The sequence below is a fragment of the Larus michahellis genome, chromosome 2 (assembly GCF_964199755.1).
Source record: "Larus michahellis chromosome 2, bLarMic1.1, whole genome shotgun sequence".
Lineage (NCBI taxonomy): Eukaryota > Metazoa > Chordata > Aves > Charadriiformes > Laridae > Larus > Larus michahellis.
In genome coordinates this window covers 25,621,226-26,197,941 of record NC_133897.1, presented here as the reverse complement: position 1 = coordinate 26,197,941, position 576,716 = coordinate 25,621,226, and the positions used below count along the sequence as shown (strand labels likewise).

The window sequence follows — 576,716 nt, the reverse complement described above, 5'->3', positions numbered from 1 at the left end:
ACCATATGGCAAAGAGCAAGATTGCACAGACTGAAAAGAATATTTTTAAGTTCTTGTGCATATGGTTGGGCTCTAAATTCATTGTAGCCTTATCTCTCAAAAGAAGTCTTGGAGTCTGCACTAAGAGATCATTAAAAGTTTCTGAATTTTGAAAAAGGTTCTCCTGCGCAAGTTGTATTCATTTCTGATCAGAAAAAAAATCAGTAGAGACATAGGTAGACAGAAGATGAAAGCATTTTTTATGTAGAGAAAAAGAGTTATTAGAAACACAGGAGGTCCCACATAAACAAATAACATCAGTCCAGTAGAAATAACTAATGAAAGAAAAAGAAAATTATTTAGTAAGAAACAATTAGACTGACTGCAGCAAATAGAATAATAAGGTATAAAGATACTCTAAAACAAATGACAAACAGAATTTATGTTAAGTGCTAAAAGTATAGGAGCAGAGATCCTGAATAAAGTAGAAATATAGGAAACATAAAAACTTTAAAGGAAATATTTTGCACTAACAAGCAAATGACCTATGGAAATATGTGCTTCAGGGTGTAGCGGATGCTAAGAAAATATAGAAAAATACTAAAAAGGAAAACATTTACAGGAACAAAAAGAAAAATCACAACTGTAGAGGACTTAAACTATTAATCTTACGAATGTCATATTTAAATATGTTCATCAGCCATTGCACTCAGCTGAGCCTGGGAGATCATATGTCTTGTGTCCAAAGATTTTGACCAGCTGTTTTCTATGGACTTTAAATGAGAGATAAGCTGCTTTGCAAATCTCCCATTTTTGCATCTTTATTTGAAGCTTTTGGTATTGGCAGCATCAGAAGTGGGACTTTGGGTTAGGTAGTCCTAGGTCTGATCCAATAGCGTTTATGTTCCTCTTATGCAATTGCCAAGAGAAGGGGTTGAAGACTTGATGTAGAGACTGCTGTGCCCTTGATGCAGCATCTGAATGGAAGTGTGCTAATTTAAGGCTAAGAATATCTCAGCAAGGAGGAATAAAGCCTGCTGACGGTGAGTTTATATAAACACCAGATAAAAATGTCTCCAGCATCTGCAAAACATGAATGTATGAAATAATAAGCTGGGATTCGATGATTCTCCTTGTCCTAATGTGAAGGACAAACCAAGAACCGGGTGATAGTCCTGCAATGGGAGGACAGACAAGCTGACCAAAGAGACCTTTTTCATTTTAATTTTGATGACAATGGCAGTGGTTTCACAGAGAAAGCTGAAATAACCACCCGTAACTCACCTTCTGCGCCTTGGCGTTGCTGCAGACTATTTTGCTGAGAGACCTCTGCAGTGCAGAGGCACCACGGGCTGTGCTGTGCACATGCTGTCAGCTTTCACTGTACATTCAATTTGGATTCCCACGGTTTTTGAATGCATTTTTATGGCTCCATCCCCTGCAGATTTTTTTTCAAATAACCAATTAAAAAAAGGAAATGTCAAATAAAAATAAAAAGAAGAAAACTTTCACACATAAAAGCATTTGGAAGTTAATTCACTTTCAGAGCAGGTTAAAAACCAGTTTATCAGAGGCAGTCCATTCTTTACACAATTTGCATGTTTTAAAAGGCACGGACTATCTTTCACAAGACTTATTATGATCTAATATGCAACCCTGAAGTTAACAACAACACTAGTTCGGTCAGTTAACAGGAACTGCTAGGCAGTGTTTGGAAAATGTGATATTTTCTATCCAGTAAGAGTTGTTGTGAAAGAGGATTATGATACAGTCCAGAAAAGTGGAGGGTTCATTTTATGTATAGCAATTCTGGTGGGTCTGATTTGTGGTACGCCTATGACCACACACTTTTTTTCCAGAAATGTATATTTTTTGAAGCACAGACACATATACAGATAGACATTAGAAAAAAATCAAATAAAACATAAACAAAAATTTAATAAAACACAGTTGTCAGGATTCCAGGCAGACAATTTGTAGTGAAAATTAATTTCGGACGCTCCATTTCTTACAGATTACCGCTATCTCAATATTGCGAATTATGTCTGAAAACAAGCCTTGGGCCACAGCCACACCCATTTCCATATTTCCATTTAATTTTCGAGACCAAATTTTCCATTTTAATCCAGATTGGAGGGTGCATTTTTTTTCTTTATGCCAAAGAAAAAGTGTCTTTATTTCTTCATTGTCACAGGTCCACCCAGAGCTAGAGGTAAACCAGTTTTGAGCACCAGAGAAAACATACAATTGTTACTGTTCTATACAGTACGTTTGCTCGTATTGCAAAGATCAAGTGTGTGCTTCCAAGAGTATAGTCTTTATCACATGTACTTTGTACGACTTCATAATCTATGCTAATAATTCAGTGGTAATTAGACAGCTGGACCGTTTGGGTTTGCCTAAATCATCTCTCACATATATTGTGACTCTCACCAAACTGTCAGTCGACTAGCAACAGATGTCACCTGTATATAGGATATAGGCAGCTCTTTTGAAAAACCAGAGGGACCCCTCAAACACTGACACGTCTTACATGGAGAGTCACATTCCTGGCTTCTGTGCTGGGCATCCTCACCCTCTGCACCTTTGCGCTTGGATGTCATATAGTAACCTTTCTGATTCTAGAAAAAATGGAGAAAATGCGGTATCTTTGACATATGAAAAGGGTTGTTGTAGGTTTTTAAGTGAAAAACATTTATATGGTGGCATTCTGCAGTGGCGTTAAGTGCGCCTTCTGTGTTATGATATCTGTGAAGCTGATAACGTAGTTTTGGTAATCCATACAAGACTCTCATAACTTATTTCCAACTGAGTAACACAGAACAAAGAAATGCTGCTGTGAGACTGCATGTTATGCTAGTATTAGATTTTCAGATGTTATAATGTACTCAGATTGATGCAGAAATAATTATTAAAAAAAAAAAAAAAGGAGAGAGAAATTTCTGCTCCTTCATGGCACTTCATTGTGGCCAGATGGGTTCAGAAATGATTCCCAGAAAAAAAAGTAAAAAATTGTGTCATTCAGTCTATATTGTTAGATGATTTGCTGGCAAACCTTTGTGCAAAGAGGCCCAGGTTAATTGTTCAACATCTGCCCACTTTGCAGCAAGAAGAGAAACTCTGATTCATCTGGCTTTCATATCAATTCTAGATACCTTTCAGAACACCAGAGAAAAGGGACTATATACGAAGCTTAGTGTTTGATCCTTGTTTATTAACTCTTTTTTTATTCCTAGGTAAAAGACACCCTGATTAATATTTTCATGCTTATTTGTCTTTTAATCTGGTGGAGCTTCACTAAAGAGTTGCTCCGGTATTGCAGCATCAGTGCTGTAATGCAACACTACTGTGAAGTTGGGGCAAGAAAGTGTAATAACCTTCTTAAGACAGAGATATGGAGTGACTTGCCCAGAACGGAATGAAAGAGAGGTGATGGCGTGTTTTGGATGTAAGGTCTCCCGCTGGATTCCCTGCAGACACACCTTTTTCATGAAGGAAAGGGAACCTTTCATCTTTATCTCTTCCTTCTGAGCTTATCGAGACCTCCCCATGTGAAATTTGTACATCTGGGCGGCTGGAGGTTTTTAGAGGGAAACATGGCTGGCAAACTGTCAGGAGGAAGTTATTTACTAGGAATTGGTGAATTGGCGTCAGTCCCTTGGCATTGGGAAGTGTAGTGGGAAACTGGGTTCTAGCTGAATTGTGCTTCTGGAAGAAAAGAGGAATCTGAAAAGCAGCATGTATGGTAGAAAAGGAAAGAAATAAGCATGCATATTTTCCAGCTTTCTCACACAGGTTGTTGGGGTCCGCAGCACTGGGAGATCACCTTGCTGCATCTGCAAAACCAAAAGGTAGCAAATCCCTTGCTCCCCAAGGGCTGAGTGCTATAGGAATGATTCACATCCAATCTGTAGGGTCTAAGGGACGATTTTACCATATTTCTGGAGCTGCAGGAGCAGGAAGGTAAGTTGTCCCCCCAGCTAAGGTGGGAAGCAGGGAAGCAAGCCAAGGGGAGCTTTGTTCCTCTCCTGGTTTCATAAATAATGAAGCTCTGGGATGAGGGCAGGGTGTCTCAGACACAACCTGCTAAAGCACTAAATGGCTGACACAAACTGCCACTGAGTGCTTTTTGGCCAAGAGTGAAAAATTAAGGCTGCTGGACTAAGCGCTTCCCTGATGAGCTGTAGCTAAGGTGAATTTTCACAGGAACTGTTTAGTTACCACGTCATGTAAAGAAGGTATTTGGAGGGCCTTAGTGAGAGTCCCAGCACTGGGTACCACAACAGAGCCACTACGCCTGCTGCCGAAGAGACTGGCTTATGGTTCGTCTTGGAGGCTTTGCATGAAAATCAGCTTTGGTTCTCCACTTGGTCGCAAGCAATTTAACCGGATTCATATGTGCGGTTGCAGGGCTACAGCTCTCTTCAGACATGCAAGAAGAGCTCTCATTCCTGGCACAACATAACAGATCAGAAACCCCACGTCTGCTTTCTGTTTTCTGATGATGGTTTTGATGCACAGCTAAATTGTAATTACACAGGAAATCCAAACGTAAAGGTATGTAGCAGGGAGAGGTGCTTTTTCTTGTTCAAAAGCATCTTGCGATTCTGTGGGTGGTCGCGTAATTCAGCGAACGCCCACAAATGGCAGAGGGTTGTATCAGGCGGCTCCATGCAGCCCGGCACTGGCGTGCAGCGCTGTGGCACACTTCACCTAAACACTCCAGGGCATTTCGTCTTCGCTAGAAGGTGAAACTGGCACTGGAAACAACATTTCAAAAAGGATCGCGTTTGGCAAAAAAAAATATTAAAGAGAACAAATAGCATGTAAATCAGGATTATACTGCTCTTACCAGGCGGGGTTTTTAATCCTCACTTCCTCAATGAAGTACAAAAGTAGAAAGTCATGAAAGCCTCTGGCAGAAGATGATGGTTTAGGGTTTTTGTAATTGTGTGTAAGTATCTGGGAAGGAATAGTCAAAAGTTCTCTATAAGCCACTTTGAAAATGTCACTAAGTCTGCCTGTCAAGATTCACTGAGTCCCTGCTATGCATTTTCTGGGCCACACGGTTTATTCCTCTCTCTTTAAATTGAAAATTCACATTGAAAATGAAATGTTCTTTATCTAAAACTTTGATTATCCAATGGCTTCTACATTGCCTCCTGAGACATTTAGATAATCAAATTGCAGCAACGCATGGAGAAAATGAACTGTGGCTGCAAATAACTATGTAAAAATCATACCTTCTTTCTCAATAATATAATCCTGTCATGCATCTGAGTCCAATCTGCTTGCTTTACTGAAAAAATATGGGTTTGGTCTGGAAAGCAAAGCGAAGCCTCCAAAGTTGTAGCACACTATCTGAATTCTGACTCCAGTGTTGCCAGTCGGACTGTCAATTAAACTGCGATTACAGGATATTTATTATCTAACAGAAAGCCTCCTGCGTTAGGGTTTTGTTTTCCCCCCGACCCTGTCACCAGCATGTCTCTGCTTTCGCTGCTTATGATCAGGAATGGATTAAGGCTCAAAACGCTGCCCAGATTTACCGAAATTACCGGGCGCTCCAAAATGCTTCTCTGCTGCCGCTCCCCAGCCAGCCTGCCCCACGCATCCCTCCTCCCTCCCTTCCTCCCTCTCCCCGCAGGATGCCATCTCGCCTTCCCCTGCTCCTCAGCCCTTGATGTCTCGGCCAAGGGAGGCAGCTGAGCCCCGGGAGCCCGGCGGGTCCCCCCCTCCCGGCGCCGCTGTGTCCCCCCGCCAGGCTCAGCCCCGGCTCCCGCCTGCGCCCCGGCTGCTGCTGCCGCTTAATCCCCCCCCGCTGGTGCTGGGGGTGCGGGAGGCAGAACTTGGCTTGGCTGATGGCGGGGAGGGGGGGCGAGCTGCAGCAGCAGCATCTCTAAGAACGATAGTCAGGCTCGTAAAGGGAACCGATTCGACTTAGAAGGCGCAGAAGGGGTATATCGTATCCCCACAAAATGTCAGGGCTACAAAATAATTCATACCCGCGCTTCACGCAAAGGCAAAACTGAGCGATGATTAAAAATCAAGTCTGTGTTGTTATTTTGCTTTGGCATCATAATAGCAGCAGTATAAGCTACAGGTGAGAACACATTCAAAGACTAAAGACTTTATTTTCAAATGCTCACAATCATTAAAAAATAAAGTGCTCAAGGGCATGAAAATCGTCAGACCAAAAAGATTTGGGTTTTTTCCATCTGAAAGTCTAACAACGTTGTAGCTGACCATTTATAACACTGACGTGCTGGGAGCCTGCTGCTCCTGGGTCAAAATTATTTAAGCCCTGCTAGCTTTTATGCATAGTCTTTTCTCCTTGTTCTTTCTATACGTAGGGCAGAGAGAGACCATTTGAAGAGGTGGATGGGAGATTGCACAGACACTGCCTGGAGTCCTCTGTGGGTTCCTGTTGCTGTCAGGTCCGCTGGTGTCCAAGAGTTGGGGCACTGTCGCAGGTGGAAGCACAGAGCCCCAAAACGATGCCCCTACTGTCCAGTTCCCTTTGCTGGCTTTCAATAACCCGGTGACTAGTTCTTGAGGCTAAGGAGTACCACAGTTACATGACAGCTATACAAATTCATGATGTTCTTTCTCAATGTCAGCCCACCAAAAGTAACACACGTAAGTATGCAGGATGTATTTGTGTGTTTACACACACACGCGCGCACACACACACACACATACGCACACCAGTAACCATTTCCCTTCCGATCGATCAGCCAAGCCGGTTTATGATTTTGTTGATATCAATGTCTAAGACCCCAATCAGCTTGAAAAATCAGAACTTCTGTGTTGTCTACCATCATTAATAATGACTCTGAAAAATTGTTGCCTGTCATCTCTAAGTACAACTGGAGTATGAATTATGGAAACCTCCAGGGAGTAAATAGTGAGTAGTTTGTGAACAAAAGGAGGCAAAACCGTGATAGATAAATGTCAAGATTTTAAATCAAGTTGATTATTTAACGATCTGTTAGTCAGAAACTGTTTGATTGATCTTCTTTATCTGTACAAACATATTCTTCCTTGCATTAAGTCTTCTAAATATTTGACAACCATCCTACCTGGAATTGTAGATCCAGTTTTGAAAAACAGTTATGGTCTAGGAAATCTCCTAAGTCTTCTCTGTTGCTGTTTATGTAATTCTGTGTCTGTTGGGGAAGATGGGAATACTACATTGACATTAATCAGAGTGCAAATTCGAGTTTTAGCGTCACCTTAACAAAGGGATGGGTGAATATTTTCTGTAGCAGAGGAAGGAACAATTCTGTAGTTCTGCCATGTAATGCCGTGTTTCACAGCTCTGTTTTCTCTCCTACATTGACCTGCATGTTTTTGATAATTTTACTGTATATACGAAGTCAGTTCTGCCAGGTAGCTCTAGTGCCGACCTCCTACTGTATTTCACACAGTGAGCTGAATGGGGATGTTACTCTTGGCGTCAGGCTGTAGCACACATTTTGGGATAAAGAAGCTCAAAGACTGGTCAGGCAGCCAAAATAGAGGCTGAAACAAACAAATGTAGCAGACCACAGTTGGTTTGCTGGCATATTATTTATTTTGTTAATCAATGCTGATAGTAAAATCCTTTCCAAGAAGTCATTCAAGTTTGATATTATTTCTTTTTGAAGCTGTGGTTCATTAAAGCCTATTTTGTTATTAGCATTAAGGTTTCCCGCATATAAAGGCTTAGGCTCCAGGCTCCAGGTCAGGCACAAGCAGTTTAATAAGATTCAGATGGTATACACGCTATCAGAGAGGTATAAAATCCTTCAGACTTGCAATAACAGCTCCTGTTCCTGGCAGACCATAATATCAGCAAACTTCAGTTCCGCTTTCTGTTTACTGTAGATGGTTCTGATTCACAGAGAAATTGAAATTACACAGGAAATCAAAATATTCAAACTTAAAGGTATGCGACAGAGAGGCTCTTTTACCCTTCCAACGCTGTTTTATAATTCTGGAGAATGAGGGCATTTTGCAGTGTTGAGCACACAAAAAAATCTCACGGGGAGAAAAATATGTGATAGGAAAAAAGGCAACATAAAGAGATAGTAATCCTCACTCAAAAAATTTCGGTGCGCTTAGTCTGAAGACACATAATTGTAGAGACTGACATTTCCTATGGTTTGAAACATTGCTCCTGTTGTTGAACATGAAAAAGCGTGATGCGGGAAGAGAGGAGCAGTATTGGATAGAAACATCTGCAAATGCATCTCGCTCATCAATAACTCCTTAGTTAAGCTCTGATTGGAATTTTTGCATAGAAATGAGGTTAAATCGCTAAGCAGTTGCTAATCCCCCACTTAGAGCTGTAAAATTCTGTGCTGAACAGTATTCATGTGGATGAAGACAGTCAGTCTTTGCACATGTGTTTGCATGTATGTATGTATATATGTATATGATACACCTGTGTCTGTTTTAATTGCAGAAGGCAACATTTAAAAAGGAAAATGGATTCATAGAAATATTCATATCCTTCTCTATTTTGTTGCTCGCAGAAGATCTGATACTTTTGGCAAGGAGATCTGTCACGCTGACAACGAATTTACAGCCTGGAAATGAGCCAGCTTCCTCATCTCCCTATCTCTTATTTAGTTTGCTGGTGTTATTGGCAAATGGCACCAACATACCACCACCCCTTTCATTCTGAGGGAAATGGAAAAACTTAAAAGATGTTCAATATTTTTTGTGTGAAATGCAGATACCAGTGAGGGCGATAAAAGCTTCAGCAACAAGGAGAAAATAGTGAAAGCTGGCAGAAATTATGTGTTCTTTCATGCGCTTTCAACTGTATTTTTGGACCAGTGTGATTACAAGGGAATTATATTCTGATGCATATACATATATATATATATATGCATGTGCTGGGACATCCAGACAGGCCACCCTTTAACAAAGCACACTGTCCCTGGTTGTGCTAAGAGACTCGTGTTCTCATTTCAGAGCTGTTCTCAAACTCACTAATTAATTCTACAACTCATATTCGTAATTACCATTATCATCTTTTTTTTAATAATGAGTTTAAATTCCACAGAAACCTGGCTTCTTTTCCTCCCTCTGTCTCCACACAGAAAAGCTGTTGAATAAGCACAATCTATTTCTTATCTTTCAGGAACTCAGGCTGGTTCACAGCGTAAGCAGCTAAGCTGAAAGATTTAATTCATCTTGTTCATTAAAATTCACATAATTATAAAGTCAGAGATGTTAACTTTTCGGTTATTACAATACAGCTGGCAAACAGAGACTGTTGCACCAACTGGGAGACTTAAAACCTCATCTTTGGTGGCCAGGTAATTTTATTTAACAGTTTAGCAAGAATTTAAATCAATACTTCTGAGAAATCTGCTTTATGAAATTAGTATTATGAGTAATTGATTTAAATGTGCTTTTCACAATCTCATGATATTTCACATGACATACATGTAGGGATTATTTCAAGTGCCTCTGGGTGTGTTTCTTGCTGTCTTTAAGTTCTAGATAGAGTTCAGTGTAGAGAGGAATAACCCATGACCCCTTTAAGTCCTGATTTAATGGGCAATTGCACTTAATTATACAAGGTGGGTAGGACTGCTTGAAATGTTTGTGCTCAGGAGACAGGGTAGAGCTGGGTTAATAACATTTGCTGAGGCATTTTTGATCCCCTTTTCTAACTTTTTGCCTTCTGAAATCCCCCCTTGAAACATTTTTCTTCACTAGTTGCATTTGCCTTCTCAGCTCAAAACTTAGGATGCTTCCAAGCATAACCACCAAAAAAGTCAAGTGCACAGTTACCTACAAAGCTTTGGCATTACCACACTTGAAGGTGAAGTATTTCCACCAAGATGTTTACTCTATGGTATATTTTCACCAGCTGGCGCTACTGGTCAGAAATGTTCTGAATGGGTACGGATTTAGCAGTCATAAAATGAACATCTGTTGTTTGGGAAATTCCTGTAAACTTCAGCAGCACTGCTTAATTTCACTTTTCCCTCAGTTACAGGCCAGAAAATGGACTCAGCTCCTGCGAGACTTGAAGAATGGTGGGAATGAGTGAGAGAAAGGGCAGGTATTCATAGCACAGCCAGCCTGGCCCCATTCATCAGCCACATTTCAACTTCCAACTTACTTTGGAAGAAAGAAACTAAAAATCTGACTGGCCGCCACATGCCACTGTTATGCCATACAGGTGTGTCCCATTGCAGACCACATGTTTGTGGACGTGGTCGTTTGGATGATAAGGACAGGGAGGCTGTTTGGACAATGGAGTGGAGGTTATCTGGCAATCTGATGCTTTTTTGTGTGATCAGAGATGCCAGTAACGCATCTAGGGCACAGGGGTGTTCTCTGAATCTAGCCTCGAGAGACGTGTGTCATTTGACAGCCAAAGGTACCTATTCTCAGCGCAAGGAGTAACTCCTAGCAGTGTGTGCAAGGACAGTAAGAGAAGACATCGTGGGCAATAAAGTAGAAAATTCCGAGCGCCATCTTTGCGCCCCGTCTAAACGAATAGCTCTCTCCAGCCTTTTATATTACGTGATTAGAAAGAGTTAAATGAGCATGATTGCCATGGAAATTTCTTAGGCATTAATGTTTTCTACTTCTTCTGTATTGAATGCCCTTGTGATAGAAGAGAAAGAACAAACATCAAAAGTACCTTTTAACTTCACAATTCTTTCTAAATTTCTTTAAACTTATAGGCTATACTGCTGGCTTTCAAACTTCAAAGCATGCAGGAAGATCAGGGTCACACAGAAAATTATTTCTTACAGTTTAATAAAATATGCATGTGAATTGTATGACCTGCCAGAGAAATTATTTATGTGTTAATGTAATGTTGTAACATTAATTACACACTTTAATTTCTTCCTTAGTAGCTTCTGTACCAGTAAGAACAGTACTGGCTCTAAATTGAGTTGGAAACACATGTTGTGTCACCAAAGCTTAAATTATTTCCAGACGGAATTGTTTTTTTGCTTCCACAAGATAACAATCTTCTTTTTTTTTTAAGCAGCATTTGGGAAAAAGGAAGCAAACGAGACCTTTTGCCTTTAACTCAGAGGATTCCTGATGGATCTTTTTCAGCCTTGCTCTGCCACAGTGCTGTAGTTTGTGCATATTGCATTTATTGATAGTTGCAGAAATGCCTAGTGCATGTTTCCTGTGAATGAATCACAGCTTTTATTTATGGCCACTACTGTAAAGTACTGAATCCCATAGGATTGGTTCCTTTGGATTTCTTTCCTTAGGGGATTTCCTACCTCTCTTTCTATGGTATACCTGTGATCAAAATCATGTATGTGTTTAAAATCAAGGACATATATTGAGTCTTATCTTCTGAATTACTATTCATATAAAGTTCTTAATAGGTACGGAAAACTTCTATGTCACTTATTTCAACAACGTCCTGTAGCAGCTCTGTAGTTCAATTCTAAATTGTCTGGAGGCAGTGAGAATAAAAGAAAAAAGGTTCTCCTCTCAACTATGGAACAAACTTTCTGTATGATCTTTGCAAATCACCTACTCGTGTTTAAGTCTTCTCAAATGTAAATCTGAGGCCTAACTTCATTAAAGTGATTTGAAAACATTCAAGGGAAGGTGCTATAGATAAGCAAAATATTTTTATAAAATGTAATTGCTCTTATCTGTGTTCATTGTTTTACCTTTTAACATTTCCTTGGTTACTTTTTTGTTCTTGTACTACGGCCAAAGGTAAATTAGGAAGAAGAGTAAGTAAGAGAGCCCATTTGGCATTGCTGGTACCATTCAATATGTTATATACACTTGTCTTACTTTTCTTAAGTAAATACTCCTTGTCTTCCTTAAATCTTCTAAAGTGTTTACTTATCTATTATTTCAAAGGTTTTTTTTAGTGACAATGATGTTTAGGTTATAATTTCATCTAAAATTATTGATTTTTTTGTGTCAATGTGAAATGGTTCACTGCTGTACTTCTTGTACTGTCACAAAATAACCTAAACGCCTAGATCACTAATATGTTTTCTGTAGCTAACATGCCACCTATGCTGGCATCAATGCTATCTCATGTAAGACATTTTCCAATTGCTCCACATTCATCCAGTCTTCACCCATCTTGATGGTATTCAATGACATCATGATGCTATATGAGGCTATTTTGTCATGAATGTGCAGAACTTGGAGCCCAAATTGATTTCACAAGCCTCCACATGGCACTTACACATAACTAGATTTTGGGCTGTGCTGGATGTCACTCGGTATCCTCTACAATCAAAATTATTTAGTATCTGTTACTAGACTTTTGAGTCATCATGAGATCTTTGTAGTTGCTAGGCTTGAGACGTGGACAGGGACCTGATGGGCATCATCAAGTATAAGTCACCACCTAGATAAGAAAGCTAGCTTTGTTCTGTATAACATCTTTTTTAGAAAATGAATTGAGAAAACAGCGTGTTTATCCAAACAGTGCAAAATACCAATGCTAGGAGTTCAGCTGGTACAACGAGCATTGGAATCATTACAAAAGTCATGAAGGAGTCCTAAGTAAAGATGAACAACACACTTCATGGAAAATACCATTTCACTCGAGCCCTTCCCTAAAGCACAAATGAGCCAAGTATGAAACCTTTTTGAGGTTAGGAATAGTGTTTAATTTTACATTTTCTCACATGTTGGCACTTCTTGGAATCTGTGGGAGCAGAAGAGGAATTACCAAAATACCACAGGTATTTTTGGGGGACTGCTAGTCTAAAGGATGTCAGGAAATACTGGAAATCATAGAAAGACATTTTTTCTTGACATTTCCTACCATTAGCATGCTGGGATGCTTTAGATAAATTTCCACAAGCTTTGCGTGGATGTCCAGGTTTTGCAGTTCTCCTTCAAAATGTACTGAATTGCCAAACTTTTTTGCAATTCACTTGCAGCAGCTAAAATGTTTCTGTTCGCTATCAATGATACTGTGGCATCTTTGTTCCTTCACTTATTCATGACCTGTTCATAGATACAGATTCAGATTCTTTATATTTGGAGCAGATGATCCTTGAGGTCCCTTCCAACCTGGTATTCTATGATATTATGGGCTATTAAGTGGTAGAAAGCTATAAGTTTTCTGCTGTCTAAAAGATTTTTGATCGTTTGAGTTTAGGATTAGCGCAGTGGAGTCCTGGGCTCTAAACCTAAAGAACCTAATGAGGAAGCCAGAGAGACAGGAGGCGAATGTCAGGGACTGAGAGAAGAGAAGGAGATCCTGGCTATCGGTTTGTTTATTTTAATTTACCAGTTTTTTGAATTAAAAAAATTGCTCATCTTGCAACACACAATCAGAAAACTCAGCTCTCCTTCTCTCCCTCCTCCATGTTAACCTGTCTCCACAATGGTCCTCTCCCCACAGTCCTGTTGCCACCCCAGAACTGTGTGTTGATGAAGATATATTACCCTGTATCTTCACAGCTCTCCCGCCAAGTGGTCTCCCACCTCTGCTTTGTGCCACTCTGGCTGCTTTCAAAGGTTCATTTGTTAGCTCAGCTCACACTAACATCATGTCTGTGGTACAGATTTCCCAAGAAGGAATGAATTCTGCTCTTCTCACAGGGTGGTGTGCTCCCTTTGCCCTCCTGTCCTGGTATGGCTTTGCTAGAAGTAGTTAAGCTGGAAGAGGACTGTTCCATGTGGCCTGGAGCCAGGATGGGCATGATGGAAGACACAAGGAAAAGCGACCTATGAGAGGTGTGCTGCATCCAGAGAGCCCATGAGCATCACCCAAACCCATGTTTAAGTTTCATTCCTTCTTGAGTTCCTGCACAGATCCAGTCCCCTCGTTGATGTCCCAGATAATCACCTTCAGCAAGCACTGGTCTGGGTATATTATGGGTGGCTGGCACACCAGGGCATCCTCAAGCCTTCTCCTAGTTAACTCACGATTCTTCTAATGAGCCCTCTGCTATTCAGACTGTCTCAAGGCCTCAAGTTTTTGTGTTTTCTGCTTGGCTGGTTGGTTTTGGGGTTTTTTGTTTGTTTCTTGCTTTTTTAAAGATAGTACTGATGCCCACACATGCTATAAGCTTGCTCTAAATTTTCTAGTGTGCTACACTTACACCTCCATGACCCAGCCCACAGCACATGAAACCCATCCACATGGCCAGATCTATGTTAACAACAAATTTGTACCTAGATGGCCTGAGCATATATTTCCTGCGTATCTACTCTGTTTTCCACTATGAATCAAAACCAGATCAGTACTGCTATTCTGCTCCATCAGCTTTCCTGATCAAATCAGTCCATTCATTGAGAGGACTGTTTGGCTGTATTTACATATAATGTATTTCTTTCCTATTCCTCATTATACATATGTAATTATTTTCACATTGCATTCCCAGAGGTGAGTGACAGCATACAGATACCAGGAGATGCTATTCTGCCTCCAGCAAATGTTCTGAGAAGTGTATGGTAATAGTAAGGGCCCTGTTTCCTTGGTTACATTTAGCAAATTTGCATGCCAGCGTGGTGCTATTCATCACCAGAGACATCGTAGACCTGTCCATGGAGAGAGGGTTTTGGAAGTGAATAACCTTTGCATTCTTAGTTTCTGCTTTGAATATATGGATGAGGAAAAAATAGTTGTCAACATATGCATAGCAGGTGAAAGGCAGGCTGAGAAGCTGAGTCCTGGAAGCCTTTGGTAATGAAATTGGATCCTTTATAAGACTGGGCAAACTATCTGTGGCAGTGGTTGCAGGAGCAGCTCATATGTTTGGCTCTAGAGCCACTTATGAATGACCTTGAGATAATGAGATGATCTTGCTCAGCACTTGTGTCCTGGCCGCTCTCTCTGATTATGCACTGTGATGGGGAGTGACAGGACTCTGCTGTTGAATGCTCACCCAGTATTCCCTGGAACATGAGGTATAAAGGAGATTTTTCCCCGAGGTGTGTAAAAGCAATGTACCAAGAGCAAGTTAAGCTGCCCACAGAGGCCAAACTAGTGAAGGCAGACCAGTGGAGACTGTCCTGGAAACTAAAGCTTCCCCTCTCGGATAGACTATGGCAAAAATATCACCTGCCTTTTTGAAGGGGTGTGCGTGCCTGGCTGGAAGGGATCAGCCTTGTCCTAGCAGGCACAGCTTCCCCCATGTTCCCCAGGCAGAGTGGATAGATGGTGTCTCATTCCTACATGAATGACACCTACAGGTGTCTCATTCCCTGGAGGGACCTGGACAGGCTGGATCGATGGGCCAAGGCCAACTGTATGAGGTTTAATAAGGTCAAGTGCCGGGTCCTGCATTTCGGTCACAACAACCCCAAGCAGCGCTACAGGCTTGGGGAAGAGTGGCTGGAAAGCTGCCCGGCAGAAAAGGACCTGGGGGTGCTGGTGGACGGCCAGCTTAACATGAGCCAGCAGTGTGCCCAGCTGGCCAAGAGGGCCAACAGCATTCTGGCTTTTATCAGGAATAGCGTGGCCAGCAGAAGTAGGGAAGTCATCATGCCTCTGTGCTCGGCATTGTGAACACCTCGAGTGCTGTGTTCAGTTCTGGGCCCCTCTGTACAAGAGGGACATTGAAGTGCTGGAGCGTGTCCAGAGGAGAGCTACCAGGCTGGTGAGGGGTCTGGAGACCAGGTCATATGAGGAGAGGCTGAGGGAACTGGGCATGTTTAGTTTGGAGAAGAGGAGGCTGAGGGGAGACCTCATTGCCCTCTACAACTACCTGAAAGGAGGCTGGAGAGAGGTGGGTGTTGGCCTCTTCTCCCAGGTGAATAAGGACAGGACCAGAGGAAATGGCCTGAAGTTGCAGCAGGGGAGGTTTAGATTAGATATTCAGAAGAATTACTTTATTGAAAGAGTGGTCAGGCCCTGGAACAGCCTGCCCAGGGAGGTGGTTGAGTCACCATCCCAGTACCTCTAAGGTATTTAAGAAACATCTAGATTTGGCACTTCAGGGCATGCTCTAGTGACAGAGATTGTAGGGGTTTTTTGTGTGTGTGTATAGTTGGACTCGATGATCTCAAAGGTCCCTTCCAACCATGACGATTCTATGATTCTACAGTAATCAGTGGAAATGGGATTCTCCCCTGAATGAGCCATTTGTGTCACAGTATACAAATTCAGCTGTAGGTCCAGTCCTAGCTGACAGTTTCAGTGTCCCACACCAAGGCATTCCATTCATTTAAATTCTCTTTTCATAACATTTTTGTTAAAAAGAACTTTAATGTGTCCATTTGGTGACCGACAGCCAACGTCCCTGCCACTCACTGAGTAAAAGCTCTGCTACCTTTCAAACTGGACAAGGACAAATGGTACTCCAGTGCCTCAGAAATGGATGAGGATTCAAGGGTTCTGCGTTGCTCTGCCCATGATCAGCTGCACACATGTGGGTAACTCTACCTGGTGTTCCGTTTCTCCTTTCCATAAATGTCTCTGCTTTGTCAAGTGCTTTGAAAGCTATGGAGGGAAAGTGCTGAGTGGTAAGAAGTATGTACATAGCTGCATTTCCAAACCAGGAAAAATGCAAGTGCAGTTTCCAGTAACACATTAGAAATGGATTGAACAGTAAGCCATTGATCCAGACATGCAGGCAACTGAAGACAACATAAGCTGCGAGTTTATTAAATTGATGTACCAGCTATTTTCCAAGTTGTTCCGGGACATGAGTTCACTGAGTTCCCACCAGTGTGGTAGCGCAGACGGGACTACATGCAGGGCCCCTCTCCCTCTCCAAACCTCACGGTGGTGCACTGAACTCCCCGGCTTTCGCTATTGTGTCTCCTCAGACAGCAACTGCAAGCTGTGCTGAGCTAAATGTCTCTGTGAAGTGCTGTAATGAGAGTGTTACACTTTGAAATCTATTGCCCTAACTGTGTCTTTGTGGCGCTAAGAGGAAGACAGGATGGGCTGAGGTTCTATAGAGGCCCAGCTGGAAAAATTCCTTCCTGATCCCCCAAAGCAGCATCCTCCCGTCAAAGCTACCTGTGAAGGAGGAAAGAGGTAACTCCCAGACACTCTGATGCAAATGCTTAAATTACCAAAGGAAGGGTAAAAGCCAGCCCCCTCCCCTCTACTTCAAACTGGCTAATGGGAAGGACAAATTTTTACCTCTCTCCTTTGTAAAGGGCTTTGCTGCCCCTTGGTCTCCACCTAACTCAGCCTGATTAAATCTTGGCACTTGATGAAATGGGGAGAGGGGTTTTGAGATAAGCTCTTTCAGAGCAGTAGTTCATGGTTTAAGTCTGGGAAGAGTGAACACTGTTTTTCTGTTTTACAAAAGAGATTCTTATCAGTGTAGAAATTAATTACCTTTCCTAAAGTTTTAATATTTTCCCTCATATTGCAAATTAAGCTGTGGGGAGATTTATTGTCAGTACATAAAGTGCCAGCGTTGTCTGGACAGGGTTTTGTTTTTTTTGGAGGTGCCCTTCAAACTGTCACTAAGGACATCAAAACCTAGGCCGATGTCTCCAATTTAAATTGCAAAGAAACTAATTTTAAGGTACAGAAACATTGTCAATCCCGGCATTTGGCTGGTGTATGGAGTTGCATTGGCAGGTGGTTTGAGCGAGCGCTGCTTCAAGCAGCACTAGCTATGGGCATCGGGGCATCCAGCTGTGAAAACAGATCTGCATGGCACAGTAATGATAACTGGTACTCGGGGAACTCTCTTGATCTTGAAGAATCCCAAAGCGATTTCTGGCTGGTCAGGACCACAGCCAGGTGTACTGGAACCAAGATACTGATACCATTTGTGTCTCTGCTGGGGGCTCATCCGTCAGACGCAGATTATTCCTTTTGACTCTGCCTCTCGTTGGGTGCTAGACGTCTTGCTTCCCAAGCGATACTTTCTTCCCTATTACAAGTCTTTTATTTCCTTGGTAGCTTATAGATTAGTCAGAGCAGGAGCCAAGATCCTAAATCCCAGCTCTGTACAAATTTGCAGGGGTCAGAGCCAGCCTCAGAGCTAAGCCTTAACTGCTTGCAATAATCACCAGCCTGAAATCATAAGGGAGGCCTTCAGACTCTGGTGAGATGGAATTCAAAATCAATTTAAAAAAATGTGGCCTTTTTATTTGCTGCTTATATTTTGTTCCTGGTTTCAAGATCTTCTTCGTGAATTTAGGAGTTTTTTTCATTATAAATGAAAGTGGAAATTGTCATGTAATCTCCAGATGCCAGAAGAGAATATCGTGTCCGCTACAGGGAGGTTCTTGATAAAATCATGGGAGTGGGCAGCTGGATACATGGGCCTATGAAATTATTTTAATAATAACAGAGTTCAAAGGCTTCTGCCAGACCCCCTGTGTTAGGCCCTGTAATCCCTAAAGAATTTACAGGCATATATAGTCTGCTTTAGAGTATCTCTGTTCTTTCCACGTTTGAGAAACAAAAATTATCATTTCTGCATAGATGTAAATTCCACGCCAAGTAAACAAAATAAGGTTGTCCTTGTTTCTCAAGGGTGAGCAATGCCAGTGGGCCTTTCTCTTTTAAAAGATGTCCTGGTTTCAGCTGGGATAGAGTTAATTTTCTTTCTAGAAGCTGCTGTATTTTGGATTTAGTATGAGAAGAATGTTGAAGAATGTTGATAACACATATTGTTTTGGTACTTGCTAAATAATCTTTATATTGGTCAAGGACTTTTTCAGCTTCCCATAGAGGCTGAGAGGGAGCACAGACAGGACAAGCTGGGCAAAGGGATATTCCATATCACAGACATCATGCTCAGTATATCAATGGGGGTTGGCTGGGGGACAGGGATCCACAATTACTGCTTGGGCTGGGCTGGGCTGATCATGGGGTGCTGAGAGCAACTTGTGTTGTATCACTTCATTTTGTATATTCTTCTACCATAATAATTATTATGATTGTTATTGTCCTCTTCCGATCCTGTTCTATTAAACTGTCTTTATCTCAACCCACAAGTATTTTTTCCTTTCCCCTCCTTTTCTCCCTCTTCTCCCTACCCATCTGTCTTACCTGGGGGTGGGGGCGGGCGCTGCAGGCTCTGAATTCCAGCCCTGTGCCTCCTGGGCCAAAGCAAGAAGAGCAAAAGGAAAACTCGAGGGAAACATTTGCTTGTTGTTGGGTTTGTTGTTCAAAATCCTACATCAGTACATACATTACAGTTCTTGGCATCTGGATAGCTGTTCAAAGCCCTTGGCTTAACCCAAATATATGGATTAAATGCAGAAAATACAGTTTAACATATTTTAACTTTTTTGTTTCTGGTCAAACATGAGTCTTTAGCTGATAGCCCTGGTGTGAAGCCGTCTGCTCAGCTGAGTATGGGCTTCTTGAGGCTGCACATGTGCTTATACATTATACATTATACTAGTGCTCTGCACTCTCTTGCCTCCACATGTGACCTCCCCGTGTGTTAATGACAGAATTGGTCCCCTCAGAGTTGCGTGAAGGAGAAAGAGAGGAGAGAAAAGAAAGATACGTTTAAAGATGGGAAAGGGGGAGTAAAGATGCATGTGTGTGGGTAACACGATAACTCACGTACTTCTGAGCATCTGAACTATATTTGGTATGAACTGTATTTGGACAGCCAACAGGAGGTACTGACACTAAAAAGAGAAAAATAATTTGATTAAAATTACATGTCTGGAGACAGAAATCAAAATACTGGGGAGTCTGAGTCCACAACCGAGGCCAGAACACATAATTCAATTAAAGGAAATTCAGTTTAATTTATAAAGCAACCTGGGTCTAATACTTTTGCCAACATGGGCAATCTTAAGAGCTAGATTGGGTTAAAGATAATGATTGTGGAAATCAGTTTTTCACCCTGATCTTTTCAACTTCAAGGCAGTAGAAACTTAATAGTGAAAATCTTATGGAACATATTAGCGATATTTCTTTCCCTTTTGGGTGCATGGAAGCACAGCTTCGGGGTGTTGTGGCGGGACAGAGTGCATAATGGACACGCCTTTAGAGTTTTGGTCCCCCTTTAAGAAATACATTCTCACATATCATTTAAGATCCTTTCTAAAATCACAACAGACAGCACAGGTACATTGGGCTGAGTTTAGTTTGCATAAATAAAGTATGCCCAGGTTAGCTTTCCCCCTTTCTCCCAGAGAGGCAGCAGAGAGCTATTTTTCTTTTTATCCTTGCAAGTCATCCAACTTTGAAATATACAGAGCGTAAACCAAATTTAATAACTGAAAGTCCTCTATGAGCGTAGATCTGTATTTCCTAAGTTATGCTGACTTCTCCAAGTCACAGAACATCGGAAATGGAGAGTGTATAATGGGGAAGTAAGGCTCCATGCTGTCCTTACACTTTATATTAAGCATCTGCTTTTGGCTACAGTCAGAGAGGAGAATCAGCTACTGGACCTTTGACATGAGCTGGTATGGCCATTCCTGGGTTATATTAAGATACGTATAAAATGCTTAAAGAAAAGATCTTAAACCAAAACAAGAAATCATAATACGTACAGCTTGTCCAGCACACACATAAAACTGACTTGTAACTGAGGAGCCTGCGCCGGCAGTGGTAAAGAGCCTAGCAACGTAGAAAGTGCGTGTGTATCTATGAATGCTTATCTGTTTTCAAGGGAGAGGTAAATATCTAATTAAAGCAAAATCTACTTCAGAGCCTGTTAGAACCCAGTTCTTCACAAAGATCTTAGCCTTAAATCAGTCAAATTAATTAAAAAACTTCTACTTTGCGACATCAAGAAGCCAGTTACTGTGGTAAATCTCCGATGGCTTAATTTTTGTTTCAATTTATTGAGGACGGACTACAGCCTGGCACACTGAAAAGTGACTTATTGGTGGAAACCTGGCAAACAAATAGGTGCTCTGAGATGAGGGCAGGACTCTTTGCCATTACCAACCATCTTGATTTAAACTTTGGATTAAGTAGAAAAAGATGGAGAAAAGTGCCTTTTTGTGTGCACGGAAGAAAAAAAAAGCAGACTCCGTTAATTGCATGCAATCCAGCTGGAGTGATATATATCCACTACAAGTTTCTTTTTCTGGGTAGGAGTCTGAGCTCTTAAACCAGGAACACACATTTTTCTTGTTAAATTCTCAAAATTCAACACCTCTATTTTACTCCCAGAAACACAAGTATTTATGTTTCACATTAAAAAATAAGCTGTTTGGGCTCCCATACATTTCAGACAATGCTTTTTCCTTGGTTTCCATTAAGTTGATGTAACAGACTCTTGTTCTCTGCCCCTGTGTTTTACCAGCTTTCAGGCAGGCAGCATCTCACCTTCCAACGGCAAAAGCAAATCCTGTTTCTCATCAGTTCTCTGAGATAGCCCACTTGTTCGCTTGGTTTGCGATTAGGCTGAGGTGCTCACCTAAGAACCTGACTCGCTTTGTTGGATCAGATTTTGCAAGGTTCTTGTGTTTCTACAAGCTTTCAATAAAATATATGGGAAACAGGAGGCGGTCAAGTTCGGGCACGTTGCTGACGAGAAGAAATATCCTGAATTAACATAGCAGGTGTCAAATTCAAAACTATCTGGAGAGAATATGAAGTTAATGCAATTAAAATGTAAAAAATATTTCAGATTTTTTTTTCTTTTCCTGATAGATTCACCACATTTTCTTTGGGATATTTTCTTCAAGTTATGATCAACAGAATTCAAGGGAGACCTGAGAAGTATTTATAATATCATGCCAAATAACATGAATATTTCAAAATTCAATTGCAAGGAAAGTATTGTAATAGAAACTAGTTACAATGAAAGATCTGTCTAACAATATTATGGAACAACCAAATGGTTGGTTCTAAAAACAGAAAGGAAAATATTGTGGTTTTGCTTCAAGATAAATATTTCTGCTTTATGCATGCTATAAAAATGTATCCCCTTCTGGACAAATTAGCCAGTTCTAAAAAAAACTGGCTTTTTTTGCACTCCCTAAATCTTTCTTTTTTTAATGACCTCTGTGCCACAATTTTTGCCTCCAAGCAGTAATTAACCACTCTGCAAGTCACCACAAGTAAGCCAGAAATGAATTACACTTAAAAAAAAAAAAAAATCTGTAGCATTAATATAGTTTAAACCAAAGTAATCAAACTTGTGCTGCTACCCTCTTGTGTTTTTCAGGTACGAATGTTATGAAATTTTCAATGGCTTTCAGTGTCCCGCATAACAATTGCGGTGGAAAAAACTGCAAAGCCTGAACCACCAAAGGAAGTCTGAAATGAGCAGAACTGTCCTTGAACACACCTTAAAATAGTTTACATTTATTATCCAGGCAAAGCGATACTTGCTTTATGTAACTTTTTTCCAGTGTCTTGCACAAAACGATGGGAAAATATGCAAATAAGATTAAGCATCTTGCACCGCATTTGATCATATCTTGCAACATCTTAGGGGTGGAGAAAATATGAGGAATGCCGTCATCCAGTTTTCCCTCGGGTTTTTAGTTAACCCGCAGAATGTCTACATACAGAGCTTGATTCTTTCACTTAGGCTGGTACCAGTTGGGAGTAAATCTATTCAAGTCAACAAAACCTCCCTCAGGCATACAATGCTTAGAGAATTGAAGGCTGCACATCCTATCAGTTTACAGCTACAAATCTTTCAGTAAGATTATAGTAAATCTCTTTGCTTCTGAGATATGACCTGCTTTGTTTAAGGAATACACAGCAATATCTTTACTATGTTTGCTTTCCATCAGCTTATATAGCAGCAGTTTTTATCAGGAGCTTGTCTCTGACTTCACCTTTGACAGATGACTTGGATTTGCATGGCCAATATTGCCAAATTAGAAAGAAGTGCACAACTTCACAATTTTTCATCAGCTTTCTGACCAATTTACACTGAAGTGTGACATACCTCACTATTTAGATCTCTGCTAAGCTTTCTGGGGTAAGATTAATTTGATATCAATGCTGATATGCGACTGTTCCCTTTTTACATCAAGGAAAAATAGATTTTTAAATAGGAATTTCGAAGCAGCGTGATTAAAATATTTTATATATGTCTAAGTATGTATTTTGGAGTCTGAGAAAAAAGGCCATCTTTGAATTTGTTATGCCCCAATCCATTAAACCTGTAGAAAATAGATTAGCAAAACTAAACCTTTTAATCTCTTGGAATCTAATTATGTAATCCATACTGGGAAGAGAACACAAAACCTGAGATACACCAATGACAAATTGACTTTGAAGATCAGCGAAATTAATTAAAAATTATTTTTATGGGCATCACAACTTAACATTACAGTCAACTTTTTAGCCTATATTACGTTCATCTAGGCTGGAAATATTTCTGGGTGAAATCTTGAGGAAATTCCCACCTGCTGTCTACATTCATATTTGGAGTAACTATATGTACCACAGCAAAATTTGCTAGATTTACTTCAAAAAAAATAAAATCAGACTTTTGACTGCTTAGTCAACCTAAATTGAAACGGGGCACTGAGACGCATTTGACTTTGGCATTCAGAGTGATCCAATATCAGCATTGCATTCTGCAAGCGTGTGTGTGTACTACCTTGTATGATACCTAGGTATCCCCAACGTAGGCGTACATTTATTTCTTCCGTTATTAGTCCATTTTCTCTCTATGCATATCAGAAACCTTGGAAAAGAAAAAAGAAAATCTTATGAGTTATTACAAAAGGTTTTCTGGCCAGCAGAAGGACTATATTGCATTCAGTCAGTGCAAAATGACTGAAGAGCCAATGGGACGCTCCAGGTTTCTATAAGACAATCTGGGAGCCTTAGGCATTTTCCAAAACCATTGCACCAAAATACCACTCGTATCCTACTTCTTTTGCCGTACCGTTCATATTTTTGGTTGCTCTTTGAGGACAAAAAAAATACAGGTCTTGGGCATTATATCTGAGAGTGTAAAGGAACAAGGGTTCTGTCACAGAAACTGTGCAACGCTTTTGAAGAACCAGGCAGGAGATAAAGACAACTAAAATGTAAAGTGGAATGCTCTCTTTTGTCTTCTTTGTTCCCCTTCACACAGGTTTCTCTGCTCACCACTTTACTCTTCCCCTCCCCCCCATTATTTAATTTCTTCCTGGATTTCCTTTTCCACTAGTTGACCCCTCTTTTCTGTATTTCTGTCTCACCATCACAAGTCTGACATTGGACTTGTGAGGATGGGCTGCCATCAATAGCCATGAGGTCTCCTCAGTGCAGCAGCCTCCTCACTGTAGCAGAGCTGGCAGCGGGGGGAAATCCAGTACCAGGAGCAGCAGGAGAAGCAAAGTACATCCATTCCATACGCTGAGGTAGCAACTCCTCTGAGAAACAGTCAGAACCCACGGATGGGGACACGGAGATCTTAAGCTGCCGTTGAACACCTCTGTACCCGTTTCACCTGATGTGAAGGCTGGAGCAGGGGCTGGAGCAGGAGCAAGATCAAGAGCTCACCCGATGAATCTATCAGGGTGGTGAAGCAGTCTGCATTTCAACCAGAGTGACTCTACTTAGTTTGAACTTTCTCAGGGTGGATTTTGGGGGGCATTTCTGCTGTTTTGTTGTCTGGGTTAGCATGACAAACCCAGTGTTTGACATCTGCATAAAGCATCTATGAAAAAAATAGGTTATTACCAACACAGCATTACTTCTATGCACAGGAAAGGGTTAACACAATAGCACGTTTCTCTCCCTCTGCTTGCTCCCACTTCTGGTTATGGGAAGCAGCCTTCTCTTTTTTGCTGGGTGCCTCTGTGCACGTGCTGAAAACCCATGTTCCCAGTTCCTGCATATCTCTAAGCATTTCAGTTTTCCCTTTGTTCTTGGGCTCTGCCTGGGAAAGGTAAATCTTACTTGCTGGATTTCCGTCAGGCAGATGTGGTCCCCAGTTATTGGCTGCTCGTGTTGTTCCCTCCAAAGTTTCCTTTATAACCTTATCTTTGGCATTGTCTCATTTCCTGCTTGTTTTCCACCAGGACTTGCCTTTGATTTAGCAAGTGAACTTACAGGCAGATCATGTTTAAAAAATATATACGGGTGCCTTATTCCCCACCGAAGCCTCGGGAGGGCTGTTCGAGCGCCTCCCTGTACTGCTCAGAGGGGTTTTTGAAACTAATTGCAACTCCTCCTTGGCTAGCTTGGCTGCCCTCCTGCCTGCAGCTGTCTTCTAGCTCCGAAAGTCAAGGACGACCCCGAGAAAAACAAACAAAGGGAATGTTTTGTTGGCTTCTAGTTTAAAATAATTGCTTTGCTTAGACCTTGTAACAACCTCCATCATTAACTTTGGGGAGGGGGTTGTTTCCTTAAATCCAAACACGTGCTGACACTGTCTGGGAAATTTGTGACTTAACCCAGAGAGATGGCATGACCTTCTGCTGGGATGAATAATTTTTGAACAGAATTTCCAGTGGCACTTAGTGAGCTGTGCTGAGAAGGTCGCATACATAGCGTTACTCATGATGATAACAGCATCCGAAACCTTATCATTACATTTTTGTGTTCATAAATATTTCAGCAATAATTTGTGGCATTTTGCACTCAATTTTTTACATATGCAGAATCAAAGACTGCTAGCAACAAACCAGTGAAGCAAAGGGCAGTGAAGCTGCCATTCCCCATCTGGTATATGTATTCCTTGATTTTGTATTCCCTGTGTATCCCAAGAAATGGGCTGTTTTGGCTTATATGTTAATGGCACTGTGATGTGGGGCTGAAGTGGGGTCCTCTGGAGACAAAGGTCTACCACATAGCCATCAGAAACTGCTTAAAAATACACTTCACAGCCACTCCTGTCTATTCTACAGCATAACTATGACCTGCTTACCCTAGAGCAGGATTGATGAGATAGCAGCCAAAAAAATTTCAGAAAGGAGCTTTTCACTGTCTGCTGGGGAGAGAAGAAAGCAAGAGCAATAAACCAAGAGCAAGAGCATGCAAATGTTCAAGAGCAGTAGGTGAGAAGATGTTATCCTGCCTGAGGTCATCTAGTCACCTTTGTGTGCTAGCTTTGCTTTTAATTTGTCAACCAAGAAGTTGAAGCTTGTCTGCTTTTTCCTACAAAGAAGTTGCTTGCTTAGAACAAACAAACAAACCAACCCCAAGATTTCTTCTCAGCTGTAGTCATCCTCCTTTTTGTGTTCATCTTCACAGCAAATACTCATGAGTGTTGATTGGCATTTAACCTGGCAATAAATTCAACATTTGCACGGCCCCAAGTCGAGCCCTATTGCAAGAAGCAGTTTGTCAAACACAACGTAGCTCCAGAGATCTCACAAGAAAAAAACAAGTCGACGAGATACAAGTAAGCCAGGATAAGAGTGCAGCAAGGAGTTATAGTAGATATAACCACTTTGTTGCTGCTGTTCTTCTCAGTAACTACACATAACTAGGTTTCATTTTATTACTTACAGTATTGCAGTGATGACTTATTAGAGAAATTTGGTTAAGGATGACATCTTGGCTTCACGGCTTTTTACTGGAAGCTCTCTCTTACAGGGCTGCTTTGCAAATCAGTAATAACTTTGCTCTGTACCTTAAAACGGAGAGATGTGAAATGTCTATACCAGTGATTTAACCATAGGAAAAACCACAGTAGAATATAATGGGTCTAATGCATCCAATTAAAACCAATCAACAGAGTTCATCTACCAGTTTGTTGATACATCCAGTAGACTTCTTGTGAACAATCTGCAGATCGCTTGCATGAAGTGCTTGTGGAACAGTTTTGGACAGAGAAGAGACCTTATCAGACTTCAGGGAATAGTCAACCCTCCCCCCCGCCCCAAATCCTAAAAGCACCGAATGCACAATTTGCTAGGAAATGTTTGCATTTTACCTTTACATTTTGTGCTTAAAAAAAATTCCACAGTTGCAGTTTGGTAAGAGCTGTGATAGTGCATATTTCTTGGGTGACTGCTTAAGCACACATTTTGCTCTGTTAGGGGGTTTAATCTTGCTGGATTTCAATGGGATCCTGCCTGCTTATTAGTAATAAAGGGATAGATTAAGTAAAAGTGCAATGCTGACAATATTTCGTTTTTATACCAGAGAAATGAAATGCAGGTAAGAAGGGGTGAATGATTGTGAGTTCCATAGACGACTCTGTGGGTCTCAGAATAGGTCTTGAATGACACTATAAAACTCTGTAAGAGGCACACTGTTTCTTAGAGTTTTCCATATCTACAACCATGATAGCTGCTTTAATCTCTGATTAAGAAACGAGGTCTACAGAGCATCCTGCTCTACCAGTTGCAAAGTAGGCATATCATACGATGACAGAAAAGCATCAGCAGCATTTGGGTCAACTTCACACTATGACTTATTAAGCCTTTTATAAAATAAAGCTCAAAGACCTTATTAATATCAACAAGGTGTGTTATAGACACTCTTAATGGCAGGGATTAACCTTGTCATGGTTTGCTCCTTTCGTTACAGTGCTAACAGCGAGCTAGGCTTATCATTCTGTTCACTGTACTGTATCTTTATTGAGTGCAACGAATACCTGATTTGGTCTTATTCACAGCAGTAAAATGATATTTCAGGATTTCAACTTTCAGGATATTATGAATTTCTTCTGCAAAGCATGGATCTAAGCCTTGAGATACTGTGGCTAATCAATTCTATTAATTTCTTGTTGAAGCAGTGAAATAAATTTTCTGACCTCTTATGTATTTCTCCAGTTGTGAACCAGCCAGGAGAATTGTGGGGACGTAACAGACCTTCTGGTTAAAAAAAGAAAACAAAACTGGAATACTGAGCTGTAAATTTAGGGGTAAATTCTAATCTCAGTTGCGGAAGGTGCTGGAGATTTATTTCAGTATCCCTGAAATCCCTCTTAGTGGTATTTGGTATCCCTGCTAGTGGCCTCTGCTGTATTAAAACTGGGAGGGTTTGAATAAGACTGAAGAGTGTTTTGGAAAAGGGCTATGACTCCAGAGAAAACAAAGTAACCCCAACAGTTATCTACAGCCTTCAACCACTGATGGAACGCTTCTGTTTATCCCAGACTCTAATCAGCCTGTCAGTATGGAGTTGGCCACCTAAAGCACACTATTACATTTTAAAGCACAGACAGTAAACTTAAACTGCGACTTCCCAGGAAAGCAAGCATGTTCACTTAAATCTAAGAGATTAAAATATTTATGTATACCTTATCATTTCAGGCTCTTCATCTGTGAATCTTCATGCCAGGGGAACCTCTTATGTCTGATTCCTGCTTCCATTAGACTAAATGACAAATTTCCATGGGACAGGTGAAAATACTCAAGACATCAGAGACTCAAATAATACATCGTCTTTTAAAGTAGACTGAATAAATAGAGAGAAAAACCTGCCACAGCAGTGGATCTTAATGACTGTAATGCACATTACGTTGGAAACTAGGACAATTAACAGTTTAACATAACAACAGAACATGCAGAACAGTCTCAAGGATGGCTCAATAGATTCACTTCAAAGTCAGGCAGAATCCACATCTGGGAAGAGGTAATGCCTTTGTCTGCAGCTTCCCTGAAGTGAGTGTTTCAATAATTTTTTTCTACCCTAACAGCTGTGGAAAAAACTCAGGGGACTTGCTGTGTTTGAACCAAATCTCAAGGTGATCTGTTTCAATGCAGCTAGTAAAGGCTGCTGTAAATACAAGGAGATCAATGTGCCTTTTTATAAAGGGGGCAGGAGAGGTAAAAAGGTATTCCTGCTGCAGAAGTGTCTCACTGGAGTCTGCCAGGACACCCTGAAGTGCGTGAGACCTCCAAACGTACACACGAAGTGATCCTCCGTCTCATGGGCTCACCAGCTCCATCACTCTTCTACCAGGCCTGGAGGATGGCATGGGTACTTCTGCGTTGTGATTAACCTGACATCATTTATTTTGTCCTCAAGTTTTATATCAATCTATTTCTGCCAGTCATTTATTAATTATTTGGGAACAGTATTTCAAAAGGGAGGCCCGAGTATCAAAGGTGCAGTTATAATCTTAGATGTCACATAAAATCCTATCACCATGTAGATATATGAGGTGTTTGTAGGTACAGGTGACCAGCTGGGCATTCACCCAGTTAATACCCTGAATAATGCACAGGTTCACACACATATCAGAACTGTGCGCACGAATGAGGTGGGTGTGAAAATGGACCTTCACAGGAGCTCCAGCTAGATGTCTTCTGCTAGTTATGGTCTGAAAGTGCTCCCATAGCTGCATGAATGAGCAGCAGGAGGTGAAAGAACTGCAGCGCAGTCAGTGGAGTCATAGAATCATAGCATGTGTTGGGTTGGAAGGGGCCTTCAAAAGTCATCTAGTCCAACCCCCCTGCAGTAAGCAGGGACAGTAATGTCAGTAATGGTTATACTGGTTTGTCAGGAGACTAAGGGCCACTGGTTCCCATTCCTGGGCATGTCCTAAAAAACATTTAGAGCTTCCAGTGAATTGATCTGATCTGAAGTTACCCACTACCTTTCAGTGCTTTGTTTTCGTAATCCTGATAACTGTTTATCTTTACAGGGTATGAGTCTATGGGATTTTTTTTTGTGTTATGCTTTGCTTTGCTTTTTTTTTTTTTTTGCCTGCTCCATTCCAATTTGAACCACTTCAGTGGAGTAAAGGGTTGAGACTTGGATCTGATTTCTCCAGCTGAGATGGAAAAACATCCAGGGAATACAGGGTGTCTTTTGCAGTTCTTGTGCTTTCAGCTCCAGCTATACCTTGCTAATACCCAAACTGTTTTCATCTATGCTGGGACTAGTGCCAACAGCCAGAGTTGGCCCAAATACAAGGAAACTGTAAATGAACTGCCCCCTCAGCTCTCTCATGCACAAGCTAAAGGTATCAGCGGACCTGGTCCTATTTTCTCCTTTGTGGACATCCTTTTATGCAGATTCATCCCGTTTGGGCACCAGAGACAGGAAGAAAGCCTAACGTGCCTTTGAAATATAACACACTGCACTTAAAGTGGGATCTGGAGGAATAACTTATATCCCTTGCAGAAACAAAGATATTTAAAATCAAGGTTAATATGGAGACAGTGCAAACTGGCATGATTTCCCTTTTGTTTATGTTTCGTCTCAGCTGTAATTTCAGGGCCACGGTGCTGAGGCAGAGCGGGGCGCCAAGGCAGATAGCTGACAGTAAGCCACAACCATGGTGAGCCCCGTGTCTCCTCTGGAGAAAGGGCTGGGGTTACAGGACCATTTACTTAAGAAGGCAATTGAAGTCCCACATCTGAATGCTCCCTGAAGATTCAGATTTCGAGTTTGAACCCCTTTCCTCTCTGAAGACAAATTAGGAACTAAACTTAAAGTGAGTAATCAGAGATGTCCCTAGTGGAACAGAGTTATTTTAATGTAGTCCAGAAGACTGAAAAAATGAAGAGTATATGAGCTGTGTGATGAGTATGTCAAGAGAAATTTTAGGAGAACTTTCCATTGTGTTGGGAGGTAACTGACCCAAGTAAAGGAGACTAATGGAGCAGCAGAGGCACTAGGAAACCTTGAGTGTTTGCAAAATCTTTCTGCACTGATTTTGCCTTGGCTTTCCCAGGGGATTGCTTCTGTGGGCTACTTTTCTGCAGCATTTCAATTAAGTAGATCTCTACACATTTTCCTCTGAAGAATCCAGGGACAGATCTACTGAAGGTACCAGGAGAGCTGTAGCCCCAGTGTCATTGTGGCAAGTGATGACCCTTTTGTCACTAGTAGGGAAAGCAGAGGCACTTTTGCACTGCTTTCTCCTCAGCCCTGCAACCAAGCAGCCCTGAGAGCAGAGCCCAGGGTCTGCCTGAAGAAACCCAGGGCACCAAAGTGTGTTAGCAGCCAGGACTAACAAGGGCAAAATGAAACCTCTTTGATTTCCTTCATGACTAGCGCGTAGGTTTAGAAAGCATCCCTCACCACACGTCAGCACCAGAGCTAAACTCCCGGTAGGGCTGGAGGGAGAGGGGCGGACAAGACCCTCTCGGTGAGTAGATGAGTTGGGTTGATGGTTGCAGGGTGGGTGCAATCTTGTGTAGAGGGCCTGAAAGCTGGCTGCTCAGCATGTGCTCACTGGGAGACCCAGGAGGCAGCTGAGCTGAGTCATCCCCGCTTCCACCTGAAGCACCCACTGTCAGGCAGATCTGCATCTTTTAGGTTTTTGAAGCTGGAGGCTTGGCATCACAGCAAAATTAAGAGACCTGAAGTCCCAGTTCATGTTTAGCTTAGTCTACAGCTGAGTCTGTCTCCAATTTCAGTTACTTTATTGGTGTGCTGAGCTTGCTCAGCGCTGCTGACAGTGATACCACGCAGCCAGGAGTTGCTCCTGTGACCAGTCTCACACTCTGGTAATATTGTTTGACATCATGCACATTCCCATTTTGTCCGTGGTCCTGCCTCTTTTTAATGAGGTTAGGTGTTACTTCATAGAGTGAAGCTATTTCAACATGATAATTACAAAGTTTTTCCTGTTTAGGAGGAAACATTTACCTTATTTAAAGTTCTGAGAGAGTATCTTCTATTTTTACCAGGGCAGCAGTAAGTTCTGCTTGATTTCTTTTTCTTCTGAGTAATCAACATTATGCATTTTCTTCTATGCATATGTATGTGTTCTATGTCTTATGTATAATCCCACTTCTTACTTCTAGTTGTGGAAAATGGCCCTAAATTAAATAAGCGCGTGTCCCCCCCAGCATTACAATGACTGCATCCTTAGCACTGCTCTGTGCAGCTGAGAAACGCCTCGGAACCACTACACAGAAAGAGAAACTGAGGCATAGAGAGGGCAAGTGGCTTGCAAAGTCAGAGCCAGGCATGAATCTCAGATCTACTGAGTCCCACTTAAGTGCTTTGGCTGCAACACGGTCCTTCTTTTATGGACATTACAGCTGTGATTTGCAAAGAGGCTTACAGAAACTACTTATGCCAACCCGTAAGATCTGAGCACCTAACTCCTTTAGTACCTTTGAAAATCCATTTGAAAATATTTTCTCATCCTTTTTTCTACAAAATACTGTCTTCTCTATTCTCCATCGAGGATTATATCTGTTCATAAAGGTGGATCTAAAAAATATTTTTTTTTTCAGACTTGGAAAAAAGCATGCAAGACCCAATATTTGACTATATAGGAGACAGCGTTCAACTGCCTTTTGCTGCCATCACGTTGTGTAATAACTTTTGTTAAGTCTCGTATCTTGTGTCAGAATGAATACGTGCTTGCATAAACAACAGTGTTGCCTCCCCAAATGTTGTGTTCAAAAGTCTGTTGTATGAATATTTAAATAAGGAGTTGGGATTGCTAGTAAATATTTCTATTATTTACCCAGCCAGTGTTCCAGCAGAGAAATGCTGAAAATAACTGCTGTGCCATGTAGCTAAAGAAAAATAGAGGGAGAGGAGCATTGATTGGTTTGTATTTTCACTTTCTGATTCAGACCTAATTATTTTCTGAGTTGCCGTACATGGAAGAGAAGTTACCGGGGAAGCACAGAGGACAGCCTGTAAAATGTGTGGATTTTAGGGCAAACTGCCAGGCCCCAAATCCTTCTCCCCCTCTATAGACAACCCGAGCAAGTTTAGTAGAACTTCAGCAAATGTCACAGCCTTTCCTGTTTGCTTTGCACTGCTAATATATTTGTGCATTGCAAAACCTTGCATCTTCTTGGGGGAGCAGGAAATCCGTATTCCTCTGTTTGGCAGAATCTCTTTGACTTCTCCTCTCCTGTCATGCTTCGGTCTGTGCAAGGATAAATGCACTGCAACTGGAAAAGTGAGATAAATAGCGTAAGGAGAAATCATTATAAACCTCAGTGCTTGAGAGGCGCATTCTCGGAAACGTGCCAGTCATAAAACCTGACCAGACCTGAAAAATAAAAATCCCTCAAATAATAATATAGGATCCCCATGGACCATTTTCTTATGCCTCTTCCACAAGCATGGAGCATTAAAAGATTGAAAACTCCTTTTCACTTCATTCCATGCAGCCTGAAAAACCATACGACATACTCCACACGCATTTATAATAATAAACTGCGGAATAAAAGAATTTTCCTTTTTGGGACTGTGCACAAAATGAACCTTGTCCCTGCAAAATTAAATACAAATAAAAGGAATAGGGGACAACCATGGTATAAGCCTAAGTATTCTTACCACCCCTCTTCTGAACGATAAGCTGGAAGAGTGCCGAAAATGGATACTTTCTCCTGTGTTCGGTGGGGTGGTGAAGAAGTGTATATACTTTTATATGTAATTGAAGTGCGTGTCATATAATTTATACGTGGGGTAAGCCTCTTACAGGCAGGCCCAAAGGCTTCCTTTCTTTTCTGAGAAAATTTCAAGTGCACAATGAATGTGAAAACAATGTAAGGAACCTTTGGCCACCCAAGACGTCACGGGCATTGTTTGCTGCGCTTCTGGCCTCGTTGGAGCTGACACGCAGCGTAATGAGTAACAGGACTCCTCCCCGCGGTGCTCTTGTAGGCAAATTACACGACTTGTTTGTGAATCATTCTTCCTCCCTCTCATTAACAGCGACTGGTATAATGATTTTCTGACCACAGCTATCTCCTCGAGGAAACCTTGCTGATGCAGTGTTATACTCATTACACTTTGCAGGTTGACTCCATCAGACTTCACCTTCTGCTTTGATGGGTGATTCTCATGCATGAGAGGGATGTGCTTTTTTTTTTCCAGAGATTATTCACTGGGTTATTATGGAAACCACCTTTGATAAATGGGGATCGCCCTAGTAGAAAAAGCCAATTAGCACAACAAGGGTTCTGCAGCATTCCCTTGCCAGCTGTGTTTAAAATAACGCCAAAATGATAAACTAGAAGGATCTATCACGAACAGTCTCCACTGGCACTCGGCCCCTGACTTAGATGTGTTGCCTGACCAAGATTCCCGGTGTGCAGGACATGAGGTATGCAAGGCAGAAAGTAAGGCGTGCTCCAACCTGCACTCTCCTGAATGGCTCGCAAGAAAGAAAAGGCTGGTGATAGCTCTCCCTCCGCTCTGCCTCCCTCCTGCCTCCCCCGGCAGCGCAGCCCGGGATGTGGGGAGCTCCCTGCAGGCTCCCCAGTCTTTCACCTGCCGGCAGTCTTCACCTGGCTGCCTGAGCATTTTTTATCCACCGGTGAAGTAAAAGCATTAAAGTTGGTATAATAGATTGACATATTTCTTCTAAGAGAGGAAATGCGTAACAGTGAGGGTTTTTTTATTACAACATTTTTATCTACTTATCTTATAGGTAGGATTTAATTACTCTCTAATTATCTTTGCCCAAGTTTGCCCAAATTTCTTCCTTCAGATGAACATTATTGAGATCACACATTTATGGATTTGCTACTCATGACATGACCAGTCTGGCATTTTTATTATCCTTCAACTTTATCTCTCCTTCTGAATCAATGTTGCTGTCGTTGATAGTATTTTACTGCCACAGTTAACTTCAGTTCAGGATTAAGACTGCATTTTTCTCCACTTGATATAAACACCTAAGAAAACAAGGTCTGTGTACTGGGGAGATTATCTGCTAAAGTGACCTTTCAGGGTCCTCATACATTCTTTTGGAAATAGTTTCAGTTGAGCATTAATTTATTATTTCCTGAATCTCTGAAGCTATATTATTTTTTTGTCCTCATTCTCCTGCTTCACTGCTGGCTGTGAATTTATTGATACGACGCATCTTGTGCGGTCGCCCAAATAAGTACTGAGCTGTAATGTCACTAGAGATCGTTTCTCAGCATTCAGACACTTCACCTGCACTGAGCAATGCTCCTACCTCGGCCAATTTGATTTCATGTTTTAGGTAAGGCTCTGCGAGATACAGTACATCACAGTCAAGTACTCAGTATCTCTGCTACGTTTTGTCTATATTCTTTTCTCTCTTTCCTCAAAATCATAAAGCGATATTGCAGTGGGCATCACTTCATATATGCAGGCACAGAAGCGTCTCACTTCATTGCATGTTTTTGATCTTCTCTCTTAGCTCTTGCCAGCTTCACAGGCCACAGTAGGTGGCTAACAATTTATTTCCATTGTGGTGGAAGCTCCGTTTTTTCTCCCCTCTCAGTTACCCACCTCTGCTGATCATACACTATTGGACTTCCTCAAGTTTCCTTTGAGACACCCAGAGACTTTTTCAAATCAATGGTTCATAAGTAATTTTGCTTTTTAACTTTTTGCCGGGTAGAGCGTACTGTTGTTTGCACAAGGACTGCCAGAAGTTCTTTAACTGTTAGTGAAGATGGTCGTATATTGATTTGTTCATTGATTCCTGCTCTGTCATCAAATTTCTTTTGGAGAGAACAGAGAAATTATTATTCTTTCTCACTCAACAAGGAATATAAAATTACCTTTTGGCACAGAGGCAATTAGTTGGCATTTGATATGTTTCCTGTTAAATGATGAGATAAAGAATATGTGAGTAGTTCACGTTTATCCCTGATTATGAATCAAATCTGAACATGAAATACTTCAAAAGGTCACTACAAGAGATTTTTTTTCTCCCACTCTCAAGCAATCTACTTATCCACTTATCTACTGTGCTCATCCTCCTATGCAAATACTGTAGACTGAAGTTAAAAGAATGCCTGTTTCTAAATTAACTATGAAAACCTTATACACCTCTGGGACACAGACATCGCTGCCAAACTCTTATTTTTCCTTTGTCCTAGGGAACTTTTGTGTCCAAGCTCATTTTTTTTAAGATTTATTTTGTATTAAAATATTTAGCTAATTAAAAAACATTCCCTGCATGAAACTGATTTTGAAATAGTTGTGGACAATCACTAAGGTGAAAATATGTGTCAAACCAACTTAAGTGAGAAAATTCTACCAAGGTAGAATTAGGAGTCAATGTTGATTACCTAATGCCATGCAGCACAATGTCCTGCAGTGTAAACACAGTCCTTTTGGAAGTTTGTGTGGCCATTTTGGGAACCTCAGACCTAAAAGGCCAGAGTAAAAGTGTGGTCAAAACAGGGACGAGATGCATATAATAGTAGAAGGGTTGAGAGCATTAACATGAAGACTACAGAAGAAAGCAGAGGAAGCTGTGGAGTTGAGGGTCAAGCCAGCGTAAGAAAACAGAAAACTGCCTTTTTGCTTGAGCTAGGAAGAAAATTCCAATTTTGAAGGAACTTCTTAAGGCATAACAACTTGCATAATGACTAAATGGTGCATCATTTCATAATGACTAAATGACAATGGCGAGCTGACTCAGTGCAGTTAATTGCTGACCATGGTGGTAGATGTAGGATCCTCTTTCCAATAACCAGCTTGAGTGAGGGACCACAGCTTTCTCCAGACATAGGCTGCTTGAGTATGTCTTCACCTGTAAAGCAACTTATTCACAAACCAGATGATCTGCCCATGAATAATGGAAAGTTAAAATACGTAGATATGGCATGCCTGCAGCATACAGTGCCTTAGGACAGGATTCAGCTTGCTGACTATGACATTGACGTTTAATGTCTGTAGATGGGATTTGATATGAGCATTGTATATCTAAACTCTCAAGGGAGCTGACGGAGATCAAGTCAAGACAGATGATGCAGCCTAAAGAATGATTCAGTTCATCCTAATATAGACAGCACCTGAAGTATGAGGAATTTACTTACTTCAACAGAGAGGTTTAATGTTGTAAAACGTGTCCCAAAATAAAGATGGCTGGGACTCTGATACAGCGTTCTCATGTGGTGTGTAATGTCTGCTACCCCCTCACAGGTGTCCTGGATAACCCCGGGCATCCCAGCTGGCACCGTGTACCTATGCTTTGGTACAGATTCCTGCTGCTGCTCTTGAGGTGCAGCTGACTGTCCTGACCTGATGTCCACTGAGTCCAGTGAGAGCTTGGACTCTAGCTGAGATGCAGACAGCTACCTGCAGACTCTGATTTTCTCCTGTCTTAAGCTGTGACCCAAGTCCCACCCTTGGTATCTGCATGGTGGTAAAGCATAGCAGCATTCTCTCCTTTAGCATCCATCTCGTCTTGCCGTGGGGTAGGAATAATGATTGGGTGGGCAGTCTCTTGACAGTGAACGTGACTTTCCTTGATTTTTATTTCTGTGGCAAAAACCAAACCTTTAGGAAACCTCTGGAGGTAACTTTGTCTCTTTCATGCAGGCAGTGCCCATGTTCCTAATTCCACACATGTATAACTACTCCTGTAAACTGACTTCTTTTGTCATGGAAGGCGGCACTCATTCTGACCAGGGGATTGTAAGGTACCATCAATGGGTCATTAGTTGTATGTCTCATAATACAAAACTCAATGACTTTTTACTTACAATTAGACACATTTTGTGGCTTGAAGATGAACACTCAAATCTGATAGTGTGGTGAAATGATTTATCAACATTTATGCACCAATAACATGACTTAGCTAAAACCAACCTTCCTTATGGGAAGAATATGAAACGGTGGTTGGTGTAAATAAGAAAGACACTAGCAGGCTGTGGATTTAAGCTCATCTTGGAAAGGATGAACTTATTCTAGCTGACACATCCAGCTGTGCAAACAGCAGTATGGAGTGAGCTGTGTTAACTTTACTAATACATAAGGATTAGAACAGATCCTGTGCTACATATAAAGGATTCTTTTGCTTATAAAGTACTTGAGTACAGAGGAAAGAAAGGAAATACAGGGGGAACACAAGTTATCTCTCCAGCTCTCATGAAATAAGACCAAAACCTGTACATTTCAGAACTTAATTCTTATGCACGCCAATAGCTTTTGCTTTTCTAGGGCAGAATTTACACAATATGAAAATTTCCATGATATGTCAGCTCCTAGGAAAGAAAATGATGACTGTGCCAGAACAGTCACACAGAGCTCCTAGTAGTCTGGTGCTGTCGGCCCACTTGAGTGATGGATGACTCCAGCTGGATCCTCAGTAACCGCAAAGGGAACTGAAGCTGTTATCTCTTCTTTTGAAACTGAGAGTATGCAAAAAATTGCAGTCGGACATTGGAGGAGAGGATGTCCCATGCTCACCAATGCTTTAAGGAGAACTGGAATCCTGTTTTCATGGAGTTTTGTCCACCCAGTGACTGTGATTCAGGCCTGTGTATTTGTTTTGCTTGCCAGCTTGCCAGAGTTTACTATGACGCAGAGGGGAAAAAAAAATAAAATAAATCTCTATCAGTAGCCATATTACAATGCCATATGTTATCACTGTTACAAAAATACCGGTGTCTCTTAAGGAAACTTTCTAGCCAAGGTTTCGAATGATAGACACGGAGCATGCTGCTTCCGCTAGAATTTCCCCTTTTCTACAGAGCTAAACCACTGCCGGCATCTCGTTAATTCACCCAACTGTGACTACACTGTAGCACCATGTATAGCTAACCTTTGTGTTCAAACAGTTCACTTTGTGAAAACATTTTCTTGCACTCAGTGTCAGGCTCTTTCTTGCTGCTTTTTTTTCCATTGCATCACTTTTTTCCCCCTTCAGCCAGAGATGTGGGAGACCATTTCCCTTTGGAGCATAGGCCAGTGTTGAGCTGTTGAAACAGCAGGGGAGGTTATAAATCTGGACAGGGAGCTGCTCTTCTTCCTTAGCAGCTAAATGCTTTGTGGCCGTCGCAGACAATGCTTCCTCTAACCTCTGTGACCTTGCCTGGTCTCAGACACAGACCTTTCAGTTGGGGTGGAAACCGGCATCATGGTAGCACACTTCCAGATCTGCTGTTACGGAGTCATTTTTTTCAACAAATGTCAAATAGTAATATTAATTTGTGACTTTTCAAGTATGTCCTCAAGACCTTTTTGGACTATTTCACCTCTATAAAGATAGATACAACAGAAGAGTAAATCCAAAAGCTTATCTGAATACAATATCCAAGATGCAAGGATTTATTCCAAAATTTCTAACGCTAAAGCAGTTTGAGCCCTAATCAAAAAATATCTTGTTGCATTCCTTACCTTTGCCAAATATACAATTCCACTGTCCCCCAAAATTATGGCTACTAAAAGCAGAAAAGGTAAAGTCGCCTTTTCAATACCTACAAGTATTATAGATGTAACTTCTGTTTTTTCACAGCAAGAGTTGGCAGGAAATGGATAATTTATATTTTTAGTATGGGATGCAATTTTCACAGTTAATTCTGGAAGAACCTGAAGTATGGGACCCTAAAGTTTTGACAGTTCAAAAGTTTTGATAAGTTCCTTTTGTACCCTTGATAGTAAATGTTTGATAATGGCCAATGGCTCTCATTAAACTGTTCACGTTTCCTGGAATAAGTGAAAATTAAGCAATTTCCCTCTTTTCTGTTGCTTTTATAACACGTACAGAGTATAAAGTGAAATAGCTGATATAGCAGGGGCAAATCATTTTTGTCAAAGTGGTTTTTTTTTCCTTTGGAAAAAAGATTTAAATTATAAAGTCTCCTCTTTCTCAGTGAAGTTTTCATTTTTCATGAAAACAAAAGAACACCATCGACTTCAATTTCCCATTTGCAGCACCCCTGAATCTTGGTACAAACTAGCTGTCTGATGCTTAAAGCTTCACAATCCCTTGTTCGAGATTTTTTGTGTTTTGATGAGAAGGGCAACACCATCCACCATGTCGAGGTCAGGGTGATCATGGTGGGATAATTCCAAACATGCATTCTTGGACATTCCAGGAAAGAACAGGGAACTCATTGAATTCGGATTTATTTCTGCTGTAGTCTGAAAAGGGGGAACTATTCTACTCCATATAGCATATATAGAGATACTCCATATAGAGCATTTCTGTTCTATATTTTGTAGTAGTCTTTGGTTACAAAAATAAAAGCTGTTCCATGAAAAGGGATTAACTTCCTCACTGTGCTGGAGTCTCAACAGCATCAGACAGGGTACATGGTAGTGCCTCTGCTTCTGGTCTTTGCAACTATAGTGATCCTGTCTGCCAGTGGCTCTGCTTTAGGAGGTGGTATGGAGCATACAAATTCCCATGGCCTGGCAACGAGAGCAATCTTTTGGGACAAAGAAATGTGGACTTAGTGAGGCTGAGAGCAGTTCAGCTGACATTAGGTGAAAGGCAGACCCTAACGAAGTAGAGTTTTTTCCCTCTTCATGCCTAATGAAGAAGTCTACTGAAACTCTGTGTCAGAGTGAAGTTGATGGTTGGACTCAATGATCCCAAGGGTCTTTTCCAACCTAAATGATTCTATGATTAGGTGTGAATGGAGCACAGAGAGGTATTAAATCTTTTGTATTTCCTATATGAAGTAAAATTCTAAATTAATGGAGCTGGATCAATGTCTGGAGGCTCCCTGATTCTCATACAGTCAATGGAAAGAGTGAAGCACCTAACCTCGTTTAACATGGTCTTCACCTGCATGTCCTCAGAGAAATTTATCATTCCTGTCACCCCTATGGGGAGTGCAAGTAATTAAACTATGCGGAATGACTCATCAGATACCTAAATTTCATTAAGTTAGAGCTCTGAATGAGTAAACTGGAAAACTCCACCCAAGTTGTGGATCTGTGAATCCTATAAGTGTTCTACAAGGATTTCTCTTCACTGCAGGCAACTGGCACTTAACAGATCAAATCCAAATTGAGTCAGTGGAGAGCTGTAGTTATGGACATGATGAAGATGAGAAGCTGACGACTTACACAGCTGTGTCTTGCAGCACATGTGTTTCATACTTGCTTTTTGGTTCATCAAATGTCTCCTAGTTTATATACACCCCCTGTGCCACGAGATGGGCTATTATAGCTACTGTTAACAAACCCAAATCTGAGCATAATTTTGATTCACGGGAGCTGAAATTATTCCCTATCTTCTTTTCATCCTCTCAGAATTACTTCTTTTTCAGCTGAGATTGGTTTACCATCAGTGTTACTACAGTGATTTTCAAGTTTTTTATAATACCTAGATAACTTTGCAATTAAGCTCTTACTCTTTATTATCCTCCCCTTTTTAAGGCAAAAAATCCTAACCCCTAACCTAGGATTTAGTAGAGTGCTTTTATTTTGGTTGTGCTGTGTTTTGCTTTTTGTTTTCTTTTTCCCAAAAGGACTTTGTTGGAGGTTTGCAATAAGTATCACTGTGGGGTCACTTGTATTATAGGATTTGATGTGCCTCATCAGGTGGCTGAGGATGTCAGCTGTAATGTTTTGGTACCAGGATGATCCCTGTGGTGTCTCAAAATTTGTGCTGATTATTGTCTTGGTTGAATTATATCATCCAACGTATTGCCAAGTACATGAAACTTGTTTAATATTATTACAAGATTATTTCATGAAATGTACTGAATTCTCATGGCTATATATCACACCAGACATATCTCTGTGTTAGAAGGATAATTGCTGGTTTTGCAAGAAAATGGGAAAGGTCATTATAAATAAGTATCAGATTTTAATATACAATGATTTCCAATGAGCATACAGCCTGTATCTTTCCATGTATGTGTGCCATTGGATATGCAGTTATCTAATGGATATCTTGATGTTTGAGCTAAATGACTGATGATGATGTTACGTACGACAGAAATCATGCCAAATTTTTGTTTGTTGTTCTTGGATGAAAGCGCCATCAAAAGCTTTTATAAGGCAGTGTTGTGTGGTGTTCATTTCCCTCAGTATGATGAGCTCATCACGCAGTGGGACAGATTATACCCTTGCTTCCAGTTGCAGATTAAAATAATCTTTGCTGGCATTTGCTGCTTCTTCAGTAGCACGCTGTATGTCTATGCAGAAAACTGAATCGGCTTGCATATAAAACTTTACCAGATACAGAATTTCACATCAACAGTGGTTTCGCATGAAGCATGGTCAAAGGATAATGATTTCATTTATTTCTCAGGACTGCAGTAATCCCATGTCTTCTGTGAGTTATTGAGAGTTATTAATGAATCTAGTCCTGATATTTCTGACAGCTGTGATACTGTTCCTTTTCAGTTCAAAACCCTCAACAGCAAACCTTGTTACCTGGCAGATTGTTTGAATTTCACAATTATTCTCAGATCAGCTTTGTTCTTATAGAGTCCTAGGTTTTCAAAGTAGCCAAATCCATAGACTTGAGAGTCCAAGCTCAGCTGCTTCGGTTTAGCTGCATAAACCCTGTGCTCTTAAAGTTTTGGATTATTCCTGTACATGTGGCGATAGGTCTCCCACCCAATGGCAAGTGTCTGGAAGTCTTCTTGGCAGGGAATAAGAGAACTAAATATTTAAATATTTCTCAAATGCATGTGTTCAGAAGAAAAGTGTCTGTTAAACCTTGCCCAGGAATGATGCTGCCTTCCACAGAACAGGGAGTGATGTCGCTTTTGCCTTTATGGCTCTCTAGGATAATAATTTAGCTCTGGATGTGTTCAGTCTGAAAGAAGTTAATGTGCAAATAGAATTCTTGTATGACATTCAAAATCTGCTGGAAACCTTGTTAGAAATAAAAAATTGGAGCCCCCTTCTAAGCATAGTAGGGCTGTAAGATTCCTGGCTGCTAAATCATGGAAAAGAAGAAGAAATGAGAAACTCTTTGGAGGATAAACCTGTTTAAGAAGGATTAAAATATATAAACTGATTCATTCAATTGGGCATATCTACCAGCTCTGCATGTGCTCATTCTATGCCTGTTAACTATTTCTAGCTGTAAGAGATGCATGTGCTGTGCATAGGCAGTGATAATGGTAGCTCTGCATTTTGTATGACTTATTCGACTACATCTATATTGGACCTGTGCGTCTATAGGCAGTACCTATGCTGCACCTGGCTGGTCCTGGGGATAATCTGAGTCTTAGGGTAATCCCCAAAATGTCACTCCAGTCCACTCTCACTGCCCTTTTATTTAGCCTACAAGTCAATGCTCGTAAATCCTGTCTTATCAGTGATAGGCGACGTCAGCTTCTAATTGGGGCCCTTGGCTGATGCTATGAAATAGTGTTGTTTGATGGTGGTTAAGGAGCTGGCCCCACGACTTCAGCCCATCCATACTGCAGGTTACTGTGCGCTTGGTGAATATCCAGCTGCTTTGTCCCGAACCAAAACCCAGAGACATTCCTGAAGACTAACAGCTGAGCCTGTGAATTTCCCCTTGCTACTATGCAGCTACCCTTTAAATGCATGAAATGTGCCTGAAATCCTTTTCACATCATACACTAAAAATCAGCTATGAAGGTTGAAGGTAGAAGGCACCTGAAACTCTGGAGTACATATACAAAATCAGGGACCACACAAACATCACCGCTGCCCCTGCTCAGCCCCCTTCTACCCACCTCATTACAATGGTCTGGAGTCAGTTTGTGCAGTCAGGCCAAGAGCAGTCACTTCAGCCTGATCCTGCCCTCGAATTTTATGCTGACGCTCCACCACCAGCTCAGAGTTGCAGTTTCCTTGCACCAGGTGTCTTCTATGGCTGTGACAAAAGCGAATGCAAAGTTTATTTAAACTCCACTATTCTCCACTGGTAATATTTGACACCCATTTTTCGAGGTGGCTATTTAAGATATGAGGCAAAGATGAACAAAGCTCTTTAATCTAAATGGAGTTCTCCTGATTTGTATCAAGGAAGTTGAGAGCAGAATCAAATCCTAGATCATTATTTTTTGAACCAGTACAGAGACAGAAGCGCTAGGCTGTGAGGTCCTGATTCAGGAAAGCATTAAGCACCTGCTTAACTTTGAGCACTGACTTCAATGTGTTTAAAGTTAATCAAGTGCTTAAGCTTTTTCCTCTATAGGGATTCTTTTCTGCATAAGGGCCTAAGAGAAAATAGATAACTATAAAGAGCAACTGTAATGAGCCTGCATATGGGCCAAAGAGAAGGGGATTATTAATGCTTTCAGGTTCAGTGAGGACTAGGGTTTAAATATCAACCTCCTACAGCGAGACATGAAAGACTCTCATAAATGTGTTAAATCGCATCAGGTCCATTTAATATCATTATGTTTAATAAAAGTGTCTTTGCACTATAATAATCAGTGAGGACAGTAGGTGGACCAGTCAGGCTGTTCTGCAAGCAGAATGTATTCCTTCTGCTAGGGTTATCCTCCGTTCTGCTGCACTCTGTGGTGTAGGTCTCCAATAAACAATAAGTTTCTAAGTGCTTTAATCTCTGGGAAAATCTTGAAATTGCCTTGAGGGTGGTAAAAACACAGCTCCATGACACAACTGAGCTAGGAAATTAAGAATGAGGTTCTCTGAACCAGAATGGTAGAAATGAGTGTGGGAAAAGTTCTTGTGCAACCTCTGTTTTGTTGGCAATGCTTCCAATAATTGGTAAGAAAGACCACAAAACTGCAAATCAGAATAAAACTGAAACTAGGGCTTTTATCAGAAAGGCCTTTCAACAGTCTTTACTATAGCTCCCTCTCTCTTTCTAACCCTCTTGCTGTGGACAGAGGAAAAAAACACCTCTTTTTGGTTGTTTATGACCCCAGAGGGCAAATTCAAGTTGTTGATTTAATTGCAGCTTTTAATTTTAAACATAGTTTATGATATGTAAGTGCTGCAAAGATCATTTGTCAAAACAAGAACATTGGGGAACGTTGATCCCAAACCTCAACAGCTTTTATTATAATCACTTGATGATGCCTAAACATCTTAGCAGCGAGTCTTTAATACAGCATGGCTAGATTTTGCGTGAAGTTTGGAGGTAGTCAACAGCGGCTTTTATGTTTGAAAGCTTATATGGGAAATTTTTATTTTAAATAGGTCGAAGACAAAAGCACTCTGTGCAGGAAATATAAAGGCAGAATTTGAAATAGCCAGTTTGGATTTTGCAAAATCAAAATCTAATTGGTGATCAGTTGCAGAACCTTTTTTGTATTTCCTTGTCTCACAGAAAGTTTAACATAAACACAAGACAGCTATTTCAGTATCAAGATGTCTTGAACTTTCACGCTTCAAATGAAATCACATTTTTTGGAAAAAAGAAAATGAGCTTTATGTTACTTTGCTAAATAGAACGAGAAAGCACAAGTCTATCTGAGATATTTGCAATTTGTATTGTCTTTATGACAGTATTTTTTGCTATCTTTTATATTAGGCAATAAAGGCCTGTGTGAATAACATGTAACCAATTACATTAATACATAATATGACATATTGTCAAGCAAAAAATAGATCTTTCTTTACCTCCGCTGTAGACATGGCCTTTGACTCCAGAAATTTTCATGACCTGATCATTGTACCCAATCTCTAATTAACCTATGGAACTCATTACTGCAGGGTGCCAGGGCACTGATGTGTTCAGGAGAGTAAGGAGTCAAATTAATGGAAGGAAAACGTCCATCATGGGAACATGTGGATATGAATTCTGGCTGAGAAATTCCCTGAACTGCACATTGCCAGCAGCTGGAAGGACACACTTAGAGAAGGATCCCTGTATGCTTGGCCCATTTTTCTACTCCTTCCATAGTATCTGCATCTTTGACTATAGTCAGAGAGGTGCAGAGAGGTGGCAGATATGCCCAGAGAGGTGGCAGATGCTCCATCCCTGGAAACATTCAAGTTCAGGTTGGACAGGGCTCTGAGCAACCTGATCTAGTTGAAGATGTCCCTGCTCATTGCAGGGGGATTGGACTAGACGACCTTTAAAGGTCCCTTCCAACCAAACACATTCTATGATTTTATATAGGCCACGGATCTGCCAGTGAGGCACAGCATGCATTCAGAGTCCTTCACCACTGCATTCACCTTTCTTCATATTTCACTTGCAAGTGATGTAATTTAAGCACTTTTTGTTTAACTAACAGGCATCGTAGAGCTTTTTGCAGAGAAAAGATGTGTAGAATACCCTTCCATCCCATCAGCGCTCTTCCAGGATTTAGGCAGTATGTACCTGAGCATTTTCAAACCTCTGGTCTTCTATCCTGAAAAGGATGCAGAAGTTAACCCTGGCCTGGAACGACAGACAACAGTGAGCTATTGCACTTCAGGATGCTCATTCTTCACGTGGTGCTCCCAGAGCTGTGCCCTGAGCTGGCCGTCATTTGTCAGGGAAGCAGATAATCCCTGGTACAGCCCTGTCTGCCAAAGCAGCCACAAGCTCTGGAGCTAACATTATCACCTGGGCAGTGACCACACCTCCCCAAGTAAGAAACTCCAGTGACTCCAAAAAAAACCAAATTAACCAAATTTAGGCCTTACCTAAAGGTTTAACTGTCACACGCAGGTTAGTTTGGACTCCATACTTTGTTCCACTTGGGGACAGAGTACAAGGAGGAGAGGCTGTATGACAAAGCAGATCTGTTTTCTCCCTTTCACTGCAGACATTGTTGGTTCATTCCAAGCATAAATCCACCCTATGGAGGAACACCTTGTGCTTTGTGCAAAGACTCTGTGAAAGGCAATGAATTTTGTTTCGGTGTGAGAAACATGTCATCCATCAAGCCAAATTCAGTCAAAGCTTTTCCCTTAGCATCCCTAGGTCACCACTGACTTGAATAGCTATTAACAATTTTTGCAAACAGTAGTAGGGAACGATAAGCAAGTCCAGTGAGAAGCCTTTGTTCCTTCCTAGGGCAGTCTCTAGGCACGTGATATAAAAGATGATTCAATTCCATAGGATTTCCATAAAAGTTTTATCAAAGATGAAACAAAGATACAAAGCACTTGTCTAATGCCACCTCACTGTTTGTTTAACAGGGATGGTTTGTAACACAGGCAGAAGAACATAATTCTATTAGGTAAATAAAAAATTAGACTCAGTAGAAAACTAGTGTTTGCTGAACACTTGAATCCCTCATATAGGTCTGAAAGCACACCTTTAGCAATAAATGATATTGGAGAAGAAATAAGAATGAAGTACAAACCACAATGCAGATCGCACTTTTATGCACAACACAAACTGTTTGCATGTTTTGCATGCTTATCCCTTTAAAGACCTGAGAGAATCCAGTTCAACACAAATATGATGAGCACATCAATTAAGTAGGGAGATGGTACCTTGTGACAGATGGACTGAGTAGGGGCTTCCAGATTCTGTGAAAGGGAAATGCACAAAGGGAATAGAAGAAGAGGTGAGTCCAGATAGGAACAACACCTTTGCAGAAAGATTGTCTAAGTCAGGAACCGAATTTTTGTCATTTATTTTATTATTCTTTTATTAAGGTTTGTTTTGGTTTTTTTAACTAACAAAGTATCTTTCTTAGATTGCATTATGAGTCCAGTGTTAAACACGGTAGGGTGCCAATCTACAGTCAGGGCCAAGAGCCCTTACTAAAAACTGGGTCAGCCTCAAGGGTTATATCAAGTAACACCCCCTGGCTAAGATGCCTTTCAAGAGTTTACAGTAAAATATTTTCTATTTCCCCCCATTGTTTTACTTTGTGAGTATGACAACAGCTGGGAACAGATGCCCCCTCCTTGTACCAGCACCACTTTTCCAGTCTGTACTGCATGTGTTCTGGGGAGAGTGGCTTCAGAAACACTGGAAAACTCAGAGGACACCACCTGTCTGCTAGAAAACAACACAATGCATCTTATTTTCATTTTTTATTTTTTAGGGTCTGTGCTCCAAATCTTCTCTCTTCCTTGCAGTATGAAAAAGCATACAACCTAAACAGCACTGGCTGAATGTGAATTTTTCGTAATACTTTTCCAAAACAAAATAGTCCCCATTCATATTTAATGACTCCTTTCCCAACACAGTTGGCCAATGAAAATAAATTGGGGAGTTACTCATCCTAAAGGAATCCAAATAATTTAAAAAGTAATAAATTAGGCATATTCCCACAGGATTGGGGCATATTATCAGTCAATAAGCAGGATTAATTTAGACTTCAATATGTTATGCTCTCCATAATCTTTGCTTCTGGTGCACATTAGAGAGCATTTTGCCCCACAAGATTAGTCCGGAATAAGTAGGCTTTATCGGTGCTCATCTAGCCTCTGAGAATGATTTAATTTTCTCAGTATTTTAATAATGAAATGATTTTTTTAATCTGTTTATGTATCTAAAAGGTGATCCTCCCATTTTGAGTAGATTATTATGTTCCCGGTTTTAAGAAAAATTGAATATAGCATAGGATGAATCACTTTAAGATATTCCACCATGCTGGTGCTTCTCAGCATGCATAGCTGGGTAGAGAACAAATACTTCCTTTACTTGATTGTCAAAAGGATTTCAGATAAGGTTTTCCTAAGTCTCCAAGGATCTTTCCCAGAAAAATGTCATTCCTCAGATTTGACTTGTTTGGTTTTACCAAACCAGAGATTCTCATTTCAACAGGTAACAACAAATTGATTAATTTCTATCACTTTCCTCTCATTCTACTGTATTAAGGTGACAGTATATTTTATTTCTGTTTTACAGTTTCAGAAGGACAAAGAAACCTGTCTAGGATATCATGGGAAGCCAAAGTTGGAAAAAGTGCTAGATCCCAGGCAGAGAGAAAAAATATCTGTAGCCTTTTTCTCAGGAAATATGGTGTTTTTATCACTTGTAACAGACACAGCTTTGCACGAGGCTACCACTACAGGCCTCTTCTCGTTTGTCTGGACTTGTCTTGGCCCACCTGGAGATTTGCTTCAGCTTGTAATAGCAGTTACCTATTGACTGGGGGGCCATTGCCTGCTTGGTTTTAGCTTTTGCTTAGCTTGGACAACTCTGAGGTGTAGCACCTGTTATTAGATAAAGTTTTCTCACCAAGCAATAGTGAAAACAAGAAATAGACTCTAGACTAAAATGCAGCAGAGAGAGGGCAGAGGCCTTGGACGCACAGGCAAAGGCAGATACAGGAGACCCAAGGGCTATAAATTGGAGACAGGTAGTTGTCAGCTAAGAAATGTGACCTTGGGCAATGTGGAAACCACCTCAGGGGCAGCAATGAGAACCAAGAAGTATCCAATGTATGTAAAAGGCACCATGCACAGGGTACATGGAGACACAACATGGACCTGCAGACCAATGACAACAGAGCAAAGTGCACAGCATATCGGCAAACATAAAAATGCCCCCTAGCAAATCCCAGAGGAGGAGGAAGAAACCTTCAACACCAACGTCATGCTCCTACTAGCAAAGGGCATGGGATACTTAAGACTCATGGTAACCCTCCCTATGCCCTGCACGAATGGCCGCCATCAGCCTTAGGACACCAAGGGGCAGTGGGAGGGTGAGCATAAGACCAGAGAAGAGGGTAACTACTAGAAGTTCATGTATACATCATTTTAACTGCAATATGCAATTTGAACTGTGGGTATCACTGTAACTGCAGTAACAATAACTCCTTGATAAGATTGTTAAGACTGTAATTAGATCAATAAATTACTGGCTTTGTGTATATAGTGTGTTCCTTTTGCCCGTAACAACCTGTTTTTCTAGCCTCAGAGTGCTGCGATTGCACTATATGGTTTAGAAATGAATACTGGTACTGACCAAAAATCCCAGCAAACACCAGCACAAATTCTGGCTTGCTGATGGGTATCTGTGAGTTTCCCATCATGAAGTAAAACCTCTCTTCCCTTTTTGAATCCACTCGCTATGCTTCAAAACCGGCACCTTAATGCCACAAATAGCTTTGTGTGAACAAGGATCTGCACACAATACAATGGTGGCCATTCCTAGGCACAGCAAGATTATAATATCGGCCACACTAGAAGATATAATTTAGTCTCATGCTCAGCAAAGTGCTTACATGTACACTAGTGTGTGACTTCACATGCAGGGCAATTTTCAACTCACACTTCTTTGTAAACAGATTCAACAGTGTAGGAAATTCTCGCCCTGCTGTGCTGATCTGCAACTGTCTTCTCTTGCTCTTTATAAATCTCTTTCCCTGTCTGCTTTCAAAATGTTATCTTAACTAGGATTAATAAAGATACACAGGGGAGCTTCTTATCTCTTCTAGGAATTATGTTTATAATAATAATAAAAAAGCTTTAATCTTGGTAGAGCAACGGAGGGGGAGGGAAGCTGGAAAGAAGAAATGTACGTGTAGGAGAATAGGCAGGTAAGAGGTGAGACAAGGGCATTGGAGGTCACAGATGGGCCCGCACCAAAACCTGAGATCCACATACCCCCGAACTTTGAGAACATCTGAAGGCAGATCAAAAAATTTTGATCTGGACCCCTACCTTTCTCTCAGAATTAGGGATGGATAAGCTCGTTCTGATAAAAGAAGATCCGTCTTGAGACTTCTTGAAATTAAAAAGAGCTCAGTTTACCTTTTAAATTAAGTTCTGAGAAGCTTTCCTACTTCTCGTGTTCAGCCAGAAGATGTGGAAATATCAAAACACATCATGAAAGACATGCCTGCCCAGCCTGAATGAAAGTGTACTGAAAATCTCCTCAGGGATATTGATCCTCTGAGATTTCCAGAGCAAAGAAGCCTGGATATGCTTCAGAAAAATAGCTGAAGTTTCAGACAATTGACTGAATGAAATCACAGCATCAAACAAATTGAGGTTCACTATGGTTTGCTGCTTAACTGGAATATAATCATATTTATTGTAGATATATGGCATTCTCCTGTTTGTAAGCAAAGACCTGCAGAGTTCACTGGCTCCCACGCCAAAGACATGGTGGTTACGCCTGTAGTAGGAAATAAAGTGCATCCTGGCTCCCCTGTGGCCAGCTGAAAGGGCATAGCTCATGCCCACAGGACTGAACTCTTCTGTCCTCCAAACCCCAGTGGCTGCATCCAAACTTCCTATGGGGAATGGTCCTTGGCCCATGTTCACCCACGAGCCGCGCCAAGGAGTTCCTGGGGAATAGGCTAGCAGGCATGACCAAAACTATGTCAGATATTGTGCTCATATTTAACGGTAGGGACAATCATGGATCATGGCATATGATAACACTGAAAAATGGATAAGCTCTCACTCTTGTCTCATGTTTTGACACCTCTTCAAAACAACCTTACTAGAAATGTCATTTGGTTTGACTGGATTTTAAATTGAGATTTCAGGTAAAGTTCAAGGAACTCTATTAGGTGAAGTAACATACCTAAAATGAAATCTTTGCCTATGTTATTAGTATTATATCTAGCAGATTTTAAATAACTCAGTCTGTCTTCAAAATAAGTTGGAAAATTAAACCCACATTTGTGTCAGTTTTCTGTCCACCGCTTTATGAAGATCATACTATTCTAGTGTATTAATTCCCAAATTGTTACCCGGTAACACTCACACTACTCTCTGTTTGCTGAAGAAATAACCATCTTCGTTTGTGTTCTGGCTGGCTGGGGTGTTTGAATGGAAATGGAGGCAAAGGGAGAGTGGTTGTTGGATGGTCAAGGGGAAAACAAATTGCAGAAGAGATAGATTAAAGAGATGAGTTTTCTTCATAGTTCTGAATCCTGCAGCAATTAGTTTCTGCTTCAAGTGGGCTGTACCTGACTCATGTAAGATCTGTGTCTTGCTCTCATGCTTCCCATGCTTTCCCCCATGCATCGATCACTGAATTTCTTCAGGAAGGCATTGTTATCCCAGGAGACCCCATATGGGAGTCTCAGAGCCACCAAGGTCCACAAATGGGATCTGGATACCATCTACTTTAACTGAACCCCACGGTAAGTGAGGGACAAAAATGGACTGCCAAGGCACAATAAATACGGTGTCTCTCTGATGACTGTCTGACATATGTGAGAGCTGAATTTTGAGAGCAAGTGATGAAGCTTCATTATTGGGTATAATGAGCTGAAATGGTTAAGTTTGAAGGTGATTAATGCAAGGGCATCCTTTGCTGGAGCTGGGGATGTTTGGATAGAACATGGCTTCCCAGTCAGGGAATGGTTTCCTTTTGTACAATATGAATTGTGCTTATGTGCATGCATTTTTTTATGTGGATAGATGTTTCTCTGAGTGACTGTGTCTGTGTTGAGGAGTTGGAGCACAAGAAAAAAAATATCCAAGCACGCAAATGAAAAAAACCTGTTCTTTTATGAAGAAAATGGGTCTGTTCTCTTTTTGTTGCATTGCTTACATAGTTGTTAGTTTAATCTTTATAATAAAGTTGGGTTTTTTCTTTTTTTTTTTTTTAATGTGTGGCAAACTAAGTAACTGGAACATAGGTAGAAATAATATATTTGGGTTACAGGAAAAAAACTGGCATGACTTTAAAGGCACACATTTCATAACACCACATGTGCAAAGCATTATAATAATTGCACTGTGCACATCTGTAACAGACAGAGTGAACAATGAATATTAAAAACACATTCCTAAAGCTGGCCCAGAAGCTTGGCAGTGGTATTTTATACGGGAGACCTGTACTAGAGTCCAAATGCTGGGTCTCCTGCATCCAGAGCTGGCAGGCTTTGGTGGTGGCTAAAGTGATGGGCTCGGGTGCAGGTGAAAGTGGTGGGGAGGAACATGTCAAGGCTGCTCCATTTGCTGCTGCTTCATTCCCCAGCTTCCTGCCCCACAGAAGGTATTTCACTGAGGAAATCTGGCTGGAGCCCTCAGTGGCTGCTGTTCAAAACTGCTGTAGTGACAGAATGAGAAGGAAAAGGGATGGTTGTGGAAGTAAAACAATGACAAGCAAATGGTCTGAAGGCCATGCTGGGAACACCTGGCCTCTCTTCCCAGCAAGAATACAGAGACATTCAGATTTCCTGAGATATGCACTCCTGGGCAAGATGGACAAGATAAATAGCCACACTGAAGCTGTGTGGTTCCTGCTAATTGGTGATACATGCCATTTAATTAGTGGGCTATGCAGCATATTAAAGGCATTTTATGGGGAAGAACAGTCACTCATTCAATCAAGACATTCCTTGCAGACAGTGGAAAATGCAGTTGCCACCTCTCAAGGAACGGTTCATCTTTCCAGTAAAAAGCCAACTCCAGAATGGTTTGAAGATTCTGATATTGCTTCATGAAGCAAAAAGCAGGATACCATGGTTTTCATTTTATAGCAGCAGGAGACATGCCATGAAAAGCCCCAGAACTCAGATGCCTTCCACAAGCACAGGAGAACAAACTTCCTGCCAGACCCTAAAAATGGGACAGATGTCAAGATGTCCCAGCTCTGAATCCAGGGGCTTTGCCATGAGATTGCAGCTGTGAAAGCAATGCCCAAGATTTTATTATATTCTGTAGAAGGAGGAACGTGGAATGCTTGGTCTACAGGCCCAAATGGTAAACATTTCACAGGGAAATGTTTCCTTTTTCTCTTCTCTTTCGTACATACAAATTATTTTAGTTATTAGGATCATTTTTCCCCCATTCTTTTCCTTCTTTTTGCACCTTAGAACTTTTCTCTTTGGATGCCTGCAAAAGTTAACGGCGATGTTGTTGCTGTGTTACGTCTACCACACTCAACATCACTCTTTCACTGTTGTCATTTACTTGTGCAGTAACCACTCTGTATCATAGATTGAGAGAGTAAGGTTCCTAGAGGAAAGACCATCCCTACATTCTGTGCCTATATAATGTCAACCTGACCCATGATTAGTGTTCAAAAGTGCTATGGTAATACTTCTATTATTACCACTATTAATCCATCTGTAGTTAAATCTTTAGCAAGCACTATTTAAGATAATGTCAAATATTGAAAGACTGTTTTGGACTTCAACAAAAATAACATCTTCATTGTCATGAGACGGATTTAAAAATCATACTTTTAAAAATAATAAATAATGAGACTTTTCCCGAGGCAATGCAAAATAGATGCTTTCTTTTTTTTTGCCGGAAAGTGGGGATTTGCCAGCAATTCTGTAACATTAAGAGCAGGAGCTTAGAGGAAAAACAAACATTAAGAGATTAGCAATAAAGTCATAAGAAATGAAAACACTGGATAGTCATAAGCCAATATTCACAAAAATCAGAGATGCAGTGAATTTCAATAGTAAACATGTCGGTCATCTAAAAAAATAATCATAATCCCATTTTCTTTTCTTTCCTTCTTTGACACGCATCTATAGTTAAATAAACTTAGCTAAACTGTAGATTGCTTAGCCCAAACATGTAATATCTTCAAAGACAATTAACAGCATTCAGAAAAGCCCTTTGATGTGAAATTAAAGAAAATTAATGTATTTTAAATATATGTATTTGGATTTTGATTAAGCAACCTAATAAAGAGCCATTCTGAGATGGAGAAGTAGAATTTGTATTCCTTAAACGGGAGAGTCGTGGTTTGTCTAAACCCAAGCAATTGGTCACTGTGTTTCAGTTAAATTCAAGGAGGTCACGTAGAAAAAGTACTTAAATGAAGCCAGTCACCTTCCTTAATAATATGTCATATATCGCCCCTATCAAAAACTCACAGTGACCTAGATATTATGAAATCTAACAAGAAGTATTGAAAATTAATACTTCTGATGTTACAGGATTCAAAAACTACTGTAACTGTCTTGAATCTTTTCAAAGAGTAAGAAAGCCAGTGGGGCTGGAGGAATGTGCTAATTAAGGAATGCTCTTGGAATGTAAACTCAGGTAGGTTTCCAACAGACTGTGGGGAGAAGAAATCTGATCCTAGCTAGCAGGAAAGAGGGAGTCACACTTCATGTAAATCTTAAATCTACATTCCCAAGAGCCAGAGGTATAAAGCGAAAGGAAGGCAAAAGAAGTGGGAAGGGATCCATCTTGGACAGAGAATGCAGCCTGAACTATCTCACTGATGTTGGCAGCCCTGAAGTGGTGGTAGGGTTTTGGATGTCTGTCTGTCTTTCCTTCCCTCCCGCCTTCTCTTAATGTTATAAATCAGCTCTGCAAGATGGCATTAAAGAGACAAAGAGCTACTAAGCTGCTGCCTTGGTTCTTGAGGCTGACTACAGTCTCAGAGAGCATGATCTGAGACAAAGCACCCTCAAGGAGAGGCTAGCCAGGATCTATTGCCACCTATCATAGCTAAGTAATATCTCAAGAGAAGTCATGAATGGCAATTTGAAGAAAAGACTAATCCCAGAGGTATTTTTAGATGTTGGAAGAGTGCTGCTTTTCAAGGATCCACCAAGCTCAAGAATGGTCCAACCCAGTGAGCAGGAAATCAAGCAAAGATGTCAGTATGTCTGCATGGATAAACAAGGAGCTCCTGACAAAATTCAAACACAAAAAGAAAGTCAACAAGCAATGAAACCCTGGGAATCCCTGGAAAGTTGAAGAACTAAATAATTCTGGAAATGATTTCCAAGCTCATTTAAGACAAGAAAGTGCTTGAGAGTAGTAAGTGTGCATTTATGAACAGGAAATCATGCTTGGCCCACCTGATAACCTTCTATGACGAGATGAATGGTTTGGTGGATGATGGGGATAACAGTGGATGTTTATCTTGACGTAAGCAACTTAAGTATTCAACACTGTCTCCCACAGGATCCTAATAGACTAATTGATGAAGTACAGGGTAGATAAATGGACAGTGAGGTGGACTGAAAACTGCTTGAACTGCTGGGATCAAAAGGTTCTGAACACCAGCATGAAGACCAGCTGGAGGCCAGTCACTAGCGGTGTAACCAAGTGGTTGATAATGGGGCCAATACTGTTTAACCTCTTTGTTAATGGCCTGGACTATGTGACAGAGGGCACCCTCAGGAGGTTTACAGATCATAGAAAGTAGAGGATGAGTGGCTGATACATCAAATGGTTATGCTGCTGCCATCCAGAGGGACCTAAACAGGTTGGAGAAATGGTCTGACTTTGTGAAGTTCAACAAGGGGAATTGCAAAGTGCTACATCTGGGGAGGAATAACCCCATGTACCCATATACACTGAGGGCCAACTGGCTGGAAAGCAGCTTTTCAGAAAAGGACCTGGAGGTTCTGGTAGATGACAAGTTAAACATTACACAAGAATACACTCTTGCAGCAAGGAAGGCCAACAGTGGCCTGGGCTGCATGAGGAACAGCATTCCAGCAGGTCCAGGGAGGTGATCCTTCCCCTCTACTCAGCACCAGTGAGACATATCTGGAGTGCTAGGTCCAGGTCTGGGCTCCCCAGTACAAGAGAGACATGGACAAACTGGAGCAAGTCCAGCAGAAGCCCACAAAGATGATTAAGGGACTGCGGCATCTGTCATATGAGGAGAGGCTGAGAAAGCTGGGACTGTGACTGTTCATCTTGGAGAAAAGAGGCACAGGGGAATCTTATCAATGTGTATAAATACCTGCCAGGTGAAATAAAGAAGATTGTGCCAGACAATTCCCAGTGGTGCCCAGTGACAGGACAAGAGGCAATGGGCACAAACTGAAACACAGGAAATTCCATTTGAGCATAGGTAAAAACTTTTTTATGATGGGGGTGATCAAACACTGGCACGGGTTACGCAGAGAGGTTGTGAAGTCTCCATCCTTGAATATCTCCAAAGCCCAACCAGACACAATCCTAGGCAACTTGCTCTAGCTGACCCTGCTCTGAGCAGAGGAGCTCAATGAGATGATCTCCAGAGATCCCTTCCAGACTCAAAGATTTTTTGATTCTGTCATTGTGTTTACTTCACTTATTTTCTTTTTAGATTTCGCAGTCAATAGTTTAACTGTTTTGCTAATGTAATACTAATTGATTTGAATTTAAACTTGTTTGGTGCCCAGTGAAAATTCATGTTAATCTAACAGGCAACACATCCACGTAAACCCAGACGTCCATGACTCTAGCCAAGTTTGGATATTGGGGTGTGTCCCATTAAGGTGTCAATTAAAAGTCAATATGAATTTTGGTATTAGCAGATTCCAAGTGAAACAGAATGGGCTGTCCTGAGATGACATTTGCAGGGCATCTTCAACAGACAATGGTGAAGAAAACTGCAGTTATAGCCAACCCTTACATCCTCATAACATGCAAAATGTTTGTCTTCTGTACACTGGGTGGACAACATACAACGTGGAAAAAGTCCCCTTCTATTTGCTGACATTTGTTCTCATGGATCTGAAGCGTCACAGTCCTATTGTTCTAAAAGTCTAGGTGTTGCATGTGGAAGGAACATGGAGCTCTAAAGCTCTTCCCAGAAGCTTCTGCGGCTGCTGCCAGAAGACAGCATCAGGGAGGTAGTACAGTTTGACATGGGGATACTGCAAATTTGCTATAGTACAGATTTGCAGGAGCCAGGAAAAAATCATAGAAGCTCTGGGCAGAGACTTTAAAGGGCAATGGCTAATCATCTTAACCTAATTATCCCTCATATCCTGTGCACAGTTTTGCAAGGAGGACTTCCAGTACAGTCTTGTTGGAAATCTGAAGCTGTAAAAGCCTTGGGAACATATCATCTTGCACTAATAGATAGCTATGTTGATGCAGTCATAATGCATTAAAATAATTAATGCATTTAAATTAAGTGTCACAATTCCAAAGATGCTGCATAAAATCTCTTGAGCTGTATCAAATAGTTTTCTTTTAAGGAAAGAAAGCAACCACAATTGTGTAGCCTTGGGGAAAAGTTCACCTAATGGTGACGTCACAAGGTTCATACAGCAGCTATCTAGGATTCACCTACGAGTAAATGACAGCTTGCTGACAAGTCTGTCTTCATTTGCATACATAAAGTCAGGAAAAAAATTAAGCGGTACAATTTTTAAGGCATGTTCATTTTGAAAACTGTTAGATGTTGTAGCAATGTAGTTGTGTGAAAAAAGAGCTTGACAATAGAAATAAAAAAAATGTTACTATCCTTTTTAGCATAGCTGATTTCTTTAGAAGGTCAGATAATGAAATCTAGCTCTCCTCAATTGCTGAATAACCTTGAAACCACATTTATGATACGAAGGATGCATGCTAACGTTAGCTAATCTCTCTGATTACAATTCTACACAAGTTACTTTAGTCTTAAGGTACGAGCCTTTTCCTTCTCCAAGAGACCTATTTAGAGTTATTAAATTCTATAGGGAATAGATGAATAACACAATATATGAATTATTTACTTAACTACTTTAAAATGTTCCAGTACATAAAATCATGTACATAAAATCTGCACTTTGAGATACAGGGCTAGATTAAGATCTTACTGTGGTTTTATTTTGGGTATGAAACTCCACTCATTTCAGGGGAGTTACTCCAGGTTTACTTCCAGAACGAAAACAGGTGCAAGTTCAAACCGTAATGAAGATAATGTATTTATTGATAATATCTGTGATTTTAATGGTTTGGCTGCTTCGACTGTTTTTTTTTTGCGAGTACTTCTCTTAGAGGAGATTCTACAAGCATGTCCTACCATCAATAAGAGGAATTTATTTGAAAGTGTGCAGAAACCCCTTGTCATTACACTGGCATATAGAACATGTTCCAACTGCAGTGAATAGAACAAAAAAACCACCTCAGAATTGCCTAGAAAGAGGCACCTATGGCTCAATTCATGGTCTTCACTATAGCATCAAGATTCTTAGAAACATAGAATCATAGAATTGTTTAGGTTGGAAAAGACCTTTAAGATCAAGTCCAACCATTAACCTAGCACTGCCAAGTCCACGATTAAACCATGTCCCTGAGCACCACATCTACCCGTCTTTTAAATACCTCCAGGGATGGCAACTCAACCACTTCCCTGGGCAGCCTGTTCCAATGCTTGACAACCCTTTCTTTCAGTCAAGAAATTTTTCCTAACATCCAGTCTAAACCTCCCCTGGCGCAACTTGAGGCCACTTCCTCTCATCCTACCACTTGTTACTTGGGAGAAGAGACCGACCCCCACCTTGCTACAACCTCCTTTCAGGTAGTTGTAGAGAGCAAGAAGGTCCCCCCTCATCCTCCTTTTCTCCAGGCTAAACAGCCCCAGCTCCCTCAGCCGCTCCTCATAAGACTTGTGCCCCAGACGCCCCACCAGCTTTGTAGCCCTTCTTTGGACATGCTCCGGCACCTCGATGTCTTTCTTGTAGTGAGGGGCCCAAAAGTGAACACGGTATTTGAGGTGGGGCCTCACCGGTGCCGTGTACAGGAGGACGATCACTTCCCTAGTCCTGCTGGCCACACTATTTCTAATACAAGCCAGGATGCTGTTGGCTGCCTTGGCCAGCTGGGCACACTGCTGGCTCACATTCAGCCAGCAGTCGACCAAAACCCCCAGGTCCTTTTCTGCCAGGCAGTTCTCCAGCCACTCTTCCCCAAGCCTGTAGTGCTGCATGGGGTTGTTGTGACCCAAGTGCAGGACCCAGCACCTGGCCTTGTTGAACGTCATGCCATTGGCCTTGGCCCATCAAGCCTGTCCACATCCCCCTGTAGAGCCTTCCTACCCTCAGGCAGAGCCACACTCCTGCTAAACTTGGTGTTGTCTGCAAACTTACTGAGGGCGCACTCGATCCCCTCATCTAGATCATTGATAAGGATATTAACAAGAACTGGCCCCAATACTGAGCCCTGGAGAACACCACTTGGGACCAGTGTCACAGGTTTTTGCCCTGGGACATTTGAAAGCAAAATAAGTGGATTTACTAAAATTTTTATATTCTTGCGAAAGGAGTAGGATTAAAATGAGTACGTTTAAACATGTGACAGTAACATTACTTTTATGCAAATACAAAAGTAAGGACTAGTTTGGGCTACCAAAAATTCTAGATGACAAATAGAATTCCTCCCTTCTAATCCTGTGTGACAAGAACTGGTGAAATGAATAAATAGGCTGGTACAATATAGGACATAGTTTGATGTGGTTATTAAATATGCAAGCCTGATGCGTGTGCTATAAAATAGTGCTAGGAATTGAAGGGCTGTGCTAAATAGCTAGAAAAGAACCTTAATTTCACAAGTAATGTGGTGTTTTGAGATATCAAATTTCCACTTGCAAACTCAAAGGTTTTATAATTTTGCAGGGAATAATAATTCATTCTGTTTGTGTTGTTTTCTGAGTATGGCCTCAGCTTTCCTCTCAACCAAATTACTTTTTATACAATGAAAATTTTGCATCTTTCATAGCTTCACATTGTATTATTCACCTGTTAGTGAACCCAATCATATCAGAGAAGTGATGAAGGGCACCGACAGGTATTGAAAAAAACCCCTCATCCGAGGAATCATTCTTCTCCTTCTTTAATATTTATATTACAGTAGGGCTCAAACACTTTGTTGTTTTATGTGAGATACAAACACAGCGATACAAATGGACTCTTTTCAATGTGCTTGCAATCAAAGAATAAAAAAAAATGAAATAAGCAGGGAGACTTTAAAAAAGAGCATTTAGGAAAGGATAATAGCTTGCAGAGCTTGTAAGAAGGCTGCTCTTTCCTCTCAGATCTGACTTCATATTTTAAGGGGTCTCTGCAGCAGATAGAAGAGACGTCTTCAGCATCCTAAGCAAGGGAAGACTATAAGAGATCAGAGAATAAAGACTGATCAGGAAAGAACTGAGGCCACATAGCACTTAATCTAGATACCTCATCATGATTATTCTTTCACATAAACTGTCAATTTAATAGGCAATAAATCTAGTTGATCAACATATGGAACACTTCCCACATGGAAAAAGATTTTTTCAGATTAGACAACAAGCTGATAGAATAATGCTACACCATAATCCCAGAAAAAAAAAGTCCTGAGTGATTACCAAATAATTTACAGCTAGTTTTGCACAGCTGTCTGAGAGAAAAATGACTGGGGAGAGGGGGAGGAAGCAACCCAAATATCTGCTGACATATAAATGTGAGAACTAAAGAGCAAAAGAAATTAGGTTAACCTTCAAATGGCTGTGTGAGGTAAAATCAAATCTGTACAGCTGCATTCATTTTGGTAAGTAGTGAAACTGGGAGAGGATGTTTTTAAGGTAAACTACTAGATTTTGCAAAGGGAGGACTAGATGGAGTGCAAAAGAGGCTTTTTTCAGTGATGGTCTCAGTCTGGGGTCTGCAGAGAACTTTGAAATTGTTTGCAAAAGGTGACTGTGGAAACCAAGCTCATAAATATTCTATAGCAATCCACATGTGCTAATTTTCACTGGGGTTTCCACTTCTCCGAATGAATTAGTAAGGGGTCTAACAAATCAAAAAAGTTGAAAACCACTGGGCTGTGGGCTAACCTCTGTCCTCGGATATGCACCCAGTTCTCATCACAGGCCCTGGGAATGGCTCTCGTGGCTGAAGAATTGGCCCTATTCATCTAACAGTCATTAAGAAAGAAAAGTCGTCCCTGGCAAAATACTGAGCAGGCGTAGGTATATGTCAGATAATGGACAGCCCCAGCGTACACAGAGGCTGTAATTCACCCGTGGGGTCCCAGCGAGTGCATGTGCTTTAACTGCACAGCGGTTTGAATTCAGCCTTGTGTTTGCACCACAGCCATCTGGTGCTATTTAAAATATATACTTTTCAACTTTGACCTTTTAATCTTTCTGGTTTGAAAACATACACCAGTTCAAAGGTTACCTCTCTTAACCTTGAGCAATTCCCTTTCAGAAACAGCACGGAAGGGTTATTATTATCATCACTTTTACTGCTGTTAATGAAGGGGTAATTCTCTATTGTGGTTTGTACACACATTTTGAAACAAACCAAAACACAATTGTTATACATTTGAAACCACATTTTCCATAAGTGCCGTGATTTTCAGGTGCCTCCGTTCTGGGAAATTTGAAATGAACGGCTTTCTCAGGGGCCTAATTATCAGATGGGCTGAGCACTTATAACCTCTCCACTGCCCCCAAAATACCAGAATGAGAGGCGCCCGGGAGTGGAACTAATGATTTAAAACTTTGGCCGTACATGGCCATGCAGATGCACACAAATCACTTTGTGAGACTACATTCTGTTCCGTCTGTGATAACAGAAAAACCTAAAGTCACCCCAAACATGCTTTCCACCCCCAGGACTGAGACGCACAACATTCCAGCCCTTTTTCTCCCCACAGCCAGCAGTGCGTGTTTCCTTATCTTCCCTGTAAGGAAAGGCGGCATAAGGAACCCAAGCAACTTTATCTGGCAAGTATTGAGACAGCCTGTAGGTAAGCATGGTGCAGTGATAGCCCTTTTTTCTCAGTGCCCAAGAAGTAGCCTTGACAACCAGTTTCATCTCTTCTTTTTAGCTGATTGCTTGTATTGAATATCACCCAGTTTAATGCCACACAAAGTTTTGCATCAGGCAGACTGAGGCACTCACACTAGGCACCCCTCTCTCTGGACCTGTTCTGTATGGATTTTGAACTTTTATTTTAAAAGAATGCAAATTTATAATATTACTCAAAGGGAAACTATTCCCTGAACCAATCTAAGAAAAGAGCAAACTCAGTGGAGAGGTAACTAACTCCGTAGATAGCATTTGAAAGAGCTCAGACCTGGCTCTCGTATGTTATCCTCAGATTTAGGTTTGGATTTCCAAAACTGCAATAGTTGTTACCGATTATTTTAACAGGGTTTCAGGTCCCCTGGGACGGAGGGTGAAGTATGAGAAGCATATCTCTCATTTGTCCCCAATTTTGAGCCTAGGGTTTGAATTTTTCTATCAAGTTAGATTAATTCTTATTTCTCCCCAACTTGATTCACAAACATATAGTCATTTCACCATCAACTTAAAAATTATATTGAATAACTTGGGGTGGAGGCTGTAGTTTTACCATTGCACAGCAGATTTTAAGTATCACACAGAGAATACGAGAGGAACCGATTCTCTCCCTTACATTTAAAAAAAATATTGGAACTCCTAAAAAGGATTTACACATATTGCTTCAGGCTGCTAGCCACTCGCCTACAGGTGGGTGGTGTTTGTTTAATAGCTGAAATACTTTCTGACTTGACTTTCTGTTTTTCTTGTTTCCCAGGTGATTGGTTCTGGTGTTTTTAGAACTGTCTACTGCATCCTGAACATTTTCCATGCACCAGTGACTGGGAACATTTTAAGCTGGCGTCAAAGATAGAGTCTGTGGGGAAGTCTGCACACAAATAATATTTCTTCATTGTTCTTTCTCAGCAGTAATCATGCCTTTTGTGAGCTGCTTCATCCATTGCATCAGAAGCATAAACTAAAAATAATCAATCATATAATTTTTTTCCTAAACAATCCATATTCTCATTTTCAGAGCCAATGTACCACTAGATGACAGAAAGGGCTCAACTCCATTTGCGCTAGCTATCCAGTAGAGCCCGACTTGGCAGGCGTGTGATAACAGCCATGTAAGGAAGCACAGGAGAGGCCACACAGGAAGACTGTATAAATAAGAACCACAGTTGTAGATGAATAGTGAAATACAATGAAATGGGCTAGAGGATACTGGATGTCCTCTGGCATAAGGAAACAATCTAATTTCTCTAAGCCTTTATTCAGGAAAAAATGCCTTGACATCAGCATCTACAGACCACAATTTGCAAGAGTGGCATACAAAATAACTCCAAATCTTGAAGTAGTCTCGTAAACAGAGACACTTACGAAACAAGTCACCTTTGAAAGTACAGTAACTGATAGCTCCCATCGGAGTCAAACCTTAAGCATCTTATTTTATCATATTTAGCTGTGAAGTAGGAGGGGAAGGTGAACAGTAGGGTGCTGTACACAGCGTTTGAGCTCAGACATTTGGTCAGGGTCATTAAAATTGTGAAGGGCATCTTCACAGGCCAGAAGGGAAACAAGCAGAGTGCGATAATCTGTCTCTGAAGAAGCACTGGAAGATGCATTTGCCAGGACTTTGTGAGCGACCTAGACCTATATCTATCCTGTCAAACTGGAGCTGGAGGCATCACAACAACTGTGGGAACTACCCCGGCTACATATGCTTGCTCTGCTGTGCGGTGTCTGCCAGCAGCTCCAGGCATGGCCCCAGGCTACAAAGAGCTGTGCAAGGCAAAGAACAAAATGGTAATTTTTGTCAGTGACTTTCTCCCTCTGCATTTGGTATGGGTATGAAATGGTAGGAAAGGAAAGGGAAAAGCAAAGTAATAGGGATTGACACTGAGAGTACAGGTTTGTATTTGGTATGGGTATGAAATGGTAGGAAAGGAAAAGGGAAAGCAAAGTAAAGTAATAGGGAACGACACTGAGAGTACAGGTATTCTTGGCCTTGCCTATATAGAAGCTAGAAGGAAGACAGCCATGTAGAAGCGGTGCAAAAGAGGGAATTTACTCATAAAGAAAAGGTAAGGAAAGAGGATAAAAGTCCAGAGGGAACATGAAGTTTAGTGAAAAAAACTTCTAAGTTAAATTGCTAAGTTAATTGCTGTATTCAGAAGACTTTGGCTATCTTTTGGAAGCTCTCATAGTTGCTACCTCTTGGATCACAAACTGGTAAATTCCACTTACTGACTGTGTAGGAAATCGGAGGTGTCAAAAACAAGAAATTCACATAGCAACCAGGTTTTGAACAGAAAAAGAGTGTAAGTGTCCACAAAAAGCTCATTGTGAATGTTTTTATGGAGAAGGAAAGAGAGTGCAACTTTCAGGCCTTCAAGCAAAGGCCAGGGAATTTCAGCAATGTTACACCTGGATCCTGGAGGGATACCTAAGCTGAAGCCAACGTAAGTGGAGAAAATGCTCTCTATCCCAGTAAATGTGCATACAATTCTAACTTAGGGTTCATAATTTTTGAAAATAGTTTCTTTTCCGATGAAAGGAAAGTTCTGTGCTGAGTGTCCTGCATGTCCTCCATGTATTTTTTTCTGAAAGAATCTCTACTGCCTGGTTGTACACTGGAAACAAGATACTTCTGCTTGTCCTCACATTTGAATTCTGAGCTGGAAATCCTGTTTACCAAGTTACCACTTGCCTGGGTAAAGAGTTTCTTTGCTAGCTCTTTACTCCTGGGACACACAGAGCTCTGAGGAAAAAGAATAATTTGCAACACATAATTTATTTGGCAAAGTTAGCCTTTTGCTCTTTTTTCCATGAGCGCAGCAGCAGCATGGTTTCTTGAATGTATTCATTATTCAAATATATTCTCTGAATAAACAGCCGAACACTCTGTACTGTCAGATTTTGCCATGACATGTTGACTGGTGATGCATCTCTCCGAAGGCTTGGCTGATCACTCTGAGGTTGAGAACATTTATGTGGAGAAAATATCCTGCTGTGGTTTGTAATTTGCCTCCAAGCCCCTCTCCTCCTGTTCTGAAAGGCTGATCTGTGTGATTATAAAGGCTAAACTTAGATGCAGGTGGTGGGAGGTGGGCATCAAAGAAGAGCTTACTATTCTGCAGTTCTGTAGTGTCTGATAGGACAAGCAGTCTCATATCAAGGGTGTTTTTCTCTATTTCATTATTCAGAGGAATTTCTGGAGAGAGCTGAAGCAGATGGAGGAGAAGCAGCTGAGTTTTGTCTATCCCAGAGCCTGACTGACTTGCTGGGGGTGGGTGGTGGTGTTTTCTACTTAGACAAGACTTCCTTGTCTGTCTGCATCTCAAGTCGAGCCACTGTGGCACCAGTCCAGGGTGGGGAGAATCTGCCGAGGATCTCTTTGAGTGGTGCAGGCAGAGCTGGGAGGGCTGAGGCGTGTGGGAGGAGTTGGCAGCGTGCGAGGGAGTGACGTGTGTATCCCCATCTGCACAAGGCACAGGAAGCAGTTGGTGGGAGAGAGGAACCCAAGTCAAGGCCAGTTCTTTGTTACAGAAAAGGGTGGAAAAATGCACATATTTCCTTATCTGACATCTACACCATACAAGCAGGGGACACTGCGCATGAGAGTGTTGTGGTGGAAACATGCTGTCAGCTTCAGTGTCTATCATATCTCTTCTCAGTCAGTTTGACTTAACCTTGGACAAAGCAAAAATGTCAAATACATGCGGGACATTCCACAGTTGGAAGATGTCACCTGTCTGAGCATACGAAGCAAAATCAACAGTAAGGTAGAGGCTTGCACACAAGGTGATTTAAGCTGACAGTTCTTTAACTTCACTGTTCTGAAGGCAAATGCACATTCTACATCGCAAATTGAATTTGGAAAAAATGGCAGATAGCTTATTTGTGCACTGAAACTATAGTATTTTTTTCTTTTATGAGCTTTATAATACTGCATCACTTCCCTTGCTAGCTAATGTTGTTATAATCAAAGGCAGGTCTTAACTCTGGTGAAAGTGAAAGACGCTACCAGAACTCAAATTGAACTTAGCACATCAATTGTTATAACCTCAAATCATCGAATGATGGTTATCAGTGTTCACACTGCGTTTGGATCTGAAAAGCACCAAGTAGTGGCAACTTAGAGGGCTTCCCACAGGGCAGTTGCAATTTTTCTCGTCTCTCACAACTGGGTCCCATCACAACAGGAAGCCTTGGAAGGAAGGGAAGGATTGGTTATACCAGTGCCTGTTTCCATTCTTCAAGTGAAACTCCTGCGTAATATAAACAGCTCTCTATATCAACCACAAGAATTACAGAGGGTGCAGATTTAAAAAAAAACCAAACAACTCCTCCCGAGACATCTTGATTGCAGATGTTATTAAATGATTCTCTCGTGCTGGAAATACTCATCCTGGCTACATGTTGATCATAGAATACATTCCGTTCTCATGGTTTTCCAACTCAAAGAATGGGAGAAATGCCTCAGAATGTAACAAGGGAGAAAAATACTTCTGTATGTGGTGATAGTTCTCCCTATCCTTTGGTCTGGGAGTCAGGTTCCTGCCTGAGGGGGCCTGTATGAGGGACAGTGAAAGTAATTATCCTGTCAGCTTAAATATGATTTTCTTCTACATGTCTGTTTTTCGTGATGTCAGTTGATTAACTTGTCAGTCATCTTTGCATGGCATGTGGCCACATGATGTCATGTGCTGAGGTACATGGTTTATTGTGCTAGTCTAACATAAAATTGAAAAAGGCTCCAACTTAAGCCTTATTTTTTCATCTACGCTTTGTATTTTTCTTTTGCTTCAGTCTTACATGTTCCTTCTTTTCTTGACTCCTTCCCATCTTACACAACTTCTTTTTTCTCTTCTCTGACTCGGTTCTTCCTTTAATTTGCTATCTTGGTTCATCTCACTTTTTTTCTCTCCCACACCACAGTTCTGCTCCACCCTTCTCACATCCCTTCAACCCATCTCCTCATTGTTTCCATGTCAGGGCAGACCACAAACACCATTTTGCCTCAGTCCTCCTGTGCTGGATGTGAACCACTGAAAAAGGAAAAAAAAAAAGAAATTGAAAACCACATATCTTCACCTTAACTGCCCTGGTTATCTCAGAAAAACTGGGGGCTAGATTGCCTATAGCACTAGACAGTGCTATAGGTTACATGTAAACCCTTCCTCATCTGATGAGTTTTACTCTTTTCTCAGTGGCACCAGGATTTCATCTTAAAGGATTTCACTCAGATATCCCCAAATGGCAGTACAGTACTCTCTATTTGTGACCTCATTCTTCTCCCTGGTTTGGTATTAGAGCATTGAGTCTCAAACAGGCATCATGACCATTTTATTTGGGGAAGAACATTTTAGCTAGAGCCCAGCTGGATGGGAGAAGGATTACAGATGGAGGCTTAGAATGAGACAGGTTGAAAGTCACTAGGACAGCCATCATATTCCTCTAACTGAAGCCAAAATACGCATCATATGTATTTTGTTAGCTTGGGATGCAGAAGTGTGAAAAAAAACAAAATAAATTATTTCACCTGTGTCTGCCTTGAGGCCCATGCCAAGCACAGGGCGGCCATGTGACAGAGTTGACATAAGGTGTTTCTAAGTCAGAAATTCAAACATCAGGTGCAGCACACGTTTACATGAGCAAGCTAGGGGTGGGAATGCATTTCTCACACAGACTAAATCTGTTCTTCAAATTTCACATGGGCAATGTGCTTTCCCATGTAGGTGGAGGACAGTTCTGTATGAATTCAGCTCTCAGTGACCAGGAGTGGAGACATAAAAAGAACTATTCAATGTCTCTGGTTACAGAGATAAGTGAAAGAGTCATCGGCAATAACTCTGTAGTAATAGCAGCAGTAAGTACTGGGCATGATTTGAATCTCTTGATAGTGATACCGGGATGCCAGAATATTTATCAAGCCATTAGGAGAGGCTGTGCCTAGCTGATAAGATGACTACAACTGATGAAGTCCACCTAAAGACTCTGATGATGCTGGGACAGATTTGCAGCCAACAGCAGTGGATAGCAGGGAGCGCTGCCCTTAAGAGCGGCATGTACTGTTCGTCAGCAAAATTATACAATCTCCTGCCTGGGGCAAGCTTGTGGAATCTTTAATAAACAGAGTAAAGAAACATCCTGATGTATATGTTCCTCACGGCTGGGGAGCCTGGAGCAACCCACCCTGCCAAGAAACGGTTTCACTGAGTTGGTGGCAGAGGGGAGGGGAGCTGGGAGAGGGCGGGAGAAAATCGGTTCCAAAAGTGATTAATCCAGGGCCTCATTTTAAACCATCCCTATATCAAACTGCCAAACTTGTGATGGTTCTGTGTTTGGAAGATGAAATTGCCCAATTTATATCACTTAATGTCTCTTAGTGTCATCAAATCAAACGAACGTTCCGTCATTTTTACTGGAACTAGATTGGGAACAGATTTTTTGCTCTAATCATCTGTAAGCAACATGAATGAAAAAGGATTTCTCTCTGCTTTTCTGACCTTTAATCTCCACATGTGCTGTGGCATGGACAAGATCAGGTGCTAACACTTGAATTTAAGTTGAGAAGTGTTTTTCTTTGAATGGCTTTTGTTAGTCAAGGCTTTAATAACTGCAGAAAGATTTCATTACCTATTTTGCCTTGATCGCTTATCATACGCTGAGGTAGAGCACTGAAGTTGGTGCTGGCATTTGTTTTTCCTCCTTGCTTTGCTGTGGAACCTCCTCTCTGCTGGTGATCGGAGCCCTCTGGAACATGGAGACTGGTGTGGCCATCAGGTCGTGCAAGTTCAAAACACATTTTCTGTATTTCTGTGTCTCCCTGTGTGTAGAGGTATAGACAGAGAGCTCAACATAAACAGACAAGTTTTTCCTTAAAGAAATCTTAAAGATTATAACCATAAAGGATTTACAAATGAAAAGGCTTTGTGCTGTTTACTTCCAGTAAACAGAAAACAGGAGAAAGAGAGGAGGAATGGAGAACCAACTTGTTTTACTGTTCACAATGAATTAAGTGTATAAATCCTTAACAATGAATAAACACTATTGACAGAGAAAAGTAAATACATCTTAAAATTTTTCTGGCTTTTAAAACAAAGAATATCAATAGCAAAACTGTGTTTTCAAATGTGTTTTGAATTTGACAGTGTCTCTTTGACATTTATAAAGTACAGTGATGAGTATGTAATTAAAGCTCTTTGCTTATTTTTCAATATTACATTCTCAGTCGTCCAAATTTCCTTTGAGCTAGCGAGTGACTGAACAAAGGAGGAAGGCTTGCCAGCGAGCGGCCCGTTCCCATGCACGCCATGCTGTGCACCAGCAATGTGCTCGCTCGCCTTTGAACCCAGCGCTGAGCCAGCCCATGTGCATGCGCTGAGGAGCATCCCTTCTCAATGTACTTGGGGTTCTGTTTCAGTTACCACAAAAGGGCTAAGTGAGGCATAGAACGTTTTTCTAAATTTATTTGCCTTTCCTTCTGCCTGAACATGAAGTATCAGACATTTCATGGCAAAGAGAGACGTTTTCTTGGGAGCTAACATATCTGGTGTGACTGCAGATAAAATACTGAACAGCATGTATAACCCTGGAACATTAGCACTGAATCCACAGGTAATGAATTTTGCTGTAGGCTGTTTTTCAATTGTTGTTTTCGCTCCTCGCTCTCAGAGTGTGCTTTTCAGTAGCAAGCATCCTGTTCAGGATTACAGCACCAACGCTCCAGCCTGGGAGGGTTGGAGCGGGCTTAGCTCTGTCGGTAACACAAGCCCTGGAGCCAACAAACTCTGTCACAAGCACACAAAAAGGCACAGCACCGAAGCTGTCTAGACTTTCTCACTGCTTCCATACGAAAATCCTCATTTGGCCAGGACCATAGGTAGAGATACATGTTTACCTCAGGTTACTCATAAAATGCAAATTACTATCATAAAGCTGAACACTGTATTAAACAGCCGTTGGTCAAAGTACATAGACAGGCTGCAGGACAGGGACAGGAATTTGGGTGCCCCCGTTACTGTCTGCTTGGCTCCAGACTGATGTTCACTCTTGCATCCTCTGACTGCCCGCCAGAGTATCCTTTCACTGGAGATTGGACATGTTGGTTTAAATCCTTTCTGAGGAAAGTGCGATGTGAATCTGAGTCTTCTCCATCTCCGAGAGAGGGCCATAACAGTAGAGCTGTGGGCAGGAGCTGCTGCTTGGGCACTGTTTCAAACAAGGGCTGCTGTCCCCATGCTTTCAGGACTCTGATTTTGCAGACGTACACTAGCTATGCCCTGAGCACACCTGTGGGCTTGATGCCTCCCAATTCCCGATGGCTGACCTAGCTGTCGCACAGCTGTCAAATTGCATGGTAGCAGTAGCCAAAGGCGGTCCATGGCATGTCCACACACAGCTTGAACAACTGGAATTTTGCTGGTATGTAAGCCTTTACATTAGATATCCCAGACTTTTTGTGAATTAATTTTTCCTAGGTCAGTTGCTAAATTCATATGGAAAATCATCAGCAGGTGACGGGATTGAACACGAGTCTCCAGAAGCCCAGTCCAGGAGCCTCTGGATACCCTTTTCTGAAAGTGCCAGAGGCTGGATACCTCAAATAGATGTATTCAAAATTATTTAGATCTTCAGACATTAAAAGATAAAGTAGTCATTTCAAACAGAAGGCTAATCCGTGACTGGATGCTGAATGACTGCTTCAGGAAAAGGCAGACAAGATTGCTAAGGGCAGTTGCTTTAGGAAAAATAGCAGAAGGTTCCCTTGGGGGACTGGAGAGGGTGGGGTTATGGCAAGAGAGCAGCCAAGTGTGGCACAGCCTGATCAATCGTGGATAGCAGCCACTTGCAGAAAGCAGTACGAGATCCCTGCATCACGTGAATGTCACTTCGGTCCTGTCTCAGGAGGAAAGTGGAGCATGGGTCCTGCATCCGTTCTCTGTTGTACGCAGTTGGTTTACCCTCAGCAAATATTGTTCTAACAGAGCCAGCTGACAGATTTGCATCTGTTGAACAGATAGAAAACACTGATCTCAGTGGGAGGCAAGTACCTGCTCTGCATAAGCACTTTTGCAAATCCCAAAAGGCATTTCTCCATCTTCAGGCACTTCAATATCTTTGAAAATCTTGCCCTTTGTGCCTAGCTTTACCTCTCTACAAAACAGAGAGAAATCTGTCCCCCTAGGAATGAAGCAGAGTTAAATTTATTCATATTTGCTTTAAGCTTTGGAACCATAGAGAAGATGTATGGCACAAAGGTGTACTTCTTGTTCGGCATATTACACAATGAAACACCTGTGTGTTCAGTTATTGTCCATGCTGTCATTGGCCTCATTTTGAAAGATATAACCATGAATCAGAGGAAGGCAAGGTGCCACATTAATGAATGATAGCTATAGAAAGATCACAGCATATAAGCTACGCTGTTTTGTGATGGCCCAGCAGTTCTTTTATGAAGGACGCAAGCAATAGGATCTGCTTCAGGTATCCTCCTGTGCTTAAATGTCTTCCAGAAAAGAGGTAGAAAACTACTACAGGTGCTCATTATAGTCATTGTGCAGGATGTTTGGTGAGATAAAGACAGCAAAGGTGGCTATATGTCCAGACCTTCGATTTTGGTGTCTAAAAGCGCTGTCAGTTGTCCAAAAAGAGTCCCATACTCTGTGTGCTGAGGTCCTTCTGCAGTGAACAACACAGCAGCTTCACTAGGGCTTCCTGGTTGCAGAAGTCTTCTGGCCCTTCCATGTTTGGTTCTCTACATCTTGCCTTGACTGTGAATTTCCCAGTGTTTCAGAATCTGTCCCTGCACTCTTTTGATAACCTGAACAAAAGCAGAGGTTGCATTTGTGCCCTGCAAAGTCTTTTTGCCCTAGTTTCTCCATGGATTGCCTGGGGCAGAGGTTACCATCTGACTTGCTTGCCCTACTCTCAGATACATGAGTTCACCCAGGGGCTGCCCAGTTACTGCTGATCTCACCTGGGGGTTTTTAGCCTCTTTTTTTTGCTGTGGCAGCAGCTATCCTGCTAGTGGAGCTATCCTGGCCTCCCTGGGGTGCTCCACATTCAGCCTGACTGTAGTTTCAACCCCTGGCTCATCCCAGCTTCCCAGGTAATCATCTGTCCTCCTTATCTGGGAGGAATCCCCATTTCCCAGGGGAAATTCAGAGGATGAAGTCTCCTGCTTTCTACTTCCTCGTTTGCTTGTCTGCACAGACAATACCATGCTGTATGAGTGTGATGGGTTTTCTTAATTATCATCTAATTTGTCCATCTAGGGTTTGAGGTTATTTTGGTTTATTTAAGTGGGGAGGTTCTTGACCTTTCCCAGTGGCAAATGCTCGGGAAAGCTGTACCAGTATTTCACCCTTTTCTTAAGCAGCAGGACAACATGTCCTAGCCTTCAATAGCTGAGAGTTTTGATAGCTGAGAGGCAACTGGGAGACAATTAAATGACATGATTTGAAGGCAGGGTTCTTTGTTTTAGTGCCTGGCCAGCCCAGGCATTCTGGTGCTCTGCTTGTAACTTTTCCATTTACTGCTATGAAGACAGAAATATGATCAAAGAAAATAAAAAAGGAGGATCTGCAGAAAAGTTGTTTAAGCATTACTGAAACATTCTATGTTAGTAGTGCCAAAGGCTGAGAACTCTCTTAGTGTGTTAAAGCCTTTTAATAATTTGAGATCACATTATAATCCCCTTGTCCAGAATCCTTATAATTTATACATGGTTTAATGCTTGGAATAAAGTTAGAGTCTCAGTCTCTCTTTTTTTTTTTTTTTTTACTTTTATGCCACAGTCAAGGATAATCATTTTAAATGCTGAAATGTGTTAAAAGCATTAATTGCACTAGTTTAAGTGTTTTATTTTGAGTTAGAGTCACTCAAAACTTTAATATGACAGATAAGATATAGCGCAATAATTCTAGCTGTGACTCAGAACAGGAAACAAATCCTGACTTTGATCCGAGGAATAACGCTTCCCTCCCTGACCGACAAGGTGGCTTTTGAGCCGTACTGAGCCTTAGCACCGGGAGCACCCAAAGAGCTGCTGGCTTCCAGCGCAGGGGAGGCAGCTGGCAGCTGGCGGTTGCTGGAGCTCAGCTCCGCATCCCGGCCACACGGGTGGGAGAGGACATCCCACATCACCTTTGGCACCCTGGAGCAGATAGGAGCTGCCTGCCCCCGTGCTCTTAATCTGTGTCAAGGCAGTCACAGAAGATTGGCTTAGAGCACTTCTGGCATGAAAAAAACATGTGTTTTGCCTCAGTATACATAGATGTGCAAAGTTGGAGTATTTTACACATTTGGTAGAATGGTTAAACAAGTAAAGCAACAGACGTGAGACAGCAGAAACCTCTGGGGAGAGAAGGGGCAGCTGGAACAAATGTGTGAGGGACAAGCGTGGGGTGGCAATGGGTCAGATCTCCCTCCCAAGGAAGAAGGTACATTTCCAAAGCTCTGGTTCAGCTCCCATCCCCACTGGGGGACCGTAGGGTTTGGCTTAGCGCATACTCCCACAGCGATTTGGGGTATAAAATGTGCGTGCTAGCAGGAAAACATCGAATGAGCCTGGGGTTGGGAATTTAATCACATAGCTATGCTGCTCAACCCTTGCGCTAGTTCACCTCAGGCCTGTTAATCACCTTTCGGGATACAGTGAAGCTATTCAGGGATGGATTTCTAAAAGCATGAAGGGCAAGCTGCCATGTTAGTCCCACTTGAAAACACCTAGGGAGTGATCTGGGTGCCTGAACATATATGTCCAGTACAATTTAGATGCCCTACGCTCTCCTGCCTTGTTGCAGAAGTCCATGGATTTCCCATATACCTGTCAGCCCACGCGCGTGTTTTGCGTACCAGAAATCATCTGAAATGGCACCAGTCACATATGCTTAGATGCCTGAGTATCTCCCCAAATGCCACGTTGTGCTTGCAGCTATTCCAACTCATAACAGAAGGAGGGAAATTTTGGTCAGTTTTCCAAGCTTATTTCAGTAGGTCACTTCTACCTATTTTACAAAACCACAGTGAGCTGGTGGTCTTGCAGTTTGCACAGATTTTCCTAATTTTTTAATGTTTTGATTGGGAAGAAGTCAGGCTTCAAAATTTTGTGCCTAAAGTTAATCTAGCATTATTTGGTTTCAGAGTTAACTTCCATTTGAAAGAACCTAACTTCTTCACCTCATAGGCCACCATCCCCACTGTGCCAAATATTTTGAAGGAGTGTTGGTCTTGGCAGTGTGTTTGGAAAGTTATAGGAATTCAGTGAAGCAGCATCATGGAGGAAATCTTTTAGAGTTCTGTGACTTTCACAAAAGACATGCTACCAGAAGCTCTCTTTTCACCCTGAACTCCTCTGGTGATATGGAGAGATGGATAGACTTGATCAACCTGCTTTCAGAATCTGAAGATATTAACGGCTGTCATCAAAAATGTACCAGTGTAAGTACTATGAATTTCTTGAAAGCAACCTCACTGTGCAGCACGCTCCATTACACTAGTAGTATCCACTCCTGAAGCTTTTCCTCATTGCTTGTGTCTGCTGCGTACCTGACAACCTGAACACCTCCCCAGGGCTTCCCAGCACGAGTGACCCAAGCTCTGTCTGGCTGCAGCTCCATCAATCCAGCCTCTCTGCTGTACCCCTGCCTCTCAGTCCGCTCTAGCTCCGAGTCTAAGAGAATTCCCATTTTTGACCACTCTGATGCTTTTCTGCCCAAGCCGGTTAATGCCCTGCTTGTGCAAACATTTCTGCCACTTGCCTAGTTTCAGCCCTCCCTAGTGCAAACCATCCTGTTCAGAGTATTTTATAGCCCCCCACCCCAAGTATCTGCCTTTCCAGGACACTTCTACCAAACTAATTCTGTTTCTTCTTCAGTCTTTCCATCTCCACTCTGTATTCATTACACCAGCACCCATTCATCTGTCTCAGATTACAAAAAAAAGGCAACAGGGTGACTTTATTTGATTTAAAAACTGAACAACTTGCACGTTATATAGGTTTTGGACAAGAGATTTTAATGTGGCAATGAACTGTAAGGCCCAGCCATGGGTCATCTTCTCTGTCCCTTGGGTAAAAGTTGCTTAGGGTGACTGGCAAACCTGCAGCACTCATATATACAAATCATTCAAGGAATTCATTGCCAGATGATATCATCAGAGGCAAAAGCTCATAAAATGTGCTAGGGACTATGCTGTAATGATCTCTGATTCTGAGGGTCCAACTTGATTTTCCTCAGAAGGCTTTGATTTTCCAAAAAGTAGTGGACATCTAATTTCTGAAAGTCAGAATCATTAGCCACTCAGGGAAAGCAAGACCTAAAAGCTGGAGCTACATTAATGTATATTCATTATGTATATACATCCAGAATATATATTATTTTTGAATGAAGGCATATAAACCCTCAAGTTTCAGTTCATTAAGTCAGAAAGTACCAGAGGTCATGAATAAATTTCATCGATGAACAGGTTTAAATTTCAGTGACTGCTTAAGGAAAAATTGTATTTTTGCCTTGCTTTAATTGCCATGGGCTATGGTTTCAGAGGAAAGAATGACTGGCTAATCAGTCAGCAAAAAAATGATACCGTTAGCACATGATGTATTGTGCTATTTTCTGTGCCGTGGATTCTCTTCCATATTGCTCCATCTTACCCAGATCTTACAACAAACTCCAATCCATCTGTCTGCAGCCTGGCTGTTATTCCTGCTAAGATCAATGCCTCCTGGTTGGTTGTAGATATTTAATTGTCCCCAGACGCGCAATGTACAGACTGGAGCCTTACTGTACATATAACACTGAGGATAAAGGGTCTGTGACCAAACCCTTCTCTGAGCAAAAGTCACTTAACACATTTTTGCATTACAAAATATCCCACAGTGAGATCTCACTGGAACCAGATGTTCATAGCAGAAAGCATATGGCAAAAGGATGTAGATCCATTTTTCTTAAATCCTCTTGAAAAGTCATTGTATCATAGCCCAAATTCTGCTGAAATTCATGCTTATAATCCCAAAAGCCTTTTCTCAGTAAAAAAAGAAAAAAAAAAGCACATGTCTCTGTTTTCATTGCTTGTGAATCACTTCCACATCCATTGATTTCCAATGGTTTGCAAAGAAAGCAGCTGAGAGGAGAATTTGACCCACAGTGTACAAGGTGTGCATGAAGCTTGAATGAATGGAACATGTGTGAAGAATTACTGAATGAGTGTTTGTCCTGGAGAAACAGAGACAATGGCCAAATAAAAGTCAGCCTTTGTGTGTTCCATAAATATTTAATCTCAACCTGCAGAGAGAGAAATTTCCAAACAATACGTATGCTGTTTATCATATCATGTCATCTCATATTATACACTGCCTGTTGGTGCACGACAGCTGCCTAATCTGTTTATGTAGTTGGGCTTAATCAGGTGAGTTTGTTCTTATTGCATGGATTAGGGTGTCTGACAACAGACCTTTTTTAAATTGAAAGTCTCTGCCAATACAGACAAGAGCAGGGCCTTAAAAAACACTGTAATCCAATGCCCCGGGCTAATGAAGGCTGAACCAGTACTTCAGTCATTCGTTTAACCCCCTCGAGCCCACAGATACTGCATTTGCCAAAGGGGTTAAACACTGTGTCCTGCTAGTACAAAATACACCCGGCAAAGGCCTGGTTGCGTGGTCAGATGTATGTCCTTCATGCCAGCAAGGCAGACATCCAGCGCCGAGAGGAGCGTTTGGAAGCGTGTGGTGGGCAGGCGTCCAGGGCCAGCAGCGGTGATGGGGACGGGGAGCGGTGTGTGCTTCCTCTCCTGCTTCCTCTCTTGCCCACCCACAAGATGAGTGAGTTCAAGAAGTGTGAGGCTGAGGGGTTTCTTCCTTGGTGGCCCATGGTGGTCATTGCAGTTCTCTGGTGGTCATTGCAGGTCTGGCACAGCTGCTAGCGCTACTCCAAAGCACGGCAGAGGAAGGGCAAGTGTCCACAAATATCTAAGGAAATATGTGAAGAGTCACACTTCAGATCTTTCTATAGGGCGTGGTCATAATTTGCCATCCTTAGGCACAATCCAAGCTACTCTATGTAGCTATGTTACTATTTCTCAACTGTATTTGGCCTTGCCAATGATAGGAAAATTGTCAGTCGTAGTCACTGACTTCCCCCATTCTTTGTTCACTTTGCTATTCTCTTGGGATCTTTCAGGCAATTGCATTTTTCCAAAGTTATTGAAGGTTGGAAATACTTTCAACAGCATTTGCAATATGTAGGAAATGGTGAACTGGACAGGACTTTCACAGCTTGGCATTTAATGAAGTCCAAATATATGAACCGTGCTACAAAACAAATATTATATGGCAGCCTGCGCTCAGGAAATAAAACACTCATTTGGTTTGTAGACTTTAAATAAACAAATTGTATTTTTAGTTCCTATCTGTCTCTTTTATTTAAAGAGACATATTTTGTCTTACTGAATTTCCATGTTCATAAAGAACTAGCACATGCCATATGTAGACAGGAAACTCTGGAATACATGAAGAGCCGGTCCAGTATGACAGAAGAAAATCTGTAAAATCATGATGGCAATTAGGAATGCTCTTTACAATTTTTGAACTGAGAAGTATGTGTCTGACGAGGTATTACATGGATTTACGTTTGATTTTTAACAAATTAGTAAAGCATCATTTTCAAATACTCAAAGCAGTCACTTTTTGTTTGCAAGCCAGAACCATTTTTTATTCCATGTTTTTATAAAACCATAAACCCTTGGAAAAGATTATATAATATTGATATATAATCCTTTATGCAATTGGATTTTCTCTGTGATGATCTGAGAGCACTTCTCTTCCATTGATGACTGAATTCTCACCATACCCTTTTTAGAGACATTTTTTGGTGTTTTGGAGATGAGTGACTGAAACACAGGTTGTACCTGCACTGGGAATGCTTTACTGATATAGGGGTTCCTGTAAATTTTGGGAATGAAGTACGCTTAGTCTATTGGATTGCTTTGTACTGGGTGTAATAAAATCATTTCACCCTTCAAATGAAACAAGCCGTACTAGTAAAAGCACAATTTTCCTAATGTGACTGCAAACCTATTTTCTTCTGGACAGGTCTTCTTTATCTAAATGAAAATCCTGTCAGAGCAGATTTTTGGGATTTTCTACCTTTGTTTGGACTTCATGGGTGGATGCCTTGCAGCCCTGGGGCACTGCAGCTCCAGCTCTGCAGCTGCAGAGTCAGACGTTCAGGAGACAACAGCATGAGCAGCGGGTCGGGGCTCAGACTGGGTGGGATTGCTGTGTGACTGGTGCTGCAGCCTTGGATCCGGGCACATGTGCCAGCTCTCTGGGGTTGTCTAAGCTCTCAGTGCAAATCAGCAGCAAAGGCAGGAGCAGACGTTTATCCCATTAAAAGCCAGGCCATGCAATGAACAGGAGTTCCCATTGAGTTCCCTCAGCGTAATAACGTGGCCTCCTTTCACTAGGGCTGCTCCGTTGCTGTGCAGCGTTTCTGGCATAGCAGCATGTTTCTAGGCACAATGTGATACACACCTTGGGTTTGAAGCTTTCTGGGCAGGGAAGATTCATGATCAAGATACATATATATATATATATATATATATATATATATATTTGTGTGTGTGTGTGTGTGTAGAATCATAGAATCATAGAATCATAGAATCATAGAATCACAGAATCATAGAATGGTTCGGGTTGGAAGGGACCTTAAAGATCATCTAGTTCCAACCCCCCTGCCATGGGCAGGGACACCTCCCACTAGACCAGGTCACTCAAAGCCCCGTCCAACCTGACCTTGAACACTTCCAGGGATGGGGTATCCACAGCCTCCCTGGGCAACGTGTTCCACTGCCTCAGCACCCTCAGAGTAAAGAATTTCTTTCTAATATCCAATCTAAATCTACCCTCCTTTAGTTTGAAATCATTACGCCTCGTCCTATCATTACACTCCTGGATAAAGAGTCCCTCCCCGTCCTTCCTGTATCACGTAGTTGCTGATGCTTCCCATAGCGTCAGATATCATTCTTGAACAAGTTAGTGATTTCCATACTGCCTGCTCAGTAGTATCTGGCTTGAAAGGTACCTGGTAACTCTAGAAATTCCAATCAAACACAGAAAAATCCCCAGAATTTCTAGACGGAAAGAGGAGATTTCAGAAAATCCAGACATATGGTAGCATTAGTCTTCAGCAGTATGAAAATATAATAAAAGAATTCTGAAGCAATTTTTCTAGGCTAGATCCTATTTTCCCTTTTTTTTCCATTGCTTTAGTAGTGGTGGAAACGCATCTATCGGTTTTTAACTTTAGTTTCTATAGAAATTCTTTTAGTAATCAGACATATTAATCAGAATCAGAAAATTTTTTAATCTTACAAGTTTGTAATTCTATGAGGTTGAAGGGAGTCAAACAGAAAGTGGATCCTTAAATGGAAAGCAGTTACTCCTAATATGAAAAACTGAGCCTCTTCTTTACCTAGTGCTAGTGAAAGAAATAAATCACATAAGAACTAGTATAACATCCACAGATTTCAAGATGGGGAGCCAAACATTATGCAGCCTGTTTAACTGAGCTCATGCAGGATTAAATCACTGTAACCATGGAAAAAAAACACTATTAAGGAATGGGTTTATCAGGTTGTTTTCACATTTGCCATTTTCATTTAGAAGTGGGTAAAATAAATGAGACCTTTTAGGCCCAGCTGCATGTGAACCATTATCTACTATGTTTTATGTCTTTTCTCTCACCTACAAACGCACACTGGGTCATGAATCCCTGTCCTCCTGAAACGTGGCCCTGGGTGCTTTACAAGGCAGGTCAAGGGAATGCTCCTGCCAAAAGGATTTCACCAGCCAGATGAACACATACCTTTGGTTGGGATTCATGAGCCCCGTAACCCCCTGTCTGAGGACTCTGTTGCTCAAGACAAAAATCCTGTCTTGCCAAAAAAGAGGGAAGGAATGAGCTCCTAAAACAAGCACTGGCACATTCCTCTGAACCTTTAAACAAACCTTGCAAAATGCTAAGTTCAAAATGGATTATTCTCAAGGTGGATTTACGATTACCAACACATTCCTCACTGACTTGGAATAACTTTTGTAAGAGGGAAGAAGTATTTTTTGTGGTTATGGCCCAGAAGCAGTATTGCTGAGGTGTTTTCTGGGGCAGCTGTAGCCTCATTACGTGGAGGGGCGAAGGTCTCAGGAAAATGCTTTTAAATACGGATGGATGAAGTTACTTGTCCATATTTTGGGGAGCAAGTTTGAAAACAGGACCTTTAATCTCTTTGTACTGCATTTTGCCCGGCTGCACAGAGGTCTGTTGTGAAGCCTAATTATTGCCTTTTTGGTCCTTCAAGAATGGTACTACAGAAATGCAGGATTTTGTCACCTCTAATTCTCTTTGTCCCTGAAGGATGATCAGCACACAAGTTCAAGCAATAAAGGCTGAACACATCTTTTGCCAGATATGTGCTGTGCCTTTAGGGTCATCTCTGTATAAAATACAGTGTGCAGCATGCAAAGCTCCATAAGGAATATTCTCAAAGGACATATTCTCCATGTCCCTATCTAACAAGGGGAAAGAATAACAGATATCTTCCTCCCTTCTCCTCTCCATCAGAGCTGCTTGGAGAGCAGTCATGCTGGAACCTCTGAGAGAGAAGGGCATATTTTATTTCCTCTGTACCCTTTGTCTCCCCTGTATCTGCACCCAGAGACCATACCCTTATTCATCTCTCCTCTGAGGTCAGTAAAAACATCAGCTCCATGTGCTTCAAATGTACCTTTTGTATTTTGGTAGTACCCGTGGGGCGCAACCCTACACACGAGTGGGGAAGTGGGCATGAAAAGCTTGGAAAACTAATTATCTAAGGCTTGACTTTCTCTGAAACAAAAACCTTGGAGTTTCTGTTGCTTAATTTGTTTTGGTAACAAGATAACTAACACACAATAATTACCTTATTGTATGTAATCTCCAGATTGCCTCTCAGTAAAATAACAGTCCTTCCCTGGGGCCTTTCCCTGGTGGAAATCCCTGGAGTAACAACCAGAGGAAAAAGCTGGATGCTGAGTGACAGGACACACTTATCCCCTTAACAAGGCTGAGTTTATGGAGACACATGACAGCCCTTCTGTCTGCAGTGGCTGTAAGAGCCTTTCCTAAACAATTTCTGATGGCAAAGGAGAGATTCAGCCTCAGGATATTAGTGTCTTGTCTCCACCATGGTTTTATAGTAGACAATTAACATTTGCTTTACCTTCCAGAGGTACAACACCCTCCATTTTTGTCAGTGAAGACATGGTATAAACAAGACCAGGTGCCCTGTCCCGTGTTTGCCTCTTTTTTCTGCCAGGCTTTGCTCCTCCAGGAGATCCTGAAAAGCAAGAGTTTCCGTGATATGGGAAGCTGACAGAGTAAGGTACTGAGAGAGAGATATGCAGCTGAGAGAAATGCTACAAGTAAATAAATACCACCAGGATAATTTATTTCTCTTTCTTTTGGTTAAAGGAGTTGGTGTTTTGCAATCCAGCCCAGAGAGACTGAGCTCCCCTTGGTATCCTGCAAAAAGCCTTCTAATGTCACTGGATATTTATTACTCTGCTATTTAGCTGGTGATACCCCCTCTTTATCTTCATATTTTTGAATTGGTTTACATTCTGGAGATGTTAAAATAAACACGGCTTTGTGATTTTTGGACCAGGAAACCAAAGGCCAAGGGCCTTTGTGGAAAATGGTATGCGATTAGAAACTCTGTTTCTGCCACTTGATCCCTAGCTACACAGGAGTCACAAAAGGTAAGGAAAAAAAAGTATTTTAGGCATGAACCAGCATTCCTTCTGTACCCACCTCACTCATTGACCTCAGGAGGAGAATTGGGCATTCAGGGAAGTCAGAGCTCAACTCTCAGGAGCAGATGAGGGTCTGTGATATATACATATACATACATGTTTAAAGAGGCTAAGCAGAAAAATAGGTGCCCAGGTACCTCAGATAACTCGGGCCCCAGCCACCTCTAAAAATTCAATTAGGTGCTTTAAATACACCCAAAATAATGCCAACATGTCACCGCATGCCTGTGTTTTATTTTTATATATATGCACACCTGAGTTAGTTACCTGGCCTTCTTTTATAATTAGTACAGGAAAACAGGCACTTTTAGACACAACTAATTTCAGTTGAAAGTAGTTGTCTAGTAAGGAGCAGACATTATAAAAATGTGTGTTTCTCACCACTGATTGTGCTGGGAACTCAAGGCTATGAGCTCAGGTACAGCTGTCTACACTGCAGACAAATCAAGCTGGATGGGATGAAACCTACATTTGAAAACTTGCTTATAATTCCTTGCTGGGGTTTCCTGTATACAAAGTTTAGTTGTCACTTGAAGTTTAATTTGGGGGAGCAGGAGATGTAGACATTCTGGTAGAAGACAATGATTTGGCAGAGGCTCTGGGCACCACTGTGGTATTACCACTAACGATGGTTGATTGCACAGTTCACAAAAGGAAGACCACACCGCTGTCTTTATTCTGCACCCAAGGGGGCCTCCCTACCCTGCCTGTACAGGAACAAATGTGCCCAGCCATCGTGATCAGACCACGAATGGAAAGACTGGCTCTTTATTTTGCTCCATCTGTCCCCGATTTTGGAGATTGATGCTCTGGACTTCCATATGTTTTCTCACATTCCTCTGGCTGACCGTTAGCTTCTCCTTTCTGAGCTGGAGACTATGACTAGCACCTGATTTTACTTGAACTTGTGGCAGCAAGCACCTTATGTCCGGCTGTGTTTGGAGTTTATTAGAGAGTGGGTTTGGACTGGGGACTTTTCTGAGCGGGGAGATCCAGCCGCTCTCTTTCTCAGAAACGTATACTTAAAAGTTGCTTATTCTTCCTCAGCTGACTCCAAATATTTCTGCACTTCAAAGCACCTCTTTATTCACCTGAGCATTCATATGTCAATGTGCTATCACTACCACATTAAATTGAATAATTCATTATCGTGATATGTCAGTCCATATATACTATACAGACAAATTTATTACTGCTTCTTTGGCTCACAGTAGTTTTAACAGTCCTCTAATACATCGGGTTATTTGAAGAACAAATATTCCCTGTGTGTGTGAAAGAGAAAAAGGAGAGTATGCAGAAACTCCTACAGGCATACAAGTCAAAACACACTGTTATACATTTTGTCCCCACAGGATAATGGTGAGACATCCACAGTATGCGGCCTACTTTTCTCACAGACGCGAGATTAAAGTCTTGAGAACTGAAAAATGTTTGCTCCATATTCCCTTATCACACTCACGTGAAGATCCTGATGTGATAGGTACAGCCCGTCCTTCCTCCAGCAGCCTACAGGACCACAAACTAGTGTGGGAGTGCTCTGATCTGTTTGTTAAATGAAGTCTAAATGAGACATTTTTGGAAATAGTCCAATGGCTAAAGGGGAAAAAAAGCCACCCCCAAAACTTTCTTTAGGATGTTTAGTCTCAAAATAGTAATATTTTTTAAAGGAGAATAAGTTCAGGTGGATGTACTGGTCAAATTCCAGTTCAAATAATTGCATTTTGTTGATTTGCAGTAACCCCCTATTTCTGTAGTATAATGCATCCCATAACAATATGGGTCTGGAAGATGGCTGAATGCCTTTTTTCCTGTCCATGCATATTTTAAATCAAATCTGATTTCATGTTGCCTGCACCACTGACTTCCAGTGAACTTTTAAGTGAGACTGACTTGGTTTGCACAAATGTTTGGGGAATATAATTTCTCCATATAATTTGAGTAGTCTAAGGCAGCCTATATTTATGACTTCTGTTATCGTGATAGCTGGATGCTGAATGTTGCTTTGCTTAGATTTTGATCTCATGTGAGGCTTTGCACACCCTTGCCTTGTATTTGAAAACATAATAAAGTGAAAAATCCCTCAGAGCAGTGGTTTCCCAGACACTGTTGCTAGGTGATCCTCCAAAGCTGAATGAATTCTTAAACTCCTCGGGCTCCAGACACCCAACTAATAACCAGTAACCACACGTTCAAGTGAAAAGGGAGCATCACTGCTTTTCTGGTTGCTTCCTAGTTTTGCACCCTTACACAGACTGAGATAGGCACCAGGTGTTTAAGCTTTTTCTCCCTTGGAAACTGGGCAAGGCATTTACAAATATTGTCAAGATGAGATGAGTTAGCTGGGTAGAAAATCACCACACTTAAAGCACATTGATCTGCACTTCCTCACTAATTCTTCTGGCAGCTATGTATGTGACAATGGTTGTGTTAAAAAACAAATACATGCATTTATATGAATAAATGTTCACTCAAAAATACTCATTAACACTGGAAAAGCTGAAAGCCACGTTGGTAGAAATGGAACAAAATAATATTTTTTTAAAAACAACAGTTGTATCAAAGTATAGACTCTCCTAAAACTTGATCAATTTAATCAGAATTTAGTTCAGAATTGGTTAATTATGTCCTTTAATACATAATATTATCCTAGGACGTCTTTCAGATAAAACTTAAAGTTTCCTCTTTTTTGGCTTCAGTAAATATGTCTGTCTTTCCCAAGGCTGGAGTCAGCACAGGCTGACCCTGCAGCAAATGGTCAAATAAAGTGCATGTTAGCCCTTGTGAACAGAATAGTGAATATGCGTGCAAGAATATTTTGTACAAATGTGATATAGTGCAGTAAAAAGCAGATACAGACAGTAAATCTGCTTTTTTGTAGCTTTGTCTTGAATTCCTCGCTGCGAGGAGGCTACCAATATGTTGTAAACCCATTGCTTCATTTACACTGCCAAAATTCCTCCAGAAAAGGAGGAAAGTTCTAGCTTTCCATTATGTTATCAAGCTTCCTTATCTCTTGACAAGCTGAAAATCCTCCTCCTTTCTCCCTTGATACTCCCTGCCTTATTCAGAATATTCTCTCACGTACAAAATACAGCTCCCTATCTTTCTCTAAGCCAAGGTCCACACCTCTGCTGTAATAAGTACGTCAGCTCTCCTGCTGAGCAGGGACCGGTCCAGGCATGGCAGTGACGGCAAACAGCGAGGGCAGCCTTTTGAAGGTCCCTCCTTTTCTCCTGCCCCATGGGAGAGGCACACCAAGACCTTCCCACTTTGTGAGAAAAACTCTAAACTTCATTTCTGATGTCAGACCAGCAAATTCCCAGCAGTGTCGCAGGGAGATGGTTACCTCACCGTGAAGTAATCTGCGATTGTGAAACTAAAGGCTCTCATACTGTACACACACCAAAGAGACCAGATTAAGCTTGCATTGGCAGCTTTAATATTCACACTGGATTATTGACATTTCAGTCTTAACAACAGTCCTTTAACTTTGATTCCATGTATAATTTCATAAACTTTGTAAAAACTAAATTTGGAAAAAATAAGACAGAACCATCCCATTATCTTAGGTCTTCACTACCCCTATATGAATTACTAGGACGGTTACTAATGGTGAGAAAAGATTCCAAAGAAACTTGTCAAAATGTTTGATGGAGATGTTTCTTTTTTGCCACCATCACATAGGACCTGTGCATGTGTCTGTCTGAAGCTCACCCTCCAGCTAAGTTGGGAAAATTTTGGGAAACTACTTTCATTAGCCCATTGCCCATCCTGCAGAAATAAATATGGATCATTTCTCTGGTGACCAGGGAATGAGAACCACTGGCATGAAAGCTTTTTTACTGGTGAGGCAGACCTTCTCAGGCAGTCCCTTTGGAGATAGATGGACCAGGCAGGCATCATTGCCACCACCTCCTTGCACATTGCAACCACTATGAGGGTCTCAGGCCAACAAAAACAAATCAATGAACACGTCTGAGCTGTCAAGTGAGACCCTTGGTGCTCCTGCAGGTTTTAACAAGAAAAACTACTGTGGTAGGCAGGGCTGCGAGAGTGGTCCCTTTCAACAGAAAAAAATATTTCAGCCTCAGGGCTTCTCTCTAAATGCCTTCAGAGAGGACAGAGAGAAGAAGGGGTGCAGAATGGGATTTAGGTGTGTTTCATGTAGCACACAGGTTTTGGTCCTCAGCATTAGGGCACTTAGAACTCCCAGTGACAGATTTGGAAAGCAGAAGCTGTAGTCAACAATTAGTCCTCAGCGGGTCATTTATCTGCACTGTGGATTTCCCATGGCCTGAAAGCAGAGACACTGAGGCAGCCCTACTGACTCCATGGTGCCGCTGGGGTGCACAGCTAAGCTTATTTTGGGACTAGGTTGAGTCACAGTCCCACTCAGTAGACCTCACCCAAATGAAAGTGGTGCTGTGCTGCGCCAGCCCCATGTTTCCATTAACAGCACCCTCAGAAATTTGGAAGCAGTGGTGCTGAGACGCCTCTCTAGGGCTCTGGGAGGGTTTGTTTGCTCAGTGCCATGAGCTGGCATGGAGACATTGGAAATCCATTGCTGTTACTGATGACAAGTCCTCTTTCCCCAGAGTCAGGAGCACAACTTAGCAATACTTGGGCTAGTTTGGGTCCAGCTGGGCTTGTGAGCTCCAAGTTAGCACCAGACCCAGTGCTGCGGTGCTTTGCTTTCTTCCTAAGAAACCTGGGATGCCCTGTTACGTCAGAGTTTCTGCAAAGTCTGTTGGCAAGTTCCCCAGCAGGTCCTGGACAAAGCACAGCAGTTTATGAAACCCAGGAAGGACCGTGAGTAATCAGAAACCTTCCTAAGCAGTGTGGCATTCATTTTGTAAGTAATTTGAGAAATATTCTCTGTTCAGCCAGGCACCCAGGGCAAGATCCAACTCCCCTAATTTTAGTTATCTGCAATTTAGGTGTCTAGTCTAAGCAAATTATCTAGTCTCTCTGGATGGAGCCTGTGTGGAGATACGCATCTTTAGAGTGTTATTCATCCCACCTACTGTAAACACCTATATTGAAATTGGATGATATGTACCGTGAAAGAGTCTACCTTCCTCCATTGCTTATCAAGTGATTCTGATGAAAATTTACATTAGTCACCTACCTGGTAGATAGCTGAAGTTAACGAACCCTGTTCAAGTGTTTTAGGCCAAATTATTCTTATTTCTTGCAGTGAGATCTCCTGGGTGGTTATATGCTTACTATCAGATTTCTTCATGTTTCTTATCTAGTACTAAATAAGGATTTTTCTCCTTTTCTTTGGGAATAACTCTTCTTGGTGTTTCAGTGCCTAGAGAAGATGGGGGGGGTGGGGGTGGTCAGTTTGGATGGACATGGTCAGATGATCTTGCTTTCATGCTATAGACGGATGTTCTGCATAGCCAGCATTAGTACATCTTCTGGGCACAGCCCAAAAGGAGAAATTGGAAACATGCATACTTATTTAAACATATTCTTTAAAATAGGTTATTAACTTGAGGGTCACCCTGAAAGTGACTGGTGTGAGATCCTTGTCTCTGGAAAGGAGTGCTCTGCAATAGCAGAAAAAGTTTCTTTTTCTTCTTAAAGAGCGCTTAATAGAGATGCAATTCAGGAAAGGAAATTTGAAGTATCTCAGCTATGGAAATCATATCAAGAACACCACGAGACATTTTGTAAGCATTGACTTAAGAGGTTTTGCCCTCAATGAAGAAGACCAAAGCATTCATGATGTTTTCTTGGACACTATTGCTTGAAGTAAGGCAATTTTCAAGTGTACATGGATACATTTTTCTAATCAAGGAGCAAAAATAGTGCCAATACCACCTCACTGCATCTTATAGGCCATCCTATGAGCTGCAAAATGTCTATAAACATAAAAAAAACCACCCAAAACCAACTCTATGGAAAAACATAATAAGGAATTACCCTAATTTTAAAACAGTTTGTGAAAGAGGAAAATTGTATTAACAACTTATTCAGTACAAAAAAAATACATGCCTCTTTTTAAGCTGCTTTCTATCATTATTTCACTTTCTGTTTTCTAATTTTCAACTTTTAGGTCTCAGTTTTTGGAAGTTGGGTATTCATTTCTGACCAAATAGTGACAGCTGGCCTGATTTATTGCCTGAGTTCTGCTGTTAGATGATGACTTCTTAGAGACATTATTTTTTTCCTAAATATAGAGGCTGAAAGCCAAACATTATTCAGATGTAGATTCCAGATAAGGCTGAAGGCCAGGACACACGCATTGGGGATTTCAGTCCCATGTGTCAAACTAGGGACCTTTTGAGAAGGGATCTGAATTTGGATTTTGGACAGTGGACACAGGCCATTGGTTTAGGCTTATGCCTCTTCTTCAGGATGACTATAAATAAAATTGCAGTTAATTAACCTATTTAGAATGCTGGTCAGTGCTTACAAGTGACGATGAACAGGATTAATATTCAGAAAGAAAACAGAGACCAGTTCAGATCCTTCTAATTATTATAATTGCAGTAAGACTGAAAATGTAAGCTCAAACTAAACACCATCCTCTCACAGTGTTTGCTGTACAGGTCACATTGAGCAGAACCAAGACCTCAAAGGGGAGGGAAATATTTTCCAGCCTCCCACAGGACCAGCTTGGTATTTTGACAAAATGTTGAACACAAACACTGTTACCTCCAAGGTAATCTGTTATCTGGAATAGATCTTTTAATGGCTGGGTTTGTGTACTTTCTATCTGGTAGTCAAGTTAGCCAGCCATAAATAACACTGAAAAGAGACCAGAACGGTAGCTTAGATTACCGGCGGGAAGGTTCACTGACAGCCCTGACTTTAACATAATTCTCTTGAAATCAGTTACCTATCGCAGAGGCTATTCAGGTAATTAAGTGTTATGGGATAAGTTCTCAGATACCATAATATAACCCTATCTTAAATTAATGAAGACAGACCAGTGTAGGCCATCTGCGGTCTTAATCTCATACTTATTTTCTTTCTTAAGTCAATATGGTTTTGAATTTTTAAAAAATATGTTAATTTGCTTTATATACTAGACAGCAGGGAAGTGAGCTGCTGTCCCAGTAACTCGATGGTGAAGCACAGGTACTGGTAAGACTTCAGGGTCTCCTGGCTGTCCTGCCTGTCATCCCACTATCACTCTGGAAGGGCACAAGCCGCCTCTGTCACCTGTGTTATACGTACCAGCCCATGTAGCTGTTAGGTAACCTTAGGTGTCCAAAATGGTATCAGGTGCCTAATTTAAACACTAGATGATTTTTAAAATAAGCAATACTTCTAAGATCGTACTGGGAAGATAATGATAGGCAGTAAAGTCCCATTATGTGATCCGCACAGATGTATCAAAATCTTTGGCCTTGCTGTGCATCTTCATATGATGCTTCATTTTTATGCTTATTTGTGTCTGATATTTAATCCTACTAAGTTTAGAACAAGAAGCTGCCTTCTGTTCTTGGTGCTGGCTTTAGTCACAGGAGTTGGAAACTTAAAAGTTTAATCAGCAAAAGTAAACAAAAGGCAAAGACATGATGGAAATACAGAATTCTTTTGTATGAGTGTACAACTAAAACTATATATATATATATGAAATATGCAATCACCAAGAATTAAATTATTGCTTTGCTGTCTAATTAAAAAAATATGCCCTTTTCCCACCATTCGGAGGGAGAGCAACTGAAGTAAAACTTGCTGGGCCAGGAGAACTGTAACAAAAATCTCATCCGAGCCCCCACACAACACAGGAATCCTGCCATCAAGGCTGATTCTGTTTGAATCTGTTTTAGAAAGACTTCCCGCCTTGTTTGAAAGCCTTCAAATGAAGGAGAATCCACAGCAAGCTGTTTCAATAGTTAATTGCACGCACTGTTAAAAACCTAGTGCTTTATTTCCAGTCTTATTCCTTCCTTTTTTCTTTAAAGGAAGAGATTAAAAAAGAGAACGATTCATCTGAGGATCTCATCAGGCTTGTTCTACATTGTTCACTTGTATTCCCTCCTGTAACTGCTCCTGTTTGCTCACCAGCTCAGAAACGAACTGCAGCCTTAGACGAGTCCCCCACACAGAGACAATACTCTTATCTTTCCACTTCAAGCTGTATTAAATGAATGATAATGTCTTTCTACAGGATGAAGGCACAAGCAGAACCACCTCACTGAGAAGAAAGCGATTTCAAACAGAGCTGGCGGTATATTCTGTACTATTCAGGTTCCTCCAACGTGCCCATCGCCGTGTACCTGAGCACCTTTCAGAGGAAAAACAGCACCAACATATGAAAGTCCCTTTCCCTCTCCTTGGCCATGGCGTGCGCATGCAGTAAGTGCTGAGGGATTAGGAGCTGCCTCCTGGGACATGGGGACAAAGAAAAAAACATTGAGTGGAGATTTGAAAGAGGCAGAATTTGCTGAGAAGCTAAGCCGCTTCAAGAGTAAATTCCTGTGTAGCTGCCGAGGACAACCTGTTTCCCACACGCACAAGGCTGTGCCCGATAAACAGCAGGGCTGTATGTAGGCAGTGCAGGTACTTAGTCATCATGCTGGCCAAGGAGCAGAGGTTTAAGATGCTTTCTTTGGACCCTTTACTGCCAGGCGTGATTGCCAGACCAGCTGATGCCACAAAATCCTCCAAGTGCAGAAGTAACACAGAGCTCCAAGGAGGCAAGGAGGTCTGGTTTTGTTTTGGAACTGGTTGTCAACCCCCAGTCTCCCAGGTAGGCTCAAATGATGGAAAACAGTCTTGTGCCTGACCCTGTGAGGAAATTACTCTTCCTTAGCTTCCTACAAGCTCAAAAAGGCTCCTAGGATGTCGACAGACAAGCCTTGCCAAGGGAAGACACCAGGACTCCCACTTCTAAACTGAAGGGAAAACTGAGTTATTGGCTGATCTGCCTTGCTTGCAGTTTGACATAAAATTAATTCTCTAAATCAGAGATCTCTCATGCTCTTGTCCAGCTGCTCAAATGCTTCTGTTTGATTTTCATCCTTCTAACTTCGTTAATTGAGAGTTACAATGAAACTTGCTCACTTACTTCGTAGCGCAACTGTATTGCAGTGGTTGTAAAGCTTTTCCGCAGCAGAAAGGTAGCATTTTATACACACTTTGGATGTAAATAGCTACAAAGCATGTAGAACAAGACTAAATCAAGTTTGCAGCAATGCCTCAGTCTGTAAGGAGGCAGTTAACAATATGTTTCTTCTGTAATTAAGTCAAATTGAGAGGTTCCCATGTTGGTTTTTTTAATCATTACAGCAGTCTGGTTTACAGCATGGATCCACAAAGAGCTGCGCTGGCACAAATGAGGGAGCAGCAGCACAGAGGTGAGAGGGAGTAGCCAGAGGGTGGGAAGGCAAGAAATTGTTATGCTGGCTTTGTCACCTGAATCCTAAAACTTTTAGAAACTTTAGGGCTTCTGGAAAAAATATCTCCATCCTTGGTATCCATAAAATTAAGACTGCATGTCTGTTTAATGGGCCGTATTCCAGTTCAGCCACAAGTTGTTGAATGGGAATTACTGGAAGAGGTTGTGAATCTGTGTCAGGAGATCAGACTGCCTTTGTGGTTCCTGTCCCTCAAATCTATGAACTCTCATTAGGGCTTCTCAAGTCTGAATTCAGCCAGCCAGTATTTTTCAGTAAGAACAGGAGGAAGGACAATGCTTTTGATACTCATACAAATTGCATTGTTTATCTAACTGTCAGTATATATCTCTGTATTCAATGGGGGTCAGGAGCCTACTGCAGAATAGCTATGCAACATCAGTTGTTTGACCAAAGGCCTGTTCAGTCAGGCGTTTCACCGCTCATCTGTCATTGGGGCTGCCAGTAATAACAATTAGCTTGACTTAATTGTGTATTTTAACAGCTGCTTAATATTACCCAGATCTTTCCTTCACTCATAATGTAAGATACCTTTCTGCTGAATGTGGTTTTAATTAAGGCTCTGTTCACAACTTCTCACAAGCTGTTGAAAAATTCATGTCCTGTAAGAAAAGTGATGATGCAGTAAATGCTACTGGGGCAGAGACTAACTTTTTATTAGATGAGCATTGAGCTCTTATGAATTCGTGACTCTGGTTTAACTGACGTGGGTGCCAAAGGAAAGATGGAATAGATTTAACAACTGCAGTAACTTAAAAGGTGTAAAATATGCAGGTGCTGATACCAGCGAGGTTGTACGTTGCGAAGGAGTGTGTCTTTAAAGTGGTGGCAAGCTGTAATCGTTTGCAGGGCACTGTACCAGTTGACTACATTTCCATGTGGTTGAGAAGTACCAAGAGCACTGTGACTGAGCAGCACTGCACCATTGCTCCACTTGAAGCGGGTAGCATTTTTTCCTGTAGCATTCCTTGCACGAGAAAAAATAAAGTCACATTTTTCAGGAATGTCACAGGAAACAAATGAAGCCTGGAATATCCACTTCAGCATAAGAAAATCTCTCACATATCGGTGTGCGCGCCATATGGATAATTCTTTATAAGATAGTAGTTACTGAGTTATTACCCCTCATCTTCACAAGGGGAATTTGAAATTCCAAACTCTTTTAACAAGCCAATACTGTTACACTGACAATCCTCCCCGGATGCCCCAAATAATTCCTTGGTAACTGCAAAAAAAGTTGAGGAAGTTGTCATATATGTGGAATTACATTATAAGCACGAATCACTTTCATCTGGAGCAGATGTCATGTGTCCTTAGCTTGGCTTCTGCTCAGACATGGAAGGCATGACATTTATATATCATTATAAATGGGCTGGGATTTGGGACTGTGCGAACGTTTGGGTTACAGACATTCAGAAGTACAATCATCACCCTCTCCTCCTTTTTATTGTCCAGAAGCAAACATTTTATAAAATTCTCTCCTCATATTCCGCCAATAAACATTTTAGTTATCCTAGCAACCATTTTTAGATGTGCTGTAAATATACTTGGCAAGCTAATGGATGCCCTTAGCTACTTTAAACAGCCACTTTCCACTTAGTTTATGTATTTCGCACATGTGGAGAACAGCAAAGCAGGGTGGAGCAGCATATGCAGGTCCCGCGGTATTCATGCCTTTGGTATCTAGGAAGGTGGGAACTCCCTGCCTGAGGACTTTTGTCAGGGCTCTGGCACAGTCTTTTGATTTTTTTGTTAACAGTTTCCCAATGTAATGGTTCTTTAGGAAATGAATGATCTTTGAGAATTTACCCTATTGTGAACTTGGTTGAAATATGTAACATCTTGAAAAGTTGTTTTGACAAGGTGAGGGTCTGCGGAAACCCAAGCGGTCACACAAATAGCAACGATCCCATGGCTTTGTTTCTGTAGGAACCTGGGCCATATATCAACTGAAACAGAGCAACTGATTCAGAAAAATGTCAGAGCACAGGAGGCTGGGGTGATGGCATCTTGTGCTCATCCCCCTTGTGACAAAGCCCTACCCATGGGAGGATGTTGCCCGAACAACTGGCCCATCTCCTGAACAGGTCTCCGTCATCTCCCACTTCCTGAGATTTAAAACCTGGAATGGCTTACAAATAGCTTTTATTAACATAGCATTAAATATTGCCTAAAGAAGCAGCAGCAATGCTGTCTTCCCAAGGGTCAGTGTCCCACCTTGAAATTCTCTGGCATTTCAAAAAGGGGAAGATGCTCACTGATGCTTCTCCCTCAATACAGGCAATAATATCATCTTTCTCATCAAGTGGCTAGCTATTTTCATACAGCTCGTAGGAACTTCATAGGTCTAAGTCAAATCCCAGAAGTCAAAAAGTTAAAATGTATACATACATGTGCACTTATACAAACAACAAAGCCATATGAATCTCATTTTCACAGGAAGCCAGGCTAAAAATTAACCCACATTATGCCCTTTCATGCCGGCCACGCAAATATGTCAGTTCCACCAAATAAACCCTAACGGTTTGCTCGCACGGCAGAATGGTTTGCTTCCTGTAAGAAGTGAAGGCTCTACGCATACCCCAGTTTCTGAACCAGTTTCCCCAAATTGTCCCAGAGCAATCTTTTCTTATAATGGTCGTTCTTGATTTAAAGACAATAAAGAGCGCAGGTTCACAGTAGAAGAGATTGTTCCTGCTCTGAATCTTCAGAGAATTCAATGGGATTTTTATAGGACGTATTTTACACAGGTGAAGGTGAACCAGTTACTGTGTTAATGATCCTTGCTGAGTTTAATGATGAAAAGAACTGACTGGCAAGCCGATGCAAAAGACTGGGATATCTGAAAGTCTTCCTCGGCTACTTCCAAAGCAGCAGCTTGAGTCCCTTCTTTGGGAATTTAACTGCGCTGGGGAGTTGTCTTCGCTGTGTTTTAACGTCTCTTTGCCCATCGCTGTGAATGTAGGATCAGTGGGGCACCGCTGCTCCTACTTACTCAGAAGAAATGAGCCCAAAATGCAAAATGTGGGTCCAGATCTGTAGCCAGAATTCAAATGTTGGAGAGCCTAAGGATGTTTGGATCTGGGGTTTTGGTATCAATGATACAAACAGAGGCACAACTCGATGGAGCCACCCTCTTCTTTGGCCACGGTTTCATAGGGGTGGAAGGGTTTACATTTTTACAAAGAAACAGCTAAAGCTTTTGTCAGACCAGGCTTCCCGTGGCTGACCCTTGCTGCCATCATCACAGGCAGCCTTTGCCTGTCCCTCTGTGCTCCAGCTCCCACATGCCCAGGACAGAGCAGACAGGACGACAGGATAAAGGAGCCAGCATGCAGATGTGCTTTTTTTTGGAAAAAGCCCTACAGTAGTTTGCACAACATAACAAGTCCAAGCAGGTAACAGGAGAACTAGTATTTTTCCCAAACACCGTGATAGTCATAATTACAGTCATATAAATCAAGATGATGAAAGAAAAATCACATATTTCCAGATGCCCATGGTAAACTTACTTACTGTAAATTAGAGCCAGAGTTAAGCGTGTGGAAAACTCCTATAATTTGGGCCACAGCTGCAAGAAAAGCTGTAGGAAAAGGCTCTGAGCTGTGACTTTGTTTTCATCACAGCATTTTATTATGTCTCTTATTATCGCTTTATCAAAAGAAAGTTGGGGTAGCAACATTCTCTTTTACAACAGCCCTATTATTCATTTCGGAAAAAATAATAAAAAAAAAATTTGCACTAAATTAGTTGAATGATTACCTTTAATTACTATTCACTGTCTAAGCTAAGTCAGATAGAGAGATTCCTGTATTAAAATGAATGCTTTTGAAAAATACATCAAGCACGTTGCTGTGATTTGTCCTGCCAGGAGATTCCAACATTAATCCTTCCCTAGCGTTGCAACAGAGAACTGAGGTCTCGCCAGAATTTCAATAGCAGTCATTGCACAGAGCTAAATGATGAATCTTTTGTGGAAAATCATCGGTACCTCATCTGTTGTATTTTGTTTCATAACTATAATTTGTAGCTTATTGATCCTTTGAGACTTACCTTTTCATCCCGGATGGCTTGATATTACATATTTTCATTAATAAGCATTATTAGTGATAAATAATGATTCATGAATAAATAAAGTAGTCATGGATTTTATTGTTTACCCAGTTTTATAGCCAGGACTCTGCTTTGCCAATAGGTTTCAGTACTATGGCTTTAATAGTGATGGGATCTTTTAAACTAATGGGTAGCATGCAAACATCATGTACCTTCTTTGCAGCTTCTAACTATAGGGAGATACCCTCCAGAAAGACAAAGGAGATGGGTTTTCTCCAGCCATGCTGATAAATGCTTAGAGATGATACTTGGTCACCCCCCACGCCCAGCTTGCAAGTGCCTTCATACAGCTTGGTAGAAGTTCCCAAACCGTTGTACAACAGGCTGCCGTTCTGGCCCTGCGTGTTGCCTGTGCTCTGTGCTGAGCTCTTCCAACAAGGACGGAAGTTTTGCTTTACACAACATAACCTACAATCTGCTTCCCATTGTTGTGGCAACACCTCCAGCTGGGAGAAATCCATCCCAACCCAAGCCACAAGCCTCCCAGCTCTGCAGTACCTGCAGGCCATTGTGCTTAAACTAATTTGACAACCAACGATTATTTTTTGTTTTGCTTTAATAGAATATTCCACTGATAAATTGGTTTCAGACTAATTTTCTGCTCAATCTAAATTGTCGTGATGGACTGGCAGACTGCGAACTCCAGAAATCTGCCCAAGCAGATTTCCTGCTAGGATACCATCAGGCAGCCGAGCAAGACGTGCAAGAGCAGGCAAATGACCAAAAAGATCCCACCTGCCGCCCACCCCTCACTTTTCCCACCACCAGTGCCCTGGGGCCAGCGGGGCTCCCCGAGCCTGGCAGCCCTGGACCGCTGCCTGCATCCTGCCAGCCCAGGGGCCACCTGGGGACTGCATGGGCTCCCGGTGCTTTTGGGGATAGTCTGCTGTCCTGTCAGAAAGAGATGGCGCCGGCAGCCCCTGGGGGGTGTTTCATCAAGGCATAAACACATACAGCAGAACGTTAAAATCAAGCTTTTAGCATCTGCAGCCAAGGGCTGCGGGCTGGTGGGTTAGCATCTGAGACTTTCCGTGCTGCAGTTTCTGTCAAAGGCAGTCCTCAGCACCTTCCATTTTTAAAGACAAATACGCTTTTCTTCTAAGCAAAGATCATCTGAAATTGTTTAAAACCTGAGTCTTATTTTGCCTGTCTTTCGCTAAGAAAATGTACATAGCACGTCATTTATACAGAGCAAAAGTGAACACATTTTCACAGCCATAGGTTCAAGGGCACAGCACACACAACTGTATTTAATTCTGCTCACTTACATTATTAAGCACTCATGCCAGATCAGGAGCATTAAGATTTTTGGATTCAAGCTACGGAAAGCTAAATGACATGGCCAATGTTTTCAGGCTTCAGTATCTAACTATCACGATCTAAAGTCATCCCTGTGGACAAGCCTGTTCAGAAGGAATAGGAGACAATCAAGACCCTGATACATAATTGGGCTCCATAAATGACACTTTAAACCTCCACAGATGTATCGGTTTGTTTCAGGCAGCCTTTGCTTCTATAGCTCATGTGTATTCTGTTTAGCTTTATCAAGTGGTTTTATAAATTTGGGACTTTTTTTTAATTGCAAAGGGACACTCCATTAGAGTGTGTTTGGGGACTTAGGGGCAGACTTACTGATGAGGGGGCCAGTCCAACTCCTCTTGCAGATGCTTTATGAACTTCTCCTGGAGAGCACTGAGCCATTCGCTTTGGTGTCTAGATAGGGTTTGACAGCCTGACTTCAGAGCCACTTCGTTCAGAATGCTACCCAAATATTTAGCATACACTGTATCTGGATTTTCAGCAGGGCCTGTTATGAAGGATGGAAAAAGTCTGGAAAGTTTCTTTCAAAAACACTTTTTACCCTAGAGCCCTAAGCTTGAGCATCATATTATATCCAGATATCTACAGTTTGCATTAATAGTTTACTAATCTAATTAATCTTAATTAATTAATCTTACTAATTAGTAAGCTGTTCTAGGAACCTAATCCTATTCCATGTACTGAAATAAGTAGATTTTGGTCATACTCATATTGAATGTGAGAAATCTGCTTATAAGAACAGTGGTGAATGATCAGGCATAGTATCTAATAACAGATCTACTAATCAGTAATTGCATAATAGCTGACATGAGTAAAACAGGATATTATAAACCCACATTTGCTATAGACAGCGATGACTCCATTTGAGTGTTCTTTTCTGCCTTTTTGCCAGTGTAATTATTCACGCTGACTACTGAATTTGGATATTTTTATTTGAATAAATGATTCATGAATACAATTTGTCATTGTTTAATTACCCTGGGATAATAATAGTCAAGATAATTGAATAACATTCAACTAATAATGTACTGGTTGGGTTTTATTCCTGCTCCTAATTCCATCAATTGTAAATCCATCCTTTTCTTTGATTTGCCAATCTCTCTTAGAATTAATGCAGAAAAAAAAGCAGAAAGAATCAAATTGCCTCAAAAAAAAAGTAAGGAAAAAAATGACATCACCATTTTTTTCTACATGTGCCCTATAAATTTCTTACTGTAGTAGGAAGCATTTAAAATCAAACAACGCATACCATAATTAGAGTACAGTTCATGGGAAGGAGCATACTCAGCCTTACGTTTCCGGAACTATAGTTAAGTCATGCAATAATAGCCAAACCAATGTATTATTTTATCAGATAAAAGTCACTAAAATAAACTGAAAAGCTTGCTCTGAAATATATAATGTGGTTTTACATATATGTATTTTTACATATTTTACAGGCGGTAGGAGATTAGAGTGGATTTAAGTTGTTCCACTAAAACAATTCAACTATAAAGCTCGAGCCCAGGCATGTGCGAGAGGCATGAAACCATTCTGTGTTTTATTGCACTAGTTACAATGAACATTATATTTACAGCTTTCTTTTGAATGTACATTAAAATGATGCTGAACAGAAGCAGGTAAAACAGAAACCTTAGTCTTTAGCTCTCCTGCTTTCCAGGACAGTTTAAAAAAAAAAGGAAAGAAAGAATTATAGTTAGTTGTAACAAAACCCTTGAAGCGTATATAGAATCCAAGTTAATGATATCCTGTAATCTAATCCTGAGCGGACACGGACAGCTGTTCTCGGGGCCCTAATGAACCATGCACATTTACAGATCACTGATTAGCAGAACTTGATACTGGTGGGCACAGACAAGTCCTAACACTATTTGAAATAGCTCTGGTGGTATTAAATAACAGGGATCTGTTATCATGTGATTACCTGTCTGTAAAATTCCTATTTATCTTCATTATGCTGCTGCGTTTCTCAGAGATGAAAGTGGGAAAGGCTTGTCATCTTTGATACTACACCTGTTGCTTTAACTCTTTGTGCTCCTTTGATAGATGAACAGATTCCTCGGGGTCAGGTTGCAGAGAGCAGCGCGGCAGCGGAGAGCTGCTCCGGGCACAGCCATGGCGCTGCTGGCTCCCGTGACTTTCCATGGGGCAACAGTGATTCGAGCCAAAGCACACAGAAGGATTTCTTCCTGATTTATGATGATAGTCACTGTTTATTAGGGGTGAGGGTGTGGAAATATGGTCCCATGCGAATACCAGTACAGGCAAAGATGTTCAGTTTTAAGCAACTGCATATACTGAGAAGATCAGCGGTAGCAGCAATGCCAATTATGCTATGGTGAGATCCAATATGCTTTTTTTATATATCTAGCTTCTGCACTTCCTTGATGATATGTCAGATGTTTGGCCCAGACTGTGCAATTTGAATATCAAATTTCCATTACAAATATGAGGTAGCTGCTAGATACACGCATCCATTTCCAGTGCACTTTGCCTGGCTCTCTCCTTGCAGGCAGTAATAAGGCAGAAGCAACAGCGCTGATCCTTTGCATAACAGGAAGAGACTAAAGCATGCATCTGTCTGCACGATGTTGAGCTGATAGGCATTATTTCTGACTGGTCTTCAGTCGCTGAGGACTCAACACGTAAAATACTGCTAAGCCTAAAGTGATCTTGCTAGACAACTGGGACTTCAGTCATTCCAGATATGCAAGGGTGAAGGACATATTCAAGGATGAAGGGTGGAAGCCTCAGCACTGAAAACTTTATCTCTTTTTAGAGTGACCAAAGTAATCCCTGTAAAACGTTACTCATAACAACTTTTCTTTAAAAAAACAAGTGTGACTTTAAATTAGTGAGCTTTCTGGGTACTTTCCTTCACCTGGGTTTTCTCAAAATTAATTATTCTACATTTGTTACCTGAAAGTCATCATCTAGGTCCTGTGTACATGTACAACCTTTCATGTCCCAGAGAAGGTAATAGTTGTGTGTCTAAGCAACATGGACCACTGAAAATGAGGTCAACTGCAGCTTTGCTTGCTAGTCCCTGAATCACCATTTCCCTTAACTGCCATTTCCCAAACTGGCTGAGCAAAATGAGCAATACCTGTATTGACATCCTTGGGATAATAGTTAGTTTGAAACAAGAAAAATTAAGAATCAAATAATTATGGCTGAGATAAAATCTGAACAACTACACATTCCAAACTTGCATTTCTGTTAATGTGTTATTTTTTTCACTATGAGAGGTTCAAGATTTTAAATATCCTCAAATAACACTGAGTGCTATAAAAGCACCTTACATACAGAGGTTGAAACTTCTTTTTCTGAGTTTATTTTTCCTTGTTTGCATTTTCTTGAGAACTGTTTCTTAAATATTCAGTGTTTCCTTTTATAAATTGCTTGTAGAACAAGCTTTTGTTTTTTCTGATCAGATGGACAGAGGGAACAGAATAGGTTTTCTGGAACAGATTATTCTGTGGCTAAAAAGTAAATTTCTAGAAGAATTTTAAAAAGATTCCCTACCACACTTTGGACTTGTACTTCACCATAAAGAAGCAGCAGTTATGCTACTGACCAGCAGCCCCATTTTAGGTTCTCTTACTGCATCTTTCACAATGTACCACGTTGCATGCACCATCCAGCCACTTTTAGGAAATGAATGCAACCTTGTCCGATGAGTCCATCCTGCTGGATGGAGGATGCAGATGGCTTTATACGCCTAATAATTTATGCTCTGAAATGAAAGGTTTTATTTCCTTGATTTATAAGACAGTGTTGATTTCATAAACAATTTCAGAATATTATCATAGTTATGTCTAACATAATCCTACCATGCAATGTTAGAGGAACCTCATAGAAGTCACATATAGCTTGGGGTTCCTCCTGCTGGCAGCTACCAGCCTGTATTTAATGTTCTAAGATATTCCTGCTTGCTTTCTTCTTCTAAGGTTCTAACAAAGCAACATCTCAATAACGTTTTTCTTCAGTCCTAAAGGAAATCAGCTTTTCTGTGATGACATGAAGTTTGGGGATGCTAACATTTGTCTGGAGTCCTTTTCCACTTAGAGAACACAGCCTAGGTGAAACGTTCAGCTGCCTATTTATGATGAGTTTCATCGTCCATGTTACACGTCTGAAGTTAGGCATTTATTCTCTGCCAGTCATTAGGGTCCCTTAGTAGTCAATGGGAAGAGACAGGCACTTCCAGAGGGTGATTTATTCCATCCTAAAACAGGCGTTTAAGATAGGGAAGATGAATTGCCCTGTGGAGGTCCTATCTCTCCTCGATGACTAGAGCAGTCTGAAGTCATTTGTTCCTCGGATCTGTACAACAGGACCACGAAGTATGCTCTGTCATTAATACCAGAATAAAGGAGTTATTGAAAATGATGTGGCTGGGGTGAACAGAAAGTATAGCCCGGCTTTTCAAATCATACACAAGGAAAATTTAAGCTGTAGTCAATGAGGTACTTCAGAAAACGGCAACTGGAATCTAATTCCGAGGGCAGACAATGGTGGGGAGAGCTCAGTGCTGAGCTGACAGAAGTTGAGCCTTTGGCTGTTAGAAGCATGGATTCTTCTTTCTGATTGCTTTAATTTTACACCTTATATCCTGAAGAGAGGCAGTTAATTCTTGTACTTCCCTCAGCCACAGCTCATTTAGGAAAACCTCCACGGAACTGCAGGACTAGAAAACGCAGAGAATACTCTCACAAATTGAAACCCTCGGCTGTCCTCTTGGCACAGCATAATCACCACTTTTTAACCACCATTTCGGGAGAACCATCCAGAACGGCATGGAGTAAGGGGTGACTGCAAAGGCAGATGCTCCCTTCTGTGCTCTCTTTACAGCACTGCTCAGTTCCTCATTTGCACAGAGACTCTGAAAAAGAAAGAAACTGAAAACAGGGGCCAGGAAGATGACTTTTGATCAATGCTGAGGCACAGTGGGACTGAGCACTACAGGCAAAAGACCTTTTCCCAGGCACAGGGAGTGGAAACCCTACTAGCTGAGCCAGAGGAAAGAGGACTTCCTTCAGCAGAGACCTCCCATCTATGCATGGCCACCAAGGCTGCGGATACCCAAGGGATGCTGGGAATCGGTTCCCAGGGATGGATAAAGCACCCTGTGAGCAGGGTAGGGTGAAAGGGCAAACTGAATATTTGGAAGATGAATGAGTATTATTTGATTCCACGTAGTGAATGCGTTCTTCCTTGTTTTTATTAAACCAACCAGCTTTGATTGAATCATATTATTTTAAGATCATCCAGAGTGGATGGTGCCATTTCAGGTAGATATCTTTTGTGCTATGTGGAAATTACATTACACATTCACTTGGGGGTGTATCTTTCAACATGGTTGTAATCCGATTATCAGATCTAAACATTGCCAGTGAAGTTGCTTGAGATGAAAGAGATAATTTTCCAGAGGCCATAAAAATATTTAATTTCTGATTCTTAAGGCAGAAGAGACTTTTAAAAATCTCTGGTGTTAGCTTTAGCAAAGTAAAAGGTACTGATGCTTTACCAATCACGTGATTTCAAACACAGGAATAACAAAAGAGCTGTGAAGTATCTCTAAAGATAAGAGATAAGCGATGCATTCAGTATATTAAATCAATAACACAATCTCCCTCACCAGGTGTAATTCATTCTACAGACTCCAAAAGGAATATCCAGCTCTCACTGTAGCAGTCATACAGAAGCAGAGAGGAAGACACGTGCAATAGACCTCTGTTAATGAAGGCAGTGGAAAGCCCAGGATGCGTATATCCCACCTGGAGGAGAATATATTCTTTCTCTAAAATGTTCTGTGGTTGCAGCAAGTGCATAAGAGAGCTGGTCCTGTCCTGTGCCATCTTCAGTCTGGTTATGTCTGCAACAGAGAGCCAGTGCTACAGAGAAGATGGAGCTGAATTCAGCCCTTTTCAGGGTAACTGTGCTGCACTCTGCAAGTGACCTGCTCGGGATCCTGGATGTGCTTGGAAAGTGCAAGTGAAGGGTAGAATTCATCTCACCTAAAATACTAACATTTACAGAGTGGATGCATTTGCCCAAGCTAGTCTCAATTCGCAACCAATGCAGGGAAACAGCCATTTTATAGTGTCTGGTTTTGAAGCTTTGGAGTGAAATGAAGCATGCACTAGTTCCATTGATATTAATGGCATTGGTGACCCCCCCCCCAATGCAAACATCTGTGTTTAATCAGAGGTATCTCCTTCCCCACTTGTAGTACCACAAGACCTGTGGGACAAGGATACAACTTTTGCCCTGTAAATGTGTTTTAGCGCCTTCTCTGGCATCAGTGCAAAGGATCTAGAATGCTACCTTAGTAGGGTGACAGGTGATAACATTTATCTGGAAAACTCCCAGACCTTGAGTTAAAAAAAGGCCAGCTTCTGGCTTGGTTACATTCTGTTCTAGTGAATTTTGTTGCCACACAGACCTTAAAGTATAAATGCAAGCTAGCATAAGCTGTCTTGAGATTGCTTTGTCTTTCGCTGGGAGCTTAAGACGCCATCTGCTCTCTAGAGACAGATGAGTTGTTTTAAACTGTTTAAAGTGGGTCTGCAAGCAGTACCTCGACCACCGGTGAGCTGTGGAGCACTGTAGGAATACTCAAAATCAATAATCAGCTTCTTCCTCTGCAGTTCTCAAGCATGAGGTAGCCAGACTCTGGCATCCTCTGTGTTTTCTTCTGCTGAGGGAAGCTTTGGAAGAGTGTCCCTAATGGAGGTCGTAAGCGAGAAGGTGCGGTACTTTCCCTAGAACAGAGTCTCCCGTGCCAATGAAAAATCTGCCCTTTTATCAGTCCTGTAGAGAAAGTAAAGTCATGGATGGAACTTCGAAATGCCAGGATCCCACTTTTAATATTTAGGTGCTATCATTGAAACTCCTTGTTTTGCTGCCCAAGAAACGTTTGTGACAACTGAGCCATTTTAACTCCTTTGACTGTGAAGATATGCAAAAACAAGGAGCAGAAATGAATCAAGATGCTGAAAACTCTCATAAAGAGTGTCTTTTTTAAACCACTACCCCTGGTTTTAACCTATGCCCATTTGTCAATATGAAAATACCACTTGATCTCAACAGGAACAGGAATAGCCCATAAAGCAATCTTCAAATCTGAATGAAAACACAAACCACTGCATATTTTCAACTTTAGACCTATTGCAAGGCCATTGCTGAGTATCTGATAATGGCATTTATGTTTATATAGTCCATTGTTTTTCCTGTGCTGCAAACTTTCCACTCTTGACAGCCCTGTTTCCTGTTTCCCATTATGGAAGTCTCCAAAGGGGGTTTCCTTCTGTTTTTCCTATGGTCAAAAGGAATTTCATAAGTACAAGTCAAGTTTCTTTTCAGTGCTACACGTGCAGAATGGAATCTGAAAGCTCCCAGTGTAATCATCTCCAGCATGTACATAGTTAGTGTTACACATAATCCACATCTGGGTCACAAAATCTCTGAAACGCTTCCAGGAATATTTAGACAGCCATAATGCAACACGTTGCTGTATAAGGGAGAAATAGAGCTAACCTCAATGTCAAGGTTATAGCTTTTGAGAAACACAGCAGCTCCCCTTCAGAACTTTGCAGTTCACCTTCTGGGTCCTGACTTCCATCAGTTTGAGCACCATTAATATTTTCCTTTCCACTCAAGCCCATAGACACATCTGAAAACAGTTTACATCCCAACATGCCTTATGCTGCTGATATTTAAGTCTAAACTGCATATAAAACTTGGTGCATATGTAACCCATATATTTTAATACAAGAGACTGTCTTGGCACCTTTTTCTGCTACAATCAGCTCAGAACCCCAGGAGATAAAATATGGTTGAAACCAAACTAGCAGGCAGTCTGCGTTACAGTATTCATGTCAGACTTAAAACACATTTCTAGATTAGATCTGGGCTTGGCACTATGCTGCAGCACTGCCTTGTGTGTAATATAGTATCTCTAAACTACTTTTTAACCACTGCTTATGGCACAGAACCCATGGCGATACAAAGCTCTATGTGAAGCCCTTAAAAATTTTCTTTTCAGCATAGTTTACTTAAATAATCGATTAAGGATGGTGCATCAAGGAACACAACAGCAGCATTACCTGCAGCCATCAATCATACTAGCTATTATTGTAATTTCCTAACAAAATTTGGAGGGGACTGAGGGTAAAAAGGTGGTTGATTTTTGGTATATCTTCTCTTCGTGCAGCTGTTTCTGCTCCGCAAATGATTTGTGCCAAAAAATTCCTTCATTTTGCTGTTTTCAATCCCAAAAAGGGATCTAACCAGAAAAGATTATCCAGATCTATGTTAATCTGCTCTGTCTTGCCACTGCGTTTGAACTTTCTAACTGCAAATTTGCCTTCTGAATTGCTTTTACTACTGACAACTCTCTGGTTTGGTGTGATGACCCATATAGGTCCACTGGCGAGTAGAAGTTTCTGTGTGTCCCTGTGCAGACACTCTTCTGCACAAAAGATGGGAATTTTTCAGCAAAAGAGGTTTTGGATTCAATCCCTGGCCAAGATGGTAGGTGTCGTGTCTAAAGGGCAAATACAGTAGTGCTTATCCACCGTCCGTCCGTGATCACTTCTATTGTTGTCAGGTTCTCACAATAGCCTGCAAAGAGAGAAGAAATACACAGCCCTTGGAGGGGCCTCTCTCTCCCTACACACTATAAAAGAGCCTAAATAAGTATCCTAGATGAGACACCTACCTTGTAGATTGCTTAAGTTGGGTGAGTTGATTCCCGCCCTTGTAGTTTCTTGTACTCGTTTCCTCTTCCTTTCCCTTGCCCTTTTTATGCCAAATGGTGCAAATACTTCTTGGGGGAACAGGAGAAAACCCTTTGGCGGTTGCTCGCCCTCTGCCATGAGAAGATACACCATGATATCAGAGGTAGCGCTCTTCTTCGTAGTGGCTTGGACAGGGCAGGGGGGATGTCACTGTTTACTTATTTATTTTGCTTCTTGCTAAGCTTTGTGTATTGTTAGTGCCCCTGACGCTGACTGCTCCTCCAGCAGACATACTTTCAGAATCTTTTCTTTTCTGAATCTATTCTTTTTTTTCCCCCTTCCTTTGTGTAAAGGATATGTACTGGCTTTGTGGAATCCCTGTAGCAAGTTGTGAATGATGTATGAAGTGAAAAATCTTTCCCTGGTACACAGTAGGAATACAGAAAGTGCTGTGCAGTCACTGCTGTGCTATGCTTTTTTCTATATATACAGACACACCGTAGTCATCTCATATTCATTTTGACAAGCCCTTTATGTCCAGACACCTTGGGATGGGACGGTTTGTGTACCATTGGCCTGCACTGGAATATATATCAGAGATTTTTCTGCATAATTGTTCCCTGTGCTGTGCTCGGAAGAAACTCGTGTCTTCTGCTTTTGCTAATATGCCAGCCCGAGGTTCCTCCTCAGTTCTTATTTCAGGCAGCAAGTGTACCTGGGAAGCATTGCTAAGATGTCTGTATTTTGCAAACGCGTGCTCAGACAAGGACTTGAATCTGAGACACTGAGCTACGAACTTGAGGACATGTTCATTTTTTTTAATTGGCATGAACCCTGAATATTCCCTGTTTACAGCCTATTGTAGACTCATTCGTTTTGTTTCCTTTGGGCATCCAGTCCAGTTTAGCTAAGAGAAAGAATACAGAATACCCAGTAGAAATGCAAGCACAAATCAGACAGGAGATTTTTTCCCCTTCTGTTTTAATGGCTACAAGATTCATATGCCTCCTCAGACACCTATTGCTAACTTAGATTTTTGATTTCCCATGCTGCCGTGGGGAAAGAGACTGCTTTGCACTAAGATATCTCTGCAAGATATGCGCCAACAAGGGAAATCTTACTTGATTTCCCCAGATTATACAAGGGTGTCTTCCTAGTGTGGGATGGCTGGCTATTTTTTCCCCTCTGTGGTCACACAGCACATTATTACTTGCTTAAACCTGTTGTTTGATTCCACCTGACTGAAGAGATTTCGTTTTCATGAGCATTGGCCAGTGAGACTACAAGTTAATTTTAACCTACCTCTAAGTATAGGTTTCTCATTAATAATAGATATTGAAGTCAAAGCAAAGCAAAAGCAAAGCAAATTTTATTAAAAGTGGAGAGCTTAGGGAGGAAGCAGAGGTGACTGACTAAAGCACCAGGATCCTGGGTTATGCTGAATAAATCACATCCCTGCTCTGAGCCTCAGTTTCCTAACTTGAAAATTGGGATAAACCAGCTAGCTCTTCAGTTCTGGAGACTGACAGGTGAATGGCACTGAACAAAAAATTATGGACTTGTATAAAGTATGAGTAAGAAGAGAAGCAAACAGATGAGAGCACAGAGAGAGAGAAGCAGTGGCTGGGGAGGGGGATACACCTAGGTCACCCGAAAACGGGGTGCCAGAAATCCTTATGCACCATGAGACAGGTGGTGAAGGTTTGCAAAAGGAGGTGGTGTGCAGCCAGTCTGGCCACAGAAGTCCCAGAGAAGATGGGTAAATCTCCGTGCACGGAGAATGTCTCTCTCGGGAATAGAAGACAGGAAGAAAAAAGCCAGAATTAGCTACAGCTGAGCCCACTGCTTTGCCCTGGGCATCCCCGAGCCGCAGGAAGAGAACAGAAGGGTCCTGAGCGAGAGGCAGGGCTGCTGCAGCGAGAGTGTCGGGGTTGCACGTGGAGTTTTCCGTATACAACAACTACAACTGTCGGGTTTTTTGTCTCTAGTTCCCTCAAATAAAACAGACATTTACAGTATGCCCAAAATAGTAGACTGTTTATGAGAGGTTTTTCATGATTGCAAATAAAGAATATCCTTGGCAACATTTCTTTCCTATTCTCAGCAACTGGTTGCTGAACCCTACCCCAGAGTGTGCAATATCTGATATTCCCCCCATATTCATGTCTGGACAAACGAAGCTGATTCCTGAGCCCATGAACACATTGAAACTGTTGCCGCATTCATTGCAGCCTTAGCAGAAGTAAATTGGACCAAGGCAATACTCCTGGCCATGCTTTCAGTACAATTCCTTTCTTTTCACTGCAGAACACTGACGTGGTTCTGCCCTAACCTTTCTTTGAGTCGGTTCTCCTGCTGGGGGAGTTAAACAGCGCAAAAAGGTTTCTGCACTTGCATGAATTCAGCAGAGAGTGGCTAATGAGCCCTCCTGATCCTCTGTGCCACTGGGCTGTGCGGACGCAGCAGCAGCAGCTCTGCCTGAGCCGTGGGGACCCGAAGCTGCCCTGCACCCACCACCCCAGCCATCCTGGGCTGCGTGGTGGGACGGGCAACCAGGGGCTCCCCGGTGTCCAACACATCCGTCACGCTCCTGCCTGCACCCTGCAGAGGGGTCGGCTCCCCCCGCCCCAGGAATGGGCATCCGGCTCCCTTCCTAGTCAGGCACGCATCTGCCTCAGCTTCCAGATGTTGTGGCCACCCTCGGGCACCTCAAACCGCCCAGGCAATATCTGCTGCGCTGCACTGCAGGCATACCTTACACATACTTTTTGTAATGATATTATAGCGTACTGTATGTCTTTCAGACTTTTTATTTTTGTGCTGTCTTATGCTCATAAACCAGAATATGATACTCCCTGCCAACTACATGATTAATGTTTGGCTCAAGAGGAGTCTATAAACTGGTTTTGGATACTTGCAGGAAACTGCTGTAAAAACGTTTTTAGATAATTGGAATGTTCTGGAAACACAATTTTTGTTATCAAAATATGTTAAAATTGACTATGATAGTATTGTCTGTATTTCCTTAATGCCCTTGAGTTTTTCGCGCTATTCTGCTTTTAAAGAGTTTTAAACTAATATGCCCAAGTCTCTACCACCCAATTTTTATTCATAGACTGAAAAAAGAAAGCAAACTTTCCTGTTTTTTCAGTATCTGCTCAGTTTCTCAGCTTGAATGAATGACTTGAATAAGTCCAAACGCAGAAAAAAACCTTCTCTGCACCTGTGGACAAGCTACATCTGGCAAAAGCAAACATTTTTCCAGGTGTTCAGTCACCGATTTCCTGCTCCTGAATGGTGGGTACTCTCTTCAAATTTCAAGAACAAATATGCTTAACTCAAGTAAATATGCTTAACTCAAGTATTATTTTTAATTTAACATGAAATGGCCTTAAGTTATTTCAGTAATCTTAGGCCTTTGTATAGGTTAACCTAATTTCAGAGTTAATTTTAAATTATTTAAATATTTTAATGAGTTAGTATTAGCATCACTTAAGTACAGACCCTTTCATTATTATTTCCGAGTACTAATTTTTTCACCCTTTGTCTGTAGAAAAGGTTGATTAGAAGTTTCCAACGGCTCAATCATATTGAGAGGGTAGCGATGATGTTAACCATTATTTTTAATGTAAGAAGAGCAAAACCTGTGATTAACAAATAAATCTGATGTGATCAGAGGCTGGAAAGGTTGTGCCCAATAGGCAATTTTTTTTTTAAAGACTTGCCTGGCTTTATTCAAAATGTTTGAGCCCCCTGCTCCAAAGCAAGGGCCCGGCCACACCACCGCTCCTTGCTGGGCTGGTGCTCTTCTTTCCTAGGTGCTACGGTCTTTTCACCACCAAACCGCTGGAGAATACTGATCCAGGGAGGGAAGTTAAAAGTACCTATACTGAAATGACTTTCTAAAGTTGACATAGGGTTAGATACCAGGCAATTTAATACGCCTGCTTTGGAAACTGAGGCTGTCACAAAGCAATCCTAGTCACCTCCCCTTTATTGTCTGAACGAACCTACTAACAGGCGTTTTAGCGCCGAGTCTCCCATTTGCGGGAGAACAAAACATTGCTCTCTCTGCGGAGAGGAAGCAATCAGACCGAATCTGTGATACGCTGTGCTACCGCAAACGGACCTTCGGCGAGGGGGAGCACAGAGAAGGGATGCTCTGAGGCCACGTGCAGGGCTACTCTGCGACATTTCGGGTCCAGGGGCAGCGGGGCATTTCGGTGTACACCGAGCTGATTAGCGGGATCCTGAGGATGAGTTATACCACCCAGTCGGACCCTCCACTCCCTGGAGTAGCCCTGTCACAGCAGAGCAGCGTGCCTTGCATGCCCCATGATGGCTCGCAGCCCACGCTCCCGCGTGCAGCACTTCCTTGCACCAGTCTGCAGTGATTACTTACAGATATTTACTTTAGCACATGGCATATAGAACATTAAAAGCGTTTTGAAAATCTCTCAGTTTTTCAACTTCTGAAGGATTATTAACTTCAAAGTCTGAAGAAATGTCGGCGTTCTATGTTTGGAAATGCCAGCAGCCTTTGCATATCCCCACCACAGTACCAAGCAACCCCCAGCAGAGAGGAACGATTACTGCCTCCGTGGCGTAAGGATGGCTTTTGATCTCCTAACATATTGGAAATTACTTAAAGGTAAGCCATCTGCTAGCTGAGGAACAAAAATAGATTACATCACACCCTGCTAGAAAGATTGTGTTAAATCCTGTGTATCAAGGCTTTTAATAATTCTAAATTAAGTCAGCTAATAGGATTAGGTACACATTTTCCTTAGGCTTCTTTCACCAACTATTCACAAAAACTTTTTTTTGGTGGAGATCTGTAAAATTCAGGCGTGTTCCACTCTGAATAAAAAGAGTTCTTTCAAGAACGAAACATTTCTTCAGATCACAGTTGCTCTCCAAAACCACTTACAGTCAGAGAGCAGGTCAGTGTGTGGAGAGTGGGAGGAACTCAGCCACTGTATTTTTTGTTAATATAGTAGTATTAACTGCAAATGTTGAATTGCTTTCCTAGGGTATTGCAACTACTTATGTATGATGCAACCTATCCTTAAAAGATCATTCAAGAAACTGTTAAAAGGCTTTAATTTTTCCGTTCTTTTTAGAAATAGTTGGCCACCTAAGAGAGGTGGTTCAGATCAGTTCTGTTTACACTTAGAAGAAACTTTGGCTAGTATTCCATGTGATTAGGAAAGTATAAACCTCACTATTTTGGCGTTGACACTGCCCAGGAGAAGGTGCTCGTAAGACAATCCTCCCACGCTCCTTTCATTGGTACATCCTTCTGGTTCCTGGCCATCTGTGAATCATGGACTACAATAGCTGGAACTTATATCCAAGTCTTTGGGTTTAATAGCACTTAATGGACATTCTCTTTCATTAATTTGTGCAATTATTTTGTAAGCTCATTTATAGTTTTGGCTTCTGTAACATACTTTGGCAACGAGTTTCACAATTTAGGTCTATGTTGCGTGGTAACTACTTCCTTTTGTTAAAAACTTTTGAGCTCATAATTTTACAGGGTGGGGGAGGGCATTTTCTTGGGTACTTTTCTTGCCAGAATAAAAGAATTTGGAATCATGTTTGTATGCAAGATAATTTGGTCATATCCTATCTGGAAATTGGTTTTTATAGTTGTTGCTGTTAATTCTTGTGAACTTATCAGTGACTGATCTCTTTATCAAAAACACATGAATGAAAAATTATTTGTAATTTTTTTTTCTTTCAGGTGGTCTAAGATTTATTACAGAAGATCTTTAATATGATAGAAGGGATGCTTGTTACAATCAAGAAACTCTCCTTAGCAAACCATGGGTTAGTAGGCCTTAGCATCGATTAGTAGTTAACATACTCAACTGTGGTAAGTGGTATCTTCTTCCATGAGTAATTTATTTCACTGCAAAGCAAATTACCCCCACATAAAATAAGGCTATAAGAATCTGAAAACATATCAGTTAGAACCAAACCCAAAATGCATGGTTTCTGAGCAATGCAAGAAATGCAAATATAAAGCAATTGTTGCCCCATGCCACAAAAACTTCTGGGCAGAAACTTGATGAGTTCCATTATCTCAGACACAGTTTCAGTCACCAGGATTACTCTTGTTGTCAAGAATAAATATGTATTACTTTTCTATACGTGAACCCCAGCAGTCATTACTTGTGTTAGATCAGAGTCTGGAAAACTAAGCTGGTTATGGTTTTATACCTATGTTTAGCACAAATTAAGTTTTTTACATTTCTGATGTCAAATGCACCATCATGTAGATACTAGGACAAAATGAACTAGATGATCTTTAAGGTCCCTTCCAATTCTAACCATTCTATGATTCTATGATTTCCCAGATGAAGTTAGAATTTTCCCATGCACATGACTTTACATTTACGAACAGTGGATTTCCTTCACCATTTTATTGACCAGTTGCTTAGTGACATAAAGTCCTCTGTGTTTGTCCCTTTGATGTTCTAGGTAACTAAGTATGATTATCAAACTTGACCGCGGTGGTCATCCCTTTTGCAGGACATTTTAAATATATCAAACTGTCCCTGCAGAATTCTTTTGGTGATTTCACTTCAGTGTGAAACTAAACATTTACTCCTACCCTCTGTTTTCTGTCTTTCATTCAGATACTCACCTAAACAAAAATTCCCCTTTAAGTCACAGATGTTTAGCTTTCTTAAAATCTTTACCGAGGGATTTTGTAAAAAGCTTTTTGGAAATCTAAGTAGACTGTACCTACCAGATCACCCTTATCTACATGGGTTTTTATTTTTCAAAGAACTCTCCATTTATAAAGCAATACTTCCATGGACAAAGACATTTAGTAGTTCCAGATGTGCATTATTTCTATTCTTATTAAACATGCTACTGATGTGCCCTGTATAGATGTCGGTCTTACAGACCTGCAGTTCCTCAGATCTTCCCTGTAATAATTTCTAAAAACTGACATCCCGTTTGGCACTCTTCAGTCCTGCTGCTAAGGCAGTTTCAGGCAAGTGATTACACACCCTCACTAATAATTCAACTATTGCATCCTTGCATTGTCCTACAACAACTGGCTGAATAACATCTGCTCTTGGCAATTTTTTTTACTGTTCAAATGTCCATTTGTTCCTTATCCTTTTCTGCAGTCATTTCAATTTCAAAGACATATTCTACTCCTTATCCAACACAAAAAAAAAATACTCCTGAGTGGGAATGTCCTTAGTTTCCTCTATAGAGAACACTGATGCAAATAATTCATTTAACTTCTCTGAAGCGATCTTTTCATTCTGTATCATGATCATCAAGTAGTCCTGCAGACTCCCTGGAAAACCTACTGTTTAAAAAAATATTTTTAGTAGTTTTGCTGGCCTTACTGCATTTTTATATTCAAGCTTCCAGAATTTATTATTGTATTTTCCTTGTTTGGATATGCCTTATGGTTTTTGAAGGATGCCCTCATGCTCTACAAAGCAGCGTTTTTTCAGCTATGGAATTAGGCACAATCAGAGGATTCTTACAAAACCTGGTTTTGCACAGAAAACAGCTGAAAGAAGCAGTGTTGGCTTTTTCTTCCCTCTCTGATATTTGCGAAGTGGTGAAAATCGGCATGTGGGAGGCCTGGTCTCTATTCCTTCCTTTTCCTAAGATAATTCAGGCCTATATCCATGCTCTAACCAATAGGTTGATAGGCTATTTTTGGACAATTCCCTTTCTTCCCTTCTTGTTGAAGATGTTCTTTTTCTCGTAACATTTGTAAAATATTGTCTAGATGGCAGAATATTTATTTTGGAAGGGAGGTTGTTGTGGTTTTGGCCGGATTGGCCAATCAGAACGAGAGATGGCCCTCCCCCGTCTCTCCTCAGAGAGGAGAGGAAGAGATAAGGAGATTTATGAGTTTAGAAAAAAGAACTAAACTACTTTAATGAAAATAATAATACATAAGGAAATAAGAAATAATAATAAAATAAAATTTAAAAACAGTATACAATATATACAAAACCGTATCCAGCTCCCAAGATGACGATCGCATCACCAGCAGACACAGGGAAAGTCCCAGATTGGAGTCAGTGACGGACAGGAGCTGAATTCCGGAACTAGTCAGGAATGCTCAGATCGGGATCAAAGGCAGATGAACAGATGGGGTCCTCCTCAGATGTTGGCCATTGAAGAAAAAACGAGCCAGAGCAGCCTCGCCCCTTTGATCCCTCAGCTTTTATACTGAGCGTGATGCAGATGGGATGGAATACCCTCTTGGTCAGTTTTGGGTCACCTGTCCCATCTGCTCCTCCCTGCAGGTGTGACCCCTCTACGCTTCTCTGCTTCCAACCCTCTAATGGGGCAAATAGTGAAGTTAGCTGACCTTGGTTGTTATAGCAATAAGTATAAGCAAGAGCCTCTCTGCGTACCATTCCTTGGTATAATCAGGTCTTATCACTCCAAGAGTGAACAGTTTCTGAACAATATGCTGTTAATTTCAGACTTTAGTCAGTTAGAATAGGCCCAGCTAAAAAGTAAAATTACAAATCAGAAAATTGGTTCTGTTTTACCTCAAACCAGGACAGAGGTCTTGTCTTAGGTCTTCTCACCTGTGGCTTTTAGTGCAGCGACAGGACTGAGCTGTCCCCGTTATACGGTGAATGCTGTCGAGCTGCAGAGCTATACTGACTATCCTCATATCTCAAAGAATCAATGTAAAGTAGAACTTCAGCAAAAAGGAATGTGGTTTTGCTGTTTGCTCAGTCCTGTAACTTGGTCTTTAGGGAACACGTTGGGAGTTAGGGATTCAAACCCACTGTGATCACAGTGAGAACTCAGCCATGGTCTCCCAGCTTGAAACTGAATTGTATACAGTCAGCAGACAGAAAGAGATACTAACGTAATCTTTAACGCAGACACCCATCTTTAGAGACACAGAGGCTAAGCCCTAGTCCTCTGACAGAAAGAGTGTAAGTGCCGGTCTTCAGAAGATTGTCCTGGGTCCAAGGCTCTCCTGCAGGGTCTGGCCAGCTTTGGTGTGCTGCCTCCTGGGTTTTGCCAAATTTCTCTGAGATACCGGAGGTACCAGACCTCTTGTTCCAAAGTGCAAATTCTGTTATGTGGGCGTCTTTGAATTTGGGCCAACGGGCTGAATCAGCGAAGAGATTTATATGACTAACTGCTACTTAGGCACCTAAATCCAATGTTTATGTATTACTGAGACTCTCAAAACTCCCACAGAATTGCTGCCTATGATTTTAACTCATCCTTAGTTTCAGGTTTTATGTCACCTAACCTAAAACATTTGCAATGTAGATGTTTACATCTGAGTTAGTCATCCTCAGCTCCTCCTGTGCTCAGCAGAGAGAAAAGGGAGTTTCTGAGGAATGATTCATCTGACCCACTTTAGAGGTCACCAGTACATCCCCTGGACTATACAGCGAGCCTGCGGGGACAAGCTCAGATGTACCTGCTGGCGCAGTAGGTGATTGCATTTAGACAGATGAATTGAAACCCCAGCGTCAGAGGAGCTACGGATCATTTGTACGCTCTGTACAGCGATAAACCACCTGTGCATAGCAAATGTGAGCTATTTTCAGCCTCAAAGAAAAATCACATGGCGCATTGTTATAAGCTTAGAGTGAGGCCATGAACAGTTATGATGGCTGCCACGCAGGGAATAAGCGAGTTGCTCCGTGTGGTGGGTACGCAAAATGGCCAAGGGCCTCCTGTGCTAGAGCTACCCAGAGCCCTTGTCACCTCCATGCCTTACTAGGCATGACCACATCTTCCCCAAAGGCACCAGCACACTGGACAGTCTCCATTTACACAGTGCTCTTCTCGGACACCCTGAACATAAATGGATGCCTGAAGTTTCAGGATGCCTAAAATTTAAGCCCTGAAATTTGCAGGTCCCACTAGCCCTAGATACAGTGAATTTCAGTATAAGAAGTTCCTGTGGCTTTCATTCTCAAAATGTGAGAATTTAGTGTTGAATTAATTCTGATTTGTTCTCATAGCTCATAGCTTATCTATTATTTCTTTCTCATGGGTAATAAAAAAAGGGTGAATAACCTTTCAACAGTAGGTCCTGGAATACTCTGACTTCAGTCTGAACTGTGGCAAAGCAAAACGGACTGGGTGTCCTAAAAAACAGTTGGAAGTTGGGCTTGGGGTCTTTACAACACTAAGGTGTACAGTGGAGAATTTGCAGAAGCTGAAGGAATAACCTGAGTGGTCAAAGTGATCTGCAGTGCAAAAAAGAGCTGTGTGATGAAGCCTGTACCTAAGCAGCTGGGTAGATAGGATGCAATATTTTATGTACATATTATCATTAAAGACTGGTAGAAATACTAATAACCCTTAATTATAAAGTCAAGAAGCAATATGTCTATTACTACTGGAAAACACAGAAAATTTTCATAAATTTTAACTAAAGCAAGCACAAAGCCATTTGTCAAAAAAATCCAAGAGATTTTTTTTGCACTTGAGTGAATGCCCTGGATTTACAACTAAGGTATCAGCACACCCAGAAATGATAGAAGGAATTCTCTGAAAACTTGCCATCTTAACTGGAGGAAACCTGAACACCGACACTCATCCTGGTCTTAAAGTACATGGAAAATGTTTCTATCCTCCTACATCTGGAAGCTAGTTATGAGCTATATAGATCACTAATGCCTTCTAAAAATAAATTGACTTTTCTTTCTGAGCTACTTTTTGAAGTGGCCGTGATTCTTATCCTTGTTATACTTGACGAGCTTGGACAAGACGACAGCAGGCAGCTAGTGCCATAGTCGCTGCAGAAGGAAAATATTCACAATAGTAGTTTCTGAGAGAAAAGGTTGTTATGCTTTATTTGTTATTTGTCCTAATTCTTCACTGAGGGAGGAATTAATGTATTTTTAACCTAAATGTTATTAATTGTATGTATCTACAGCTCTCTCTAGTGACAAAACGCTCATAAAAACTGTAGCTCAGAACATTTAGTAGCTGTCTGTTATTCTTTAAGTAATGCAAATTACTTGATTTTCTCATTTTAATCCACTTATTTCACAAATCTACAGAGCTATGGCCAAAACATGCTGTACTGACTCAGTACACACTCGGTACTCCCAGTGATGTCAACAGAGATTGTGACAAAGCAATCACTGCAAGGTTTGGTCTCTAAACAGTAAATATTGCTGGGTTTGTAACTCATTACCATAGTTCATTTTTGATTCTGCCACAAACAATTAACCACAAGGTCTTCTCCTGCACAGCGCTGAGCCTTGCTTGCAGCCTGGGGTCCGCGTCTCACAGCAGGGTCTAGATACAGCCTGTGCTCAGCATCAGGACAGGCTCTATATCCCGTCTTACAAGGCTCTGGTGCCTCGAAGTGACACTGATCTTTGCAAGAATAAAAGATTCTGTGAAGCGGATTCTTGCCTGGCCAGGAAACAACTGTTTACAGTGGCATTAACTAATGCTTTTGGTTTTGACAGTATTTAACTTGAGCAGAGTCACAGACTTAGCTTCATTTCTTTATGCCCTCACAGAAAGTTAATCAACGCAGCCTCTCAAGCACTTAACCAAAACTTAAAGTACTTGGCAGTGCTGTTGCCTTTTTAAAAACTCCTCTATGCAGCTCAGTGTAAATATATGTTCCATTTCATATAAATTCATGCCAGCACATCCGCGTATCCCTGCAGAATAGTTGGCCAAACAGCCAGACCTTGACTGTGTGGTGGGCGGGTCACTGCATCCCTGAGTCCTGGATGCTGCACAGCTTTTACACGGATGTGTCAATGCTACCCCTATTTAGATTCATTTGCTTTAGGGTCCTTTTCTTTTTTGCCCCAGGACAAAACGTCATACAAACTGCTGAAGCTCCCATGCCTTTTGACCTTGCCAAGCTTTGTTAGAGCATCTTATCTTTACACAATACCCACAAGCATGCGTAGGACACTGGAATCAGTGTACCAGAAACTCAGTGCAGTCTTGAGTCACAGTACCATAGGCTAAGAAGATGTGACATATATTTCCATATCAAAACAAGAAAAACCTTTCTTTCCCCTCTTCACCGATGCATAACATCCCAACAGGCAAGAATGGCCTTCAGCTAACACAGATCAATTTTCTTTCAGCTTCAATCACCATTTAATTACTGTTGACTTCTTTAACCTTTTTCTCTTCCTTTATGGATTAGATTCCTTTATACTCTATTGCCATTTACTTTCTCTGTGACATAATCAAACTTAAAATGGCATGATAAAATTTCACATTTTTCTTCTTCCTTCCTACTCTTTATGTTCAATTTACTTCAAAAAACAAATCATTCCTTGAGGAGAAAAATATTTTTAATGAATTGACTTTTAACTTTATCTTTCTCCGGTATCTAGACATCATTTGCTTTAAGCAAGTAATTGCTCAGAGGACTGGATGGCATGCTGGACAAAACCACTAGCTTTTTACCTCGTAACGTTTCGGGAGAAAAACACCCACATGGCAATATATTTTGGATGCAATGAGTTTTGTTGACTCAGCTTCATCTTCAGCAAATATTTCGCATTTCACTAACACCGAGAGCAGATAAAAATAGTACAGTTAGCACTTTTTATCAGAAGGAAGCCATTGCTCAGTAGATGCAGAAAGGGAATGATTTCTCTACTAATGGCTGTAAAACAAGCAGAACACTGGGCAGAGATCCTCCAGCCAAATCAAAGCATTCATTTTCTGTCACTATTCCTTCTGCTGCACCAGATCCACATCGGCATGTATCACTGAGCATGAACTGGTATAATTCAGGACAGAATATGGCCCCCTACGTCTTTTAAATGAATCCTTTCGAAACCCCTGTAACTGGACATGCAATGAATATAGTCTTTTTTCTAGCACCTAAATTTTTTTAGGGCTCAGAACTGCACATATAACCAGACCTTAGTGGAGATGCACATACCACATATCACCTCTACGCTGCAGTGGACGCACCAAGGAGTTAGGCACTAAGCTGTGGAGCAGAAAGATCTTTTATTTCTTTAATTTTAGGGCCCCAAGGAAGGAGTGGGTCTTTAATTACTACCATCCACAGTGTAACTGCTTGTGAATCTGTTACCATAGATTTTCTTTTGAGATCTTGTTTTTCAAAACATTTGTCCTTGAACTTCTAATTAACCTGAAGCAATCAAGTTCCAAGAACTACAGAGCAGAAGATTCTAGAGGAGAAGTGAGGATGCTCTGAGTATGGCAGTAACTTTGATCCTTATGCATCCTTTAGACGTCACAATTAACGGAGAGCTTTAGCAAAATAGCTTTATCTCCCGGGATCTTAGCATTGATGTCCATTCAAGCTATTTCTTTGTTTTAGCTACATACCTTGTGTGGGGTGTCATAAGTATTTGTGTCTCCTTATATATCCAGCCAGTAAGAATGAGGTCAATCCTTGAGGGCAAAACAGGATATAGAAAAGTACCGGTTCTTATTTATGTTATGCAACATACTACTTATCTTCTTTTTTTGGATAATAATTAAGCAATTAATTAAGTCTTTTAATGTTAATTACATATTACTGCACAGCGGTAGGTAGTTATTAATTCACAGGAGAAATGCCGTTTATTTTTGATTCAGTTACTGCAAAGTAAAATAAATGAAGAAAATACTTCTTAAAGACTTGTACTGAAGAGAGAGCATGGAGAATAAAAATAAAGCATATGAAATACAGATGAGAAAACACAAAATATAATCCTCTGGATCACCTAGTCTCTTCTTTCAGCCAGCACAGGCTTGTTTTGTGTTGGTGTGTGTTCCTGCACTCTGCATACTGCTATACTGCACTCTTAAATATACACATATATATTTATAGCTGATGATGTAGCTTTCACATCCTTTAGAGTGAGGATGAACTTTCTCTGAAGCACTGTGACCCACTTCATTTAATAATTGGTAATTGTGATCTGGCTGGTTTCAATGATCTGGAAAACACCATGCGTGACTCATGACATTTTATATTAAGACCACCATTTTCAAACATACATGTCTATGGACATTAGACATTAAGGCAAAATGTACAAATCTGAGTTTAAGAACAATAAAAAGAGCTGCCTGTAATACATCTAGACATGATAGAATGGCCTTTCAAAAGCCATCAATTTTAGCTAAAACAGTTGGAATTTGTTGTTTTGGCTTATAAAATTTAGACCTTTCTGCAGTGAGTCATTTATTTATATAACTCGGTCATACTATCCACAACTGTAAAAAGCATAGTAAATCACATCTTCTGCCATTCCATTTCATTCCTTCCTCTCATACATATTTTAGCATAAACTGGAAGGGACATCTACTGTTTACATGTTTTAGAAATAATTTTAAAGAGCGGTTTCTCAGTTTAACATTGGAAAATGTTAAATAAATTGCTATCAGTCTTGAAGGATTTTATCCTCACAGCGTCTGGCTTTAATGTCAGTAAATATACAGTACTTTTATGTACTACAACACCTGCTTGGAACCAGTAAGCAATTACTCTAAATTCTGGAATTTCCACAAGTTTTTTAGTACTTTTGTATAAATTAACAGGGTATCTTGAGATTTCAGGTAAAATGCATTTATTGCAGTTTAAAGAAATTTTATTCCCAAAAATATATATGAAATCTTCCAAATGAAGATTTTAAAAGCGACTACAACTAATCAAAGCTCAAAATTTTGGGAAAAAAAAATCAGAAATGAGCTAAAGGAAATGACTGTATCTTCCTGTGTTTGTATAGCTCCAAATTTCAAAAAACCATGACTAATCTGAAATATTAGTACAAACTTTAGTAGTGCCAATTAAGTCTCTGCATGATGCATTCAGTCCTCTGGTATAGACCAGGCAGTTACTGCAGTGTAATTGGACAGTAAATGTAATTTATATTACAGGTATATACAGTGTAAAAAACCTGAAAGGATTTTATCTGAGGCATGCAATATTTATTTCTGATTTTTAACGGTCACTTTATCCAAGCGGGGTCTGAAAATCCCATGTGAATTTGAAACCTTTTATAGTAAGAGAAAATATAAGTATCCTCTGATAGCTGAAGATTTTGGGGACTAAAATTGTCCATGGGTAAATTCTGAGGCCTCACAGTGCATATTTTACCATTCTCTTTATAGAAGAAATCATATCCAGAAAAGACCACAGTATGTAGGGGGCTGCCACTAGAAAGTGACAGTGGCTATTCCTTGGAAAGAGTGAAGGAAAGAGTGAATTTACTGTGTATTTGTGACATTCCCAAGCCCAGGGCTGTGCTTGTTCGCCATTGCCATGAGTACACAAGGCTCCACTCCTTATGCTTTGCACCAGGGTACGTCAGAAGACACAGTCAGCTTCCTCCGTGCAACCTTGAGCCACGTTTTTCTCCGTAGCTGGTAAAAAGTGATAGCAGCCAGCCGAAGAACACAGCCTGCCGCAACCTGGTGTGGTGCAAGCCCAGTCCCTGGCTGCCAGGGAGTGACCCATGCTGCTCTGTTTTACACAGGCTCAGGAGCAACACCGTTATTGAGAAAATCTGGGTCTGCCCTACAGTTCTAAAACAGGGAAAATTCACGGCAGCTTCCCAGTGGACATCTTGTAATGGCAAACAGTGTGTACGCTATGTTGACCTGAACTTTCAAAAGAGCAGCTGAAAGCCGTAATGAACCCTGACTTTTGCCGCTGCCTGCTTCATTGGCCATGAACCTTTCTGTACCTCTACGCTGTTGTACATTAGTCCATTAAAAAAATGTTGATGTTCTCAGTTCGGTCCAGATAGTCCAGAAACCCAGGATATGGAGCAATGGAAGATGAAAAAGGGGAGGCCAACTTATAACTTCATCAATTCAGCCTCTGAAGTGTCGCCTATCATTAATTTTTACTTTGAACTTAAAATTTACTTTACTGTTTTTGCCTCTCCAGAATTTAAAACTCAGTTATTTTGTGATTAGACTGTTTCATTTAGCAATCACCAATACAATGATTTAAATTGAAAAAGAACTGGTATTAATCATATTCGTTAGACAGTAATTCTCAACTGAAGGAATTAAAAATATGCCAATTGTTTGATAGAAGTCAAAATTGAGGGTGAAAAAATGTGTGGAAAAATTCCTTTTAGCATTTGATTATCAAGATGGCAGACTGTTATGGAGAGATCATATTCTTTATGAATACCATGTATTTCTAAATTATTTTTGACTCTTATTCAAGGTACAGGAAAATATTCTTGTCCTACAGAAACCACTGCATACTAAGCATTAACAAGTGAAAACTAATAAACATTTGGCCAAAATATAAACGCAGTAAGTTGCAGCTAGTATTGATTCTCATGACCCAAGACATTACCTGCCCTGTACCTGTACCGTTTTTCTGCCTCCCTGCCTCCAAGCTATTTTTCATTCCTGTTAGACTATTTATGGTCTTAGATAATATTTTCGGATTCAGAGTATATTCTTTACAACCCACTGTCTTAACGCAGAACATTCACTGAAAAAGTCAAATGTTTATATATTGCTCTCTAGCCCTTTTGCATTATTTGTATCAGGTATGGTCTCATTTTGCAGATTTCTTCTGCCCGTTCTAATGCTGCCTCTCTTTCTAACCACTCCTGGAAGTTTTCAAAAAGCAATCAAAAATGCAATCAAAATATCTTTGTTTCCTGTGTCGTGCTTTATAATACAGACATCCATGCAGTTGTCTGATACTCCCCTGTTTCAGTGGAAAGAGAATGAAAACTAAGCTATCACGCTTCCACGAACACATCCTCTTGTCTCCCTTTCTGGGGCATTGGTGCACAAATGCCTTTGCAAACTTATGTCCCATAGCTGGAAACCACCTTTGTATCTTATTTATAAAATATGGTGCACTCCAGTTTGGGATCCTGTATTTATTTTAGCTAGTGACCAAGTTTCACGTCGTATCGAAGAAGCAGTATATAAAAGTGTTTTCAGTGAGAGGGGGAGCTTCAGGTAACAACACCCGACAAACGTCTTTTGATGCTACATACTAATTGAGTTGAAAACCAGTACGTTATTCATGAACAAAGAAGTAGCAGGTCTGTGCTCAAAGAAAGGGTTTGAGAGGGTGGGAGAACAGGGTGAACAGGAGGGGGAAAATACAAAAAGACACCTGTTTTCATTAATTCAATGACTGGTGTCAGCACAGTCCTATTACAAGGAATAATAAAAACCATAATGAACGCGCCTCAAACTACATTCTCCATGGAAAAAAGGGAGGAAATGATGCCATTCTGGTTGATGTAGCCCAAGGTCTGGGAAGTTGGTGCACTCACAAATGAGAACTGATATACTGCACTGAGCATCAAAGCAAAGATGTGTAATCGGAAATGCTCACGTCGCCAAGTTCTTGCTTTGCATGCAATCTATTTTCAGTAGTTGCTAAAGATCAAATGCTTTTAAATATAGGGTGATACACTGAGCTTCTCTTATAACAGCAAGTTAACTTGTTATTTCCTTTGCCTGTTCACCATGTACAAAATGCAGAGACCTTCATTGGTTGTGCAGGAAATGTCCATATTTTCGCACTGTAAAGCAGTACTAGCTAATGGGCAGTGCACTGGATGGAAATCCGTGGCCATTTTATTAATGGATTACTCCTATGAGAGCTTACAAACTGTCACTTTTTTTCTTCTGACTTTGAGGCATATGACTCACAAAAGGAGGATATAAACATTTTCGAGGCATGACATGAAGCTAGAGAATAAAGGAAAATGCTAGAATAATAAGTCTCTTAACTGTATACAGAATAGGTATTATATTACATGTACCCTTTTGTAAGTGCAGAAAAGATAGCTTACCCACTGGCTATAATTGTCAATAAAAACCCCATCAAGTCTGTGTAAATGAAGACAGATGCTATTGTCCAGTAAATCCAAATTTAACTTTGGAGACTGCTGGTGTTTCTGCTTGAGCTGAGTAGGAAGAAATTACAAAATCTGAGGAGCTCAGTACTCAAGGATCCACATCCAGATGGGTCAGCCAAAAATGTTACATTGAACCTTTCATGGTCTCCACTTGACACTCCTGATGCCTCCCCATTCTCTGCCAGAATGGAGCCCCCACAAGTCACCCAAAAATACAGTCGCAGTGTAAGGTCTCTAAAATGACAAAGATATAGCTCTTCACTCAAATAGAAAGACAGTAGTTTATTTTGTTTGCATGTTACTTAAGGCTAGATGGGAAAAGGATAATATTTTCAGTTGGACTTCCAAAGCACGCCTGCAAAATATGGCATGAACTGCTTTTTGACAGATTGGTATGGATGAGTGCTTATATGTAATCTGTCGTTTATTTGTACAAATCCATATTTAGCATGCAGATAGATACTTGTCACTGGATTCTATTTCTATAGTTGGTCAAACCAAAACCCTGATGTACATTGTGCCAACCATGACCAAAATTCTGCCTTCAATTTCTGTAGTTCAAACCAATTTCTAAATAAAAATGGCACAGTTTCCCAAGAAGGTCACTCCCAGTAAAGACTGTGGGATCGAGTGAAATACTTATTTTATAATTCAGTGTTTGTTTCTTTTTCTCTCTCTGTCAGCATACATAGTCTCCTCCTGGACTGATTTCTCATAATTAAAAAGATTTATTCTTTTTCTAAGATGTAATCACTACTTCTAACTGAACATTAGTAGGACTAAGCATGATTCAACAGGATGTATCAAGTTTAACCAACAGGGAGAATTTCTGTACACAGATCCAGTCTGGAATATGTGCTTCTTTAAACTTCAATTAGAGAAAAGGCAGGAGAAATACATGTTTTCCCCTCTCAAAAATGTATCTGTGTTAACCGTTATTCTGGTGTTGACATTGTACTGTCTTTGTAAGCATTGCCTATTGCTTTTAAATACCATTTAAATGTGTGGCATATACCAGATGTTACGTTGAGTCATCAGGATGCAGGCGAGTTTCAGGGACATTGAATAGCACACACAGTCTGGGAGATTTGATCCCTCAGAGTCCCCAGCTGGCCGCTGTGGGATGCAATTTATCTCACCAGACCTTGGAGGTCTAACAGCCATATAAATCCAAGCTAGGCATCACGCTGTCTCTAAAGTCAGTGAAGAGGGCATGAAAAAGTGCTATCATCCTCTCTTCCAATAAACATTCAAGTAGTTGGGATGAATGTTCTTCTGTGGGTGCACATTATGCTGGGTTGATTATAGCTGTTTTGTTTTTTTTAATGAAGATAACTATTAGACATCTTAAGTTTATCAGCAGACAAAACCATTTAAATTTTAAAAATTGGGTTGGATAGCGCAGGGTTAGGGCTCCACATCTGAAGAGTTGTAATCACATCACACAGAAAGTAGCTGTGATATTGAACTGCGATTTCCAAATGACCACATTTGGCACAGGGCAGCATTATTCTTCACCTGGCTTCTTCCTCAATCATTTTCACTGATAAATTAAATAATATTAATACGTAAATAAAGCTACTGAAGTGCAAAAATTACCCGGAGGTGGTGATCCCACATCCTGACATAACCATAACCTGCAGCTGAGGTAAGCAGAGTCAGAGACGGAGTGGGAGCAAGGCAGGCAAGTGAAAGAGGTCTTTAGGGTCCCCATGTGCCTCACTCGGGGGCAAAACATGCGAATGAGCTGTGGGCACAGCAATGGTGATGAATTTAATATCCAGACTGCCTACCTCTGGGAAGCAGCCAGGGCCAGCAACAAGAGCTTGGGGAATTCTCACGGCGGGGAAATAAGACAGCGAGGGAATAAGAACAAATAAAAAAGGATGTTGGTTCTGGGTTAGAGAAAGATACTAAACGATGAGGGTACAACACTCTGATTAAAGCACCTTTTCTCCATGGCTGTTGACGGCTGCGATCTGTCGTTACCAGCGGGGACGCAGCCCTCCCAACAGAGGTGGGACTGGGAGAGCGGTGCAGGGAAGTTGCAACTTCAGTTTTCCCAAGTTTCTTTTACTGCAGCTTTTCCGAATGCCAGGGAATGCCAGGGACCCCGCCAAACATGGTGAAGCTAAGAAGCCTTTTTAATTTTTGCCTATTATCTTGCAAGGCTTAATTCTGCAGTACTATGTAAAACAGAACTCCAGCTATCTGGAAGTACAGCTGTCTCTATCGGCCTTCAGTAGCACTTGTAAGCAACTTACTGCCTCATTACCAAACCTGAAGCCAGAAATTTATTTGCACAGGGACAAAATAATCATGCCCAATGTCAGGTGAAGGACTTATGCTTTCATTATTTTTCCCTTGTCTCTTGTATTATTCACATATTTCCTCTTCTTTAATGTCTCTCCTCTTGATTATTAATGTATGAAGAATGCTGGCTGCACAGTTCAGAACATGACAACACCTGAGAAACCCCGAAGAAGCCAAGCATTTCTATGTGTTATTTATGGGATTTCAGGCATCGCTGTATTTCCCTCAATTTCTGGGATTTTATAATTAAGGACAGAAAGACTACCAACTCAGATTCAGATGGTGAAAGAAGCTCCAGAGCTCTGCATTTGACCTATTTATGCCAGAATGCCTCTTTAATCACTAAAACATTCATGTTGTAGGGGGTCAGAGGCTTCATGTATTAATGCACAAAGTCACGGGACTGACTTGAATAATTTATTAATTGCTTTTGTGCATCGCACCTAGGGCTTTTTTGGGGAGGGGGTAAAATATTTAATACGTTTAAACAGTGTATTTGAGTCATTTAAACTTGGTGCAAGTCTTATGAGGGGTCACTGAGGGAGAGTCTGGAGAAACGGAGGCTGAGGGGAGACCTTATCGCTCTCTACAACTACCTGAAAGGAGGTTGTAGCGAGGTGGAGATCGGTCTCTTCTCCCAAGCAACAAGTGATAGGATGAGAGGAAGCGGCCTCAAGTTGCACCAGTGGAGGTTTTGATTGGATATTAGGAAAAATTTCTTCACCAAAAGGGTTATGAAGCATTGGAACAGGCTGCCCAGGGAAGTGTTTGAGTCTCCATCCCTGGAGGTATTTAAAAGAGGTGTAGATGTGGTGCTCAGGGACGTGGCTTAGGGGTGGACTTGGCAGTGCTGGGTTTACAGTTGGACTTGATGATCGTAAAGGTCTTTTCCAACCTAATGATTCTATGATTCTATGGTTTTAGACTGAAAGAGCAAAAAGATAAATGATTCCTTCTGTGACTTCAATGCTTAAGAATTTGAACTGGTGCTTAGCACCAACACCACAGAATCCCTGTTTTAGTTGTTGTCCAACATTAGCATCATACCTCATGACTGGAGTGGGATTAGCACCAGGAAATAGTCTACAGAGGACTAATACTCAGGGGAATGTGATTGTCTTCACCACTCAGGCTTGAGTAAGTCAAACTCTAGACCTCCATTTTTTGTTTTTGTTTGAGGCTTTTTTTGTGCAAAAGTGAAGGAGATGGGAAGGGAATAATCCATCTAACCACTGGAAAGTGTTTTGAAATCTTTGAATGAATAATGCTACGTGGGCAACATTTAAGCTCAGTTTGGACAGCCAGACAAAACACTGAACATCTTGCAAGACCTTTCGGGATCTTCCATCTGAACAAATGCTCACAGCTCTCCATCCATGGCTGGGAGCAATGACTTTTAGACGGCTGAGCACTTTGCTTGGAAGGGCTTTTCCACACATTTCCCCACTGTCTGGACACAACTGTCCACTTAAGGCCATTATGGGAACAACTCGTTCCTTACTAGCTGCTGGAGAAGACCAGAGCAGCTGAGAGAGTGCAATTACTGCTAAGGGTCTGGCTATTTTCCTGCCTTTAGTGACTGCAAAAGATATTTTCTTATAGAATACCTGTAAATCCTAAATAATTTCCATTTTGTGTTTACTAAGAAAACAGGAGTTCAACTTTTTAGTGGCTTATAGCCCTCTGAAGCTACTTTTTTTGAAAATGTACTTAACTATCTTTTTAGTTTAGATATCGCCATAAAAAATAGACAGAAGAATGTAAAATGTATATACAGGGCTGTGATTGCTGGCCAGTTTGTTTAAATTAGAGAAACTCCATATTTTATAATTGTACAAATAATTTAGAATTGTTTGGATTATGAAACTAACATGGAAGCCATAAAAAGACACAACAAAAGAAAGAGTGATTAAAAAATACTTCTCAGTAGTCTCCCATTTGCCTTAAAAACAGAACTTGCTACCAGTTGTGTAAAATAGTGCCAGGTTTTATGCCTAGAGAGCCTCTGGAATCTTTCTGTTTGCTCATATTCTTAATTTTTCTTGTAATATTTTAAGATTACTTTTTGTCAATGAGTTTAGTTACCGAATACATTCTAACAGCTTTTACTCCTATGCACAATGTTTACTGATTTTTATATTTGTCTGAATTGTCGATAAAGTAATTACAAACTAATTGCGGAATACTTACAGAAACTTGCTGTTGAGCTGTGTGATTGTTTGTGTCAGCCCTGTGGTCTTGTTGCTTTTCTAATTTGGATGACTCTGTTTCAAAAAAACGTGAAAGGCCCTCAAGGACGAGCGCCAGCATGAAGACTGGAGGTGTCTTCTGAGCGATGTCAAAAGTGACAGCGAACGCCAAAATGAACTTGGAAAGTTGCCACTCCACCAGATAAAGAACCAGTCCAGCAACTGCTATGTGTCATGAAATATTTAATGGAATGGGGTGTAGGAGGCCCTTGGTACAGGCTTTTGCAAGTTATGCTTCCCTCTGTCGTCTTACCTCAGCGTAATAGTTTTCCACCTGTTACTACACGTGCTGGCAGGCCACACCACCCACCACCCCATGCTGTCCAGATGACACCTACTGCAGTTGACCACGTGGACACCAATCAAACAGAAGGGGAAGGACGCGCCTAAATGCTGCAATACAAAGGGGGCTCTGACATGCAGTCAGGAACTCTAAAAGACTGTTCCAGAGAGTGACCCAGCCTTGCGGCACAGGCGGTGCTAAGCTCAGTCATTCCAGACTTCTCAGTTTATTTTTCTGTTAAAAGGACCTGATTTCCTTGTTCAGTTTAGTAGTCCCCCTCTGACCATACATATTTGAATTTGTCTCAGGATGACTGCCATTGTGGCAATTTTCTATATAAGGTCCTGAAAGTTGCTTGTACATGGCATTAGTACTTACCCACTTCTACTGGAAATATGGAAACTGATATGTCCCTATGAGTGCATTTTCTTTTTTCCCCAATGCCTTGTGCTATTGCACGATCAACTAACCTGTCTCTTCCATTGCCAACCTATAGCAGGAGTCTGTCTTATATCAGACACAACCTTGCATTTCTATGATTGAATTTATTCAGGTCTGTCTGCATGACAGCATTCATTTCCTGATTCTCAGACCTGAGCTTTTCTCCTGCTGTATCATTCATCAGACCATTCTGTTTTGTGTGCCAAAATGATTATTGAAAATATGAAGCAAGATCAGTCAGCTATTCATTGATACTTTTCCTTGAAGCAGGATTGTTTGCCATCACCCTTTGAGACAGATCGCTATCTACTTCAGAACTCATCTGCTCTCTCCGTGTTTTTCTTCTTAATTGTTTTCTATGTGACATAATGTCAGCTGTATTTTAAAAACCAGATAAATGATATCTACTACAATTCTTTTGTTAAAAACCTTTTTTTATTTAAAGTAAACCTATTACCTTGCCAAGGAAGGATATAATGCAATTTCACAGTCCGTCTTTAGTAAACCTGTTTTGCACTTTATGCTGCCTTCAGTGGGAGCAGCAAATGCAAAGTCAAAAATGGAATCATTGCTCCTATGGAAAATATTAGATCTTTGTTACTGCTATCATTATTACTATCTATCTATCTACTGCATTTATTATCTGGTTTGCACTCAGATTTCATAACTGAGGAATTTAAATTTAGTGATGCAGCTGATTACACCCCCTCACACTTCGTGCTGTTCCTGACCTGTTAGCCCAGGAAAATGGATTAAGAAAAAGTGCAATGAGATGGGATGCAAATATTAGATGGTTTAGCATTCACAGAGCTTCCAAATCTTGAATCGTAGTATCAGAAACAGTTACAGATCGACGACAATTGTATTTCCAGCCAGTTACGTGAGGAGGGAAAGGCTGCAACAGACAAGCGATGTTGTTTTACCTGTCAGAGTGTTTTTACCATGCCTGTTGGACCTCTAAGGTAATTTCCATCCTCCTCAGGCTCACACACATCCAGACCCTTCTTCCTAAGTGAAGACAACACAAGAAGCTTCCATGGGACCTGCAGGCAGTGCTGGCCTGTGCTCAGCAGAGCTCTCTTTGTCCATCCAGCGTCCCTCCAGCCCCGGGTCGCTCCCACGTTGCTGGGGTGAGCAGGAGGCACAGGCTGCCATGACCCAGCCCCGCAGCACTGCCAGGTCCCTAACTTGTGTTTCCCAGGGGGAAATAATGAAGTTTGCAAACGGGAAAAGAAAGGAGCAGAAAGATAATCCATGATGTGTGAGCTGAAATGAACTAACGTTTCAGACTGACCCTTTCAGGAAGATTTCTCTGTCTCTTTGCCACCAACTGGAAGATTAATGCGGTGAGTATGCACGGCTGCTGACTGCCTGGGTACGCCAGTGCAAGAATTAATAAATGTTTTGCAGTTGTTCAGTCACAATGAGAAAATTACAATCAATTGGCATTTTTGAAACAGAAATTAATTGTACACTTCAGTGAGACGACACTGATAAGATAAGTGACTGCTTTGGGCACTCAACTACTCATCTCTATTTATAGCTATACAGCTGAGGACAGAAAAAAAGGAAGGGGGCGGGAGAGAAAATAAATCCCCAAAGAATCGCTATTAATTGCTTCTCAGTGTACTGACTCACCACGGTCTTTACCAGAAGACAGCTTTCAACAATTTTATTTTTTTTAGGATTCATGTCATCTAACTGTGTAAATCTATGCCGTGCTTCCGAGCTAGCCCCCCTGCCTTGTCTTGGTGGCCAGCGGAGAGAAAGGGGCACAGTTGGGACCTGATGAGCTGGCCCATTTCTGACGCCTGCTTTAAGGTGAGGCAGACTGTGCCCTGGACTAGCAAGGGATCCCAGGGTGATTAGCACAGATTTAGCTCTGACCTATTTTAGATGTTTACATCTAAGCAAGTGAGTCACACCCGGTACCTTTTGTTTCCTTAGTTTCCCGTAAAAAAAAAGAAGTGACTATGTCACATGATCAAAGCCAATTTTTTCTGTCAGTCCTTCCAATGTGAGAGGTGTCCCATAATGACTGACAAGATATAAGGAGTCATGAGTGCAAGAGAGCTAAAAGTGGCTTTGTATAGACAGGTGTTGCAGTGAACATGAGACAGCTCAGGTTGACAAATTCAGTTCAGCTCACTCAAGAATCTGTAAACTTTGATATTGTCCCAAACTTCATCTGACTCTTACTGGCAGTGAAGCCTTGGGAAGGCATCAGTGTGTTACTGTAAATCTCTTGGGAAGCATTTCAGTACTTCTGATTCAATCCCTAACCAGGAAGTATAGAAGGAATAGGAAAAAAAAAAAATGTTTTTAAACCCATTAAAGCATCTGCAACACCAGCTCTGATGCTGCTGGACAGAAGTGAACTGAGTGTGTCCCTGGAGGGAGCAAGCAGGCATGGCTTACCTGGGCACACAGACACGTGCAAGAGAGGAAAGAGGGACAGCATGATGCTGTGAAAGAGGTTGTGTTGCTGTCCCACTTGTAAACGCAGTACGTTTTTTACACTGTGACAGAAGATGAGTGAACTGATACAAGAGCACCAGCATTTTCTCCCCGTGCTTTGCTTTCCCTTTGGCCTCTTGGGACTCAAACTCAGAAATCCTCATAATATTCCATGATCCATGTCATGCTCGCAGACAACTCCAGCCAGCTCAGGCAGCACTGAAGTGCAGGAGGGCAGGATTGCCCTGCCGGGCCAGTACCACCGCTGTGACCAGGGATGCTTCATGAAAAGCTGCAGCCACTGCAGCAACAGGGGACAGTGGGAGCAGAACACCAACAAGCTGCTTATCATGGGCATCTTGTGGGTTGCTTTGCTCAGGGCAGCACCGTTTGGGGGCTCACAGAGTAACTGCCAGGTGGAGCGTAAGGACTGCGCTGCTGAGCACAAGTCAATGCAGCTGCAGAAAAAAAGCCTCTTTCTGACAATCAGCACAGAGGTCACCCTAGTAATGGAAAAAAATTTATAATGATAACAACGAAACACTAAATTTGCAGGGAATGAATCACATAGGCTCCAGCAGTACTGGAGACACGTGCACTTAACATGCTTTGGGGGATGGAGGGGATGGAAAGGTGGCTAGAGTATTTCTTGAATTCACTTCTCACCCTGTGGGTCTACAATTTTAACAATTTTTTTTTTCATACATTCACATAAATAATACCTGCACAAGAATGTAAACAATGGTAAAAAAGTGGAATCTGGAAGCAGGTGAGCCCTTGAGGAATGCCTGCTTTCTGAAGACATGCACGTGCACACAGCCCTGCAGCTTACAGCCTGCAGCTGTCAGATCGCATCAGGCAGGAAGAGAGAACTTTCTATCTCAGAGCAGAGAGCAATCCAGTTGTGTCTTCTAATGCTAGAAATATAATACAGCGCTTCCCGTGCCTTAAACTACAATTTCTATCTGCATCTATATAATGCCTTTCACAAAATTAATTGTGCTTTTCCAATACTGTTGGGAATCGTGAGTGTTGATAGTGTCCCCTTCCTCTTGCCTTGTTGTCTTTTCCCTATCTATAGTTTTTTCGCTCAGGCTTATACTAGGAAATGTTCCCCAATGAGAGTTCACTGCTGAACCTGTAGGTGTTTTGCCTAACAAAACGCTGAGACATGAAATCACAGGACAACACTATGATAAAATAGGATGGAATATATTCTCCCAGCCCTCTTGGGCAACAATAGGTGATGCACCTCCTAACATCTTCTGAAACCTCTAACCCTAGGTAAAGCAGTGATTGCACAGGGAGCCAAATGAATGAAGATTGCGTCCAGTTTTCACACGGCTCTGTAACTCCTTTTTGTTAAGGGATTCTGTAGTGCTCTAAAGTTTTCATTTTGAAAAAATCAAGCCTATGAGGGAGGGCACTGTAGAAGGGAATTGACTGGAAATCAGACCAAGATAAAAAAGAAAAAAAAAAGGAGAACAATGGGGTTAATCTTCCTTCAGGATCCTTGACAACAAATGCGGGTTGGCGGCCACAAACCTGTGTCCAGCTCCTCATACTGTGTAGGCAGCTGACAACGCAACATGACCTTTCTCAGCAGTTGCTTTAGCAATGGATTTGTGTACGTCTTTATTGCCTTCAAGAGGCACCCTTAACCCTCCTATTCTCTCCCACGTAGAGGAAATAGAGACATCTGCATGGCTCCAAGCACAAGCTACAGCACAGCATTGCTACTGCTTTGCTCTTGCGCTGTGTCCCCTTGCAGTGTGGCCTCCACCTCCTTTATGTGCAGGGAGGGTGATGGAGAGTGGAAGAGGCACCATGCAGTGCTGCAGTGGCGCTGCTCCTGGGGGCGGTGGGCTGTGTATCCAGAGGGACCCGAGCTCAAAGGGCTGCCACCAGCGAGCAGCTTCCTCAGCTGCAGGCCTTTCCCCATCAGCAAACATCACTGCACATTTGGGGAAAGAAGGAGCGCGAGAGATGTGGCGTGGCACTCCTAAACACACCTGGAGCACAGGCACTGCCTGGCAATGGCCGAGATCAGAACTGTGATTTGTCTGGACTAAGAGTGAAACTAACATAAAAAGGCACTGACCTTAGCCTGACCACCTACTTACAAAAATTATTTCATGCAAACAATCCTGTTCCTTAGAAGAGAGAAAATGATCTTTCTTTCTGCTGCTAGGAGCTCAGTTCTAGTTCTAGTTCTAGAACTCAGTTCTCAGTTCTCCCTCTCTAGGAGCTCAGTTGCCTACACAGTTGTTGTTCAACCCCAGCCAGGAGCTAGGACCACGCATCTGCTCACGCAGTTCTCCCCCTTCCTCCCCAGAAGGGTAGGGAAAAGAGGGAGAAAAGGAGGGGCAAGGAAAGGGAAAAAAAACAAAAGTCATGGGCTGAGATAAAGACAGTTTAAAAGAACAATAACAGAAAAAGGAAAATAAAAGAATATACAAGATAGAGTAATACAACACAAGTCACTCTCACCACCTGGTGAATTGGTTGCCCATTCCATGCCAAGCAGTGACTGGGGATGCCCATCCCCCAGACAACTCCCATTTATATATCAAGCATGACATCTATGGTACAAAATATTCCATTGGCCATTCCGTTGTTCTGTCCATGCTCCTTCTCAGCTTCTGTGGGAAACCGAAAAAAGTCCTTGAATAGTATAAATTTCATCTAGCAACATCTAGAACAATATGCATTATTGACGCGCCTTTCATACCAAATCTGAAACACAGCAACCACTAGAAAGAAAATTGACTCTATGCCAGTTGAAACCAGGACAACAGAGAAGAAGGAACAAAGTTGGCCGTTTTTCAGAAGATTTACAATGACCTGACACTGGATGCACTTATTCAAGATGCACTTCTAAGAGGAATCAACCTTGCTCCAGAGAGCTCATGAAGCTACATCTTTTTGCATCAGCTGAGGATCCACCTCGCACTGCAGAACACTTCTGTGTAGAGTACAGAATGGTCACTTCTAACAAGAAACACCCTGAAAACTTGCACAACCATTTTCATTAGCAGGTGGAAAAAGCACTATGGACAGAATATGTCACATACCTTACAAGGTCGGGCAGAATTTTTGGTATCGTTTTAACCTCTACTAAGCTACTGCAAGAATGTGGGATGTGTTATTTGGTGCTGTAGAAATCTGATGTTACTGTAAACAACAGAAAAGATCTGGGGGAATAGAAAGTGAAATCTTTTAATCTTAACCACAATTCAGACTCAGAAAATTCCCATTGACCATTATATGTAGCCATGGTAATGATCAATGCCAGGATCTATTTTTCACATTTTGAAGACCATTGTTCTTATTAACACAGGCGTATACAGTAATAAATAACTGCTTGAAAGTGTTTAATGTAAAATCAGCCCTCATAAAGTAGCAGAAATATACTTTGAAATTTGTAGAGTCTATACATAGGTAGTAGCATTTTTTAGAGTTATTTTTTCTTCATTTAGGCAACAGTCTAGGATGCAATAATGCAATGCAGTGTATGGTTTTGATTATAAAGTAGCCATTTCCCTCATTACCATATATAAACACTTAAATACTCTATAGGTATTTAAATTTGTCTCATTCTGAATACACTTTTCTTAGTATTACATACCTCACTCACAGTTTAATTCTAGGAAAACTATTTAGTGCAAAAGATATTTGCTGAAAGGTTTTTGTTTCATAGCCTGCTTGGTAGCAGGTGGACAGCCATCAGTATCAGCTGGAACAAAGGCAGAGGACCTGTAGCTCAGCATCCGCCACATCTGATGACAGCCTGGCTGAGAGAAAGGGCACGTCCTCATGGCTCAGAGTTTCCACTCCATGTCAAGCTCCTCATAATAAAATCCTTAGAATCCACCTGCTAAAGCCTTTGGTCTAAGAAGCATGCTTATAAAAGCCTCTGACTTTGAGGTCTGCTTTCGAGGACTAAATCATATTATTTCATCCTCTGAAGGAAAGCTGACATTAGTGGAACTTGGTGGGTGCATTAAAGGGCAGAGTTTGACCCACTGGCTTAAGGAAAAAATAAGAGAGATAGGACTCGAAGGTTCAAGTCCATATTACTGCTTGACAAACTGAAAGGAATGAAATCATTGCCTTAGGAAGGAAAATAAAAATTAGAACATTTTTGTCTGCAAGACCTGTAAATCCACATCCACAAGTGTGTGCCTTATATTGAGGACTTACTTTGTAACAGTGTGGTAGTCAATCAATCCCTCCGTACTTGGTAGCTTGGACAGGTCAGGAGAGATGCGCCCTCACTCGTTAAAGACGGCAGAAGATCTTATTTGCAGCTGCTTAGAACTTTTACTTTTTAACCATCTCTAAGTCCTGAAGAAAATCATGCTGGGTGTCTGGCTCTGGCTGATTTTCTAGGAGAAACTTTCAGCAAAAGTAATTCTCCTAGCTCCAAGAATAAGGTTAGAGGGGAGAAAAAAAAAATTGTTTTGCCCGTGTGGGTCCAGGGGGGACTAGTTCAGATTGGGGTCTGGGAGGCTCAGCAACGCAAACTGCTCCAACTGCCAGCTCTGCAACTTTAAAGCCCCAGCGTGTGAGAGCATACTGGATAAAGAAGTCCTTCCCACGACTCCAGCTGCCGGCTGTATCAGTTCTTCCTAATGAGAGGCAGAAGCAGAAGAGGAAGAAGACAAGTGGCAGGAGACGGCAGCAAAGGTGCCATAGATAAATGGGGGGGAAGGATGAAAGGGGAGCACTAGTCTGTAAGACACTTTCCCCAGCACAGGACCAGAGACCTGAGCCTCAACCGTCTGCTATCAGCAAATACCTGCAAAACCACTGATAAAAACAGCATGGCAGTCCTTTCAGGAGATGGCTCAAACAGCACGCTATTGCCATCAGTTGCTTCAAGTCACCCACTACCAGAAACCTGGAGTTTTTCTCCCTCCTGAGATGGTCAGGACAATTACTTGGACATGTGCAGCTTGGCATTTTTTTAAAAAGGGAATAAATTAAATTAGGCTACTATTAAAAGAAGAACAAGATTGCAAAGTCACGCACTGAAAAGATAGGAAATGCCAGTCAGGTTGTGTGATGCACCTGCCCTTGGTCTCCTGGTACCCACGTAAGAGGATGGGGCTCCAAAAGAAGTGACTACATGCTCATTTTTCTGTGGGCACCCTGACTCACTCAGAGCAGAGGATGGGCATTGCTCAGAGCATGAAAGCTGGTGAGTGGTTGAGGAATTGTGAAGTATTTCTTCATGGAAAAGCTATCCTGTGTCACACAAGGTGCTGCAGGACAGTTTCAGGGGTTTTCCGTGTCAGGGTTGCCATGAATCACATATGCTTTCCATTGCAAACAAAGTCACAAACAGCTGCTTTTTTTTTTGTATACAAAATGCAGTCATAATGTTAGTGACCATGTAAAATGGCCCACAAGGTTTTGTAGGGAGAGGTGACGTTTTCATGACATTAAAGGAGAGAGGTGGCAAAAAAACCTCCCAAATTTTCAGGAACGTGAATACATGGGGCCTGGGACAGGAGCAGCAGGAAGTAAGTAGAGTTGTAGACCTAATGGAAAGAAAACAAACAGAACAATCATACTTTTAAAGACTGTCATGAGGAATATTTTCCAAGAGGCCAGATGAAAGTCAAACTGAGCCAACTCTGGCATTGTTTTGTTTTGCTGAATGTTTGGCCTTACGGGCACATAATTTAGAGATCGGCACGTTAAAGTTAGGTATGTGGAAATACCAGAGTAGGATACAGAGCCCTGTACACTCTATTCAACCAGTTTTTTGAAATTCAGGTCAGGTTATAATGACTGAAAGCCAGTGTTTTTCTGAAACACTGAAAATCCAGGTTTTTCAGTGAACCTGAAATCCAGGTTTTTCTGGTAGATGTACAGAAATCAGCTTCAGCTAAGTTTTCTACCTAAGAGGAAAAAAGCAGTTGGGAACTGCAGACTGCTTTCACCTCCCATTTGAAAGACAGCTCTTTCTGATGAAAACCAAAAAGCTTTGGTAAAGGAAGAAAAAAAAGCAGAGCTATTGGCTCTACTGTTTGGTAAAAAAAACCACGTTTTCCAATGTTTTTCTTCCAGCATTGTTCTGAAGCTAATTTAATATTTTGTTATTGCAGAGGGAGTTCAAGAATCAGGATGAAATGCCAGCGATGAGGCAAAATAGAGGAACGGAAATATCTTCCTTGTAAATATCCCCAAAGTCTAGACCCACACAAAAGCTGGAACTTGCCAAGACAGTCAACCATATTGCTAAATTCGGAGAGTCCAGACATTTTGCAGCTTCCTTATTGCACAGTTTACAAAGGAGAGTGCTTAAACTGTTTCCCAAAGGCATGAATGTAACACCCAAAGTAATAAGCAATCTTCTTCTAGAAGCTGTTCCCAGCTTTCATACCTGGATCTGAAAAAACAGAGTACAAAAAGAAAGCAAATACAGGCAAACCAAACATGAAAAAAAACCCAAACCCAACTTACAAACCACATGCTATATTTTCTTACTCTCCTTACCTTGCTTCTCTGAGTCAAATACTGTCAATATCCAGTCAGTATGAATGGGTTTCTATTCAAATAAAAGAAATTACGAGGAAAGAAACCCTAGGTATTGCTGGTACCCTCCTTCCTAGTGTTATTTCTACAATTACAGTAGCTATCATTTTAGCATTAAAGTTTTCTAGGCTTAGAGTAATTTCATCAGCTCTCTAGAGCTTGACAAAGAAAAGGAGACATAAAATCAGAAAGCTATCCATCACTTTTTTCTAACGCTTTCACTAAAAAACACTAGTAAGGTATGTTATTCCATTTTTAATTGGGATTTTTCCGAAAAAAAACAAAACAAAACAAAAAAAAAAACAAAAAAACAAAAACCCACACCACTAAACCACTTAATATGCTTTTCCAGAAAACATATTAATTTGTATGGCTTGGATTCTATCTGCAGCTGATATTCTCTTTAATCAAAAATACTGAACAGAATCAAAGAAAAAATGCTGATTTATATTTTATTGGTCATGTTTTATCTTTCTCACTTGCATAAAAGACCTATTTTCGGCACTTTTAACAGATCTGAATTTAAATATGCTAACACAAACATTTGTATGCGTATTCTACATACAAATATTTTGTATAAGTATATAATAATGCATGCACATATATGCATATATATAAATATGCAGATATACAAATTTCAATTATTTTTAAAAATACATCAAAGAAAATCACTATTGTTATCCACCAGCTGTGACCAGAACTGTCTCTTTAACATGCTGCATTTAATGAGACATTATGTTAGCATTTCTCCCTCTCTGTTTCTCTGAAAAAAAACCCCACCTATGTTAAAATCAGTAAGGGAATTATGTAAATAAAGTACCAACCCTGATGAAACAGCAATTATATATCTCAGCAGCTGCGTACGTCCGTTTATGATAGATGATTAACTAGCAAATTGTTTGCATATTTTTTTTATGGAGCATTTGGCAATTTCACTATTAGCTATGAAGGTTTAGCCAAAAGTCATTAAAATGCTTAGACTAGTATAGATCACAGCTGGTGCTGTTTTAGCAAACTTATAAAACACCAATATGTAAGAACTATCTTAAAGGATGACATCCACAGTGGGGTGTGCGTGCGATGTGACTAGTTACCACGCTGGGCACCTAATCGCCCCGTTCAGTGGGAACTCATAAGACCTGAGTTTTGGGTTCTTCTTCTGTTTGAGGGTGATTTGAACCCTAACACCTATGCCACCAAAGCCACCCTATCCTTTTGTCCTTCTGACAGTTGCCGAGGACGGATACCTTTGCCTCAGGCCAGAATACAGGTACAAATTCAAGAAAGCCTCTAGAGCTTCACAGGTTGACTGGGATCATTAGGACATCGAGTTCTTCTCTTCTCTCTTTTACATCATGAATGTGCAGTTTTAAGAAGAAAGGAAAGCCATCCCCAAAAAGGTAGGGAATCTGTGTGTTTAAATCAGCTCAGAAAGGAACCTGCATCTTGGCTTCCTGCAATCTGGGTAATTGCACTGACACCTGAGCTGTGGGAAAGAAGAGCAGACAGACAACCTCTTCCAGCTGTGGCTGGGGTGGTTGAAGACATTGTCATTTTACCACTGTCATCACCCAGAGATTACTTCTACTATCATTGAGCCAGTAGAATATAATCGTGAGTTGTCCCTTTTTGTGTTCAGCGCCAAAGGAAGAGATTCAAGCTGTAAAAGCAGACTTAGCACTAGAATAGATGAGGGCTTTTGTGTATTTTCGTTCACCACCCGCCATAGCAAGCAGCATCCATCAGGTCCAGATACCTGAAAAACACGTGGGTTGCTCTGGCTGCCCTGTATCTGGGCATAGTCAAACCCGCAGCAAACATTGATCTGCTGGTGCTGATACCCAGAGATCACAGAGCCCTAGCTGTTAACTAGACACACAAGACTTATGTGCTGTTTAGTGGAGAAAGAAAAGCACCAGTGTAAGCCCACCTGCAGCTGCAGCTGCGCTGCTGTGCCTGTGTATGTGTACATTAGGGCTGCACCCTGCCTGCTTCTCCCCACCATCCATGCGTGTCCCTCCTCTGCCCTCCGCCCTGCCATCGCAGGTGCTCCCTCCCCTCTTCCCATCCCACCCAAAAGGAGCCATCTGAGCCCGGGCTCTGCAAGTATTAGACTTATAAACATTATTTTGGAGGTCTGAGGCAAAACAGAAATGAGCTCATGCTCCCAAAACTGTGCTGATTCACCAGACAAACAGCAGCATGAGCCCGTATCATTAATTGTGCTGTGAAAGTAAGCAGAGGAGTTTAAACAGTGAATTGCACCTGGCCAAAACTTCGCTGGTTTCATTTCCTTGAAATACCAAAAAAACATTTTTCCTGTGTTCTTGTTAACTTGCTTCATCAGCAGCCTCGCTAGCATCAGAGTTAACCTGGAAGATTCATACGGAATTAGAGAAATACGTTGTTTGCTCTATTTGTGAAACATACTTTCCAGGAACAGTATTTCCTCCTGTTCCCTCCTCTCAAATTTCCTCCCAGCCTGTTGCTATGCTGGCATTGTGTGTATTCACTTAGTTTATGCCATAAGCTGTCTATGGCAAGGAGGTATTATTTGTACTCCTCTATAATGTAGTTTTGTCACTATGGACATAGCAACCCACGCAAATGATCTTCATCGCAGAAGGCTAATAGGGAAGATGAGTAATTCATCAAGACAATCATTGACTTCCCAGCGAGCTGGGGGCTATGCTTTGGAGACCAGCTATAATTTATCCCAGCAAACTTGATGATACATGGCTATTGTTGAGGAAAAACGGAGAAAACGAGCACAACACGCAGCCTGTGATGGGGTTTTAAATTTTCTTCTGCAGGTGAAAAGAATAATTTCCCCCTTTAAGCTGCTGTGTAGCTTCCTGTGAGGGTCATCAGGTGAGATGTTTGTCTTGCAACGGCGCTGGGGGATTGGAAAACACTGTGGGATACCCTGCCAGGACAGATTCATCTAAAATGTCAGATAAGCCAAGTTCAGCCTTTCCCACTTTCTCATTTTTCCTGATTCAGTGCACAAGACGATGATGATTCCAGCAGGAAAAATACAGGAGGAAAATCTTCTTGAAGAGTTGCCTTCCTAAATTAAATGGGATAAAGAGGTGACCTGAATTTGTTTGCTTGACTTTAAAGAACTCATGAAATCTTAAAAAGCAGCTTTTGACTGTAAACAGTGACTGTGCCTATTTAATGCATCTTAAAAGACTTACCCTGCCTTCCTCCACCTCTGGATGATGGGGAGGCTTCCCAGGGAATATGACCCAGGGACGTTGCCTTCCTCAGGCTCTGAGCTTGCGGTGGCTTAAATAACTATTTCTAGCCTGTCTGTCTGGAAAGAAAACCCAAAATACAAAAGCATTAAAATGTGGCTGGTGCATGGAGGCGGTGAAAGGAGCTGCTGGTGGCCAAGGGCTCCTTCGCCGGCTCCCCAGCAGGCGCTGCTGGCCCTCTCCCTCCTGCTCTCTCCATCTCCAATCCATGCGTACGAAGCTGCTTTGACAGATGGTACCATCACTAGCATGAAAGATATCGTGAACTGATTATTTAAATTCAGGAGAGAGCCTTAAAATCTTGTTGTTTCAAAATGGCATATTTTGGTGCCTTTTATTTGCCTTCTGGGTTTGAGTTTCCAGAGTCATGCCAGTGATTGCAATCATAAAGCCTACAATTTTTTTCCTAAAATGGGACCTCAGGCTGCCATTAATAGCTTCTTTCCACAAATGAGGCTTTAAGAAAAATATCAAACATTTTAAGACTCATAATAAAATCTTGAGTATTGCCAACATTTTATGTCATTGGCTCCCTTGCTGTCCTTGTCTCCTCCTGCCTCAAAAAACCAATCCATCCATGTCAGATAAGAGCGCCAGAACACATGATATCCATCTAAAATGGGAGTGCAGAAACACATTTTGCATCTCAGGCCAATCTCGTCTCACCATCTTTAATAACAGCTCCACGTTAGAACATTTGGAGAGTAGAAAATTAAGAGTAAACCGCAATATTTTCTTCTGATTAAAAAATACAACTAAGGCTCCAAATGTACTTTTATTTTGAAAGATCCTCCTTTAATGCACTCTAAAGCTTTAGAAATTTCTCCATGTTAGAGTGAACTGTAGTCCTACTGAGTGAGGTGTTAGATACTGAATAAATCATTTTGATTTGACTTGGAAATATGGTTGAGCTCTTTAGTTACTACCGTAATAGAAATAACAAGTCATCTTGGTTTTGACAAGTTTGTTTTGTTTTAATGAAAGGTTGTTTTTTTCAATGAGAGATTATTTTTAACCTGAAATTACCAAAAAATATATTTGAAAACAAGTATCCAAATTTTCTTTGAAAGATCAAAATTCTGAAAACCAAAAATAATTATTTAATTGATGATATTTTTTTGTGAAGAAATCTTTTGTTTGAGTATGTGTACATGTGTGTATGTATCCATGAATTGATCCCATTTGCCAGTTTATTCTGAAAATAAGAAAAGTAAAATATCCTTTTATTTATCGCTATGGTGGGAATGCCGCAAAGCTGTAACTGAAAATGAGAGTCCCACTGTAGTAGTCACTGTAAGAGAAAAGTCTGTTCCTGCTCCAGGACACGTACAAACCTAGAGGTCAGTTAGAGGAGAGATAAATGAGTCAGGGTGATGAGGTCACATTAAAAAAAAAAAAAACCACAAACAGTTTAGCAGAAAAACAGGAGCCTCAGCCTGCCACAAGAGCTTTTTTCAGGATGATGCAATTTCTATTAAATGGCTTGAAATTATGCCATTATCCAGTACTGCACATACCCCAACATATTGACACGCATGATGTTACCTAATTTTACTAATGAGAAATTCAAATAATATTCAAAGATATTTATGATACCTCAAAATATTGTGACTTGTAATACTGGATACAAGTGCTGTGGTTTCCAAGATTTCAAACATATGAAGGAACATTTGGAGACATTTTTTGAAATAGCTGTCCTTGAGTACAGAAGATAGTCCCCTCTTTTTTACAATTAACTGAATATTGCACGTACATCACCATAAAACTTTGATAGGATTGTGATCAACTCATTGTTTGACAAAGCTAAAGCAAGAATGGTAATCAATCCCTTGGCAATGGAAATTTTAAATTTAAAATAAGCTTTAACAAAGCCTTTGAACCTTCAAACACTTTATCCTTAAGAAATTAATGGGTCCCTAAAGAAGTCTTATTTCCTTTTCTGTTTCAGTTATATATACTTCAATTACGTTAATCAACAATGCAACAAAATAACCGATAGAGACCAACCTCCTGGAAAAAAATTCCTCCCAATGCCTCTTTGCCGCTTCTTTTTTTTTCCATTTTTGGATTTAAAACTACCCAAGGTTCTAGAGAAAAATTGTACTTTTTAGTTTTTAAGCTCTGTTTATTCCAGTTTCGGTTTGCTATTGTAGTAACACCTCCATCCACCCCTGACCTATCCCCCTCTCCGGCAATTTGTGTTGACTGTGGCAACACCTACGGATGAAAGCAGCCCTACGTGAGAGGTTTCCTTCTGCTGAACCTGGAACAGCACAGAAGAGTCCTTCAAATGTTTCTCTCTTTTAAAGGCAATTGGAACTTTATGGAACATTTTCTTTTTCCTCTTAGGAACAATTACCGTTGTGATCCCCAAGCTGCCATGCCAGCCTCTGCCTTTGGGCAAAAATGAATATATTTTTCAAGTTTCACTACATCAAAACCTCCTAGAAGTGACCTTCCTTGTTACAGGTATAGATTGTGGCTGCCTTTATTGTGTCTACTCTTAAATCCCATCATAGTTATAGTTTCAGTCTAGCTCGGCTTCTCCAAAACATGAAAAGCGAGCCTGTGTGAACTGTTGACACTGTTTTCCCCTCTTGGTTCCTTTGCTCTCCTTAAAAACCAAGAGCCTAAAAATAAATGTCTCCTAGCTCCAGCCTTCTGTCTAGTATCTCCTCGCAGGGCTTTGTAAGGGGCTGATATCCACCATCGAGCATTATTTTGTCATTCCTGTGATATTTAGCTGATCTTTCTGCTAGCATTACCTGGAAACATCACTGCATAGGAGCCATATGTCTGTTAGTATTTGTATTATAAACGGCCTACTTAGAGGGTTTATATAACTCAGAGGTAAGAATTTGCTTTTGGCTGAAAGTCATTAACTCTCAGCCAAAAAGCAGAGTTTTGTTTAATTTGATGTAAATAAAACTGATCTGCTGTGGCAGTTCTATTTATACTGAGGGACGGGCTCTTGTATTTAGATCAGTTTATCCAGATACCACGTGAGAATTGCGGTGCTGGCAAAAAGTCCCTGGCTTTGGGTCGAAACTCTTGCATCCTCTAACACAGAAGGGTGAGGAGGTAACTCAAATGCACAGTGAGACAGACAGACACCGTATACCTCCCCCATGGTCCTCCGTAGGGTGCAAGAGGACGCAACAGTGACGTGATGTGCTCAAGGCAGCAAAGGGAAATGTCATCTTTTCCTTGCCCACCATATAGAAATGCTTCTTAGTTATTTGTAATTGCAGATAAATAGCTGATGAGGAGGACTGATTACTTGACAGTAAGGCACAGCATAGTCACTGAACTTTAAATAACAGTTTCAGGCCTGAATTTCCTGGGTACCATTGCCCTGAAGTCAGGGGACGGTAGAGGGGAGGGAAAGAAAGATATTTATCCTGTACAGTTGTGTGCAGTACAGTTTTGACCATTTTGAAATGGCCCCATTTATCTGAATTTCGTGCTTTCATATTCAGATTTCTTATGTTGCTGTCTTTCTGCTTTCCTCTGCAATAATCTTGCATAACTTGCTTTGTAAATGTGTTCAAATGTTGATGTGTCTTTAGTGAATTTTCTCTATATAATGCACCATGCACATACATTTGTTTTTTAAACCATGATGAAGAGAACTGTTAATAAAGACTATTAAGTTAGTTCATTAAAATCATCAAAAAGTAACATAACAGACTGGTTGTGAAATGAAATATCTGGGGTTTTTTTCCCAAGGAAATTGCAGAAGCAGTTTTGTGGTTGAAAATAATTACAGATATGGGTGTGTTTTATACAACATGGATATTTAATTGCTGCATTAAAGGCACTGACTCTTTTTTTAAATGCTATTATTTATAATAAACTTCTCCGTGCCCCAAACTGGCTGCAGACATCTTAAAAACTGTAGACAAGAGGCATAAGACAAAGCCCTGGAATTCACACCACTTCTGAAGTGCAGCCATCCTGAGATGACTGCTGATGACAGTTCTCCCGAGTTCTTTTAAATTTCTGTAGCGTTATAAAAACCAAAGTAAAATTCTTGGCCTCATTTTTCTGCCCTAGTATAAAATTTCTGATGTTTTAGTGAGGAGCCCTGTTTGATTTATAAGTGGAAATCAGCGGTTATCTGCTAAAGGTAACCCATTTCTGGTTTCTGTACCCACTTCTGGCTGTAGAAACTAAGCTATGAAGTAAACATATACGGGAGAACTGCACAGGCAACATAAACCCTAATGGCTGGAAGGTCAAGTGCTGGGAAGACCTAGACTTGTTTATGACATTAAGTTACTGCCTGATGTTTTCCAGAAAGAGGTAGACAAAGCAGAAAAATGCACTTGGTGAGCAGGACTCACAGCATTTGCGGCAAAGAAACATTCTGAAGCATCAACACCATCACAGACTGTACGAACATCAAGAACCAGTTAATCTCTCTGGGCATAATAGCGAGCAGAAACCTGAAAGAGATGTCATCGAGGCTAGAAAGTTATCCACCAGTAATGAATTTCCCCAAAGGCATGACATACAAAGATGCACAGCACCTGCATGAGACAGAGTTTTTGGTCCGTTGCAGCCAGAGTGCACGGGGGGAGCTTTGGAGTAACAGATCTGCCAAAACATTCAATTGAAATTAGACGTCTTTGATAGCAAAATCACGAGTGAGCAAATGGGGCCCAAAAACCCTTTTGGAAGAGCCACCAGAAGGAAGAGCAGTGCAGGCTGTCCCTCTGCCTTGCAACAGAGAGAAGATCACACAGGGTAGAAGAGAGATATTTGTGCCTGTGGCCCTGACTGGGTTTAAAAAAGAAGTCGTATTATCCTGCCCAGGAGGTGAATTATAGGCAATTCCAAAGCCTGTAGAGCATTCAGTCATCCCGGGCATTACAGGGTGATTTGCTAGACCTCGCCTCAGACTCAAGACTAGATTCTGACCACTGCAGCTTCCTGGGACTTCGATGCAATAAGGTACAGGACAGATTTACAGGGCAGCCAAAAGAGCAATTTAACATCTTTTCTTTTGCCTCTGCTGCCCGACTGGCATTGCGCACAGCTCCCCCGCTTCTTCAGTTCAACTGAGGCTCGATCCATCACTGATTTATGTGTATATAAATCAAGAATGAGATCAGAGGCAGACCCTTTGTACAAAAGAAAAATCTGTTTTTATTGCTTGAGCAATAACAGTAATTATTAATAGGTTTAACCCAAAACCTGATGTACAGAGTAAAATAATATTGTGAAATACAGATTTTGGATCTGAAGTTTGTGGGCTACATTATCAAAACTAGCAGAGAAATAATAGTCTTAAAAGAAAGGACAATGGTGTTTTAAGCTATTTTGACAGTTCCTCTATCCCAGTACAAAGCACTGGAATTGATCAAAGAATGTGATTTGACCTTCTGCTTTCTTCTCTGTAAAATATTTTGACCTTCCGCTTTCTTCTCTGTAAAATATTTTCTTTATAAAGGAATACACTCTTTTCTCCCCCCGACCCCGTCCCCAAATCATCCGATTTTTCTGATACTGACAGTTATGCGCTTGTGCATTTCCACTTTCTCCCTTTTTTTCCCTGGACTACCTACCACTCAGCAACTTTTCAACATGGTTTCAGGTATGTGGCAGAGAGAAGAAATAAGAACTGCAACTGCTTTGGAAAAGTTGAGGGTTTTTTTTTTTAAGTATTAAAACCTGTTCATCAACCAGCTCTGAATGACACGGCATTAGAAATAAGAAAATATGGAGACAAAAAGTGTGGGGGGAAAAAATCAGAATTGCCCAGAGAAGGCCATATGATCTTAGGCTACGTAACATACAGTTCAGAGTTTGCTAGCCCTGCATAGCTTACCCTTCCCTTCCCTTGGTGTTTCTCAATTCACCTGCTGGCCTTCACCCTGCCCGTGCCCTGCCGAGGGGACAAGGCGTTCAGTTTGCAACAGCAGGGTTAGATGTTACCTGCTGTGGAGACAAACGCTGCAGCAGTACATTTCCTTCTGGGATTTCACACGAGAAATGTGTCTAATGTGTCTGCTGCCATAACCCAGGGAAATCTCGGTTGGTTCCTCTGCCTTTGTGGTACTGCTAGATCATCCAGACAGGTAATCTTTGCCTATAGGAGTTATTTAGGTCCTGAAAGTGAACCTGCTTTCCTGGGAATTAGGGCAGTGGAAGCTCAGTCAGAAGTTCACAGTTGCCTTGAAACATTGTCCCCCAGCAAAAGAGAGATTGCAAATGTTAAGGACTACATGGACGCAGTTAACTAGGCAAGACAAGGGCCGCACTGGACCCCTGTCACGCCATCTTCTGTCTTGTGTAATTATTGGCACCTTTCTGGCCAAACATCCCTTACCAGACAATGCTTGGCCACAGTTCAGGGCTTTAAGAGGGGCCAAGAGCTATTTGCAGCAGACGCGATGAAAGAGGCACTCCTGTTTGAGGGAAAAGAGAGTTCAGGCATGTGGACACAAGCAGCCCTAAGTCACTGTGTCTTGGACCCAGCTGCTTGGCCCTCTTTCATTTCATTCGCTAGCACAAAGTCAAAATATTAGCAATGGAAGACTAGTATATGGAGGAAAAAACCTGATTTTTCATCAGTGGGATGAGTATAGGAGAGTTCTAGGTCATACAGGATAATGCTGTCACTGATGGTGCATCATTTCTCTCTTCTTTGCATTTTCTTCTTTTTTATTTAAACATAGGCGCCAGTTCTAAATTAAGTAATGAGATGCTGCTCATCAGATAATACTCTGTAGCTAGCCACATCCGCGGCTTGCTTCAGCCGAAACCACCGAGGTGGCGAGGGCATGGACGTCGTCATCTGCCACCCCTCAGGTCACCAGCGCTCGCTCATGAGATCTCAGCAACTCAGCAGCTTTCAACTGGGTGTCTCTCTTCTGTTCTGAATTTGACCCTAGAGACAATATGTAGGTCAGCTGTTTGCAATACCCCTTGTACAGCAAAACAAGTGAAAAAACTGAGGCTTGCGGCTCTCAGTGTCTGTGTCCCAGTATGGACAGCTATGAAGGGTGACACAGGGAGTGTTGGCATTTGCTCCGAAATGGAGTGGCTTTACTGCAAGTTAGCACTCTGATACTGCTGAATCCCACCAACAGTAACCCAAAGGAAATATAGCCACTATTTAGATACCAAATAACCATGAAGGTGACTAAAGAAAGAAACTCCATGCCTATTACTTGATGATCGGCACACAGATTTTGGGGACAGAAGAGCACAGCTCACACACTCTGCTTTCTGAGCAGAAAACCCACAGTACTGCAAAAAATTTCTACCACTAGTTTAAAAGTTATGGCATCGTTCTGGAAGGGCACACGTTATATAACGTTGTACAGCAGAAGTACAGCTAAGTCAGCTTTAAATAGTAACCATTTCAAATAGTGTCTTCACAGACTGTTTTCAGAGTGTTATTTTCACAGCAATAATGTCGGCATTCATAATTACAGCAGCAAGTTCAAGGCTTCTGGCAAATGAGAGTGAAAAGATAGAATAAAAGATTGCATGTGGGGAAATGAGATTGAGAGTTACTCAAGCACTGAAGTGATAATATATTCTTATATTAATCTGAATAATTTCCTAGTTCCTATCTTAATATGTAGAATAGGGAATTCTGTGTCCCTAATGTACTGATTTGGTCAGAAAAATCACCCATGCTGTTTTATACAAAACACTGGAACAGACAGAACCAATTTCCATTAGTGTTCACATTTTTCCCCCAAAGCATCTACTTACCATTAATGTAACTGCTCTGCATTGTCCTCTTATTGTCCTGGATATGAATAAATCATTAGCCTTATTTTATTAATGAGGCCTAGCTAACAATATTCCCAAACTGGCTGTGCTCTCATCGCTTGCTGAGTTATAGATAGGTGCATGCTGTACTTTTATTCCTGTACCAGGAAAGTCTGGAAGCTGCAGCGAGGTGATTATGTAGCGTTCATTGACAAACGAGGCCTGTGCCAGGCAAAGCTGGAAGGAAAAAGTCAAGTTCAGTTTCCAATTTATTTTTTCTTAAGCACTGGAAACTTTTTGCTGATTTCACAGGTTAGACTTTGCATTTACAGTAGATAGCACCTTTTATCTTAAGTAGTATAAGGAAAAGCCTTAAGCATCCTTGAGCTCTAATAGGTATTCCTGGATGCCGTTACAGAGGACTGCTATGGCGATCAGCAGCGGTAGGAAGAGCTCTGCACCAGCGCTGAGAGACCCTGTGGTTTTACATGGGTGAAGGGAGCATAGCGAGATCTTCCCATGCTCTTGCTACCCCTTCTCCCACGCCGGGCATTTAAACTCTTTCGGGATGCACAGGGGCGGGCAGATGTGCATAACCTCCTCCCGGCTGCAGAGTTGGGCAAAGGTGAGCTTGCTCTGGCCCAGAAACTGCACAAATGTACATTTAACTAGGGCACAGCGCTGGACTTATCTAACTTTATGAATCTGGAGCCAATGCTTTTTCTGGGCCACAGGCAGAGTAGCTTGCATCTGCCCGTACTCGCCCATGGAGAAAGATCAAAGGTGCCTAATAAAAGGGTCAACTTTATTCTCTTTCAGATCAGTCATAGTAATGAAACGTATGCAAAGGAATGACAGGCATCAGTACTATAATGGCACCTGGATTTGTCCTTCCAAATTATATTATTTCCTTCTCATATTAACCACCACCCACGGCTGAACACCCTATGGGCCAGTCCTACCAAAGAGGACGTCGGCTCCTCATCGAGCCCAGTCCCCGCTCAGGCCCAGCATCTGTGCACACAACGAGAGTACAAAAACCAAGCGTTCTGGTGACACTCAAAAGGAGTTAAACCACCTCCCTCAGCCGTGCTGCTCTGCAGGGCTAACACAAGAAAAGAGCAGGAAAACATTTCTAAGTTGCTAAGTCACCAATATGTCTGGGTTGGAACGAGATGATCTTTAAGGTCCCTTCCAACCCAAATCATTCTATGATTCTATGGCAACAAGTAACCCAAGGAGCAAACATGCTGAGCAAAACTACAGGTTTTGAACAGTTCTGTTGCAGGGCAGACCTGTGTTTATGGTATTTTTCTTCATTTTTGTCACAGCTTTGTTTAAGGGATCTCTTATGGTGCAGGCTGTGAGGGGAGACTGAAGGGAAGTGTATAAGAAAACAATTAGGAGAAGCAGCAAACGTAAAGGGAACGAGGGATGGAAAGGCATGGAAGAGGAAAGAGTAAAAGATGAGAACTGTGGCGAGGAGAAGAGTGAAACTGATGCAGCGAATACATTACTGGGGGAGCTGCTGCACAGACCACAAAACCCAACAAGTAGGCCATATAAAACTAGAATTTGAGTTAGAATTTAGATGAAGTGGGAAGTCAGGAGTCATGTATTAACAGCTGTGCTGCTGTGCTTGCCTCTGAAGGTTCTCTGCTTGAACTCAGTAATGGGCGTACCCTAAGATTTTTAATTCTGCCCTTTGGCCTCCAAATTGATTTACCGCAATATCTGCCCCACCTGACTGGGGATAGAGAGATTATCTTATAAACAGGACACATCATCGCAGTAGCATGGATGAATTTCTCTCCAGCTATTACTCCCAGCTGTTTGCATATTTTTTGTCACCTGTTGACCTGAGACCAAAGAGCTTTCAGTATATATTTTCTGCGTTTTCACGATGTTTTGGAAAACTCTCATTGCTCCTATTTACTTGAGCTATGGTTATACTAACTCACAGGGGATCTTTCCTGTCTACCTCACACTATGTACCTTATTCCCATAACAAACAAATCATCCCTCTTGCATTACTCACTCCATGAATCCAGATACTCTCGAGAATGGTGCTATATAAATACCTAGATAGATAAATCAGCAAGATACTTCTTTTCTCCCTACTGTGATAGGAAGGATTCTGGGGAGCGTGCATTCCTCAGTAGTCTCTCCTTGTTTTTATAATGAAGTATTTTTTCTACCACTCCAGCAAGAGAAGACGAGAGGTATCTGGTGCCAATGAACTCTTGTACTTGCTTAGAATACTAGAGCGCTATTGTTTTTAATATTTAAAGCTGCAATGTTGCCATGTAACTGGGGAAATAGCTTTTTGTGTTTAAATATTTCATGACTTGTTGGAGTCCAAGTGCAAGAAGAATTTCTTTAGTATGTTAGAGGCCCACCCTGACTGAAAAGTTTTTTGTTAACCCTTGAATGTGTTAAAATTGCTCTGTATGTCAGGAATTTATTAAGCATGATTTGATTCATTCAGACACCATGAAGGAATGGAAAGTGACTTTTTTCTTTTCATTTCTGGATAGACAGATCTATGTTAATCTTTTTAACGTGACTTTCTATGTTGCAGAAAATATTTTATTTTGTATTGGAACTCTATTTTAGTGTTTTATAACAATGGCTTTTAAAAAATATATATTTACTTAAAACCATTCCATCATTGCAGACTTCCAGAATTAGTCAATACTAGAAATAAAAGATTCATTGTGGATATCGGCTACTTATTGCTACTTCAGAGATGCCCATATTGCTTAGAATGGTGCAAACAGTATTGGAGAAGAGCGAGAGCCCACTTAGCTCCTGTGGTGGTGACTTTAGCTCCAGACACAAAAACGTAGTTGGTTGTTTCATTATCATTCCCTATTTTTGGTGCTTGTTCACTTTCTAGAGGAGAATTGTGCTTGTCACTCCCTACACAAAATTAACTCTGTAATTCAGTCAGTTTCTTCTGATCTCAGGCTGGTAATAATAGCTGAAGTTTGATGTCTCTTGAAAGTAGCTTTGTACACTGATAGTTGTGATGGTGAGACAAGAGATTGAAAAAATCCATTTCTGGTATTGGTGATGAAATAAACCCATTTGAATCAGTCCCCAAATTACTGCAATTTTCTGCAAGTCCTCTTGTCCCCTCACTGATTTTTGTTCCAAATATAATAAATACTGTCCCCATCTGGGAGACGGATTTTGCCAGCTGCTGTGCACAGAGATCCAGAATGTTAGGTTTACTCTGGAATTGGGGAAGAGGAGGGGTGAAGAGTAACACCTTGGGAACATTTGGGAATGGCGACAATGCGTCAGGGCACGCATAAACATTTCAGTGCAACAAACACTAAACCTTTGAAAGCTTGGACAAAAATCAAACTGTCCTCATGAGCTTCTCTAAGTTACAGAAATATTTGCTTACAATCGTAACGTTAATGAAGTATGTTAGGGGAAACCATAATTAACATGTTCAGAGATGGAAAAAAACGTGTGGAGGATAATCATCCTGCTGACAAACACATTTGTTTGCTCTTTACATTAAAAGTTAATGATGTGTGCTTGGCAAGCAGAATGAAGTACAGATGATGGTTTGAAAGCAGCCATGCCAGATGTTCGCTCAACATTTGGACTAGTTTTATTTCCACGCTCCGTTATTCACATGTCACTCCCAAACGTTGTCTGCAAGGTTGGCCTCGGGGCTACTGTTGCAGGACACACGCTTCCCTGGCGCTCAGCTGCTGCTGCCGGCAGAGAGCAGCCTGCCACCAGCCACGCATGTGCCACCGGCTGCCCGCTTCAAGCTGGAGCTTTGGCTATCTCAGCCTGTGGTACTTTTAGGTAGATCTCAAAATTTGCAGGTGAAAAATAGATTCTGTACTTGCTCGCTCAACACAACTCATGAAGAGCATCATGGAGGAGACGTGGATGCTCCAAGACTTTGGAATGTAACATTAGCACCTCCCTGGCACTGGGACTTGCAGCCCAGAACTGAGTGCATCCACTGTCTCTAGGACATGGGAACATTGATGAGCATCTCACAGTGCAATTAATGAAAGACAACATACCAAGGAGACACCTGACGTCCAACGGGAAAACAGAGAGGCAAAACCTGTGTACTTTCAGCTTTACTCCCTCCAATTTACAGACATAAAATTTAATCTTTCCCTAAACATGGTGCGAATACCTGCTCTCAGTTCACAGCACACTGACCTAGAATGTGGGAAATCACATTCCATTTTCTTTTCTGCCTGAATGGATGTGAATCAAGATCTGTGCAAGCAAGTGACTTGGCCACCACGATAGTCTGGGATAAATGTGTTGAAAATTGCTTTTGCTGCTCCACTGTGCATGGACAAATTAAAAATTATTTTGACCTAGAGAGGAAGTTACTCTCACAATGACTTCATATTCCAGTGCTTGAGTCATCCGTGTTCCAACCAATACTTGTAATGGAGTTAAAATGCATTTAAATGGAGGACTGAAATTCCTGTCTTTTTTTGTCCCAGATGAATGCCGCAGTTGATAGACCTCAAAGTCAGACTTTGCTGTCTTTAACAGTTAAGTATCACTGTGTTAACACAGCATCAATCCAGATGGATTTGCAAAGAGCAGCTGCCTCTGCACAGCAAACACAGGGCCGCATGGACAAACTGGCTTCATCTCGCAGGAAAAGTGGCATTTAGTCCTGCAAGCAGAGAGCCCCGCAGTCCCCGCCGGGTGGGTGTGCTGGGCACGGAAGGGTCAGGGGGATATTGGGTGCAGGAGCATCTGCCATGGCACAGGTCCCCTGCGGGGCACAGCAGGACCAGGCGGGCTTGCTTGCTGCCCCTGATGGAGCTTGGTGGGGGTAAGACATCCCACTGCCTGGTACCTCCAGGAATGTACTGTGGGCTGTTATCAATAAAAGTAAAGCTGTCAGATAACAAGGTGAGGGGGAGTGGGAAGTGAGAGAACGAGGGGGAGCTGCTTCTTCAGAAGCTGAGGGGAGCAAGCATGAGGGGCTGTGCATCTGGGGCAGCGCTAAGCAACTAAATACCCAACAAAGACAGGTTTAAGATCCATTCCTTTCTCCTGCCTGCCTCCCTGGGAGCTGCACAGGAGCCCCAGCGGCACCACTGGCACGGGGCTCTGTAATGAGAGAGCACCCGCAGGGGCATCGCTGCCGAGCGGAGCAGCATCTCCTCGCTTCCACTGGGTTACAGAGTTCCCAATGCAAAACACGGTGCCTCAAATTTCAGATGGTCCCAGAAAAGTACGAGCCAAACATATACATCTGAGAGTAATATTTGGCCTGTTGTGCTTTGATCCTTCAGTGAATATTGAATTTTAACTATTAAAAATACATGAAAAGGATTCAACAGCAATCAAACATCACCTTCACCATGAAAAATAAACCTTTCCCAGTTTTGTTGCTTTCTTGAAGTCATAAATATATCAGATTATGTGCCGAATTCCTCCCTGCAAAAGAGCTGAAATTTTGCTTTCTGCTATTAATCCTCTTCACTGTAGAGACTACAGAAATCAGTATACTTTGGCCAAGATGATGTGGAAGTCCAAGTCCAAAGACATTAGTCATACTATAGAAATGGCAAGCATTATTAGTCTTTAGTTTAATTTTTCAAGTAAAATGATAGTCCGCAAAACAAGGGAGAAATGGCCTGTGGTTTCAAACTGGCATGGAGTGGCAAGTTACATACAAGTAGAAACTTAATGAAGCAACAGTGACTGAGTAAATAGTGACAGTGCACACAGCAGATTTTTGTTCCTATCAGCATATTTTGGTGACGGTACATTTCTGCATCTGCCAACATTATTTGTGATGACTCCAGTCATCACGTGTGAAGTTCTCCTTGTGGAAACCCTAAAGCAGGACATTAATGCAGGATGGGAAATTTCAGGTCCATACTTCTCCTCCTGTTTAACTTGTTTTGAAGGACCCGCTGTGCTCTTTCCCACCAAAAAAAAAATAAATAATAATAGTAGGACCACCATGATTGCTCCATGGGAGAAACCAAGCTGAAAATTTGAAGAGCTCAGGCAGAAAGGACGAGTAAAAGATGTAGGGCACAAATTCATAATTATTTAACTTCCATTATTCATAGATAATTCATTGGAGGAGTAACCTTTCCTGATTTGAAAGTATGGATTCATTTTAGCAGTCTCTGAGAAGCAGAAACTGACTAAATTAGAAACAAGAAAAAATAGCCTGTGACATTTTTCCAGAGGAGATTTTGTCAAAATCCCAACAATTTCACAGGAAAAGAAAAGTCCGTTTCTGATATCTTGATGACATAAATGCAATCAAAATTAAACCAATTTGTTCATATTCTTAAATATTCTGTTCCAAGATGAAACAAATGCTGAAACTGGAATTGTACTGAGGACAGAAGTTTCATCTTCCAAACAGCCGTGTTAGAAACTATAAACTAAAGTGAAATTTAATAGTCTGCTTGTATTGAGACAGCCCCCGAGTAATGCAATCCAAATAGACTCCGTGGTAGAGCTGGTCTGGAATTTTCTGATGAAATTTTTTTGATCTGAAAATAATAGCTCCAGCTAAGCTGAAGAGTTTTGTGGAAAGTAGTCAGCTGAGAAGAATTTCCAGTAAAATAAAGTTCAGAGTGCATCAGAAATTTGCCTGGCTTCTTGTCAAATTGTCTCATGGCTTGCTTGAAGGACAAACTTCAATATGTGGCTTGGCTTCTTCATCACGCAAACTCCCTCATCCCAGGTATTCCTGGGCTTTCAGGGCTTTGCTCCTACCACAGTCCTACCATAAGGCTGCTCATGAAACATGAGAAGTCCCCAAAAACCGCAGCTCCTGATAAAGTCCATCATGACTCTGCTTTGTACCAATGAGGAGATCCAGGGCAAGTAGGAAAAGTGTGGACGCTTCTCCTCTGAGCCCCCATCTCAGTGGGGTGACTGTCAGTTTGTCCTGAGCTGGAGATCTTTGCTGAAATACCTGTTTCATTGATCGCTCTCTGGCTTAGCCCAGCTCCTCAAGGGCTCCATTAAAGAACTGGGCAGTTGCTTCTCTGTTTTATTTTAGAAAAACAGAGAACTACTCACTTTTCCCCAAAACAACATGTTTTTCAGAATTACCTTTACATCAAGATTTTCTACTTTTCCTACTATATTGGAGCAAAACCTCATTTGATACGTGGGATTTACAATGAAATAGAAATCCTGAGTTTAAATCAGCTTTACCTCATGGTCTCAAGGAAGAACTCAAATCCTATGGGAGGATGCCTCACCCAGAGAAGTTGCTACCTATCCCACACTCTTCTAACCCAAAAGTTCCCGTCTTCCAAGAGCCAGAAACTGAGATTTTTGTCTTTGAACTGAAAGCTATGATTATCAGCCATTGCTAGCAGCCTAAAAGAGAAGAAAGACAATAGCTATCTCTTTCCCTACCTATCTATTCATGTTTGTGTTAATTATCTTGTAGATTTATTAAAGCCTCATGTTGTTATAAGCATAGAGTCAAAGTTCATTATAAAGACCACCAAACACTGTACTCATCTCTATTGCAGGAAGTCGACTTTTAATTTTTCTCACCTATCACAGCAGAGATCACTGGAGAGTGATAACAGAAAGCTCAGGGGCTGTAAGACTGGATGCAGCTGTGTTTGTGATGGGGAACCTGCATGACCTTCAACCCTTTACTTTAACCAGATTAATCAGATTAGTTTGAACCTGTCTTTTATATTAGATTTCCTCTCCCCTTTCTCAGCATTATTGAGTAAACTGTCTACTCATGAAAAAAAACATCAATTAAAGCTAGAATAAGCAAGCAGCGGTTTTTGAAATCAACCATAATAATATGGCACATGCTTTTGTTCTCCACTGACAACAAGACCTCTATGACTCCGTTATTGACCACTATTGCAGTTTGTTACTCATGGAAATAAAGTATTTGCTATAGAGAGCTGTACTTTGACTTGACCTAGGGTTAGGCAAAATGGGGTTTGCTGCTATATCTATAAATGACGTGAAAGACTACTCCAGCAAAGAAATTCTGTGACAGACCTTTTCACAAATGCTTGTGGATCATATTAGATTTATTTACAATTAAATCTGAAATTAGCATGTGGGTGGCAATTTTTTCTTGGGGACAAAGACTGAGGCAGGCCTCTTACCACAACACCTGCCAGGAATATCTAGCCTAAAAATCAGTTTTCCATCTGGAGGGAATAAAAAAGGGTGGGAAGCAGGCGGCAGGCCTAGACAGCCCACACAGACAGATCTTGGGTTCAGAGAGGCCCAATCATATCGGCTGAAAATCCTGGAGCTAGGACTCCGTGGAGGTCCAAGGCTGCTGCTGGTGATGTTTGGGAGCAGAGGGGTGTAGGGAGGAGCTGAGGTCTTTCAGCAGATGTACTGGCACGCTCACCATAGCGCTGCAGAATCGTATCAAGGGAAAATTATTTACCTCTGGCTCTCTGTCAGGGTTTTCAGTAGCTGAGACTTTCTGCTTGTGAAACATTTCCTTGGTGCGCAAATTGCCCTCTTGTGCTGCTCTTCTGAGCTTTCATATGCTTCACCCAGTACTGTCTGACAGACTGCACAAAAGTGCAGTAAAATCAGATATGTGATCCCAGACAGTGATTTGCCAAACCTCATTTATGTGAAAACTATCTCAATATGGTTACTGCTGTGGCGAACCAAAGCAGAAAGTAATCTTATATTCATGAATACACGAATTCATCCGCTGTACTTGTCTTTGATGGCTAGGTACCAGTAATTTAGCAAGCGACATGTTCTGACACTCGCTCCAGAAGTTCAGCCTGCCTCAATAGTACAGTAGCACCAGTAATATAAAGTACACTGACTTTCTCTCTAGAGCAACATTACTTATGCATGACATGGAATAATGCCTAACAGGAGCAATGAAAGGAAGAAAAGTGCAACGAGCTAGTGTGTATATGATATGACCTTGTTAACATTTCACCGCAGCATAATCTTTTTGTACTTTCAAGCATGATAAGTTAATGCATGCCGCTGTGAGACGCATTGGAACTGACAGATAGACATGCATTTTAAAAACCTGGTTCAGCAACTGTCACTTTACCATTAAGCAAAACATATAATGGACTGAAGAATGAAGAGTAGAAGCCTTACAGAAACAATAAAAATCCTTCCTTGTATTCCCCGAAATATGTGCAAGTACCCTGCAGCTTCCATGTGCAGAATTTGATGAGAATAATCTAAATGAGAAATGTGTGTTGTGACAAACAACTGAGAGTTTAATCTAGGAATCATGAACATTGGCATGAAAGACTGCAATTACAATTGTGAATCCGAGGACTTGGTACCCACATAAAAACCAGCCAGACAGGGCTGCAAAAGCTGGTCTTGGAAAAGGTTATATAGCTCAAGCTTTGTGTAGATTTAATGCAGGATCTCTCTTAGGAATAAACCTGAAAAGAATGAATGGCATGTGAATAGGACACATATATTTAAATGCTATCACTATATAAGCTTGCTTAGATTTAGGACTTTGAAAATGGCAAAGCATTTTCTTCACCACTTACCTGACAGAGCAACTTGACTAAGTGGGAAATTGCGAGCTGTCAAGCGGTTGTTTCATGACACGACACAAATGACTGGTATCAGTTGCTTGATTCATAGTATACCCCTGTCAGTTCCAGATAAAAACCTAGAAAGGCAGATAAATCTTTCACATCCAATACTACACTGGCAGAGAACAATCCTGTTGCATACGTTTGGGGTAATTCTGGTGGCTGAGAATCCTCAGCAAAACTGCTTGACCTTTACATAGCAGAAGCAAGATGTAGGTATATTTTTTTGGGGGGGGAAGAAAAATACTGTCCCATGGAACAAGCAGTGCAGTCTGTGTGTTCTGCAACTCTGTTCTTGCCCTGCAATAACACCTTTCACATTCTCTCTCAACCAAAACGTACTAATTCAAAAGGAATAAAGCGTTTCTGTAATATTCAAACTATACCGCAATTGTGTAGACTGTGTTTGCCATTTGACTTCTCTGAAGACCAGAAGTTGTAAGTTTTGAATAGTTTAAAGATCTGTTTGTTGCCTCACTTCTACTCAGCAGCAACTCTAAGGCCACAAGCCCCGGTCCTTCTGTTAGAGAATTGTATGGTAATTCCTCTCTCAGTCCATCACTTAAGTTTCTCATGCACTCCGTAACATTAAAAAAAAACATTGTTCTCTCTTTGAATCATTAGAACTGTTCTTGCCTGATCACATGAAACTTACTCAGTCTTGGCTGAAGATCTGGTGTAGAAATAGATTTTTTTCCAAATTTTATGGCAATTGGGTACTGGCGAAAGGAATTGGTAGTGACATGGCATTTGAAGAGAGCTGTAAGGCTCTTGAAGTTTAAAAAGGTGAACAGCCAACCTTCTAAATAAACAACAGCGGCCACTAAGGGGGACCTGGAGTTCTTATGTGTGCTAAGGATATGAAATACTCATTTTTTAAAAAATAATTATTCATTCTTTTTTTGAAAATAGAAAACTTGAGGAGTAATTGAAATATATGTAGTATTTTTTTTTTTTGCTTTAATGATGAGGAATACACCAATTATTCCTACATGTGTGTAGGAAATACACAAATATATTTTTAAAAAAGAAAATGAGAAACAGGACACTGCTGTAGAGAGAGGTTTGCTACCCATAGAGGAAAAAGTAATTTTCCCTGACAGTTTCTCTGTGAAATTGAAGGGAAAAAAAAGAAACTGGAAAGCATTGACAGCGTTGTCTTGTATACCAAAAGAAAGGTTATCCATACAGGTCTGAAACAGTTAGTATCTAGAACGCTAATACAGAAGAAATTCATATTTCTAGATGAAAAGTTTGAAAAATGTACATGACGTTCCCATACATGCATTCATGGTAATGTTATACATGCAGTGAAGTATTAAATGCTAACGGCAAATTTGGCCCTCAATATATTGGAATTATAGTTGCCATAACATTGTGAAGTTTAGTTACAAAATAAATGCACTGGAAATACCTAATAATTTCACTGGGAATACTATTCATTGTTGAAAGCGGTTTAAATCACTGAAATGAAACAGTAAATGCAGCATTAAAGTAAATCAGTAATAACATCTTTTTAGACATTATTCCATCCTTTTCTCTATTTTCATTCTAAAGCAAACAATTTCCTGTAATTTTTCTACATTTTTTCTCAAGGTTCTAGTTTTTCCATTACAAGTCTTCCAAAAGAACTGAAGGAAGGACTAAGGAGGATGTTTTTCTGAAAGTTTTCAAACTCCTTTCCATGACCATAAATCACGGAAGAAAATTTCTTAAGATGTCTGATGGGGTAAACTGTTTTCACAGCAAGCGTCATATCTCTTTCCAGTCTTGGATGGAAAGAAAATAAGAGGGAAAGGAAAAAAAGAGGAAGAAGGCATAGCACTGGCTCCAGATCATGTGGTGAACTGCACCTGTAAGGGTTGTCCCTCTATCAGGAGATCAGAAATGAGGCAAATGTAAGCTTCAGATCTGGATCTGGATCTTCCCCCATCTCTTCGGTATTCAGGTCAAGGTTTTCTTGTAGCTGCTTTACAGAGAAAGGGATCTGCTGTAAAATGTAGAACCCAAATGGAAAATTCCCAGACTCCCTGCTGATGTCCTTCTGAGTTTGGCTTCCAGCTGCAAACCTGAATCAACATCTGACCTTTAAAAGAATTTGGGATGGTCTTTTCCTTCATTTTTTTCCTCTCTTTGGAGGGTGTGCCACTCCCCATTACAGCCACAGCTGCAACCAGAGCTCTTCACCTGATGGTTTCTCTTACAGTGAGATGCATCTTTCATGCTACCACGTTGGGCACACTTAGTAATAACAGGGGGAAGGTTTGCTTCTTTTTCAAACATTCCTCAAGTAATCCCCATCCCTAATAATATAACCTAAAGATTTTTCTAGCTCATTAATTATATTCATCCCAAGATCACTACCAAAGTCGTCAAACCCTTTAATAAAGAATTTTCACAGAAATTATGGCTTCCAAAAACGACAGAGACACATTAAAGATGTTAGAAAAAAGAAACAAGTATTTGTGCTCCATAAAGTTTCTCATCGTTATTATTAGCTCAGTGGAATCAGTATAGTAAAGGAGAGATAAATGTCAATAATTGTTTCCCACTGAGTATTTTGGTTTAAGACTGTATATCACCAGTGATGGATAAAGCTCTAAAGGTTTGGACATGAGGCTGTTCATATAAACAACTTGTAGTTAGTACCTCTATCTGTTTTTTTACTGAGGTTGAAACCAGACTAAAAGAGGAAACATTTCCCTGGAGAGACTGAGGGGTATCTGTGCTTTTAGGATAGAGGGGCTTGGTTAAAAAATGAGACTGATATCTGAATGATCCCTGGGACTTATTTCTGTAAAATTAAAAGCAGGATTCATTTTCCATATTTTTTTTTGGAGTAGTTCTGTGCCAAACCTGCCTTAATCATTTAAGCCGAGCTAAGTCTTGATGGCATATGAGAGCCATCATGAGACATAAGTTCCTTCCACTTTATTCATCCCCTCCCAGTCCTCTCCTAGTTCGCCTTTGCATCTCATTCCCTTCAAAACAATCCCTGTCTTCAGCAGCATCTTCTTAACTCCAGCACTACCCCTCGTGCCATCATGGGAGTCTGTTGCCATTTCATTTCTGCCTCCCCTTGTTGACTTTCCTGCAGTAGGATGCCAAGCTGTCCCCAAAACTCAAGGGAGTTGCACTTAATTTTAGAAAGAGGCCCAAGTAGTGAATTTCAGATCCAGATCCAAATCTGGTTTCCTGTGTCTTTGGCCTTTTTTGATACAGCTTTCCAGCTTTGGCACTCCCATACTTATTTCATACGTACATTCCCCAGTGTGTGGGAGTGCTGTTGTTTGGGTCAGAGAACTGGAATTCTGGAGTCAGGAACTCACATTCTTCTAAATTACTCCCTTCATGGCCTTTATGACTAGCTGCTAACTTGTTTATTTAAATGACACTGACATAGGGTGTTTCTCTTTTTTTATGCCAACTTGACACATAGTTGACATAATTTTTGGAAGCTCTGTTTATCTAATTTAGAAACCAATAGCACTTTGAAGCTATGAAAATTGGCACAGAATTTCTTAAGTTGGCCTCTGTGAAACTGAAGCATATTAATTCAACAGCAACTTTTGAAAATTAAATGTTAATGCATCCAATTTATCCGTCATCTACCTAAACAAAAGGCATATTTACTAGCCTCGCAGGATGGGGCTTGGTTGCTTTTTCTTGCAGACCCAGCTGCTTTCCCAACCTTCTTATCTTCCTGACGTCCAGATGCTCTATTCTTCCGATCACCAGGAGGGTTGTCAAAGGTCACAGCCTGCGGATCACTGAACTAGATTAGCTTTGCAAATTACTTTGGTCCTAAACCCTCTCATCTTAGATAGCAGCAAAATGCTACTAACTTGGTTAACAAGTTTTTTACCAGTTTATTATTATCTCCAAAAGTGCTGTTGTGCGTCACAGAGCAGTTATCGCTCCTTTTAGTGCACTTACCATGTCCTCCACATTTTGCAAAGCACTGCATGCTATTTTACAGTAGCTCAGGAGCTCGCCTGCATTAGACACAGCATGTTCTCCACTTTTACTTGTTTTACTCAAGCAAAGAACTTCGTCACAATGATTTTCCTTGCTTATAGGATGAACTATTGATTCAAACCGTCACAGTAGAGAAATATTAACATTCTCTCAGACAGTGATGGAATTTGGCTCTCAAAATGTACTGGAAAGGCAGAGATAAAATTTATATTCAAGGCAATTTCTGTGCTGCACATTGAGCCAAGCATCTGAGTTTTCCTTTCAGAAGCGCCCAGACATGTTATTGCCAAGTCTCACCATTAAACCAGGAGACATGATTTTTGGTCTTTAATTTTGTTTCTCTCATGGGTTTGCATTTTTTCCAAATCTAATTTACATTTTATTCTACATCTGCCTTCTTAAGAGATCAAAGTGTTCATACGCTGTACAAATGTAGGTTTCCACACCCATTCCTATTTTTTCAATTTTAGAAGGCACATTATAACATGTGAAATCAGTTTTTTGCAGAGCCAGTAGTAACAGAGGCACATATTTCTGCAGATTAATAATTCTCTTTACTGTAGATCTCATGAATTCTTCTCCTCCCTTTCCCTTCTTCCCTCATGATTTCAAAGTCCACCCAGTGATTTCAGTGATCAAGTCACATTTATACAATTATCTGCTTCAAAGACATTTTTAAGGAGAAAATTAAAAAACAAAATAAAAGATGAATTGGCAACATGAACAATTTCCTCTTCACTTTAATCATTACCATAACCATTAGGAAAAAAAAAATCCTTCTGATTTGAAGTGGAAAAGATCTTTCCTAACTTGGTGGTAGTGGTATGCACCACCACTATTATCACCACCACAAAAAACAAGAGTAGGAACCAGAAGTGGTGCATGAATCTAGATCAGCCAGCTCCACAAAAGAGGGTTCGTTTGAGAACACCGTTAGTTTGGGTTTCCTGTCACTAACTTTAGCATTCGGGAAGTTATGCATTTCCTCTGAATTAGCCATGCAGCCTTTCTCTGCAGGCAATGGAGAGAGACGGGTATCTCCCACTCGAAATAGATGAATATAGAACACCCTCTGGAAGTGGCTGTCTCTCTCCATAGATTTCAGAGGGACCTACATGACTGGCTCAGGATAGATGTCAACTTTTTGATGGGTAAATATAGGTGGGATGAATCCCAGCCTCCATCTTTTCGTAATGGTGGAGCTCTATTATTACCGTGTATGCAACGTGCATCTATTTGTGCATGAGTATGGATATGCATATACATATCCACACATATAAATGCATATAAATAAATAATGTATGTGTATTTATATATAATTATAAAATAAACAAATCCCACACGCTAAATATATCAATGTTGGTTTGATGAAATATAAACACACAGTTCAGGTTGTTTTCCTGCAACCGATCCTTAAATTGATCTAAATTGCTGTGTCTCTTAAATTGAAAACAAACACGCATTTGTTTGCTCCTTGCAATTCAACCCAATCTGGCCCAGTCAGAATGATTTACTACCAAAAGGTCACCATGCCCATGTAACGATATAAACATGCCCAGATAGCAATTAAACTATAGCACAACAAGGCTAAAGCGGTGCTGCGGCCAGGGAGAAGCAGCAAGCCAATCCGGGAAGCAGGAATCACAAATGTTCGAGCCAGTGATGGTATCTGAGACCTTACATACAATTACTGGAGCAGTTCGCAGCCTTTATCAGCATTTTGGCTTCATAAATCAAAAAAGCTTGGGTCAAAACAATGAAGCCCTTCTCTCCCTAGTCCTTTAAAGGAATGTAAGCAGAAACAAATAAATCCATAAACTATATCAAGAATGTACAAACATTTCTAAACCTCCTCTGAATTCCTTTAAAGCCACTGATTCAAAAAAACAGACGGTGAAACAGTTCAATTTAAATGTACTGCTAATTTGTTGTATTATGAAACAATACCTGTATTATGATGCATTATTAAACTTATAGAGCAGCTATGGACTTGGCAACCATGATGCGACACGTGCATATGATACCATAGCATATGATAATGGGCCCGTCCAAGTGAGGTATGGAGTACACAAAAAATTCAGGGCCCTTACAGCTAAAGCTTGGAGCCTAAGCAGAGTCGATGGGACAGTGTGGCATGCATTTGTTTTCCCGGAACCTCAACAGAGATGGTAGCTCTAATTAGAGGCTACCGACCTCAGCAGTTCCTCCTTCACACTGTTTTTATTTCGGTTTGTTTTCAAATTATATATTTCTTCTTTGGTACCATCAGGACAATAAAACAACAGTCTGAGGCTACCGTTATCACAATTTCTAAACAGCAAGCAAAATAATATATATGGGTGAAAATGCTATTTGATTTTATTTTTTAAACTCTTGGAAGCTTGTACAATATCATGTTTCCTACCAGTCTTTGTGGAAATTGCTGTTAAGTAATGCAGAAAATGACCTTGCTTGGCCTCTGTTTGTGGAACAGCCTTTTTATTGCAGTGAGCAGAGTAATTGCACGGAGGTCGAAGCTCCTCTTATGTATGAAACATATTGATATGTAGAGATGTATATGTTTGACATAACCATAACCCTGTTTTGTTTTTATTTTTACGGAGTTAAAATATGGTAGAAAAACTGGCTGTATTTTTTGCTCATTTGTACTTCAACACTGTGTAGGACATGAATGACCAGGGATGAACGTTATAAAAAAATAAATCAGCATGTTCATAATAACAGTCTAGGAAAATAAACAGCAACCATTTTCTTACAGAGCTGGTCATCCACTTTAGTTAATAAAACACTGATAGAAAATACTATGTTCCAGGGACAGCATATTTTCTGTATTATTATGTTTATATACTACTTAGAATTTCTTTAAAAGGTGCGGTGCTGGAATCAGAGACACATCCTGGCAGAAGCACAAGCACTTCTTAGATGGAGTCCACCCACCGAGATGTTTGTGGAAGCAGCTGTAGGCAGAAGAACGATACAAGGGGGATCTGAAAACAATCCTCAGAATGAATGAAACGGCACAAGCACTCAGCACTTTTCCACCTTTACTCTGTATCACAAAGAAGTAGTACTGCATTATTTCCAGGCAGAAAGTGCACCTTGAAATCCTCAGTACGTCTCATCGATCTATTTTGGAAGGTATTTTCGGTATTAGGAACATTGACAAAATGTTTAGAAAGGGTGCGTTTTTTCTCAAGGTCATTTACCTGCTATTGTAGGCAACCATATCATCACGCTTTTTGAATAGTTATCAAAAATTAGCTTCAAGCCGTGGTTATAGACCCCAGTAACTTCCTACAAGTCCAGCCGAGACCCTCACTCCTTTCACTGTTGGTCCTTTTTGTGTCCAACATGAATGTATTCACATCTGGTTTATATCGCTGTGCCGCGTTGCCCTTCAGAAGAAAGGGCCTTTTCCTCCTGGAGACACACTTAGAGAAGTAAACGCTATCTTCTCTAAGACTTTCCTTTGTTACATAACTAGCAACTTCTGTCATGTGAAGGCTTCTCCATTCTCTGGTTATCGTCCTAGTCTTTGCTTTCACCTATTCCCATCTGGGTCCACCGGTCCAGTGGTGGTAGTAACTGAGACCGCTCTAGCAGTGCCCTGTGTGATCATGTCAATAGCTCTTTAACCACAAAACATACCATAAATCCATGGTAACGCTTTAAAAAATTTGACCCAGGAGAAGCACACGGACATGTAATATTCCTATTTGGTTGCAATTCAAGCTCACGGGTCACTAAAGATTTAAACCTTATTCAATGGAAATGTAACTTGCTCATTTTTCAGCCAAAGGACATGCCTGACCTTCTCAGCATGGAGCTAAGCATATCAGTTTCTTAATGATAATAAAACGAGGAACATTTGATAGGGGTGGGACTTGTGGGAGTGACCATTCCAGGCTGCGAAATTGCCTATTAGCTTTAATAATAATGTGATAGATCCGTAATAAAAGCACAATTTGTTATTTGTATTTTTTGGACCCTGAAGTCTAACGTCTCCTTCAGACAAAGAAAGAAGTCTGTGTCCCTGCCCATCCTGTCCTGCTCAGACACGGGAGGAGCCCGGGATCCCCGCCAGTCCTGTCCTCCTCTCCCTTTCAGTTTTTATAAACCCACTTTATATACATAAATTTTTGCTTAACCTTTTATATTGTGTTATGCATTATTATTTTTTTTTTAATGTAAAAAATACGTACCCTGGAGTTGGAAGAGGAAGCTGTGAGATGGTTTAATAATTATCTCCATTCAAATGTGCCTGTCTGTTCTGGAGGATGCCAGGTGCTTCAAACGCTGCCAAACATATGGCAGGGCTGCGGTGCAGCCGCCTTCGACGGGGAGCTGAGCTAATAGCCCCACATGCATTTCATTTAAAAATATGGACAACTATTCAATCAAAATGAATTTTGTCATCTTGGTCAGGACTGCATTCAATCTGCGTCGAGAGACATGAAAGGACACTCCGCTGCCCATATTTTATAACAATGACTCATTCAGCTGCTATAATCCCAGTCAGATACAGTACAATGCTATTCCTTGCCTGCTTCTTTTCTTTCGGCTGTAACTCTTCCTCTGCTACGCACAAAACTCAGTGGTTGTCAAGAAGGTCTTGTTAGCACCTGCTTTAGGGGCTAGCTACTTATATCCAAGGCTTTGCACTTTCATACCATCTTTCCCCTCTAACTCTGACCCTTTTTCTCCAAGTATGAAAACGTATCTCATCTTTCCCTTGCAGCTACAGGACAGGAAAGCAGCTACGGCTACAGATCTGTATGATGCCACCTCTTTGCCTGATTTGTCTGATGAAAAATGTATAAGCAAGTAGAAAACATTATTATCCCAAAGCAATTCGTATACAAAAGCATAACAACCCTACTAACCCCAGCAGAAGCAGCAGATAACTCAGCTGTATTATTTTTTTGTTTAAAAGCGATTTACCTTCTATCACGGTCTCCTAGACTGGTTCCAACGCTCATTAAAAGAATTGGATCAAAAAACGCTTTAGTGAAATCCTAGGCCGAGTGAGCAGTGAACCTCCCCCCAAAGAAATCAGAAATAATAATAATTGGGAGAAATAAGCATATAAATTAATCTGTAGGGCTTGTTAGAAAGATATGCTCTGTTTCAGGAACTAGACTAACTTAGGTATTAAATGCATGAAGCAATTTTAGAGGCAGCAATCAAATTGAATGAAAAGGGGTTTTTTTGGCAAAAAAAAATCGTAATTAAATAATCAAACATCCAGTGCCAAGCTGCATTCTTTTCACGATATGCAATTGCCCTTAATTCAGGAGGAAAAAAAAAAGGGGGGGGAAATAATTATGTGTATCCCACAAAGAAATTAATAAACTATTTTTTAAAAAAAATCTGTTACCTCCCTCTATTACTCCCTCTCCTGGCACCCACGCTGGGCGGGTGAGCTCCAGGCGGGGTGACCCAGCCAAGCACTGGGGACCCACCTCTCCCCTCCCAGCAAAGGTGGCTTTGCTGGTGACATCTCCCCTCACCCCAGCCCCCGGTGGCTCTGAACACGCTGTGACAGCCACCCACGCCACAGCCAGCCCAACCCGCAGGGCAAAGCGATGGGCAGGCTCGGGCTGGGGGTCACGGAGGTGTCCAGAAGCCGGGTTCGGATTTCTTTAAATGGCTGCGCATTTGGTTCTTGTTGGGGCGGAGGGAGCCGAAGGAGGAGCCATGGGTAGATTATTTCGGCTAAATAATCAGCAGACTGAAGTAAGCGGCTAGACCACAGGTATTTGGAGACAGTAACTGTAAACTTGGTGCATGCACTGACTAAAATAGCTTCTCAACAGCTGTAAGTTATTATGTAAACACTGGGCTCTTACGTCCTTTATTAACAGTCACTGAGGAAACTGCTCAAATTTAGTTTTGTCTTATGCACAGCATTATGAAAAAATATTGAGAAAATATTCCTCCATAGATTGTTACAGCATTTCTAAAGACACAGCATGTTATTAAAATCCAAGCTAATTAAATTGGGCTAGAGCTTATTAAAAGTCCATTTTTTTCCTAAATCTATAAACCGTATATGGGACATCCAAAAGGAGGAAATATTTTTATGTCTACCTACGTATGCATAGCTCTTACTTGCAATCAAAGCAAAACATTTGAATTAAAATTTTTATGCTTACAGCCAATGAATGTGACTATTTCTCAAATTGTATGTGGGTGCAGGGAAGATGTTCTCCTCATTAGGGACTGAAGGTCACTCGTGCCAAGGTCAGCAAGCATCTTGTTCTGATTCAAAGACAGGGAGAGACACGCTCCTGAGCATCGCGTCTGACTGTGTTCATTGTGTGTGTGAGTAATAACAGCTGGACATTGTTTAACATGCATCCTTATGGGCACAGGCTATCTCTAACCAGCTAAGCTGCTTCTGAGGTCCTCCAGTGTGAATATGTCTATATTTATAGAAGCAGATCACTGAATAAAACAGGGGATGGTCTATTTCCATGCAATTTAACCAGCCAGGTATGTGCTCCCACTTGACAATGTAACACGTTTTGAAAAAGGAAACTGAAGAAGGAAAATTCTGCTAAAGGCATGGAAGTTATACAGTGTCTGTCCTGTATAATGAGTGAAAGAGAGAAATAATTCCTTCTGTTTAAGATTATAACAAACAAAATGTGAAAGCCGAATCTTCGGCTACAGAGCATATTTTCAACCTGATGAGCAGAGACGAGCTGAACTCCTGACCGGCCAGGAGAGGCAAAGATTCTCATCAGCTGTAAAACGGAGCCTTACAGCTTTTTGAATGGGGCTGTGTGGTCAGCTAAGGAGGAGATCCTGGTATCAGAAGTCTGAACTTGTGATGAGTCCTTTTGTCCTTTGTCTCCAAAAGAAGGAGGCGTTTGTTCATTGTGTTCATTTGCACCACAGCTATATAAGCTAATGCCTCAGATTTTTCTTGGCCTTTACAGAGACCTTTAATTTCCTTTCTTCCCACAAACAACTTCTGTGATTTTTTTTGGCTCCCATCTGAAGCACCAGAGATAGGTCTCAACTAGAGACAGGACGGGCTACATTGGTGCTTCTGTTGAAATATAAATCTCTGGGGTGCGTTTGAGGTGTAACCAGAAGGTTATACATACCACCTGCTAGATCTGGGGTTTCAAAGACATTTTCCCCAAAATCAGATTAGTGAGGATGATCGAGTGTTGTCTACCTTTCTCTGTAGGACAGAGTACATTATAATTGTTATCATTAGCTAACAGCATAACTGCTAATGGAAACATAAATCATCAATGAAACCATTGATCCCCCCAGCTGTCTCTGCAATGTATACCAGCGTGTTTGGGCCTTTTGCTCTAGATCTGCAAGTTGTCATAAGGGGCTGGCAAGCTTTTTGTGTCTCCTTTGTGGCTGAACTTCTATTGAATGTTCAAATGCAGTAACACGGGGCTGGGGTCAGTGATCTAAATGGTCCATGTTCATATAATTTACTTTTCACACAGGCTGGGCAGCTATGCAGAAGAGAGAAAGGTAAGCAATGCCCCACAGTAAGGGCATGACGAAGTGGCAGATTTTCATCATGCTCAGTTTCCAGGTGAATGGCCTGGAGATCTTTCACTAGGAGCTGAGTCATGAGTGTAGGTGTAACACCACCAGGATAGATCTGCTGAATTACCAATAACGATCTTTTCTAAAAAAAAACACAGCTGCAAAATTCAGTGCCTGTTTTTGCTCTGATGCAGTAAAATTCCTATGCATGTTTCACAAAAGCTTCTATTTCAATATGTCTTAAATATCTTATTAAAAGAATTATTCTGCTATTATCATTTAATCCAGTGTGGTATGAACATGACATTTGACAGCCTATGGCTGAAAATTCCAGCTGCCTTTCCGGATTACGAGCATAACGTTTTACAGCTGTATGTGGCAAGCCAGTAGGGTCGGCAAAAAAGGAGCCTGAATTTTCTGTGCAGATCAGTAAAGCTGCTGCTGAATTGTTATTCTTCCCCATAGTGGGAGTCCCAAGAGACCAAATGAGTTGAATTATCTTCTCTTCACTAGTGGACCTATCTCTCAGGGGAAAGGTCAAACAATAAGACATGGCAGGGAGTATGGGAGAAGGGTTGAACGTGCTTTCAAGTCTTCAGCCAGGCGTGGCAGCCTAAAATGCAGGCACGAGGATCTGGTTGAAGGGCTGTCCTGATTCCTGCTCCAGAAAAATCCTCACATGAATCTTTTTTCCTATGGGAAGACATTTTTTTAAGTGGTCAGAGTGAAGCATGGCCAGGAGATAGAGGGAGGTGATTCTCCCCCTCTACTCTTCTCTCATGAGACACCACCTGAAGTACTGGGTCCAGCTCTGGAGACCTCAGCACAAGAAGGACATGGACCAGAGGAGGGCCACGAAGATGATCCGAGGGCTGGAGCACCTCTCCTACAAAGACAGGCTGAGAGAGTTGGGGTTGTTCAGCCTGGAGAAGAGAAGACTCCGGGGAGACCTTATAGTGGCCTTCCAGTAACTGAAGGGGGCCTACAAGAAAGCTGGAGAGGGGCTGTTTGCAAGGGCATGTAGCAATAGGATAAAGGGCAATAGTTTTAAACTAGAGCAGGGTAGGTTTAGATTAGACATTAGGAAGTTCTTTACAATGAGGGTGGTGAGACACTGGAACAGGTTGCCCAGAGAGGTGGTGGAGGCTCCATCCCTGGAGACATTCAAGGCCGGACTTGATGAGGCTCTGAGCCATCTGATCTAGTTGAAGATGTCCCTGCTTACTGCAGGGGGGTTGGACTAGATGACCTTTGAAGGTCCCTTCCAACGCAACACATTCTATGATTCTAAGCAGAGTGAGGATTGTGCTCGGCAGAAGGTGATGGCTTCTCTGGAAATCAGTGAGGATAAGGAAGGCAGACAATCATTAAAGAAACCACTGGCCACTGCCCAGATGTTGCTGCCCTCCATACAAACAAGGGTGTGCAGTGTCACGTCTTTTACCATCAAGGTCATGACACAGCAAGGAGCTCACAGCTTATCTGTGGTAAATCAGCAAAAACGCAAGAGCGAGAAAGCTAGAGAAGAAATAGCTTACCCAGGGGCTAGAGAAGCAGATTCTCAATGCTAACATTTGCTAGTGAAAGCTCTGGGCTTCAAAGTCCCCAGGATACGGTGCAGGACCTCATTACACTGTGTAAACCCCGAACAAAGAAACCGCCGCTATCCCAAAGCTTTACTGAGTAGTAATTTAATCTGAGTAATTTCATCCAGGCAATTTAAACTTTAATTTCAATAAATCAGACTAGTAAGGTGTGAATAATATAGAAGGTACAGAGCTCATTTAATTTATTCTGAAAAAGTGGAAGAGCATCTATTTAGGAAACAGACTTTGGACACCCAACAATGAGGATTTTGATGGATTATGTGAGATCAAGTCAAGCAAATGTACACACCATTACATTAATGCAGTAAGATGTTCTTTGGCAGCTTATCCCTCTGCAGGACTATTAGGGTGCTAGCAGCATTGTCCAAGTCTACAAAACTCATGATGACAGTAAAATGGAGATATCTGAAACCACTGAAGAAGTGTTGCTTCAGCTGAGTGGAGCACATCACTGTCCAGGGACGTGGCTGCTTTATACTTACCCTAATACTTCTGCTGAGTGAAAATTAGATAGCCAGCATTATGCTGAAAAACACTGGCTTTGCTGCTCATCTCAAATCAGATGCAGAGGTGTAAGGAGAGTGTAGGTCTGACCGAGAGGGAGCTTGTTATGTTCCAAACAAAAACAACAACAACAAAAAAATCAAACAAGAAGGGTTTCTGCCTTCTGCAACCAGAAAGATGGAGCCTGCAGAAATTCTAACAAGGCACTGCTGTGACTCCCTGCATCAGGAACCGTTTCCTGTGGTATCTGAGCTGCCCGCTGGATTTATCTGTTTTCTCTTGTCTTATGTTTAGTCTGTGAGAAATCTGGGAGCAAAACCATCCTCTCTGTTTGTACAGGAGGCATCAAGCTCCGAGAGTGCTAATTGCTACCCTCATATAAAATAACAGACAATAAGAATCACCATATAATGACTGAATATGGGGAATGATGGCAGGGCATGCTGTTCCCTCCGGTAGCAACTGATGTTGTAGCAAAATTAGGTAATTGTTGTCTACTGCTGAACGGAGCAGAAAAGGCTATGTCCCGTATTTATATCGGTTGGGGTGCTCTCCAGTTTATCTGTGGAGTCAGGCTTGCAGGCTCTTGAAATGTAATTTGGGAGATAACTGGATCAGTTCTTCCCAGCGGATGTAAAGCAATGAAGGCTCTGATGAGAGACAAAGGGAGAAGGATTTGGTCACTGAAGAACAGAAGTTCCAAATTAAATACAAGAAAAAATAAAGCTCAAAGAAGGGCTTTAGGAAGGAAGGGGGTAGAAAAGCAGAGATAAAGGAAAATAAAGAGATATTGTAGAAGAAGCATAGCTGTCTGTTGGAGTGCATGTCGTTGGGCATGGAAATGAGAGGAGATGTCGTCATTCTGTTTTCTGTGCACTGAATCTTTAAATGTAGATGAATCTCTTTCCCTGCAGCGGGGGCAGCTCCAAGGCAGCTGCTGGGCAGTCTTGTGTTTCAGTGCAGATGCAGAATAGTACCAAAGCAAGATGGTTTCCTCCTCTTTGCTGACCAGCAACTTTTAAAATTATTTGATTTTTCCTTTTATTTTTTTAGTATTTCCCTTTTAGAAAAAATGAAAGCAATCTAGTGCAGAAGAGTTAATTAATATATTCTGTCAAACGGGACAATTCAGTCTTGTGGGAGTTGCTGACAACATGACAGTGCTGGGCACCTACTGCCAGCCAGTTAGAACCATCCCCGCTGCCGGATGGCACTGGGATTGTTTCATCCACCAGGAAGACAGGACTCCAGGATACGTTGACACCCATGCTGCAGTATAACATACACACCCAACTTTCTCCTGCCCCTGTTTGGATTATCTCCATCACTATCCAACCTCAAAATCCGCAAAATCAAACCACGCCATCAGTAGTCTGTTCAGCACACCATGCCCTGAAGCGCAGTCAGGATGACTCAGAGTCCAGCTTTTCTTGTCCGACTTTGTTTTGAGAGAGCCGTAAATCTGTGGGGTCACAGTCTCAGCTTTTGCCATGGACTCCCTATAATATTTCTGCCTGCATGTCGTATGCTCTAATGCACTGTACACATACAAGCCCCATCTCTCTCTGAAAGTCTCTGCCCTTTGCATAATTACATGCAAATGGAGTCACTGTACCACAGACCTTTAGCTAGCATTAAACCCCTCAAATATCACTTGCAGTAGAAGATCCTAAGCGTTATTCTCATTCCACTGTAAATTTGTCCAGAAGCTAACACTCATGCATGTATTTTTTTCTAAATGTGCAATAATAGCCGGAGTGCACACTTTCATCCATTAACCTCATATTGATGGAGACAGCACCAAACTCACAGGGCTGAATTATAACCTGAGTTCAACTTGTGCACCTCAGCGCAGCTGAATATATACAGCTGGGCACTAATTTTGACTCACGCATGAGGAACTGAAAGGCTGTGTAAAAGGTAGTTGTGACTATGCAGGAATTACACATCTGAAAAATTACAGTGGTGCAAGTCTATCCATCAAGAAAATGACAGCCTACAGAATGTGTAACTTGCAGCCCCATTCTTCCCCATCAGCAACATGAATTGTTTTGAAAACGTTAAGTCTGACCACTCACTACGTTGGCTCCCCATAGAGCTTCTCTTCAGATTCATGCTCCCATTAAATGGCCTAAAAAATTTGTGGAGACAAGGAATGTACTTGACTACTGAATTACTTTGGCATGAAGGATCCCTCTGTAGCAAGAAATAATCTTTTGTGCAAGACAGAGAGCTTTCCAGGAAGCAGAGCCAATGAGCCAATACTGCAGACATCGTTTGAACCGCCCTGTGCATTTGACAAGGTCCTCAGCCCACTTCCATTAGTAAAAAGAAACAAGGAAAAAAAAAAAAGAAAAAAAAAGTGAAACGTAGAGTCTCTAACCTTCCAGAAATGTCTATGTACATGAAGTGAAGGCAAAACTGGGAATGACATGTGAGTCATGTTACTTTCTGTCCCCTCAGAAAGCATTCAAATGAAAGCATTCAGCTACAGTGGTGGGTAGCATATAAGAGCTTGAATAGAATAAAAAGGAATATCTATTAGCAGATGACATACAAAATAAAAGGAAATGTATGGCCTTTCAACCTCTTAAGTCACCGGGTCAAGTCCAGCTCACATGAGCAGTGATGGAGATCATTGTCATTTGAGGGCTTCAAGATCAATATGAAGTTGGCTCCTGAGCCATAACAACACCATCAGAACTGTTGTTCCTTCCCAAGAAATGAAGGTATGACATTGTTTCTGTAATGCTTTGCTGATTTAAATTCCGATAGTACTGATATTTGACAATTCCTTGTAAATGCATGTACCTCTTGAATGCTGTGCTACCTTGCATCTTACGCAGCATTATTGCTAAACAAGGGTGCAGTAAAAATGCATTTGGTTTTACACCATTTAACCACTTCTTTTCATTGGTGCAAACAGCCATGCAGGACACAAACTAGTGGAAAATCAGACCATGCCTGTAATAAGAATTCTCAGTCAATTGAAAGAATTCTGGTACATTTACCTTTAACTACAAAAACTCTGGAGTGTACTTACTCAGGGAAGGAGAATCAAATATAAAACCTCAAGTGACTAACAGCACTCGTGACTATAGTTTCAGAGCGGTAGACAGTCACTCCTTCAGACTTTCTCATTTTAAACATGACGTACCATAAGGTGATTTTCTAAGTATCTCCAAAATGCGATTGGTTTCCCACCGTGTTTTTAAAAATCAATAATATATTTGCAGCTACAAAAGGCTTTGCAGAAATTTACTGGGAACATTGAATAAAGATGGGTATTTCCACTTTTTTATGAGCTTTTTTACAGTGCTGAATTTAAGCCAGCAGTATGCAGGCTGTTGGTGGCAAGCAAAATATTCACAACTATAAAGGGGAGGAAAGGTAACCAAGTTTTTCAAAAGCAAGTAAACTTGGCTTTGCCTCTGCAAAACCCATCTGTGTCACACATGCAGTGATGAACAGTAGGATGAGCTTTTACTATTTTTCAGAAAGTGAAAGAAATCCCATTCAGCGACATCCCTTGTCAGAAAGTACACATTTAGCAACTGAGTTGGAGCCCAGAAAGCGAGAGAGCAATACACTTTAAAAAGAAAGGCTCTGCACCTCACACTCTAAATAAAACATGCCTGTACTGGCAACATACTCATGTCAGCAGGACAACTCTTGAATGTGTGAATGAGTAGAGGATCTGCACAATTGGGCCACTAAGTGGTCATGTCACTGAGTTGAAAAAGTTATACAAAATGTGTGTGAATTTCACATTGGCAAACACAGTCACCCATGACTTCTTCCCCCGCAGGAGAGGCGAGTGGGGCCGGCCGCCTGCCTGCTCCGGGTGACAACAGGCGGGCAGGGGTTTCTGCTGCTCCTCCCAGAGCAGAGCTCTGACCCACTGGCACTGCCACATGGGACCAGGGACAGCCCTGCCCACTTGCCACCAGCAGGACACAGTCTGCAATCTTCTTCCCTTTTACCACAGCCGTTACTTTTTACCGTGTATGTTAAATACCTTCATTGCAATAATACTATCCACTTCTTCAACATCATCCCTCCAGGCTTTGCATTTACATCGTCATGGCCCCATTTTAGAGATCACAGACCCAAAGCAAGGTCATGGCAGGAATGGGCAGCTCTGGCCGGCACAGCAGCAGGGTTACCTGTCTGCCCTCCTTGTGCATCACCCAGAAAATTCTCCAAAAGAACTAGAAGGGTACAGGCACATAATGCTCCCTTTTGAGAGGAATGATCTTAAAATACTTGCTCATTTTTGCTTGGTATTCTCTCCTCCCCAAGCAATTTTATAGCATGGAGAAGAACGCGAATTCTAAAACAAGATTTCTAACAAGAATTCTACATATGACACAAGGAGGAAAATTCTACTTTTTTTTCACGAGTGAGAAACCAAGTAAACAAAGGGTAAACTGCTGGCTCTAAAACCAAACTGTCCTCAGGTACCTGCAATCAGGAATACTATTGTAATATTAAGACGAATCAATCCATATTCCCTCCCCCCACTGTTTTTTTCTATACAGTGTTTTATGCTGCAAATTTTTAGCAGCACTTACATGATAGATATTTAGCCTTAGAACAGATTTCTTGGCACGGATTCTCATCCCCTTACCCCCATATGTTGAAATGTGTAATTCATTCTTTAATCCATCTGTATCACTGCTTAATTATGGATTTTAGCCAGGAGTAGAAAGGACTTCAGTCACGGACAACTTTAAATTTGCCCCGTGCAACTACATGTTATCTACGGGAGGACAGGTGTGAGGGGAAAATGGAGGTTAGCTAGATAAGCTTTGCTTGAAGAAGGCTTCATTTTGCAAATGACGAAATCCGCGCAATCCAAGATATAGCCAGGATATACAAGCTTGAAGACCGAACCGGGCTCCTCTTACAGAACCCATCAGCTGCATCAGAACATCCGTCGGTTTTACCGACGGGCAGTTTGGAAATTTGTAGGCTCCCAACCTACATCACAGCGATGGTGATCAGAAAGCGCAGGGAGAAGTCAGAAGTCCAGCCCCAGGAGGAGGTTTGTTGCCTATGTTCTGCAGTAGACAAAGCATCAAAGTGCCTTGCGAGAAACTCCACATCCTTTCAGCCGCCCTGGAGGTGATATTATTAAGCTTCAGTGGGATAAATCCAATGAGAAACTGCTCAGCAACAAGAATATGGGCTCCACATTCCTGCCCTATATTTTTGTTTCTGGAAGCCATTTTTTTAATCTGTTTGTAGATGAGGGAATTACATGCTAAATGCCACCTCCTCCCCCACTCACATTGCAAGGCTTATCTAATTCACGTTTATGTGAAGTTTTGATTCCCCTGCTAAGTGTTTCTACTCTCCCACCCAATTTGGCACATGGTGAACAGTGCACAAAATAAATTTAATAGATTTGTACAGGTATTAAAACAGATTATCATCTATGCAGATTTGGAATGCAGACACTGCGTGTTAGCCAAACAGATGATGCAAACTGTATTTACAAAGGGTTTGAGAGAGCTGGGTATTAGCAGGGAGTAGATCATGTTCGACAGCAAAAGAATTTCACATTTATCCATCAAATGACAAAGAAGGTCCAAACTTAATAGTGAGGTGACTTGTATTTCCAGGAATGATTGACTTAAAACACCAGTGTGGATATTAAGAATCGAGTTTTCAAGCATGGGCACTTGATTTAGCTATTCCTGCACGCTGAAATGCACCCATTTCCAGCGCAGACCAGAACTTTCCATCCAGGCACCGACCGCAAATACACGTCTCACCCAGAACACACAACTGAGCATGCGCATGCAGCGCCAGCTGGGTATTTCTGCTTAAAATCCACGCCTGCCCACCATCTAGAGGAAAATATTGACATACTGACACATGGCTGATAAACATGCGATGCAAATATCACCAAATTGCCACCTCCAGCGTGCGATTAATAACGGAGATCTCTAGGAGGGCAAGCTAACGGTCATCCTCTCTCGTGGAAAGGTTGTTATGCAGAATATTTGAGAATAGTTACCTGTTCAGCCTGCCCCTTTCTGCTGCCTCTGCCCACGCCGCCTGGTGTGACATGGGGACATTAGGACGGCCATCAGCTCATGCCACCGCCCTGTCCCGATCGCAGCAGCGAGAGATGCTGGATGCCCGGGGAAGAGCACAAAACCAGGACAGGCGTACGGCCATCTTTCCGTGCAGCATCCACAGTGACCGAGCTTTTATAGTAAATGAAATTGTGGAATGAAAATGAAAAACCTTGCCTGAAGAAAAAGGAAGCAAGCTGTGAAGACGTCAAGTAAAAGACTCCCTTTTGTGCACAAAAAAAAGGGGGGGTGTCTGTTTTTCCAAGGGCATGGGATGCTTTTACACAACCAGGGCTATAGAAACTGCAAAAGAAATTGTATAGCAGGTTCTTTAATCAAACGTCTGTGACAGCTGAATTAAAACATTATTTAATGGAGTTAGCCCTGAGATTTGAAGTTTGTTTCTCTTTGTTCCACAGCCCAGGAGAGCACTCTTCTTTTTATGTCTCCCTGATGTATGAAACCACTGTAGTGTCCCTTATTCTGCTTCGGGAATAACGAAGACTGGAAAAATACTTTTCTCGGATAATAAACTCATAGCTGGCCTGAATTTTTTTTCCCTTCTACACTGAACACAGAGTCAAACAGACTGCTCTCCTCATTCAGCATCAGTGCACAGCTCTGACCAAAACCCTGTTGTTTCAGCTGATTTTGAAAGGTGTCTTTTCAGAACAAGGTAAACTCCAAAGAAACCCTCTCCTGTGAGTTTGATGCTATTGCACAATTTCAGACATCATAGCTTCTAGGCTTTGATTCAGAAAAATACATAAGTGTCTGACTTCAAGGAGGCTTTTCATACACTTAATGTTAGTTGCTTACATACACAAATGCCTGACACAATGTGTTAGCAATAATTATTGTTCTCTGAAAACACGCAAAAAGCATTCAGGAAAGGTTGGACTTGGTTTTCAAATGATGAATAATCTAAAATGTTGATTATTCTACAGTACAATAAAACCAGAAAACAAAACAGCAAACACTTCCTAGCAGCACTCTGAAAAATATTAATCAATTCTAGAAAGGTACCAGAATTTATTTCATAGTAATAGAATTGATTTTATATCTACATGGAATTTTTCATCACTGAAAACCTCAAAGGGCTTTATAGACCAGGACTGCATTTTATCTCCTGGTTATAGGAAACATACAGCTGCTGTTTTCAAAACCCAGGTCTGATTTCTAGTAAGCGTCTCCTTGGAACTAAGGTCAGTCACTGCTTTTGCAGTGTATCATCTGAAGCATCGCGTGCAGGCCCAGCGCAGTCCTCTCCCATCCTCTGGCCTGATCTTCCTACCTTTCTACATGTTTCCTTCTTTGCTAGTGGAATGAAGGAAAACTGATCAAATATCAAAGCGTGAAATACTGAATTTATGAACAAAAAGAATAAAATGAAGATCGATTGCGGTGGACCCAGATTTTATCCAGAGATGTTAGTGGTATTAGTTTTAGAAATCAGTGAAATAATAATAACAAAAAAATCTCGTCAAACAAAATCTTACATTAAATTAAACATTTCCACTGAAATTGGAAAATAACATATTATTATGTAGTACCACAATGCTGAAAACAATGTCATATAACCTCTAGTTGCTTCATTTTTGAGGTATTTATACAGGTACTCACCACTGACCTATTCTTACCTTAAAATCATTTTTTGGGCAACAGTTATTTCCACAGCAGCCCTTCTTCCATGGGTAGAGAGGTTTGTACTTTTATTATGGGTAAAGACGAGTATAGCTTCGTCAGGACAAAGTAATTACATCAAATGCAGACTTGATCTAGCCTAATTATGACAAAGCTAAACAACTGAAACGCATGCTCCTTTCCTCCTGGGAAATCTTAAACCCACAGAGGTGTCACTTCAGGTAAATACGTCTTAGAGGCTTTTCAGTTTCATTGTTCACTGATCTAGTTGCTGTTACCAAAAGAGAATGTCATGGGAGAGAATTTAAAGTATTTTTTAGAGACCGGGTAACACAAAACTGGCCTGATTTTGTTTTTCTGAAGTTCCTTGGCACTGCAGATCTCTAAATAAATATAAAGTCATTCACAATCAAACAGGCAAGCAAGAAATGACAAGTGTTTTGACAGTGCTCAAAATACTTTGAGGTATTTTTAGCATATTTCTGAGTCGTATTAGCTTAACCTGTAATAGAATATAAATGAGCCCATATGGCAGAGATGTAATTATGTTCCATGTGAGAAATCCCTGTGGTAGATTTGGGGAAAAAAACTCACCACATGTGCCTTCTGGAGGGCACGATTTACACATGATTACCTACTCATTTGCATTGAGAAGAATATGAAGTAACACAATGCTAACAACACGGTAATGAAAAGGGCAAGCAAAGACTCCAGATCCCTGGGGGTGCTGATCCCTCTGACTGACATCCAGTTAGGAGCAGGGAATTCGTCCCTTTAGGGAGTACATTTTATGAAGCGATCTTTGATTATGTGGGCACAGTAATCACGAGTCTTAATTATTATTACTGTGAGAGAATGGGCTACAAATCTCCGGGGAATGTCTCTGTCACAGATACTTTGCTGGCGAATGCTGAAAATGAGTGTTTTCCCAAGGATCATTTTCATTCCAACCTGATATTTAGCTGAAGTTTCTTTGACTACTAGTCATGAAACATTAAATATAGATTAGAGGCAGAGAGATGTTGAAAGTTAAAATTCACCGGAGGTGCACACCCGTGCACTTGAGAGACAGCCCCAAATGTTGTCCAGATGTTGTAGCAACAAGGCTGAGGGTTCCCAAGCTGCAGCACAGCCACAACAGAGGAGAAAGTGGATGTTTAGCATTCCACCGGCCTTCTGTTTAGTTTACTTGTAGTGTATTAATTTAGCAGAAAGTCCTAACAGCCCGTTAGCGGTAGATGTTACCAAGTGTACACTACCCTGAAAGAATGAAGAAATTCTTTTATAGCAATAAAGGGAGTAATTCAAAGCATGTAATTGATTTTCCACATTTTCAAACTGTGATAAGACTAAGCTTTAGCAGCAGAAACATGTGTTTGCAGTTTTGTCAATGTTCTTCGATGAAAAAAAAAAAAGGAACCTATAACTTATTGGTTAGATCGTTAACACGCATTGGGCATTTCAGTGGCTATTGAAGCACTTGCCAAAAGCATGTCATCTTCTAAACAGACTCAGAGGTGGTAGGGATCGGGTTTGGCCACAGGACATGTTTTTGTGATTATCTAAAATCATTCTTTTCCAGGAGGAACACGACAGAAGAACATCAAGGCTTTCCTAACGAGCTTTTGTCACGTTTATGTGCTGTCCTCCTTTATGCCTTCCCTCCTTTTCACTCCGGATGGCCAGAGTGGCGGCAGGGCAGGGATCATGTGTTTGCTCACCCTTGGAGCACTTCCATCTACCTGCTGAGCTGCATGGCTTCTGACGGTCATGCTGCTGCCCCCAGTCTTCACACCAGCTGTTAGGGGGCTCTCTGGGACTCCCCAAGAGCCTCCCTGATGACGTCCACCAGAGGAACTCAGAGCAGAACCATCCAAGCAATTTCCAAACGCTAGGCAATGTACTCACTGCAGGATGGCTGGAGAAGGCTCAGGTGAACTCCCCCAGCTGCCTTTGACACAGAGTTGTATCAGTAATAGCTGCATCAAATGTAATAACTTGATGGTGTAAGAGCTTATCTTTTGTGAAGATAGTGCATCTGGATTTAAAGGCTCCAAGTAACAGAGCTTCCACCACAACTTTTGGAAGTTTCTCTCATTCAGCAGTTTGGCTGAAGTGTGTGCTTGTTTCCGTATTAACCACGTCAAAATTCACCAGTGGATTTCAGAAAGGCTTTTGGGTTCTCCTGACACAAACTAAAGAGCCAAGCAACAGGCACCATGATGATTTGAAAAGAGGTCACCTACTAACGCTTTGGAAACAGGTCACCTACCTGTCCTCTGAAACTTCACAAATTCGGTCTTCTTCCCATCTTGCGTTATGAGAAACCTAAGATGCTTACTAGCTCCTTTGTGAAAAAAGAGAGGACACATCCTCAGAATAACCTATTTACCAGGATACATAAGGGAGATAGAGAAAATTTGAGTCCTATTCCCAATCTCTCAGCCTTGGAGCAGACATGTGGAGACAGACTTTAAATCCCACTGGGGACGCTAAGCCCTGAACTGCAGACTCAGACTCCCGTTGCATTTCAATGAATACTTCTGGGGAGTGATACAGGCTGAAATGGTGACACTCATCAGGACCCACCAGAGAACAGCAAAGTTTCCAATGGCTGAGGTAGTTATGGTGGAGGAAAACGCAGACGTTCACGTCCCCACATGTCATTTGCCCCAATTCTCATGTTAGAAGACTTGCCAAAGTGAGAAGGAAACAGCTTGGAGGGATGCCTGCCCACAGCCAGGAGAGAAGAGGGTGTTTGTAGCACGGGGGTAAGGAAACCATCTTCTGGCATGGCAAGGAGTTGGCAAAGCTGACTGAGAATCAAACAGGGCAACAGTAGGGCAGGGGGGAAAAAAACCCTCAAAGACTCAAAGCGAGCTGGTTCATGTTTACTCCCTCGGGACAGCACAGAGCATCCCCCACAGTGGATGACTTCATAGGTTTGAAACCAGGTAAGCGAGCTTCAGAGAATAGGAAATGGGGATACAAGACTCTTTAAAGGGAAGTCTAAAGGTTTGATTTTGGCAGACAACGGGAGTAACTAAGTTTGTCACCATGTCCTTACCCTTGAGTGCCAGGTAGCAGCAGATGATGATCTTGCATGGCTTCCTCATGGACAAACATGCAGCAGAGATCAGCACCTGGACCCAGGCAGGTGCCTGTGGTTATGGCCTGGAGATGGAGGAAAGGGGACAGTACAGGCAAGGAGTCCCTCTAGGCCTCCACGGGCAGGGACGGTTCTTCTGGAACCAGGGGCAGACTTTGCTGGTGCACACCATGGTGGGTGCCATGCTCTTCCAGCACAAAGAGGGTTTTTAAAACACATGAAGTATGTTGAATGGCTGAGCGACAAGCTTGCTGCTCCCTCCCCCATAGGAACCAGTGTATTTGTAGAGTCACAAGGCTTTTCTTCTACAAAACAATAAAACTAAAAAGGCAAAATACGGGTGAATTCATTCTGCTATTTAATCTGACAGCCTGGAAGAAACAGAAAAACAAACAAAATCCCCAATGGTCGCTCCATCCCATCCCTCCTCCATACGTGCCTCCTCCTTTTCAAAAAGGGAAAACAAAGAAGGAACGTGGTTACCTTCCCTGGGGCTTCGCGGAGCCGTTTGCAGCGACCACCGCAGGCACTGCTGTGTACACGGATACATTACCAGTGGCTGAACACCAACAGCTCAGCTCCAGTTCCTTACAAACAGTTGTGCGAAGTGCGAAGAAATACCATGGACCGTGCAAGGCTCCTGTCACAGGGACGACGGGAATTGAGGGTACTCAGCTACAAATATAACCAAACCCTTGACAATCTCAGCTCTTGCTGGTTTCTACTCTCGATTTGCACTTAAGATCTCCAAACAAACAGAGCTCTCGTGCAACAACATTGCTCAACAGACAGCAGATAGATTTATTTCGACTGCTTCCTAGCCTTTTTTTTTTGTTTTGCTGTAGTTTGGAATATAATTTAAAAAAAAAAAAAAAAGAGAGAGAAAGAAAAAAGGGAAAAGATACAGGAACCGTGTGTGCTTCACTGCAAATGCTGCTGATGTAATTCTCTTTGAAGTGAGCAGCAAAACTCCTTTGGAGGTTAATGAGAACGGGATCAGGCCCTCCACACTGAACTTGCGCTGAGAGCAGATAAGATCTTGAATCATTCAGAGCCAAGCATGTTATTTGTGCACCATGGGCAGGCTGAGTCAATCTCCGAATATTTTTAATGGGTGTCAACGTGAAGTGTTAATTCCACAAGTTATGTTGTTTTGCAGTTTGCCTGTGCCTGCTCTCCAGGCTGCCTTCACGGATGGTACACATCCTCTCACCAGCTGCAAAGAAAAGCTATTTCCAGAACTGCTGGGAGAAAAAAACACTTCTAAGAAAGTACAAAATAGGACTTTTACAAAGAATTGGGAAAACAAATGATGGTAGAAATACCTGCTAGACATTCAGATTGTCAGCACGCATAGAAGTAAAAGTAGCCCCATTTCAAACAGAGATGACAACTTTTTTTTTTTTTAAAAAGACCCTAAAATCAAAACAAGCATTTCGTAGCTGAACATTTTTGAGAAACTAATCTTGATCTCTCTTCTTCTGACAAAACTGAGGAGTGAAGTGCTGAAGTCACAGATCCTTAGATAATGTCTGCCCTTAGATAGTACCCATATACTCTTTAATAAATAGGATCAAAAAAACATTGAAAATATTTTGAAGCCTGATGAAATGAACTAAGCACTATGAATGGCTTTCAGATGAGAAATCTTTATTTTTGACTTTCCCTTTTTCTGTCCCCAGGATCTCTGTGCACTTCCTAAAGCATCTTGAAGCCAAGATGAAATTACAGCCCTCCTGAGGCCAACGGAGGCTCGCTACTGCCTTCAGCAGAACCAGGATTTTACTCTTGCTGTAAAGACATCTTAAAGAACACTGGGCCCAACTGCCCACTTCTATGGAAAAAAGTCATCTGGAAACATAGCAAAGCCTACCACACAATTTCCTTTTCGTTCTCCCCTGAGGGGAGATTTTTAATCTTGGAGTGGAAAACAGGATCCAGGGAAACCTGGCGGAAACCCTGTGGTTGCCATCTACAGAGGGCTGGCTCAGGTTTGGCTCCTCACCTTGCCCCGCTCCCCGGCCCACCACCGCCCCCAGCCCCAGCTTTGCAGCCCACTCCGCTTGTGTGAAACAACAAAGAGGGTTTTGTCTCCCAGACAAAAGCTGTTTCCCTGCCTCCATCTTCTGCAACTCTGGAACACGTGCTGGAGGACCTCCCCGTGGGTTCTGAACGCTCTGGGGAGACGTACCCTTCCCACGTCTGAGTTATGCTGGCCTTCAGCTACCCTTGGCAGAAGAGGCACCAATCCTGCGTGGGCCATAGCTCCCAGTTCATCATCTCAAGCCCGGCCCCTGCAGACAACCATCTCCTCCTGCCTCTCTGACCTCTCCTCACCCACACACTGCAGCCCCTTGCCTTCCCAAGCCCCCATGTCCTTCTCTCTCCCCCCACGTCCTCAGCACCAGTGGACAGTAGCCCCAGCACAACGCCAAGGGTGACAGGTCTAGCAGCGTTCATCATGGCGCTCTCCTCTTACTGCCACATTCGGGCTTAGGGCTGGTACGCTCCACCACTTAGGAACTGCAAATCTTTGCCTTTGTGTTACAAAGCAGAGAATACACCCTGACTCCACGTTACAGCCATCCCAGTTGCTGCTCCTAACTGGAATTGGTCAGATCCCATATTCTTACCTTTGCAGCTGAGCACCATTTGCTTCCATTAATATCAGTAACAGTGAAGCAACCAGTCCTACAAGACACCAGCCCCCTGAGCATGCTGCAAAATTATCTTGCACATCCCTCAGAATTATTTTTTTTTTAATTAAGAAGTGAATAAACTTCTCGCAGTCTTTTAAAAGACAGCTTCATGCTAAGAAGCTCATGCTAATTCCCCTCCCTGTTCACAGAAAATAAGCAAAGCTTTCACCGTTGCAGACAAAGAAGTACTGAAAAGTTAACAAGAGTCATGGCAAAATCTGGCTTTGTGATGGGTTGTTGCTCCTGCAATTCTTTTCATTTATATAAATATTTTGAGAAGTCCACCTTGACGTTTTTGTGTTGGCTTTTTTATTATTATTCTATTTCCTCTTTAGATGCATTTGTACATGAGTAGGCTATTAATGAAACACTCATCACCCTTTTCTTCTCGGTTTTACATAGAGACAATTTATCATAATGCACAGTAATATTTGAATTTGAACAAGTGGAAAATCCTTATTTGCTCACACTACACCCTCAGTATTAACTCAAGATCAGCTCCTTGGGGAGAGTATTTGTGCTTGTATTTAACAGTAAAATGTCATGAATAAAGAAGCTGTCAAACAACTTGAGAGTAGGTCGCTTCTCTATTTGGACAGCAATGATTTTGTGATGAACACAATGAACACTGCTCCCTGAGTCCTCAAGAATAAACTGGGATCTGAATGAGTTATATTCTGGCGATGGTTAGAGCAAGGCAACTTCCAGTGAGGTTATCAGAGAAGGCATGGGCAAGCCAGCAGCAGAACAGGAGCCACAGAAGGTCGCCCTGGGGATGTTGTAATGGCACATACTGCCCATAACTTCCACCATCAAATACAAGGATTAAGAACAGCTGGGACAGCCTCCACCCTAGGTAGGTGGGGGAAAAACAAAAGAGCCAGCACATCACTCAGGCAGCCAGGAAAATGAGCCCGTTCAGTACAGCCCTGGTGGTGCTGCTGCCAGCAGGACATCCATGGAGTTTGCAGAACACCAAAAAAGTTACCTCTGAGGGAGGGTGAGAGTCCAGCGCCCCAGATGCAGCAGCAGGCGTTGAACCGGTGGTGGGTGAGCTGCCAGCGGGGACCGACATGCTCTTATCTGGGTAAACAGATTGCATGCTCCTGTGGCTACCGGGTCTGTCCTTAACTTCTGCAGTATGGTAGTGGAGGTCAAACAAGTTACCAGTAGCAAAGCAATAGTAATTAACATAAACAAGACAACACGACAAGTCATACAGCATCAGTGAGTCATACTGTTAGTCGCATTTAAACACAGCAATGAGACTAACACTGAGTCACAGAATGTAAAACAGTTATAAAAGATCTGAATTATACAAACAAGTATGCAAGAAAACAGCATCAAGACATCCCACCTGAGGGATACAGGCCTCTTTCATTTTTCTTGTGATCTTTGTCATCAAACTACCCCCTGATAAATGACTTCTAAATTTGCGCTGTAGCAAGTAATTAATATAAGCTAAGCTATACTAGAACGAGACAAAAATACTGTTCTTCCTCACCCAAAGGGATCCTGGTGATATCGTAACATGGTAGTTCAATCACGTCCAATACTTTCACGCACTGCAACAAAGCCGTGGGATGCTCGGACAAGGCTTGTGGGGTCTCAAGCCAGCAGCATTTCACAGGAGGCTGGTGGCTGAATGTGGGTCTTCATTAAGTGTTGTCTCACTAGAAGACTCGAGTTTATTTATTCAACCTCAAGATAAGCAACTTAATGCTGCCGATTTGAATGCAAACAAGGGCAGGACCTCATGCCTGGAAGACTCTCTGATGTGGTTACGCTGGAAGTTTAGACTAAACACAAGTTGAGATCTGAACCACAATTGTCATGGCCTACAAAATCAGCATGTTTTCTTAAAGTATTTAAATTTTTTAAAAGCATTGTCTACGACTAAACTATCAAACTGGTATTGCTTTTATCTGGAAAATGTTGCACTTGCAATTGTATATTGCTTATTAAGGCCTATTTTGCTAATTCACTGAAATCTCTCCCATATGACAGAAATGGCATTTGCTTCTCCATTTCGTGACCTCAAATGAGTAAGTAAAGGCACAGAGTGAATTTCAGTTGGCAAATAAATGCAATTACTCCCTTCTTTTTTCTTACAGAGCGTAGTATTATCTAGACTGCTTTACAACTGTCACTGGGCTACTCTCGAACGAATATGGGGCTCATAATGCTTGTGATGTGTCCAGGACCTAATCCTGGAGTGGTTAATTTGTCCTTAAGTAGCTATTTCACGTCTTAAAGCGTTTGAAGATTTATAAAAACTAAACTGTGAAAAGCAAAGCCTCAGCATTAAGTCACCAAGCCTTGCTTCCTAAGCCCACTCACTCATTTTTAAAATTATGGGACTCCTATTTCAAAACTGCTCAGGAGCTTCAAAACAAAGCCTTTCTCTGGTGACACTTCTGGGCTGTAAACACACAGGCAGCAAGGGGTTCACTCCAAAGCAGGAAAAACAAAGTGTCCTTTCTCCATATGAGAGTGAATCATTGTCTAAGCTTCCCAGATCAACTGATGAACAACAGAGGCAAGAGATTTACAAATACGAGAAACCCCTGCAGCTATGGACCACAGCTCAAGCCTCCCTTCTAATGGGACCAAGCAGCTAAAGGACTTGCATTTTTAAATCAGCATTTCAATTCAGAGTCCATATCATACATTCACTCTGCATAAAGTGCAGAGCAGTGATGCTCTGGCTTCAACGAGTGCAAACAACGACGAATACAGGTCTAAGAGAATTAAAAAGGCGGGGCGGGGGGGGCTGATATTCAGAACTGATTTTGCACAATATTGCCACACAGTCCTGTAGTGCTGTCATTGTAAACATCTGCCACATACAATGCAATTCCACTGTTTGAGCACTAGAGGGTCAGTTCGAAATGAAAATAGAGCCTTACCTCAGTTTCCTTATTTTCATAGGTAAGCACTTAACCTCTTACCCATCACCTCCTCAGCTGTCATGAGAAGCTGTGCTAGCTGAAGCTCTTTCTGAGGCCATGCAGCACCGGGGTGGAAGAGTTACGTCCCACAAACGCAAACTTTTTGCTAGAGGACCCTGAAAAATTTTAACCTACGCCCATGACACCAGACCCAGGGTTTGCTTTCTCTGGTCAGCTGCAGGGTGCGCACCTTCTGAAAAGGATGACCGTGATGGTCTGGAAGCTGTCTGTTGTGACAGAGTGGCAACAGACTGATGAGGTACTAGCCCCTAGCCCATTTTGAAAAATACACGTACAGCAGCCTCTTCTCATGCCTAATTATCATCCCTTTGAATAATTAAAAAAAAAAAAAAAAAGAAAAAAAGAAAATACTGGCCATTCAGACGAAAGGAATCCTCAGCACCACCTGTAATTTTGTTTGTGACCAACAAGAAGCACCGAGATGGCAGCAGAAGGGTGGGCATCATCCAGCAGGCAGGATTCAGGCCCACTAGATTGCAGCCCTGCCACTGAATTAAAAACAAACAAACAAACAAACAACAAAACAAACAACACTTCTAAAAGTATATGCCTATACCAGAAATTTGGAGCATTACTATATGAACAAATCAGAAATCCTTCCCCTTCCCAATAGGATTTGTTCTGGAAACAGCATATAATTTCATTCCAATACCACAAATTTGCCACTACATTAAGGAGCGTTACCGTTACTGAAGGATGAACGGTAAATCAGCGTCCCCAGCTCTCCAGGCTACAGCCCTCTTCAGGGGAGTGGTGATTCCCAGTGCCCCTTCATTTCAGGCTATAAATACATCCCCAGGAGAAAAAGCAAAGCTGTTGACTAAGGAATGCCCAAACAAGTACTTCTAGCCCAACAAACTTTGTGATACCACAGTTTTGTTCTTATATTACCCTTGTCGGGGAGAAGTGGGCAACACTGCTTCTTTGTATACAGGGATACTTTCTCTGGTAAACACGGCACGTCAATTATACCAACCGTGTGGTAAAAAATCCAGGCTAAATTCCCTGGAACAAATGGATAGATTTGCTTCTAAGAATGAGGTAAACCATTAGTGATGACTGTAATATACCCACGCAAAGAGACACCTTTCTATCGTATTAATAAAAAGCCTCGAATACCGTTACGTGTCGAGAAATCAGAGGTAGAAAAGTCACACAGCTAGCACCACAGCACTCAGTACTGACTGTGACCTTTGCAAATTACCGCTCTGTGAAAGTTCACAAAAAAATAGCAAACAAAAAAGCAGGGCTTTGCCCTTTTGAATGATTTTTAAACGAACATATTCTGCTGTCTAGCATATTCGTTAAAATAACCAAGATTGAGCATGGAGCTTCAGCTCTCCAATCTGTGGAAAAATCCCAAAGAACTGAACGGGATCCATACCTGCTGCAAATCATGAGCTGCAAATCATGAACCGCAAATATTAACATTTTACTTCGTGTAGAAACAACAATTCCATCACTCATCTTTGAAAAGTATTTTTTAAAAAACTGGTCCTCCCATTCCTACCATAAATACAAGGTCTCTGTTACAAATAAATGTGTTCTCCCACGCATAAATAAATCACACACATTCAGCTGCAAGAAAACAGATCAGTCAAAGTGGCTCAAATGTAATTATACACTGACCAAAAAGAACTCCGCTGCAACTGAAATTGAATGGCTTGTACCTCAGGTCATTAGCTGAGTGCTGACCAGTACCATTTTAAATGCTAAAATATTAAAAAAAACCCAAAAACATAAAAAAATACTTGAATACAATGTGGAAATTATCTGAGAAAGCAGGAACTACGTTTATGTAAAACAAATTAAAAAAACCAACAGAACAGAATATCTGTCAGCTTGTCTCACCTCATTAGAGCAATTTTTTTAGGCTTCCCTTACTTGTCTATGGCTGCTTACGCATCACGATTTGAAAAAAGTAAACGAGCCAAAAATCATTCACATCTTCCTCCAGGTCTACAGAATGAAATGCTGTACTCGCTCGTAACACTGGAAATCAGAAATCAAGGCTCATAATTAGCCAGTCTTTCCTAACAAACCCATGCTTACCGAATGGCACTTGGAACAATGAATTAGGGGGAAAAAAAAGAAAAAAAAAAAAAGGATGTGCTGTGTGGAGAGGTTTAAGAATATGTGTACTTTCCATAAAGCTGAAATGCTTCCCTGAACATATCGTTTAACTCTGGATTAACCAAACATTCCAAATTCAGGAAAACAAAACTATTTTACTCATTAAAATATTCTGACAATATTGCAACATAGCCTGAGTGTCATTTTGAGCAGTGAAAAAATCTTTTATTTTAATAGGAAAGGGAGAAGAAAGGCTAAGTTGAGAGACCACTTTTCTTTAACAAAAAAAAAAAAAAAAGGAAAAGAAAAAGAACTAGTGAGCTTCTTTCTTCTCCTGCCATATAGCAGATCTCTTCTTGGATTTCACACCACCGACCATACCCTGTCAGAGATCTTGAACAGTTTACATTACTTCTTTTGAAGGATTAATCTAGACCGACCCAGAGATAAAAAACAAAATGCACAATGAATTCCTACACTGAATTCCAGCTTGTTACTGGGAACTCAACGTAAGAAAAGAAAAAAGGAATCCCACACATCTTGTAGTATCTACACTGCTTCCACACAGTATTTGAGTTAGGCAGAGGAATACGTAAAGGGACAAGATAGTTTTGTACAAAACCTCAATTTATTTCAGAGAAATTAAAAATATGGTATTTAATATATATAAATTTCTATTCCTCTATAAATATAGATGATCTTGTGATAATGAACAGAAATAAATGCATACCAAATTCAAATAATTTTGCATTTCAGGGTATGGTAGCCATAGATAATGTTTATGAACCTAAATACAGGCATTTGTAATATAAAAAAAAAAAAGTTTAAAACAATACAATCAGGAGAGAAGCATTCTGCTGTTTTTCGTACAGAGGACTAAATATTCAACTGCATCTGTTGAAAGTTACAATTTCATTTTTAACCTTTTTTTTTAATTGTTATTAAGAAGCACAATCCCACACACCCAGGAGCACACAAGGTAGTAGATATACTGCACACATAGTGTCTTATCTGTGCACTATTCGATGCCATTACCCTACCCCCAAAAAAAAAGGGGGTGGGGGGGAACAGACAGCAGAGGCTCTTTAAGGTCTCACATCCCACCGGAGTCCTAAAACATTCCAGTTTTCTGTTTTCCCTTCCTTTGTTTTAGTAAAAACTGACAAAAATCATCGCACTCATGGCGTATAATGAATTAAATGTCAATGAATTAAAATTCAGGGCAGTGGCCGCAGTGTTTCCCAGATGAAGAGCCAGTTTATGGATACAATTAAGGAAAAAAACAAACCAAAACAAAACCCAAATCTGAACGCTGCGTTCCCGATCCTCCCAGGCCCGGCCACCAGCAGCGGGGCCGGGGCCGGGGCCGGGGCCGGGCGGCGGCGGGGGCTCGGTGGGGGCCCCGGGGAGCCCCGGCCCCGGCCCCGCTCCGCCCTCGCTACCGCCAAACGGGCTTAAAAAATAAAAAGACCGAGAACGAGCGGGAAGTTCGGTATATCCACGTCCCCATCCACCTCCTGCGGGCATCGGACGTGCTACAGGTGCAGGGGGTGTCGAACCTCAACTCCTACAACAAAAACAGGCTAACTCCTCTGAAACTGTGTGGTGCATTTAAATAAATTTAAAAAAAATATATAATATTAAAAATCGTTACAGGGCAGCCGGCAGCCCAGCCCCGGGCGCTGCGGAGGTGGTCTCGCTGCAGAGCGGGGCCGGACGCCGCGTCCACCCCCCCAAAAAAGGGCCCGGGGCCGGCTGAGGCGCGTCGCCGCCATGGCCGCCGGCTGCCCGTCGTCCCCCGTGCGGGGCCAGGCTGGGGTCCGTCCCCACACAGACGGGGCCGGGGGCCGAGGCGGGAAGCGGCGCTCCTCCCCGGCCCCACCTCCGCCGCCGCACACCTCCGCCGGGCCCGGGGCGGGAGGCGCCGGCGGCAGCGGCCTCCCCGCGGTGCCGGCCGCTCCTGCGGCTGGAACTCGGAGCGGAGCCATTGCAAAACGCGCGGAGGAGGCGGGGGTGGGGGGGGGAAGAACGGGGTTTGTTTCGCTCGCTCTCACCGGTGGCAGCTTTTCCCATCCTGCCCTACGAAATAAAAATCCAACGCCTTTTTTTTTTTTCCTTTTTTTTTTTTTAAATTAAGGGGCGGGGGGGGGGGAGGGAGGGGGCGAGGAAGCAAAATCCGCAAACGGGTTAAAAGTGTCCTAAATAATTAAAAAAGTGAGTTGGTTTTTTTTGGAATTTAAATACAAATATACTTACAAAATCTTACAGAGGCTATTTACATCCCTCTCCCCCAACCTGACAGTGCACGCAGTTCCCACAGGAGACAGCCCGGGGAGGGCAGAGCCGGGTGGCCCCGGGGGCAGGGGTCCCCATCGGGCTCGTCCTCCGCTCCCCCCGCCGCCTGCGGAGGCCACTCACGGTCCCCAAAGTTTGCCCATGCTGGACGAGGAGCTGCTTCCCCGGGCAGAGGAGGTCTCAGACGGTGGTCTCACCCTGCTTGCTGTTGGTGAGCCTGGTGTAAAACTTCCTCCAGGAGTTCAGGGTTTTCCCCGACCAGATCCAGAAGCCCGAGGTGATGCCCACGATTAAGGTCATGAGATACTTGATCATGAAGACGGTGAAGTCGGGGCTCATGGGCGGGTGGTGGCCGCTGTGGTTGTTGGGGCAGGGGATGGCGTAGCTCTTACAGCTCTGTGTGACCCAGCTCCTCTCCCACTGTTCCCTAAAAGCTTGCTCGTAAAAATAGCAGGCAATGACGATGGTGGCCGGCACTGTGTAGAGGACGCTGAAGATGCCTATCCTCACCATGAGCTTCTCCAGCTTTTCTGTCTTGGTGCCATCGTGCTTCATGATGGTCCGGATCCTGAAGAGGGACACGAAGCCAGCCAGCAGGAAGGAGGTGCCGATGAACAGGTAGACAAACAGGGGGGCCAGCACGAAGCCCCGCAGGGCGTCCACGTTGTTGATGCCCACAAAGCATACGCCGCTGAGGACGTCCCCGTCCACCTGCCCCAGGGCCAGGATGGTGATGGTCTTGATGGCCGGCACGGCCCAGGCGGCCAGGTGGAAGTACTGGGAGTTGGCCTCGATGGCCTCGTGGCCCCACTTCATGCCGGCGGCCAGGAACCAGGTGAGGGAGAGGATGACCCACCAGATGGAGCTGGCCATGCCAAAGAAGTAGAGCATCATGAAGAGGATGGTGCAGCCTTCCCGCTTCGTGCCCTGCGCCACGGTGCGGGAGCCGTCCTCGGCGAAGCGCTCATTGCAGACCACCCTCTCCTCCAGCAGGAAGCCGGCGATGTAGGCCACGGCCACGGCTGTGTAGCAGCCCGAGAGGAAGATGATGGGCCGCTCGGGGTAGCTGAACCGCTTCATGTCCACCAGGTAGGTGAGGACGGTGAAGAGGGTGGAGGCGCAGCAGAGCACCGACCAGATGCCGATCCAGGTGCGGGAGAAGCGCAGCTCCTCGGGCCCGAAGTACATGAGCCCGTAGAGGCGTCCGGGCTCGCAGGGGGCCCCGCAGTCCTTCTCCCCCAGGAAGCGGTAGTTCAGGTAGGAGGGCACCTTCAGCGCCCGCGGGCAGGAGAAGCGCCCGCGGGGCTCGCCGGGCCCCGAGCCCCCGGGGCCGCCGCCGGTGCCCCCGCGGTGGGGGTTGCTGGTCCAGCTCTCGGGGCGCAGGGCGGGCGTGGGGGTGCCCCGCTCGGAGGCGTTCTGCCCCACGCAGAGCTCGCCGGCCCCGTGCACAGGGAACTTCTCGCAGCGCAGTGTGTCGGGCCACTGGAAGCCGAACTTGTTCATGAGGGCCTCGCAGCCCTGGCGGGCCCGCTCGCAGAGGGAGCGGCAGGGCGGCAGGGCCTGCTCCAGCACGGTGCACACCGGGGCGTACATGGAGCAGAGGAAGAACTTGAGCTCCGGCGAGCACTGCACCTTCACCAGCGGGTAGAACTGGTGCACCTCCAGCCCGGCGTCCTCCTGGTTGGTGTGGCCCAGCAGGTTGGGCATGATGGTCTGGTTGTAGGCGATGTCGGTGCAGAGCGGGATGGAGATGGGCTGGCAGTAGCCGTGGTCCGGGATGGAGATGCCCCGCTCGCCGTTGTACTGGCCCCCGGCCGGCACCGGCACCACCGCCGCCGCCCACAGCAGCACCAGCACCAGCCGCGGGCACCGGCCGCCGCCGCCGCCCGCCCGCCGCCCGCCGCCAACTTCCCCACCGCCGCTCGCCGCCGGCCCGCGCCGCTCGGCCATGCTCAGTCGGTGCCGCCTGCCCCGCCGGGCTCCCGCCGCCCAGCCGCCGCCGCCGCCGCCGCCGCCGCTGCTCCTCCTCCCGGCCCGAACTTGCGACTCATGAAGGGAGCGGCGGGCAGGGACGGGGCAGCCCCGGCCGCCACTCGCGCGTCCGCAGCGCGCAGCTCTGCCCGCACCGGCGGCAGCGCCCGCCGCCGCCGCCACCTCCTCCTCCGACTACCGCCGCCGCCACCTCCTCCTCCGACTACCGCCGCCGCCTCCGCCGCCGCCGCCGCCGCCTGACCATTTGTGCCGGCCCCTCGAGCCCGCGCCCCTCGCCTCGCCGCGCCGCGCCGCGCTCCCTCCGACCGGTTTCCAGGCGCCCCGCAGTCTGCCTTTCACCGGGAGGGAGGAGCCTTGAAACCGACGCCGAACTTTCCTGCGTAAGGGACCGTCTCCCAACGCCTCACCCCGGGGGCGGGCGCAGGCGGGCGCGGGGCTGCCCCCGCGCCGCGCACAAAGGCGGCGGCGGGGGCGGCGCGGAGGAAGGGGAGGGGGGGGGAAGCTCCGTGCGGGGCCGGGGGGAGGGGGATGATTGGGGGGGGCGAGGCGGAGGGTCCGGGCCCGCCGGGGCCGCTCGGCGGGGGCTGCCGGGGTGGTGGTCACTGCTGTGGCGGGGGGTGTTTTGGATTCCCCGGTGATGGCGATAGTTGAGGCCGTCGAACCGCGCACTCCAGCGTGGTCCAGGGCCCACCGAACTCGGCGTGTGTCCCCCCCCGCGGCCGAACAGCAGCGACGCCAGTTTCGCCTCCGTTCACAGCCCGGCGGGGGCCGGGGGGCGGCGGGCGGGGGGGGGGGGATCGGTGCTTGCCAAGGGCATGGTGGTTGTGGTGGTGGGGGACACACAGTGCTGCCGCCCGGGGGCTGCCGCAGGGAGCGGCGAACCATCGGGGAGCATCTTTGCAGGACCGAAACCGAGCAGACGGGCGTATTGCGATTAGTCGGGGCGCGGCGAGGAGGCAGGGAGGGCGATGGTGGCACCTCCCGCACGCAGCAGAAGTCGCCTCCCGCCAGAGACTACCTTTAAAGTGTCTGGCGACCGAGTTATTGCCAGTATTTTATGTGCGGCTCCCTCCTGCCGTGGCCGCAGCAGCAGCCTGAGAGAGGGAAACAATCACAAGAGGGCTTCCCCGTTCCCCCTCCGCCCTCTGCCCAGTGGGCAGCGGGTCCAGCTGAATTCGGGATGGCGAACGCTGCTGGGTGGCTCGCAAGTGCCTCCCGTCGGGTTTTTGAAATGCTTGCTGTATTCTGGGGAGGGGGTTGAATTGGGCGTACGGTGACGGGCAACAGTGGCCATTTCTGTCTGCGTGCCCAAAGCCCCATTGCTCAGGCAGAATGGAGGTCCTGTTGGCTCTTCCCAAATGCGTAGTCCGGGAAAATTATGAGAGGCTGAATGGGGGATTTACTGTACTCACTGGAATTCAATAAGAATAATAAACTGTGCTCCTGGAGAGGGTGGAGGAGGAGGAGGAGAATCCAACCACGTTCTCCCAAACATTCAGAAACCGAGCTGCTGCGTCGTGGACGTGAACGTCCTCATATTTGTCCGACGGTTAATGCTGCCATTTAGAGCTGAACCAGGCATGAAGCTTCTCCGTCCAGCTGTCTTCCTTCTCTGCAGCGTGCTCCCACCCTTTAATGAGCTGCAAAAATCCATTGGGAATAAGACAAGCCTGGCATTTATTTCTAGCTGTCACAGGTGGCAAGGGTTAATAAAAGACATCCGTATTTCATGGATAGCTACAGATAAAATTTGGACCATGCTATTTAGGCCACTGTCTTTCTCCCAGCAGTGCTGTCCCACATTCAAACTAATTAATAGCAAGATCTATGCTGTGTAATGACTGCAGGAGCGGGATCATCTTCAGAAATTGCACAATGTTAAATATGTCAATTGCTGATGTGCCCGTTTACTGAGGTTCATCGAGTTCTGTCAAGAACGCCCTTCTCAAAGGACCGTTGTTCAAAAATGATAGGCTCAAATGATATCCTTTTCCATCTTCTACTGAAAAAAGTTTGATTCCTTGCGTATCATATTTACAGTTTTAAGCTACAGATTTTCCTCTTCGGATCTACATCGGTAATTAAAATTACTAACGCCTTCCTAGCACAAAACCTAATTTATATTCAGCCCTAAATTACAGTATTGTTTTCCTATTCTTCATAAAACAATTGAATACTGGATCTTTAGATAGGAACGAGTATTATAAAAATACATTTATAATATAATTTTCTTATAGAAAATAAGTGTGAATTTCCAACTAGTCTTAGGAATACTCTGTGGCTTTCTGCCTATGGCCTTCAGACCTGGGGACATATTAGACAATCCAGGAAAGGTAATTAAGACGCCTGAGTCCATCGTCAGTTGGCTGAAATTCTGTGGGGTTCTGCATTTGAAATACTTAGGAAATACTCACTTTTCAAGCTGAAAAACACTGAAAAATTGCTGCTCTAAGTTGCTATGTGCAACAAGCCAGAAGATTGTTCTAGCAGAAAGATCAGTGTATGCAGGACAAGGTTTGTACATGTAGCTTTTTTTCAGACCAACTGGTATAGAAGGAAAAGTTTCTGTTAACCCAGACAAATTTCTGGGTTAGCAAGCTATTTTTTTTTGGTTCTGAAGCAGTAACTACCAAAGCTAAATGCGACTTGAGGACAACTGCTTAGAACTTAGATAAGGATGTATCAGTGAGACCACCTCAGAAAGAAGTGGAAACGGGAATGGAAGGAGTGTTGTGGGGAGAAGAATGAGGGCTGAGAGTTGGTAAGTTCAGGAAAGTTCCTAGGACTTGCTGGTTTTAACTATTTAATGATGTGTCACATAACAGAGAAAAATCCTGTGTGTAAAGAATCTTCCCAGAAGCACTTGTCCTACATTTTAGGCACCACAAAACACAAAACCCATCATTAGAAATGTAATTCTCTGTGGTCCAAAACACCGTGTCAGTTTAAACCATCCCTGAGCCAGAAACATAAGGTGTGTTGATGCCCTTCTGCTACTAGAGCAATGAACACCCCCTGCCGCCAAACCATCCTCCGCTCTTACACTTCCAGTTCCAGGACCATAAAGTACTTCATCCTGGGCACGGCTGCTTTCCTGGTAGTTTTGCTACTGAAAATGACCGCTCATCACCAGCGTGAAGTCCTGGAGACGGTCTTTCTAGACCGAAACACCTTACTATCGGTGAGAGAGAGTTTCTCACAAAACACAACATTCTCCCTCTGATCTTTGAGTCCTGATCCTGAAGGGAAACTACAGAACGTGTCCCACAGAAGTGAGCATGGGAACTAGGTTTCCTAACTCTGCCCAACATCCAAAACCAGGGACTCAGTAGAGATGCTGGTCTGATAGCAGATTCTAATTTCCCTCTGCTTCCGCCCCGCCGCTTACGTCTCTCCACATCAACAGACTGTAAGGTAATTGCTTCACCTTTTTGCTTAGCTAATAAATGCCACTCTTTCTCCCATCCTCAACATCCTCTGCTTCATTAATATCATTAATGGCCTCTCTGTTCTACAGCTACCATCTTCTTCCTTTCAGAGCTGGCTTAATTAATAAATGTCTTAGTAAACGTTCAGCAATTGTTCTTAACTGAGAGCTGCAGCTGGTGTTTCTAACCTGAAGAAAAGTCTGTATGGCTAAAAGTTTGTCTGATTTTTCCACCGATATGTCTTGGTTTAATAAAAGATACTGCTTCTTCGTACAACCCTAGTACTGCACATCACATCCCCAGGCGACCATCGTTGCGTGTCTGCCTTGTTCTTTTCACCATTCCTTAGGTCTCCACCACGGGTGGCTGTTGGAGAGAGGAGCCGGGACTGGACGCCACCTTTGCATCGGTCAGTCCAACGGTGATCATGTTCTTACACAGACAAATAGTGTCTTCCTCAAAGCACAGGCACTCTTCTTTCCCCTTCCCATGGAAATACAGTCTTCCATTCAAAGAGTAACCAGAATTTGGGCATTAAAATCATACCTTAAAAGAAATTTCAACTCTTACTTAAAAACAAAGTGCTGTCGTTACTTGTTACAGTATCCAGTAGGGGAAATTAGGACTGTGGCAGGTGGGAAGAGTACCGAGCTTTGTCCTCTTATTTTCTTTATATCCTGGCAACAGCCTCACTGTGCTGCTGTCTTCAGGGTGCTGGTTTGTACTGTTTTCACAGTGGGCCAGGATGACACAAATCCTTGGCCAAAAAAACCCTGAAGCTATCTGAATTTTTAATTTTGGAAAGAAACAAAGCAAAAAGTAGTTGCAGTATTTTCTTGTTTTCCTCTAAGTGGCTGGCAGAAACAGGATAGAGTGAATGCTTCCTTTCCACAGCATTTAAGGAAAACTTGTTTCTCTAGAGGAAATTCTTCAGCTTTATCTCATATGCCTATGTTACGTACTGGGAATGCAATATAAGCACAAACTGTATTTGTAGTAAAGCTAGAGACCACCCAAATGAATAAAATCTAAACACAGATGATAACATAGATGTATGTTTACCCACCAAATGAAAGCAAAAGTTATGCTCAGCTAATTAGCTTTTTAGCTGATTCAAGATTTCGCTATTTTAATGTCAAATGAGGGCTTAAAAGTATGATCATCATAATACAGTGTGACAACTTAAAAGTTGATTTTTGTCTCATGTTGAGCCAGAGTCTTGTCTGATAAGAGCAGTTAATGTTTTTTTGGGGGGTGGGGGTGTTAGTTCTGTATGGAAAGAAAGGATTTTTGATAGCTTGGTCGAAAGAAGGATTCAAGCATGTAATCTTGAAAGTAATGTGATGGGCAGCAACGTGTATGTTACATTCCTGAAACCTCTGAGAGTGACCTAGGGGGTTCCAGATGAGACAGCACGTGTCCTCAGTTCAGTCAGGTCTTGTTTCAGCATCTCTCCCTTCGGTGCTGGCAGGGTCCATCACATCAAGTCCTCACGATGCGCAGACAAGGAGGCTTGCTGGAGAATCACTACCAAGATTGTAAATGCAGGGAAATGAAGGAGAGGTGATTACAGTGTCGTACATCTCAAATTTTAAGACAAAGTAGGGTACCCCCTTACATTGCCATATTAAAGCTACCATATATCTCTGGCAATAAAATCCTTAATCCAGGTAATACAAACTCCTTTGCTTGACCCTAGAAGTTGACAGATCTACAGACCAAAATTCTGGAGAGAAATTATCCGGACAAGACTTCCAAGCAGCTTTTACATTGCATGGTAAGATATTTTTCACTTTCCAACATGCCAATGACACAGCCATCTGCCCCAGGGCCATGGGCCATAGCATCTCACGGATTTACCCTTGCCAGAAGAACAAAACCCTTAAAATTTAAAGGCCTACCTTGGACACGGACTATTTCTTGGAATATCTAGAAGACTCTTGGAAGTATGCCTGTGCTGACAAAAATAACAAACACATGCAGTGATTGGCAAAGAAAATCAGTAGGAGCTGAACATGAACCCTGGGCGATGGTGCAGGCAGCAGCCAGAACATTTACCGCAGCCCAGGGTCTCAAGGCTGTACAGCCATGCGCTCAGGAAGTCATCTGGGCGCGGAGGTCGTTGTTATTACCAGGCATCTGACAAGATACCAAGTAATTCTCTTGCCATCGGGTGGCCCAGGTCATCTTACCCTCAAATTCATCCCAGATGCCTTTATATGTGCCTTTTATTAATTGGCTGTTTGAGTCTGCAGATGTCAGTTTAGGTAAAAGTTGTACTTTTATTTGTATTTGGGGGTTGCGGGAATAAGAGAAACAGAATGGAAATGCAGCTCTAGCCACTGAAGTCGGTGGTAATTTACTCCTGCTGTGTGACACCTATTGTAACCCAAACTCCTACCGTGTAGCACAGGCCAGGAATAAAGAGCAATCTTTGACTAGCAGTCGTGTAAGTCAGTCCCCCATTACAGCGATTTTATATGCTTTAAAGAGGCATGAGGAGAAACGCTATGCGCAGTCAAAGCGGGCTACAAAGAGTCTCTTCCTCCCAATAGCCACAGCATTTTTCCCTTCATGCTGTTTACTCAAGATAGATTGGGTATGTGGGGATTTGATTTGGTTTTCTTTTCTCTTCAGCAGAAATGTCGATGATCCCTGGCAAATTAAAGCCGTATGTGTCCTGCCTTCCCCTGACATGTTCTGCGCCGGGGCGAGAGGCGCAGGGGCTGCAGCCTGCCTGCCGCTGCCAGAAGTTTTCCGGAGAACAAGAAAAAGTCACAACTCTTAAAAGGGCAATTGCAGATCGCAGCTCATTTTGTTCAGAGAGAACGCGAACATTTTTACTCTCTTTTTATTTTCCTTTCTTGAGCGAGCTATACTACAGTTACATACAGGGCCTGAAAACACAGGCTCGCTCTTGTTCTTCAAACACAGAGGGGCTGATTTAAGGGCCTAAAGCCGGCAATCCTTACTCCCCCAGGAGCAGACCTGCTGGTTTCACGGATGCAAGGGAAGCGAGTAGAGCTTCACAAGGCTGTGATGCAAGGAGAAATTACGTGACGAGCTTTTTCTTCTGCCCTCGCACTGCTTTTCCCATGCTTTAAGTACCTTCCTTTTAGTGAAATGACTCTCCTTTTCCACTGATGTAAATGAGATTCAGATCATATTTTCTGCATTAGTATTTCAAGATACACAAATTGAAAAGGTATGTGGGGGGGGGGGGGCGGGGGGACAGAGTGGACAAAAGTTTTGTTTTCTTTTAGATGTGTGTGTGTTTTCCATGAATGTTATGGAGGGAGTGAGCAGGATGAGATCAGAGCAGGGAGTAATTCACAACATGCATCTGCCTTTCTCCATGGAATATGGCTTGCTACAGGTTAAAGGACAATCTCAACTTTCACTTTAGAAAAAAATCTTTTGGGCTTTTGCTTTACTTTGGAAAGATAGCTTTAAATATTTAACCAGTATAAACAGAGGCAAACTGCCCAGCAAGACTGAAAGGAATGCACCACTAGGATCTGCTTGTAAGCACTTCTTCTCCCCTAAACGCATTCTTCTTTGTATAGGAGGGGTCAGCTGTATTTTGAAGTAAATTCTTTTCAGAAACTTTGGGCTGGTGTAGCGAAAGGAATTGTCTTAAGGATAGACAGGATTAGTGTCCTAGACCTTCCCCCAGTTCTGCAGCTGACTTTTCTAGTTAGCATGTCCCCTGCTCTCGGAGCCTGGCTGCTCAGCGGCTGCTTGACACGGTGGCACCTCTAGGAGTGTATCGGGTATCTCACGTGGGCCTCAGATAAACCATCCTTAGTCTGATCCCTCAGTCTTCTGGGAGGAGAAAACGAAGCGCTTCAGAAAAATCTCAAAGTTCATGGTAGTGAATGTTACCTTAAGGATGATGAAGTTTCATTCCCTGTTGTCACAGATGGTCATTCTGTTTAGCTCACATACACAGAACCCAACTGCAAAGCGTTCAAGCCTCTCCTCCCCTCGCATCCCTCTCAGAACACTAAGCTATTGCACAGCAGTACGCATCTGGACTCTTTGCTTCTGGATTTTGTGATGTTTCTCTTTTCCATAATGACTAACAAGATTGTGTAATTTTTACTGGATTTGGACTTATCTGTGGAAAGCCACACATTTACCATCTGCAAGGATGGTTATTGTAATTCTGTGTACTTTCGTATGGGATTGCTGACGTTAAGAAAACCATTGTGGAGTTCCCAGCACTGACGACCAGACGGACAAGCCGCATCATCTCAGGGTCCCAGGTCTGCTGTTCCCTTCCGCTGGCCACATGCCGAATACAGAGTCTATCAAGGCTTTCTTCCTTATCTCAAAGTCTCACACGGGAGTGATCCAAGCCATGTGAGGGATGGCTGGTCTCAGCAGCCACAGCCCCGTGACAGCAGCGTGCCACTGCAGCAACACCCTCAGCCCCAAGACTGCTGGGCAGGAATCAGCCCAGACGCAGGAGACACAGCTCGTGCAACAGCTGGCTAAGTCTGTAACATCCAGAAGATTCTGGCATGTTTATGCACTTCTGTATTTTCAGAGGAAAACACCTCTTTTTCCCACTTCAACTGTCAGTAGCAGTCACACCCTTGGAAAGCAAGGGAAATTCCATCCTTACATACTTTACCAGGAAAGTGAGGGAGATGAGGACTTCTTGTTTACTCTCCAATTTTGGAAGCTCTTTAATTCATGAGGAAGGGAATAGATAAAAATATGAACACTGAATAGAAAGGGATGGGAAGGGAAAAGAAGGGATGTTTACCTTCTGGGTCTTATGTGTTGTTATCAATTAATGTCGAAATCACTGTTAAAATTCAGGAAGCACTTTGCTGATGTCATTCTTTTGGACATTGTCAGTTGTTCTGCCATTTATTATAGCCAGCCAGCCAGCCAAAGTTAGTATTTCTGCAAAGCCACTAAGTTGTTATATTTCCATTTTTATACTTTTTTACAATTGTATAGCTTCTTTTTTGAATACGTAATTTTAAAAATGCAGACTTTGATTTAAATATTTGCTTAAAAGTTTGCGATACACTGCACTGTGCCTACCCATACATCCTTCCAAGTACATATGTGATGACAATTAAGAGTTGGAGGTCTGGGTCCTCCTTCTGGCAGAGAAGGGCTAGCAGCAACTCATCCCAAACTTTGTCTGCACCACTGCCACAGCAAGCAAAAGGGTTTACCCACCTGATTTGGAGGCACTTTTCCCTCCTTCTTACAAATGATGTATGTGTGGCTTCCGGGTTGCATGATACAAAGATTTTGTAGCTGGAGTTGATCTGCAGTAGAAGTTAGGCTGCCATGAAACCGCAGCCTTGAGCCCACATCTCTGGGATGTGCCAGTCAGCATCGTTTGAGCCATTAAAAAACTGTGACAGAACTGTGTTCCCACACAATGTATTAAATAGCAGCAGATTTAAAGATGCTTCAAATCATAGCAAGCCTGGTGCTGAGCCAATGTAGCACTCAGAGTGCCAAGGACAAGATATATTTTAAACCTAATTGGTTTTGCCATGTCTACTATGCTGCTTCTCTTACTTTTTTTTTTTTCTTTTGAAATGCACAGCACTAAGGATATGGGGCTTAAAGGCTTGTCTTATTTGGGAAGAGAAGTGCCAATATTAAACTAACCCCCTGTGTAGACACTCTTATTTCAGTTTACAAGTGCCTTTCATGGAATTAGCAAGTTGATTCCTTGCTGACATAAGCTTAATCAATACGAGGCACTCAGCCTGATATAAATTTATCTCCATGATGGGGTTGCACCAATTTCTCTACATGTCTTTGAAAAACCATTTAGTTAAATCAGTTGTTTCTTCAAATTGGCAAGTCTGCACTCACTGAAGATTTGCAGTACAACATTGTGGTCAGCTGCAAAATGAATCACTTCAGTAAATTGTAAAGAACTCTTTGCCTTTTTATGGTGCCACCCATTAGAGCTCTGAAAGCTGCAAATATCAATAAACCTAGAGCAGCTTTGCATCTATGTTCTTAATCCCCATTTTCTAAATGCAGGAACTTAACTGTGGAGAAATGAAGAGTGTTTCCAAGGTCAAAAAAGAGTACGTGGTAAAGCCGGAGAGAAAATGTAGAGATGTGGTTTCAGAAACAGACCGATGACTTTGAATACCCCTGGTGCCAGCATCTGTCAGGGACCTTATATGTAAAAAATCGTGGTGCCTGTGCTTTCGGGTAATAGGTCCTTTAAAATCAGATTGGCAGAGTTGGACAGATGTATCCCAGAATAACTAGTCTGTAATCTCTCATCTGAGTTTTGTAAATACGAGACTGACTTTTTCTTCTTGAATAAAGATCTACCCTTGTAATAATATCACCACCTTAGTAAATATTTATTTCTAGTGGTATCCTCCTTTAGCTATAAATATAGACATTCTAATCTCAAATTCTGAGGCAAAAAGGATATTCCACCACTTGTTATGGCTACACCAAGCATATTTTTTTCTAGGGATAAACATTTCAAATATGACTCTGTGAGCAGAGCTTTTTAGACTAGGAAGAGGACCACAATGACGGTATTGATGCAGTGCTATCATCCATTTCTGGAAAAATGGTTGTGGTCCAAACATCCACTCTGTCTGCTCTGCATTAAAGAAAGTTTATTAGTCTAAAGCCCTGTAGGTGATGGGTCTGGTCACAAACAAAACCATACATTAGCTCCGCTGGAAAAAAAGATGATAATGTCAGGTCTGATGAGCTTGCATTGATCTCAGACCAGGCTGCGGTTGGGATGGAGCGAGCAATGCTATGGTACGACTGATTGAAAGGTAACTGCACATAAAGCAGACCACAGCTGGTGTTTTCACCATGGAGTGCTTGCTCACTCTGTTGTTGAGTGGCGCCACTAAAAGTTACTGAAGCTTGAAACACAGTGAAAACGTTTTCAAAGCCTGAAAAAACCCTTCCATCCTTTGCCATACAGCTCATCTTTATACCTTGAAATCTATTATCTGGAGTTCAGTTACACCAATAATTTGCCAAAAGCGTGGACCCTTACAAAATATTAAGCTACAAAGAACTTAGCTGCACTGTACAAATGCTCTCTACAATTAAGGCAATTAAAAAGGGAAGCTTGAGGCAGAAGTACTTTAAAAATATTTGCAGACCTATCAAAAGTCTTTCTGTGCCCCTATTCCCAGAGTACCTGGGCACCTCAGCACCTCAAAATCTCTAATGTGTTTGTTCTGAAAGATAAAAGTACTGCTCTGTCTTCGTTTTGGAGAGGGAAATCTAAGGCAGAAAGAGATTAAAATGACCCATTCAAAGTCAGGTAGGAAGTCTGTGATAGAAAAAGGAATTTAACCTAAAGCTGGCACACGCATTTCTTTTTCCTGAGGCCTATTTTTCCTCCGTGGAAAGCTTTGGAGGGCTGTGAATCACAATTGTTTTAAGCCCCCGAGGGAGATGGTCCCACACTTCCTCCCACTCCCGTCCATTTCTCCCACTCCTGCTGCGTGCAGCAGCACCCGCCGGGCAGCAGGGAGAAGCTGAAAAGCTTACCAGCAAAACCCACTACACTTCCAGTTGCACCAGTTCCCTTCTCTGGCCCTTGGTGTGGCTGCAGGGTTGGTAGTGCCAGCAGAGGGGAAAGGGAAGGCATCAGCTGAAAGATGGGAGAGGAGGGGATGGCTCCTGTCGGCAACAGCCCCTGCTTTGATGGGCATCAAGCAATCACGAAGCTGCGGCTTGAACTGCATCTTCACAAAGAAGATTTAACCATTAGCTATTCTGACTTGAAATAAAAAAATCTACATGCAACTGGACCAACCACTGAGGTGACAAATATGGGGATAGATGCCTCTTGTTTTCCAGTAGGGCAGAGGGATGCACCAGGTTGAGGAACCTGGGAGCAGAAAAGGCCTTGAGTCACCTTGATGCTGACTCTCTCCCCTGAAAAGAGGGGTAACAGGACTTGAAGCCATCATTTATCACCCTTCCCCCGCTATGTATGGCAGGACACTTCACAATGGATTTATATAAGGTCACGGTATTAGTCTGCAGCCAGGCTATTACCTTAAACTGTATTCTCTCATAGTAGCATACAAGCTTCTTAATACCTATTCTTTTATCTTAAAAGCAATCCAGATGACTGCTCTGACTAAGCATGTTTATATTTATTTATTTACTTGCTTCGTTGCCAGTTTCCTCTCCCTGCCTCCCTTATATTTATTTATTTACTTAACTTGCTTCATCGCCAGTTTCCTCTCCCTGCCTCCCTTTTATGCTCTAACTAATAAATGTCTCTCTCAGCATGCCATTGTCAATAGCAATTAAAATACGCATCAGGCCATGTAAGGAGCACACACGTTATCAGTTAATAGGAAGGGAAGCCCCAAGGACAGTGGTGCACAGCAGCCTTGCCATCTCTTCCAGTGTTGGGAGCAGAGCACTGTTTTTCAAGGGGCCGTACTCCTCAGTTGCTGTGCAGGGATAGCTGCCCGCTGCTGAGGAACTCCAGACCGGGCACATGGACTTCATCTACAAGCCAGATCAGCTGTGATACATCTGCTGTGAGCGGATCTCCCAGTGCCACTGGTCACACGATAGAGCAGGTCACTTCATGGGAGAAGCAGCCCTTGATAAACATTAAATGGTCCAAAAGGAGACACAAACTCTCTCCCTTTTATATTGTGGACAGGAGGTAGAGAGTCCTAACTGCTTCTCAACAAGCCTAACAATGAAGCTGAGAACATGCCACTGACACACGGGCATTTGTCCTACCGTGCAGCAAATCCTCCAGGAATAAATAAAAAAAGGGCTCAATAAAAAAAAAAATTGAGCAGAGGCAGATGGTCAGCAATGATGATCACCAACATGAAAACTCAACTGTAGGCTGAGACTGTCATCCTCAGGACTCAATTATAAACTACATTTTAAAATATTTGTAGTAACTGTTGGGCAAGAAACGTAGGTACGGAATTGCTCAATTAAAAACCAGGTGGAAAATACCCAACATTTTAACTTTGTTTATAAGTGTGTTGGGTGCCTTAATTTCTCTGTTGGGTGATTATTTATCTCAAGCTGTCCAGAGAAGATTTGGGTGGGATTTGAAGTAGAAGTTTCCTGGGGACACAGCCTTTAGTGTGTACCCAAATATTTTGCCTCCTTTTGTATATAGGAAACACTACTTTGGCTGCAGCTGACAGCACATGAAAATGAGTTTTCCTTCAGTATATAGTTTGCATTTAAAAGCATCATCTCCCACTTTTTCTACCTTTCTTGGGCTCAACAGACCAAGAGAATTGGATGATCTTTTAGAAACAAGACAACAAACCACGGGGAGGGTTATTTACCACCGAGCTTTTGATAACAGCCTTTTGGCTGAGGTAATGGACATGACATCTAAAATCAGCAAAAATAATGTTTTTTAGAAGTACCTACCAGCCTAATCAACAAATTCTCTCTGCATGCACATAGTCATTATTTCACTACTCTTGGTTTTTCTTTAAAAATGCTTTCTCTCTCTCTCTGTCTCTTTTCATAAAGCAGTAAAGAACCAAGGAGCTCATAATCTCATATTTATGGTAACAGCTTGTGACCCAAGGAACATAATCTGCCTTTATATTTTATCAAGATAAATTCCAGACATAATTAGTTTTCCCAGACCCAACTCTTGGCCTGCATTTCTCATGAGTGGATAATCACCCAATAAAAATAAATAAAAACGTCACCCTTCCAAATTCATATCTGACGTTGTTCATATCTGACATTGTTCAGAAAGCCCTTTTGCATTGGCAGGAGACAGCCGTGCCTTTCTCGCTGCTGCTCCCTGACCAGTTCCGTGCAGCCCGTGTAGCCTCTGAACTCATCATGCATAGCTTTCTCATGTTGCGGTGGACTAATGACAAAGAAATTGGGCGTGTATTTTAGGAGATTCCCATTTTGTAACCGGACATCTATCTTATAACAAGAGAGTCTTTGTAATATAGACTGGCAGTGCTACATGATTACAGTTTATTTCCATGCCATGCTGCAGGAAAACATAGATCTGAAGTTGAACGCCAGAGCCTTTAGAGAGTGAAGAAACATCTCCTGCAGGTGCTTGGTTTATAATTGCCCGGGCTAGAGCTTCTTTATTGAGGTTTGTTGTCATTATAAAGTTCCCAAGAAAAACAGTCATCATTTATTTTTCGTCCTGCCATCTACCTACTGTCAGTGGATGCCCACAGCCGTAGCCAGGAGGATGCCCCCACTTCTGGCCTCTGATCTGAACTGCTTTTGCTCCTGCCCTGGGGAGCTGCTGGGCAGGCAAAGCGGTAGGGAGCAGGCAGCACCCCAGGTGATAAAATGTCCCGTTTCCATTCTGCTCTATGGAAAATTTTAAAAGCTTTGATGTCTGAAGGCATATGCACTCCAGCAGAGAAAACTTCACATCTCATCCTCTCCCTAGCCAAGAGTAGATCTTTTCTATTATCTCACAAGCTGCCTGACAACACAACACATATAAAAACTGGAGCTATCACCATATCAGATCATGAAGCAGCTTTCCTGAATGTTGTTACGAAGGCAATTCTTAAGTGAGATAAAAATTGGTAGTTTAATAACTCCCTTTAGAAGGATGCTTGGTATACCCGAAATACGGCCCAATGCAATTAATTTGACTAAACAATTCAGAAGAAATTATCATATTAATGTGAAAAGTATAATGGAGGAATTACCACATGAAGGCTCTAATTGCCTAGATTCTAAAACATATAATGGTATCGGGGAGCTGGCAGACACCAGAATCCATCATTTCCACTATCGTATGTTTCTGCAATAGAAAGCAGAATTAAGCAAACATATTCTTTGCTCTCTAATTAAAGAAATGTACAGTTTTACAGATAATAGTCTTGATAGTGAAACAGAAAACACACCTCTGTTGAGAAGCTCATAACAAGAAACCATTTCCTCCAGGGGATATCCTGCGGTACTTGCTCCCCTTGGTACTGAGCAGTAGAATATCCTCTCTTGCAGGGCTACTCTTCAAATTCATCCCGCAGTGGAGGCAGAGGATGTCCTCTCATTTATGCTTCACCTCACAGTTCTGCTGCGCTCTTGTGTGGGGAACGGGCGGTGTTTGACCTGACCTGGGCAGAAGATGCCAGTACCAGTCTCAGGTACCACGAGACTGAACTTGACAGAGCTTCTCCCCAGTTTGGTTCAGAAAGCCTGGCTGTTCTACTGGCTTTGGACTGTGGGGCAGTTAGGAATAGCGAATGAAAGAAGTCAAAGAGAATTAGTAAAAATACGATGATATTTCTGAAAAGCTCTTGCAGTGAGCATCTGCCTGGAGTTGGATGCCCGGGACAGCAGACAGAGGTGCTTCAGTTTTTGTGTGTGTGAGCACAACACGACTGTGGACCTACAACCTGCAGGATGCACACGTTTTTACAGTTTCGTACCCCTGTTCCCTTTGCACTTTCCAGAAGCTATGAATGAGCAGTTACCACAGGTCAGCAGCTGCTGTAGACCCAGGACACAGTAACATCTTATGCTCTGGTAGCTGATCTGGGCACATGGTTTCTCCATCCAAACTCAACTAAAGTCAGAACCACTGGGGAGAAGAGAGAGCAGATAGTGCCATGAGCATTCTGCTAGCCGTGTACATCCAACGCCGTGCTGGAACACTGACAGCAGGAGAGGAGCAGTGGCTACGGAAGCAGCAATGGCAGGAGAGGCAATGGATGCAAAAAACTCCCATCCGAACATTTCCTGCTAAACCATGGAGATCCACAGAGCAGAGCTGATGGCCTGTGTTGGCCTTCAGGTTTCATACAACTGCCGGCTCCAATGAAGAATTCTAAATCTGGCTGCATAGCAATGCATGTTAATGCACATGGGATGGTTTTCTCCTTATGTCCCATGAAGATAGAAGCTTGGTTTGGGGACCACTTTGCAGAAATCAGACCTCAAAAAAAAGAGTGTAAATACAGACATATTAGCCATGTATACAGACGTGATAAGCTGGTGCTTGGTCCAGTAATCCTGATGATGCCTTTTTTTAATAGAGTACAAAATATATTGACATCGCTGACTTAAAAGGTCCTGGTAGCTATGTTGTTTGATATATTGGTTCTACTTACGTTTGCAGATGAAGAAAAGCAAGAGAAGCAGTGAAGTAGTCAGAAATGGGATAGCTGCAGGAACAGGCAGTGCAATGGCCAAGCTGTTGAAGGCTGCCAGTGCAAGTGCCAACAAAGCAGCTGAAAAACAGATACACGGATGTACAGCAACACAAGGAGATAGCATGTAAGCAGCTAAAGGCTGTACCAGCTTTAAAGAAAGGAAGATCCTGCTGATCCAGGTAATTACGGAAGTTTAACCTTAGCCACTGGTGGAAAAGATCATCCTGAACATAATTACCAACAGATTGAGGCCAGTTTCAGCGGAAGCAGAGGGCCAGAAATTGTGTGACTTCACAGCAGACACAAGCTGTATTGCTCAAATTATCACTTTTGACAACTGATGGGAAGGGAGTAATAAAGGTGGGTTAAAGCTTTTGGAGGTAAACAACTGACTTGTTTTGAGTGGATACAATATAGATGGAGCGGGTATCATGTGGAGTTTCAGATAACTGTAATTATAAAAGGTGCTTATGGAGACTTTTGTAGTGCGGTAAGAAATGGTAGAGAAATCAAGCAATTGGGTAGGTCGAAGTTTGATTTGTGAGTAGGGAGCATGGAATCGCGCTCAATTTTCATCATGAAGCTGAATGTTGCTGTTAGGTGGCTTAGAAGGCATAATTTTGAAAGACCTATAGCAAAGCTTGTCAGCAAATGTGAATGATATGGCACCCACCACTGACAAATATGTCTGATTTAACGAAAGCATTATTTGCCTCCTTGGAAAACTGTTTTTGCAGACTTGAATTTAAAACTAGTTCCAAGAAGATGAAGTGGTGTTCCAAGAAGATGAAATGGCTGCATCTTGGAGAAGGAAGAGTACATACTGTGCTGACATGCAGCATAAGGGAAGTTACAGAGAAGTCTAGTCCTATATGTAGTTATATCCACACCAGCATCAGTCAGCTCAGCATCAGTGGATCAGAAATACGAATTAAAACAGTCACGTACCATAGTCACAGCTGCTGCACAGTAGCTGATGACATTATGGATCAATAAGAATAATACTTCTATATCCATATGGGTTTTTTTCAAATTTGTTATTACTTCATGGACTAAACCCAGCTCCAGTAAATGAGATAAAAATGCAGAAGACTGGAGACAGCTGAGAGGAAGCTCTTCAAAAGATTGCAGGTGGAAATGGAAAACATTTGAAAAGATCAGAGACCGAGTCAGGAAATCAAGGCAAGGGATTGCCTTTAATTAAAAAGATTATAATAATGATGATACAACAGACCACACCAATACATGACACACACAAAAAAAAGAAAAACAGAAATGCATTCAAGGCCTAAAAGCTGATATCAAGTTCATGACTGGATATTGCATTAAATTAAGCTCTGTTTAATAATCCCTTAATATGACCAGCAATGGCATAGTGTTCCCCAGATGTGAAAGAACACTAGAACAGCCCGAGAAGAAAAGGATCATTTACCTATTTTGGATGAGAATTAAAATGCCTAAGTTTTCTACAGCCCTAAAATTTAGTTGGCTGGCTATAGAAATAGTCAGAAACAACCATCACCATTAAAAACTTGTAGAAACCCCACGAATTCAAAAGTTTTGCCAAACAAATAAGTCAGTGTAGATTCATTGTCCTGCGTATTTAGCACGCATGCACATACAACACACAAATTTGCACAGTCAGAAGTGAGAACAGACAAATCAAATACACGGAAACTGCACAAATATGATGTGCTTGCCAAGACTCAGACACAAGTCTTTGCAGGAGTCTGCTTGTAAGCCAATTCAGATCTGAATAATTGAAACGACATCTAATGGAAATTAAATACATACAATAAAATACGCGTGTGTATTCACCTTTATGACAAAAGTATTAATACAAAGTTACAATATTGAGATTGTCTAGGAAAACATCTTGTCCTAGAAAATGTAAGAGCTTTGTGTTCAAAGGATTTAGAAAATAAACTCCCTTTCTGTGGAGCCCTGCCCCTTGGGATTTGGCATAAGAAAGAAAAGAGAATTTCTAAGAAATATCAGGTTTTCTTTGCTGGCGTATTTTTTACTTTGTTCTGAATGGAAACAACTTGAGCTTAAAAGGTAAATTTCATTGACTGTAGATTTTACTAAGTGTGAGTTTAGCAGAGAAAGCAAAAGAAAGCGAAGGATGTACTAAATATGACTGCGTTTTACAACCCCTTTCTTCTTCTTCTTTTGATAAGCACTCAGCAGAATTCTATTCAGCGAAAGCTGCCAATTCTTATTTTTACCATATGTACAGATCGAGAATGTCAGAGGAAATGTGTATGGCAAATTAGGGTGAACTCTGTGGCCTGAATGTTAAATGAGAGGGCAAATTATGCAGGATTTGTCTACTATTTCACTGCTCTCATTTGTGATTTCTTTGGGCAGGGCACCTTTATAAGACTGTGCTGAAGATATTATCATAATGGAATGTTTTGCATAATAGAAAACACAGTCACCTCAGATCTTCTTTTGCATGACAAACCCTTGATTAGAAAAATAATAGGATGGAAATGGAATTTGTATTTATACAGGCAGGCATCAGAGCCAAGGAGAATGGAAGCTGACCTCAATACACTGGAGAACTGACACAGGCAGATGCAAAACCTCTCTCTTTACAGTAAATTTAGCTTAGAAATAGACTGGGAAACAAGCGGGAGTCATATAAAGGTCTTCCTATGGTGAAAAGTTCCTTATCCATGAGAAAAGTATCTGCGATATACAAACGATATCACACATTTTCAAATGTTTCATAGCTCTTGTTACACTGTAAGATCCACATTAGACCACTGTGAAAACAAGAATGTTTTGATATTGAACAAAATGGTAAATGTTTTAATTTTTCTCTTACATGTCTGATTCAACTGCGGCAACTTACAGTCTTTAGGTCCATTGATGTACAGTTAGAAAACAGAGAGTAAATATACTGGCCTAAATCAGCATAGCCAACGATTTACATAATTAGGAGGTGGATTATTATTTTCAGAATTGAATACAGCCATGCCCCCGTACTCATCTGAATTCATGCTCACATCTGCATATGCATTTATAGGATTGTTGCTGATGTGCACGTGTCGCCAGACACGTAAACCCACTGGATTTATTTAATTATTCAGTGTTAATAACAAAGTTTATTTTGCAAGCAGAAACAAAGGAAAAAACCTCTCAAAAGCATACAATAATTTGGAAGACTCTGTACCTTGAGGGAAACTGTAAAATCAAAAGGTAGGTTTTAGTAATTGTTGCTTTCTTACTAATCTAAGAACGTAATGTGCTCTCACGTGACTGGATTTAACGGATGTTCAACTTGGAAGACAACAACAAACACAATTTCATTACTGTCAACGATCTTGAGAGCACAAGACAGTGTTTTTCTCTGCCAAGATCATATTGCGCACAGGTCTGATGTTGATTTTGGTTGATAAGGATTCCAACACAGCTGGTTTACAGGAGAAGCCCCTAATACAACTGCTTAAAATAGGCTACCTGCAATGGGAAGAGAATGTTGTGATAGTGGGAGTTACTCATGCTGGGAGAGTGTAAGTGCTAATTACAAACCTGGTTATGTTTATTTCTGCGGTTGTCCTGAACTAAAGTGCATGGGCCAGTCTTGATACTTGATAAAACCCGGGAAAAGTATCGGTATATTGCTCTGAGACACCTCATCTCACTCTGATAAGGATAAAATGTTAGTCTGTCTTTGGTTTTCTGATAGCCATTTCCTCTCTGTCCCCCTCACTGTGATTCGTTGAGACGATCTTAGTCTGATCCAAAGGCTCTGAACACCCAGAACTGCTGAAGCAGCAAGGATGGGTGTATCCAGCATCCCTCAGGATCAAGCTTATCATTTTTAGCTGTAAATATCTGTATGACTAGAGTTACATGTGTCGGCTTTGAGATAATGTCACGATTTCATTGTGGTCAAAGATCTTGAAAAAGCAAAGCATGGCTGATCTCTGCACAGTATCTGTTCATGTTATTATCTTAACAGTAAACTCACAGCTGATTGCAGTTTGGCCCTTATCAGTTTTTCCTTCTAGCAACGGATATAATCATTTCAGCTTGCTCAGGAACAGACCCATCTTAAGTAAGACAAAGTTTTACAGAGAGCTGACAGGTAATACTAATCTTTTTTTTTTAATATAAAAAATGTCACAAAAGTGGTCACAACATTTAATATACATATATGAACAATCGCTAATGAAATCCAGGAATTCAGCTTTTCAGTGCCTGAAGAAGCAGATTTAAAACCTGGGATTGGTGCTGCAAATTGCTTCACCTGGCTTCAAGTGAGCTGTAAATAGGCTGGTTGATTAGAAGACTAAAAAGATAACCCAATCTAATGATCATACGTAACATGCCTACCAGGATCCCCTACCTGAACAATGGTATAGCTACTTTCTTTGTGGAATACTTTGCAATGTATTAGAGAATGAATCTCCCTTCCTCTCTGATAGCAAGAGCATGCCAGCCAGACAACCCCCCTACTAGCAGTCTGAATGCAGAAGCACATCTATCCATGTTCCCAAATGCTGCTTCATTCACCTTCTCTAAAGTGCTAGCAGTAAGTCCTGCGCTGAGATTACATACTTGATGTATATATTTGTTCCCCCGCTCAGCTTTCCATTAATCGATTACTGTCTCAAAGCTGCACTTAATCCATTATGACAATAGTTTCATGTGTAAAAAAAAAAAAAAGCACCTGTAAAAAGAGATGTTCTGAAATAAGAATCTGAGTTGTACCAGCATCTGTTCAGTCCATGCTCAGAGGCAGCTATGAGCATGCCCCCAGATTACTCCCATAAACCAAAACAAAGCCCAACTCTGTAATGACACCGCTTGCAAATGCAGCAGTCGTTTTTTTCTACTCTCCCCACTTCCAGTAAGCTGATCCTGGCTGCCTTGTAGCCAGCTCCAATTTTGGTGTCTCCTCTATCTGACCCAGTGAGAAACACACAAACAAACAAATCCCGTAAGGAAGGGGAAGAAGTTGTGCGAGCTGTTACATGGTTATTGTTACTAGGGAAACCACTTCCTTAGTATTCATGTGTTCAGCAGATCTGTCTGGCTGCGTCTCCAAGTCCTGGGCAATGTCATGAAATGAATGACAACCGGGAAACTAAACCCAAACCAGCACCAAATACACTACAAGTGTCCGTGACACTTAAAATCTCATTTCGGTAAATCAACCCTAAGCAGAAGTATCTTCCCATAATATGCTTTTATAACAAGACTGTGTGCATGTTTGGAAGTGGAGTCACTCTTTTCATGTGCTATACCCAGCTTTTCCTCAACATTAATACAATGTTTGTAAAAGCGATCAGTACTGATAGGCTAGAATTAAAATCCTAAGCCCAAACACCTACGTTTTTTGGCTGCTGATCCTAGCTCAAATTTCACAAGCAGTTTCTTCGTCCAAGCAAAGGATGGGCAGAGCTAGGGCTTTGCTTTGAAAACCAGATTGTGGTGTTGGGACTCATTTCTAACAACAGACACTGTATGCTCCTGCTTGATGGTACACGTTGTGCTTTCTTTAAGATGCAGCTTGTTTCTGAGTTGTCACAAAAGTGTGTGACTGACTTACAAAAGAATCCTTAGGAAGCATCTTTGTATAGTTTAAACAAGCGGCTGCTTTTCCGGATTCAATCACAGAAAACAGGACTGGAAGGGCTCTCAATGCGTGCAGTTTATACACAGATGCCCACCAGTTCCTTAATCTCCTCGCTGATGGGGATTCAGCACATCTCGTCCTCAATAGAAATTCCACAGCTGATAAATTGATTTTGCCTCTTCTCCATCTTGCTGAAAATCTCAGCTGAGTGATAAAGCCCGAAGAGGGTTACACACACCTTCCCTGAGCACTCCCAGCCCCTGGCCGTCAGTTCCAGTGCTAGACTTGCTGCAAAACCAGCTTTGTGTTACTGCTCTCCCCGCTGGACTCCGGGCACAAAGCAGGTTTGCTCATTCACCAGAGGTCCAGAGCTGGCACTTAAGAAACTGAGGATCTCAATAACCCCAAGCCCAGCCAGAACCAGCCATCTCAGCACGTTTGCTCTCATTCTAGAGCTGTATGAATCGCAGGGGGGAGATACGGCGTGCAGCACAACTGAGTATTTCAAAGTTCACTCGCTGCTAGACAAGGACTTTTCTAACTTGACTTTTCGGAAAACAACATACATGCAATGGTGAGGCAGAGTTACAGGCAATACCACAGGAAAGGTAGTAGTGCATGTGTTCTCAAAGAAATGAAGCGGGGGGGAAAGCAGCAGAGAATGAAAAGAAAATACCTTCTCCTAGTGTAACCCTGTGATAACAAAGCCCAAGATGATCAACGACTATTTGAGCCTTGCTGAAGCAGTAGGATCACAAACAGGGTGATGCAAAAATTCTATAAATTAAGATAAAAGCTAACACAGTAGCTGGATAAAGAGGAAGATCCTTTTGACCCTACAAAAGTCACTACTATGACAGAGATACATGTGAGTATTTAAAAACATAGGGCTTGCATCCATTTTCCCAGTTTCATTTATATAGCTTGGGGCTAACTGTAGCAAACATATTCTTCCATTACAGCGGATCGAGCAAAACAGAGAACCAGGCCTGTGGGATTTAGAAAGATTCCTGCCATGAAGACCCGCAGCACAGGACAACAAGATACAGAATCAGAGTTCAAATACACAAGAGCAACAGCTCATTTTTCTCTCAGCATGTTTGTGTCTTTGCACGATCTCCGGCCTGATCCCCAATCCACAGTGTGATATAGGCTCATCTGATCTACGGTGTGACCATATAAAACAGACAATTAAGGACCACTAAGAAGAGACTTTGTCAACTAGTAATATCCAGCAAAAACCAACAGAAAAGAATTAAGTGTATCCACTGATGTCACTAAATAAACAGGCACATGTGTGCTACAGCCTGGAAAAGTGGGGACCTAAAGTTCATGCGCACAGATAGAAGCTGTTGGAGGAACGCAAATGAAGAACACACAGAAACCCTCACTGATGTCCCAAGTTAAAGATGATCTAAGAAATATGAAGAAGAGTTCCAGGTTTCTTTCAACAGCACAGCACTACGTTGCACAGGAAGCAGCTTCTGCCCCCCAGACATCTGGATGTAAAGGACAAGCAGGAGATAGTGTTCAAGCCAAGCAGTGTGTTCAACAGGGCTAGCCATGGCTTTGGCACTGAGGGACAGGCAGGCTCTACTCAGTTTGCTATAGTCCTTCTGGCCATTTCGCCCAGGCTGCTATCTCATGGGGAAAAAAAAGGACATTCACCATCCCCTGACAGGCCCCCACCTCCAGCTCAGGCTGTACCTCCAGCTGGACACTGTTTAGAGCTAGAAGATACTGATACAGGCTTTCTTTATTCACATACCCTTCCTCAGGCATTGGCTGCCAGGTATGGGGTTGGAGGACTGGAGGACTTGGTACCGGGCGGGAGGACTTTTGTGCCAAGAATTAAGGCCATTTTGATGAGCCTTGGCACACACTAAGCCCCAGAGGGTGCTGAGTGCTCCTAAGACCCACAGCATGGACATGGCCTTGGTCTCCCCAGAGTCCCGTGCAGTGGCAGCTGAGCTCTCAGGACCATTCACGGGAGCAGAGCTGCCCCACTGCAGGTGTCCACACAAGGAAGCTGCCACTCTGCTTTCGGGGAACCTACAGTCACAGAGGAACAGCTAACAACAGACCACAGACAAAAGGAGGGCCCGCGTGTGGTGGTTTGGACAAAGAGGCATCCTTGGGAGTGAGGCGGAAAACCTGCTCATTTGTCAGCTGAGGAGTGCAGGCAGCAGAGCTGGAAGCACCTCCTGTGCTTCCCTGAAGTTGTAGCTGTTGGAAGAGGGCAGGGGACAAATCACCCGCCTCTCTTGTGCTTTGAGATGTGTGGTCTATCACAAGCTGGAAAGGGAGACAGGCCCCCCCGCTTCAGCAGGAGCTTTAATAAGAAGCCAGGTTGGCAGGAGAGAAGAGGAAGGGGAACCACAGGGCAACCCAGATTTACCGTAACAATCCTCCAGCAAGACGTGACATCTCAGTAGGGGTGGAGAGTGTCAGCAAACAGTACGGTTTTATTGTTTCGTGGCTCAAAATGTGCCCGAGGTCTGTACTCGCAAGACCTACATTCTGAAGATGAAGATCCGCCTCTGGCCCATCTCTGCTTTCAGTGTGAAGAGCAGCACACGCCAGCTAAATCCAATAATGGATATTGATAGTTGCGGGCTGCCGTTCGATCACAGGATGGCTTGTCTGTGACAGGCCACGAGGGAAGTCAATGCCGATGATAGTGTTCTCAGCCAGGAGCTGCCCAGAAATCAAATCCAACAAAAAGACATTTACATTCTCCAAGTGAAAACAAAGCAAAGTGGCTGCGGCTTTTAGCAGCACTGCTGAGAGATCAATTCTTACATTTTCCACAGATTATAGATTGTACAGGGTAGAATATATAGAGGCAACAGTTGTTCGATGAGGGTTTTGGAAGGGATGGACTGAAGCCATATTTCTTTAGAGCCTCAGGTGTTTATCACAGAAACCAGTTTGCTGGGAAAGTTGATGCAACCAGAAAGCTCGCCCGTCCGCCCGTCCCTGCGGAGGCGTCTGCAGCTCAGCCACTGAGCAGTTGTCTTCCATGCTCCCAAAGCAGAATACAAGGAGGGTGAAATAGCAGCAGAGCTCAAGCTAGAGCTGAGCACAGAGTGTGTAAGGAATCACTTAGTCACAGAAAAATGCCAACACTTGTAACGTCAAGTCAAATTTAGTCAAGAATTTCACCTGAAATAAAATGTGGAAGGGATTATTTTGGTGGTTTTGCAGTAGGTTTTTTTTTGCTTTGACTTTTCAGGCAAGACTTACAAGCTGAGTTGAAAACAATTTCTGAAACAACAGAAAATGAGAAAAGAATATCTTTATGCCATACCAATTATATTTTGTGAGACTGGCAGCAAATATCCACTCCTTTTTCTAACTGATTTAAAGCTAGGTCTTAAAATCATGGGCTTCCTACTTCTTTCACAGTGATACTGATTCTGGTGGGACACGTCAGTTTTTCCCCTTTGAAAATGCTTGGAAGCAGAGAGAGGAAATTTCAGATGAGTGTCCTAGACACTGGACTATACCATAATCCTCACCTGTTTTCTTACACAGTGAATGTTCATGAGTTACATGAGCTTGGACACATCAGCATTCAAGAGAGAGGTTCCTCTGTATCCTCTACAGCTGCCACACCGAATTTTCTTCCCCCCAAGTACCAATGATGTACTTTAGATGGGATAACACCGATGCCTTCAAGTGGTCAGGAGCTCCACATGTCTCAGAAAACAGGGAGCAGGGCTGGGCTGGTGGCAGAGAGGGACACGAGGCAGTGCTCACCACTACAGCTTCTGCTGTTCTACCTGTCCCACCCCACGGCATACAAATTGTCCAGCAGCCTTGAATACAGCAGAGCTACTTTCTCAGGCAACGTCCATCACAGGAGATCGGCTTGATGTCCCTGTGAGGCACAGTTTGGGCAGCCAGCCTCACAGCCTGGATATTTTTCTGGGAGGAAAACCTGGGGATTACCAAGCAGTTAGAGTCTCCCACATAAAGAGTGGAAGTTTGCACCGCTGGGTGCAAAAGGGGATCTCCCCTCCTCAGTTTTGTGAATATTCCTCCAGTTACCCTGCATGAGTTTATTCTCACGTTGCTTTCATGTCCTTTATAAATGTCACAAATCAGTGTGAAATACTTTATTCAACCTGAAAAAAAACCTTCCCCATTTGCCACACAGTCTGAAAAATTCTGGTTTTGTGTCAATCCAAAAATATTTTTTCCATTTTTCTTTTTTAACATTGCCAGTACAGCTTTCCTCCAAATAGGACCAGTCATTCATGCAGCTCTAGTTAAAATAAGTATTGCTAGTCCTTTGCTAAGAACATTAGCCTGGCTGCTCAACTCCTAGTTCCAAAAGCTGTTGCCCAGAGTAAATGGGCTGTACTTACCCTGTCCAGCAGTAGTTTGCTTTCTCTACACTCTTTAGAAAGTTATCAAAGAAACCCTCTTCACAGGTGGGTTCACACCGCACCTTTATTGCCAAAGAACCAAACCCCTTCACACCGCACCTTTATTGCCAAAGAACCGAATTCTTATCCCACTGAATTAAGCTCCCATTTCAGCAAGATCAGAACTGGCCAGACCCAATGAATTTCAGCTGTCTCAGACTCCCATGGTGTCTGGTTTGGAGATGGCAGGAGACGGCATGTTAGGCCAGGCATCATCTTTACACCCAAAGGGAGAATTCAGCAAACTGAGCAGATCAACGTGCCAGGAGGCACCCTGCAGACCTGCCTGTTTTTTTCCCTTACACCAGATGAAATCAGTCTTCTCCATTTGTCACGGAGGGGAATAGCGCTTAGCCCACTGATGCTTTAAATTTTGCCTGAAAGTTTGGAAGTGATGAGCCGCGGTGTTTGCAAGATCCCGTGTCCCAGATGACTGGAACTGAGCTCAGGCATGGGTGTCTTTGCAGCAGGAGTCTCAAGGACGAATGTGACACTGAGGCTGCCACTGCAGAGGTTTCTTAGTGGGAGCAGAAAGTAACTCTGGATCATCTGAAAAAAAAACCCTTTCTTTTTCAATATAAAAATACAGGAAAATATGTGTGCATAATTGTCTCATTCCCCCATTATGTGTTATCCACATAATCAAAGGAGAATCACTATGGCCGTTGTGGCATGGAGGAATACAGTGCTCTTCCTTTATGAATGAAGCACATAGGACCGAGCAAGCACCGTTACCACAGGTAAAGGAAGTACGCTGCTTTTAAAGAGAAAATAAATAGATGGCATCTTCTCTATAGCAAAATGAGGGCACCCAGATCTTCCTGTCTTCAGAATCATTGTTCAACATTATATTTAAGACCAGTATTAGACTAAAAAGCACCTAATTTCACTTCAGATGATTTAAAATGCATCTTGGTGCATCTGAGCTATTGTCTAATCCTTTTGTTTGAGATGTTCTACATTAATCAGCCACTTTTGATTCATGTGCTAACAATCCCCCTTAAGGCAGGTAATTCACAGACAATGTTCATGATGTGCAAAGTGGCACTCCAGTTCCCACAGACAAAAGTCAGTAAACTTTAAATCCCAGAGCCCCTAAACTTATTTTGCATAGATTGCCCTCACAGGAGGGGAGGTGAGATCTGTTTATATGCATCTCCGGTATCAACTTAAGAATACAAATCAATTTTTTAGAACAGTGGGAATGCTGATTAGAGACAAATCACAGCAGAAAGCGAAGGTTGCAACCAATTTTGAGTCCAAACAAAATAAAATATGAATTACCTCATTTTAGTCTCTATCCAGTCAGCTACATCCTACTTCAATGTCTTTTCAATTAAAGCTTTCTTAGAGGAACAATTAACAGTAGTAGATATATTTTTATTAAATAACATCCTTCTGCAGATGTCAGTTTTTCCTTGTATACTGAGGCTATGATAGATAGCATTTGCTGCTGTAATGAGAATAGGTTTTAAGCCTAATAACAGCTGATTTTTCCAAGACTGCAAATGGGACCTTTATGCTATTGGAAATTAAGCTTTAAATCTTTCCACTATGATGCAGTTTCTGTCCTCGGAAGATCCTGAGATGATAGTGCGCTGTTTCAAATGATGTAATACTGGGCATAGGAGAGAGGTTGGCTTCCTTTTTCCAAACTGTGTTGCTTAGGCAATCACATTTCTTTTTCTCAGAAATACATATATCTGTATTCATAGTAGAAAAAAACCCCAACCAACAACTGGTCATCACATAAAGGTAAAAAAGAGGACCGTGAAGCAATGGTTTCAGTAACATCTGCAAATATGTTAAAACGGGACAAATTCTAAATTTCTCCACCGGTAAACCATGTAGCTGTTGCAACCTCTTATGTAATTAACAAATTATAAGGCTATCAAGTGTGACTTCCTGCTTGCATAAGCCATCGACATTCACAAAGTGGAATCTAGCCTCCAGCTCCAATTTGTGTGTATCTTAGCAAGTCATCCCAGATAAAATCCTAACACTACTGAAATCAATGCAAAAAAAAATATTAATTTACTTCAGGATTGCCATGATTTCAATTGATTTCAAACTGGATTAAAACCAGACCTCTCCTGCATGAGTGGTAAGATGATCTATTAAGTCATTATTTCCATCAGAAAGAATACATCTTAGCCATAGACTGAATTTAACAATTGTCTCCTCCAGCCAGTGAAGCTTGTTATCCCCTTTTGATAGGTTTCATTGCTCATGACGATAGGTTATTCCTTCTTTCAGGAGGAAATGCTTGCTAGAAATGCTTCATTCCAAAAGCAAAGCCATTAACATGTTCGTGGAGTTGAAATACTGTGCCAAAAATGTGAAATACTGAAATATCTGGGGATAGTGATTTGGCTGGTTTCATGACATGGTGTCTTGAAACCAAACTAGTCACCCCAGTTTCTGGGATCTGCACTGCCCCGTAGCTGCACACACTGTAGGATCCCAGCGTCGGCTCCCAGCTCTACGGCCAAGAGACAAGAATCCCTGAGGTCTCCAGCCCCACAGTCATTCAAAAGGAAACCTGTAGCTGAGCTGAGAAACCTGAGCTCCTGGCAACCCACAGGTGAAGGAAGTTAATTGAAAGGTAAGTCTTTCTCTCCTGATAAATCAGTGGGTTTTAAAGCTGCTGAATAACCTTGCCTTGTTGGGAAAAACTTCCAACCAGCTCTAATTAAACACTCTAAATTAAGGTAAGAAAAGCAATTTAACTGAAAGAAGGTGCAGGGAGGCCTGTGAGATTTGGGGAAGTGCTGAAGGACACCTCAAAAGAAAAAAAGTGTGTACGCTACAAGAGTGATTTCTCTGTTGGGACAACTTAGTACTGGGAGGCATGTCAGAAAAATAGACAGTGTGGATTTCTTCATTTTTTCCCCCACATCGCATCCCGCAGCTAGGAGCATTGCAGGCTGATCCTTCATCTGTTAATCACTTGTTTAGGGGACTGCTACCAGAGAACAAAGGAGATCATATGTGGGGAAAATAAACCAGGTAGAGACTGAGGATCACATGAGAAGAGAGATTAAACAGCACCTTTTCTTCCTCTCTTTGTAGTAAATGTCCAAGTTAAAAAAAAAAAAATCCACCTAAGGCCATTTCTCTAACTCAGGCTCCAGAGATATCTTTAAAAGAACTTGGTTGCAATTTTTTTTTCTTCTGTGTATGTACGAAATTAATAAAAGATCTGGGTCTGGGGCAAGTGTAAGTTTGATACTGTGTTTTTACAGATGGCGTGGAGTCCAGTTCCATTTTCAGGTATTCACATGCCAGCACAAACCCCTGTTACTGTACCGGCTGCTGCCTGGATGTATCCGAGGGCAGAGTGTGGATCTAAGGCAATACAGTGAACAGGACTGAAAGTGTTGAATGTGAACTGCTGGGTTGTAGCAAAGTGCCTTCAACCGTGTGGAGCTGGTGGAAATCCTGGCAGGTTTCTGGATGGATGTGGAAAAGAGGAGGTGTAGGGTCCCCCGTAGCCCTCAGCAAAATGGCGAGAGGCCGGCTGGCAGCTGCAGGCGTCGATGGCTGGGCTGTACCCACCGTTCGGGATGCTGCAGGTGTCAATGGCCAGGCTGTACTTGCAGTTTGTGAGGCCCTGAAGACGTGCTGTGGGGAAGGAGACGCCATGAGGAAAGCGAGGGGCCTGGCTTCTCCCAGAAACCCGGCGTCCACTCTGCCCCGACACGGCCAGTCTGGAGCCATGACTGAGGGAAAAAGAACCCCCATTCACAGCAGCAGTTCATAAAACGTTCTAAATACACTCAGTGAAAGGCGTGAGCCTTCCAAAATCCCCCGATTTCACAGCGACACAGTTCCTCCACCGTGCCAAACCCAGCAGCAGGCCGCACCCTGCCCAACTCGGGATTTAAGACTCCTCCTCCCGCTCCGCACCGGATCCCCCGCTGTTATTTTTCCCTCACGGTTGGCGCCAGAGTTCCCCGCCTTTCACACCGAGGAGAGCCCCGGCTCCGGCCCCGGCCCCGGCGCTTCCCCGCCCCCGGCGGCCGCGCCCGCGGGCGGCCCCGGCCCATGGCGCCCCCTGGCGCAGGCCCCGCCGCTCGCCTCAGCCCGCGGGAAGCGGGGCCATGGTGTGTCACCCATAAAGCCGCCCTCTGGTGCGGCAGAGCTTCCATTTTCCGTGGGCCAGCCCTTGAACAGCGCTGCCGTTTAAGGTCCCTCCTTCCCCGGTCGGCCGCGCGAAGCAGCGCGTCGGTGGCCCCATCGCCTCTGGGCCTGCGCCAGCCGGAGCCGCCGAGAAACACGCGTTCGTGAGAAACAGGGCATCTGAAGTGGCGCTCAGCAGACGTCAATGCGCTCCTTGTTCCCTCCTGGCACATCCTCCTGCTAGACAGATTCCTCCGGTCAAAATATTTTGGTGCGAAGCAAGGAGCTCGGCAGCCCCCATTGCAGGTGTGGCAATTCAGTGGTTTTGAAGGGCACTGCAGGTTTTTTGCCGTAAAGTTGCCGCGTAGCTGGCACAGTCCTGTCAGGCAGAGGGGATGAGAGAATAACAAGCGAGCCAGCCACGTTTTTATTCATGCACAGTGACTGACACAGCACACAGTGAGGCACTGGAACAGGTTGCCCAGAGAAGCTGTGGATGCCCCATCCCTGGGAGTGTTCAAGGCCAGGCTGGATGGGGCTTTGAGCAGCCTGGTCTAGTGGGAGGTGTCCCTGCCCATGGCAGGGTGGGGTGGAACTAGGTGATCTTTAAGGTCCCTTCCAACCCAAACCATTCTATGATTCTAATAAGGAGCAGCCAAGAGTCCTGATGGCAGGGGGCAAAGCTGCCTTAGCTGCATTTTGTGTCCCCAGGTCGCCAGTAAGAGGCTGGTGTCATTTCCAGGCCCCAGCTCCTTTCTGTCCCCAGTTGAGGTGGCATCTCCTCCAGCCCGCCTGGCACTGGGGTTCCTCACAAGCCTCCGCTCCCCAAAACCAGGAATTGTTTGGCAGCACTGACATAGGAAACCCTGTTGGCTAACACTGCTGAAACACACTGGGGTGTTCAAAGCTCGGTGTTATTATAGGTGGTGAGCGTATAGCACACTTCCTCATATTTCGGGACTTGTGAGGGCTCATCCGAAACCCGCTGAGGCTCTCCCCTTTCCTTTGATCAATCGGTTGTCCTAAATCTAAATTACAATTACTTGAGGAAAGGGTTTGGGAGGATATCCAAATGGCCCTTTCTAATGTGGGGGTTATAAAAGAAGGGCCCAGCTAGTGGTAGGGTGATCATTCAGGAGGTTTCTAAAACAAGGCAGTTTGCCTGTGACTGTTTCCTAACCACTGCCAGGTTCATGGCCTTGCCCCCAGACTGCACACACATCTCTGTCTCGTGCCCTCTCTCCTGCTTCCTCCACCTCCAGTCCTGCTGCACCGGCGGATGTTGTGTTTGGGCAGAGCTTGGAAGAGCAGCTGGAGCTACAGAGCAGCAAAACCTGGCTCTGCCAGAGAGACCTCACTGGCCGCTGGCTCTGGATGGACAGAAGAGCGGGGTACCTCTGACCACTAATGGAGCTGCTCCCAAAATTACAGGTTCCTGCTACTCCAGATTAGTCACTCCACATGCACGAGTGCAAGCTGAACAGCCGGCAGTGAAAACACGGACATTGCCCAGATGCAAACAGGCATTTCTGGAAAGGACCTAGTGGATGTGGGAGACCAGAAGTGCAGTTCTTCCATGATCCACGTCCCCACCAAAGAGGCAATTGTGTTCCAAAATACCCTGCGCTGGGCCACTTTCTGAGTGCTCAGCAGATAGACGAACACTTGGAGCAGCCAGCAATGTACATAAAAAGGGCATGTCAGGGCTATCGTGGTTTGCATTTATTACATGTAATGGGCCAGAACAACATGCTGGGAGAGGGGTATCTATAAAATGTTAACCGTCTCTAAGAAAGGGGCTATTTTAGTAGAACGCTGCCTCCCAAGCAGAAAATCACTTCTGCTTTGCTCTCCATAGTGTGTGTTGTGAAAAAAACCACTGTGATACAGAAGAACACCTGAGACATTCTCTGAAGAGTTTGACGGTTCTATCTATGTCTCCTGATGCAGCCAAGTGGCCGTTCATGTTTACAGTATTTCTCAGTAAATCCAACATGGATGGTACACACAATTTCTCCTGCTCCACACTGACACGATGCCAAGCATTTCGTCAACGAACAACTCTTCACAGTCCTATTAGACCACAACATTTTGTCATGTAACGTATCTGTAATTTTTCCACCTGTCTATACAGTGAAACTTGAGTTGAATACAGAAGTCACACTTCTTTGTTGTTGTGATAAAATATTCTAAAAAACTATCTTGAATGTTCAGTCTTCACCAAACACCAAATGAAATACTCTGTTGAGTGCTTGTGCCCATGTATAGCTTTGAAAATAGAGAACTGAATCTGTGCCTTGGTTTTGGGGGTGGGTTGGCTTATTTTTTTTCCTTCTACAAAATATGGATCTTTACATCTATATATTATATCCCAGGGCTGCACGCACAGCTCGTTTCATTAATGCATGAATATCTCCAAGCTCCTCAGGTGGAAGCTGGGGGCAATTTATTTTAATTAGCTGGATTGTAAAATGAACACCTACCCTGTAGTCCTTATTCCAGTTGAAAGGTGAGGTCGCAATGTTTCTATGATATCATAAATCTCCTTAGGCTTCAAGACTTTACTAGGGTATATAGCACTGCAGTATCTTGTTGTCTAGCACTTAACGCTGTTACATCTTTTATGGGAATCACTGTACTGGTCCTTGGAAAATTAATTTAAAAATATGTTTGATTTTAGTTTAGAAGTTCTCTCAAGGCAGTACAGCCCCAACAATCACTACCAGGCCCTTTGGGAAACAGGAGAAAAGAAAAAAAAAAAAAAGAACATTTTTGGAATCTCTTTCTTTCGCCCAACTCAGTATCAGCCGGCAGAGGCAATAACGAAGGGGCTGCAGGGCTGCTCTCAGCTATTATTGTGCCTGGCTTTCTCTCAGCATGACTCACTGCAGACAATGTATAACACCACTCGCAAGGGGAATGAACGGTAAATACTTGGCCCTGGATTTTTTTTTTTTAATCTCTTCAGTTTTTTTTTTCTCTGATTTGTATCCCTTTATCCTCGCCCATGTGCTATATAAGCTTCTCAAATCCAATGTCCATAACACCACCCCCCACTGGTAGCAGCAAGCCCTTCCGCTGCTGTAGGGTTTACTTTGCAGAGGTTTACAAGGAGAGGCATTATTTAGACACTGTATGCGTTAACCTAGTGGCACAAGGTTGCTCCAACACCTTCCCTCTGGTTTTTTCTTTTTTCAGGGGAGGGGTGGCTGCTATTCTAGTTAAGTGCATCTCTTGCTTTGCTGTAGCAGCCAGGCTAGTTTAGGAAGAAACCCTTGGGGCTAAACAGGCTAGGCGTGCAGCCAAGGGGGTCAGGAGACAGCTTTAAGGATTATACTACATAATTAAAAGCTCACTTTCAATATGCTTCCTGGTACCCAGCGCTCAAACATACAAACCTTTTTAGGTAATAATTCTTGGTCCTCATTTGTATCTGAGAGATTTGTAGGTTAAAGTTGCCACACAGGTAGTGAGTCAGGAATACCAAACACACCAGATACTCAGCTGAAAGCACGAATTATTCATCTAGACTATGAAAAGGCAACACCTTCCTAAATTTACCCTAGCCAGTGAGAACTGGAGGTAAAATAGAAATAGATGAGCAAGCATGTGTTTCCTTGGTTTGTTTTTGTGCAATGCCCTCTGGGTGCAGCTGATGTCATTTGCGGCAACTTTCTGGATTTAAAAGTGGGGATTAATCTCTTGAAGAGTTTTAACATCAGAACTGGGCCAGAACATGATAAAACCTGGTAGACACTGAAGACCCACTGAAGATCAAGCTGATACTGTGCTAGCTCAGAGGAAAACCATTTTATCTTCAATGACTCCTAATCAGCTGGAGCCAAGACTAGAATTTAGGTCCTCCATTGTCCGTATTTTAAGCTAGTGGCTTCCCCATCAGCCTACAGAGTACAAGCGCTTGCTCTCCAGCCATCCCCCATCCCAGACCAAAATGATCGTTAAACCCAAGAGATTCCTGTAGATTCCTGCATTTGCTAAAATAGCATATTCTGACATTTCAGTCAAACATTCTAACCAAGTCTGTGCAAGCTGCATTGATTTAACTTTCATTGTCTAAAAATAGGTCCTAGCAAGATGTCGGTACCAAAAAAGCTAGAAGCAATGGAAAGGAGGATGAAATACTGACGGCACATACTGATTATATTCAGTGTGAGTGAGCACTTGCCTACCTAATGTTGTAATGCACAAATAAGTAAACAGGTTAAGAATCCAAGCAGCACATACTCACTGACTGACATGAATAATCAAGTGTAAAACAGGTGTAAACCACACTCCCATATCAAAGTTGTGAAAAATGCATATGATATATTTTGCATGATTTTTCCACCAGAATTATCAGGTTTTTAATTCAAGAGACATTGCAATAAGCCAGAATTTATTCTCCATACAATGATATATTTAAATCAGACCTGGGGTTTTTTTTTTTGGCCAGAAAACTGGCCCTTCTACCATTTCAATTAAATCCCAGCGTACTGTAAATAGGTCCCTTGTCACACATATAACAAAATGGAAAGAGACACCAAATAATTAACTTACTAACTAGTACAGACAGAAATGCGCTGTGTGAAGAACTCTGTTTAGTCAGCACTGCCATGCAGTTTTGATTAAGCTCATGTGTTTGACTGAATCAGTGCCTAATCTTTTCAACTAATTACTGTCTACTGCCTGCCTGCTTCTAAATATTTTTCATTCCTTAAAAATCTGTTGCTTACAACCGTTTCCTTGTTTGTTTTTCGGAGAGCAAAAAGTAAAAGAAAGGCTTTACTCCCCGGGTTAGGACTAGATCACATATATGAAAGAGAAGAGAGATTCTGCTACACTTTATTCAATATGATGTTACAAGAAAACAACAGTTACAGCTGACAAACCATTACATCTTTCATAATACAGACAAATTACAAGGTGTAACAAATAATGCGACATTTATTTTACTGTACTGCTTACTATGCTGTTCTTCTGAAGTGTATATATATATATATTTAATTACATTAACATTGTTTTCATGTACCAGCCCTCCCCTTTTTGTTAAAAAAAAGAACACCTCTTAGTGCACCATACAAAAATCCACGTGGAAGCTGGCAAGCAGGATTTTGTATGCAGCACCATTGAAATGCATTTTAGGGGCCGGGAATTATTAGTGCATCCTTTACTTTTAGGTTTTTTGCTTATGTGAAAAATGCAAGGCAGTAACATACAGTCACTCCACCTAAATGCTGGTAGGGGAGAGTGTTGTTATGCTCAGTAATGCAACATAATTCTGTTTATATGGGGTGTCTGCATTTTGCTCCCCAGTCTGTACAGCCTAAACATTTTATATAACAAAGATTACAAACCCAGTAATATTCACAGATGACTATTTTGTATATGAGCATACCAGAGCATTGACTACACATTCGGTTGCGTGCACTGACACAGAGCGCACAGGGGTGTACGTCACCCACCAGCCCACAGGGAATTTATTATCCTACCTTCTTTCCCCAGGAGTCTGAGGTGCAGAACCCCTGCGCACCAAAGAGGAAGCCAAAACCCCGGTGCCGCTGCCTACTGCTGATGGAATTTTCAGTGTTGCATGTACTGATGACTTATCCTAAACCATGGTTCTGATTAAAAACAATAGTGAGAATTAAAAGGACCCAACTGATCTGGGGACACCATACAGTGATGTTGGCACTATTGGAGTGTCCTGGCTGGTGCCGTGCCCTCTGGGTGTGGATTAGAGCTGATCTGAACCCAGCAGGAGAGAGGACTAAGCCATCTCCAGCTGGCTGACTTGTAAAGTCAGGTTGTGTGAACTTGAACTTGTGAGGAATCTCTGTATCGTGCAGACCATCTCTATCACCGTCTTCCCTTCCCCGTTCACTTAATACTAGATCTCTTAGAGAGTTAGAACATGCCCTCCTGCTTTTATCTGCCTACTACACCTGCTGCCCTGTGGCTGCTCTCCCCTCTCGCAGCAAAGCCACATCCTCTCGGTATCATCAGGAAGGATCTACTGGGGCTCAGCCAAATGGTAGGAAAATGAAAGTTACTCTGCTGCCGGCTATTGACTCCAAACAAGTCCCACAGTTTCTCAAGGACTGTGCCCCAGAGACTACTGGTCACTTAAGCCCATTTTTTACTATTGAAACACCATGTTCCGGCACCTGCAGCACTTCTGGAAGGCCAGGATACTCCTTCTTGTCCCTTTGAAGATTTTGCAGGGAACTAATTTGGGAAGGATGAGAGAAAAAGAGGGTAACACTACTGATGTTGGCTGAAGCTGGTTCAAGAGCACTCATGGGGTTTAAACAGGCCATTCCGCAATGCTGAGAAGAGCTGTGGGGAAAAACCTCACTTCTGCAAGATGCCGGAGAGGTGGGCTAGCTGTCAGGGGGTCAGTCAGGCTAACCGTGCAGGCAAGGGCTCTGCTGCAAGGAGGAAGAGGGAAATAAAGCCGTACCATCAGTTCCCTGGACAAAGGTTCTTCTACTGTCTCAAAAAACCTTGCCGTTTCCCAGCAGGTTTGATGTTCCAGAAGAATAACTTGCAGTGCTCAGGTGAATGGCACCAGCTTGCTGAGCCCGTGTCCCCTCGGTGGAGGGAGAAGATCCCCAGGGCCCAGAGCTGCTGCAGGAGAGCAGCAAACCCAAGTCACCGCAGGCAATTGGGGCGCCCAGGAAATAGGTGCATAAGTAAGAGATCCTGGTCACTCCTTAATTGGTCGGTAGCCGAGATAACCTCACTACAGCTGAAAATCAAGTTGCTATTTAGGAACCTAGATATTCATGCACTGTCCTTCGGGCAATTGAGCTTGAAGATTTTTGGACCAACTTGATTTCAGTGGTTGCTTAAAAGTGGGAATGGGGCAGAGAAGATAATCTCAGGCGCACGTGTGTGTACACGCACATACACACACACACACACATACATACCTTAAGCAAACACTGTACATGAGTCACTATGGATAGTAATGCGCTAGCCTTGTGGGAACAGTTGGGGAATTATTCTCTATATTAAACCTTCAGATGTTTAGCTGAGCAGCATAATTGCTTGCCTCCCAATTTAAGCTGCCAAGTAGATGCGTCTATGAAACTACCCTTATATTCCTAATTGAAATCTTTGTTACATTTTCAAAAATTCTTCAGATTTTTGCAGCAAGTTTTTTTTTTTTCTAAAAATAGCTAATTTTAATCATCAAACTGCACACAATTTAAGTAGCAAAGATAATGTATAAAAGACTTTTCTCTTACAAAAAAAAGAAACATGAAATCCAAACAAACCACGTCTAAGGCAGTTTCAGTGTGTGATAAATCCAAAAGTTCAGTGGTCACTTTTTCCCCCTTATAAACACAGGGGAAAAACTGTAGTAAGTTCTAAATAGGAAAGTGGCTTTCAGATGGCTTTTACCAGGTCCTGAAACAGAGATGTCATTGGGGAAAACTGTCTTTTAATGGCTGTGCAAATATTGAGAATATTTCCACGGTTCAGCTCTTTGAAAGTGTAGACTCGTATCCTAGTTCATTAGGAGGCCTTTCCAAGCTACTTGCACATTCAAGGATTTGCCTTATTGGGTGGTTTTTTTCTTATTAAACGCTGCTGGAGTTTAATAAGATGGCAGTAGCACAAATCCTTTTCCCCTCCTTTTAAACACTGAAAGCTAACCCAAGTGTTACCGCACTTCTTAAAAATGTAATTCAATGCATCCAGCAAGCAAAGGATGTCAAATTTATGTGTAGAATAATATTGCCTAGCAAGCGTTTCTGTCCGAGCAGGACTATAACTCAGCAGCGGTTTTTGCACCATACCCTGCCCTCTCTGAATGCAAAGCATTGTACGTGGTCAGGGCAGTTTTATCACACCCCTGAAGACAACGTTCTCCCCAACCAAAACGTAGTAGGGGCTTCCTTTTCTAAAATCACACAACTTTGTCTCTTGCAAAGTTTGCGTTTGAATGATTCATTCAGAAAAGCTGTCTAAAGACACAGTATCTGGTAGCGCCTTCCAATCAGCTCAGAATACCTATGGAAAATAACTCGAAAGGTGCTTTGGTGTGGAACAGCAAACAGTTTGGGACAGGGAAAATGCTCCGCTTTGCTTTGTATGCGGCAAAGTAACATAGCTAGATTTAATGGTTCATTCAACAAAAGTTTTTCTGTACCTTAGTATCTGCCTTGAATTAAACGGAACCGTTTCATCATCTCTGTTTTCAAGAAAACATTCCAAAAGGTAAATATTGTGAGGAAAAACATAGAGACGTTTGCCAAGACCCATAAAAGAAATATTCTTGAAGGGAACAAAACCATAACGAATTCATTGTATATCTGTCAGCTGCGTACATCTCATCGTTTTTGCTTTGTCTTTCTCACAGGCCTATTTTGAAAACTGGCATGCTACATAGCCCAAGCGGAGTAACCAAATTCAGAGTACTGAAGTAAACATGCAATTATTGCCATGTTTTTTAAAATGGATATGAACGGTCTGAGGAGATAATGAAAAAAGAAATAACCCAACAACACTTCAGGAATAGTGGCAAGGTGCTGTAATTGTCAGCCGATCAGACAAGTTGGGCTTGCTCTGGCAGAAATAGTCTTCCCATTGGTTGCAAAATACGCACAACGCTCAAAGAAAACACACAGTCCTTTATGCCACCGTTGGCTTTCTTTTTGTGTGCAGTCGTTACTGAAGAAGTGTGTACACCAAATGTGTTGTCTTAATGTATTTAAGACATTGCTGGTGAAAGCATAAAAATCCTTACAAAGATGCAGCGCTGCAGTGGAAAATCAAACAAAATCAAACACAAAAGACTGAAAGAGTACATGCCATGTATCAGTAAGCAAAAGCTTAATCTTCACATAGTTCTCTGAAATCACAAGGTATCCAAATGCGTGCAAGGTTTTAAATAAATTGCAGGGGGAAAAACAGGGTCTTGCCAGCTTCGATTTTCTTTTGAATGAAATCCACCATAGAGAAAGAAAGGAAACAGGCCGTGGTTCCTTCCTGGTGTCGGCCTCCTCATTAGGTTTTTGTTTCCCTCCTCCAAACTGGTAAATTTAATCCTGTAAGGAAACAATATAAATTATAATAAGCCTCACGAATTGCATTTTTTAATGATTTTTTTTTACTTGGTAAAACACACATTAGTCCAAAGCCAGTTACGAAGACATCAGCTCAGAGCAAAGGACAGTCTTCCAAAGCACCTCTAGAGCTGGTACCTCAAGAAAATGAACTTAAAACACCAATGTTTTTAGGGTGGTTGCCTAAGTGAGATATATTAATCCATATTCATGGATCTCTGCCCCAAGTGCTAATCTTCAGAGGTGCTATCAGCGCTCACATTCTCCATGGAAATTACAGGCAGCCATAAATAGACAGTTGGCTCTTCTAAAGGTGGTCACACCCCATGAATGCAAAGGAAGGTTGCTAAATGCTGGCACAGCTTCAGGAGTTTACAAGCTCTTTTTTGCCCCCTTTCTTACGGAATCCCTAGTGAGCACCTCCACAGTAATGCTTGCGACTAGTTTATGAAAAGGTCTCCTCAGGTTTGCTTCCCAAGAGATATCTGAGGTGCCTTGGGGCACACCATGAACATTTCTGCAAACACAACCAGGTTATGGAGCTCCTTGGTGTGCTGCATTTAAACATATTCACCTTTATTTCAGTGTTTTTCTATTAATAGGCAGATAACTAAAACATCTCCTTTCATATACCCAAAATAAACTGTATCAATAGCTTTGCTTATGTTGTCTTTCACTCTGCTGATGAGTCCTGTTCCTGTAGGTAGGCTCAAAGCAGTGGCTGGACTTGCCAGAAGGTACCATGGTGTTTTTGATGTTTACACAAAACAGGAGGCGGGCTGAGAACGTGGGAAGAATTACTCTAAAACAAAGCGTTCAACAACTGCAAGAAGAGCCAGGTGAAGGCTAAATGAAGGCTAGATGGACCGGAGCCATTGGAAGGATTTTATAATTAACATATTTAACTCTTAATAAATGCCAAGTAATAAAGTGAGACTTTCCGAGAAATCCTGTCTTTTCTAAAGTTCAAAATATATTTGTTTTATGAGGTTTTTCAAGACCAAGGATTGTAACTACAGACCTGCTATACTTTTAGAATGTAGTTGCAGGAAGACAGTCCGATATGGAGGAATTTTAGCACTTAAGAAAAAGAACACCAAAATATTCATTGAGCATGGAACTGGTTTGTATTAGCATGTCCTAAAACTATTTAAATCAAACGGGATGCAGGTGCCAGTGGATCTAGTCTAGCCCTCATTTCCAAAGCAGGAGAAAAACAAGGCATCAATTTTGAACTGCAGTTTCAAGCATAAAATTTTAATTGTGGCTTTCATCAAAACAGCCTAATCTCTACACAACATCTAACTTTCATAATTTCCAGGGTTTCTGTCGTGGTTCTTGAGAGCTCTTCTTCTGCCCTTTAAGCGCCAGAATACCTGAATTGGATTAACAAAAGCCTGTTCTTAATGATGCGTGGCAGCATCTTGGGCCCTCTTGGAGCTCGGTCTGCCACCTCTTCAGTCCTGCTTGGGTTGTTTCCTAAATGCCTCTGGAGTTTGTGTGGAATGTCTGTTCCACATGAAAGTCCCACTTTCCCCAGGGTCTAGGAGCTTGGCTGAAGCGCCAATAAATCTTGTTTCAAGGAATACATTAGAGTTGATCCATTTAGTTTCTCCTTCATAAGCTTAAAAAGAAAAGCAGTGTTTGGAATATGCAGATTCATAACTGCTCAGTGGTGAAACACTATTGACAATATTCCCCGAAATCCATATTTCCCCTCCTCCAAAAGCATTTTTTAGGGATGATTTTTTTGGAGCCCCTCTTTACAAAGAAGCAACTAAATTCCCCCATTTCCCCCCCCACGCCACCGCCATTGTCCCCCCCCACCACCCACACCACAGCTGTGGAAGGTGAGCTTCCAGTTTGGAAGCCACATCTGCCCAGATCCAGAACAGCTGGCCTGGCTTCAGGCTAAGCCCAAATTGCTGGAGTTCTAGAGACTGGCATAAGCAGCAGGGACATCTAGGACAGGTAACAAAATGATCTGGATAGAAAAGCTTCTGGATGGAGGCTTTTCCAGGAGTTACCAAATTGCTCAGTTTTGAGAATTACTGCAATCACATTAATTAAACAGAACTTTTCCTTTCTATCAGTGGACCTCAGGACAATTTCTAAAGGAGCAGCATGCTTCTCCCAGGGTTGTACTACAATTTCCCAGTGGCAATACCACATTTTCTGGCTTCAAGTTTGCCTCCGTAGGCAAAGCTAACGACATGTTCTCCAGGGCAGGGCCCGAGCCTGTGAAATGGGGAGTACCTTCATCAGAACCTTAGCGCTTCCAGAACCAAGCCCTAGAACATTAAAAGCTTCCTTAGCAATGAACAAAGTGACAGCCGCTACCTTTTAACACAGGGGCAGAAAACCCTTTGCATACTGGCAACCAGTGCCAGCCCCACTGTGGCCCAAGGCAGAACACACAGGACTAAGAAAGGGTAGCAGAGGTTACACAAACGCCCACGGGACATTGCAAAGTTTTTTGCTGAACCCCATTTGCTTTCCTGCTCTGGCTCAGTATAAGGCAGCTGCCAGTTTTATGACCACAATTCCACCAGCTCCAGCTTTGCTGGGTCCTGCTATGCCAGTGCTGCAACTGGGGTGACTGGTTTCCTGTGAAGCTGAAAGCCTGGGGAATTTTATGGTGGGCAACGCCACATCCCACCTTCTGCATAGGCACAAGATTTAGACTAGATCAAACAGTAAACTCCCTGCAAAAAAAAGGTGGTTTGATGCCACATTTCCCCAATGGTTCTGCCTGGGGAAAGCCAGAAGACATAGTGCAGCTGGAACCAGGGAACGGCTGGTAGTCACGGTCTCTCTGAAACCTTGTTGAAACGCTCAGGCTGCCGGGTTTAGGAAGCCGGTGTGCATGATGGACCCCCGCTTCTCAGCCCAGCACCCTCATGGCCAGGTTGTTCTGAGGCTGAACCCTCGGTTTTGGCTGCCAAGATAATTCCACTGTGTATAAAATCCTTCGGTGAGCTCTGACACAGTGAACAAGCCTGCTGGTTAGGAATATGTACACTGGGAAAATATAATGCTTGCATTTGAGTCCCTAATGCACCGAATGTTATTTGTTTATTTGAAGTGGAGTCAACAGATGAAACCCCTTCCCTCAGCCTGGGAGTGCCCTCATGGTTAGAGCCTTCTCCCAGGCAATGGGCAACAGAGGTCACCTGTCCCGAGGCAGAGGAAGAAACCCAACAGGGATATGCCACTGCAGAGGAGCGCTGCAATCGCTGTGCTGTGGGACAGGAGACCACCTCTTCGCTTTGGTTTTGTTTAAGATGAGACTCATTGCGTCACATCAAATAGACACCTCCCCTAAACTGGAGGAAGAAGAGGGTGTCTCTTTGTCCACAGCAGAAAATCCACAATAAAACCAACATGAAATTTTAGATTGGTGTGAACCAATCTTGTTATTAAAAAAACATCGTGTCATCAGTGGGGCTCTTGAACTGAAACATCCGTTGCTCACTCAACCAAGAGTAGAGCCCAACAACAACCAAGACAGAGCCCTCCACGCAGTGCTGCTGTTCAGTTCCCAGATGGCTCAGTATTCCAGTTTTGCATTTTTTAAGATGTATTTTAGAAATGTCCTTGCTTAGAATTTAATACATTTTCCTGATCATACAAATCAAAGTTTTGCCTGGTGACTTGGCAGATTGTGTTTATGGCCTCTGGTCACAGCTTTGCTTATAAAAGCGTAAATTGTTAAATGAAATATTTACAACTTGTGATTTCCCAAGAGCAAAAGAGGGTTCTTTCAGATCTCCTTTAAAAAAAGAAAACAACAAAACCTGAAATGTAACAGACTGCCTTACAAATGAACTTGTATTATTTCACCACAGGTCCACGTACTTTTGGTTTTCATGACATCTCCACTAAACCTAATAGAAGATTACAAGCAAGTTAATGATGCACTTGAAATATCAAATGACCTAAATCAAGGCGCTCAATTGTATGTTTGTTATCTAGAGAAATCATCTGCTGCATACATCTTGTTTGTCCCAGATCCCGAATGGGATAAAATAAGGTATTGACCCACCTTAAAACCAGCAGAGGCCAACTTCAGAATGCAGTAGCTGTTTTTTGTAACAGTGGTTCTAGGAAGGGAAGCTAAAGCTTGTAATTTAAACGTTAATCATGCTCTCAAGACATGAGGCAGAGGAGAGTGACTAAATCCCAAATATTTTTCTTTATTTTAATTAGTGAAAGAATGTCCGTTCCTTTAAAAATGCAAATCACCAATTGAATACATGCTCCTTTTGGCAGCATCAGCATCCTTCTCCAGGTGCTTCTAATTTCTGTATAAATTATCACTTAGGGCGGAGCTGTGCTCCCACAGAGTATGTGAAGCGCACTCAGAGTGCAGCTCTATTTATCTTGCAGCTGATTTAGCATCATTATAAGAGTATTCATTCTGCAAGGCCAGATTTAAAACAAAACTGTGAGCTGACACCTGGAGGTACTGTATTCTCTATAAGCCGAAACATGGGGGTATTTAAAGTCATCAACAATATATTCTTTCTGCTTCTCCCTCCACCACACACGCACACACCACAGACACTGTTCATTCTCTCTAAAAAAAGTATACTATTAACAGGTGATTTTTCCCCATGCCTTTTATTCCCGTCTTTGTTAGAGAAGTCATTTTAAAAAGCCAACCAAACATTATCAATACTGTTTGCGCTCAGATAATATCTACATGCAACTCGTTGCTATAAATATTAATTAATTGGATCGCCAATACCCATAATGCAACTTTATTTTGACCTACATGCCCTATGAACTAGATATTTTTTGGATTCAATTTTCTTAAAACCAACTGTCAGCATCATGTGACGGCAGAGATGAAAAATGAAAATGAGCATTCCCGCTGTGCAGGTGAGTGACCTGTGGGAGACAGCTCTGCCTGCTAGGATTTTTACACGTACCATCAGACGCAGACCAATTGATTAGATCATCTTATACCCGCCACCAACTAGGCTCAAGAGACTAATTAGAGAGAGTACTGCCTGCACAGGCACCCCATTGACACCTAATTTGCTCAGCCAAAGCCTTTGGGGAGAATGTATTATCTCTGCAGCTGCACTTCATGCATTTCTGATTTGAGGCATAAGCAAGGAGTACTTCTTCACTCTTTTGAGCAAACTGAGTATATAAGCCCTTAAGTGCTAAATACAAGCAGACAAATTAAAGCTGGCCAGCCTCCCATAAATTCTTTTCTCCCTTCAAATATATATATATATGTATACACATACATACATACATATATACATGCATACACGTCTCACTTTATATCTGTGTCTATAATACATGAGCACAAATGCAAGCATACAAATAATTTGTACGTATGAGCCTGAATGTGTGTGGATTGCATGGGTACATAAAGACATTTCTACAAACATATGCTTTAAAATATGCAGTTGTCACGCTGTATAGAGTGCTCTCTTTTGCAGGGAAGTTTTACTTCTGTGAGATTTAAAAGAAACGCAGTTGTTCTAATATATGAAAAATAAATGATGTGCAGCATTGTTAGCTCAGGCTCTGAATCACCCCATGGACACGGCTGAGTAGACTGCTGCCTATAAAGTTGCTGTGCGTATCTTCAGAGGTGTTAGTTCAAAGATTATTTCAGTATCAGCCTAGCTTTGTGGAAAGCTTTTCTTCGATGGACTATACCTTGTTTGTGGTTTCCCGAGGAATACTCTTCACTAAGGCTAAATATAAGATTACTAAAATTGCTTTCCACTGGGCTTTAGTTTTATCTAGTTATCCATGCCCCAAAATACACAGGAGAGGCAAGACTTAAGGCTGTCATTAAAAATTTATTTGAAAAAAAAAATTCACGCTAGGAAAAACTATGATTTTTTTTACAAACTGAGAAGGGTTTGAAGAGAATATTTTCTGCTATAGGCTGGTATGTGATTCTTGAACTCGAGTATCTTGTAACACACAGGAAAATGGTGGATTTGCATCACTTCTAAAATAGCACTGGCACAAAATATCTTCTTCCCTGTGATGTGTCTATAAAGCAAGTTTCAGGAGCTGAAAGAAGCTGAATTATTGCAATTTAATTTCAGCTTATGCCAAAGCCTGTATTGACGTGGTCAGTTTAAAGCGTCAACTCAGGATCCTGCACTGCGGTACCTAAAGAACATCCTCACCTTCCTCCCCTCACACAGGCCACATCTTTTCCAACTCACTTCACATTTCTTTAGCAATATTTAATCTCATTTAATGTTTCAATGACACCTCTGGATTATCTTCGCAACTGTTGGCTGTTAGTCTTTCACAGATGCAGTAGTGTATGGTATGCATTAGAATAATAACTACTATCAGTCATTAGAAGAAAGTCACATTTGACAAATAAGTAACTAAGCATTTACTGATTATTTTTTCCTGCTCTTTTCTGCAGTGTCTTAGTTACTGAATTGGTATCCTTATCCACACTGATCTCCCAGACTCTGTCTTCAGGGATGAATATTACTGTATGTTCTTCTCCACAGTTCTAACGTATGAATCATAATACAGATTATATATAGACATGTTCCTGTTTTCAGAATTCCTTTTCCCGCAAAGAATTTTTCACAGATGGACTTGACCCCTAAGCAGAGTGCCACAACTCCAAAGAAAGGGATTTGCCTACGGGAGGTGACTGCAGTTTCAGGGCGGGTGTGAGGGGGGGACCCTGAAAGAAGTGAGCGCTAGACAAGGACTGTAAACTCGTCAGAAAATAAAAAATTAGAATAGCAACACAATTACAAACTAAATGGTTTTATGAGTATATGTACATTAAATAAGTGACATAACCTTATTAAAGGTGACAGGTGTGTGGCAGAGTGGACATGGGGCTGGAAAGTAGAAACCGAGAGTTTGGGCAAATGTGACCGTAGGAAAGTCACTTTATTACCTGTAACCTCTGTTTTGTTACAGGGGCTGTTTTATATCCTGGCCTCTGGGTTTAGAGTGTGTCCTCAGATGAGTGCCCAATGTTAGCTGGAGCCATCAATAGTTCAGATTACATAAATACAGTTAAATTTAACAAAAATGCAATATTTGAACAGCTGCAAACTTTGGAAGTTGTTGAAATCCTTACTTGGACTGTGAGTTTTCCAAATTGTACCTTTATGTACAATAAGAGCCCAAAATGACAGTCCTACATCACCTAGGACTTAGTGAACATGCACCCAGCAGCCCAGCCTGGGACACTGATTCTGAAGAGTGAAGACTTACCCTTGAATTATACACTAGTTGCTAAGTAGCGTGTGTGCCTATCAATATTTGCAAACCAACTGCTTGCAATTCTGTTCAAATATTATAATGACTGAAAGGAATACAAGTCCTGATCCTCACTGTAATATATTTTATTCACAATATTCACTCCCAGTGATATTTGATAATGTGATTGGTTTCACCGTTGATTTGTAGGTATACCTTTAATTTTTTTCTGGCTGTGGTAACTTCCAAATTAGTTTTCTCTGAGTCTTTCAGCAAAAATTCTTTCCTACCCTAGCTGCCCACAGCTGAAGTTTTTTCTTTGAGTTGAGAACAAAGTCCACAAAGCCTTTTACAATTACCATTTGAATAAGGCTTCACATGAAAAATAGCCACGACTGAATCTACTACATGTCTTCTAGTTTTTGAGAATAAAGCACAGACCTCTGTGAGTGAGCTCTGGGAAAACTAATACTTCAGACGAAGATACTACAAAAATAGCAGTGTTATCGAGCTCAATATAGTTTGCAAGCAAAGCCATAGAAACCTTATTAAAAACAAAAAAGCAAGCTGAGGATTTTGGTACACATCAAGACCAGAAAAATATGAGTGCTACTTGTTTGCAAGAACATACTTCTCAAACCTGACAAACAGCCAAATCCTTATAACTTCTTATACCCTCCCGTTTGTTTTTCCTTTTGCAAAGGCTTCAGGATTCAGTATGTTATTTTTGTTTTTAATAGCTTAAAGATTTGTCTCCTCTGAAACCGAATCCCTATAAAGGCATAAATTTTCACTCGTGATTATATCAGTAGAAAAAATGAAGGATGTAACTCGAAGATTTTCTAGATTCCAATGCGCAAACAGCCCAAACAAGCCTCCCTCTTTCTTTCCCCTGATTAATACGATGTGTCGAAATTGCTGTTTCTCACCCTGATAACTTGTAAGAAAAGCCTGCCAAAGAGGAACTGACTGAACGTGAACTGGAGAAATCCTGTCTCCCTGGATCTATAATAAGAGAATGTAAACCTACAGTTTTTGCCAGTGTTTGACACAACGGGATCTTTATCTCAGCTCTAGCACCAGCTCTCTACACTGAAACAGATAAGTAAATGCTATGCCTGAACAAAATTTGTAGATTGCGTAATTAAAACATCTGAAAGAAAAAAAAAAGAAGGAAAAAAGAGCCTATCAGTTATGGTTGCATATAACAGAACTGAGAAAAGGAAACGCCTGCTGGAAGATGATATACAGCCATTAATGCTCTGGTTAACAGGTTTGTTACTGGTTTGAACCCCTCTCTGGAGAAAGGGAGCACCAGGAAGAGCTGGTGAGAGAATTCCTCGTTGCGCTCTCTTGCTAAACCGAGCAGCCAAAGGGGCTGGAGATTCAGCCACAAGCAACTGGGTGCAAGTGAGCTGAGCCGTGGTGCCCTTCCACTGCGTCCCATCTGTGTGGCAGAGCCAGCTTAAGAAATTCCCACGGCCTGCAAACCTCACTCCTTATTCCTGCCCTGCAACTTGTGCCCCGGCCCTTGCCCTGATAAAACTGTCTGTGGGACTCCTTTCACACTGGATCACTAAAAGTATCAGAAGTGGGATTATTTTTAACGTAGATCTCAGTGATACAGTTCATATCAAACTTATAAATAGTTGCACCAGCGCAACTCGCAGGATTAGAAACTGGTGATGGAGGAGGAAGGAACTGCCTGGATAAAGCTAGGCGGAAATTTATCACGCTGGTTTTGCCTGCAAAGACAAAAACGTGGGATTACATCCTTGTTTTTCATCAACAGCAGTTCCCCAGTGCATTTCTCATAACAAAGCTTCACTTTCTAAAGTCTGAAGCCACTTCCCAACTCACAAATGGCTAATTATTTTCAGGTATCCAGAAACACAGTGAAATCTGCCTTAGCTGGCCACTTAGGGGAGCAGACAGAAGTTGTTGCATAATGACCTACTAATTAAAAAGGAAGAAAACCATACTCAAAAGATCTGGGAATACCCGCAAGATTGCCTAATAAGGATAATCTCCTGTACATGTTTCAAGGGAGCAGCAAAGAAGAGATGGCTGAGAGCCCATGCCTCCGACTGAAAGTTCCTTGGATTTTTTTGGTTGGTTTTCATTTTTTAGCAATAAAAATACGTTGGCCTGCCAACATATCAAGGAGATGTTTTACAGTTTGTGAAGCTTCAAGTCAGATTTAAGCAGAGTTCAGAGACTTTAGAAGGGATAGAAAAGCTTCAGATCCTTTACAGGTCTGTATCTAGCTTTGAATGAAGAATACAACCCTGGAGTTCAGAGAGAGCGGATCAACTCTGAGCCAATCTAAATATCATGAATGAAACTTACTGACTGCCAAGCTTGGGACTGATGGTCACTGTTATTTAATAATGCTATTTATCGACTTGAATCTAAGATTATTTCTTCTATCTGAGGCACAACAGCATCTCCCTCCTCTCCCCACCATCTAACGTAACAAAAAGTAAATAAATAACTTCAGGGAATTTATTCGGAAATTTATTCCTGGTTTTCCCTGTCATGGCTTTTATCCCCAAAGCAAAGTCTTCTGGAGAAAATGATATATGATAGACTACATGCCTGCCAGATGACTCATTAGTTTCCTCCTGAAAATGAAGCACCACCTCATGCAACGATTAAAGCATCCACAGGTACTTAAAAATAGGGCATTTTGTGTATGTATGATCATTAATATTAGCCAAGTTACTTCTTGAGAGATACGTGCTGTTGGAACAAATGTAATGCTTCTAGTGTAATCAGTGCAAAGTAGCTATGGCATAGTCTTGAGATGGGTGTGGACCATTTTGCTGGTCAGCTTACAGTTTACGGAAACAAAGATTCCTCTGCAAGGGATCACAACACTAGAAACTACCTTAGTCCCAACAGATAAATGCTAAACATTAAGAAAACAAAGTGCGAATATTCATCATTACCAAAATAACTGTAGTACCTGGAAGTACTGAAAGTACCTGCAGACAGTTTGGAATTAAGTTACGTTTATTAGTTCTTGCTTAGGAAAGAGAGAACTAATGTTCACTTGAAGAAGGAAGAAGAAAAAGGGATGGGTAACCTAAGAAAAAAATACTAAATTTCTCACCTGTATTTTTATTTTTATTAGTGTTTTTCCTTGAGTTTTTTTCCAAAAAGGGGAGTACTTTTCAAACCAGCAAGGAATTCTTGATTAATCTGGAATGTGGAGTTACAAATGCCTTTGCTTTAGCTTGACCGAACAGACATCACTGCAGTCGCATTCTGGATAGCAAAGATCCTTCTAGCTAAACGCCATCTGGTTATACATTCTATTTGCTGCTGTGGCTTTTCAGAGACTGAGCATCATGCCAAAGTGGTCATGTCAATTAAAATACATTTTTTAGGACAGCACGGCAACCCTTAAGCACACATAAAATTAGTCAGTATGCAGACCTCACATGCTGAATCAGAAGGATCTTTCCCACAATTATAGTATATTAAATGAATGGCAAGTTTAAGTAATAGACGTATTTAAATTTTGGAATATATTTCCAAATACCATTGTGTACAAAGTTCTTGGGGTATGTGTCCACCCATGCCATGAATGCCATAATGGTACTGACAGAGAGATCAGGAAGTCTTTGGAGTTGACATTTTCAGGCATGAATTGTTTCCCAACCCAACGGTTCTGAAGACTAGAATGGGGCAGGGGAGAAAAAATCCCAGTTTAGGAAATGCAATGGTGTCTATATGGAACATTGCTTGCCTCCGTGCTCATTCCCTATAGGTTCTGCTGGTACTTACTGATTACTGTTATGCAGTCTTCCGCCCATACAACTCCCACTTGGGATTCTTGCTGAAAATCTATGACATTAGAAATAGTTACTGGCAGCTTCAGGCCAGCTGCGTTTTTCCCTGCCAGTTCCATTTTTACATACAAAACCATATGGAGTGCTGAAACAGAAATACTTCCCCAGTGCGGTCTCTGTGGCATGAAATGGAAAAAATGTTCCAGAATTGGCACCTCTACAGAGTATCATGACAGCAATGAGGATATCCTATCTAGTATAAAGAGATCACAAAGCAGCTCAGGGATTTTATTTCTGAGTTCCTACTCTGCCTGCGGTAAGAACCTTTTCCACGTGTATGACTAAGAAAGATGTTCAAATATAACGCATGGTTTGGGAAATCCAACATGAGGTACTTCTCATAGACACAAATTTTAGAAACTGTACAGTGTCCACACCCTTTGAAACTCAGGCCTCCTTCAGATATTACAGAGGCTTCCTACCCACCCACCCACCCCCCAATTGTTTTTTGAAAGACTTATATGTTTTCAAAAAGCTGTCTCACACACTTGAGAGGCTTCATACATGTGGCAGAAATAGTAGATGTCAAATCAGGTGCAACATACCAAGCATTTTGTGGTATGCAAAGACAGGGATCATGGTAAGATGGAGTACTAAAGGCTTTTCTTTCACTGCCATAAGCATCGGTTTTCTTGTAACTGCAAGAAATACTTAATCTTTTTTTTGAAGCTCCATTATAAATGTAAGGTTTTGCATAGCTCATTTAAATAGTTTAAATGACACAAGGTTAAGAACAGGAAAGCCTTTCACCAAAGGTGGTTAGTCCTTTTCAAAGATTTCATATTATTTGAAGCTTACTTTCACTGCATTCTTTTACCTTGGCTGCTTCCCAAGTGGGTATAAGTTAATTAAATAGGATTTTGACCCTTTAACCTTCCCTATAAACTGCATCTTTACCTAACTCTATTTAAATAAATCAGATAAAAAAACAATCATGTAGCAGACTATGTATTTTTACAGCTGTGGAAAAAACAAACATGTCTATTAAGCTTATTTGTAAGTACTTAGTAGTCAAAGCAACAGCCAAGACTCACGGATGATTTTAATTAAAATAAATCTGGGTGGGCACATAAATTCATTTACGATGGCTTTTCTCAAACTGAAACTTCTCTAGCATTACTGAATAGCACTGCACTACAGTAAGTCCTCGTTTGTTGCTGGCGACTGAAGTTCAGTCCACCTGATTAGCTTGTGTTCATTTTATGAGTCATGTAAAGTGTTGCTAGTCTCTACGAAAAATATCAAAGATACGAGGCTGAAAACTGTTACAGGAAAGGGACAGAAAGAAAGAGAAGAACAGATGGGCAGATAATAACAATACAGAACGATACCCGGGATTTCTGTAACAGACACGCTCTGGGTCTAATTATCAAAAGAAGGTAAAATGGAGAACATCGTGTTGCTCTCTACAGACAGATAGTGTGACTTGCTGTATACAGTTATCCCTTTTTACCTTAAATACAGGCTTTTGAATATAAACACCCCCGATTATCTCAGATTATGAGACCCTTCCAAAAAATGATCGCCTTCTTTTAATTTCATCCAGAAACAAAATATAATTTAGGTATGAAGGATGATAACAGTTCTGCATGAAGAAATGAGTAACTAGCTCACTTACAAAGAATGAACTGCCCCTTTGTGCCCCAGTGATGTGTTCAGGTCTCCGCACAGGCAGTGACAAAGACACTGCCACTGGAGCCTGAGCACTGATCACATCTCTCCCCCCCAGCGGGGACGTCATAAATTGAGTTCATCACAGAACGAAATCTTTCCAAAACGTAGGCCTTTGGTTTGATATATTAATAGTGATACTATCTAACCACCTTACCGGTGTAAGGCAGTTAGGTGTACCTTACTTGATGTTCCGATTTTACAACCATTTGCTGATAAATACTCACATATTCACGAGTGTTAGATTTTGATCATTGACTGGGACATATTTGCCCGTTTCCTGACACTTCTCTCAACCCGTCGTCACTGAACGAACAGCTGGAAGATGACAACAACAGTCCTGTCACGCATAAGAAGCAGCCCAGCATCGCAGTGTGCGCAGAGAGGAGCGGGCAGAGGCGGGGAGGAGGACCTGTGCACCGACTGCCATCTTCTGAGGCACCACTGAGCTCCTCGTGACAAGGGCTTGGGGTTTTTTAATGGCATCACACACCATGTTTTGTCCACCTTTGTCAAAATACATTAGATTGGGGTTGCTACTGTGCACAAGCTGTGGTAATGAAGATCGATAGGGATAAACTCTTCCCTTTTTCACGTTGCACGGAAGTGGATCATATACTCTCACCAGCGAGGTTTCTCTGCCCACCTTCACTATCCCTGAAACAAAGGTTTCTAAAGTAAGGTCTAGCAGTAGAGTGTGCCCAAAGCAAAAAAAACAACACCAACAAAAAAAAAAAACAAACCAACAAAAAAGTGATCAAAAAAGGCAATGGAAATTCTGGAAATTACAATAAATAGTTTAAAGGCATGTCAACAGCTTGTAACTCTCCCTCGTCAGAACATATTTATCCCTACAAGTAATAACCGCCAATAACGGTACTGTAAACTCAGAGAGATACATACTTTGTGCTTTGAAAGGGCTTTGCATGGAGTTATTTTAATTATTTTCCTTATATAGTAAGTGGAGGATGAAAAAGAGATTTCTGAAATAAGAAATGTTATTGTTAACTCACTAATCGCAGCTGAGGGACTTAGGGGCAGTCTGGTTCCTGAAATATCTTTGAGCTTATTTTATAGAATTGACTAAGTTGGTGGTGTCCCTGTCACATGGATTTCAATGCAAGGCACCAAAACTTCCTTTATGCAGAAGTACAATAGACAACACTGGATGCTGAAATCATATCCTGGAAAATTTTAGAACATTAATACTTGAAACAGGGAATTTTTATTAATTTAAGGAAGTTAATTTTTCATTTGTAAATGCCTATTTATGAGGTGATTGAGTTTAGAGTTGACGCATAACATACATGCTACGTTATTTAGTTTTCAAACATAAAATACATATCCCCGCTGTTTTGAGAAACTACTGACCCTTAAGAGACAAAGCAAGGGCTTGATTTCTCTCCTTTGATTCTGGAGGCCCTGCAGAAGAGGGGGTTATGAGCTTCCCTATTTTGCTTCTTGACATTCAACACGCTTATGGCTTGAGACCAACGGAGTAGCTGGGGGCAAACCAGGTATCAACACATCGGCAGAGTCGCTGAGGGGACCTGGGGAAAAAGCCGAGACAACGGTCAAGGAGCCCAGCGTTGCAGAGCAGACCAGGATGGCAGTCTGCAGCCAAAGCCAGGCAACTACACAGCTACAGACGACGAGGTTTCGCAGCAGAAGCTGCTATAATATGGAAATAGATTCTTACCCTCCAGGCCCATATGTCATCACACCAAGCTAAGCCAAAGCTGCCAGCTAAAACGGGCAATTTCACATGAACTTGGCAGGGTGATTGCCGACACAGAGCTTGTTTTCCACTGGTGCCACCCACTCTGCTAATCCAATTCTGCCTCCTGATTTGCTTTTAAATAATAATGAACGCAGCAGATGGGAGGGGAAAATGTTCCTGGCAGTTAAGCCAGCCTGCGAGTGAGGCTCTTTGCTTTTCACATATCTTGTGCAAACTAGCTCTAAACGCAATGTCAAGTGATTAAAAGTGGTTAAACAAGAAAGTCAGGATTTGCCATGTTCTCAGTCATTCAGTCTTTGACCAGGACAGGCAGGCAAACAAAACAGACAGAAGGATAACACGCTGAAAGAGAAAGAACCAACTTTCGTAACATTAAACTTTGATAAGGAGATGGATGGACTCCTCTTCTCATCCGTGCAAATGCCATTTTGGATTTTTTTTGTGGGGGACGGCAATCGGGGGGGTTAAGCACCATAGCAATATTAAAAATACCTTTTGAGTCAAACACCCAGTGATCAGGACAGGCACTATTGAGCATAATCCCATGGCTGACTCTGTTTTGTCAAGGAGAGGGGAAACAGGCCGAAGCCCCAGGCTAGGGAATAAGGACGTGACTGTCAAGAAAAGGGGCAGGAGGAGACAGGGAGAGGCAGAGGGCAGACAGCAAAGAGCGTACAGCCAGGAGCCTACACGTCTTTTCAGCAGTGGCAGGAGGACCTATTATTCCTGGGTCACACAACATTATCTCCTGTCCAACAAACAGCAGGTAAGCTTGTTTGCACAGTGCACCGTGTTTTCTCTTGTGTCAGCCTGACACAGAGGATAATCACCTCCTACTGCTGCTTACTGGCCTCACACTGTGGGTTGAAAGGTATGAATCCCGCTGACAACACATCTTGATGAAGGTGAAAGAAGGCATCAGCATGATTCCATACACCGAAACTTTTTTCTTTCACTTCCTCAGTTTCTGAAAATTTGGGAAATTGCGGCTCTTGAAAGGAGTTAAAAATGCTTGTGCAATATTGCATCTAACTCATTCTACATCTGTAGTAGTCTTTAACACGTGATCATTTTCTTGCCCCACATGAGACCCTTGCCACCACGGCTCAAACTACATGCTGCTTTTGTAAGATAAAGAGCTTTATCGAAAATAAGACCCTCGACTCCTTTACTGTGGAAGTTGGAAGATCTCAAGTACGTTGAGCAGGAGATGAGAAAAAGTACGCAAGTTTCAGTAGCTGAATGCCTAGAAAGCTGCATTTGAGTCCTGCTTCTGCTGTAGTTCCTACATGATGCTAGAAAAGTTGTATCAGAGCTCCTACATTATGCTAGAGAAGTTATATTCGCCTATTTTATTTAATTTTTTTTTTAACAGAAATTCACTTGGCAGCTCTCATTTTCTGTATAATCCAGGATGGTTCCTGGCTTGCGCTGCTGATACATTGAGCATTCACTGCTCCAACTGAGGTCAATGCAAAATGAAATCCAATCTGAACATATTAAGCACTAAAAGATGCTAGGAGCTCTGAGAAATCAGGCAAGAAAAATGGATTTATTTTTAACAATTGCCATTTTAATACCTGTGCCTCAGCTCCTAGTGTGTAAAACGGACACCTCCGCACCATTTCAGCTCATGGAGGTACTGTGAAGGTGGCTTCCCAATGCTGGCAAGGACTTAAGATACAATGCTTCACAAAAAGCCTCCATGGATATTAATGAGTCCGCATCTGGTGCAGGCTATGGATGCTGTAGCCATAACGCATAGGATCAAACACTGAATGATGAAAAGAAACATTAGCTATCCATCTGTGTTCACAATCCATTATCTTGTAAAAAAGTGATTTGAGGTCCCAGAGAAATAATAGTATATGGTCCTGCAAATGACGACTGTAGATGAATACACAAACCACAGGTGAAGGAAATTAAATTTGAAACCTCAGTTTTTGTATTTCCTAACTACTGTTTGAATTTGCCACTTTAATAAAGTTGTTGAAGCAGGCTTTAGGAGAAGACAGTGTTGCTAAGAACTAATGGTACATCCTCCCAGTTAGTGACAAACAGGATGAAGAGATTCGTAATATGAAACAAAAGCCTGACTCAAATTTACTATCAGCCTCTATGTCTTTCAACTGAAATATTTTGTCTGGTTTGATGTTGCAAGACCACAGTAACATAATTTGAGACAGCAACCTTTGATTATACAGGATAACAGATATTCCATTGTGTAAAATTTCTGATCTCTGTTTTTCCATCTAATGTGGGGACTTTTAGCATATGCCTTCTAAAAACTGAAAGAATTTCATACAGGCATCTGTACTGGCCTGTTCTTTGTACTAATTAAATTAGTTTCCTGTTGAGTAAGTAAAATACTGGCAGCCAGGAACAGTTGGGGAGACAGCTCAGAGGCTTAAGCACTGAACCATGAACTTTTCTGTTTACTACAATATTAAACAAGTAGACACTCTTGCTGACATTATGGGGAATGAAAGAGCATTCTGTTAAGATATTTGTTTCATTACTGTTCGTGTACTACTGATCTTCTTAAAGAGAGATTTTTAAAGATAGAAAAGGTATTTCATTTGATACAGTTAACTAAATAAGCGTATTATTTGGTTTAAAAATACGCATGTCAAAGCTGAATTTGAACTTCAAATCTAAGGGGTCAAAACTCAGAAGGGAGAAAGAAGTCAAACAGCCGCCCAGTCACCCAGTCTCACCTTGGGCTCCGTACCTCCGCTCTAATGGTCACAACAGTGAAAACTTTCTACAACGCACAGATCTTCGGCCCAAGCACCTCACAAGTGGTGTTGACACCTTGAAGGATTAGGGCAAGAGACATCATGTCTCTGATCTTCTATTCCAGTGGCTTTCAGCAACTGCTGGGGAGTTTGCCATACTTTTAAATAAAGCGTAACGACAAAGAAGCGCATGCTGTATATGAATGGGAGGGCTAAATATCCATCCCTACTCCAGGTTCATTTTTCCTTGTGATGTAAGAACTCTTAAAGTATTATAAATTGTTTACATTAAAATATACATGCTTACCACACTACATATACACTGAGACTTTGTGTGCGTATATTTAGCTCAAAGCTAATCTCTGAGCAAAAGCCCTTTCTGAAAATAGAGATTTATAAAAAGAAACACTGATAAACCTCCAGCTATAGGGACTCTGGTGGTCACTGCAAAACAGCATTGCAACACAAAACCTGTGTGATTTTGTGGATCACCCCATAAATCTTCCTTTGTCCCATGAGTTTAAGTTTTCAGCCAAGAAAAACAACATTCTTCATAAAATTAATGAAAACAAGCTGCTCTTTGCCTACAGAAAAAGATTTTTCTTAATTACATTTTTTGCTTTGAATCATATATCCTGTAGTTTGATTAAATCCTCTTAGAAGTCAACTAAAAATTAGAGCTTTGCAGTGTGAACCTCAAAGGTGGTGTTTACTTGGAGAATATAAACCTTTGCCTTTGGAAGCTGATATTTAAAGCAAGAATAAGAGCAATATGCAAGACAGTTTTTATTATTTTCATTATGTCACTGCATAAATTTATTTCCAGGGCTTAGAGTTTGCAGAGAAATATGATCTGGCCAATGTATTTATTAGAAATAAATGGGCTGTATAAATGAATGTAGATAAAGCAAGAATACTGGAATTCTGGTTAATCCCTTGAGGCAGTAAATCAGGATTTCTAAAGCACTTAATGCAAAATATCTGCATCAAGGGGTTAAATATATAAAATATGAAAAGTCAAAGACAAGAACTAGATTAAAAGGTTACACGGAGACGGTGCTGAAAAAACTGGAGCCTGCTGCTAAATAGATATCCAACAGACGTTTATTTAGGTTCACTAGCTGCAGCAGCCGCTGGCATACTCTAAATGAACTCATACAGCAAACAAAAATCAAATTCTAGTGACGGTCTTTGATCATTTTTTAGTACCAAAGCAGAAAATTTCCTTGCGAGAACCAAGCTACCTGGACACGATTAAGCTAATGCAACTAATTGCCCTAACTGAAAAATAAAACCGCCGGTTGTCTATACCCACGCTGCATCCTCCTGGCCTCAGTAGTTCAGATGAGTCCCGTATCCTTCCTGGCAGGCTGAGTGTAAGCCCCAGTGGAGACAGTAGACAGTGAAAGGACATCACTTATTAATTTAAGCACTAATTGAATCAGTTCCTATTCACTTGAAAATCTCTCTCCACTCCACAGTGAAACTGGGCCAAAGAACTAAGCCTTTGCCAGGCCTAAATTGTAATTCTGATTGAAGAACAATTTTCTTTCACTCCGGCTCCCAATGCCTTCATACACAAAAAGTCTTCCAAAATCTTGTTTGTATGTACTACTAAAGAAGATCCACTTAAAAAAAAGCCCAAACCCCCAACCCCTCTAACCAACAAAAAACGAATGTATTGCTCATGCAAACAGAATGTTCCTTCACATTCTCTGTGCAGCAGATGTATTCCTAACACAACTGCGGCCATCACCCACGACCAGTAAGTGTTGGCTCCAAAGCTCAGAGGTGCTCTTTGTTGTAAGTTACGAAGCAACAAGACATACCTTGATATATACGTATTTCTGCTTTTATGCACGCACATGGATAAAACTGAACTTCATTGTTTTACTGCCATATGAAGACTGTAGCCCTGACCCTGTAAGGGACTCCATGCAAAGAGACCGGTACCCACACAGAGCTTGTTTGAAGTCAATGTGGTTTTCCCAGTGGGAGACAGGAAGAGACGGGAATTACCGAGTTAAATTTGTGTATTAGTATTTTCAACATAAATTAAATACTTGCAGCTAAAGCAATAAATACTGAAATCCTACTATGCATTGATACCATACCTTTTAGATCTTTGGGAAGGCAAGTGACCCCGATCCTGCCTCTGTCGTTCTAAGCTTAAAAGTTTTAAATTTTAAAGGAAATTTAGTCCAGACTGAGAGAACTCCTGTTCCCCACACTGGCACGTCCAGAAACTTCATTTGCTTCAGTAGGTCTTAATCATATCCCTAAAGCTAAATATTTGTTCGGCTACATTCCGAAATTGAGGTTTGTATGAACAGGAGATGAAAAGAGACTTTTCTTTGTATGACAAATTACAGTGCTCATCACTTTTGTTCAGCAAGGTCATATCAAATATTATTTCAGAAATCAAGGAACACCCTCACATACCTATGAAGAGATGCAGAGGATTAGCTCTTGTACACATCTTTTTCTGGTTGGGACAAGGCTGACAGAATGTACTAAAACCCTGAACTTGGCTAATATGTACTTGTTAGACCTTTTGACCTAAAATCGATAGTACAGAAGTTAGTTCCAAACACCAAAGTTTTCTTTCTTTTCCCACCTCTTTGTTTTTTACTGTTAAACATACACATCTATATTACACTCAACATGAAGTCATTGAAATGAACATTAAAACGAACTTCTACTTTATCTCTTGAAAGCTTTAGTACCCTAAAAATGCATTTTAACAGCTCTTACATCCTGTTTTAATGTTATTATCTGTCTGTGGAGTACCCATATTACCTAGATGTTGTCCAATCTTAGCCCAGCTGAGCCAGCCTTAGGACATTTTCTCACCTGTTTTTTGGCCTCTTGATTATCTCTCATGCATAGAAAGAAACTACCAAAAAATGCCCAGGGAATGGCCGATAGTCTCAAAGGTACTATTTTCAGGGGAGATATTGATAGAATTAGCTAACACATCAAAAATGTGTGAACTGTAAATTGTGAATTGTGCTCATTATGCACACATTTTATTTGTGAGAATTGGCTATTATGATTACCATACAGTTGTCAAAAGGAATTGTAAAATGGCATTCTTTTGACAACCCAGTTTTACAGTGACACTTAAAAATACTAAATGAAGACAACAGACAAGTGCCTACTTGGGAGAAGCAAATCTTGAAAAAAAAAAGGACATTTTAATCACTCGTTTTATTCATTTCACAAAGCTGATACCTTTACTCCCATGGGTCTGAACGACTGTGCGAATGTACAGGGAACATGCTATCACAGCATTGCTAATTCGTTTGGATCTGACCTCTGAGGAACGGCTTGTGTCATCGTGGAGCAAAAGTGCTGGTAAAACATTTGTCTAGATAAAAGACCTCAAGCAGTTAACCTGCTCAGCAGAGGCAACGCAACCGGGCACCAGGATAATGACCTCTACCCAAATGGGGAAGGTACATCAATGTAATACTGTGACAGCAAGACAAAAGATGATGGTAGCTCAGCAGGAAAACATTAGCAATGATATAACTCTTGGTACTGTATGTGAATGAAATGCCTTAAGAAGTACAATGCCAACCTGTTTTTACCTAGTAATGATTAAAAGTTTTGGTATTTAAAAAAACCCAAACAACAAAACCCTCAGCTGCATTCTTCAGTTGCATTTTATACCCTTCCATTCAATTCCATTTTATTTCTTCCTAAATAAAAATCCTGATAAAAGTAAATCTACCATGTGGGTAAAAGTTACAAGTCGGATGAAATCAGCCTTTCTCATTTGATACGTGAATTATTGGATGGCTAAGTTTTTCTGACTTCAGGCAGTTATGACACTACTCTTCAACATAAACCAGAAGAACCTGATGAGCCTTGCTCAGCGAGTCAAACCTGTCCCAACAGACAGATTAACTAATTTCTTATGCAGATTATCTACGCTTAGGATGCCTTTCATTGTTTATACCGAACTTTTCTTCTTTCTTTTTTTAAAGGGAGACACCGTATCACATATCCATTATTTTTACCAGGCAGAATGCCTTGAACATTTAGCTACCGCTCTTTTAGCACCACACAAAAAGTTCTGAGTTTAAACTATTTATTTTTAAAGTAGTAGCATGATCAGACCCGCATGTTTATCTAAAGATCTTTGCTTTATGAGGGAGATTTTAGTCTGTGAGGTTTCCTCTACACATGGTAGGCAGCTGTCAGCAGCAGTGAGGAGGGCGAGGGGTCACCGCAGCTGCTCTGCGAAATCACAGGGTTCCATCAACATCGCAGAAATCCTGCAGAGTGGGAGCTGGGAGACCACGGATTAGAGTACATTGGAGTGTGTATATAAGGTCACATCATGTCTATCAAAGTGATATCAAACTGGTACGCCGTACAATACATTTTACTGTGTTCTGTGTTCAAAGAAAATAGAAGGAGAATGGACATGTGTGTAGCAGACCACAGTTTAACACAGAATTTCACATTGTCCTTCCAAACAGATGGATTTACTATGTTCACAAAGACGTGTTGAATATGTATACACAGTGGAGATGTGTTGACTGAGAGAGAACTACATTTCATGAATTCATCAGATGAATGGCATCGAAATAATTCTTATTAATTAAACAGTAAAAGAGACTATTAAGAGAAACCACATGTCCCCATTTCCTGAATCCTACACCCTAATATATATGTCTGTCCTTGTATATGTATGTCAATCATTTCCCATAAAATGCTTATTAGTATCTCCTCATGAAACTTCATCTTTATGAAATCAGTAGCTTTATCTTCTTAAGATAACCCTAAAATTAGGAGAGATAAGGTAGCAAGCACACAGTCCTCATTTATGGGTAGACACAAATCACCTCCAAACCTGCCTGTTTCAGAGGACAGTTATGGGATATTGAATGCGGTATCTGTCATGTCGTAGACAATTCAGAGAATCTGGATGTTTGTAATTCTCATTGTTAGGCTGCTTCAACCAGATGAACAGAACTACGCTCCCTGACAAAAAAAAAAAAAGATACAGAGCTGACATCTTGCATTAGGAAAGAGGGAAATGGGTAGGGCAACACAGAATTTATTTTGGCTGAAATATGGAACAAATGAGATGACTAGACAGTAAATGATGTCTCCTACTTCTGGCAATCTTGTGCAAGCTGAAAGCCGGTAGAGGTATTCAGACAACAAGGTTTTATCAAACCACATCTGTCTGCAAAGTTAAAAAGTTGATGACACTATAACAATTTTATGCTGTTTCAAAATAGCTTCCACAATTTTGCAATTACTGGTAATCACTTTCAGCAATAGAAAATATGAAATATAGGTGCAAAGAATAAAACACCGATAAAGTATCTTGATTACAAACTGCTCAGTTGTGAAGTATGAACTGCTGAAACAATTCATATGGTATGATTTAGGTTAAAACGTCCTAAATATCTGAACCAACAGGACTCTGCAACCTTCAAACTTCTTTTGAAAAGTTCTGAAGTTTTACTATTTAATCCGCTTCTGTGGAGCGTCCGCCACGGGCATGGGGACCACTTTCAGAATAGCTGACCCTGGCAAATGTTGTGAAGTTGTCAAAAAAAAAAAAAAAAAAGAAAGAGTCACCACCTTAAGCAGAAGTAAATTAAAACCATCCCTTTCTCCTTACCGTAAATACCAACACCCACTTGCACAGTAAGCCCTTTAATCTCTTCGTCACAAAACCTTCGTGCCTGGCATTCACTTACAGATGCATTTGCAGTTATTTTTCACAGCAGATGATTATCATCCTGCCCTTGCCCAGTCGATGCCCAGCCTTCCCGGCCACACACATCTTCCATTCACTTCCAGGCACCCTCCTCCACTTCGCCTCTTCCCACACTGAAGCCCTGTCTTTTTAACCACTGGCCCAAATACACCTGAGGTGCTGAGAGCTTTCTGAGCCACCAGAGCTCAGCATGAAGGGGGGTTGTCTTTGGGTTTCTCCAGTTTTGTTTTATTTTTAGCAGAAGGCTTTGATGCTAGACCGTTTCTTCCCACTTTCCTGGGAATGGCTTCCCCTTACACTGGACAAGCAAGAGTTGGCAAGATTGAACTGAAGAATAAATGCAGACAAATACTCCCGGCAGTGCCAGGGTCTCTCCTTGGCTCTGCCACCGCTGACCCGGGAACGGCCCCCTGCCTCTGCAGCTTTTTACAGCCATCATTACTGTCCAAGCACCAACGCTCCCCTCCCACAAGTGGGAACACCAATGCACCCACTGCCTTAAGTGACGTACTTAGGATCGGAGAGGATCACACGAGCGCTGCGTGTCTTACGTCTACCTGTCGAATAATACTTCACCCGCTTTACAAATGGTTTCTCAATCGGACGTGAATTAGCTTTGTAGATGTCTGAATAAATGAAAAGGTTTAAGGACAGTTGGGGGCAGAAATAAGAGAAAGTGGAAAGTTTCCCACAGCTTTCAGCCCTCTGACTGCTCTTCTAAGCCACAGTCTTGAAAAAAAAATTTAAAAAATCTGCAAATGCTACCTTATTTTCATGCAAGAATAGGTTTTCAGTTTTTTTTAAATTTTTTTAGGGGCTGATCTTCCTTGTGAAAGAAAAGTTCCAGAGAAAGTGGAAGGGGCAAAGAGTCATAAGACAAACATATCTGAAAAAAAGTTTTTCACCAGAATTATGAGAATTTCTGTCATCCATTTCACTTTGAAATCCTCTCTCCCACATCCTCTATTGGAAAACCATAGTACAGTACATATTTTTCTCCCATCAGTTCCTTTTTCTCACATTATTCTCCAGCTAGAGATCAGTTTCCTACAGCTTGCAGGGCATAGCGGGAGCCGAGAAGCGACACACAGAGACAGCCCCGAGCGTACCTGAATTCCCAACTTCCACAGTTCCTTCTGCAACTTTACTGGGCACATGACAGATGTCCCTTTTTTCTGTGGGGCGTAGCAATTTTTCCACTGGATAGGTCAGCCAACTAGATAATCAATACATGCAGACCAGCAGGCCGCGAGAGTCATCCCGTAAGCATGATAATTACATCCGAAACACTGTCATTAACAACATGCACCACTCCAAGCTCCACTTAAACAAGCAACCAAAGCGATGATTCAGAGCAGAGCCCTGTGCAAGGCTCCCATTTTAGGTTGCGGAGCGGGAAGATTGAGAACTCTTCAATAATGCTACGTTAAAAACGTCCTGGTTATAATTATTATGTTATGCTGGTAACATAATTTCATATATCATTATTAATCCATATTAGAGGAGTAGGGCAAACAGTAGCTAGCTTAAAGTAGTTAGCTCGCAATTAGCTCATAATGATTTCATTACTTGGCACATTGTTTTCTTAAACAAAGCTCTCATGATTTCTTTTCTAAAATTACAGAGAGAATTGCTGATGAGGAATCTCCACATGAGCCTGGAATTTATGCACTTGTTTAATTTCAAAATAAATAAAACTAAATTGTATACTTATGCACATATAGGCCAGGCCCACTGAGATCTTCAGGATGAACATACTCAGGCTTTCAAAACAGAGATTTAGCCATTAACAAAATAATCTCTAGCTGCAAAACAGTCTTTGCTTCCCTTTAAAATATATGCAATAATTTAGGCACATAGCAGAATATTTTCACAGCAGACTCAATCTTTGTTATAGATTTGAAAAGTTCTTTATGCTCCTTACATTTTTTTACAAAATGAACAGACGTGGATTTGGCAAAAATTCTACACGTATTGATTACACAAGGAGAAAAGTTAAACCTTTTATTTTATATTCTTTCTGAAGTTGTTGATAGTATTTGCACTCGTGTAGAAGTTCTTTGGGAAAATCCTTAAATGTTACTGAACAATAACAAAGAACCACAGTCTTCATGTTTCCCTGCTCTTTTTTTGTTTCCCTTTGTATTGTCGTCTTGTGATTCCCACTGGTTTCCCTATCTGCTCTTCTACTTTGGTAAGAAATACTGCAGCACATCTGGGAGAGACAGGAAGGAAAAGAAAGTCGTGCAGTGACAGCGCTGCTCTGCAGGCTGACAGTGCCAGGCATGGCTTCTAAATAATTCAGGTTGGGACCAGAAATGGCAATTTTACGCATGCAGAAATACCTCAGGTTTGAGGTCAAACTCTTCACGTTCTCAAGAACTAGGAACTGGTAAGTGGAATTTCCACATTTTGAAATGGGCTCATCATTTGCTTTCAACTGTATGGGCAGGAAATACTAGTATGTATAGAACTCACGTCACCATCTTTAAAAAAACCCCACCTTCAACAGCTGCTACTTTACATTATTTGGGAGTTATTTCATTTTCTTATAAATTTGAGTTCACGTTGCCTGGTCAGGATAGTGACCGGATGAGAGCTAGCGGTGTTACCAACAGGAATTAAGGATGGCACTGTTAATTCAGAAATGGCAAGGCAACAAAAAAAGGCAGGTTATGCAAAGAGAGCACTGAAATACCATGTGGTCAAATATTTCATATTTACGTCTCGCATACATGTATAATTAGCTTTTTTCCTTAAGTATACAAACACAAGCACATTTCCTTTTTCACCCGTACACTTTAGGCAGATGGAATCGTATAAATGCAATAGATTATCTGAAAGTTGAATAAATGGGAAAGCTCTGTCCACCCCTCGGTGCGTGTGTGCATCTCGGCACACAAGTTTTACACAAAGGTACTTGCTCTCAGCCCCTGGAGAGAAAAGGATTTCTCAGCGCAGTTCACTGTCCCTTTTGCACTGTTACAAACCAAATGCTGGTGACAGCAATAGGAATAATACTTTCAAAACAAAGGAACTATTTAATTTAAGTCCACCGAAGGCAATTTCACATTTATAAATACACGCTCTTCAGCATGCAAGTTCTTTTCAGCAAGATAAAGGGTTTTGGTTATTTATTACTTTTTTTTTTTAAAACAAACTAAATGTCTTAGGTCTGGAAGCAATCAAACTGGATGCGAACAGGAAGTACAACTCCAAAAATGCTTGCAACATAACTCTGGCCTATTGCAGTGTTGTTGTTACAGTTCCAGTTTCTGCTGGAGCTGCAGCCACAAAGCTGCACGGGAATCACGGAAGAGCGATCACAAAAATAGCCTTTTCCCCATTGTCCCTCACGCAGCACGGATCAAATAACTGCTGCTTGGCTGTCTGTCTTTTAAAGACAAATATTTTCTTCATTGTACATGTTATCGGTGGCAGGTTGGAGTGCGTTTTGCCTCCGTTTTGTTTTTCACACCCCCACCAGCCAGGATGGCGGCGAGAAAGATTTGGCGTGTTTTACACACTTTACTTGTTTTCTTTTGGTACAGGAGAAAGTGTGTCCAGAGGAACTTCTATTCTCTTGTTTAACACAGACAAAAAGTATCAGAAAACAGTAATTATACAGTTCCTACAGAAAAGCAGTGAAAGTGTGTCCCTATTTCACATGAAATTTCAGGTGTTTTCAGGGACATGCCCTATATTTTGATAGGTATGAACACTCAGTACTGCTGGTTTTGTTCTATTTTATGCTACCATCCTACATATTTTTAGGGGGGGAAAATTATCCACAAATGGTTTTATTCTCAAAAACAGAGAATTCCCTACAGAATTGGAAGTACTGGGGAAAAGCTCAGCCCACAGTGTTAAGTGGGTCAGAGGAGGACAAGAAATAGAAACAGGTTGGTTTGGAAGAGGATGTGGGAGTGGTTATGTCATCTGCTAGAAATTTCCAGATTTAATCTTTGGTAGTTTCTACACCAAAGATTTCTTGGGAGGCAGACTGGGAACACAGGGTTACATATTTGTGTCATCTTCTGCTCTCCTCCCTACTGCTTGCCAATGGCAACTCTCAGGGACAAAATACTCATCTCGATGGACTTTCGGTCTGCCTCGATATGGATGTTTTCCTGTTTGTAGGAGCCTTGAAAACTCTGGTTTGGGAGGCAGTTAACCCTGAGACCCTGAGACTATGCAAGTACTGGGGTAATCCACCTGCCCAGTGAGCTCACTCAGTGACTTTTTGAGAAATTTAGTTCTTGAGCCTAGAACATTATTTTAAAGTTCTAGTGTAGTTAACTACAGGTATTCTTAGACTAGATTTCATGTTTAATTGTATATATTTTTATGCTAATGCTTAATTTCAATGCTTGAGTTGCAGCTCATTAGCTCCTTCATAATAATGACTAGGAAATACCTGATCCTGGGATTTGATTCAATATAAATACGTGTCCTACAAATTGCATTTTTCTGCAGTAAAACATACTACTTTATGACAAGAACATGCATTTACCACCGTAGATAAAAATGCTCATCTTACGGCACTCTACAAACAATGAAAACTCTTCTGGTCATCTGTGAGAGCAGAAATGAAAATCTGTCAATAGTAATTAAACATTGCCCACTAGCGTGAAACAAATCTCCTTAGATGTCCAACTATTACCCTTCGTTATCACAGATGCAAAGCAGTCCTTTCAGTATTTATCTAACTGGCTGATGCTCTCCAGTGTAGGCAGGAGACTCAAACTGCATCCACAGCATCTCCCCGGCCAGGGATGCTGGACGAGTACCACCACGCAGAGGTGCCTGTGCGCTTAGCCACGCTCTTAAGAATGTGAAACATCGAAAACTGAAGATAGAATTCTTAGAAGTAATGTACAAAGTTTAAGTCAATTCTTTTACTTATATGGCAAAGCTGGGAAAGAAGCTTTTTATACATATTTTCTCCCATTATATCTCCTCTCCTCCCACCCCAACAAATACTGTCACTTACGAGGACAGTAGGATGAGAGTGGTTGAGGCAAATGTTCCTATATATGGAAGAGTCTCTGAGTTAAAGATAGCTCCGGATGACAGATCATGTTAAATTCTCATCATGCCCAGGCTTCTCACAGTTACAGTAGTAGAGATTAAATGATGAAGGAAAAACCCGGTATTTAATTCTAGGGGCTCCCCGACAGGAAAAAATACTTGAGAAACTGAGAGAGAGTCCTAAATTCCCATCTATTTCCTCTCGTGATACCATCCATAATGTTAGTCTACATTTTTCAGTGAACCTGACACCTGAGCGAGTATTTTATGTTTTCAGTTAACAGCAATGCAAAGGTGGCAGATAATATTTGTCAAAAAATGGTGCTGTTTTTCATTTGAGAAAGCTATCTCCATAGCCAAATGACTGCAAGATCAGTGTTGCACTGTAACCATAATTCAAACCACAAGCCTATAATAAGTTGTTTCTACTGCCAACGTATAATGTTTGCTGAATATTAAATAAAGTGTTCGCAGACTTTATACAAGCATTCTCCTTAAACGGATAAGGACACCGATAAGCAATGTGACTGCCAGTTTTATTGGCAGCCCTGAGGTGTGCATTTAAATACTTAATCTTTACAATCTGGCTCTACACAGACAGGTTTTATCCATCTACTTTGTCATTTTTAAATTAGATTTATTTGCTATAATAAATATTTCTTCCATGTGCCCTTTTCTGTATCAAAGTTAAAGATTTATCCTCTCCTAACAATGCCAATTTATTAAATCTTTCTTTTTATCTTGCGTTTCCATGCCACTTAAAGACCTAATGAAGAATACTTCTCCCAAAAAATATTTTTTAACAGAAAAACATCTAACAACTAAATTGTAAGGCAAATGAAAGAGGAATGAGCATGTAAAACTGGAAGAGATATAAGTCTGCTCTCACTCCCTGTGCCAGACTTACACATACAAACTGGCACAGCTGAGGACACTGTTCTGGAGACGAGTCTCCTTCTGCTTTCCACCCTGTAGGAAATGAAGAATGGCTGGTTGGTCCACATAGCTGCAAACCCATTATTTCTCCTCACCTCCTACTTATCACCCAGTTTGCCCCCAAGGCTCTGCAAAAGATGATCCCACGGAGCACAGCTCCTTGGTATATGGGCAGACAACATTTGGCATGAACTCCTACACTGTGGATTTGACTCCTCTGAGTCCAACGGGAGAAGGGCAACTCTCTCTACAGTACACTTCTTAGCTGGTTGGTAAAGGCTTTCTCTGTAAAGAGGCCAGCCTCCATGCTCTACTCATGACACCACATTCAGCAAAACTGGCCCCAGGAGATGTAAAATGCACTTTCCTCTTAGTGGAAGAGAGTGGATCAGCCTGTTAGAATCATATTAATCACAGAATGGTTAGAGTTGGAAGGGACCTTAAAGATCATCTTGTTCCAACCCCCCTGCCATGGGCAGGGACACCTCCCACTAGACCAGGTTGCTCAAAGCCCCATCCAGCCTGGCCTTGAACACTTCCGGGGAAGGGCCATCTACAACTTCTCTGGGCAACCTGTTCCAGTGCCTCACCACCCTCAGAGTAAAGAATTTCTTCCTAATATCTAATCTAAATTTCCCCTCTTTCAGTTTAAAACTGTTACCCCTCATCCTATGGCTACACTTCCACATAAAAAGTCCCTCCTCATCTCTCCTATAGGCCCCCTTTCAGTACTGGAAGGCTGCTATAAGGTCTCCCTGGAGCCTTCTCTTCTACCCCTGTGGGTTTCCCTCTGACAGGGTAACAGGAGGAGAGCTTTAGGCTCTGTTGAGGCTTCAGGGCAGCTCAAGCCCGCAGGAGCAATGCCGAAAGAGGGCTAAACCGGCATACGTGGCCCCCGCAGCCCTCTCCGTCGCAGCTAGCTCCTATGGTGGTCTTTCCATAGGGGCCTGCAGTGGGGCTGTAAAAATACAGCATTGGTAAATTCAGAATGAATATTTAAAGCTATGTGTACACGGGCATGCATTCAAGATGTACGCATCACAGCTGGATTTATAAACTGGCAAAGCCAGAATGCAAAAAGGATTGCGGATGGTTTCACACAAGACAGTTTTTATCTTGTACAAAGAAACAGTATTTGAAGGGTGAAATAGCACTCAAGGACTCCTTTTGAAATTCCTGCATATTCTAGCCAGAGTCTTGATTTCAGCTGTTGTCTCCATCTCTCCATGGGTAATTTTAAGTATCCATAAACACACGTGGTGGGAACGGAGGGCAGGACTGAGAAAAAAATGGGACCAACTTCCACCCTCATCCCAGGCAAATGGGGAAGGAACCAAGCAATCCAAATATCAAAGCAATTTACTGTGTAGCTTAATGGCAGAATGGCAGAGGCTGATAGTTTCCTAAACATTCTGTAATAATAATAATAATTTGATAGGAAGCTGAATACATTGTACTTGTACCTAGCTTGGTTACAAGCTGTACAGATTGCTACAAGCTGTACAGATTTCTTAGCCTTTTTAGAGTGGATAAAATAAAAACTTACTATGTGCTAGAAGCTTCTTTCTTTGCTGACAGGAACCAACTACACTTTTGCCCCCTCTTAAACAAACCAGTGTACTTTTCACTCCATAAATCTCATATTACTTCCTTCCTTTTCATTTATTTTGAACCAGAAGGAGGAGTTTTTAACAGAAGTGCTCTATGGCAGCAGGAGAAAAACAGCAAATCAGGGTGGAAGCTGCATAAGGAAAGTAAATCAAAAGTAATAAAATCATGGAGATCCAGCAAGCTTTGTAGGGGGAAATGAAGTCGAAGTTGACTGAATCCAGAGCTGGAGAAACATTACACATGAGAAAACACCGTTAAAAATAGGCTGCGCTCTTAACAGATGATATGGGAAATAAAGTAATAATTTATAACAAAGATAGGAAAAAACCTGCCAGGTTTGCAAATTTCAAATGAGATGCAAGTTTGAATAACAAGTGATAATGAAATGCAAGCACACAATCTTAAGGGTAGAACACCACGGAACAATTTAATTAAAAGGAAAACAATATGCTGTGCAACACAGGATCAGAAATAACATACTGCCTGATGTTTCCGTTCAGCTAACTAGATGGTTATTTATCCGATAGGGTAAGCAATACAGTCTAGTGCTTGAAAAATTTTGCATAAAGGTTTGAACTTGACCTGAAAAATATCAGTAATGATGCAAAACTTTCCAAGCAAGTATTTTTCTAAAATTCTTTCAGCTGACTTTAAGTGACACGAGTATAAAACAAATGGACACGTCTGTGGTCGTAAGAACTTCTGCTATGCATGTATACCTTTTAAAAGTAGATTTACTTTCAAAAGCAGAATATGGCAAGCATTTACTGTAATAAAATATGGCAATTTTTCCCAGATTTCTAAGAATGGTCTTAAAAATACAGGCTTTTGCAGGCCTTCAAAAGGAAAAAATAATATCACACTCTGGAAATCTCCTATAACTGTGATATTAAGCAATAAAATGGTAGCTTAGTTTATGTTAAAGCATATTAACTACAGTATAGGATCTTGCAGAAGAAAAAGGCCTGCAGATTTGCAAATGAGTTTCACACATGATTTATAAATGCAAATGTGAATAGTAGGTGATAATGAAATACAAGCAAGCAAGTACACATGATAGATCAGATACCCCGGGGAGGCGGGGGAAGCGTGCTGCACTAAACGTACTTTTCCAAATGTCAGAATTGGACCCAAATAGCATGAGAAAGCAGCATCTTGATAGAGTGGGATTACAGGAAAATAGCATCTGGGTAACATCAAATGATATTTGGAAGGTAGAGGCAGAGTGAGTGTTAGCAGTTGTGGGAGAAAATACAGTACTAAGTGTAGTGAAAATAAAGACATTAATCCTAAGTCTGAAAGAGAGAATACTGGTTATACTGGCCACTAAATCTAGCCAAGATCACCAAACCTCACAAAGTCCACAAAAGAAGACGAAGTATGGGTATGAATATTGGCTTAAGTTATTGGATATTCTTGGTTTGCCGTGATTAGTCATATACAGCTACGCGCAGGAGACGCACAGGGAACGCAGAAGCAGAGGACAGTAATTCCTCCTGGGGAGCTGGGGCAAAGCAAACACCAAGAGGAGCTTTTTCACTCAAAAGTGCCTTTGGACACCTAGCCCAGGCGCCTGTGCATTTCCTTCCATGCAGCAACGAGGGACTGAAGGGACAAATCCATGCTTTCCTATATTCCCACTGGCTCTGTAGTTAACAGTTTAGCTGTTGCTTAGACTGAAGGACTGCGCACAAAGAAACCTTGAGAGCACCTTTTGACGAATTCTGTGGAATTCTTTTTAGGGATGAACTCAGGTCAGCGGAAAAATGCACTCACTATATACAAGTTTGCCTGACAATAGACAGTAAGCGGTATATCTTGATAAGGCTGTTGTCTTACAGAGATTAAAAAAACCCACAGCTCCATTAAAAAAGAAAAAAAAGGAAGAATTTGAAACAGTTTATAAAGGTCTGCTTATTCCATCTTGGCTTGGCACTATTGCAGTAGCTGTCTGCTCTTTTCCTACTGCTTTTTAAAGCTGCAACGATATTTGTGGTGGTATGCAGAGGCAGTTTGACGGCCTTCCAAATTTGTATTTACAATTTGAGGATTAGTCACACAGGGCTGTATGAAAAAGCAAATTATTAAAACAGAACACTAATAAAACAACATAAGGTAAATAGGTTAAGTATATAAAACTATCTGCAACCTATAACTTGATGCCTCATACAAAGTCTATGAGTAGATAAAATGAAAACTCAGAATTGCTGGGCAACTCTGACAGCTGACTTTTTAGGGCAGGTTTCCATCAATTAAAATCAGAGATCTGCCTGAAACTGCGCCATGTAAGGGCTGGGCATCTGGGCTACCTTCCTTTCATATATTCCCTGATCTCTACCTGAAGCAGCTAAACCAGCTCAGAGAATTTAGTATGTTTTAGGTGACACATGGAAAGATATATTATAAACAATTAAGCACGAAATGTAAGAACAATGCAAAAGCAATCCTTAGAATGGATATATGAAATACTTTAAGTATTTACGTATAATATATAACAGACTGCCAGCAGTGTGTAAGTACCTTGAGCACCCAGTATATCCCCGGGGTATAATGAGGGAGGCATTCAGAAAAGGGTATGCGTGTTTCAAACAAGCTGGCTGCACCATGGCCGTAACATTCAAAGGGTTAATTACACAGCTGAGTGTCTGCTCCATTAACTGATAAGCAGAGAATGTTGTAATTTTTTGGATTTATGAATTGCTGGGGTCAGTCAGCGTCTTGCGCACAACAGCTTGTGTCTAGCTCTATCCCTTACCTGCTGGGCAGAGACAATCCCTCTCTCGCCTGGAACCCCGGAGCCCTCTAAGCTGCTTGCTCTGTAACCTTGGCAGCTGGGACTAACACAATTCTTCATTTTTTTTGCAACTGGGCCTCTCTAAATAAAAACTACAGAGCCTTGTTAGCCAACAACTGAGCGTGAAATCACGACCTTGCAATCCCCTAGTCTAAGAGTCAATCAATTTTTTTCATTACAGATTTGTACACTACAGTCAACAAGAAGAAAAAAGCACATGGAGCAAAATGGACGTAGTGGCAGAGAATTACAAAATCTCTTCCAAGCTGTAAGCTTATTTTCGTTATAATGATGTGCAGTTTGTAAAAAATATCCTCTTGATCTAGGGTTTTAATAAAAATGAAGAAAACCTCGTGGTTAATACTGTCCTTTGAATGCTAGCTTACATTATAGACCGGACACAACAAAGCGTTCTGTACAGCCTGCACTGACACATCTTGGTAGTACAATCTGTTTTGACGTTCAAAACGTTTACTATTCCTTTAAAAAAAATGACACCATTTTACATTAAGCAGAGAGTAAATGTAAGTGACAGGTTTAAACTGCTAAATTTTCTGGATTGTATTTTCGTTGCATTAATTAGTAGGAAGGAGGATTAGATAAAGGCACGGGGCTAAGCTGGTATATTTTAGCTTGAGAATCAGGGCCAATCTGCTCCAAAACTCAGTTGTTACTCTGACCCATTTCCAACAAGTTTTTAGCTTAGTAGTATACACTGGACTACCCATTTTCCTGAACCATGCTGAAAAGCCTGAAGATAGACCCAAACATACCAGAAGTTACTGGCAATGCAAAGATGGTCACTACAAACTGCTACTAGTTTTACGAGGCAAGCTTTACCCATACACTTTTTTGATGGCAGGGTAATAATCCCTAACATGAAGCCTGATGATAAATCAGGATAATTTGATAATAGAAATAAAGCCCATATCTACATTTTTAAAACTTTAATTTGGCACAATCAAACTTCTGTCTGAAATAACATTTTTCTCCTGTATTCGAAGAGAACCATCACTATGTACCATCAAAGACTCAGTCTCAGGAATTACTCTTGCAATAAGCCAAACAGTGTCAGATGTGAACCTATTTCAGAGCAGCTACGTTACAATGTGAGTTGAATCTGATACACCTGTACACTCTTGGTGGACAACCACTGTGGCTTAATGAGACTAATATGAAATAATGGCCTTGATCTAGAGGACAGCCATCACAGAGGGATTTAGAGCGGTGTTGAATATAATCCTACAGACCATTTTACCCTATTCAAGTTGTTTGCTAAAAGCCCTAAGGTCAAAATCTCTCCTGATATAAACACCCTTGAAAACGGTGATTTTACTATAGGTCTATATTGTGAAACTATTTCTTCTACTGGAAGAACAGCCACTCACCTGTCCAAAGAAAGTCACCCATCTCACTGCTGGGTGGGAATTTGCCTCCTCATTTGTAACTTCAATCCGCAGTCTATCTTTCTCTCCTAAATCCCCAACAAAACCTCTGTCCTCCACCTCTGACCTACAGAGTTCAAAAAGGCAAAATACCAAGACTGAAAAAAAAATGTTGCTTTACAATCTACAGATAGTAACACTGAAGTGTTTATATATTTAAAATGGCTTTTGCAAATTCAGCTGTTTTCTATGTCTGTGGTAAATAGCAGAAGTAACTATGGACTCGAACTGCAGCAGGAGCAGCCAAGCTTGTGAAGTCTTTCTTGATGTCTAACAGTAAGGATAACAAAGCTCTGCAACAGGCTGCCCGGAGGAGGTGGTGGAATCGCTATTATTGGATGTTTTTAAAAACAAGTTAGTCAAACATCTGTCAGAATGACACAGATACAGCTGATCCTGCCTTGGGGAAGGCAGGATAGACTAGATGACCTCTTGAGGCTCTTCCTGCCCTGTTTTCTATGATTCAGCACATAGCTTTGAAACACCCCGGGGCTGGATTCTTTTCTCACCTCATGTTATTTTTAAACTGGTGCAACTTCACTGACTTCAGTAGAATTTTTCCTCCCTGTCCTACAGCAAGTGTGAGGAGAATCAGAACTCACATGTCTTGCACAAACAGAGACTGGGTCTACCCTCCCACTGTGCGGCACAGCTGATTTCCTGAGATGACTTTTTTTACCTCTTTAAAGTATGCAATATCAGTGATTTAATTCAACCCTTGTATTATTTTAGTGAAAATCTGAGACCCATTATACGCAGCAAAGGTGAAAAAATGTTGAGTAGAAATATTCTTTGCAATGTTCAGCAACTGTCACCTTTTTCTCCCAATGCATTTCTCTTTGTGTACGGAGATGGAGCTCGAGACCGAGAAAAAGTCCACCTCACATACCAGAGGAAGCCACAGGAGATAGCAAAGAGGAGGAAAGGAAACAGGATAACCAATACTACAGTACTTAGCAGTACTTCAGAAACAAGGACACAGTATACCTCAGGAACAAGGACACAATGCACTACAGCTGGCTGCAATATCTTGTAGACAGGGTATTCCAAAAATGTTAGAGACTGGGGGCAGGTTTAGCAGGAGAGCTAATAAGCATGGGAGCTAATCACATTCCCATCTATCAATGCCCAAGGACAAAGAAATAGATAAAATATGTCAGAAGTCCCTGAAGCTACACAGAATCTAGAATACTACTTATTTGAAAATGTCAAAGCTATCCACATACCACATGCAGTCAGCAGATTACACAGAGCTGCAAATAGCCAGAAAATCCGTAGTCCATGCCACAGTGAGAAAAATACTGATACATTGCACCAGCTGCAAACAACAGAGGAACCACAGAAAATACAGTCCATACTGCCAAATTTGTTCTTTGGCCATCATCATCCATAGATGTTACATATCCAGGGACGTCACCACTCCTATTGTGGCATTTCTGTATATGTAAAATATCTCAAAAGTCTTTTCTGCTCATTTGATTTTGTTTTTAAGGGATAATAAATTGTGTCCTCTTATTCTTTGAGTGTGAATGACATTCAACACCAAGTAGTAAACCATACTTTTCATATATCTAATCTAGTCCAAGACAATAATAAAAAATAGAGAAATGGTTCTTGCAAATTCACTGTCTTCAAGAAAGATTGACGATATGTATCTGTACATGCAGGTGGATTTTCACATCCAGAAAATTCATAGGAATGATGATTTTAAAAACCATTAGTGTTAGACTTCATCTGAAACGTGCTGCTCAGGATTCCAGCACTTTCTGAGACTTCTAGCAGATCCTTTCTTCTGATTAGTTTTAAAGTGGGCACTCCCCTTCTGTGCTCCCACATCCCAGGAACAGTTTATACAGAACTTCATGAAAAAGATGGCGAAGATACAAATGGAAAAAATCTCATAGGCTGATAACTCCAGTGGTAATTGAACCTGGCATATTTCCTCTATTCTGGTCTAACTGGGATTTGAATATTTGTTTCCCTCAAGTAAAGGTTGTGAAATCCCCTGAAACACAAAACTATGATGAAAAGGTCCCTAGTGTGCAAAAGAGCTTTCATTTACTCGTGCAGTGCTTTGAGATTTGATTCTTCACTTAGAGTACTCGATTTCTTTGGGATGATGAAAGATTGTATAAAACCCAAAGGAATGTGGAAAGGTTTAACTCCCACTTCTGGATTCCTTTCATTAAGAAAATTATATCTGCAGATTTGGTGGGGGGTGGTGGGGTGCCAGTTCTTGGCTTGAGGACCATTAAAAATTAGTGAAAGGTTTCAAGATGTGTTCAAGAACATAGTTTATCTACACTCAGAGAAACAATCTTTTGAATCCATTTAATGCCAAATCACTCAGACAAACCTGTACAGTAAGTTTCATGTGACAGTAAACTATGCAGCCTTGTCATTTAAGAAGTCCTCTGTCAAGCACCCTCCACAGTATGTCGGATACGTGTCTTTGCTTCTGAATTTGAGAGGCTGTTGTGCCCTGTTCCTTTGGTAAGGCCTACTCTGCATGCGAGTTTATCACAAGGTCATTTTCCTTTCTATGCCTTTTTCTCTCACTATATTTGCTTATCTCTAATAGATTCTGCCCCTTTGTGATGGGTGATGGTAATCAGAAATAGCTGCATGGTATCATGTTAGTTCCCACATGCCAGCTCATTTTGAACTACCCAGCTCTTCCATGAATGAATGCATCTTCACTTGAATGGGATCTGTCTTTTACTTGTTTGGGGTTTTTTTATTCTTTTTTTTCCCAAGAAATGCTCTGTGCATAACTGGCAAGGTGGCTCCTCAGTCTGAGTACCAAGCATTCTGGTTATTTTCTGGGGGAAAACCCCCAAACTTACCTGAAGCGTCCTGAATTTGAAAGCTTTTCAGGATTATCTTACTGGGCAGCTGCCCATCAGATACATTCAGAGGTAAAGACTGAAATATCTGCAATAATAAAGACTAGAGGCAGTGGAGTGGATATCCTAATTGTAACCCTTTATAACGAGTTAATCAGAGGTATGCTTGTGTATTCCGTTTTTATTCAAGCTTTGTACACACCTTCCTTTGTTACTGGCTTATGGTTCTTGAATCTTTCTAAAACGGCCTCACTGACTCTTTCCTGGTTCAGAGGAATCAAGCCCAATATATTTAAAAGAGTGAATACAGCCTGTTTAACATAGCAGTTAACAGAGTCTGTGCTACTTTGTCTTCTATAGATACAAGGACATTTCTGACAGTGTTCTCAAGAAGTGGACCGAATTCTTCCCCTCGGCCACCTCTCATGCTTATCACGGCAGTTCTTCTTAGCATCACCGTACAGGCTTGGGCCTCGACTCCTTTCATTGAAGGATAAGTAAAGTCTTTAAACTGGGGACCTAGAAGCAGTATTTTCTAGCCCCCCAAAAATGCTTCGTTTGGTTACATTTTTGTTGCGCTGTTCAAATAATTAGAGTTAAGAAAGTTCAATAAACGCTAGTTATTTACTTCTGTCTCGGTTTTTAGTTCTTCATAGTAATGGTATTTCTATCAATAATATGCATTCATAGGGTTATCTGCAATTGTGCATTAATTAACATTTCTCCTATAGCACTATTCTATTTATCTACATGCTATTTTCCTATCTGCCTGCATAAGGCACCTAGAATTTCCTGTAAGATATAGCAATTCAATAATTACTCAAGACTCCCATCTACAAATTAATATGATTGGAGCATTTAAGTATCATTGAACAGGCAAGAATGAATTCGGAATGGAAAGGCCAGCCAGTCACCTGAATAAAAGCAGCTTTTATGCAGATGGGTGTAGCAGTCTGCAAAGCTGAACACATGGCCTGAGATTTTGCAGGAAAGAATATTATTTAATATATGATTGCATGGTACTTAGCATAACTGAACTTAGCCTTGTTCTGAGCTAGGGGAGTCACATCTTAAGATAAATGTAAAATAATGAGATTGCTCTTCCATAATACAGAGAACACATTCCTAAAGAAAGCCCAAAAGTTCTAGAGGCAAAAATGTGGCAAATTTTTAAACACTGTGATGCCAAAACCTTATTCTCCACTTCAGGCAAGTGACCAGCCACATTCTGCAGATCATGAAGAACTTCCTAAGAAGAATGAATACAAAAGACTGATCGTCATGACATTGTAACTATAAAGAAAAGAAAACATGAGATTGAATTGGTTCAAGTAGTAGTTGAACATAAAGTAACATAAAGATGGCAACTTATTACCATGTAAATGTTGTGGCTGGAGGCAAGTTAATAATAGTCATGTACGTATAAGTCATTAGGATTTCTTTGTGGCAGCCCTGTAAATTATACACAGGCATGCTTTTAGGGAAATCACCTTTTTGCATTTCTGTAGGGTTTATGCCAAATAAAAATGCAAGGAAGCAAGCAGAATTATTCTTGCTTACGTAGCAATTTTAAGAAACACAAGGAGTCTCATCATCTGGAAAAAAATAAATAAATCGTATTGTGTCAAAATGAATTAATGTAGTCAAAAGTCATGACAGTCCAGTCTGTTGTCTTGGACCTCAGAAGGCACACTTTACCTAATGGCTACTGGGGGAGGGCTGGGAAGCTCCTTAATAAACACGTTTGCACACATTTTGGTGTATGCCTGGTATTAGCCAAGTGTTTAAGAATCTCACTAAATTAAGACATCTGTAGGGATGATATGCAAAGCTGTCAGAGTGCAGCATAGCCCATATTCAAAAATGCTAATGGTATTAACCCACATGAATTAATAAATAATTAACTTGCAACAATCTCTTCACATTTAAAGAAGACATTTTCAAATCTTTCAATCCACTCAGATTAGATTACAATCTCTTGAGCAAGCAGTTTTTTCAGCAACCCCAGCCAGAAACCCTTCTCATTTCCAGGACGTCAGGTTTTTCCTATCTAATTCAAGATTATTATCACCGTTTAAAAATAAATTACCCAGCAAAATTATTTTAATGTAACCAAGTATTAGAAGATAGTTTTTCAGTTAAGAGTTCAGGAAGATCTGATTGACAGAAGTATGTGTGACAAGGCTATAAATCCAGTGTTAAAGCTCCTATGACCGACTGAAAATCATGCTGACCCAGTACAATCTAACTCTGTTGTTTCAAATCTGATAATAAAAATCTGATGGGTTAATCTCAAACCAGGAGGCTTTATGGTGATTCCTAGTAATCAGCATGGAGCCACTGTACTCTCCATAAATGAGATCCAGTGTCCATCCTTGATCCAGATCAAATTTGTGCTGCTGGCATAGGAGGAGTGCACAGACCCCACCACAGTGACTCTGGAACCACAGCCTAATTGTAGTAAATGCTGGAAAATCTCTACGTGCAACAAACATACAGCACCTCTAACAGAGTGAAATTCATGCAGAAATAGATTAAAGCCCTTCAAATAATTAAGAAATCTATTTCCTAGAATGGCAGACTTTCAGTGCTTTGAAAGACAAAAGGTAGCAGAAGGGACCTCAGATAAAATAACAGTTCTGCCACCTCTAGTTTATTTATGACAAATAAAAATAAATTTCACAAAAAAGGAAAGGTCTACTTAGAAAAAAACTGAAAGAGAATGTCTGGTCTCAGAGATGACCTAGTTTAACATATTTTGGATTTCTAATGACTCTGTTACTCTGTCAGCAGGAAAGTAGAATACACCTTTCACCATGAGACTAGGACTGACCATATGCACGCACTGAAGGCAAGACCAACACGCAGCGTTCCCCCACTTCCAGACCGAGGTACATTCCCATACCTCAAGAAACACAATAGAGCAAAACTTGACTTCAGTGTGAAAACTAAACAGAAGGCTGCACTTACAGACTCTTTACAGAGGTCAGCTGGGACACAAATGCTATTGCTTCATGATGAAGAGCACGGGTAACACGTTTCTGCAGATCTGACTGTAACTTCCCAAAGACGATCCTTTGGCCGGTGACTCCAAATAGCTCCGGATTCACTTGACATGCACCAAGCATGCTACTGTCTATCACTCAAAAGGAGGAAGAGCTACCAGTTAAGTCCAGCTCCATGGTTCAAGAGACTCCCTGCTCATATCGTTTTCTCCTTTGGCACAGGATTTGACTCACAGTCTTAAATTTTTTATTACCCAGCGAAATTCACTGTAAGAGAAACAACGCATGAAATCGAAAAAACCCTGAAGCAAACACTTTTTCCTCCCGTAAATCAAACCCACTGTGCCAGGCTGGAATCCCCTCATAACAACGCAAGCCCAAGACAGAACAATGTCATAGTTGCTTATGATAAGCCACAGAAAGTGAAATTAATATTTCATAAATGGGAAAGCAGAAGTCTGAGAGGAAACCAATGTTCTGCCAGGACGTCATTCCAAAACACACTAAAATGAGCAACCAGAACACAAACAAAATTGTGTTTGATGACCTTTTGGTGGCCCATCTAAGTCATCTGCAGAACTGTATGAAAAAAGAGTGGTAAACTTTTTTTTTTAAATGAACACTGATCCGTTTTTTACTTGCTGTGTCATTTCTCAATGAATGTACGTGGATTTGCAAGAGGAGCTTATACTTAGAATTGAGTTGAAGTTCAATTCTACAGCTTACAGCTTTCCAAGTGGAAAGGCAAGTCATGATACCAGTCTGCAAGCATGCGTACCTGGTCACAAGCTCTTCTCCTTTTCCTGCAGTTGTACCCCACTGCTCTTGCTCAAAATTTCATGTGATTTCCAAGGATTTGCCTTCTCCATCATACCCCTGGTGCTGCAGTTTGCACGTCATACCCATGGTTAGGTACCTCTAGCAACTTTACAAAGTTGCATCTTTTAGCACTATGAGCCGGCACTGCTTCTTTCAACAATTTTTGCCCAGTGAGTAATTAGCCACTGTACAAGCATGGTGAGTCACCATAACCTCCCTACCGTTCTGTTATAAAAAGAAATGACCATTCCTTTATTAATATTCAACAGTTATTAAGGATACCTTTTGATATATGCTTAGGTTTTACTTTGTGCATTACTCTAAAAGACTGGAATTTAGATTTGTTTTTAAAAGAATTTTTGCATTCCGGTTCTAAAGAAAAAAATCTTTAATTTTAAATTTTATTTTCAGCAGCTCAGTCTGTTTACAAAAATGCCCTGCTTAAAGCACATTAAAATGGTGAATCAGAAAATGGATGCTCTAATTTTCTTTCTAAATAAATTAAAAAAAAATAAAAGAAAATGTAATAAAAAGATAAAGCCTTCATAGAGAATTGCAGCAATTATATCTCCACAGCTACAATATAACCCAAAACTTTGCAAAGGCTTTGATTATTGAACCATGGCTGAAGTGAATAATTTGGCTTTCACTAAGAAAACAAGCACATTCATTCTCACCACAATGGAGAGAGGCAGTTTTAATTAAGCCTTATCAAAAGATGAATAAAGAATAAACTCAATACCCATTCCACAGGACTCTATTTTCATCTGTTTAGTTTAAGCTTGCCATGTTCATGCAATAATTAACCACTGTCCAAGAAATGCTGGAGTTGTGTTAATGTTGGTAAAGATTTAATTAGTTCAATTATCTGGAGAGTATTGAAGGCTCAGCACAGTACTGATTTCTTCAGGCTTTATACATACCTCAGATCAAAATATATTAAACTGAAATATAAGTGAACAAAGTAAACTTACTATTTCACTTCAGCTACTGAAGGAGTGTGTGATTAATAATTTTATTACCCTCATTTTAAAATGAGGTTTCAGAAACAGAATATGTAAGCTGTGACCTACCCATTCTTCCAGATCAACTCTTTTTTTTCCTAAGTCATGTTATAAACATATTTTTTAAAAAATTAAGTTTACTTTAGAAAAGAAAACCCAGTACTTCTTTACACAGGAAAAAAGTATAGTTCCTTCTACATTCCCCGCCCCCCCCCCCCCCATTGCCTACATATTTTACGTCTTTCATGGAAAGTGAGGCATTTAAAAAGCATTGAAAGCAGTGACACAGACAACTGTTTCAATCTGTCAGACAGCATGGACAGACAGTAGGGATCATTGCAGAAAATAGAGTGGCCCCCCAGCGGCCTGACCTTCCTGGTGGGAAAGCGAACACAGCGCGGTGCTTGACAAGCTCGCCAACAAAGGAGTATATTTAGTTCCCCCAAATTCTGACACGCTTCTCACAGGAAAAACGCAAACCAGGACGAGGCGTTGTCAACTACTGCTAACAAAGGGCAATTTCTAATTGGAGATTGCACCGTTACCGCAAAACAAAAAGGAAGAGATGAAAAGTGAAAACATTACTTCACTACACACAGACTGTAAGCGTTGGAGCGAGCCCGGATCCTATTTTTTAAAACTGTTCAACTCCATATTAGATGCTGTTAGATACAAGCCCTCTGGATCTGTACGTGCAGCCTTCAGTAGGAACAGAGCCCAGCAATTGGAGCATTAGGAGATCTCTCTCTTTGTGTTACTAAAATATTATCATTACCTATTCTTTGGAAAGGATGTTTGAATAAACGACATTCACTTTCCTGTAAGGTTTAAATGACATGTTTATTACTCCCGCGGTCCGCCCTTTGTTTTCCCAACACTGTGTTTTGGAGTATGAGTTCTTTGTAACCAGGGAAGGCTGCACAAAGATGGATAGCACATGAAAAAGGCACGTGAGTTTATTTCCTTGAGGAGGTAAGAACCATAGGAGGATGTTATCATTTTCTTATGAAGCAATAAAAACTTATGAGTTAATATATAAGTTACTGTTTTGAAATTGCATACTACATTTATACCCAGGTTGGATTCAAGCTGTCTATTTGTCTCTGTAGGCAGTCAAAAACTACTTTATGGGTAGCACTGCTATGCTTCCCAGCAGTCAGTACCATTTGGTAAATAACCCTCATAACACACCGTACCTTATTTTCTACTACTTACATCAGCAAGAGAAGTGTAAACACTTTAAGGAATAAATTAAACTAATAAGAGAAGGTGTGAACTGCACACTGAGCGCCAGCTGATGCCTCAGTTCAGCTCCCCTTTTGGCCAAAATTTTATCTCCCCGTCCAGTTTTCTCTAGGGTGGTACAGAAAGGGAGATGCTGAAATTCATTCAGGCTTTTCTTGAGTCCAGATGGCAGATAATGCTCAGCAAGCAACTGGAGACAGCACATTTTCTATCAACTGCCTCCCCTTTCTGGCACTTGATTTTTAAGTTGCATCAACACTCTGAAGACTGGAGGTGCCCTGGTGCCCTATAGCCCGTCCCGCGCAGACTCGCTTCTGCCTGGTGCTTCTGTGAGGTTTTATGACAACCACGTGGGAGCAAACAAGGCTAATACATGATTAAAAGTATTTAATGATTCACATTTATCACAGCTGAGCAAAAACTGAGCTGAAACACCAATGTCTGCCTCTGAGTGAGCATAAGGAAGCATCTGAGGTTAAAAAAAATACCCCAAACAAGTCACAGCATGTACAACTGAGAGCCAAATTTCATTGTATGTGTCACACAAAGTCATTTATTAATACCAAGAGGATTGTAATTTTTTTGCTTAATTATAACTATTAAACAACTGCAGAGTGAACATAAATATATCCATACAGATATATCCAATCTCATATTCTTTGGTATCTCAGAAATTGCTTCATCTTCTTTCCCAGAATTTGACCAAGCTTTAAAGATAGTACTCATTTTTATTATAGAAGATTCAAGCTATATTCAAGCAAGGACTTCACTCACCCTTACACTCACAAACCATGACAGGGAAACATATGTTGCTTTACAATGACCATTAGCTACACAGCTGATGAGAAAATGAGATAACTTTAAGTATGTACAGACATATTTATAGAACAAATTTTATAATATTATATAAACTATTTCCACACGTAACGAGATCTTTAGTGTGATTCACATAAATAATTAGACGCTAAAATAATTAAGAATATGGCAGTCACAGAAAACTTACAGCAACAAAAAGCAAAAGCCGTCTATTTCAGGTGCTATACTGTTAGATGGCTCTTTGCTCCCTAAATATTAATCGCATCCCTGAGATGATGCACTTTCTCCCATGTGAAAACCTTGGAAGGTGGCAGTATACACTGTAAGCCTATAGTCATTCCAAGGAGGAGTAATTTGTCTGCCAACACTTTTAAATAGGTTCTGGTTTTGAAACACAAATCACTTATTTTATCTGGAAAAGTTCTAAGGAATGGACTGGGTCTGCTACAGAATATCTACAAAAGAGGTTTAGTTTGGGGCTTCTGGCTCATCTTTCAGGTGAGAAAAAGAATCACAAAGCGCAGAAAAGATCTTAGTAGAGGCACAATCCTTTATCCCAACTAAATTTTAAACCACTGTTTTTAGTTGGCAGGAAACTGTCTATTTGCTTAACGAAGAACTGTTTTGGAGGAGGCAGCAAGAATTTGGCTGCCTTAAGCCTGAAGGGTATCTGATTTTTCTGCTTTCTCCCCTTTGAGAACATAATTCTCCTGTTTTTCTCCTAGTCTGAAAACATTTTGTGATATATGAGTTCGGCCGAGAAGCATCAGGGAACTTTGCTTACACCAAAAAAGGAACTTCAGGGTATTTTGTGCAGATAATGAAAAGAACTTGTTCAGTTTTGCAGTGCAAGCCATTTTTACTGCACAAATTCTCTGCTTTTGTGTTAGCAAAGAGGAATACTTTGAATCTTTCAGTTTAGAAGATCTTCAAGCAGACAATAGTGTGTAAACAATCCCAAAGTACATAACTTTACTAGAACAACCTCCAGTCTGTGAGCAAGGGCTGCAGAAAGGCCCCTTCATCAGATTTCCTTCTGCTCTTCACCCTGAACAAAGCCTTGGCTGACAATACCGAAATCTCCTCCTTTCTTCGGATTAAACCCCCTTTGCAGGAGAAGTATGCAAATGCTATACGCGTTTCCCTTGCTGAGGCTACTCTAACCCAGCTATCTTTTCACTGTCTATTTTACTCCGGCAGACCATCCTACCGGCTGACAGGGAGACCAGCCTTCCAATTCAATATCTTTCACAACACTGACAGTTGGATGCTGGGGCCTGCCACGAACTCTAAAAGGAGCTCATTTAGTCATAATTAACTATTCCCTGCATATTTCCTAAGGTATGGTAATTGTGCTAAAAGCCAACAAGTGAAGCATTCATTCTGGTTTTCTTTTAAACTTTTATTTTTCCACAGCAGTCTCTTTCTCCCCCCTCCTTTTTTTTTTTTTTTTTTTTTTTAAATCTTTTCTTTCTTTCTTTTCCTCCTCCCTGGAAACATTTAGAGTAAAGAAAAGGAATGACGGTGGAGATAGAGAGCTGCAGAAAACTGTGATGTAGGCAGTTCAAAAGGCAAAGTCTGCCATACGATACAGGACCCCATGGCAGCACTGAGCTATTCAGCTGGGTAAAACATAAAGAAAAATGAAATGAGTAGAATAAAGCTATGTCATTAACGCAGAATGATGGACATGCTATTTGGGTAACAGGGAGTCATGAATATACATTTCTAATTCCTTAGATATGGTGATAAGTGATCGCTGTTTCCATTAGCACCACAGTATATGTATTTGACCAATCTAAAATCTTCAAAAGTTATGCAGATTGAATGCACTTTACACACTACTCATCCTCCCTCCCCACACCACATGCACAGACCGAGTCACACCACACACAGTGGGGGTTCTCACAGGAATAAAGCATGATGGATCCAGCCCTATATACAGACCGCGTTTATCACTGTTGAGATGGAAAGCCTTGGGAAGCTGACACGGATTATTTACCTTAAAAGGCAAAATGTGACCTCATGTCTGCCTTTATCTCTTTTCTGGTTTAGGTTAAATGAACGAAGGGCCAACAGCGTGCTCTGTTTACTTACTGACTTTGTATCTGCTGGAATTCTGTTGCCTTTCAGAAAGTTTGGGACTTACAGGACACCTATCCATCATATATGTGCGTGGTCCGTATACAAAAGCAAGTGACAAAAAAGCTAAATCTCTTCACATTCCAATCTCTTTTCCACTTGGATGTGCACCAAGAGCAAAGAAATCACCGGCTTTTGCAAAGAATCCACACATGTGGGTCAGGGCAACCCAAAGCACCGATACAGGCTGGGCGGAAAACGGATTGAGAGCAGCCCTGAGGAGAACGACTTGGGGGTACTGGTGGACAAGCAGCTCAACATGAGCCGGCAATGTGCACGCACAGCCCAGAAAGTCAACCACATCCTGGGCTGCATCAGAAGAAGCGTGGCCAGCAGGTCAAGGGAGGTATTTCTGCCTTTCTACTCTGCTATCATCAGATCCCACTTGGAGTTCTGCATCCAGCTCTGGAACCCCCAACGTAAGGACCTCTTCCAGCGAGCCCAGAGGAGGGCCAGAAAGATGATCAGAGGGCTCTCCTATGAAGACAGGCTGGGAGAGCTGGAGTTGTTCAGCCTGGAGAAGAGAAGGCTCTGGGGAGACCTTATAACAGCCTTCCAGTACCTAAAAGTGGCCTACAGGAAGGATAGGGAGGGACCTGGTCTAGTGGGAGGTGTCCCTGCCCATGGCAGGGGGGTTGGAACTAGGTGATCTTTAAGGTCCCTTCTAACTCTAACCATTCTATGATCTATGAACTCATTTTACTTGTGTTCACTATTAATGATTCCGGTTTCACTTTTTAGTAGCATCCACCTACCTTTAGCACATAGCCTTACACTACATTTGCTTTAAACTTGTCGAATAATTTAGAATAAAACGATTTTGCAATTTTTTTTTCTTCAAACACTAGAGTACAACCACCTTTTGAAGAATGAATCTTAATGTTAAAGAGAAATCTGGATAGAATGTTTCCAAAATCCCTTTCCCCTCCCTTTATTTGGAGACTACACCAAATTTGTGGATCAATGTGGTTTGCAAAGGCAGGCAAAAACAGAGTAAAAGCCAAGCTGACAAGATGTTGCTGGAAATCTTAATGGAAAATAATTGAATATGGTATTCAAATCAAAATGATCAACTATTTTATCATCATGGTCTGGGATTTTTGTTTTCTTAGGGGAGGAGATTTGGAGGGGGTTGTTCGTTTAACTTCAGTGCATTATCGTGATCGCAACACACGGTACATTAACAACAGAAATTCAACAGCTTCTCTCAGTAGACAGGAGCTGAAAATGTTGATGCTTTCACAGTGTTAGCAAGAAACTATGCTTGTCTTCATGCATACAAAGTAGGTGAGAAACACCACATAGATAAGAAGCTTTGCAGGTTTCACCTTCTGGAGCTCCTTCTTTTCTTCCTGCAGTGTTCTAGCTGCTCTTGAGCAGCACTGCTTCCTCCAGTCCTGCTTTTCTACTTCTTATGCTTCTATAAGGACCCATGCATTCAGGCTAAGTTGCGTTTACTCTCTGCCTCCAACAGTAACTCACAGAATCACTCTGCTCCATTGAGGCACATTTCAAACATCTTTCTAATTCCCCAGGTGGGCTGCAGTTTCTCTGCCCTGCATTTAGGAGTCTGGCAAAAGGAGAGATGACTATGTCCTGATGTCTAGTGACATAAGCAATGCTGTAACTTATCAGTAATATTCCTACTTTCGGCATCACACAAGCTGGTACAGTAGTTTTCCAGAAAACCGTAAGGTCTGGAGGTGATTTCGGGGAGTGAGGAGTACAGCCTACACAAGACAGCAAGTCCAGGACTTGAAAATTCAGAAAGTATAAGCATTAAGTTCTCTGAGGAAATATGGCAAGGGTTAATGATCCAAAAGCAATGTTCCATCTGCTAAGAAAATTAAAATCAAGATTTACGCATAAAGTTCCTGGTCAAGGAGTTTGACAGGGTCAGGTCAAGAAATCTTCAATGTGCCTCATTCTATCTAAACATATCTTCTTAAAGATTTAGTAATATATGTAAATAGCTTGTGGGATATTGAACGTAGGGGTAGGATTTAGTTTTTTTAAAAAAAAAAAGAAAGAAAAAAAAGTGGTGAGGCAAAGTCTTAGAATAGGATTTTGAGAGAGAGATATCAGTTTACTGCAACGCACAGTTAACAACACAGATGGAAAAGAAGATTAAGAAGTGAGTGATATCAAAGTCAGAGACTACAGACACACGCTAAAAAAATGACATGGCCCAATCCTAGGTTCAACTTGTGGATTGTTTTATACTGCCCTATTTAATTTGAAATGTAATACATAAAACAAAAGTTGAAATGTTACTGATTGAACCACGTTTCATCAACAGCTGCTCACGTTACATAGAGCTGTTTAGATGACCTCAGGCCTCACTAGATTTTTCCAACACTCTCTACACATCCACCCCCCTCAAGAAGAGACAAAGGCAATTCATACAGCAAGTGTTTTTACACACTGGTAATGAGAAAAGGAGTCACTGACATGGAATACGGACCATGTGTTAGAGCCTTTTGCCACCTGAAAAGTGATTCACAAAGATGGGCAACTTTGCAGAACGCACACTAGCAAGTTCCAGTGATTTCTTAGAAATCTGGGGGAGAAAAGAAAAGATGTACAAATCAGATGATGAATACACTATTCTCCCACCCACTTGGGAGATTGCTTGATCTTGCCTCACTTGCTCTTGCCTGATCTTCCCTAGAGAGTCAAGGAACAAAACAGGATTCATTTAGGACAGAAAAGTCAGGATTTGCATGAATGACAAACAACTGCAGCAACAGTAAGTTTGAGGAACAGTGGGGCATTTACTAATTCCTTCCTGGCTATTATTCTTCATTTGGATTATGAAGTTCCTAGAGGCTAAGAAAACGTCAAATCAATTTTGAAAAATCAGAAGTTGTCTGGTTAAATAAAGAAATTATGACTAATGGTTAAATTCCTTCTTCTGTTTCAGGCTACATTTCTTTTACTTGCCAGAAAATGTAGATATGTTGAAAATACTAGTTGTTTAACTATTTGCTTCTAATTCTGAGTCATAACTTCTTTGGTCATCAACCTAGGACACGCACAGGTCACTAACCTGTGTCACTCACAGTCCTAGGAAAGTCTTATCTGCACTTGCCTGACTTCGTAGCCCAAACATCCTTCTGCTCCTGTCCAAGCAGCGACTGCTAGATGCAGATAGACATGATAGCCACCACAAGTCCCTCAAATATATCTCTAGCAGGTCTGTCCAGTGCTTATGGATCCTTGTCTTTACTCCATTGACCTAACAGACTCGAAGATTTCCCAGAGAGCTTGCTCTATTTTCCCAACAGAAGTCTGATTTCCAAACTCCATTCAAATAATTTAAATGTATATCACTTTCCCAAACAAAGCACCAGAGCAGATATTGAGTAGTGAACACCTCCTGAACTTTTCAAACTAATTTCCAATTTTTTACTTAAATAGTAGTTGGGCACCTGCAGAGCTACCCAAGGTGGGAAAAAGTCTCCCATGGGATCTGCATAGGATATATTTATTCTGATATTCTGCTCTCTTTATTGAACTTTGCAAAGGACTGAGCCTGAGCATTCATTAGCGCAGACTACAGCAGCCAATATTCACAGTGCCTATCTGAAAGAACTTTACACTAAAAAGTTATCTGAAAGGTAAAGAATGCCTGTGTTTACAGTGCTTTAGCAACTCTTCTTTTTGGCAAACTAGCAGACTGCAAATGCTGAGCTTTTTCTATGAAATACAAAACCAAAAACACTCATCTGTTAGTCTCAGTACAAATATTTTGATTAAGAATGTCCTTTTAAAAAAGTCTGATTCTGATTCACGTTAGGTGGAGACAGGGAAATTCAACAGCCTGTGGTTACTCAATAAAGCAAACCCTGGCTACTCCATTACCAACTTCAAGACTTTGATGGACGGAAGAAAATGAAAGCTGAAAAAAATCGTCAAAGATCTGAACGCTAAACAAACATTCCTCAGCATTCAACCAACAAACATTCCTCAGCATTCAACCAAGAGACCGCTTAAGCATGAGCTGCAAACTTCTGAGAAGTACACATTTAATATATAAAAGACAAAATTCCTTAACAAGAAGAGATATAGTTTGCAAAATAGTTCTTCAGGAACCGCTTGCAGCCTTTAAATCTCATTTACTCAGCCTGAGATGGTATTGTTGTGCCTATGTTAGTCCTGATAAGGGAGCCAGCCCTACTCCCATTGAAATCTACGGCATTCTCCCATTGTCTTCAGGAGGAGCAGGGCTAGACTCAAAGCCTCACAAAGATACCATGAAAAAAGACTCCGGAAGGTACCATGATCCCATCTTATTTTCTTAACATTTCTGAAAAAAACTATGGGGAGAAAAAAAATCTATGCAGTTCATTTCTACCGATATGCAATATGCCTTTTATATGAAAATATAGACTAGTGAAGCAAATGAATGGTTAGCAACTTTAATAGCCAGGGGCTAGCTACGCTGACTGGGATGAAGAATTTGCCTGCAATTTTACCACTACAGAATGTCTTGGAGAAGACTAAGCATTTTGCAATGCTGGTATTTTAAATGAGCATTTTTTAAGTCCATGACAGGCAGCAGACCCTGTAGTCTTCATTTCACATTAAATTTTATATGCTAAACCTAAACGCTTTATTTATTTTTAAATCCACACTTTCTAAGGGTATGTAGTCTTTCCTGGAAATGAACTTGTATCATGCAACTGGAATCGCATTCTGATCTTATGTAGTCTGACTAAGCATTAAAAATGAGCTCTGTTATAATTAAACTTGCAACAGAAACACATCTTTTTACAACAGCAGCTTGCAAAGAAACCCCAACTCCACTGCATCCAGAAAACAAAACACTGCCCCATGTTAATAATGAATGCAGCTCATATCTACCACATTCTGTTAAATTGCTAAAATTGCCCAGATAAACCATTTGAGACTACGTCAGGTTTAATTAATACAACATGACCTGATCATTTCCACAGTTGGGAAGAAAGAAGTTGGCGTTCTTTAAATCCAGAGCTCAACCTGGAGATTATGCTAAGTTGCTTCATTCATAGTCCACACTCCTCCGCACATGTCAGGAGGACAGCATTTGTCCCCTCCAGTGATAAACAAATTATACATGAAATCAATTCCACTTCACAATAATTTTCCCTATTGGGTATTATCTTTCCTCCTCTGCTCCCTCCAGTTAAGCTTGCATCCTGTAACTTGCTAATGAGCTGGGGGCTTTCTGTTCCAGGTGGCACCCCCTGCCTCGAAGTCATGACATTTCCCATTTCGAATGCTGCTGGCATTTTTCGACAGCTCCTGCTAACTAGCCTTTTTGACCTGCACTAAGAGGAACTCATCTGATCGAATCCTCTAACCTGCCAATCACGCCAGCAAATGATCTTCACAGTCACTCCCAAGGCAGGAGGGGGGAAAAAAAAAGGGAGAGCGAGAGAGGGGGAGCGAGGGAGAAAGCTAGTGAGGGAGTGATGGAGCAGGCAAGCAGGCAGCCTCTGCAGCTACCTAATGAGAGTACTTTAAGTCTCTGAGGCAGCTGAAACATTGAAAAACTGGTGGGAAAATTAGGACAGAACGGAATGTCTGGTGCTGTAATTACTGATTTCTTTCCACCTTGAGATCATTTTGAGAGCAATACCTCCGAGATGTGCCATTTTCTGAAGAACACAAGTTAATTTTACCATATAAATAGAAAACAGATATATTTTTCCCTGCCAGCATCAATATGCAAACCTTATAATTCTGGTCTGCCAAATGGCGTTCTTTACAGAATTAATTAGGAGCTGTAAGCTCGTTAAATGAGTGTCTTCACCTAGGGATGATTATGAGTATTTTTTGTTGTTGATGCAAGCCATAAATAGCATTTTTAACCTAATTTAAATGCTGGCAACATTTACACCTCTGTATTTACAAGTGTCTGCGCACAGATACGTAAAACAACAAATACAGTATCTACATAGTCTAGATGTGACTTTGTGGGCTGAAAACAAGCAGAGTCATGATAATGACTCAGTTGTTTTGATTTTGTTCATTTTATGATGTGACAGATGACTTACTGCTAAATCTTTCAAGCACACCAGGACAGATTTAATTGTGTAGATCCTTTTTGCCTCCAGATAACTAGTTTTGGCCCTAATCAAACTTAGGAGGTGGACTGTAAGCTAACTAGATTTTAATACACATGCAATGCACATACTGAACTAAAGAGGTGTTAAAAGAAATTGTGCAATAAGAATTTCAGGAAGACAACTTAAATAAAAAGGCTTATACCACGCTGTGACCACATTGTTACAATATACACACCAGAAAATATAATGCACAATCAGTCCTTCTATTAATGTCAAAAGACGGTTACAGATATGGCTGTACAGAATTAATAGGTAGGTAGTAATGGCAGAGAATGATCACCCATAATTACTAATTCAAAATACATATATGCTCCAAACCAACATTAATAATTTATAACAAGACCACAAAATTATGGAAATACCCAATTCTGTTTCCACTTCTTAAAATATCTGAAGATACTGTTTCAATGTTATTCTTCTATATTATATATTCTTATTGGAGAATTTAGTATTTTTTCCTGATTTTTTTTTATTTTCCTCCTCAGACTTTTCATAGCAATTTAACAATAGGAGTATGTGTGAAACCCATCCACCCTCACCCCAGCTTATGGGACAGAATAAATTAATGTATTTTTATTAACTGAGTTGTAAACTATTGTGGGGAGAGTCTTGCCTAAAAATGCAGCAGCTAGAAGTATTCAGCGCACATTTACTTTAATGGCTGTTGCCTCCAGAGCCAATTTTGCAGTGGTTGGTTTAGTTTCTTTGTTTCATAGAGAATCAGGCAATGTAAACTACAGGCTCGAAATAGCAACACAAAGCTCGCTCTCCACAGAAACAATTCTGGTATACGGCATTACTAAAATTCGTTTTTTGTTTACGATTTGGCTGAAACTAAAATGTTCTGTTAATTCTGAATGCTGCAAATGATGCCTGAGAGGTGATGCCTCTCATTAGCTTTGCTGTCTCTCTGGGTTACGGGCCGTGTGTCAGCACTGGAAGCCTCTGCTTTGTCTGCAGACCTCAGTTTCTCCCCTTCAGTGGTTCCACTTTTCCTCTTAGACAAAGCCTAACTGAGGAGTCACGTGAGGAAATAATCCTAAAGGAGAGGTGACTGTCCATGGGAGAATAGGGAGAGTTTAGACCCGCTTTTGCCTCCCTCCCAGTCATTGTCATTTATACATTGTCCTCTCTGCATTCAAATGTCATCCCAGACTATCGGCCCACTGCAACTCAAACGGCCTTTCATGCCTAGAAACTTCTTAAAGCATCAACGGACCACAAAGACCGTCTAGTGGGAATCGCTTGCTATCCTAATATTAATAAGACAATACAGTGCACTTATGGCACAGAGGATTCCACCTTCTGGATCTTAAATTTAAGAACAAACAAACTGGGAAGACAGATAAACAGATTTGCAACTGGGCAAATCCAAATATCACTAATTATCTTTCCTATAGCATAAGAGACTGTTAAATTAAAAACCTCTACACTAAAAATTATTTGAAAATGAATCTTCATAGTGCTGAAGGCAAGTTATCATGCATTAGAAATGAACTGAAAACAGGCTCCAGACTATGCAACGGTACAAGAAAATATGATATCGTCCCTTGACAAAAGTTCATCCCTAACAGTAGTAATGCTTCCTTTTTCTTCTGCCAGTTCTGCAGCTGATTTGGCCATGAAATATTGCAACTTAAATAAAAATCAGGCCAGAAAGTATGTAGCCACTAATTTCACACAGAATAACATGGAGTATATAACTGCAAGGAAGACATAAATCTCTCCTAGCCGTGGAGGTTTGAAATACTTGTCCTACCGAGCACAGTAGGTGATAATAAATATGAAGTCCTCCTCTCTCTATCCTGCCTCTTTTCTTTTCCTCATGGGGGATGCCGATATCTGTTGGAGGGACAACACAGCAGGGCGTAAGCCATTCAGAAGGTTCCTGGAATGCCTTGATGATAACTTCCTTCTCCAAGTGATAGATAAGCCAATGAGGAGAGGAGCTATGCTGCATCTTGTTCTCGCCAACAAGGAGGGGCTGGTGGGGAATGTGAAGCTCAAGGGCAGCCTTGGCTGCAGCGACCGTGAAATGGTGGAGTTCAAGATCCTTAGGGCAGCAAGGAGGGCACACAGCAAGCTTGCTGCCCTGGACTTCAGGAGAGCAGACTTTGGCCTCTTCAGGGATCTGCTTGGTAGAGTACCATGGGATAAAGGTCTGGTGGGAAGAGGGACCCAAGAAAGCTGGTTAATATTCAAGGATCCCCTCCTCCAAGTTCAGGAGTGATGCATCCCAACAAAGAGGAAGTCATGCAAAAATGTCAAGAGACTTCCATGGACGAACAAGGAGCTCTTGGACAAATTCAAAGTCAAAAAGAAAGCCTACAGAGGGTGGAAGAAAGGACAGATAACCTGGGAAGAGCACAGAAAAATTCTCTGAGCAGCCAGGGATCAGGTTAGGAAAGCTAAAGCCCTGATAGAATTAAATCTGGGCAGGGACATCAAGAGCAAGAAGAAAACCCTCTACAGGTAGGTCAGTGATAAAAGGAAGACTAGGGAAAATGTGGGACATCTCTGGAAGGTAACGAGAGACCTGGTCACCCGTGATGTGGAGAAGGCTGAGGTACTCAACAACTTTTTTGCCTCGATCTTCACAAGCAAGGGCTCTAGCCATACCACCCAAGAAGGCAAAGGCAGGGACTGGGAGAATGAAGAACTGCCCACTGTAGGAGACGATCAGGTTTGAGACCATCTAAGGAACCTGAAGGTGCACAAGTCCATGGGACCCAATGACATGCATCCGCAGGTCCTGAGGGAACTGGTGGATGAAGTTGCTAAGACACTATCCATCATATTTGAGAAGCCATGGGTGTCCAGTGAAATTCCCACTGACTGGAAAAGGAGAAACATAACCCCCATTTTTAGAAAGGGGAAAAATGGAAGACACAGTGAACTGGTCAGTCTTACCTGTGTGCCCAGCAAGATCATGGAGCAGATCCTCCTGGCAACTCTGCTAAGGCACATGGAAAATAAGGAGGTGAATGGTGACAGCCAACATGGCTTCAGTAATGGCAAATTGTGCCTGACAAATCTGGTGTCCTTCTAGGAGGGGATTACAGCATTGGTGGAAAGGGGATGAGCAACTGACGTCATCTACCTGGACTTGTGCAAAGGATTTGACGCTGTCCCGCACACCATCCTTGTCTCTAAATTGGTAAGACATGGATTTGATAGATGGACCACTCGGTGGATAAGGAATTGGCCGGATGGTTGCACTCAAAGAGTTGTGGTCAACGGCTCAATGTCCAAGTGTTGACCAGCGCCAAGTGGCGTTTCTCAGGTGTGTCGGTATTGGGACCGGAGCTATTTAACATCTTAATTGGTGACATGGACAGTGGGATCGAGTGCACTCTCAGCAAGTTTGCTGATGACACCAAGCTGTGTGGTGCAGTTGACACACTGGAGAGAAAGGATGCTATCCAGAGGGATCTGCACAGACTTGAGAGGTGGGCCAGTATGAACCTGATGATGTTCAACAAGGCCAAGTACAAGGTCCTGCACCTCAATCGGGGCAATCCCAGGCACAAATACAGGCTAGGTGGAGAATGGACTGAGAGCAGCCTTGAGAAGGACTTGGGGGTGTCGGTGAATGAGAAGCTCAACGTGAGCTGGCAATGTGCACTTGCAGCCCAGAAAGCCAACCACATCCTGGGCTGCATCAAAAGAAGCGTGGCCAGCGAGGGAGGTGATTCTGCCCCTCTACTCCACTCTCGTGAGATCCCGCCTGGAGTTCTGCATGCAGCTCTGGATCCCCCACCATAAGAAGGACACGGACCTGTTGGAGTGAGTCCAGAGGAGGGCCAGAAAGATGATCATAGGGCTGGAGCACCTCTCCTATGAAGACAGGCTGAGAGACTTGGGGTTGTTCAGCCTGGAGAAGAGAAGGCCCCAGGGAGACCTTATAATGGCCTTCCATTACCTAAATGGGACCTACAGGAAAGATGGGGAGGGACTCTTGATCAGGGACTGGAGTGATAGGACAAGGGGTAACAGTTTTAAACTGAAAGAGGGGAGATTTAGATTAGATATCAGGAAGAAATTCTTTATTGTGAGGGTGGTGAAGCACTGGAACAGGTTGCCCAGAGAAGTTGTGGATGCCCCATCCCTGGAAGTGTTCAAGGCCAGGCTGGATGGGGCTTTGAGCAACCTGGTCTAGTGGGAGGTGTCCCTGCCCAGGGCAGGGGGGTTGGAACTAGATGATCTTTAAGGCCCTTCCAACCCAAACCATTCTATGATTCTATCCCTGTGGCATACTGTGGAACCTGATGGACATCTGCAGGGATGGTTGCTCTACCCTCAGTCACCACGTGTCGCTTAAGGGAGACAAGGGGTTTATATGAAGACAGCCTTGCACTGGCCAGCTCTTTTCTCAGTCCATTTCACCCTCTGTGCAGAGTCTACTGAATATAGTGGACTTTTCTTTATGGCTGAACAGAGGGCAAAATTCAGTCCATAACTCTCATTTTAGACTTTAGGAACAAGATAATAAATTCTTAGATATCAAGAGGAGAATGTAGTCCAATGCCTGGAGTTTTTCACTTGTGTGCTAAATTTAGGGAATATTCTATCAGTGTGGTGATCTTATTCTTTGATATTAAGTAAAGCACAGCTGGAACAGTCTCATAAAACCATTATGTTGTTAACATATGAAAATAATGGCACTAAAAGTATTAGCCAAAAAATACCTTGGATCCTGCAGTTATCTTTCACAGCTTAATACTAATTTAACGTTTTACAAAATTGATGTTATAATTTCAACTCTGTTTAGTACTGCCATTACTGGACTCAAACCCAAATTGCTTTCAGCTGCCCACCACAACTGCATCTTATTAGCCTTTTCAAGAAAGCCAATTTATGCAAATCCAGTATTAGTTAAATAATTAAACTGACCCTCAACATTCATGTATAGACATTGTCTGGCACTAAAAGATGCAAGAGAAATTTAAACCTCCCGTCTTTAGGGCTTAGGCCTCCATCTTTTCAACTGCAGCAGCACAATGACTGTTTGTACACATCTATTTGAATCCATCTATTAAAAAAAACAGAAGTGTATTTAAAAAAATGAAACTTAACTGCTGTGCTTTTATAACTCTGCTTTTCTCTCCCAAGCAGGGTTTACAGTGAATTTCAAGATCTCACACCTATAAGGCACTACTGGCTACTTTCAGCTTTTGTTTAAATCAACAGTGAAAAAATCTGGCTGACATACAGTAACTCAGTTCAGAATTTCTCTTTTATGCAGACCTTTCTCCTCTGAATTTTCTACAGTTTTATCCCCTGAAGCTGGAGAGATGAAGACTTAGAAGCACAGTATATGTTTTTGCATGGTGATTCAGCAACACTGGGATAGCCAGGACAGAGGAAATGCAGGGGAGCAGCGAATGAGAATGGCTTTTCCATACTGACTGCTGGACACATACACTGCTGGACTATAGCTTCCCTGCGGCTCGACAAGGGCAAAGCAGGCAAAAATCATGTTCCCACATAGCAGTGCTGAAGGGGCACTCTTACAGAAGGTGTAAATGTAAAACTGAGGATGACAAAGAAAAATGAAACTGTTTGGATGGGGATGCAACAACAGTCACCTTTCTAGCTAGCAAAGAGAAAAAGGCAATTTTAGGTAACGATTCTGCGCTGCTGAACATCCCTCGTACGAAACAACCAAATCAGTAACTGGCACTTTTTGCCATTATAGTGGTAACTGTCACCTCTTCAGCTTTATTCTGTTTTACATAGCTGAGCTGACCTGAATGACGCCATCATCCCTTTGATTGGCTGGGCTGGTGGCAGTTGCTGGCTTAAATGGACACAGAAGAAAGAATTCAGCATCCTGCGATTGAAATTCAGGATTGCTCGGATGCATGTGCGTGTGGTGAAGCAATACAAATAAAGACCGCTTTTTGTTTTGCTCCAGTGAATTGTCAAAGAGATTTAGAAAGCCAGGGGATCTCATTATGGTAATACAGGTTAAATGCTTTAAAAGCATATGGTGTTACCATCCTGAATGAAGCTGTCCCTGCCGGCTCCGGGAAGCAGACAATAGGCCAGAAGCACATCTCGTGTCTCTGGTCCGCCAATGGGAACTGGGGATTATAAATCACCACAAGAAAACATTGCGTGCTATCTGGTATCAGGTAATGCCTTGTCTTTTCAATTACAATTTGACTCATCCTTCTCCAGTGAAGAACAAGCTCTACCCATGTATTCCACTGGCCACAGGATAAAGCAGCCTAGAGTTTCTTATGGTCCATTCACGTCGCAATAAAATATCTGTAGAGATGGGTGAATACTATATGAATAAATCTCAACAGTCTGTGTAGCAGTGGGGAATGGGGAATGCTTCCACAGAGGTGCTTGCTGCCCAAGGGGAAACAAAATAGCAGTGAAAACCATCGGCCAAAAAATAAAAATATTTTGCTTTATTACAAAGCTTTAAAGATGCTTGGATATGGCCAGAAGGTCCCATATAATTCACTGCTAAACTGATTCTTCTTCGCGAAATGGAGCTCATTACCACATCTTCTTAATTTCCTCCAGTAGGGGGCAGTCTCAAAAAGATCCTGGTAACTTCAAATGTCGGCTCTTTCCCCATGGGCACTGAAATAACATGTTGTCTCTCTCTTGGAGCCCATGACAATGACACAGTGTAGGCCACAAAGACCCTATTAGTAGTCTGGATCTGACAAGGATTATCCAGGTTTTCAGAAACAGGTTACTGCTACTTCAGAGAGTTTTTTGGATTTGTAAGCAGCTATGCTGCAAACAGGCAGCTGAAGAACAATATTTTAGACAGTAGAAATTCTCAGGGATGCAGCAGTTTCCTCAGCTGCTCCTTGCAGCTATTTCTCAGGGCAGCAGACGAGCTCTAACAAATGACGATGGAGCCATTTACAAAGTTACTGCCTTTAGCTCCTCTCCTTTACCAACCTGCCAGAAACTGCTGCTTCCAAAGCTGGCAGATGATGATGTTTACCCATATCTCAGCCATTCCTGGGCAAAACCCTGTCTCTTTATTTTCCAAACCCTAAAGAAAGGTGGATTTAAAGCAGTGGGTGCACTATTAACTTCTGGCAAGTGTGTGGAGAGAAAACAGCAGGCCGTAATTTGTTAGATTATCACACCAAGATTTGGCGCAGCTTCTTTGTTGGCGTTCTCAATTTTATTTTCTATTCTACCCTGCAAAAAGGAAATTAGGAACACTTGGAAGGATGGACCAGACAAAAGACATAAGACTAGAATTTCTTTCCACACCATCAACGTTCTGGAGGGGGTTGAAGATGGTTTCTTCATTTGTTTTTTTGTGTGCAAGTCTTCTAATTAATTCCTTTATAATATATAAAAATATATAAAATGTATAAAACCCAGAAACACACACACATACGTCAGAGGATTCACAGAGCAACTATCTACAAATTTTTCTCTTTTACAGCTTCCTAATGTATATTGGAATACTTCAAAATTCCAGCCCCTACCACCTCTATATATCCATAAAGTCGATTCAAGAAGATGGGTAGAACACGTATGTACCTGCCTTGTCCAGGAGACAAGCTATAAGTATTTGTTTGCGTCTATTTTTTTCATAATCTGATCTATTTCCTTGCAGTATTGGCACCTTTTAGTTTTCCTTTATCCTCACTAGCTGTGATGTTATCAGACCATTCTCGTTGACAATTTAACAGCTCGTTCTGCTTTCTTCCCTAACTCTACTTGTCTCGCTTACCTGTTAACTTCATGGCCCTGGAGAGCTACTGTCATCTTTCTTTTTGCTGTTTATGCACCTTTTTGCCTCACTGAGCCTTGTGAATGGAGACTTTAACTGAATATCTCATAATAAATACCCCTTCCTTAATGCTACTACCCTGCTTACTGCAACTCCAGTCCTCTGCTAGAATAACTGACTCAGGTTCTAACTCATCGATTTTACCGATTGAACATCCTACTGGCGAGTCACCGCTCTACTGCTTAAAATCAGAGCCACCTGCTATTCAGATTAAGCCTTCACCAGACGTCCTTTTCACATTATCAAAACTGCAGTCTTTTTTCCCCAACTCCTTTCGCTCTCCACACTGACTTTTACTTCCTCTTGCTTGGTGGTCTCATCCTTTCAAAGGGTTCCACCCATGCTAACAATCTGTCACCCAGGTCCAGGTTCCATGTCCATATTTCTTCTGCCTCCCCTGCTATTCTAGTTTAATCTCATCAGTCCTCAGCTCTCTACATTGTAAAAGTAAGAGGACTTCTGTTTGGTATTATTAGTCTTCCAGTGTTACCTGCTGCTCCCCGTCTTATATCACAAGTCAAATATTACAACAAAGAACTGATATTTTATTGCACTGTAAGCACCTAACACAAGAAAGTCCCAAGCCATCATGGAAAACGGTAATCAATAATGAACACGTGTCACAACATTTATTAAGTGCTGCCAGATCTTACACAATGTAAGGTGCTATTCTGTATTAAAGCGGTGGTTAAGTAGCCACAACCGTACAGCGATGTGTGTCAAGGCTGGCTCTCTCTTCCTGCTTACACATAACATTTTAAAACGTCATCTGTATCTGCTTTCAGTAAGAATGGTCAAACGATTCTCTTTTGTGCTATTTTGCATGCTCTTTTGCAAATACAAACTTTCTATTGCATACTGTATATAAGAAAAATTACCTTTGTTTGGAAGCCAGAGAAAGGAGATTCTGTACATGAGAAAGGAGATTCTGTACGTAAGCTTCAAAATAAAAGGTCTTTAGCACAGATGGGCACATTCTAAATTTACTTTAGATGGATGATATGTAACGTTAGAACAGACAAGGTTGAAGAGATGTCTGCAGGGACACAGCCCCAGGAAAAAGTAGGGATTAGCTTGTCAATAAAGATGTAAACAGACTGCTCTGAGGCAGCCTCATTTCTGACATTAGAAAATCTTAAATGGTTTGCTGGTGAAGAGCATGTGCAAAAATTGGGGCACGCTGTCAAGACCAAAATCTATTCATTTCAGTTTTTCAGTAGTTGCTGCCTGTCAGGCAAACAGTCTCCACAACATGACAGGGTTAAAAAATTATTGCACATAAACATTCAACAGTAAAACTGAATATAATTCATTAGAGAAGGTTATATCCGATACTGTAGCAAGCAGACTTAGATAAAGATAGACTTCATGAGAGTATCAACTACATTTATATCACACCATACATTTGAATATGTACACGAGCAGCATGTGCATTTATCTCAGCTCCTAGAACTTCCATAACAAGCTGCTATAAAAGACTCAACATGCAAAAGCAACCGTGACTTTAAAAAATAAAAGGCAGGCCTAGGTTTTTAAACGAGACAAATCTGCACTTTGGGTACTTTGTGAAACACTGTGAGTATGAAACTATTTAGAGAAGTATAATAAGCAAATCAGCTATATAAAAGGACACTGCTAATCTGGAAGAGTCTGTCAAGTGGTAGATCCCACTGAACAAACACTGGGGTGAGGCATAGGGTCAGAAGAGAGTTAATGCCGCAATGTAACAACCACCATTACCTTACTTTAAGCTAGGAAGTAGCCTCTCTACTCACCTGCCCTTCACAGGTTCTGTTCTATTCTTAGAATATCTGAAGTCATATTACACACTATTCCACTGCTGAATAAATAGGGTTAAAAAGATGAAACATTGAATGAAAGCCATCTGGGAACAAAACCAGTTCTGGTAGATCCAGTGATACAGATCAAATTCATTAACATAACAGCACCTCTGACTCCATCAAGAACATCCTTCTGCTATCAAGTCTACCAAACCTACTAAATCAATCATATTTGTCCTCGCCCCAAAGTTAACAACAGAACTGGCAACAGATAATTTTATCTCGTCATATCTTAACCAGAGGAAAAGAATATCAGTCCAAATTAAAGGCAACCTCGTGCTTAATCTGCTGGCACCAACTTCTGCGATATTTTCAACCTGTCAGTGACACTGATCCTGCCCACAACGCCAGGAACGTACACTCCTCATATGGATCATCTATACTGCAAAACCAGATTATCTGCCTGAACATGAGCAATTTGAGAAATGTGCAGTTTAATTTTATAGTTTATTTCTCTAGAAAGGACTAAAATAGAGAGTATTTGCAAAGATACACCTTCCAATAATCATGTCTTACCTGCATTATCAGTTGTGAACATAGGTATTCTTCAATGTTTGCTGTTTGATACACCTTTGCCATAACTATTGTTTTTTCCAAAGACTCGCATGCTTTCTCCAGTCTCTGTCTGTAATCTTACATTCGGTACAGTAAAAATAGAAGACACTGCAAAAAAAAGTGGCAGTTCAGAAACTTTGATTTTTTCCGCAAAAGCAGTAATTTAAAAATAATTAGTTAATATACATGACAAACACAGCACTTGGCAAATATACACAGCTTTTACATATATCACCTATTCCCACTGGAAAGAACCTGCATACACGATGGCGGAAGCTGGAGGATGCAAACGTTCTCAGTTGCATCCATCTAAAAAAACCTTTTTCCAGGGTGTGTGTGTTTGTTTCTTTGTCCTTACACTGCTATATAATTCATATTTTCCAGTTTGAAATTTCCTCTCTGACAGTATTTAGAAATAAATAGGAATGTGAAAAAATGCAGCAAGTTTTTTCAATAACTTGACATCATGTATCACATCCTCAAAATCCTGATGCCAGTAGAACTGAGATATTTTGTTGTACTTCATTCCATTAACTCTTAAAGACAACTAAGCTTGTTAAGAATATCTCAACAACTCAAATAGCTTTTACATAAAGTAATCCCCTTCTGCATGAGCTAGAAAAACCTTGAAGAGTTCCGCACAACACCAGGCAACTATTTATACGTAGACATGATGATATTAACCACAGGATCAAACTGAAAATGGTTAAAGACTCACACATTAATGATACAAAACCTCCTTTTTACTTAGGATGCCTCAATCTGGTGGGGAAAAATCACTGACTTTTAATACCTTCTAAGAACAGATGTCCATATAAAAATATCCTCAGAGAGCTGCCACTGCGTGATTGCATGAGCAAATGTTAATAGACTGTCTGTTTAGAGAACTGATCAGGGCCGGAACAGTTTTCTTTGTTTTCGCACGAACAACTACCACAGCTGTAAGTTTTTGGAGCCACTCTTTCATTTTTATGAATTTTAAAGACCCAGCTATTGTTTTACCCACAGTATTTTACGACTGTATTTTTGACATCTCAACTTGCATTTGATATTCTGCTATCCTTGGTAACACACATTCTATGCAAACATATATTCTATGAAAATAAATCAATATGAGCTCTCAAATATGAAAGCAGAAAAGGGGGAGGACTAATTTTTTTTCTTCAATAGAAAATAAGAAGTACACATATTTACTAAAAGCAGTTAATCTACAGATTACTGCTCCAGTCTGAGATGAATGAAGGCTGTGTTTCTTCATCAACTGTGTTGTATTCCCAGACAATATTTTTTTGGCAGAATTGCACAACTCAACTTTTTAATGTAATATTTTTTAAAAATGAAAGTGGCTACATGATGGCTCATCTGGAAACTGAACTTCTAACTCAATTGAAATGATGCCTTGACTTGAAACCAAACAAAAAAAAAAAAATCAAAATTTTGCTTCTCACAGGAACTTATTTTGCACACATTTTAAAAATAAAACAGAAGATCAAAATGTTATCCTGCAATATATTACATAGAATATAAATTCATAGTACAAAAGTCAAAACAAGAAGAGAACATGAAACACTTCTTTTTGACTTTCTCAATGTAGGTAGAGTCACCATACTTTTGTGAAATACTGTGATTCCATAGAAACAATATTTTCTGATGGAAAATCATTTCACTGTGTTTTTTTTTTCCCTCTCTCTCTTTCTTCCTCCTCACCTGAGAGTCTTTCCTTGGTTTTTAGTGCTAAATCACCGAATTTGCAATTCAGCATTAGGAGTATGTTGGACAAAACATATTCCATGATGAATACATCAGGGATTTGTAAAATCGCAGTGGTGTCTTGATTGGGAGGCAGCAGATTTTGTGTGTACACACACTTCTGTTGTGCATAAAGTCTCAATGTATTTATACCTACATTTCATTAATTATCAATAGCAAGTCTTTCCCAATGTAAAATATTAACCCAGAGAAGTAGAATCACAAAAACTGGTAATTTCACTACACAGTAAACATTTTCCCAACTCTCCAAAGTATATGACTTCTTTGTTTTGTAAATATGTTTACAAGTATATCCAAGTCATACTAAACAGAAATGATTGTAGTATTTGATACTGGGATTGTCCTTTCTTGCATCTGGATTTATGCTTCATAATGATTATCTACTAGACACAGAAACAGTCTTTCTGTAACTCAAAATTTTACTGGAGGCATTTAGAAGAACCTTGCTTTAAAATATAATGATTTTTCATCTTTATTCTCCCCCCTTCAAAAGGTTTCACTGCTCCTGATGTTTAACGTTATGCAAAGACGTGTTTCTGCCAATGAATATCGCCTTATGGTTATGCTTCTGCAAATAACCTGCTGTGAGCTGATAAAAGGATTAATGCAGCCAAAATTCTTAATCTGTGAAATTACAAATTAAATTCTCATATTAAAAATACCACCCTGAGGTATTTTTTGTGGTTTTAATTCCCCTCTGGTGTTCTGCATACATTGTGCTTGTTAATGACTAGGACAAGACTGTCTCTGTTGGCAGCCTGCTGCAGAGTGATAATGTGTAGGCATTTACTTCACTGATAGAACTGGATTTAACCACTGACTGATAAACTAAGTGGCAAGTGGGTAATAAGTCCATATTAACAGAAAAGTACTACTGCAGAATTCAGAATTCAAAATCCTGGCTAGACTAAATCACACAGTCAGAGGGATTGAGATGTCACCACTGCAGAATGATTTTTGTTTTCCATTTAGTGGAAAAAGGCATTCTTGATGTTTCATTAGTTCTGAAGAAATGAATCTCTTTGCATCAGTTTCAGCAAAGACAGCCTTAATTTACACGACATCCTTTGAATTTACAGCTTATGAAGTACCGCAGTCAGCAAACTGAGTGGTGGGTTAGCGTGGCAGAAGAGGAAACTGGGAATCTATTTGCAGAGGAAGGACATGGCCTATGCCAGAGACAGTGATGGACAAAAATTAGTGGTCCTAGTTTGGTTTTAATGTTCGTATTCTAAAAGTGGGAGAGTGCACTTCAGAGCAGAGTCGGCAGTAGGGTGCAGCCAGGCCGCAGAACCAGTGCAAAATGTAACTATTCCAGCTGTTGGGGAAGGAAATGGTAAACTTTTAGAAGATGAAAGTTTTCGTACAGACACTGGCATAAACAAAATCTATTGTGGATTAATATTCAGAAGCTGAGCTCAGTTTTTGCAAGCAAACTTCCAAATCAGCCATAGTTATACAGACACGTGCCATTGTTGCACTTCTGAACTTTTTGTCTCTAAGTACTGGATTTAGATCTTTTGCTAATAGATGTATGCTTGAAAGCAGAAAATAGCATACACTGTTCCAATGCAAGCATGCTTCTCTTCACCACATTGAGTTAAAGCAAAATGCTGACTGTTATTCCCCCGTGAAGCCTATTTTTAATAACAGAATCTGAATCAAAAATATCATGCATGATAATAATTTTCCCCAGAATAAACAGTCGTGTGCTTTTAACATTGGAAAAATATATGGACAAGTACAGTATAAATGATTTACAATTATTAAGGAGATAACTGACAGCATACATGATGATAGGAACATTTTTGCCAAGTCAACTGGAATGCATTTTGTTTAATAAAAGAAATAAAAAGATGTATGCAAATACTGAAAGCATTCTCAGTTAATAATATCATCTGCCATCCTCTTCTTACACAGTCTAATTCAGCAAATTAACTGATTGTCTACTTTGTGTTTCTCAGACTTCCGAATGCCAAGTCCTTTCTTAAAGGTTACTGTTATAACAGATAGAGATTCTGTGAATCAAACACGGATGGATTTTTATCCTGTATGCCGCAGCTAGTTAAGAAGTACTGTGTATCATAAAGTGAAAAGCACTAAATATGTAAATTGTATTTTTCCTTTTGCTTTATGACAATTCAGATAATTCTCTTGGCTGCACACATAATCAAATACAAAGATAGCTGGCTGCAGACTGCAGAGCAGAGATAGCAAAAAAAAAAAAAAAAAAAATCCATTTTTTCCTGTGTCAAGCTAACTATGTAATTTCAAACTACACAATTGCACTCACATATTTTGTGTGTGGCTGTGTATGTCCATGAAGCCATCTGCATGAGGGTTAGCACACACGCGTGCATCTCTATGAACCAGCATCTTTGTTTTTAATTGATTGGGAGGTGGTTATACTCACTATCAGTTAACTCCCATAGCCGGGGGGGCAGATCACTGAAATACTCATGGCTCAGGGCTGCCTGTGCTGATAATCTGTTCTTTGGGAAACACTGGAGTAGTTTGGAGGCTAGATCTTCCGCGTGATTCACATAGCTCAGCCTGAAACACAAACAAGAAGGTTTTTCTGAAAAACAATCTCATTATTCTGTTTACTAATTCCATCTGCAGTCAGCACAGTCAAACACCAAGTCTTGCTAGCCAGGATAAAGACAAAGTCCGTTCGGGAGCTCTACCAGGAAAGATATTCCTCAGGTTAGTGAGTCAATGAATTATTTCTGGATTGATAGCTCAGACTTCATAAACATTTTACTAATTTAGAGCATAAAATACACCCTATCACATATGCCCTGCCTAGTATGCTAAAGGATCATGAGCAACAGCATCTTGAAAGCAACTGTTTTGATTCTTCCATTTACATTTTATTGAGCATACTGATAGACTGAAATTTTACAGTGCTGGAAACACTACTAAACTACCTAAACCCATGAAATCCAAGCTTAAAGTAACAGCAGTATTCATACAACTTTGTGAAGTATCAAATTTTTAAATCCAATGACATGTAACACACAACATATGAATCATGTTTCGTAGAGGCATTTGTCTTTCGGGAATTCCTGACTTCTTATTTTTTCATATATCCACACAGTAGGGGACTGACTCTTCATTAGATGTTAATGCAATGCAAACATTAAATTGTAAGTGAATTATCTTTTCTAGGCTACCTAGGGTAGTCTGAGAAAACTAATTGTTTTACTGGGAGCTATATGCTTGGGAATATTTTAAGAAAATATAAACTAAAATTAATAGATTCTGAAGGGAGAGAGTAAAATGGTAATCAGCAAGATGCGGCTTGGGTCTAGTAACCTACAGCTGCCTCCTAAATTTCCAAAGCCACCAAAATTATTGTAATATGCAGTTGGAAAAGAGGTGCTGAATCTTGTTGACATCGTGTTGCTATTATTATTCGGTAACTTTATAAATTCAACCATGCCTTTGCTCGGTAAAGATCTCTTGTCAGGTAAAATGCCAAAGTGGACAAAAGGTCTCCTATTTTTCAATGCAGTGTTTCCCAAAACTGATAGAGTAGCCTGCAGTACAAAAAAAGATGGTGTTATCCTCTAAAATCAATAATCCTGCAGCACGTTTCATGCAAATGTTCATTTCTGTTCAGCTCAAGCTGACTTTCCGGAAAGCCATTCAAGGAAGATGGATTAAACAGAGTTATTCTTTTATTTTCACATACTTAATATTGGGCTGACATGGCATAATTTATAAGCATCAGTGTATGCACAGGTGAAAACTATTTCTGCAACAAAGAACAGATAACACTGAAAACATTAAATGAAAAAATAAGTTATCACAATGAAAACTTTTAAGTCAGTCACAAATGTCATAGACACAACTTTCACAAATTTTTGTCCATGCCATACAACACTCGATATGAAAAAAAAACCCCAACTTTAAAGGCAAAAGCATCTCTGCTAAACTATGTGCTGGAATATGTATGATACACTGATATTTGCAATGATTCCAAAAATATGCCACTGGCTACCTTTTTAATTTCTAGCAACTGTACGCTAGATAGGAATTTTTGAATATTGTGCCTATCTGATATCTTTTTCAGAACAGACAGGATATTTGTCCAGAAATTCCCAGGGATGAATGGTCCAGAAGTGCTGACCACATCAGTACGTTATTTCTCATTAGCCATGATTTTACAGAACCCCCAGGATTAGGATTTGGAATTGTTAGTCTAGGTTAAACAGATGCTAAACTTTAGTGTTTCTGACGGGCATAACTTCTCTGTTTTCATTTTCAATTCATGACAAAACAAAGGCACCTTGAACGAAACAGTCATTGCCTATAAATTACAACAGATTCCTTAAACTACCAGATTATAGAAATTAATTCAGCTTCTTTGAAAATTACAGGAAAGTTCATTGCAGAACACAGCAAAATACCAAGAGAAAAGGCTATTCTTAACAAAGAAAGGAAAAGGAGAGGTAAATATTCAGTGAGAATTGGTATTAATTCTTCTACACACCCAAAATTCCCATGGATTGGTGATTATATTGAGTCTATGAGAACTGTCTTGCCTAATTCCACCTGCACCAATTATTTGGTCAGAGGTCCTGGCAAATCATTTCACCAATATATTTTTTCCCCACAGAGGTGGCTGCATCATTTTTTGGAGCCATAGTAAACTTGGTCTATCTTGAATGAAAACTTCTGTTAAGTCAGAAAAATGAACTCACTTAAATAAGTAATGAAATATTACCCTCCAATGTAAGAATTCCTTACCTGATTCATACATAGAGTGAAGATGCTAATTAAGTATGGCAAAGCGAAAGAAAAGAACATTCAAACATTAATGAATTCTGAATCGCAGGTGAAATTACGGATGATGACACCCTAGTTCCTCCATGCTCTTGAAGAGAGGAATGCCAACATTTTGACTGTCACCAGCAGTATGTCTTGGCATATTGCTAAGATTTTTTTTTTAGCAAGAAAATCAGATTAACTAATATAAAGTGAAAATATTTTGAGTAGGAAGCCAAAGTCACCTTCCCAGTTTAGAAACAAAAAAGATACCCATTCACTGAGATGAATCAAGAAGCCAAAGATAAGTATCAAATAATCAGCAGATTACACATTAATACAATATAGACCCAACAAACATATCTAGGGCTGCAACACAGTCACATCAATTAATGAAATACTTGTGAATAAATCCATCAAAATTAGAAATGGTTTTATAATTAATAAATAGAAAAAAGAATAAATTCATTGCACAGTCTGCAAAAATAGTTCAATCTGCTATAATTATTAGATTTACTTGCCCCAATAACACTCCGAATAGTGCCGGGGGGGTGGTGGGGGTGGTGTTAGTTGTTTCTGTAGTGCTTTGAAGATTCCAGTCACTACATTATTCGTAATATGTTCCCAAGCATTTACAGATTTTAAACTCAGAAGGGACCATAACAATCAAGTCTCACCTCCTGTGAAATACAGGCCAAAGAAGATCATCCAAGTAACCCATGGATCAAATCATCACTTTTAGCTAGGCTCAGCTGATTCTTTAAAATTCTGCATCAAAGTTCTAACTTTGTTTATGGAGCTTTGCACAGCAATGAAAAAATTCTTCTCCAAAACCCACGTCTTCTGCAAAGTCACTTCTGGAAATCAGTGGATGCTGCAAAAGGCATATGCATGTGGGCTCCTAAGGTTGTCAGTCTTAACAGCGGAATGCATGACTAATTTTACTGCTTTGTTTAAGGACAAGCTATTCTTTTACTTATGAAAAATGCACTGTATGATCATGTATTTAAATTACATCTACTACATCAGAATTGTCTGGAGAAACCCATTTAGTGCATAACCTCAGAGGTCTGGAATATCAAAACCTTTGGTTTTGCTTCTTTCCTTTTTTTTTTTTTTTTTTTTTTTTTTTGGCCAATAGTCTCTTTAAAATCTCCTCCGTAAATATTAACAATTTTTCTGATGTAAGTTTGAAACATGATTCCTCAATAGGGACAAAGGCTGAATTTTCTGATGGGGTTCAGTAGTTAAGTATCTAATACAGAAAAGTTAACAGGAAGAACTAAAGAAAAAAAAAAAGATTTGATTTTTAAACACACCTCCTTCAGTATGTGACAGGATGGAATTTCACACAATATGGCTTTGTGTCTAAAACATAATAGCATGTTTTGTCTCACAGCAGTAGGGCCATATAGGAACTTGGCATGCATGATATGGCAAGTCTCAATATTCACGCTTCACTTACTGTCACACTAATCACTGAGAAATAGTTACTGGCCATGACAGCATACATACTTTCAGAAAATGTAGTGTACAGCAGAATACAGAGAAACCTTTTGCAGTGAGTATTAAATAATATGTAGATATTGTTTTAAGAAATATTAAGAATATTTTTTCAGACCTACTCTGATGACATTTGTGAAACATATTGATTTTCAACTTAATCCCAAATGCTATATACAGCCTTAGCTCAAGAAAAATAAACACCGTATGAACCTGTCTCACTTTAAACATATATGAATCTGACTAGACTTGAGCAGTTGTAAATGTCATTGGATTACAAGAATTCGATTTAATTTTAGAAAACAGGCTTAAATGTCTTTCTACTGCAGAGGAAGGTCAGTATTTGGTCAAGCAGAACATGACTAAGATCACTGAAGTTTGGTTTAAGCTCTTGAGAAAAAAAAAGTTTTGGGCATGTGCAGTGAACTTCTGAACTTGGGGTGATTTGCTTTTAAATGCAATGAAGAAGGCAGCTCAAATTCACATTAATAATTAAGACAAATGGTCACTAAAACAAATGGAGATAACATGCTGTCTATATACTCCTAACAGCATGATGTAAATACTTCCCAAAGCAAAAATCGTTTACTGTGCATATTTTCCATGTGAAGATACGACTCTCACAGCGTATCATTAATTCATTTCTCAACTGGCGTTTACAGCACGGCCTAGAGGAGTGAGGCACCTAATTCCCCTTGGAAATCTCAGCTCTGCTTCTTTATTCTAAGTAATCCCTTGCAACATGAAGTGCTGAAAGACAAAGCCACAGTTAACCTGAACAATCACTCCACTTAGCAGAGTTTAAAGTTTAACGGCAAGAAGAGAATAAACAAAAAATTTCACATCTTGGTGCAAATCAGACAGGCCATACAGTAACCCTCGCAGCTCATTTTGCAGGGGATGCCATGGTCCCATCAACAACAAGGTCCCTGTACAGTCCCTGCAGTATCTCACCTACCATCGCACCACCAGAAGGGCCATATTCCCCATTTTCACCCAAATCTGCTTGAGGCCGGCAGTCTTTCCCCCTTGTCCCAGCCTTTAGGCCTCTCCTGAGTTCTGACACAAAACTGTGCCAACACTGTATATTACAGTTAAGGATTTCTTTGCAAATTCATTATCTTCCGACCAGCTGATACAGACATGCCCTCACGTGCCTTGATAGTTTTGTACTTCTGAATACGCGTGCAGCCCTAATAGCAGCAGCTACTCTGCACACAAATCCGAGCAGCGCCTACCTAAAAAGTAACATTTCCTTTTTACTAAACATCAGCAGACTTTTCTGCTGTTACAGCCATGCCGAGAACACCTACCGTCTTCAAAGACCTGACGTGCCAGCACTAGCGTGCAGGAGCTGCTTCCCCAACACGCCTGGTGCACCTCCACGGAGCTGTTGCAGAGATTATTTAGCCATCGTGAAACCCCCACAACAAGCGAACGCAAGTTTTGATGCGATGCTCTTAGCTTTTGATACAGATGAAGACATAAAGCAGCACCTCAAGATGAGAATCTAACAGAGTAAAGACATTATCGTTTTTCTCAGTGTTTTACACAGAGGGTACTAAGGACTAAAACTGACGAACAAAGAGAGACAAAAGCTTCTGAAGGCTCACTGAAGCAGGGTTTTACTTGTTGCTGATCAATCACAAAATACAGAATTTGCTCTACAGCACAGCGTAGAGGTCCTTCAAGCCAAACTATACAGTAAACATTACAGTCAAACGCAGCCACTGGAACCACATTTCAGTGCTGGGGTCGTCCCCCACACCTGCATGGGGCTGCCAACAGCAGTCCTAACATTGTGCTGGGCTGTGCACGTCCTTTAGGAGAGGTGTGTCTCCAAACACCCAATGCCCTTCTTGCTCTTCCCAAATTGAGGTGCTGGCAGCAGTTCAGATACAAAAACACTGAGCTCTCTACACACACACAAAGCGGGAAAGTGCAGTCTCGCGGCTCCCTTGGCCATCAGTTTAATTGTACTCTTCTAGCTTGATATCTCATTAGAAGCAAGACTGCTACATTGGTGCAACATCCCGCTCAGGCTTCTTAGATGAGCTGGGCTGGGGCAAATCCTTTGCTAATGTTGCTAAACTGCTCCCAGCGTCTCTCCTTGCTCTGTGCTCCTGCGCAACACTGCACTCCACAGTCTTCAGACCTTCAGCATTTCTGTAAAGGCATATGAAACAATCTCTTTGGAAATTTAGAAATCAGCTTGATCCCTTTTAATTATATTACCACATCACAGCATCAGCAGTCTGTACTGCTGAAGTGCTGAAAAGGTGGTCGAAATGTTTGCTATTAAAATAAAAGCCATGACAACCAATGATAAGTATTCACGGATATGGAACAGAGGTAAAAGTATCAGTGTTTGGTTCTTTGGCATTGCTGTTACTGTAGATGTAAAAGAGGTCAGAGCCCCATTTGGAAAGCTGTGGAGGTAAGTTCATTCGGTGCATTCCAGGAAGGTAATAATAACCCTGACCCCTCTGAACTAATTCTCACTTGATGGTTGCACAGATGCCATTAGCTGGAAAGCAGCCAAGATGAATAGCATTTCATGAAAAAAAGCGAACGTAACAAATGAAGCTTCTAACAATATAGGCAACTAGGATTTTTTTTTCTATTTTAATTAATACAGGTTTACCTCTAGGTATGTAATTTTTATACGCTTGGTAAATTTTTAAAAGAATCTGCTGACCCAGTAGGTGAACCGTAATAGTTGCAGCTCCCAAACTTCTCAGAATGGAGAATGAAGACGTTTACTTAAACTGTGCATGAGTCACGTGAGGCATCAGACTTCGTTCGGTCATACCTAACCTAGACAACGAAGTGATCCAACCTCTCACAGCAATTCACATTTGATAATGGCCATTAAGCTCAGTCATGACTAGATCATAAAATCATTTGTATGTGTCACCACTGAATGTAGCTCAAGACAAAAAACTTAGATATGAGTCTATTTCTCCCTGACGCCACACTAGATTTGATGTTTTAGTGTCCGTTTCTGTATTGCTGTATTTCTACAACACGACACTGCTTGCAATATCCAGCTTGAAAGGTTTGCTTCATATAGGAAACAGAAGCCATACAGAACACAACACCTTTAAAAATTAAATGTGGTTGATTTGAGCTTTAAATACTAAGCTTGTAGATAATCCGACAATACACAATGGACTTAAGAGTATCCTGGGTTTTGTCCTTCTACAGCCTGACATGCACCCAGGCTTGCTCTTGCTCTGATGCCTCAGAATAAATAGACATTCCATATAGACATGGCCACATGTCTATTCCATGTGTTCCTGTGTCTATATGGAATAAATATGCTGGGCTATGAAACCTTCCAAAGAAACCCAGTGCCGACTATTGACAGCTCAGGGCATGAAGATAGCCAATACTGTTCAATGACAATATTGCAGGTATTTTCCCCACTTGTCCTATAGCATCTTGATACAGAATAAGGTTTACAGTTGATACCTGGTATCTTTTTGCCAGGATAATATATGCTGGAGCATCACATGAAGCAAGAACTATGGAGTCTGTATGGCAGACATTAAAGAGAAGAAAAATAAGCTTATTTAAACAGCAAATATACAATGTATGTCCAGCGATAACATACTCTAAGCTATTGAGAATGTGGCTTTCTGTGACATGATCACGTAACTCCCTTAATTCCTGGGATATTCCAAGCAACGTGACTGCTGGGTACAATGTTCTGCTACTGTTTAAAACCACAACTAATTCTTTAAACTAGAATAATAATATCTGAAATATTTCATATTCTTTCACTTTGTTTTCAGCAGTTCCTCTCAGATACAGATATTTCCCAAGAAAAATATTTCCCAAGAAATTTTAATTAGAACATGCCCTACCATTTTGCCCTAGAAAGAAAGAATTTAGCAATTACTTCTTTTTGATTTTACATGCCACCACCAATCAGCTATTTTAGTTCTTTCAGCATCCCAATTAGCCCAGTATTAAAGCTATTCATTATGGAAGACGTAGCGTACTACTCACACCACGACAGACTACTACTGAATATGCTGGATTTATGGTTTACTGGAAGATCTTTGCTGTCTGTAAGTGTAATTAATGAACAACAACAACATGATGATGAAATCTAATCAGAAGCTTTTGATTATTTTGAAATTCTTTAAAGGACATGAATTGTCTGATCAAGGAGAGTGTTTTTTAAAGGCCCTCTTCGTGCACCTCAGCAACTTGAACAGAATATCCTTAGCAAATAAAGAGAGCTAAAAATAATTACCAACACCCCAATCATTTTATGAGCTATTATTTCACCAGAAAATGGGGAAAATATATCTTTAATCCTGAACAAAAACTCTTCAAGGTTTATGTTCTCTATAAACCTTTCACTGAGAACTGAAAATATAAGTTAGTAATGCAATAAATGCCCTAACAAATATATCAGATTTTTCACTTAATGCTTTTTACAGGCTTAAACCAAACTGAGTGAAAGAAAATCACCTTTTACAGTCTGACTCTTAGAGGAAGAATGCCTTTCTGTTATGCTTTTTTAAAAGAAGGCATGGTGAATTTATATCAACTTCACTGAATCTTGGGGCATGATAAAAGGAAGAAAATACGGCAGCGGAGTTAACATTCCATAGCATTCTTTCTTCACATATTTATTTCCTCACTGGCTGGACATAAGCCAAAAAAAAGGAGGGAATAAACCCCCCCTTCCAAACATAGAAATAGCTGAAATAAACCTTTGGCACACAATGTAGTCAAAGCTCTGTGCTTCTCCTCCTCCCACCCTTGAGAACCTGGATTGTTTTTCTCCAAAGAAATCCAAACAAAAAATACTCAAAAGAAAAAAACAACTAAACTCCGAATTTCAAATTTGTCAAGTGGGTGCAGCCACGAGGGCAGTAAACAAACTTTCCGCTATTTTCCCTTATTAAATGACTGCAGAAAGAAAAAAACAGCTGTCCTGTTGGGCCTATTCCCTTTTGAAAACTAAAAAAAAAAAAAACCAACAAAAAAAAAAGACAGAACTAAGTTCTAGTAAATAAACATTAGCACTGCCTTATAAATCTCTGCCCTCTTGTCCAGTATTTTATCATCTCGGGTTTGAAAAGTCTTAATTTCATTCTAATGTAAATAAGAACTGGTCTGTTTGCACAGTACTTCAACTAGAATTTGCTGCAAGGTTGCAGCATGCAGGCAGTGCCCCGAGAAGGGTGACCTTGCTTTAGTCAGTGAAGCCAAAGATCATTTATCACAGTTAACCTACAAATCTGTCTTGCCGGGCCCTCAGATCCATCAACCACTTGGAAGCAGCTACTTGTCCTGTCCTCCCACAGCTCCCTGAAACATCGGATGGGTCTGATCTTTTCTATTATTGTATACCTCACAGCTAACAAAATATATTTTTATGGATATGGAACGAACAGCAGTACTTTGTATTTATTTATACAGCTCATTAAAGGTGGATAGAGATTTGGAGGCAGAGAGAATGCCCCAAGCCTAGAAAGCTCAGGAAGACAGACCCCAGGCATATGCATTTATTTAACTTTATGTATATGAGTTGCCTGGCTGAACCCAATGAGACTAAGCAATTACATACTTACATACGAGTAGGCATCCTGGTCTTTTTGCAACTGTACTCCTAAGCTAAGACCTGGCAGGGAAATGATGCAGAACTAGTAAACATTGAGAGGAGGAGACCAAGATGGTAATAATGAGAGCATACGGGCAATATATTCAAAGCTATGCAGTCAAAAATACCTTATTATGTATTATTATACCTACACATTTAGACAAACTTATATCATACAGAAGTAGTTGCAACTCCCTGACCCTGAAGTACCTGGTTCAGGTGACGTTAGAAGAGATCAGGGGATGGACAGACACATTCACAACAGCATTGTAGTGCAGAAGGTGCCGTTCCTTCTCCAGATTCACTTTCCTGATTTAGCACACCCCTCTTTCTCTTTACATTAATACATACTTTCTAAAGGGAACGTTAGGTCATCTTCCAGTAGGGAGAAGCTGGCAGACTGAAAATCCAGTGCCTGATACCAACAGCAGTAATACTTGTGGAGAGACAAATATGCTTGTGCCAATCTGTTAAAAGAAATCTGAATCTGACTTTGAACTTGAACAAGGGAAAAAATGAGGGTAATTATTCAAAGGTTTCTTAGGCACAGAGACCATTGTAGAAGGACAAAACAGTGATTTCTCTCTAGTAGGCAATTTGGAGAAAAAGTAATGTGATTTTGCATTGATTTTTTTTTTTAAAAGTGAAACACTACATATCCACACGTACTGAAATGTGTTTTTAAAAATCTGCTTGGATTTAACACAACAGTTTCTGCCTATTTAATTACAAACAGGTTGCAGATGAATGACCAAACAACAAATTCCATATATTTTAGCTATCAACTACTGAAATGCATGGATTTTAAGTGCTTGTGCTCACATGTGTGTGAGGATGCAGTGCTATTTGACAGTGAGAAATTGGCTTGCAGTAGGGAAGGGCTCAATCCTGAACTATTTTTGCAAAACCTCACCTGTCAAAGTAGCATGAAAGAGACAGCTAAGCAGGGAGTTACTGCTAGTTAGACACAAACCAGCATAGGCAATTTAAGAACTAAAATAAAAGTTCTTATGTATAATAGTGACCATTACAGGTCAGATTTCCCTCGGAGCTCTGTGACACATCTGGTCACATGTGTTGCCACTGAATCGAGATGGGCAGGTAAATAAATACCTGTGTCCCATTTTAGAGTCCTAAATGGATATTACGCTTCTGTGAAAGCAGGCATTTGAGGCAGACAAGGACTAGTCCTAGCAGCTTCCAAACTGAGAACAAGAAGCCTGGACAAAAGGACCGCACACAACTGCTAAATACACTATCTGGGCACAAGCCCATCTGATTCCCAGAAGGGAAGACAGCAGTTGTGAGTCTGCCTGAATTATCTGGGGGACAGGAGAAGACCTAAATATGAGTAAGGGATCACTAACAGGGGACAGGAGCATACACAGAGCTTTGTGAAGGAACAGAGGAAAAAGCATAAATATGGAGGATTTTAAAAAGGATAAGAAAGAGTTCAAAAATGATGGAGTGAAACAGCCAGTGTTGGGAGGGGAGCTAAATAATCCACGAAAAAATAAACTGAATTTACTGGTTCTTTTTATATGATCTGAAGAAAAGTGCTGGTGAGGAGAGGACATGAGAAGTATGTTATGATAAGCAAGATCTGCGTGACTGAGTTAGCTGGGGAAGGAAAGAAGTATCTTGTAAAAGCTAGAAATAAAAAAAAAACCAAACTGTAAAATGTATATAGCAGTCTGCATACATGAGATAGGAAAGGAAAGATAAAAAATCACCCCTAAGGCTTCAGGCCTAGGTGACAAAGGATGTCAGCATTGCAGTGAGAGGAGAAACTTCACTGGGAATATGCCCAAGTGTGCAAGGGACAGGGAATAGCAAGAATCTCTCTGCTGAAGCCTGTATTGCCGAATTCAGTAGGGCTAGGGAGAGAGCCTGACCACTCAACTACTGACTCTCCACATTGCCCCCTGGATTATTTTGTCCCATGCCAAGTGGCATTCTCCAAAACCACTCCTCGGCACAGTTCAGGGAACAACCCACACCAGGGACCATTCCCAAAAGGCAGCACGTACCAGCCTCCTACAAGTAGGGCACGCAACGTATATACCTTCAGTCGTATGCTAGAAAATACAGTTCTCATGGTCTGCAGCACTGGCCTTATGTTATTCTGGAAATTTTGAATTAAAAACTAATATTGAACACCCCCATAATAATAGTTGCAGCTGCATGGGGACCACACAAAGCCCACGGGAGATGCATGCCCAAGTGTTACTTAGTACAGCTGTAGCTAAGGTCTGCCACATGGCCTCGGGGCCAGACCATAGTCCCTGGCTCTGCTTTCGTTAGCAGTATAGACCGAGGCTGTATCTGACAGAAAATGATAATTCACCAAACACTATCTGTCAACATCTCAGGAAAGATTCATGCCCTCACGGTTGCAGAATAAAGCTTGACTCAAGGGCACTTTATGGATCAAATATGAAAGAAATAAAAGGAATATAACAGTATTCCACAAAAGTCATAATGCTGAAGGAAGGCCAATAATAATCCGGAGTATGATTTTTTATGTCAGGGTGGTGAAATTACTTTGAAGCACACTAACAGCACACACTAGTAAACAGAGCTTTAAGATTGCTACAGAATCTAATCAAAGAAGGCAATACAAAAATGATGGCCCATTCTTAACTTGCAACGGTGTCAGAGAGAAAAGCATAAATGTGATCTATTTTTACAAGATTTCCTTGGATTCTGTAAGTTTGGGTCCAAACAACAGCAATATTTTAAAACTATTCTGGATTCCTAAACATTAGGAACAAAAAAAGCAAACAATAAATTTATGAGAACATAGCAGAAATAAAAATTTTATTTTTTCCATTTAAATTCTTTGCAGTAAGATTCTGAGTTCATAAATCCAACACAAAAAATTAGAGCTTTTATTCATTTGTATTTCCAGCCTCCTATTGCAGTAGTGATCATAAAACAAACACAGCTGGCGTCTTTATTATTTTATTCACTGAAGGATTTAGCTGGACAAACATCACAAAGATGGCGGCTGCTTTCATTGAATTTATGATCAAATATGCTCCAGCGCAAGATCAGCTCTGTAATATCAATTATTATGAGATGTGAATAATTTAACAAAAAGTTGTCTATTTGTAAATCAGATCTTATGTGTATAAATTCAGCTGAGGTAGCAGACAGTGGATATACACTGTATTATACATTACATTATTTAAAAGGATGCAGGTTTTTTGTGAATCACAGTTAGTGATAAATATTGTCATTTACATTTTGGTATCCAGCAAGCTGCTAATTTGGACAAACAACATTTCCAAATTTTATTTTAAAATTCAGTTAAATTTATCTTAATCAGAGAAGAACTTAATTGTTTTAGGGATGTCTTTCAAAATTACAGAATACATCTCCTATAAAGGCTTAATTAAAAACAACACATAAACCACCATCACCATCGTTTTATGGGTTTTTTTCCATAGATTCTCACCAGTCTGTTCTTCAGCATAATACCAGGAGAGTTATCATAATTTTAACGCAGAATGTGTGCCTTAGGATATGGGATTGACTCGATGCCTAAAAGAAGAAGGTCAGTTCCCTTTGGAACCACTTGCCTCTTTGCCCTCCAGCAATGACAGGTGCACCAGCCCTATGCTGAGGCTCATTATTCACAGCGTATTGCTGAAGATACAGAATCTAACCTCTCCATTTTAATGCATCAGCAAGGATTATTGTCTCCTGTCTTCCCATTTTGACGCTCAGGTCAAGCAGGCACTGAACATAGACACATGACGATCTGCCTGCAGCCAGCATCTTTCACGAATTCTCAAATAATATCTTCAAACTTTCTAAAATAGGTTATTGAAAGGAATCACTAAATTTAATTATGAAAAGTCTTTGGCTAGCAAATAACTTTACGTTTTGAAACAAATCACTGTTTTCACTAGTCTCCTACAATGCCACATGTTTCTGCATTACTAATTTAAAAAAATGCATGAAAAAGCAAAAATTCTTGTTTCTCTGTCCTTTATGGCAGGAAAGAAGTCAGAAATCTGAAGGTAGATCCATGAAGCATCACAGCCAGAAATGTGGGAAAGGAAGCAATTAAGGTTTTCATGACAAAATTGCAATGAATTTAGGGAGATGGTCACAGGAGATTCTCACGAATGGCAATATCTATGGTTACCACCCTACCACAGAAAAGGTGGTGGTCAAATTCAGGCTGAAAACTCCATATCAAATTGTCATAAAAATCAGTAAAATAAGTATTTGCCTAAGGTAAAGATATTTTGTGATGTTTGTACCACTGCAGAAACCTTAACTACTGCCTGTAGGTCTTTGGCTGGCAACAGAGCCAAATGACATGGGGTTTGAGATTGGCTTAAACTATCTGCAGAGGTGGCAAAACTCAGTAGCATTACTCATATTACTGCAGTTATTGCCTGTCTGCACCATCTCCCCAAACTAGGTACATTTCTGGGACCCTAAGATGAGAATCAAAGGAACTGTTGAGTTACAGAAAAATTACCTGTAATACATGACAAAAAGCAGTGGAAAATATCAAGCCACTTAAGCCAAGAGGAGTTGCTTAGCACTAAGCACTTTTGAATGCCAGCCCAATTCTTAAGGTGCCTATCGTTTTCGCTCTCATTTTGGAAAAATCTTGCCTTTAACGGCTACATACAAATAACAAGAGACCCAGCAGTAAGGTCTACTTCACTTATATTACTCCCTTCACAGTATGTCTTCAATTCCTCAGACGCGTATTTTTAAAACGCAACTCAGAGACTCAATTTTATCAGCAATGTCATTATCCGGAGAAGAAAGACTACAGCAGACAGGCCAACAGTACAGAACTCCATGAGGAGGGCAGAATTAGGAATGCGAGGATATAATGATGCCTGGTGCCTCTGATCAGAAAGTATTAGACTTCAAACCAAGAAATGAATACAGACACTGTGGCAACATATGAGTAACAGACTACCAAAAACATAATTCTGAGAAATTAATAAAACGTTGGCATGTAGAAATGCATAAGGAGAAAGAACAACTGGAAACATCTGAAAAGAGTTGATCAGTAAGTATTCAAAAACGTTAATCAAGAACATACTTAGAAAAAAAAAATCATACCTGGAAACACCAAATAAACATGTCTATCTGATATACGTCTCAATATCTTAAGGAATTTTTAAGGAATTAGTGAGGATAGCAAACAAATGTAAGGCACCTTTTAAAGCTCTTTCCAGGAAAACTACACAAGAAGAGTTAGTTCTCTTTCCTCAGTTCTCTTTACAGGCTTATTACTGTAGATAAGTTACTGTAAAATTAGCTAATTTCGCTCTGCATTCTAAAGACATTTACTAGACTTAAAAAAATATATATACACATACTTCCTTTCTGTTTTCCAAAACGGGAAGAGAATCTTGGCAAGTACTTACCGGCCAATATAGAAACAAAATATAGACAATATGGGAAGAAAATATAGACAATGTGGAAGCAAAATTAGTTTTAGGAAAAAGCTGAGATGAAATAGCAATCAAAAGAAGAGATGACTAATGAACAAGACATCAGATAAATTGATTATTTTTGAAAATGGACTAAATCATTGGTGGAACAAAGCGACAAGGGATAATGTCTGGTGTAATTTCTTTAAAAACTCTTGCTCTGTGGGCAAACACCAAAGAGCTGGGATGTGATACGCTATCGCATAGACTGAAAACTGGCTGACAGACCATAAGCAAAGGGTAATGATGAGTGGCAATGTACTGAGTTGGAAGGGAAGTGTCCAGCTGTGTGCCAGAGGGATTAGCGTTAGTCACAGTTTTATTTAACATCTTTATTAATGAACTGGACTAAGGCATACACTGCATACTGAATCAATTCTTAGATTAAAATAAATGTTGAAAACACCATAGAAGACAAAAAAATTAGTACAAAGAGGCTAACAAAAGTGAGATATGGGGGCAGAAAACCTACAAACCAGATAGAGGATAGAGAACAACAAACAATTACTTCCAGTGGAAAAAAAACCAAAATATGGACAGGTTTGGAGATAAGAATGCCAACAAACTCTAGTCTAATGACAGAAAATGAATTAGATGTTGCAGAAGACAACAAAGAACATCCATGTACATTGGGGCTGTATTTTCACAGCTGTCATGGATGGGAAAGGCATAGGGCAGTAACAGTGTAATTTTACTAATGAAACAACATAGAGTTATTAGTACTCTGAAAAAGAGGACAAGGGCTTTTGTGATCCAGTTTAGAAGGTTTATTAGTATTTTTAACTGGGCCAAGAGGATGTCACACAATACATTAAGCTTAGTGAAACAAAAGAGGAGGAATTTAGAATAAAGCAAAAATAAATTGAATGTCAGGATAAACATTCTAACAATGAAGCCTGTTAGGAATAACCTCCCCCCATATTTATAAAAGTTATAACATCTGAGCAATTTATTGGAGGAAACATTCAAATGGCAACTGTAAAGAATTTTTAATCTTGGCAGAAGGATAAATAGAGAAACTTTTGAGATCTTTCTCAGTCATTGGCTTCAATCGGCATCATATAATTCATTCCCGTGAAGCTGACAAAACCTGCAGTGCATTTCAGCTTAGCACCAACCGTTCCCGAGCTGGGCTGAGAACTTTTGCTGCCTTTTGCACTTTCGCAGCCGAGCGCCTTTATGGTGCCAGAGAGGCAGAAATGGGTGCGGAGCGGGTGCAACGTACAGCAGCGGACACACGAAAAAGGCCCTGAGGTTTAGACAAGCAGCTTCCACCACCACTTCATTAATGAAATTAATTTGATAAACCCCATTAAGGAGTCAAATAAAAATAAAGCGGAGTCAGGAAAACTATTTGCCAGGAGGGTCCCCGGTCCCTGCGGAGGCGCTCTGCCGGCCCGCGCGCGCCCCCTGCCGCCCCCTCCCCGCCCCCGGCCGGCAGCGCCGGTTCGCGACCCCGGACACCGCCCCGCGGGCGGGCGGCGACGGGAGAGAGGGGACACACACAACCTGCCTGATGCCGGGGTCCGGGGAAGCTGGTTTTTTGCTAAAGACAGTGTAATAGATTTGCTACCTGGTAAAGGACTTCTTGTTTGTGTCGCAGGTTAACGTAGGTTTTTGTCATGATACGATTGCTAAGGCCCCTCCGGCGAAAGGTAACGACAGATCAAGGGATATTTATGGGAAATATGAAACAAAATGGGAAACTAAAATTTTTTTTTTTTTTTCCAGCACAGCAGTATCACTGCAAATCACCAGGAGACAGAGGCAGGTTTATACACCTCTGTGATATATATATGTTTGTGATTTTATATATATATCACAAATACCTCTACAAAATCTTTTCCCTTTGCATCCGGCTTCCATCCTTGCTCCCCCAGAGCCCAATTCCTGGTCACTCATCAAATACAGGTGAGGGGACAGCCTCAGCGCAACCTCAACACATTCGAACCGCACACAGTCGTACATATATAATCCACATCGTGCCCAGGTATAGTTTTAAATCCTGATTGCTTAGTTGTATCCATCAGAAAGGTTTTGGCAATGACAACACTAAAGCTTTTTGTTCCTTCTGCGCTTGAGAGCTTGAATATACTTTCAGTGGTGCTACAGACTGTATTATAACAAGCAATGCTGGTGCAGGGACAGGAGGTGAAGGGGGTAGAAGTGACAATCAGAAGAGAGTTTTGTCTTTAGTCAAAACCCCAGTAAGGCAAAGATTGCCTTAAAAACAAAAAACCAAACAAAAATACCCCAAGTCCTTCCCAAGTCTTAACTGTAAACAGTTCCATAGTCTGTGTCATGCTTGAAATGAAATACAGACTCAAAATACTTGGACTCATCTCTATTCACTCCCTTTGTTTTCTTGGGAAGTTTTCACTGAATAACAGTCCCAAAATAGGCAAGCTCATCCTGCAATGAAACTTTTAAACACCCTGGCCTCAGGAAGTACAGAGGCCATCTTGTTAGAGGAAGAAATCCCCAGTAGTGGGACTAGCTGTGAGAATAAAGTTTTATTTATATAATAAATACTGCCATGTTGGGGAATTATGAAGTAGTAGTCCTATTTATACAGAGCAGAATTTGTTTTCAGCTGCACCTTTTCTTTCCAACCTACTTTCTCACAATGCAACCCATTATGACAGAAGGATCTGAACAAGCTTTTTATATCCTACCAAATATACACAAGGATAATTAGTTCTCTTTTGTTATTCTTCTGTAAGGATTTATTATTGTGGAGAAGCTTTTGCAAATTGAAACAGATTGCATTGAATTCTGAAGGCAGAGCTGTTCTTGGTTTTTGTTGTGTAGAGATAATTGAACAGAAAAGTTCAGGAAAAAAAGGTGAAAACATAATTAATTATGAACTCTATAGGAAGATCAGATTACCAAATCTTAATTCTTTTTAGGCCAGTATTTTATAATCACATTCCACAATATGTTAGGTCACGCAATGTAGGTGAAGCTTCACAGTAGATAGATAGAAGCAACTGTCAATGCAAGTTTTGTTTCCTAATGTTAGAGGCATTTTCTACAAAATTTATAAATCACATCTTATCTCTTTAAGATTTTGAAGAAATTAAGTGTTAAAGTCTCCAAAGAACTTAAGTCACTATAAGTGGTAGTTACATTATTTCACTCAAAAGTAGCCTCTAACATTGACCAATTCTATTCTAAGAATTTTAGGGATCTGACTTATTATATAATGAGCGTGCTGGGTTTCCCTTTGTCATTGCTGTTACATTCCACGCTTTTAGCTAATTTCCAGTTAGACTGGGAATTACAGAGCCACTGGCATGTGTCCATCATTGTTCCATTGTCTGCCTCTGCCTTTAAAATTCACATCTCATGGAATCTGGCGTATTCGGTCAGGTGCAATTATTTTGCCCCCCATCTACCATCTGTGGCTTTTTTTGCCCCTGTTCCTTCTGCCTTACAGACTTGAAGCTGGCTCTGCAGATGTTGGAAGAGTGTTATTCTTCCTTCTAGTAACTTCTCCTTACATAAACTGAATTCTAATGTACGTTTTGACATAAGCCTCTTTGAAGACTTCTAAACCCATATTCTCATTCTTCCATGCCAGGACCTCAAAACATACATATCAACAAGAAAAATGGCCAGACGGTGCCTGAAAGACGGAACAGTAGATGGTGAAAGCTTCATTGTGTTTAGAAAATCAAAGATGTTCTCTTCCAATCTGGGAGCACGAAGTTCAACGTTGTGCTCTGTTTTACAGTTTCTGTGGCAGATTCTGTGTGACAAACTCCTTTGTTTCTTTGTATCCTAATTCCCCCTTCTATAAAATGCAGTAACAGGACTTCACCTCAGAGAAGTCTAAGCACACACCTAAATCCTTCCAAAACCATAAACACTGTTCTTTAAGGTATATCTTTCAAAGCTGCTGTCAAGAGGAAGTAACTCTGTAACAAAACCAATACATACTTAAAAACAAAAGTCTGTATGTTTTTCTCCACATCCTAGCTCTCACGTTTATCCCACATGCCCTTAAAAGTACTCTATTTCAAATGGAACATTTTTGTGTCATCAATAGTCTTCAACAAATTAAATCAGGACATTTAAAAGGATATTTTTTTTTTTTAAGATCAGAGATTGCTGCTTTCTGAAACATGCTAACAAAGGAGGAAAATTTCTAAAATGAATCAGTCTGTCCATGTGTTAAGTTTTATAGCTGAATTATAAACCCTTGGGAATATGATGTCTATAACAGAAATGTTTATACATCCTTAACTACAGCTGTGCAAGCAACAGCGCTCTAATACAGCACACAGATAAAGATTTACACTAGAAAAAGAGAAATCCTTTACATTTCGAATGTAAATGATACATAATTTTGAGGCACTGAATATTTCCTATTATAGTAGAACCGCACATATGAAGTGCTGAACTCCACGTATTGTCATTGCTTTCGGTCTTTCAATCCCTTCATTTATGCTGAAAAATTGCAAATCCTTTATGCACAGAGCACTGAAAATGTATAAATATTTTTGAAGAGGTTTCTTAGAAATGAAAAAGCTCTGGTCTCATTTGAATCAGCCTGTGATGTGATCATAACTTGTGTCAATTATGAAGTCTCAGAGATTGAGGGTTTGTTCTAAGCAAACTGGGTTTTGTTCTTTTTTTTTTTTTTTTTGTATTTTACGAAAACAGAAATTTCATGCGATGTTCTTGAAGGAAATACAAAACCACAACTTTTAAAATTCAAATCTATTATTGTACTTATTCATACATAGATACTGCTTGTCTAAGTGCTGTTAAAATACAGAAAGGCACTCAGTCCGTGCCTGCAGAACGGATGGAATAGCGTGCCAGTATCTATTCACATTACTTACGCATATATATATGCCCCCAAGCAAACACATTCACATCAGTATCAGTTTCCTTGTCCCTCTTTCCCAATCCAGATCTAATTGCCTGTGTTGTAATATAATTGCTTCTTCCAAGCTTTTGGATTTCATTAACTACTTTCAAAGAAAAAATGAACTTGCAAGTTTGTTCATTGTTAAAGGACAGAATATAGACAATTCTAGTGACTAACTTTTTAAAATGAAAGCTGTGCCTTTCAGGGAATTACGTTATTCCAAGCAGTAAGACTGAGGTAGAGTCCAACATCGCAAGATGCCTGCAAGGATCACAAGAACTGCCAAAACTGTTTGAAATATTCACGAAAGCTAACTATAAGTGAAGTTTATCTTCCTGTAGTCCCTCTAGAGTAAACAGGAGATGGATTCTTCCACGAAAGTCACCAAATTAGGCTCCCAGTCTGACCTGGACAAGCCAGGAACTTACAGACTGTTGAAAGTCAATTAACTCAGGTAGGTAGCAACCGTTGTGAAGGCCTGCACTGGCTTCAGTGCCAGCTTTACATGTCTCATTGCAGGAGCCATGGAGGATCCAGTAGTAATGCAGAGTGAGCTGCAGGGTCAGGAAAGACACCTGGCACTGCAGAAACACAGGTTCTGACTCAAGGGTGAACATTGATGGTATCATATCCAACAATTAACTACTAATTTTAACTATGATCCTGTTACATTAAGAGATTTCTCCTCCCTCAGTTAATCCCAATTTCAAAAGTTGGTTGCTGTTTTTACTTAAATTAAAAATGACTTGGTGCTTCAGTCCAGAGCACTGGACCAAATTGGTTTGAGAAGGAGCAGATGAAGAAGTAATAATAGAATGGAAAAGTGAGTATAAACCTCATCACATCTTGGGCAAGTGACCATGCTATGAATTTCAGAGCTGTAGACACATTCCGTTGCTAATAAATTAGGATATTGAAAAAGGATTTGGATTTCTACTCTATCTGTAACTTCTTCCTTATAACCAAGAATTTCTTTCACCAAAGCATTTCCTATCTTCAACTTCAGTGGCAAACTTGGAGGAGGAGATGCTTCAGTCTCCTGCTGATTTATCTCTTGAACTCCCTGGTAAACTACCAGCAACACAGCGTGTTGGTACCAACAATAAAATCTGGAATGCAAAAAATTTTGGTCAAAAGAGAGTGGAAAAAAATTCTAATAATTTTTCAGGCAAGACAAGTTGTTGACATAGCTGTTATCCTGCTCATCCAACTCAAACTGTGCATGCTTTCTTCAAAATAGAAAAGATGTTAATCAGTCAATACAGCACTGCCCAAATATCCTGTCTACAAAGATTCTTCATGTGCTGAGAAATCTTCTAGTAAACTTCACACAGATGATTGGTTAGGCATTCCTGGCTTACTAGGCAACCTTTCTGGATTTTGAGCACAATACCTTTATATCAGTGTCCATCTGATGTAAATGTGACAAAATTCAGGAAACAGTAAAAGAAAAAAAAAGTAGTCACGAATTCACATTGACTTTCTTCAGTCATGATAATTAAAATACACAACAGGATGGTCATCAGCTCACAGCAATGACCAGATGGACCTGTCAACAGGAGATGATTATGTGGAAAAAACACTCAAAAGTTGATTAGAAACATATTATTTAGAAGTCTCTTAATTGTTATACTGGAACAGAGAAAACAAGATTCAAAACTGATGGCCCAAAGCAATAACACAGCATCTCTCAACGAGGTCAATATACTTGCCAACTGACATCCCCAAAAAGAAAATACGCTATACAGTTTCTATCTATTTACAGGTAATTGGCAATTCAAAAACAGAAGGAAAGAATAATACCTCGGTAATTCTACATTCGTACTGTAAATAAAAATGATAGTCTTTTTATGTTAACTATGATAACTTCAGCTTGGCATGAATCATATCCTTGAAGAGTCAAAAGAGTAAATAAAAAAAATTTAAAAATACTTACTTATTCCATGCTTGTCTAAGGTTTTTAGGGCTGTACTGTGTAAACCGTTCTGTAAGGAAAAGAAGAGGCACATTCAATTATTTATGCTAAAACCAAGATTTTTTTTTTCAAATATATTTATATACTGTCAATTTTCATCATTTCATCATTTCTATGTAACTACTGCAGCTCAAGCCTCAAGACAAGGTAAGAAAGCCAGAATAGGAGCAATTGCCATACAAACAGGGAGAAAAAAAACCCCAAACCACTAAAACCCTCTAAAAGACCCCAATTTGTTAAAACAAACAAACAAAACAAACCATCATGACCTAAAGCTCATTTACTGCGGCATCAATAGAAATGGAAACTTTTACAATTATTTCTAAAGTAGTTTTTGACTGCTAGAGAAAAAAGAAAAGACGCCTGAAATCCAGGTGGGTTTTTTTTCCCTCATCACAAATACAATTCTCAGTGACCTCACTGTCATTTTTTTATGCTTCTCAGGAGGCATAAGATGAAGTGTGGGTCTGTGTGACACATAGGGACATGCAAAACATGATGGCCACAGAAGAGTCCATTTTCTAAAGAAGATATACAAATAATGAGCAGAAGTAACAAGTACAATGACAGCTTATTTACTCAAACATTAAGATCAGATATAAGTACTTCCTCATATCCAAGAAGATGCTTGCTCTGCAGCAGGACTCTGGTTGACAGAGGAAGATGCTATGAAAGCTGCTGCAGAAGTGAAGAGTCAGTACTTTGAACAGGAGCTAAGTGTCTCGCAGGAAGAAACAAATGCAATCCAGTTGGTGAATACAATAACATTTTCCATGAAGCCTCATTGCACTGAAATCCTACCATATAGACTGGCACTCGCCCTGGCCAGCTACCCTAGTGTGATGGTTTTAGTTGCTGTGAAGAAGTCCTGAACTTACAAATCAAAAACTGATTTTGATTCCTTTCCACCATGAGCACGACATTTAACAGGCACACTGTACAGTTACAATAGCATTTTTTATATATATATATATATATATGCACACACATACGCATGCATCTTACTGTGCAAAACAACTGTAAATATAACCTGGGAGGGATTGTGTTCTAATTCTTGTATTTGTATACTTTGTTTATGTCAGTTCTAAAGTTGTGATATATACTTAATATGTAGTCAGTTCTAAAGGGGCCAAAACTATGGCACTCATCAATGTGGATGATTTTGTTTCTTATATCTATTTTCTTTTTTTTTATTATTTTCTTTAACTAAAAAGATGTATGCAGAAACTTCAACTCCCATTGACTTCACTATCGGAAGTTTTTGGTAAATGGTAGACCTGCAAACTGCGTCCGAGGGCCACTCCGCATTTACCATTTTTGTTGCTTTAACCACACTGATGCAGTTAAAACAATGAAATCACTCCCTCTTAGATTAGTATGACAACTGTACTGGAAACTGGAAGCTATAACTAGTTTTAGCACCAATATAAATTATAAGTATCACTTTTGTAATATTGTATCTAAATTTACTCGAATAACTTTCTTAGCAAAAAATCCCCAAATGCTTACTACATAGTCATACTCTTAAAGGCTTTTAGATGTAGATGAACACAGGAAACAAAAGTTTGAAAGGCTTTTTTGTGTGGTGGTTTTTTGTTGGGGTTTTTTTTTGTGTATTACCAACAAAAAGTTTCTGCACTTGGAAAATATTTGACTACTTTAGACGACCATTAAAGTAGCATCTAGCTGACTTCTCTGTCAGAATGTTTAGCTAAGGAAAGAGATGACTCGGCAACTCTCAGATGTGCCATCATTACGCAGTTCTCAACAAACTAAAATTATTAGGTGAATTTTTATGAACTATGTTATATGGTGTTATAAACCTCAATTTGTTGTTAGGATTAGGGTATTGTAAGAAATATAGGTCCTATGGTACATTTTACTAACAGAAAATATATTGCTCCGTAAGTATGTCTCTCCAAATAAAACATTTTTATTACCAATTTCGTGCACATTTCTTAACACATTTGAACTCATTTCTGAAATGTCTCGTTGTTGAAAGTGCTACCATATTACTTAGTGTGAACTTGAGATGCATTTACATTGAATACCACGCTACTGACACTATCCTAAATTTCGTAAATTAGAAGCTCTACGGTACTTTCCAATCACTGATTAAGTCAGTTATCCCAGGCACTTAGCTGCTTGGATACTATAAAAAGGAAACGCAATTTAAACCATTGTGGTAGGTTTTTTCTCTATTTTCTGTTAAGTCGTGATATCGCAATGAGTGCAGAACATAAGGGTTAAACAGGGGAAAAAAAGAAGTTGCTGGGTACATTCTGACCTGAGAGCAGCAAGTGAAGAGATTTCCTTACAATTGACTGTGCGCACATATTACAACAAAACAGTTTATCAACACCTGAACCATCCAGATTAAAACTATAGGAAGTGCCAGTTTCTTTTTCTCTCTATTCTACATTGCATGCAATGCATCTACTACAGATGTGCCAATGCCCCGAGGCAGGTCTTTAAATCAAATGGGCAAAGTAGTCAGGACCATTGTTAGACGCAGCCATGGTTCGGTACCAGTTACATGGCACTGGAGTCGGTGCCTGGGATTATGTTTTAATACCCAATAGCATAAATAAAGACTCAGTACTGAAGTACACATCCTGCAGTAAGTAGTTCAAGCATCGTATTGGCATTGGCAATAAGACCCCAACTTACAAGGGAGAGGAACATCGCAACTCAAATTGTACCTGTTGTTCACTAATTCAGCTTCTGCTCTCCAGAGGAAAAGCCTGAGGTCCAGTAAAGTTAAGAGCCAAGTTGCATCAGCCTTAGCAGGACCTGAGCTCACCCTTGAATTGAAGTTTACAAATCTGAATTAAAAACATCTATGCAAGCACATACTTACCTACAAAAATTGGAAGAAAATACAGACTTTCTATACTTTATAAGTGAATAGTCCAGCCATAGCTGACAAAGGACTGAAAAATAGTATGCAGCTAGACAGCGCAGCATGACAACAAGCCCAAGACACACAAGGGAGTTCCGCTAATAAAGTGCAGATTTGCACATTAATCTGTTTTGGTGCAAAAAGGTGCTGGGTGGAAAGAAAATTGAACTGACTTGAGTCATTGCTAGCTAACCTAGACCTGGGAAAGACCGATTTTGATTTTACCTGTCATTCTGCAATATGTTCGGTCAGATACTGAGCTGGTTCAAACTGGCACAGCAACGTTGACTTCAGTAGAGATACATCAACCTAGAACAGTTGGGAAGTATTGTATACAACCTATTTTCTTGACTGGACTGGCAGAGTTTCACTCTAATCAATTTCAGCTATTTTCACTGTGGGAGGAAAACACAGAGTCAACTGCGTGGCCAGATTGCCTTAAGGCCCTAATGTCCAAAGATTCAAAGAACTTCAATTCAGTTCTGCAAGAAACTGAAAAACTATTGCTATGCCAGATGAGTGTTTACTAAAAAAGTGATACACTGGAACCAGTTATGTAAATGTAATTATAAGGGACATGCGTAAGCAAAATCAACAAACTTTTCAAAGGGATCTTCCTTCTTCACTCAGTCTACTGCTCTGCTCTAAACCTCTTTTTAAATAAATACCTTATTCATCATATTTATCAGTCAGGAAGCGGGAAAAATAGAGGGAGAACATGGAAAGGGTGAACCCCTCTCTATAGAGAGGCAAATTTTAGTCCTGAATCCTTAATTTCAAGTTCCATTTATATGCTGTGTGACTGCAGACCACGCTTCTCCTAATCATCGATATCAACTCTTTCTCCCCTACTCCAAGCAGACTAGAGGCCCCTCGCTTTAAGTTCTGTAAAAGGAAAGAAATCACGTATCGATAAAATACAGCTCACATTTTTCTACACAATTTTACTGTCATGGCTCCAACCAGAGTCTTGTTAACTTTCACAGACAGTAAAACTAGATGGGTCTACTGTGATAATTAAGCCCAGCCTCGTGTACATGCCAGCTCTCAGTACTTTACAGAATTAATCCTTCCTCAGTAACTAAACCAGCTGATTTTGATTTCAGAGCTGCCAGAATAGAGAAGCTACAACAATCTCATCCTTGAGTTTCTCCATCACGATCCAGATTTTTAAGTCGTGAACTGTGAAACCACAATACAACACACCCACAAACACCAATCTAGCAGTCGCAACACAGGCAAAAAAAAAGAGGTAACCTCCCAGCTTTTACCCGAGCAGGATCTCCTGCTTGAGACCAGTTAATGAGAGAACTGGAATTCAGTCTCACAATTATATCCCCAGGTTTTCTTCTGAGTTACTTTTCAGCGTGAAATACTCTCACACACCTGTACGAGTGCATCTGTCCTTTATTGCTAGATAGATTTATACAACCAAATCTAAAGGTAGACATACGTGTTTCTGGCCAACTGCAAAAAATTACATTTTAGGACACTTTCAAGCATATAGCTTTGGTATTTGTTTTTCAGATGCTCCCATTTATTTGATCATAAAAAATAGTAATATCAGTCAGCAGATCTTGACTGTATGTGAGATCCCGGGCATACTGCAAAATTACCATGCAAGAATTTCATGCAGATGCTCACATCATCACACACCCACCCATCCTCCAGCATATGCAAGGCACCATCAAGAAGGTGAGGCACGCTGTCTTGCTCGGGCAGCTGCTCACTCTCATCAACGCTGAGATTAGAGAAACCTGAAAAACTGTGCATTTACAGATCAAGATTTTCTCTCAGATGTATTTTGCATTTTTATAGCTCAGATTGTGAGTATATGTACTAGAGTTCAAATCTTTTCATATTATTATAATTAAATGTGCTTCTTTTGAATAAAAATACGGGAAGACTAACACAGTAAGCTCATCTGAAATTTAAAGTAAAACATGTGCTTTTAATTTCCTTTATGCAAACACTTAATTATTTGCAAATCTTTTGGGAACAAATTTGGGAAACAAAAGTTGATCCTCTGCCTTTTTATCCCAAACATACAGTCATCATCCTCACTAGCAACCATGTCTCATGGTTAAAGAGCTGGCTTTTCACATAGGTGCTGTATTTCACTAGTCAAAGGTGATTTTTGCTTATGTGAAACAAAACAAGAGATTTTTGGTTTTGTTCAAATCCCACAGTACCTAAGTGTTCACCATTTGCTTCTCAGAGGCCAAGTTAGCCATATCTTGATGAATTAAGTGGCATGTTCGTAATCAAATGCTGTGTAGAGATCCCTATGTAGGACTGCATAAATAAGAGCAAGCATATGGTACTCATATTCCTTAGGTGAAAGAAGTACCAATTGCAAGATCTTCCTGTTGCATACCATTAACTTAAGATTTTAAAAGACAGTAGAAAAGGAGTAGGCTAATATATTACATCCACACCTTCAGAAGCCCAGCCTCAGAGCCAAAATTCACTTGTTCTGCTGGGCACTACACACGACCCACTCAGCGATGCTGGGTGGTGCGGTTACACAAACTTTCTTCCAGCAGGAAATGGATTTGAGTCGCTCTTTGCTTCAGACCTTGCAGCACAGGTCTGCGCTTACACAGGTCTGAGGCTTACTCAACGCCTCCTGTGCCAAGGAAGTTTTCAGGGCTGTGCCCCACATAGAGTAGCATCAACGAAGCTACTGGAATGACAACTGCAAAACTGAAGCAGAAGTGAGTACCCAGAGGGAAGAGAGGGAGGAAATTCCTTGGGCTGGTTGATTTGACAAACCTGATGCATCAAAAAAAATTATGTTCTTAAAACAACTGCTCCCAACTTGTACTCAGCTTGAAGACTTAGGCGGGGAAAAAAAGCCTGTGCCAGAAAGCTCATCCATTACACGCAGCTGTATTAAGTGGTCTTAGAAACGACAGCATTTCTATTTCTTATAGAAATAGGCAGCATTTCTGTTTCTTTCTGTTTCTTATTTCCTTCAGACAGCAACACTGTTATATATGCATACTTAGTTGCGTGCCCACATATATACCTACATGCTCTCCACTGCAAACATCATTATCTGCCTGATAAACACGCTCCATCTGACAGCCCTGCATCAAGGGCAGGTTCAAACAGAAGCGAATTTCAGCAGAACTCACTAGTGAGCTTATTAGCAGACCACTGAAGGAACTAGTGGTCTGCTGTGAGAATTGAAAAAATAAGCACTTGCATTTTAAGTAACATAAAACAAGATGAGGGTTTTTTCTCTTTTATCAGTCAGAAAAACACATGAACTATTATACCTTTGCCACGTTTGCCTTGAAAGGACCTAGAATAGGCAAGAAAAGCTACATAAGGAATTAGAAGCAGACTACATTTTGATTTTTTTAGCTCCTTTTAGCACTATTGATAATCAGCTTCTAGTCTAAACCAAAGAACTTAAAATGCAGTTTGACTTCAAGGCATTTTTTATGTTGTTAATCAAAACATGCCAGCTAATCTGCATTCCTTGATTAATGTTCTTCTCTATTTAAAACCAAATGTGATTAGCTTAAATGCAAATATTTAAACATCACCATAATTAATATTTTGAAAAGTCTAATGCATGATTTCTTTAAACGGGCTTTCTTTACATTTAAATTAAAAGTCTAAAGTGACTAACACTGCATTGTGATATGTAAGACTCATATGCTATTTTTATTAGATTATAGGATTCAATCCTAACAATATTTAAATTATGTTTGCTAAAGATACAAATACAAGCATCCACGCTGACAAGCAAATTTTCAAGCACTATTTGCAGCACTAATGTGCAATTAGCGTTTTTACTGAAGTTTAATCATACCTGGAGTTTTATCATCATGAGTTAAACTTTGCTTTTTTGTATACCAAATGTCTTGAGAAAAATTACGTCAACTCCCAAACCCTCCAGCCCCATCCCCAACCCCATCCCCTCCCCTCCCTTCCCTTCCAAAAGCACCTGCTTCAGCAGAACACAGGTTGTGTAAAGAGGAAGGATGGATGCTGTTTCCTAAACTCCCTACTGAGCATGAGTAGAAAATGTAATTTTAATAGCCAGCATTGTCTAAAGCACTGGACTTTAATATGAAATGGTTCCTCCTTTTAGCAGTGCTCGCCTTATCTCCCTCGCATATATACTTTTCGGTTTCATGCAATTTTGTTTAAAGAATGGTGAAAACATCGACTCAGTCCTTTGGGCTGTGGATACCAGAGACTTGAGGAATCACCAAATATTACAATTTTGCCAAAACTAAAGCAAGGGGGAGAAATTAGAAATGAATTCTCCCCTACAGATCCCTCTCTCTCTCTCTCCTTTCTTCAAGTACTCAAATTCCTGATGACTACATCTGTACCAGTAATTTAAATGTGCTTGGAATTGTCTGGCTGAGACACCATGACTGTCCTGTGTCTGTACTAGTGCAGCACTCTTCTACCTCCAGCCTCCAATACAGGAGGTGCGAACTTCTTCTTATGGGGAACGGTCCCTAGCCCACACTAACTCCCGAACCATGCCCAGGAATTATTTAGAAGTGCTAGTTGTCATGAGCTAAAGGCATGCCAGAGGCTGCTCTAACAGTTTAACAGCAGAGACTCCCACATTGCCTGGGAACATTTGCTGGCATCAGTGTAGATGTAAACAAACAAGCTATTGATTCAGCGTGTAACGAATTGTTGACAGGCTTTGGTGAAACTCTACAGGAAAAACTGTTATGAAAGTTTGAAAAGCCATATGTCCTCATATACAGTATTTCCATGGGTTTGTGCCAAAGGATTTTAGTCTCTCAGCCCAGCCCTATTCTAAATGAAGACATAATCCCTTGATTAAGGCTTGGCTATCAATCAGCTGTTAAGAGCAGGTAGGCAGATCATATTTCTAAACCAAATCTATATTTATTGATCATGTGGGAAGCAAAGCAGAATTCCTGAGTCAGAACACCAGCTCTGCAGTGGTTTTGTCATAGACTCAAGATTTTTTAATAAATCCATGAAGTATCTGTCAATCTGGCAGACTGTGTTATGCAGTATTTCCTATGAATGTTGTTTTCTCGCTCTAGTTTCTTTTCGTCTTCTGCTTTCTCCTTAAGGAGAGTCTCTTTCTCTTAACTCTTTCATGCTGACTTTAGGGATTCTCTTTTAAAAATCAGTGCTCAGTAGATATTCCCATTGTCTCACAAAGGCACCTTTTCAGCTGTATTGCTTTATATTATTATCTGATCGTCTGTTGAACACAGCAAGGTTCAGACTCCTACACCATCAGCTCAAGATTAAATATTGAACTTTCTTCCACCTAGAAACACTATTGTAAGGAAACAGATGCACAGTGAACATTACAAAGCATTCGCACATTTTCTCCACCTTCCCAGCAAGTTACTACTTCTTGACCGTTACCATCTCTTCATGGCCACTAGCACTTCATTTATCTTCCACTGTGACCATGTCTTACCTTCTCCCACTTTGCTCACTGACAGTACCTTCTGATAAATCTCTATTTAACTTCCCAGGATGGAGATTATGGAGCATCGGTCCCAAACACTAATTGAGAATGTAGGAAAAGTGAAAACTTGACTTAAGTGTAGATGTTGATCCAAAGGCTTATCTTGCTTAATTATTTGGGCAGGACTCTGAATCCAGGAGACAAGGCTGAAGAAGAAAACAAGGTAAGAGTCCAGACTAGGAAAAATGGGAGATGACAGTGGAGAGAATAATACAGAAAAATCAGGAAGACTCAGACACAAGACTGGTAAGGAAGCAGCTTGTTTTGGAACACTGCTTAATCACAACTCATGCAGACAAGACATAGCAGATGCCTACTTTCATGTTGTTCTTGGAGACACTGGTGCAGTGATACAATCGGTGGTTGGATCTGTTTCAGTGCAGCAAATCTACATATTTCTTAAAGTATTGTATCAAAAGAATAAATAGTGAAAATAAGTTCTCCAAGTCATGTGTCAGAGAGTCACGTTCATCATTTACAGTGTCTCTGTCCAACAACCTGTAACATGGGGCTTCTAAGCTGGATGAAAGCTCAAGATTTTATTGAAACAGCACCTAACACTTTTCAAAATTTCCTTGAAATATCTTCTTATTTGAGGGCAGATAATTTACTTTCACAGTGATCCAGAATGGCTGGGTTTCTTCAGTGATAAGCGAGTACAGGAAGACCCACTCAAGATGACAGCAGCCGTAACACTTCTAAGTGAGTCACAGAGGTAGCTCGAAGTTACTTCTGAAGTATTTCAGGATTTTCAAATGCAGTATTTAGATTATCCTTAAGTAACGTACTAAGCAGGACACGTGTACGTGTGTGTCTGTGCAAACACCAACTGAGAGGACCAAGGCTGAGGCACGGAGAGAGCTCAAAAAACAGGCCAACTTTTAGCTTTAAATATCTCCCATATTATTTAGAGTATTTGTAAGATAGAAAGTAATCAAAGCTCTCAAAGCAGAGAGATAAAACACAACGTCTTTATGGACTTTTTAAATGACAAAACAAATTATGACAGTTTTATTTTCACAATTACAGGCTTTTAAAATCACTGAGGTTAGGGGCTCAGATGATGTAGAGCCACCCACAGCTAGCCTTAGGAACACATTTCTTATGCAGCCTCAGAAATGTTCCCACATATTAAGATGTCAGAGATCATTGTTGTTTATGTACTGGTTGCCTTCCATAATAATCAGACCCTTGGCCACTCCAGAACAGAAGAGACTAATGCCATGTATTTCAGACATGTTTCTCCTAGTAAACTGTGATTAGCTCTCTGCAGCACAGGATTGTGCCCTATCAAATCACAGCATGAAAATTAGTTATTTAAGTCTGTATGCAAACAAGAAATACAATGAAGTTTTGTTTCTACTCTCGATAGTCTTCCCAACTCCACAGGCATTTAACGTGCCCAGCATTTTTTAAACTATAGAAACTATTGCTGATACTTTCTGTTCAAATCCTATCGTTTTATGTTTACACAACTCTTATAGAACCAAAGTGTTGCCTGAGTGGATATTGATATCCTCATCACCAGTGCTCTCTGCACTTCTCAATTTATCCCACTTACTGTTTGCAGCCATCAGTCTTAAAACTCAAAGACACAGGAGTTACTTAACCCCATAACATCTATATATTAATGCAGTAATTTCACAAATCTTAAAGAATAATGGAATTGGTTCAGATTTGGCAAGACATTTCAGGTTCCCTCCTGCATTCTTCTGCTAAGGAAGGGAGAAGTGTACGTCATCTTAAATGTATTATTAAAGCATTAACCTCCATTTTTGGTCCAAAGATGTCAGTCAGGAAAGAAGAGTCTTTCAGTCCCATACTCTGAGGAAACTTTCTCTAGCACGTAACAACAACTTCAGACAAACAGGGAGGGGAGCATGGCTGGCTTAGCATCTATGGAAGGGGACAATGCAGCCTTGTCATAGCCAGAAAACTTTTTTACACAGAATTGCATGAAGGAAAGCATTTTTTTAAGAAGCAACAGAAAACCTGGTATCCATGACCAAACAGCTCCAATGACCCTAAGGGTCTGAGCAAATAGTGTAACTCCAGCCCAGCCCAGCCTGTAGGTCAGAGCACTTTGTGCAGAGCAAGCTTTAGATGCTGGTAAGATCCCAGAGATTATTTGGTTTGCTGCTCTAATCATTTCATACACTACCAGCATAAAGTCCAGTTACCCAGTTTTGGGGTATGTAAGCCAAGTTTTGGTTGTCCAGTTAGATTATGCTTTCTATTACTGTAATTTCTAAAATCAGCAAATAAGTAAAAGGATTTTTATTTTTTTTTTCTTACAGTTACCAGGTCCGTGAAGAATATAGGGAGGTACAAAGGGAATGCAGAACACGGGATGTGTACAGAAGAGGACCTTTTCCTTTGGAGTGCTCTCAGACCTCCACAGTGTACGAGAATTAAGGAGCTCAGTGCTTTGCATTAACAGGCCATAGAAAGATTAATAATTGCCAGAGAGAATAGTAAGTACTCTGACTTGCAAATCTACATACTTCACACATGTGGAAAGGATCTGAGAAAACAAAGACCACACCATGCAGAAATGGTGAAAATACTGAGTGACCATTTTCTGTCTTGGAGGCATCTTTCCTCCTGTCCCCATTCTGCTTTTGTCTAAATATTATGTATTCAGAGCTGACAAAATCCATAGTCTGTGATGGAGAAAATAAAAGCAAGTCTAACACAATGTCTGTATAAAAATTAGATTTAATGAAGTGTCTGCTGTGGATTTATTTCCTTAGGTTCTTCTGCGGTAATAAGCCTATACCTCTTAACACACTTGGAAGCCAAATAGAAAAATGAAATCAGGAAATTTCTTGGCTGCCATCTACTGTTCAAAACTTTTCTGTATCACAGAGAAGAATAAAACCAAGAACAAACCCAAAGAGCACTCACTGAGATCTCCAGGTTTTCTCCTCCTCTTTACTATTCTTGGATAAAAACAATGTCTTTGGACCGCTGTTAAATCCCATTATGTTTCTGTAGGGATTCTGTGTCTGCGTTCACCTTTTAATCAGTACCAAGAATGAAAAACACAAAAACTTGTAAAATTAATGACAGGCTGACTTGAGGAAGAACACTGTCGTGTTCAGTATTTCACTGAAAAACTGCACTTGTTAACAAAGTTCTACTAATGCACTAGAGAGCACTAGAGAGTGACTTCACTCTACAGCAATAAGACACTACTAGGACAGAGACTGAAAAGCAATGTGCAAGAAAGCTGTCTGCCTTCACTTTTCTTGAGGCTTTGTGTTAATATGAGGGTAAGCCCTACAATATATTTGTTTTTCTGTCTCTCTTATTTTGAGAGCTGCCTAGATATCTTTGTCCTTTTCAACTCCTCTGCCCATCTCCTGCCTCTTTGCTGCTCCAAGAAGCCACTTTTGGGCTTCTGATCTTGCAGATCTGACAAATAAGACAGGCTGGAATGAATGCAGGCTGGGGGATGAAGGGATTGAGAGCAGCCCTGAGGAGAAGGACTTGGGGATACTGGTGGATGAGAAGCTGGACACGAGCCAACAATGTGCACTCACAGCCCAGAAAGCCAACCACATCCTGTGCTGTATCAAAAGAACCGTGGCCAGCAGGTTGAGGGAGGTGATTCTACCCACCTACTCCACTCTTGTGAGACCCCACCTGGAGTACTGGGTCCAGCTCTGGAGCCCTCAGCACAGGAAGGACATGGACCTGTTGCAGTGGGTCTAGAGGAGGGCCATGAAGATGATCAGAGCAAAGGAGCACCTCTCCTGTGAGGACAGGCTGAGAGAGTTGGGGTTGCTCAGCCTGGAGAAGAGAAGGCTCCAGGGAGACCCTACTGTGGTCTTTCAGTACTTAAAGGGGACTTATAAGAAAAATGGGGACAAACGTTTTAGCAGGGCCTGTTGCGATAGGACAAGGGGTAGTGGTTTTATCTAGTTTATCTATCTATCTAAACTAGATTAGATAGAAGAAAGATGTTTTTTACAATGAAGGCAGTGAAACAATGGAACAGGTTGCCCAGAGAGGTGGTAGATGCCCCATCCCTGGAAATGTACACGGTCAGGTTGGACAGGGCCATGAGCAACCTGATCTAGTTGAAGATGTCGCTGCTCATTGCAGGAGGGTTGGACTAGGCGACCTTTAAGGGTCCCTTCCAACTCAAACTATTCTATGATTCTATGAAAAGGGAATCGTCTTTATGTCCAACCTATAAGATGACTTGGAAATCAGGTTTAAATGACATAGGATGCAAGGTTGTCACAATTTATGACAAAAGCTGAAGGGGCTATCATCTGCAGTAAAGGAGAAACAGGAGTTTACTGAGAGACCTTACGCCTGCATGGACAAAAACATCTGAAATTGGATTCCTTGGTCAATTCTGTCACTTACTTCCAGACTTTAGTCACATGGTTATACACTGAAGACTCAACCTAGTAAAATATACTGGGAGCCAATTAAGTGCTTAATCTGAAAGCATCTAGCAACCTTCTAGTTACCATCTACTCCAAACCCACTCACAGCAGGTGCAACAAGTTCAGGATGCTCAGGCCCTGTCCAGTCAGGTTTTGAACAGGATGGAGATATCAAACCTCCCCAGACAACCAGTTCCAGTATTTCACCACCTCCACTAGCCAACATGCCTCCTACTTATTTGCCCGCTTGGCTTGTTTAAAAGATCCCCACTCAAAAGTTCACAAGACTATATATATTACATATATATGCATGCATGCATATATAGCATAATGAAGCTGACCTTCTCGTCTCTAGGGAACAAACTGCTCCCTCTCACACAAAGGTATCAGATGGTTGTAGAATATGACATCTTCAAGTACAACACACATTAAAAAACTGAATCTTTGTAGAAAGGTACTGACAGATGATCTAGTAGTAACTTCAGCTTTCACAAAGTCTTTACTCCGAATTTAGTTTCCTTTGGTGTTCCTCAAAGTTCAGGGCGGTCTGTGGAAAAGTAATACTGATCGCGAATCAGCCTGCCAACAATCTGAAAGGTACTATACTCAGTGGCTGAGGAATGCGAGCAGGTCAGGGCTTATACTGTAACACACAGGAGAAAACGCAAAAGAAAGCAAAGAAATTAAACAAAAGAAAAGCCTCCTCCCTGAGCACAATACAAAGTAAGCAGTTAGAAAAGGTGCGGTATGGTTCGCGTACTGTGTACCAGGTCATTTTGAAGCTTGTAGGCAGGAACGCGATTGTCTGTGTCCTGTATTTCCAGGAAGATAATTTGCACGAACATGGTATTTCAACCTACCTGGTTTGAAATGGGGTAAAGAGTGGACTCCAGGCCACGTATCTTCGTTCGGTGTTCCAAGCACCTGTGCACAAAAAGAGAAAAAAAAAAAAAAAAAGAAGATAAAACCCACACATTGCTTTAATGGAAAAGACTTAACAAGTCATAGCATTGCATAAAACCACTCCTCATTATAAGCTCAACGTACCTTACAATCTAAACTTTAAATAGGCTAAATTATTGGGGGAAGGGAAGGAGGAAGAGGGTACAAAAAGTGAAATGATTACCATGGTTTCAAGGTACCAGTGGAATCAGTAAAGCACGTAACGGTGCTGTGTTCCTGTCAGGTTGCCTATTTAACCAATACCTGTTAAAGCTACTTTCCATTTATGAGTGTCAAGCTACCTGCATATCTCAGAGCGCTGAGGTATGGTGTTACAGAGGCTAGATATTGTAGCTCAGAAATAACTTCAATCCTTGTAAACTTAAATAAGATGAACAGATACCTAATACATACTGGGACAGAAGATTTGCACAGATGGTGAAGCAGATGACCAAGAGCATGGCACAAAGAAGAAAGCACAGCAAATAGTTGTCATTTTAAGTGGATGTAGTATACACAAAAATAACATTTTTTTAGGAAATACAGACTTTATTGACTCATACATTATGCTTTGTTTCTGTTCACTTCAACTGTCCTCCTGCTTGTAGTTTAAGTCAGACCAACTTTCAGCAGCTAAGTATTTAACATTTCTCATGTACATCTTATATCCTCTGCTCGCATGAAAAGTTCACCCCCCATGTCCTTGGCACAAATAATAAGTAAATTGAGAGAACTGCTAAAATTAGTTCTCCCAAACCTGCTTCTGCTTCATAAGACACGCTGTCAACACTTGCTTTAAGTGGAGCCGAGAGGAACACTTAAATTAGCAGCTCTAGAAATGTATTTCTGAATAAGCTGTGGAATTTGATATTTCACTAGTGGGATCTTTCTTATTACAAATTTACACCCAATTTCTAACATGAATGAAAATGCTAGGGGCTGTTTTCATTATTTGTTATAAACTCTGGAATAAAAGGCTGATATTCTAAAGTGAAAGCATTTCACACCAGTCTGGTGCTTGTTTTGCATTGTCATAAATGTACAAAAGCCCCTGCCAGCCCTGCCCCTACCTGCACTGCAGATCTCCTGAATAAATCTTTTGTACCTGCGTATCTTGAGTCACTGTGATATTCTGTGGTCACTTACATCAGTACAAAACAAGCACAAAGTCAGTGTGAAAATCTTTGGTCCAAGTATGTGAAGGTTTGCAACACTTCAGGGCAAGCTACAAGACATCGACTCCCAATCATTTGGAGCTGAAGAGGTATTTTTTTTATTGTGTTTGCTGCAATATACATATGCATGAAGAGCACTAAAGGAAGGACCACACCAGAATATTTGCTGTGCTTTTTAAGTTATGTAAACATTTGTTCATGTCAATAAATTCAAGCTTAAAAAAATTCTTAGAAGCAAGACTGGGAAGCTAAAACACAAAAAATTTCATCAACTCTGCCAGAAATATATTTCATAAAATTTAGTTATGGGCTTAAAAACTTGAAGCAAAAGTAAGTGACCTCTTAAATAGATACAATTCTTACCTACAACGTGTGCTTTACGATTTTAGGGCCTCAAATTTAGTAAGCCATCTACAATACTATCATGTTTCTAATGTAAGAATATTAATGCAAAGATCTTTTTTCTCCGCTATCAAATACAGGAAACAAATAGTCCAATTTAGATGTAGTATTACCAGTAGGAGGTGAAAGCAGAGCACCTATGTGTCAGAGAAGCAAAGACGACAGTATCAGTGCAATTATACAGTATACGTTCACGTGGTTATTTGGATATGCAAGTTCACTGATTTTATTTGTAAATATTTTTTTGTAGGCCATTGCTTTCAGTTCTTGTGAAATATGCCTTAATCGGCATTTGAATAAGATAAACCTGGCCCTGCAACCCTGATTCATCCCCACACCCACATTCATTTCATTATTACTATTAGGGAGAGTATAGTTCACTAATTAAACATAGAAGTTAGGAGACAATGTTGACACTATGTCACTAAATCAATTTGCAAATAACTCAGCTTCTGTATAAATCAAGCTCCTGGTGCCAAGCACTTCCCAGACCAGGAGAGGGAGCCCGTGGATTAAAAAAAAAGATTCTTGCATCCTCCGTTTAAATTAAGAACTATGGTCCTCAACTTTGCAACCCCTCTTAGCAAATGAAAGGACTATTCTCTCATGAAACGTTATAAATATAAGAAAGCTAGCCACATCTTTCTGAATGTGTGTTCTTAATTGTCTCTTATTTTAGATGAGCCATAGGCAGCTAAGGCACTGTGCAGATGAATATTAAAACCAGCTAACAAAATCTGAGACTTCCAGTGCAAGGTAGAATACTTATCAGACCAATTTAATGTAGACCTTGGAGCTAAAAAAATGGATTATTCTGATTTTCAAAGTAACACGAGGCCCAGTAACAGAGGGCTTGATGGGAGATAATTTTTTTAATGGATCTTACGTAACTCACAATTTTTTGTTTCACTAGTTTTCCAATCCGTTTCTTTAATAATATTCCAGCACATCTGCTCCTACAGTGTTTAAGAGCCAGTTACAAACAAGTTCTGTGCATTGGACTACTCAAACCACCTACAATAGTTATACCTTCCACCAAGGGTAGCAGTCAGGCTAAAAACAGCTAGGGTTTTCTATCATCTCAATGCTTACCATTTTTAAGGTAGGGGCACTTGGTAATTCAGGCAAGGATCCAGACACCGTATTTTAATGCATTGTACAAACGCTATAAAGATCATCCTTCTTCCACACGGCTTTTAACATGTGCAATACAGAAATTCACAGTACGTGACTATCAATCAACAAACAAGGAGGAGAAGGCAGCAGTGAAACAACTGTGGGTTTGGATAAGATAAAACAGTCACTGCACACAGGTATGTCAATATAAAGAGATCTGTTTGCAAGTGATGTTTCTAAGCAGCAATCAATCCTGTTTTGATGAGGTGGAATTTGGCAACCCAAAGCAATGAGTTTTGACAGCAAAGCAAAGTGGAGTTCACATGTCACACCATGGTGGAGAAGGATCTGCCTTGTTTTGCAGCTTACAAGAGAGAATTAAGGGACCAACACGGAAAAGGAAAGTGGAGGAGGAAGAGAGAACCCAACAGTCTGGTTTTACTCCAAAACACTGTCCCTTATCAGTCAAGACTGATTACCCAGACCTAACCACCGGCAACATCTTAGCATCTAACTGATTATGACTTGGCTGTAGCAAATCACTGGTTACTCAGCCAGTGCTGGAGAGCAAGTCTAACCTTACAGCAACCAGTGGAAGTGGAATATTGAGGAAACAAGGAGCCTGAGACAACAACTGAACAGCAAGCGCCGTCATTTTACAGGTAAGCTTCTAGCCCCAACTATCCCATCTCACCCCAAGCATGGCACCAGGAGTTCTGTCTCTTCTACATTTTAACACTTTTTCTTTCCATTTCACGTTCCAAAAACATGAAAATAACCACTGCTGTCATGGCAATGAAGCCCCAACTTAATATTGGAAATAAGTTTTTATTTACCATTGAGGAATATTTGAAAAATATGACTAACTCAGTTGCTTTCTCTACTGATAATCTGCTTCTTAGTGAGGTAAACATTCAACTTGCATGGTTTGATATCCTGTTTTTAAAATTGAATTATTAACACAAGAATAATCTACAATTCTCAAATTCAGAATTAATGTAATGTTTTCCCAGGACCAGGATGCTTATGGTTTCTGTAAAGAAAACTCCAAAACCGACTGGGGTTTTGCTGTTCCACACATCATACAACACTCTGGGCTCTTTTATTCCCTAACAAATGAGACAAAATGACCTCCTCATTTGAAACTTGCTGTTCAAAATCAGGATCAGATTCTAATCTAATTTGTAGGATAAGAAACCTATTTATACAAAAATAACAGATTTACAATACATCAGGGTACTGAGGGACAAATACCCTTACTGCCAGTTGACATTGTTACAGTTTGGCAGAAAGTTAGGAAAATAGAACCTGCTGTTCAAATCTCCATATATAAGCATGATACAGAAAGATATCCCAAGAAACACAACACAAATGCATTAAGGTCTATTGCATCGCCTAATTTTTTAATATAAGAGAAAAGTTGTTTGCATTTTGCATCTGATTTTACACAGACTCATCATTCCCTTAATTAACCTGCTCCCTGATGTGCAAGGGAATCATTATTCTACGGTAAGCATTATGCCACTCTACCAACACAATTAGTCATGTTGTCCTGCGTTCTGTTTCGAATGCAAAAACATTCCCTACTACTGCCATGTAATAAGGTCATTCTGGGTAAGCATTTGTCCAGAGAAGTCATCTGGATCTCTTGTGAGATGAGCAGCAATACAAATCTTTCCCACTAGTTCTTTTCCAAGTGCTGGCATAATTAATAAAGAACAGGCATTTCCATTTGCACTCCAACTTTTGAATATACAAAGCCACGTATGACAGAAATAATGCTTTAACCCTTGTTAGATCTGATGATCCTCACGAAAGGCGATGGTTTGGACTTCAACAAGACAAAGAACATGCAGTCTGTGGTATTATTCAGGGTTTTGTAGCAACAGAGCAGAATGAAAAACAAGATCAGCATGCAAATGAGCTGCCTTTCCTTAGACAACATTTATGGAAATCAGGCTAAGCAATTTGCTGAATTCTCAAGTTTTTTCATGTTAGGTCAACGTGATGAACAAACAAAGTTTAGTTAAAAAAGCGTCAGGAGAGTGAATCTTTTTTTCCCTTCCCCCTTTAATAAAAAGAGGAGTTTGTTGAAAATTGCTCTAGAATTTTATCTAGGAGAAGTTAAAGCTGGATGCAAAAATGTCTTCTTATTTTTCCTTTTAAGGATCATCAAGATTTCTGTTCCAGTGTTCCTATTTGCTGGGTAAAACATACTGCATTTAGTGAGTCCTTGGCTGTGATGTACCACGAGAGACTATAGCTGCCTGAGGGACCAAACGTAATAAAAAGGGGAAGAAAATAAGTATTGCAGAGACATTTCCAAATCAGCAATCAATTTATGTTGAGCGAGATTTGGAGGTTTCAGATGTTCTGTTTTTCAACAAAAATCTGCTATATTCTTCCAAAACACAATTATCTAATGAAGCTTTCAACTTAGTCAAAAACCTAGGAGTTCCTTTTCATTAGAGGAAAGTATGTTACTGATTTAGATTTGGCTCTTGACAACCACTGCGAGTTCCAGGGTTTCACTACAGCAGCTCCATCACTCTCAGAGCCACATCTGAACATGTAATTTCCCATCGGGTCTGGAAGGGGAGAAGCTTATGCGATGTCTCTCTCTCTCTCGCAGTCTGTCCTGGTGCTAAGCCATTTATCCAGATGATCCACCTACTGCCGCATTCCCCTCCCGAGGAGTCACGGTTAGGTAGATCTTAACCACATCTTCCACAATCAGGCAAAGCGTTGCATTACCAGCTGATAATGTCAGTGAGCACAAAGTACGTGTAGTAATGAAGACCAAAGGAGGAACTTCATCCTTCAGCTTAGCATTTGGTCTCAGTATAATGGGTTAAAAAAAATAATCAGCAACTACTTGTGTATTATGCATGCTGACTCAGAGTCTGCTGACTGACAACTGCAGCGAAGCTTCCTTCAACTCTCTGCTGGGCACAACGGATGACAGCTGAGTGTCAAGTTTAATATCCAAAACAGAGATAGAAATGGAATTGCCTCAATACCAGTTGTTTCTTCACATCAGGAGCTTAGCAGTTCAGTTTCCGTAAGGGACAATAAATCTATCAGTTTGTGTAATGCATTTATGTGTTTGTTAGATTGAGGCCGAACACATTTTAACTTTGGGAAGGTTGTGGATGTCCCAGGGTTCCCAGCTGCAATGAAAAAGTCACCTCATTTTTCACTACAGAAACAATGTCTATCAGCTAAGATGGCAACAGTACATTTATTTGGATTCATGAAAAATAAAGAACATCTGCTATTCATTGTTCTTGAGATTTAAAATACTGAAGCCTTACTTCATTAAGTGAATAGCAAAAATTACATACAGTTCCTAAAGCAGGAATCCACATCAATTCAAAGTTAAAACAACTGAAGTGAGACTGCGTGACCAAGGCAGTCTCCTCTCACGTGGAAAACACTGAAGGCCTTGTTCAGAGCCAGAAAACTGTATTTTAGTAAAAATTATTTTTCTTACATAGGAAACTCTTTCCGTTATTTTTTTCAGTCAACTGTCATCAAAATATCCCTTCACTATTCCCGCACAGGTAAGAAAGAAAGTACCAGTGAAAAAGAGTTGCAACATATTAAGCATACAGAAAATGTAATGTAACTTGTGTGATTCTTCTTCAGAACAAGAGTGTTAAACAAGAGCCCATGAGTCTTTACAGACAAAATCAGACTTTCAAATTCTTATTCTTAATTTTATGTATAAAACAGGTTGTATTTTTTGCTTCCTTATGTCCCTTCAAATGCTATCAAAGTCACAAAAAAACCCTTGCAGTGATGATATATGGTAAAAGGAAGAAGAAATTCAACAACCACCATTTTATATGCATAATGGTAATGTGTAGCAGAATACGTTTAATGTGATCTGCATTCATTCCAGACATTAAATGAGAATTACGGATTTAAGAGAAAACAAGGCTGGTTAGAAAACAAGCTGATTGGGGTATTTCTTTTGCAAGTTATTTTGTGAATGGTCTAACCATTGCCTTATAAAAAAACAAAAAGGCAAAAAAAGCGCAAGGTATTAAATTCTTCCAAGAGCTCTAAGAAGTACCTGATACGCAGACAATGAGTACAGGACACAACAGCAACAAAAAAAAAAGGCACCTCCTCACCAACCCCATAAGCTTGTTCCTGCTGTACGTGAAGTGATGCTGTTTTGTGAAAAAATAGAAGTTACTGAGGCTCACCCTCTGAGGTGAAAAAAGAAGCAGTAAGAACAGAATAAGGCTGACTTACAACAAAAGGCTGACTCTTTCAGGCATCAAGTGGAATATCGTCATTCCATTATACGTGGGTAATACTCCACTTGCTTTGAGCATAAGGAGTGACTTATGATGAAGCTGGCTTCAAAAACATTTAGGTAACGTGCCAGTACGGATGAGGAAAGCAAAATATGAAATTACTATCAACATTCCCACTAAATTTTAACAACACACATTAATTAAAAAAGATCAAGTCCAACTAATATTTGTGTTCTAGCTCTGTCAAGGATGAAAAATGAAGTACTTGAACAGTAAAGGACCCAACTGTTCTCAACATCCTTTCCCCACAGAGTCAATATACAAGTAAGTCCTGCCAGGAAACCTTTTTAATATGTGATTTTTCAAACCTTACTTTGTGTATATAAATGATATTTGAGTAGCTGCCTCTATTGATAAGTTAAATTTATCCCAACACTGTTTCCACGCTGTTTGTGGTACAAGTAAACAAACTCATGGTTCTCTTAATACCCACAGTAACCACAGCTACCTTTCTGAGGGACCCTGGCAGAGACACCGCTGCAACTGTGCTAACCATTAGGAAGACGACGGGGACTGGAGACTTCACAAACATGCTTGTCCGCCTTCGCAGAGCCAGCATCTACCTACTCGCTCTACACAAGCTGGGCGCGACAGCTGGGAAGAGGAGGAGAAGAAGGAACAGAACAGGCATCACCACAGACCCAGCACTGCAGACCATCAGGACAGGATTAAATTAAATCCCCAGCCTTACGACAAAGCACTACCAAGGTTTCATATGCCAGTTTCCTTAACTGCTCAGTCAGGGGAAAGTTTTGTTTATTCCAAAAAGGACTGTACTTTGAATCACAGAAACAGCTCTGCTCAATGAGATGACTTTTAGGAACTAATTCTGTCCATAATCCGATCTAAATTGGAAAAAGGGCAAACCCCGAGTCTTTTAATCTAAATTTCACAATGAGAAAAAAGCAAGTGTGAAACAACCTGTACTGGGCTGTAACATCCTCTTCCTATAGGTAATCAGCACATCTCATTGTAACATCCATTTTAGTAACTTATAACTTCCATAAAGATTCATATGATGGAAGAAACTAGTTTTTTATTTAATGATTCTTACTAAAACATTTCTGTGAATGAGACTAATGCTAAAAACCACTAAGAAAACAGGATTTGGTGAAGTTATTTTGAAAACAGAGGAGCCTATGCTTTACAGAGATAATCTGAAAATAGTAGCAAAAGGGAAAAAGGCGAACTCCTCACAGGGACTGCACTTTCTCTCAAACCAGCGCAACCATGCAGCAATTTAGCCAAATTACAAGTTAATTAAAAACCGTAGTACACGCTAAAAGGAGACATTGCTTAGCTCCAAAGCAAAAAGAGGGCTCCTCTGTGAAGGATGCTCCGTGCTAAAGCAGCAGAACTGAGAACCTGTCCCTCCAGCTTTCCCAGCCACCTGTGCTGAGGAATGTCCTCCATCAGCAAACAATCCCATCATCAGAATAAAAAATCCTGACATTAAACAAGACTTAGTGTTTCTGATACCTGCTTTGGAGCTGCATAAACTATAAAACAGCTCAACAGGATGAAACTGATCCTTAGTAAGAAGGGAAAAGAAGATAATTTGAAAGCTTTTGTAGACCTCGAAGATGTGGATCAGGAAAAGACTGGGAAGAAAATTCATGCAGAAGACTACAGCTGACCTCAACAAATTTCTTTCCCATATTCCAAGGAGGTAAGTTTGCTTTTTTGGCATTGCCAGAGTTTGTGAGCTCTCAAATAAGGCTACAGAGAGGGAATGATTTCATCAAGGAAGGTCTTGGTGGTAACACATGTGAAAAAGCAGCTGCTGATGATTTCTGTGCTGGAAGGTCTCTTCCTTACCATTTGGGAAGAAACAGAATGGTTTTCTTCACTGCAAAGGAGAAGGAAGACAGCAATTTTCCGTCAGAAGGACCCCCTGGCTCTCAAGTCATGCTTGTTTATATATCCTTTAAAATCTGCTCTGATTTACTTTGTACAGAAAGATATATACTCTGCATTTCAGATTCCCTCCCTGTTTATGTTGTAAAGCCTTTGGAATAACCCCCCCAAACAGACAGTCCTCTGCTAAATATGCTCTTTAAAGATTTATTTCAAGGTTTTTTTACTGACTTTTTTCTTTAAACCAAAAAAGGGAGGGGAAAAAAAAAGCCAAAAGCCTGTGGGAGGCTTTTATGAAATGTACTTCCACAAGCCCTGCTGTGCTGGCTCAGCAGCTGGCTCATTTGAATTCCAGGTATGCACTACACAGGGTTTTTTTGGAAACGCTGGCTTATCGGAAAAGCAATGCTGCTTTTGGATCATAAAGCTGGCTTTATGGTCTTTTTGAAGACCATAAACTGGCTCAGTTAACACACACAAATTCCTACCGAGTGTTGCAGTGTCCAATCTCACTGGCAAGGGCAAAGCTACACCATCGCATCAGGTTACTTAAGGGCTTAAAGCTGCCATTCAACTGGAGAGCTTTATTTAAATAATTAACGGACCAAATTTATGCATCTCCGTATGAATCATCATAAAAACAGCAAGGAAAACATTTTTGTTTAAAATAAAATGATGTTTCTTCACTATACCATTGTTTAACTACAACCATTTGAACAAACCAGCACATTTGGGATCACAGCCATTCCCAATAAGGATCGCCACAGCACCAGGACCTGGCCCAATGGTTTTCATAGAAACCAATCCACGATTTCCCAGAGCAAAACCCCACTCCGAAGCAGTGAGGCGCGCTGTACTCCTCCCGTACTGGAAACCCTTTGTCTCTGGCCTGGTGCCCAGTCACAGCACATCGGAGGAACGAGCGTGCCTTGTTATGACACCACACCAGGACTCGCCATTCCTTATGCACAAGGAACAGCATATGCACGGCACAATAGATGCTCATGACATGTTCCACTTACATGACAGAAATAAATTTGCAGTGGAGAGGAAAGCTTTTGTACCAAGGCGGATAGAATATTATAGCTGGGCTAACTGAGCTCATCGTCTGAAAAAAACCAAAAGTCATATCATGAAAATTCTTTTTCTCACCTAAAAAACCTGGGGAGGTAACATATACCGAGACCTATATATTAAGCCTGGTGCTTAGCATTACAGAACAGCATGAAACTAGAATCAGATCAGATCATCCAGAAGTTTGCCAACTCCTTATTTTGCCAACTAAGGTCTTGATCTTGTAATAATCTCAATTTTGAATAGATCCGTGCAGCCACATGAAGCCCAGTGAAGCAGTGGGTATTTTGTCAAGTTTTTTTAAGCGACCATTTGTTCAATCTGCAGTAAATGAAGGCAGACAGTCATGCTGCCATTTGAAGAATGCGTGGGTCCAGGTGTTACAATATTTCTGAAACAGTGAGTGCATTAATAATGAGCTCCAATTGTGTTGGGTATATGTGGTGGATATAAGAGCACTCTTCCTGGATGTCCAAATATCCTGCTGATTCCTACACTGAACCTTATCAGAATTCCCAAATCAAATCACTTTTAAAAATGTCTAACCTTATCACTAAAAGTCCCTTTCAAAGTGATTCAGTTTCAAGTGTACCTCCTACAATAAACCACAGCATGATGCTTGGTGTATTCTTTCCAAACAGCAGTATTTTGCTGCTAAAAAAGCAAGAGTTCTATACTTCTGAATCACACGAACAGAACAAGCAAGCAGAACGAAAAATGGAGGTCTCTGAGTAGTACAGAAATTTATTTTTTTTTCCTAAAAACAGGGGAAATATCAGCCTACTTCTGATGGAGAGACACTGGCTATAAAAGCAGCTGACATATTTTAAGTGGGGTTGAGGCAGAATCCCAGGGAGATACTCATTTTCATCCAGAGGACACTAAGATGAATGGGGAGGCTGTGGCTGAACAGAACCCGTATCCTCCACTGCAGCGTAGCACGCTAGCACACCTCACTCCAGAGCATTTTGGCAGTTGCCAGCGAATTCTTCACTGGAGCATCTACCCAATTTCCTGACACCTTTACCCATTTCCTTGGAAGTCCAGTAAGAGGGATGGATTCATTTTCCTGACGTCACGAGGTACATGCCAAAATGTAGAGATCAGAAGTGGGTTTCAAAAGAGTGACCAATTTTGAGACGCCCAAGTTTTCTGAAAATTGGAAACTGTGATTTAACCATTTATGACTCATTTCGCAGCTATGGTTTTAACAATCAGCTGGCAGGTGGCCTAAAAGTTTTCATTTTGCTTATCTAGATGAAGGTGAAAGCAGGTGTCGCTCAACCGGAAGAAGCAGCTGCACTCCCAGCTTCAGTGAACCCCTTTGTTTGCTTTGACATTAGCGCACTCAGTAACCTTGCCCGTGACTTCCGAGCTCTCAAAAACACCAGGCAGGAGGGATTAGTGTTGTCATCTCCCATCCCCATTTAACCTTGCTCTAAGCCACGTGCAGGGCAGCTGCTGTAGCAGTCCTTGCTCGTTGCAGCCTTGCTTTTGGGCAACAAGAGAACTACTTTCCCAGAGCTGCTGGAACTGCTCCTCCCTACTCCGTGGAGAATGCAGCTGTGAGGACTGGGCAGGATTTGAAGAACTTACTGCCTACAGCTCCAAAAGGAATCGAGAGGGCTTGCACTGAAACAAACAACGGTGAAGTGTGAATGAATGAAGGCAAAGCCTCAAAAGATTGGAGCTGCTCAAGACCTACATAACACGGTCCACTCTTTTTCAGGAAAAAAAAAAACAAAAAAACCCAAACCAGGGGAGGAAATGGATAAATAAATAAATAGGATATGCAAATACAGAAATGAAAATTTGCACAGACACATGCCAAAGAGCTTCAGTACTGCTAGTAGTGAATAACAACGGAAAGGAACAGGAAGACTGGAGTTACAGTTTCTTATCACCCAGCCAAATACATTAAGGTCCACGGAAATGCATAGCCTGAAATACTGATGACACAAAGGCTGAAAAATGATGGGAGATCAGGTACAAGAACAGTAAAATGATTACATTCATTCTTTAACAAGGCAAATCATAACATTTTGGAGGTAAATTTTAAAGATCTCACTGAATTAGTAGACAGGGAGACGTTACACTAACAAAACAAGGGTAACTAACTACGCAAGTCATCAAGAGAGAAAAATCAACATCTCTACATTGCAGGCACTGCTGATCTCTTGGACTATGTGAGGAATGCAGGTGAGCAGCATGATGTTATCATTTAGTTTAAAAGCTGCAAAAGCAACAAAACCATGAAAGCATTACCGAGAATAAGATAATATAAAGCAAAAGTGGTAGGAAGATGCACTGAATGTACATTTTACTGAAAGTAAATGAAGCCCAAAGAAGAGATGACTCTAGCAAGAAACTGGTCTTTCACCACCACAGAATCATAGAAGTGTCTAGGTTGGAAGGGACCTTTCAGATCATTGAGTCCAACCATAATCATGCACCACAGCGGTTAACATCCACTGGTCTTACAAATTTATTTTTTTTTAATAGAATAGGGTACTGCAGGGATTTCATTAAAAGCTCCATAAAACAAATAAAAGAGGATTTGCCCTGGCTACAGTTATTACCCTGCTTTGAACTGCTGAGCAGCTGATGAAGTGATATGAGGCAGCGAGGTCAGCAGGACCATGTCTCTACCCCTCCCTTTCCAAGACAGAGGAGCAATACTAGCACACCCTAACGAGCCAATGCAGCAGCATAGCAAGGTTATTAACCAAATATCTCAGTCATCAGACCAAAGCAGACTATATCAAAATGCCCAGGATCTCCACAATCCAAATTATTAAGGACTTTTTTAAAGTAATTAGGGCAACGTGTTGTATGGATGCACACCAAGATGAGACACGAAGGATAACTAACAGATTGACAAAATCCCTGGCTGCACTCCCTCTGAATTTACTGAAGGGACAAGTTCAGTGATACAAAATTTATGGAACTTTTCTTTCTCTTACGAGAAAAGCACAGTTACCAGCTATTGTAAAATAATTACATTCAGGATACAAAGGGAAAAAACCCACAAATATAATATGTTCTAAGGTGAAAGTGAGCTACAATGCAAACAATTCCCGTTTGAAGAAAGGAAGTAACTGCAGAGTATTTTTAAATAACTTTAAGAGTAATTGAGCACAAGTTATTCTAAAAACATAAATCTCTCTTTATGACACAGCAAAGTTTAATCAAATTGAAAGTTCACACGGTCAACTGATTTCTCACCCATGAAAAGATATAGAAATCCAACCATAAACTTTCAGTGCAGTAAGTAGACGCCTAAAAATTTCCTTTGATTTCTCCTCTGGATGGGCAATCATATTTATGTGAGAACATACCTATTGCACCGCACTACGCTCTCTGTTAAGAATTTACTGTGTGCTGTTCTGCTCCATCACTGACAGGTTTGAGAGTTTACACCATGGCCATTCGGATCACGTTGTGCCTCGAAAAAACACCATGAAGAATTCTCATTATGTTCTCAGAAAACATTATTAGCTCTCTCTGAGGTACTCGGAAACAGACCTCAATTGCCAGAAGTACTGCTATGCAGTGATATACACGTGCACTCTAAAGACAAATAGTGAACACAGGACATTTTTCTTCCTGTAACTGACAGCTAGAGAACCCAGTTTTGCTATGGCCTCCAAGTTATTTTAAATGGAGCACTCAGAAGACTGAGGAAGGAAGAACCAACACAACAAGAATGAAACATAACATTGTATACGTCAAAACCTGGTCTATTTATTTCACACTCAAAAAGTTGAGAATACCTACTGCATTAAGATCCTAGTCAGGTAATTCTCCTCCTTTCAGTTCCTGTATGAGATGTCTTTTTTTGGACATCTTCTTATGAAATAGAATATATTTCTTTTCTGTAGCCTTTTTTCTTTCATTTTCCTACTTATTAATACTGATTTTGTCCAGTATTTTTCAAGGCACTTTCAAACTAATCCAGCTTTTTTTCCTGTTGGTTACTTTTCTCTTACAATAAAAAGACAGTAAAAATAATAGTAGTAATAATAATAATAAAACTATTATAAGAAAAAAATAATCTTCATTTCTTTCTGATTTTCCTTTCTCTGTGAAAGTCAGATAAGTAATGGCAACACACAAATAGTGGACACACAGAAATTGTGTGACAGCATTTTTATATGCATATATAAAACTCAGGTGAGATTATACAAAATTTTCAACATATGTCAAATTAAACACCTAAATTATTTAACTATAGCCATTTAATGAACTAGAACAGCAGCTGTTCTAATCAAGGTGGATTAATGTTAGCCCTTGAAAACCTGAAACCTCTTGAAATCACTAAGCTTATCCAAAAATTTACATTTAGCTTATAGACAGATACTGAGGCTCAGTTGCTCGTGTAAATGGCAGTGACACTTGAAGACAATCTTATGGCAAGTGCTCAGCATCTTGCTAAATTAATACCCAGTCTAGGGCACTGATTCAGGAAACACCGAAACAGGTATTAAAGTGTTATTCAACTTCTGTAAATGGTACCTCAGGCACGTGCATAGGCTGAAGGGGATGTTTCCCCCAGATTCCATGATAGAAAAAGCTATATACTTTCACCAGTTCTTAGGAAGGCAGAGGAAATCAGCTATTATTCTTGAAGTCTTTTAGGAAATGTGCAGACAAGCAAGGCATGTCAATCTCAGATTCTCATAACCTGTCTCTAAAATCATCTAAAACTACCTCACGTTGATTTTTAGACATTTGCAACTTTAAGGATGTCTGAACTTGAGCTACGGATTATAAACAACAATTTTGGCAATCAAGATGCTCTTCAGAAAACCTGGCAATGTGCAATTCAGACACAAGTAAAAGAGGAAAGGGAAAAGAGAAGATTCAAGTGTATTAAACATTGTTCCTTTATTTATGAAACAGAAGAAGAAAGCAATATGACTATTTGATGTCCTATTGTTTATTATCTTCCGTAGTAAATAAAGCCAGCATATCAGAGCAGGTTTATGAATGGGCCTGTGCTTTTACATGGCACAATATTATCTTGTAGCACAAGTTTTTGGATAACAGACCAACACTTTTGTTCTGAATGGGCTTCACTCCCATTTGTAATATGCACAAAATGCTTGCAACTGCATTTCTGCTTAGTGTCACCTTCGTGCAAAAATGTTGCATGTGGACACAATCTCTACAGAGAGAGATTTTACACGGGGTGGGGGGGGGGGGAAAGCTATTTCTATGGTGTATGGGGCCAACAAGAAAGGTGCCTGCAAGGGATGTACACCAGTGTAAGTAAACAGAGCTGCACTGATTTACACCAGCTGAGTCTCAGCACATTTTTTTCAATGTATTGCCTGGAACCACCCTCTTGACAGCCAGAGGCAAGCCTGGAAAAGAAACAATGCTTCTTTATAATTATAGCCCATTTCTCATTCAGTAACTAAAATATGGCCAGATACTAAAGAAACTTTCCAGTTCCAAAGAAAACCACAAAGCCATTGTTTTCCACCGAACCGTGTCTTAATTTGTTTTCTTTTTCTGATAGCGAATTACTCTTCACATTTTGCACTAGCGAGCTGATAATAAGCCAAGCTCTTGCAATCCCAGCCACACTTGGGGCTTTGCTCAGAATTAGCCGGCTGGATGGCAACATTTTCTCACGAGCAGAAGATGACACCTACGTGCAACAGGTTGTGTGACTGGCTGGCCTGACATCCAGCCAGCCCTTGAAAGTCAAGGATGAGGTAACACATTCTTTTTTTTTCCCCCCCTTCTCCTCTTCCATCCTGCTACCAGGCTGGTAGTTCCCCTGGCAAATGTCCATCACATACTGCTCCATATTTTTATGACTTTAAACATGGATAAATGGGAGGTTCTGTGTCCCCTTTTCTAAAAGAAATGTTAACACAGTGAGAGATATAACTTCAGTATTTTTTAAATTCTCCTTTCCTGACACACTGTCATGGCTTTGGCTGGGATAGAGCTGACGTTTTTGCTAGCGGCTGGTATAGTATTATGTTTTGGATTCGGGATAAGAATAATGTTGATACGGCTCTAATGTTTTTAGTTGTGGCTAAGCAGTAAGACCTTTTCTATTCCTTACACCACCCTGCCAGAAATTGGGCTGGGAATGCACAAGAAGTTGGTAGGAGACACAGCCGGGACAGCTGACCCCAACTGGCCAAAGGGGTATCCCAGACCATATGACATCATGCTCAACATATAAAGCCGGGAAAGAGGAAAGGGGGGACATTTGGAGTGATGGCATTTATCTCCCTAAGTGACAGTTAGGCGTGATGGAGCCTTGCTTTCCTGGAGATGGCTGAACACCTGCCTGCCCATGGGAAATACTGAATGAATTTCTTGTTTTGCTTTGCTTGCATGGCTTTTTCTTTACTTATTAAACTGTCTTTATCTCAACCCAGGCACTTTTTCTCACTTTTGCTCTTCTGATTCTCTCTCCCATCCCACCAGGAGAGTGAGCGAGCAGCTGCGCGGTCCTAGTTGCTGCCTGGGGTTAAACCACAACACGCACATACTTTTTTACAAGATTGCTATTTTTAAATTCTAGGTCTAGTTTGTTCACCCAATACCACGTGGGTTTAATGATACAAGGCAAAGAACAACACAGGCTACGGCTACACAGACGTGGTGAGGACAGGAGCTCTTTATAAGAGGTAAATGCAAACTAGCATCAAATAACTTGCCTCCTGTTATAAGGGGAAAAAGACTATGCAGTGATACAGAAAACAATATAATGCAGTCAGAGAGATAAAACTGAGCTGAAATTCCTTAAGAAGTACTCTTAAAAAATCCAAGATCATTTACAAACCATGAATACATAGAAGATTTACTTTGTTTTTAAAGATCATCTTAAAGGTTAACTCACCTCACACTTGCCTAGTTTAGAATGACTTTCTTTTGAAGTTTGGTGTAAGACATAAAGCCCAGAAAGGGACCAGGTAAAAGTGGTATCAGTGCAAATCCTGCAGGCAACTGCAGTGAAATACTGAATAAGTGGTAACAACTGCAAAGAGAAGATCCTCAGGTAGAGAAGCCTGCTATTAATTTAATTAATTTTAGTGGTGCTGAAGAGAAGTGAAATATTTTGCATATTGTTATAATAAAGCAAAGCAGAGGTAAATTCATTAGCAGGACATAATACATTGCACTTCACTCATTCTACTTACATGCTGTGTTACACAAGACAGAACTCAGCAGTCAGGTTTCTACTTAATTAGAATTTCAAAAAAACCCCTCATTTTCCTCATGAAGTCATTGGTGGGAGGAAAAATGGAGAGATGGGAGGAAAACACAAGCTATTTACTGAAAACTTTCCCCCTCTAAGCAAGAACTATCTATTTTACAAAGATGAAGACTTTTTCTCCAACTAGATTCATCACCTACAACACATAAAGCACCATAGATACCATGCCTACACAAAATAAAATTTCAGCTCAGACCCAGCCACACAAATACATCTATTCCATCAGAGATGAACAAGCTGTATTTCAGAGCCAAATTATTTACAAAGTGACAGAAAAAACACATATGGAATAACGGAACAGGAATAAAAGACCAATACATTTGACTGAACGCCTCATTACACAGGTTAACTTCAAAACCCAATAGTTAAAAATACTCCTCCCTTCGGTTTAGCATTGCTAACTTCCCAAAAGACATTAACACAACGTACCAGAAAGCCCAGTTCCTTCACATCTGTCGTAAGCTTAAATGAAAGTATGGCCTGTTAAAATGTATTATTTCAGGCTTTTGAGGATATCAGTGACATGAAGCAAACTTTCAGATACAGAACTACAGTGAGAAAGCTCCACAGCTTCACAAATGCCCGTTAACATTAGAGTCATGGAGGAAACACTACTAGCTTGTGTTACGTGACACAAGTCACTTCAGGCATGTAGTCATATATATGTATGTGTATGTATATATAAAAGAAAAAAAATATTGCTAGCCTTTTACATCTTCAATAATAGACGTAACACTTCCACTCCCATTTAAAAGGAAAATGCCATTTCCACAGCTATCTGAAATGGGAAACTCTTGCAAGTCTTTGCTGTACAGCTCTATGCAGAAAGCTAGCATTTCTGGCATCGCCCTTTGGCATACCAGGCTGCTGCGCTCAACAAATAGATATTGTTCTCTTTTAATTACTTTTTAATACTGTGCATTATGGCACCCAACAGAGCAATAGCATCCAATACCAGAGAGGAATCCTCGGCTTTCTGCGATATGTGTGTCAGGAAAGACAGAAGCTTCTGGCTGCAAACTCCCACTCCCGCTGTGCCACGTTACCTGCAGCGTGAGGCTCCTGTGGCACACATGCATCCCGCAACCATGTTTGCAGAGTGAATGCCCATTTACAGATAAAACAGCATTTAAATGCCGTTGTCCTGCCTGTGCAGAGATCTACAAAGTATCAGGAGAACTCTTTGTACATTATTTGTACAGTGAAACGTAATTTTCAGTGCAGTTGGCACCAAGACTGAAGTTCAGCTGACGCACAGATTATTCCCTTATCAGGAAGGCTTCGGAGCCTGGAAGGAAATTCACTTTGATCTATAGGGGCTCCCAGAAACCTCACATAAAGTAGAAAAGACAGAAAAACCCTCCCACTCAAAAAATTCTCTCCAGAAGAAAAATGAAGGTAGCACAAGAAATTCAACTCTGATCTGGTTTGAATCTGTTACGAACAGCACATACAAAAGCACAACCTTGTATCAAAAGCAGAGCTGTAACCAAGTTGGTACCTCCAGTGGGGCTCAGGGTAGGGCATGCACCGGCACACTGCAGGCTTCTCTCCCTGTAATCAGCTTAAACGCTCAACTAATTCATGCTGATCATCACCAGATTCAAGGAGCTGTCAGTTCTCTCCCGTGCAGGGCCAGCTTGAAGGCATTTGGTGCAGTTTTTACTTCTAGACATAATTAAAGCTTATTTACAACGGTCAGGTTCTCCTTGATATAGAAAACCTCAAAGTTTGCATCTAGAGAAATGTATGCTAAGAAACCATGAACAGGAACAAGCTACTCCGCATCAGAAGCCAAATGATATTTCCCCCTTTTGTGTAGTTTTATTTTGATTCAACAGATTGCCTCACATATTTTTCCTATTCCCACGGTTTTACTGTTCAACGTGTACTTGATTGAAGCTTCACCCTGACTAAATAGAAATGCTGAGATTACTGTATCAGATTATTGGTCCGTGAGACCTAGCACCTTGCAACAAAACCTCAAGCTGCTTGTCTCAGAGAATGGCAAAACAAACAGCTTGTGGGATCTTCTCAGCCGTGCTGGAAATGATTACACATCACTAGTTTGATACTTTGCGGGAGAAAGACTTGGTAGCTCTTACAGGCTGCAATTACACTTACGCTCGTATTTTCTACGATGCCGTTCTACCCAGAAAGTAACCTCAGTTCCAATACATAGGAAAAAAGTAGGAGCAGAGATGTAGTAGTACACTGATTAAACCAAATCACCTCTGCATTAAGACATTTTATTCACTGTTAAACCTCTTTGAAAAAGCAACCTACTTACACATGTGATTTCCATTGTATTTGGTAAGTACAGTTATTCACACTTTTAAATATAGGTGGGAAAAAGAATTCATGTTATCAGATCCAAAGTGTGACAGTAACAACTTGCAGATTGCTCATTCATCACCATCTCGAAGTGCTGGTCCAATTCTGAGAACAGATTCTGGTTTATAAACCCTTACTATTTTATTGAGGCCTATTGCAGTAATAGAACCTGAGAATGCTTATTATAAACAGCTGCTGTAACAGAAACAGAGAACCAATGTAGATTACCATTTAAAAACCCACAAGTGTTTACACAATTGAAGTCAGAAAACACAAGCTTTAAGAGAAAAGTTCTTAAACAAAACTGAAAGATCAATCTATGTTCTTAATCTATTATATACAATAACTTAATTAAGCCATTATTAAACATAAATAAACATCAGTCACAAGGAGGAAGAAACGTATGTGGTGTGCTGGGTTGCATCTACTCTTGCTATGTAGGGATGTGAAGAATGCCAATGGCAGAAATACGCAAAAGCATTTAGAGAATCTCTCTGACTTCCACTTGATAACTGCTGAAACAGCATACATACAATGTATTTTAATTTCATTTACATAATAATGGGAGATTATACAATAGGAAATGAAAGAGACATTTAAACTATTATTCACATTAAATTTTGCTCACTTTTCCTGACTCTTATTTCTTAGCATTTTGTGACTTTTGTACTACAATGTAACCGATTTCCTAAAATCCTCAAGCTGCAACCTGGACTCTTACGTGCTGTGGATGTAGCTAGGACGAATAACAACGGCAACAGATACGACACAGACTGATACACCTTTGCTGCAAGGTGTGTATTTTAGAAGAGGACTACAGAACAAAAGGATTAGTGTGAAGGTGGACTGTACCTTACACCATTTTCAGAAGACTGACCTTTGTTACAAGAAAACCATCACTGCTGGACATTGAAAATGTGAACTATGGGGAGACTTCGTGGAAGTCTTTTATTGGTTGATCTGTTTCTTTCACAGCTGTGTAAGTGCTCACTGTGTGGGAGTTAATTGTATTAGTTATCTGGTATAACAACCTGATTAATTTTGTACTTCAGCGCTATTAACTACCACACTATACATGATTCACTGGAGAATGAATGAATCTAATCCTTCTGTTCAAATACAAAACCAAACAAGAATAATCCTTTGTTTTATAACTTTTAAATAGATAACTTAAATTCTTAATGATGCTTAGGGTACATTAGGAAGGCACTCACTGAATCTATTTAGCTAAGGATAACTAGACACTTCCATTAGGAAAGCCTAATTAATTGGTATTTAAAAATTAACTGATTTACAATGGATAATGAAACTATCCAGTCCAAAATTTTACTTTTTTTTTAAAAAGGTTTGTAAAAGATCAAATTGAAGAAACAGTATCAATAAATTATCCCCTGTTATTTCAACACTGGTCTCCGTATTTGCAGCTGCAGTTTTAAAATAGAATTTTAAAAAATTGGCAGGTCTCTAAACTCATCCTGGGGTGTGTTTATCTTGGCATTTTAATACAAGTAATTGTGAGGATCAGGAAGATAAAAGAAAATGGGAATATACGAAAGCTTTACAAAAGGCATACAAAAATAGGTTATACCTACCCACTATCACTTTTTGCGCTATATCATACAATCTCATATGTTATAGTGCAAAAAGGTCCTGTTAAAGGATTTCTGCTGTTGGAAGTCTACTTAATTTCCACAGCAAAAACACTCACCAAAATTTTACCACAATAAATGAGATTAAGCCCCAAAGAGGAATTTATTGTTTTCAAAATGTCACATTCTATAAATAAGGAGGAAATTTCATCCCAATAAATGAGAAGCATAAATAATTTAAGAAAGCAAAACCCTAAAACTGGCCCAGAAGCTGCTAGCTTAAAATACACAAGCTGGCAAACAAACGAAGCAATTAGACACGTCACAGGAACTGCTCAGAACCGCTGCTCCTTGAGTACATGGCAGCCCAGCTATTTTTTCACAGCACAGAATTTTCAGGGTATTAGCCAAGCAGGCAGAATAACAAAATATTTTACAGAAAATTAGATATTTTTATATCGTAATCAAATAAGGTCTTGTTTTACAGGGATATTTCTTTCTGAGTCACTCCTAAAAGCAGTTGCTAAATTTCTTTATGTTCCAACAGAAGACATATAGTACAAGCAAGTCTGAGTAAAATGAAGAATCTAAATTTTATAAACACATTATGGAAGACTTTCTCTCCCTCCCCACAGGGCAAAAAAGAATCCCAAGTAAATCTTCTGCATCAAATGGCTACTAGCAAAATAATCTTTAAAAGAAAGGGTATACTCATGCTTCCCCTCCTAAATTTGTGGTCAGAAGCAAAACAGAGATTGCCAGGTTAAGGGAAGATGCTGCTCTTGCGGTACTTTCCCTGATGGCCACCCCACAGTACCAGGGGGCAGGCATCAGAGTAAATGAAACCCCTTATCGGGGAGTAAGAAGAGTCGTTCCTGAGCCTTTTGAAAGGGAACTGCCAAACCCAGAGCAGAATGGGAGAAAGAGCAAGTCAAAACAAAAACAACCCCACAACCAAAACCCAAACAAATAAAAGACACGAAAAACCAAAACCCACAACACTGGAAAGAAAAAATGTGTAAATGATGGTTTATGCTCAATATAAATTACCTCTTCTTTCACTCCCAATGTGGATGCATCATCAGAGCCTATGAGCTACCCATATAGCTTCTGAAGGGCCCAACCAGGCTGCAGAGGCAGCAGTCAAGGACTCCTGTTGAACTTGAGTATAAGCACGATTTCTGATTTCCCATTTTGTTTCTCACCTCATTTCCTGTCTTACTTTTCCTTTGTATGTCTGTCTCACAAAAAAATACGTGGGACTGACATTACAACATTAGCATAATATTAATAGAGCAACAACCAGAGTCGTCCTTTTCAATCACTTGCAAAGTGAGGATGACAAACTAGCTGCATTTCCATTGCCTTACTCTTGGAAAGCTTTTTTCCTACAGTTGTATAATAATCTTTCTGTAGATCATTTGAAAAACAGTAATTGAAAAAATTAGGATCTGCTCTTATTACATAGTCTTCAAGAATCTAACAAGTAAACTGTATCTAGCTTGTGGACTAGGCTTCTGATCCTTGGCTCTATCAGTAATATAATTTCTGACACAAAGAAGTATGTGAGCATTTATCAATCAATCCTTTGTTTTCTTCGCCACATTACTTCAGCTATAAAGAACTTACCAGAAATATCCTTTCAAGTTGATCTTGAATGTCTTTCATTCCCGGAAAAGCAGCGACCCCTTGAATCATTTCTACAAAGATACAACCCACTCCCCTACAGAGGAGAGAAGAGAAAAAAAAAAAAAAAAAAAAAAGAAAGCATGCAACATTAGAAAGATTTCTTATATATAAAATGGCCATCAGAAGTGCTTTTGTATCCATCACCAGTATTTAAAACATATTTATTTCTTTACTTTTTAAAGTCAACACCAGACTGAAGGACAAGCATGTGCATTTACTACAACCAATGTATATATATGAACATTTCTCAGGTGTTTGAAGGCAAGCATAGAGGTAGCAGGAATATAGATGGGAGCTGTTGAGACCAGTGAAGGCACAGCAGCAGCTCTCTGTTTGTATGAATGCTTCCCAAGCAGCATACTCATGCTTCCAAATAAATCCTGGGGATGTGGGCATGGCAGTGAGAGCGCAATGTTGGGAGAAGCTGAATGGGGACATGAAAGCTCACTAGAAGGAACTGGCATGGGAGGAGAATCTGGAAAAAAATTAGGAAAAAGGAAAAGTGCATGTGGCTGCTCACAGTCGCTGAACTAAGCTACTGCTCAAATGCAGGTGACTACAGGATGGGCTTGCTTGGGCTTTCTTTCCTCCTCTTCCAGCACAAAATAAGTAATCCTGAAGCCCATAGCTCTGGGGGGCTGCTGACCCCATCCCCCAGAAACTCTGTCTGAGAGGTGCTGCCATGGGCTGAGCAGCCACGGGCTCCCTCCTCTCCCCATCGCGACAGCCACCTCATTACAGCTCCTGTCCCTGGGCTCTCACAAAAGATACTTCACATGAGTCCCCCTCATCCCACTCAGTTAAGCCACTGGCAGAAGTATTGGGAAATCAGCAGGAAAAAAGTATCTGAGACATACTAACTACAGCACAAAGAATGGTTTCTCAGAAGTTGAGGAAAGTTTCTGTAACTAACTCAAATTTCAGGTAACCTGTGGACTTCCCACATCTGAGAAGCAAAAGAAATTACAAACTTGCATTTGCATCTTCTCTGGATGAAGAAGAGAGCTCCAGAGCTGCTTGTTCCCCCAGCAAAAATAATTTTAAGAGAAAACATCCCCTTGGCTATCAATAGGACACAGAATTTGATTGTATATTTTAATTTGTTAAATTACATTTTTTACATACACTTTTCTGCAACTTCTGCATGCAAACACTTATGTATGCTGTATAACTATGTCTCTATAAGTAACCACACAAAAAAAACTTCACCCCAAACAAATGCCGATTCAATAACCCAAAATATATATCAAAATGAACCAAGAATTTGCAAAACTAACTACTCTTCCTGAAACTGAATTGTGTTTCTGTGTCAGAAAATCCCAGCAATAGCCTGCAATTCAACTTTGCTTTTAGAAGTAAATTATTTGGAATGCAGTAATTACATACCTTTTCATTGCTTATGCATCGTGATGATGCATTCAGAAAGTAGTATTTAATTTTAGGGATATGTGTGCATATATCGGTGAGGAAGTGATTCTAGAATAAAACAACTTAATGAAAACAGATTGCATATTTCCATTAAGGCTGGGGCTGAATATTTATAGATACCACTTAACTAAGACTATCAGCAGACAACCCATGCTTTACTCATCTCTGAAGGCTTTGACCACTACTGAATAATGAAATCATTTTATGTTCCAGGACAATGACAGTCGACAGTCAAATTTCTTGAAGAAGAAAATTAAACATACATCACTATTTTCTCATTCTACATCCCAAAGCATAGATATATTAAGCAAAGTGTCTCCTTAGGCATTAAAAAGTGGAGAAAAACTTTGGAAAGCACAGTTCTCATCAAATTTTAGAATAATTCAGGTGTTTATAAAAGAGAGGTTAAAATTTATGTTCCATATGCTTCTGCTGGTTACCGAATGAACTGAATTGATTAAACTGCCATTCATCATTTAGTCTGGTTAGTGCTTCATTAGGCACAGATAGGCACAATATATCTTAGTCAAATACTTATAAACAGTATCAGGATCTCAGGCAAGGAGCAGTTCAAGATTTCAGTCTGAAGCCATTTATTCAAGATAAGAAATAAAACAATTGAATTTAGACTAAAGAAAAGAGGATTAGAGTTCTATTCTTGCAACCAGAAAACAGGCGTTTGATTAAACCAGTGTATCATTTGAGGGCATGTATTGTTACCTGCAGAGAAACTTCAGCTAGCTCTTTGAACAAAAATGCTGTAAAGGCAATAGGAAGATTTTGCCAAATTTTATATTGTTTCACATAATCTATTTACAAAATTTTCCACTTTTAGTGGATCTGACACAAGTGTGAGACGATAAAATATCAAGTAAGAACTGCAAACAACACTAGTGAAGAAAAATTTCCTGCTTAGAAAGAAGAATCCTATTACGTGTCTTGGACTCTTGTGTAACCTAGTACTCCGATTAGTCATAAGCTGAAATGAGAGTGAAAGAGTACTAGAGTTAAATAAACAACTAATACAAAAATCAAAAGCTTATTAAAATCATCAAGGACAGAAAGACAAACAACCTTCAAGGTTTGAGCTGGCAGACTGCTGTTTCTTTTGGCCCACTTCAAAATTAAGCTTATGCTTGAATTCAAAGGTTATGGTGTTCAGCACACTGAAGAATAAGTCCATAGAAAGAGAAGAAGAAATGAATACTAAAAAAGAGAAAATAATATGGGGGGGGCAGGGGGGGGAAGACATTGAACTGATCAGAAATACGCAGAAAGCCATAATAGCACATAAAGGCTTCAAGATGGCTGGATGGTATTTTAGATGTCTTAGTGGTATCAGTAAATTTAGGGCTCACAGCAAGTAGAAACTGAGTATATAATAGGGTCCCTGAATCACAGACCGTAAGTGCACACACACATTGAACATGAAAAGAAATAAAGACTCTGCAAGGCCTTGAAATTTAGTCTTGCTTTTGTAGAACTCACAAACTATTAAACAGGTTAGAGAGATTTTTGAGCAAAGCAAAAATTATTTTCATGCCAGAAGAACTGGTCTGTAAGGAAAAATTAAGAGAATGATGTCATTCTTGGCTACAAGAAAACACAAGGGATAGGGAGAACGTGATGACTCTGTATTTAAAATTATGCAAAATGAAGGACAGGGAAGACCTTATTAGAATTTTAATGGTTCCCAGAACTGTAGGTAGATCCAAGATAGTATAACTAGAAATAGCAGAATACATTTAGGAAACAAAAATTTTAGGGCGAGTGTTAGACAAACAAACAGACTTAAGAATTGTGCTATACCCCAGCCTCCCAACGGACTTGAAGCTCCACAGTTACAGTCGTGCAAAACTACACAAGCTGAAACACTTAAGAATATTCTTCAGGGAACAGACTTGCATTAACAGTAGGGTGGATAAAATGATCTCACAGATCACTCCCATGTGTCGTTCCTATGATGTAAAGATTACTTCTTGAAATACAAAATACAACAAATTAACTTGCTTTAATGTGCGTGCATCTCCAAGGGTAAGTTATTTATGTATAGTTTGTACACACTCAGCATATGCCACTTGCAGGCAGCACTTGAGAAATAATCTGTGACAAAAGAACGTTAGCCTAACATATTTCAGTGTATTTGACTCAGATATTCCTACTCTCTTTATAGGACTTCTGATTTTGATTAAATAAGCCAAATGCTACGACTTCGTTCAGAAATCTTTCCAATGGAACGGCATAGGATAACCTTGCAAAGTAAAAGTGACAGCCATTTAATGCTGAAATGGGTGGCTTACCCTCTGATGACAAAAAGCGTGACTAAACCTATTGATGTATTGATGAGATGGTACGTGGCCATACCATCTAATATTGCTCTTCTATTGTCCTGCTTAATTTCCTGGGACTCTGGCTGTCACCATGCAGCCTTATACAGAGTAAGAGTTAATAGCACAGCTAAAAGAGTTACTCTTGCATTTAAATTGACATAGTAAATGAGCCTGTAAAAATGAAGTTGGATGCCTCAGGAAACTGTCCTTTTTTTTTTTTTTTTCTGCACAGCTTTTATAATTCAACAGGGCATTCCCTGAAAATTAACTTTCTTACTAGTGGTTTTATACTTTTGGTTTAAGAATTCCCATTCCTGTCTCTGTGTAACAAAGATCCTTATTGTGACAAGAAGAATCTCCAGCCCACCTGTACTTGAACACCGTAAAAAAAAAAAAAACAACACAAAATCGTTGGTGAGGCATAATCTATAAAAGATTATTAGGGTTGTTTCCTTCAGTTAAGATTTGAATTTTCTTGATGGATCCATTAAAGAGACCACAGACACACTCTGAAATGAGTTGTTTCCAAACCAAGTTTTAGTTTATACTTAAATCAAGATTATAGATGCCTATATGCTTACTATATATGTTTGAAACTGTCAAACTTTCTGCCCTGAACAGATCTACTTTCTAGCAGGTTCAGTGTAGGTGATAATATTCAGCATGTTCTTCACATTGTAGACCTACAATGGGTCTTCACATAAGGTTTCTATTTGGTCATGAAGCCTGTTTTCAGCATTCAGGATTTGGCTTCAGAGGGGGAAGGCATTTTATGAAAACCAAGTGATTGCTTCCAGCAATCCTCCTGGTGAGATTTCTGAAATTCAGAGGAACAGCAGAGTTTTCATTCCACTTTCCCAAACTACACGCAGTTTGTACTGTTAAATATATCAGAATTTAAAAAAAAAAAAACCACACACGAAACACACACCCACACCTCCCCCCCCCCCCCACACAACCCCCAAACCCAACTACTTGTTTTTTTATGGATTTGTCACCAAGAGGTGATTCTGGAACCTCCTCCATAGAATCCACTAGTAATATGCAACATGTTGGAAGTGCACAGGCATTTTTATCTTGTCTGATTTATTCAGAAAAAAAGTCATGTTCCTATATGATCCTGCTTATGAATAGAATTAGGAAAACAAATTTTGGGGGAAAGGAATGAAAAGTAAGGGACTTTTGTTTCCTTAATTGCCCAAAATCTGATTTAATTCTACAGTGGCACACTGCCAGAACACCCGCAGATGCTCAACTTGGTTGGAATTTGTCTTTCATGACCACTCCACTTCGATATGAGAAAAGTAACATATGATGGGAGATCCAGTCTGCTCAAAGAATAGGGGCAACAAGGCAAAGATTTTACAGTTCTCACATAAGAAGTAATGAGTGATGCAAAATTTCCCTTCCATGATGACAAAGAACAACATTAACATTTCTGCAGAAAGCAGATGCAATGCTGCAATGAATGAAAGTATGACAGCTCAAAGTATTTCTTTACAGTCAGTCTTGAAGCAATTGTAACTACAAGTGAACAGAGTGCTCATGTTCTTGCCTGTATCATTGAACTACCTAGAAATAAAAGCTCCGGAAGTTTGTTTTGTATCCCAACCCTCTGTAGCAATACTCAGTTTCTATATTAAGAAATATACTCATGAAGGATTAAACCGTACATGATCTCTTTTTGCAACAATCTTTCTATTAGATGCACTTATTCTGTAAAAGCAGAATGCCAAAAAAAGTTTAAGGAAATAACCTTCAAACTTGAGCAACATTTTGCCACAAGATATTTTCCTGTTGAACATGTTCTTCCTGGTTTTCTTTTCTGTATCCAGATACCTTTATGATGTACTTTCTTCACACATGTGAAACATATTTCTGGCAGTGGAAAAGTGATAGTAAATCTGATGTTCCAAATGGATAAAAGTAGTTTTTGGACAGGAACTGAAATGCCTTTCCAATAACTACAGACCAAGACCGTTTCCTCACCCATAGTGTTTCTATTAATTTGACCCTATGAGAATTTTCCAATCAAAAGCTAATTCAGCTAATAAAACTTTTGAAGAACTCAAAGACAACGAGAGAAGTTTAATTAACAATACCTTGATAGTTATTACGATATCCTCACCTTAGTATCCTAATCCTACAGATTAGCATATCATTGGAGTGGAAGTCATAATCATAAAGAACATCAAGGGCAAAAGAACTAATTTACCCTACGCTGTTTTCTCTCTTGGGCCCCAAGCAGTATTTCTTCAGGGCGTACTGGGACTCCTGCTCTTGGATTTCTTTCACTGCAAACTGTTTACAGCAGATACAGGATAAAGATGCCTTTGTAATGTCCCCTGTGTAAAAACATAATTTGGTGCACCTGTGTCTACAACAAGATCCATTTTTATTTAATAAATATCTTAATTACTGTTATAGGTCTTCATTGGTCAAATATTAATGAAAGCACGCATGGAATTACAGCAAGCACTCAAATCTGCACTCCGAGCAGGCTATGTGTGGAAAGTCATGTGTTCCTGAAAAACACCATGTATTTTTCTAACAATAGGATAGATAGAAATACTCCATATGAAGAGTTTTCCATAAATTAAGATCAGAACTGAAATCATGTATATCAATCCAGATGCTACAAAGTTAACTAACAGTGATTTCATAACATTTGACTGGCCTAGTTTTAAGTGATTTCTTCTGCAGCGCTAAACATAGCTGATGTTAGTTAATAAAAGTGAATTTAAAATATATCACGGCCCATAACTTCTTAGGTTACCTGAACTGTGAATAAGAGAGTATTTTTTAAAAGCAAAACAACAGGATATGCAAAAAATCGCCAGCTGTTAGTAAACACAGTTTAAAGCCAGCTGCACTTCAAAATAAAATATCCCTTGTGACTTCCTGATGTAAGCAACCCAGATGTAGCAGTGCATGCATTACCAGAATCAAAAAGGATTTAATAACCTGTTTAAATTGCTTCATTTACAAATACTATATTCTTTCTGTAAGGACCAAATACAATAGGTTCATTTTGGGATTTTTTCCCCTATGTTTCTGTATTACTTATATATGGGGTTTAGTAATTCTGAAACTCTTTATGTATTGAAGCTTATTTTCCTTTCATTGACTTTCAAAGGACTGTAAAATTCAAGGATTAGGACAAGTTACACCAGAGGCAATGCAAAGCCATTTTCCTAGCTACTAGTAAGTCCTCATCAAGAGCAGGGGTGGGGGGGAAAGGTATATCAAAGGTTATCACAACTCTTTGATGCAGTCTTGGGTAGTATAATACATTTACACAATGCTGCTGTATCAAGTGCTGTCAGCAGTAAATCACAAAGCCCACCACACTGATTTCCATCACCAGCCTGACACCACTAATGCATGTACGTCTTCATTAATATTATTTTATTGCCAGTGGCTATTTAAAAAAAGAATGCAGGAGAATGTAAAACTGCATGTGGATCATTAGCTTTTAGTTACTATTCTAATGCCCTACACCAGCAAATGAAGTGTAAAAATAGCCAGCAGCCTCTGCCACCTGCTCCCCAGCCACTGTCCAGTGGTTAGTATTTGGACTCCTTTTTCATGCAGCTGGTCTTCTACTCAGTAGGAGCCCCACTTTCCGTTCCCTGGGAACCACCATGAAATGCCATTTATCATGGCCATAGCAAAAGCCTTCTGTCTTGTCTTTTTTTTCCTAAATGGAAGAAACAGCTGTGCTTTCTACCTCTACATTATTTAAATATTTAGTGAAGTGGCTGCCTAGTTTTGTCATCATGTAGATCATCAATAAGGACACATGAGAGCACACACTATCTGCCATAAGGACATAATGCCAGTAATTGCATAAAAATGCTAATGCTACAAACACACTTTTGATAACAAATTACCAAATTACCTTGGAATCTGATGGTAGGTAGGTTTCTCCACATCTCCCTTCCTCCTGCTCTGGGAAGTCACTAAGTGGTTTTAATATAATTATGCCCCAGCTACGTAAAACCGTTGTATAAATAAAGCCCCAAGCCTGCTTGTTCTCCAGCAGAGCTCACTGTTAGATTTGTCAAATAAGCATAAGTGACCTTAACATTCAACTACACCTCTCACAATCAAACTGGAAGCACTGTCTCAGACAACCCAGCAAAGGGGAGATGTAAAAACCTGAAGCTGTTCTGTCACATACAATATATATTTGCTGTAATCTGATTTCTGATGTGTCAGTAGCTGAGCCTCTACATAAATTCCTGCCATGCGAAAGAAACTGTATTACTAGGGCTTTTTTCTAAGCTTTTCATAGTTCTCTACTTTGTGCAGGGCAGCCAAAATTTCTAAGTGCTATAAATCTAGTACAAGAGCAGCATGACATCATTTTTCATTTGAAACAGAACTCATGACCTCTATCCCTGGGCAACCGGATCTTTTTTAGACCTACCTGAAATGCTCTGTACAAGAGGACATCATTTATTGTTACCATTGAAGATGTAATTATTGTGTTTTACCTCAATACTCTTGCATCATTACAAAAGTCCTGACAAAAACATGACCTGGATTGCTGAAGTGGCATTTTGAGTCCTTCCTTGATATTGTTCATGTAATTTGAATATAAACATATGATTATGAAGGGAATGCTCAGTCTGCAATTACAATAGATTTAAAATGCTTCTGTTAGCCGCATGGCTTAATTTGGTCTCTATCACAGTAACACCAGATAGTTAGACTACACTTTTTAATAGCTATTTTACTAAAATAATTATTGGGAGGAACGTTAAAATATCTGGGTTTAGGAGCTATTAAGCTGTTTTCTTTGTGGAAAAAGCTTCAGTGAGAATCAAAAATGTTTTTAAATCCTTTGTTCAGGTTAAAAAACAAAAACAAAACCAAATCCTTAATTTCAAAGTGCAATAATATTTGAAATTGGTAAATGTTAAAAGAAAAATATTTCCAATGTCTCCTTTGACTAAAAAAGCATTTTAGAAGATTTCTTGAGCAGTTTGCTCTATTAAAGCAGTTTCAAAATATTCTCATTCTCTTTGCACTTCACAAATTGAGACACGTATGTACACACGTACACAAAGATGTGGGACTCTCAAGAAGTGAACACACGTAGACTGAACTATAAAAAGACGAGCAGAAAGAACCACTTGTATCTCCCAGCTATTTCCACTCTCTGATGCAGTTGTCCTGCCTCACCTCAAGCAAGTCGAGCCTCTTGCTGAGAGTGTCAGAGGTGTATCTGGGAAAAGAGGTGACTGCAAAACGTCAGGAGCAGATGGGATGCAGAGATTGCATACAGTTTGTGAACACACCAGGTTGAACCTGATCTTTGGGAAAACAGGACAGTTTTAGGATAGACGAGAAGCTGAGATGCAGGGGGAAATTATTTCAGACCCGAGGTGGAGAATGGTTTGAAGAAAAGCAGACAGATGATACAGAAGATGCTGCCTTTGCCTCTCTGGTGCAGTTGCAACATCACAACGTTCACATTTGGAGACGTTTGTTCATCCCCCCTTTTCCTGGCTCTTGGTTCATCTACCGTTACAGGTCAAGGAACTACAGCAGCCAGATGCCCAGTTATGCTAAACGCTCTCTTCAGCATTAAATATTCTAATATTTACACTCTGTAACCCCTTCAAATGAAACAATCCTGCAGCTTCTAACTCCTGCCCCCAGGAGTCAAGACTTAACAGCACTATGGGGGAAAAACTAGATGAGATTTTCAGGAAAATGTAGCTTTTCATCCCACATTCTCTGATCTCAGCTACTGGACTAAATACAATCTAGTCATGCTTAGCACCCTTCCTCAGCAAAAAAATATTCCTGCTAGGTCATCAGTTTCAGTACTACACTGCAAGACGCTACTCCTTGACAAATACTATTCAGCCACTGTATGAACACATAAGGTCCTTTTAACCTTATCTTACAGTTACCTCTAGATTTTAACATAATCATAATTCTAAATTTAGGTTGTCTGTATTAAAGAAAGGTATTTCAGCAAACTACAAAAAAATCATTATATTTTTCTGAAACTTGCTCAGTATATTTTTTTTTTCCTCAAATGAAATGAGTTGCATAGATTTAAAAAGTCAAATACACATTCAAAAAAAATTAATGCCTTCCAGAACATGAGACTTTCCTTGTAAGGAAAAATAAGTTTTTTCCACATTTCTGTTTCTTGAATCAACACGTACATTGCTTCTACTAACACAGTTGAAGCTCTTACTAATTACAGAATTTGTTCAGATCGCAGAGATCTTGTGACCTCAAAACCTACAGGATAAATGAAGAAACTCCACCTTGATTTCTAACAGTCAAAAAAACAAACACCTTCTTTGTTCAACACATGGCTAAATGATCATAGAATCATAGAATACCAGGTCGGAAGGGACATCAAGAATCACCTGGTTCAACCTTTCTTGGCAAAAGCACAGTCTAGACAAGATGGCCCACCACCATGTCAAGCTGAATCTTAAAAGTGTCCAGTGATGGGGAACCCACCACTTCCCTGGGGACATTATTTCAATGGCTGAATGTTCTCATTGTGGAAGATTTTCCTCTTATGTCCCTTATAGCATGATAACATCTGATGATGTTATCAAAAAGGAGTAGGTGCTATATATTGTGCACATCAAACTGTCCTTTCAAACCTGCAAGTCTAAATAAAATCTGTAGGTTTGAAAGAAAACTATTCAGTGATGTGTCACACACTGATTTACTGCTAACTACAGTAGATTAAGAACCAAGGCTGTAACCTCACATACAGAGAATCCTGATTTTGCCCTTGCTACAGCTGGGCATGGTGAAAGTGTATCTTCTGCAAAGCAAGTATCATAACATGTCGAAGTACCACATTTAGACTACAAAAGTCAAGGAACAACTCAGTCTCTTGCAAAGCACCAATGACTCTTCTAGTGGTGTGTTAACAGTGGGTGCCAGCTGCCAACTGGTAGGGTGGCAGGAGGGGATTCCTTTAGGGAGATACTGAGCAAACCACACAAATTACTATACACAAGGTTTTTAACCTGCACCACTAATCTTGCTATATATTTGTTCTACATGTTCAAAAAAGAACATAAAATCAGAGCACCTACATAGATTCTTGTGTAAGGATTCTATACTTACCACATGTCAAGGCAGGTGGAATATTCTGTTGATCCCAGAAGGACATCTGGAGGCCTGTACCATAGGGTTACCACTTCATTGGAATACGTATGGCTGGGAACTGATTTAGCTCTTGCAAGACCTGTGGGGTAAATACAAATTAATTCATGCAAACAAAGCAAAGAAATAGTTTGCTGTATAAGTTACATTCCTGAAAGGATATATGAGCACACACCGCATACCATGACAGCATGTTGCAAGCCTTCTTTTCTTCTACTATTGGAATAAGTTACTTAATGAAAGAACATGGTAGCATCTATCATTTAGTACCTGGCTAAACAGAGCTGTGAATATTATGAAGGAATAATAAAATACGCTTTTCATAATAATAACCAATAATGCAAAGACGCGTTGTGGTATACCTAAATGAAAGATAAATAAAAGATTCTCATTTCCATTAACCGCTCATCTTCAGGCATCGATAGTCTCTCATTTCAGTGTTATTTAGAAAAAGGAAACTCCCAGAAAAATAGTGACACAGATGGGATTTTTTTTTAGGGGAGCCTAAGGAAACATTCCACAGTTTACACTGCAAACCCCAGCCTGCTTATTCAAGTTTATACTTGAAAGCAATAGACACACTTACACATTACCATTCAAATAAATATTAATATTGCCATAATACATCAGAAAATGGTATGTGCAAAATTCTTCTCTCTCAACAAATGCATATTGGCAGTGCACCAATCTCAGAAGTAGAAATCATTTCAATGAAATCTGTGGCCTACTAAAGATATACTATTTACAATAACTGTCTTTTAAGCTTGTGTCATAGTTTCAAAGCTGGGATGGAGTTGACTTTCCTACTAGCAGCTGGTGTAGTGCTATGTTTTGGATTTGGGATGAAAATACTGTTGCAGCACACTGTTGGTTTTGGTTGTTGCTAGCACTCAAGGCCTTTTCTGTTCCTCACACCGCCACGCCAGCAAGTAGGCTGGGAGCGCACAAGAAGTTGTGAGGGGACAGAGCTGGGACAGCTGGCCCGAACTGACCAAAGGCATATTCTATGCCATATGACATCATGCTCAGTATATAAAGGTGGGGGAAGAAGAAGGAAGGGGGAGACATTTGGAGTGATGGCATTTGTCTTCCCAAGTAACTGTTGTGCACTGTGGAGCCCTGCTTTACCAGAGACAGCTGAACACCTGCCTGCCAGTGGGAAGCAGTGAATGAATTCCTTGTTTTGCTTCACTTGCGTGCGCGGCTTTTGCTCTACCTATTAAACTGTCTTTATTTCAACCCACAAGTTTTTCCTCACTTTTACTCTTCTTATTCTCTCCCACATCTGAACTGGGGGGACTGAACGAGCAGCTGCATGGTTCTAGCTTCTGGCTGGGGTTAAATCGCGACAGCTTGTCAGTCATTTAAAATAACTCACATCATTACTACACAACCATAATCTATCTAATGTAAAACTGGAAAGATTTTAGGAGGGACCCTCATATGCTAAAAACAGCAGTAGAGAGCATACTTTTCTAACAGTTTTCCTACAGAAGCCTCTCTCCTCCAGGAAACGGAAAAATATTTTCAGGGCTATGGTGACTGTTCCCATCACGGGCCTGCAAACACCTTTTCCAAATACTCTGCTCCTAGTTACTGCCTTGAGACCATCCGCTCCCTCACTGGGAATACTGGAAATGCACAAGTGACGGAAATCAAGAGAATGTGCTACTGAGGGGTTTTTTTGTGTTTTCCTAAAGAAAGAACTACTGATTTCCCTTTCACAAAACAAATTAAATTACTAAAACAGGTCACGTCTTACACGTTACAGAAACCAAAAAGCAAAGTCATGCACTCAGAAAGAAATATGCAACATGAGAATTCACAAAAGAGTGCAGATGAGAGTCCTCTGCACCTTTATTCTTAATACACTGGAGAAGCTATTTAAGAACAATTAATCTCAGTGAATATATCTCCATAGTAATGATGGTAAATCTTGCCAGTAGATTGCATTATCAGCTGATTATAGCAATTAGACCAGTGTAGGAGAATAATTTGACTTGTATGCCGGAATTTCTTCTAAAAAAAATCACATTTCAAATATGAACAACCTTTTTTTTTTTTCTTTTTTAAGTTTTCAGACTTCCATCTCTTTTACCTTTGTGTGCCTGGCCACCAGCTTGATGAATAACTTGGTGCACATAGACAACTCAGGGCTGGCCAGGTACAGCCCCAAAGAGGCCAGCGGAGAGGTCACATCACGCATTCTGCAGTGCCTCCACCTCCAGATCAGTGTTTTTCCTTCTAGGAGCTCAGAAACCACCAAATGCTCTAACTGGTACATAGTTCTTATTCCTAGCCCAGAGAAACATTAACAAGTCTGAGTTTCTGAGCACTTATTTCTCATGTGACTAAACTGAAACAGTAGTCCCTGGATTTGTGGATATGGATCTACTACTATTAAGCCAAATAAAAATTATGAAAGGATTTGAGAAGCCTGGATGGTGAATGCTTCCATCCTTCTTTGCCTGTCTGAGCCTCCCCTTAGTCTTACCTCAGGAAGATTGAACTTGGTTGCAAATGATTTCCTCTCTAATCTTCTCCCTATCTTTTCCCTCCCTTTTGCAGGGAGGGAAAAGGCATTTTTAAGAAGCCAGCAACATCAAGTGATTTGGGAAAACTGTCAAAAAACTTTAAGAGCTTGTGCAGTGAAAAATGAACTTGGGTCTCCATGACACAAAGTCTTTGATCCACACACTCAACCAATCTCCTGCGTAGGGAGGAATGAGGACCCAACTTGCCACACCAGAAAACATACTGTGAATAACACAATATCCATGCTCACCTGCCAGTTTCTGCCACTTTACTACGCAGGATGGAGCTCTGCAAGTGCTATAGTCAGCCCAAGTACACCTTTCCTCCTCTTGTCGATCATTCAGCAAGGAACAAGTCCTCTCACCCTGCTGGGACTGCCGCCCAGCCTGTTTCCTTAGCCCACTGCTTCTAGATCTCCTCCACCTCTAATCTGTTCCAGGTTAACTAAAATCCACCTAATTTTCAAAGGATGGCCCTTTTGGGCTAATCCCAGCCTGTTGGACAGGCTTTCTTTAATCTGCTCTTCACTCCTAAAACACCATGAAAGCCTCATTTGAGGTTAGCTGCTACATCTGGTTTCTCAGTTATAAGAGGATCATTACTGGAACAGAGAAAGTTGTAAGTAAAACCTTAATTTGTAAGAGGAAGTTGAGGCCATACATTGGCATCAGAAAGTATCATTGGGTTTAAGAGGTTTATGGGTACAGGCCGTATGTTTTAAGTTGTGGCCAATTGTTTTCCAGCTGGGCACATACACCACTTTGGAAACTAAATGGCCAAACGGAAAGCAGGAGTGAACAACTGAGGGAAATACTCACACAGGCTAAAATTTGGCAGAGGAAAATTTGGCACAGGCCTGCTGTTCAGTCAATTGCTCCCCCTGTGCAGAACTGAAAGGACCTGAATTAAACTAATGCATCGGAGGAGCTGCTTTCTCTCAGGGAGGGATTAAAGGTTGCTTTTTCTGAATAATGCTCTGCATAAAGAAGACATATGCAATTATGAACACCTTCACTTGAAGACTCAAAGTTAATGCAAACATCTCTCACCACACTTAAGGCATGAAAAAATAACCTCCTCTTTCAGATATATTTACAGTTTTAAAAGAATGGTATCAAAACATATATATGAGAAACAATAACAAGATACAGCATTTCTTGTTTTGATGCTCTGGATGTGCATAGATGACAGTTACCAGTTGGGGTTTTTTTTCGGATATCCTTCTGCAAGAAAATTTGCTACATATTTTATACCCTTTTGCACATCCAAATATGCTTACTCATGCAAAATTTATTTAACCACATCCTTCAACTGAAAGAAAACTGAAGGGAAGGATTAATTAGCACAGCATGTTCAATCACTTTCTTTAAGGGTTCCCTGTCTGTTTCCATGGCTACACTACAGGAAGAGCGACAATCTCCTTTTAAAAAGACAGAGCTTATGGAGGATCATCAAAACTTCAAACCTTAATGGCTAGTGTGCATAAAAGCCAAAAGGTAAATGGAGAGAGATCACCAGGTGAGAACCCAATATTTACATATTGCTGCCTGAGCACTTTTTTTGCCTAGAAAGGTGGAGGTAGGACCTCCTGACAAGCAGTGAACTCCCCTCCAGTTCCCGTGTCTTCCAAAAGATAAAAGGTCAACACGTGTCCTGCTGTTGCAGCCTTATTTTGAAAGCAGGAAGCCAAGGAGAAGGCCCACTTATTAAAAGTCAGGCCGCGTCAGACCCACTGGGGAACTTGTGTGTAATTATGGGAAGAACAGACACTGTTTAATGTTCTCCAGGCACTTACTTCTACAGCCATTATTTATCCAAACTGAAAGAAGAAACTGTTCTGATGCATGACATACTGCAAGGCTTGCACAACAGCATCTACCCGTGCTTGTGACACAAACCACAACTTTCTTTTAACTCGTTTATTAAACGGCAGCTCAGGATACCCTGCAATGCCCTGTATTTAAAATACAGGGTGAATAATCTATGCCTATGTACATTTATGTCTTTAACACACAAAACCTCCTGCTGCCTCCTACTTTGAGTTTAAAAAAAAGTAAGAAGATATTTCCTTCCTTGGTAAATACAATTTTCTCTGCTTCATCTGGCTTTATCTTTTATCTTGTCTCAGAGGTTATATCTCATTTTACCTAGCATCAGTTATTGACAAAACACATTGCACTGATTTATCACAGTAATTTTTGAGTTGTATTTTGCTTTTACAAGAGGCCATAGCTACATCCAGACTCAAGATCTATTCAATAAACGCACCTTTGGCTATATGAGCACAAATATTAATATTTGATATCTCTTTAGCTGCAGGATAGCTTTCTAGTCAAGTTCATATGACAATCAGGAAGCCTTTGTTCACAGCGAATATGATTCTGCAAATGAGGAGACCAGTCACGACTGCAAAAACAAGGGCTCGCCAACTGTGTGCTTGGTTTCCCTTTCCAGTATACCTTAAATGTATTGACCTCTTTACTATTTTGATTTAGATATATCAAAAAGGGCTCTAGCAAGGCATACTGTAAAAAAAAGAAGGTTTTCTTCTTGCTGTTTTTCTTTGATTCAGAAAGTTTTCATGCTTGCTTTTTTAGCCTCCTGTTTTGTTTATTATAACAATTACCTAGAGTTTGAGGTAAATAGCTTATAAAACCATAACTATGTTTCGGTAACAATATTAAAATATTGTTGATGTATTCCCTTGTAGATCATGAACTGTCATCTTCACTTAACCTATTTACTCAGCTACTTGTTTTCCAAAAGAAGCATATTTATTCAGTGAATACCTAAATGACAACAGAACAGAAGTAAAATGGGTGGAAGCACTGACACTGCTTCAATGAAGCAGTCAGCTCTCTAACCCACAAGTCAGTTCTCGGCAAACGAAAGCATCCTGCAGCCTTTAGGTCCCTCAGCTCTTTAGCTAAACACATTTGTCTCTAAGATGCAGCTTTACCAGAGCATCTGAGTTAAATTCCTTTCAAGTAAGATAAATTACCTACAATATCCTATGTCTGAGTCCTAATACAGCCACTAGATTATGGCAGTGCTGTTCATTTATAAAAGTTACCCACTATCAGGGAGAGCACAATTAAGTTCTGCAATTAATATTCCCAAAATGCACTTGAGCAATGACTGGTCTTCCGAACTGGAGTGCAGGAGTCAGTCTTCAAGAGACAGAGAGCAATAAGTAAGGCAAAAGGCATGTGGGCCTCTCAGCCTCTCTGGTTTTTCCAGCTGTATCAGTTGTTCTAATAAAAGATTGTTTTTCCATGCAAGTCTTATCTCGTGTATTTCTTCAGACGATCACTTACAGTAATGCAGATGATAATTATTCTGGTCTGTGAATGGGACTCAACTGCCAATCTGACAAACACAAGTTACAGAAACGGGAGATGCTGAACTACTTTTTCTACTACCAGAAAGAATGACTCTAGCCCTCGTGAAAAGTGTTTTTCTTTTTTCAACAACTCCAGCATCACCTCTTTCGTCATCACCTCTTTCCTCTGCCTCCTGAGCTACCCAAAGGACCACAGGCAGTGGAAAAGTGGGATATGAGAAAGAGCTCAGCTGCTGGTTGTATATTAAAAGATCTCTTTGATTAATTTGACTGAAAGCCATCCAAGCTATAAAGCTGTTTATTTCCCTGATTTTAAATCCTTATAAAAAATTTCTGACACATTTTGAAAAAGCCCACTGATGCTGAACATGTACCATGACTGACAAATTCATTCATTCTCTATTAGCAGAAAGAAACACACTAAAAATTGTTTTCCAATCAAAAAGTGGTATGGAAATGCAAAAGAAATACACGTTCCATTTTCAACACCAGGAAAATATATCTATTCCCATGGCCTTCTGGGTCAGCATGAATATGTTCGAACTGCCTCTGCTTGTCTGGAAGCAGAAAAATAACAGTGTGGGTAGGAAAAAAAAAAAGAAACCATCTGCACCAACACTGTAAACATTCACACAGACGCGAAAGCTAACAGAACTCAAGGACAGACAGCAATTTCACATCAAAGATAACTTCTGCATTACTGAAAAGACCTGGATTCATTATGGATACAGTATACGTGCCCACAATACCTTAACAGCTGACCGATTTAAATTTTGCTTTCCAGATTTTTAGTTAATGATCCTCAATTTGTTGTCTCACAAAACAACCTATATGAAGATGATGCCCTCTACTCCTAACAACGTCCCAGCATGAACACACCACTTTGCTAATAAGGCTGGAAGTGAAAATGTCAGAATTACTCATTCCACAGTGAAGTTATTAGGTTTGAAGCAAAGAGTTAACAATGGCTGAACAGATGGTTTTAAATTGGGAAGATCTGCAGAGTGCAGGAAGGACGTTCTAGAAAGGACAAACAGGCAGAAAATAATTCTTCACAGAAAATGAGAGGTAATGCATCTCACGATATTTTAATACACCCTGAGAAAAGACAGAAAACTGGGAATCAGCTAGGAATGAATGAGCCCAATACTGGACAATGATTTGAGTTTAGAAGAGAATAATAATAAAAAAATATACTTGGACTTTTAAGACATATAAGCAATGAAATTGCTGAAGACAAGAACGATAAGAGACTGCTCCTGTACAGTTTTGAGGTATAAATGTTTCTCTGTCATTAGGATTTTCACCTAACAAATCAAAGGAATTCAGAAAAGAAAAAATAAATGATCCAGGGGAAAACTGTTGTATGGAGACAAACTGAGAACTAAGGATGTCCCATTTGGTGAAGTATAATAGCCCATCAAGCACTGACCACAGAAGTTAACAACTTACTACAGGCTATTGCGTATGAAGTTAACAATTCACCGTGATCCCTGTCTGTACAACTAAAAGCAGGACTGCAAGAGCCATTTTTGTATGACTCCATTTGGGGTTCAGGTAAAGATGAACGAACCCTTATCAGCTGGTACCTTGATAACTTATCACTTGATAAAAGTGCCATAGGTACTTGACATATTGCATGACAGGCTAAATACAACATACCGTCAAAGAAATAAATACACTTGCTCTGTGCTGTCCAAGACTTATCCTTTTTAGAAATCATCATGCAGACAAAGTGCCTCCATTCGGGTGCTAAGAGGACTGAATGCATACCAGATTCAGGACCATCATATACAGGGTGGCAGTACCATTTAAACCCTTCTAGTTTAATGTTGTATTAAATCTGACAGCTGAAGAACTATTAAATAAGCACAATTTGGCGCTACTGTAGTGATTCACAGTCTACCAAACAGAAACACAAAAGCCAAGTTTCACTGAGAGATTTATATTCAAACACCTAATCCCAGTTGTTTACACTCAGGTAATTTTATTTCTTAACTGACCGTAGCACACTGTCAGAGACAAGGCGATGCCACAGCGAACACATACCGCTCTCTCCATCTATTAAGGTGCTCCACAGCTCAGTGCAATTAATCTGTGGAGTATTGGGACATTGATGAAAGGCATCGATAGTCGCATGACCACTGGGATGTTACTCTATGGAGTGATTTATTCCAGTGGGATACTACAATTTTGCTGATCCATCGTTTCCCGTCTAGAGGTAAAATATCTGGAGAACTTTGATGAAGAGAATACCTCAAGTCATGGTCAGCTACTAAAAGCCTAATCACGTACCTGTGAATTTATTTACAAACAGATTAGATCTCAGGAACTGGTCTAGGACAGTTAATTTAACAAGAACAGGGCTGCATGGAGAAGCAAGTATTTGAACAGCGTTAGCATCTACAAACAAACAGTACTTTTGAAAAGCAGATCTAACAACTACTTTATTTATAAATCAACACTGCCATTTGACAGTACCCTGCAGGAGTGGAATTTGTGAATTTGAAAAACTGTCACCACAAGGGTATTGAAACCATCAATTCTTACAGGACAAGGTCTGACCTATGTATGAACGCCACAATTCTGCAACTACCGGCCACCTACTCCTGGCCCCTGTACTGCACAGCCAACCCAATTAAGTTTGATGTGCCTGCTCTTCCAGCTAAGATGTCACCCGAGCATACGTTTCTACGCTGCAGGGCACAGCTGCATTTGTTCCATTATCCACCCTCACCTTTTGAGCCACGGCTGCCCTGCCTGGCACAAACGGCTCTCTAGTGATCATGGAGTTTAATCCAGGCTGCCTCCAGTACCTGAGCCAGACTATTTATAGATAAGACAAATACTCAGCTGATTTTTGTCATTTGTACAGTATGTTATACTCTGCAGCTTATGTATTTCCTTAGCAGGTACAACCCTGTCTTGGCTGTTCTGCCAGACAACTCCAGTAGGTTTTGCGTGTGCAGAAGTTAGTACACTAACTTACTCACATTAGTACATACATTCATATACTAGGTATCACCCGCAGCATCTAAAACCACATCTGACTGCTCTGGCTTAAGTCAGAGAAAAATGATTTGAAAACACCAGTACAGTATGGTACAATCTTTGGTGCAAAACTAACAAAACCAGAAAAAAAAATTTCTCAAATTATTTCAAAGCTTTTTAAAATACATCAGAGAACAAAATAACTACAGGAGACAGAGATTTCACTAAATTTTAAGATTATTTTCACTTTGCTTTCAAGTGTGAAATCATTAAGAAAACCTTTGTAAGTACTGTTGCTTCTGTAAAGCAGTATTATAGAGAAATATCTTACAACAGGAATATCTGGAGTCTTAGATTCACCTGTTCAATCGAATCGCTCCTCAAAACTCATTTAATGTATATGTCATCTTAAATTAGCTGGATAACAAATCTTAGAAGAAAAGTTTTATGTGAGAGACATTCCAATACGCTTAGGTCTAAATGATTATTTGACTTTGCATCAGTAATCAGGCATCTGTATTCCTACAGAGCCACCTAATCAGTTCTTAATACAATTTTGTCAAAGAAAAAGAAGAAATGAAAACAGACAATTTCATTTTAAAAGAAGTTACATTAGAAGAGCATTAAGGCTGTGCCTTAAGAGCATGATTCTAGAAATATGCAGTTAAAAAGTAAACATTCCTCATGTGGCATCCTTCTCTACAGTGATACTGAAACACTGAAATGCCACGGCCAGGGTGGCAAAACTGGAGCTATACGACCAAATCTAGTCTATATGTAAGTCTATAAGCCCTACAAAAGGGCTTCGTCTTTCCCCCTAACAGGGAAAGAAGACGACTTCCCTTGGGTTGAGGAGGATCGAGTGAGGGATCAACGGTCCTGGAGAACAGGCGAGGTGCCTGAGGACTGGAGGAAAGCCAACGTGACTCCAGTCTTCAAAAAAGGCAAGAAGGAGAACCCAGGGAACTACAGGCTGGTCAGCCTCACCTCCATCCCTGGAAAGATGATGGAACAGCTCGTGCTGGGCGTCATCTCAAGGCATGTGGAGGAAAAGAAAGCTATCAGAAGTATTCAACATGGATTCACCAAGGGGAAATCATGTCTGACTAATCTGATACCCTTCTATGATGGCATGACTAGATGGATAGATGAGGGGAGGGCAGTAGATGTGGTCTACCTTGACTTAAGCAAGGCGTTCAACACGGTCTCCCACAGCATCCTCATAGGGAAGCTTAGGAAGAGTGGGTTAGATGAATGGACAGTAAGGTGGGTAGATAACTGGTTGAAAGACAGAGCTCAGAGGGTTGTGATGAGGGGGACAGAGTCTAGTTGGACGTCAGTGACGAGTGGTGCTCCCCAGGGGTCAGTACTGGGTCCAGTCCTATTCAATATATTCATCAATGACATGGATGAAGGGATAGAGTGCACCCTCATCACGTTTGCCAATGACACAAAGCTGGGGGGGTGGCTGACCCACCAGAAGGCTGTGCCGCCATACAGAGAGACCTGGACAGGTTGGACAGTTGGGCAGAGAGAAACCTTATGAAATTCAGTAAGGGCAAGTGTAGGGTGCTGCACCTGGGGAGGAATAACCCCATGCACCAGTACAGGTTGGGGGCTGACCTGCTGGAGAGCAGCTCAGCTGAAAGAGACCTGGGAGTCCTGGTGGACAACAGGATGCCCATGAGCCAGCATGTGCCCTTGTGGCCAAAAAGGCCAATGGCATCCTGGGGTGCATCAAGAAGAGTGTGGCCAGCAGGTCGAGGGAGGTCATCCTCCCTCTCTACTCTGCCCTGGTGAGGCTTCACCTGGAGTACTGTGTCCAGTTCTGGGCTCCCCGGTTCAAGAGGGACAGGGAACTGCTGGAGAGGGTGCAGCAGAGAGCTACCAAGATGATTAGGGGACTGGAACACCTCTCTTATGAAGAAAGACTGAGGGATTTGGGTCTCTTCAGCCTGGAAAAAAGACGACTGAGGGGGGATCTTATCAACACTTATAAATACTTAAAGAGTGGGTGTCAGGAGGATGGGGCCAGGCTCTTTTCAGTGGTCCCCGGCAACAGGACAAGAGGTAACGGGCACAAACTTGAGCATAGGAAGTTCCACCTAAACATGAGAAGGAACTTCTTTCCTTTGAGGGTGGCAGAGCCCTGGCACAGGCTGCCCAGAGAGGTGGTGGAGTCTCCAACTCTGGAGACATTCAAAACCCGCCTGGACGCGTTCCTGTGCGACCTGCTCTAGGTGACCCTGCTCTGGCAGGGGGGTTGGACTAGATGATCTCTAGAGGTCCCTTCCAACCCTACCATTCTGTGATTCTATGAAAGTCAGTAGAATTGCAGAACCCTGTATCGTAACTGAATGAAACAAGTGACAGTTTGTTAGTACTGAAACCAAGCCATTCTTTTATCTATTCTTTCATTCAATTTAAGGATAACAAATGTACTTCTCCGTGCAATGCTTGATAAAAACTACTTGCAGATTCTAAGCAAAGGATCCCTAACAGTATTGTGACCACAGACAAAATACTACTGTCATATTACTAGTACGTTTGAAACTTTTCATGTTTTATTTAAACCATTTACCATTTCAAGTTTGCATGTATGAGCAAATTATAAGTACAGGTGAGCACATCTCATTCAGCATCACATCCTGCAAACTGTGTAGCGAACCTGGCAGTAATCCTGAGCACTGCCAGACAGAATGGGCAAAGAATTGCCAAAGATTCAAGACGCTAACATTAGGCAATTAGGCATTTGCGTTTATACATCACATTTCAGTGAGCCACTGCCTTTTTTTCTTATCCCTCCCCCTGACACTTTTTTTTTTTTTTTTTTATTTAGTTATTTCTTAAGGTCTACAGACAGTTCAAAGCTGAACCAAATTTCCAGCCTGCTTGAAGAGTCCAGATCTTAAAACCAGTGGTTAAGTATTGACATAAAGTGTTTTTCCCTTCTAGTGCCTCGTACTTGCTATCTGCTTTTAGAATCAAATCAATCCACTGCAGTTAATACCTAACTTGAAGACCATTGCAATGAAATATCCTTAAAAACAAATATAGCCACAGAAGCAAATATAACTGATCTCCAAATGACTTTAAAAGTGCTGGAATAAGAAGGATATGAGTATGTTCATGGCTGTGGGTGGGAATAAAAGAGATGACATCTAAAAGTCTCCTTCTACCTTATTTCCAGTGATGACAGAAAAAAATTGCTATATAATCTGACGTATTATAGGCCATAAACACGAAAGGTGGGAAAAGCTGAACTGACCTTGAAGGAGAGCTTGGGCACCTTTAACAAGGTGAAGATCTAACCAGCCACTCTCCCTACCACAGAACACAAAAGTCCCTGCAGCAGCATTTCCTCTCCATGCAAAGCAGTTGTTAATGTTCCCACATCACGCAGATAAAAAGCTGCTGATTCCTGATCTCCCACTTTTAATATTGGTAACTTTGAGTCTTTCAAATTGTAAGACCAAGAGGTCAAGTGAAGTTTGGTTATTTGTAACATACATAAGGGTAGCTATGTGGAGTTAACATTTATTTGTACAGCTCTTTGGAAACGTAAGTCACTGGAGAAGTGTTAAGTATTACTAAGACAAGCACTGCCTGACCTCTTCTGGCTATCATGAAGGCCAATTGCTGCAGGGGAAATTCTCATCTTAATGCAGGTAGACCTGCAAGCGTGATTTTCATTTACATCAGTACAGATTGTGCATCTATAAATATATTAATATATCCAGCACTATGTCCTTCAGAAGGAAGGAAAAACCCTGCATAAATTATTAAAAACTACCTAGATAGAAAGTGGCTGTATTGCAGTAAGGTAACGTTTTAAACTGTCTGGGGCAAAACAAATGATGTTACAAATTACACAGCTATCACTTCTTTAAAATGCCATCTTAATTACGGAATTATTTCATATCACGTTAAATGGCACATTTCTCTTAATGAACTGCCTGTCTCTGTTCACAATAATCTTTTCCTTTGCATATCAATATTTTTGTTCTGACTGATGATGAATTCTTTCTTCTTTAATCCACACCTTTTCCAGTTATCCCTTAATTTCCACATAGCGGATTACTTCCTGTGTAAAATAAATCTGCATAACTATTAACACATTAATGAAATCAAAATTATTTTAAAATTTGGCGTCATTTTCTCACTATATAATACAGTGTGTCCTCTTAAATAAGGAAACATTAAACAAAACCACAATCAGACCATGAAAGCAAAGATTGTACTATGAGATAACCAGGCTGGCTATATTTGAAAGCTCTACCATGACCATAGTAGTTGTTTTCCATATTAGAAACAAGCAAAGAAGTTTCAGAACAATAAAGTTTTAAAGAAAGTTCGATATTTTAAACTCAGGGGCTTGTAGCCACAGTAGTCAAAAGGCTATGGAATAAGGCTGTAAAAGAGGCAAGATGTGTAGGAAAAGAAAATGTTCTCATTTAAAACTAATAGGAGAACATTGTCACGTGACTGAATAAGGCTTTTTTTTCAATTAAAAAAATCACTAGTCATTATTGCCCAGATTTTAAATACACCTACAGATTCATTTGGATGGATGGATCTCTCTTGTACAGAGAGCAGATCACAGTTCTCCATGATCTTTGCGCAATTATCAGATTAACAGCCTGCATGACACTTCGGTGGGGAATACATGACAATGAAACAAATCATGATTCTGATAATAACACAAGATCACAGTCAGCGCTGAGCTAGCTGCAGTACAGATGACATCTAAATCCCATGTTCTTCTTAAGTACAAAACACTGAAACAGATTTTTCATCGTAGTTGATTTAATGGTGTCATAACCAACTTCCTTTATTGCCCTTAATGGGTAATTAAGATGCTTTCCTCCTATTTGAAGGCTCAATATAACTCTAACTTGTAACAAAAGGAAACTGGACTGAACCCTAAGTAATCTAAGATGTGTTTAACAGGGGACCCGTTTAGTGAGTCACACCAATCTCAAGCTCCTTAATGGTTTAAAAAAATTTTTTTTTAAAAATTTCCTTTTCAGCTAATAATCCTTCACAGTGCTGCTCAGTGAGAAGAGTTTAAGTTACAGAATCTACTTTAGTAATACCTGAAAAGACTGGTATATTCAAAGAATTTTAATTTCCACTGTTAAAAAGCAATCAATGAAGACTGACATGGAGAAAATTTCAGTGTGGCTCTACTTTGTGTAAGTCTTAGTTGAAAACAGAACCTCTCAGTTTTTGCAAATTGCTGTCTCCAGATAGTAAACCTGTGTCAAATCTATTCTTTCTCCATAGAATATGAAACTCAATTTCTGTCCATAAGGTTCTCTTCCTGCATCAACTCTCACAATGGTAATTTTTGATTTAGATTTACCCGATACCTCAATAAAACCATTAGATCTATGAAGCAAATTAGATGGAGGCACTAGACCACACATTCTCCTACATCTCCACCTTTAAAACAATGCATAGAGGAATTCTTCAGCCCAAATGCCAGAAATCTGATCTGCCCCTTTGCACTGCTGTCGCTTGAAATTTCCTGCCACCTACGCATCTCCTCTCCCTCTTCACCACAGATCTGGGCAAGATGAGAGAAGGTCACGAGCACAGCACGTGATGCCAGCAACGGGAGGGAAAGGAGGCAGCTTTGGTTACTCCCTGACAGCAGCCAATTATACTGCTAGAAACTAAGAAGGAAGGTCTGGGGTTGGAGGGAAAGGCTTTCATCCTGAGAAAGCAAATAACTAACACAGCAGCATGCCATGGGTCTCTGGGTCCACAGTACCCACAGCCTTTGCAGCCTACAACTTTAATCCTTCCTCCAAGAGAAAAGATTTGAAGGTCCCCTCGCTACCTACCAGCTCCATTTCTAAGCTCTGGCTTCCCTTTCCCTGGATCTAGAAAGCAACGGGGAAGGAAAGGGCTTTTTCCACTGACTCGGTAGTGTGTGATCGAGGTTATGCCAGGACAAATGAACACCGTCTGCTTTGCTGCTCCAGGCCTCCAGCCCAGCTGCCACCGTGAACAGCATTATCAGCTTCTGCTCTCAATGGAAAACACTGTATTTACAGTTAATTACAGAAATAACTGTGTTTTACAAAGACCTGCAAGCCAGCTCAGATTTGAGCAGTTCAGGTTTCACTCTCCAGGTTCCCACTTCCTTTTTTTCAACTTATTCATGACATTGTCACTGAAGTCGTCTTCATGTCTTGATATTTAATACAAATAGAGCTCTCAAAGAAACCCATTACTGACCTTCCTTGGGGTTATGAGAACAAATTCTTCAGATTTCAAAGGCTGTTAGCGGAGTGGTCCAGGCTGCACCTGGGGAAACAGCAACCTCTCACAGGAATACGGGAGAGAAATGCCCTGTTCTTTCTCTGTTCAATCCAGACAGGGTGTTAGAGGAGCCTGTGGACCTACAGTTGGGATAAACCGGTTCCCTTTATCAGCAGCAGCCTCTGATAACAAAAATCCAGACAGCTTCCACCATTTCTACAGCCCCGACAAGGCCTGTTGCTGAGGCAGCAGGAACCCGCCGTGGGTCAGCTGCCTCAGAGGTGACCCAGGCGGCTCCTGCAGCTCATCCCGAATGCCAGGTGGCCACTGCGCCACGGCTCGCTGCTCCTCAAGCTTGCATGAAGCCAGGAAGACCAGAGGGAGCCAGCCTATATAACTAGAGATGCTCTCAGAGGAGTTTTGCAAACAATTTCATCAAGCATCACTGACAATATAAAGTACCAGCTCTTCAGGCACCGTGACAGCTCCCCACCATCTTCAAGAACTGATACTCTGTGGAGCATTTACACAGAAAAACATACCAGTTACGCACGCAAGCAATCTTTTATGCCATCCAGCCTTTCATATGAATCTTATATGGTACATTAAAAAGAAATTCCTTATGGGATTCTTACTGTGAAAAAATAACTGATTTTTTTTCAAGTTGTCAACATATCTTTAATCATTTTAACAGTAAACTAACTATACAGCAACAGTCTTGTCCCTTGTGGCATATCCCCAACATGCTCCCCACAGAAAAATCTATATGGAAATTCATGGAAACATCCTCTTTAATACTCAGCTGCAGTTTTAAAATGCAAGTCCATTGAGTATAATTCTCTTTATTACAAACCTCAAGCCTCTTTGCTCCTGCTATCTATTATTAATCATCCTATGTATCTAGAAGGATGCATGGCTCAATCACACTTACTTGATTCTTTCTTTTACTGCATCACAAGGCTTTACAATAACAAAACTCTGAAAGCTTAAGGCAGGACTTCCACCACAATGCAGACCTCCTGCAGCTCCTTCCCTATCCAAGGAGATCCCAAAAGACAACAAAAAGCTGACAGGAAAAGCTTCAGGGTCAGTGTCATTTGGGAGAGTAAAGCAAAGATATTTCCAGGAAGATTCTTGTGCTGTTTTTCTCTCCAAAGCCCACTCCCACAGATGAGAAAGAGCGATTCTCTTTAGGAACAAGCACTAAAGCACTACATTCCTAGTACTCTTTCTCACTCAGCCCACAACACTAGAATTTGTTGTGATGTTACTGCAGTTTGAAGATTTTTTCTTAAGGACCAAAACCAATAAAAATCAGGGCAGAGAACAGGAGGGAAGGGGAAATGTCTATTCAAGTCTTAATAATAATAACAACAATAATAATAATAAATCAGCAAGTTTTCCTATCCTTGCAAATTATAGTCAAGCTAATAATACCTTCTAGACCTGCTGTTTCATACTTTGAAATCATATTTTGCACTTCTGCCTCCCAGGTACCTTGCACAGTCATAGTCATACACTGGGCCCTGGAGCCACGTGGAGCCATGGCATAGTGAGAAGGTCAGTGTACATACTAAAAAGAATGGCATCCCACTTAAAAGATGTGACTACCGCGGAGGTACTTGAACTTATAACAACTTCACAATCCAAAATAGAGACCAAACAGGTCTTCAAACTTCTTATCCACCCACTTTGTGCAGTTCACTTGTACTGCAGGCCTAGCAGAAAAGACAAATGGGAAAGGCAGCTGCAGGGAAGTTTCACAAATAAGTAATCCACTGAAATACAATCTTCAGATGCAGGTTAATCAGCTCACAGATAAAGCAGGACAGGGCCCTACCAGTAATTTGGCCAGTTTCTCTTAAAGCTTCAGAAATACTACAACTGCCTCACACCCTAGTCAAGTTTAAAAGTTTTGTTCTCTACACCCATGCCCTGAGGATTTTCTTAATGCATCGAAAGGTGATGTCAAGTGCCTACCCTCTAAAGCTATGTGAATTTTTTATCCAAAAAATTTCTAATAAGTATAATTATATATTTTTTAACTCAGAAAGCACAAAATTATTGCAACTAAAGGATATGTAGAAGTAACCATACTATGATCAGATTCAATGTCCACATTGTCCCTGGAAGAGTCAGAATATTAGGCTGTTAGCAAATGTTTTGTGACAGAGAATAAGAAACAAGGCACAGAAAGAGTAAATCCTTCCTGGAAAGTCCCACACAGAAGGTGGAATCCACCTCCTACCTGATTGTCATCAGCTATTTAGGGACTTTGAGATGGAGCTTATTAAGTATGAGAATCTGGATGCAAACATAACTGATTAGCCAATCTTCATTTACATCAGCATTCACAATAGCTAAATGCCAATTCCCAATCACTGAAATGACATATGGCATTGGTTATAATACATACCTCTTATAAACAAATAATTCTTAAATGACTGTTCAATATGAATACAAATCACATATTTGCTTAAATCACTATTTTGCTTAGATTACTAACCACCTGATTGCAACTAACTCTTGAAAAAAACAACATTCTTAGTGATTGACCTTTGAGTTCATGCTCCTGTCCACTGCAGTACAGCCATTTGACACTGTTTACAGTTAGTAGAATAGAATAAACTATTTCAGTTGGAAGGGACCTATAGCAATCATTGAGTCCAACTGCCTGACCAAGTCAGGGCTGGCCAAAAGTTAAAGCATGTTATTAAGGGCGTTGTCCAAATGCCTCTTAAACACTGACAGGGTCGCGGCATCAACCACCTCTCTAGGAAGCCTGTTCCAGTGTTTGACCACACTCGCACTAACGAAATGCTTCCTAATGTCCAGACTAGAGCTCCCGTGGTGCAGCTTTGAACCATTCCCACATGTATAAATAATAATAAATGCATTTATTCTAGAAACATACCTTGCTTTTAGAACTGCTTAGTGGCTTCTCTAAACAAAGGCTGAAAGATTTTCTTTTTTTAAGCCAATACACATCCAAAGGCCAAACAAATGCATCTGCTTACAGTGCAAAGAAAAACTAACGTGAAAAGATAAACTAACATGAAAAGAAAAAATTAACATGAAAAGAAAAATTAACCTACTAACTAAAGGCTAAGGAACAGCTATGCAGCCCAGTCTGTACAGTAACTAGCATCAAGAACAAGGCTCTATTCATTTAAGTTTGTAATTGCTTATGATGTTACTCATTAAAGGTTTGTAATACTTTTTTTCTACTCAAGACAGACATATGTGCGGGGGAATATAAACAAACCCATAGACAGTTAGCCAAATTCACACCACAGGATCAAAAATAATTCTTGCACTTATTTAATCATTCCATAAGGAGAATTCCTTATATACTTTAATTTCCTCTGGAATTTTAATTAGATTGAAAAAAGAATGCAGGAATGGAGTTCAAGGACTATTTTTCATAGCAACAATTATTCAAGATGTAGCCTCCCCTATTATATCTTCTCAAGAAAGCCATTTTTTATAGCTCATCCATTTTTAATTTGATAAAGCCTCTATGTTCTGTTCTCCCTTTTCATCTGACTGCTGAGGCTTCTCATAAATGTTCATTTCCTAGCAGCCATAGCACAATGAACAGAAAAGCAAACCACCGTTCATCTGAACAAAGACACTCCCACAGAGTGGAGTATCTATGTCTGGGAGCCGTGCTGTAGAAAAACACATGCCCACGGTTATTCAAAGATTCCACTTCAGCCGCAGTGCAATGCACTGGCAGGCATGAATAGTCTTTCTTCTACCTTGTTTATTCAAGAACTATGATCTACTACAGCCTGCTTTTAAGTATTTGATATCCTACACTGAGGAGATTAAATAAACTCGATGCCAAATGAAAAACTTTGGTCACGCTGTTGATTTTTTGTAAACTTATGAAACCAAAATCTGAAGGTCTTGTCCTTAGAGACCAAAAGGCCTTTGCTCTAGGATTTTATATTTATTGTGCTAGCAAAGTCAGTCCTTTCTCTGACAGGAACTGATTTCTTGATAGGTTCTCTCCTGCCTTGAGTGCACTTGGAAACAAAACACCCATCTCTCTAATTTCCATAACTGCTCCTCATGTAATTAATCAAAAATACAATCTAAACTGACTTCCTTTCCAAGTGCATTATTGCAATTTAGTCACTCGTGGGAGACAAATATAAAGAGAAAGAGGAATGTATTTTACATCTTGTTTAAGAAGAGCCATTCATACTGGGAAGGCAGAATATGGGCTATAATAACACAGCATTTAAATAAGTAAATATGCACAGGGGTACAGACAGAGAGCACACGGGTGTGCTCTCATTTCTCATGCCTCCAGTGAAAGAGGTCACGACCCTTTAGACTTTAACCTCATCACTTCTAATTTTTCATCTTGCTTCTCAGAAGAGAAATTTAACCCATCTGGTTTTCAATTTTATGAGGTCGTGAGCCATGAAAGAAAATATAGCTTAAAAAAAATTGAGATATATAATCTTCCCTCGGTGTGTAAGAGTAGATTATGCAGATGTTTCTGTTAGGTCAGGACAAACTTACAAGAGAAAAAAAATCCACTCCACAATATTATGCATTCATATGTCTAATGCTGGGTATTTCTTTTTGGTTGTACTTCCACGTCTCTAAACTCTCAAAATAATACACAGTGGTCAACCTTAAATTCCCACCAACACAAAGGTAGGAAAATCCTGCCTCTGATGTCATCACTGGGATATTTAGCCTAGTGCTGCAGTGAGGCAATAACTTCACCAGAAGTGATGGTTATATTTCCTACTACAGCAGGGCAAAAACAAATGCTCCACCCTTTCCTCAGCTGTACGGCCACCTCAGGCATCACAACCAGAGAGAGGTCAACCTACGTCTGAGCTGGATATTTCATTGATTGGTTCACACCTCCAGCAAGGCATTTAACAGTGCTGCTGAAAGTTGGCTTTCTTTTGTTTTCTTAAAAACACAGCTGAAAAATTTGCAGCTTCCCTCTCCTGAGCCACCAGAGCTTCAGCAACTCCCCCCCCCCCCCCCCAAAAAAAAAAACCAAAAACAAACCACCATATGAAACATTTTACATACAAAAGAGTTTGTAAGATCATCTACAGAGTTTTCGGTATCCACGGAAGCTAGAGCACCATCATCACAATTTCTTGAAGGACTTAAAATATGGGGATATTTGGAAGTCAGACGAGCTCATAGTGTTTTATACATACAAGTGATACAACAAAACTAGTCATCTCAAACAGCACACCACCTTCAAGAGAGGACTAACTCATATTTTGCTACAAAAACACTTAATGCTTCACCCGTTTCATATATTTAAGAGATGAAATCTCATAGCAAAATGCAACACGCAGGAATGGGTTTTTTTAAGAATATCTTTAAAATACTTCTACCATCTTCCAAGTTTTGAAAAACAGCAACAGAAAATAGTATGTAAAACCAGATAATAATTGTTTCTAATACTATTTCTCTAATTGCCTTGCAATCCAAAGGCCAATCAAGTTCCTGTGGACTGTGTCCACCTGAAGTTCTGTTCCCTTCTCCAGCATAGCAAATACACACTGAGCTGTTAATTGCAATAATGCTAATTAAAAGACAAAAAAACATGACTGCATTAACAGTGAAATTGCCAATTAGCACATAAGGCTTCCTCATTACTGCTGTGCATGAAATGTGAAGCCTGATGTGGATAGCAGTCATAAAAATAAAAGACATTTTAAAAAAGCCGATAGGTCACTTTTTCAGCTTACTTCAGAAGTTCTGCTGGAACCAGTAGCTGAGAAATTGACCTACAGGAAAGAAAAATTCCTACAACATTTTGTAAAAAACACTGAAGAAAAATATTTCCATTTTCCACATCTGCATTCATAATGGTTTTCAGAGGGAAGAGTACTTGCCCCGGTAGAGCCAACAGAAAGTATTAAAAAAAAAAATTAAATAACAGAAAAAAAGGCTAACGTTTCAGTGGACAATCTCCCCTGACTTTATACTCCACATAAAGCTTCCCCATGAGGGCCTAATGGATACTGAAAGCAGTCCAGGTGGTCCTCGCTTCCTTTATTCTTTAGAAGGCATATTTATTCTTGTGTCCTTCATTCTCTTTCAATGACCATTTTATGAAAGTTAATCCAGATCTCCACAACCCTAGAGCTGCTTCCATAAAGTGACTGTACTCTTCATATAGTCTGTATTTCCTCCGGTGTCTCTACATTTTTTTTTTCGTTTCTTTTTAAAGGTTTTGAATTCTAATTCAGAGGTCTCATGGTAAATAAAACTGAAATACTTTCAGCATTACCTTCCTGGTGAGAACTGGAGTATATATTTGTTTTTCACTTGCTCCCTTTTAATCAAGCATGTTGTTGACCATAATCAATTTCTTCGCTCAGGAGAAAAATGTGCAATTATCTACAATGAAGAAGGTGTGTCTAAGGAATAGGGTGGTAGGAATAGAAATCAATGGAACCATCTGTCTGACATTCCTACAACATTATAAGAGACTTGTAATTAACTGCTTGCCTACCAAAGTCTGCCAGCTTTAACTCCCCCGTGTCACTGATCAGAAGATTCTGTGGTTTCAGGTCCCTGTGCAAAATGTAACGCTGGTGGATGTAAGACAGTCCTCGCAGCAACTGAAATAAAAATAACTGAAAAAGAGGGGGACAAAAAATGACCTCTGTTAATATTTTGCATATAACCACAGGTGATTTCTTCACAATATGCAGGGTGCTTGCATATTGTGGTAACATTGTGTCAGAATTCCTCCCAAACTGGTGTAATTCCCACCCAAATTTAACACAACGAAATTTCCATCTAAAAAATATATGTACTTTGCAAGGACTAACCCCAGCCTCCGAGCCCTACTATATCATCGATTCAATTTGCCTGCTTTAAAAAGAACAAGAGCAATACAACCATGTGCAGACGGCTCAATTTCTACCAAATTATAATTATATTCCATTTACCCATATGGCCTTAGAGATTAGGTGGTAGCCTGAAGACAGATGTGTATCTTCACTAATTATAGGAAACAACAGTACAGGGTGGATAGGGATGGGGAGATAAGGCTGGGGGATGGGACACTGGAGCTAAAACAAAGAAGAAATTAATAATATAACAATAATGTCTGTGTACGCAAAGAAATCTGCAAGTGTGCAAGTGTGATAGGTTTTCTCCTTCAAAGTTGTTGTTTTTTGTTGTTTTTTTTTTTAATTGGAGTTGCTTATGTATTTTTCATTAGGAAATAGTAATTCTCACGGAACCTAAAGATTACTTTTGAAACCTAATTATAATAGACTTTAAGGTAGATTCAGACAGGAGCCTAACTCATCTCCCATGTTTCTTTTAACCCTTCACTGGACTCTACAAATGCTTTCCCTAGAGCTAAGCATTGATATTGTGTATTTTTGTAATTTACATTTATGAACAAAAGAGATGGATGATGGAGATCTTTTGTCCTCCCCTTTTCATCTCCTCTCCCATCATTCTCCTGCATTCTTATTGGCACCTGCTGTGAAAGGCTGTAAGCATCACCCTCATGGATTTTGTCAACACAAAGGGTGAACGATAGTTTCCCAGGAGTTTTCTTTGCAGTTTTGAAAAATCTCTCCAAATATACGGACCCCTCTTATTGCCTGAAATATTTTAAGAAATACTAGTTTCCAAATGGGAACACAACAACCCTTTGCAAAGCCAAACATGAAGGATTCAAGAGTGGACCCTGTTTGTCACAGCTCAGCAGCCGATGAAACATGCTCTGTCGGAAGTTGTGGAAACCACACCAAAGATTTGGGAAAAGTCAACTCGGGCACATGAGAATTTCTAATTAACTTGCAACACAAGCATCCTATTTAGTGACTGCTGAAGTGAGGAGACATTATAAAAGGGGTTACAAAATCTGATTATAGGAGAGAATAAAGGCTGACATGAAAGAAACAGAAATGTCATGTTACTAAAGTTGAAATGAATTTAATTGCATTTCATTTTTTTCCCAAGTGCAGACACAATACACTGTATGTTTAGCTATTTAGCCAGGGCACAAAGAGCCATATCAATCACCTTCTTGCCAGGGTTGGGTCTAACAATGTGCTGAGGAAGCCTAAGAGCAAAATACAGAAATGAAAGAATAGCAGGAAAGTCATAAGTAACATGCACATTCCTTTTTGAATTGTGGTTAAAATGGAACTCATGGTACACAAAAACTATTTTAATAAGGGCAGGAAGCAGAAACAGCTTTCATTACAGCCTTAAAATATAAACTAAATTCTATTAAATGCCTTAAAATTAGTATTTTTTTAATAAAAAGATAGAGAAAATATCCAGTTTGCTAGGCTAAATCAATGGCATTTAACGTGAAACATTATTTTTAAATATGCAAAGAAATTTCAATTATCATGTTATCTTACAGCACTGTAATCTTTATAACTCAAAATACATTTATTAATGTGGGCTTTCATTTGGCTTTAATGTAAAGAATCAAGTGATTTGACACAACATGCTAAGAAAAAAACACAACAATTTCCTAGCTAAACAGAAAAAACGTCTACTCTTGAGGACAGCTTTGGAACGTAGTTTTATTCCAAACTTGTAGACATGCTGTACTCATCCAGTACTTCCACAAAAGTCAATTAATTCACTCACATACACTATATCAATTACTGCCTCCTGGGAGGAGGAACATGAAAGAGAAGGAGAAAAAGTCTCCCTGAATTCATTACAGGGTAAACTCAGCCATTGTTTTGTTGCTTTCTCTTTTCCTCTTCACCTTTCTTTTTTCCTTGGTACTATTAAATGTGAAAAGATTTAAGTGAAAACATGAGCTTAACACCTGTCAGTAGAGCATTCTGCAAATCACAGGCCCTTTGGGATTGCTTGGGAAGAGACAACAGTAGAAGAAGCTCTCCATTCTCAAGGGTTCCCCACTCCACAAAAAGAAAAGACCATTTGGGAAGAACCATTTCTGACACCCCAGGAAACACTTCTGCCTTCTCACAGCCAAGTTCCCCCCCCGTCTTTGAGGAAAGCCCTCTCCCAGAAACCCATTCTCCTTCAAAGCTATCTGCATTGCCTTCACAAGGACAGAAATGAATGCTAGATAAGGTACCGTCACCTCGTACTTGTATATCCAATCTGAAATCAGCATACCACCTATCATGGTCGTACTCTGACCTTACTTGCTCCTTCCTCCAGCTTGCTCAATTCTGATCACTGTGAGAAACCTCAGCCTGGGGCTTCTGCTGGGGCATTTTGAACAAGCAACTGAACTGCCATTTCCCCAAGGGCACAGGATGGTCGCCCTGTGAACCAGAGGAAAACTCTAAAAGGAGTCAATGGCAAATTCCATATGCATTTCAACGGGTTGGTTGTGAGGGTAGAAACGATACAGATGCCTGATTCTTGAGCTTCCATGTTAGCAATTTTAATTTTGCACGGTCCTACACAAGGCTGTATAAGTGTCAAATAACCCGTAATAAACAAACTAGGACATCATTTGTGTACACTTTGTAGCTTATTAGTAAGAATAGAGGTTTTGGTGATAAAATGAAAGACTCGCAAAACGACAAGGGTCATTGTGATAAGAGTTGGAAAAGACAGAAAACAGGAATGGGATTTGCCTCTAAAAGTCAGGTTTTCAGCAAGGCTTTACATTAGGAGTCTCAACTTTATATCCAGACCAAACGAAATTTAATACTTGTGCTTCAGGCCCTGCTTATTTATTATAGCCATGAAAAAAAATACCTTTTTTTCCCCTAACAGTTATGCAGCTTTCACTTTAATGAGCAACCTATTTTCATGAAGAATTTTCATTGTCACTGAGAAAAATGCATGCAGGTCAAAGCTAATTTGGGGTTTGTGGACTGTGATATTAAAAGAATATTAGCAGTTCTTAAAACTTATAAGAGAAAGGAGTCGAGTACACAAAAACATTAGCACCTACATAGTCTTTCAAGTATAAGGCCTGGATAGCCACTTGAGCTACATGCAGCATTTGACCAAATGCCTGTTTAAACCAATTACATCTTCTGAGAGACTTGCCAGCTGCCTGGAGGAATAGCCCTGCTTTCATGGTGGTTTTCATGGGTCTGGGTAAGTGTACAACCTAGACCATCACACACACACATCTAACAGCTGCAAGATGGCTCATGTGCAGCAGAATGCTTTACTATCTTGTTGGCCTCTGAATGTCACGTAGGATGTTGAGCTCTTCTCATCCAAATGAGCTTATAAACTAAACACTGACACAGGCCATGCAAAACACATCCAACACGTGGCAGTGATGGGAATTAACACTTTCTGACTTAGGTTCAGAAAGCTCTGATCGGTCTAATGATAAAGGATCCTCCTCATGTACAGGTGATTTGTGTAGAAGTGCTCAGATGACTCCACATAGTTGTTCTCCATTCCCAGGGATAGTAGAGAGATTCTGGCAAAGGATACTGGGGTAAGTGAAAAGCAGAAAGAAACTCTTGACATGCACAGAGAGATTCTCCAGAAGATGTACCATTTCCACACAGCGTCTGCTGAGGCATCAAGGACCTCATATGACAAGAAAATTGCTGCCCAAGAGAACAGACTAATGAGGCCTGTGGGAGGCTTTTTAAAGTCAGGAACTGTCTTTCCCTGATGGCAGAGAAGGATTTCTGAATGCTTTCCTGCATTTGAACTCCCTTACCACGTGTTGTATTGTGGGAATAACGGACCTGGCCCTAGATACAGAAGTAGGAAGCTACATGGAACCTTTTAGTCTACAGAAGATGCACAAAACTCTCGTCTCTGCTCTCTCTGAAGCGAGGGACTGCAAATGGAGCTAAGCTAACCTGGACCAGGAGTTCACATCAGTTGAGAAGAAAGCTAAAAGCAAGACTGGATTAATGTGCCAGTCCTTTAGGAAGCTCATATTGTTGTATTAGCATAGTTATTTTCAAAAAGTAATACACAATACTGCACAAGTTTTATTATCACTCATCAATGATAACACAAATTCTCCTGCTTGCTGTATGTATCATCTGAATTCCCCTTGTGTATATTCAGCATTAATCGACATCATACTCAGTCTTAATAGGCCATCAAATATAAAAATACCAGTAAAAGAAACCCAGACGAGGACACCTCACCTCATGCTTGCAACCAGTCTACTTCTCCCTACCATCCACAGGATATTACAGGCTTCTATGAATTACTGGCTATTTACAAAGGCAAAAGGAGGTAATAAATCCCCACAGTACTATCTCACAGCCTTGGAAATTGTCCTGGTTTGAGGTAAAACAGAACGAACTTTCTGTCCAGTAATTTTATTTCTTAGCTAGGCCTCTTCTAACCCTCTGAAATTAACAGCATGTTGCGTCTAAAATGGTTCGTTCAGAGTTTGTGCCAAGGAACGGTACGCAGAGAGGGTCATGCTTATACTTATTGCTGTAACAACCAAGGTCAGCTAATTTTGTTATTTGCCCCATTGGAGGGTTGGAAGCAGAAAAGCGTAGAGGTGTCCCACCTGCAGGGAGGAGCGGACAGAACAGGTGATCAAAATTTGACGAACAGAGGTACTCCATCCCAGCTGCCCCATGCTCAGTATAAAAGCTGAGGGATCAAAGGGTCAACTCTCTTCCTTCAATGGCTGATGTCCGAGGAGGACCCTATCTGTTCATCTGCCTTTGATCCTGATCCGTGTGTTCCTGATTCCATCTGTGGAACCCAGTTCCCACCCGTTGCTGAGTCCAGCCTGGGACTTCCCCAGTGCCTGCCGGTGATGTCATCCTGGGAGCTTAATACAGTTTTGTATATACTGTATCTATTTCATTATTTCCTTTTTATTTCATTATTAGTATTTCATTAAAGTAGTTTAGTTTCTTCTGAACTCATAGATCTCTCTTCATCTCTCCCCCTCCTCCCCGTGTACGAGAGGTTGGGGGAGAGCATCTGTTGCCGGCCATTGGCCGATTTGGCCAAAACCACGACAGAAATAAAGACAACCGACCACAACACTCAGTTACATTTTGGTTTACCAGATTGTTTGGGAGTTTTAGATCTATTTGTTTTAAACCATTAACATAAGAAAAAACTACCTGGTAGTATGTATTATCACAGAAGCAATGAGAAATGTCTCTGTGTGACTTCTGCTAGCATGTCAAAAGCTCATCAGGCATAATCTTTTTTCTCACTGTTGGTTTGCTATTCTTTTCACTCCTCCCAACCAGGATAATACCCGTGAGAGGAAATCCAACTTTTCACTCCTAACAATGTCCTGGGGAAATACTGGACTTTTTAGGTCAAAGCTTTGTAGACTCTCTTGCTTAAATTGTCAGAAGAAGAAATTCCAGGAATAAAGTGTTGACTTGAGATGAATTTGCATCCCTAGGAATAAAGGATCCTATCTGAATAAAAAATTACTAGTCATTTGAATCAGAGTGATTTTCATGATCATAATAAGCTTTATCTCAATAAAAGGTTCACCTATCTGGCCTCCCTGGAACCAACCGGGTTCTCTCCAAAAAAAATTTAAAATAATTCACTCAAAACACATTTATAAAGGTTTCTAACTTGCTCCTGCACTCCTTATGTGAGAGTCTTACCAAAGACAATGTCACACAGAAATGCACACAATTACAACCACTGTGAATGCACATCGTATCATTACTTTTAAAAAAGATACAGATTTTTCCACTTATTTGCAGCAGAAGTGCAAAGTAAAGAGATTGGAAAGTGTTAATTTGCTAACTTCTATTCTCTTTGATGTTCTTTTAATCATTTTCTGTCCCCTCTGGGTACTACTACAGTCATTTGCAATGAGGAAGGTGTGCTTAATTAACTGAGCATAAAGACACTCCCTTATGATCTGTTATAGTCGTCTGCTGATGTTGAATAAGTGGAAGACTCTTTCAGATTTTTTTCTCCTGAATGGCAAAAGTAAAAATAAATTCAATTCAATTAAATCTCCTTTTCTAACTTTCATCAATTCAGTTCCATGCTGAACTAGGTCAAGGTGGCAACTGGTGCCTCACCAATTTTAAAGACTCTGGGAAAAGTGTTTTCTTCATCCCTACAATATTTGCATGTTTTTTTGCCATATGTGAACCATATGGATCATCAGACAATAAATTACACACACTAGATATGAAAGTGACATTCTTCTAGCATGAATTTTAACACACTGATAAAGATTCTGCATTTACTGTTCACAGTTGTGCATATTATCAAATCATTACTTTAAGTGACAAGACTGACAAAGTGAAATGCTGATGCCATATTTAATGTCTGATAACTAAAAAGTCTAATTTAAATAATCAATTCTCAATGCCATGTGTAAAAGACGACCTTAATTTGGCATAACATTATTCTGTCTGCTCTACACCTGCTTGTTCGCTGACTGAGAAATGAAAAATAGCAACTTCTCAACCACATTAAACAGCATCGCTTCCTCCTTAGCATGTCTGTTGAAATGTATTTTTAATTCAACTCTACATCAGCGGCATCACTAATTTCAGCGAGTAGGAGACAGATTTCAAAGGCATGATATTAGTTACATTTGCTTCCAGTAACGACCGATAAAATTAAAAGGACTACCATAGTAGGTATGCACCTCAGAGTAAAAGAGTGTTTTCTCCAGATTCCAGTGAGTCAATATGATAGGTGAAACAAGACACGAAAATTCATCATAGCTGGATATACAATCATGGTTTAATTGCCCAATTCCTGTGCACAAGTCTATGCCAGTCAACCTTTTGGTGAGACACCTCTATTTACACACCACTTACATGCCACAGCTTCCCCTACATCACGTAATCACACATTTGTCACATATGGATGCAGGACTGGCCATGTGATTCAACACTCATCTCCCACAAAAAAGGGGACCACAAACCTCTTGTCCACGCCACAGATGTTTATACAGTCACACGATGGAAAGAAAACAGAAGCCCACCAGGGAGGCCTACATCAACAACACAACTGTAACCTAAAACCCAAAGCATTTTTATCATACTGTTCAGATACTATGCTTTACTAAGAAGCATCTGGTTTTATATCTTACCAATAATGAATGGAGCTACTGCTTAGCAAGAGCCAGTGCGCAATGCCCTGCTACTGCCAAAGTTCAAGCAGCTGCACTTCAAGTACAGTAAGCCTCACGTGGATGGGATACAGGAGCTGCCTAATCCTTCCATGTTCTGAATGCTTCCCTACCCTCTGTGCTTCAGATTATTCTAAAACTGTAATCAGTTCAATTATAAATATTTATGTTTACCAAAGACTTCAGATGACAACTACCCTACGGCTTTGACTCAGATTATTAATTTTCACAGTAATCATTAAGTGCCAAAATTATTCGCCTCACAAAAACAGATTCAACTTTAAAAACTGCAACCATTAGTTAATGACAATGTTGTCAGTACTGCAGTGTGGAGAGGAATAAATTAATACCACAAGTGATTAAGTGCCAGAGACTTCTGATAACATCAGATAACGTACACTGTATTTCAACATCTTCAATTCAGTGCGCACTTCATCTTGTTAAGGAGGCCAGTAATAAAACTTTGGTTTAATAAATCCAATAGTTTTATCATATCTGATTTGGGATTTTTGTTAATTTTTTTTTAACTTAGAGTGCTATAAAGTTGACTGATCTCTTCTTGAGCATTTAGCACAGAACAGTGTTGCACCATCCCATATGTTTCAATAGTTCCTATCAATTACATTTCTTTTAAGCTATTTTTGCAGAAGTTTTAAGACTAAACTAGTTACGGTTTTTTTGCAGAAACTTAAGCATATTTTTTAGAGATTATTGGTCTGTCCTAGGAAACTTAATAACCAAATTCCACTCCACACTTTGCCACATATCTTACATGTGACCTTGACAGTCAACTGTTTTCTCTGACTCAATATTACAGTGATAAAACTCATTTTTAAAGGTTGTGGTGGGGGTAGGGCTTAGTTGGTTGAGGTTTCCCTTCAAAAATATCCATCAATTATGCATAGAAGACTGCTGTGCCCTGCTTCGTAGGAGCAAGGAAGGCTCAGAATTGAGATGGGTAAGAGCTGAAGTCTTGAAGGCTCCTGGGAGAAGGCTGAATATTCCTGTTCCCTGCATGCAAAGTTCAACAAGAGGGCCTGCTTTCTTCTTACGCTTTTTGGTCCTGGCAAGAGAAAAGGTGCCGAGGGAGAAGAACAAATAAGAGTAGCAATATTAGATGGAATAAGAACAAACTGGAAGTTCCTTCTCCCTCTGGTCATAGTTGACTATAGGAGCCTTCCAAGTTGTCTGAAGTAAAAGATTTTGAGAGTGATTAAGAGATAGAGACAGTTTTTGTCTGGTTGACAACCATGTTGTCATTCAGACTGGTGTTGCACGGATTGAGGAATGATGGGTCAGGGGCAAGTATCTTTTTATTTTGTCAAAGATGTTTTTTTGAAGTTGAATGCTCATACAAATCAGTATTACCTCTAACACTGTAAGTAGAGGAAAGAAGAGAGAAAACAAATAAGGGTGCTTTTCCCAAAAGACTACAGCTACTCAATGCAGCATCACTAATTGAAAAGCAAATCAGCTTTTATTAATAGATTTATTTTTAAGGCAGGAATGCAAACAAGCAATGCAGGCATGACAGATGCAAGCCTGTGCTTCACTTGTTCCACTAGTTACAGAAAATGGATTCAGCTATAAAACAAATGCATCAAAACACAAAGATGAATTTAGTTGCATTACTGAGAACGTGATAATATGGAGTAAAAGATGCATATAAAATAAAGATGATATTTTGAAGGTTAAAAGAAGTTAAGAACAGTTACATTTTCACAGGACATGCTGAAACGTACAAAAAAAATACTTAAAAATTAAATTATGAATTTACAAAACAAGAACCATTTATGGACAGCTGCAAACAAAGGCTCAGGAGAACCAAGAAGATAAGTCTCTGGTTGAGACAGCCCTGTACCAGACAGAAAGGAACACAAATCAGAATGAAGATCACCATAAAAAAAAACGGCAGGGTCAGTTAGCTGCTGTGACCCATCGGAGTTCCTGCTGTAGGAAGCAATCCGGATGTTTCAATTCAGAGTCCAAGAAGTATGAACCATCTCTAAAGGAGCAACAGCTGTAGGAAAGAAAGCCAGGAGTAGATTTCAGCACTCCAGGCCAGGAGGAACAGCATAGGGAGAGTCAGGAGCAAGTCTTGTACCTCGTTTTGCCACAGCCACGTTTTGAAGCTTGGCAAGCACCACATGGTATACACCTACAAATCAGCTCTTAGCTCCAACCACGTACAAAGCTGCAGCAGTAGCTTCCAACAGAAACATAATTATACGTGGGGCCACGTACTTAAGGTTTATTGCCTTCAGTTTTGGAAAAACTGAGAAAGACGTCTTCAAAACCAGAGAAGAGAAGAGAAGATGAGGCTGCGCCTACTGAACAGGGACTTATTAACTAATTACCTTTTCTCTCCTCAACTCTAATACCAAACACAGTATATTAATATAGAGTTATCAATAACTGGTAGATACACAGGCTTGTTAGTTACCAAAGTTGTATACAATTGTGTATATGGAGCTAACAGAGTTTGGAGAATCTTCGGATTGAAACAACTGCTTTCTGCCAATTTCCCTTCTATCCGATAAAGATGCTGCAGGTACCTAATCACATTTATGTCACCAGGATACTCAGTTTAACATTCCCAGGGACAGCTATTTTAAAAATAGCTTTAGATAATAACATCTCAGCCTCACATACAAATTCTTTGGAGGTTTAAAACCTGATGTTATATGTAAGACTTGGGCCTCCATACATGAATTGGAAAATTCTGAAATCATTATGTCTGAATACATATGTACCGCTAAAAATGCTAAACCTAATATTTTAAGAAGCAATATTTTTTGTTTGCTTAAACATACTTTCCCGAGACTCCTACAACTGCCAATTGAGACATTCTTCTTTATAATTCCACATACTTATAATATTCTGCTTACTCTTTATTTAAAATATTTAAGTGACAGCAAATAACCTATTTGAAACCACAAAGAAAGGCAATGTCAAACACAACACCCAAGGGGACAGCAATATGTGTGTCCATCAAAGTAATTTGGATTTTATTCTATTTACGATTCTCCATGTAAAAGTAAGCCTGAGGGAACACACATTGTCTTTAGCTTGTAAATACGGAGAAAATGCAGAAATATAATTAAGCTGAAGATGTCCTATAAAACGAAAACATAAGTAAATAATGGCTTTGCTTCTGCATTCCTATAAAGTACTGTTTTAGAGGAGCTACTGCATAATATTCCTTGGAAAAAGAAAGATGTGTGATTATGTGGTTTTGTATTTATAACTGGCAACAAGCCAGAAAGGAATATCCATCAGTAGGCAACAAAATTAAAAGACAGGGGGTCTTTCGTCATACTGGGAGAGCATCAATGGCTTAATCCCACAGGTCAGCCCCAGAGAGCCGAGACTAATTTATTGCTACTGGAATGTAATTGCTCAACTGGAAGTTTTTTTAAAATGTATTTAGGGATCACATAACCAGTGATTCTGAACAAACACTGTCTAAAAGTCTTCCTAAAAGTGAAATTCCTGAAGGACGCTAGCAAGAAGGGGCTGGCAGGGAGAGAAGGCTAATTAACATGGCTCAGTTCAACCCTTAAAAATCAGCTGTAGCTCCAGATAGATAACTCTGTCCAGAAGCTAAAACTAAAATAGCTGGCAAAGTCTCAGAACCCAAATTACATAAATCGACAAACTGAGTACAGTGCAACAAAGCATTAAGATAATACGTAGTAACCATCGTACCTCCTCTGTAAGAAGAGAGGAGTGCAAGCTTTCAGTTTTGCATGCTGGTGAAGGTCTGGGAGTTGTTAGCGTATATGACTGGGTTCCCTTCCCTCTGCAACTCCTGTCCTCCCAGCTGAAGAAATCACTCTGTTGGGCTAAGCAGGTATTTCTCACTCAGCTTTGAGAGCAGGTATTTTACTGAAAACCCCAGGCAGGCTGATTCACTTTTTAAGTGGCAGGAGCTCAAATCATCATGATAGGTTTGAATAATTACTGCAAGAATTAAGGCTAGCCTTTGCTGCTGGCCTGGCAAGAGAGTCTATCAAATACATATAATCAATTTTCATTAATATTATTTAACAGAAAGAAAAAGAATTTTAATTATAGAATCATAGAATCACGGAATGGTTCGGGTTGGAAGGGACCTTAAAGATCATCAGTTCCACCCCCCCTGCCACGGGCAGGGACACCTCCCACTAGACCAGGCTGCTCAAAGCCTCAATCCAATGGGATTGCTCATCGTAGAAGGGTGGTTTCATCTGCTCCAACTTCTCAATGTTTTTTCTCTTTTTTTCCCAGTTTCCTTTTTATTAATAATCCATCTGGACTTTAAAAAGCTTCAACTCGCAGCATATCAGGACTCTACACTTGGCTACTCAAAGGAATATTTCTGATGTGTCCGTAAGCTTCAAAAGTGTTGCTGAACACTGTTGTTAGGTGGTAAAGGTGGCCACAGGAATACATGCAGCAAAATTTGAAAGGGAAATGCTGCTGCTGCAGTTCCCTCTGCAGCTCCCATTTTAAAAGACACATATCTGAGGTTTTAGAGGAGTGACACATTAGCAAGCCCAATTATCCATGTATACCTATCCTCCTCAAAGACAAGCTCACTGGGCCCTCATACGATCAAGAAAAAATACAGTTACGTGAACTGTGATGTCTTCTCAGCGGGGAACAATTACAGCTACAATGACTACTGTGCATTAGATCTCCAGTTATACAGCACTGCAGCCTTGGAAGAGGTCTTACAAATCTGAAGCAGCATGAAGAACTTTCCAAGCCAGTCTTAGCTTATCCCAGACCTCAGAGGGCCGAATGTAAAAGTATCCACACAGGGAAATGAAACATAAAACTATCGTTTTAACAAGCACATTGAGCACATGAAACTCTGTTTAGGAAACTAAGCAGTGAAGAAAGCTCAAAAGTTTTACTGGTTGAAGAGCAGGTCCCACCTCACCCATCTTCAGCCATTTCAAAGTGCTGCACTCACAGAGGAACTGTGAAGCTGGCCCTGGGAGGAGACCCATGGGCCTTCCCTGTCCACACTAGCAAAATGTCTGAGTGACAGTCTTACATTACAAGGATGCTATCTTGCAGTATAAACATCATGTGTTTTCAAAAAGAATTTATTTTTTTTTTTAGTTTGGCCAAATATAAGGAAGAATTTTTGTGATTTTTTTTTTTTATCGCAGCCATTCATCCAACTTCATATGCTGTAGGTGACACTTTTCCGTGAAAGAACACAGAAAATTAATCAATCTACATTATACAACTAGTTGATGTACAAATGATCAGCTAATGGAAAAAAAAATTCTTTCCTCTTTTTAAAATATTTTCTTTTCTTAAACCAAACAAAACTTAAACAAAAAAAAAACTTCTGAGTTTTCCAGGAAAGAGAGATTTATTTTTTCCATGAACTTCTCAATTTCAAGCAACTAAATAGTGGAATAAAGCTCTTAGCATGAGAAGTGAAGACTTAAACACTTCCAAAGTGGAACAACAATGGGACTGATGTCAAAGTGCAAGACAAGTGTAACAAATATCATCTGGGTGATCTATACACACATGACACACTCAGCATGTCTAACTGGCTTCCATTTGATGCTAAAATAATTTGGCTGACTTCCCAGAAAGTAACTGGATCAAGTCTTGACTGATCTATTTTTCCATTAAATCCTGCTATTAAACTCCCTCCTTCCTGCGTGATGATTCTCAGTATCTACCTTAGAAGGAAAAACTTTTTTCAAAAGTGAGATCAGCTATGAAAATGCTTCGTCAAAGTAAGCAAAAAGTTTAGGGAAGATTTTATGTGCTCATATAAAAAGCGGTACCTTCAGCTAATATAACTCATTACAGTTCCCCCAAACTCAGTGAACCTACAAAGACTTACCTCACTGAAGATCTAGTACTGACAGCCTAAAGCGTGTTTACTCAGGGGTTTTAGGGCAGTATTGTCTTGTCTTAAGAGCAAATGCTTGACTGGAGGGGAGGGGGTTACCAACACTGTAACAGTATTTACTCATATATTCTGGCTCTGAATCAATTTTATAGACTTCACAATTTCTTTTGTGGGAATGTCCAAATAATTGCATTTTTAATTATTTTTAAGAAAAAAATATTTTAAAATATTGTTCATACGCCAATCAGTTTCCCTTTAGCTAATAATCAGTTTCTATGAAACAAATGACATGACATTTTGCGCAAAGTTACTGTTACTGTGTTTGCTTTGAACGTGTGCTCTTTTTGACTCTTACCTTCACATTTTCTGGATGAAGCCCTCCAGGGTGTTTGTCCATGTACTGACATAAATCAGTGTGCTAAAAGAAAGTCAGATGGAAAAAAGTGTATTAATATCTGTATGACTGCAGCAATAAATATCCTTCTACTTAGGAGTGGACAGAACAAATGGAAAATAAGGAGATTTTTCACATGTGTACACACATACTTGTACCTTTACACTCTATTTTATTTAACAACCTTGGTAACTTGACTGATATGAATGTTCACCAAACGTAAATTTTTCCTAACACCCTGTGTATAGTAAATTAATTATTTGAATTTTAATATCATTTTATACCTTGTAAGGACAATATCACCAACACCATACAGGTAATATCTCGAGGGAAGAGGAAGATCCTAAAGGGAGAACGTCAAATGCTACTCTCATTATTCCCATCAAAACATCACCTTTTAAATATAATTTTATGGCGATTCTAGATTAAGATGGGTCAATGGTTTAGAAAATACATCTGAAAGGTATTGCAAATTAGAGTACTGAATGATACTTTCCAGCACAAAAAGAAGAATATATTATGCACATATGCAGCTATTAATTACAGATACTTTACAAAACCAATGAAGACTGAAAACTTTACATTTTAACTTCATAGTTGCCCATATTCCCTGCAAATATATGATAACATCTCTTCAGAAAATATGCAGGCTTGCAATGTATACATTACTGTTATTTTTAATTAATAATTATTTATTGCTTTTACTATGGAAACAGTATTTTCTCTGAATTTTTCTCTTGCACTTCTTCACTTTCCTACCAGTCAGCAGAACGCTTTCATGGCATGTTGCTTCTCTGATTTGCTTGCACAACTCAGCTTCTGGAATTATGTTCAGAATAAATAAAGCAAAAATATGCACTAGGTTAACCACCAAAAACTTGGAGACTGACTCTGCCTTACACATCTGGTTTCTGAACACATCTGGCAAAAATCATCTAGCATTCCTTGAAAAGCTACTTGGCAACACCTGCCTCACATACAGGCCAACTAAATATAGGCAGGTTTCAAGGTGAGAGTTTTGGACAAAAGCTGCCTTTGACGTAGCAGAATGGTTTCTCTGTGCAGCATTTCCAAGGCCAGGAGCCATTCTTTAGTGCTCTTTTGCAGACTTACATGGATACATAGGAAAGTTCACATCTAAGAGACAAAATCTGCACCAGTGATAACTGTTCTGGATAACTTTTTCTTCTGAAATCATACACTATGAAAATACATTCTGCATGTAGCATTAACAGCGCAATGACGTAAGATGCACTGGTTGATTAGGTTGTGCACTAGCCCAGCTTTTTTCAGGAATTCTTACCCAGCTTCAAGAGAAGCCATGACTGCAGGAAATCACTTGAGTTCCAAAATGAACAGCGTGAGTATCACAAGGACAGAGGGCACGCTCAAACAGGCAAAGCACACTAAATACAACACAACAGAGCTTCTTCCAAAACACAGGCTACAGCAAGCAATATTTCAATTAATAGTTAACACATCAGTGAATGCATTTACAAAGAAAATGAAAAAAATACACCTCTACCAGTGAATAGTTACGGTCAGTAAAGTGCATTTTTCATCAAGTCTATGTTTAGCTTAAGGGCTTATTCCTAGTTTCTGTAAAATCTTTAACCACTTCAGGTTCATATTCCTCTTCTATTCTCCCACTTAGTTTTCTGGGACTGTATCAATGAGTCATGCCAAAAACGGACCAGTCATCCTTCAGTACGCATCATCACATTGCCCAGTTTTGCCTTGTTTTACTGTATCAACACCAAGGAAATATACTTGAACAAAGTCATCTGCTACCCTTGTCAAATATTTGTTTGAAAAAACTGACAGTTTTGGGGGACTAAACCCGGCACAATAGATTGTCTCTGGCAAAACATCAGCGGAAACACTACTACTGTAGGTGATGTCAGTCTTTGTGACTAGTGTCAAATAAGAAATTTGGGGGATTCCCCCTGTTCTAATAGGTTATTTCTTACTGCACAGAAACGGCAGCCTGATGGAATAACATGTTCCCTTCTCTAACTTTGATAAAAATCTTTGAATAGTGATAGCACCTGCAGCGCTTGGGAGAAGTTTAATGAAAGGCCTGAAATTTCGCTTTAGAAAGCCTGACAGGGTGAACAGGGCAACTCTGTCCCATCCCCATCATGGCACCTCAGACGCCCCCGAGCACGGCCAACAAGCACAGCACACTCCCTCGCGTGGGCTGGCTTAAGGAGGAGATTATCATTTCCCCACGTTTCAGTCTTCCAGCCTTTGTGGGTGACAGATAACCTGGTAGGTGGGAAACTTACTGTATTCTTCACCTTCTATGATTTGCAACTAGTCAGCCAACAGAAACCACACCAGAGGAAGACAAACCCAATGCAAATTCTAAAGGTTGCATATCCCTGAAGCCCCAGCACCCCAGCTGCCCACTAGCTGCACCTTTCTATTCACCAAAAACTTTCTAAGAACATCCTCTTCAGAGTCACATCACTAGGAAAACCAATAAATCATCTTTTTGTTTCCAATATACTTGTAATGAATTGCGAGGATAACTCCATTTTCTTCTACGTATATTTCAGTTATTATTTGGATGCATTTCCTCCATACACGAACATCAACAATGATCCTGTTTGTGTTATGCATCATTTGCCTCTTCCTCCTGCCCCAAAGACCAGGATGACTGGTAACCTGGTATAACCTTCTGCATCAGTAGTTATTTCCTTCAAAAACTGATTGCTCACATCTACCTAAAATTCATTGTAAGCAATTTCTACAGAATCCTGGAAACTTTACACAGCCAACTGTGCAGCAGACTTTTGGCATCTATTTTTTCCCCATACACATGGTACAGACACAGCAAAACCTCTACCAAATCTCCATTCAGACAGTAAATGGAAAAGGAAAGTCTTTTTTGTTCAAATCTTTTGAGAATTTGCCCTCATAAAACTAAGTTAGAGTCCTTCTCCTAAAAGCATCTTCTCCTTCAGCAACTACAGTACCAACTGGGAAAGCATCTTATTAAGTCAGAGTACATTGTTCCTCACTTAAAAAAAAAAAAAAAAAAAGAAAGAAAAAAAAGGAAGGTAGCAGTAAAGCAAAGGCAGTTATCAGTTGCTCTTCTTTTCCCAAGACAGGGACTCAATGCACATTGAATTAAATATTAGCATAGCCAGGAAAGCTGACAGCACTGCAGGGACAGCTATTTCTAAACCTGTTTTCCCTTTTGGCGGGCAAGTGTCCGCTCCAGTTCTTTTGTGCTCAACTGACATTGAAGAAGACAACATGAATGCAAGTTTCAGGAAAGCATTAAAAAGAAAACAGAGGGCAAACTGGATGAAAGTAGTTTTCTAACAGTATTCCATGAAATTGGTACCATATCAATGAACAGAGTCTTTTTCTTCATGCTGTATTTCAAAGTAGAAGGCAACGCACTTTCTGGAAGAGTGGCTGCAGATACAGCATGCTATGCTCTGACACTAGGGTCTCTGCTGTGGTTACCACCTTGATCTGATAAAATATATACCCTACAAAAAATTCAAGATACAATTACATATTGGCAATAACATAAAACTATGCTGAAACAAGGTAGGAAGACAAGAAGCAAACTGACCAACACATCTTTTACAATCCTTTCTCCACTGTCTCAGGAGGGAGGACACCTCAGAGGGAAGTGGGATACATTGGGAATGCAGCGCAGAGACTTCCAACTAATTGCAAGTATCCGTCACACACATCCTGATCCCAGGTGGACCTGGCTACACCAATTCTGCTTCGATCTAGTTTTTAACAACTCTATCAGCCATGCTGTTAGTCCCCGACACACATAAATCACCACAAGTAATCCCATGCTGACAGAACATAGGATATTTTAGCTTAAGTTCAAAATCCCATTCATTCCTGCTCTTGAAGACTCCACCAATTTACCCACACCTATATGTACAAATAGTCTATTAGCACTCTTCTGTTTATAACAGCTGCACAAAAACATTAAATAGAGATAAATCAGGTTTCCATAGTGAAGAACTCAAAAGCTAGGAAAGCCCAGAATTAACAGGGTTTATCCAACCTTTTATCTGTTTGCCCAATAAATATACATTATGATAACTTTTTAAATGCGTAATGTGATCACATACTTTTTTCCCCTCACAGGATTAGACACACTCACTGAACAGAATAGGAGGGACTTGATTACTGAACAGCTGTGCTGGTTTTGTGGTTGTATTTTTTCCCCATTCTCACGCAGCTTGCAGTCTCTGGCTTATTTACTACTTTGAAGGCAGAAATATTAATCTCACAGGCTTTCCTGCCCTGCTTATTGCTACGCTATTCACATGCTTCACAAACATAAAACAATTTCATAGCAATTGAGGGGAGATGTGGCATTATTCCCTTTTATAAGGTAGGGAATTGAAGCAAAGAGAAAAAATTCTTAAATATTTTGGGAACTCGGTTTAAAGCACTTTGGTTTTGCCTTTTCAGAGTACTTGGCACTATTTCACCTTCTGTGTTTTCACTGACTTCAGTTACAGCTGTGAGTGTGTAACGCTTTTGCAAAGGAGACTGAGAATCTCATGTTGAATAGCACTAGTCAGTCATATCTGAACTGCGATGACAGCAATTTGCCATAACATCATAAAATTGTGGTGATGATGACGATTCCCAATGTAGAAAGGATGGAACCCAGTTCTCTGCAGCAGTGTTACCCGCCTTAATTGAAACGATACTTTGAATGAGGCAGGAACCCTAGAAGACACCACGGTTCCAACATCCACAAAAAACGAGAAAAGTTCAACAATTACCACCTGCCTTCACCTCACAGTCCTCTGCAGAGCTGCGCAACAGGCTCCTCCGCAAGGCTGGCGAAAGGAGATGGCATAGGCCATTTTTATCTTCCCATCCTCCAATTTTAAGAACTTGACTTTGCCACCTCACTAACACAACAACGTTTTGTGCAAAATCTCCTATGCTTTAAGTGAACAATTTGATCTTCCCTCCCACTACTGCCTCCCCCAGAAGCAATTTCACTTGCTTCTGGGATGCAATCTACTGTATTTGAAGTTGTGAAAGACTAAAGAGAAGTTTTTAGAGGAGAGGGGGAATCTTCAAAGGCATAGTTCTTAAGTACAAATGACAATTTTTCTGAAACTTACCACTTGACCAAATTTGGGGCAATTTGCAAAATGATAGCTCAACACCACCCACACCAAAAAGGCGACCCATTCTCCAAATTCCAAGCGTTGTATATTTACAAGGGCCCTCCAGCTACAGGTGTAAGATATCTTGGCCATTTTGGCTGAAATTAAAAATAAGTATAGGATACCTGAGGCAGACTTTGGTATCTTATTTCTTCATATGGTTGTAGTTTACTAAATCATGCCAGAATATCATTGCTCCAGCACTGTGATTTGACTTCAGGGTTCTGGCACACACAACTCCACCTCCTTGAGAAGCCTCCATCAAGCCTCTGTGCTACCTTCTCGCAGTGAGTTAAAACACAAACCCTTTCCTCAGTGCACATCTCAAGTAACCAGATCTCCACTAGGAAACCCCTGACCCTTCGTGGGGTAGATGGCACAAGTTCTGGTTAGACCAGAGACTGAACAATGCCTCCTAGGACAGGGAAGAAAAAAATCCATGCTCAGCTATGCTGGTTTCATTATTCTCCTGTTTCCAAACTGTATGTAGAAGCACATCAGAGAATGCCCAGCTTTGACCCAAACTTCAAGGCATTTTGAGTATTTTCCTCCCTATGATGGAGACAAGTATCACAACTCCTACAGGTACATGAAAATGATGGAGACATTAAGTTACTTTTCCAATATAACTGCTCAGAGCCTGAATAAAAATCAACAAAGTTGTACAAAGATTAAGCTTGGGTCAAGACACAAGAAAAACACAGTAGGAAAAAAAAAAAAAAGGGAAAATGCACACTGCACACTTGCTCAGACTCTCTTTGTAATGTCTGTAATGTTTTTCACTCACTTCTCCCCAACACCATCAACTACCATGACAATACCACAAAAGGTTTCATTTACCTTATGAAGTATTGTCTCCAGGCTCACATGAAGAAATCAATTGGGGGGTTGCTTTAAACTTGTGGCAGTGTATAAGTGTATGAAGGTCATTTCTATTCAGCAAGACTCTGGTTTATGTTAGTAGACACGTGTGTTTATGTTTGTGAGCATACTGTGCATAAGCATCTGCTGAAGGGAAAAGAATGCAGGCTGATATTTATACAGCTGAAGCAAGGTTTATATACATTGCATCCTACTTCTGGAAAAGAGAGAGTATGCAAACAGAAAAAAAAAATGAGACAGACCTTGATGGTTCAGACTCCTCCCTCTCCCCTTGAAGAAAGAATTCTAATTATGAATAGATGAGTAAACCACAAGCTACGAATGTCCTCAGATACAATCCATGCTTTGCTTTAACGTCGACTATTTTGCTCAACTATCTTGCTCAGAAATCGGAGACTCTGCTACCAAACACAAACGTGTTCAGACAAAGGGCAGGATGTCTCCTTTCAAAGGCACGGCCGGTGACATGAAATGAGCTCTACTTTACCAGCCCTTTTCCGTAATAATAATGTGACTGTCATTCTCTTCGAATTAAATTAGTCACTTCTACTTCCCATGCAACACATTCTCTTTCCCTCCTCTTCCTCAGTCATGATAAATCTCCATGTGACTTAGCTGTCCCATAATTCTGCTTAATTGGTTTCAGCTGTCATTTTTGAAGCCGAAATGCATGGAGAGCCTGGGGCTTGTGAATGGAATAGGAAGCATTTCCAACCGCATTCCCATCATGTAAAACCAGCAATGTGAAAGAACCCTCCCATTAAAACAAAAACGGGAGTATTTGGCTGCCGGCGATGCCATCATGCAGCAGACAGATTGTGCTGCTCCACTGAGGCAGCGAGGCTGTTGTGAGCCATTCTTCTCTGTTCAAAGGAGAGCACACATTATTTATGCCCTAGCAGTTTTACTGACTAAAATACTTTCCCCTTTGTCACCAACAAATTCTCAAACTGATAATATAATTTACCAATAAAAGCACAGGCAGTAGGAATATTTGAAGTGACAGGAGAACAAAGAAAAGTTAATTCTATTTAAATGGCATGTATCTTCTAACCTAAGTGCTCTGCAGATTACTGCACCACGGTTTAAACTAATTTCATATTGCTGGTATTTTCAAAAGTGTCACAGACTCTCATTTTCAAGTATTTCTATGGCTGTCTATAATTCAATCTTTTTCCCCTACGAGCCAACACGGTGTTAGCCATGCTAACAAAAAACACCCTACAAGCTATCTCTGGGTGATACCTAAGCAACTTCCAGAAAAACAGCAGAAGGCAACAGCACCAGCTGGGCTGAGCAGCAGGGGAAAGATATATATTAGGGATTCAGCAAAGAAAAAAACCACCCCACAAGACACCTTTAATGAAAACAATTTTGCTAACAGATGTTTCTAGTGCCTTGGATTTCTCTCACACTGTCAACAAAGATAAATATACTTCAAAACACATGAACAATACTATATAGGAAGGGAGGCTGGGCGGTGGGGGAGTAACTAATAAATATACAAACCTACCTGAAAATCCCAGGGAGATTTTTCGTTGCTATTAGAAAATATGTATTTATTTATTGATACAAAGCCTCTGTTCATTGCACAGAGAACAATCTGGTCCGTGACTCTGACGAGTAGGATACGCGCTGCTGCAGAAAAATTGCTGAATGAACTAAAAGATCTTTAACAAAAAACAGTTTTCTAGACATGCCAGTTTATCCTGTTCCTTATTCTCTGGCCACTTTAGTAATTGTATCAGCCTTGTTTTCTTCGTAAATCAGATTAAAGAGACAGTAAACACTTAATTTAGTGAGATTCTTTTAACAAAAGAATGACATCCCAAAAATCAGTAGGAGTTCCTGTTCAGTATGATCACAACCTAGCAGCACATCACCAGCTTGTGCAAATTGTGATGGACTTACAGTCCCCAAAGTCAACAGGGTTCAGATAATTTTTGTAAGCTGAGCAAGTTGTAATACATGTGCCCACACAGATGTGCACGTGCACTTTCCCTTTAATTTGCTAAGTCATTAAGTTTCCACAGCACTGACCATTATATTCACATATACCCCCAAAAAAATAATTCCAAGACACAAAAAGTTTTTTGTTAGAGCATGGCAGATATCCCTAAGCTCGTGGTGAGAGAACTCCCCCCAGCAACACATAAGCAGAATATATGCATGGCAGGGAGGCTGAAAATCCACATACAGCCGCACTACACTGAGCATCCACGCTAATATGGCACAGTACTGGCCAGGGATGGTGGAGACAGATCTACACAAGCTGAGCTGGCACAGGAGCCTTTGCTATGGTGGTGTGCTGGGCTACAGAAAAATGCCATCTTCAGGGCAGAAAAAAGGCAATGCAAACACTGTCTCTAAAAGCTTTGGCATTCTCTGGTAGACCTCTCTTTACACTGCCTGAGTGACTGTTTTCTGCCATGCCTCCTAATCCCAACTGTCCATGCATGAGCGTAAGATTAATAAAAATTTTATAGGGAAAATTCCAGTTCAGATTGCAAGGCACACAACGGAAAAAAGATGCTTCCATGGATTGTACCTTCTTTAAGTAGTAAAACAAGAAAAAATGAATAGGTCTTTTTAACTTTCAAGTCTTGTCTCTATTTATTACTTAAGCTGGATTCTTGACTCCTCTTATTCACCATTTCTTAACTATTTTTTACATCATAAAACTATGAACATATTATAAAATTATCTGCATTACTGATCTCTTTATTCTGACTCTAGGATTTTTTTATTATTATTTTGCCAGAATTGCTTTCCCCACGTTTCTGTTTTTAAGGATTTCATGGATGTATTTTTTTATCAATATTATTAAATTAGAATGAAGCTGCATACTGCTAGTTCAGGAATGAAAAAAATCTATTTTTAAGATTTAGAATTACCGCATTCATCACTTTCCAAGCAGACAGTTTTTGGGTTGGTGTTTTGTTTGTTTGTTTGTTTTTTCAATCTGCACTGAATAAATTGGAGCTTCTCATTTTAAGAGGAATTAAATAGCAGTTACAGCCCACATTACTAAAGAGCCTGAGAAGAAAGTTTAATTAGATTGGACAGTCTCTAGTGCAAGTTGAGATACTGTCAGGCTTCACCTCAGAGGGACTTGGACAACACAGTTTGTTACTGAAATTAAAAGATAAGGAATGTGTGGGATGCCACCAACATATTACTGATGGTAGAGCTGTCCAGAAAGCTATAATGCAGATATAATCAATCAATTACTAAATTACATCTGTCTGTAATGTTGCAGATACAATCAATTATTAAAAAAAATAAAATATTAAAACTGGAAGGATTTTTTTGTTGTTGTTTGAATTAGTAAAATAAACTGACATACTTTTTCTTCAGTTCCTGATACAGGAAAGTAACAGTGTATTAACTTCACTAAAGGCTACAACTCTTCATACTTAACTGATAAAAATTAAAAGGCAGAACGATACCCATAGAAAGGATCTCACAAAGAAAAAAATAATCAACTTACCTATATCTGCTATCAATGACATGTCATTCTGCTGAGTATTTGTTTAGACTGTTCTTACAGACTGCCAGTATTAGGGAAACCATCCCCCCACCGTAGCTTCTTCAGTGCTTTATTATCATTACCATTAAAGAGGCACTCCTATAATTTAATCTTTCTCTGCCTTACAGATTTTTCTTTTTTATCCTCTTCATTATTGACATGGAAATAGGTCACTGTCTTTCTCTATGATATATTTAAAGGTTTGTAACCATATGATCCTTTTTTTCCCCAACTCTAAACAGCCCTACTTACTTTGACTTTTCCTCAGAAGCCTTCATTCTAGATGTCTGCTCATCCATGGGTTTTTTTCCCACTCAGAGCTCCAGTCGATTCATGTTTTCCTTGTGTTTACAAATTTACCATTTCGGGTGGTGGCCTCACCTGTTGTCCTGGTTTTGTAATTTTACTTTTTAGCTGTACTGAATAGAGTGTTACCACTGGCATATGCATCTTACTACACGTGTGTGGTTTTGATGGACTACAATGACGTTTGAAATTTTATCTGTAATTCAGGAAAAAACTAATTGAGATTTGTTCGTAGAATATCTCACGTGATTTCCGGTGTTCTACCTGTCAGCTCAACTCTGGATGTTTTTTATGCTTTGATTTTGTTGTGGTTTGTTTTTTCAATACTCACACTGAATACACATTTTAATACTTAATAAAAAGAAGAAGATATAATAGATGCTAATTATTAAATGGTGCAAAGCACACTGCAAATCTAACCAATATCTGGTAAGGTTACAAAAAACATTAGTAAATTGTACAAACAATAGACATTCATATACACACAGCCTCCCAATCTGTTGGATTGTAATTCTTGATGAATCTTATTAACACATCTATTCATCAGTATGCACCCTCTATATGAAGTCTACACAACCTTTGTGAGATCCTGCAAAGTAAGGATGATGAGGCAAACTAACATCTTTCCTCCTCCCGCTAAACCTGTGTAAACTTATTATTCTAGCAAGAGTATTTTTATTTAAATTTAAAATACAATTTTTCATTCCCTCTTTCCTGCTCATTCCCATGTCTGGCACAGTCTTTACCCCTCGGCAAAGCACCAAGCAATTTCCTTCTGAAATCCCTTCTGAATCCCTGCCTCCCGAAGCTGACTTTGTTTGCATTTTCAGCCTATACTAGGACATCAGCAGCTCCTGTCTCTGACCTGCTCATTAAAACTTGAAAAACAAGGCTTTCCCAAGAGCAGTATTCCCTTACTGCCTCTTCTCAACAGTAGGGATTTCCTTTCTCTCTATTTCCTTTCACTCTTGTTCCGTCGTCTTTTTGACTGCAACTTAAGTATTGTAACTTGGGGCAAGCCTGGGGTTTAACGAGGCAGGGGTTTAACCAACAGGGGAACGGCTCCTTCTCTGGTCAAAGCAAATGGAAACTACTAAATTAAATTGCTCCCATGCTGGGAACCCTCAATGGCTCTGCTCCTTCCCAGGGTAGACGAAGCACATTCACGGCAAGCAAGGGTGTCCGCCAAGAGGGTGGCAGGAGACATTTGACTTGTTGCAGAGCTTCACTACCTTTCAGTCCTCGCTTACCATGGCTGGGCAAGCACCTTGACCTCAAACAGGAAGAAAATTCCCCATCATTTTGCTCTCATATCAAAATAATGCAGCCTCCAACTAAGTTTCTCTCTCAGTCAAGGATTAGAAGACCCCTCCTTCCTTCTTGTGCCCAGTTTACCTAATTTCCTCTAGGTATTAAGCACCGCTGAACGCTCCTAGTGATCAGAGGTCAAAAGCAGCTCTGGGACTCTACTGATTTTCCCTGCTCTCTCATCCACCAAAATAATGTGGCTTTTGTTTGTTTGTTTTCACAAACAAGCAATGCCATCCTACCTTTAGTTTCAACACATGTTCCCTAATAAAATAAATAAAACCAGAAAAAAAAAATAGTGTTTGATCCAAATTATCAGAAGTTGTAAGAATTTCAGAATTTCCAATGCAAAAATTTTTGATCCTTTTAGGTAATGAGTGTTGACCATTTCCTTGCATAATACTTTTCTAAGATGTCCTACAACAAACTCAAAATGTCAGGTTTTGAAACTTCAGCTCTGTAACTCTAAATTCCGATGAACCATACGTATCTCAATTTCTAATCAGCACAAAATAAGAAATTCACAGGAAATGGAAAGAAAATGTAACTAATGAACTTTATTAAGCCAACTCATTGTATAACAACCTATTTTAGCTGCTGTAATGAAGCGATGAGAATTAAACTTTCTTCTTAAAAGGAAAGTAATTTTTAAGATGGAAAAACATATACAAAGATTAAAATAGGCAAGGTAATTGAAAATGCTTGGGTTTAAATTACACTATTAGATTAGTCTGGAGCTTTTTCACTGTTAAGGCAGAAATAACATTACTCATTACTCATACTTCCAATTATAAATGTAACTGTTCTTGTTTCAAACCCAGTTCATAAATATTGAAAGCATAATGTAAAGTATTGCTTTACAAGCTCACTTTTATATGCCAGGAATAGACAAGTTGCTGGTTCACTTATTGATAATAATATACTCACATAATTATGCATAATACTAAAAACCTCATTATCATTCTATCAAGCCTGTAGCAACATGTATTGGTTAGGATTGCCTTTCAGCAATTAAGTGTTTCTAAATACAGTCATCTTCCTTTTAAATAAAAAAGTGAAGAAACAAATGATAGCAGCTAATAATCACTTCAGAACAAACAGATGTGAACCCATCTTCAAAGATCAGTATGTCTTGAGATCTCACCTGTAACATTCATCATTTCCATGGGCAAAGCTGGCTATATCAGTGACACTTGCACTACAGCTGGCATACCCACAAGGTCGCATAAACTAATACCTAAACAGAGCCTGGAGAGGAGGGGAAGAAAACGTATGTGAACAGTCATACTCCTCCATTGGACTGTAAAGCTGAACTGACCTTTTTCTTTTCGAAGTCACTGCAGTCTCAGATACCATATGCAAAATATGTCAAAAATTCACATTTTTGTTTTCAGGTCTTGTTTAGCACATCCCAGTTAACTATACGGAAACCATTTTCTCTACCATTCATACATGAAAGACTATCAGCCCTTCAGGTTCTGGAGAGGCAATTCCAAGCAGCTCATCCTCAAAGCTCCTCAGGTAACAACAATGACTCTCAGTCATCCAGTGGTAAAATTGAGCTCTCAGCTCCCTTTTTGGTACACTTGAACGACGAACAATAATCATAACTGATGTAAGAGTTACCAAAACATACAAAGAAATTATGCCCTACTAACAAGGTATTGTATATACTAAACCATTTTAAACTATGTTATTTCATTCAAAAGGAGTAAGCCCCCCCTCTTTCACAGAAATGTACAGCTTCACATTCACCAAAACGTTTATATGGAGAATTAACTTCTCCTGATCTTCAGCTGTCAGATAGAATTTTTAAAGATTGACTTTTCTTGCTTCTGGGGACCACCAAGGTTAAAGTTAAAAAGCTCTGTCATGTTTTCATCTGACAGACTTCCATATAACAAAAAAAAAAAAAAATCCTAATTTGAGGTACCCAGAGAATTTAATCACTGCCACGTTTCCTTTCAGAGACTATTCTGCTTTCAGCTTTTAACTTATTACTGCAACACATTTAGCAATGAAAGGTGCTACGTGAAATTAAATTTCATTATACTCTTTCAGGGTCAACGCTGAAACCAAAACACCTCTGATAACCACGGACGTTTCATCGGTATATATTTCCCAATGGAATCATCACCAATGTAGTGACCCAAAGTTTCCATTTTCTGAGAACTCTTGGATCATTAACTGTTCATCACTAATTTAATCACGACATCTCACTCAAATGGTTTTTACTATGTTTGAAATGGCCAGTAGTGATTAATGGCAATAGAGTATCACTTCCATGATTTCACTGTATGAAGTAAATTAAATTCAACTCCTTTTAGGCTTGTTAGACCTCAGTCATTCAATAATGTATGCCACTGTGTAATTTTAATTGCATTAATATTTCTACTGATTTCAGTACAGATCACTCGTATTATTGAGCTAAACCATATACAGGTGCCAAAAAAAAACAAAAAACAAAACAGACATTACAGATAACAGTAACAACAATTACACAGCTAGATTGCATAGTCGACCAGCCAATATTTGTAGACTTAAATGGGCAACTGTAATTTTTGCCTGTCTACATTCACGTTATGCGCTGAACGAGAGCTCTTTGACAAATGGAACAAAAAAGGTCACTGCAATCATGCAATTAAAGCCTGTATCATGCAGACCCACAAGAATTCAATTCAGGTCACACGAAAATTGTCAAGCAGTAAGCATTACCAGATAACATATTTGATCAGCCTATATAACTTTACATTACCTAACAATGAAAACAGACTTTTTTTAAGCCATTCTGTCATCTCAAGGCAGAGGAGCAAGTTACAGCGTCATTATGATACAGTCCTTACGCTGGCCGGAGAGGACAAAGCATCCTTCCCTTTCTTTCTGAGCACCACCTTGAGAGACTCTGTCTGCCCACCAGCCAAAATACTAAAATACTACTTGGATCAGTTGCTAGAAACCATTACTAAATGAGATCCTGAAACAGTTTCAATAGCTACCAAACACCATGAAAATAAAAAGGTGCAACGATGAGCAGGCTTGATCCCAACAGCACCCTGCTGAAAAACAAACAGCTAAGTGAATCCAGAAGAACTAGCCCTGCATGAAGCTTAGTCTGTGTCCGTGCTTATCACAGACAACAACATGATATAACACATGGCTGGGAGCCAGAGTCTGTAAACATTACTAGTGAAGGTAAAATCCAGAAATTTGACATCAGTGTAATAGGCAAAAACATCTATTTTAGAGAGAAACATATTCTATATATCTCAACTGGTTCTGGTGAATACAGCTAAATACAGCCACTGATAAAAGGGACTGCAAAATTCATGTAAAGTTATGCAAATAAGTCTACACTGACTGTTACATAAAATTAAATATCAAGGCTTTTCCTATGCTAATATGGTGTATAAGTCAGGAGCAGAATCACCAATTTTAAGAAAAGGAATTCAATTTTCAGTAATGTTCCTATACCTAAGGTAAAAAATACGTACTGAATAGAACGACCCCGCAGGCTCCTGATGCTGAATACCTACATTATTCCACTGTAGCATTTCTATGTAAATAGACAAGGTGAATGGCTTCTCCAGACAAGACGCTGTGCACTATCATGTAAAAATTAAGGCACGCTACCAAGAAACACAGGAAACAATTCCATCTGTCTTAAGTAGGGATGTACTAAGAATAAAACTAGTCATCACTGTACTTTATAAACGCAGTGTCTTACTGACTACAACACAATAACAGGTATTACACTGAAAATCTAACCTTCTCTAAACTCATTTGTTTCTTTTAAATTACATGTTCTTGGACCCATCTGTGAAAACTGGGAGGTTAATTATGATAGTACTTTGAATAATTCCACAGCTAAATGCTGAAGTAGTTCTACACAAATGCCATATGCTTGTCTTAGAAAAACTAAAAAGATTAATTAGGAGGCCAAGCCCAAGACTTTAGAAAGTAACACTCTGCACACAGTTAGATCATTACACTGTGTACTATGTAAATTGAAGTTTTAATTAGTAGGTAAAACACTAGTCATAGCAAAAAAAAATTACAAAATTCTAAATTGTGTGCGACAGTCTTCTTTTTTACTGACATTGCTTATAAAAAGACACCATGCACAAACCAGTCACAACAAAAGCCATTTAAACTTACATGCTTCTGATGAAGGAACTACCTGTTAAGCGTTTCAGTCCTGTTCTTCTTCTTAGCTACATTATCCTCACCTATTTTAAAGACACCTGATCACATCAGTAAAGAAAAAATTCTAATAAACAAACTATAACTAGAAAGCAGAGTAAGGAACCAGTTTTGAAAACTCAACTAAACAGCATGAAGTCCTTCAAGATCCCTAGTAGCCACTTCTCCATCTCTGAATATGGTCTAGCCCAGACTTCCACTTTTAGCCCATTCCACTACAAAGCATCATCTCTTACAGCCTCCACTCTCCTGAAGTAAGTAAAGGGTTATTCTGGCCTGATCCATAAATCAGTGATGGTAAAGAGAGCTTTTCCATGAAATTCTGGACCATATCCCAAACATTAGTTACTTTACTCACCACATATTCAAACACAAGTGTCAAGGTCTCCTTGGTGTGAATGATGTCATGAAGCAGCACAATGTTAGCATGTTTCAGTCCTTTCAAAAGAGAAGCTGAAAAGTAAAACATACACATTATCTTAAAAAGGATCCAAATATTTTACATTGTTTGGCTTTTTTTTAGTGACTTGGATGATTTCTTTGACATCTGAGTTTCATAACGTGACAACCAATAGTTGGTACTTCAGTATCTTCTGTGTCCATGAGTTCAACACATACAGTGTCTTCCAAGGTCATGCCTTACCATTCAGTGCTATTTTCTCCACCTTGCTGGTCAAACTCAACCTCACTTTGAGGCAAAAATGAGGTGCAGCTGGAGATGCTTTCCTTATGCTGCCTCCTGTGAGTGAGTCAATCACTCACATTTCAGCAACCAGACACCAGGTCACTTGTACACTCAAAGAGAATTTTCTGTCTCAGATAAAAGCGTGTTGTTTCAAAACATCCTCTTTCCTATCCAACACAACAGAGCTGCTTTCTAAACAATGTGCAACATCTATCCTAAGAACAGTGCTTTAAGCAATAATTCTCCTTTCTCTCAAATATAACACAGGTTTGATGGAATCATTTGTATTAGCTCATAAGAATAAATACATGGTATTTTCTGACCATTTTTCTTAAATGGCACTAGCTCATATTTTCAGACTACTGATAAATAAAGACTTACCTAGTGAACCTCCAGGTGATCTCTTTCACTAAATTTCTTTTACAGCATAATACATATTTAATGTTCATACCGTATTACATATCTAATGTTCCCCAAGACGTGGCATATTTTAGCAATATATGCTGACAAGCCATGTGTTGTTACCAATGTCATTCTGTCGTTGCTGCCTTGTCATCTCATGCCTACATCTGAGCAGGACCATCAGTCACCACACCAAAGTAAATAACAGACACAAAGACATGCAAATGAGTGGCAGATTTCTGTACTGAATAACATGAAGCTTTCTTCTATCACCCTTCTTTTGTCAAAGAAAATAATGGAGCACCAAACGTGTCCCACACCACTACTGTGCAAAATGGAAACTAGGGAGCTTCCACAGCACTATTACCCCTTCATGTCCTATTGAGGGTGCTCCGTCAGGCTCAGGTAACTCCAGATGTCAGCCTTGCTTTGAATCAGGGTAAGTACATAGTATCTCTCATACTGGTTTTTAAGAGAGCAATCTGACAAGCTGATCACTCTGGGAAGCGACACAATAGCAACATGGCATCTGGCTGAATCGGTGTTCCTCTACAAGCATCCTCAGCAGCAAAACCCTGGAGTTCACACTAGGCAGAATGTAGATAGCAAAGGGGAAAATACTACATAGGAGCTTCAAAGTGAGTATATCACAGATGTCTTGATGTCGGGATTGCAAAAATGCGAGCAAGCTCCATGACCAGGAATGAGGCAACCCTTCAACCTGCCAGAAGAAATGAGAAGAAATGTTTCAAAAGAGCTTGCTTTGGCTGGAACTCTGCAAGTCATGCCTTTCAGAGTCAGCACGGAGCAATCTTTCCTGTGCTCTGAGTATGTTGCCACTGAGCTGTAAATCTGCTATTGCAATTACAATTATTCGTTTTAAACAGCTCTAGCAACTTTTCACATTCCACGAATTAAGTAGAAGTTGTTTTCTCAAAGCAAGAGTTGTGCACAATTTTCATAGGATCCTCATTTTAGAATCTGGAGAATTTCTTGGAGTAAAAGCTCTGAGAGAGTTGGCTATGTTGGGTTTTTTTTAAAAGACAGCAATGAAAAATTGCTACTGAAAAAGGTATGGATACAAACAACAGACAATCAGAACAACTGTTCTGAAAGGTACCTTCTATGAGAAACATGAACTTTTAAGCTGAGGGAGCCCCAAGAAGAGTTCACCTGCAGTAACTGAGCTTTTACCTGCTCTTCCCTAAAACCTTGTCAAATGACCGTACGTGCAGAGAGACTGGGAACATAAAACCTGCCTCCTGGCAGAGCCTATGTCGAACTGTAACAGTATTTATGACCTATGTCAGCTTTTGCTGTTCAGATCATCACCTGAGGCCTGTAATTCCTCTAGTTGGCCATGACTTTGTTGCTAAAATCTCTATATGGGTCATTAAAGCTTAAACAGTACATTGAAAGCAGCTTACCCCGAGGCCTTTGCAAATACTGTCTTTCCCTATCTTTCCTCTTCAGTCCCTTCCCCCACTCTTATTTATCTTCTCTAATATCTAGTTCTCCCCTTCTACAGCCTCAATATTCAATATCTGCCATACAAGAACTACAAAACATCACCTGCAGGGCGAGATTTCTGTCTTCTCCATTAGTCCTAGTGAAATACAGTAAATAATATAGCACAGAAAGCAAAATCATCTTAATTGCACTAATTTTACACTGCAGAAATAAGAAGCAATTCCACTATCAATTTATATTGTGAGAAACCAAGCACAACTGGTGAAAGTAAGAAAATTACCCCTTGTGCTCTTCTATCAGGTCTCTTACCAGTAAGATTGCCTGTCTTTGTGAAAACACTGCTTTGTTGCTTAAAAAAGGTGGGGGAAAGGGAGGAAAAAAAAAAGAAGAAAAAGAATTGTCTGAAATAGGAAAGCTGTTTCTTCCTCCACAGGGTACTTTAAAAACAAAATGAAATATGAACCGATGATGCTCAGAGTGTTTTTTTACAGAAACATCCACTTTCAGAACAAAAAACCACCTCCTCTTTTGGGCAACTTCCTGCTCGAAGGGGATAGAACTTTGGATGAACTCCACTAATTCAAAGACGAAACCCAGAAATTCTCATCCAAGACAATGAAAAAGAGTCCAGGGAATCTATCAGCATCAGCCTGAGAGAAGCCTGACTTCACCTTTGAAGCTGCCAATGCAGCTGCTGCTGGAGCTCAGCAAGAAGTCAGGTGCTGCTGTGCCTGGTGCCACTTCTAGAACAAAATAATTCTCCTAGTAAATGCCATCTCCATCAGGTGATTATCACCCACAGATTTCACACATAGTTGTTTCATTTTAAGATAAAAAGACTAAAACATGGCTGAAAAAGCATCGCAACAACTCACAGAAGTGGAAGCAACGTACTAGTACTCACTGTATCCTAGCATGTATTTTTAAAACCAAAATTATATAATGCTGCTTCAAAACTGCTGGCACTCTTTTTTTATCCTCGGTATTCAATCTAAGATAAACAGATGGCGGCATTTTTAATTCATTTCCCCAAAGAGTTTTGATGAAGCACAGCCGCAAATGATGCTAAAATACTTTTAAAACACTCTGGACAAAATATTATATGCTTTTGAATGGGCAGGTGCTTGTTCTGTCACATGTGTTTGCACATTCCAGCACAGCAAATTCTAGCAGTAAAAAACAGGGCAGAGGAATTGGTGATATACTTCAATAATTAACGACATCCGAGATGATTGTTTCTGTGACTTGTACAGAAGTTCATGACCCGAGCCACTAAAAGTACCAACACTCATCACTTCTCCATCAAGGGCTAATAAGCATATTTGCATACCTAAAGAAAATACATTGTATTTGCTTGAATAACCATCACAGATTTCTCCTCCAACAAGGGGATGCTCTCATCTATTATGAACTCCTGGCAAGCTGCCTTATTGCTTGTGTTGGTCAAGGAGCTTTTTGCTGTTCCCAGATGAGCTGGGTTCTAAAGTACGCTCACTCCACAAGCAAGGCAAGCCAGATGGACTGCAGCCAACTCTTACCCAAAACCTGAGCAGCATCAGTAAATCAGTGCTTTGCTCCCCGCAGGGTTTACAGCATCAGCTCAAGCCTGACACTCCATTAACAAAGCCTTGTGACTTTTAGATCAGCCCTGAATTTACCTCAAGAAGGCTTGGGGAGTTCTGAAAAAGGCTATTCCAACATGCCCATAAAGTAACATTTCACAGCTGTATGTCAAAATCAACAAAAGCAACTACTACTATCAACTCCCAGGCCGCATGCAAGAAGAAGAACTTTTCACTAGCAGCACTAGCAAAGATGGTACTTTCAGACATGGCTAGTACATTAAACTTGAACATTAACTATGGTCCTCAGATCATCCTACCACAATTAATTCAGTCTTGCAATTCCTGACTATCATCTTGTTCTCACTTTGTGAAAAATCACAAATGTCCATTATGTCCCTAGATAAAAGAATCACCCACGATTTCCAAATTGTCTGATATTTCAGTGACCTGGAAGCTTTTCTCAGCAGTAGCAGAACTCAGCCTCATACTGCTCATATTCACCCTAACGTACAACTGTTGATGATACTCTCTCGGATTTCCTACTATATGCAAAGGCTGTGATATTCCCGTCATTTTTCTAAAACAATATAGCTATGAAAATGCCTGCTTTGCTCAGTATATAGTAGTTGAGGTGTCCTCTGGGGCTACCATGCACCAGTGCTCACCATTTACCATGCTACTCCTCACATGCACTGTTCACCCTTTCTGACTGTCACTCTAGGAGGACGTCTATCTTGGGAGAGTTTTACTCTTGAAGACAGCACGTCATGGCAGTTTGCACCCATCTAATACTGTTAATGTAACTGTGCACCTTTGCTGCCCTGTTTAATCTCTGAGACACCAAAGCACGCACATTCTAGTCAGTAACACAAATTTGTGAAAGGAAGTAATTTGCTGTGCTTCAGAGCCAAACAGCATATCTGTAAAATTCTGCGGCTTGTCACACTCTGCAGACACAACCGTGCTCTCTGACAGAGTGCCAACTTCCTCTCATAAACAGTTGCGTTCAGTCTCTGAGCTCTCCTGGAAAGGCATCATTAGTGAGAAAACATTCATGGGTTTTTTCCCCTCATCATGTCTTTTGAACAAACATACTCAAATGTGTCTTACTGCCTGCACAAACTGCAGAAGTTCTGCTTCCCTTCCCAGCAACTTATGTTTCCATCTCACATCTTTTATAGCAATTTTAAAAATTTGGCCTCGGAGCACAATGTCCCTTACGCTTCTCTTCCACTTCCCACATAGCAGGACTTTCTGTCTGCAAAACATTACTTACAATTCTAGCCCAGAGACAGGAATTCAGCACTCTGTTGGTTCTCCAGTAATAAATGCGCAGAAATTCAGTCGTCAGAAATGTGGTCCCCAAATCTACACTTTGCTATTTTCCAGTTCACCCATCAGAAATAATTTACCACCAGCAAATAGCTTTGCTCTCCTGCAACACTAATATGACAAAATTCAATCCAGTGAAAACTATACATCCTAGGTAAGACCACACTGACCGCAGACTTCCCATCTTCTCACCACAGGACATATTCTGCAGAGGGATCATTATTTGTAATCCCAAATAATTGATTTTAAAGCTGCACACCTATAAATGCAGAGAATCGGTCAGCTTCCACTCTGATCTTAGCAGACACAATGCAATAAAGATATATAGGTCACTGTGCAGCTTTGAAAGATTTCGAGGAGGAAGTTTCTTAATAAATTTCAAAAGAATCCACAAGCTACAGGAAGAACAGAAAAAGCATCAAATCATTCCGGTGGACTACTACGTAGCTGAATTACCTTCTTTACAGACAATTCCAACCTCATGACAGTCTCTTCTGGATTTAACAAATGGCCCTTATTCTAGTTTTTATTAAGTTAAAAAGAAAAAAAAAAAAAAAGGACAGTCTGGCATTAAGGAACTGTAAGGAACTGCATAGTGCCTCACATCACATCCTTGCAAGAAAGAATTTGCTAGCCCTTCAACTGTAGGCTGCTTTGCTGGAGGGACTACATGGATCACATTAGCGGCATCTGTCTCCTCAGGCTGAAATTCAGGCCAACACATGAGTGGGTCAAACTTTTAACCAAGTACTTTTTTTATTTGTGAAATTTCTGCTTGCTGCTCCAACTTGGAAGTGTAGTATGTTATTAAAGAAGAAATACAGAAAAAAGAGAGCATGTGACAACACATGGGCACCTTCAGACGTTCTTCTCACTATGGCTGTAGTCCCCTAAGCAAAAGGCATGTCACAAACCTGCTGAAACCTCTTTGCCTATTGAACTGGAACAAAGTATTGGAGGGACTGATCAAATATGCTCCGAAAAGCACTACAATGCATTATTCTAACAGATATACAGAAGATAGCTGACATATGAAATGAGTGTCCCTTTTATTGTGTTTTAGATATAAATTTATGCATTGTGTATTGCTCCCAATGCTCTTCAGACACAAGTACAGATGGAGGTTAAAAATAATGAGACATCATCGTATTACAGCCAGACTCTCACGGAAAAAGACTGTAATATGCTACTCCTATCCTGTATCCGCCAGTTATACCTTGCCTTCACTGTCCATTTCAGTATTCAAGAGGAGGAAACCATGTAAACCAAAAATATGTCAGCACGTACAGAAAACAACACTATGATGCAGGACTCTTTCTATTAGTTTTTTATGCATGCATACCATGACTGGGACTACAAGCACAATCTACTAATAAAACTGTCACTGGTTTATTATAAGCTGTTATTAGTTTTGTTATCTTGCTGAATTTCAGACACAGTTTTCATATAAATATCTATCTACCTTAGGATGAGTTCTTTGGAAGTTTTCAGTCTAAACAGTTCCTTTATCTCCCAAAAAGCAGGCTTTAGCAACATCTTCTGTAACTCGCTAAGTAACTTTCCCCTTGAAAAAAACCACCTCTAAATCCAATGTTTTGGGGTAGAGACTTGAAATCTGAAAATACAGAGGCATCAAAATAGGAATACACATTTCGCTATCTCCGTGAAAATCCTCTAAATTTAGTCAAGTTATCAGCTTTTGAAATCACCTCTTTGGGTCAGACCGAGTATCAGCAGTGGGAAAAGAAGGAGGAATACACACAAGGGGAGACAGCATGAGGGGCTGTGATTCACAGTAGAAGCTAGGACAGCTGGGTAAGGAGAAACAAAAGCCCGAGGACAACCAAACAGCCTTCACAGGTGGAAAAACGCAGGAAGCGGAAAGTGACAGCGTGTTGACAAGACAGAAAAGGGACAGAACACGGATGGGGTGGGCAAGCACTCACGCTTAGGGGGAAGTAGACAAGAGCCTATAGATACTAGCACGTATTCTCCACCGATGTCCATATCAGAACCCAAGATTCCACAGATTACCAGCCCACTGCCTTCAGCAGGAATCAATGAAAATGCCTGGCAGTTTTCCTTATTCTCCTCCAGTTTCAGGCTACAGACAGAAGCAACCTATGACAGCTACCAGCTAGCATTTCAGTTCAAGCAGGATGTGTCCATACGAGAGCTCACAAACTTGACAAAACACTAGAGTGCAGATGCAACACCGGAAAACAGAATATGGATTTCCGCTTGCTTTTTCAAACACTTAGAAAATTACATAAATCAAAACCCAAATTAAAGTAAAGAATACCATGCCAAGCGCTCAGAGCAAAGATGGACTACAATTATAGGGGCTTCTGCAACACTAACTCAGCTTCTCTGAGATACACGTTCCTGAAGTCATCGTGAGATAAGGCAGGGTACGAGCGCACAGCTGCTTCATATCTATCTTGCGTTTATCTCGCACTTTGACAACCTGTAAGTTCACAGCCTAACTTATCCTGCAGTGACCAACTTGTGTACTTGTGACCAACTTGTGTGCTTGTACCCATTAACTGTTCCTAGCTCTTTTACTATTTTTTTTACTGATGTAAGACTAAATTTTATTGCTTAAATTTTATTTTTATAGAGGCTCAGGTATGAACTTGATCCAGCTTTATTGTCCAGCTTCAGTGGAAGGACCTTGCCTGTTCATCAGAGAAGCTGAAAAGTCCATCAGGATCAAATCAGAAGAAAATCAAGCCGATCTTTACCCCTACCTCTAGCATTGGCCAACATTGAGTCACTCAAGCCGTTATCATCATCATATTCCTCATTTTCTGGACATTTCAACTTCTGATCTTCATTCATGCTTATCAGAACCACAAAGCGTAAACAATTATTACAGAACCCCAGGCAACACTACACTGATATTACCCAATGCTATGCAACTACATTGAAAGTCATCTCAAAATCATAATTTAAAAGGACTCTCAGCAAGTGGGGTGCTGAGAAAATGAACAAATATTTAAGTAGTCAGAGTACAGTGACAAGTGTTCCAGAAAATCTCAAAACCATCTGTGTTTTAATAACGCACAGTAGGTGCATATAGCTAGAGCCACCCATCAAGAACACAGAATTAAATTAATCGTTCATCATCTGACACAGGCAGAGATCACACAGCAGGGGCAAACATGGTGCTGTTGTGTAATTAAGGAATGAACAGTACAAGTAGAGAGACCAAATTAAGTTTTCACAGGTAAACTTAATTCTGACTACTTCTGAACAATTGACTTTCCAACTATAATAAAGATCCTCTCTTGTAAATGGTATACCTGCAATATTAGTATTAAATTGTCTAAATAAGGGACTAAATAACCGAGTATCAGTACTGAAACTCGTGCCCTGCTGAAGTCAGAGTTTTGTTACTCACTTTTCCCAATACATCAATATGACAAGAAATCACTTAACTGTATGTACCTGCAATGAATAATATTTTTTGTACATAGAAGACAGAAAGGCATCCTAGGAAAGAATTTAATTGCATTAACATGAAACGCAGCTGCCTATCAGCATACGGAAACCACTACTTACAAATGAGGAATTCTACAGAAAAGCTGTTTTTAAAAAAAAATTACTTTTGCTATATTTCTCAGTGGGCCATTTCCTCCAGCAAAAACGCAGCACGAAAACCAGACAGATTTGTCAGCATACACTTTAGGTGGCAGAAAAAAAAAAAGAAAAAAAGGCTTGTGGCATATGTCTTGCTATTTTTCAAAGAGAGAGTGAGACAGGAGCCTTTAAAGGATCGTGTCAATTTTTTTTCTTCCAGGTGGGTGAGGCTCAACGTGCCTCTTCGCCCACAGCTGGAAAATAACGCTGGAATGAACGTGGCATCACTTTCTCTCTTGTGGAATGATTTCGAGGTTAACGAAAGGCAGCCACAGTAGGAAGCTAGCAAATACCTATTCTTACAAATATTTTACTAAACTGAATCAATCACAGTGAAAATAAGGCATAATGTTCTGTAGCAATGTGAAGTGGGTATGGGAAAAGAACAAGGATTTCATAATAAGTTTAATGAAATCCAGTCATAGCGTAACTTACACTAAAAAACAGCGTAAAATAATGAACTACTAGACTTCTAGCATAATTAGAATATGAATAATTATCTAGAACATTTAAAAAACATTTTTAAAGACAGGAAATAACCTTAATTCTGGCTAGATCTCTTTGATGCCTGTATTTGTAATTAAATTTTTCTTTCCCATCCAAAAGTATGCTAAACACGCAAACGACAAAATGGCAAGATTCCCTCAAGTAAACTTGTAAACTAATTTCCAACATGGAAAAAAAAAAGCAATAAAGGGATGAAGCAAGCTGGCAGACATTGCAGCAGCAAAACCCACTGATAATTCAAGTGAAGGTTAAATTTTTTTCCAGACTAAATCAGGTGAAAGAGATTGTATCAGAAACTGCTAGCAATGCTGTACCACCAAGAGCAAACCACTTTGGTGCCAACACTGCTGTTCATCCACTCTGCAATCACACCATCTGAAAATATGGTTTAAGTGTTCTTTTCACATCTAAAGGCTCTATCAGCTCACAAGGAGCAGATATGCTGTCGTCCTCCTGCCGTTGCTCTGTGGTCTCTGGGTATTGTCTCAGTTCTCACCCTGTCATTTAATTATCATTTATTCTTGCAGCACTCATCAACAATGTTAATTGAATTTAAGGTGTAAGCAATCGGGAGGAAACAGAAAACCGTACAACAGACCCACAGGATTTTTGCTTCATTCACCCTGGAATACAACTGAATCTAAATCAGGATGACCGCAAACTTTACAAATTTACCTTCAAATGACAGTGAAGATCTGTATGACCATGTCGCTGTCTAGAGCAGCATGTGCTTATTTAAACCTTGTGGACATTGTTCAACTTGGAAATTTCCATTTTAAAGGCCAAAACTGTCCTTTAAGCAAAAGGTGGTAAGCCTGATATGTTTCTTTAAAAAGCAGCTGGCCCCCAGAGAAAGCAGGAGAGGTGCTAGAACAGAAAAGATGGGCTGAAGGAATGTCTCAGCTTCACAGAGTTGACAGCCGCAGCTGATAGTCACAGGGTGATGTGAAAGTTAAGTGATGCTTAGAAGAGACCTAGCTGAGGTAAGCTACTCATTTATATCTGCCTGCTTTTGCTAAAAACGTCCCAATAATTTTCAAGTACAGATTCACAATTACCTGTCTAGATACGTGACACCAACAAAACTATGGATCTAAATTCATATTGGAAGGCATTCTGAGCAACAACATAATTAAAACACACCCAAGAAATGTGCGAAAATACATTAAAGGGATCTGCCAGGGTAACCCATTAACACTACAGGTGGTAACAATTTTTTTTTTTTTTAAAAGGCCAACTCAACAGCCAACAGCTTGGCGGTCTACTACACACAGATAGAAAACATCACTTCCCAGCCCCCTTGAAAATATACTCAGTTCTTCCATCCTGTTGTGTCATGTTTCAATTATAATTATGGCAATTTACTCTTTGCTTTTCCAGATAAAATTCTTTTTATAGAATCATAGTAATTAACAATGACAGTAGCAAAATTGATAGCACTGCCTCTTAAAAGTACCAATTCCTGAAAGATGACACGATTATTGCCTTGCCAAACTTTAAACAAATACCCTCATCTTTTACAGTTTGTGTCTAACAGTGTTTTTTCCAGTCAAAAGAGGTCAGCCTTTTCCAAGAGAGGACAAGAGAACAGATATGCTCTTTAATATTGGTGACCTTTTCTTCAAAGAGTTCTCAGATCTCATGCATTGAAAGGCGGCCTTCAAAAGTTACACTTCAGGTCAAGGACAAGCTTTTTCTCGTTTCTGTGAAAATCTGTCCAATTTGTCAAAGTTTACATCTAGTCAGTGGAAAATTGTACTTTAAAGCTGCACTTTAGCAGCTAAAATCTCCCAGAGAATCCATCCTCCCTGCGCACGCTTAAACATTCAGATATTTGGCAGAAGCAGAAGTTTGAGCCAAGAAGTATGGAATCCAACATCAGTTATAGATGGGACAGCATCAGTGGTAAAACTCTTCTGACAGTTTCCCCAAAATCATAATCCCAAACCTGTTCTTGGCTGAACACATCTCCAAGTCCCTTGCTCCATTTCTGCTCCCCTCTCTCTTCAACCCTGCCAATGACAAAAAGGGTGGGAAACGCCAGTTCTGTCCGACTCCCCATCTCCATCCCACAGGCTCCTGGCTGAGGCCAAAGTCACCAACCCTTCCCATCTTCCTGTTACTTCTGACATGGCTTCTGACATTCACATTCTTCCAGACACACAAGATCCTCATGGCAGCATCTATTCTTAACCACCAGCTTTTGACATCACTTCTCTCCTAGTTCTCCTCTCTACCACTGCTGAGGCATGGACACTGCTAATGTCTCAGTGGGGCAGTCGTCTTCCTCTAGGCTGACAGAGCACAGTAGAAAGGGGAGAAAGGAGGCCAGAGGGAAAACAGGAGGGAAAAGGGGACAAAAATACACGGATAACGCTAGCAGAATTTTTAACTCTGTCAATATCAGAAAAAAACCAATCAACTCACAACTAAACAGAAAGGGCGGGGGGGTGGGGTGTGGGTGTTGACAGCTCAACCACTACAAAGTCCTTGGAGCTCTTTACTAGTGATTTGCTGCTCATCGTCACCTCATCCCAAGTAAATCAAAGAATGACTTCAACAAAGCCAACAGATTTTGTGGGCTGAGTTTTTCTGCCAAGGGAACACATTCTGACCTGAAAAAGGTGATTTAGGAGATTTAGGACAGAAGCAAGTACCCATAGATGGTAATGAAATTCTTTCCTCCATCAGCATGGCTAGTCAGTGTATATGCTACATCAGACACTTTGCAACAATAAACTACACCTCTGAAGAAACTTGGTAGATGAGGAATACTAAATCTCTATTGCAATGCATGCCAAAAAGCTTTGGCTAAAAATCAAGAATTGATTACATTCGAAAGTCTAAAAGCACATTCCAGTTCAGATATGCGTATTAAAACAGTGGCAGCCAAAGTGCTAACGCTCACAACATCCTCCCTGAATTCCCACCTCAGTTCAATATTTCAGTTCAATAGCACCAGCCCTACGAAAGCATAACAGAAATGTTCCCAAACAGAAAAAGGAAAGATCAGTCCATGAAACAGGCACAGGAACACTACTCATTTATTTCTAATTAGGGCTCAGCATCCCAGTGATGACAGACCCCAGACTTCAACAGGCCCATCAAAATACCTCTCCCCCAGCTGGTTAGGATGCTTGCATATGACAGCCTGGTAACGTTTGAAACAAACAGACAAGATCTCCACAGATAAACAAACCTGATCTAAGGCAGTAAAAGACATTCCTCTCCCAAAGTTCTCTGTGACCACGATAAGCTACATGTAAAATATTAAGAACTACCATTTATTTGAGAAGAAGCTATGGCTGACTATCCATATCTTGGAGGTATCTTTAACCTTAACTACACAATGAGTGCTATACATCATAGGAACTGTGGTGGTGTCACTGCTATAAAGGAGTGTATAATTATCTGCAGGTGTTTTTCCAACAGTTTGTTGGGTTTTAACAAGTGTTGTTAATAAATCCTAGTCCTTTTGTACAGTTTGGCTTTCATTTAACATGAGGAACTTTTACAAACTTGTTTACATAATTCTCAAAGATGTAGATTTATAATACTGTCAATGATTTTACAAGGTTAATGGCCTCTGTAATTACAACAAATGAATGAGAAACTGAACTACTTTAAATTTATGCACTTCAGTCAACTGTAAAAACAGCAAACTCTGCAAAAAAACTTGGATGCATGAAACAGAGTAAAACCCACCTTTTTGCTGACAGCTCCAAAGCAATGTACAGAAAATGACATACTCCTCTTAATGGTATGCTTAGACTCTTAAGTATTTTGAAAACTAAAATCCTAAGAATAGAGATTAATGCAATCTCTATTGTAATTTTTAAACCTAGATGCATCTGAGAAATACTTTTATTCCAGAGGTATATTTAAAGTAAACAAACAACAAACACACACCAGAATAAACGCTCATACTGTAATACTGAAGGCTCAAAAACGTAGATTCTCTTTTCAGAAGCGTATCTATTATCCAAGATGTTTTTAATTTAATTTAAACCTAATTTTATTTTTTTATTTAAACCTCAAGGTTTTAATTAGTATGCTTTTAAATAAAGGAATTTAATTAGAACTAAATAGCACTGCTAACGAAAGTTCCAAGTCCCTTACTAAATAAAAAAATAAAAAATAAAAATCAATACCTCTAAAAGGAAGTCAACTAAGACTTAAAAATGTCACAAAATTTGTTTAAAAATTCATATTATGTCGTGATTTTTTTTTATTCAATTCATTTACATACATTAGCAAGTAAAAGGCTGGATCACTTCATATGCCTTTTTATGGTCAAATAATCTGAAGTCGCAATAATTATAACCCAAATTTCTTGATGGAACTAAAACTTTCGTCATCTAAACTTCACTAAAGAACTTAACAGCAACAATGTAACAGAAGTTCATTCTAGAAAAAAGGAAAGGAATAAAATCCCCTGATACCTAAGGGGTTCTTTAAGGACCAGAGGTTTCCTAGTGCCTCAGAGAGGTTAGAAGTTGCTTCATGCTCTTGAACTCTGATCAGAAGTTATTCATGTGCAAAGAAACAAATTCTTTGAAAGTGACATTCTACCTTCTTGGCCACAGCCATAAAAATGGATGAAAAACATGAATGCATGGGCTGATGGCAAGACGAGAAGGTTACTAATGCAATTCATAAGCCTCTTGGACTACTGGCAGAAATCTGACAGAAAGGTGTTAAGACTTAAGTCTTGAACCCATTATCCACTGATACATACTCTTACAGGTTATTTAGTTTGACCTCCTCAATAGAAGGAGCAATTTTCAAGCTCATAAATTTTTACTGAGCATATTTTCAGAAAGACATCCATCCTCTCACAACAACCCAGACGTAAAAGTGCCCCCAACACTCATCCACAATTGTTATAGTGGGAAGTCCATCTAATCCTTACACTGATAACTTAAGCAAAGCCTGTTTAATCAGGCTTTGAACAGAGACTATGCATTGCTCCAAAATCTTTTATTCTGCCTTTATAAAGATTTGTGCTTATTTGTGCAAGCAAGGCTGACAGACAGCAGCATACAGACACACATCAATACCTATCACTTGAATTCTGTTTGTGAGCCGTAGCTACAATCCTTAGGCTTTCCACCAGCATGCAAAAGAAAGCATTTTTGATTATGCAAATAGTCCTCTGCCTTGTGAATAGGGCCTCAAGTGATTCAAATGTTAATTCTGTTAGAAATCTTGATGCAAAGCCAGTATTTCAACCATGTCAGCTTTATAACCAAGACTTTCTGAGAAAAACGTAATTGCAAATTGAAAAATATCTTTTAGGACCCCAAATGCATTGAGATAAAGTAACACGGAAAAGTGTCAAAGTTCTTTACAGCTTTTTGTCAACGGGCCTACAACCTGCTGGGCTTTGCTTTCAGTCAGAAGCCCCTTCAGGAACTTGCAGTTTCCTACTGCCAGCAATGTAGGCACTACTATACTGAGAAAACCAAAAATGAAACAACAAAAGCAATTTTTTTATCTTGTCCAGAGTTTAATGTGCTAAATGTTTGGGGTTTGTGTCTTCCCGTTTTGTTAATAAAACCCTCCCACAATCCAGTGAATGTTTGTATGAAAGTGTTCCCGTCAGTATTAAACACATTTTTCGAGCCCTCATAGCACACAAAAGAGCAAGCGTGTGCCCTGGATTTCAAAGAAATACAGTGAAAGGAAATGAGTATGTGTGTGTTCTCCTGCTGTTTGACGGTGAAAAGTGTAAGAAGTAGATTATATTTTTTTCCAGTTATAAAATTTTGGAAATATTTGGACCACATATATTGACCACAGGTCAATTTTGACTGCATCCAAACTACAACTTCAAAATATATTGACTTAATAGCTTTTGTTTTTACTTTGCAAGTATGGTTTTGATTTTTTTCCAGTCAGTTGTATTTAATCTATCGCAGTAACTTGGGTTACTTTGTCCTTTAAGAGGAGAGTTTTAGGAGATATGAAGGAAGGGAGGATAATTTCAGATGGAAGCTAGCCACACTGGCACTGCTATCACCCTGTCTGCAAAGCTAGCGTGCTGGTACACCAAGATTCCTACCACCCTCCTGACTTTCTTGATTGCTTCTGCTCAAGGAAAACCAGGTGATGGTTAAGACTAAATGAAAACCGAGGAAATTCGTTATATAACTACCTGAATTGTACAACTAAGATGGGCTTCACAGAATCAACTCTCAGCTTAAGTTGGCCCTAGAAACAAAAAGGGTCTTAGGAATCTTCCACAGGACATCCAGAGCAAAACATTAAATGCTTAAAATTAGTTCTCATTGACAGTGCAAGCTTTGAGCATCATCTTAAGGCAAAATCCACAGCATCCTTATTTGCATTAACCCCTTCCTAACATCCCAAAGTAACAGTGAAACAAAACGGGTCTGTAGCACTTCTGCATTCATTAAGGGAACTCTGAATCAAGCTTCACAAAACAAGGAGGATAAATAAGCTCCATCAGGTCAGAACTGATACAAATCATGGAGTTTAGCGCAACTAATACCTCCTTATTTACAAGGCTTCCTCCTTTCTTTTTGTTCTTAGTTCACTTTTCACTTAGCTCCAGCTAAATCTAATGCCAGCTGAGAAGCTGTAGAAGTTTGTGACAAGTGGCCCAGACCTTAAAAATTCCGAAATACACAGTTCCATATTCTACAGCTGTATATCGCAGTGATGACTTTTAGTCTCCACTGTCACAGCTTGTATTTTAATAAATGGGTCAGAGGTGGAAGGTCATGATATCCTATTACCAGTCTCTGAACCATCCAGTTCCCTTTCATCTCAGCAGAAAAAGGTGATACATTATCAGGTTCTTTTTTTATATTGCTTACTCATGAGGAACATCCCAAAGTAAAATAACGTGGATATTCATTTTCATTGCTTTGAAGAAGACAGTAAAGGTCAATTTCTAATTTTGAAATGCTACTCTCTTCATATTGATTATAAAGCCTAAAAGCAGCAACTCCACCCATGCTGCAAGCAGAGATCCCATTACGAAGCATGCATGTCAGCTCCATGTAATTCCTGAATGATAAATCTCCCACCTTTCTCAGCAAAAACCGAAAAATGTAACTAAAATATTTGCAACACAACCTTCAGCCTAGGAAAAATATGAGAGAAGAAAAAGGAGCAGTGCTGTCTCCCGAAGGAATGGCCTGACCCAGACAACTGTGCCTACGGCATCCAGCAGCAGCTAGACCTAAGAAAAAAGCAGCCTCTGAAGAAAAAGAAAACAAAAACTAGGAAGGAAAAGAATGTCTTTTTTTTTCTCACATATATAATTTCAATATAAGATGTATTTGCTAACATGTTTTCCACTTTTCTGATTATAACTCGTGTTTTCCTTCCTGTGAGGAAGGTATTAGTGCATGCTTCTTATTGACTACAGTGGCTACCGTCATATTTCATGCCAGTACAAAGATGTAGGCTACTGAAAATATTTCCCAAGTATTTTGAAGTTTAGAAACAATTCATGTTTAATATCTTCAGCAAAGTACGGTGATCTAATCATAGCATTTTACCGTACTGAGATTTACCGTAGTGAGATACCGTACTGAATGCCATACAACATATTTGAGGAAGAACTGAATGGGAATAAAAGGCAGCAAAGCAAAATACTGCAGTGGCCTCACCCTCTTTCAGGCTGCCTGCCTTTTCAACTAGTAAGCCTCTTCTGAAGGCATGGCCCCACCATTTGCAAATAAGAATCTTTCTCCCCTTCATATAAGAGTGATTTATATAGATATTAAGACAGAATAGGAGCTTGTGTCTGGAAAGGGACTAATGGTGCTTAATTTTAGGACCTGCTCATAAAGAAGTTACAAATTTGCAAGAAACTAGTTTGGTTCTAGTCAAAGAAAAAAAAAAAAGTAGTTATGCTGTGTATGGAGACAAAAGTATTGAAAACAAAGGCATCATTGTGCATCCAGCATTAGCACATGCGCGTCTTCATTGTTATACCCGTCCCTGAAGGACCAGGACTATTTCATACCATATTTCTAAATAAATTACACATCAAGAGAATTAGGATAATTCATTTATGAACTTTCTGCGTTAAAAACACAAAAAACTATTCTGCTGATACGTTAATGAATGACTGTAGTCAGCAGCAAGAAGATTGCCTCGTATGTCAGACACAACTTGTGACAAAAATGGACAACTTTCATAGGAAACGTTTTCTCTCAATGTGGGTACATGTCCAACTCACATTAGACATTCTCTGGGTTGATCAAAGCCAGCGCTCGACTCTTCACAAAGGATTTGTTTGTTTGGGGGACAGGGTTAATTGGCTTTCTATGTCAAGTCTTTAAGACATACAAGAGACACGTGCACACGCAATATACATAAATGCTCACACACTTCTTTCAATACATGTAGTGATGTATTTCCTTCAAGGGGAGAGAGACTTAATATCAGGAAACCAGACAACCTTGTCATGTCCTTATTTTGTATTTACCCGACGTTGAAACCAGTTCTGCTGAGATACAACAGTCACCTACTGGTTTAACAGGCACCAAAGACTAAGGAGAAAACTCAAGCTAACTGCACTGGTTCAAACACTGAGTTACCACCTTGCTCTGATACTTTCAAAAACCAGGACACAGCTGGGGAAAAACATACACAAAGCACTTGAAGGTCTTGACAAAGACAAATGTGTCTGTGCAGATTTAAAGCCTCCACTTTAATCACAAGGCTAAATGGTACTGTTGTTAGGATTATTCCTTTCACAAAAAGGAGATAATAACAATGAAAAAAACAATTTGAAGAATTGGCTAGGTTCAGGAGACATGTCTGTGCCTCAACAACAGATTATATCAAAGTTTTCTTTCACCAGGTGGCCACGGAACGTATTGGCACTTGGAAGGCATCTCCCATAGGGTCTCTGAACGATTCAAGCTGACGTGCCATCACTTGCTAGTATCTCCATTCATGTTAACAACCAGCTAGTATCTGCATCACCAATTCAATCCATTCCAACTGGGATATGGTCACAGGGTAAAAATTAATGCTACTTGGAGCAGGATTAACTTAGTTATACATTTTATGATGGTAGCATGTGCTAAAGAGGAGGTTAAATTTGCACACAACATAAAAAGACTGATCCTCACCAACTTCCACTCAAATAAGAAAGCCATGAGGGCTGCATAACTGCATGACTTATAGCTACATATTATAGTTATATATGAAGAAAGGATTCCCACCTTCCTTTTATCCTCTGTATTCTGTAATTGCAATCTTTTTTTCTACCTTTCCCATCATACTATGAGGAACCATGAGAGCAGAAGACCAGACAAATCTGTAAGGCAACAGTTCCAACTCCTATTAAATAAGGAAAAGAAGAAAAGTTTTTTGAGCAGAAGGCCCCAGAAGGGCCAAAAGCCCAGTCAGAGAGCCCTGAAACTCAGGAAACTGTAGGCAAATGCCTTACTGAGAAGGGTTCAATGGCACCCCTGAATAAATGGGTGCCATTGGTAACCTTCTAGGGCTGGATCTAGCACAAGATCCCTTACGCAACACCTTCCATGTGATGCACAGACAATTTCTTCAGTGGAAGTAGGGCAGAGTCTGAAAGGTCTGCCATTAAGCTAACTGATAACAAGTATAAGGAAACCTGATGGCAAAATGATGATATTGAAAAAGAAAAAAAAAAAAAAAAAAAAAAAATCAAAAAATCCTCAAATGTCACCCCATTCTTTTCTTGCTTGAACTGTACCCAAGAACAAAAGCCAGAAGGTCACAGCTTGCACATCAAAAGCACTGAATGAAGGTTCAATTGATACATCCATGTTCCATCTCAGCAGGCTACAGATAAAATATCGGAGTGGGAATGGGAGGAGGACAGAGGGGACAGAATATTCTGTGGAACAGATTTAGCTCTGTGAAGCTGGATAATTTGGAATTTTCATTTGTACTTTTCAGAAAAGCATGATACTTTTCCCACACGATGGGAGTTCATTATAGAGTTTAAAATTTATATCACAGTTCTCAAAGGAAAACACCATCATTTACATTGCATTTAGGTAATCCCTGCTCTCCTGAAGGTTTTATAATTGTGAGAATTGCTAATTTGTTAGAGGGTAAAAAGAAAAAAAGAAAAAAAAAACAAAACCAAAGGAAAGCTATGCTCAGCCTATGAATAGCAAGGAACAAAGAAATAAGCAGGACAGACTTTATCACTCTAACATTCCGTTTCTAAGCACCCTACATGGACAGAAGCCTTCATTTGGTCCACCAAAAAGAAGTGAGGAAGGAGCACAGTGAAATTTGGGCACACCAAAGAGCAAGATACAATAACATCACAGTAACCACTTGCACTGTATCTGAGACCAGAAAACTATTAGCTCTCCCACGTTCCTCTGAGCTGACCAGAAATTCAGTTTACCTGTTTCAGCCAGTCAGTCCAACTGCTTTCAGAGAAAGCCAAATGAATACTGTCAGTAAAAAAAATTAGGAGCCAGTCAGGGCTGGGGAGAACAGCAGGAAGGAAAGCAGAATAAAGACGAAAGCTCCTGCTGCTTCGAAGCTCCACATTGCTGAGGATCTAACATGTTTCTCTCAGACGTATGCAAATGCACACAAACGCACATGCAGGAGAAAGCTCAAATGAAATACGGCTGAAAATCTGAGCTATCAAAAAAATGTTCAGTCACAAAATCTCCAGAAATTAAAGGTAACTTTTATATTATTAATGTTCAGTAAGAATGAATATACATTTTGCTACAACATGACGGAGTATTTAATAATAAGTAACATCCAAAAGTCTTGGAAATTTTAAAAGCTGACTTCCTTTCATAAGAAAGGTCCCAGGAATATCGTTTTCCAAATGTACTGTGGTTTTTGAAGGCCAAACTGTCTTAATTTGGAAATCTTGTATTCCGCTTTTATCTTGAGGAAGCATACAGTTTGGCTAAGGCTGCAGGATGCCCGCAACAGAAAGAGACCAGACAGAGAAATTAAAATTGCTGGAATGTCTTTACTTTTGAATACTTCTTGACCTTAAATATCCAGCGACAAAGTGTCCCAGAGGTTCTTGGCTTGTGTGTTTTATTTTTAACAACGCTGAAAAACAAAGCTGTTATGACTACAAGCTGCATTGGCTTTGCAGGGACTTTACAGTTAATTGAGCTGTAGCTATTTAGCCTGCAGTAGGCACCAGCTCTGCCAACTCTGTAGGCAATGAAAAAGTTCCCCAAACTACAGCCAAGCTACTGTCCTTTTCTTTTTTTACTTAAATGCTCCAAAGCAATGCGGCTTTTGGGGAGAGTGAACTTATCCTCAGACTCTAAAAACATAAAGACACAAAACCCCTATAGTAACTCGTGTGACATGCATGCTCAGAATAGTTACATCTCCACAATCTTAAACGTAATCTCTTGAAGTTCCCTGAGGCTTGTTGAGCCAGACACATACGAAGCTTTCAGGCATTTCAGTTACAGAAATGTAAATTTCTTGACTGGACTTTGTGAAGGAAAAGTGAAAGCCCTCCAAACTCCTACCACTCAAAAGAAAGCAGCTGTCAAGCTTCCTTAATTAAAAAAAAAAAAAAAAAAAAAAAAAAAAAACCAAACACAAAAACCAAACACCTGCATAAAAGGAAGAATAGGTTTATTTTTTGGGAAGAGGATGATTTAACTTCCAAAAAAAGAATAATTTACTCTTTACTGGCAGACAAAGCAGGGATTCCCATTGCAATTTTCATGTTTACCTTCTACCAGTAGATCAACCAACCATGACTCTTAAAAAAAAAAAAAAGAAAAAAAAGGCAGATATTGTTTCACTGTGCCCTTGACCTACAGCATACAACCTTCCAGACCTACTCTAATACAATGAATAGGAGGCTTATCACCGTGAGTCATCTAACTAGTGCCATGAAGTCATTTGTTGACTTAAAGTTTAAAGATCATTATGCTATATATCAGTCAAAAATCACTGAGCTGGGAAGTGCATGCAATAACTCAGGTAATAATTAAATATGAGGTCACAAGAATTATATCTGCCGAGTAAAAGAGTAAAAATATAGTTTTCTGTAGCCCTTCCTCAGATGGTATTAGCACAAACTGTGCTATTTCTCTAGGATAATACAGAAGCACAGCTGCTTTACATCACTTGCAGTATTGTTACTACAAAGCAGTATTATCTATTGTACACCTATTAGGAACACTGTGCAATAAACTACACACTCTCTTAGGTAAGAGCTCTCTCATGGCAAATTGCCGATCTTCCCTGTAGTTTTTTCTTAGCAGTTACTCTACTTCCATTTTCCACAGATAAAAGTTTTGTGAAGATTTATCCCCTCCAGCCTGACAGCTTCAGAAGGGGAGACCTCAGAAACTCTGTCCAGTTTGGGGCATAAAGGCAGACTAGCATTTCTTCCTTAAAGATCCTTCAAGGTTTTCATGTTTTGTTTCTCTTCTTCCCTCTTACCACACAGTGAGATGTGGATGGAAGAGGCCTGAAACTTTGAAGACATTTGAAGATGTTTTGTGGCCAAGAATTAAGCATCTCTCCTCCCCTCTCTATACTGGCACTCAAATGCATTACGAGTTCTCCAAGTCACAAAGCAAACTTCTTAAACATGGATGCTGAACTGCTCTTTACAAATTTAAGTTAAAGAAAATTATTAAGAAAATTCTGCAGGTTTTGTAATTTTATAATGCAAGACAGCTGGCTGTTTCCAAAGCATGTATGTGCTATTTTTGCACGCTGCAATCCATACACAGCCTTCAACACTGGAGAAGATTATCTGGGCAAGTACCAAACCAAAGATGTAGAGAGAGTCTCTGACCCAAAAATTTTTAAATGTGAAACACAAATAGGTACAAATACTTATTAATTACAAGATGTAAATTAAAAAAAAATATAATAAAAAGAGAGAAACAAACTCAAAGTTACCTAATCATGGCATTTAAATGGCAAAGTACAAAAATATCTAAAAAACATGCCAGGTTTGGATGATGCTTTGAAACATCATCTAGGCCTATGGGAAATGAAATATTACCATATACTAAAACACTAGAATAGAGTTTTATTACTAATAGTAAATCGAATTAAGCAGAGCAAAGAAGCATCGATATTTCCAAGGGCAGAAAATGAAAACTAAATACAAAACAGTTCTCATGATTAGGATGGGGAAGAAATAATTTTACTGTCCAAGAAAGGAACACAGTAAGCAAGTTAACCTCACAAGCAGGGTAGCGATAAAACCAAGGGATGTTTGTCTACATACATACCCAAAAAGCAAAATCTTTGTCATGCAGGATATAAGGAATATTATATCAATTATTATCATATCAAACATGATAATTAAAGAATTGTAAATCAAGCTATTTCCAGAATTAGAATCTACTGCACAGTTCAGTATTTAGCCTAGATGAACACATGATATTACAGGAAATTAGAGGAATGAAATATCTGGGATAAAAGTTAAGGTATTTAACTTTTCAGTGAACTTTTCCACTGGCTGCAGTGGATTTAATAACACTTCAAGTCTGATGCTGAAACACCTCTGAACCGCTGATAATGAAAGTTACAGTAAAAGAATAAACCACAACTACACTAACACAGCAAACAAATCATTGCTAACCTGTATTCTATCAAATTTAGTATAAATGAGCAAATAGTGTGTAAATTACTTTCAGACTCCATGCTGTCTCAGTTATCACAGCTGCAGGCACATTTAGAATCCAACGGTAATATGGTGGCCTGCACCACTCAAACCTATGTGATTTTCTGACCTGGGTTTAACCCACCCAGGTATACAGTTGCGCTTTTTTCCTCTTTTCCCACCCCCCTTTTTCTCAGGCTCTTCAAAGGTAAATTAGATTATCCCAGACTGAGTGAGTTAAATTCAGAGTGAAATATCCTGTAAACTGCATGCCACAAAATGAAAGCATCAATAAATTGGTACAACTGACTCAGATCAAGTTGAAAGAACATTTAGCACAGGCTACTTCTAATTTTTGTTCTAGAAATTCAACAGAGAGCTGAGCAGCACCGATAAGTAAGCCGCAGTTACCTACTTTCATTCAAAACTATGTAACTTTGATAAATGGTAGGAGACACAAACCCACATCTGCTGTAAAAGCAGAATTAGTTTATAAGCTTTAATCGAAGTTTTAGCTAAACCTCCCCCAGACATTAACTGTGATTTTTCTTATGTAGCTTTACTGGGGGATTTTTATTTTTTTTTACTTTTCCTTCCATTCGTTGTTTCAACCAAGTTAGTGCTTGCTTCCGCAGTCACCTATTCCATATTTATGTCCTGCATTTTCCTACTTCTCTTAGTCTCTTTTCTTTGCAGCTTTGTTTTTCTTTGAGCTTCATTCTGCTGCTGTCACAACAGTAACAATATGCTTCCCTGTACACAGACAGCTACAAAATTCCCTCAGCATGACCACTGCTTAAGATTTCAGCCTGTAACTTCCCCCTAATTAACATCACACAGCATCCCAGTGCAGGAATGCCATTTTCTCTCACTGCTTTACCCAAGGAGCCATGAGAAATGTTAAACAATTTACTTACAGTAGTTTTAATTTACAAATAAATAGACTTCTGCCCAAATTTGCCTTGTATTGATGGAAAATTAGAAAATAAGGAATAAGTCAAGGTCAAAACCTGCCTGGTTTCTCCATTATGAAAGACTTTGGAAAGAAATACCCTCCAACAGACCTCTGGCTCATGATACCATACATGCATTTTTTGATTAGGGCAACACTACTCCTCAGATAACTGAAATTAGAAGTTAATCTCATCTTCAGCGGTATTTGTCCGTGTTCTAATTGTCCCAGTCTAAATTATAGGGCTGGAGCCTTCAGTCAGACAACAGAGATCAAGAAAAATCTGCTTAACATAGTGTCCCATTCTTACAGTTTTTCCATCTCAAACTTATCAGATAACTTCAAGAGCTTGTACAAGCATTTCTTTTTTCTATTTTTTTTTTTCCACCCATGTAGCCAAGATCAGCCACAGCTGCATTACAGAACCCAGCATGCCCAAAACAGATTACATGCTGCTAAGAGGAAAGCAACAGCTTCCTTGGGTCCTGCTAGTGAAGTCCACAGCTGTAGCGTTACGGTCAAATAATAGGGGTCTGGCACAACATCACTGAGATTACCTTCTGAAAGTTACATTTTTAATACTGCCTCCCATACTTTTCTGGCCCTAACATTTGTTTCTGCCAAAAACAAAACAAACAGCAGAAAATCCAAAGCCAAACTAGATACAGATTTTTTCCCTTTCCCATCTCGCACATCATGTAAACTTCTACATTACGTAAAACGTGCAAGACTGCATTTCTACTGATAGCTCCCACAGATCTGAATGAAGTTCCACTACCAAGGGGACAGGATTACATTTACCAAAAAAACACACAACCAACCTATAACCTGAGTTTGACCCCACTTAACCAAGAGTCCACAAAAGTTGAGGAAAAAAAACCCCTCTCATCAGCCTAATACTCTTTGGATCTAGTCCCAGTCTAGATGAGTACTTAGAAATACAACAGATGCACATAGTCCTGTCAAGATCAGTGAGACACCACATACTTAAGAAAATATATATTAATTAATAAATTTTAGAGCTTTTCTAGAGAAGATCTTTGTTCTACTAATATTTAAGTACCATAATTTCAACTGGCTTCAACCAGAGTGCTGTCTGTAGTTACGGCTAAAAGGAAAACTGCTCCAATAACAGCATGAAAAGTATCTTCACGCAAGTGTGCCTTTATCATTTAAAAAAAAATAAAAATCAAGTGGAAAAATATCTGTTCTTGCTCCTAACAAATACTTATTTATACTGAGCTTACACAACAAACTATTTATGAAGGAAAACACATTATACTGTATTTGACAGTTATAACGCTATAAACTTTAATCTAGACCAAGCTCACATTAAAAAACCTTTTAAGTGTCACTTAAAAGGCACAAGAAAGCCATATCTACTATTTCCTTATTAAGTCAGTACCACATCAACTGAAAACCCGGAGAACAATAAACATATTTGAAACATAGGCTGTTATGCCTTGAACTCGGCATTACAAATATTGAAAGCTGTGCTCGTAACCCTCTGCACACCTCGTTATCACGGCACAGCTGCGGGGACAGACAGCTCAGAGATAAAATATATATCGTTATGAATAAATGTGTCAGATCGTTCAATAATTATTACTCAAACAAAGCAGTACAGAAGAACTGCTGAAATTCCTTCATAAATTGGCCACCCATGGTTTTCCCTCCTTTGTGAAAGAGCACAACCTTGGGATGGAAATCCATAGTACTTTAAAGGCTTCTAATTTCAGGGTGTCGATCACATGAAACACGGATTGCCCAGTCCACCCCAAAACAGGCTCATTGTACAGACAATCGGCGTACCAATGCTTGCAGGCAGGAGCAAGGGACGAGGGAGCTGCAGCTGCTGGGACTGCGGCTGCGATGGCCAAGAAGCCACACGCCTCCCATACAGGGCCACAACGTGGACCCCATGAGGGCTGATGGTCTGGTACCTCCCTGGCTCATCCCACCTCAGAAATTATGCCGAGATAGTCAGCACAGTTTTAACAGGTCCCTCAAAAACCACAACAGTTTCGTCTCTAATTCTCTACCAACTTCAGCTGAGTCTGAATCAGTGGTGTGATGGTAAATTGTTACCTCTACCAAGGCTCATTTTTAGTACCTTCTACCAGAGGAGGCCCACGCAGAGAAGGCACATCCCGCAATTTCTGCAAAGGAGCTTGACACAGGCAGGCTCAGATAAAGCAGCCATCAATAGGGACCCACAAGAGGCTGACAAGGAAGGATAAAGGAGCAGAGCAGAAAGCACGACAGGCATCTCCAAGTGCACTAGATAAGAGTCATTCCCAAACCACACAAGTTAGAGTCCATGGGGACGGCAAAACAAACAAAAGCTAGTCCCAAACTACACACAGCTTCCAAGACACCTGTATTTTTGCTCCCTGATCTTCCGATTGCCTTCATCAAGAAATGCTTTTCTTCACTTCATGCTGAAAAATTACATCTCCCTTCATCTTAGTTGCTGCCTGCAGGCAAGAAGCGCGGCTTAACACAGTTCCCTCATCTTGCAGTGACTCCTCACACCCACCTTAAACATGCTCTTAAGTACTCATTTGTATAGTAAATCTAACAGGAGCCAAAGGAGAGGCAGAGCTGCATTCTTTAACAAGATCTCCCACACCAGAGGCTTTGTTTTTGAAGCACCCAAGTTTCTTCCTACTGAGAACGTAACCATATAATTTGAATTCTCAAGCTATTCACTATAGCATGGCAGAGAAATAAGAAGTGCAATGTAATTACAAAAAAAAAACCCCTATGTATAATCATTAAATGTGAGTGCATACCTTCCCTGATAGCAGTAAATGGGGTTCCTTCCTCTTCTTGTAATCTAATCACCTTCAGCGCCACCAGCTTTCCATTTACCCTGAAAGGGAAAGAGGGGAGGGGAAGGAGAAATAAAAAAACAAAATTAAAGCAGAAACAGTATTTCTCATAACAGAACTTGTTTCCCATCATGTACTTATTCAATTTCTTCCTGTCAACGCCAGTGATTCATTTATAGCACTGTAAGAAACACTTCATAGCTTCCATAATGTCAACTTTATATTTTCACACTCAGATGCAATCCAAGAAATGATCTCAGTTTTCTGTGAGTCAGTCTGTTTCCTTTCTATCACAGCGCTAAACTGAAGCTTTGTTAAGAAGTATCGTATTGTAAATACAGTTTTAAAGTATCTGTCCTTTATTTGATCAAATTGTTCAAAGAAAAAGGTGTGTGATTTTCATCAATTGCCCCACTTGTAGGATGTCCATATTTATACTGATTGCTTCCTTCCCACTGCAACACACCCATATATTGCCCTCAAAAAGCTATGGAAGTTTGAGATGGGAAATGTTTTTAGGTAACTCCAACCATTTCCTGTTAGGGCAGGACTGTTCCTAAGGCACGTTCTTGACTACATGGCCCAGGCTAGTTTTAGGTTATAATGACTCTCATTTATAATTTTAAAACTTTTTTGTGCTCCCAGAGACAAAACTTCACAACAGGTCACTCTAGTTTCAAATGTATTTTGCTGGTTTCAATTCTAGCATTCAAAATTTCACCACACGCGACCCACACTCAAGGCCCTGGAAAAAATCTAGTTGGTTCAGTTTATCCGAATTAAATCTCACAAAAACTGAGGGACACGTAAAAACCGATATAGATTACCCACCCTCAAGAGCAAACTAATACTCTGAAAGCTTAACAGGCTCCACAGGTATGACAAGCAATAGTGAGGACAGATTAAAGAGAAGACATAATACAGTTGCCAAAAAAATATTATTATTGTTAATATATAGCTGCAAGTTCTTTCTGTAAAAGCAAAATTAGCCTTTTAGAGCCACAAAGCACAAGGAAGCAATGGACCTTTCAGACTCTCGTAGTCATGGAAGCAATTCCTTATTGTACTGGGCCCTAGAAGATGTATTCGTTTTTCTAAGCAAGATAATCCAGACACCTACCAGGTCTGAATTCATCTTCTCTCTCAGGCTTTTAATTTTTGCAGTTAGATGACTACAGTGACAGGATGGCTACCATCTTGTTTCTTCTGATTATTCTTCTTTTACAATTGCCCAAATCTCATTAGCCCTGTACACAGCACTGCATAATGACTCTGAGCAACTTAAGAAAGCCTGGTTATCAAAAGAGTGTTTACTCATCACCTTCCTACTATTCATAATACTTCAGACTGGCACCAGTTCAGATTTCAGGCCGCTAGTCACTGTTGAAAGATAATTATCATCTTAACCCTAGTGGATTATCTGGATTTCTCATTATAATTGCCTTACATATATTTTTGTTTAGATTTAAACAGAACTTCTGGCATCAGAAAAAGATAAGCCTTGCCCCAAGTAACTTTATGTGTCATGCACAAACAGGAGAATAAACCATAATAAAAGCAGAAGTAGAAAGGCTGATGACAGACATGCGGTTCATATGCATGTGTAGTTTTTACTTCCTTCGTCAGTACAGCACCCTACCTATCACATACATATACTTAAGTTAGATACCTGGATAACTTGATTATATTACAATAGATGAAATAACTGTGTAGGAGGAATTTAAATAAGAAAAGCAAGATCATTTTGCAGATCAAGAACAGGACAGATGCTGTGTTCAGAGAAGGCAATGCAGAATAGAACAGAAAAAAGCAGATCAAGGAGGTACTAAGGAAACAGGGAGGTGGAGTCTCTTGCCAGAGAGACAGGCAAATAGCACACAGCATTGTGCAATCATGGTCTTTTTAATACAAAGTTCTACATTCCATTGATTCATTAAGAGTAATAAATAACACACACAGCAATAGTATGGAACTCATTTTGAAGAATTTGCAATTAAACACAGTAGGTGGGCTGTGCTCTTTAGTTATCACTGCCACTTTGTCATTGGTACCTGTCATCATCTTGATAGACATCATGGCAACTCTTAATACTACCTATATGATCAAACTAATCTCAAGTAGCATTCCTCTGGGATTTCATTCTCCCCTTTAGTATTATTTATCTCCAATATATATCTGTCTGTAACTTCCATTAGAGTCTATAAGCCTCCTTATTTTCATCTACAACCCAGACATTAAAACCTCTTTTTTTCGGCTCATTTTCTATAAACAGGAGCATATAAATCTGGAGACGTGAGACAAGATGAAGTATCATCAATCATCAAATAAAGAGATATGTGTGTGTATTCATATCCTTTAACTATTTTCCTACTGATGCAATCTCCCAATGCAGTTAGATGATGCTGCAGAGATGAGCTAAGGACTACCTTAGGGTATAGCCTTGCTCCCGATAAATCCCTGCCACACACTTCTGCCACTGGCTTGTATTTGCTCTCATTCCTGCTAGAGTGAGACTGTTTAGGGAGCTTAAACAGGAGAAGACTGCCCCTTCTAAAAGAATTAAATCATATTTTCAAAAATAAAGGCATTTTTCACATTTTAAAAGCAAAAACCACTAGAAAATATATGAGACGAAGAACTAGGACCACCTCCTGAGAAGCAAGAAGCTATGGGATCAAGCCAGCTACGTCATGAAATTATGCCCTGAATCTTGTGATGACGCGCCAAAATAATGTGGCAAATTCCTTAGAAACAACATTGAAAAAGAGAGACTTGGAGAAAATTACCTCTGCAACCTATCAGAACTTGTCTTAGCAGTCTTCAATAATGATCAGATAATGTTAGCAAAATTCCTCCTGGATATTACTTCACATTTGTCTTCCACAACTTTCAAAGCATGCTCAGCATTTTCATTATTTTCAAATACAGGTAGAAAAACTGACAGGCAGACAGCCTTTTAGACAGTGAAAAGGCAACGCTGCTGCCCCTTTTAACATCTAGGATTCATTAAACCACCTCTCTTGCTCACTGTCCAAAGTAAACAATTTCACAGCTTCTCAAAACAATACACTTAACTAGGTCAAGGATTTCACTTATCATCTTATGGCCATCCTGTCAACTGCCTCATTAGTTTCTATTAAGGACAATATTCATTATAAAATTCCTATTTTCTAACTTACAAGCCCTCCTCCTGCCTAACCTAACTTGCTCTCTCTTTCTCTCTCTCATCCATAAATCTTCAGAGAAAGGACAGAAATCCTGAAGCCTCTCTGACTATCACACAAAGCTACTTTACGCTAGACAGTAGCTGATGCAGTTTTCCAATTTATGGAAATTCATCATTTTAGTGTTACATAATCTCTTCTAATAGATTTCTGATTTTATATGCAATTTAGGCGAAAGAAAAATAAGTCCAAATTGGTTTATGTGGCATATAGTAAAAGTCTGTATGTTATAAAAAATACAAATGAGCCAAACATTACAAATAATTCTAATATAAAGTGTCATTACGCCTTTTCTAAAACAGCGCATAACAGCATTACTAAAATAAACATATTCATAAAAATGACCACTTATGAGAAAGTAGAGAAGATTAGAAATTATTTAATGCTTTAATGCATCATTAAGAACATGTAATACTGATGAATATAAAGTAACTGATGACTTAATTGGCTTCACTGGGGATAATGCTGACGATGCCACATAGAGAACAAAAGAGTACAATAACATTATTTTCTCAAGTTCTTCAGTTATATTTAGATGCAATAAATTTCCAAATATAACACATTTAAGAGTCAGTTAACATAAAATCTGCCACTCTGATTTCATCTGTTTATTTAATACAGAGTTTTACCACTGGCTGGAGTTGAGGCTGAGTTCATAACTCGAGCAAGTGCTAAGCTTGGGAACATTTCTGCAAAGAAAAAATAAGTAGGTGGTATTGGGACAATGCTCTTATTTGTGATACACATTTCAAGAAACTAATTTTTACAAAGAAAAGTAACTCTCAATCATTAAATATTCATTTACACGAAAAGCTCAAAGTTTGATGATCAAACTCTGAGAATATCTAATTAGATCTAGTCTGTAGTGATATTAACGTCACAAACAGAAGTCTAAAACCCCAAACAGACCACGGTGGCCTAGTGAAACCAGACTCTGCCAGAATTTTCCTTTGAAGAAACCTGACGGAGACAAATTCACTGTAGGTTTAGTCATCTCTGATTATTCTCCCAATGAGTAACTAATTCCATGTTGAGGGAAACACTTCTTTTAATCGTTACCATAAAAGACAGTTCAGTGTAAATATGGTTTATATTATATTTCTTTTACTGAAAAGGACTTACATTTGTAGATAACAAAAAAACACTTACAGTCCCGCTAAAGCCCTATGGCGCAAACACTCAAGGGACTAACATGGCCCCTCAATTTCTCTTTTTGACTCCCACCATCTTTTAACCCCCATCCTAAACAAAAGTTACTTTGTTTTAGAAGAAGCCAGTGGATTAAAGATACTTCATAACGCTGACATTTATTAGGGCTGAAAAATAGAAGATCAAAGAGTTCTGAGAGAGATGAAGGATTTAAATTATTAATTAGTGTTGTCACTTGAACTCAGGGGATCCTGTTTTTCAGAGGACTCAAGGCAGCACTGCCTGAAGTGGCAGCCCTCACTTAAACAGGAGCAGGTGAGCAGCATCAGTGCATTTATGTCCAGGTCCCTCATCCCTACCTCCCAGCCTGCATCATTCAGTTCAAATTACTCAGCTGCTCACCTAAGGACAGGGGCTGCAGGTGACCCACGCCTGCTGGGAACAAATCACTTGGGACTGGCAGTAGAGAGAGCAACGCACAGCACTGGTCCTCCTCCATACACCTCACATCTCTTTGTGCCCCACTGATGTTCGTATTAAAACCTGATTTTCATATTAAGAGAATCTGAAGACAAACATAGTGGTATCCCTTCTAAGTAAAGTAGCCTCATAACTCTGCATACCAACAGTCACAGGGGATCTTCTGAGAGATGTCGTTCCCCAGCTAACTGGAAAATACATTGGTGTATAATGGTATTTACTTGGCAAATTACTTCAGCATTTGCTGTACGATTCCAATCGCACATGTATGTGTCAGTGCCAATAAATTACTATCCAGTAAATTTTAGAACTTGTATCCAATGTAACTATGTTCTATCCTAGTTTTTCTACCACATTTTCCTGTGCAATCCTGGGTAAGTAATATAATAGATTTTCTTTTCCTCATTTCCATCCACCACCACAAGAGATAAAAATGCTAAGCCACCTCTGTAAACTGCTATGCAGGTTGAAGTACAGCATATGTAGCGTAATGTTCTCTATGTATACAACTATAGAGGAAAAATCTCCCAATATTTTTTTAAACACTCATAAATTCACTCAGTAAGTGATCAATATAGTCAATGATTCATCTTCTAGTTAGAATCTCAGTAACTTATTTTAGTACTTACACTACTTAAATAATTTTTTCCATTATTTGGCATTTTAGTTCAACATCTAGTTATCATTAGTTTTTCATCTAGTTCAACTTGAAGTTATTGTTTTTATTAAAGATTTACAGTGCTATAGAGTTTTTTTAAAAGCATCTAAGTACACACTTTATAAACCCATGTCATGACTTTAAAATATATAGTAAAAAGCAGCCTACAAAAATCAGTTAAGCACATCAGTTAAAAAAAAAAAAAGAGGGGGAAAAAAGATGGAAAAAAACCCTAGGAAGCTCTAGTAAGTAACCATAAAGTGCCTTTTCATAATCCATGAATATATATTCCTTTTCCAGCCATTTGGTATCCCCAGATGAAAAGAGTTTCATTTGTAGATGGAATACTGGTTTCAAACAATTTCCAAGAAATAAGAGAGAAGGTTCAGAAAGCTTAGGTCACTAAGACAACACGAAACAGAGCAATTTTGAAATATTCAGTCTAAATAAATTGGCCAAAACATGAAAAAAAATATTATCTGTGAACTGGACTGCACATGAAACATATCAGGGAGTATGTGAATGCAACCCTTCACATGGTCACGGAGTAAACCCAGGAGAATGACTAAAAAGCAACAGCATGACAGACAAAACCATGGCAAGTTCTTCAGGCCATCCGAAGCCTATGGCACTTACAATAGATTGCACATAAAACAAAAGACAAGACAACGAAAGCGTCATGGAGGTTTCATGATAAGTAAAAGAAATTCTGCAGCTTAAAAAAAAGTCAGAACACCAAAGAGGCCTGCCAGTCATCCTCAATGAAGCTTTCAGCATCATAAATATAAAAATCAAAATATTTAAGTCATCCTTTTTCTTGTGAGCAGCCATCCACAAACATATACATGAAATATGATGGTCAGCTATATATTCATAACACATACTACAATACATCATGCCACCAACAAATACAGGTCGTTCCCACTTATCATTCAAATATTTCCTGCTGCTCCAAGAATAACACCCCATAGAAACCACATCCGGTGCACAGCATGGTGCCTGCCCTCCTCAGCATAATTTCTCTCTAAGATTCGCTCTTTATACCTTTAACTCCCTATTGATTTCCACTGAATAGTAAAAGGTATTGTCTTTGATAGAGATAAACATAAAATGCCCTGGCTACCTGAAAAAATACCTTTCATCTTTGGGTACACGTTGGAATCACCTTGAACACAACAAATTCAGATTTCAAACAGAAACAGCAGAGGTACCTCAACTGAAGGACTGCCCTACAGCTCTGCAGCTTTCAAGCTCTCGTTGACACCATCACCTTCTACTGTGCTCTGCTCACTAATTTCTCATATTAATAGTTAAAAGGAACAGGGACCAGAATTTATTAGGACAAGCATTTTACTAGGGATAAATTGAATGCTGTAATTTCATGGGAGGGAAATAAGGCCCCAAAAAAGTGTTGATTGAGCTTTCTGTTAGAAATTCTACATATTTTTTGAATACTTCGAGCACATGCAACTTACTAAAGGTGCCAAAAAAGGTAAAGGTACACTAAAAATCACATGGATAAGCAAGAAGCAGATTGAGATCACAGCAGTGCAGAAGCAGCAGAGATACCATTGGCTTCCCTCTCAAAACAGACACATGCTGTGCAAGCACAGTCACAGATCACGTCGCTTTAACCGAGGTAATCTTTTTTAATTCTTTGCCTTGAAGGGCAATTGAACACAGTGGGAGGACAGGATGGAAACCATGCCAACTCTTAATATTGCCAAATGCACAGGTTTTTCCCTTAAGTGCAATATGCAGAGTTCCCAGTGCAGAGACGCAAGGCCTCCACACTGCTTTGTAAGGGGTTCTGGTTGGCAGCAGCTCCCCCTGTTCTGTCACCAGCTTCTTCTCCAGACTCTCATAACTCACATCAACATTTATGTGCCACAGATCAAGCCAGATCTCATTGCTGTACCTGCAGGTAAATTTATAATCAAGCTCAAGAGGGAAGAAGGTCAATGGCAGCAGGAAGATGAACATGTCGATATGGACAGAGAGCACTTCTTCAGCTCAACCGCGCAATGAAACGATACTGGAATTTAAAAGGCACTTATTGCTTTGCACCAATTGTATGTCAAATGTTCAAGCTGTTAGCCAAACACAGAGTAAATGGAACTTGCGTAATTTTTTAGGTGTTATCAGTAAATCACTAGGCCTACTTCTCCAAAATTTTACATTAAAAAAAAATAAAAGCAGAAATCACTTCAAAGTGATCTGAATTTCATGCAGTAAGCAGCCTCTTGGGATTTTATACAACAAAGTAACATGTGAGAATCTAACCTGAATGAAAGTAGAAAATGAACATGCCAACATGAGTTTCATTACGCATGCCTGATGTGCAACACATGAAATCAAATAGATTTGCTTATTGATGCAGCCGTCAGCCAGAAACAAAGAGCTGCTTGGTTATTTCTCCAATAAACAAAAAAGCCCAGCCTAAGAGAATACGGCTTCACTTTCCTCAGTAACGCAGTCCTGTTCACTCTGCTGCTTCCTCACTCCAGGGAATCATTTTTACCTGACTACAAAAAGAGAAATCCATCATCCAGTAAGAGGAATTAGCCCACTTTGTTTCACTTTCCTGGGATAGTACCACAAATACTCAAATAGACAGAAAAGTAATGGGTATGATAGGAAAGCAAGGGCTTGGTACCGTTGATTCTGCTCCAAGTAGCAAAAAGCCAGACTTCCCCTGAAAGCAAGTTACTGCACACGTTACTTTAAATTTTAGGAAAGGAATGGCTGATTTTGCATTTTTGGGGGCAGGTATGTATCGTTTAGTCTTCCCAAATAGTAAGCTAAGATCATGAATTTTTTATTCCATCATTATGATCAGCAGGGGAAATAAATTAAAAAGCTGAAATATATCTCAGGAAATGCATTAAAAAAACCAAACCCCATTACTTGCCACATGCAGCTGGGATAAATATTAAGCACAGTAATTCTTTGTACAAAGCATCATTCAAAACAGCTCAAACTGACCTTAAATTCTCCAGCTTCAACTACAGTTAAGGACACATCTCAGAAAAATTTTGGCAAAATGAGAAAGCCAAACATTAGAGTTGGTTGAGAATTAGGGATTCTCAAACATTTTGACCAAAATGCACTTGCTGTTCAAGTATTACCAACTTTTCCAAATACAAATCATGTCTGCATTCTGTGGTATGTCATGAGGGTTTAATCCTTCAGCTGTCAAAACTAGGCACATACCAAAACAAATAGCCCTCTCTTGACCTGTTTTGCTTATTTTTCTTCCCACTGAGCCTGTAGCCAGAATAGAGCAATGTGTATCAGTGTCTCACCCTATATACCTACACCAGGTGCTAGAAAAAAATTCCTCTATCTCTTCCCATATCATTTTAGATAAAGCTATAAACCAAGCCAATCTGCCAGAAAAGGAGCAGTAAAGTTAGGCTCTCATGGAATGGCTGGAGCCAACATTGGCTCATCCATTTGCCACACTCCTCGTCCCTCTATTTTCCCCAATCCTGTGTTGTAGCAGTAATACTCTCTCTGCTTGCTTTGGGGATATCATATAGGCCAGAGATTCCTCAGTTTCTCAAGGGGATAGAAGAGGAAACAGAGCCACACTATCTCAACCAACAATTCCTTTTGAAATAGCAGATAGCCCCTGTAGTGTTCCCCCTGTTCCTAAGGAATAACCTCCTCCTGCTATGAAGTAGTTCAACTGTTTCTCTAGTTGAAGAAAAAAAAAGTCTGGACAGGAGGCACCGAATCTGGGTGGTAACTGTGAGAGTTATTCAATGCTCTGGGGAAAAAAAAATGTAAGCCAAAGAAAAGCCTCACCTCTGTGCCTGGGAAGATCATGGAACAGATCCTCCTAGAAGCTATGCTAAGGCACATGAAGGACAGTGAGGTGATTTGAGACAGACAGCATGGCTCCACCAAAGCCTAGTCCTGCCTGACCAACCTAGTGGCCTTCTATGATGGAGTGACTACATCAGTGGACAAGGGAACAGCTACAGATGTTGTCTATTTGGACTTCTGTAAGGCCTTTGACATGGTCCCCCACAACATCCTTCTCTCTAAATTGAAAAGATATGGATTTGATGGGTGGACTATTCGGTGGATGAGGAATTGGTTGGATGGTCGCATCCAGAGGGTAGTGGTCAACGGGCTCAATGTCCAGATGGAGATAGGTGAAAACTGTTGTCCCTCAGGGGTCCGTATTGGGACCAGGACTGTTCAACATTGTCATCAATAACATAGTGGGATCAAGCACACCATCAGCAAGTTTGAACATGACACCAAGCTGAGGGGTGCGGTTGACACGCCTGAGGGACAGTATGCCATCCAGAGGGACCCGGACAGGCTTAAGAAGTACAATCTCATGAGGCTCAGCAAGGCCAAGTGCAAGGTCCTGCACCTGGGGTGGGGCAACCCCCCATATTAACACAGGCTGGTGGATGAAAGGATTGAGAGACGCCTTACCAGGAAGGACTTGGGGATGCTGGTGGATGAAAAGCCGGACACGAGCCGACAATGTGCGCCTGCAGCCCAGAAGGCCAACCATATCCTGGGCTGCATCAAAAGAAGCGTGGAAAGCAGGTCGACAGAGGTCATTCTGCCCCTCTACTCTGCTCTCATGAGAACTCAAGTGGAGCATCCTGCTCTGGAGCTCTCAGCAGAGGAAACACATGGACCTGTTGAAACAAGTCCAGAGGAGGGGCACAAAAATCATCAGAGGGATGAAACACCTCTCCTATGAATACAGGCTGAGAGAGCTGGGATTGTTCAGCCTGGAGAAGAGAAGGCTCCAGGGAGACCTTATTCCAGCCTTCCAGTACCCAAGAAAGATGCAGACAGACTTTTTAGCAGGGCCTGTTGCAATAGGACAAGGGGGAATGGTTTTAAACTAAAAGAGGGTAAATTTAGACTAGATAGAAGGAAGAATTTTTTACAATGAGGGTCATGAGACACTGGAACAGGTTGCCCAGAGAGGTTGTAGATGCCCCACCCCTGGAAACATTCAAGGTCAGGTTGGACGGGCTTCTGAACAACCCGATCTAGTTGAAGATGTCCCTGCTCACTGCAGGGGGGTTGGAATACCTGACCTTTAAAAGTCCCTTCTATCCCAAACTATTCTATGGTTCTATGAAAATTAAGAAGGTGAAGGAATATTACTATAAATTTAGGAATATTCTCTGCATATACATTCTTATCCACATTCAAGTTACACACACTTTTTTCAAAATAAATGTTAAGGACCTTGCAAAAGATGTTACAAAGCAGCAGAATAGTTATATATAATTGTTATAATTCACACTACTTATTCTGACCTTGCTATTTATAATGGAGAATGTAGAGAGTCCAGTAATTTGAATTTATTATTCAACTACTATTAAAATCATTGAAGTATTTCTTACTGCAGTCAGCTCTACTAAAACAAATGAATATTTCTAACCAATCTATGTTTTGTAACACGTTCACAAATCACCACTGAATGAAATAGCTTCAGGGAAGTGCTTTGCTTTGTTTTAACTTTAGGAATGTTCCACTGATTGACAGGACATCTAGCAGCCCTGTTGCCTTCGTTCAGTCTTATTGAAAGCCAAGGCATATGGGATAACTATCACCAGATATGCACTGTGATTTTTAAAGGGTTTTAGTAATAAGGTGCAAGCTGAAATCTATATGGTTTTCTCATATTACGTAGACTCCAATAAAAAGCTTACATATGTATAATGTCTGGAACTTACGGTGATGCGTAACCGAGCCATTAACAACACAAAGTAACTGCATTTTCTTGAAGAAAGCTGCCAGTGAAAGACGATACATGCACCAGCGTGGCAGATGTGTAATACTTCTTTTACATTTAGAAAATGTTTTTATTCATATCAGATGCCATTATGCTCATCAATCTCAAAGCTACTGAGAGATGAGGACACCCCTCATTCTGATTTATTAGAAACACTCAGTGAAAAAAATAGTTTTTCTACCTACCTAACTTAATAACCCTGGAAAATGTTAACACTTATTTCCTTGTTTCAGTAGATTTTCTGTCCCATGACGGTCATGATATTCTGCCTGCTGAGAACACTAAGTTGCCTCGTCTATCATCCGCTAGACCAAGTTTTTAAATAAAGATATTGCATGCACCCGATCCCTGTCTCAGAACTGCTTTGTTATTATTGAAAATTTGATTATGAACACTTGATTAAATATATGAACTTGCACAGGACACTTTGCTCAACAAAAGATAACTCTGAACTGAAGCACTAGCTCAAGAAATATATTTTAAGTGTGTTTACTGAGTTATTTTATACAATATAGAAGCACATACGGCATTGGGGATAAAAAAGTTACAACAAATAACATTAAAATGGCTAAAAAAAATCTAACATGTATACAGTAGATTAGTTTGAGGCGGAGTAGTTGTAACAATTGTAAATAAACTCTTGTAAACAAACTAAACAGTAGTCCAAAATTCCATTCATTCCCTTCATGTTATTTTATTCAAGTTTTTTTAATAACAATAAACAAACGACTAATAACTTACAGCATCTATTCAGCTTTGCTCTGAGAACACCAGAAAAATCTACTTGACAGGGTATTGTGCTTTTACCCCTAAAAATTCATTTGATATGAATATTGAGAAAGTAGTACAACATTAAAGTATAAAGAAAACATCAGATTAACAAGATAGGACCTCATCTTGTTCTGATGTGAAGGTAGTATGTTACCTGTGCAATATGGTCTTAGTCTCTTTCACTAAAGCCCTTTGCATTCATTCAAAGGGATCTGTGTACAAGTGCAGCAACATCAGTTAATACTTTCTGCTTATCTTCATTTACACACAAAATTAAATGAAAAAAACAAACACTTACTTGCTTTTCCCTTTGTATACTGTAGCATAGGACCCTTCCCCTAGTTTTTCCAGTTTTTCATATGAGTCTGCTTTTCCAAACTTGGGGCTTGTAGGCTAAACAAAACAAAAAAAGATGACCTTTCAGCATATATTGCATCCACAACATTAACTGCTTTGATTCAGCCTTTAGAGATCAAACGCCATTCTCAAAACACATAGACCTGCATATTTTCAGCAGCCAACAATATAAAAAAAAATTAATAGCAGCGCTAATGAAACAATATAACAGGCTACTCAAATAAAACATTATTCAACACCCCAGATGGTGGTTGCCAATTTCAACCATACACTTACATCACTGGAACTATTAAGAGGATTTTGTTCCTAATCAAAGAGACGTTTCTGTTTTATTTTTCATATATATCACTTCATACAGGGAAAAAGATCATTAACAACTAAGCTATCTTATTTTTGTTAAAAGATCTAAGCAACAGTCTTAATCTGCCCTACAAAATCAGATGAAAAGAGCTGCTTAATTTTTTTAATTTTTTTTTTTTTTTTTTTAGACTAAAGCCCACACAAAAACATTGCTCTAAGTAGTCAATGTCCCAACACATCAACCATTGTTCAGACAGTGGTCAAAATACTATCGGAAAGCATCTTTAATGAGAGTATCTTGATCCTGAATTATGTTTACAGTCTTCAGATTGTGGATATACTCACACCATACTTTTAATGGCATGTATCTGCAGCATAGCTGAATAAAGTCCTGTAGCCTTAATACCTGCAGCCTAAGTGAGGGGCCTAAAGCTGAACCAAGCCAAGCAATGGTTCTTGCTCAAAGCGCCAGGTAGCTCAGCTGGCCTTTGCGACAGACTGGTACTTGCCCCACTTTTACAAAGTCCTTACAGAGAACACCAGAACACTGCAAAACCAGGAATTCACCTGACATTAAAACTTTCCAATGAAGTTCTTGGAAATTGTTTGAATTTTTTGAAGTGCATCCTATTCTCCCAAATTTCCTCATATTCCCGTCATCTAGAAGGAAAGAACTTTTTATTTTTCCTCCAAGACCAGAAGGATGCTGCAAAAAACTGACCTGGAGCTGCCGTCGGCATTATCTACATATATTTTAGAGTGCTCAGATGTTCTGTACCTAAAACAACCAAAAGAGTATAGAGCAGAAAGTTCGGAGTTTCAGCACTGATGCTCAAATCACATACAGGGACTGATTTGTTAGTACTCTGGTTATAACACTACAAAGAAAAGCAGTCAAGTAAATCCAGTGTGGTCAGGGTTGAGTTCAACTGGGAGACTCTAAAGAATGTGCAGCTGCACGCAGTGTAGACTCACATTTAGGATTTTATGCCTGATTTACAAAAAGTCCTCAAGTTTCGGTTTTTTGAAAGGAGACAAACATTACAATACGGGACACATTTGTGTGTAAATTCCTTTAAAACCATGGTCAAAAGTTTTAAATCAACGGAGTCTAGAAATTACTTCTATTTAAACAGACAAGAGCATCCCAAGTAAGATGACTCACCTCTCCACTACACCCATTTTACCATTAGACAGAAAATTTAAAAAATTCTCTTTACGCGACTATTCTACATTCGTCCTAAGCCATAATTCTGCCACTTTGGCATACATCCCCTTTTTTGAGGCTAACATCTCAGCTCTCTATTGAATGGTATCAGAATATACACATGTATGTTTGAAAAATTGAGCCCTTTCATCTCCCTTCAATACACAGAACAACCTATTATTTTGCTATCTGATTCCTAAGTATGAATAAACTGAGGAAAATATGTCATATGGGAATTCTCAGATCTTTTTCCTGTTACATTATTTGGACAGCTTCATTATAGATAAGGCAGTAATATTCTCAGCTCCCAATCTGTGCCTAAAAACGCATTCTGCCTGGTTAGAAATGAATTTTACTACTTGTGTTTTTTTTAATCACAGTTCTATTACAGATGTCTCTAATAGAGGTGACTAAAATATTTGTTCAAGTAGCCACCTCATTTAAGCATCCAATTATGGAATGCAACATTACAAAACTATAGAACAAAAGTGTTCTGATGTTTGAGTGTCTCCCATATAATGAAGAGGGATGGCAAAGTATTTCCCAAATTGCAGGCTGCAGTGAACACACAGTGAGTGGAAATGTGTTTGGAGTGGAAACGCTGCCCAGTTAACAGTGTATAGTTCACTGTTGGTTTCCTCATACAGTGAGGAAGAAAAAGGACAGGATTTATACATGTGTTTCACATTCATTCCTATTTTCACACTGAGATTTACTTTTATTTTATACTGCTGGAAACCATAATATAAAGGTCACAACAACTTGTAATGCCTTAAGATCTTGATAGGAAACAGGATGCCTTTAATCCATTACCACACAGTAAATCATCAACAGTAATTATTCCTACAACCTCAAGCTCATTTCTCCATACCCCAGCTGTCAGAAGCATGTATTTAAGGTCATGCCTTTGACTCATTCTCCTACTGGAAGCTGCTGCATCCTCATCAAGAAGGGGCAAAACGCTAAAAGCTCGCATTGGCGGGACCAGGAGAAGAGCTCACCCCTGGTGAAAGAGATACTGGTTTCCACTGTCTTGTCCTCCGGGCTGACCCCACGCACTGCCCCAGGACTCAGCTCTGCAGCAGCAAAGCCGACCTGCCACCCTCCTGAAACAGCCCAAATCACTTGTCCGGTGCCTGCTCATGCTAGGTAAGAGCAGACCAGAAACAACCAGAAACCCAAGCCATCAGCCACCGCCTTTCCCATATGCCATAAAACCACGTGGCTGACGTCCTCTTCTTTCCTGGTTACAGCACCCCCTCAGCGGAACTCAGCTCTATTCCAACTGGATCACAAGATGGGATTGCCCATGTTCTCATGCTAGTAGATCTCCCTTTGTGAAAAAGGACGTTATTTTTCCTTCCATTTGTAATCTTAAAAGGCTTACAGTTTTCGAAGGTGTCTGTGTAGAACAGCACTTCAGAGGATTTTACCAAAAAAATTTAAATAAATTCTGAGCAGAAGGAAATTCTCAGCAGAAGACTTTGCAAACTAATTTGCATGTCATTTCTTAATGAAACATGAAGACAGATCTCACTTGGCACATACAATTACTTTCAAAAATGAAGGAACACATTCACTATTTCTCCAACATTTTCTCAAAAATATTTTTTAAATGAAGTCTTACACATTAATTCAAACTTATTACAAATGGCTTACAAATTGTTGTGGTAAGAAGTTCAGACATTTCTTACCTTTCCTTTTATTTCTGGATTATAAAGAAGTTGAAGATTTCCTGAGATAATGCAAAAACATAAAACTTTCCAAAACTTATGTTTTAAGCTTAAAGTGATCTAAATAAAGGGCTATGGAAGGGATCTAAAAAAGTTAAGGAAGTTCCATGTGACTGCTGAAAATTCTATTTCAGTCTATTCTACGTTATTATTGCACTCTCCCTGTCATATAGCTATTTTTTCAGCTTCATGGCCATGAATTTCATTGTTCAGATTTCTCCACATTGGTTTATCTTCTTCAACCTTTTCTGTTAGAAAAAAAGCCTTGTTATAGCAAAATTACAGTACCTTTTTTTTTTTTTAACAAATGCTAATATTAAAATCAAATACAGAAAATTCACTTTAAAGTATAATTTCTTCTTTTAAAGTATTTTATTCCTTCTGGTAAAATACATGGAAATGCATATATACAGAGATTTGTGTTTACATAGTCACAAGAGTCCCATATTCTGCATAGGATGTGGTTGACTGAAATACACATAGCGAGTGAGACATATCCAGAGCACATCAGATGTACCAGGCTTGCATCAGCCACTAATATATCTCACAAGCAGCAGATTCGCAAGAAGTTCCCCTATATTTTAGAAAGCTAGTGCAATCTTCCAATTTGACTCAGATAATATTCCTCAACAGAGAAGAGTACTAATTTTAGCTGAATGCACATATTTTGATAAATGTTTGTTCAAAGTTACCTTTTGAAGATTTAACATTACGATACTTCTACCATGATTAATTTTCCCTTCTTCCCACTCCTCCTTGCTGCTTTTTAACCCTCTAAAACACTAACATAGACTCATAGAGAGTCCAACCATTAACCGAGCACTGCCAAGTTATCTCTAAACCATGGCTCTCAGCACCACATCGACACGTCTTTTAAATGCCTCCAGGGATGAGGACACAACAACTTCCCTGGGCAGCCTGTTCCAATGCTTGACAACTCTTTTGGTGAAGAAATTTTTCCTAATATCTGATCTAAACCTCCCCTGGCATGACTCGAGGCCATTTCCTCTTGTCTTATCGCTTGTTATTTGGGAGAAGAGACCAACCCCCACCTTGCTACAACCTCCTTTCAGGTAGTTGTAGAGAGCCATAAGGTCTCCCCTTAGCCTCCTTTTCTCCAGGCTAAACCACCCCAGTTCCCTCAGCCGCTTCTCATAACACTTGTGCTCCAGACCCCTCACCAGCTTTGTTGCCCTTCTTTGGACAAGCTCCAGCACCTCAATGTCTTTCTTGTAGCGAGGGGCCCAAAACTGAACATAGCATTTGAGATGCAGCCTCACCAGTGCCAAGTACAGGGGGACAATCACTTCCTTAGTCCTGCTGGCCACACTATTTCTGATATAGGCCAGGATCCTACTGGCCTTCATGGCTACCTGGGCACACTGACAGCTCAAATTCAGCCAGCTGTCGACCAAAATAAGTCACAACATAACATGACTGTGATAAAAGCACAATCTGAAAACTGGTTATTTACTGAATGTGTAATGTTTTTTTTTCAGTTAATTAAAGCCTTCGAATCTTTCCTATGAAAATTTTATCATGATTTGCTGGACATAAGCCAAAGGGAGATCTACCCCCTAGCGTCACACAGACTTGTAGATATTGAACATCAGTGGAACTACTTAGGCATAAAGAAGCCTGTTGCTCAGTGTTAAAGCTTTCTATTTGTTATGAAAAAAGAACTCTCAAAGCTAAGAAAAAAATAAAACACTGGTGCACGTGTGACCAAGACTGAACTATTTAACGGCAAAAAGTTAAATAGGCAGTAAACAACCATTCAGCAAGAAATTGCTACTCCTGGAAATTCACCAAAAAGTGAATTTTCATGCTAGGGAGAAATCTTCTAGAGAACTCAAGTGAGAAAGATAGATGAATTACTGAGACAGAAGGGAGTAAAGGTCCTCATGCCTTTAAAGAAATGAATATAGTTCCAAGTCACTGTGAAAGGCAGCACAGGTTGTGCTGGATCACGTTATCCCCAAGAGGACATTGGCAACTGGAGTGCAGGACAGTGTACATCTTTCCCTTCAGGAAACCCACTAGGAGTTTTACTTGTTTGCCTTTATGCTTCACTTTCCTTGAAAATAGTTTCCATTAAGGTACTTTTCTTATTATTAGCCTATATTTTTTCCAGTGCAAGATTAGTCTAAGAGCTCCACTGAGCACAGCGAGTGAGCATCTCTAGCAGCACGGCTTACAGTAACCAATATTAGATATTTTTTTCCCCTCTGGTTAAGGAAATACAGATCATAGTAACAAGGATAGAAAGAGCATGCCAAAATAATGAATACAGAAATAGAAGCAGCTAGTATGTCAAACTGACATGAGCATTAAAAATAACAGAGAGAAAAAGAAATTAGAGGAAACTGTCTTTTCTGACCAGGTCATTTCAAATCACCATTTCATTGATACAGACTGTAGGAGGGATAACAGTTTTAATACAGGATCTTGCAGTGTGAGTCCTTGCACTACCTTGCCACGCGAATACCTCTCTTTCTCGGAAATTTTCAAAATCTATGTAGTAAAGAGAGCTTTAATGGAAAAACACACCGCAAATCACCTGACTATTCTTACAGAAGCTGTGTGGGTTATGTTCTCATGCATTTTTCATAACTGCAAAACAGCTTGTGAATGTCACACTTAACTGGCATGCTCCCGAGCCTAAGTTTTAAATAGACTTTTTTGTTGTTTGTTTTTTTTTAAACTGCAGGATATTAAACTTCAATATAAAACTATCCTCAAGGGAAAAATACTATGTTCACAGTACCACTGTAAATTATTGAAAATCAAAAATTTAGATCTGTTTTGTTATATGTCTCCAAAGAAATAAACCCATTGCTAGAAAAACTTGAAAGTAAAAGGTAGGCCGAGGCCTAAGTAAGACTAAATCACAAGAACTGAAGATATTGGTTTTTTTAATGAATCTATATTTTGTCTTCTTTGACACAATGGTAAAGCTTCTTTCATGAAACCATATGCAAGTTTCACAATAATTAGTCCCCTTTGTTAAAGTTTTATCCTATGTACAGTAATTTCTTTCTTTTTTAAACCTTGTAAGTTGGACTGTATTGTAAGGCAACGTTCAAGGGATACAAAGATATTCAAGAATCCGAACTTAGCATTAATCTGAGCTGTACCACTATCTGATCCTCTCCTATCGCTGGTATCTTTCTAACCCTTTAACATGCTGGCATAAATTAAGAGCAACCTGAGCAGGAATGACCATACAGCTCTCTGTGAAATGCCTGGATGCAGTTTTTAAAGCTGTTTACTTGTTCTCCAGGCTACTAAAGCACAGGAGTTGGACCAATTGACACATTTTATCTGCCTTATCATCTAAAGAGTATCCCCCCAAGTTAATGATTCTTAAAGATTCCTTTGTGCCAGAAAAGAAAAATCTGCTCTCTACGCTGAATTTTGAATTTTTTTTACCTTGATAAAAAGTATCGACCAGGAAGGATGCAGTTACCCTTGTCATTACTAGGTTCCTAAAACCGGAGGAGGTTTCATACACCTGAAGAGGAAGACAGGCGAGAACAGCACAGAGTGTTTAGGCAGACAGAAAGGATGCCTAAGTTTTAGGCAAAATTCTGACTTTATTGTCTGCTTTAAAGTTAGATTTCTTATACAACTGATTTACAATGTGTTAATAGGATCAGGTCATGCTTTTCCTTGCACTTTTTTGGAGGAAAGTTGCATATAATAGGACTGAATATTAATAGAAGTTACAGAAACAGAAGAGAAGCTGTTCACCCAGAAAGAGTACAGAGCAAGTGCAGTAAAGTATTGATTGTTCACTTATTTTCATCTGAATGAATTTTTTACATTTATGTGAGCTGGTAGAAGGTAAGTGCTTTGCTGCACTCAGTATTTTTAAAAATAACCGAAAGGTAGTACATATACCTTAACATGTCACTTGAATTCATTGCCATGGATCTTAAGTCATTCAAAGAGAACGAACTGATGTGTACCACCACATAACTAAACCTTAACCAGATGGCTAGCTTACAACACTTGCAATACTCTCTTTACATACTATGCAAAAGTATTATTTCAATGTATAAAATGTGTACACTGAATACAACAAAACTTCACCTTGCACTGGAGAAAAACAAATAAGGCCAAATGCCTAAAGAGCATGGATCCGAAAATCATCTTTCAAAGCCAGTGTTACTTCGGAAAGAGTGGCATGGGTTTGATTTTGAGTGGTGCTTCTTTTATTTTGTCCAGTTCATTTTGTAGTTTTACTCTTTCTTCAACCAGGGAGAATAGAAAAGCAAGTTTCTTCCCTTGGTAAGCAAAAGACTCAGCAAGAGATTTTTAGATACATAAAGACAGACAGATGATAGGTAGAGATAGATGGACACGTACACACCTATAAACATATACATTATGCATAAGCATTATGTGAATGTATATACGTTATGTCCATATATATTGTGTTGCGCTGGTTCAGAGCAAAGGTCTGTCTAGCCAAATTCCCTTCTTCTAACCGTGGCAGGCAGGTGATGCACAGGTAGGTGAACACCTACTTCACTAGCTCCAGGGTAAGTATTATCCATTATTCTGATGTGATAAAAGGATAAGTCTGTTCTGCTGGAAATTTCATTCCATAATAACATCCAATTTCAATGAGCTTAAACAATTTGGAAATCACACTTGTAGATGTTTTCTGATGTTTAAAAGAAGGGGAGAAGAAAATGCAACACAATGTGACTGTTTTACATAATGAGAATGTAAATGTCAGGTGGAAAGACTCTAAGACTAAAAATACAGTTTGTCTTACAAGAACAAAAAAATAATGTGCTAACTTCCGTCTGTATGCTACGGCACTAATTTCTACCGGGTTGCAACAAAGTATGACATTAACTGCAGAAAATTACTTCATGTTCAAAGGTAAATGATTTCTTTTCCAAGTGACAATCTGTGGGCAGGGACATGGAGTTCCAGCTTCCTTAAACCTGTGTGTGTGTCATCTTTCTCATCACAAGGTGCAGAGCATTTCAAAGGTACAGAAAACACAGATGGATATTATGCCATCTGTGGAGTATTATTTGGTGATCTTCACCAAACACTAAAGCTGGTATCTGCCAGAGAGCTGATAAAGATTTTGAAACTAATCAAAACACAAGTTATTGACCCAGGGCATTATAAACAAGGTCTTTCAGGTCACATCTTGAAAAACGTTATTTCTGAGACAAATAAAGGACTTTCACCTGAGCAGAAGCAGTGATACAGAGACTGCAAGCCTCAGCTATGTACCTCCTGTAAGACATCAGTTCCCCACCTGATTGCTACAGGGGACTTTAAATGATCAAAGGAAAGAGACTAAAAGGAAGCCTATCTCTGATTCAGTTCCTCTACTAATCAAGCGTAGAAAGTGCAAATAGAAGGTACCATACTTCTATCAGAATATCTTAAAATAAAGCTTACAGAAGGCAGAGCCAAAACTGAAACACAACTACACAACTGTAGCCAGTACGACCCAGAGGGCATAGCATGCTCGAGAATACCTACAGAAACTGAAATGCCTGTCCAGACTGGTATAATCTCTGCAGCAGAAGAATTTCCATAGAATCAGGTTATAACTCAATAAGAGAGAATATGTAGCAGTCCTCTGACATGGAAGAAAAAGAAGTAATGATCAGAAGAGAAAGTAGCAAGGGCATCTGCTACACAACATCAGGACTAGAAAAAAAATGAAAGCCAAAAACCTTTGTCAATTCAAGTGTAATTCAAAAACCAGAGAATGACAAATTCCTGCAACTAACCACACAGACATGTGCTCAATGAAATGTGCATCAGCACATCTCCTGCCTGAGGCAATGTATTCAGGCTTTGGGGGAAGGGGAACAACTTGATGGTATCTCTGCCTTGGATGTTTGAACTTGGGTCTGCTGGGCAGGACCTGGTGTGACCTGTGATCAGCAGAGGGCTAACACCACCTTTTGCTGTGAAGTTCTCTTCCCTGTTCATTGACATGAACACTGACATCATTCCACAAGTTTTTCCTTGCCAGGTGCTTTTTGGATCACTCCTTGTGAGGAAGAGTCAAAAATGACTAACAATGCCTCTAAGCAGAAGGAAGAACTGAGTTTACTGAATAAAGTCATAAAAATCAGGGGGAATTACAGGAAGGTGAGAAATGAGAACTGTATTTCAGGAAATTCCTATGCACCTACTTTAACACATGAGAAGTCCCCAGCAAGTCTCTGTAAGTCAGCATAGCAGAAGACAAATATCAATTGATGATATCAAGGCTGGGGATTGAGAGCAGCCCTGCCAAGAAGGACTGGGGGATACTGGTGGATGAGAAGCTCAACATGACCCTACAATGTGCACTCACAGCCCAGAAAACCGTATCCCGGGCTGCATCAAAAGAAGCGTGGAAAGCAGGGCAAGGGAGGTGATTCTGCCCCTCTACTCTACCCTCGTGAGACCTGACCTGGAGTACTGCATCCAGCTCTGGAGCTCTCAGCAGAGGAAACACATGGACCTGTTGAAACAGGTCCAGAGGAGGGGCACAAAAATCATCAGAGGGATGAAACACCTCTCCTATGAATACAGGCTGAGAGAGCTGGGATTGTTCAGCCTGGAGAAGAGAAGGCTCCAGGGAGACCTTATTCCAGCCTTCCAGTACCCAAAGGTGACTTATAAGAAAGATGCAGACAGACGTTTTAGCAGGGCCTGTTGCAATAGAACAAGGGGGAATGGTTTTAAACTAAAAGAGGGTAAATTTAGACTAGAGAAGGAAGAATTTTTTTTATGATGAGGGTGGTAAGACACTGGAACAGGTTGCCCAGAGAGGTTGTAGATGCCCCACCCCTGGAAACATTCAAGGTCAGGTTGGACAGGCCTCTGAACAACCTGATCTAGTTGAAGATGTCCCTGCTCACTGCAGGGGGGTTGGAATACCTGACCTTTAAAGGTCCCTTCTATCCCACACTGTTCTATGATTCTATGAAGATTACCAAAAGCGTATGTTTAGCTGGGGCTCTAACCAGCAGCATACTAGTAGAGGAAGTATTAACATCATTACATAAGAAAATCCTGGGATCATAGGAGATTGCACGGACATAGTAGAGTACCAGCCCTCTAGAAAAGATCAAGATGCCAATGACACATTTTCAAAAAAGGCTGCTTCACAATTCTGGAAGCAGAGCAAACAAAACCCTTCAGTTTTAATAGAAAAGAAGTACATAAAACATTAACGGAAATTAGTAATAGTTTCTAAGAGGAACAAGATAAGAACAGAAGAGATGAGGAGAGAGTTAATACCACAAAAAAACTTAAGGGAAGACTTTCCAAAAAAGTAATTTAAATTGACAGTTGTGGTGCCAAACAATAATCAGGCATCATGCACAAGTAAACACGGTGCAAACAGCTCCATTCATCCTTAATGATTGTGAAAGTTTTACGATAAGAACTCCTTGTTATGGACTCATCTGGAACACACTGGAGACATCTTTAGCAGCAGCTATATAATGCCAGGCAATGATGAAAAAGCAAATTTGTTTTTGCTACAGATGGTTACACTTTAAAATGTAACCTTTTCTAAAAAGGACAGTCCCCTAGAGACATGACATCTTATCCATTAAATTCACATGGGTTAAACAAAGCTCATCTACAGAAAATGAATCTCTGTCATTTCTTCTTAAAAGTCTGACAGGATTCAGTCAAACTTCTGTAGGGAGGACAGAAGATGTCCAGAAGATAGAGCAAAACAAAAAAGAAAGAAAAGAAAAAAGAAGAGGCAATCAACCTTTTAAATTATTTCACGCCAACTAAGATTTGAAGCGTTACATTCATTCTGCTTAGATCCGTAGTCTTCAACTAAAAGGTCACATTATTATGGATTTCTCTTGCCAAAGCATAACAGAAATAGTTTTTCAATAATTTTGAAGGTCTTTTGGGGAAAATCTGTTCTGGGCATTATGCATGAAAGAGATGACATTTTATTTATTTAGTTTCTTTCAAAATACTTGAGAATAAAACAACGATGATGTGTTGTTAAACCTCTCTGAGTTGTTTCTCTCTCTTCTCTCTCTCTCTCACACACACAGTTTCTGACACACAAAGAAATGTTATTTTTACTACTTGATTTTAGAAAGAAACTTTAAAAATGTAAACAAAATCTGTCAAATCTGATCCGTTTCTCTAAAACCTAAATATAAAAATCAAAAAGGCAATTCGTGTGGTTTCCTAAAATTCATGGTAAAGAATTCTTCTTCATAAATAAGCAACCCTCTGCAAAATTTGCAACATAAACACTACAGCAGCTATAATGCCATACCAGGATCAGGAGAGGAAAATGCTTAGGAATCCCATAAGACACCCCAGCTAATATCTGAGAGGAATTTCAGAATATACTCTTTTTCAAGTTCTATTTTCTTAGTCTATTTTACACATAACACTACAAATATATATGGAAAACATCTTTAATAGCCGCCATGAGCTTTTTGTTTTGTTTTAACTAATCATTTCCTTCTTAAGCAAGAAAACATTTATCTGGTCTTATTAATGCCACCATTTGGTATGCAAGCAGGTGTCAGGACTGTGCACTTACAGAGCTGGGGCTGGAGTGCCGCCTGACTTTAGGTGATTCCTTCCCTGCAGATGAAGTTTTGAAGTTAATGCAAGCGTTGTTCTCCGAATGAACCCTCTTCACTTGATTAGTTGGTTTCTCAAATGGATCAAAACTACTCTGCGTCCTCTGAACCCGTACTTTTTTATCCTCAGGAATTGTATCCAGAGGTTTGATCACTGAATCCATTCCCTGGCAGTTCCGTGTAGACATCTTTGTGACACATATCTGAAAGGAAAAAACAGCATTCATTGACTCTAACAGGCTTAAAGTCTGTGTCAATCCATACATCAGCCAGCATCAAAAAAGGCATTGGACTTCATAAGCATTCATTATCTATTTCTACATTAAAATTGCAAACACCACCTGCATTTTACATAGGGATGCATTTTACGTAGGGGAAACACACCACAGTCATAACAATAAAAAGCCTATCTTTGTAGAGTGTACTAAAAGATCCTGAAAAAGAAGACAAAAGAGGAACATACATAAAATTCATACATTTGTTTTTTCTTGTACAATGTGCTTTTAGCAAAATGCCACTTCACTTCTTTCTCCAATCTAGCCACCAATATCTGCAAGCAGTATTGATTTCCATTTGTTTAAAACTGGGTGAGACTAAACTTAAATAAATGATGGTAGTTTGTGTGTGCACTTCGATGCTGGCTTGCCGAAGATCCAATACCGGTATATTATTGTATTTTTAAATAATGCTTATACAGTCTTATTATTATTATCACCATATGTCTCAGAAAATCAAATCAGTAAATCAATTCCCAGGCACTGAAACGTGAGACTGCAGCTTAATGGCACACTAAAGCACAGAAGTTCAATTCTTTGTTACTGTGAAGTATGACTCTGCCAAGCCCCGAAGACTGCAACTTGCTGCTTGAGCTACCAAAATACGCTATTGCTAGTTCAAAAGAACTAAATGAGCAGAACGGTGAGTTTAGATCCTCCAGTCATGTACGTTTATGTTTTTCATTGTAATACATTCCAACGTATAAGACTTTTTTTTTTAGATCACACAGTTGGTAGGGGGTTGTATTTGAGGCCTCAGCTTCCATTTTCACCCATAAGAGACTCGACCTTTACTTGTGAAGAAAAGAAATAATCTTAGCTCTCAGGCTACAGGGAAAGGCTACGAATGTGATACAGGCAGACCCCAGAGGCTCCTTAAATCATAAGGCAAATTAAAAGAATCTACAGTGTACTTTTTCCAAGATATTTGCAAGTATTTAAGGATATACAGTGTTAATTTGCTGTCAACTGTACTGTTCACACACATACAATTAAAGAAGCATAATGTTCCATTTAAGCACCTACAATCTAAGCATTTTTGAAAACTTGCTGTCATAAAATAGTTAACATGAAAACAATAAAAAGAAATATTTACAATTTATTCAGGACTCTTTCCCCATAACCCAAAGTATCTCCAATACAAACTTCTCCAATAAATTATTCTTTGCCATTTCCCCTGAAATCCAACTAATTTCAATTGTTTATAGACATACTGGGTGGCTATAACTTACATTTTTGATGTTTTGTGGTTTTGATGATACACTGTAACTGTAGATCAAAGATTTCTTTTGTACATTAAAAATTTAAAGTACACTTCCTGCACAGTGCCATCTGGCCAAACAATCATACAGCAGGTCAACTCTAATGACAGACATTACTCGCACTGCAAACCAGGCTTTACAAGGGTTCACGTTTCTTCTCATTAAAGTGGTTTCTCCAAGACTAAAACTTAACCAAGTTTTAACTGAGAAAAGGAACAGCCCCCCTTCCTTACAAATGATAATTCCCTCTCAGGCCAAAATTAAGGCAATTATGTAATTTTGGTCTATTACTTCAGAGAGAAAAGATATATTACTTCAGAGAGGGAAGATAAAGAGCTGCTGCACAAAGAATTTTTAATTAGCCTTCTTGTAAAATTAATTGGCTGCTTTTCCCTGAAACAACTTACATGCAGACATGCACCCACATACTTCCCACTGTCCTCTCCAGATTCGTGATGCTTGCTACCAACAAAGAAGTTTTAATTGTGATGTAAACTGAAATTACTATTAAAATAGCGGTGCTTCCATTTTGCTTAATCGACAGGGATGGAAATAAATCAGAAAGTATTTCTCAGCCTATGAAATCCTATGATCTAGAAAACAGCGGCAGGAAACAGGGAGGAAAGGCTCAAAAACTTGTACTTGTTTTCCTTTCAAATTACCAAAGGCCACCTATAGCCAGTTAAAATGTTTGGAATCCACAGCTATAAACATACTATAGATAATAATGCCATGAGTGCTGCTTCTAGTTTCTTTTTCCACTGGAAAATCTCCATGGCTAGTTCTAACATGGGCCAAGTAAGCATTGCATTAAAAAAAAAAAAAAAACAACATGCAAGACAGCTGTTACTATTGATCGTCTCTACTGGAAGCAGTAATAGTTTGGAATTAGATATTGAAGGGAGCCACTTTAACCTTCAGGTCACTTGACTGAATCTGGAGTAGGATAAAAAAAAACCCACAACTGCCTTCTAATAGCCAACTTCAAACATTTGCAAACGACTAAAATCAAGACGTACACCAACCAGCCGCTGCTCAGAAGTCAAACACCTCAGTGGATGCACAGACTGAACACCGGCATCACCAGTGGAAAAGACTGAAGGCTGCAGAGAAGTGCAAAAGCAGGGGCTGCTCCCGGTGCTCCTCTGCCTGCTCTGCAACTGCAGCACTTCTCCTGCCAGCGCTGGGCAAGGGGTTTCATTCACCACTTCTCTCTCACCTCTACCAATACTTCCCTAGCAGAAACAAAACATTCTCTCCAAGTGACTGCTGACCACAGTGCACTGTCAAGCCAACAGAACTGAGCTTATGCTGTTGCTGAAGGATACGCATTTCCAATCCATCTATCCTTCCTACAAAATTCTGAAGAGAAACAATATTTAAGCGGTTGGTTTACATTCTGACTTTGATAGGCCAAGTACAGCTTCACACTGAAACTCTGTTCTGTGAAAGCTGAAAGGAGCAGGTCTAAAATGTCAGTGCTGGGCACTGGCTATAACTTCAAAATTACACAGCTTAAAGTTGCAGTAAACTCATTGGTAGTTTCAGGTTTCCCTCCATCAGCAAGAGTTAAACTACCACAATGGCCTTGCTTTTGCCCCTGGGCAGTGGGTACACCCACTGGTGGTAGAACTTATTCTATAGAGACTTATCATCCAAAAGAGCAACAGTGTGTGTCCACATTTTGGAGATCTTCCTGCGCATACAAATGATCTCAGATATCACTGGGATGAGTATATCCCTTTTAGGAATGGTACAGGCTTGAATTTTTCTGTTACACTAATTCAGCCTTTTAAGTATCATTTTTCCCTTGTACTGCATAACAGAAGTGATGCGTATAAATTTCAGCCTCTCAAATACTCATACAAATACTTAACATCAGAAGCTCTTAGACCTGTAAACCACTCTCTGCCACCTGGCAGTTCCTTGCTGGTAGTCAGGAGAAATCTAAACTCCCCCCTCTTAGTTCCAGCTTTCTTTTTGCATAAAAGAGTAAGTACCATTTTCCAGTTAAAGCACAGTATTTGTCACAAAGGAGACAGGGTCGTTTTCAGCCTTTTAGATGCTTCCATGCAATCCTCTGGGCTAATCAGAATTTCCTTCTGAGGCCATTTTGCCATGTGTAAGACAAGATCTTTCTTTTCACCCCATTTCATCTGTTTTATCTGCAAAAGGCATAGGTGGTTTGGGGCTATTCTTTGAATAACCCTACATGCAGGACAGCCCTCACGCGCTCCAGTAAAGATGACAAAGTCATTCAGAAAGTAATGAAAACCATCTCTTGCCAGTGCAGCCTCAAGACTGGATGATTTTGTTGAGTACCTGCTTTAGCTGCAGTTACCAGAATAAAAAACAAAGTGTAAGAGCTCATGACATATAGGAAGTCAATCTATATGATTCAACACCCCTTCTGGCCCTTGCTCTATAAATCTATGTAATGCTGTACTTAAAACCACAGAGCCTAGACACTCATTGAGATGCTGTAAATGCCACCACAGCCTAAACCAGTGCTACATGAAGATGTGATCAATGGCATCTTAACTATTAGAAGCACTTACCCCAAATGTATATGGAGACAATATAGGTGATATCTTGGCTTGTCATACAAGATGACAATCATGCTTTACAAAATGCAATCAAAAGAAAGAGAAGGCAATAACTTTTCAATATGAATGCAATATCCATTTAAAGAAACTTCTATCTAGTGCACAACATGAGTTATTAAGCAGTTTTAATTACTGTTTCTTTAACAAAAGTCCTCACACAAGTAAACATTAAGGTATGTCAACACGTTAAGTGATTCTTTCCCCTTCAGGAGTAACTGCATAATTTGGCACTTCCACCACAAACTACATTCAAAACGTAACTTTCAGAAGTATAAACTATTTCAGAAACTGTTTGGCTTTTAAAAGCAGTGCAATGAAATCACAGTTATCACTTTCAGAAGAGGTATTTCTGCCAGCACATCTCGTAACTATGGAGAGCAGAGAAATGGGACCTTCGTTTATGCTTTCTCTCTTTTTTATAGGAAACAGCATTTAAAAATAGGACAATCAACTTAATACATTCAACAACTACATATTATTACAAGTGGAACAGGCAATACACCAAAAAACTCTGTCATGTAAGCACTGTTTCAGCAGACATTCCCTTCCTTCCCAACCTTACATCAGATAGTAAAAGCTCACGAAAATCACTGACTGATTCACCACCTCTGACTGCAGGCATGTTAGGTGGCCCATACATGAGACATAAATGAGGCTAAAGCTGCTTTCTGCCACCTAAGTTCCAACCTGGCAGAAATTCCAATAGTGGTACCTCGGAGAAGCATGCTGAAAAACAGATGTTGGCAAAAACGGCAGCAGAGGAGCAGGGACAAGGAGTATACATAAAAAAAAAAATATACTTCTTACATGGAAAAAAGGTAAAACAAAATCAAGGCAATGGTATGTATGATATTCACATCAGTGAACTTTACTTGTAGGACATACATCCCCCAAGCTTCTGCTTTGGTACCAAGATGAAAGTCCTAGAAAACCCAAACTAGACTCCAATGCCCAACCTCCCTTTGGAAGGAGTCTTGTTCTTCTCCACAGAGAACAGAGTGATCCTACAGAAACTCATTTTTTGTGTTTGAAGTTACTGATTGGAAAAGCACTTCCAAAGCAGAACTCGGAAACTGTCCAGCGACTCAGTGCCTTCATGGGAAAGGAATTAATCTGAAAATAGCAATGACTGTTCCTACTCAGTGAAGCAGAAGTTTTAATAGTTGAGATTCCCTGACCCCAGCCTTAGAGGAAAGATGCCTGTCAGCCCAGGTATGGTCCAACAGAAGCACCTCTCCGTGAACATCCTGCCCATCTCATTTCTCACATAAGGATCATTAATGTTAAATACACAATTGTAATTCCCCAAGTTGTCTCACACTCTGCTGCCAAACAGAATGCCAATACCCCAAGCAGTCACCAAAGCAACCACTGGTATCTCATCCATTCTCCACACCCTGACGACTGAAATAATAAACTCACTGTTTTAATTTGTCTACAGTTATTTAGACTGTCTCAACTAAAAAGGTAAGACAAAATGAGAGATGGTAAAACAGAAGTCATTTCGCCACTTAAAACCTATAGCACAAAGACCTGCCTTGCAGTTGTTTGAAAAGCAACTTCCAGTATTACTTGAGCTATCACAGATTCTGGCAATGTAAAGTAAAATAAAAAGCCACCCCATAAAAGTTAGCACAGTTTGGTATTAGAAGTTATTCTAGTGTTTCTGTCTGTGTTTTTATTTATTTAAAGTAAAAAGAGTCATTACCACACACCTAGAACATTAAAGAAAGCGCACCTCGAAATTCCTAATATTAGATCCGCAAAAAAGCATAACGTGGTCTTACACTTTCTTAGTTGCTGATCAGAATCAGAAGACAATGCACAACAGACAACAAAACAGCTTGGACAGTCTTTTTTCCCCCTCATCCTAATTAGTCTCACAATCAATTTGAGGAGATCCCGAGGCTGCTCCAGGATAAACAGGCTTAGTCATCATTACATCAGTAAGGATCACTGGCTAGAGTTTCCTACAGCCCCTAGCCTAACATCACACTATTTATCACATCTCAAGACATAATGTCTGCAAATAGCCAAATTTTCCCCATAAAGATTACTGCTGAAGTTAAGAGACTGAAATCACAAGAAATGTATTTATGTTCCATGCATAAAGTCCACAATAAGTCCTATTAAATAAATAAAAATCACTATAACCATTCATGGAACGATTTCTAAATAAAGATGTCTCTTTGAATCACCTTGTATTATTTCAAGCAACACTGCTTAATCTGCATTTGGGATTAATGTAAAAAAAAAAAAAAAGGTTTATCAGATTTAGTTATTGTGATAGATTCAATGCAAGATTTTTTTCACTTTCTCACTGTCAGCAAAATTAAGAAGTCCCAAACATACCGGATTCTTAGAATTAAAGGTTGCTGGATTAACTAATTTACTGTTTAAAGTAATCTATCATTTAAAGAGCGAGAGTGATCAGTTAAAACATGTAAGTAATTTATAGTGCTTACGGTTCATGAATTTTAAAACAGTCATGAATGTCCCCTGAATTAATCACCTGTTAGCGTACTTAGTAAAAGATAGGCTGTTCCATATCAGTGGAATTTATTCATATGACTAAAGATATCTTCAATAACAAAGAAAAATCAACTTTGGCACGACAGACCAGACGACCTACTACATAGAAGAAAAAAAAAAAACAACTTAAAAATGCTTGCATAGTGTAAAGACATACTACTTTGAAGCTCATCACGTCTTTTAGGAAGATGCATTATACCTGTCTTTTAATTCCTGCATGTAAAATCCTACAAATGATTACTATGATCATGCAGTACCTATGGACTTATGTGAAATATTAAAATACTACCATGCATCTTCTACTCTCTATTGGTCCTTGCCACTGTGTACATCCTGGGAAAAAGTGGTCGGTTAGGTAAATACCAGGGCGAACATCCAAAATTCTTACCAAAAAATCAGAACAGAACACCTGAATTGCCTACTTGTACTGTTCCAAGAGAAGTAGTATGAAAGGACCTGATATATGGAAACCCAAGATCTAGCACCCACAATGCAAAAATAAATAAATTACTGAGTGACTTGAGGCAAGGAAGTCACTCAACCTCAAAAAAATACATTTTTTGGTTATAATAATGATCCCACCGCTATCACAAGCAGACACTGGGAACACTAATTCATTTTGTAAACCACTTGGGCTTTTTAAAGCGAAATTTTATGAAGATATAGATTATAATTTGTAGAGCCAAAGCCCTCTGGAAGGTAGCACAACAATCTCATTATTACAGAGAATAAGACTTAACGCTTGCATTTAGCTGACAGATGTATAAAGAAAAAAAATCATAAATAGCCAAGTGACTACTAACCCAAAAGCTGAATTGCTGAGAGCATAAGGCCAGCATTAATTTTCACTGAAAAAACCCTATCTGGATAGGAGTTTTCATTATCTTTCATAAGCATGTTATTTTCTATCGTGCCTTGGTACCATGGCAATTGGGAACTACACAAGTCATCTGCAGATTCTGGCAGCACTGGAATTTGACATTTGCTACTTATAAAACACAATTTGGGAATGTTCTGGAGCATTATAAGCAGCTTTGTTCAAAATAAAAACGCAACTGTCTGGAGAATCATTCTCTTTGGAGAACAAAGCAGTAGGGCGGCTCGCTCTTTTTATAACCACAGGTCTTGTCTGCTTCTCGGCCCAGCTGGTAGCACTCCCCATCTCCCCTGAGAAGAGAGGGTCAGCAAAAGACTTGCACCCACAAGCAGAAACACAAACAGGTCAAGAAGAGAGTTCAGCTGGTGAGAAAGCTACAATGTGGGAAAAGATCAAGGAAGAACAAGTGATGAGATAAGGGAGCGAATAAGATTGTGAAAGGGGAAGTGGAGCATGTAATGCTGCATGACATCACCAGCTAGTTCATACTGGACCTACCAGTGCATCGAGGCCCAAATTTGAAAGAGGTCCTTCGACACTCACCCTTCCCTGTCATCACTGGCACCAGCTCTTTGGTTTGAACATTTGATGGGCACAGCTAAAAAGAGCAGCAAGTGAACTTGAGTAAGAGAAAAATAAAGGGGAAAAAAAACACAGGCCAAGAAACAGAGTAATGGTCACACACGGAAAGGAAGGAAAGGAAGGAAAGGCAGGAAAGGCAGGAAAGGCAGGAAAGGCAGGAAAGGCAGGAAAGGCAGGAAAGGCAGGAAAGGAAGGAAAAAATTATTATAGAACAGGCATTTCTTTTCCTGCCCTGATGGACTGTGGTTTCTTTCTGGTAGCCTTTGGGGGAGGGTAACAGGCTCAACTGCGTCCCAGAACTGTAATTCATATTCTTGGGTATTATTTGTTCAGCTTTATTTGGATGCAGAGATTGCTAGCAATGCTAGCTATGAACTGCAAATGCAATGGAAAACAGAGCTTGGAGACTGAAAATGGTATCCAGGGATATGGTATGCTCCTTGCTGTACCTACCACAAACTTACTCATACATCTCCCACAGCCCATCTCAAAGGCACTCTCCAAAAATGGCTGTTTTATTTCTGAAGTCGAAGCTGATGTTAAACCAACTGTCTTTGTCATATGGAAGAAGGCAAATATAAAAAGGTCACTGAAGTGCCAGATGGAAGAATTTTTGAACTGGAAGCTCTGACATTAATTCCCTGTGTTTGTCTGAAACACTGCACTCAAGGAGCACATTAAATGTCTGTGCTGAATTTCCAAGTGAGAAACAAGTCACTCTCACATAAAGGCCAACTGATCAGATTTAGAGTAGGAATCCCAAGATCATACAAATCTGAAAAGAAATTTAAACACCTGAATAAAGTTTTATACTGGAAGTTATTATGGGCAGTGCTTACACAGCTCCTTCCTCTCCTTCTCCCCCCTGCCCCACCAAACTTGCAATTTATTCTGCTAAATTAATACCTAAAATTTATCATAATTACTGAATCAAGCACAATGCTGGGAGCCAGGAAATACTGCACGATTTTATGTCCCTTACATGCAGCAAGGTACAGCTGAGCACTTCTAAAATTCATTTTTTTTTTCTGTTCATAGTACAGTTTAACTTCAGAAAAATGAGTTTTCAGAACACCAAAGTTGATGTTCCTCTCCTCACAAGAAAAAAGGTCTGATCTGAAGAGAACACAGATTAGACTTTAGGTATATAAAAGCCTACATATGTCCTCAAAAAAAATCCTGTTCTGCAACAATAGTCATCAGGAGGAGTCACCTAAGGACAGGGTCTCAGCTAAAGGTCACACATAAATCCTGACAGCCTGTAACATACATTAAAAGAGACAGAAACTCAACAGAGCTGATCTAAAGGCAGGTTTTGCTCTATTTCTGTACTTATGCCCCAAAATACAATAACTGTGTTAGTATTAAAGCCTAGCAAATAAATTCTTCCCTCTACCTGTGCGATGCTCAGGTTTGCCAAAAAGTGGTATACAATATGGCATTCACGCTCTTCCTGCAATTGCAATCAGGCTGCTGCTTCCATTAACCTGCTTCAAGACTTGCTACATCCAAAAGCAGGAGGGTCGTTCCTCCAGTAAACCAAGCAGGAGGATGGAGGAGCGGATCAGCAGAGGTGTCGGCGTGGGAGAGGCGGTTGCCAGCGCCAGGCACAAGCCAGAGACTCCTTGGTAACCAGTAGAGCGGTGGAGAAAGTGTCTGAACATAAACACTCTGCCATGAAATTGTGACAGGTGGTTTCTATACTCTTTTACTTAGTTACCCATTTGTATCTGTTGTCTATCCTCCTCTGTAACCATATGAACAGCATTTAAAAATAAAGATTAAAAAAATATTTTCAGTCCCTTTCCCATATCGGCCTCCTGCTCCAACAGATGGCTACATGTGCCAGTGCAAGTTTATACAGTTTTCTTTCCTTAAGAGCACTATTAGTAGTTTTGTACGAACATTATATTAAGTCTTTCTGTGTTTACAGGTTTATAATTTTATTCTATCCTTCAACACTCCCCCCGATCATGAAGTTATCAAAGGCACATCCATAAATGCAGTAAGTCTTCCCACTGCCATGTTCAAGTGTGAGAAATCTTGAGAGACTTGACAGCAAGCCTATTCTTGCTAAATTCTGAGGCTGTCAGTAAGGTTTTTAAGAAAATAAATGGTAAACAACTCCATGACTTGAAAATAGGTTCTACCTAGTTCCTTTAGGCTCCTTTGCCTACCCTAGCAAGTCTCTTGATTCTTTTACAGGTATCATCAAGTACTTCGGTTGCAAAATAAAACCAAGAATTTTTCTTCTACAAGCAGGGAATGTAAAAAAAATGATGCTATTGATCCGATCTGGTCATGCAACTGATAGTTTAAGACTTAAACCCAACTACTCAATTAAGAAGTGAACTTCTATCTGATGAGCCCAAAGTTAGGGCAAGAAAGCAATGAGATATGATGAGTTAAAAACTTAATTTCTAATTGCAATGAACCAGAGAGTTTGTTTCAGACTGACAAATCAGACAATAGTTTCAGAACTCAAGACCAACCTTCATATATATGCTGAAGAACACTTTTCTTATAAAACAAGAAGAGGAAGGGGACAGGTTACACAATCATCTGTGCAAAATATGTGAATTTGCAGACCGAAAAGTTTTAAAAGCATTTTTTGTCAGGTATGACAACAACCTTCATTGCACTGAAGCAGCATTTTGTACCATCCTTTACAAATCAATGGGAGTCTCGCATTATCTTCAGCAGACTCTTAAGAAGTGCTTCCCAAGAAATAATTCAAGGCTAGAATGGTAAATCAGTTTGGCTTTTCCTCCTGCATTCAGACCAATTCCTTCATCTAAAAAAAAAAAAAAAAACCCACAAAAAATTTCTTACTTCATTCCCTCCCCTCTTTTCTGCATCTGTTCTTCTTTCCTTTCCTTCCCTTCTTTCTCTTCAAAAGTTCCTTTTTACTATCTTTAGCAGAAGGTAGAGGAAAAACTAGATAATGAGAGTACTTTTATTTCATTCCGCTAATGCATTTCAAAGTTTCATTCCAGCACCAAGACAGGAATCTCTCCTGCTCTTAGGTGCTTTATCCCTGAGGGTCAACAACCCTACAGCTTGAGAAATGCAGCTTCCAAGGCAGATCAATGTCACAAGGAAAGACAAGCTCTGTGAGCGATTCTAGATCTGCTCCCTTACATATTATCTTCCACACCACTGAATGTGACAAGGTATCCTCTATCAAATCAACACAGTATAAAGGTATAGACAGAAAAAGAGCTTCAACTTTGTCATTATTCTCTTATGCGAGTACTCTTCAGGGATTTGAATAACCTATATTCCAAGTCAGTCTCCCAGAAATCTTAGTAACAGCCATCCACGACCTTTCTGCCATTGTTTTCTTTCATGGAAGTTTGAGAGTTCAGACGAGGATGACAAGTCCAGCTTCACAAACAATTAAATTTAGTGAATCGTCATCTGTGTTTGGATCTCACATGCACCTGACTTCTTTTTGTTAACTTGTTCCTTTTTCTTTTATTTTTTTTTCCCCTCAGATAAATGACCTGGTTACAGAATTCTACAAAAATTGAAAGAAAAGTCTTAAAGGAATTTTCTAGCAGCTGCAGTTTGTCAGACCTGCAGTAGCACAATAGCTTTCAAAGCAAAAAGGTGTAAGAAAGCATAATGCAACTTGCTTCTCAGTACATACTGTGCTACGCTGGAAAAAAAATGGCAGAACCCTTGCAAATGTACCATGTCCTATAATTCAGAATTTTGTCAGGGGGCGTAATGAAAATTGTAGCATCTGAAATTATTCAGAATATGAAGAACACTCCAGTGTATCTTTTCTTGCAAAGACACATAAAACTTAAAATGGAGAGGTTTCAAACTGATAGTGGGAAGAGCTCATTATAAGGAAAACTATAATTTTATAAGAAGAATTCTCTGAACAGCATAGACATAATGCTCAATTTTAAAAAAAAACTAGATATTTCAAGACAACTGAAAATCACTGCTGCTGCTTTGATGTGTTCAAGCAAAAACATGTGCTGCAGTAGACTTATGACTGTGCTCAAATCAATTCTAAAGAAAAAGCTATAACAGTATGAAACAGTCAAGCCTCCTACAGTTGGAGGCAATTTGCACCTCCAAAGCTGTGAGTTCATCTTGCATCACTTTCAACGAACAACAGACCCCAAGAATCAAATTGGTCGAAAAACACATCAGTGAGAAGTCCTCCACCCTTACAGCGCATTACGTTTCTCACGAAAATATTTCACAAAACTGAGACTGACTGCAGATATTTTGCACAGCTTTTCCGGCACGGCTGCCTACCAGCAGTATAATCACATTTTATAATTATATAATTTTATGTATCTATCTGGACTACTTTGTCAAATACAGGGAATTCCTTGCCAACTTGAAAGTTACGGGTGGTGGTTCCACCGCTTTCCCGGGCAGCAGCAAAAACAATCGCACCCATCACTAAGCTGTGATGGAACTTTCCAAGGCAAATCTTCTGCACAACATTAAAATAACATTTCTATAGCCGATATTTATCAACGGAACCCATTTGTTCATTAAAAAAACCACTATTTACAGGGAAGTCTGGACAAGCATAATTTACACGTATTCTCTACAGGCTTAAATACATTTTCTTTGCACTCACAGAAAGATTTAGTAAACTGGGAGAGGACATACTCAAACGTACTAAGCCTGTAGACCAAAAAGCATCGGAAATTACTTAAATGAAGCTGAGTTTTCACAATATATAAACAGGCATTACACTTTTTCCTAGTGGTTTTATTTCCTCACTGCTCACTCAGCAAGATTTGGTATTTTCCCCTTCAGGTAACCTGTATACAATTTAATATTAAATTATAAACATCCTACACAGCAAAACTGAAATACAACTAACATGAATACTATACAATTTACAGGATAGAATGATACAGACTGGGTCAAAAGCTTGCTGATATGATGTTTGGCACTAGCTTAGATTACTTTATATTTCAATAATGTCTAGATGAAGTTTATCACAGATCTTTATCAATCAGAAGCTGCAACCGATCTCCCATAGTCAGTAGGATGAGATAGCAAGCTCTACTGTAGCATTAACTTACCAAAATTCTAATAATAAATTGTAAAATTTTTTCAAAATGAAACAAAAGTCTCCAGCCACACTTTTCACACCATTTCTGACTAGCACATCATCACAGAGTAAGACAATTAACAGATAAAACTGCCTGCTTCTGCATTCTCTGTGGGCCAGTCCAGAACTGATATAGGAACTTCAGAGAAGGCCCATCCATTCAAAAAGACCACGAACAGAAGAGCAAGATCAGAATACAACTTCAGTTGACCAGCAATAGAGGGAAAAGCCCAAAAGTTATTTTTACAGAGGCAAAATGCTCTGTTTATGCTGCTGATTCAAAAATCTTATAATAGAAAATCACCTCCCTGCTATTTTTCTACTTGCTTTTTTGCTAAATTTATAAATACCGAATGAGGCTTATATTAGGGGGTAGAATCAAAGATATCAGTGAAACACATGCCACACATGAAAAAGATGCATATAATCAATAATTCTGACAATATAAAATAAACTTATGTCAAAAGCAAAAAGTAGTCACAGAAAGGTATTTACCAAACTACACGAAAAACCAGAAGTCACTATGTACATGGAAGAAGCACTTCATCACTGATGGACCTGCTGCCCGGAGAAGTTGTCCTGACATTAACTTTGTGATAGCAGGATTAAAAAAGAATAAATTCCTTAAGAGTCCGTTCCTTAACTAAGCAACTTTCCATTCAGGTACCTTCCTGCCACGGCATCAAATGCGAAATCCAATCAAAGACGCTGCAAACCAGTCTGGACCTACCTCAGAGAACTCAAGCTCAGAAAACATATTTAAATATTTAACCTGTTCTTCCCGAATTAGGAACACCAGCTACACTTTTCTTTAGTTCAGAAACAGGCTTTGGAGTACTGGTATCACACAGTCTCTCCGTTGTTTTAATTAATATTTGCTAGGATACTCTCCTTCATTTCAACGTGGCTTGCAAACTGTAATTATCATTGTATCAGTACTTGAAACATGTAGGAAAATTTTAACACTAGTATTACCAAACCCGATTTACAAACCATGTATAGCACCGCCTGACAGCAGAGTATTTTTGCCTTGCCAGGACTTCAAAGGGAAATAACCCCAACAAAGCCATCTGGATCTGCTTGGCAGCTCCTGTGACCTTTACGGTGCTCATCTACTCTCACATTTGTAGAGAAGCCACCAAATATTTCAGCCTGAAGCCTCACCGGACCCGGGCCAAGCTCTCACCCCAGCAAATTCCTCCTGACCACGCAGGTCAGGCCAGGCCAGGCCAGGGTACCCAAACCTGCGTGAGGCTGTCACCTCAGTGGTAGCCGGCAAGGATTTCCCTTAAAGGACAAAACTATCTCTTACCTCCAGCAACTGGAGCCCAGTGGAGCTGTGTGACTCATTCCCCCAGTGCCCAGGCCGGCTACCCCTTGGGATCAACTAGGGGTATTGGCACTGCGGCCTAGTCATAAAATCATAGAATCGTCTGGGTCGGAAGGACCTTTATGATCATCGAGTCCAATCATTAACCGAGCACTGCCAAATCCACCACAAAACCATGTCCCTAAGCACCACATCTACACATCTTTTAAATGCCTCCAGGGATGGTGACTCAACCACTTCCCTGGGCAACCTGTTCCAATGCTTCACAACCCTTTCAGTGAAGAAATTTTTCCTAATACCCATCCTAAACCTCGCCTGGTGCAACTTGAGGCTGTTTCCTCTTGTCCTATCACCTGTTACTTGGGAGAAGCGACCGACCCCCACCTCGCTACAGCCTCCTTTCAGGTAGCTGTAGAGAGTGATAAGGTCTCCCCTCAGCCTCCTTTTCTCCAGGCTAAACCACCCCAGCTCCCTCAGCTGCTCCTTATAAGACTTGTGCTCCAGACCCCCCACCAGCTTTCTTGCCCTTCTCTGGACATAGAATCATAGAATCTTCATGGTTGGAAAGGACCTTTGAGATCATCGAGTCCAACCATACACACACCAAAAAAAACCCAAACACAAACAAACAAACAAAACCCCAACAAACCACACACAAACAAACGACCTACAATCTCTGTCACTAGAGCACGCCCTGAAGTGCCACATCTAGACGTTTCTTAAACACCTCTAGGGATGGTGACTCAACCACCTCCCTGGGCAGACTGTTTCAGTGCCTAACCACTATTTCAGTAAAGCAATTTGTCCTAATATCTAATCTAAACCTCCCCTGCCACAACTTCAGAGAGAGTCGCAGGCCCTTGTAATGATACCATCCATTTTCTTGTCTGTGGGGTCTCTGGGAGAAACAAGAACTGCTGCCTGAGACAGAGTACCTACTCAGAGGTCAACTTTTTCAACAGCCCACTCGAGCTTACAGTGTGAGGGGGGAAAACGTTAAAAACTATGCCTGCGTTTGTTTTTAGGGATATTTTTTGTTTAGTTTTGTTTAAGATTTACACAGCAAGATAGCTAAGAAGAGATAGTTAGGTGATCATTTTTCCTGTAGGACTTTTTCCTGTAGGACTTCAAAGGCTGACTAACCTCCCTGCACTAAGATGCGATGTTGATGATTTTTAGCCTGCTCAACTCCAACTTTTTGAAGTTCTTTCTATCTGGAGTCAGAGCCATGAAGGAGACTATGGCAAACATTCACTCCTCAGGTAAGCTCTTATCTCCTGCCGTGACAGACCTCAGCCTCACTACAAAACTGATCCACACAGAGAAGATTGTAATCTTTATAGAGCACTCAGCACTAACCGTCTATTAAACTATGTATTTCTTAGGTTCCCATCTGCATTCTTAACTTTTGGGCACATTTTCCATATTATATGTTATTTTTTCTCCCCAGTTAATTCAGGATCTGTGTTTAAATAAATATTACCATAGGGAATATTATTTATCAATAAAAAATGTCAAAAACATTATTGATTTCTTAAGCTTAGAAAACTAAAACAGTAGAACTCCAGAAACAGTAGTAACACAGCAAACAGAGCTGATTGATAGTTTTACATTTGGGGAGAAAAAACACTTGGAGGAAGAAAGCGGGTGGAAGTAACAACTTTTACACGTATACATAGATGAAAAAATACCACTAAGAAATATTCTAATTTGAAATTTGCTTTAAAAAATCCCATGTGCCTAGGAGTTTCTGGACTTTCATTCCTTGTACAACCTGAGAGCAAACACAAATGGTTGCATTACTTCTATCTGTTAAACAATGGCAAATGCACTGAAGGGTTGTAATTTATTGATAGGTACAGCAGTATAAGCAAAAGAAACTTCCCTAAAAATGCTTGCAGCTGAAGTAATTATTGTAATAGAAACATTCAATGTTATTCTTGACCAAAAAAAAGCATCTCTACTTTCTGAGACAAAACTATGCAAATTAAGTTTGTATACACTGTGAAACAGCCCACTTCACAACACCTACATTGCAGTACCTATAGTGTCACACATTTAGAAAATATATTTTTTTAAATAAGGAACTCCAGCAAAATAATAATGAAACCTTCAGAAAATAATTGAGGTAGGACCGAATCTTCCCCCTTTAATCGTATTCAGTGACTAAGAATAAAAAACCCTTAATTGGCAAGTACAGAAAAAGCAAACATGAATCGCTGTCAAACTAGTTATTTGATCCCACATTGATATACAACTGATCTCTTCTTGGAGTATAATTCACATACTGCCTAAAGTATAAACACGCTCCTCTAGAAATAAAACCCTCTGCTTTTACCCTTAACTAGTAATAACAAAAAACATATTTAATCACTCTAGCATTACTACCACAGTTGGTTTCCTTTAAATACTAAAACATGGTGAAATATTTCTTTTGTTCAGTTCCACTGTATTTCTGTTGAGATTAATCTATGGCTTGATCTACAACTGAAGCACACTAGCTGTCAGTTAAGTCATCAAAAATAATTCAAATTATTCCACACAATGGCCACATTTTAATCTTTCTTTCTTGTACTAATGATAACTGCTGCTTTTTTCCTCCTCTCTTTCCCTGAACATGCTGCTGCTCTAAGCTTTCATACGCTGAAATATTCCACTAAGATCCAAACCGCTGCCAACACACTCCTACATAAGCATTCAAGAACGTCTACTTAAAATGACTACCTCACTTTTTGTTTTATTAAATAAAGACAGCATGCAAGAGAAATAAAATAATCACAGAGGTTAACAAGGCAAAAAGATACTCTGATGTCCATGATATAGCATGGATTTATAAAGGATCATTTTAATTTTATCTTCCATCATCAAGCAAATCTGTAACTGATAAAGACATTTATTCAGCAAGATGTACAGACTTGTTAGCAGAGATGAAAAAGTGGCTGATCACGTCCTTCACTCACTTGTCCCAGAGGGCGTTCAGCCAAGCATATATCGGAAAAAATTGCCCATACTATCCTCTTAATGCAATAATAAATAAGGCTACTGGAGAGAGAAATGCAAAACTGTACCGAGAAAAGCATTGCTTTTAAGCCTTCCCCTACCTTTTCCCTGATATTTACAAACCGCAGGCAGTGCTGCCGGGGAGTCTCACCAGGGTGGCTGCCGAGAGGTCTCATGTGGCGTTCCCAGCTTCCCACCGCCTCCCTCTGCCTGGATTTTAAGCATTCCCGAGAAAACCCACCCTGACATGCACAGAATGAATCCTGCTCAAGTTGGAAGCATGTGATAACTAGGCTTCGGGTTGAAACGGGAAACCCCAGCACCCAATTTATCCCAGAGATTTAAACAAGCCCCATCTTACCGTTTCGCTGTTGCCCAGGATCAGGTTAGATTCACCTGGAACTCTTTGGCATCTCTCTAGCAATGTTAGTGTTTGCAGTCAGGCCGGGCTCATTCAGCAACTGAATTCACAACATCTTTCTGCACTAGCAAGCTGAAATGGTACGGCTGTACTACAGCTAAGAAAGGGGGAAATCTAAAGCAGAAAACAAAGAAATCCCTCAAGACAGGGTAATCCCAGTGGAGTAAAATATAAAATGTACACACGAGCACCAAGGGTACAATATTTCTCTGTCTAAATTTCATCAGCAATACCATGCTCTTTCTAAAAAGATTTTTTTTTTTTTAAATATATGATGGACTTGCCTGTGGAGTTCCCAGAAAGGCAGAGTATCTAGGCTCTGCAGCAGCATTGCAGCCAAAGTAACCATGCATATGCTATCTAGGCAATTTACAGCAGTCTTTTTGAAAAGATATTGATTTACAATGTAGCACTGCCTCAACCCAACACAGAACTGCAGCCAAAATAGCTAATGGTGATTTCATATGGATTAAGGAAAAAACCTCAACATTCAATCAAAAGGATGCAACTAATCATTCCCAATTCAATTATGTCCCAGTCCTGAAGGAAACCAGCAAGTTCTTGAGTGACAAATGATATTAAAGCCATAATCTATGGGCATCTGGAAAGAAGTACTACGAATGCCACGGTCCACTTTTACAGAAAGAATAAATATCAAAAAGCATCTAAAATTTACGGAGCCAAAATACGAACTCTAAAATTAATTCTGGCATTGTAAGGATGAAAAGTAGTATTTAATTTATGAACATACAAAATATGCAAAGCTGTGAGTAAGCAATAGACACCTACTCCATGCTGGGAAGCCACTGCTGAGCCCGAGTGAGCTTGGGTACAGTACAAGGGAGAAGAGGGCAGCAGGAGCAAACCCTCAGGGAGGGCTTCTCCAAAAGGGAGGCAGCGAATCTTCTCCATCTCCTACTCCTACAGCAGCCCCTGCTGGCCTGTGCTTCAGATGGCTCCTGGCTCCCCAGAAACCTCCCAGGGTTGGGGGGAGTACTGGAAAGACTACGTTAGGACAGGGAGCAGTGACATATGTGTAAGGGAAACCTTCAGGAGAGAAAGAGCACAGCTCAACTGCATTTAATTTTTACCTAACGAAGAGGTGTAATGAACTGGCAGGTGAAACACCGCCCTGGCTCACTCCAGAGACCCACACATGTCACAAGACCATCAGAAACAGGCTCCTCTGTAGAGTCTCTCTTTGAAAAAAGCACAGCATGCTTAAACTCCACGTTTGCTCAAGTCCCACCACAGCCACCAAGACTTAAACACTTGCTTAAATACTTCTCAACTCAAGGCTCACAGCTGAATCTAGCATCAGTGGCTTCAGTGATGATAACACATGAATGGTATGAGCAAATTCCATAAGATGCACCCAAAATCAAGTGGCACTCGTTATTTTTTCCCCTCATGTATTTCCCAACCTTTGTCACAGTGGCATATTCCAGAAGACTACTCAGTTTCCTAGTTTGGTTTTTAAGCAGCTAGAAAGCTTCACTTCTCCCAGAAAAAAAGATTTCCATTCTCTAGGCCAAAATTTTCTTCTTGGGTGTCTCAAGCGTGGGGGTCCAAAGAAAACATGAAAAAAGCTTCCAGTTGAAATTATGAGAAAACACGTTCAAAACATTTACATTTCTTGTCATTATTCTGTCAACATCAAATTTGTCTGAGGATGAGGGAGAACAGGACAGAAGGATCCTCAGGAAAAAAAAAAAAGCGCTAGTGAGTAAGCACGTGCAGAGACCAATATGTGCCAAAAGACAGGCACCACTTTAAGGGAAAAGTGGCGGACAGACATGTGGGAAGGGAACACAGAAGGCAGCAAAACAGAGAACTTCATTCCAGAAGCAAGCAAGGTGTTCGGCCAAGGCACGGAGACAGAAAGCAAGCCAAACAGTCCACAATGTAATTGGATATAACTCAAAGAAGCCAAACCCCCCTGTATTTTAAAGTTAATTACTTTTATTGCATTAAACAATTCACACTTAATGCATTGAAGTAAGTCCTCCTTGTTGCCTTCGACACCCCTCAACAGATGCAATACCAGTTGGACTTTGGCTTTGCTAACTGCATCACTGCACGCTCAGATGATGTCTCTGTGTTCCTTCCCAGTTACTTGTCCCCGCTTCCACCTTCTCTATACTTTATGTATGAGTCTTATTAGGAACTCCTTATTCATCCATGCAGGCCTTCCAGCATTTTTGCTTGACTCCCTACTATTTTTATCCCCCTTCTTCCCCTGTCCCCTGTGCTAGCCCCATCCCTTCCCCTACTCCCAACCCCATTTGCAGACTGTGGTTGAACACAAGTAGATATTCTGTTGCTGCCCATGGTACCACAAACAGGACTGAGAAACCTGGCTGGCAGGCAAATGCCGTCTGGAATTACAACTGGAATTGATGGAACGCACAAACTCCCCTGTACCATGGGACTGGCTTGTTTTCCAAGGGGGTGGGAGAATTACTGACCTAAAAAAAAGTTTCAATACAATAAAAAAAAAAAGTCTAATACCTACGGGTTTAGGTTTTAAAACTCTGCATGGAAATCCGCTGCAAATACAAGGTTGACATTATCAGTACTGTAAGTCATGCCACCACTTTCATCCCAGGGCTGACTCCAAAACACACCGTGGCACTTGAGAACAATTTCTCATATAGTCACCTTTGGAGCTTTTCAAGATAACAGATACACAGTCACCTGCAAATTGCTATACTTAAAACAGAGAGATTACACAATGCCACAGCTCTGATGGTCAATTAACTAAACATGCAAACCATCATTTATTAATACAGCACAGTGAAAAGAATACCAGTAGTTACTTTGTGTTCTGCGTGCTCATACTACATACTACTGAAATGGAACTTCTAAGTAATGTCCTATTTCCATTAGTCTACATTAAATCATCCAAGAGAGAGGAAGGGAGAGAGAAAGCAAGGGAGAAAGGCAGCTGGCTTTCCTCTCCAAGAAGTAATAACCACATGCAGTAATTTGCGCAAGTATCATACATCTGTGTGAGCCCATTTTTTCCTGACAGAAGAAACTGCATGACCAAGCAGAGCCACTGCTCCTCAGGACACAAGGAAAAAGTAAACACACTTTACAGTTTTGAAAATTTACTCACTTGTGAAAGTCATTGGGACATCTAGCCAGCCAATGCATAAGCCACTGACAATATCTCATAAAAATTTACTTAACAAGATGCTTAACCAGTTGCATTCAGAAACAGACGTCTGGATGGGACAACACTTCTCCAAGTCCAGCTCAGTTCCTTGCTATCACTAGCGATCACAAAATATGACCCCTTCCCTAAACTGGTTAAGTTTGTGTTTAGTTTGAAGTTAGGACATGTAGAGTACACAAGACATGACCTTAATAAAACAACCCAGCAGTAACTAAAATGTGTTGAATGCAAAGGAAGAAAATAATTCTTCTCTTAAGAGGGTAAGTGAAGCAGTGGATAATATTGCAGAATGGAATGAGTGACAAATTATTCTAACTACAACATGCTTTAAACTTGCTTTGCAATACCAGTATTTGAACTACAACATCTGCATTGTCTGGTAGATGGGACTTCACTTAAAAAGTCACTGTCTGAAATAAAACACAATGTAACACGGTGCCAATTATTTTTGCAACTTTTAAAACCAAAAAAGAGATTTTACAGTTTTAGGGACTGATTCCAAATATACTTTGCATTATAAAGAATGTTTAAAGTGCAAGTTCAAAGGGAACTACATCATCATGGAGAACACTGTGTAATGATTTTACACATCTGAAAAATACTTCAAATCAGCCCAGATACTTTTTCAACTCCGCAAAAGCAGTCTTTGCATATCAAATTGTCCAATGACTTTGGACAATTATACTCTTTCTATGCAATAGAAAAACCTTAGAAAAACCTAACTCCAACATTCCAAGCAAAGCCATAGCTTCCTGTGAACACTAATACAGTTACACTGAGATTGTTTTATGTTATTGATACTTCTGTGTTCCTTGCTATGCCAGTGAAGATCTCATATAAATAAAATATTCCAGACTAAAACACATTGATGCAATGTATCTATGATAAGAACATAAATTCGGTCTTTTAACTTGATTTAGGATTTCTTCTTAGGGAAGCTGAATACTATTTTCCAAGCCTCACTTTTTTCTTTTAAGCTCTTAGTTAAAGGTATTGTACAAATACTAAAGAGTTCTGCTAACCCCTAATTATTAGCCAAAAGTACTTAAAGAGAAGAAATGCAAAGGCCCAAGGCAGTAAGATCCGCAGCATGACCAGCAGTTAATATACACAGATGCCAAATGCAGAGCTTAGTCAAGGTATGGAATTTCCTAATTATTCTACTTCTAGGAAGAGACCAGATCTGTAGGCTTTTTCACTGGGGGTGAGCATCTAATTAGATGCAAAATAGGACCCCAGTACACCTTACCCTGCAAAAATAAAGCATACCTTCCTATATAAAAATAAATAAATAGTTTTCTCCCAGCCACATCTGTCTTACACTTGCAAAAAAAACCCACCAACTATTGCACACAGACAGAATTCTATCTATCTCAGCTAGTACTGTGTTCATGCCTTTATAATCTATTCAAATTACACTGTAAAAAAAAAAGCCTATCTGCAAAGAGTATGAAGCCTATACTATGTGTCAGGTAAAATAATCTGCGTCTTGTTTGCCTAAATTCCTCATCCCCAACGGAAAGATAGTAAGCAATAGCAGAGTCATTCATCTTCAGCATCATACAGTTACATGTGCTGTCAACAGCAGCAACACTTCACTCCAGAAATGGAGGTATCCTTGCAATACATTCATAAAATTCTTGACAAAAAATGCACCAGTTCCTAAGACTTATGATGTACCTGTATGTACACATAACCTCATGTTCAGGTGCTAACTCTTAATGTTACTGATGTATTGTGTACAAAGCATCACAACCTAGACTACTCAAGAAAAGACATCTAAATCAACATCTCAGTCAACCACGTTTCAAAAACATCACTAAGAACTCAAGAAGCATAAAATTCAAATGTATGCACTCTGCCTGGAAGATAACAACAATAAGTAAGATGGCTTAGTGGAGTAGGTTAATTAAACTAACCCATCTAGTATGACATACAATTCCTAAAACCACATAGCTGACAATGATCATATTTGCAATAAAAAAAAAAAATTAAAAAAAAAAGCTAATCAGGAAAGGACGGTAATACTTCCATGACAAAAAATGTAATGATGAATACTAGAGATACAGTTTACAAAGTTCTTCTTCAGGTAGAGTTATAAAGAATTAACAATAGCTTTTTAGTATCTACCAGTAAAATCCCCAGGGAAGAATCCCTGAAAATACTTCATTTTCAAGTTACATATATTCCTACAGTTGATCTCATACAGGGACAAGGCTCAATGATATCCTATTTCAAAGTCATCCATAGCATTATACCTAGGAGAAGAAAGCTTTCTATAAATGAATTAAAACTTAACACAAAAAGATGAGCTCACCTTCATCTCTTTTTCAAGTTTAAATATGTCATGCACTGAAATTCTTGTCTTATTTGAAAGCACTGGATTTTAGCTTCCCTTCGTTTTCACTTTGAGATACTCACATGAAAGACTTTGTTGGTTGCTACCTTTTTTTTATTTATTTCACCTGATATCTTTTTATATTGCAATGAAAAAAAAATTTCAGGTCTTCTAACTAAAAAAAAAGATTTATGCACAAAATGTAGGCTATTGTGGTTAAAAAAAAATATAAAGACACATCAACCTCCACATTCCTATGATGTAGACAAGATGCTAGAGTAAGTTGCATGTTTACAGTATCCACTTTGAAAAATCCATATCTATTCTACTCTTCCTCACTAAGCATTTTTCCTTTGAGACACAACTTCAGTCCTCAAGGCTTTTGCTACCTGCTGAATTTGCCACACAATGCAAACAGTGAGTTCATGTTACAAGAACAGTAAAGCAGCCACCTTCATATGGGAATAACTGTTGACAACTCTTGCACTGGAATTGAACGGCCAACATACGAGTGAAAGGCTTCAGCTCATCAGCACTGTTCAGTGGCCTCTATCCCTCCCTTACAGGCTTTATTAACAAGGATAGTCAAAATTTCTGGTGTAAAATCCACTGAGGATCACAGCAAACGATTATGTGATCTATGAATTCAAGTTCCACAGGTCAAGACCCTGGTGTTCTCTGTGAAAAGGGTTGAAGCTATACGGAAATAAGCATTCTACCATTTGATAGCCTTAAGCCAATCTAGACTACGAAGTGACAAAACTCTGAAGGCACCCCAAAAGTGAGACAATATGGCCAACTACCTTAGGCCTCAAACAGATTATTTTCAGAAAATTAATCAGAGCTCTTGAGAGCTTCTCTGTGGCCTCTACAGTACACACAGAAACTGCTTTCACAGGATGTCACACAGCTTGCGAAGGTATTCTTGGATTGACTTAAGCCCAAAATTTAATCAACTTTAAATTTTTGGCACACTTTTGGCACTGAAGGAGGCTAACAGAGTATCTGCAGAAGAGCGAGGACTGTGCTTTAAAAAACTAATAACGTACCAATCTAGAAACCACGTGAGACATTGGAGGAGAACTTTCACTGGTATTCACGATAAGGGGGAACTAAGGGAGGGTCTTCTTCTTGTCTTCATTCTCTCACATGGGACCTTGAAGTACCCCAAATTAGTGAACTCAAGAGATTTACATGACTCTGCATTTACTTGAGGTTTAGCTGCATACACCTCCAGGGGAATCCTGACACAATTTCCCTACATTCTGGCCTTCCTGAAATTTGGTATCCAGATATCAAATCTGAAGCAGGGGAGGGAATCTCACAAGACATCTTCCCCAGGCAGTTGCTATAAGGAACCATCTGATCAGTTTTGTCTTCAGAGATAACTGCAACTGTTAATAAAAGGACCTCAAAACAATGACATTCAATCCTAAATATGGTATTTTGTGGTGTGAGGTAATTTCAGCAGTTATTCCAGGCTCCTCACAATCTTATTTAACAGTTCAAGAACGTGTTCATATTTTCACTCTTCACAATGTTTGCCTTTGAGTCATGACAAGTGGCAGAAGAACCACCAGCCCAGGAGCGATGGCACGCTCTGCGGGAAGTACCACTGACAAGTATCTACAGTTCTGCTTTTTGTCACAGGAAGTTATTGAGAAATATGAGATGCTATAAAAGCATGTTTATTACAGCAATCTATAGAAAATGAACCCACAAACTCATAATGTGGAAAAACAACAGATTCACTATCACCTCAGATGCCTTATTGGATTCAGCATAAATGGTATTAATAAGTCTTTATGGCTATTGTCTTATTATTATGGGAATAGTAACAGACAACAAATGTGTTTATGTCAGGGAGTTATGTTGGACTAATATAGATTACATGTTCATATACAATGTACTATAGTGAGGTGTACAAATCAACCTCCTTTCTTTTGGTTCTGCTACCTGGAGGTTCAGCTCTCAGCTTTCCCTCTAGAGGTGCTACAGTCTTCAGTTATCTGAACAGGTCATCACTGTAGAAGAGGTATAAAGTCTTAATTAAAAAAAAAAAAAAAAGAATGTTTTAATATTAACATAATTGAAAGCTGTCAGAGGAACATATATTGTGGCAATCATACAAGCTCAGAATAAAAGTTCATCTAGCCTGATTTTGAAAGCAACCAAGTTTATTAGAGGATAGGATAGACAAATGTGATCCTTCCTCCTGTATATCTTTCTAACCAGCAGCAGTTTACTTCCTAATTCAAAGATTAAATCCAGACCTATCCTTCACAACTTCATGAAGGAACTTCACTTTTAAACCCATTTATACCTTTAGCCTCCAAGTGACAGAGAGTTCCACAACACCATGCAGTTTGAAACTGTTCTTTCTCTTGAAAACCAAAAAATCTCTGATTATTTCTCACTAAATAAGAACTACAAAGCAGCTAAAGAAATGTTACACAATTATTCCCTCTTCACCAGCATGAATTCATCTTGTGATCTTACAGTTACTATCTCATCCTCCCTCAGTCCTCTGTTTTACATTCTAATGGGTCTTAATCTATTATCTTCAACTCAGTGGAAGCTATATTACACTTTTAACTGACCATTCTTGTCTTCTCCTTCTGTGTCTTTTTTTGTTATACGACAGCTAACATTTGATATGATATTTACAAAACCAGGATTTCTGCAATAACATATTGGCAGCTTTGGTTTTGTTCTCCTTTTCCTATTCTTTTCTGAAGGTTTACTTATTTTTTAGACTACTGCTGAACACTGGGTCACTATCTTCAAGCTATTATCCAATGACCCTATAATTCTTATCTGGAATAACGTGATTTGTTTAGACTCACCATTACACATACATAGCTGCAGTTAAGCTCTTCATATGCATCAGTTTGTACATATCATTTTATCATCCGAATAGTCTATACTGCAAAATCCTTGGGCAACTTCTGGCAGTTCAACTAAACAATAGCTTTTTTAAATGTGACAATTTTTCATCCCTCCTCCATGTGTTTGTCTATGTCTTTGTCCATGTCTAACCTGGAGGGTTAATTGCCATTCCTCTCTAAGTCTCAAAAATGGTATTTTATCTCTTCTGCATGGCATACACAACAGATGTGACAAATGTATAAGAATCATCCAAATCACAATGATTGGCAAATCTGATGATAGCAAAACACTAATTTAGATGGTGGTGTGCTATGAGATTAACGAAGTTGCTGGCAAAAAATTAAACAGAAACACTCAAGTAATTTAGGAATTACTCCTAAATAGAAAAACACTAAAAAAATAGAAACTCTCAAGATTTAGGAATACTGTTGGTTCTCATGATCAAATATGCGAGGCAGCTGTGAGAATAACTCCCCTCCTTCCAGCTATATTTTTCTAGGAGGCTGCACTACCTACTGGACAAGAGCTTCACTGCAGTCATCCATACCTCTGTTCTTTACTAATTAAAATTGGCACAAAATGATGTGCATCAAAAAGGCATAGCAAAGCTCTGCCTGATGCAATGCTGAGTCAAGTGCTCACAGGAAACAAACAGCAGAACTGCAAGTATTGCACTATTATTTATCTGTTCTTTGGTTAAATACGAAGTGTTGGGTTTGACCTATAAAGTCCTTTATGATTTGGGTCACTAGCCCCTTGCAGACTACTTTTCTTGTCCCATTTTATCTCAGTAACTCAGACAAGAGGGTCGCATTCACCTGGGCGTGCTCACTGAAGGGCACTTCAGTCCAGAAGTTGATAAAGCTTTAATGCATGTTGAGCAGCTTATCTATTTTCCCAGGACATCTTAGGCAACAAATAGAATGCACCTCAGGAGGAGTGAGCTGCTGAACACAGAAAACTTCAGAAAGGACAAGAGAAAAAAAGCCTCTTCCTTGTACTATAAAAACTATCTCTACAAAATACAGTCAGAGGTAGCACAGCTACTGAAGCTTACATGCTCACAAAGCACCCATTCTCACAGAAAATTCCACCTAACCATTTTATTCCTCCTCAGACCACCTCTTTCAGCATCTCTGGAGCCAGACCCCATCAGAGCATGTTCTTAAATAGACTCCCTGGAGATATTCTACGCTACCATCTTGTTGTGAATTAGAAGAACATGGATTTTCACGTGATGGAGCACACAGTGGCTACAGAGGGCTGGAACAGATTTATACACCAACAAATTTGTTCTGCTCAGCTCAAGAGCAATTATGTGGCCTATGACAAAAATTTAAGAAGCCTCAAAGGTTTCAATAATTAAAAAAGGAGCAAAATACCAATTTCAGAGAGGGGAAAGAATTGCCATTACCTTGTTTCAGATATTCAATAATTTCTTGAATTTTAATAAGAAATTTTAAAGGAGACACACTGTTTCAGTCTAACAAATTCAAATGCAAATGAAACTTCTCTTGGTCAACTAACACGGGAAAAACACATTGATTAATCAATCTATCTAGCTTATATCAATCTCCCTTGTATCAAGTCAAAGGCTCCCTACCACATGAGGGAAGAGAAGAAATTAAGGCCTTTGACAAAACAGGTGAATGATTCCATAGAACTGACAGGTTGAAGGTTGAGAACGGATATCTTCTTCCACTTAAATCACTGCTACAGGATTTACAGCACAGTGTTTCAAGCCAGAAAGTCTACAAAATGGTGAACATTTACAGTTTTGCACGAGAACTTTCTGTAGTACTGGGGGTGGGGAGGTGGGCGGTTGTTTGCATCCAAACATCAAGAAAAATACTCACTTGTACAAGTTAGTCATCATATATCAAAGACACCATACATTGCTTTAATACTTCATTATTTTTGTTTTGGCCATTCCAGAAGGTATCTAAAGTCTGCACATTTCAAACTATTTTGCAGGAGAAAAATGACGCAACCATGCATCTCTCCTGAAACATGGTAGCCTTAGTGCTCACACACTTACTTCCTTCTTCAGAACTCACACAAGGCTAAACCCACTTGCAAAATCTTCTGTGAAAAAAACCCAAACCTGGTACTATATTTAATTTCTGACTGATTTAGCAGAAGATTGCTATGAACAGAATTCTTACTGTACCATAAAACAAAGCCAAAACCCCTTAAATCATCATCCTCATAATCTAAGAGGTCCCACGACAACTTACATGCAGTTAAAATGATAATAATGTATTGTTTCACATATTTTCTTACGAGAAATCTTAAATTCTTTTCTAGAAAGGAACAATAAACTCCCAAAAAATAAGGCAGCACAAGGTATGTGGTTCACGGACAAAATTACGCAGCAATGAGCACAATTTGTTCACATTCTGGATGTTAAGAAACTTCTCTTATGAAGGAGAGTCACTGATACTTGATTGTTCCGTCGCTCCTCCAATTAGTGAGATGTCTTTTTAACTAAAATTTAAAAATAAAAGTAGTATCACCCTATCAGCCTAGTCATTAAAGTGGGACTCAACTCTACTAGATTCTTTATTGACGGAGAAGTGAGGTGAGCATCCATGGGAAGCTGGGCACCTATTCAAGTGAAAGGGGGAGGGAACCCCACCCTTCCTCGCCTTCTGTTTCAGTGGGGGGATTTGGAAGCAGAACAGTTGAGAGGTAAGAGGAGAATCAATTAAGAAAACTGTAGTGATACTAACTATTAAAAAGAAAAAGCCAAGAAGGAAACTTGTAGCAAGACATGTACTTTTTAAGTTATGTGCACTCAGCTGTAACATGTCCTTTCTTAGTGGAAAACGTAGGTTTAATCTGCAATCTGAAAAATGTAATTGCTCTAACTTTATATAACTGTTTCTCTCATGCTATCTAGTGTCTGATATTGAAATAAAGCATTTCATCTTCAGCCAGGTTGTGCCAATGATGCAAAAATATGCCTCCCATGTAACATTAGGCAATCTTTACTCAGCTTTTAAGTGTCACCCAAAGCAAAAACAACCCAACATACAAATAGATGCATATGACCAGCGACAGGCCAGGAGGAATGGTATGAAGCTATGTCAGGGGAAGTTCAAATTGGACATTAGGAAAAGGTTCTTCACTGAGAGGGTGGTTGGTCACTGGAACAGGCTCCCCAGGGAAGTGGTCACGGTGCCAACCCTGTCAGAGTTCAAGGAGTGTCCTTATGACAGCCCAATGATCCTTATCAAGACCAGGCTGGACGGGACTTTGAGCAGCCTGGTCTAGTGGGAGGTGTCCCTGTCCATGGCAGGGGGATTGGAACTAGATGATCTTTAAGGTCTCTTCCAACCCAAACCATTCTATGATTCTATGTGTAGATCCTCATTTTATTGGCTAAAACCCTCTGTTTACAAAACCTTTTACAGGATCAGGAACAAAACAGAAGTTTACCATAAAAACCAATACTGCATTTAATTAAGAACAGTAAGTGGAAAAAGATGCCTAGAACAGGAGAAGCACCAAAACATATAAATTATGTTTCCCCTAGAGGGTTTCAAGGACAAACTGCAACTTAAAGTTTTGCTGAGGAAAGGTTTGAAGGCCTCAGAAATGTAAATGCTGCAGAATAACTCTTTTGAGGTATGATTCCCAACAGAACTGGATGTCTTTGAGAGAAGGTATACGCGTGAGGTACTCCAGCATAACATTATGGCTGCTGCCTGACACAATTTTGACAAAAATGAGTGACAAAAAGCCTGCAATGCTTTTAGAGGTTATAATATTGAGGGCTTATATGTCTAATAGGATATCAGTCTGTCCTCAGAAAAGGTTGTGGAAATAATTTAAAATGTAAGAAGACTGACGATTACTAAGGCAATAAAAATTCCGATAAGAATAATTCCATCTAAGATTCCACCGAAGCCAGAGTGATATAAAAACGCATAAGCACAAGATCACTTTAAGATGTCTTATGGCTGCTTTTGAATTTCATATGCCAACCAGAGATTTGACACTTCCCAAATAAACAATTTCGATTTGAAATGTTACAATAAAAATATACACCTGATACTCTACACTTGTATCTGAGGTGTTTATATTCCTGAGGAGTCTCATTAACCTCAGTGCAACCAGTACGTTGTGAGGTAAACACGAAAAGGCTGGTTGTTCTTTAACTGCCCATGACAGCATGAACTACCAATTACAATATATGCACAGATGGCTAATTGGTTTTATCACAGTTTTCACAGCTCTGGGAAGGGGGACGCCACCTCTTTCAATTTCTCTGAAGGCCAGTACCAGCAACACAAGAAGAATTCACATGTCGAGCCCCCTCGGGTCCTGTTGCCCTGCTTGGTCAAAAGAAAAAAAAAAAGTTTTATAGTAGTTTAGAAGACACACTCAACATTCCCAATGCAATTTAAGTAGGTCTTCAGTATACACACTGATTTCATCTCTTAGTTACTTTTGAAATGCTAAGAAGATCGTCACATATATGCCAAATTCTAAACATTTCAGAACAAGAACAAAGGTTATGAGACTTGCAATGAAGTCATCAGCACTAGCAACACTGAAACCCCACTGTAAAAAATTAGTAAAATAAGTTCAAGAAACAGTCTTTGCAGCTAAAGCTAAATTTTAACAGGACATTTTGATTCAAATTCATTGTATATAATATTGTTCCTTCCTCTAAAATACCTGATAATACAGATCTCTCTCATACAGATTCATCTGTAGCTGTATTGTTAACAGGAAGACTAGATCACAGACTTCTGTAATTGAGTTTCAACAGCGACAAGAGTGATAGCTTCCATCCCAAAATGGATCAGTTGTGTGTAGGGCATGTGTATCAGCGAGTTGAAAACCTGTTTGCTGAAAGAGAATGGGGATACCAAGGACTCCACAGAAAGATCTGAATTCCCAAAAGGACCTTGTGCTCCAAATATTAGAGATCATCTTCTCCCACACTCCTAAACTCTTCCCATTCTCCCTAAAACTGCTTCTGATACCACCTTCAGTCCTAGCCCTCCAAACCCACTCTTATGCCCTTACCCTCCATACGTGTCCATACACACCAATGTCCTTTTGTAACGCCTTCCTGAACCCTACAAATTCCTCATTAGGCTCCTTTTCTGCATACATTAGAAGCCCTGGATATACTCAGGAAAAAAACAGCATCCTTGCTTTCATGCTCTCCAGGTGCCCCAGATCATCACCTAGAACCCAAGGGGATAAGTCACAGCAGCAGTCTGACTTTGTCCCTTTTCAGATGGAAGTTCCTTCTCACGCTTCAGCATGCGCACAGGCAAGTTAGCACAGATAGTATAAAGAGCTGCAGTATACCTCTACAATATGAAATGCTTGAAAGTTTTAGTTATGCTTTAACAAATCTCTAATATACATTCATTAAGAGTTCTCTCAGTGTACCAAGTTTGGGAAAACCTGGACAAAATGATGAAAGCAGAAGAAAAATCCTTTTTGGAACGAAGAGTGCCCCTTGCCGAACTATAAGGGAGGTAATTTACTGAGGTAATAAGGATGTGCAATTTCTAAAATTACTGATCATTCTTACATCTGCTGAACTTTCCTGAAAACCGACATCCGCAAAGCAACACAGCAAACAGCTTGACTCCACGTGCTCTCAAGTGAGGAGAAGACCAGTTCTTCCTGCCTTGTCACGGAGTCACGCTGACTCCGGGCTGCACTTCTTTGTACTCCTTCATGAACGTGGAGAGAGACCAAGCAGAATAATTTGGATTTTTATTCAGAATAAAGGACGCCCTCCAACTCCTCCCCCAAAGTCGTTTCTAGGCTGGTGTGTTTCTGCTTCAAACAAGCGCTGAAACTAAAATGACTCGCACAAGGATTTTTTGATAGGCCTACTTTAAAAAAAAACAGCGGGCAACTGGCAGTCAAGCAATTCAAACCTATCTCTGAAAAGTGTCACTTAAGAACGCTGGCTCGCTGAGGACTGTTTAATATCATGACTACCAGCAAAGGCTGCCAGTAGTATTTACAGAGATCTGAAGTAAATTCATGTCCCGTACCTGAATGGTTAGACGGTCGTTATCTTGTCCTTACTCTCCCCTGTTGGTAGCAGGTGTCTATTATGAAACAAAGGAAGCAGCCTTTGCAGCCACCTAATTCCAAGGATTATGCAAGGCCTGAGCGCTGCCATTTCCCAAGCCATTTCAACGCAAATGAAGAAGTTAGGGAGGCTCTCTCACAAGACCCGGAGGACAAGAGGTTACCAGGTGAGAGCTTGTACCAGTCTTTGTGCAACTCTGGCAAAGACAATACGGGTTTCAAAGTTGGTGCATTGTGTGATATGATCTCAAATTTCAAGGGGTTTGGGATTTGCTGGTGCTAAATTAATACTTCAGTCTCTATTCTTACTCTGCCAACTGTATTCCCCTAAAGCTCAACTTTTGAGAAGGCGGGGGGCAAGATATCATTGAATGTTAAACTGCGTAATACGCCTCCGTCGCATAAACTGTAGCAAACAACATACATCAAGTGCATCCCTGGGGTCACTTTCCAGAAATATTCATTTACATTTTTTAATTGCTGCTTTTCATTTCAAACCCAGGTAACATAAACAACATTAAGCCTGCCCTTATCAAACAGCTGTTCTTAAACCAAAATCTCAAGTCAACGTAATAAAAATGAATACCAATTAAAGGCATGAATCCATTTCCATATGATGCACTGTGAAACCTGTACATTATCACTAGAACAAAAAACCTAGCAGCAGGTGTTTAAAAACACATGCAAGAAAAGAAAGACACAAAATAAATTAAAACACCCACTTTGTTATGCAAGCATGAAGTTAAAAACCCACAAACCTGGGTCTTCCTTTAGCAAAGGCCAATGCATGAATGAAAAAGATACACTTCACAGAACCATTAATACACACACACAGGGTGTAAAAAAAAAAAAAAAAGCAAACTTCAAAACCCGCATGAAGTTTTAAATCCGAAGTGCACAAGCATTCCTTCAATCACGTTACATACAATAGGCATACTTTAATCCACGTAAATCCAGACTAAGATGTTAACATAAACTTGGCACCAGTCCAACTAACATATTCATATGAAACTACTATGACTACTCCCCTTGTTCTTAAAGAAAACAATTAAAACAGATTCCTCTTATTTTTTTTTATCACAGAAGACGGGGAAGTGGTACGATGGTACAGTTACCTGTTAAGTTGCACAGCAAAATGTGCTTTTACCGTAACAAAATATCTTAATAGCAGAACTCAGCTAGCTATTTCCTAGTAGAAACAGAGATTTTCCTTAGTCTGTCGCATGAATGCCCTTACACTTAAAACATCAGAATAAAGTGCTCTTTCACAAGAAGGTGCCAAACTTCAGTCTTAGCAGAGGTTCATTTCATTGTTTTTGACCACAAGGCTAAAAAAACCATGCCGATCCAAAAACCACATTAGACAGAATAAAATTTCTTTGTGTTATAGGGGCAAAGGGAAGCAATACTGGGTAACTTTTGTCTGACTTCATCTTTATATTTCCAAGGGCATCCTCCCTCCTTAGTACTGTAACATATTAACATCTTCATGATGTATTAAGAAATGTATCTTCAATATCCACTGAGAAAGATAATAATTTCCTTCTCCCTCAGATGGAAAATTAAGGCTCAGATGTTTAATAACTTGCCAAAAGCATCACAGCGCTTTCTCTGCCAGAAGAAAAGAAACGGTATTTGAATGCAGCTCGGTTCTGAGGTTAGAAGTACTGAGAAATCTGATGTATTCACTTAGTCCTGGCCTTTTATACGAATTTCAATCTGCTATCAGGTTGGCAAACTCCAATTAAAGCATTTCCCTCAATGTCACTTTAATGTCTTCCACTCAAGAGAACAACCTTAAGGTTTTAAAGTTTGCTATTAAACTATTACCTTGGCTTAACATTAGCATCAACAATTAGTGTTAAAGGCATGAAATAAAATTACATTTAAGGCATTATGCACAATACCATAAACATGCCATCTTTACTCCCTCCTTTCACCTCTTCCTTCGAAAAACTCATTTCCTTCACCCACTGTAATCTGTTGAGATATGTCTCTATCATAACATCCCCTTTAGAAAAAAAATTATGTTTCTTAATAAGTGCTGAACTGCAACTGATTGCAAAGCAGCCATGAGTACAGAACACTTGCAATACTTTAAAAGCCCTAGAATTCACTCCTGCCACAACTACAGCACACAATTCAGAGAAAATGTGCTGTAATTCACTCAGCTTAATGTGAAAAGTAATCACATTATGGAAATGCTTGGTCATTGCACCATAGGTAGCGCGGGGTCGGCACTGCTTCATCTCCATCATCTCTTGACTCCTTGTAAGCATTTTTAAAGCACATTTAATATAAAGTGTATTTATTTTTTCCAGTTGTGTTTGTTTTCAACCAGAAAACATCATAGTTATGATTTTGAAAGAAGAATATAGAAGTCAGCTTCTCAAATTTATTTCAGTCTGTGAGCTGGATCACTACCCATAGGCATGTGTAACTCCACACACCTACACACACATATATTGAAGTTTGCAAACCACCATGTGCCCAGCCAGCTCGGAGGTGCACAATACTCCAGTTCCACACGACCTGACACTCCACGTCCCCGGGACTCACTGACCTAACCACCGACTGCTCAAAGACGTTTGAGCACCTTTTGCACCCACAGTGCGTTACCTAAACACTCCTGAAGCAGTTCCAGGGTTGGCTGTGCTAAAGTATGGCCCGCTATGCATAAACATTACAAACCTACATCAAACAATCACTCAAATTTAAATCATTCAACCTTAATTCCTAGCGTCCATTATATCTCATGTTAAACGTATTATGGAAAATCTGCTCTCAGAGGAACTAACACTGCCTTTTCTCCCTAAATTTTCAGTAGAACATCAATATTGCTTGGATTTAAGCCACCAAAAATTCAGTTTAGCCTTTATGAGTAGCAACTGCAAAGAAAAGGCCCAAAACAATGCATTGACAAATATGGATATAATTAATATCTTCATGGTTACTGATGACAGTCAGAAAATAGCAGAAATATATTGCATTTAGCTCCCAAGAATTAGCATTAGTGGATCAGCATTAATACAGGCAATAGATTTGCAAAGTGTAATGAGGTTTCAGAAGACAAATAGGAAAGTGATTGCACATGACTCCAGGCTTTGTTTCACCTCCCTCACAACTGTAAAAGTCATGACTTTACTTATCAGGACATTTTATACAACCTGCACAGTAGACTCGGCTCTTAGAGGGTTTTTTGGTTTTGTTGTTTGATTTTTTTTCCCCAACTGCTTTGATTCATGTAGGGTTTCTTGTTTTTACACAAACAGAAACGTAGATCAGACACAGTTACATAAGAAGCAAAAAAGGTCACCACAGGAAAACATGTTGCAGTAAGTATATGACTTTGTTGAGAAATGGCAGCATTGAATGAATATAATTAAAAGTGTTTTCTTTACTGTGCGCTATAAAAAGAAAATTACCTCCCGAATGAAAATCCAGTGACCTGTTCTCAGACACATCAGCTGTTGGCTGCTTAGATGAGCTGTGGGTCTGCAACTACACCTTTATTCACAGCACATTGTTAGATTTAAGATTTAACCCCACGATCTTTATGCCTGGATCCTTTATGGGCCACTAATGACAGGATTTTTGGGCTTCAAGAATAAAAGCCACCAACAGATATGGAAGTTTGTCCTACTTGTTATTTCCATTGAAAATAAACTTAATAATCCATTTTAATCAGGTTGAAAAACTTATTTTAGAACTTGTCGTAAGTTTGTACAAAATTATTTTCCTTAAATGGTTACATATTACAGTTGGTAATCATTAAAAGATCTGTTTTCGTCTAACTAGAATTGTTATATTAAATTTACAATTTCTTCCAAGCAAGAAATACACAACAATGAGCTTCAGAAATTACACATGTATTGTCAATCTACATTTTAGTAATAAGAAATACGTAATTGAGGTCTAGTAAATAGAAAATAAAAGTTATCTCCACATAATTTGTCTTAAGCAAGATTTAAAAGGAAATTGGAACTAAAATACATTAAGACCGTGATTTAAAATTTTTGAGTAAATAAAACCATTTTAAATGGTAGACAAGAAAAAACAGAAAAATAACCTTTATCTTTTAACAAGTACATTATTGTCTGCAGTTACTACCAATCAAGAAGATTTCTCATTGTTATTTTTTTGTGACTGGAGAACTGGTACATGTCATCGCTTCAGGCCCATTTTTGCAGATACACTGAAGATGAGAACAAAGCATTCCGATTTTCAGCTTCCAATAGCTTCCAGTATCTGAATAAACAGTTATTGAATTAAGAAAACATTTGTTGAAAATTTTATTTCTGCAGAAATAACTATTACTGTCAAAAGCTGACTCAGCATTCAAGAAGTTAGCAGTTTCACTTGAAACTTCAGCAGAAAGGTATTTTTGCCCCTGCCTGTGCCCAGTTAAACTTTGCCAATTTTTTTCCAGTTAAAACTACTTTAAATCATAGTGCTTTGAAGGTTGTCATAACATTATAAAAAAGTAGAATTTACAATTTTAAAAAAGTAAAATTTACAAACTTACAACTGTCTTTGTTTGCGAAAATGCTTTTCCACCACCCTATCTATTTGCATAATGCTTAAGTTAGTTTAGGTGTGTAAGAACATACACAAAATACTTTTCGATGGCATGTTTCAATTGCATTCGCACCTCAAACATACAGAGAAAATCTGCTCACGCTGCACTAATTTCACTGCAGTCCCAAATAAGCCACATTCTTCATGAGTCTATCTGTCATATCAGAGCTTACAGTTAAAACATTAGCTCCATTTTTCATAATCAGTTAACACTGGTGGTATAAAAATACTTCCTCTAATCATTTCAGCTAGACAAGCGTTTATATTCCTATCTGACTCCGAAGCTCCTCTGTCACCGCTCAGCACTGCCAACTGCTCTCCGGCAGCACTCCAGCTGCTTCCCCATCGCACAGCTGGCGCAGCACAAACCCTCTCCTTACATTTTACTCACTCCAATGGCCGGCATCCCAGCGGATTAAGCTGTTGCGTGCGCAGAGCAGATATCAATTTTACAAAGACCTGACACTCACTCACCTTCCAAATCACTGAGTCGAGCAGCTAATCTAGTCTCCTGCCCAGAAACACATTATCGAGACTGCCATTTGATACAGCCTGCCATAGGAAAACCATAACAAACCGGGAATATCTATTTATTTAAACGGACTAACATGTGACAAGAGCGGTCTGCATTACTGTCTTTGAACAGAGGGAGAGGGATGTCAGCAAAACTAGCAAAAAAATCAGGATACGTTAAAAAGGGTTGAAGTAATTTCAGCAGATGTTTACCGAGGGAAAGCTCAAGGAACACAAGCAGAGAAAGTAAATGACAAAATGAAAAAATAAAAACAAAAAAGGAAGGCAATACTTTTGGCAACACTAGAGACAGACGGATGCAAACAGGTTCTGGAGACCTCTGAAACTAAGACTTTGGAGTTTAAGGTGAAACAGGGATGAAAAGGCTTTATCCTGAACCAAACCTAACACCAATTTCCTTGTTTCGTTTGGCAAAATATACTGCAGTATTGTATCAGAGAAACCAGAGCTCAGCACCGTACGTATGAACCCTCTTTATCTGCAAGACTTAAGACTTCGAAACATACAGGTGCCATTAACAGCCACTACACAAAAGCCTGGGTTTAAGGCGTGCAGATGGGTAAAAAAACCTGTCAGCTGGCAGAGAAAACTACCTTGTAATGACATTTCACCTCTAGGTTCGAAGTCGTAGACACTTTGTTTTCCATTATTTTTCTGGGAAAGAGGAGGAAAAAGCAAGAACATTACATTTCATTCCTTCATGTATATATTTAAGGAACATTCTTCAATGAATGATTCGTTAAACTATGTTCTGTAGCTTTTGAGAATTTGATTTAAATGGATTCAGCACACAGAAGGGCTTTGCTGTGGACGCCACAGAGGTTTTAACCCCAGGAACAACCAGAAAGCAACCCAAAATATGACTGTGGCTACAAAATACAAGCAGCAAAGAAATTTCTCATATAAAAGGTCTGGAGATTTTCCACATTTATACATCAAAATTAACACATAAAACCATTCCCTGGTAGCTAAGAATGAGCTGAGGGTGACACACTGCAAACCCTTAAACAAAAGGCATTCTCAACACTTCAATAGTTTCTGTCACATAACTAAGAAATAAAGAAGAAAAATACGCATTTCACTGACATATAGTCTTTAAATAAATAAATTAGCCTTTTTAGCAAATAAAATCCTGCCCACAAGGCAAAGATTTGACTGATTAGGATTAATTCAATCTAAAAGTTTTTTACGCAATAGTAAAAAAAAAAAAGGTACTTTTCTTTAAAATGTCTCCAATTTTCTCCACAGACCTTTTTGAAATAGCTTTTGTAGGATATATTATCATGAAACAACTTTCATTTTTGCATCAACCACACTGCAGGCAGTATTTTAAGACGACTGTCCAATAAAAAGCTTAGTTAATGACCTAATTTCCAACTGTGCTCTATAATGCAACATTTATCCCAGTGCTAATCATTATCACTGAATACTCTATAATAATTCTCTTATTGTCTAAGAAAGTACAGGAAAACAAGTTATTAATTCAATGTACTATTAGCTGGATAAAAGGCCCTACTACACATTTACAGCCCGCTAACCACCAATATGGATGTCCACGTTTATTACCCATATTGCACATTAATCATACCGTTTCTTTGGTTGCAATACACCACTAGTCAGTAGATGTAAGGACGCAGTGTGCGCGCACACCACAAAAAGGCGGCTACATATTTAATAGCCTGCATATGCAAGTATGATTTATGGTTAAATGTCTGCTCCTCAGAATAGCGAAAACACTATTGTTGAAGTCCCACCACATCATTTTACGAGCTAATAGATCTGGAATAGCAGTGTATTTCCAGTCATTTATAATAGTGGGGCAAACACGACATTCTAGATTTCATATTTTACTTTTATTACACCCCTACACGACTGGCAGTGGTACATATTAGAGGCATGAAAAGGTGTTTCTGAGCACAAAGCACCCAAGGGCGGGTTGGGATGAGCAAGTGTGCATGGAGACAGCCCACATCTCCCCGAGCAGTGCTGGTGTACCACCACCATGAGGCTCACCTGCATTTTGTACAATACTCTGAGCCTTTTCTGGGATACCTGAAGGCCACTGCTTGTATTCATCAAAACACAGATTAAGATCTCCACGGTATTTGCTCAGGCATTCCAGGATCCTGCCCACAGTCTACTAAGAGCAAGAGGGTGAGTGAAACAAGTGTTCAGTCACATGAGTAATGCTCAGAGTGAAGAGAACAGCTGGGCAGATGTAGATGCTATCTAGGTTGCTCTTTCAGACAAACAAAACATTAAGAGCTCTGATTCATGCTTCACAATAAGCTCTGTCAGAACACTAGCTACCAGTGCTCAAGATCCAGGTGACGCTAGAGAGAGATCAGACAGCGATGAAAAAATCCAGCACGCACAAATATTTTCAAACGCATATACACCTTTGATATTGAGTGTTTACGTAATGGCATCTCTCCACCAAAAATAAAGCTACCACCATTTTTCCCAGAATCTTAGCCAACCTTCCCTCCAAGAGCGAGAACAGGGAGTGCTGTCAAACAGGGAACTCCACAGTTTCCCTTAGCACTCTGATCCTGCATTAGCACTTGGCGTCCTCACCTGAATAGGTCATGGCAACCACAGCGCCTCTGACAAACTCTGGCTATAGAAAAGAAGCTGAGTGAGGCGTGCTGCACAACAGCCTCTGAAGTTTCCAGGTAATGAAGTGGTTAGATGCATAAGCAGACCATCAACTGTATTACAAACTTGGAAATGCCTTCACTGTGTTTGAAACCACCCACAATAACCGAAAACTTGATTTTCTATAGGGAACAGAGTGTCGGGGTGGGGAAAATCACACCTGAAAGAAATTAAAAATATTTTAAATTCTAGAACAAACATTGAAAGGATGTTTTTTCTCTTTCAAGTATTTTCAGACAGCCTGAAAGCAAAAATTTAGGCTTGCAAAGTAGACAACTAAATATTGGAATCTGCCTGAAGTAGACTTCGGGAGACATAATGATTCTTTAGGAACAGAGATTGCGAAAGGTCCCTGGTGACCAACAGCAAACATAGTACCCATTTTCAGAAAAAGACCAAAAGGCCAATAAGGGAACTACAGACTGGTCACCCTTATTTAGGTCCTTGGGAAAATTGTGGAGCAAACCCTCTTGGAGCACATTTCCAGGCACGTGAAAGTGGTGGTGACTGAGAACAGCCTGCATGGATTTAGCAGGGGTAGAACTTGCTTGACCAACCAAATTGCCTTCTCTCATACAATGACTGGATTTCTGGGCAGCAAGACTGGTGAACCTCTGACTTCAACAAGGCTTCTGACAGTCTCCTACAGTGCTCCTGTATTCAAGTTAGGATGTTACACTGTGGATGGGTGGACAACTAGTTGGGTTTAAAAAAGAAAAAAGGTTTAGCTAATTCTGTCAGAAGGTAGTGGTTAATGGGTTGTACTCTACCTGGAGGCTGGTAACAAATGAAATACTGCAGGGGTCCACCTGGGGACATGTCCTGTTTAATAGCCCTATCCACAACCTGGAGGAGACGATGGAGCTCACTCTTACCAAGTTTGCAGTTGATATGCCAGGGCTGCCATCCAGAAAGACCTAGAAAGGCTGGAGAAGTGGCCTGATGGAAACTTCACGCAGTTCGACAAGGACACATGTAAAGTCCATCACCCGGCAAGAAAGTCCCCTGCCTGCAATGCTACACGCTGGGGATGGCTGCACGGGGACAGCTTTGCACACACTGCCCTGAGAGACGTGGCAGAGGGCAGCCACAAAAGAGCCCCTGTGACCGCACCAGCAGTGTGGGCCAACAGCTGGAACAGGAGCAGAGGTACTGCATCCAGGGATGTGATCAGCCCCCTCTGCTCAGCACTTGTTAGACCACACCTGGGTTATACTGAGGCCAGTTTGTGGCCCTCCAGTACCAGACAGGCACCAACAAACCCAGGAATTCAACAGAGGGCACCCAAGATGGCCAGGGGCTAGAGAACTTGTCCTGTGAAAAGGGGCTGAAGGTCCAAGGTTTGCTGAGCCTGAGGAAGGGACATTTTCAGGGGAATCTAGTAGCGGCTCCCCAGTACCTATAAGGACGTTGTGAGAAGACAGACAAGCTCTTTATGATGGCATATGGTGGGAGGAAAAGAAACAACAAGCTTAAATTGAAAGGGGAGAGTCAGACAGGACATAAGGAGAAACTCTTCCACCTTGTTGACAGTCAAGCAGTGGAACAGGTTATCCAGAGAGATTCTGCAGTCTCCATCCTTGGAGATTTTCGAGATACAACTGGATAAATCTCTTGAGCAGCCTGGTACAACTTCATAGCTGACCCTGCCTTGAGCAGGCGGTTGGACAAGAGATTTCTGCAGGTCCTTTCTGACATGAATTATTCCACAGTTCCATAGGATTCTTTCTACTGCTGAAAGACCATCTCTGCAGTTCCTGCACCCAGGTAATTTGCTGATCAAGAAGCTGAAAGGATGCACTATTGAGTAAGGTGATGATACTAACTGGACTACTCAGTCCAACTCATCTACTCATACTTGAAAGAATTCTAAACGAGGTTTGGAGTCTAGCAGGAAAAAACCCCTGTATTATTTCTTAGTCACTTGAATGAATACATTTGTTTTGCTTAGAAAATCACAAAGCAACTCAAGTAATCCCTGTTAGGTTAAAAGGTGGTGTACAACTTACTGTTGAATTTGTAAAATGTTTTAGTATCTACAAACCAAAGCACCTGTGAGAGTCCGGTATCTTTCATACCTAGCAAACAGAAACAGGCCAGTTCCAAAACAGCTTCACTGCGGAGGCTGGTCAGGGTAAATGACTGCAGGAGAAAGGGACGGTCCCTTCCCACACGTGGAAGTACTGATTCAGAGGTGCTCAACGTTCAGCATTTCAAAAGGCAATATTTGCCTGTTCAAGCTGGAAAAATATCTTCTAAAAGAAGTACGTTTAATATGGGGAGGAAACTTCCCTGGACTTCCCAGGCCGTAATGAAATGCATGTTACGCTACTGCAGGCTCATGAGAAAGTTTTCATTTTATAGCGTACAAATTAGCCAACAACTACACTTCCTAGAAGAGAAAGAAACATATAACTTTTGGCTTATGCTCTTAATGCTAGGCAATTTTCATGCCCAGAATAGGGTGATGTTTTATTAAAATTTCCCCCAAGGAAAAATCAAGGTGCTGTTGTGTCAGCTTTTTATGCAGCAATTCGGCAGCTGAGCATTTGCATTAATTGAGTATGATACCGGTGATGATTCTCTTCTGCAATCGTTGGATATGCTCCGTTTCTCCTCCAGATGGTCTTCTCCCAAGTCCGCAAAATTGGCTGGGAAGCTGATGTCCCTTTATAAATTGAAAGCTATCCTAACAGTAAGCATGATTTCCTGACATTTTGAGAATATATAACAAAATACTGGGGGCCAGTTATTCTCATTTGTGGGTGTTTTGGCGGGTTTTTTTGCCTTTTTTTTTTTTTTTTAGGCTTTTTTTTTTTAATTACATCACCAGAATTAAGCCAGTGAAATTACCACTGATTTGAGGAAAAAGAAAAAACAGAGGAATCATATCCCAGGTCTCTCTCAGCCTTGCCTTTTGGGGAGTGAGGAATGAAATTTCACACTACCTAAACATGCTGAGCATCACTCTACTCCAGATGGAGGGAATCAAATCCCAGCACTGCAGCGGTAGCAGACATCCATCCGCTGGAGTAAACCACCCACTGAGACAGGGAAGGTCAACAATCTGTTAAGAGTTAGCATTAACCCCCAGATTACCATTGAGAAACCTGAACAGAACCAAAGATAAAATTCCAGAAATTTCAAAAGCTCATCTGCATTTAGCCGCCTTTCCCTCTCTGTGAAGTCTGAATATCTTAATCAGTTTGTTGTTGTTTTTTTCCCCTCGGCTGTGTAACGTAGGAAACAACAGTTGACTTAAAAGCAATACCTGGTCCCACTGAGGGTTGTGTTTTCACTCCTGGTCAAAATCTAGAATTAGCTTTATAAACACTGTGTAATTGACCTGTGAGGTTCAATAGCTCAGAACATATTGAACAAAGAGCTTAGCAATATTCAAGAAGGGATTGAACATAATGATTAATAGCCTCTCTAACTAGACTAAAAATTGCAAGAACCTCAATCTTCATGCTCCAGGGCACAGACTTATAACCAGCTGAGATCAGGAATAAATTTCTGCCCACTACATTACTGTGAAGTTACGTGCACTGGGAATAGTTCACAGCTTTGGAGACCTGCAGGACCTTCAATTTTTTCCATGAGTTGGAAAGCATCTACGTTGGTCCTCAAACACCTTAGAAAGCAGGACATTCCCAGTGAAGAACTGCCTAAACTGAAACCATTTCTGACAACTGTTCATCTCAACCAGTTCTTAAACTTATTTTAAAATAATAAATATTCTACAATATTGTTAGAAAACTGACTCCATAACTTCACTATTCTTCCTTGCTGGTTGTGAAAAAAAAAACCCAACACAAATATACCATAGCCAGCCTCAATCACACACACAAAAAAGATGAAAACAATTCCAGTCAAAGCCTTTTTTAATGAAAAGTGGTTGCAAATTTTTTTCTAAATTGTTCTGTTCTTATGAAAGAGGGGCTGATTTTTCAGTAGGAAAAAATCAAGAACATTAAAGCCTTTCTAACTTCTATTCTAAAAATATTTCTATTTAGACAGGACAACATTGTGCTCCACTTGCTCTACTTTTCCTTTCCCCCACCCATCCTTCCATGGGCTGGATTTCTTATCAGAATTATGCTTTCTGCTACAACTGCATATGGCATTCCCACAACGTATTTTCCTATTGTAGTGCATCCTGTTGGAGTTAGAGACAGACATGGCAGCCCAGGAAAGAGCTGCACAGGGACCTAAGGTCTAATCCCCAGGCAGCAACTGCCCATTAACTTGAGGTTAACACTGCACTGGTACTTCCAAAATCTATAATTTGGGAAAACAATATTTTTTGTTCAGATTGTCTAGACAGGTAACAGCTCTCTCTAGTTGTAGCATTTAGGTTGACTGTATGGTTCTTTCCATCTTTAACTTCAAACATGTAAATATTTATTACTATTTTGAACAGTTACCCTTCTATATCCATCCCAATGCAGTCAAACTTGCCATAGCTTACCGTAGGTTTTTGCAGTCCCAGTAATATTTCATTATTTACTACTGGTCTCTGAAATCCCTCTTGCTTACCAAAATCTTTCACGCATTAAAGGATACTGCAACAGAATTATCAATTCTAGCCATTTTACTACCAGCATAAATAACTGGGGTTTGGGGTTCTTGATTTTGTAATTTCAATAAGGATCATGTTCTCAAACAGGAAACGTTCTCCTATTGTGTAATAAATAAAAAAAAAACATACAAAACACACTAAATACATGAAAATCATGAGGTGAAAACTAGAATTGAATGAATCAGGAGAGGTAAGTGGGCAGAAAGACCTTCCATTGTCATTACCATCTGAAAAAATGAAGTGCCACCATATAACAAACTTAAAAAACTATTCTTACAGCAATAAGAAACGAACGACAAAAGCAGAGCAAGAATGGGTTTTTTTTCTTGCAGTCACAGACTGGGGCAAGCTATTCATTACTCTCCGTTGGGAAATCTGGACAGGAACCTTCCTGATGCACGCCAACACTGTATTAAAGTGAAAAGATATTTTAATACTCCATTATAAAGGAGAAGCCACAAAGCCTGAAGCCTAGGATATAATGTTTAAAAATGTACAGGGAGAATAAAGTAGAATTATTGAATTGCTATACATATTCAGAACAGGTCAGCCAAAATGTGGAAAACATGACAGAAATCAAACGGGCATCTGTTACCGCACAGCGGAGCACTGGAAGGAAAGGAGGACGTGAGAAGGAGAGTCACCAGAAGCTGAAGGACAAATATCTAACAATTTGATTTTTGGTTACTTACAGTAATAAGGAATCATGCAGTTTCCTAAGATGCCTGGTAAACTCTCCTTTATACAGTTGAAGATACTAAGGTATCCTCACCCACGTGTGGTGAAAAACAATGTCTTAAGGGGGAAACTGGAGCTATTGCAACAAGAAACAGAGCAGCAGCAAGAGCCTCACAAGGCTTAAGTACACTCAATTGGAAGACAGATTAACAGACAGGGCTCTGCAACTTTATTTTGCAGTAGAAGCCACAAATCCAGATGAATGCATCTTGCTCCCTTCTCTGCTTCTATGAAAATTTCAGTCAAAAGCCACAGTATCCATTCCCTTGACGGTGCTGTGGGCATAGTTAAGCTTTTGGGGAGAAAAATAAATATTAATTTTTTTTTTAAAATACCCTGATTCAGAAAGGTCAAGCTCAATGTTGATGCAAATGTGGAAGCAAGATACTTTATAAAGCAGCAGTGACAGAACCCAGACAGAAGAAACACCGTAAAGTGAAGAGAAAAACGTTTTCTCCTCCTCCTTGTTTGCTACATTTTAACATTTTAAGGGGACTGGGATGAAAGAAATACCCAAAGTTGTTTTTTTTTTTGCTGTAGCTTGAGAAGATGACTCAGTGAGTTTTCATTATTTATTCATTTATCTTTATGAGGGAATTTCTCCCAAGAGACCAAGACAACCCTCTAAAAGCTCCTCTAGTATAATACAGGATGAATAAATTAACAAATTCACCTCAACGGTTTTTGAAGCAGATCCACGTTCTGCCCACGTACATCCACGTTCAATTCTCAGTAACATCAGCAGGCGCTGCCCACATATGCCAATCACAGGCCTCTCCAAACCCAAAAAGTGAATGAAGCCCAGTTCACCAGGAACAAGAACAAGCACACCAAGTGCAAGCACATACGCCTTAAAGCACACAAGCTGCAGCCCCCAAACATCGGTACGGAAGGTGAAAGTATTCCCCTTCCTACAAGACAGAAGGCAAGATAACCTATATAACATAGGGAATTCTGGAAGATCAAAATCACTTCTTGAAGCAAGGTGGTCTACTGGAGGAATATGGAGCGAACTGGATTATGTTTGTTTTAAATACAAAATTAGAACAAGTCTGTCTTTTCCAGCTGCTAGAAAAAAAGGCATGAAAGCGCAGTCTGTCCCAGTTCCTATTCTGGCCTAGGATAATTACTAAGAAGAAGCTGGAATGTTTTATCTGGAATTTCTTCTGAACAACACAACTGCCCACAAGAATTTTGGTCCTACTACGGTTCTGATGTTCCAGTGTCATAACTTGTTTTAAAAAACCCCACACATTAAAAACTACTTTCTCAGAAGCTGTTCAGCATTAAAACTAGTGGCCAGAGCTTTATTGATATGATAATTTCATATATGATATGAATTATATACATTAATTTCATATATGATGCAAAAGTCCTATATACATAGACATGCTGCACAGCATCCATGTAATAAAACCACATTTAGTGCTGAAAATTTGCCTGACACTTCATTTATAAATGGAAAGAAGGCACCCTCAAGAAAACAGCCAAGATCACCTATATGTTTTCATGTCTTAGATCAGACTTACAAAAATGTAAAGAAGAGGAGGAATAATTTTTCCTGCCATAAATGAGTGATTTCCCGAATATCTTCTCCATATTTCTTGAACGACTCAAGACCAACGCCAGCACATTTTTTGGAAGCTAGTAACCAGCTGAGGGGAATGAAAGGCTGAGAAAGCAGACAAGAGGTTCCGTAGTTCATTAGCGGCCACGAAGTGCATCTCTGGTCCTTACCATTTTCCACTGTTACAGGCTATGAAAGCACATACACACGCACAATAAAGTTAAACTACATGTTTAATTTTCAATGACATTTACATACAGAAGCCTTGCTGCTGCAAATATCTGTAGGCATGTTCTATAGCTTCACTTCAGCTCAGGACTGCATTTGAAATGCAAAGCAGAGCAAGGCCATGAAACCAGGGATGGAATTTGGATTAATTCAGAATTAGTCTTTTAAAAGTTTCCAGCCTGACCCAACCCAATTGCACAAAAGCCACTACAGCTTTGGAAGGAATGTATAGATTACTGGAATACCATTGAGTTTACAGGAAAATAAAGAGCAGTTCCCGTTTTCGAGCGGCGGAGCTGGTTGTCCCGTGCATGCAGTCACTTCTCCCAGCTCTTATCACCATGACTGCTACCAACTTGCTCTTTTCCTAAGAGAGTTTTTATTTGCTCTCTTTCCTCCTCCTCAGAGATGCAGTTTTACTGTATGCCACTTGGACTAACAGGCAGGAGAGACTTCACACTGGCAGGCCCTTGCCAACCATTCATTAGTATTTTCTTTGCTCATTTTCAAGTGGAAATGGCTGTTACAATTACTGCCACCCGGACAGATGTTACAGTCACTTTGGCTAACTACAGAATGATATTATTAACGCCTACTTCTCAGCGGAAAAATGTCGCTTGCGCTGCAATAGCCCTTCCTTCAAAAGAAGCCATCTATCTCCATATAGCAGTTAATGGGATTTTGGCTGTAGAGCCCCGCCCGGTCAGGACAGGCCAGCAGCAGAGATGAGAGCATGTCTAACAACTGAGAGCTGCGGCACTAACGATGCCCTAGCGCAAAGCAAAGCTCTCTCCCTGAGAAGCATCCAGTTGGGGCATGGGCTTGGCCATCACTTTCCAACGAAAATTCCACCCCACGGACAAGCTTTCTCCTAAATGAATTGCAAATTATATACCCACAGAGTGCCAGCTGGTATTGTTTCTCTGTAGTTTTCCTTTGGTTTCCCTCTCTCTCCCCCCTCAATTAATACAACAATATTCATGCCCTGTCGTGTCTTACTGCTTAATTATGTACTTTGTGGAACAAAGCTTTAAAAATGAGACTATCAAGCTGGAGGGGGAAGGGGGAGAGACGGACAACCAGATGTGCAGAGAGAGAGAGGGAAACAAAGGGCAGTGAGGAAAGGGGAGTGAGAGAATTAGGATTTGCATGAGGATGAAAGGATGGAGAGACAGGAACAGAATAAGAAGATGCGCATAAGACATACTGGTTCAGTCACTTTAACATATATAAAATTATGTGTGGTATTAAATAATGCATCCTGCAGTTATCTACAATTTAATAAATGCTTGGAGCTGTTTATTATGAGATCTCAACCTGCTCCCATTTCATGCAGCAATAGATATATACTTCCCGCTGGCAGAGAAAGAATGCTGCATTCTTTTGGCAAAAATGGAAGAAAGACAAGGCAGCTGAAAATACATTGGCAAATCTTGTGCTAGAAGGTACATTTTACTTGCATTAATTAATTTATACTAAAAGATATTCTGAAGAACTGCTGCACCAATATTTAATTCTGTCACGGTAACAAAGACAGGTTTTCACACATTCATTTTATCTAAACTTTCTTTATCCAGTACACTGCTAGAATTTATTTTGCATACATAGTCAAGTGAAGATAATGAACGAATGAAACAATGGCTGTTGTATCTTCTCTTAAAACTTGAGCCACTTCCTCACACAGTATGGACTCACAGTTCTGGAACCAGTTTTGGGTGGGACTCAACTATTGGAAATAAGAGTTTTTCCAGAAGCATTTAGGCTCACTGTACTCCTAAATCATCCTTGCAAAAATAATTACCAGCAGTACCAAGTATGTTATATTTTGCCAAACTAAAATATTTTGGGCCAAAAATACACAAAATTGAAAGAGAGAGAGAAATATTTCTCACTAGAGCAGGAGTCATGCCTCAAGAGCTGAACAAGGGGCCTGCCTGAAGAAGGACCAGCAGAGCCCTTCACATCCCCACTAATCACAATTTTACAGCATCACCCTTGTATCCAGACCGACCATTAGGGGAAATTAAGCTTTTCTGGTTTTCCAATTTCCAGTTAGTATAAAAATCTTTAGTTGCTTCCCACCAGCGCCAAGTGGACGGAGGCAAGGGGAGGTTTGTCGATCACGGCAGGTTACTGTCTCTGTGTCACTTGCTAACTCTCACATGGCAACATAATAGTTAGGAATAGGACATCTTTATACTTTCCAATAAACCACGGAGAAAAAAAGTATTTTGGAGGGTCCCGGTTTGCTTTACAACTTTGAAAATCCCTTATCCAGCTGCAGTAATTTCAGGTTTTAACAGTGATCTGGTGGGTAAGCTGTCGATGTACATATATATCAGATGAATATGATGGTGATGATCATGACACAACTGGTTCTCAGAATTACTGTGTAGGCAGCAATTCTCCCTGCTCCTGTATGGGAGCAGAGAATGATGTATGCCACATCCACTTGCACTAGATTTGTAAATACTTTGTAGGAAATAGCTTGCTCGGTATTGATCTACCTCTCCTGGCTTTACGCACCATATACAGGGGTCTTCAAATAGTATTTGCTGAACTCAGTTCTCCTATATTGAACACAGATGTATTTTCCTTCAGCCTCTTGCTGGTACTAAACACAGAAGGAACAGCTTTATAAATGAAAATGAAGACTTTAGGGCAATTTGTAAAACCGAAGACAATGTTCTCTTTGGACAACAAAGCTAACAGAAGTAGAAGTTCCCTTAGAAATTAAGCAATGAAGGCCTCTATATTTTGTATCAGGAGCCACAGCCTTCAATATCAAAAACAAAACCCAAAGAGAACTCATTTGCTTGCACACATTTTAATTTAATATCCTCCAACCTGAAGCCACTTAAATTCTCACGTGTGGTGGTTTATTCCACCACCCTGAAGAAGCCCAGCACAAGTGAAAGCTGATTCATCAAAAGAACTGTTTGTTTTAAAACAGATTAAGAGTTAACCAGCCTTTTAAATTTTCTTCTGACTTACTATATTTTTATTACCTAGATGTCTTTGTAAAGTTTAATACTTTCAAACACCTAAGGTAACAAAATACAAGGTTGTGACCATGAAATTTAATGCAAAGGAGCCCTTTCAAAAAAGGGGATAGGGGATACTCAACAATAAACTGCTTAGCGAAAAACAAAACCAAGTAAGCTTGGCTAAATCTTCAGTGCAAAATTCAGGGTATGTACAGAACCCCAGAGAGCCTGACCACTAGGAAGTCTGCAGAGTCCAAAGCCATACAATGTTGATGTTCGTCTCAAACAAGCTTTGCTGAAACACGACTACTAATCAAAAGCAAAAACGTAGTCTGGTCATCAAATGCCATATGAGTAATCCTGCCAAAAACAGCTTAAGCAAATTGGTCATCAAATGCTTTAATCCATGCTGTGTCTCACATTCTCCACAAATTAGTTGTCTTTTTTTTTTTCTGAAGAGACTTGCACAATCAAGAACAGAATGTACAATAAAATACCCTACAGAAACAAAATGGGCCTTTTGCCCACAAATTACTGCCATGACAACATTTTAAATCCAAAGGGGATATAAGCAGGAAGAAAGAACTGCCCCAGAGACTACAACTATTTTATAAAGCAGAAACGAAAGCATTCATTTTCAACAAGAGATTTCTACGGCTAATTCTTTTGTTTATAAAGGCGGTTCCCACAGTACAATATACTCACTGCCTATCAGACTTTCAAATGTCAAAAGGCCATACATAACTAATTAAATCAATGTACACAGGACAAAACTAAGTATTTCCCAGCTTTCTCAGGCACAATGTAAGTTTTGATTCACATCAAACTCACGCCCAGTCGGACAAATACATGCATGACACCTATTTTCAGGGCTCTATTATGTCAATAAGAAAAAAATAATTTTATTATAAAGAAAATATGTCACTCTCATACAAAATCTAAATGTGGAACCAGACGTATTCGGGTGGTTTGACACCCACGGCTACCCAAGCCAGTCCTAAACTCCTCAGCCTAGGAGACTTCTCTCAAGACTGACAAACCCACTTCCACCATTGTAAACATCGAGAGAAGTTGTGTCAAAAACTTCCAGGGGTTGTTGCTGGGTTTGGTTCCTTCCCTCAGGTGGCAGCAACCCAAGCTCCCAGCCCCATCCTTTGGAGTGAGCTTTGCCCTGGTGGAGGGTGGTGGTGTTGATTCACGGTGGTGGTGTTATTTAAAAGTCTGATTTCAAAACAAGTATTAGAGGGCACAAAATTATATAAAATTAAGCTTAGAAAAAAGGGAGCATGAACTTACACAAACAGGAACCTATTCAGTGCATAAACAATTATTTCCACAAATTGCCCTTATGCCAAAAACTTTCCAGGCCTCCTCATTCCTTTGCCTTTTATTCTTTTCCTGCTGATGAGGTAGTTTCCTCTACTTATAAACATAAAGCAAATTAAAGCATCCTCATTTTCGTATCGACTTCCACTCCTTTTATTTGCATTCTCACATATCCTTTACTCATATTTAAGAAAAAAAGTGTGCTTCATTATGTCAAACAAAATACACCGTTTGTTATGTATCAGATACTGTTTATTAAAAATAAGAAGTAGAATAATTTCTTCAAAGCAGGTTAGCACATTTTCTCCTTAGAGGCTATGCAGCCTGCTCCCCAAAATTAATGCATTCATTTGTACAGAACGCAGGCAGCTACACATTTCTGGAACTGTGACTTACACCATGAGAGCCTGATTTTTACATTGACATATGGCAACTTTTTTTCAAAAAAAGTTTTCTGTGCCATTGGTGGTTTCTTAGGTATTCACAGGTATTGTACATCTACACCATAATAAGCTTTACTACATGTGTGTATATATGCTCATTTATTCTCCTAACTAAATAGTCAAAACGTATAACACACTGAAGAATGGAAACAAAGATCTATGTATTATACCAGCTAGGCACAAATCTGGCAGAAATAAGTCTGGGATAAGTAAAAATGAGAAACAAATTTTGACTGTACCTTTTGATGAGAAATCATATCCTCAAAATTAACGGAAGCATAAGAAAAGTAGCCCACTGAACCACCGTGTTCAAGAATAATCAATGTCACGGTAATATCATGTAGTTACAGTACCCGAGACCAATCTTAAAGGATAAGGTTGAAAGATACATATGAAATATTTATCAGCTATAAATACATTTTGAACTTCCACCATTATAGGACAGACTTTGCAGTAAGAAACATTGTACATTGAGCTGCTGTTGTGCAGAGACCCTCTAAGGTAGCTAAATCATTGTGTCAAAAAATATAAAGAATTTAAGAGCCAGCTGAAAAACACGCAGGTGTTGAAATGGGCAGGTAACGTTAGTTTCTTTCAATCCTCCTCCCCAGTCATCTAGTAAAAGCAGCTAGAATGAAATTTTATCAATTTATTCAAACTAACACTACATTAAATGTATTTTAGTAAGTATAAAAGTACCAAAAAGTTCAAATAAATATCACCAAATCCAGACACCATTACTTTAGGGAATTCTCTGAATGGATTACACTTGGTACCAAAAGAAAGTACGAGAGTATACACCAAAACCAGGGTTTTCTCATTTCTGTGAGGATTTAAAGAATCCAACAGGCTGCTTCACCCTCCTGCCCCTGCTGCAGAAGAGCTACTCACCCACCACAGCCCCAGCGGGCTGCTCTGCTCTGACCGGCAGGCAAAAGGCACACAGCCATCCTGGGGACTAATTTTTATCCTAAGTGCCAGCACAAACAAACCAACCAAATAAATCAAACTAAGTACACAGCAGACAAGCATTGAGGGATACAAACTGCAGAAATGGAAGACATTTCTAACACCACTGCACCATCACCCCAGGTTATAATGCAATAATCAACAAAAAATAACAGCTTTTGTAATCATAGTTTTGTGTTTCCCAGTACCACTTCTTGCTTCCAGTATCATTAGAATGAGAAGAGGGACCTCAGCCAAACTTTTTTTTTTAATCATCTGGATCTTAATGAAGTTTATGTCCCTACTTGCTGTTAAATTACACAGATTAGTAACACATGAGTAAAATAAGTACAATCCTTCACATGATTAAATTTTAAATTACCACATCTGAGAAGGAAAGCACAAACAACACGCATTTGGCATGTATGGAGCTTTTGTTGCACAGGTTTGGAGGCAGGACTTCTGTTTGAAAGCCCTTACCTCTTCAGCCAACTAAGTAATTTATTTAGCTGGCTGCTATTCCGGACTTCTCAATGGGAGAAAGTACCTTCTAACATTGTATGAATACTGTGGCAGTGAAATACAAGAACAAAGAAGTATCTGGACTTATCACTAGTCGAGTGCTTCTGAAGCTGTGGCACAGCCAACACCGCACAGGTGCACATAAATGAAGGATGCAAAGGTGTGCACGTGCATGGACTGTAACCCATCTCATTTCCACACTGACACTTAGATTCTGCCAAACAGTTATCTTACAGGGTCTTATATCTTGCAGCTCTAACCACAAGTTTATCAAATACCTACAAATATGACTCATCTGTGCAGCTATTAGAAAAGGGATGCTGCACTTAATCTCATTTGGAGTAAATCCCATTCATCTCAGCCTCACTTAGATCAGACACTGGTTTGCAGCTGCGCACTTTTGTAATGTGTTCCTACCAGGTGCTTAATACACAACCCAATGCTACTGCTAACGCCATTTTATTAGTTAATCAATCAAGTCTAAATGTTTCCGAGTTCAAAACCAGCAGCTGCTCTGGGCTGACACAGATCCAGCAACGAGCGGTTTCTTTAGGATTACGTACTGGATTCACCTCCACTTCTGAAGATGCTCACGGTGCTATGCGGCAAGGGTCTCACCACCATTTTTCTGCACCAATTAGTTAGCTTATCAACCAGACAGCTCAGGGGGCACGGCATTGGAAATCCAGCATCAACATAAACTACTTTTCCTAGCAATGACTGGTAGAGACAGTAAGTGTCCCCGCCAAAACACAGTGTGCATCTCAATGGTGCTTGAATGCATGACGCTCCAAATTGAAACGAGAGGCAGATCATTCAATTAGCTTGATGTGGACTGGGGGGGGGGGACACACTGCACACAACCCCACAACCTACCACTCACACCACAGACACGGACAGCCTTCAGAACAACTCGCGTGTATCGTGACTGCGACACATCAACTATTGTTTTATTAGGAAATATACCTGTTTGGATTCTATTTCCCTTAAGAACATAGTGTCAACATTTTTCTTTAGCCTTCAAAAGAAGGCATTGATTTGATACATCATTTGCTTGCCAGACTCACAACAACAGAATCTCAATAACACCTTTTTCAGAGCAACTTCTTTTCATAAAGCAATACCAGCTCCATTTTGCAAGCAATTCAGAGGCAATTGCTTTGGACAGCAGAACAGCAACCTCTGGCACCACTCCCACCAGCTGCCTCCATTCACATGTAAACTACAAAAGGTTGGAGGATATTTTTCCTCACAGACTTCTCCATGAATGATATGACACAATCCAGAAAAGAAAACCCCAAAGAGACACACTATTAAAAGCCTCTCTACACATTCCCAACTCGTACTTCAGCTTCTAACTTTTTCCCCCTACGTTCTCCATCGTTCCCCGCTGATTCTCTTACTCTGGCAACACTGCCAGTCTAGACACATTTTTTTTTTAATTCCTCTCACTCTACTGTCTGCCTTCTGTGCTAGAAGGGCGTCTTTTTTCCCCTGTTTGTTTTCCAACACGCTGAGCGCAGCTACAGGAGAATCTGCTTAATGCCTCAAAGTATTGCTCACTGATGGAAGAAATCAATGATAGTGTGTCTTACTCTTTCTCCTTCCCATGTGTTATTCTTTAGTAATGCAAAACAGAGTCTTTACATTGACAAATAAAGCATTCATACATCTTAGAGGGGTCTTGGTAACGCTACAAAACTAAGGAAGTGACAGTAAATATCCCCAATCATACATTTTCTCTGTCATCCTTCTGCCACAAAGAGTTTATTTGTACAGTCTGCAGAACTACCTTGGCAAATACTTTACTTTCTGCACATGCAGAGTTCACTTCAGATGGCTGACATTCCCCAGACGAAGAGCCAGGGGAAGAAAGAAAAAGAAACATCTTGGGTCTCCCACTCAGCAAGGCTCCGTCCCACCCCTGCTGACCTCAAACGTACGTAACCACTATATTCTGTGTACTTTCCAGGGACGCTGAAGTGCTCCAATCTGCCTCCCCAGCTTAAAAAAGACTGGTATTTGTGCTTAAAGAGGAAGAAAGAGTGAGAGCAAGCAGAATATCCAACCATTTCACTGGCATATCCTCCACAAAACTTTAGCAAGCTTTGGGTTCATCTTGTATTTTTAAAGTACGACAATTCACAAAATCACTTGCATCCTTTGATTAGAGAACAACAACAAAACAAAAAAACACCAGGGAGACATTAGTACATCAAAAGTACTGAACAAGAAAATTCATGCTTTTTGATGAATGATGAGAGCTCAAAAAGAATAATGAACCTTAAAACACAACCAGAATAAACTTGGTAGCACATTCACAAAAACACTACAGCAGCAGCGTTTATCTCTAAGACTGCTACCTAAACCCTATGAGAAAAGAAACAGTAAAATATTTCAAGAAGAATTTTAAGTTATCACTTTCAAAATCTCCACTTTGTAACTATTTAGTTCCTTTCCTTCCTATTTCTTGCCTTCTGCATACAAAAGCTACTGGTGGGAGTAAACCAGAGAATTATATCCTTCTGCATGAAGCACTTTAAGCTAGAAAGAGTTCAGAAACACAAATTCAGTGCCTTCCCTCACAAGATCTACCAGAGACAAGGTCTCAGGACCACAACTGGTAGGAAATGAGACTGGTGAAGTGACATATTGTCACCCTCTTTTGCCTGAATATCAGTCCCCAAAAACTAATGAAAGCACTTGCTATTTATATTGACAAAATGATCTGCTAAGAAAACACAGACAGCATTGATGATCAGTCAAACTGCAGATGTCATTTATAGCCTATGTTCATATACTAACTTACCCACAATAAGTTAAGAGTCCTTCCTCACATCACATTTTGAAAACTGATAAATTTTTTCAGTTCTTTGTCTATGAAGACCTTTTTCTATAATACTAGACACTGAAACTGCCTGGAAATCACTAACACATGAGCCCTTCCCAACTTCTGCTTTGATCTTGAAAGGGAAGTCAGCCTTTCCTGCCCTATGAGAAAGCTCCACATCAGTTCAGATTTAATTTCTAAGAGACAAGATGTCTTTTTTTCCCTCAGTATCCTTATGCATCCCGACATTAACTCATTCAGATGCCTGCTCACACCTGTACTACCTATACGTTACTGAATAAAGATGCCAATGAACCTAGAAAAGCAGCCCTGCTACAATGGCTTATGTGCAGCTTTAACACATGAATTTCTGATTATTCATGCATGTTTTAGAATTTGTTTAAATTCCCTTCTGGGCAAAGGTCCTTCAAATACAGTCAACGTTTCTTTCTCATTAATTAACGGGAGCTATTTTTTACTTCGCTATTATTTGAATAGTAAATGTTGAAATGCATGTGAAATGAGATGCAATATAGAGACGCAAGAACTCCTGGTCTTCTTCTTAGTGCACTGAATAGAAATTTGTCTCTTGTCAACTGCAGCTCCCAAATGACAAGACTGCAAAGTTAAAAAAATGCAAGAAGTCACTCCTCCTAGCAGCTGGAGTATTGTTGTTGTTATGCCACATTCAGAGTTTTATGTCAAAACCCCTTTCCTAGATCAAATGACACGTCTGAAGTACTTAATCACTTTTCAAGATATGTGCGCTCACAGAATCATTCCTAACTTCCTCTCCCTTTCCCACTTTTTACCTTGGGGGTAATAAAATTCTGTTTCACTTCATCTGAAAGACTTATTTTCAAGAAACAGATATTTCAGTAGACTAGATCAAACCTAGGTTCCATTTACATTACTTCATCTCCTTGTTTTTCAGTTCGTTGTCTGAAGTGGAGGCAGTCCACCTCTCCAAATGACTCTTCAAGTCTCTGTTTGCCAATTTGACCATCACTAACCCCTCTAACGCAGCTTGTAAGGATCCTGATCCTTTCAACAGGTAACCAAAGACATCTGTAGCCTTCCCCATTCTCTCCCCAACACTTACACTGATAGAAGATAGGGTGTACTCACTTTCAGTCACCCTTCTTTCTTCTACACCTTTAACACATGTTTCTACACAATACGCTTTCTTTTCCCCTTTACCACAGTCTCCATACCAATAGCTGAGTGCAAGACTCTTGTGTTCTCTACTCATTCTCTCTTGAATGCAAGTCATTCAGTACATTAAAATCTACTGGGAAAACAGGCAGATATGACAGTAGACGCAACACACCGTTATGCCAGAAGGCACGAATGGGTCAACTGTTTCTCTTTTGATCTGCAAACAACTACAGAGGTTCTTGACAATGCGTCTTTGGTAGTTTGGTAGACAAATGGGAGGAAACTAGGATGCTGTTTCCTCATTTTTTCAGTGTCCCAAGACCTTTCTTCCAGAGCTCTAGACTGTCCTCTCCCAGCATGGAAATCCCACCAACTTTTAGAGTTCCACACAGCACTCATGCCAACAAAGAAAGGTACCCAAAGATAACAACCAACAAACTTCCAAGTCACACCATGCAACTTACTATAGCAGTGTGATCAGGATATAAAAATTCATAGACACAACATCTGTCATGACATTAGTAAAGTTATACCCTTTTCCTTTTGAATTTATTATAAAATATATTAAGAAATAGCAGTTATTAGCAGAAGTTTTCAGATGCCACCAGACAGTTAACAACATTTGATATCATTATTCACTTGACATTAGCAGCAGAAAACATTTCCTTCATAAAACCCAGCTGTTCTGGGAAATGTGGTGCCCTTAGAGCTGTCAGAGCAGGAGCTCCAGCCTCCAGAGTCCTGCATAGCCAAGGTTAATGCCCTTCCAAAGCATTAAAGTGCTGCTGTTTGTAGCAACGTAAGCCGGAAAACAAGGTGAGGTGCACTGCCTCTGGCTGGATGGTTAATCTTCTGCATAACAGCCCATATGGTGCTCTTGTTTGAATTTGCGATTAAAACAGTGTTGGGAACACACCAATGTTTCGGCTGCTGCTGAGCAGTGTTTGCAGGGCCTCAAGACCTTCTCTGCTTCTCATGCTCCCTCAACGATGAGTAGGCTGAGGGTTGGGAGGGGACACAGCTGGGACAACTGACCTCAACTGACCAAAGGGATATTCTGGGACACATAACATCATGCTCAGCAATAGAAACTGGGGGTTTGGCCTTTCCAAGGTAGCCGTTGCTTGGAGACTGGCTGGGCATCACTCTACCTGTGAGCAGTGGTGAGTGATTGTCTTTGCATGACTTGGGTTTGTTTTTTTTTTTCTTCCCTTCAATTGTCTTTACCTCAACCCATGAGTTTTTCTCACTTTTGCTCTTCCAACTCTCTGCCCCATCACACTGCAAGGGGGAGGGAGGGAGTGGTTGGTGGGTGCTTAGTTGCTGGCTGGGGTAAACCCATCACATAAGGTCTCCTCCAGAAAGCTATAATGTAAATACACGTGCGATGTGAAGTTATTATGCCGTTAAATATATGGGTCTGTTACTGACAACAGTTCATGTTCTCCACTAGCTTAAACACTCATGATTTGCTGAAATGAAATAGTAGAAGTACTATATTCTCACAATGAAAAGAAAGTGTTTAACACATAACTGCAAGGTACTGTGGGCGTACTTAAGAATAAAAAAGAGATTCTGTATTGTCAAGTACTTTCAGGATCCCCATCTTTTAGGGTTCAGATCCCTTGTTTACCAAGAAACATATCTCTGTGAGTGAAAGCTGTTGTGCAGAGCACCTTTAGGAAGTGCTGCAAGTACTTAAAATAAATTTTAGTAATTAAACAACCAGAGACAAAACAGAGCAGGTCTAGTGCTTCTTCCTAATAACACTGTAACTATAGTTCTGCTCCAGTGTTATGTAAATATGGGCAACTACTGTAAATAATAACATTTTTGTGGAAAGAGGCTGGATGCCAACAGAAATGCACATCCTATTTTTCCCCCCTTTTTTGGGGAAGAAAAAAAAAAAAAAAGAGATAACTTAGAAAGTGAATCTTTGCCTGTATTTTGGGGTTCTGTATTTCTTTAAATTCAGAGCAGAACTACAACCCCTCCAGCCTCCCTTGTTTTCTAAGTATTTTCTACCGAGTTTCTTCTAAATTATTCAATTGGGAGACTAGACAAAATGACCTACTGAGGTCCCTTCCAACCTAAATTGCTCTATTATTTCCTTTCAGATGAAATTTTAGTATGCCACTTTCCTGCACAGAGCGATTTTATTGCACACTTATGAACTCATGCAAATGCTGAGATTAACGGCAGGGCTGCCAGACCCCTAGCAATAGCAGTGCAAACAGCACCAACGCTGCAAAACACTCTAACACTACAGAGTGAAAATAAAAGCTGATATTCCCATTTGAAAAAAAAAAAAATCTAATTTGAGACAAACAGTACTCTGAAGCTTAAGAACCAACATAAAGAGAAAAGGAAATGAAAGTGATTCCACAAAATTAGACATACATCGTACAAAACCTCAATTGACATATACAATAGCCTGTGGTGTATTACTAGGAGAGCTACAAGCAAGATAATTGAACTCTTCTACACAAAAGATTTTAAAATACAGACAATAAGCACAACAGTAAGAAAGAGGTCAAAACTTATACATAATCTTTACTAAATATAAATATAAAGCATTATTACATCTCATGTCAAGAAATAGAAAAATATAGAAATTTAGGCTGGACAAAAATTTTCCACTTTTTTGCAGAAGCATAATAGCTTCAGGAAAGTTGCCATTAAGACAGGATTTCTTAGGACCAAAATCGGAGCTAGATCTGCCTCCTCGTCTCCATAAAACAGAGTATTATCTGGTGATCATAAAACTCAGCTGGGCTGTAAGATACGCCTGCTAAAACACTATCAGCTTTTCCACAGTGAGCTGGATCTTCTTTAAGAAAAGCACAGAGGAGGTTTTTGATCCTGTTACAGACCAAAAAAAAAAGCTCCTGAAATCTCAGTACTTCGAAGGATAGATAAAACGTTTATTTCCCAGCTCAAAGAGTAAGGCTTACTATGCTTCTACAGCAAAGGAGCCCTTACTCACAACATACACAAGGAAAATGCCCGCACAGATACCCAAGCTTGAAGGAAACAGAATACAAACAAGTTAAAGCAACAAGTCTGTGTGGTCCCATTTGCAAATACTGCACAGGAAACCCAAGTTGCAAGGTTCCGACTAGGAATGGAAATAGAAACTAAATGTTAACAGGAGCTGGAGGAAAACAGTTAAGTTGTAACTTATTTAAGAGTTATTAAGAAGGCAGAAGGAAGACAACTTCATAATAAAACACTTGCTTTTCATTAGCGTTTATGTGAAGTTTGTAAAATCTCTAGAGATGAGTAAAGTCACATTTTGAATCCTTTGTAAGTAATAAGACGCCTTCCCCTCCCTTGAAAACCCTCAGATGCCTACACTTCACTCCAGTTTTATTTCACTGTTCTTCTCTTTATTCTCCTTTCTTGGCTCCAGGCTATTCTACAATGGATTTGCCAGCAGCTCTAGAGATTAGGTGGATTTCTAAGAGACAACTCATTTCAGCAAAAAGAATTATTTTCTTCTCTTCATTTATGCCAGGCATCTGACTAAGATAAATCATGAATTGCAAAAGATGAACCCATACAAAGCTATGACTATGCCTGGAGTTTTGCCAGCAGAAGTAGTATTGTTTAACAAAATTATCCCTAAGAAATGTTACCATGCCATTCGTATTTTTACATGTCCCTAGCTCTGAGCACTAAAAGCCAAACATAAGAAAGCCAATATTGGACAAAACCACTCAGCGTAGTATCGTTTCTGTGACATTCCATAGATAAGCTCTGTGGTTTCTGTTGAGAGTGCGCACGTACCCCTCCAGTGAGAGTCACCTCCAGATGTTTTTCATTTGTTCCCTCCCCCAACATCTGTTCTGTTGCCCAGACATGCTTTGCTCTCCCAAGTCTTGGCAAAAAATTGCCACTACCCCAAGTCCTTGAAAGGCTTTTACCTTCAGAACCAGCCTTGGAGCACCTTTACTGCAGGAAGGTAGAGACAGCAACACGAGGCAGTAAGATCCATTCGATCAAGCTCTCCACAGAAAACTTCCCCCCGTCCAATTAATTTTTTTTCACTCACCTCATCCACATCATTCATCATTTTGCATATCTGTCATAGTCTCCCTCGTTGGTCTTTTCCAGGCTTAACAATCCTATTCTATTGGATTTCTCCTTACAACACAGCTCTTCCATATCCCACAACTGCCCTGCTTAGGTTCTCCAGTTCCAGCAAAGCTTTTCCAAGAGGGACTCCAGAAGGCAACTCGACAGATTACCAAAGAGAGAGCAAAGAAGAAAGTGGTGACCCCTTCTGTAAAGGCACGCAAAGGAAGAAACATCCTTGACTCCCTCTGCTCTCACCTCCCCAGTCCCTTCAAAGCCTCAAGTTAAAAGCAGAGAAGGAGCAGGGCAGATGTCTATTCTCTATAATGGCTGAGAACACACGAGCAACACAGCTGCTAGCTTCCCCTCCCAAATCCCTCCTGTTAACGTGAGGGAAATAATTTGTATAAAGTAAAGATGGTAAAGTTTACAATACGTATAACAGATAAAGATAGGATTAAGTCAGCAAGTAAACCTGCCTACCATGGATATCTGTAGTTTGAATATATCGTTTTAGAGAGAGCAATTAATTTATTCTGTACTTGCACTCATTTTTAGATAAAACTGGTTTGAATAGGCTTAGAACCGATACCAAATTTTCACTTATATCTGAAAACCGATTTGTAAGACTGTCTATCTCATTACCTTTAAAGTTTGAAAGTCATGCTATGAATATTTCTGATGTCCTTAGTCACTTCTTAAACATACACTTACTTAAAACCAGCCATTTTTTTAATATTATATATAGTCAAAGACTTATGCAGAGTGAGTTAGAAAACTCATTTTCTAAGAAGCCTAAAGAAGAGTTCATCTGTTCATATTAACGCATAACAGAATTTAGGAACGGGGAAGGAAAGTAGTGGGGGGAGGTACCTATGCATGCGTCAAAGCTTCACTTCAATAGTATAAAAGAAATAGATGTCAGTTAGGCTGAAGCAGCATTACACAGAGACTTCGTAAGGAAGACTTAAGTATGGAAGAATTTTAATTTTCTCTCCCAAGTTTTCTGTAACACACTTTTTTTTCTTCCAACAAAACTAGAAACCTGAAAGTCTAGTTTACATGCCCGCTGCAGTTGCAAGGGACAAAAACATTTATGACATGATTTGTACATTGTCACGTTAATCACTTCTACACCTCTTGTCAGCAATCAATCAATGCTGCTAACATTTACCTGAGCAATAACCATTGTTTTCAACAAGAAAATTACTAGCTTGTGCCCATTTTTCTTATTAAGTATCATTTGACAAATCAAGGCTTTGATTCTACAAGTACACAAACTTCCAACGTGTTCACGTATTTCCCTGGAAGCCAGTGAGGCTCCCAGCGCACAAAGCAGAGAGCATTTCACGCTTTGCAAAAACTTGACTAAGAATCTAGGAACCAAATATTAAAATCTACTTAAGTTACCAACAGTATGAATCCAACTCAGAAATACATGGTGACTTGTTTAAAAACTGCTGACCCCATCTAGGTTAACGAAACAGTAAGTTTCTGAAATGTATTTTTGTGATCGAATTCAAGAGATCTAGAAGTCTATTTGAAAAGGGAGAAAAATAACAGACACGGCAGAAGATTAAAGAGGGATAACAGAAAAGGTAGGGGATGACAAATTTGAAGATTCTAATTTTTAGGCCCAGCCTAGATCTTCCCAAGTAATAAAAAAAAAACAAAAACAGTAATCAATACTCTTTTTCAAATCAATCCAGAGTAAACAATAGGTTTACAGCTCACACTAATTCTAGTGAGAGTTTTATGATAATTTTAGTGGCACAGCACAGAGCTCATTAATTAGAAATGCCAAAATGCACCTCTACACTGGAGTTTTGTTTTGCATTTTACCATTTGTCTCGGTTGTTAACTTTAGCCATTAAGACAAAAAAAAAAAATAAAAATCTGTTTCAACCACCACAATTCACTAACCCATAGATGATTTTTCATGGTGTGTTTTGGGATTAATTTTTTAGTATTTTACACAGTAATTAGCTAGTTTGGGAACAAACCCTCTCCAGGGGATCATCAATTAATTACAGACATGTTGTTTATTAATGCATATTTTTCTTTTCCAAAACCGTAGAGCAAGAGTGAACATAATTTAGCCCCTTCTCGTAAAAACATAAATTAATAATAATCCTGTTTTACTGCATAAGTAATTATGGCCCAGTTTTAAAGCATCCCAAAGTCTGATCAAGCAGGAGGAGCCTAGGGGTACCATTTTTAGCATAATGAGCACAATCTTTTGAACTCTTCTATTGACGAACTTTGGTGCTCAGGACAGAGCTTCCAAGAACCAGTTCGCAGGATGCACACCGTCCTGTTAGTACAAAATGGCAGCTACTCCCCAATAGGAGTGTGTAAGGAGCAATTCCACACAAATGCAACCTAATATGAGGCAGTTTAACCCTTGAAGTAAAACGTAAACTTTGTGTAAAAAAAGGGGTAAAATATGTGATCATGTAGGGGGTAAAATATGTGATCGTGTGCCAATCTTAGGCAGAAAACTGAAATAAAGATATGGCACACTTTCAAAAATAGAGGTCATTCAGCTGTGCTTCGTTGCTGTTGACGGCAGCTTTATGCATAGGCGAAAAAAGTTATAGGTACAACAGAGCCTTTTCAAATTAAGAATAAAGCCCTATTATCATCATCAACTCGCAGACTCTTTCCCAGAAATCAAGGGTTAGACCCTGAAGTATCAAATTACTATCAGGAGTCCCGTTGGCAGCCAGTAAGATGAAATGAGTAATTCTGGTTCGACTCTGGTTCCTCAGATATTTTTTCCACATAATATTTCTTAATGCTAATGCCAATTCCAGAACTGGAAGCATTTCAGGAACAAGCCCACAAGCAGAGCAATTCACCGTAAGAAGCACTTAAAGGCCACATTTTAGAGCAAGAATTGAGAGGTTTCAACTAGTCTGGACTTGCTACACACAACTCCATGTGTATTTAAGCAGAGATTGAAACATATCTGAAGAATAACTAAATGAGAAAACCAATGAAGGCAAACGCACACAGCAGGTAGTAAGTGTGATGGGATACTCCCCCTTCCCCTAGGTTTATGGAGGAAGAATCACATGTTAAAATCAGTACCTCCCCTCCCACCCTACTGCCTAAAAACACTACTAATAAAGACATAAAAAAAGAAGAAAGTTCTGCCCTTTTCTCTAATGTTGTCCTTCCCCCAACCTTACTAGTGTCCTTTAAAAAGAGAAAACTCAAGACATGGTGCAGAATTTCCTTCATTTGACAAAGCTTACTTTTGCTCTTATGCTTTTGGCAGCAAATGTTTCCTCTTTCCGGATAAATCTATCAGGAGCCCCAGGATGTCTGCACAAGTTCTCTACAAAGGAGTAATTCCAGGCAAAAGAAGCTTTATTTCTGTTGGAAGCATGTAGCTCTTTTAGAGGTTTATAAATACAGGTGGTTTCCATCTATAGGTTACTCCCTCAGAGCCTCTTGCTTTTCAAACTAATCTCATGGAAGAGCAGGGAGAGGAGAAGCTTAAACACAGATAATATGCATATTAATAAAAACAAACAGCATGAGAGCCCCTTTTTTTCAATTCCTCCTGGAAACAGGAGGTAAGAGGCTAAGTTAAGGATTTCCATAGAGGGAAAAAATTCAAATCCTAGCCATAAGCTCTGTGTTGTTTGCTCTGGAGTATCAAGTGTTATGGTTTGGGGAGGGAAAGAAACAGAAGGACTTCTCCAGAGGTGTCTTTGGCAGATGAGCGGTGGATAGGAATGAGCTTCTAAAGATAAGCTTTTTATTACAGATGTTTCTAGAGAATCTTCACATTTGGATTTCTTTTAAGCTTTTATAGACAAGTGGTTTGAAACAGTACCTCTTAACAGTCTTTATAGAACTTGGACCACAATTGTTTGCAATGTACTGCAAGCAATTACATATGAAGCAAATCACCTCTCCTTAAAGAAACATTTAAAATATTGATGTTCATATACAACATAACTAACAATAAGTCAATTGCTTATGACACAAGTGACACAAAAAGCTTCAAATGGATTGCAGCAAGAAAGCAGCCTGCAATAAAGCGTGTGCATCACAGAATGGTGGAGGTTGGAAGGCATCTCTGGAGGTCATCTGGTCCAACCCCCTGCTCATGCAGGGCCACCTAGACCACATTGCACTGGATGAGTAGGCTGCCCAGATGGCTTCTGAATATCTCCGTGGATGGTGACTCCACACGCTTATTGGGCAACTTCTGTCAGTGCTTGGTCACCCTTCCAGTGAAAAAAATGTTTCCTGACATTCAGAGGGAACCTCCTGTGTTTCAGTTTGTGCTCACTGCCTCTGGTCCTGTCACTGGGCACCACTGAAAAGAGCCTGGTTTCATCTTCTGTACACCCTCCCTTCAAGCATTTATAGGCATCGATGAGATTCCCCCTGAGCCTTCACTTCTCTAGGCTATAAAGTCCCAGCTCTCTCAGCCTTTCCTCATGGGAGAGATGCTCCAGTCCCTTCATCACCTTAGTGGCTCTTCTCTGGACTCTCTCCAGTGTGTCCATGTCTCTCTTGTACTGGGGAGCCCAGAATTGAACACAGCGCTACACGTGTGGCCTCACCAGTGCTGAGCAGAGGGGAAGGATCAGCTCCCTTGACCTGCTGGCAACACTCCTCCTAATGCAGCCCAGGAAACCATTAGCCGCCTCTGCAGCAAGGGCCCATTGCTGGCTCATGTTCAACTTGGTGTCCGCAGAATCCTGAGATCCTTTCCTGCAAAGCTGCTCTCCAGATGGTCAGCCTCCAGCATAATAAATTTCAGAAAACAGTGTTGCCTGAACTTAGAGACTCAATCTCCTTTTTTTTTCCCCCAGGTTGAATTTTGTCTGGTACCCAATTAAAGGCTGTGGTGGATGACGCAGGGTTTACTCTGTGTCTCTCAGAGTGGCTCATGCCGTTACTGACTGACCATGAGACCACGTTACATGGTCCTGTGGTTAAACAGTGAGGTTGTGAAAGTTCAGTACAACTCCTGTCTGATCTCCTATCCACATCTGAAATTTCAAAGAAAGCTAGAAGCAAACTCAAAGTATAGCAATAGATTCTTATTGAATATATCCAATTCCATCTATGTTCTTTGGCGAAAGAAAAAAAGAGTTACATTTTGCTTTTTTTTACTTTCCTCTCCAAGAGGCCGTCTCTCTACATTTTTCACAAGAGAAAGAAACTGAACAAGGAAGATAGCCATGGCATTCTTCCAAACTTTAACAATAAAATAAACCCAATTCACACAGTTTTCCAAGATGAGGATCCACTTACAGCAGAACACCTGCTCCAAAGTCTTGCATCACCACTGAACCCCAGCAGCTTCTTGAAATCGCTTCCTCGGATCACCTCCTCATCAGTCAGTGTTAAATATAGTCATGAGCTCTGCTAGGTCCTATGGGCATAGATTCACATAGGTGTCCTCTCTGAAACTTAAGTAGTGACACCAAAACGAACCACTTTGACTGCAAAATCTACATAATTTCCACTCCACTTCTGGAAGAATGAAATAATCAGTGCTGGCAATAAACCCACCAGAGTACCTCAATTAGAACTTTGCTGAAATGAATGCAGAAGACAGAACTTCTAGAAAAAGAGTCCCAGCTTCTCTGTCAGTATTTGTTCGAATACGTTAGAAGTTGTTTTTCATTGCTGAACATCATCACTTTGGGTTCAAACTATGAGCTTTAACATTGTCTTAATGTCCGTATAAAATGCATGATTAAGCATTCTCTCCACACCACTGGAAAGACCTATTCTTGAGATACAAAAAAAATATACATAGTTAGTCTAACTCGTAACTGCTTAGTTACTGCTAACTTACATTCAAAGATAAAAATACCATTTTCTCACTGATTTGAACAGAAAAATTCTTAAAGTGTTACAACATGCCTTTTGAAGGGCAAGCAAATTAAGCATAGTCCTTCATCTACTCTGAGCTTCTGTCATGATTTGATGATGGCCAGATACATCGCATTTAACTGATCCATACCACATTAATAACTAACTAAATAAAAAAAACCTCAAGTATTTCTCCAGATGCTGCCCTCTAGTTTCTGGAATTCTGTGCATCTCCAAGGTCAGCAGGAGATGCCTGTAACAAACATCCTGTTTCTAGATGGTTCCCCTCTGTGCATGAGGAGCCAACATAAATCATAGCTCCCCCCTTCCTTTTCTTTTTTTATAAAAGAAAAAACTTTTTTGCCTCCAAACTGAGCCAAGTCATGAGAGAATTCTGACATCTAAACAACCCAAGGCATGGGAAGAATGATAATGAATCTGACAAATGGAACCGGCATCATTCTTTGCACGGAGAAGGTAAAAACCTAACTTTTTCTGAGCAAGCGCAGATTGCTATTTTAACTGTATAACTGCATCAGTAATTGGCATCACCAAAGCTGAGCAGGTTAGAGATCATTTAATAAGTCTGGCTGTTTAGAAGGCCAATAAATAAATAAAAGCCACCAAACCACACTTCCCATCGCTTCTGCCAGTGTCTGGCAGCCCCAGCCAAGCCCGCAGGTGCTCCCTTCTCTCCCTGCCCACTCCACTCAGGACACGAGCTCCCATGACCTCTGCAGCTGCCTCCACAACTGCCGAGGATTTCAGTAGCATCCTTGTCACCAAAGACAAGGAAACAATACCAGCTTAAGAACAAGCCAAACAGAAGAAAAATAAATGATGAATATCGATAATTACACTGAGACTAAGCTATAAAAGAAAACAGGCACAAAACAGGACAAAAAAAAAAAAAAGAAGAAAATTAAGAACTACGTCTGTGCCTAAGAGTTAATCAACAGCTACTGACACCGTGTTTGGACTACAATGCAGTTTTTGTCACCATACTGGATAAAAGGAAATAACTAAAATGTTGTAATACGAGGACAACGAATTCCAAAATATGGAGAAGAGAATGAACAAACCAGTCCCACGGGGGCACAAGAGGGATGTGTGTATGGCTGGTTTCCAAAAAAAAAAAAAAACAAAAAAACAAAACCCCACAAACAAACAAACTTAATAGAAGGACTTCCAAAGAATAACATGTGAAAATCTTGCTTCTCTGTCAGAAAGCAAAAATCACCGTATGTTAATGGAGAGATGGAGATAAAAACAAGGGGGCATTGATTAAGCTCTATACGTATTTCAATATGTTCTCCTTCTAATGGCTTTCTGTAACTGCTTAACAGTACAGTGAGGAAAAATGCTTCAGCTGAGAGGGTATTAACTTGAAAAAATATTATGAACCAAAACATGCATCCCAGCCCCTGCAGTGCTTCTTGCAACATACTTGGGATAACAGAAAATCTTCCAGATTTCAAAGCTGAAGGGCATATCTGACCCAACTAATCGCAGCAAGTGACCTCAGACAAATTCCTTCAGAGTGTTGAATTTTCAAGACAGAAGTCAGAAAACAAGCTGAAGAACAGCATGAAGCCAGCCTCAGGTACAGTTTCAGGATCACCATGGCCACAAACCGTGCCGGAGTCTGAATGTGCAGTTTCAGTGGAGGAAAAGGACAACAAAGATACATTAAAACAAAATAGTGTTAAGTGCAATTGCGTACAAACAAGAATCCACTGGTAACAAGAAATTAATTTCACTCTCGCTAAAAGAAACAGAGAGACTCCTCACATGCGTAAGTATGGAAGAACACCTTTTTTTATATGTGAGCTATCAGACTAAGAAGAAGGTCACACACAAAGATAAGCGCTGCTGAGCACCTGGCAGCGGGAAAAATATTGTAAGACGCTGGTTTTCCTGGGCTGACACAGCAGTGAATAGCTTCTGAAGGTAGCATCATTGCTTTTATTTCTCAACGCTGAAAAAGGTGAACACATGGATTCTACTGAGAAACTTAATTCAGGTTAAGTAACTATCTCAGGAAAGTCCAAACACAATTCCAGTCGTTACTTGGAGTTTTTGATAACACACTCCATGCTCTCTCAGTGGCTTTGTCTCCATCATTCATCATTGAGTTTTCAGCAGCATTCAATCTTTTTTTAAATTACTGCCAATATTTCACATTTAAATAACCTGTAATACTTCAGTTTGAATTTTCAAACTTGATAAGGAGAATTGTCATACCTGAAAAGAACAAAAGAAGTACTAGCAGGACTTTGACTCAACTGGCATCAAGGTAGAGAGCTTTGCTGGAAAAGGGGTAAACAAATTCCTCATGTATAGAGAAGCAGTTGTAAGGCAATGACAATTTCTTTAGGCCTTAATATCATCAAAATGACATTGTTTTGTGCACATAAAATCCATTTTGTTTAAATAAACTAGTCATAGCCTGCAATCTCCTTTTCTTATCCCTTCCAACTGAATAGCAAGAGATGTCAATTGACTCAGAACCTTGATTACTGTGAATGGGATCCTGCAAATATATGGTTGTCAGTGATAGCGTGACACACAGCAGATGAGGCATCATACATGCAGAATTTCTCAGGAAAGAGAAAAACTAGACAGAAATAATTTTCATCTAGATCCTCTCGTGAGAAGATTTAAATATAGTCATATGCCTGTTGGTAGTGTGGCTTGGAAGACCGAAACACAAATAATGCAATAAAGTCTGAGTACAAAGAAGATGGAAGAGACAGACCTCTCAAGGAAGTCACACAATTATTTCTTGCCTCACAACTGGGAGATTGCCCAGCAAGGACAGGAACAAGAAGCTGCTGATCCCATACATAATGTACTGTGTTTTCTACTCTACTTTATTTAATCTACCAATAAATTACTACATCCCATATATCCCAAGAAAATAAACAGCAGGATTTACACATAAGCATACTTCAGAAATAATAATAGCTTGCATTCAGACTCCACATCTCTGGAATGCATATATCCTCTCATCTGATCAACAGAAACATCCAACACAAAAATACGCACACGCAAGTGAGAGAACTAGACCTGGAAATTCACCTTCATTTTGCAATGCTTCTCTGACAGCTAAAACACTTGCCTGCAGATCAGAACAGAGCTTTATACGTCAGCATTTTGTTTGGATCCTCACAAGTCACTGCTGTGGACATAGATTCAGACCAAGTTCTGCTCCTTTGCTCCATCCATTTTCAAAGAAAAATTAAGCAAAGGACACACACATAATAACTAGTAACATGAACCCTTCTTCCATCCAGTGTCTATAGGAGAAGAGAAGGCAGAGAAGGGGAGTAAGCAGTTTCACAGTTGACTTAACCATTTTTCTTACCCCATGAAAATAATACACACTTCCTGAAAGGTAAATGGATGCGCTGTCACCAAATATGTGAGGCAGAGGAACGCATAACGGAACACGCTGATGGCTGGGGCATAAAACACTGCCACTCGACAGATTTGGGATGCTCTGAGATTAAAGCTCTTCCCCAGCCACAACAAAAAGGTTCTCAATTGTTGGTCTCCTAAAGCCCAGGTTTATCCCCCAACATTATAAACAACTCCTGTTCCAAGTTAGTAAAAAGTCACTGACAAGTAAACCACAAAACCTTCCCATGGTCTCAGATTTTGCTTCAGAGCCTTGAAACAGGACACAACAGAGCAGGCATTCCACAGTTTTTCTTAATGGCTTTCCTGCCACCTCTCAATTACTTACAAGTTTGGTGGTCACCTAAACCTGGTTCTGAAGTGTCTCATGTCTTCCAGAACTCTGCTTTCTTCCACATGCAACACTGCACAGGGAAGTGACAAGAATCCCTAGTCACCACATAAATACTGGTAAGTCTCTGAGAAATTAAGTGAGGCTGTCCAAGGATTGGGTTTTTTTAAACCACCAGACATTTCACAAAACAGCATTCTTACTGACCGATGAAAGGCACATCTGTCCCACAGCTGTGGGAAGCTACCGCTACCAGCAGAATGGCAGTATTTGCTCTCGTCCATCCGTGCTTTTCATTCTCAGACTCACCTGAAGCAGATTTGCTAATAAGATTACCGGTCCTCATCTACAGGAAACAATTATGCCCTTTTAAGCAGCTGAGAATGGCTTTATAAGACCCTAAGTGCTGGCACTCTTCTGCTACAGGGGCACATACACTCGCATCACACCCCAGTCCTAAGAAATAGCAACACAATTCAGATGCATAGTTTGTTGAAATGGCCTCAAAGACATGGCAGCAGAGACCAGCACTGACATCTAAGCTGACATCTAAGCCATCTGCTGCTAGGGAACCGCTGGACCAACACCAGATCCTCAGTAGTGTAAGTGAACAGTACCGGGAGCAGGAAGAAGTGGAGTTAGCAGAGGCAGGAACACAAACCCACCAAACTGTCTCCCAGGAAATGTCCTCTGTAATGGAAAGGCTCATGAGACAACATCATCCCCGCCCATCTTTCCTCCCAAAGGTGGCAGACTGGAAAAATCTCTATCCCACACACAAAGACCTTGTGAATCCCAGAATTGCATAAATGAAGACGGGCCTCCTGCAGCAGGCATCAGATTACATTATTGAGCTTTTACCTCCCTCTTTCCCCCAAAAAAAATTTGCCTGTGTCACGTCTCAAGTAACGTTTTACAAACAGCAACTTCCAATACTGAGTTGTTATATTCTGCCTGGAATTATGTTTGCTCTCATTTGCTTTGTGACATACGTCTGAACAGACCCATTCCTCAAGACACTTGAGCCACCTTTGTGCACATTTGGCAAAGTAACTTAAACTAGCAGATGAAGATTTTCTGACCCAGTTCCCTGGTATTATTTAGAAACTGTTTTGACACTTGTACTTCTATGTTTGTTTTCCAAATTCAGTTTTAGGGTTTTTTTATTCTTCTAGCATTACTTCCTAAATCTCTTTCCCATCAGCCTTCAGTCACCCATCACAACTGATAAGCACACGCTACCTGCTTGTCCCAGCATTACGCAGATGAGAACTGCATCAAAGTCATCATACACCCTAAGTCAAACCCAAGTTCTCAGCATTGGTAACACCCCCACCCCAAGGGCATTCAGGCCATTTATAAATATTGCCCATACAACACTTACTCTGACCACTTCTCCGGAAATTCCCCATCACAACACATCACACATCACAATATAAAGCAGTTCATTAGTCACCCGTCTCCTGCTTCCAAAATATAAACAAAGCCATCAAGAAGCAGACAGCTCAGCCATGGCTTGTAACGATTTTACTGTACCTAGGTCAATAAAGAATTACCGCACCCAAGAAGGAGGGACAATGAGCAGGCTTCCAAAACCCCTTGTATCACAGGCTCTTCCCTAATTCTGTCACAACACGAACCCCACCTTTTAAGTCTCCCAGGAGTGAAATAATCAATGTTTATCCCAAGATCCCACAAAAAGTAACACCGAGTCCCAAGTGGGCTAGATTTCTCTCTCCTCCATCTCCCATAATCTAGATCCCCTCCTGCAGGACAAGAAGGTAAGGATATAGTTCCATATCTATACTTCCTACATGCACTTGCCTCTCAAGCTGCTTACTATAAATATAACTTTTAAAAATGCACAAATGTTATTCAGTGTACTATGTGCCTTTTGCATTATGGCATTCAAATTCCTCTTGTTCATTCTTTACAGAGCTCTACTTTTTTCCAACTACACCCTTCCCTTTAACTCTTCAGATTCAAAATATTCTGTACACAAGAGTTCCAGTTCAGAGACGGGTGTCCTTTAAACCAAGACATTTTTCATGGCAACATCCCACAGAGGGAGTAGCTTTCTTGTTTGGGGGTTGTTTTTTTTCGGAGAGAAAGACTGTAAGAGCCAAGCACATTACAGAATCAAGAAGAAACTTGGCAAAACTCCCTCCCCTTTCACACACTTCCACTTCAAACACACAAAAGTTGTTCCATGAGCGAAATAAATGAAATTTGGCTTCCTCAGAGTTGGGATTCGAAACGTAGTAAGGACTAGATGAGTATTAAGGATTTTGCTGAGGTCAGAGTATTCATAACACCTCCAACCAGATTCTCCTAATTCGCAAGAACTTGCATTCCAGCCTTTCCATCAGAGGAGATTTTTATCTCAATCCCTCAGCCAGCTCACATGCTTTTTCATCAAGCATCTCGGCGTCTAGTGTCAGCCAGCTTCAAAGTTCCTGGGTGGAGTCAGAAAATATTACACACACAGCAGGCACCATCACAGTATCCTAATTTCCTAAGGAAGGTGGCCTTAAAATAAAAGATGCTCTTGATATTGGGCAGAACTGACGCTAAAATATCGCTAAAGAACAGCAATACAACTCACCACATAAGAAGCAATAATCACAGCAACTCATATTGATTTTGAGCCTTAAGATTATTTTGGTTTGATTTCATTATGACCTTGATATTAATTTATCTAATGTGCATACATTAGATAAGACTGAAGGTCTTAAACCATGATTTAAGTGCTTACAGAAACCACTAACAACAGAAGGACAAGAACCAACAGCTCGAGAGTGACAGACAATAATCTAGAAATAAATTGTAACAGCAAGCAGCTAACCGAAGGAACAGGTTACCAGCCTTGTGATGAAGCTAGTCGCAACAGCAACACTGGCTGTCATTCCAACAAATATGCTGCAATTCAGCCACATGATACTGGCCTTGATCACATTCATTTGAGTTAAAAAGAAAACAATTCCACCATTATAAGGCAGAGTGGACAAATTCTATAGTTCTTGTTACACTAATGGTCCAAAGACATCAAAGCAACCCTGCAGAGTTGGAAGTTATTACTCTAAACTTTGTCAGAGAAAAAAAAACTACTGGAGCACAAATAAAATGTTCATGCAAGGGCCAAACATTTGTTTATAGACCGCTCTTTGCATGTGACGCTGCTCCTGAGAAATATCTTGAGTCTTGGTATCAAGACTAGATAATCAGTGCTTTGTCTGAATGAAACAGATGCTTTCCCTGCCAGAACCTACACTCAGAGAGTGAAATTTAGGTTGCTTTGAAAAGGAGGGCAACTCTTTTTTTGTTCTTTTGTATTTCCCCCCCTCCTTTTTTTTTTGCAGTTTCCCCTCTTCAGAGAGCAGGTAACAACATTTCAAGACACAAGGAGAATCACGGAATCACGGAATTTTTCAGAGTCGGAAGGGACCTCTAGAGATCATCTAGTCCAACTCCACTGCTAAAGCAGGATTGCCTAGAGCACATCACTCAGGACTGCATCCAGGTAGGTCTTCAAAGTCTCCAGAGAAGGGAACTCCACAACCTCCCTGGGCAGCCTGTGCCAGTGCTCTGTCACCCTCACCGTAATGAAGTTTTTTCTCATATTTGATTGGAACTTCCTATGTTCCAGCTTGTGCCTGTTATCCCTCGTCCTGTTACTGGGAACCACTGAAGAGTCTGGCTCCATCCTCCTTAAACCCACCCTTTAGATACTTGTAAACATTAATAAGGTCTCCCCTCAGCCTTCTCTTCTCCAGGCTAAAGAGTCCCAGCTCTCTCAGCCTTTCCTCATAAGGGAGATGCTCCAATCCCTCAATCATCTTTGTTGCCCTACGCTGGACTCTCTCCAGTAGTTCCTTGTCTCTCTTGAACTGGGGAGCCTTACTCTCTCCCACACAAATAAACTAACTTTGAAAACAGGCAAGAACACCCGAAATTATGGTATTTCATGACAGAAGAAACCAATCCACAAACCACTGAAAACACTGAGAACCTTCCCACTGATTTCAGTAGGTACTGGAGCAGGCCCATGTTCCAGTTCCCACAATGTGTCCAGTAAACACTAGTATGAAAAAAAAAGTAGAAGGCTAAAGGTGTTTTGTGTTTTGTTTTTTGTTTGTTTGTTTGTTTTTTAAAGAAAAGCAGCACACTATTACTTTGCTGCTTTGAATGGAAGACTATACAAAAAGTGATCTGTATCCTACCCCTTTATTCACCTGAGTCTCTGGAAGATGTCATCTTAGGAAGGTAAATAGGCTATCAATGGTTTTAAATGGATGAATTCAAGTGTTCTTATGGACTGAAGTAAAGGCCAGCAGCATCTACAGAAAAGAGTTTTTTCATTCAAAACTGAATCAAAGGAACACAACAGCAGCTACAAAAAAAGTGACAAATGCTACACTATTCCTTCACCCTATTGTTGTGCTCTGAGCTTACGGGCAGGACTAAATGCACCACAAAGATCCCTGAAATGCTTCTAGAACAACTAAAAGTATATTCTGACATGCAACATATTCACAGGCTTTGCCATTCACGATTCTTTTGGTCCTGATTTACTAGAGGGATTAATTTCATAACCCACAGAAAGCAATTATATGATCCACTTGTCTGTCATGTTTGATATCTTAATTTTCAGTCGTTCCTCTTCAAAAGAAAGACGACTTCCTGCAGTGCTGTACATTTCTGAGCTACTGCGTGCAAGTGTAAAGTAGGTAGAGTAACATCTATTAGACAGCTCATTTTCCCCTCCCCGCTTCCTGAAGGACAAACAAGTAGCGTCAGGTCCCTGCTGGCCAGCTTCTGCTGCTGGTGCTGTAGTCACAGCTTGAAAGGCTACAACAGAGTCCTCCTCTACTGAGGAGGAAAGGGGAAACTTCAGGAAAGGGGAAACAGACGTTGGGAAGAGATACACAGCATCTTTCAGCAGCATGAAAGGAGAAAGAGTATCTTTTCACTAACTGTACAGGGAGAACATGCTGTTTGTTAAACGCAATTTATGTTTCAATAGTTGACTATATAATTTTTTGTAGTAGGAAACCTACAAAGTTGGAGTAAAACAGTGCTTGGACAACTACCTCCTCTCTCTCCTCCTCATCTGATGTTCCCACTTATTGTCATCGTAACTCTCTTCCTAACTGCATCCCTGGTGTATCAATACTACATACACTAGCCAGAAGACTAGGTGCTTTCCTGTTATATCAAGGTATAGTCTTAGTAGTGTTTTTCACGATAGCCTTCTGTAACCAACAAATGTGCCCACTCCTCTGCTCCCAGATATTGTCTCCCTTAGAGGTATGTGTCATAACAATCAGGTACACTATTGTTACTAACAATTGCTTTATCTTCTCATTTGAAGGATGTCTGAAAAGAAAGGAATTAAGTGATACGTGTGCAGCCCATTCTCTGATTCACACTTTAGGCTAGATAATTGCCAAGAAACGTTCCGTTGAGTTTGAAGAGATAACAAGGACAACATAAAATCTCAGCACACTTTTCTTTCTTCTAAGAAGCGTCACCTAAAATTATGGAACCAATTGATGCTAGTGTCACATCAAGCTCTCCCCTATTTACAGGAGATGCAAGAAAATTCTTTTGTGTACCCTTCCCACTAGCCTTCTCTTACTGCCTCTGTAGTAGCTCACATCAACAGTCTGTCACATTACATTAGAAACATATTTGAAAGATTTTTTTTTTTTCCCCAAACTCCCTGAACTTAGATAGAAATTTGCTCACATTGTTGTCGCGGGCGGAGTTGTCTCCTGTTCAAACGGAAAGCCAGGTTTAAAGATTGTAGATAAACAATCCTTGGGAATGGGAGGGAAAGCAAAATTGCCATCCTCATAAGACAGCATTTTTGAACAGATCTTTTCAAATTCTTTATCAAATTTAATACAAGGGACTTATTGGGTAGGTTATTATGCAGATACACAACTGCAGGCTTCAGAAGAAAGTACTGGACAAAAATAGACCAGATTTGTAAAACAAGGATTCAGAGTCTACAACCACGTATCCACATGGGTGTAACCAAGTTCTACCAGTGTTATAAAACAACAGTGGGGACCACTGTGTGATCCAGTGAGAGTTCCTGAAAACAGAGTCCGACCCCAGGGCTTTCACTTCTGACCCCAAGAGGGGTCAAGCCAAGTTACAGCTCTCTGTGACACACATCAGAAAAGTGCAAAACATTCATATCATTGTTGATGAATTTGAGCAGAGGGGTGTAAAACTCAGTGGAATCTGTTTAGAAGGAGATGAAGTTTGATCTGATCCAGTATCAAAGACATTACATCATCATTTATTTATTCTAGAATCTGGCATCACACAGCAGCTATCTCACTCTAATCAGCCAAGAATTTAAGCTTACAGCATGCAATGAAGAAGAAAACACAGAAATGCCAGAAGTGTCACATCAACACACAAAAATACAACCATTTGCTTCCAGCTATGGTGGCAGAGGGAAGTACAAGGCAAGCATTGACTGCAATACGACAACTCATCACTCCAAACCTACACCTCTTCCAACCTGCACTGCAAAACAACTCACACTGACCTAGAGCTCTCAAAGTCTATCCTAAGTAAAAGCAAGCACAAATCATGAGCAGCATATTTTACAAATTAATACGGATATCATATTGCAGATAGGTCAGGACCGCAAACTGATTACACTGAATAATCAAGTATCAGTTTTACCAATACCAGCTGCTGGTTTTGTGGTGGTGGGGGTTTTTTATTTCCTAAGAAGCATCTCAGTTGAGATATTCAGCAAGAAGCCAATGCAGCAGCATTTTACATAAGGTGTTCTCTCAAGAGTGATGGGTTTTGATTGTCTGTTACGATATAGACCTACAATTATAAGAATTACCGTGGGTAAAGTTCTATGAAGTATTTTCTCTGCATACAACATTTCCCTGCATGGAACATTTTTAAGTGAGTTTTCATACAACATTCAGTTTTATTATATTAAAAAAAACCACAAGTATTCCATTCAGAGCCTTCAACCAAAAAATTCATCTGGTAGTTATTTGGAAAATGAAAATATGTTCAAGCAATATGCATGTATTAACACAAACGCACATCGTAACAGTACTATCCGTCGGTTTCTTAAGTGAGAAATACTAAGGTATACCTGGACTACATAAGGTACAAAGATATTTAACTTACCTCATCAAAGCTGCTATCTTCTTTCTTCAAGGCTTTAAAACAAAAGGAAAAAAGAAATAGTTAGCTGTACTGCATTTCAACGAGCACAAAGTAACTAACACCAGAAAAGAGAAAAACAGAGCGGCATTCCTGTTATAATAGGAAAGAACAGGCTGGTATGAATAACAATTTTACACTCAAAATCTGAATCTGTAAATGGAATGTAGGACTGCACAGCGTGTTTCCAAGAAACTAAATTTACATATTTATGAAAAATATTATCCTCTCAGGTTAAAGAAAATACGAGTTCGCAAGTTTTTTTTTATTTTATTTTAATTCCTAGTGAGCGTGAAAACACTTTATGGAGAGCCTGACTGAACTTCAAAAAGGAAAAGTATAATAAATACCTAACCATGTATTCAGTTTGTCAAGTACTAAACCTTTATGGAATAGTATGCATTGTGGCATGCTTTTTTTTCTTTTTTCTTTTTTACAATATGACTTACACTAAAGCACAAGATATTTCTGTCTGTCTTACACTGTTATTCAGCAATTAATCGACAAAAAACAAAGAGGAAAACAGTACAGAAATCACGTGAACTGGTAAAGCATGAAAATAAAGACATGAATAGTTCTGAAGTCATAGCAAAGATTAATCTGATGAAACTTTTTCCTATAGCAAACTGGGTATCTTTATTGAAACATAAAGAAAATTGGTTTCTCCGAAATCTCCATTGTACAGTGTCAGTCTGAAGGTAGGAGACTGGTTCCTTTTAACTGTACACCACAACCAGACCAACCAGGGACTGTGTACTGCCTGCCGTGACCTGAAAGCGCTCTTCCTCTACTTCTCTTGAAGAGCTAAAATACGACAAACCGTTGCACTGATGACTGCACTATTTCTTTTCAGTTTAAATCACGAAGGTCTGCAATTTGAGGGAGGTCACCTGAGCTGACAGTACAGGTTGCGCGGTGGTGCCCCATAAGGCTCCCTCTTCATCACTTAAGCAGCATACAGTTTCTTACACTCAAAATGTGTTAATTTCTGCAGAAGATAAATACTTCAGCCCCTAGCACGGTTAAGGATCTAGACGCCAGTAGTTTCTTTGCTCTTTTAGATGTTCCATCTGCCTTCAAATCAGTAGTATTTTCTAAACCACCACCTCTTCCAAACCCCGTCTTCAGAAGCAAGAGCGTTGTTGGTCAAAAAAAACAAAACCCAAAACTGTAATTTAGCTGTATCACAGGCACAACAGAGGCAGGACATCACTGCAAAAAGTGCTGCAGCTCCACAACCTCTGCCATGGGCAGCAAGGCGTAAATCCCAGTTCTCCTTGTACAGAGAAGCAGGGATGGTCCAGCCTTCCTTTGCTTCCAAATCCCCATTTCTTTGGGACATGAAACATGTCTTCCCTCATATCTTTGCAGATTACTGTTTTACAATTACTCATCTAGATTTCGTGTTCAGTAAGAAAACAAACAAAAAAACCAAACTCTGGGATTTTGCTGAGGAGATCTGAGGCACACATTATGCATTTTTATCATGAAATGCATTTTTATGGTTTTGAAGGCCAGACAAATCGTTTTCAGTCTGCCAATCCCAAGTATCCAGAGCTATGAGTCAGGACATTAAAAAAAAAACAAAAAAACAAAAGAAAAAAAAAGGAAAGAAGAAACCCCGATGTGTGGAACACTTTAAAAGAACACACTTTTAACCTTTTCATTTACCTTTCGGGTCACAATGACATAGGAGCTATAAATTAGTATATGACACACCTAGGTCATGTTGACAAGCTTTTCTCCCTTACCAAAACACAAGATTTTCACATGACCAAAACATTCCAGGAATAGCCAAACAGCAGATAACCAAACAAAATTCACAATGTAACAGAACAAGAAAAGGGAATCTGTGATCCACTGTGTATTATTGGCTTGTCTTTAACTTCTGCCTTTGACTAAAAGGGTTTTTTTAACAATCTCCAAAAATAAGAATATGAGAGTTTTGGCCACTAACTTAATCAGATTCTGTTTAATAACAATTTCACTCTCGACCAATTCACTACATAGTATCTTCAAAAGAAATCATCAAAGCAGCATATTATATACAACAAATTATATTAGAAACATTTTTTTCTCATCAATGCAATCCTTTTCTTTTTAAGCCATTAAAAAAAAAAAAAAAAGCTTTGCTGACCTTAAAAAAAATAAACTGTTTACAAATTAAGGTCTCGTTATCTCAGGTATGTGAGCTATGTGAGTGTACATTAGAGGAGATTAGTGGAGATAACCTTTGTATTAGTGAGGAGCTAGTAACAAAGCCCAGGGATGCTCAGAAGGGCCACAGGCTGCTTTCAGAGCACTGTGAGCAATCTCAGCAAAGTTTTCTCTCTCTTTCTCTCTTTCTTCTTTTTTTTCCACCCTGGTGTTAGTTTTTGACTAAAGAGACTGCATAAGAAAACAGAAGTTAAACAGCATGAGCCAAAGAGGTATCAAATATGATTTTGGTACTGGATGAACTTCAACAAATGCACAGCCAAGAACTCTTTACATAACTAAAAGATGACAATAATTTTACAAAATTACTCATTATTAATTTTAATTATATAATTATCACAGCATAAAACTAAGAACCAAACCTAATTAAGGTTTAAATGCTAAAATAAACAGCAAGTCAACTGAATCTCTAAAAGTTGGTCAACATACAGTACAATGCGTTCGTTTATATGGACAACACAGTATGTAAGCAAGGAAATCAGAATTTTTAAACTGATTTGGATGCTTGTATAAAAATGGCTGCCAGAAACCTAACAATAAAAAGAATTCTGTAAATTTTTCAGATTCCTAGTAATATAAGTTCTTCATGATGAGATAAATTTTAAGAGGAACATTCCTTGAAACACCAGAAAACTTCTGCCAGGAGAAAGGGTACCTTAGCTGCAAAGATAGTTCATTTTTCTAGAACAGTGAACACGTAATTTCTGCAGTAAAAAGCCATCCTGTCTATTTTAGAATATTAACTTCAGTTTGGCACCATAGGCCATATGCATTTCCTCCAACATACCACGGCGTTGTACCGTCCTTCACCAGACTTGCACATAGCACAAGGCAAATGCTCAGGATGAAGGCTCGGAGGTGGACAGTTTCCCACACCACACTTTTGAGCTCAGCAAAATAAACATTCTCAGTACTAGCTACTCTAACAGTTAAGGGCAAGGGCTGAACCGTAATTTTGCAGGACGAGTACGAATAATACAGCCAGATCTTCATCACCCTCTGCCAGTCTCTGGGTGTAGTGGCTGGAAAGCATCAGTTCACAGTTAAGAAGATGGGCTAAGTCTACTTGAGGCTACGGTTGGTAGCAAATAGCAGCCCTTTGCTGTGCCCCAGGGATAAGTAAGCTGGTTTTAAGGGTATCTCTTCTTTTATCTAAAGATGCTGGGGAGTGGCACACCATAAAAAAAAATAATAAATCACCTTATAAATTCATTGCTGATACAACCTCTCAAATAGAGAGGATCGCTTTCTGCGGAGAAGGTGGTCCTGAAGGTAGCTTATTGAGCTACCCCCAGCTACAAAAAAACAGTGCTGCAGATGACAATTAGGATACATTTCCATAACTTTTATCCAACAAGCGAACATAAACTTTGGTGTCAAAATTAAGGGGTCTTGTAGCACTGGAAGAATTGTATTTGGCAGCTGGGATATCGCCAATGCAGGGGGGAGGCCTAGCAGTGCGTTACCGTTCCAGGAATGGCCATCAGGTGTCCCCTACAGCAGCATGTAAAAGTTTGACTTGCTGATTATTTGACTCAAACACCATGCTACTCGTGTATCATTTACACAGTTATGCTCGTGCTGCTATATTGGGTACTTAAACCTATGAAAACACATAAATTGCAGCAGAATAGGAAAAATTAAAAGATCATCACAGTTATTTCTAATGAAGCACAACTGAACAGATGACTGACAAAATTCCAGATTAGATACATATTAAATTAGTAATTTGTTAATCATACCAAGGAACCACCTTTTCCAAAAAGATCTGTAAAACCAGAGTGACAAGTACCCAGAAAGACTTTTTCTAATGAGGTTTTGGTTTTCTCTCCTTCATTTCAATATAAGAGTTAAGTACAGCACATGCTTTACCTGAGGATTTCCTGGTATGCAAGCTAAGAGCTTTTTTAAACATAGGCTTGCTTTGCTTGGGCTTATCTGTGGCTCTGGGTATCAGGGAGTGGACTATGCTCAAACCTCACACTGATAAGTTACAGGGTTTTTGCTCAAAGTGCAGTTACCAGAATGATGGTCAAAATATTAGGGGATCTGAAGATTGAATAGTCTTGCTGGTAGCAGCTGAGTTTTAATCACAAAACAACCACCACAAACAAACAAACAGGCACCCGACCACAGTCCTACACTGCTGTGCACACGCACAAAGAACTGGAGGAGCTGGAAGATGTAACAATCCGTGTACCTGAAATCAGACCAAAGCTCCCAAGGAAACGAAAAGGTTGTTTAATTTGTGAAAAATGACAAAAAGGGATTATCACCCAATAGAGCTGACTAAAACATGCAGAAATTACCAGCCAGAGGGGCCTTGCTCCCTAAAAGGCATTAACAGGACCGCCACTGCTACAACAAAGCAGCAACAAAGCAGCATCCTCATTCAAAATATTTTCTTTGTTAATGACTTCCACCATTAGTAAAACCCTTCCACGGTCCTGTATGAGAGCATCTCTCTGTGTCTATATACACACACAGAGACACGTGACAGACCAAACACCTGACTGCCTTTTTTTTTTTTTCTAATCAAAAAAAGTTAAATGCATTTTACAAGTTTGAGACCGATGACAGGTGAAAGCTATTTTCATATAGGGAGAGAGAGATTTATAACCGTGACTTGACATTCACTTCACAACTGAAACTTGGCATTGACCCTTGAAACTCTCTGGTTTACAAATATGAATGAGCTTCTCTCAAGTCTTTTTCATCTTGCAGTAGGACAATAAAAGATACTGATTTCAAATGCTATCCTACACTTCAAGTTCGCAGTCCCTAAAAGCTAAAGGTAATACACTAAATGCATAGACAGCATGTGAAAAATTATAATGCCTGCGTACTTTCATGCACCTCCTTGGCAGGGAGGTGGAGGGAGAACCAAATGCCACAGCTCACGGTTGCAGCACTGGCACTTCAGATCCTCTCACTGGGACAAAGCAGCGCAGAAAGTTGACTCACGTCTCTCTCACCAGCCTGACTGACAGCAAAGGAAAATGCCCCAATGGGTCAACTGATGGGTGAGGGGTGTGGAAGGGCCTTTATCGTGCTACAGAGCATCTGCAAGGATGGGGGCTGCTGCATCTGCTCGCTCATCCCAGCCACTGCCCATCTTCCGGCAGTAGAACCATAGAATAATAGAACGGTTTGGGGTTGGAAGAAGGGACCTTAAAGATCACCTAGTTCCAACATCTCTGCCCATGGACAGGAACACCTCCCACTAGACCAGGCTCCTCAAAGCCCCATCCAACCTGTACCTCCAGCTGCTCTGCCCAGCCAGCTTGGGGACGCCTCGCACCTCCTCTAAGGTACCTTCTCTCCCTGCTCAGCTGCGTGTTGATGCTGTCAGAGGGAACTGGCACTTTAAACAGCAAATTAAGCAAAGTTGCGCCAAAGACCAAGAGAAACACCAATCCGAGCAGACAAGAACTCTTTGCCATTGTTCTCGGTAACAAATTTGACTGCAAAATTAACTGGTGTGAAAACCAAACGTGATGCAGTGATACCGGGAGATAACATGCTGGGCAGCTGCATTCAGATAACGCTACCTCAGGATGCTTTATGTCAGTGAAAGAACGACAAGACTTCGCAGCAGATGACAGACAGACTTCTTTTGTCTGGCCTCCCAAATCACTGGGCCGCCGCTATCTGCTTCAGCATCTCACGCCTCAATTTAAAACAACGTGCAGCCCGAACAAAAAAAAAAAAAATTACCAGAGCTGCAACAAAATGAAAATAACCGTTTGCTTTTTGCCCAGGTTTCTCTTCGGCAACGGAGGCAGGCTCGCCAACTCTCACGTATAGTTTTGTTTTTCCTAACCTATTTTGGGCTAACTCCATGACAGACCCATGCAGCGCTGCCGGGAAAGAGCTGTTATTTTCCCGAGCTTTCGTCCCAAGAAACAGGGTTTTTTTCGGGGCCGGGGCGGGTGTTTCCAGCCCTGCAGGGCTCAACCCGCCGCCCCAGCGAGCCCCTCGCCCGCCGCCGCCGGCCACCCTGGCCCCGGCCCGGCTGCTGGGCGGCGGCGGCCGCGGCTCTGCCCGACCACGAAGCCACCCGCCCTCCGCCGCCGCGACCCGACACCCCCCCCCCCCCGCCTCCCCGACCCCGGGGGCGCCGGGCATCGCCGTCGGGGTGCGGGACTCACCTATTCGCCCGAAGCTCTCCGATAAAGTTCTCCGCAACTTTTTCATCCTGCTGATCTTCTCGGCCGACTGCGAGTCGATCATGTCACACATGAAGGGGGGGGGGGCGACACACACCCCCCCACTTCGCGCTCGCCAGGCGCCAACCCCGCTTCCCCCACCACCACCACGACCGCCGCCGCCGCCCCCGCCCCGGCTCCGGGGCTCCCTCCTTGCCCCGGGGAGCCGCCGGGCGCAACGGGACAACCCCAGCCCCGCCCGGGGAAGGAGCCCTACGCCGCGGCGGCGGCGGCTGCTCGGTTACCCGCCGCTCGCCTCATAGCTCCGTCCCGCCCCCCTACTCCTTCCCCGGGCTGCCCCGGCAGAGCCAGACGCGGCGGGGAGGGCGAGGGGTGCAGAGAGATGGAGGAGTGAAAGGAAAGTCCGGCGAGAGGCTTCGGGAACCAGCGGAGGGAGGGACTGAGGGAGGGTGCGCTGAGAGAAAGGAGGAGGAGGAGCCTGGGCGGGCAGGGGAGCCCCGCGCCGCGGCCGGGGGGGAGGCGGCCGGCCCTGCCCGTGAGGAGCCGGGCCCCGCGGCCCGCCCCCGCTCTGCCTCTCCCCGGCCGGCGCGGCGGGACGGGGCGGTTGCCGGGGTGAGGCGAGCGGGAGAGGAAGCGGCGGGGGCGTGAGGGGAGGGAAGGCGGGGAGAGCCAGGGCCGGGCCGGGGGACGCGGGGGCGTCCGGAGCGGAGGGAGCGCTGTGGCGGCCCCCGCCGGGCGCCGTGAGGGTCGGGGCAGGGGCGTGTGTGGCGGCGTTCGGGGGGCGAGCGAAGGCACCGCGTCCGCCCAGGGCTGTCGGCGGCCCCGAGCCGTCGCATCGAGGTCTCTTGGCGTGGGGGGGGACGCGCTTCGTCCTGCCGAGGGGCCGAGGCAGCCCTCTGCTCTCCCGGGAAGGGCCGGTGCGGGTCGGTGTCGGTTTGGCGATGGGAGAAGGCCCCGCCGGCCCAGTTTGGGGTGGGTGTTGGGTGGGATGACGCCCCAGCAGCCCTGGTCAGGCTGGTGGGAGAAGGGAGCCTTGCCCCACGTAGGCGCCCAGCCCTTCCAGTTGAAACCTGGGCTCCTCTCCCCTTGCTGCCTCAAAGCACGGCCGGATAATACGCCTTCAAGCGCGTTAGCCTGCGACTTAATGAGTGTTGGGAGCTTTTGATCTCGTTAACTCAATTGAACCAACATTATTGAAAAATAAATCAGTTTAACCCATCAAGATGGATGGCCGTGTCTAGTCTAAAATATAAAGTAGGTACTTTTCAAGAACAATGCACATTAGGTAACACATTTTAGAACCCAGGTTTGCATGGTTCAAACTGTATTTTAGTGCACGTTATCTGGTTAAAATGAACTTGGGTTTTAATGGGGCTGGCTAACGCAATTTACGGGGATTAAACGGTGTCCAAGCTAAGAGTTGTTGACTCAATTTCAGAAGCACGTTTGTCTAGACAAGTGTGTAGGTGAGTTGGGTTCAAGCCATCTGCAGCTCTAAGCTCTGGGGTCGGACCTTTGTATTGCAATGCAGCAAGGGTGGCAAGTATGCGGCATCTTGAGGTGGAAATCTATCTATTATCTACTATAATCTGCTAGTTGAGCTTGTGCATGTGCCTCTTGTGGCATACAAGATAATGGGGAATTGTCCTGCTATAGAGTAGTACAATAATGCTGGTAAAATGTCTTACGCGCAAACCCTGAATCTACAGATAGGTTGATAAAAAGGCTTTCAGAAGTGTGAATCCTGTTGACCCTGTTAGCATCTTTGAAATAGGAGCTAAAATGTCACTTTTAATGCTGGCTATGTCATATTATGGAAGGGAATTGAGAAGGGGTGCAAACTGAAATGAGCAATGCAGGCAGAAAGAGGAGAAATAAAGATTACGAAGAAACAGACGAGGGGGCTAGAAGGAGAAGGGGACGGAGGACACAAGCACTTAAGGATATTTTATTCAGTCAATGCAAAAAATTACATTTAAGTCCTTAGTAATAGTTGATGGTTTCCTCTCTGTTAAATCTGATGTTAATATCGGTGAATATTCCTGCTCTGCATGGGGAGGAAAATGCCATCATCGTAAATAAAATATTCCGGTCCAGGCACTGAAGCTGCATTTAGCATTTGAGCCCTTTGCACTTTCCATGCGTGCCATTCACGCTGGGCAGCCCTGCTGCCCGGCTGAGACTTGTACCAACACCTCTATAATTCAGTCTGCAGCTTGCTTTCAGCAATTAGGGATATCGTTTCTGAGAGCTTCTGAGGAACCTATAATTAACTACGCTTAACTGATAGATGCTATGTTACCTAGTGAATTAGCCTAGTTACTAGCACCTAGTGAATTTGGAACAATATTCCCATTTTCCCTTCTATTTCTAGGTAACCTATGACTTTATCACTTGTGGAGGACAAGCCTCTGCCAGGCTACTGCAGTGGGTTCACCTTTCTTTGACAGAAGCTCAGGCAACCTAGAATTTCTGACAAGCATCTGGCTTTGCAGCTGCTTGGGAGTGATCTACGAGAATACGTCAGGGTCTTTTAAATGAAAGAAAACTGTGCCTAAATTAGACATCAGTGTGGTGCCAGTGAGACAAACCCAGGCCTCGTCTGCCGAAGATCGTACAACCTCGGTCCGCAGAGGTGCTGCACAGACTTTCTCCACCAGAGGAAGGATGAGCTTGAAGCTGTGTGCAGATCCTCAAACTGCACGCTGTAGTTTGTGTTATTCTTCCCTCGGTGGTCTTTAGTTGACAGAAATATTTCTGTTAAAGCCCTTCTTTGTTCTCTCCCCCACCCAAGCCTCTTCTGTTTCCAAGGGCACTAGTGTTGAAAATTGATTGAATTCAGGAATGTGGAATCACTTGTGTAGCTTTGATCAAGCTCGTAAGCTGGTGGTTCTTATTTTTCTTCTCTGTATTTCCATCACCCATCTCAGGAAACCAGTAAAGCAGAAACGCGCAATTAGCAAACCACAGAGATAGTTGCTATTGTAATGATGACGTTTTGCTTCCTTGTAGGGGCAGGCTTTCAGCTCTGTTTTTGTGTTTAAGTCTTGCAATTTGTGGCATAAGAAAATTACCGTGAAAAAAAAAAAAGCTAAATAATATTGCTGTTTGCTGCCTTCTTCCACAAGCCTCTACCAAGTTAAAGCATGTTTGCATTTAATGGGGCACCTGGATTATAAAAAGCCAGGCACTTTATTTACAGTGTCCTTTCTCGCATCAGCTCCCCAAAGATACATCGTAAACAAAAACCTGCGTGCAGTTACTTTATGACCCCAGCATCTCCTTGCCTGGCTTTGGTAAGAATTCACTACAAATCCTGACCTCTGCCGCCGCCACTGAGTCATGCTGAATCACTCTGCAAATGTAAGGATTATCAAGGGCAGGAAAAATATTTGCCAAGATATCACTTGCAAGTTGGACAACAGGAAACATTTGCCTCCATGCATCCTGCGAGCCAGCCAGCCTCGTCATTTACATGTTTCGCACTGAGGTATGGGTTGGGTTTGTTATTTCTGAAGAAGGGCAGACAGCCGGGCTGGCAGTTTGTTCATTATTGTGTAAAATAACATATTGTTTGAGACTATAAGCAGTGCGGTCGTGGGCCCGGGGCACGGGGTGTGCCAGCAGTTTCCTTACTGCAGATGGAGCAGCCACGGTTGCCCTATTCATTACTTGCAGGGTAAGATGAGACGACAAAAAATAAATCCGCGATGCGTGGTGCAGATGGTGGCTCAGGGTGTAACGTAGAGCTCTGCGCTTCCCAGATCTCAGGGCGTTTGCTGTTGATTTTACAAAGTGATTTTATGTGGTCTGAGCTCTCTCTAAACCCCAGTGTTTGTGTCATGTCCCCCCCCAACATTTCTCCATAGGGGTTCTTGAAAGGCAGTGTACTGAAGTTACATTCCTGGGCCAAGTGTTTGAATTTCCAAAACCTTAGGAGCACGTAAACAAGCAGCATGTGTTTGTGGAAGAGGCAGTTAACGCCCTTGGTTTGGAGTGTTACCTGGGCAGAGTTAAGCCCTTGCCTCAAGTGGCTTGCCCAAGGAGAGCAGCAAGGCTCTCTGGAAGGATGAAATAGCCAGTGAAACTCCTCCAGGGAGAACGCAGTCTTGCCAGGCCTTCTGCTGCCAGTATAAAGTAGATCTTCATAAATCTCCCCGGCTGGAGATGTTCTCCGTTAGGCCAGTCTGCTCACCTTGAAAAGATCTCTCTCTGCTGCAGCGTCTGGGACCCGAGTGCTGGGAGCTGTGTTGCTTGTTACCACAGCAATCCTTTCGTGACCCTGCGGTGATGAAGATGGATGTAAAGTCACATAACACACCCCCCCGCTCCTCCCTCCCTCGACAATCTCACTTTCACTTGTCCTCTAGTACTACTCAATCCGAGATGACTGTTACCCGAAGAGAAAGCCAGGCTCTGCTAACACAAACGGTGCCGTATCCTTAGGGACACGACCTTTCAGCTCTACCAGCAAAATGCATTAGTGACAAAAATTAAACTTTGTCAATAACAGGAGAATAGCAGCTGTGTAATCTACGTCCACATCATAACCTGACCCCCCCAAAAAGCTCTCAGAGCTGACGTACCGTGTATTGCCTTACTGGTGATTGTTATTAAATCCCAGGTTTTATTAACCTGTGGAAATTTCTCCTGTTGATATTCCATGCATCCCTGATGATGAATGGAGGGCAAAGAGGCTCAGATGTTGCTTCTCCAGCCTGGCTGCCATTGCCAGACCCTTCTCCACGGGGTAGGAAGTGATGGGTTAGGGCTCACAGATATGTCATTCCAAAGGCACGATGGGAAGAGCGTGGTTTTCCTGGTACCTTATGGCCAGCTGCTGGTTAGAGGTGACCCGCTGAACCACCCGTGGTTTTACCTCTCCAGTACCCTCTCGTGGTCACTTTATTTCGTGTACTAACGTGAGGGGTCACTTGTTTTCTGTTTCGTTCTTAATTTATACCGTCACATCAGGGGGGAAGTGGCCGCAGGTGGAACACAGCATCTTTAACTGTGATGCTTGTAGTTCCTGTCCCTGTTTGTTAGGCAGCTTCCTCGTGGCACACACGAGAACACTCATTTCTAGGGAAGTATGAGCTCCTTCTGGTTTGGCTGTGACACTGAGTTGTGGGTTAACCCCAGTAAGCAGCTGAGCGCCGCACAGCTGCTCGCTCACATCCCCTGCCCCCAGAACTGAAGAGAAAAGGAAGAGCAAATGCAAAAAAAAACTCGTGGGCTGATAATTTTACAAGCAAAGGAGAAGTGGAAGAAGAAAGAAAACGATAAACAAGTGATGCAAAGGCAATCACTCACCACCTCCCACAGGTCTTTAAAGCGATGCCCAGCCCATTCCTCAGTAAAAGCTGGCTAACCTACCTAAATCCCGCTCCTCTCTGTTGCATTTCTGATCATGCTGTTATATGGCATGGAATATCTCTTTGGATAGTTTGGGTCACAGAATCACAGAATGGTTTGGGTTGGAAGGGACCTTAAAGATCACCTAGTTCCAACCCCCCCGCCCTGGGTAGGGACACCTCCCAGCTCATCTGCCTGGTCACCTCCAAACCTCTTGTGCATCCCCAGTCTATTCACTGGTGAGAAACAGAGGTGGCCTTGACGCTGTACAGACACTGCCCAGCAATAGCTAAAACATTAGCGTGTTATCAGCATTGTTTTGGTCACAAATCTAAAACACAGCCCCATGCCAGCCACCATGAGGAAAACTAACTCCATCCCAGCCAGACCTGACACATACAGATGGAGAGAAATCACACTGGGGATACAGAGTGGAGAGAAAAAAATCAGGAACGACGATGCATCAGAAACCTACGTACTTCAAACTGATAAAGTAGCATAAGTATTGATTATAAACCTAAAGCTTTCGCAATGTAAGCTGCTGTACAAATTGTGTAACCTCAGAGATTCTGCTGGGCAGCTACACATACGTCAGATTTGCAGGAATTTATGAGCTGAGATGCTTTCCAGTTTAAAATCACCTGGCTACCTAGCAACATAGCATTGATGCTGAATGTTGTTTCTGTGAAATAAGTGGAAAAACCTTTTAACGAGCTCTTTTTCTTGTGCCATCGTGATAAAAGCCTAGTAAAAGAGAAAATGGGATTTAAAATGTAATGGCCTCAGCTGTTGTGATACCAGATCCCAGTGTTCTGAAGTCACTGAAACGTTCAACAAATACCCGCGTAATGAAAAACATGCAAAATGAAACAGCAGGAGGACTGAGGCTGATCCATTTAGATACCCTCAAAACACATGTGTGAATCATGTCATTTTATCATAAATGAAGGGTGTTGGCTGTAACACCGTGACTTTTCTTTGCAGCAAAATCCTTGGCTATCACCAAAACTGTAGCACTGCTTGTACAACTCAAAGGTCTGTGCCTGTGTGCGTGCAAAGCCCAACTGACTGGGCTGGGAAAATACGGTACTTAGCATACGCACCAGAGGAAGTTTCTCATGGGCAAGGGTCCTTTCGTAGGTAACTCATGATTTTGAAAAGACATAGGCACACAAACTCAGTTGATTCTGGCTGTGAATATTCAAGTGCTACATGTAAAATTATAAACCCACATGCTTGATATCTCATGAAAACAAGGTTAAAAGATTAACCCTACTTTATTTCTAAGATCTCTACAACTTTAGTTGGTTTGGGTTTGGATCTTTTCCCCAGTTCTCATCTAGTTTAGTCATTTGCAATGGCTATCATTTTAGACCAGACAGAGAAGCATGTCAGAGAAGGAGCATATTGGATGGACTCCATTTATTCAGCTCTCTGTTCCTTTTTCTAGATTCATAGAATTGTTTTGGTTGGAAGAGACCTTTAAGATCATCAAGTCCAACTGTTAACGTTAACACTGCCAAAACCACCACCACATCTACACGTCTTTTAAATACCTCCAGGGATGGGGACTCAACCACTTCCCTGGGCAGCCTGTTCCAATGCTTGACAACCCTTTCACTGAAGAATTTTTTCCTAATATCCAATCTAAACCGCCCCTGGTGCAACTTGAGGCCATTTCCTGTTGTCCTACCGCTTGTTATTTGGCAGAAGAGACGGACCCCCACCTTGATACAGCCTCCTTCAGGTAGTTGTAGAGAGCATTTTGGACTGCTGTAATCTGTAGGGCAGAGCATAATGGGAATGTTGCCTCCCCATGGAGAAACTCTCCCCTCAAAATAATACAAAACATTTGCAAGGGTTATACATGAAAAGCTGCTCTGTCGAAGTGGAGATCTGTCCTCTTAACATGAAAATCTAGATGGACTTCAAGCATGTATTCAAGTGTCGCTTGTTCTCTCCACTCAGCTCTATCCCAAAATCGGCACCTCAGCCAGTTAAAAACAGTTCAGCCCACATGCTACTCTCTGCTGAGGGAAGGTTTCAGAAACTGTATCTTAAAGTTTTATTTAGTTCTTATCACTGTGGTAACGAAGCACTGCACAAAATGAAGTTCCACAAAAAGCACAACTGAGTACTCTCCTTTACTACTAGCTTGCAGGATGTTTGGTCTTCATAGAGTCGGCACAAACCAGTGCTCCAGGTCTCTCAATCCAGGTCTTTCTTACAATGCAGTAGCAGTATAAGCGCTGGTTGCTGTTTAGAGGCTTTATATAGTGATAAGGGGCCTTACGGAAGTGGTACCCGTGCAGGTAATGCAGACAGGGTCTCTGTCGCACAAGTGTTGCAGTCAAAATTGACAATGGGAGACCGTCACCGTAGATGTGGCAGCTGGAGAAGGGCAGTACCCATCCTCTGCAAAATGAGTCAGAAGCACAAGGCACAGCAAATTGGCCACTACGGAGTATATTTCCCGGGAATGATGAGGTTTAGAGGAAGATGAAAGAGAGGCTTTGTGCTTGTTTAAAGCCCTGCTTCCAGGAGTTAGGGAGAAAGTATATTCTAAGGAAAATTCGACTGAAGCGGAGCTGGCGACACTAATTAGAGGCAGGGGTTGGTGCCACAGCAGAACTTAAGAAGTGCATGGATTTATGTAATTAGGAGCTTTAAAAGGAAAGAAAAGGCGTGGGTGTTTAATGCAGTAGAAGATAGAGAGGCAGCAGAAAGAAACAAAGCGGGAAAGAAATACTCAGGATGATAAGCTGGAAAGATGACCTATAAAACAAGTTTTGGAAGCAGGATAAAGAACCTTTGTCAAAACTGAACACCAGGAGCTTGTGGCAGCCAACCCGTGAGATGAAGGGGGTTTTAGCTGCATGCAGGAAGAGGAGAAGCCACACTGGACAAGAAGGAGCTGCCACCTGGACCTTTCTGAAAAGTAAGATGTGAGAATTCCTTCGGTATTTTTTTAAATAATGCATGGAGTAAATGCTAAAAGGTGAGACCTCCTGCAAAATTAGGAGGAGAAAAGCCCAGCTTACTGTATTAAATTTGTGACCGATTCCAGGCACACCAACTAATTATGGCACTTGTGACAGTCTTGTCAGGACAGTGCTGTGAAAACTCGAGGTGGCTGACCTATAGGCCAGGTGACAACACAAGCTATTTTAATGAAGTGTCTTCCCTACAAACTAGCAAGAAACAAGTCACAGCAGAGAGCATCTGCGTTAGATTTAATGGCGTCTTAGTGCGTTTCACTCCTGGTAGCCTGTGCCATCCGGAGTCCATTTCATCCATTGCCTGAGGACTGGCTGAGCAGTACCACACAGCAACAGTCCCCACTGGATCCCGCTGCCTCTTGGAGGAACCTCTTGTAACACAGAGCTCTCCATAGGTGATGAAAGGACAGGATCGTGAACGAATACTGTGGAGATGTTCTGGGTGGAGGGAGTGCTCTCAAAGGGCCGACCAGTCTGTTCAAAACGTGCATTTTTGAGGTACCAGAGCTGGAGGCAAGTCAGAGAGGGGTGGATGAGAAGACGACATGAAGAGGAAGGCAGTGGACTCAAACCATTAGGCTGGACATACAAGAGGAGTTAACAGGCATGCAGGTGGAGATCTGAGCAGAAGGAAATTGGTCAGGCAGAGAGAGGAAGACCTATGAGCCACCTCTATAGAGCTGCTAGCCAAAAGTGCACGGCGGCTTCAGAATTTAATGATATTGAGAGGTCTTAGTGCCTCGGTGACCTATCAATCAGATTCGTTGTTGGTGGTGGTCTATATGTAAACACAGATTATTACAAGATATGTCTCCTTGCATCAGTAAGGAGAATTGATCCCAAAACACATGCAATACTGCAACTAACTTTTATTCAAAGTTTATTACTTGTTTATTTATCTTACTGAGAATTTAAAGATCAAATTTAAAAAAACCACAGATTTCAAGCCTAGTATACATTTATGTCAGCTAACCTCTAGCTTGAAATTGAGCACCTAAACTCTTTATCTAATGATGAAAATAAGTAGGTGATTCAGGACTAATTCCCATTTTAATTTCTCAGTCTATATAAGAACAATTCACCAGTCACAAGGTACTCCAGCAGGACTTCATTTATTTGTATAGAATTTTCCAGAATTTGTTATTTTATGTGTCTTCTTTATAATGAGACACCTATAAAATGTGATAAAATGGACAGGACTTTCAGTGTTATTCAGTTTAACCTACTAAAAGTTTAGAAAGTATGCAATCCCACATCACTTGCTAAACTATTTGCAATATTTCTGAAATTCTGCTTGCAGTTATGAACCTCCAGAATGGATGTATCTCTAAGATTTATAAAAGGTGATACACAATATAAATAAGTGCATATACCCAGGGAAAAAGGTCCCTGAGGAGAGATTCCCAAGACAAATTACCTGCAAGGTCATTTTTTTTCTGGCAAAAGCTTGGCTTGACAGAGTCCCTACTAAGAAAAATGTCTTCCAGAAAAAAAGAGTTTGTGGGTTATACAGTCCTAAGGAAAGCCCCTGATAATTCCAGCTTCCTGAGTTCACAAAACAAGGCTCTTGTAATTGCATGTCGTGCTCCAAGCATCCCAAAGGAGGTGACACTAAGCCCTGATTCCTCCACCGCAATTAAATGAAACAAAATCTCTATTGCCTTAGACTCACCTTTGCACCTACTTCCTCTCGTTCACAGACAGCTACTTTGCCATAGAAAAACTCTGTATTGTATGGAAATTTAACACTCTTATTTCTCAATTGCTAGTGAGAAGAAGAGGAAACATGGAAAGCCAGTACACCAGAATAACCCGTATGTCCTCACAAAAAGGCCCTTGGTATCAGAGCAACAGCAGAGAAAAACAACTATCAAGCAGGAGAAAAGGGAGTATATTCTGGACATTCTTCAGGATAAAACAGATTTGGAGCTGAAGGACATGGTCCTTCAAGAACAGGAAGATGTCCCCAGCTGCAAACAGTCAGCTGCAGCAGACAAGAAAAGAACTCCTCAGCAGCGATATACACCTCTCAGGTAACTTCTTGTTATTTATTTACTGCATGACAGAGATACTCCCGATGCTGGCTCTCTCTGGATTGTTGATCGTTTTGGACTCCAACCGACAGTGTTGTTGTGCCCAACCACCACCACAAGCCAGACCCTCCTCCAGCGTGCTCTGAGGCACAGCAACCACACAGACCTCTGGCTGCTCGCAGAGGGTTCATCAGACTCTGCAGCTCCAGATTTTGTACAGGGATGGACATTTTCTCTCATTTAACCAAGTTCAGTTTTGGGTGGTGGTGTCTAAATGTGCTTTTTTTAGTGTTTACTAGAAACAGGATGGTTCCACAGCATCACTCTATTTTTTTTTCACCTTTTACACTGAGGATTAGAGGTTGGCCTTGGAAAGTGATAGCCGGTGACCTAGCCAGGCTTTCTGTGGTGCAGTGTTGTCCAAAGGTCATCTATCTTTTCGAACACAGAATTCAGCTGTTGTGATTCATGGTCTGTGTTTGATGTCAACAAGAACATTGGTCCCAGTAATGACAAACGGCTCGGGCTGCATCTAGCCTTCTGTCCAGCTGAGCAACTTTCATCTTAAGTAAATGAGCACAGGTTTGCATCATAGATCTTCGGAGAATAACTTAGAGAAGACTGGCTTTACTGTGTTCAAAATGAATTAAAAAGATACACAATACTTTCTTTCTTGCTGCAAGTCCCAATTCCCAAGTTATGCTCCTTGATGCTTCCGAGTGCCCCTTCATTAAGTATATTTTTGTCTGCCTTAATTTGACTGCAGTCATGTGTCTGTATTTTAGAATAAGAGTTCACCAGGTGAGGCAACTAGGAGACAAAAGGAAAAAATTAAAATCTTTTTAATCTATTTGGTGTACTGAAAAAAATGTCAGGAAGGAAATTTGTAATAAAAGACATAGGTTTATGGCTCCTTTTTTTTTGCTTCACATCCTAATCTAATTATGTACTCCTTCAAATAACAGCTCCCTTATGATACTCATTTGGGAAAAGTAATAACCAATGCAATGATTAAAACCAACATTGTAGAACAATTCCATCCTATCCAAGATTCGAGTCCATCACTGTCTGATCACCAGATTTGGTGGTGTCTAGCTTGGGGGCATTAAGCTTCTCTGCCCGATATATTTACGTATATTTGCAGATTTTATATATTCATGTTTTTCAAAGTTAAAAAAACATTTTTTCTTTTGAAAGAAAAATCTTTTCCTCGTGAATGAAAAGTAATCTGTCTCCGTGCTCTTCCTCAGAGGGCGTAGCTCCCCAGGTAGCAGAGCCAGGCCATGTGCAGGCAGTTCCGGCTGCCGCTCCAGCTGGCACGGCGACGGCACGCTCCGGTCCTCCTGCCAGGAACTGGCACTGGGGCTGGTGGGCCTGCTCAGTGAGCCAGTTCAGGGAACTGATTCCACTGAAAATTAAGACTTACACCCTCAAAGTGATTTAATTTTCAGCCAGATGAAGGCTCTGCACTGATGTACCACACGGCCTTCCCCTCTCCTGCTGCCGACATAGGGAAGAGAGAGGAGAGCCCAGCCAGGGCGCTCGTTACTGATAGGCATGCTAATAACCTTGGAATAGTTTAAGACAAAACAATATAGAAAGTGGCAAAAGGAGAACACTGTCTAAGGTAAAACTTACCTTGAATGTAGACAAGCAAAAGGGTTTCATGTATTTACATGCCCCCCCACCAAATAGTTTCTAAACTCTATTTATTCTCGTAGGAAAAGGAATATAGCGTGTAAATTGCCAAATCCAGCATTAGATGTCTGAAAACATTACTGAATTTGTGTATTCTTCCAAATGAAAGCAAAGAGATTTCTATCTTCCATTACCTAAATCTGATTTATAATACACTTTAACAAAGGATCTAGTAGTATTTTAATGTGAATGTGAAAATAAGTGAGAGCCTAAATTCTTGTAATTCTTTGTCCTCTTTTTAATTCCAGTCCTAGAACTACACTGATAACATACCGCATAGATAACATTTTTAATTTATTCATTATATTCTGATAATTTTTCATATAAGTAATTACATTAATAAACTGGGCATAGTCCTTTGAAGTTCAATTTAGAAAGTACCATGTTATCTGCATGTAATAAACCTCATGTATCTATCCTCCCTCTTCTACTATCATGTCTAGTGACTACTATTAAAAGCTTTTTTTAAATATTCCTTTGCTCAGTTTAATAGGGATTTTTACAATGTCATTACACATTCTAATTGGGTGATTAGGGTTTTCATGCCTCTTATAGAAATACAGGGGGAGTAACTGGAACTACTGCAAGTTATGTAAAAGGAAATGAGCTAAAAGGAGAATAACATTTTTACGCACACACGGACACAGAGAGCGATGAAAGGCAGAGTTAAGCATTAGGCACGGCTGGCACAGGGTGTTGCAGCCCAGAGCAAAGCCCCTGGAGCAAAGTGCCGCTGGGCTCGGGAAATCAACCACTGAAAAAGGGATTCTGCAAAGCCCCTCTAGGAACAGGGGTTTATACTACGCCTTACTCTTCCTCTTTTCAGTTTTGAGAGGCAAAAAACCCCGCCTCGTGCTAGAGGATTTTCTGCATCCAACCATTTTATTGTCAGTTTTGGAATATCATCAGCCTGGGTAGTTCTGGGTAACCACCATATTCCACATTTGATGAGAGGACTAGCTCAGCACCAGGATAGCCTCCAATACTCTGTCAGTTTTGGGGCCCCGTGTTTGAGCCTTAAACCCCTCTTAATATGACGTAAGTGTCCATGTGTGTTGTGATAAGCTGTAGGGGACAATTTATTAACATATTTTGGCAAGACCAAGCACGTTACAGTCTGTTGAATCTGGTGTTTCTGATGTTCCTAAAACATGGATGTTTAATAAAGCCAACAGCAATCGTCACTGAGGGGTTCTGCCTTATGCAGATACTCCTGTGTCGATCCATTTGTTCTCTTCACAGATAGGAATGGCAGTAACGAACCAATTCCGATAACAGAGAAATTGGAAATTAGCTTGGATCCTAACTACCTTCATAATTTGTGTATATGGGAGGTATCTGCCCCATAGAAGTCGTAGTCCAGCTAATCCCACTGGCTCAAATTCACCACATCAACCTCCACCCAGTTTTGGTCTCCTGTGAATCCACTTAATTTCCAGGATGGAGCTGAGCACTGAAATGAAGTGTGTGTTTCAGCAGAAGCAGGAGCTAATCAGAGCATACGGCTAGTCATGACTTTAGTACCCCACGATAGATGTTTAGTCTCTTTTTTTAAAAAAAATGCCTTCCTAAATGTTTTTATTCTGTGTTATTCAGATACAAAGCTCCCATTGCCATATGTGTAACAGCACATTAAAAAGTAAGGAAGTAGTCCTGATAGATTTCTGAAAGTGCCTCTAATAATATTAATGAATAAAGACAACAGTGCAAAGTGAAACTGAAATCTCTGAAAATATTGAGATATTTGATTTTGGTTACGGTGTCTGCTAAGACTCCTTTGCCACCATCCCAGGGGAGCTCCTTGCACACATGAGCTTTTCTGGCCACCATCTCCACGGGCTCAAGTCCATGTGGTTTTTAACCCTCCACAGAAACAGGACCACAGATGTCAAACCAACAGGGCATGTAGGACCAGCACTGACTCCCAGGAATTTAGAAACAATGCCTCAGCCTCACTATGTGCTTTAGAAACACATACTAGAAGCAGAGTCTACTGGACATCAAACCTAGTCACTCTTTGCTGCAGGTAGCTCTGAACTGGATTTCTACATAGTTCTCTGCCTCTTTTCTCACCAGGAAAAAGCAAGCTACATATCACGGGGCCAGCTGCATACCATGTTATATATGACAAGAGTGCAGAAATATGCGGGAGACCATGTAAACATGGCTTAGTCTTAAAAGAGGTCTCTCATCTCTGAGGCTGTGAAACACCAGCTGTGAAACACCATGGAAAAACAGTAGAGATGGAAGACCACAACTTGTAGAAATTAATGGCGTGTGTATAAACAGAGATTGAAATTCTTGAACATGCACGGCAGAAAATTCCAAGTTCAGGGCAACTGAAAGGATTGCTTATGTCGTAAACAGTAAAAGCTGTGAAGATATCAGAGTATGTCGTGACGGGAAACTTCTCAAGATCTGAAGCAAACTTTCAGGATAAACGGGAGATAAGAGGCCCTTGCGGCAGCAGGAAGGACTTCAAGGGTCTTATTATTAGATAAGCAAGCAAGCAAATAAATAGATGCAATAAGCCACAAACAGGGAAAGGGAAAGTTGATGTGGGAAAAACGGTAGAGGTTACAGCAGATTATGAAGTCTTCTATGTTTTGCAGAATGCTCCCTGATCTCAGGCACTGACTTCTGCTCTCTGAAGAGTTTCTCACCAGTTAGTGTTATTCTGACACGCGTAGGCTAAGATTAGCTCTGGTTGTCTGCACAGAGCAAGGGATCATCTGCAGCTCTTACACAAATGGTTTCAGACAAGAGGAATGGGAAGCAGCCTTCAAAATACAAGAAATTCTCTCCTGGATCAGATCAATGGTCCCTTTGGCCAGTATTCCCCTTGCCTGGGGACATCCAGGAGGCTAACACTGCCGTGCTGACATTCGGATCTTTGCAAAAACTCCATCAACCAACCACCCTTGAGGGAAAGCTGAGTGACATAACTGAGACCATGAAGTCTAAAACTCAGGAAGAAGTTGTCCCTCCCCATCCACAGCACCCGGTCTCCACTGGTGAGCAGTGAAGGATGGAAATACTTTTCCAGGCCACAAGCCCTGGCAGGAGCCCACTCTGCACGTGGAATCGCATCCGTGTGGAGGCGTGAGTGAGCTGTCTCTTCACCAGCTTGCCCAGGAATGCAACCATGTCAAAATGGAGCTATGCAGATGCCCATGTGCTTCCTCTTGCTTTGTAGCTGCAATGAAAGCAGGATACCTGCACCAGCAACCCACAGCCCAAAAATGAGCTCAGGCAGAGAGCAGCGTCCGTCCTGCTGGCTCTGGCCATGTGCTCTTCAACTAAAGCATCAAAGCTCTTCACTGATCTGCTGCAAGTGTCAAGCTCTGCCACAAAACGTGCCGTTTATAATAGGCTATTCAGTGCTTGTAAAGAAAATTAATTAAGTTAGTGGCAAAAGGAATTGCTTTTTAGGGAGAAGATGCAAACTGTGCAGTCCATTCCTCTCGTACTGTCCCTGATCCACAATTTTATTAATGATGTCATAGAGCCCGCAAAGTCCTTTTAGTTTGTATCATTCATTTTTGAACCTTCAGACTTCCATAGCCCCATGGCAGCTAGCTCCAGAAGGACTTTATCTGTTTTATACTGATAACGTACGAGTTTCATTGAGTGTATCCTAGTTCTGGTAATGTGGAATCACAGTCCTGCATTCCCTTTATCCACCATCTTGATTTCTGTAAACCTCACTCATGTCTCTCTCCCTTAAGTGTGGAGAGCCCCAGCCCTTTAAGCTCTCCTCATAAAGCAAAAAGTTTTCATGCAGCAAAAAACTGAGACCCCTTCATCCCCTTCCTGCCACCCAGTATTCTGTTAGGGGGTTTTTGGCCACTGTATGATTTCAGAAAATTGTCAGCAATCATTCAGATCTTTCTCCTGAGCTGCAGGTGCCAGTTCCAAGTTCAGCATCACATAGGCACGGCATTTTCCCTCAGCCGCATTGCTTCACATTTGTCCTCACTGAGGCTCATCTGCCCACCTACTCTGTTTTGTGAGGTCTTGCCACACACTTTGTCACAACTGGTCCTGCATTATCATCAGTAGACTTGGCGATGTCACTGCACATCCCCTTCTCTAGGTCACCACCATGCTGATGAGTCCCAGCACCTGTCCCTGGAACACTCTACGGCTCATCTTTTCCTTTCTGAAAAATGATTTGCTCTCTGTCCTTTAACAAGCTTTCATACAAATGTGGTTCTTCAGTAACCTCTGGTGTGCAATATTGTCAAAGACTTCTTGAAAATCCAGCTGTATCATACTCACTAGATGGGTTTTATCTGTTGGCTCACCAGCACCTTCCTAGAACCCAGGAGGTCAGGGAGGCAGGATTTCCCTTAGCAGATGCCATGCTGTCCCTCTCCCATACCCATCTCATTTGACCAGCACTGAATTCACTCCACAGTGATGTAGATTAGTGGAACTTCAAGAACATGCAAGAAGACTGCAGCATTAAAGAAAACTTTGGTACTTCTGCAATACAGTAGTCAAAATTGTCACCTTGGAGATTACCACGTTGAAAAGTTGCAAACCCTGTTTTGCCAGGGCTGAGGACTTGAGAGGTCATCTGGTTATAAGAAGTGCCAAGTTCATACAAAGGAAAAAGAAGTAATGAAAAGAAGTAATGGGAGCTTGAGGGACGTTCTCCTTGAGGGCAAGAGTCGGGGTGTGCGTGTGATTCCTGAAGTGATGCATGGGAAATAAGTAACTAGGGCTGGTCTGAGAACACCAAGGGCCTGATTTTATTTCAAGCCAGGTGACAAGTAGGGGTATAAGAAAGGTTGCCCTTGAGATGCAGGTCAGAGATGTAGTTAGCTCAGGAACTGTGACAGAAACAATGCTATGAAAATCCACCCCAATGTGGGGTAATTAAAACATTTCCTAATCCTTTTTGCTGTGCTGCTGCCTGCCTGCCAGCTCCTTGCACAGATTGGACTGAAGGTCAAAGTCAAAAAAAAAGAAAAAACCCACATCTCTGGACCGACAGCAAATAACTTTATCTTCATCCTGCATCTTACTTCATCATGTTAATACACAAACAGATTCAAGCTTACATGGCTCCCAAAGTGACTTTGCTTACTCTGTTACCCATTTATCTGCCACGCAAGCACTTGACTCAAAGTGACAGCTCAAAAACTCTGCCCTCTATTACTTTTTCTTTTCAGAAGCAATTGCTATATCAGCAAGAGAAAAGTCACTCCATTTGATTAATAATACATACTGATGGTTGAGACATTCAGTCAGAAGACCGATAAACTTGTTAAGCTATTGAAACCCCATTGGCAGCTTTCTCTAGGTCCAGACTCACCTTCTGCCCTTCCTGCTTTGTGGAAGCTCCTGTAAAACACCACTAGTTTCTTTGTAAACTGTGTAAGGTAGGCCAGTTTCAGGCACTCTTCCTATAAAGAGTAAGCCTGGTTATTGATACAGCAAGTGAATTAACCTGGGAATGTTTGATATGGCAATATAATGTAGCTGAGTATTTTGATTTCTACTTAAGATGACAGGACATAACAAAATACAAAAGCAAACCTCATCAAAGATGTGCAAAAGAAAACACCTTTTTTCGCCCACTGCTCTATTGTTTCCCCACGATCTATTTATTCCCTTTTGCCTCCCTTCTCAGCTTTTCCCATTCATGGATGGTTTGGTTCATTCACTGCTTGCACATTGCCCAGCCTTCACCACTTCACCGTGGCTTAAAGCAGCAACAAAAAGTCAGAATGGAGTTGACAAAATACAGCTCTGGGCTCGAAAGCCAATGCACACTTCTAAGTGTTTAAACATTTGATCCTCTCATGCCAAGCCCAAAGCACTAATGATGGCACAACAAAGACTAAACGTGCTTGCTCAGCCAGAAATTGAGTATAAACCATGAGAAGCCAGCAAAATAAATGATCTACAGGTTTTGGATTTTGTTTGAAGGTATCAGAATCGTGACCTTTTCTTTTAAGTTTTGGGCGAAGGAGCATTTGGGGAATGGTCTCAGAGGATTCTGTCAAGCGTCACCAAGCAGAAACCTGGCTTTAGGAATATTCTGGAGATAATGATACTTCAATCACAAAATGCCACTCTCTACCTTCTTTGACAAGCGTTCCTTCCTCTCTGTCCTCCAAGCGGCTGTTCTAGGACCAGGCCAACAGAATGGATAAACCAGTCAATCGAGAGTAAGCTTGGCCCTGCTGTGTTAGGAAAGATGAGAGCACATATGAGCCTTGAAAACCACCCACCCACATAACCTCCCGATTCACTCTTTGAAGCACAGGGCAGTCAGACCTGCTGGCTGATTAGAGCCCCAAACCAAAAGGGGATGAAGCCCAGAGGCAGGCGGGAACTGGGGGCACAGCCATACGCAATGGCTGCCAACCTCACCATCTCCCCAGACTACTGACATACTCACTCCTGCCCTGAGCATCTCCCCATCACTTCTTCTCAAAGTGCCTTTTTTCCTCCTCACTCTGTTCTTGTTTGGCCCCTAATGCTCAGAAGGAGGAGGGGAAGAATACGCTAGCTGATTCTCCCAATTTTTTCTGGACCAGCTGAAAATCTAGAGAACTGCACGTTCAGCAGTTCAGCTGGGGGCATCCCAGGGTTGCACGACACTGGCATGCAGTTCGGAGACACTTATAGAATCATAGAATCGTTTGGGTTGGAAGGGACCTTTAAAGGTCATCTAGTCCAGCCTCCCCCGCAATGAGCAGGGACATCTTCAACTAGATCAGGCGCTCCTCAGGCACGTACGTGGTGTAATAAGAAACTGCAGCTTGGCACACTGATTTTTTGATGAAAACTACGTACAGGAGTTTGAAACGAAGACGCTGTAAGAAAAAAAAGGCAAACAGAAAATTGACTGTTTTTTCAAAATTATTTCCATACGCCTACCTAATAACCAAATAACGATTAAGCAAGGCATGGTGCAGACAACTTAATGGGCTCATCATCAAATCCAGGATTTCAGAAGTGGCCAAAAGAACATTCCAGCATTAAGAGAAGTTAAAAAAGCATGCTTCAATCTACTAAAATTCTCTTTATATAAATAAATTACCCCCAGGAACATTACTCTTAAAGCTGACCCCCTTGAGTTTTCAGTACTGGAAGTTCTGTTCTGTGGAAAAATAAACACACATTTTAACTTTTTCAATTTCTTCTTTTCAAATAGTAGTTCACTACTAAAATTAACAAGCAAAACCCACTAAAATAAAGTATAGAGTGTGAATGAAAGGGAAGTGTGAGACAAAGAGATGATTAGCAGAGGTATTATGGCTCTCAGGCTTAGGTTATGCTGTTTCCCTGCTTTCATTTTGTTTATATGTTGCATCCCTTCTACCTCTTTTGTTGAAAAAGTGTGGAGGAGGGGAAGCTCATACTGAAAATTATAAACGCCTTTGTTCACACACCTGAGAACCAAAGATACTATGTTACCTCTTTCTACAGCTGTTTTCCCAATTACTTATGGCTACACTGAAATACAAAGACCAGCAACCTTTCTATTAATAAGCCAAATCCAGTATTTCTGTAAAAGTGAGAAATACTGACATACAGAAAAGCAGAGAAGGCTGCAATAAATATACTGAAATAAGGATATTTTCCATCCAACTAATTGCTCCAACAAACACAACAAAAAAAGGTCAAATGATCTGAAAAGTCTGGGAATTGTTTAGGGATTTTTGTATTTTCTCGTAAGCTTTAATGCTGCTGTCCACAATAGTCTCATTAAATTAATAGTCTTGCCTTTAACTGTGCAAGCAAAATTATACAGTATTAGATGTCCAGCTTGACATTTTGTACAAATTAGAGCCTACACTATGAAGTTAAGGCTTAATATATGGTAAGTCTGGTTAAGATAAATTTGACCAGAGTTGCTACCTTTTCGTGCCCACAACCGTTGCTTACAAGCGACAAGCTAACACCGGGTACAAGACTGCACTGATTTCACTCAACCTTCTCTTTAAACCCAACGCAACTATTCTCCAGCAATGGAGCACCCATTCCATAGTCTCAAAATATTTTGGTTCTCCAAGTACTTTACCATCTTTGAAATTGTAAAATAGGTTGTTCCTCCTCCCCCTTTTGTTAGAATACGTGACAGCCCTTCAAATACTGTAGCAGGTGCTGAAGAAAAATGCTTTTCTATTAAGTCAGGAATGTCACTACTTGGGTCGTGAGACAGCAGGCAGAGCTTCATCATTTTTGCAAAAGTTATCTCCAGGGAAAACCATCAGCATGTTTTATTTCCACACTATCAACTCACTCTTA

The 576,716-nt window shown here is 40.6% G+C and overlaps 2 protein-coding genes across 5 annotated transcripts; both read right to left on the bottom strand.

Moving 5' to 3' along the window:
* Positions 1-189,369: 189,369 nt before the first annotated feature.
* FZD1 (frizzled class receptor 1) lies at positions 189,370-194,502 on the bottom strand. Its single transcript, XM_074574645.1, has one exon. The coding sequence runs from the start codon at positions 194,130-194,132 to the stop codon at positions 192,363-192,365; it is 1,770 nt and encodes a 589-aa protein (XP_074430746.1). The 5' UTR covers positions 194,133-194,502; the 3' UTR covers positions 189,370-192,362.
* A 34,213-nt stretch (positions 194,503-228,715) lies between these two features.
* CDK14 (cyclin dependent kinase 14) lies at positions 228,716-556,794 on the bottom strand. Of its 4 annotated transcripts, XR_012585470.1 has the most exons (16): positions 556,343-556,794; positions 549,939-549,970; positions 471,480-471,725; positions 459,615-459,709; positions 447,214-447,293; positions 420,607-420,701; positions 404,808-404,870; positions 391,042-391,165; positions 369,353-369,473; positions 358,416-358,509; positions 335,584-335,647; positions 330,270-330,466; positions 321,883-321,931; positions 300,108-300,247; positions 295,886-296,032; positions 228,716-232,946 (listed from the first exon to the last, which is right to left on the bottom strand). XR_012585470.1 is itself a non-coding variant. In XM_074574642.1 (15 exons), exons 1-14 carry the CDS (start codon positions 556,431-556,433, stop codon positions 295,917-295,919), a joined length of 1,410 nt encoding a protein of 469 aa, XP_074430743.1. In that variant the 5' UTR covers positions 556,434-556,746; the 3' UTR covers positions 228,716-232,946; positions 295,886-295,916. The 4 variants fall into 4 exon arrangements, 3 of the variants coding, with proteins under 3 accessions (XP_074430743.1, XP_074430745.1, XP_074430744.1); XM_074574642.1 differs by lacking the exon at positions 330,270-330,466 and having other exon boundaries at positions 556,343-556,746; XM_074574644.1 differs by lacking the exons at positions 330,270-330,466; positions 549,939-549,970; positions 556,343-556,794 and adding an exon at positions 489,443-489,611.
* Positions 556,795-576,716: the final 19,922 nt, after the last annotated feature.

What these genes read in the sequence shown, in the direction of transcription:
- CDK14 (XM_074574642.1), bottom strand. Translation starts at nt 556,433, where the DNA reads ATGTGTGACATGATCGACTCGCAGTCGGCCGAGAAGATCAGCAGGATG. An exon ending in TTCATCCAGAAAATGTGAAG is followed by an intron (nt 391,166 to 404,807) that starts GTAAGAGTCAAA and finishes CCTCTTTTTCAG; the next exon opens with TTATTTTTATTTCAGTTGCT. An exon ending in TTTACCCCATTTCAAACCAG is followed by an intron (nt 321,932 to 335,583) that starts GTAGGTTGAAAT and finishes TTTTCCTTACAG; the next exon opens with AACGGTTTACACAGTACAGC.
- FZD1 (XM_074574645.1), bottom strand. Translation starts at nt 194,132, where the DNA reads ATGGCCGAGCGGCGCGGGCCGGCGGCGAGCGGCGGTGGGGAAGTTGGC.